The 431,796-nt window shown below is 41.0% G+C and overlaps 3 protein-coding genes, 1 non-coding gene and 2 pseudogenes across 7 annotated transcripts; 2 read left to right on the forward strand and 4 right to left on the reverse strand.

The window, feature by feature from the left end:
- Positions 1 to 24,954: 24,954 nt before the first annotated feature.
- LOC122239478 lies at positions 24,955 to 30,176 on the reverse strand (annotated as a pseudogene).
- Positions 30,177 to 30,422: 246 nt separating this feature from the next.
- Positions 30,423 to 157,037, forward strand: SCAMP1 (secretory carrier membrane protein 1). 2 transcript variants are annotated; one of them, XM_007079815.2, is made up of 9 exons: positions 30,423 to 30,578; positions 53,478 to 53,555; positions 82,785 to 82,883; positions 83,917 to 84,025; positions 86,939 to 87,067; positions 92,285 to 92,444; positions 134,882 to 134,983; positions 138,107 to 138,224; positions 153,227 to 157,037. In XM_007079815.2, exons 1-9 carry the CDS (start codon positions 30,522 to 30,524, stop codon positions 153,389 to 153,391), a joined length of 1,017 nt encoding a protein of 338 aa, XP_007079877.1. In that variant the 5' UTR covers positions 30,423 to 30,521; the 3' UTR covers positions 153,392 to 157,037. The 2 variants fall into 2 exon arrangements, with proteins under 2 accessions (XP_007079877.1, XP_042844976.1); XM_042989042.1 differs by lacking the exon at positions 30,423 to 30,578 and adding an exon at positions 30,989 to 31,065.
- Positions 30,549 to 31,332, reverse strand: LOC122239479 (extensin-like). The gene is made up of 2 exons (XM_042989066.1): positions 31,245 to 31,332; positions 30,549 to 31,083 (listed from the first exon to the last, which is right to left on the reverse strand). The coding sequence occupies exons 1-2, from the start codon at positions 31,273 to 31,275 to the stop codon at positions 30,833 to 30,835; spliced, it is 282 nt and encodes a 93-aa protein (XP_042845000.1). The 5' UTR covers positions 31,276 to 31,332; the 3' UTR covers positions 30,549 to 30,832.
- An 8,301-nt stretch (positions 157,038 to 165,338) lies between the features above and the next one.
- On the reverse strand, positions 165,339 to 336,819 carry LHFPL2 (LHFPL tetraspan subfamily member 2). 3 transcript variants are annotated; one of them, XM_042989074.1, is made up of 5 exons: positions 336,498 to 336,819; positions 320,605 to 320,682; positions 250,026 to 250,083; positions 190,915 to 191,548; positions 165,339 to 169,387 (listed from the first exon to the last, which is right to left on the reverse strand). In XM_042989074.1, exons 4-5 carry the CDS (start codon positions 191,342 to 191,344, stop codon positions 169,131 to 169,133), a joined length of 687 nt encoding a protein of 228 aa, XP_042845008.1. In that variant the 5' UTR covers positions 191,345 to 191,548; positions 250,026 to 250,083; positions 320,605 to 320,682; positions 336,498 to 336,819; the 3' UTR covers positions 165,339 to 169,130. The 3 variants fall into 3 exon arrangements, with proteins under 3 accessions (XP_042845008.1, XP_042845020.1, XP_007079876.1); XM_042989086.1 differs by lacking the exons at positions 250,026 to 250,083; positions 320,605 to 320,682; positions 336,498 to 336,819 and adding an exon at positions 191,781 to 191,881; XM_007079814.2 differs by lacking the exons at positions 250,026 to 250,083; positions 320,605 to 320,682; positions 336,498 to 336,819 and adding an exon at positions 191,713 to 191,769.
- On the reverse strand, positions 322,436 to 322,539 carry LOC122232053. Its single transcript, XR_006209379.1, has one exon. It is a non-coding gene; the product is annotated as a U6 spliceosomal RNA (small nuclear RNA).
- Positions 336,820 to 390,614: 53,795 nt separating the features above from the next.
- Positions 390,615 to 391,046, forward strand: LOC122230583 (annotated as a pseudogene).
- Positions 391,047 to 431,796: the final 40,750 nt, after the last annotated feature.

The raw sequence follows: 431,796 nt of genomic DNA on the forward strand, positions 1-431,796 counted from the left end.
AAGGTGCTGTGTTTAATGTTATATTTGACTCTTCATAACGTTGTTTCTCCTTCCAAGTTTCTGTGATTGAAAACCATGGTTTTGGGCTGAAGTTAGCCCAGAATGTTTTTCCCACCAAAATCATTGAAACCTGTGTTATCATTTGTCAACACACACACACACACACACACACACACACATACACACAAAAGATGTCCCTTATTTTGAAATTATTTTATACTTTCACAACCAAGCTTTCCTGGATGGAGACCCTATATCAATATATTTATCCATTTATTCGTTTGTTCATTTGCTCATTCATCCAACCCTTGGATGTCCACCATTCTTTGCCAGGCACTGACCTAGGACTTAGGGTTATAAAAAGAAATAGGATAAGGTCCCTGTCATCAAGTAGTTTACAGTCTGGTTGGAGGGGACACATTGCTAAACAAATGAAGGCCACTATTATAACTTCAGGGTTATAAGTACGTACAGGCTTTGGCGGCGTGTGAGAAAATGGATGGGTATGGTGGGGGGGCAGGGAGATGGTAGCTTATAGAAAGGAATTGCTGGAGCTTTGGTCTTCCTCCCCTTTTGTCATTCTGTTCCCTCTCGCAAAGAGACCATTGCTTCACCTCTTCATCGGGCTTAAACTTGCTCAAAACTTAAAAAATCACGTACCCATTTTCCTAACCACTTATACATAAATGCATTTCAATTTTTTTAAATATTAAAATATAAAAATATATAAATAGTGGAAGTCTTTCTCCACCCCGCTCCCCATTACTCTTCTACTTAGAGGTGGCACTTTTAACACATCGCATGTATGTTTCCAGGACTGTTTCTGTATGTTTATACATACTCATATATATTTACATTTGCATATACACATGTATATATATATATATGTGTGCATATATAATTATATATCAATGGTAAAATAAATATTGTTTTTCAATTGTTTGTTTTCACTTAACAATTTAACACAGGTTTTGTTGTATTACAGTACTTCTGCATCAAAATCCACAAGTTGGGATTATCATATTTATTTAGCTGACCCCCTATGGATAGAAATTTTGTGCTATTTTGTGCCCCCCCTCCCCCAACGCAGCAGCAAGTGAGAGTTCCAGCCTCACCAGCGTTAGGTGTTGGTAGTGTTCTGGATTTTGGCCATTCTGGTAGTTACGTCATGGTATCTCAATGGTGCTTTAACTTGCAATTCCCTAGTGACACATGATGTGGATCATCTTTTCATATGCTTATTTGCCATCTGTAGATCTTCCTTGATGAAATATCTGGTAAAATCTTTGGCTCATCTTTAAACTAGAATTCTGGGGGTGCCTGGGTGGCTCAGTCAGTTAAGTGTCTGACTCTTGATTTCAGCTCAGGTCCTGATCTCATGGTTCCTGAGATCATTCTGGTGTATGGCTCTGCACTGATGGTGTGGAGCTTGCTTGAGATATTCTCTCTCTCTCTCTCATTCTGCCCACCCCCCTGAACACACTCTTTCTTACTCTCTAAATAAATAAATACATAAACAAACAAACAAACATTAAAAAAATATTTAAACTAGGGGCGCCTGGGTGGCTCAGTCAGTTGAGCATCTGACTTCGGCTCAGGTCATGATCTCACAGTCTGTGAGTTCAAGCCCCGCGTCGGGCTCTGTGCTGACAGCTCAGCCTATGGGTGTCTCCCTCTCCCTCTCTCGGTGTTTCCCTCTCTCTCTGCCTCTCCCCTGCTCATGCTCTGTCTCTCTCTCTCTCTCTCTGTCAAAAATAAATAAACATTAAAAATATATATTTAAACTAGAATTTTGTACCCTGAAAAATTATCCTTCAAAAGTAAAGGAGGGAAAAATGAGTTTCACAGACAAACAAAACATTAAGAGAATTTGTTGCCAGTAGACCTGCCTTGCAAGAAATGTTAAAGGAAGAACTTTAGAGAGAAGGAAAATAACAGAGGTCAGAAACTGGGATCTACCAAAAAAAAAAAAAAAAAAAAGAAATAGATGAAGGTAAAAGGAAAACATATTTCTTATTTTATGAAGGATGTAAGGTCTATGCCTAAATTTATTTTTTTAATTTTATTTAATTATTTTTTTGCATGTGGATGACCAGTTGTTCCAGCATCATTTGTTGAAAAGATTATCTTTTCTCCATAGTATTGCCTTTGCTGTTTGTCACAGATCCTGGACTATATTTATGTGGGCCTATTTCTGGCTCTCTATTCTGTTTCATTTACCTATTTGTCTATTCTTTTGCCAATACCAGGCTGTCTTGATTACTGTAAGTTTATATTAAGTCTTGAAATCAAGTAGTGTCCGTTTTCCAACTTGATCCTTCAACATGGTGTTGACTGAGTTGATAAAATTGTAATATATTTAAAGTATACAACATGATGTTATATGTATGCTTGTGGAAGGATTCCCAATTGATGGTGTTGTTGAGTTTTTACTATGTCCTTACTGATTTTCTTACTGCCAGATATGCCCATTTCTGATAAAGGAGCATTGAAGTCACCGAGTATGATTCACTCCAAGTGGATTCATCTATTTCTCCTTGCAGTTCTACCATTTTTTGCCTCATGTAGTTCGATACTCTATTGTTGGATATCTACATGTTAAGGATTGAATATCTTCTTGGAGAATTGCCCCCTTTGTAATTATTTAGGTCCCTTCTTTGCCCCTAATAACTTTCCTTGCTTTGAATTCTGCCCTGTCTAAAATTAATTTAGCTGTTCCTGCTTTCTTTTCTTTTTATTTCTTTATTAGCATGGTATATTTTTCTCTATACATTTATTTTTAATCTTTACGTGTCTTTTTATTTAAAGTGGGTTTCTTAAAGACAAAAATAGTTAGGTTTTTGTTTTTTCATCCACTCTGACAATCTCTATCTTTTAATTGCTGCATTTAGATCGTTGATCTTCAAAGTGATTTATTGATGTATCTTGATTAATATCTACCATATTTATTACTGTTTATAATTGTTGCCCTTGTTCTTTGTTCCTATTTCTGTCTTCGACTCTTTTTTCTGTTTTTTTGTGATTCTTTAAAAAGTTTATTTATTTATTTTGGGGATGGGGAGAGACAGAGAAAGAGGGGGGGAGAGAGAGAGAGAGAGAGAGAGAGTGAGAGAATCCCAAGCAGGCTCCATGCTATCAGCCCAGAGTCCCACGAGGGGCTCTGTCTCACAAAGTGTGAGATTATGACCTGACCTGAAATCAAGAGTCAGATGATGAATCAAATGAGCCACGCAGGCTCCCCTCAGTCATTATCATTTCTAATATTCCTTTTGTTCTTTTATCTTCTTCTCCTTCAATTATTCCAATTATGCATATATTACATCTTTTATTTTTATTTACTTTTATTTTTTTAGTATGAAATTTATTGTCAAATTGGTTTCCATACAACACCCAGTGCTCATCCCTACAGGTGCCCTCATCAATGCCCATCACCCATTTTCCCCTCTCCCCCAGCCCCCATCAACCCTCAGTTTGTTCTCAGTATTTAAGAGCCTCTTATGGTTTGCCTCCTTCCCTCTCTAACTTTTTTTCCACCCTTCCCCTCCCCCCTGGTCTTCTGTTAAGTTTCTCAGGATCCACATATGAGTGAAAACATATGGTATCGGTCTTTCTCTGCCTGACTTATTTCACTTAGGATAACACTCTCCAGCTCCATCCATGTTGCTACAAAAGGCCATATTTCATTCTTTCCCATTGCCAAGTAGTATTCCATTGTATATATAAACTACATCTTCTTTATCCATTCATCAGTTGATGGACATTTAGGCTCTTTCCATAGTTTGGCTATTGTTGAAAATGTTGCTGTAAACATTGGGGTACAAGTGCCTGTATGCATCAGTACTCCTGTATCCCTTGGGTAAATTCCTAATAGTGTTATTGCTGGGTCATAGGGTAGATCTATTTTTAATTTTTTGAGGAACCTCCACCCTGTTTTCCAGAGCAGCTGCATCAGTTTGCATTCCCACCAACAGTGCGAGAGGGTTCTCATTTCTCCACATCCTCGCCAGCATCTATGGTCTCCTGATCTGTTCATTTTAGCCACTCTGACTGGCGTGAGGTGATATCTGAATGTGGTTTTGATTTGTATTTCCCTGATGAAGAATGACATTGAGCATCTTTTCATGTGCCTGTTGGCCATTTAGATATCTCCTTTACAGAAGTGTCTATTCATGTTTTCTGCCCATTTCTTCACTGGATTATTTGTTTTTTGGATGTAGAGTTGTGGTGAGTCCATAGATTTTGGATACTAGCCCTTTGTCTGATATGTCATTTGCAAATATCTCTTCCCATTCCGTTGGTTGCCTTTTAGTTTTGTTGATTGTTTCCTTTGCAGTGCAGAAGCCTTTTATCTTCATGAGGTCCCAATAGTTCATTTTTGCTTTTAATTCCTTTGCCTTTGGATATTACTTTTTTTATAGTTGTCCCCCAGTCCTTGGATATTGTGCTCTGTTTTCTCAGTCTTTGTTCTACTTTCTTTTTAGTTTTAGAAGTTTCTATTGATATATTCTCAATCACACAGATTCTTTCCTCAGTTGTGTGCAGTCTACTCATAAACTTATCAAAGGTAGTCTTCATTTCTGTTACAGTGTTTTCGATCTCTAGCTTTTCTGTTTGGTTCTTAGGATTTCCATTTCTTTGCTTACAGTGCCTCTCTATTCTTATTTTATCCATTAGAGCCCTTGGCATATTCATCAGAGCTGTTCTAAATTCCTGGTTTGATAATTCCAATATTCCTGCCATGTCTGGTTCTGATGCTTGCTCTATCCCTTCAAACTGTTTTTTGGCTTTTGGTGTACCTTGACATTTTTTTGATAGTTGGACATGATGTACCTCGTAAAAGGAACTGCTGTAAATAGGCCTTTAGTAATACAGTGATAACATGTAGGGGAGAGGAAGCATCCTATAGTCCTAGGATTAGGTTTCAGTCTTTTATTGAGCATATGTCTCTAGAGTGTGAACCTCACAAGTGTTTCTCAGGATTTTTTCTCCCCTTGTAAATGGGACAAGATGGATAGGCTGGGCTAGAGTTGGCTGTTTCCCTTCCTCCAGGTCAGTTAGGATCTGATAATACCCCAGCAGAATAGGGATTAGGCTATGGTTACTTAGTTTCTCCTGAGGGCAGACATTGCAAAGAAGGACAGAATGCAGAATGTCCTGGCATTTCAAACTAGTCTTTGCCCCTCCCTCTATTGCCTCCCCCTCACTCCCCTCCCCCCATCTCTTACCAGAAGCATGAGAGAATTTTTCTCAAATATTCACTGTGAAAACCTGGTTACAGTCCTGGAGGCAAAAGTAACAAAAGCATGGGAGCTCCCTTACAAGCGAGACTGGAGATTTCAACTCTCAGATTTGTTCACATCGAGTCCCCAGCAATTCTTCAATTACTTTTCAGGTCTTCCTACCCTGGCACTGGTTCCCCTGTCAGTTTCTGCTTGTGAGTCTTGCTCTGGGAAGCCAGGACACCCTAAGTTCTCTAGTCTGTCTCTCCAGTCTTGGGGGCAGTGGTTTTCCCTGTGTCTTCTTCTCTTACGGATCCAGGAAGAATTGTTGATTTTTCAGCATGTTCAGCTTTTCACTTGTTAGGATGGAGTAGCAACCTCCAAGCTCTGTACATGTAGAACTGGAAACCAGAAGTAGACTATTTTAAATAATTTAATATTTTCATTGTCAGATAAGGGGAAAACTCAGTATTTTCATTTTCACTTCCTTGACTTCTTGTGGGATTGAACATCTTTCATATATATTCCTTTGAATTTACTCTTAAAAGATGAGTCAGTGTTCAGCAGAGGGAAAGGTGGGAGCAAAACCATAGATCTATTAATTGCATAGTGTCAGCATGTCTTAGAGGGACTGAAATTATTTAGTTTAAGGAATGAGAGGGTGGCTTTAAGAAAAACAAGACTCAGAGAAGTAGATAGGTGTCAGGTGACAGAGGCCCTACGTGCCAGGTGTTTAGACTTTATCCTGTCCCATTATGGAGAGCCATGGAAAGACTTTAAGCAGGGCTGAAAAAGGCCAAATTTGTTTTTAGAAAAAGTAATCTTTTAGCTGTAAAAAATGTGAAATGAGGTGAAAACGCACAGATGGAAAGAGGAGAGCAAACTCAGAGAACTGTGGTGCCCCCTGAGGGAGGACAGTGGTCCTGGGCCTGGGGGTGGAGGAGAGGAGGGGCAGACAGGAGAGAGATTAGCAAGACAGGAAGCATGGCACCACGAGTGCATTGTCTGTGACAATGGGGAAGCCGAAAGCCAGAACACTGACAGTCAGTTTTCCATGGAGAGCATTGGTATGTGGGACGCCTGAGTGGCTCAATCAGTTGAGCATCGGACTCGTGATTTCGTCTCAAGTCATGATCCCAAGGTCGTAGGACTGAGCCCCGTGTCCAGCTCCGTGTTGAGCTTGGAGCCTGCTTAAGATTCTCTCTCTCTCCTTCTGCTCCTCTCCCGCTTGTGTTCTCTCTCTCTCTCTCTAAAATACAACATTTTAAAAAGAGTTTTGGCATGAATTATTGTCCAGAAAACTTCTGCTATAGCCAAAAAACCCCAAAAATTACGGAACAGTTCCATCTTAGCTAGTTAAGTCTAATTTCATTAAGGTTTCTACAGAGATGAACATTTAAAAGAAAATCAGGAAAAAAATGCACATTTACTTGAGAGAGAAGATATTGGTTGAAAAGAGCCAGTAACAAACGAATCTGCAAGGAAGGATAAGAGAAAAATAAGAAGAGAAAATATTTTTTAAATGGATGAAGGAAAGAAAAAGGAGGTGGACAAAAATTTGAATGGAAAACTGAGGGTTTGAAGTTATTTTTACATTTTATTTTACATACATTAACATTATGCTTTGAAAATAATATATTGAAAATTAGAGCATTAATTCGTGGAAGACAATAGATTCTGAACTACATGTTTCGTGAAATCTGAAAGTGACTGCTAACTGCTGCTAATAACTGTTGTTACATTCTTGTAAGAAGCAAAATTTCCCCATGTAGCCCTCTTTTAGCCTCCTGATTTTATTTAACCTGAAAAGAAATCATTATCCCTACTTTATAGAATGCAATCTTAAAGCATCAATAGGTTACTTGTACACGTTACCAGTTAGATATTTGAGTGTCTTAGCTACTTACTATTAGTCATTTATTTGATTGCTGGGGTAATTTTCATGGGGGTTCTGAAATGCCCCAACATTCCAGCTCTCTTTCTTCTCGACTAAGTTTGCCCTCCTCAGAATTTCTTTCTAGACACAGCATGTGTTGCTGCTATTTCCTTAAATCTGTACACACCAGTCCTTAAATAAATAATGATTTATCTTCAAATCAGTGGTACTTTTTTTTTAAACACATGTCTGTAAAAACCATCTTTGGTTGAAGGGTTGTGTGTAAAAAACACAATGCTTTGGTATTATCATTTTCATAAAACAGCCACGGAATAAACAAACATTAACATAGAAGGAATCTTTGTGTCCCCCCTCCAAATTCATATGCTGAATTCTGGATGTCCAAGGTTGATGGTATTAGGAAGTGGGGCCTCTGGGAGGTTCCTTAGGCTGTGATGGAGTAGCCTTCATGAAAAGAATTAGTATTCTAACAAAGAGACACCAAAGAGCTCCCTCACTCCTTCTACCATGTGAGCACACAGCCAGAAGGCGCTGGCTGTGAACCTGGAAGAGGGCCTCACCAGATGACCATGCTGGCGCCTTGAACTTGCACTTTCAGCCTCCAGAACGGTAAAAAATAAATTTTTGTTGTTTATAAGCCACTCAGTTTTTGGTATTTTGTGAGAGCACCCTGAACAGTTTAAATTAGCACAAAGATGGGGCACGTGGGTGGCTTAGTTGGTTGAGCATCAGACTTCAGCCCAGGTCATTATCTTGCAGTTCCTGAGTTCAAGCCTCACACAGGGCTACCTGCTGTCACGCAGAGCCCACTCTGGATCCTCTGACCCCCCCTCTCTGCCCCTCCCCACTTGCACTCTCTCAAAACTAAATAAACATTAAAAAAATAAAATAAATAAGCACAAAGAAAAAAAAATCACCCATATTCCCAACAACCAATCACTATTAACATATTAGCATATTTCCCTCCACATTTAAAAAAGAAAAAATTGGGGTGCCTGGGTGGCTCAGTCGGTTGGGCGTCCGACTTCGGCTCAGGTCATGATCTCATGGTTCGTGGGTTCGAGCCCCGCATCGGGCTCTGTGCTGACAGCTCAGAGCCTGGAGCCTGCTTCTGATTCTGTGTCTCCCTCTCTCTCTGACCCTCCCCCATTCATGCTCTGTCTCTCTCTGTCTCAAAAATAAATAAACATTAAAAAAAATTAAAAAAAAAAGAAAAGAAAAAATTAGTCTATTCTCATACTTACTGTAAGAATTCCAATAACAAAATGCACACAGATAAAAAAGTTGAAACATCACTTCAAATCTGACACCCAGAAATGAGCTTTATTAGCTTTAAATTTTTTTAATGTTTTATTTATTTTTGAGAGAGAGAGAGAAAGAGAAAAAGAAACAGTGTGAGCAGGAGAGGGACAGAGAGAAAGGGAGACACAGAATCCGAAGACAGGCTCCAGGCTCTGAGCTAGCTGTCAGCAGAGAGCCCGAAGCAAGGCTCAAACTCACAAACCTGAGCCTGAGCCAAAGTTGGACACTTAACCGACTGAGCCACCCAGGCACCCCATATTAGCTTTAGATTAATATTATTATATACATCTTTCTAAGTATACACACAGAAGGAATACCTTCTATAAATATGGGATCACACTATATTAAATATATTAAACTTAAACTTATTCGATTTTTTAAAAATTTTTTAATGTTTATTTTTGAGAGAGAGACAGACAGACAGAGTGCAAATAGGGGAGGAGCAGAGAGAGAGGGAGACACAGAATCCGAATCAGGCTCCAGGCTCTGACTTGTCTGCCCAGAGCCTGATGTGGGGCTCCAACTCACGAACTGTGAGATCATGACCTGAGCTGAAGTCAGATGCTTAACCGACTGAGTCCCCCAGGCGCCCCTTACTTGAAGTTTTAAAAAAATTTTTAAGTAAGCTCTCGGCCCAATGTGGGGCTCAAACTCATGACACCAAAATCAAGAGTTGCTTGCCCTACTGATTGAGCCAGCCAGGCATCCCAATCATTTGAATTTAAAAAAGAGGTCTCCAAAGGTTTGGAGAGAAACTGAAGGAATTGTTGAATTCCAAATAAACATTTCTTTAGCACAAGATATATTATTTTCTAAAGGATTCTAAACGCTCTAAAATATTAAAAGGCTGTATTCAATGTGCTTTTTTAAAAACCACATATTTTGATTATATATATTATCAATGAATCAGTGACTCCCTGCTTTAATAGATGAGAACATCAGCATCCTCACATTCCCACCCGTCTCTTTGTCCTTCCCTCCATTCAAAATAGTCACCTCCAACTTTGCCATCACAATTTTCATAAATTTTAGCAGGCACAGATAATGTATTAAAGAATCCTTTGTCTATATGTCTGTCATTCTCAAACATGGAAGCAGTTGCTCCTGAAAACTCTCTCCCCCACACCATCAATTCCTAACCAAAAATGCCCATACAACTCCACACCAAAGGCTCTAGACTTCCTTCCCCCTACCCCCAACTCTCTAATAAGGCCCAAGAGAAAAACAAGTGAGAAGTGACAAAATGCTTAGAGAATGAACAACACCAGAATCTTACTTAGCTTGTGGAGAGAGAGCAAGAGAACACTGGGGACACTGATGCATTAATAATTACGACTTTTTAGAACACTGGAATTCTCTGGAATGACAGATGTGAACAGTAGAACTCAGATGACACAACTGACTTCTGAGAACTTACTGAGGAAGTCGGGGCAGGAGTTCCAAGGAGAAAAGGGTCAAAAGACAAGAAGTGATGGGAATGGCATCTTTCCCATTGTTAGAGAGCCTGGCAGAGGGGCTGTACCCCCATCTCAGAAAAGTGCAGCCAGTATCTACTCCTCTCTGGGCTTCCTACCCATTTAAACAGAAAGCTCAGTATTCAGAACTAAACATCTGGCTTGACAGCAGGGAACATTCAGTTAATGGTAGTTCAGAGGAATTGCTGTGTTTGCAGCTGTTTCTTCTTGATAAAATAATTGTTGTTTCAAATGGGAAATTATTATGTAGGATTGGAATGGAATGAAAAAGTGGTGTCTTATCACAGCTTGATTTAGTAGTATATAAATAGGTTATGGGAAAGGAAGGTATAACATTAAAAAGTGAGATTATAAATGGTGGATAAACACTGCCTCAAAGAGCAAGAGAGAACAATGCCAGGAAAACACGGCATGTGACTGAAGAGGCACAGGTCACACGTCAAATCAATGACTACACATATTTTTTAACCCTATTTCTTGGAAAACACATACACTTAAGAAATGGTATTTGGTAATCTGCTTTGCCCAGAATGAAAGCTCAGTGATTACTGGAAGGCACAGGAAAGTTGGTAGGAACAGCTATGTGTATGATTTTAAAGTACTTCAAAGGTCTTGTGCCAAGTGTCCAACTATAATTCGTCTGCAACTATTGACGAAAAGAATGAAGTGTGATGCATCTTTTTTTTTTTTTTTTGGCCTTTATCTGCAAAAAGCAATTGAGAGAGAATAGATGACTAAGTCCTAGAGCGAGAAGGGGACCTGGGGAACCTGAAAAAGAACAGCAATTGAAATTGAATGAAAGAAACAGAACCCGGGAAAGAGATTTCAGAACATGCTGCAAGACTGGATACCTGGCAGTGGTAAAGGTCCTAAGTGGGCTATGTAAAACATTCGTAGGTCCTATGTTAAAGGAATAGAACAGGAAGGGTTGAATAAGTGTAGGGTGGCAAGAACTTTAGAACCTGGAAAGCCCGGACATGCAGCCCGGGTATAATATAAACTCTTTCCAGGCACAGATGTGGCACTGCTGGAAGGGAGACCAGAATTCTCCTTAGGGTCCTTTATCAGGGCCACATTGGACTCAGGGAATTCCTTATGTTGTGTCTCTACCTTGGCACATCACAAAAAGGATCAGAAAGAAGTCATTAGAAGGTCTTGCTCACTCCAATGGATCGTTTGTTTATCCCACTTGCATTTCACTTTGACTTTTGATAAAATGTATCATAAAACAAATCATGGTATGTGGATTTACTATTTATAATTCCATTCCCAAACTTGATCTCGTCAGACTTGGCCGTGAGACACCTAAAACCCTGTTCTTATTTTTAACTTGTGATCAATGTAGGTTAAAAATGCTATACACTCCTTTCTTCATTTGTTAATAGTACTGTTTTACCCTGTTCTTTCTATATTCTGTTGGGTTTCTTGAGATTGCCTTTTTTTCTTCAGTGACAAAATTAATGGAATCATAAGGCTTGGCCTTTAAAAACTGGGACCACTTGTAGCTACTCCTTCTCACTGCATCTGAAAAGAAAAGCAAATAGTATTTTGCATCATAAAACTGTCCTTGCAGAAGTTATTTCCGTCAAAAGAATCTTCTTTTTCTTAAAGGGCCAGAAAGTAAATATTTGAGACTTGTGGTCTTTGTTGCAACTACTTAATTTTGCTACTGCAGCATGTAAGCAGCCAAATGAATGGGCATAGTTGTGTTCCAATAAAACTTTATTTACAAATCAGGAGGTTGGACTGGGCAGTAGTTTGCTGATCCCATTAGCTGCCAACTCCTATTAGACATCTGAACTCCAGAGATTGTTGCTATGGCCTGTGAAAGTAATCTTTAATCCTTAAAAGGTTATAAACTGGTTGTCTTACTTAACAATGTGTTGCCTAGTAATAAATACTTAAGTTGACATCCCTGTTTTCCAGAAGACATAAATACTTGTGAATTTTCTTTGTTGAACAGAAGAGGATTATTGGCTTTTTCTCTTCTCCCTCATGCATGAAGGTAAAAGAAAATGATTATGTCACAGGTTAGGTTCTCTAAAAGCAAAAGATGAGGTAGAACTCTGGGAGGAAGTTGTTCCATAAGGATCAATACTTGTGAAAAGTAGGCAAGGAAACAGGACTGGACAGAGAGAGAAGTAGAACTACTATACAGGTCCAAAAACTTTGTTGACCATGGCTTGGAACCCTGGAAGAATAGGGCTCCAAGTGGCCAAATCTATAGCCCTACCTTGCTCAGTCACCAGATGTAGACTGCCCTAAGAAGAGAAAGGCTTCAGGCAAAGCAGCTCTCTGGAAAAAGTGCATAGCTAGAAGCTGTGTGCTGGCTTCCTCCCCACTGCTTAGGCATTAAGTCCTTTCTTGAAGGGGGTCTGGACAGAGAATTCTTCATACTTACCATAGACAGCTAGTTTTTTTTTTTAATGTTTATTTATTTAACTAATCTCTACACCTAAATGGGGGCTCGAACTAATGATCCCAAGATCAAGGGTCACATGGTCCTTTGACTTAATCAACCAGGTGTTCCAGGTAGTTTTTTTTCATTTAAACAAAAAGTCTGAAAACATATCTCATATGTTAACACCAGTGATGGAATAAGAACAGCCATAAACATAATCCTTTTGATTATGTTTTCACTTTTATGTGTATAAATATGCCTTTTCCTGTGGGAGAAAAGAGTTAGGACACAGACATCATAATGAAGAAATATCTGGGCATCTTTTTTTTTCCTCCTTTACTTCCTCTTTTACCTTCCCTAACTAGTTATCACTTACCTTCTGTTCTGCCTTCTTCCATTCTACCTCTTACCTTCTGGTTTTTCCATGCTTCATTCACTAACCCCTTCAATTCTACCCAAGGTTGTTGAATAGCTTCATATATAAAGCAATACCTGGGGCTCGTAATGGCAGACAATTTCACACACCACATTCAACGTTTTCTTGTTTTGAACACTATCTACAATACTGCTATGAATATTCATGTACGACTTTTGTGTGAATATATGTTTTCAACAACTGTGGTTATATACCTATGAATGGGATTGCTGGATTATATGGTAACTCCATGTTTAGTCCTTTGAGAAACTGCCAAAATGTTTTCTAAAGCGGCTGTACCATTTTACATTCCTACCAGCAATGCATGAGGGTTCTAATTTCTCCACATCCTTGTAAATACTTGTTATTGTCCATCTTTTTCTTACAGTTATCCTAGTGGATCTGAAGTTGTGTCTCATTGTGGTTTTGACTTGCATTTCCCCAATGACTATTGATGAGCATCATGCCTTGTTTCTTTTACTGTATCTTTTTTGAGTTATTTTCTTAGTGGCTGCCCTCTAAGACACTAATTGTAGTAAATGATAATTAGTATCATAACTTACAACAGTCAAATTTGGGTCAATAGCCACTTAATTTCAGGAATAAACAAAAACTTTGCCTCAATATAGCTCCATTCTCTTCCCCCTATTTTGTGTTATTACTGTCCTAGGGAATACATGTTTATGCATAAACCTATAAAGACAATCTTATAATTATTGCTTTATGCAACTGTCTTTTAATTTAAATGGAAGAAGAAAAGCATTACAAACAGAAACATATTTTTATGATCTTTTATATTTGCCTATAATGTTACTGGTGCTCTTTATTTCTTCAGGTGAATTTAAGTTACCCTCTAGTGTCCTTTCATTTCAGCTTGGCTTCCCTCTAATATTTCTTGTAGAGAAAACCTGCTTATGAAATATTTGCTGTTTCTTTCTTTCTTTTTTTAATCAGAAATTCTGAGTTTCTCCTCATTTTTGAAGAACAGGTTTGTTGGATATAAAATTCTTGATTGACAGTCTTTTTCTTTCAACACTTTGAATATGTCCTCTCACTGCCCTCTGGCCTCCATAGTTTCCGATGAGAAGTCAGTTGTAAATTTTATTGAGTAGCTTTTGTACTTGTGAGTCATTTTTATCTTGCTGCTTTCAGGATTCTCTCTTTATCTTTGGACAATTTCTCTGTGATGTGTCTAGATTTGGATCTCTTCGAGTTTATCCTTTGTTGTACATGTTGGATGTGTAGATTAATGATATTCATCAAATTTGATTAGGGAATATTATTTCTTTCTCTATGTTTCTTTTGTTTTTTTCCTTTCTTTATGGAAGTTTTATAATGCATTTTTTGGTTTGCTTTATAATATTCTGAAGGTATCTTAGAGTCTGTTCATTTTGGGTCGTGTCTGGTTGGTTTATTTGGAAAAGCATGTGACTCTTGATCTCAGGGTTATGAGTTCAAGCCTCACATTGGGGTAACGATTACTTAAGTAAATAAATAAATAAGTAAACTTAAAAAAAAGAGGAATCTGGTCATTTTTCTTCATTCTTTTTTCTTTGTATTCCTCAAACCAGATAATCTCAACTGAATGATTCATTCTTTTCAACTCACTGATTCATTCTTCTGCCAGCTCAAATCTTTTGAATCCCTTGAGTATGGTTAATAAAATTTATTTCATTAAAAAATATTGATATATGTGTACCATGTAAGCAGTGAATACTTACTTTTTTCACATGGCCCTGAAAAATTTACCAAAAAAGACAGGATTATATTTTAGGTCAAAAAGAAAATATTGTAATTTAATTTATGTAATTCATATTGGCTACATCGTCAGATCACAAAATGCAGTAAAAATTAACCACTTTAAAATTAAAGAACATTCTCTTGAGTAACTTTTGGATCCCCCCCCAAAAAAAATTAAAGTGGAAGTTAAAGATCATTAGAACATTAATGATAATGAGAATACTACACTGAAAACACATGAAAGTGTTTTCTATGTTTAGAAGCAAGTTTTTAAATAAACTAAATATCTCATGAATCTAGGAACATAAATGCAAAATAAACTTTAAAAACAGAATTAATAGGAGCACCTGGGTGGTTCAGTTGGCAAACGTCCAACTCTTGATTTTGGCTCAGGTCATGATTTCATGGTTCATGGGTTCGAGCCCCACATCAGGCTCTGTGCTGACAGCGCTGAGTCTGCTTGAGATTCTCTCTCTTCCTTTCTCTCTCTTTCTCTCAAAATAAATAAACATAAAAAATAGAATTAATAAAAATTACAGATATTAGTGAGTTAAAAAAAAGAAAAAACAACCTATAAACCCTAAAATGTGCTTTTTAGAAATTATATTTTGTGTTTTTGGTCTTTGAGACCAAAGGACTAATCAAATTGGAATATTTTGGTCAGTGGCTCTTTCATAGACAAACTAGGCCATATAAGACTTTATATAGGCTACACTACTGTGATCACTCTCCTTAATGTAATTTTGCATAATATTTAATAGTTTCTACTTGGTAATATTTCTATTTCATTCACACATATGTTGTTTGAATAACCCATATAGTATCAATATGCCTGTATTTTCAGCCATCTCTGGGTGGAGGTGTGTTTATCAGCGATTCTACAGCAGAATGAATTAAATGTTGTCAAGAAAGAATTACTGTTTGACAAAAAAAAAATACATGCTTCTCACTGTAACTGGGATTTCTGGATATTGGACTCTGTAAGACTAACTGAACATCTGGACAACTGAAAGCACCAGAGAATTCAACCAGCCAGGACGCAGCTGAACTATAATCACACACTAGAGTAACTGGTGCCTCAGGGAATTCGTTGAAACTAGAAAAGCATTTGACATAGGGGTGAGCAGTTTCTGCATTCTTGGTCAGTGGAATTTGTCCATGAAACTGGAATAACCTTGGTGTGGCTACTGTGGTGATCTTACACAATCGTTTTGTTGGAAACAAATGTCTGGCCATTGTTCTCATAGATGTATTGAACCCAGTGTAGATGTGTCTGACTGAAATATTAAATTTTGTTTAGCAATCTAAATTGTGTTAGGTCTTTCTAAAATGATGCCACTACACAGGGGAGGAAATCTTTCTACTAATTCAAAAACAATTTGTTAAAAAAATTTTTTTTTAAATTTTATTTTAGAGAGAGAGAGTGAGTTGGGGAGAGGGGCAGAGGGAGAGAGAAAGAGAATCTTAAGCAGGCTCCATGCTCAGCATGGTTGATCCCACAACTCTGGGATCGTAACCTGAGCTGAAATCAAGAATCGAATGCTCAACCAACTAAGCCACACTGGCACCCCCAGAGTAATTGTTTTTGAGAGATGATTACATTTTATTCAGTTATTTCCTCACAGAAAATCATGAGACTAGAGGGGACACATAGGTCTGATTTCTTCCTCTTCGCGTACTGAAAAATGGTGACATAAAACTGCACTGGATTATCACAGCCGACTGCATACTGGATAGTTAATGTCTCCCAGGTGATGCCATTTATAACTGAAAGAGGCAGGGTTTGGAAAGTGCACTGTCAACTACTCACTTATTTTGCATAGGTTATGGAGGCCAAATATCTCTGAGGGTGAGGGTGGGGAAATTTCTCCTGAAGAAAATGGTAGACCCATTGTCAATTTTCTGGAGTAAAGATAAGGATGGGCTTGAAATAGAAGGGAGAACTGCATTCTCTCACTTGAATGATAGCAGTGAGATCTGACTCTGGTAAAGGAGTCTGGTAAAGGAGTCTGGTAAAGGACATAGTAGAGATACATAACTGTGGCCGATCAGATAACATTGGCTACTTGAGACACACAAAGGCCTGAAGAGGAAGATGGCTGCAGGGGATTCTCAGTTCAAGGCAATGGTTTACTGACTCTAGGACCAAAATCTAAAATTCCATTTTAGACTTTTCTTTTATTATGTTCCAATTCTCCTTTAGTATTTTCAAGTCTTCAGTAAAATTTTAAGTATTACAGGGCATTGTTATCCGTGCTGCAGGAGTGTAGGAACAGGCCTGTGTACGTAACTGAAACAAAATAGTGTAGGAATGTAAGTTTCCCCCATTCTGTTCTCTCCTGCGAGTTCAGCTTAGTGGTGGATGTCAGAAAATTGAATGGCCATTCTGGCTGAGTAGAGAGTATTTGTCCCATACCAGGCAACAGCTGAGTGCAAGTGGACACTACTGCACATGAGACAGCTCTTCTACCAATATTCCAAAGGGAGGAAGTTGGTTAGGCAATCAGACATATTCTGATAGTTTATAGATGGGACTATCTGGCCAGGAGTTATGTTTGTTCAAGTATGTCAGTCACATAGAGTCGTTCATGTCAGCTAGGATAAACTTGGCAATTAAATTGTAGTACCGTGTGGTACTTTCTAATAAGCATGGAAAATTCAGGTGAAGAAATAAATTACCCATGGTTAATAATTAATCACAAAGTATTATAAAATATAGGATTATTATCTTCTTAAAAATGTCTAACATTGAGAAGAATGTAAGAAAGGAAAATTGAGTTTATGCCAAAAGAAAACCAGATTCAAAATGAATGCAGCCTGCTTCCCATATGACGTTTTCCCTATTATCTCTTTGATGAGATTGGAAGATTGGAGGAACATGTTGACCATCAAGACGTGGAGTTAAATGTTTATATGTTAAAAAGAAATGTTTGGCATTTCTTTGTTTATGGGCCAAAGGAACAAATTCCTCTTGTTTCCTGGGAAAATTCTAGAGCATTCAACAACCTTGAATTGTTAATCACAGTGTTTTCTGTGATTTTTTTTTTTTTTTTTTTTTTTTTTTTTTTTGTGCATTAGGATTCCTCTTCTGGTGGTTAGTAGTCTTAAATGCATGCTGAGGGGATTATTTGCTTACCACAATAGCACTGTGGGAAATTTAGGTTGATTTACAAAGTACTATAGTTCTTTAAAGGCACAAACATTCAAAACATCTAACTGGAGACGGGCAGCAAAGAGGGAAGCACACACGTACATACACACATATTTGCTTTCAGCGTCAGTTTTATCACAAAAATGATGCAGTTCATTGAAGTGAACTGATTCTACGTATATATAAAATATCTGCAGTGAAATTAGTCAGAGAAAGACAAATACCACATAATTTCACTCACATGTGGAATTTAAGAAAGAAAAAAAAGAACAAAGGAAAAAAAGAGTCAAAAACAAAACAAAACAAGCCACCAGACTCTTAAATACAGAGAACAAACTGATAGTTGCAAGAAGGAGGTGGGTGGGAAGATGGGGGAAATAGGTGAAGGGGATTAGAGTATGTTCATCTTGATGAGCACTGAGAAATGTATAGAATTGTTGAGTTGTTTTACTGTACACTTGAAACTAAAATAACACTCTACGTTAATTGTATTGAACAAAAAATCAGATATAACAAACAAAAAGTGAGAGAAAAAATGAGAAACTGTTATTAGGAAGTAGTACGTGGTTTTAGATTGAGGTTGGCCTGAAAATAGACCATTCAGATGCGCGGATGATAATAAATTATATGTAAACGCCAAAAGATAGAATTTCTGTGAATTTTGACACTTGCAGATTCTATTTTGATAGATAGAATATTGCAGGTTGTTTGGACACAATTATGAATTTTACAGGCACCACAACAAATTATATGCATAGTTATACTGCACAGATGTTTTAGTATCTGTGCTACTGAAATGAGCACTATACTATACAGATATTTTAAGGAGTTAGAACAGGGGTTGGCAAACTATGGCCTGAAGACAAGATTATACCATAGCTAATCACTGACATATTATCTATATGCTTGGAGTTAGTCAAACTGCAAAATTTGAGGGCACAGTCCCCAAGATCGCTATCACTTTTGACACCACTGAAAATTTGGAAGATTCCCAAACCCACCTTCATGTTTGGTAGTTCACTAGAAGGATTAATAGAACTCACTCATGATCATGGCTTATTACAGGGAAATGATACAGAGTCAAATCAGCCAAAGTAAGAGACACATAGAATACAACTGGGGAAGGTTCCAAAGGCAAACCTTTTGTTGTCCTCTCCCGCGGAGTAATGATTCATTAATCTGTGAGAAGTGATGTTTGACAGTGTGTGTAGATTATTACCAATCGGGGAAGATCACCTGAGCTTTGTGTCCAGAGTTTTATTGGATATTCATTCCTTAGGAATAATTGATTGATTGGTTGCCCACATAGTTTAATTCAATCTCCAGATCGACTGACACCATGTGACTCAGAGCCCTCATTCTAAATTTCACAGTTGGTCTGTTGGTGTGACCAGCTTGCACTCTAAACAAACATGCTCCTCTTAGCTATGGCATAGTTCACCTGCCAGAAGCATTTTTGTACCTGTTGATCAAAAATATGTTACAAATTTAAGATACAATTAACATCAGTGTCAATGTTTAGTCCTAAGACGTTCACGGGCAAAATACACTAGGAAGAAAAAGTATAATATGTAGGGGATCTTCTTGTTAGGGTTGGATTCAAACCTCTGAATGTTGTTTTGTTTGTTTTGCAGTAAGTGAGGTGATTAAATTTTGGGAAAGAGCCAGTGGTAAGGGGGTTACTATATCATCAATAAACTTTTACTGAGGGTCTCTTTTCAGCAAGGTAAGGATTAGGCACACAGTTTTCTAATCTTTCACATATCGGTTCCAGATCACGAGAGAGAAAAAGGGATTGATAGGCTAAAGCACAGATTCATTCGATTCAAAACAGTTTATTCTAGTCTGTAAAGTCAATTATCTCAATTCTAAGCCCTGTAAAGATTTTGAGTTTTTTATACACATCATTTAAGTCAAACTAAGCCATATTCTTTCTCCTAAACTTATTTTTAAATTGTGAAAGTAATGGATGGCCATTAAATAAACGGAAAGTAAAACAGTCCATTGCTTCATTCATCTTCTGATTTTAGGTTTTAAAAATAAAGTTGTACTTCTACATTTTTTTTAAAGATTTTATTTTATTTTTTTTAAAGTAAACTTTATGCCTGGTGTGGGGCTCAAACTTACAACCCTGAGATCAGGAGTCACATGCTGTGACTAAACCAGCCAGACTAAACCAGCCAGGCACCCCATACCTCTATTCTTTACACTGTAGATATACTGCCTCTTTCCATTCATATATGCTTATTTTTTTCATGTTATGTTATTATACATTTTAAAAAGACATTACTTAATGGTTATATAATAATCCTGGCATGGATTTAGTTTGCTGATTTAATCATTTGACTTTAGTTTTCTGTATTTTCTTAATTAATGTTTGTGTTTCTTTGGTGGGGTAAAGCACCAGAACGTTATTCCAAAATCTTTTTTTCAAATTTATACAAACTGATAGGGCATTCCAGAACCTTTCTCCTAACAGATTATCAGTTACTTGTATGATAAAATACATGCATTTTGTGTATGAATGAAATGTACAAATCAAGTCATATACTTTTTTTTTAATGTTTTTATTTTATTTTTGAGAGAGAGAGCGAGAGAGAGAGAGAGAGCAAGCATGGGCAGGGGAGGGGCAGAGAAAGAGGGAGACACAGAATCTGAAGCAGGCTCCAGGCTCCGAGCTGTTGGCATAGAACCTGATATGGGGCTCGAACTCAAACTGTGAGATCAGGACCCAAGCTGAAGTCGGATACCCAACCAACTTAGCCAACAAAGCACCCCAGTTTTTTTTTATTTATAATTTTCTTTAGCTTAACCAATACTATGACATATTTAATACTATGTCTCATTTGTATGTTTAATGGAGTCCAGTTTCTAAAAATTTTGCATGTGAGGAAGGAACAGATATCAGTGTTGTCTAGTAAGGATCAGTGAAATTTGTCTTGGTCAGTATCGTTTGTTCTGAGATGTGCTCACTGGGTTAAAGGATTAGCCCTTTATGATTCTGCAAACCAGAAGGCATGAAATGGTTTTAAAAAAAATTTTTTTTTAATGTTTATTTATTTTGAGAGAGAGAGAGAGAGAACAAGCAGGGGAGGGGCAGAGAGAGGGAAAAAGAGAATCTCAAACAGGCTCTATGGTGTCAGAGCCAAGACGGAAGTGGGGCTCAATCTCAAAAACTGTGAGATCATGACCTGACCCTAAATCGAGAATCAGATGCTTAACTGACTGAGCCACCCAGGAGCCTGTGGAGTGTGGTTTGAATTTCAAGTCTGCCTCCTAGCTGGTGGCCTTGGTGCCTCCACCATCTCCACTGGATGTTACGACTTTTCTCTATAGGTTCCATCATGACCTCTCTCTTCTTCCACCCAGAAATATGTAATATTGCCCCCCTGCTGCTCAGCCTAACCCCTTCTCTACACTCTCCCAATATTGGCAAAGTTATTGGTTCTGAAGTGATGAATTTCTTTCCTCACATGAGGCAGAGATATGTTTTTAATTCCTCGCTGTGTTTCTTTTTTTTTTTTTAATTTTTTTTAACATTTATTTTTGAGACAGAGAGAGACAGAGCATGAATGGGGGAGGGACAGAGAGAGAGGGAGACACAGAATCTGAAGCAGGCTCCAGGATCTGAGCCATCAGCCCGGAGCCCGATGCGGGGCTCGAACCCACAGACTGTGAGATCGTGACCTGAGCTGAAGTCGGACGCTCAACCGACTGAGCCACCCAAGCGCCCCTCCTCGCTGTGTTTCTAATGATAATACCTCTCTATTTAGTTTCCTCTCTATTACAGCTTTCCTGTCCCTAGGAATTTGGCATGACTTTCTGAGGGCTGGACCAGAAGGTAATTGACTGTGTACCTTACACTGTATCCAGAATTATCCTGTCTCTCAGACCTTAGCTCCTGTCCATAGAACAAGTCTGGACTCTCTCACTCCCTCCTTCTGGCTGAACCCTTTTCCCACCAAGCACAATGTCTGTGAGAGGATAAAGGGAGAGTTTTTGGTTCCCAGTGGCTTCAGGGCCTCAAGCCTAGAGGCTGGCTGTCAGCATCTCCCACCATCCCTCCCATGATGCCTCGCAGTCCTATTACAGTTGCGCTCTGGTGAGTCTGTCTACAGGTTACCCTGCCTGACATGTTTAGACCTGTCTCAGTTCTCAACCTCTTAACTTGAGCTAATGCTCTGGGACTCTCACTCCATTGATTTAGAAATTATTGGACTTGATTATTTTTGTGTTAACATTAATTTAAAAAATTTCACATCACTAAATCTCCATTGACTTTATTTTTCAAATTCATTTGTGTACCAAACTACAATTTAATCAAGAAACTGGTCTAATACCCTTGTGCAAATGTGATTAATTTCTTCAGAATCTTGCCTGACAAAGTAGATGCTTTCTGTTCTTATTTAGTGTTTATTTATTTTTGAGAGACAGAGGGTGACAGTGTGAGGTGGAAAGGGGTGGAGAGAGAGGGAGACACAGAATCTGAAGCAAGCTCCAGGCTCTGAGCTGTCAGCACAGAGCCCAACCCAGTGCTCAAACTCATAAGCTGTGAGACCATGACCTGAGCCAAAGTCAGATGCTTAACCCACTGAGCCACTCAGGTGCCCGCCCCTTTGCTTTGACCTTTGATACCATCTCTTGATTAGTGAGGATGCTTTGAGGTAGGAAAATATCAAGATCACCAGTCTTGGTCCAGATATTGGTGTGGTTAAAGATAGAAAGCTTGCTCGCAACACTGTTTGGTGGCTTTCAAGTGTCTTGTAACCAAGCTCCTAAGGAGTGCGCCAGGTTCCATGAAAGAGGGGCTGTCAAAATAAAAAGAGAGGGTCGGGGCGCCTGGGTGGCTCAGCTGGTTAAGTGTCCGACTTCAGCTTAGGTCATGATCTCGCGGTCCGTGGGTTTGATCCCCGCTGTGCTGACAACTTACAGCCTGGAGCTTGCTTGGGACTCTGTGAATCCCTCTCTCTCTGCCCAGCCCCTACTCGTGCTCTGTCTCTCTCTGTCAAAAATAAGTAAACATTAAAAAAAAAATTAAAAAAAAAAAGAGAGGGTCAAACGAAAAAGTTGTGATTCATCAAAGCTTTGTAAAAAAACTAAAATCATCTCTAGACTCACTAAAACCTCCCTGTGTAAGGCCCATTCCCCAGCGGAACCCAGTGCCTTGACTAAGATGTCTAAAGAGCAGGAGATGTGAGCAAGTCTCTACTGGCGTTAATGGGAGGAATAACATCCTCCCTCAGCTCTACAGCCTAAAGCCATGCCAGGAGATGGGCAGAAAGTTTCTGAGGGCACAAACGGAGGGAAAACAACTGTGGCAGCTGCCCCATGGACTGTTCCAAAGAAAGGAGGCATGTGCTGGAGATGGGGAGAGCTCTGGTTCTCAGACTCAGAGACTTATGGATATAGTTAGCCACATCCCTGTCATCTGGTAGTTGGCCATTGGGTTACAGTGGCATACTTAACGAACGACAAGATTATGCTGCTTCTCTAAAAAAAAGCCCCTCAAACAAACAAAAAAAACCAACAAAGAATTCTCTCCTTGGGCAGTATAATAAAGCCTAATGTAGAATGCAACGACAAACAATACAAAACCGCAGATATGAAGCCTCTATTTCACATAATAATTCTTAAAATAACTTTTACATTCATTTCAACTGAGTTCTCATTTTCTCACTTGTGAAATGGAGATAATAATTCTTGCTTCCCAAAGGATTGCTGTATAGGAGAAAATGTGTATTGAGCCTCCAGCATTTCAGTGCCTGACACATGCCAGACATTCAAGAATTTTAACTCTCTCTACTCTCTCTTCCCTCTTTAGACTAGCTATTCCAAATAAAACTGTTTACTTTTTTTTTTTTAACTTTCAGCATAAAAGAGGGAGAAAAGAAAGTAAACTTTATTTCTATAAAAACCCGGTAGTCAGATTTGGGGTATTTCTTTTGGGAGATTAGAAAATGGGTTAGGTTGCTGTGATTATTTCCATTCTTACGAGAGTCCCTGAAGACTTAGGCCGAATTTGCAAGTTAAGAATTATAAACTAAAGGAAAAAAAAAAAAAAAGAATTGTAAACTGTCCTTACTCTGAAAACATTTATGAAATTGCATAGCCATTAGGTAATAACAAGTGTGATTATATAAATTATGGTTCATGGAAAAAAACCCACAAAATTTTTCTGAAAATGTACCTACATAAAAACAACAGGAGTCCTTGTTCTGCTTCTCAGACATAGTGTACAAAGTAGTTACAGGACTGTAACACTTATATTAGTACTTCCCTATATTTGTATGTTACTATATACACATTATTACATATCACTATATATATTACTATGGTTATATATTTTATTATCATTATATAATTTCTATACTATATAACTTATTATATATACTATAACATGTAGTTATTTTAATAGTTATTTAGAGTTACATATAATGTAATTTATAAATTACATTATATACTATGTAATTTACTACATAATTTGTATATTCTACTCTAATGCAATTTTACTTTATTTTCCTTTTTTTATAGTGTTTTAAATATGATCACTGGCAAATGCCTCAATATTTAGGTATATATATATATATGTGTGTGTGTGTGTGTGTGTGTATGTCATATATATATGCGATAACGTCTTTCTGTCTTGAAAATTAAGGGTAATTTCACCATAATGTTTTCATGCAGACTATTCTAGCCAACAAAATGAACTCTACAGTTAGTTCTTGCATCTCATTGGCCCATGCCACTTAAAACGTTTCTATGATGTCACTATTCGGAATTCAGAGTTTCAATCCAGAAGGTTTTATCACAGTACTTTGTACAACTGTTTATATTATTAAAATGGTTGTTCTTGATCTTATATTTGAACTTACTCTGAGTAAAGATGTTATGTGGGATTCTTTTTTTACAAGCTAAGAAATGTTAACAATAAACAATCATTTCCTGAATACTTTTTTTTTTTTTGAACAGAATGGTGTGCTAGTCTCTGTGAGTAATGTAAAGATGAAAGTTCTCCCTGACTTCAGAAGCTCACATCATAGAGAGAGATACATTCATTAACTCTAAATATTGAGAGTTATCACATATGCTGAGCATGTATCAATAACTTTGTACCCATAGGAGAGGGTATGAGTTCTATAACAAAAATATAGACTTGCTTTAGATACTGTGGGAAAGGAAAGACAAATTTTGATTAAGGGTAGCCAGTAAGGATTTGTTCAGGACATATTATTGGAAATTTGCCATGAAAGATTGATTGGACTTTGATAAGTGAAAACTGAGTAGGAGAAGGACATTCTTGGTAGCAGGGACTATATGTGCATGGGTAGTCATAGGTAAATGCAGACTCAAAATATACATTTATTTTTGTTTATTGTGTTCCTGTACTACAGAATATTTTAATCCAGTGAATCCTAAAAGAATTACATCCTATGATGTAATTATCTAAAGGATACTCAGACCATTCAGCCTCTATAACAGCATATAACCACCTGGGAAAAGGTAATTTAAAGATAGCTGGTTAAGCTGTGGTTGGGTTAGGTGGTGAGTTGGGAGGCAATGAGCTGGATAAAAGGTGGTGTTGTCAGTCTGTGTATGGGTCTCATTAGGTTACAATCAAGGTATCAGCTAGGCTGTGTTCCTTTTTGGAGACAGAGGGAAGAACCCTTTCCTTGCTCATTTAGGTTGTTGGCAGAATTTTAAGACTGATGTTTCCATTTTCTTGCTGGCAGCTGAAGGCTGTTCCCAGGTTCTAGAGGCCACACACGTGCCTTGACTCATGATCCCTTTCCTTCATCTTTAAAACCAGCAAGTCTTCTGCATTTAACTTCCACTTTTAACAACACATTGATTCCATTGGATCCACCTTGGATCCGTTGGATCCACGGATACTCTGTCCGTCTCAAGGTCTTCAACTTCAGTCACTTCTGCGAAGCCCCTTTTTGCCATGTAAGATGACATACTCTGAGGTTGCAGGGATTAGAATGTGGACATCTTTAGGGGACTGTTATTTCGCTAACCCCACAGTGCTTTTTGTCCCTTTTTTTCGTGTTGTATTGATCTTTAATTATGTATAAAGACTTCCAATCACAACACTTAGGGACAATTTTACCCACTGCTCTGTTTGGCCACCAGTCTCTTTCGTCTCTCTTCAGCAATGGTGAGCAGATACCCTTTCATGGGGAGGAGAAATCCATGGTTTGTTGCCTTTGCCGATAACAAAAGTGTTGGAGAGCCGGGTGGCATCTTTCACGTGAAATACATTAAAAGAACCAGGGTGTCTCTGTTGATGATCACACCAATTCTTCCCAGGTTAGCACCACCAGTCACCATACACAGATTACCCGCATCAAAATTGATGAAATCAGTAATCTATACAGTCTCTAAATCAATCTGGATAGTGTCATTCACCTTGATGAGTGGATCAGGAGAGCAGAGGGTGCTAGCATCATGGGCGACCAGATGAGGGATTCTGTTTCCATAAAGATCTCTTTCTGCACGGCTTATATTTGGCTTCCTCAGGTGTGATCCAGTGAACAGCAAAGCGACCCTTGGTGTCATAGATCAAGCGGAAATTCTCTCCAGTCTTGTCAATGCTGATGACATCCATGAAACCAGCAGAGTAGGTTATGTTGGTTCGGACCTTGCCATCAATCTTAATAAAATGCTGCATACAGATCTTCTTCACCTCTTGTTAGGGCATGCTTAAGTCTGTTCCTTAGGCAAATGAGAGGGAAACATTGTCTCAACTTATGGGGACCAGTAGATGGACAAGGTACAAACATACTGGTCAGCTTATCCAGCATCCAGTGCTTTGGAGCTGCTACCTGCTTCAGATGCTTCTTGGGACCACGAGTCATGGCCGAGCTAGGCACCAAAACAGCAACCTCTCAGTGCTTTTATTCTCCTTGGATACATCCTGGAAATGTAGCCAGTGGCCAAAGAGAGTGCCACATATGCTTCTGTTGGGGTATTGTGGGTATCAGTAGCAGCAGGAAATCTTGAGACAGGATCCACTGTGAGAGATGATGACTTTCAGTTTTAACCCGTTGGTGAACCCAGGGTCCAATAATCTTTTGAGGTAAGAAATGTAAATTTCTAACTTGACATTTTCTCAACACTTACCAGCTATATGCTAGCCAGTGTAGAAAACGTGGAATTCAGCCTACAACCCCTGTCCAACAGATTCTCAAATTCAATGTGTTAGACTGAGGGAAAAGCATAATGGTGTGCAGCAAAGTCTAAGGAAAAAAACCGAGTTAGGGAGGGGTGAGACATTGCCACAGGTTAATAAAATGTTATCTTGGGTCTTTTGGACAACTCTATCATTTACCTATGTTCTAGGTCTTTTAGGAAGTTTCTTGGGAACAGATCCTACATTTTTATCTCATTCACTGCTTTATTCTCAACATCTAAAGTGTTGTTTACCACTCACTAGGTGCTGAATTCATACTTGTTGAATGACTACTGTGAAAACTCAGATCAGAGAGGGGAATTGATACAGTAAAGGTCACAAAGCTGGTTTATGGCAGAGCTGGATCTCGAAACTAGCTTTGATTCTTCATTCTTTCTTGTATCAAATTCAGGAGACAGCTGGAATGAAAAAGTGCAACAAATGAAGCCTCCTGTATGCTGACTTTGTATCTTCCGCATAGTATTTCTTCTTCCTATATGAAATGCCATTAACCAAATCTATCAGTTTAATGTCTGAAATGTGAGTCAAGAGAACTGAGTTCTTGGGGCGCCTGGGTGGCTCAGTCGGTTGAGCGTCAGACTTTGGATCAGGTCATGATTTCGCCGTCCATGAGTTAGAGTTCTGTCGTCGGGCTCTGTGCTGACAGCTCGGAGCCTGGAGCCTGCTTCAGATTCTGTGTCTCCCTCTCTCTTTGCCCCTCCCCCACTCATGCTCTGTCTCTCTCTCTCTCTCTCTCTCTCTGTCAAAAATAAATAAACATTAAAAAGAGAGAGAGAGAACTGAGTTCTGTTCCTAGTTCCTCTATTCACTCCCTTTGTCACTGAGGCAAATTACTTACCCTGTCCAAAATCAGTTTCTTCTTCTGTCATGAAAGAACTAAGCTTCCTTTCATTTCTCATGTCCTAGGAGTCTAATTTCATGAAAGCTAATCAATAAGCTCACCCACGGATCATATGTCTGAACATCCTGCTATCAGTGTTCCTGGAGTGTGGTCAGCATATCACCTGTATCAGAATCATCCCAGTCCTTTAAATATGCTGAGTTTGCAATTTTAAAGAGAATAAATAGTTGCTGATTTGGAGGGATTCCCATTAGGCCATACTTCCCAACTCTTTTCACTTCTATAGATATGGTACACATAAAAAGTGATAATGTTGGGACTCCTAGCTCCCTCAATCAGAGGAGCATGTGACTCTTGATCTTGGGGTCGTGAGTTCAAGCCCCACATTGGGTGTAGAGATTAAATAAATAAAAACTAAAATAAAGTGGTAATATTTATGTGGTATACTGGGGTAAGAAAGCTTAGACTGTCTCTTTGCCAATGCACATTTCACTGAGAAGCTGCCAGAAGTATCACTGAGTGAGAAAACCAAGTTGCAGAAAAATATGTATATGATCCATTTTCAAGATAATGCCAAAACTCTGTATATGTAATATGTCTACATGAATATTATGTTATATTATGTGCATGTAGACATACAATGTTATAAGAATATTGCAAGGATCATACCAGGTTGTTAAAGAAGGGTAAGAGAGAAGGGGACACAAAGAATAAAGAGAAAAAAAAGTGAAAACACCAGTATGTTATGAATCCATTTATGCATTTATGTAAAATAATGTATTTGTAGATAAAGACATTTAAAAAATTAAAAATGCAGATCTGTTAAAGCAGAATTTAAAAGATAGGAGATGTGAAGAGGTGGGTGTCTGCATCATTAATAAGTATTCCAAGTGATTCTGTAACAGTCAAGTCTGTAAATCTTTGTATTAGATGCTAATGTCATTAGCTGTAAACACAGTGTATTTGGAAATTTCCATCCTGCAATGCAGGCTCAACTGGTACTCATTGTTTTGGAACATAGTAGATGCATAATAAATAGCAGCTGATTTTTTGAGTCATTTGGAGGATAGGTGAAGGGAGCGAGGGCCAGAGTGGTGAGAGAAGCAGGTCATCTGGGCAAGGTCAAGTTCAGGAGAGATGAAGCAAAAAGCATACAAGAACAAATGGGTTGGACCCTCATGCCATTTTCAGACATTCAACCTATATTTGTTAGGCACTATGTACATGTTAGACACTTTTCTCTATCTCACATAATACCTAAATAATCCTTTACAGATTCAAAGAGATGAAGTGAGTAGCAGTACTATCAGAACTGGAATTTGAACTCAACACATATTTTGAGCACTAAGCTAATGAACCATACACATGGCAGCTGCTAAGGATATAGGGTGGTGATCTCAATCGTTAGCTCTTTTTCATATCTAGAATCATGTCGCTCTACCATGATCATCTCTGTCTCTTGTCACTTACTAGCTGACCTTCCTACTCAGCTGCTTAGAAGCAGCTTCTTTTCCTATATTTCAACTTAGCTCTTGCCAAAGAGAGATTATAGTAAATGTGTGTTGTTGGGTTTTTTTTGTCCATTATCCCTAGCTAGTGTTTTCACAGTGGGGAGAAGTATCATTTCCCAGGTGACTTTGTGTAGTGCAAGGTCCCCCTAAATCTAAAAAGCCTAATTGTAGTTTTTTCCAATTCTTAGGCACCTACCAAGTGAGAATAATTCTGGCTCTTGGCCGCTTCATCTGCTAAGTGCTTTTCCGTTAGAGCAGAAAGATTAAAGTGGGGAAAGAGATACTCTCTCATTGAGTTCAGGGGTAGGGCAACAAATGGTACAAAAAATTCTTCTCACGTACCCATTTTTCGGTGACCTCATCCCTGGCGTTGGGGAGCATCAGGAAAAAAAAATCAAAGGTGTATATTTTGCGCCCAAATACCTTTAAGTTAAAAAAAAAATGCATTTTGTCAACCACTAACATTAACTTGGGGACGTTGATTTCTGAACTCGTGTCACCATCACCCTCGTCCCCCTTGGTTTCCGGAGAAGTAGCCATTATGCAGATTCCGGAGAATGGGAGCAGGGGCTGGACCAAGCCTGGTACTGTATCTTCCCTCTTTCTCAAACCTCCGCCGAGCCAGTCCGCATCGGTAACGCGAGACTGGTCTCCGTGATTTGTCAGTAACCTAGAGTCGAGGGACCGGAAGGCTGGAGGCTGAGATTCCCAGGTGGGGTCGAGTGGGGTGTGTGCCCAGAATTCATTAGCGAGGGCAGGCCCCCCCACGAGACGTTATCTTTGGAAACAGTGTGGAGCTTCTACCGCTGCCCGCGCTTCTGCAGTCCTGGGCTGGAAGCGTGGTTAAATAGCCGCTCCCTCCCCAGGTCTGCAGCCAGCATTCCAGGCTGCCCTCCCAACCTGGGGGAATACTGCCAATGTCTTTCTTATTCACGAAGTACCACCTCTTTCCCAAGTCACGTTCGATCACAGGGAGCCGATTTTAAATCGGTAATAATATAATTAAGCCCAGCCAGACGCATTCCTCGTCGAGACGCAGAACCTCAGTCAGGCCCACGGTACGTAGGACGGGTCACCCCGCTCTCCGCTCCCGACTCCCTCCGCCCCTAGTCCCTACTCGGTCGTAGCCAAAGCCCGGAACGCTGGATCCCGGCCCGCAAGAACGGGACGGCGAACGGGAGCTGCGCCGCCGGCCGGGAGCCCGTGGCACCGGGCATGCTCAGTGGCGCGGCCGGCTGGGTGGCCCCGAGAGCTGCACCCGGATCTGCTCGGCGGCGGCGGCGGCGGCGGCGACGTGAGCGCGCAGGGGGGCGGCGGCCTCGCTTCGTCTCTCTCTCTGCGCCTGGGTCCGGTGGGTGACGCCAAGCGCGAGAGAGATGTCGGATTTCGACAGTAACCCGTTTGCGGACCCGGATCTCAACAACCCTTTCAAGGTGAGCGTGGTCCCCAGCAGTCTCCTGCCGCCTCGACGCGTCGTTGTTTGTGAAAACGACAAGTTCTTTCGCGCCCCCTGAGCCTGCCCCTCGGCTCCCCTCAGCCGCTTAGTTTTGGTGTTCAGGGCCGCCGCAACCCGTTTGGGGGTCGCGCCCAGGCCCTCGCACCCCTCGTTTGGGGGTTGGAGTGGAACGTCTTAAGCTCCTTCCCCCGCCGCCCCCTCCGCACATTCCCGACTGGCGAGGGTTTTGCCCTAGTCTGGGAGTGGGCCCGCGCGTCGGGAGGGTTCCTGGATCGTCTCTCGGGAGCGAGGAGAGTAGAGCTCAGGGCAGGTGGAGTTGTCAGTTGACAGGCGAGTGTAGCTGTCCGGGCCCGGGTTGGGGCCAGGAGGCGGCGGAAAGGGATCGTCCTCGGGTGGGGTTGTCATGGGGACCCGCGGCGGTGGCGAAGAGCTGCGTGGAGTGATGGCAGAGGTGTAGAGGAGAGGTGAGGGCACCGAGTACGCTGCAATTAGGGAAAAAAAAAAAAAAAGGTTGTGATTTTATTTTTTAAACTTGTGTTGCGCCCACGTACCACCAGCGGCGCTGCCATCCCCCTTCCCCCCCCATTTGGTTGGGGTTGAGGGTACTGATACCAAAGCAGGAGTTAAAAATAAACAAACACACCTGGAAAACAATAGTGCACGTGGACGACCATCTTCCTACCTAACTGCTGTTAGTAAGGTGAACGACGGGATGTTTTCCAAGCTCCTAGTGCGTCACCGGTTCCCTGGGCTGTGTGAGGATTGCATTTCCTACGTGAGCTTCTTTCTTGGAGTCAACCTTATCAACCCCAGCTTTGGAAGAGCTTGGCACAGAAACGGGCAAATGAAGGAGGCTGAGATGTTGTGTGCTTAAGCGAATGCAACATCTGAGTAAATCCCTATTTAAAAAAATATTCCAGTTTTCTTAATGAATTCAGCTGCTTACACGTGTAATTTGTTTCCAACTCTTGGTCGAAGTTCATTAATTTTTCCTGGATATGTGCAATAGTCACCTTAATTTGTAGTCACACAAAACGAGAGAGTAACTTGAATTTGTGGTCACACAAGTGTCGCTTCTGGCTTGAGTTTACATTTTGTTACTTGTGGTTTTATCTCTTATTAAGAATTCTGGAAGGGGGTGGAGCATGTGACTCGATCCCAGGGTTGTGAGTTCGAGCCTCATATTGGGTATAGAAATTAATTAACCATAGAATCTTAAAAAAAAAAAAAAGTAAAAAAGTCATTTAAGAATATTCTATGCAACTGGCCTGGAACTTTCAGGCTTTAAAGCTGATATGGTTACACTTTAAGGACAGCCCACCCTCTCAATTTAGTATTTGGTATTACATCATTCCATGTTGTGGAAAATATTGTTCTTTAATCATAGACATTCTGAACAGACATCTTATAACTTGCCAAATAGGTGTTATTTAAAAATATTTGGAAGGTATAACATTAAGAACCTATTACCTTTTCCTAATTCAGATAATTCATTGATACTATTTATTCAGCATCTGACAGTTGGGCTGTTTTCTATTTGGTTATTCCATTTCATGGCTCATTTTATATAGCTAATTCTCTTGTTAGGGCAAGACACTGTTTTCTACTTAGCCTAGACTGCTCTTTTGTGACATCTGATGTTGCCATGACACTTTGCTTTTCTGCCATCCGTTACATTGTTGTAGTAATTCTAAACCCAAAAGTAGTTTTCCATACTCATTCATTGTGGCATAAAATTATAAACCTTTTTTGTTCCTTATAAGTGGATGCACTCACAGGACAATGATTATTCATCCATAAAATGCTTCCAAGGGATGGATAATTTAGGCCTACAGAAGACTTGTTTATGACCATACCCTGCTTTTGGCAACTGTCATAGCACTGTGTATCTGACCCTTTATCTTTCCTTTTGTGTCTAGCTGCCCCCTTTTTTTTTTTTTTTAACGTTTGTTTAGTTATTTTTGCGAAATAGATCGTGAGCAGGGAGGGGCAGAGAGAGGGAGACAATCCCAAGTAGACTCCCTATCGCATCGGTGCAGAGCCTGATGCAGGGCTCCAACTCACGAACTGTGAGATCATGACCTAGGTGGAAACCAATTGTCACACGAGGCACTCCTGCCCTTCTTAAAGTAAAGGTTTGCCTCTGTAGCTTATTCTTTCTTCTTTCGGTTTACTTTTATGTAAGTGTGATTTTTGAAATAGCTTTTCTGGTCCTCTCTCCTTAAATATAAAAGTTCCTGGATTTATCATTTTAACTTAAGGCCATCTTTCTTTTCAGATCTGTTCTAATTTCCAGTATTTCAGTAATCAAAAATTTCATATTTCCAAAATACATGTTTCACATTTGGCAACCATCCTGATTTCTTCTTGGTTAAAAAGCTGTTTGATTTCTATTGCTTTTTCAGTTCTTCAACATATTTTTTCCTTCACTTTTATGTTAGAAGCACTTGTCATCATCTTCATTTGAACTGTCATGAAAATAATTTGAAGATAATCACTTTAAATAATGTAACTGTAATGGCTTACAGAATTTTATTAGCTGCTATAAAATTGTTTGCTGGATTCAATTTATTTTTTTGAGCTCCTGCTTGATTCTAGTGGTTGTGATAGGCTCACTGAAAGAATTCATGGAATTTGAGTAGTTTTTATTGTGCATCAAGAAACTTGGAGTAACTGGAAATATGTAGTAATCTGAAAAATAGATTATTACATGGGTGTTCCTGAGAATCTACTCTTGAGTTGTTATAATGTGGATTTAAAGCTATAGAGGAAAAATATTTTTCCCATAGTCAACATTTATTGTTTTCTGTCTTCTGTTCAGTTATTCATTTATTCCATAGATAGTGAAGAAATATATATCCTTAAGGCTATTAGTCTAACAAGTAGACAGACATGCTTCAGAAGTAAAATAGAGTAAAATAATCACCAGAGATCAATAATTTAATACGGTTCTTATAAGTCAGTGTAAGTGTATGAGTAAGTACCAGAATGAGTTGATTCAAAGGAAAGAAAGATTAATAAGTGGTAAGAAGACCTTCATATCTTTTGATATGCCTTACCATATTAATATACTAATTGATTGGATTGGAAAACTCACTTTGGAAATAAATTTTTATGTAATTAAAAAAAGTAGAACTTTCAAGTCTGGAAAGGGAAAATCTACAGTGACTTATTGAGATCTCATTCTTTGGACGAAAAAAAGCCCAGAGATAAGATATTTCACGTGTAGCAATCATTCTAATTTCTTCTTGATTAGAAACTCATGATTCTCATTGTTAACTTTCCCATTGTCTTATACCCAGGTGTAGGTGGTGTAGAATTGGCACTAGAATTTAAATCTTACTCTTAGCTGCTGATGGCACTCTCTTTGCTCATTGATTGCATTTCTGACACCAGATTCTTGTTTCGTATTTGGAGTTTGGACTTGAGGCTGTCATACAGAGACAGCAGAAGGACATATTTAAAGGTTTCTGCTCAAGAGTTTAAAACAACTCAGCATTTGATTCTGGCTTTGTCACTAGCTGTGATACCTTGGAAAATTGCTTACCCTCTTTATACCTCTGTTTTGTGAAATAGGATAATAGGATCTTCTCCATAGGGTTGTTAATAGGATTAGATGAACATATATTTAGTATGTAATAAGTGCTCAATGCATGGTGGCTTTAATTCGTTAATTACTAATAAGTAATAATAGTAATTCAAGAAATTGCCTTTAAACACATTTAACTATATTCTTAGCTTAGTGATTTAGTGAAGTTGGCTCACAATGTTCCATTAGACTATGGTATATAACATATGATTCCACAAGTCTGTATGTTACACTATGCTCACCTCAAGTGTAGCTACCATGTGTTACAACACTATTATAATATGATTGTGTTTACATTCTCTATGCTGTACCTCCCTAAGGCTTACTTATTTCATAAAAGTTCATGTTCCTTTACACTCTTTGAGGCTGCTAGTAGTGTTTGGCAGGTCACAGTTGAGGAATCATGGCCAAACAGAAGTGGGTTTGCTCTAGGTCACTGCTAGACTAGACCCAGGTTGACTGAATTCTAGTGCTTTGTCGCTTACAAAGGCTTCCCCCCTAAGAAAAGATCTCTATTCTTTTGGGCCTCAAAAATTCTTTCTTACAATAATCTCTTGAAAGTGGGCTACAATTAACCATTCCTTGTGATATTTAAGCTACAGTAATTCTAGTAGTTCTAAGAGTTGAGAACGAGTTGAAAATTGAAAACTTTATTGTTAAAAAGTGACCTGTAATTCAAGGATCCTATCTATTTCGTTTTCATTTATAGTTAGTTGATGTCACTCCTTCCTTATCCATTTAAAATTTATGACTGGATATTGGCTAGCACTAGGAAAGGATTGTGAGGATTTCTTCTGTGATAGTCTAACATTGCTAACTTTATCTTTCAGCTTTAATCTGGGACATAGTGATAGTAATTTATGTTCTATGGTATTTTGTGGTGATGCCAACTGCATAAGTTGGTACTTGATTTTCCTCAAGTTGGTACTTTTAAAAAGCATGTACTGAGCTGCTGATTATATTTCATCAAATTAAGATGCATCATTATTTATCATTGTCTCAGTTGCCTATTGCTGTATAACAAACAATCCCAAAATTTAGTGGCTTAAAACAATTATTTGTTCATCAGTCTGTTATTTGAGCTAGACTTAGTTGGGCAGTTTGTTTTTGAATGTTATTCCCTGGAATCATTTACGTCTCATCACTTATCTGGGGCTGTCACTGGGGGCAGTAATTGGTTCTTTTTTATGTGGCCTTTCTATTAGGAATAGCCTGGGCTTTTTCCATAGTGGGAGTAGTGTTCCAAGAGGGCAAGAGGGGAAGCTAAAGGCTTCTTGAGTCATTTTTCTTCTGCTACATTGTGTTAGTCAAAGAAGACACAAAGCCAGACCAGATTAAAAAAGGAGTGGGAAGGATTACATTAGATTTTACTCCTTGATGGGAGGAGGTGTGTCCCTCTTGATACAGACCTAGGGAGTAAAAAGATATACCCAGCATAAAATGATGAGACAAATACAGGATGACCCCAGTAGACACTCCCCTTCAAGTATGGGAGAAGTGGGAGACAGCTAGCGGTTGCTTGTCCTTGGCAAGTCTGAAATCCAGCTAGGCTCATTTGTTAGGGCCCCCCTAATTTGGGGGCGATGAGTGTTTCTTGAATAGAGCCTTTTTCTGCTACCTAGAAGTCTTTGCCTAATTGTTGTTTTCTTCTGCTTTTGGTTCCAGTCTCTGATAAGTCCTCTTTTTCTGTAAGAAATGTTTGCAGCTGAGTAGCATTTTCAGTTTGCTTCTTATCCACCAAACGTTGGGAGTCCAGAAGCCTCTTTTCATTGAAATATCTCTGTTTTATATAGTCCAGGCTGGTCCAAATCTCTCTCTCTCTCTCTCTCTCTCTTTTTTTAACCAAGATTTAATGTACATTTATTCTTAACATGTGGAACATATAGTATAAAGATTTCATACTGAATAAATGATACTCATTAAGCCAAAAGAAAAAAGGAGGAATTTACTTCAAGTTTTAGCTACATTGTTTGAAATACAAATATGCAGATTTTATCTCTAAAAAATCTCAGTTGTGTTTCTTCATCAGGAACTTCAACTGAACCTAGAACTTTTTCACATGTCGATTAGAAAGAAAACAAAACAAAACAAATACCCAGGAAAAAGTAAGCTAGAAGTTAATTGGCTGCTGAGACAGCAAGGGGTTTTTACAGAGACCTGTACAGCACTGTGCCAAGAGGGGCGATGTCTGGCAAGAGATTAAATAGCTGTGTCTCGCTGTGCAGGTTACCAACTTGTTCACTCATCATACTAAAGGGGTAGCTGGGAGGGGGACCAAACTGTGGGATCCAAGGGTACATGCAATGTACAACGTCATATATATGTGCGCGCGTGTGTATATATATGTATATATATATACACACACACATACATGTGTATATGTGTACACACATATATATACACACACATACACACACACAGGTGGCAGTGCAGCTGCTGCAGCTAAAGGTTAAAACCAGTTCTAAGAGGTGATCTCAGGGTTATTCATACAATCAAGGAGGAGAGAAAGTAGTGTGTTGTAGGTTCACACATGATACTTTGGGTGAAAAGCCTTTTCTTTTTTCCTCAATTTTTTTTTTTAATGTTTATTTATTTTTGAGAGAGAGAGACAGTGGGAGCAGGGGAGGGGCAGAGAGAGAGACAGAGAGAGAGAGAGAGAGAGAGAGAGACAGACAGAATCTGAAGCAGACTCCAGGCTCTGAGCTGTCAGCACAAAGCCTGATGCAGGGCTCTAACCCACAAACTGCGAGACCATGACCTGAGCCGAAGTCAGATGCTTAACTGACCGCCCAGGCGCCTCTCTCCTCAATGTTTAACTAAAAACATTCTTAAAACTGCAGCTTGCTGCTGGCACAGTGTTTTCTCTTGTTTCCATGTGAGACATTATTATTACAGTATGTTTACAGTATCAGGTGTACAGTACATAAAAGGGTCTACACTCCACTGCACAGGCCTCGCTAGTGAATAGGGTCTGTCCGCAACTGTGAACTTTCCAGATCCTGGAGGCTGGTCCAAATCTCTTTAACAATTTGTTGTTAATTTTTTCCAGGGTTCAAACTATCCCTTAAAACACATCTGTAATTCATTTTGAGACCATCTTCTTCAGGTACAGTGTCAGGGTGCTCTGGATCAGGACTGTTAAGAGATTTAGAAAACATTTTGTCTAGCTTGAGCATCTCCTATGGCTGCTAAAATTTCTCAGGAAGGTACAATGGGAGGCTGTTAGCGTGGGTGGAGTACCTTTTACAAATGCTACGTGGCAAAACTAGTATTTGAACATGATTTTATTTTGGTCTCAAGGCCTTAAGAATTTTTTAAATTTTAATTTTTTGTTATTTTAGAGAGTGAGAGAAGAATAAGCGTAGGAGAGGGGCAGAGGGAGAGAGAATCTTTAAAAAAATTTTTTTTAAATGTTTTATTTATTTTTGAGACAGAGAGAGACAGAGCATGAGTGGGGTAGGGGCAGAGAGAGAGGGAGACACAGAATCTGAAGCAGGCTCCAGGCTCTGAGCCGTCAGCACAGAGCCCGACATGGCGCACGAACTTACGAACCGTGAAATCATGAGCTGAGCCGAAGTTGGACACCCAAGTGACTGAGCCACCCAGGCACCCTGAGGGAGAGAGAATGTTAACTGGGTCCAAACTAAATGTAGGGCTCCATCCTGTCACCATTGGATCATGATCTGAGCTGAAATCAAGAGTCGGGTGTGCAACCGACTGAGCCACCCAGTGCCCTGATCCCATGACTTTAACAATAATCATAATTGAGATGGTGATGGTGAAAACTTTGAAAGTGAAATATTCTTTTGCTGATATGACCAAAGAAAATATTTTTTTGGAGTACAATTAATATTCAGTAGTGTTGAAATGCAGATCCAGGAAATTTTTTTATAAGATATTTTCTTAACATGAATCCCCAGAGTGATACAGTAATTAACGAAATTAGTAATGGGTTCCTAAAAATGAATCGGCAATATTCTGTTCTTGTCCAGCCCGCAGGTATTGTGTTCAATTCCAAGTGCATATTTAAAGAGTGGCTTGAACAAAACAGGATGTGCCTAAAGAAGTCAGAATGGCCGTGGGTCTGGAATCACATCCTAGGAAGAATATTTTAAATTACTGAGTGGGTTTAGTCTACAGAAGGCTAAAAGGACGTGTAGTTAAAGTCTTCTTAGTGGAGTGAATAAATTTGTTTTTGCTTCAGGAAAAAAAAGTTTAAGGCTAATTGCCAGAGTTTACATGAAGGTAGATTTTTGTCTTAACATGAAGATTTAAAAAAATCTGTTAGAATAGCCTGACAATGCTTTTTTGGTATGGAGTTCACCAGCACTTGAAGGAATTCAGGCAGAATTTGGATGAGTATCAGAGATGCTAAGGTAGAGATTTTTGTGTTGCAAGTTTTTTCTACTTTGAGACCCTGTAATTGTTAGATTTTTGTGCTTTTATGGACCATTTTGTGATGCATAAATTCTCTTCTGTTGTAATCTATTGATGTTGGGATTGAGTCTGATCATCTAAACTAGATAGGAGGCTTTGTATTTTAGGCAGCTGCTATGCTCTGAGCCTCAGGTTCTGCTCAGAGAGCAGCCCTGAGTGGTTGCTTACATATAGATGATCATGTCCTCTGCTTTGTGGCTGTTAAAATGCTGTCCTCAGTTGACTAATCTTAATTGAAGCTACCTGGCCCAAAGAAAGCCATTTTCTAGATGATCAGTAGCAGATAAGATTGCTTGATGCAAAATTTTGCTCCAACAGGAACAGTGATAGTTCAGTGATGTATGTTTCTCAGGAACATGCACAGAGGAAAAAAATCATGAAGTCATGGTGGAATAACCATGGAAAGACATGAGGAAAGAGCCAAATTATCTTTAAAAAAATTTTTTTTTAAGTTTATTCATTTATTGAGAGACAGAGAATCCCAAGCAAGCTCTACAACAGCAGCGCTCAGCCCAATGTAGGGCTCAAACTCATGAACCATGAGATCATGACCTGAGCCAAAACCGAGAGTCAGATGCTTAACCCACTGAGCCACGCAGGCACCCCAAGAGCCAAATAACCTTAATCACAAAGCACTGGAGTAGTAATTGTCTAACTAGGGCTTCTGAGGGTCATTTTCTATAATTCCTGTTTCTTAATACAGTTGCTCTTGAACTTTAAGAGATGTAGCTACATTTTGAAGAATTCCAGTCTCTGAAACTTGGCATTCTTCTTTATGTGTGTTTAAAATAGCCTTTCCTCCCCCAGCATTTGAGATGACTTGAGTCTTTTTCTTTCAACCAGAATTGCCAAAAGATAATTGGGAAGTAACATTTTCTTGGCAAAACCATGATAGAATTAAGCCTGTATTTAGATAAAGTACAGATCTAAATGATAGAATACAGGTCTACATGATTTAATTAAACCTGTATCTAGTTTTTGGTGATAGAGTAATGAAAATCCAAATACAAGGAGATGTCATTAAATCACAAAGGAGAAATTTTCCAACTTAAGATAGGTGAGGGAAATAAAAGATGATGTGTGGAGGTTGGTTGGATTTGACTGTACCAGATCTCCGTAGCACTTTTCTTCCGTTTCATTTGTTCCTACTGAGACAGCCTATACTGTCCAGTAGCTTTTGTCTTCACATTGTAGACAAGTGTTGGAGCCCCCTTCCTTGTGTAAGAACTGCCAGTAAGAATTGTGTATGAACTGTACACTACCTTGTGAATGAACCTGTATGAAGAGAGCAATCCAGTAATCTCTCTGGTATTTGGCTTTGGGTGCTTTTAAGAGTTAGTAATGCCAGTTCATCATTTGATGGGAATTTGGGTAATTAGGGACCGTTTGACTGTTGTGAATAATGCTTCTGTAAACATTTGTGCACAAGTTTTTGTTTGAACACTAGTTTTAAATTCTTTCGAGTATTTACCAGAAGTGGGGTTGCTGGGTCATATAATAATTATGTGCAATCATTTAAGGAATCGCTAGACTGTTTTCCAAATTGGCTGCCCCATTTTATATTGGAACCAGTAGCGTATGAGAGATTTGCTTTATCTCCATTCTTGTCAACACTTGTTATTATCTATTTATGATTCTAGCCATCCTAGTGGGTTTGGAGTATCTTAGTGTGGTTTTGATTTGCATTCCTCCGATGGCTGTATGGTGTCGAGCATATTTTTATGTGCTTTTTGGCCATTTGTGTATGTTTGGAGAAATATCTATTCAGGTCCTTTGCCTATTTTTGAATTGGGTTGTCTTTTTTTTATTGAATTACAAGTGCTTTTTATATATTCTGGATACAAGTCTTTTATCCAAGTACAATTGACCCTGGAAGAACACATGTTTGAATTACATGGGTTCCCTTACACGTGCATTTTCAATAAATATAGTATGCTACCATAAATGTTTTCCTGTTATGATTTTTGTAATAACGTTTTCTTTTCTCTAGCTTTAAGAATATAATATATAATGCATATAATGCACAAAATGTTTATCAGTTGACTATTACTAGTAGGGCTTCTGGGCAACAGTAGACTGTTAGTTTTTGGAGTCAAAAATTACATGCTTGGGGCTCCTAGGTGGCTCAGTCAGTTGAGCGTCCGACTTCAGCCCAGGTCATGATCTCGCGGTCTGTGAGTTCGAGCCCCGCATCGGGCTCTGTGCTGACAGCTCGGAGCCTGGAGCCTGTTTCAGATTCTGTATCTCCCTCTCTGTCTGACCCTCCCCTCTTCATGCTCTCTCTCTGTCTCAAAAATAAATAAACATTAAAAAAAAAAGTTATATGCTGATTTTCTATTAACCTGGTGGCGGGGAGAGGGGGGCAGCCCCCCTAACTCCCAGTGGTGTTCACAGTCAACTCTATGTGATTTATAAATACTTTCTCCTTTTTGCCAGTTGTCTTTTTACTTTCTTGTTAATGTCCTTCAAAGCACAAAATTTAATAAATTTTTATTAAGTCCAAATTATCTTTATTTTGTATCTTTTGATATTAAATCTAAGAATCCTTTGCCAAATCAGAGGTAATGAAGCTTTGTCTGTATGTTTTCTTCTAAGGTGTTTATAGTTTTAGCTCTTACATTTAGGTTTGTGATTCATTTTGAGTTAATTTTTGTATATAGTGTGAGGTAAGATCGAACTCAGTTCTTTTGAATGTGGATATCCACTTGTTCCAATATCATTTGTTGAACAGACTGTTCTTTTCCCATGGAATGATCTTGGCACCCTCTTCAAAAATCTCTGTATTTTTTCTTAATCTTTGTTCTTGCAAAAGAAATATATTTTATCTAAAAAGCCCTTCTCTTTCATGCAAATGGCTCCCAAGCTGAGTATCCCTAGAGTATGTATATTAGCTTGCCTGGTTTCCATAATTGCCACGGCTAGTGTTGCAATTGCTTATGTCTGTGCTTGCATCAGTACATTTTTATAAAAATGTAATAATGGGTTTTATACTTGTTTTTAGAATGCAGTTATGAACACATTATCAATATGACTAACTTGATACTTTTCCTTAAAAGAAACTTCCATTTATTTTACAGATTATAGGTGAATTACTGAATATATTTTTGCAGATAAGCAAAAATATTAGAATCTCTTTAATAAAGCAATGCATGCATATGATAAAGTGCATTTTGTTTGAGTACTGGTGAGATCAAACTAGAAAGAAAGGATTTGGCATAGTTATACACTGATAACTTTGACTTGATAATAGAAGAAGAAATCAGACATTTAAATGCAAGTGATTTAGTATATATAGCTATTAAAAGTTTGTGCTTCACAAACACAGTCAAAACAGTGCATATTGTAGAGACAATGTATACAAAAATACTGGAAGTTTCCACTTTCTCCAAGTGGCAGAGTTGGATACAAGCTATTGGTAGTCGTTTTACTGATGGGAATCTTCCAGTGGTGGTTAGAATGCTCAGGTGGTGATTTGGAATACTGGAATACATATAGAAAGTGGTGAGATACGTATAGAAAGTGGTGAGAAATGAAAGTGGGAGGAAAAGAGCGTCAGGAATACTGGCCAGTGATGGCCAGGGGATGGTATTCTAGCACAGTTTTACCACCATTCGCAATTTTCCTGAAGGTGTTGATGCTTGTTGCAGGTTGATTAAGCCTGTCTTGTGGTTTTATTTATGGCCTAGCATGCTTAATTTTTGGCATCTCAAATAGTCATAAATTTTAGTGAATTGCTTACAAGTCATTGGCATATTGTAAAAATGCAAATTAACATATTCCCCAAGGTTAAAAGAAATGTATCACATATTTTTTTCTATCTGATTAAAAAAATTTTTTTTAATGGAAATGTTTGTATTTGAGTCTCAGGGGAACTTAATCACCATTTATCATGGAATTTATAAGAAAACGTTTTATGAACTGTATATATTACAGACAGGCATTTCTGTGCTCCTAGCCTGGTGGTAGGGAGGTAGGTTAGAGGAAGGACTAAATGAAGTTTGCAGAGGTTTGTCTGTAATTGTAGTGAGGAGTAGGTAAAAGGGTGGCTCTGGTATCAGGCTGTCTAGGTTTGCTTCTCTACCTCCTACGTGAGTGACCTTAGGCACATTACTGAATTTTTCTGCCATTAGTATTTGTTGTTTTTTTATATTTCTTAAAGGAATTTTTCTTTTGAATCAAGGCAAAGATGGGAAGCTCTTAAAATAACAGATAAAGGAAATAATGGTGCAAGATTATCTTTGGTTACAACATATGATTATTCTTTATTTTATCCCTAAATTGCCTATATTTTCTCAGACTCTAATTTTTATTAACTTTTAAAGTTTTTAGTGTTAACAGAAATAGTAACAAAAACAAAACATACAAATTACTGGTTGTCTTACAAAGCTTAGGGATTTTAGAAGCTGTTCTAGATCACATCTTGAACTGAGGGTAATAAGGAAAGCACATTGTATTTTTATGATGCAAGTTTTTTTAAATGTTGGAAGGTTGTGCCCTTGGTTGTTTAATGTTGACAATTGTTGGAAAGGACATCTGGTATTTAAAAAAAACACATCAGAGTTTAATAGTTTTTAAATTTTATGATTACTTTTCAGACTCATGGGAAACTACCAGGAGATGAATCCTTGATGTCACCATTGGAATTCTGAACATCCCCCCCACCCCCAGCCCTGCCCCTCGCCCCAACCCCAGGAAATTGTTGTACAGAATTTCTGGATTTGGTGGTGCTTTGATTTTAAGTACTGACCTGGGGAGTTTAGCCACCAGGTTAACAAGAGTAGGATATTTCACCAGATTTTGTTTCACAAGAAAGTGTTCAAAGATACATTTACTCTCAGATAGAAAAACTCCTTTTAAAAGTTGACTGCTTAAGGGGTGCTTGGGTGGCTCAGTCGTTTAAGCGTCCGTCTTCGGTTCAGGTCATGCATGATCTCATGGCTGGTGAGTTCGAGCCCTGCGTGGGACTCTGTGCTTGCAGCTCAGAGCTTGGAGCCCTCTTTGGGTCTGTGTCTCCCTCTTTCTCTCTGCCCCTCCCTGGCTCATGCTCTCTCTCCTTCAAAAATAAACATTAAAAGGTGACTGCTTATAACATGAGAAAAAAACTAAGGCCTTCTAGAATTTGTTCATAGGTCTTTGGTTGTCACGTTTAGTGGTAATTGCTCTGGTAATTGCCGTATTTAATGTGTTAAGGGAGAATGACCGAAAACCCATTAATCTGGGTGGAGAACTGTGTATGATACAACAAACTTCTGCACAAAAATATCTTGACAGTTAAGTGAAAATGGAGGGACATTTATGTGGCAAGACTCTGCTGTTTTCTGATCCCTAGAGTATCAATTCAGTGGCTTTTTCATTAGGGGTCCAAGGTGATTGAACTTGCAGGTCAGTTGACAGACATATGACCAATTATTTTCCTGTTCTTCATTATTACCCTTTTTCCTTTTGTATCTCTAGGCTTAAGTGTGTTAATGTTGGGGAACATAGCTCTATTAGCTATCCAGTTTCTCAAATATCAGAAGAACTTTTGGTGATTCAGTATAATAAGAAACTCTGGTGTCATTATGGTCCCTGATAGCTAATATCCCTGCCCCATTCCTCCTTACTTCTTTCGTAACGAGTATTTCTCTCTAATGAGTGATGTGGTATTTAGATTTTGAAGACTTAGATATTTATGGCTGGTTGGCAACATTTCTTCTAAGAAATACTACATTGGATTATCTTTTTAAAAAACAGCTTTGATGGGGTGCCTGGGTGGCTCAGTCATTTAGGGTCTGACTTCGGCTCAGGTCATGATCTCACAGCTCCTGAGTTTGAGCCCTGCTCTGACAGCCCAGAGCCTAGAGCCTGCTTCAGATTCTGTGTCGACTTCCTTCTCTGCCTCCCCTGCTTGTGACAGATATGTGTTCTGTCTCAAAAATAAATAAACATTAAAAAAAAAAAGCTTTGAGATGTACAGTAATTCATAATACTGCACAGTTTACCAACTTAAAGTGTATAATATAGTGATTTTTAGTATATTTGCAGTTGTGCAGTCATCACTATCAATTTTAGAAACTTCCCATCACCCCAAAAAGAAACCCTATTAGCTGTCATTCTTCATTTAGCACTCATTCCCTATTTCCTCCCAACTCCTCTAGCCCTAGGCAGCCACTAATACGCTTTCTGGGCATTTCATACAAGTGGAATCATGCAATATGTAGTCTTTGATGATTGACACCTTTCACATAGTGTAATGTATTCAGGGTTCGTCCATACTATAGCATGTATCAGGACTTCATGTGGTTGTATTACCAAATAACAATTTTAATTCATGGATATACATTTTATTTGTATATCATTTGATAAAAATGTGGGTAATTTCCACTTTTTGGCTCTTGGGAATAGTGCTGCTATGAATATTTGTGTACAGATTTTTGTGTGGACACATGCCTTCATTCCCTTGGATATATACCTAGGAGTGGAACTGTTAGGTCATTTATTAACTTCCACAATGGCTGTACCATTTTATATTCCCACCAGCAGATCAGTTTTTTTTTTCCTACCCTTGCCAACACTTACCTGTCTTCTAGTTTGTAGCCATTCTAGTAGATGTGAAGTGGTATCTCATTAAATCTGCTAAGGTGTGATTGCTTCAGTTGTTGTAATATGCTAAGTACTGATCTGGGTTCATGAAATTAGTTTGGGAGTTGGTTTTAGATTTGAGTAAGACTGTCATGACTTGTAACGATAATGAGAACCAGTTTTTAAAAGTCATGATTTATTGAATAATTCCTAGTAATTATTAAGCACTTCTTTCGATCTCTTATAAAAGATTTGCTAAATACATGTTTCAGAGTCTAGCTCAGATTTTTAATGGCTTCTTATAGTTCCTTTTGTTTTGTTTTAAATAATTGGGACATTTAGAAACTAGTAATTCTCTAGGTAAGTGAAATTCTCAGTATTTATTAAACTCATATGATTATAGTAGCTCTGAGACATATAAAGTAGGAAAAAATATATAACTCTATAAAGGTAGGGCCTCTCCTAGCCTCTAGCTTGGGACTTGTTTAATCAAGTTTCCTAGTCTAGTGTATAATATTGATTGGATTAAGCAGAGTTCTTGAAGAGTATTTTAATTAAGTTTTGCTGGAGCAATGCCATGTTTAATTCAGTCTTTTTCTTTAGAGGAGTTACTGTTTTAAACATAAATTTGTATTCTTTATTACATTTTCTTCTAAGAACTCAATCTTTGGGGTCAGATTTGAATTTGAATCCTACCATGTCACATATTAGCTCTATGACTTTGGGCAAAAGACATTAAAGATTTGTGAGCTAGTATTCTCAGCAGTGAAAGAAAGGATACAGAAGTTAAGTCATAGGGTTGTTCTGAGAATTATATGACATAATTAAAGAGTGCACTATTGTGCTAAAATAGATGAATTCTCTTTCTTTCCTTGAATCTGTCTTTGCTTTAGCCTACCTAAGTTTCTCATAGACATGCCTGATAGAATTAAAAATGTGCATTTTCTTCTAAATGTTCTTAATATTCAAATTGGTGTGTTCTGCTATATCATGAAAAAAGGCATGAGGTAAGTGAAAAAATGTAGTAAAAGTCTATTACTATGTTATATGAAAACATTGGATTGGGAAGCTTTCTGATCAGGTCTTTTGTCATCTTTTGCAATTTTGAAAAACAGGAGAATTTTAGCTTTAAGTCTCAGTTTCCTATTTTCCCTTTGGCTGAAGCAATTGAATTTGCCCAAATGGATGAAAGTGAAATTATAAGCCAGTCTTGAATACATTGTTAGGCTTCAATCAGACCTGTCTAGTGGAAATAAAAATTGTGCCACATTGTAATTTAAAATTAGCTAGGGGTGCCTGGGTGGCTCATTTGGTTAAGCATCTGACTCTTGATTTCTGCTTGAGTCATGATCTCTCGGTTCATGGGATTGAGCCCCACATGGGGTTCTGTGCTGAAAGCATGCAGTCTGCTTGGGATTCTCTCTCTCTCTCTCTCTCTCTCTCTCTCACTCTCACTCTCACTCTCACTCTCTCACTCAAAATAAATAAATAAACTTTAAAAAATTATCTAGTAGCCATATGGAAAAAACAGATGAAACTAATTTTAATATTTTATTTTACTCCTTATATACAAAATACCCTTTTAACACCATTACTATAAAAGTTATTAATGACCTATATTTATGTTGTTTTGTGATAAATCTTTGAAATCAGAAACATGCTGTGTTTTACACTTCCAGCATATTTTGCTTTGGATTAGTAAACATTTCAAGAGCCATGTATACTAGTAATCAATAAATGTTTATACTTAAAAAAACTTTCTCTTACACCAGATTTTATTTAAATTTAGTTAATGGCAGTAAACTGTATTTACATCGTTTTAATGGAACCCAAAATGACAGAGAACACTGATTCTACCTGTTCTTGTTTTAAATCATGGAGATGTGTCAGGTTACCTCAGGTAATGGGGCTTTATTGTAAGAATTTTTTGGGAGGGAAGGTAGCCCAACACAGTCCATCTTTGCAATTGTAATGAAATGGTCTCTGGGAGCTAAAAATGTGTTTCCTCAAATCGCCCCCCTGCCCTTCACCTCTCACCCATTAAGCAGTAAGTCATTTTCATGTGAAATCAGTATTTATAAAACAGATACAATTGTGCTGTACTGGTTCAAGTGAAGGTTAGGGGACTGATCTCTGCTAACTTCTTTGCCCTCTTGTGCTTCTCTCATTCTTTTCTGAGGATCTTCTTGACAGTGAAAACTCCTGTAACACCAAATCATTCCTCACCAACCAGAATAGCAGTAACTCTGTTGGCCCTCTTTTTGCTTTGGTGACACATTAGCAACCTTGGTAATTGTCTTTCCCCTCATATTTTGTACCTGCTGCTCCCTTTTCTGGTCATCTTCTTATTAGCTTCTGTTTGTCTTTCTGCCATGACTAGTGTCAGCCTCTTCTGCTTGTAATTACCAATCATAATGTCTCCTCTTCAAGTAGCTCAAGATATAAGATCTAATTGATTAGCATTATCCAATATAGAGTCACTTCTGTTGGGGTCTACCAGACTTCCTCATGTCCAGTTCTAAAAATTGTCACAGAGGCCAATTCCTCATCCTTTAACACATAGTGAAGATAACAGGGTCACTTGACACAAAGGTTGGGCAAAGAATGTCTGGTTGCTTTCCTCAGAAGACAGCTGTAGGTGTTTTTTGGCCTATTCGTTATATATGATTTGCTATGCATTCTTAATATCTCCGTTAATCATAAACAGAAAGCTTGTTTCTTCCTTAATTATTGGTAGTGGTAATGATAACAATCTTAGCTATCAGTATTTTCCATGTACAGGAACAGTATTAAACATTTTATATATAGTAGTTCATGAGCTACAGATATGTTTTACTGATGAAGGAACTGAGTCACATTGAAATATGAATCGCCTTGTTGAAAGTTTATAGCTTTTCATTAGTGGAACTCGGATTTGAATACAGGCAGTCAGCTTTCCAGATGGTAAAGACTTAAAAATATATAGCCTAACATTTCAGAGCTGCGACTGATCAGGACAATCATCTATCAAAAATTTCCCCTATTTTACAGATAAGAAAATTGGCAGTTTAGGTGTCTTGCATAAGTTCACAGAGTCTAGTCATTGCCAGGAGTTTCTAAATCCTAGACAAGTACTCTGTTACAGAACAAGTACCTAAGATACGTGAGATTTTGAACGTTAATCTTGAAACTCAAACCTGTTAAGTGTTAGCAGATATAATAAATGGATACATAATATATGGTTATACACAGTCATCCATGTAGGCTATTTTCATGTTAGACTATTTAGCTTGAGAATGGTACAAAGAATAAGCAGGATACTGAGGTTGATTCTCAAGAATCTAGCTGAAGGTGAACGTACTTTCTGCCACATTAGAATCTTCCTGAGAGGTTATGTGTGGAGTGATGGAGAACTGCCCAATTTAATGCATAGTGGATGAAATCATTTGAAATATAACGAAGGTACACTACCTTAGAGGATTTGGTAAAGAAATCTGAATTAAAGATATAAAAAAGCTAATTATGCTAGTTTTGAAATCTTAGTTATTCTCGTTGAAAAACATTTTTATAATGCATCTTGATTTTTAATGAAATATAGCTATGAAGTTAAATGGTGTGTGGAGGGTTTAGTAGAATAGCCTTGGCTTAACTAAATTTATGTAATTTAATATTTATGGATAGATCCAAATAGGATATTTAAATTCTAAAGAATGTCTACACTTCTTGGAAGTTAATAAAACATAGAAGTGTAGTATATTATTTTAAGTCAGTAAAAGGAGGCTCTCTCAGATTGTTTTGCTTGTTAGAAATGCAAATTCTCAGACACTATCTGAGACATCAAGGTACATTTAGAATGGGGTTCAGTAATCTGGGTTTTAACAAGCCCTCCAGGTGATTCCAGTCTGTACTGAGTTTGACAACCACTGCAGTAGAGGCAACCAAGTTAGCACTTGAAACAGTTTGATTTTGTTGTGTTGAAAAGAAAGCACATTTTCCTGCCAAAGGTTTGGAATCATTAATAAACAATGAACTCAACCTGTGTCTTTCTTGATAAAGTTGTGGGTGTGGTAAATTTTATTTTTAGCATATATTTTCTCTCAGATATACACTAAATGCCCTTCAGGAAGTTTCTTGACCTTTTTCAAAGTCATAGCTTCTTTCTCTGAGAAATCGAATAGTACCATCCATCAGGGAGGATCATAACAAGGATTGGAAGTAGTAAGTGCTAGACATGTAGAGGCTTTAAAAGATTATTCATTATTAAAACTTCAGCTCTGTTGTTTTCTTCTAGTTCAGAGACTACAACTTCTGTAACACTATCTACGTTTATTAAAACTAATTTGAAAGGTTAATTAAGAATTCAGAGTTAATAGTTCTTTAGCTTCCTAAATCTTGGCAAATCTGGTACATGTTCTACTGCTTTGTCACCTAATCCTTAATGTTAAGGAGAAATTCCAGACCAACTAGAAGTGAACTCAGTTAACTTGACACAATGATTTTGTTAAACTGCCAATTAACTCAGCCTGGATTTAATCTCTTCTAGAATCTAGAAGAAAACCAAGTACATTTTCATTATTGGAGTTAAAAGTAGAAAATTGGAAGAATGATTTCATTCGTCTCTTTGGAGCTAAGTTATACCTTATGTAGGATTTGTGAATTTTAGGACCCTTGATAATTGGCTATGTGTATTTAGAAAATGAGAGTTGGGACTCATTGGACTCCTTGTACCTCTAGCATTGAAAGAATGACATTGATGGCATGAATGTTGGCTAAACAGGATCTATCTTTCTGACTCTATACTTCCCCTGTTTTTTTTTTTTTTTAATTATGTAATATTTCCTGGTTCCAAAGTAAAAACTGTAAAACGAGGTACATTCAGCAAAGTCTGGCTTCCAAGCCTATGGTCTCTTATCACTCTTATCTTCATCTGCTGATAATCATTCATATTAGTAGCTTTTGGCTTCTTCATCTTACTAAGAAATTTTATTTACTGGGGCACCTGAGTGGTTCAGTTAGTTGAATGTCTGACTTCAGCTTGGGTCATGATCTCCCAATTTGTGAGTTCGAGCTCCACATTGGGCTGGCTACTGTCCATGCAGAGCCTGCTTTGGATCCTCTGTCTCCCTCTCTCTCTGCCCTTCCCCTGCTTGTACTCTCTTTTTTTCTCAAAAATACAAATAAGCATTTAAATAAGTAAAATTTTACTTACTTGTTTTTTATGTAAAAAAAAGTTTTTTTTAAGTTTAATTTACTTAAGTAATCTCCACCCAACATGGCGCTCATACTCAATGACACAGAGATGAAGAGTTGCATGCTCTTCCGACTGAGCCAGCCAGGTGCCCTGGTTTTTTCATCTTGTTCAAAATTTAAGTAAACACATACACATTAATTTTTGTCTTGAAATATGAGGTAACATCTTAGTGTTACATGTTAATTTTTTTCTTTCAATAAGAGGCAACATTTTAGTTATATTGTTTTGCACTTTTTCATTCATTCCATAGCAGCATATAGATTTCCTTGTACCATTATACAGCTGTGTAATACTTAACTGCATAGTACTTTATCATGTCCGTGTCCCGTAGTTGATTCAACTTTATTCTATTGGTAGACATTTAGGTTGCTTCTGGTCTTTTGCTATTACAAATAGTATTTTGCCCTTTGGAATAAATTCCTAGAAGTGAGATCATGGGTCAGAGTAAAAATGTAGATGTAATTTTGCTAGCTATTGCCAACTGTCCTTCCATTAGAGGTTGTAACAATTTCTGTACCCATTAATAATATATGAGAATTCTTATTTTCTTACACCTTTGTCATTAGAGTATGTCAGACTTGTAGATTTTTTCTACTCTGATAGGTGAAAAATGATTAGGTCAGGGTAGTTTTAATTAGTATTTTTCTTAGGAGTGAGATCAAATATTTTTTCACTTAAATTTTTGAACCAGCTTCATATTTATGCACATTTTTTTTCAGAAAGTGTTTCTTGGTTATTACTGTTGACTCTATCCTGAAGCATTACTCTTTAAAATTTTTTTAAAATTCATTTTCTTTATTTTGGAGAGGCAGAGAGACAGAGCGTGAGTGGGGGAGGGGCAGAGAGAGAGGGAGACAGAATCTGAAGCAGACTCCTTCAGATGTCCTTCAGACAGCTCAGAAGCTGTCATTACAGAGCCCGATGCGGGGCCTGAACTCATGAACTGTGAGATCATGATGTGAGCTGAAGTCAGACGCTTAACCGACTGAGCCACCCAGGCGCCCCTTGAAGCATTAGTCTTTAGATTTTTTTTTCTCTTTGGGGGTTGTAATAATCACTCAAACAGTATTACCAGGCACATATGATTAAATTAAAAAACACCTATTTGTGGTTTTTGTATGCAAAGAAGTGACAGTCTAATTTGGGAAAAGGGAATTGTATGAAGATCATCATGATTCAGTGAAATAAATGATGATGGAGATGAATACCAAGCTCTGAGAAAGCACTAAGCGTATGTTGTACTGACTTGGGTATCAGGGATTTTATTAGTTAGCATGTGAAGTGTTTTTTTGAGTCTTTAAGGAAGAGGAGAATGCTAGGGTGACCCAACCTGGAAGAGTATTTCAACCACAGGAAGCAATGCCAAGGAAGAGTATGTTGTGGAGAATTCCAGGTCACCTGGTTTTGTGGGTAGGGATGAGGGGAATGCATCGAGACTGCATCTGGACCATTAGGATTTGCTAAGTCTCCACTTGTTGACCCTAAACCCCTTTTTTTCAAAATTTTTTTTTTTTTTTACTTTTTTAAGTAATCCTTACACCCAATGTGGGGCTCATACTCAGAACCCTGAGATCAAAAGTTGCTTGCTGCGCTGACTGAACCAGCCACTCACCCTCCTAAACCCTCTTCTGAATTAAGGTAACCACAGCAGTGCCAAACTGAAAATTTTGATTAAAATATTCATGTTTCTTTTTTCTCACTTTTTTCCCTGAAGCACACACTCTTTTTTGATAATCTTCCTGCTTCTCACATTTTTGAGTAAACTTGGGAGGACAACCCTGGGAAATAGAGTGATTTCATCCCCTCCTTCCTTTTTTATTGTTGAACAAGCATAGTTTTTTTATTTTTTGTCTGTGCCATACTTTTAATTTATCCTTACCACTTTTTGCCAAGTTCAAGGCTCCTTATGCAATATCTTGTTTGATTTGGTAGGGAGTGAAGGACCTGGCAAGAGGAAGGTCCTTCAGAGAGAATAGATGAGTCTGGCTGGAAAGGTAGTTCGGGACTAGGTTAGATGGTCAGAAGTCTTTTATCTCATTTTGAGGAATTTATCTTTTGTCTTGGTGGAGAGCCTTTAAAGAATCTGAAATGGATTAGGAATAGAGGAGGGGAATGACAAGATCAGCTTTTCCTTTTTGAGAGGTAACTTTGATGACTGTGTTGAGAAAGATGGATTGGAAAAAGTACAGTATAGACAAGAGAGCAGTGGTTCCCCAACCAGTGGCAAGTAGCATCATCTGGGAACTTGTTAGAAATACAGATTCTCAGGCCCCTTCTCAGAACTCTAGAGGTCGGTTGCAGCAATCTGTTTTGATTCTGATGCATGCCAAAGTTTGGAATTAGGGATGTAAAGGCCAATGAGGCTGTATTACAGTTTGCAAATGCCTTTCACATTAATTATGCAGTTGGTTTTTGTTGAGATGTTTATTATGTTTGTGTCTTAAATTCACAAGAGAAGTAGATTAACTAATATTTTGGGACTTATTTGGAAGCCTAACATGAAAAGATTTGAAAAGTTGGGATAGTGTGGTGATGTATTACATTTGGAAAAGGAGAAACAGGACAAAGTAAACTATAGTCAAGTGAAAATACTGGAGCAGAATAAGACATGTAAATGGTGCTTAATCTTGAATGCTATAGATGTTGCCTGTACATGCCATTGACTTGTAATGTGGTACTTATATCTGTAGTAGGGAAAACTGATGGAAGATAACTTTAAAAATATGGGAACTGTGGAACCTAAAGGAAGGGATGGTGGGTTTACCCAAGGTTTGCTAAGGTCCTCTTGTGCAGTCACCTCCACATAGCTATTTTCATTCTTTATATAATAGCCAGCACCTGATTTGCATCTAACCCAGTTTTTTCATTGAGAGTGTGAGGGCTGAGGGTATAAATTTCAACCTTGTTGGGATGAGAGTGAGGAAATGTGATAATCTTTTTATTTTCCTGTTAGCTTCACTGGGTGACCAGAAATACAGATGGAACAAATGCTTTGTAAATATCAAAATTGTGCCTTAAAGGATAAGTAATCTTTTATTCTCCTTTGAATTTTATTCCAGGACCCATCAGTTACACAAGTGACAAGAAATGTTCCACCAGGACTTGATGAATATAATCCATTCTCGGATTCTAGAACAGTAAGACTGTCTTAATTGGACTACTTTTGAATGTTAAAATTGAAATTAAATAGGAATTATATTTCAATTATGATTTCTAGTTGATTGGTTAAACTTGTGTAAAATAAACTGTTAGTATTTTATTTATAATTTAGAAAGTTAAAAATCTTTCTAAACAGGAAGAAATATCAGTAATGGTCCTAGTGGAATACTACAAATTTTCTTTTATGTTCTGCATTGCTGATGATCCCTCTAATAAGTAAATCTTATGACAGTACTTTAAATAGGAGAGAGAAGTGTTCCTTGGTATAAATGTTGTCTTCATGGTAATGTAGGGGTGATGTTTTCTTATAAAATAAAAAAAATCTACTCTCTGGTAGACTAGAATTATCTGGAACTTTACTGGGCTTAGGAACATGTTTTTCTCCTCAAAATTTAGTCTTGATTTATGTAGGGGTATGAAAAAGAATCCATAATAAACAGGAGTTCTCCACCCTGGATGCATATGAGAAGCACCTGGGGAGGTTTATTATACTTTTTATTAGGGCCCTACACTCTTACAGTTAGGGCACTTGTGTTTTTTGTTGTAGCTGTTGTGGTGATTTTATTCTGAACCAGTTTTGAGAACTATTGAGGTAGGTTTTGTTGAGAAGTCTTCCCCAGAATTTCTCTGGCAGATAATTTGTTTCCTGTATTTTGAGTCTTTAGTTTAATTCTGACACTCAAGAGGTCTCTTGTTTTAGACACTGTTGACTTTTGAAATGTTAGTCATCCTGTTGAAGATCTTGCAATTCTTCAGTTGTATGCTTGGATTTACATATAAATATAATGATTCTTACTTGATCATCTCTTCCTGATGTGTGTTTCCATAGTCTGCAGAATAATTGCAGAAGATATTGCAGGTTTTACTTAGAAATATGTTTAAGATTGGGGTGCCTGGGTGGGTCAGTCGGTTAAGTGTCTGACTTGGGCTCAGGTCATGATCTCGCAGTCTGTAAGTTTGAGCTGTGTACTGACAGCTCAGAGCCTGGAGCCTGCTTCAGATTCTATGTCTCTGTCTCTCTTTGTCTGTGCTCCTCCCCTGCTCGTGCTCTGTCTCTCTCAAAAATGAATAAACATTAAAAAAAAAAATTAAGAAAAAGAAATACATTCAAGATGTATTATATTAACATTTTAGTTCTAGGAAGAGCTTTGTACAAAGTAAAAGCATTAAAATAAGAACGAACTTTCATGTTCCACTTTATTTCAAAGCTCTCATTTAACATTGCTTATGTGCAGCAACTGCAGTCCAGCCTGGGATTACTAAAGTGTTCCCTGGGCGAGTAAATTTCAGATTGAAGCATTTGAGACAGCCAGTTAAGTTGACCAGTTTGGACATGTAAAAATGGCAATTTAAAATGATTCAACCCTATAGTAAATTAGTGCTGTGAATGTATGTGCATTTGGTTGTAGTTGAAAGAGAAGAAGAGAGGTGGTATATTTTATTCCACCATATGTAGTCTTTTTAATATGATTTCTGGGGGGTGGAAATGGGAACAAGACTTGTTAAAATATGCTGGTAAAGAATGAAAAGAAGTTTTCATACAATTTTTTGGAAGATTTTACTAGCAAGAAATATATTAAGCTTTTTAAAAGTAGCAGCTTTAGGGGTGCCTGGGTGGCTCAGTCGGTTGAGCATCCGACTTCGGCTCAGGTCATGATCTCATGGTCCGTGGGTTCGAGCCCCGCGTCGGGCTCTGCTGACAGCTCAGATCCTGGAGCCCGCTTCCGATTCTGTGTCTCCCTCTGTCTCTGCCCCTCCCCTGTTCATGCTCTGTCTCTCTCTGTCTCAAAAATAAATATTTTAAAAAAATTAAAAAAAAAATAAAAGTAGCAGCTTTAGATTATTCCTATCAGTGGTATTCGTACTCTTTACCAAGTTGCCTACTTTGTGCCATGTGTGTTACCTATATTACTGAATTCCTATAACATTCAAAATGGCTATTTTAAATTTCCATTTTACTGATAAGGAATGTGAGACCCAGGTCATCCAGATAGTAAGTGGCAGAACTGGCTTAACTAACTCAACTGTTTTCCATACAGCTTTTGCCCTTTCCATTTTGCTAGTTCTGTCTTTAGAGATAGATGGAAGGATAGAAGGTACAGTACTGGTCTCTGAAAAATTTCTCACCTAATTGGAATTTAAAACAGTTACATGAAGATATATCCAGAAAAAATAAAACATAAACGTGTAAATTATAATTTGAAATGTAGAGTTTTCACAGTGAAGGAAAGGTTTTCTTAAAGAGAATAGTCTCAGGGAGAGCTAGGCAACACTGCCTATTTAAAATATAAGCCTATTTAAAATGGAACACTTCTCAGCGGCACCTGGGTGACTCAGTGGGTTGAGCATCCAACTCTTGATTTTGGCTCAAGTCATGAGCCCAGGGTTGTGGGATCAGCCCTGTATTGGGCTCACTGCTGGGGCTGGAGCCTGCTTGAGATTCTCTCTCACTCTGTCTCTCTAGCTTCCTCCCTCCCTCTCCCCTACTTATGCTTTGTCTATCTCTAAAAAAAAAAAGAAAAAGGAAATACTTCTCATGGTAACTAACTAGAATTTAAATACAAATTTGAAAAATAAAAAAATAAAGGTAAGTCCCACTTAAAAAAAAAAAAAAACTCTTAGATTTGATGAGCAGTGATAAAGTGTCAGAAACAGGGAAAATTATTAGGTAAGTTATTTTAACGTGCATTTCCACTGAATTTTTACATGGTTGGAAACATTGTTGAAATAATGAAAAAATTAAAAATTCCTTGTTTTTCTGTAAGTACAGTATCAGAAACTTTTTTTTTTAAATGGTTGTGACTATTTTCCAAAACAGATTAGATGTATTTGGATAATTGATTTAAGTGATATGTTAGAACTCGGTCCAGATACTCTTTTGTTAATTGGTAGTATTTATATTTATTTTGTTAAAAATTTGTGAGAATGAAGCTTCTAAATTGTTGCCTAAGGGTGTGGTGAATTAAATGAGGTCAAGAGAGAAGATCCATTAGCAGAATGAATGTGTAACCTATAAGATTTAGAAAGTCTTGATTTTTTGTTTGGGGGAAAATTTTTTTTTAAACATTTATTCATTTTTGAGAGAGAGAGAGAGACAGAGTGTGAGCAGGAGAGGGGCAGAGAGATAGGGAGACACGCGATGTGAGGCAGGCTCCAGGCTCTGAGTGGTCAGTACAGAGCCTGACATGGGGGCTGGGAGGGGCTGGAACTCAGGGATCCCAAGATCTTGACCTGAGCCTAAGTCCAATGCTTAATCACCTGAGCCACCCAGGTGCCCCTGTTTTTTGTTTTTTAATTATGTTTATTTTTATATTTAGTTTTGTGTTTGAATGGAAACTAAGGTATTTAATGAAGGCAACAATTAAATATTTTAACAATAATTTACATATTCACTTTATATTATAAATTCAGAGAAAGCAATTGTCCCAAGACACATTACAATACTGACAGGGCCAGTATGCTGGCAGTAGGATAGAAGGCTATTGAGCACTTGAAATTTGGCTAGTCTGAATTGAAATGTGCTATAAAAATGAGATAGAAAATAATTTTTTGTTTGAACTCAAAATGTATTTTCCTACTGAAAATGATGTTGAACTTGGTGGGGTAGGTTCCCTGGCCTACCTTCTAAAAACTTAATGCATAAAATACTAGAAAAATTGGTTCATCATTGAGAACTGGTATGCCTTTATGGGGAATGCTTTCCTTTTAAATGAGGTAATGGTTCAAAATGCCTACTGCAGCTTGATTCTCACTGGTTTCAACAGCTGGTAATGACATTGATGGCTTTAAATAGAATTTCTTCTGGTAGGTATTGAAGTACAGGAATTAGGGACACCTGTGTGTGTGTGGGGGGGGCAAGTGTGGTGCTACTGATAGAAATCCTTGGTCACATATCTCAGGGCCTAGTTTACTGTCTTCTTTTTTTTTCCTTCGGGGATAGATTGCTTCGTTTCCTTTCTGTTTTGCTAGTTGTTGCCATATATGACTTCTGTTACATAAAACAGCAGGATCTGTACCTTCTGGCAGAAGGAAGAACCAAGAGAAGAAAATTCTAAGTACGGGCATGCCTACATTTTTTCTTAAAGGTTATCTTAAAAAAATTTTTTTTTTAATGTTTATTTTTTAGAGAGAGAGGGAGAGAGCAAGTGAGTGGGGAGGGGCAGAAAGAGAGGGAGACACAGAATTTGAAGCAGGTTCCAGGCTGTGAGCTGTCAGCACAGAGCCCGACATGGGCTGGAACTCACGAACTGCAAGATCATGACCTGAGCTGAAGTCAGATGCTTAACTAACTGAGCCACCCAGGCGCCCCTCTTTTTTTTTTTTTTTTTGGTTTTGAAGTAAGTTCTATGCCAATGTGGGCTTGAACTCATCATGGCCCAGACATGAAGAGTCGCATGCTCTACTGACTGAGGCAGCCAGGTATCCCTGGCATGCCTACATTTTTGAGCATAAGGAAGATGGATAATTGGTTTATGTAATAACTCCCTCTGTGGTAATTCTGGACAGTGGGTAGACTGAGACTCTTAACACTTGGATTCTAAACTAGGCCTTACCACTAATTGGTGACTTTAGGCAACCACTTAACTTCTTTGGACAGCTTTTTTTTTTTTTTTTTTTTAACGTGTAACAGTGGAAGTAGATGGGAAGATGTTGAGATAAATAGCTTCTAATACTAGTTTCTCTTTTGAAAATGGATGAAACTTTTAGCTCAGGAACTAACTGAATATAATTGTACACCGTAGTTTACCTATCTTTAATACTGCAGAAGCATTTTCTATACTGTAATAATTGTATTTTCTCTTGCTGTATGTTTCTTTTCACATCTTTTCCTTTCTCCTTTGCTTCTCATTGTCTTGTCTTTCTTGCAGCTCATTACCTGTCTCTTGCGGAACCAATCTTCTTTGTTTCTATTCTCATTTAATGATAACTATTGCTTTGTATCCTCAGTGTCATTGGCTAGAAATATTTGCATTCTCTTTGGCTCAAATAACGTCTTTTCCTATTGCTATTTGCCAAATCCAGTCACTTACATCTCCAGGAGATAGTACCTGTCTCTTCTTTTCATTCCTACTAAACTGTCCTAATTCAAGTACTCATGTGAAATAATACAGTGGCCTATCTACTTACCTGTCTCCAGTTTCTCTCCTCTCAGCTTAAATCCCACATTTAGTCCTTATAATCGTTCCCTTGTCTTCCCTTCTCTACCTTACTTTGACATAATCTCTTGGCTAAAACCCAAGTGTTGGTTAAATCCAATTCTCGCTGCTACTTTCTGCCCCTACCCTAGCAGCTAAATATGACTGGAGAAAGCATCCCATAGGGTCTCATTTTCCGTTACTGACCAGCTCTAAATGGCACTGAATATTCTAGTCCTATAACTGTCCACTCTTATCTTCCTGTCTTGTCATCCCTTTTTTTTTTTTAAAGTTTATTTATTTTTGATAAAGGAAGACAGAGAGAGAGAGAGAGAGAGAGAGAGAATCCCAAGCAGACTTTGTGCTGACAGAATCGTCTTGGTTGGGGCTTGAACTCCTCAATTGTGAGATCATGACCTGAGCTGAAATCAAGACCCGGACACTTAACCGACTGAGCCACCCAGGCACCCCTCTTTCCTCCTCCTTAAAATCTATTCCCCATGCCCACTCTTAGGTGATGACCTTGCTTATTTCACTGAGAAAATCGAAGCAGTCAGTGGAGAACATCCATAGACCCCCACCACCGCATCTACCTACCTACGAGCATTTATACCCATATACGCTGCCTGCCTGTTACTTACAGATGAGGTAGCTATTTGTGCTTCTGTTTGATTCCATTCCTTCTACTTGTGTGCTGGATTCCATGCACTCTCACTTTAGAACTTTGCTAAAATGTCCTCTCTTACATTGTTAGTTTTTTCCTTCTGGATCATTCATATCTTCATAAAAACGTGTTTTCTCCCATCTGGGAAAAAGACATATATTTATTTACTTGAACAGCTTTATTGAGATATAATTAATATGCCCATTTAAAATACATAATTAACTTTTCTGGTGTAGTCATAGTTGAAAACCATGATCAGATTCTAATTTCAGAATATTTTTGTTCTACCGCCAAAAGTCGGATGCTTCAGCATTCACTTCACATAGCACTTTCCTCTCTAGCCCCAGGCAACTTCTAATTTACTGTCACTATATATTTGCCTTTTCTGGACATTTCATATAAACAGAATCATGCAGCATGTGGTCTTCTGTGACTTGTTTCTTTTACTTAGCATAATATTTTCAAGGTTCAACTACGTTGGTGTCATGTATCATCAGTACTTTATTCCCCTTTCCTTTTTTGATTTTTATACCACATTTTATTTAGCCATTCATGAGTTGATGGGCAGTTAGGTTGTTCCCAATGTTTGCCTGCTGCGAACTTTTTTTGTGTACTACTTTTTGTGTGGTTGTATGTTTTCCTTCCTTTTGTGTATATATCTAGGAGTGGAATTGTAGGGTCATATGGTAACAATGTGTTTAACATATTGAGGAGCTGCCAACTTGTTTGCCAAAGTGGCTGTACCATTTACATTCTCATCTGTAATGTGTGAGGGTTCCAGTTTCTCCACATCCTTGCCAACACTGGTTATTGTGACTTTTTGCTTGTAGCCATCCTAGTGGATATGAAGTAATCTCTCCTTGTGATTTTAATTTGTGTTTCCCTGATGGCTAATGATGTGCATGTATTTTTTTCATGTGTTGATTGACTATTTGTGTATTTTCTTTGGAGAAATGTCTAGATTTTTTTCCTGTTTTTAAATGGGTTGTCTTTTTAATATCAAATTGTGAGAGTTTGTGAAATAGTCTGGATATAAGTCCCTTACCAAATGTGATTTACAAATATTTTCTCTCATTCTGTGGGATGTCTTTTTGCTTTATTGATAGTGTTCTTTGCATAGAAGTTTTAAATTTTTTTAAAATTAAAAAAACTTAAATGTTTTATTTATTTTTGGGAGAGTGTGAGCAGGGTGGGGGGCAGACAGAAGATCCAAAGTGGACTCCGCAATGACAGCAGCAAGCCGAATGCTGGGCTCGAACTCACAAACCGTGAGATCATGACCCAACCCAAAATCGGTGACTTAACCAGCTGAGCCACCCAGGTGCCCCAGAAGTTTTTTTATTTTTTTTTATTTTATAATGTTTATTCATTTTTGAGAAAGAGAGAGACAGAGTGCGAGCAGGGGAGGAGCAGAGAGAGAGAGAGAGAGAGACACAGAATCTGAAGCAGGCTCCAGGCTCTGAGCTGTCAGCACGGAGCTGGCTGCGGGGCTCGAAGTCGACCGTGAGATCATGACCTGAGCTGACATCGGACGTTCAACCGACCGAGCCACCCAGGTGCCCCACAGGTGCCCCAGAAGTTTTAAATTTTGATGCCACATTTGTCTATTTTTTTTTCCTTTGGTTGTTTTTGGTGTCCTAAGAAACCGTCATCGAAGTTACGGTCCTAAATAATTACTGCTATGTTTTCTTCTAGGAATTGTATCATTTTATTTTATTTATTTTTATTTAATTAATTTATTTTTTTTTTAGTTTACATACAAGTTAGTTAGCATATAGTGCAACAGTGATTTCAGGAGTAGATTTCTTTAATGCTCCTTACGCATTTAGCCCATCCCCCCCTCCCACAACCCCTCCAGTAACACTGTGTTTGTTCTCCATGTTTGAGAGTCTCTTATGTTTTGTCCCCCTCTCTGTTTTTATATTATTTTTGTTTTCCTTCTCTTATGTTCACCTGTTTTGTATAAGAATTGTGTCATTTTAAGTGCTTACATTTAGGTTTATGATTGGTTTTGAATAGTTTTTGTGTATGCTCTGATGTAGTTTTCCAACCCCATTATTTTCCATTGGATATCCACTTGTTCCAGCACTGTTTGTTGAAAAAACTATTCTTTTCTATTGGCTTGTCTTGGCACTCAGTTTGAAAATCAGTTGATAATAAATGTAGGGGCTTATTTTTGGATTCTATTCTGATCTCTGTGGCTGTCCTTATTCCAGTAGCACACTGTCTTCGTTACTGTAACTCTGTAACAAAACTTTACCTTAATTTCATTTCCCTGTCTAGTCTATTTATGGCATCTCCTTCCTTGCAAAACTTTCTCTGCTCCCCATTGCCGCAAAAGTCCTGTGAAGAATTTGTGTACTTGTTTTATTTTCTCCATCCTTTCTCCTGAAAGATACTTCAACAAGGGTTTTGCTTCTAACACTCCACCAAAATGCACTTGTCAGAGTAGCCAGTGACTTCCACATTGGTAATCCAGTGGTAAATTTTCAGTCTTTTTTTTTTTTTTAATGTTTATTTATTTTGAGATTGGAAGAGAGAGAGAAAGCAAGCCGAGGAACAGAGAGAGAGAGAGAGAGAGAGAGAGAGAGAGAGAGAGAGATGGAGGGAGAAAATCCCAAGCAGGACCCATGCTGTCAGCACAGAGCCTGACATGGGGCTCGAACTCACAAACTGCGAGATCATGACCTGAGCCAAAATCAAGAGTCAGACGCTCAACTGACTGAGCCACCCAGGCGCCCCTAAATTTTCAGTCTTAACCTTAATCATCAACGCTGATAGTTGATCACTATCTCATTCTTAGGAAATTTTTTTCATTTGGCTGTCAGAGCAGTTGAATTTTTCCTTGTCGGTCTTCTTTGATGGTTTCTCTTCTTCCTTGCTGCTTCACCTGCATTATTGGAGGGCACCTGGAATTAGGCTTTGTGTCTCTCTTCATCTGTGCTCAGATGGTGATTTCATCCAGTTTTATAGGTTTAAGTACTGGCTCCATGCTGATGACTCCCAAATTTACATCTCCAGTGCAAACTTCTCTTCTGAAAACTAGATTCATATATTTAGCTGCCTACTAGACATGTCTACCTGAATGTCTTAGAAGTTGCAGATTTAGAGGGATGAAAACTGAACTGAGTCCCTTAGATGTAAACCTGCTAATTTTCAGTCTTTCTCCTCTCTGTCCTATTAGTTGCTTAGACCAAAACTTTGGTGGTATTTCACTATTTGCATTTCCTTCTATCTCCCATCATTCTGTCAGGAAATCCTGTTGGTTCTCCCTTAATGATTTGTCCAGATCTGATCCCTTTTCTTCACAGCCACCACCTGGCTTGAGCTATGATCATCCTTTGCCTGGATTACTGCAGTGCTGTTTTCCTAACTATTGTCTCTCCTTCCAGTTTTGCCATGTTTCAGTTCATTTTCAACTCAGCAGTCAGAATGATACCTTAAAGTTGATCATTTCAGTCTCCTATTAAGAACTCTTGGGGCGCCTGAGTGGCGCAGTCGGTTAAGCGTCCGACTTCAGCCAGGTCACGATCTCGCGGTCCGTGAGTTCGAGCCCCGTGTCAGGCTCTGGGCTGATGGCTCGGAGCCTGGAGCCTGTTTCCGATTCTGTGTCTCCCTCTCTCTCTGCCCCTCCCCCGTTCATGCTCTGTCTCTCTCTGTCCCAAAAATAAATAAAAAACGTTGAAAAAAAAAATTTTAAAAAGAACTCTTTCCTAGCTTTTAATTTTCTTTGGAATAAAACCAAAAGTCCTTAAAGTAGCCTACAGTCTGGTTCCTGACACCTCTCTCTTCTTTATCTCCTCACACTCTTTCCCTTATGTATTCCTATATCCAGCACACTGGTCTTTGTCATGTAGGCCAGGTATTCTGCTCACTTTGTGTTCGCTATGCCTTCTGTGTGAGATGGTCTTCCCCCAGATACCTGCAAGGTTGACTTCTTAACTTTCATTAATTGTTTACTCACAGGTCGCTTCCCTGACCACCTTTGTAAAATTAAATCTCCACTCAACCTTTATTCGTGACACCTTTACCCTGTTTTTTGTTGTTCTTGTTCCATAAAATTTACTGCTGAAATACTTTATAATGTGTTTATTATGTATATTGTTTACCTTGCATTGCTAGCATGTAAACTCCAGGAGAGTAGGGATGTTTATCTATTTTATTCATTAATGTATCTTAAGTGTCTGTAACTATTGGACATTGTAGTTGATCAGTAAATATTTGATCAATGTATATATAGATATGTATGGCCACACCTCTCTTCTTTTAGGTAACTTTATCTGCTTTGAAACTCTCATCTTTGTATATTCCTTCCTTCCTTCTTATTGAGGATCTCTTCCCCCAAGTATTCAAATCTTTAAATGCCTTGTTTTAAAATGTTATCTATTATGATAAAATTATTTCTATTTGTCCCGAGTCTGACATGAATGTGTATAATTTTCACCACTGTTTTTAACAAGAAACTCTGTGTTAAATTTTTTATTGATGTTTTTAATTTAATTTTGAGACAGGGAGGGCACGAGTGGGGGAAGGGCAGAGAAAGAGGGAGACACAGAATCCGAAGCAGGCTCCAGGCTCGGAGCTGTCAGCACAGAGTCTGACGTGGGGCCCGAACCCATGAACCGTGACATCATGACCTGAGCCAAAGTTGGATGCTTAGGCTCACTGAGCATCCTGACTGAGCCCCCTAGGCATCCCAAGAGAATCTGTGTTAAGTATAACCACAGTCAGTTCTTGTCTTCTCAGAGACTGAAAAAGTCAATGGAAGCCGCAAAAGTTGTAGGTTTCTTTTGGCAATGTCTTAACCTTTGTTGCCTTAGAGAAGAGTTTTCAAATTTCAGGATGTCTAAAACTCACGTTGAGGAGCTTGTTTAAAAATGCAAATCTTTCTCGTCCCCCTGAGTTTTTGAATCTATGTGTCTACAGCAGAGCCAGAGTCTGCATTTTCAGTAAGTACCAGGGGTTTCTGATGCAGGGGATCTATAAAGATATTAAGAACTATTGCTTTAGGAGCGCCTGGGTGGCTCAGTTGGTTAAGTGTCTGCCTTTGGCTCAGGTCATGATCTCGAAGTTCATAAGTTTGAGCCCCACATCAGGCTCTCAGCTGTCAGTGCAGAACCTGCTTCGCATTCTCTGTCCCTATCTCTCTTTGCCCCTCCCTTGCTTGTGCGCGCGCTCTCTCTCTCTCTCTCTGTCTTGCTTCCTCTCAAAAATAAATAAACATAAAAAAAAATGCCATTGCTTTAGACCTTGAGTAAACTTAGGAACTTTACTGGCTCACAGGTGGAGAGAAAGAGCAGGAAAAAACAAAGGTGTTTAGAATGTGTTTAGAATGTGGAAGAAAACCAGAAAGGCTAACATATGTTTATTTGTGCATGAGAAAGAGAAGTCATGTACCAATGCCTTGAAGGGAAGGGGTGGGGCAGAGAGAGAGAGAGAGAGAGAGAGAGAGAGAGAGAGAGAGAATGCCAAGCAGGCTCTGAAGGGTCAGCACAGAGCCCAATGTGGGGCTCCAGCCCACGAACCATGAGATCGGGACCTGAGGCAAGATCAAGAGTTGGAGGTTGAGCCGACTGAACCATCCAGGTGCCCTGACTATTAATAATTATTAATTATTAATATATATGATAAAATTTTAATAATTATAGTTCTTAATAATGGAGTGCCTTTGTAATTTTTATTCCAGAGAGCTCATTATGTTATAGAATAATTTCTCCGCCATTGAATTGCCATCATTGTTATAATGTTCTTAATGCTATTGAGCTAAAATATATTTTCCTATAATTTTTATCTGTTGGTTCCAGTTGAGTTCTCTAGAGCCACACACAGCAGGCAAATAGGACAATATGAACGGATCTTGGGGGCATTATGCTATGTGAGATAAGTCGGGCAGAGAAAGACAAATACTGTGTCATCTCCCTTATATGTGGAAACTGTAACAAAAGTAAAAACAGTCTTAAAGAAAAGGAGAACAGATAAGTGGATGCCAGAGGTGGAAGGTGGGAAGTGGGTGAGATGGGTGAAGAGAGTCAGAAGGTACAAATGTCCAGTTATTTATAAATAAGTCATGATGATATAATGTATAGCACGTTGGCTATAGTTAATGATACTGTATACATATTTGAAAGTTGCTAAGAGGGGCACCTGGGTGGCTCAGTTGGTTAAGCGTCCAACTTCGGCTTAAGTCATGATCTCATGGTTTGTGAGTTTGAGCCCCACATCTGGCTCTCTGCTGTGTCAGTACATAGCCTGCCTCAGATCTTATGTCCCCCTCTCTTTCTGCCCTTTCCCCACTTGCTCTCTCTCTCAGTCTCTCTCAAAATAAATAAATATACTTAAAAAGAGATGCTAAGAGCATAGATATTAAAACTACTCACCACAAGAAACAAGGTTTTGTAACAATGTATGGGGATGGATGTTAACTAGACTTATTTTGGTGGTCATTTTTGCATTGTGTACAAATAGTGATTGAATCATTTTGGTATACCTGAAACTAATATAAATGTTATGTCAATTATACCTTAATTAAAATATTATAACCCCTTAACTTTCACAGGTATTTTAAAATACAGTCTATTCCTAACTTGGAAATTTCATTCACCATGAGAGAAGGATATACAGTCTTGTTATCCCAGACTTTTTCTTTTGTTTATTTATTTTTAGGGAGAGAGAGAGAAAATGCGAATGGGGAAGGGGTATCCCAATCAGAGAGAGAATCCCAGTCAGGCTCTGCACTGTCACTCAGCTTGGCTTGGAGCTTGGACTCAGGAACTGTGAGATCATGACCTGAGCCAAAAACAAGGGTCCTATGTGTAACTTATTGAGCCACCTAGGTGCCCCCAGACTTTGTTTTTGATTCTGCCCCCAAGATTGCTGTCCTGTTCTCCTGGCTTGTCATTTATTACCAGAGCAATGGCTAACACAGTTTCAGGATTGTCAGAACGAGAAGAGCTTATCTTACTCTGGTACATCCAGTTGCACTAGAGTTTTCTCTATTTCCTACAGATAAATTGACTTTGCTTCTTCATCTGGAGTTTTGATGAGTATAAAATGATGATCATATATCCAGAGGTGTCCAGTGAGGCAGGAAGATATTTCTTCTTGAATTTCAAACTTTGTTTCTGGTATCATTTTTCCTGTTCTTAAAGTAAAAGTTTCTTTAGTGAGTGTTTATTGGTAGTACCTGTTTTAGTATTTCTCGTTATTTGCACTTTGCTTCTCAAAAACTGATCATAGCAGATTTAGAAGTCCGCATTGACAATTACTTTCTCTAATCAATTTGGCACATTTTACTTGGGCTTCCATTGTAGCTGTTGGTAAGTTAGCTCTGAGTCTTATTGATGTTCCTTTGTTTAGGTATGGTGTCTTTTTTTTTTTTTTTTTTGATGTTTTTAAGATCTCTTGTTTTTAGTGTTTGTTCTTTCACTGTGATGTATCTCTGTTAATTTTTTAAAGATGCAATTTGAGTTTTTCAGTCTGAGAATTAGTAATTAGTGTCCTCATAGTCTGTTTGAATATTGACTCCTCTCCTTCATTTTCTGTTTTCTTCCTCTGGAGCTCTTAGTTGTTGGACCTTCTCACTTTATTGTCAGCTCTCTTAACCTTTCATATTTTTCATTTTTTAGGATTTCTCTACTGCATTCTGCTCAGTTTCTTTAGACGTGCTTCTCTTTCCCTAGTTATCTCTTCATCTTTGTGTAGTGTGTTGTTTGACTTACCTTTTTATTTTTTCTAATTTCTTAGGCTTATTTATAAGAGTGAGAAGGAGAGAGAGGCAGAGAGGAGAGAGAGAATCCTTAGCAGGCTCTGCACTGTCAGCACTGTGGGGCTTGAACTCACAAACTGAGATTATAACCTGAGCCGAAGTCAAGAGTCCGTGCCACCCAGGCCACCTCTGTGTGACTTATCTTTTAAATTTTATGGTTTCAGTTACTTTGTTTTTAATTACTAGAAGTTCCATTTGTATTTTAAGATGATGATTGTTGCTTAGTCATACTTTGATTACCCTCTTTTATTTCTTTAGTAAACAATGTATTTTATATTTTTAATAATCCTAACATTTTATTAGATATTTGATAATTTGAATATCTTAGGTTTTATGTTGTCATTTGTACATCTGTGGATCCTTGCTCATGATGGCTTGTTACCTTCTTTTAAGTCATGAGGCACAGTTACTTTATCTGTGAAAAATTCTTTGAAGGCTGGTTTAAAATTTTTTTTTAATGTTTATTTATTTTTGAGACAAAGAGAGACAGAGCATGAGCGGGGGAGGGGCAGAGAAAGAGGGAGACACAGAATCCAAAGCAGGCTGCAGGCTTCGAGCTGTTAGCACATAGCCTGACGCAGGGCTCGAACCCACAGACCATGAGATACTGACCTGAGCCGAAGTCAGACGCTTAACCGACTGAGCCACCCAGGTGCCCCTAAAGGCTGGTTTTAAAGTGTGTTCCTCTGCTTTTGCCAGGTCCCTGAGGTCACTGCCAACCTTGCAATGAAAATCTTAGCTTGTATTATTTTTTGTATGTGGTTAGTGTGATTTCTGGCCCCAACTCTGCGAGTTGGTAGGTTTATGACTAGGAATTCTCAGGGAAGATTTCTATTTTTCCCCTTTGTTTATCCACAGTCAAGGGCAAAACAGGCAAGTATTGCTACTATTTACTTCTCTCATGCTGCTATTTTTCTAACCAGTGGGATTTCCTGGCCTTCCAGGAGCTTAGTCGTGTATTTAAAATATTATTTAAATAAATCCGATCCAGGATTTTGGTTATTAGGTATTGGGGGTCTCCTTGTTGTGTGTGGTCTGCTGTGTTGCCAGAAATGGAAGTCCTTTCTTTGTTTAGTTGGATAAATTTCACATAAAACATTGTGTAAGTTTAAGACGTATAGCCCTGTTGCTGTGATATATTTATATATCGTAATATGGTTGCCTTTGTAGCCATATGCATCAAATAACATACAGTACAGTGTTATTGTCTTTACTGTATTGTCTGTAATATACTGTACATTAGATCTCTATGGCTTATTTACTGCTTGTTAGAAGTTTGTACTCTTGGCGCATCTGGTTGGCTCAGTTGGTTAAGTGTCCGACTCTTGATTTTGGCTCAGGTCATGATCTCACAGTCATGGGATTGAGCCCCATTTGACATTATGCTGGGCGTGGAGCCTGGTTGGAATTCTCTCTCACGCTCTCTCTCCCCCTCTCTCTCCCCCTCTCTCTCCCCCTCTCTCTCCCCCTCTCTCTCTGTCCCTCCCCTGCTAATATACACATGTGTACTCTCGCTTTCTCTCAAAATAAATAATCTGTTTGGCTTTTTGGATTCTACATGTAAGTGATATCATATAGTACTTGTTATTCTCTGACTTACCTCACTTAGAATAGTATGCTCAAGATTCTTCCATGTTGTTGCCAAATGGCTGAATATCCTCCTTTTTCATGGCCGAACAATATTCCATCATGTATATGTACCACATCTTTTTTATTGATTCATCCATTGATGGGCATTTGGGTTGTTTCTATATATTGGCTATCGATTGTGAATAATGCTGTGATAAACATGATAACGTATGTATCTTGTTGAAATTCTGTCTTCATTTTCTTTGGGCATGTACACAGGGTAGAATTGCTAGATTGTATGGAAGATTTACTTTCATTTTTGAGGGGAACCTCCACATTATTTTCCAAAGAAGTTGAAATAATTTAATTTACATTCCCACCAACAGAGTGTAAGTGGCTCCTTTTTACCACATCCTCACTAGCAGGTATTGTCTCCTGTCTTCTTGATAGCCATTCTGATAGATGTGAAGCGCTTCTCTTATTGTGCTCTGGACTTGCATTTTACTGGCTTTTAGTGATGTTGAGCATCATCTCATGTGCCTGTTTACCTTTAGATGTTGTTTTTGGAAAAAATGTCTTTTTTGTTCTTGACATTAAAAAAACATTTTTTTTAATGTTTATTTATTTTTGAGGCAATGCGAGAGACAGAGTGCAAGCAGCAGAGGGGCAGACAGAGGGAGACACAGAATCTGAAGTGGCCTTCAGACAGAGGGAGACACAGAATCTGAGCTGTGAGCTCAGAGCCTGATGCGGGGCTCAAACTCACGAACCGTGGGATCATGACCTGAGCCAAAGTCAGACGCTTAACCGACTGAGCCATTCAGGTGCTCCTGTTCTTGACATTTTAAAATCAGAAGTCTGTATGTATTTTGGATATTAATCCCTTATTTGATAAATGGTTTGAGAATTTTTTCTCCCATTCTGAAAGGTTGTCTTCACTTTTTCTTTTGCTGCGGTCTTTTGAGTTTGATGTAGTCCCATTTATTGATTTTTTTTTCCTTTTGTTGTTTGTGTTTTTGACAGAGTGCACAAAAAATTATTGCCAACCAGTATTAATGAGCTTCTTCTGTACTTCTGGGAGTTTTATGATGTTGGGTCTTATCTTTAAGTCTTTGATCCATTTTTAATTTGTGAGTTTTGTGAGATGGGGGACCACCTTCATTCTTCTGCATATGTTTCTGCAACTTGCCCAGCATCATTTGTTGAAGAGACTATCCTTTCCCCAGTGAGTGTTCTTGGCTGCCTTTGAATGTTAGTTGACCACATATGCTGGGATTTAATTTTGGTTTCTTTATTCTGTTTCATCAGTGTATGTGTCTGTTTTTGTGCCAGAACCATACTGTTTTTATTACTCAGGCTTTGTAGTATAGTTTGAAATCAGGAAGGGTGATGTGATACCTCTGGCTTTTTTTCTCAGGATGGCTTTGGCTATTAGAGGTCTTAGGTGGTTCCATACAAACTGTGGTATTTTTTTTCTCTTTCTGTGAAGAATGCCTTCGGTATTTTGATGCCGATTATGTTGAATCTGTGGATGGCTTTAGGTAGCATGGCAGTGTTTACAAAGTGGACTCTTCCAATCATGTACATATAGTGTCTTTCCATTCATTAGTGTCTTTTTTGATTTCTTTCAGCAAAGTCTTCTCATTTTTGTTGTACAGATCTTTCATTTATTTGGTTAAATTTATTCCCAAGTATTTTTTTAACCTTAAATTCACATTTATTTAAAAATGCCAACTTCTAAAAATTAAGTTCTTTTTAATTTTAATTCCAGTATAGTTAATAATACAGTGTTATATTTGTTTCAGGTGTACAATATAGTAATTCAGTAATTGTAAGCATTGCTCAATGCTCTGTGCTCCTTATGATGTCTACTGTTAAATCTCTAAAACTTAATTCAAGTATTTTATTTATTTATTTTTTTAATGTTTATTTTTGAGAGACAGAGAGAGACAGAGAATGAGCAGGGGAGGGACAGAGAGAGAGGGAGACACAGAATCTGAAGCAGGCTCCAGGCTCTAAGATGTCAGCGCAGAGCCTGACGCGGGGCTCGAACCCATGAACCATGAAATCATGACCTGAGCCGAAGTCAGTTGTGTAACTGAGCCACCCAGGCGCCCCAAGTATTTTATTGTTTTTGATGCTTTTGTGAATGGAATGGTTTTCTTTTTCCAGTACTTCATCACTAATGTAAAATAATGGAACGGATTTCTTATATGTTGATTTTGTATCTTGTCACATTATAGAAATTATTAATTCCAACAGTTTTAGACTTTTTAGGGTTTTCTGTATGTAAGATCATATCAACAAAAAATGATAATTTTAATTCTTCCTTTCCAATTTGATGCCTTTTGCAGAAATGGAAGTCTTGAGTAGATGGTTTCATTAGTTTTCTTTTTAGTATATGTGCAGAGGTGAAAAGTTGAAATAGAATTAGGGACCATCATCAGAATAGGTCTTTAAAAATCATGACTGGATCAGAGTGGCCAAAATGAACAAATCAGGAGACTATAGATGCTGGAGAGGATGTGGAGAAACAGGAACCCTCTTGCACTGTTGGTGGGAGTGCAAACTGGTGCAGCCGCTCTTGAAAACAGTGTGGAGGTTCCTCAAAAAATTAAAAATAGACCTACCCTATGACCCAGCAGTAGCACTGCTAGGAATTTACCCAACGGATACAGGAGTACTGAGGCATAGGGGCACTTGTACCCCAATGTTTATAGCAGCACTCTCAACAATAGCCAAATTATGGAAAGAGCCTAAATGTCCATCAACTGATGAATGGATAAAGAAATTGTGGTTTATATACACAATGGAGTACTACGTGGCAATGAGAAAGAATGAAATATGGCCCTTTGTAGCAACATGGATGGAACTGGAGAGTGTTCTGCTAAGTGAAATAAGCCATACAGAGAAAGACAGATACCATATGTGTTCACTTTTATGTGGATCCTGAGAAACTTAACAGGAACCCATGGGGGAGGGGAAGGAAAAAAAAAAAGAGGTTAGAGTGGGAGAGAGCCAAAGCATAAGAGACTCTTAAAAACTGAGAACAAACTGAGGGTTGATGGGGGGTGGGAGGGAGGGGAGGGTGGGTGATGGGTAATGAAGAGGGCATCTTTTGGGATGAGCACTGGGTGTTGTATGGAAACCAATTTGACAATAAATTTCACATATTTAAAAAGAAAATAAAAATAAAAATCATGACTGGAGTTGTATCTGGATTGAGGTAGTTAATTCAGAAATTTGGGCTGAAAAAAATACTGGGTCCCAGAGCTGGATAGAGATCTAGCTAACATCTACAAATTTGAAGAAGTTACCAGGATAATAGCTATTTGCTTAATATAACTGCTGTTACAGATTTGTGCCTCTTCAACATTTTTCACTGTTGCCCGCCATAAGCAACTGTGACCTCACATATATCAGAGTACTGCTCTAACGCATCTTTCATCTTTATTTTAGGAATTGATTGTATTTAATGCTTCATTTGTTATTTAAAGCAATAAAGAATTTATAGTAAGTTTTCAACTGGGTGAGTTTTTGGATAATTCCTTGTGTGTTTTTTTCTGAAGTGTGTTGCCAGACTAACTTTGTCAGTCATTTATATGGTCATTGTTATATTGTATCTACTTATTAATCCAAGAGAGTGAGACTTCAGGGCCATCCTTTTCTAGTTGGAGAACAGTTAAGATTGATTAGCTTCAGTTTTTCTGCCTATTTATATGAGATATTGGAGTGAGGGGAACAAACAATTGGAACAGAGAACTTACAATTCTTTTAATAAGAAAAGATGATAGTGTAGATAAAAAATACAAGAAAAATCTTTTGATCTCACTATCCAGAAATAATCACTATTAATATTTTGACATATTTTATTACATTTTTAGATTAAAATTGACATAGTTTTATAACTTCCATCACTTATGGGTACAAACTTTTCCAGTTATATTAAATACTCTTTCAGAACTTTTAAATGCATAAAATGCTCTCTTCTGGATAAAATAACTTACCTATTTTTTTTTATTTTGGACATTTGGATTATTGCTAACTTTTTGCTTTTGTAAATAATACTATAGTGAGCATTCTTGGCAAACATATTTGTGCGTATCTTGGATTATTCCTTAAGATATTTTTAAAGACTACCTATTTGTGAGTCATAAAGTATAAATACTTCTATGGTTCTTGTACGTAATGCTAAATTATGCTCCAGGATTATTATATGAACTAGTTTATACTCCTATTATCAGTGAGTGAGAATACCCATTTTATCACATCTTTTCCAAAATGGGATAATCTTATGGTAATAATGACCTAAAAAATAATTAGATGAGGTTTACTTTTTCGATTACTAATGAGGTTAACATTTTTAATATTTGTTTATTTTTTAAATGTATTCTGGAACCTGCTTGATAAGGGTGTTCTAAATTTTTAAACATTTTTATTTTGGGAGAGAGAGAGAGAGAGAGTGTGAGCATGAGCAGGGGAGGGGCACAGAAAGAGGGAGGCACAGAATCTGAAGCAGGCTCTAGGCTCTGAGCTGTCCGCACAGAGCCTGTTGTGGGGCTTGAACTCTTAAATGGTGAGACCGTGACCTGAGCCGAAGTGGGATGCTCAACCGACTGAGCCACCCATGCACCCCTATAAGGGCTTTTTAAAATGTATTTTTCCTCAGTAACATGTGGATCTATTTTTTTTATTTGTATATAATGAAATGTATTAACCAATTGATGGTTATATGTGTTATTAGCTTTTGCTTTTTAATCTTGGTTATAAAATACTTTATATCATCAGACTTCTAAATATTTACCTTTTCATTATGATTTCTCTCCCCTCATCCCTTTTAAATGTTTACAATACCTTTCCTCAACCCATGATCCAATAGTCATCTATATTCTATGTACTGTATTGTGTGCTGGTGTCTTTATAGTTAAAAAAAAAAAATCCATTTGGGATTTATTCTGGTGAGATACGGAGAAGTGATTTCCACCCCCTGCCCCAAACATTTAAATAACTGTCTCAGCATGATTTTGATGATCTTTACTACTCCCATTGTTTTGAAATGCTATCTTGGTTATATGCTGCTATCGTGTATATACTGGAATTTGAAATTTTGGTAATTCAGACTTCATGTTTTTCTATCTTATGGTTTGGGAAATAGGCCACTGTTTTTGTAGTTCTTGATTACTAGTGAGTTTGAACCATTGATTGTTTTATTGACCATCCCTGTTTTCTTAGTTGTGTTGCCTGTTCAGGTCTTTTGCTCATATTTCTATTAGTAGTTGGTAGTTACATCAATTTGTAGAAATTCTTTATGTATTTGGAATAGCATTATATATGCATTATAACCACTTTTCCCTAGACTGTGATTTGAAGTTTCACTTGATGTTAAGTTTGAATATATAGGTTTCCCCCACTATTCAAAAGTAGAACATACTGAAACCTTTTTTGAGCCAAAATGGCATAAAGTGAAGGGTATCCCTTGCTTTCCAAAACTTTATGTTATACCACTTTACTTTGACAAAAGACATACATTAGTACCTGTAATCGCTAATCAGGAGAAATCCGATTTTCTTCTATTTTGTGAAAAAAGCTATCACTGTACAACAGAGGCTTTTTGAAGTGGTATAAAGTTAGCTTTCAGAAAGTGGGGATACCTGTAGTTGAACTTATCCATCTTTATTGTGTGTGTGTGTGTGTTTTAATCTTAACAAGGTCTTAGCATTTACTGTGTTCCAAGCACTGTTTGAGGCACTTGACATTCATTATAGGCAAAATACACAGAGATTTCTGGAGTTTACATTTGAGAAGCTCTTATGTACCCTAGGTTCATAAAAATATTCACTTATTTTTTTTCCTCAAAAGTGTGTAAGTTTTGCTTTTTCACTTTTTAGGTCATCCACCTGGAATTTATTTTTGTAAAGTATGAAGTAGGAAGTCTAGTTTATTCCATGTGGGTAGCCAGTTTTCCTAGCATCATTTATTGACTAATAACATTGTTTTTCCACTGTCTTACAGGGTCACATCTGTTGGATATCAAGTTTCTGCATTTGTGTGGATTTATTTCTGTGTCCTTTGTGTTTATTTTTATATTTCTGTGTCTTTGGCACCTGTACCACCCTCTTAGTTACTATATCCTTATAATAAGCCTTGATACCATAGATCTGCCCTGTTCTTCCACAAAATTGTTTGACCTATTCTTAGTCCTTGGCTTTTTCATATGCATTTTAGAATCAGCTGTATACCGCAGTTACTTCTTTGATTGTGCCTGTGTTCTTTTTTCAGGGCTGCTACTTGTTGTGTCAGGGTAAAATCCTGGTGCATTGGTGGTGTCTTCTGGGTTTAATAGTTGTGATATTTGAACTTCCCTTTGCAGCTGCTTGCTTGCTTTATCATCTTCTCTTTTCGTTCTGTCTTCCTTTTCCTGTGGCCACTTAAAAGAGTATTTTAAAAATACATTTTTAACTTCAAAAAGTATATTATCGGGAGGGGGGACAAATTGTAGAAGAGTGTATAAATAAAGCAAAAGGTTCAAGTCCCTCTGATAGCAGTTTGCTGAGAGTTTCCAGTTATTTTTCTGGGTATGTACAAAGCATTGTTTATAAAAGCAAAAAAAATGGTCGTATGCATTTTATTTCATTTAATATTTAAAAGGCAGTCTTCTTTAGTTCCAACTCCTTCCTTTTGATGGCTGCATGGTATTTTTATACAGTAATTTAACCAATTCCTTTTTGGTGGACTTATAAGTATCTATTTGCTTTTTGATCTTTGTAGCTATTTTCAAATACTGCTAGTCCCCATTGGCAAAGCAGAGGTTGTATGGTTTATTTTCCATCTCCCTAATGCCTCCACTTTCTTTTCAAAGGGTATTAGTGAAGTTGTATCAAAAGCTCTTCTATTGACTTTTTAAGAAGTCATTCTATTTTTTTCATCATAGGGTATTCTTTAATCTCCATCCCTGATATCACCCATCCCCCGACTCACCTCCCCTCTGATGACTGTTAATTTGCTCTGTATGTTTAAGAATGTGTTTCCTGCTTGTCTTTCTCTATTTTTTCCTTTGCTCATTTGTTTCTTAAATTACACATAGGAGTGAAACCATAAGGTATTTATTTGTCTTTCTCTGACTTATTTCACTCAGCATTGTACCCTAGCTCTATTCATGTTGTTGGAAATGGCAAAATGTCATTATTTTTTATAGCTGAATAATATTCCAATGTATATACATATACCACATCTTTATTCATTCACCTATCAATGGACACTTGGGCTGCTTCCATAATTTGGATATTGTAAATAATGCTTCTGTAAACATAGTGTTGCATATATTCCTTTGAATTAGTCTTTTTGTATTTTTGGGTAAATACCCAGTAGTGAGATTCCTGGACTGCAGGTTAGCTCTATTTTTATTTTTTTTAGTAACCTCCATATATATGGTTTTCCACGATGGCTGTACACATTTGTATTCCTACCAACAGTGCAAGAGGGTTCCTTTTTCTCCACATCGTTGCCAAGACTTGTTTCTTGTGTTTTTGATTTTAGCCATTCTGATCTGTGTGAAGTGATACCTTACTGTAGTTTCAATTTGCATTTCCCTGATGAGTGATGTTGAGCACCTTTTCATGTGTCTTTTGGCTATCTGGGTGTCTTTTTTTGTAGAAATGTCTGTTCATATCTTCCGTCCATTTTTAAACTGCATTATTTGTGGGGTTTTTTGTTTTGAGTTGTATAAGTTTGTTATATATTTTGGGTGCTAACTCTTTATTAGATGTGTCATTTGCAGATACCCCATTACATAGGTTGCTTTTTAGTTTTGTTGATTGTTTCCTTTGCTGTGCAGAGGCTATTGACTTATTTAGTTTTTGCTTTTATTTGCCTTGCCTCAGGAGACCTATCTAGAAAAATATTGCTGCAGCCAATATTAGAGTGATTACTACCTGTGACCTCTTCTAGGATTTTTATGGTTTCAGGTCTCACATAAGGTCTTTAATCCATTTTGAGTTTAGTTTTGTGTATGGTGAAAGAAAGTGGTCCAGTTTCATTCTTTGGCATGTGGCTGTCCAGGTTTCCTAACACAGTTTGTTGAAGAGACTTTATAATCGTTCCTCCTTTGTTAGAGGGTAATTGACCATATAATTGTGGGTTTATTTCTGGATTTTCTGTTTTATTCTATTGATCTATGTGTCTGTTTTTATGCCAGTCCTATACTGTTTTAATTACTACCACTTTGTAATGCAACTTGAAATTTGGGATTGTGATTAACTCCAGTTTTGTTTTTCATTTTTAAGATGGCTTTGGCTATTTGAGGTCTGTATAGTTCCATACAAATTTTAGGATTGTTTGAGTTCTGTGAAAAATGCTGTTGGTATTTTGCTAAGGATTGCATTGAATGTGTAGATTGCTTTGGGTAGTTAAAACATTTTAACAATGTTTGTTTTCCCAGTCCATGAGCATGAAACGTCTTTCCATTTCTTTGTGTTGTCTTCACTTTCTTTCATCAGTGTTTTAATGTTTTTAGAGTACAGGTTTTTACCTCTTTGGTTAGGTTTATTCCTAAGTATCTTATTATTTTTGGTGTGTTGTAAGTGAGATTGTTTTCTTAATTTCTCTTTCTGCTATTTCATTATTATGGTATAGAAATGCAACAGATTTCTGTGTATTGATATTTGTATTCTGCAGCTTGACTAAATACACTGGTTAGTTATAGTAGTTTTTTGGTGGAGTCTTTAGGGTTTTCTATATAGAGTATCATGTCTTCTGCAAATAGTGAAAGCTTTACTTTTTCCTTACCAATTGGATACCTTTTATTTCTTTTTGTTGTCGATTGCTGTGACTAGGACTTCCCATACTATGTTGAATAAAAGTGGTGAGAGTAGACATCATTGTCTTGTTGGTGATGTTTGGGGGAAAACTTCTCAGTTTTTCCCCATTGAGTATAATGTTAGCTGTGGGCTTTTAGTATAAGACCTTTATGATGTTGAGGTATGTTCCTTCTAGACCTCCCTTGTTGAGGGCTTTTATCATGAGTGTATATTGTACTTTGTCAAATGCTTTTTCTGCATCTATTGAGATGATCGTTTTTTTATCCTTTTTTTTTAATGATGCGATGTATCACATAGATTGATTTTTTAATATTGAGCTACCCTTGCATCCTGAGAATAAATCCCAGTTGATCATGGTGTATAACTTTTAAGTAAATTGTTGGATTTGATTTGCTAAAATTTTGTTGAAGATTTTTGCATCTGTATTCATCAGAGATACTGGCTTAAAGTTCTCTTTTTAGTGGTGTCTTTATCTGGTTTTAGTATCAGGGATACTGGCCTTCTAGAATGAATTTGAAAGTCTTCCTTCCTTTTGTATTTTTTCAAATAGTTTGAGAAGAATGGGTATTAACACTTCTTTAAATTCACCTGTGAAATCACCTGGTCCTGGATTTTGGTTTTGTGGGAATTTTTTTTGATTACTGATTGAATTTCATTGCTGGTGATTGGTCTGGTCAAATTTTCTTTTTTTTTTTTTTTTAAAGTTATTTTGTGTGTGAGAGAGAGAAAGTGTGTGCATGTACAAGATAGGGAAGGGGCAGAGAAAGGAGGCAGGAGAGAATCCCAAGTAGGCTCCCCATTTGTCAGTGCAAGCCCGATATGGGGCTCATTCTCATATGACCTGAGTAGAAATCACCAGTTGGTTGCTTAGCTGACAGAGACACCCAGGCGCCCAGTCTATTCAAATTTTCTATTTCTTGCTGCTTTAGCTTTGGTAGGTTATATGTTTCTAGGAATTTATGCATTTAAGTTGTCCAATTTGTTGGCATGTAGGTTTTCATAATAGTCTGTCATGATTGTATTTCTGTGGTGTTTGTTGTTATTTCTCCTCTTCATTAGTAATTTTATTTGGGTTCTCTCTCTTTTTTGTAAGGAGTCTCCCTTCTATTACTTTTGTAAGTTTCTATATCTTTATTTCTTATTTAATCTTTATTATTTCTTTCCTTTTGCTGTGGTTGAGTTTTGTTTTGTTTTTTTTTTTCTGGCTCCTTAGGTGTAAAGTTAGGTTGTTTGAGATTTCTTTTTGCTTCTTGAGGTACACCAGTATTACTATAAACTTTCCCCTTAGAAGCACTTTTGCTGCATCCCAAAGATTTTAGATCTTTGTGCTTTCATTTTCTTTAGTTTCCATGTATGTTTTTATTTCTTTTTTGCTTTCTTGGTTGACCTGTTCATTGTTTAATAGCATGTTATGTAAGCCCCATTTTTTGTGCTCTTTCCAGATTTTTTCTTGGGGCTGATTTGTAGTTTAATAGTGTTGTGGTCAGAAAAGATGAAGCCTGGTATGACTTTCATTTTTTTAAATTTGTTGAGAGTTTTTTTTGGTGGGCTAATATGTAATCTCTTCTGGAGAATGTTACATGTGCACTTGAAAAGAATGTGTAGTCTGCTGTTTTAAGGTGGAGTGTTCTGAATATGTCTGTTAAATTCATACGGTCCAGTGTATCATTCAAAGCCACTGTTTTCGTTTTTAATTTTCTGTGTTGATGATCTGTCCATTGATGTGCTTGGGGTGTAGAAGTCCTCTACTATTACCATATTGTATTACTATTAATTGTTCCTTCATGTTTGTTGTTAACTGTTTTATGTATTTGGATGCTCCCATGTTGGGTGCATAAATATTTATAATTATATTTTCTTGGATTGTCCACTTCATTATTACTTAGGGCATTTTTTTGTCTCTTGTTGCAGTCTTTGTTTTAAAGACTCTTGTCTGATATGAGTATTTCTACCCTGGCTTTCTTTGTCATCCATTTGCATGATAAATGTTTCTCTGTCTACTCTGCAGGTGGCTTTTGGTCTGAAATGAGTCTCTTGTAAGCACCATATAGATGGGTATTGTTTTTATATCCACTCTGTCACCCTATCCATGCTCTTTGATTAGAGCATTTAGTCCATTTACATTCAAAGTAATTATTGATAGGTATTTATTGCCATTCTTAAATTTGTTTTCTGGTTGTTACTATAGATTTTCTTTGATTCTTTCTTCTCTTGGGTGTCTTTCATGGTTTGTTGGCTTTTTTAGTGATACAGTTGGATACCCCTCTCTATTCTTGCATGTTTATTACTGGATTGTGATTTGTCATTATCATCGCGGTTGTATATGACATTTTCTACATATAGCAGTCTATATTAAGTTGATCACTGCTTAAGTTTAAACCTATTTTTTATTCCTCTCCCTCCCACCTTTCAGGTATATATTGTCATATTTTACATCCTTTTATTTTATGAATCCCTTGACTGATTTTTACAGAAATATTTATTTTTACTGTTTTTGTGCTTTTTATTTTTCATATTCTCATTTAGGATCTTTCATTTCCACTCAAAGAGTCCTCTTTAAAATTTCTTGTAGGGCTGGTTTAATAGTCTTTTTGTCTGAGAAACTCTATTTTTATTTTAAGTAGGCTTCACACCCAACATGGAGCCTAATGCAGGGCTTGAACTCATGACCCCAAGATGAAGACCTGAACTGAGATCAGGAGTCAGACACTTGACTGACTCCTCCACCAGGTACCCTTGTTGGAGAAACTCTGTGTCTCTTTCGATTCTGAATAGTAGCCTTTCTGGATAGAGTATTCTTGGCTGCAGATTTTTCCCTTTTAGCACTTTGAATATATCATGCAACTTCCTTCTGGCCTGCAGAGTTGCTGCTGAAAAATTTGCTTAAAGCCTATGGGGTTTCCCTTGTATGAAATTGTCTTTTCTCTGGCTGCTTTAAAATTTTTTTCTTTATCCCTACCTTTTGCCATTTTAATTACTATGTATCTTGGTGTGGACCTCTTTGGTTTCATTTTTTTGGGGGGGGGGGTGGATCTCTGTGCCTCCTGGATTTGCATATATGTTCCCTTCCCCAGATAAGGGAAGTTTTCAGTTATTATTTCTTCAGATACATTTTCTTCCCTCTTACCTCTCTCTTCTTCTGAGATCCCTATAATGTGGATGTTATTAGGCTTGATGGAGTTGCTGAGTTCCCTAATACTGTACTCAGTTAACATAGTTTTCTTTCCTCTCCTTTGCTCAGCTTGATTACTTTCTATTACTCTATCTTCTAGGTCATTAATTCATTTGTCTGCCTCATCTAGCCTACTATTCCATCAAGTGTATTTTTAGTTTCATTTATTGTGTTCTATATTTTTGTTTAATTTTTTGTAATGTTTATTTATTTTGGAGACAGAGACACAGAGCACAAGTGGGGGAAGGGCAGAGAATGAGGGAAACACAGAATCCAAAGCAGGCTCCAGGCTCTGAGCTGTCAGCACAGAACCTGACACAGGGCTTGAACCCATGAACCGTGAGAGCCGAAGTCGACACTTAACTGACAGCCACCCAGGCACCCCTCATTTATTGTATTCTTGATCTCAGGTTCTTTTTTATGTCTGGTTAAGGGTCTCCCTGATATCTCCACTCTTCTCCAGTCCAGTAAGTATCTTTATGATCATTACTTTAAATTCTCTATCAAACATAGTACTTACATCCATTTTGCTTTGATCTCTTGCTGTGGTTTGGTCCTGTTCTTTCATTTGGGAGATATTTTTCTGTCTTCTTATTTTGTTTGACTTTCTGTAGTTGTTCCTGTGTGTTGGGAAGTCAGCTACTTCTCTTGCTCTTAGCGATAACAACCTTATGAAAAAGAGGTCCTGTAGTGCCCTGTAGTACAGTGTCCCCTGTTTTCCAGGGCCTGGTGCTTCAGGGCTTGTTTGCTCTGTGTTTTGTTTGTGCTCTGCTGTTGAATTTTGGTTTCTTTTTCCTTCAGTCCAGTTGTTTGTTGATGCTGTCTTTACTTCTTATGAGTAGCAAGGTGTGCAGTGGTCTTGTTGTGAAATTACACTGCCTGCTGGAAATGAGGTCCTGCACAACAGGTGGATTAGAACATGTGTTATTGGCAGAGTTTGCACCATGCCTGTGGGAGAGGGGTCTTGTAGCACCAGCACTCAGGAGCATGACTAGGAAACGCTGATCTGCTGAAGCATACGTGGCGGGGCTTGGCATAAGCAAGTTAGGTAGCATGAATCTACACAGTGCTGGTTTCCACAGATGGCCGTTGTGTATGCTGGGGGACAGGGGAGGAAAATGGCACCTGCTAGCTCCTTTGTTCCTGGAGGGGTCTCCCCGTGATCCTTGTCTCTCCAGGCCATGTTCTGAGATGAGCAAATCACTATATCTTGTCTGCCCCTGGCATTTTTCAAATTGCTGGTTCTGCACTGCATCTGCATGGCTGTTTTTCGTGCCGTCTTTCTTAGGGCAGGGACTCTGTCTCCTAATGCCTAGAGCCCAGCATGCCGAGTTTTTAAATTCTAGGTTTTAAGTCCTGTTGGTTTTAAGAACTAATGAAATTTCAAAGGCAAATATGGAGATTTGTCCTCCCTGTTGGCAGCCTCCCTAGTGTGAAAGTCTGTTTTCTGCTCTTCTCTGCGCCACTGGCTCCTTCTCCACTGTGGCTGGCTGCCATCCCTTTTGCTCCCAGGCTGTGTCTTCACGCTTTATACCTTCTTAGATGTGGCCTCTTCCCTGCCTTTAGTTGTGGAGTTTGTTCTGCCAGTCCTTGGGTTGTTTCCTGGGTTGTTTCTACTGATAGTGTGATCTGGTTGTATCTGTGGGAGGATCCAAACTTTGGGTCCCCTTACTCTGCCATCTTCCCAGCCAACCTCTCCTATTTACTTTTTAGGGCCCTGGCAAATAGCTTTCTTTGGTTGAAAGAGTTAACAATTACCCTTGGTGTAAATTATTCAGTTTAGTGCTACCTGTATTTTACTAAAAAATACTTAAAAGTTTTTTTGTTTTGTTTTGTGTTTTTACATGTGGTATTCCGGAGGGGAGAGTGTGGTTTAGTGGTAAAGGTAGCAGTCAGGTTGAAGATTTGAGGAATGAGTGAATTTGAGAAAATGGGAGATGGAGAGCTTAAGTAGTACTTTACCATACACTAGAGGAGGAAGAGAGGAGTTCTTGGCATTTCGAGTTTTGTTGGTGTTAGGCCTTTTGAAAGATGTTAAAGTTGAATACCTGTCTTACATAATTTGTCCTTTTCTTAACGTTCCTAGCCTCCACCAGGCACTGTGAAAATGCCTAATGTACCTAGTACACAACCAGCAATAATGAAACCAACAGAGGAACATCCAGCCTATACACAGATTGCAAAGGTTAGTTCATGTTACAGTGTAAATTTGTATTGGAAATTAAAGTGTCAGTAACATCTTCAGAGCAAAAGAATTCTTTATATGTTGCCTTATTTAATTTTAACTTTCTTTTCAATATGGGTGAGCTAGTAACATTTGCTTTATTCTGTTATTACCAGTTACTGAATTCATAGATCTTCTTGGTGTACAGTTTGTTTAGGGAAAGTTTTATTGCCTTTGGTTTCGTTTTTTAATGCCTAGTACTCTTATAGTACCGATGATACTATAATTGGAAGTATAATGTTGTATAGTATAGTATAATGATACTATAATTGGAGGTATAATGTTGGAAGAGAGTTACCATGGCTAAGCAAAGGACAGTGATTAGAAGCAGCAGGTGGCAAAAATATGAGAATAAAGGAGACGAATAGGATACCTCATTTTACATAAAAGCAGATGGAGTTACAAACCAGACTTTCTTAATCATATCCTTCTTTCATCTCATTGTCTTTTAAAATAGAAGATGTTATACATATTCTTGCATTGGAAACCGTATGTACCATTTAAGCAATTCTTAAGAGGCAATTCAGTTGTCATTTTTTCCATTTTTTTTCTAGTTCCCTTTGTTCTTTATTTTCATTTAGGCACAGAGGTCACCTTAATTTTATTTTCCCAATTACCTTAGGACTCTGACTGATCTTATTGAGAGAATTTTGTCCTGTCCTAATGTGTCCCACATTCTCACTGATGGTTTTCATAACCAAAAGACCCAAAATGAGCCAAGTATCTCCATAATATTTTCTGAAACTATAACCTTGAGCGAATTACTGTATTTTGGAAGAGCATTTGAATTAAGTTTCTAGCATTGTACAGTTGTACTCTTGATCTTGGGATTGTGATTTTAAGCCCAATGTTGGGTGTAGATATTACTAAAAAAAATAATAAATAAACTTAAAATTTTCTAAGATTGTAGAGGGAGAGATAGTAGATAGCATAGCAGTGTTACAACTCTGAAAACCTATTCATGTGTTGATTTTTATTATTACTATTTTTTAAGGAACATGCCTTGGCCCAAGCTGAACTTCTTAAGCGCCAAGAAGAACTAGAAAGAAAAGCAGCAGAATTAGATCGTCGAGAACGCGAAATGCAAAATCTCAGTCAACATGGTAGTATCCAAAGAAGTTTGAAATGAAAATAACTTAAACACTTTAAATAATGCTTGTGCTAGCTCTAAGTCCTTTGGTTTGTGGATAAAGCCATGCCCTATTTTCCTGTTGTAGCAAGATCAGAAAGCAGATTTCCTACTTGTTGCTTTGTAGCTTTCTGATATTGGCTGATTTACATAGTCTTTTGGTTAAAACACTGTTAGCCTTATAACACAGAAGGTGAATGTGAATATGATAATTTTGGGTTTTAGCCAGGAGCCTGATTCTGTACTTATAACACAGAAGGTGAATGTGAATATGATAATTTTGGGTTTTAGCCAGGAGCCTGATTCTGAGTCTGTTGAAGTTTTGTAAGTACCTGGAAGTGTGCCCTAAATTTGACTCTTAACTTCTTGTTTAGTCAGTCCAGTTTCGAATTATCTGCCCCAGTCCTCACAAGTATAACTTATCTGTTAAATCGTGTTAAAAAATGTTTGGTGTGGAGCTCAGTTGGTTAAGTGTTGGTCTTTGGCTCAGGTCATGATCTTGTGATTTGTGGGTTTGAGCCCCACGTTGGGCTTTGTGCTGACAGCTCAGAGCCTGGAGCCTGCTTCGGATTCTCTGTCTCCTTCTTTGTCTGCCCCTCCCTGCTCACGCTCTGTCTCTCAAAAATAAATAGATGTTAAAAAAATTTTTTTTTAAATGTCTGCCGTGACCCTGGGAAGCATTGGGGTTCTCGATGATGCCAAGGAAGTAAGTGATGAATTGATCATTTGCTGTGAAATCTAGACTGTGAGTATCAAAAGCCACTTCAAGGGAATATCTTAGGGAAAGATAGCAGTGTCTGACTAAGAAGGGTTGAAGAGCTAGACAGATCATTGGTATTATGTCTAGGATAGTGATAGAATAACAGGGCTAGGTCAACAACAATATACTGAACTATCTCTTCCTTATCTTAGAATGTGTAACCCTAAGTGAGGAAAGACAAATAGTGTAAGCTTTCACTCATATGTGGAATTTAAGAAACAAAATCAATAATCATAGGGGTAAAAAACGAGAGGAAAACCAAGGAACAGGCTCAACTGTGGAGAACAAACTGATGATTACCAGAGAGGAGGTAGAGGAGGGGATGGGTTGGGTATGTGGTGGGGATTAAGGAGTGCACTTGTGATCAGCACTGGGTGTTGTTTGGAAGTGTTAAACCACCTAATTGTACACCCCAAACTAATACTACACTGTATGTTAACTCACAAATTTAAATAAAAACTAAAAATATAGTGGTCTTGGAATATCAAAAAAAAATTGTAAGTCTAGGACCTTGTGAGGACACATTCATCGCTGGCCATTTTGTTGATGGCAACATTAGAGACAATATCTATAAAATGAGAAACTAAAGGTTTATTTGAGATCAGTGTATCTGAAATACCTGTAATAAAATCTGTCCTTTGTCCTTGGTATTGACTAATACAAGTTATTTCTATGAGAGCTATTTTAGTAAAGATAGTCAAAAAGAGTGGGAAATTAAAAGTTAGACTTGGCAGTGTGCTATACATGTACTTACCATCTATTAACTTGTTTAATTATCATTGTTATTCCCTGAAGGATGGTATAATTGATATTCTATTGTTATTTCTACTCTGAAATTCATGAAGAAACATAAGATTTTATAGATGTGGAAAGTCTTTAGAAGTTTAAGGTGCCCAAGACCCCCTAGCCAGTAAGTGACTAGGCACTTATGTTTTTGGATCCTAGTTCTTCTATTACTATTCACTGCTGCTCTCAAATAGTATGAGACTTGTATGAGAAATGTATACAAAATTGGAAAAAAATTAGCAACAGTGCAGACAAGTTGGGAAGAATAAGACATAGGTCATTCTTTTTTTCCACTGTAAAATTTTCTTAGTCTATATAAAGTGTATAAAATCTAATGTTCACAAATTATGGCATATAATATCTAAAATGAGAAGTGGCCTTTAGGTGCTATTTTTACCTTCCGTTGTTAATGTTTTGACTTCTTGCTTTAATTTTGTTTTTTTTTATTCCTCCCACCACTTCCCGAGCCCTATTTTCAATTTCATTTCTTTATATAGACATATTTTCCCTCCTCATAGCTTGAATTTGTTTTTCCTCTAGGTTTTTGAAGGTGCTATATAATTCCTGAGCTTCCTTTTCTTGACTGTTTCATGTTTTCTCCTAGTTCCGTGGTTTTCTTACATGTATGTTTTGAATGTTACTTTTTCAGACTTTGAGATTTCTAGATTTGATTCTTTAGCAGTAGTGAATCTTGTGTTTCTTCATGGAGTTAATAGTAGAGAACTCAAAAAAAAAAATAGTAGAAAACTCAAAAGATTCAGAAGCTGGTCTTCCTTCTCCACATGGGCTAGGAATTATATTCAAAGACTTAAGGTGCTGAGGAGGAAATTGTAGATCTTTAAAAACTGCATGGACTTCACATGAGAGCCAGACTCTTAGGATTTTGAAATAAGTCTGTTTTTAGGGTAGAGTCACAGTGTATGTCTTGGTGCTCTTTTTGTTTCTTGTGTCAACTGTACATAAATGGTTCCTGCAAAACGCTATATGACACTGGAAAAATATTTTACCATCTAATGTTTTCTAAAGTGGTACTTTGTGAACTTTTTTTTTTTTTAAGAAGATTTTATTTTTAAGTGATCTCTACACCTAATGCTGGACTTGAACCCACAACCCTAGATCAAGAGTCATGTGCTCTACTGACTGAGCCAGCCAGGTGCCCCTACTCTGGGGAAATTTTTAAAAATGCAAAGCTTGGCTTTCAAAGTTGTATGAATAGAGGATTGTAGAGATGTAGTATTAGATTTGTAAAACATTTATTAAAAGAACAGATAATTTTCTTTATTATGAAACGAAAGAGTCACACATATTTGTCCTAATGTAAATTTTATTTTTAATTTGCAGGCAGAAAAAATAATTGGCCACCTCTTCCTGGCAATTTTCCTGTGGGACCTTGTTTTTATCAGGATTTTTCTGTAGACATTCCTGTAGAATTCCAGAAGACAGTAAAGATTATGTACTACTTATGGATGTGTGAGTATACAATAATTATATACTTGTTCAACAGAGTTCATGTTTTATTGTCAAAAACCACCTTTTTTGGAATTTGTATATTAAGGATATTATTACAAACAGGTCTTTTTCTATAGCTCTTAATTTTCAGAGTGGAACACACTTAGATACCTCAAAATTGCACTTTATGTGACATTCCAAGCTAAGGAGAACCGGCATTCTTTTGAGGAAAGGACTTCTCTGTCACATATATAGTATTTCTTGAGGTAAAAGGAATAGGTGCAAAATACTATATAGATAATATTTTTTTTTTTTAGAAAATTATGTATACTATTTTTATACAAATGAAGGCCATTTAAAAATTCTGTTGAAGCGTTAGGACTATTTTTAAAAGGGCCTTAAAGTATTAGAATATTAGAATTTTTCTTAGGGCTTTGAGCACAGTTTACTTTTTATTTTTAGGTGGTTATAAGCACTTTTATTATTGGAAGTACCTAGTTAATGTAGGATGTTTTACTGAATAGAACATTAGGACATAGGTTTTAGGCTGTGATGCTTGCATTGCTTTGAGTATAACTACAACTTATGGAATACTCAAAATGTCAAGCTGTTAACAATTTGTTCTGTGTACACAGAATTCCCACTTAATCTGTTTCACTTTTATTCCAAACGTTAGTCTAAGCCCCATTTAATATTATTATGTTAGTAGGACAGGTATAGCTGTCATGAACTTTCAGCTGCCTAACTGTTGGGTTAATGGATAATTTGTAGTGTACATTCTTGATGGAGGAAATTTATGTGTTAGTATGTTATTAGGGAGCTTTTTTCCCCCTGCCCTAAATAAACGAGACCATTTTCCTCAAAATCTTTAGGAGCATTCTTCACATAGGTGAAGTTGCTTTAGACTGTGAGTAGCGGTTTCTTACGGATACTACCTTCTTAACTCTTAGTTTCTCTTTGAGATTTCGTTGTTGTTGTAGTATCTTTTGCTAAATCCCCAGTGTCCATAGTGTTATATACATTTTTTGATACTAAAGGTTTTGGTTTTGTATGTGTATGTGTAAACAGATCATGTATTTTATTTATTCAATATATAATATATGCATTTATTTAATAATTAGTTTTTAATGGGCAGACATTGGCCTAGCATTTTTAGGTATAGGTTCTTTGACTTAGTGGAAAAACATAGTTTGGATGGGAGAGGTGGGGGTTGGAAGAACATTCTGCAAGGAATTTGGTAAATAGAGATTGAATGGGAAAGGTGATTAATTTTAACTGAGTGGCTAACTAAAGTGCTAGATGTTTAGAGTTAGGCGTGTTTTGTTTTATAAATTTATCACTTTCTGAGGTTTTTAGAAGTAATACAGTATCTCTTAATCCTGTTGAGTTGACAGATCTCTTAACTTTATTTAAAGAGGACTCATATGAAGAAGCATCTGGAAACATCTAGTACCAGCTCAGTAATCTTTTTAGATTTCATAGAATGGTGATACTTTTTTAATAAGCTATTTTCAAGTAGTGTCAACCTGTTAATGATTTCAGAGTTGACTAGTGCTTTCACACTGTAGTAGTAATTATAATGAAAGAGAACATTTATTGAGGATTTATTTGTGCCAGGAACACTGCAAATCCCTTTGTATACATGATGTTATTAACTCCTAACTATACTGTGAAACGGGTACTGTATTATCAAGTTTTATGGATAAGGAAACCAAAGCTTGGAGAATTTGAGTAACTTGTTCAAGATTACACAGAAATTAGGGTGGCAGTTGGATAGCTTGATTCTAGAGTCTAGAATATAGAATTCAATGTTATGCCACCTACAGAGTACCAAAATGAAGACGTAATTCACATTTTAAACCCAAATAAGATGAAGATATACTTTGAAAGGTTCTTTTCTTGAAACAAATAATTTTACTCTATAAAGGTATTGAAGCAATTAGAATGATCACATGAAATGAATCTTAACCTTTTTGAGTATATTCTTGAATTAAAAGGAAAACAAGTCCTTCATTTTTTTTTTAAATTTATTTATTTTTGAGAGAGACAAAGATGGTGTGAGCGGGGGAGGACAGAGAGAGAGGGAGACAGAATCCCAAGCAGGCTCTATGCTTATCAGCACAGAGCCTGATGTGGGGCTTGAACTCATGAAACCAAGAGATCATGAGCTGAGCCAAAACCAAGAATCAGACGCTGAACCAGCTGAGCCACCCAGGTGCCTCATCAAGCCTTTTAAAGTTCAGTTAGTGAAGATAATTATCCTGTTTAAAAGCTGTTTATTGTTAGGTGTCTATGTTGTAATGCAGAGCTTATCAAGAAGTGTATTGTTGGGGCACCTGGGTGGCTCAGGTGGTTTAGTGTCTGACTTCAGCTCAGGTCGTGAACTCCCAATTCATGAGTTTGAGCCCCATGTCAGGGTCTGTGCTAACCCTCCAGGTTAGGGCCTGGAGCCTGCTTCACATTCTCTGTCTCCCTCTCTCTCTGCCCCTCCCCTGTCATGCTCGCTCGCTCTCTCTCTCTCTCTCTCTCAAAAATAAACATTAAAAAAATTAAAAATATATATATTGTAGTGATAGTTGTAAATTTAGGTCCACCAGTAGCAGATTTGAGTGCTGAATAAAGCATATGGAAATAATGTATGAAGTAGAGTCATTCAACTTGGAAATCATGTAAAGAAAATGCCCGAAAAGTTTCTTTAAATGTTACATGTACACCTGGAATTCACCAAGTGGATTGGAATGGGATTGAAATTAGGAATATAGAATCATGTATTTCACATTGCCTTGCCTTTCTATATATTTTCGTGATCACTGTATAAGTGGACTGATTGTTTAGTAAGTAGGCCTGAACATTTTACTTTATTTTGGGATACAAATAAGTGATTTATTTATCATGGTTTTTGGTTACTATGAAACATTCAGAAAAAAATTTTAATAGATTGCCAAAAATTAAATTATATTTGATCTATATTTGGAAGAATTTTTATGAACTTTAAATACACATATCCATATTGTTTCTTTCTTTAAGTGAATTAGGAGATAAAACTTTAAAAATTATTTCTCTTAAGATTGAAATTTAAATTAAAGTGTTGTGAATATTTCAAACTTTTCTTAGGCAGTTGGATGCTCTTTAGTGTTAAAAAATAATAATTTTCCATTTCATGGTATTTTAAAATCTGCTTTTAAGCCATTGACAGAACGGCTTTTATTTTGAACCAAAAGGTCTTGAGTAAATTTATAAGTAAGCTAGCTTTTCTGAGTTAGAAATCCTAATGGCAATAAAGTTAATTTTGAATAGTTTTCTCTGTGTAATAGAGCAGAGTGGAGGCTTTTTTTTCTTTATTTATTTTGAGAGAGAGAGTGTGAGCAAGGGAGAGACAGAAAGAGGGAGAGAGAGCATCCCAACTAGGCTTCACATTCAGCGCAGAGCCCAACGTGGAGCTTGATCCCATGAACCGTGAGATCATGACCTGAGCCGATATCAAGAGTGGAACACTTAAATGACCGAGCCAACCAGGTGTCCCTGGAATTTAATTTTTATTTATTTACTTATTTATTTAATGTTTAAAAAACATTTTTTAAATGTTTAATTTTGAGAGAGAGTAAACCAACGAGCAGTGCTCATGTGTGTGTGGAGGAGGGCCAGAGAGAGAGGATAAGAGAATCCCAAGGAGGCTCTGTTCTTTTAGTGCAGAGCTCAAAGCAGGGCTGGATCTCTTGAACCCATGAGATCATGACCTGAGCAGAAATCAAGAGTTGGACGCTTAACTGACTAAGCCATCCAAGCGCCCCTATAATGGAATTAGAAATGTGGAAGAGCTCCTATTTATCTTCAGATGAGAAATGGAAACAGAGGTTGATTAGCTCATTAGTTTATCTCTATAACCCAGGTGTCTTTACTTTTCTGCTAGCCCTCTTACTGTAGAGTTTGTGTATTTATCTAGTTAAGGCAAATTCAGAGGCATACCAGGATGTGTGTTTTTATCTTGTTTTATTAATATGTTTAAAAAAAACATTTAAAAGATTTTGAAGTTTTTATTGTAAGTTGAGATTTTCATATTTAGATTTACTAGCTTATTTATTTATTTTTTAGTGTTTGTTTATTTTGAGAGAGTCAGAACTCGAGTGGAGGAGGGGCAGAGAGAGAAGGAGAGAGGGAGAATCCCAAGAAGGTTCCACAGGGTTCAGTGTGCAGAGAGAGTGAGGCACAGGGCTCCAGCTCACAAACTGTGAGATCATGACCTGAGCCACGATCAAGAGTCAGATGCTTAACTGAGCTATTCAGCCACCCCTCATTTATTTTTAATTCAAGTAGTAGTGTGTTGGCATATTTTTGTTGTATTGGTAGTTTACACTGAACATTATTTTAACTTTTGAAAAAAAATTATTTCCTTTAATGCAGCCTGTGAATAAATTTTTTAAATCCTTTTAAAAAGTTACTAATTATAACGGGTAAATGTAGTTCTTTAGGATCAAAGCATAGTTACATGATACTCACACTCTTTAGTTTAGGTCTGTCAGGAAATGTAATTTTTAACAACATATATGAAGAGTTTTCCATTAACTGTGTTGAGTAAAAGAAAGGTCTGCCACAGCAGCTGAAATGCATTATGGTATACCTTTAAAAATTTTTTTAAATCCTCTACCAAAACATCATTTTTACCCCAGCACTTGGAAAAATGGATAATTCTATGAAGATGAATAATCCTTAGAAATCGACTATATAGTCCCTGATATTACTACTGTATTAGTGTTTTCAATTCAGTGATTCTAATGAATTTTATTGCTTGAAAATTTTATAACGAGATTGCACAGGGCACTTGTCAAGTTTTCATTCTTTTGTCTACTCTGGGAGGAGTCTGCAGCCCCACTGTGTAAAAATGTAATTCTTAGTGTAGTAGGATCTTTTTCCTCCCAAGACCTGGTTCTTTTCCTGAAAAGGCCTTGAATCAGCAGACACAGCACATGGTTCCTTCTCAAGAAAGAATCCCATAAGGCACTGCTTCTCTTGTAATGGCCCATTAGGAGAGGGACAAAAGAATTTTTAGGACTTTTTATCCTGTGTATACTGTTTGCAAATCAAAAGTGTAGGAAACAGCAATGTTTTGAAAAATACTAAATGGAAACATGGGGTAGAATACAATTTGCTCTTGGAAGAATTTTTTCATTTACAATTTTTGTTGAATTAATTAATAAATGGAATGTAAACATTTTTCTATTTTGTTTTTTGATTCCACAGTCCACGCTGTAACACTGTTTCTAAATATCTTCGGATGCTTGGCTTGGTTTTGTGTTGATCCTACAAGAGGGGTTGATTTTGGATTGAGTATCCTGTGGTTCTTGCTTTTTACTCCTTGTTCATTTGTCTGTTGGTACAGACCACTTTACGGAGCTTTCAGGTAAAATGTGTGTATTTTAAAATATACTCTTTAAAACTTGTGAAGTAAATAGTTTGTAATTAACCTTACATATTTTGAGAAGGCAAATTGACACGTTTTCATTAAAATTTTTATTGTATAACATACATTCAGATAAGTCCATATATAACATGCCTCTGTAGTCATTAGGTTTTGTAAATCACAAAATACCATTCATTTCTCCCACTTGAGAAAAAGATCAATCATAAAAATAAATGCAGGATAAATAAGAGTAGTCTTATATCTCAACATTTGTAGAGTATTCTATTCCATTTGATACATGTGACTTTAAGGAAGATTTTGCTCTTGTGGTTAAAACCACAAGGGGTGATTTACAGTCTGATTCTTAAATGAACCTGTGTAAGGTCAGTATACATGGGATATTTAAAGTAAGTCACTTTCACCAAGTAAGTGAAATTTTACCTAACAAGGTAATTATTTTTTCTGTGTAAATTCATTTCAGCTTTTCAAAAGGCAGCCACATTTGAAAACAATTAAGATTATAAGATTAAGTATAATATTTTGCATGATATATTTTAATTAATGGTTAGGATTAACGTTTCCAAAATGCTTGTTCTATGAGGTGTTCATAGGTGTTGCTGAAAAAGGGACTCATTAGCTTAAGTTTGGAAAAACTGGAAAATAAAATTTATTCATTTTGGATTTCTTAGATTCTTTTAAGAGCCTAGTGTGGTTTGTGATTTGACTATGAAACCATTATTATTATTATTTTTTGTGGAACACCTTGTTGAACTATTGCTTTAAGAAATAAACACTGGGAAGTGCTAATTTAGATAAACGTTCTGTATGAGTCCATATACTCAATCATTTATCAACTTATTTTTGAGTAAACTTGTTTGTAAGTAATGAACCTTTTTCAGCACTCAAGAATGAGGGTTGGCATTATTAGGAAATATGTATGTATTGTGCAGTTATTAGGAAATATGTATGGTATTGTGCAGATGTTATACTGGAGAAATTGGGGGGCCACATTCAGTTGTTTTTTGTTTTTTGTTTTCCATTTTAACATAGACTTTCTTTGATTAACCGGAGTGTGTATTCCTTCTGCATGGAATTAGAAACACAGATATGTAAACAGATGGGGGTGAAAAAACAACCCAGAAGGAAAAGGGAGAAGATGAGCGAATTTGGAGAGAAAGGGGATTATTTAACAGAAAACTAAAATGGTTAAAAATGGTATGAAAGGAAGAAAATAGATGGAAGGAGAAAAAGGAGGAAAGAATCTTTGGATAAGTTGGAATATGGGAGCTTGGTTAAATGGGGAGAGGTGACCCCTCTGGATGTCGGTTGGGGAGGGAAAAAAAAAAGAAACTGTTTACTCTTTCCATGATATAGGAAGAGTGTTACTGTTGCTCTCTTCCTTGTTACCTAAGCCTGGCTCACAAGGTTTTTTAATTTTTTGACATCTGGCTTTGGCTTCTGCCAGCCTACTTCCATCACATTACTAAGGTATTTGTAATGATGCTGGTGGGTAGGAATGGAATTGTCTTTGAGACTTTAAAAGTGATGTGAGACTAATGACTTTGGATTTTAAACCTTCTATGATTAATGTAGCCAAAGCAAACTACTAGAAGTTAGCTTTCTGCCTTTTATTACTTGAAGTCATTTGGTTCCTTTTCTTTGCTTTCTTTGCTAGTTGAAGTAAAAATGGTTTGTGGAACATTTTTACTTCTGTCATTACTAATCTGTAGGTTAAGTTCTTAGCTGCATCTCAGTCCTTTAGAGTTTATTCCACATATGTTAATTATCTAGGTTTTATGTTCAGAGCAGAACTGAGAGGAATAATACTTAATACGGAAAGTTGAAATTAAAGTATTTTGAATCATTAGGATACCTTCTCAGTATGTAACTTTGGCATTTCTTTCATCCAGATTGCCAAGTGTTTCTGAGCCAAAGTCTTTCCTGCAGTTTCTGACAGATCTTTCCTTTAAATGTGAAAATCTCAAACCCAGATACATTAGATATGATTACTGATATTAAATATATGGCTTTAAATAGACTTTACTTTTCACATAAATGCTTTGAGATCAGTTTTGACAGGGATTATTGCCTTTGAGAAAGGGCAGAGTCAATATGCAAGTGTTTCATATTTTGTTTCAAGACTGATTAAGAAATGAAAACAAGCATCTGAGCATATTATGTAGGTCTATAGAAAATGGGTAACTAATACTTTTTAGGCCAAGCTCACATGTTTTTCAAAAGAAGATGTTATTGAAAGCTTTTAGTTTTCATTAATCAGACTCTAAAGTGAAGCTAATGTGCTTTTTAAAGGTTTTCAAGTTTTACTCTTCACTGGCTAATGATATTTTTGCCTCTTCTGCCATAAAATTATTTAAATATCTACTGAATTTTATTCCTTTAGGTTTCTCTAGAAGTGAAGAAAAGAATAGCAGTATGAAAAATATGTCAGGGACTGATTTTAGAATAAACCAGTCATTACAGACATACAAGTTAGGGGGCATTAGGTTTGAGAATGTGACCAGATTTATTTTTAAGTTGTGCAGTGAATTGATTTTTTTCATGTAGACGATGGTAACTCTAAGTATTGAGAGTAACTGTTAGCTTTGTGGTGGAGTGCTAAAAATAACTAGAGGACATATCAGGAAGTCTTTATATCTAGAATGCAAGAGAAATGTTGTCCCTTACTCAGTTGGAGTTGGATTTTTAATTGCCATTTGTGGTTTATCTCTTTTGCTTCCCTGTTGACTCACAGAGTAAAAGTAAATAATTCAGTATCTCAAGAAATTTCTTTATAAAGGTTAACAATTCAGTTTGTTATCAAGAATTTGTTGTAATTTGTTTAATAATACAATGGCTGAGTATAGTAACTCTGAGAAGAAAAATATAATTGTTTTAACTGAATTATAAAATGCCTTTAGGTTGAATTAAAGTATTTGATAATACTCTTAAAGCCCAATGGAAAATTTAAATCTACATTTAAGTGATTATATCCAGTAATCACATATAATAAATTATACTGATAATTACATATAATTTTAAAATGTGATAAAGGTAGACTCTACTTAGCAAGAGTCATCATTTAATTGGTTATTATGCTTGAGAAGTTGGTTTTCCAGTGTCATCTGAGCTTCTGTTTCAATATTTCATTTTCAGGCTCATTATTGAATTCACTGGATTCTTTCAGAGAGCTATTTATATTAAAATACATAACATTTTCCAACTGCTTTACAGTCATGAAATATCCTAAAGTTAAATAAATCATCCCTTGAACATTGCCCATATACTAAGCTGAAGATAATAAAGAAGACATGCTACTTGCCCCTAGAAATGTATAATATAAATGATTTAAAAGTAGGCTTTTCTGAAACTTTGGCTAGCAAAATTTATATATAAAAATTGGATAATATTCAATACCCCCCCCCCCCAAATACTTGAATTCTAAAGGAATTTAATACTGGTGGCATACCTTATGATAGATCTCAGTATATAAGATCAAGTAATTTCAAGTTAGTCTTCTTGGATTACCTTTTCGAGGATTTAAGTTTTTAATAAATATTTTTGTCTGAAACTGGGGGAAAAAAACCAACAACCCTGCTTTTATTGGCACCATTGGATTAGAATGTTCATGAAAAAGATGGTTTTCAAACTGTATAAAATATTATTCTGTATGACTTATCTTAGTTTTCCACCAAGAAGCTAGTTTTACTGATAATGCTTATAGGACTTAGTCCTTCCATAAGGTTATCCTTCTGCCTGAATCTGAAGGACAGTACAGAGAAGTCTCAAGTATATTTGCTTTTAAAAGTTAAGTTTATTAGCTATCAGAATTAAATCTAGAATTATCATTTACATATTTTAAAAAGATTGTAACTTTGTTTTTAATTTTAGGCTTCCACAAATGACTAAGCATTATGTAAATACTTTAAAATATTAGATCATTATTAATGAGGCAGTGTTTTGTTGAAAAAATTACTGGAAACAGACTGAGAAGGGTGAGGATCCTGGCGTCTCCAGTTAAAAGTTGTGAGCTCCGAGGAAAATGCAGTAAAATCTTAGTACCTCAGTTTATGGAATGTAAACACGGGATGATATTTGCAGAGTTGATAAGATGATTAGAAGTAATACTTGCAAAATATTAGATTTATAGGTTGTCAACAAATGGTGGCTGGAATTAATGTTTTACTTTTGTGTTTTGACTTTATGATTTACTTTTGATCTGTAAAACTGTTATTTGTTATAAATCATCTTTCATTGCTTTTAGTTCATTGTCCTCTGGTGCCCTAGTCTGAGCTAAAGGAAATAATAATTGACACTAAGATGTGTGTAGAAAGTATGACAATCTAGTCTTTTAATTAGGAGTTTTTTGTTTTATGACTGATTTATATCTGCCATCTATTTTTATGTATTACTTACTATATAAAACATATTTGTTACATACCTTTTTCTTTATTTGCCTTTTAGATTAATAAATTCTTTTTTTTGGGGGGGGGGAGAAAGAGCACATGGGTGTGAGCAAGGGAGGGTCTTAGTGAGAGGGATAGAGAGAATCTTAAGCAGGCTCAGTGACCATCATGAAGCCCCACAAGGGGCTCAATCTCACAAACATGAGATCATGATCTGAGCTGAAATCAAGAATTGGATGCTTAACCAACTGAGCCACTCAGGCACCCCAATAAGTTCTATTTTTTTTAATTTATATTTTTTCTCTGTGGTTCATTTGTTTATATATAAGTCTACTGGCGATGAATTCCCTCAGATCTTTTTTTTTTGTGTAATTCAAAACATGTTCATTTCCACTTTATTGAGGTATAATTGACAAAATTATAATACATTTAAAATGTACAGTGTGATGTTGTGATAGTCATATATGTTGTGAGACAATTCCCACAATTGGATGAACATGTCCATCACCTCACATATTTACCTTTTTTTTTTTTTTTTTCCCAAACGTCTATTTTTGAGAGAGAGGGAGAGAGAGCATGAGTGGGGAATGAGTAGAGAGCGAGGGAGACACAGAATCCGAAGCTGGCTCCATGCTCTGAGCTGTCAGCACAGAGCCTGACACGGGGCTCAAACTCACAAATCGTGACATCATGACCTGACCTGAAGTCGGACACTTAACTGACTGAGCCACCCAGGCGCCCCTGCCCGCCCCTTTCTTTTTGATGAGAACTCCTAAGATCTACTCTCCCAGCAAATTTCAATTATACAGTATAGTATTATCAACTACAGTCATTATATTCTACATTAGATCCTCAGATCTTACTGATTTTATAGCTGAAAGTTTGTACCTTTTAATCAACATCTGCCCATTTCCCTCGTCCCCTGGCAACCACCATTGTACTGTGTTTCTATGAGTTCAACTTTTTTTTTTCTGATTCCACGTGTGATATCGTTCATTATTTATCATTCTCTGTCTGGCTTATTTCACTTAGCATAATGTTCTCCATAATGCATACAGTCATAAATGACAGGATTTCCTTCTAAGGCTGAGTACTGTTCCATTGTATATAAACCATTCTTCCATTGATGGACATTTAGGTGGTTTCCATTCCTTGGCTGTTGTGAATAGTGCTGCGATGAACATAGGATTACATGTGTTTCTTTGAGATAATGACTGTGTTATCTTTTGATAACTGCCTCGAAATGGATTTGCTAGATTGTACAGTAGTTCTATTTTTAATTTGTTGAGGAATCTCCATGTTGTTTTCCATGGTGGTTGCATCAGTACACATTCCCACCAGCAGTGCACAGCTGTATATCCTTGTCAACACTTATTTCTTATCTTTTTGATAATAGCCTTTTTAACAGGTTAGAGGTGGTAAATGATTTTGGCTTTGATTTGCATTTCTCTGATGATTAGTGATGTTGAGCACCTTCTCATCTACCTGTTAACTATCTGTGTGTCTTCTGTGGAAAAATGTCTATTCAGATCTTATGCTCATTTTTCTTAATTGGATTTTTCTTTTGCTATTGAATTGTATCAGTTCTTTTTATATTTTGGATATTAATATTTTACGATATAAATTATTTCCAAATATTTTCTCCCTTCCATTAGGTTTCCTTCACTATGCAGAAGCTTTGTATTTGATGTAGTTCCACTTGTTGAATTTTTCTTTTGTTATTTTTGCTTTTAGTGTAAAATCCAAAAAAGCATCACCAGGAATGGTGTCAAGGGGCTTACCACCTATGTTTTCTTCTATGAGTTTTATGGTTTCAAGTGATTCATTTAAGTCTTAAATCAGTTTTCAGTTCATTTTTGTGTATGGTGTAAAATAGTGGTCTCATTTTATTCTTTTGCATGTGGCTGTCCAGTTTTTCCGACACCATTTATTGAACCCTGTTATACGCCATTGTTTGTATTTGGCTCCTTTGTGTGGTACGTTAACTTACGTTAATACATATATGTATTTGGGTTTGTTTCTGGGCTATTTTGTTCCATTAATCTCTGTGTTTGTAGGTCACTGCTGTACTCTGGATTAGTATAGCTTTGTAATTAGGAATTGTGATGCAGCTTGGTCCTTCTTTCTCAAGATTGCTGTGGTGATTCATAGTCTTTTATGGTTCAGTACAAATTTTAGGATTGTTCTATTTTTGTGAAAAATGCCACAATATTGATGGGGATTTTGTGGAATCTGTCGATTGCTTTGAAGAGTGTGGACATTTTGACGTTATTAATTTTTCCAGTGTACAAGCATGGTGTATCTTTCCATTTATTTGTGGTGGTGTCAGTTTCTTTAATCAATCTCTTAAAGTTTTCAGTGTGAGGGTCTTTCACTTTCTAGGTTAAATTTATTCCTAGGTATCTTACCTTTTTGATGCAATTTTAAATAAGATTTTCTTAATTTCTCTGATTTTTCTTAATTTCTCTTTCTGATAGTTTGTTATTAGTGTATGGAAACACAGATTTTTATATACTGATTTTATATCCTATAACTTGACTGAATTTATTTGAACAGTTTTTCAGTTGAGTCTGTAGGGTGTTCTATATATCAAATGATGTAATCTGCAAATGGTGATAGATTTATTTCTTCCATTTTGGGTGCCTCTGATTTCTTTCTCTTGCTTAACTTCTTTGACTAGAACTTCTAATACTGTGTTGAAGAAAAGTAGCAAGGGTAGGCATCCCTGTCTTGTTAATTTTAGAGGAAAGGCTTTCAGCTTTTCCCTACTGAATATGATGTTAGCTGTGGGCTTGTTATATGTGACCTTTATTATATTGAGGCATGTTCACTTTACATCCACTTTGTTGAGAATTTTTAATCATACATGTATGTTGAATTTTGTGAAATACTTTTTCTGTACCAGTTAAGATGATCATACGATTTTAATCTTTCATTTTGTTAACATGGTATATCACTTTGTTTTTAATATTTATTTTTTTTCAATTTTTATTTTATTTTCCTTTTTTTTTTCAGGAATAGAATTTAGTGATTCATTACTTACATATAGCACCCAGTGCTCATCCCAACAAGTGCCCTCCTTAGTGCTCATCACCCATTTAGTTCATCCCCCCACCCAACACCTGTCTAGCAACCTTCAGTTTGTTCTAAGAGTCTTTTATGGTTTGTCTCTCTCTCTGTTTTTATATTATTTTTGCTTCCCTTCCCTATGTTTATCTGTTTTTTTCTTAAATTCCACGTATGAATGAAATCATACGGTATTTGTCTTTATCTGACTTATTTCGCTTAGCGTAATACACTCTAGTTCCTTCCACATTGTTGCAAATATATATATATATACACACACACACACATACACACCACATCTTAATGCATTCGTCAGTCGATGGACATTTGGGTTCTTGCCATACTTGGCTACTGTTGATAGTCCTGCTCTAAACATCGGGGTGCATGTGCCCCTTTGAATCAGTATTTTCATATCTTTTAGATAAGTACCTAGTAGTGTAGTCATTGGGTCAGAGAGTAGTTCTATTTTTCACTTTTTGAGGAACCTCCATGCTGTTTTCCACAGTGGCTGCACCAGTTTGCATTCCCACCGGCAGTGCAAAAGGGTTGCTCTTTCTCTGCATCTTCACCAATATCTTTTGTTTCCTGAGTTGTTCATTCTAGCCATTCTGACAGGTGTGAGGTAGTATCTTACTGTGGTTTTGACTTGTATTTCCCTGATGATGAGTAATGATGAGCATCTTTTCATGTGTCAATTAGCCATCTGGATGTCTTCTTTGGAAAAGTGTCTATTCCTGTCTTTTGCCCATTTCTTTACTGGATTATTTGTTTTTTGGGTGTTGAGTTTGATAAGTTCTTTATAGATTTTGGATACTAACCTTTTATCTGACATGTCATTTGCAAATATATTCTCCCATTCCGTCGGTTTCTTTTCAGTTTTGATTGTTTCCTTCACTGTACAGAAGCTTTTTATCTTGGTGAGGTCTCAATAGTTCATTTTTGCTTTTATTTCTCTTGCCTCTGGGGACATGTCAAGTAAGAAGTTGCTGTGGCTGAGGTCAAAAAGGTTGTTGACTTGTTTCTCGTCTAGGATATTTATGGCTTCCTGTCTTACATTTAGTCCTTTCATCCATTTTGAGTTTATTTTTCTGTGTGGTATAAGAAAGTGGTCCAGGTTCATTCTTCTGCATGTTGCTGTTCAGTTTTCCCCATACCATTTGCTGAAGAGACTGTCATTTTTCCATTGGATATTCTTTCTTGCTTTGTCAAAAATTAGTTGGCCATACGTTTGTGGGTCCATTTCTGGGTTCTCTCTTCTGTTCCATTGATCTGTGTGTCTGTGTTTGTGCCAGTACCATGCTGTCTTGATGAGTACAGCTTTGTAATACAGCTTGAAGTCTGGAATTGTGATGTGTCCAGTTTTGGTTTTCTTTCTCAACATTACTTTGGCAATTCATGGTCTTTTATGGTTCCATACAAATTTTAGAATTGTTTATTTTAGCTCTGTGAAGAATGCTGGTGTTATATTGATCAGGATTGCATTGAATAGGTAGGTTGCTTTGTGTAGTATCGACATTTTAGCAATATTTGTTCTTCCGATCCATGAGCATTTCTTTTTGTCTTCTTCAATTTCTTTCATAAGCATTCTATCATTTTCAGTGTATACATCTTTTACGTCTTTGTTAGGTTTATTCCTAGGTATTTTAAAAGGTTTTCAGTGCAATTATAAATGGGATCAATTCCTTGATTTCTCTTTCTGTTTGATTATTGGTGTATAGAAATGCACCTCATTTCTATACATTGATTTTATATCCTGTGACTTTGCTGAATTCATGTATCAGTTCTAACAGTTTTTTGGTGGAGTCTTTTTTAGCAGGTCGTCTGTGAGGAGTGAAAGTTTGACTTCCTCCTTCCTGATTTGGATGCCCTTTATTTCTTTTTGTTGTCTGATTTCTGTGGCTAAGACTTCCGGTACTATGTTGAATAACAGTGGTAAGAGTGGACATCCCTGTCAGGTTTCTGACCTTAGGGGGAAAGCTGTCCATTTTTCCCCATTGAGGATGATATTAGCTGTGGGTCTTTTATATATGGCCTTTATGATCTTGAGGTATATTTCTTATATCCCTACTTTCTTGAGGGTTTTTGTGAAGAAAGGTTGCTGTATTTGGTCATTTGCTTTTCTGCATCTATAGAAAGGATCATGTGGTTCTTATCCTTTCTTTTATTAATGTTATGTATCACATTGATTTGCAGATATTGAACCAACCCTTCATCCCAGGACTAAATCCCACTTGATGGTGGTGAATAATTCTTTTAATGTATTGTTGGATCTGGTTTGCTAGTATCTTGTTGAAAATTTTTGCATCCATGTTCATCAGGGAAATTGGTCTGTAGTTCTCCTTTTTGTTGGAGTCTTTGGTTTTGGAATCAAGGTAATGCTGACCTCATAGGATGAGTTTGGAAGTTTTCCTTCCATTTTTGTTTTCTTGGAACAGCTTCTAAAGAAGAAGCTGGATTCTTGTTTGTTGGGAGATATTTGATTACTGATTCAATTTCTTTACCGGTTATGGGTCTGTTCAGATTTTCTATTTCTTCCTGTTTTAGTTTTTGGTAGTTTGTATGTTTCTAGGAATTTGTCCATTTTTTCCCAGATGCCCAATTTGTTGGCATATAATTGTTCACAATATTCTTTTAGTATTGTTTGTATTTCTGTAGTGTTGGTTGTGATCCCTCCTCTTTCATTTGTTATTTTATGTATTTGGGTCCTGTCCTTTTTCTTTTTGATCAGTCTGGCTAGGGCTTTATCAATTTTGTTAATTCTTTCAAAGAACAAGGCTTCTGGTTTCGTTGATCTGTTTTGTTTTTTTAATTTCAGTATCATTATTTTCTAATCTTTATTATTTCCCTTCCGTTGGTGGTTTTGGGCTTTATTTGTTGTTCTCTTTCCAGCTTCTTTAGGTGTAAGGTCAGGTTGTGCATATGAGGCCTTTCTTCATTCTTTAGAAAGGCCTGAATTGCTATATACTTCCCTCTTATGACTGCCTTTGATGCATCCCAGAGGTTTTGGACTGTTGTGTTTTCATTTTTATTGGCTTCCATGTACTTTTGAATTTCCTCTTTAATTTCTTGGTTAACCCATTTGTTCTTTAGTCGGATGTTGTTGTTGTTTTTTAGTTTTTTTTTTTGTTACTGTTTTTATTTATCTTTGAGACAGAAAGCACGAGCTAGGGAGGGGCACAGAGAGAGGGAGATAGATCCAATGTGGGCTCTGTGCTGACAGCAGAGAGCCTGATGCAGGGCTCAAACTCAAAAACCATGAGATCATGACCAGAGCTGAAATTGGACGCTTAGCCAACCGACTGACCCAGGCACCCCAGTAGGATGATCTTTAATCTCCAAGTATTCATGGTCTTTCCAATTGTTTTCTTATGGTTGATTTCAAGTTTTATAGCATTATGGTCTGAAAATATGCATGGTATGATCTTGATCTTTTTGTACTTGTTGAGGGCTGATTTGTGATGCAGTATGTTATCTATTCTGGAGAATGTCCCATGTGCACTAGAGAAGAATGTGTATTCTGCTTTAGGATGAAATGTTTTGAATATATCTGTTAAGTCCATCTGGTCCAGTGTATCATTCAAAGCCATTGTTTCCTTGTTGATTTTCTGTTTAGATGATCTATCCATTGTTGTAAGTGGGATGTTGAAGTCCCCTACTATTATGATATTATTATCGATGAGCTTCTTTATATTTGTGATTAATTGTTTTATACATTTGGGTGCTTTCTAGTTGGGGGCATATATATTTACAGTTGTTAGATCTTCTTGATAGATAGACCCCTTAATTGTGATATAATGCCTTTTATCTGCTGTTACACTTTTTATTTCAAAATCTAGTTTGTCTGATATAAATATGGCTACTCCAGCTTTCTTTTGATGTCCATTAGCATGATAGATGGTTCTCCATCCCATTAGTTTCAATCTGCAGGTGTCTTTAGGTCTAAAATGAGACCCTTGTAGGCAGCATATAGTTGAGTCTTGGTTTGTTTGTTTGTTTGTTTGTTTGTTTGTTTTAAATGGTACCATTCTGGTACCATCTCTCTCTTTTGGGGCATTTAGTTAATTTACATTTAGAGTGATAATTGAAAGATATTCAGTGGCATTGTGTTGCCTGTAGAGTTGGTGTTTCTGGTGATGCTCTCTGTTCCTTTCTAGTCTTTGTTGCTTTTGGTCTGTTTTGTTTTATTTTGTCTTTTCTCCACTCAAAGAGTCCCCCCTTAAAATTTTTTGCAGGGCTGGTTTAGTGGTCACAAACTCCTTTAGTTTTTGTTTGTCTGGGAAGCTATTTATTTATTTATTTATCTCTTTCTATTTTGAATGACAGCCTTGCTGGATAAAGAATTCTTGGCTGCATATTTTTGTGATTCAGCATGTTGAATATATCCTGCCACTCCTTTCTGGCCTGCCAAGTTTCTGTGGATAGATCTCCTGCAAACCTGATTTGACTTACCTTGTAGTTAAGGTCTTTTTTTCTCTTGCTTTCATAATTCTTCCTTTCCGTGTTTTTTGTGAATTTGACTAGGTGATGGTCAGTTTTTGTTGAATCTAATGGGAGTTCTCTAAGTTTCTCAGATTTTGATGGCTGCCTCCTTCCCCACGTTAGGAAGGTTTGCAGCTATAATTTGCTCACATAAACCTTCTGCCCTTTTTCTCTTTCTTCATCTTCTGGGACTCCTGTGATTCAGATTCCTTTTTAATAAGTCACTGAGTTCTCCAAGTCTTGTGTCATGATCTTTTGCCTTTGTTTCCCTCTTTTTTTCTGTTTCATTGTTCTCCATAATTTTATTTTCTGTTATGTTGATTTGCTCCTCTGCATTGTCCATCCTTGCTGTTATGGCATACATTCAAGATTGTATCTCAGCGATACTATTTTTAACTTGAGCCTGACTAGATTTTACTTCTTTTATTTCCACAGAAAGGTATTCTCTAGTGTCTTACATGCTTTTTCAACCCCACCTAGTATTCTTATAATTGTGGTTTTAAATTCTAGTTCAAATATCTTATATCTGTGTTGATTACATCCTTGGCTGTCATTTCTTATTGCTCTTTCTTTTGGGATGAATTCGTCAATCTGGAGGAAGAAAAATTAATAAAATAAAAAGATAAAAATTAAAAAATTTTAAAAAAATTAAAAAATTAAAGGAACCTAGATCTTAGGTTTGTTTTGGTCTGATTGTTGAAAGAAGCTTTATAGAATGAGAAAAAAGGGAAAGGAAAGAAAAAGTTTAAAGATTAAAAAAATTTTAATAAAATAGATGAAATTTTTTTCAGAATTAAAAAAAAATTAAAAAAGAATTTGCTTTTTCTGTATCCAAGAAAGAGAAAGAAAAGAAAGAAAAAAGAAAACAATTTAAGCAAAAACAGAAGCAAAGAAAATGAATAAGTGAACCAGCAAACAGAATGAAACCTGAATCAAGTTAGATCCAGTTTCCCCTAGAACTTAGAACTTAGAAGCACTCTGTAGCCCATACACTAAGCAGGATTTGTGCTGGTCTTCTGGGGGATATTCTTGGAGGGTGCATTTGGGCAGGACTTGGTGTAATAGCTCCCTTCTCCATGAGGTGGTGCTGCTTATCTTACCTGGGTGGATCGGTCTGCATGTACACATGCATGTGTACAGTAGAGGTGGAAATGGCTTCCCCCAGCTCCCTAGTCTCACTGACCCCTGATCAGGCACCCTTTTTTTGTTTTAGGTCTCTGTCCTCTCCCTGCCTCTCTCTACCTTGTCCTTGTCCAAGTTGTGCGCCTGCCAGGTGGCACCTCCCTCCAGAGTTTTATCTCACATAGGTTGTGTTTCAAAACTCCACACTTCAGAGACTCTTGTGGCTTGGACCCACACCAACTCTCTGGGGGAGAGAGAGAGTTGGGTGGGTGCCAGCTTGCCCCAGGAACCATTCCTGTGATTTTACATTGGGCGAGGAGAGTTGCAGAGGATCAGAGATTATGGTGCAACACCACACAGTGGGCACTGGGTTTTGCCACACTCTGAGGTTTTTTAAAAAAAATTTTTTTTTTACATTTATTTATTTTTGAGAAACAGAGTGAGACAAAGCGTGAGCAGGGGAGGGGCAGAGAGAGGAGACACAGAATCTGAAGCAGGCTCCAGGCTCTGAGCAAGCAGTCAGCACAGAGCCCGACATGGGGCTCGAACCCGTGAACTGTGAGATCATGACCTGAGCCGAAGTCAGACGCTCAACTGACTGAGCCACCCAGGCACCCCCACACTCTGAGGTTTTTTTGCCCCAATACCAGCAAATGTGATACTCTCTGGGGTCTGATGGGACATTTGTCTGCAGGGAGGGTGTATGGCCACTACCAGATGCACTCCAAGCAGGGGAAACACCTCTTCCTGTGTGGCACACAGACCTCTCAGACCACTACCTGCTCCTGGGGATTTGCCCTACTTCTTCACCAGAGCACCGCCAGGCACTGAGCTCTGAACCTTCAGATGCTGTGCTCCACTGTTTATAGGATCCTGATGGCACTGAAACCCTCTCCTTTGTCCCTGTCAATGTTTTTGACCAAGAACCACATTTTCTTTGATCAGTCCCTTATGAGTGTTTTCACTCTTTCTTTCTCTCCAGCTACTTTCAGCGGGAGTGCTTTTCTTGCATGATCCCAATGCGTCTTATTCTCCCCCTTTCTCTCTCTATCCTCTCTCCACAAAAATGGCTCCCTACCTTCCTCGGCTTTTCTCTCCTCCAGTTCACCTCTCCACACCGTGTCCCTGCCAAGTTCTGTAGCTCAGGTTATGCAGATTGTTGCATTTATCCTCAGATCATTTCCTAGGTGTTCAAGATGGTTTTGTGCTGATCTAGTTGTGTTTCAGGGACAAGACAAGGTCAGGGTCTCCATGCTGTTCTGCCATCAACTCCTCTGATATATCACTTTGATATGTGGATGTCAGACCATCCTTTGCATCCCTGGAATAAATCTCATTTGATCATGGTGTATGATCCTTTAAATGTATAGTTGAATTTAGTGTGCTGTTTTTTATTAAGGATTTTTGCCCCTGTGTTCATCAGGGATATTAGTCTATAATTTTCTTGTAGTGTACTTGTATTATAGTGTATTTATTGTAATGTACCTGTACTTGGGTATCAGGGTAATCTTGGCCTTATAAAATGAGTTTCAAAGTATTTCCTTCTGTTCCATGTTTTGGGAAGAGTTTGAGAAGGATTGGTATTAATTCTTCTTCAAATGTTTGTTAGAATTCACCAGTGAAGCCATGTGGTCCTAGACTTTTGTTTGTTGGGAGGTTTTTGATTCCTAATTCAACCTCTTTATCAGATTTTCTCTTTCTTCATGATTCAGATTTGGTAGGTTGTATGTTTCTAGGAATTTATTTATTCTGTGTTATTTAATTTGTTGGAGTATAAACTCATGTATTCTTAGTTTCTTTCAAGTTTACTGTGTACACTTGAATCTTTTAAATAATAATAAAATTAATAGTTTTTCTCCTGGTGAAATTCTCTTGGTGTGTTTGTGTGCACACTTCAGTATCTAGATCACTTCGTGGGGTCTATTGGTAGTGTCTATTTTTTTTTCCCTTGGTTTTCAGTCAGATGGTGCTACCTATTTGCATATTTAAGTGAGACTTAATTGGATCTGGACATGGTGAATAAAGAATTGTGGAGGCTTCTGATGATGTTCAGTTTCAGAGAAATTCCACCTTTTATTTTACTTGACAGAGTAGAAGTCAAAGGCTGAGCAGATTGAATGCTGAGTTGCAGTTACGTGTAATTTCTATCTCTGATTTTCCCCTGGTCCTAGAGATTAATCCTCTAAGGTTTTAAATTGAGGGCCTGGTATTTTCACTAGAACTTCTCCCCCAGCAAGTCCTGGACTCAAACAGTGTAAGCTTCTTATCTCTGGAGGGGAGAAGGGAGGGAGGGCAACATCCTCTCAGAGCATCGATAGTGTTAAAATTATTTCATCATGTTATTATTTTGCAAGTATACAATGGAGTTTTTCAGAAGCTACATGATGTGGTATTGGAGGTAGTTTGAATGCAGAAGCAGAGAATGCAGCTATCTTCATTTAAGCCACATAGGAAACAGGTTTTCGAAAATACAAAGTAATGCTGATCTTTTCATTATTTGGGGTGAGGGGGAATAGTTTTCACACAAAAAAAGTTACTTAAAAATGAATTAAATCTTTTATTTCTCAATTGTCATTCCTAATTTGGTAAATCAATTACTATAACCAGCAAAATAAAAAATTCCTGGTGATCCTCAACAAAAAAGAGGTCTTGATATCAAAAGCTTGAGAATTGCTGTTCTTTTTTTTTTTTCTTTTTAAACTAGGCTCCACACCCAAAGTGGGGCCCCAGCTCAAGACCCTGAGATCAAGAATCACATGTTCTACTGACTGTTCCAGCTAGGAGCCTGGAGAATTGCTGTTCTAATCCTTTCATCCTTAGGGAACAGTACAGGAAGGTATACTCTGCTTTTAGGGGTTCTGCTTAGCTTTTTAGCTTGTGTGTGTGGCACACGTTTTATGAGAGAAGTTGGGTGCAAGGTTGGGCCAGTTTTATGCTTCTCACGTCTCATCGGTACTTTGTTACATTGTATCTTTAGTTTTGTATCTCTAGTTCTGTGAGACTGCAGAAGTTTTGTTGGTTTGTCTGTTCCCTGGCAGCAGGCCTCTGTGCAGGCAGAGTCTGGATATTGAGCCTCTTAGATTGTGCATTCAGAGAAAATGTGGCTTTTAAAATGTCTCTTTACATTTTTGTAATTCTCTTCTACTCCAGAATCATGGTCTCTCTATTCCTGGATGCTTCAGCAGTTCTTTAATGGATTTAAATGGTGGTGGCTTTTGTTCATTTATCCTGCTGTTCTAATTATTCTCAGTAAGGATATGGTTGACACTAGCTATTTTGTCACATTCAGAAGTTTAAAAAGAATATTCGTAATTACTATGTTGCATCCACACGACTCCTGAAACAGAATGCTACGGGCACCAGTGACAGTCACAACAAAGTTTATTACAATGAGAGGCAAAGCCGACGACCAATCGGGACCACACTCTTGATAAGAGTGTGGCCCCGAACAGCCGGGGTACAGAGTTTTTATAACCGATCCCATCATTTTATCATCACCTGGGAACAGAACAAAGAAACAGTTGCCAGGTGAGTTAGAAACAGTTGCCTAATGAGGTGTTTATTTTAGACTTTCTGCCTTTAAGTTGCAACCAGTGGATCTCTTTGACCCTGCCTCTGATGCTCTTTTCTTTGAACTTTTGTTTCCTTGATTGGTGAAGCCTAATTTACAAGAGTATGAGGCTTAGTTTACAAGAGCAAAGCAAGGCTTTGTTTGTTATCTCTTAACCTTCAGTGTCAACACAAAGCTGTTATTTTTCAAGCTAAGTGTTAGCCCTACACTACGTTTTAACCCTTACAACTACAATCACAATAAATGATGTTTGCATTTTTTAAAGTTCTCCTACAATGGAAGCAGAGCTGTTATGCTTTAATTTTGAAGATAATTTTGAAAATAATAATTCTGGCATTTCCTTGATACCAAGGAATATGTGAAACCTAAAATATTAGACATAATAATGAAACTTCTGTGAACTGTGAACCCATTGCTCAGTTTAAGAAATAGAACATTATCAGTAATGCTGAAACTCTGGCTTGATCCCATTTCCCTTTTTCCATAGGTAATCAAACTGAAGTTAAGATGACTTTGCTCATTTCTCTACATGTAATTGTTTTTACTATATGTATATGTGTTCCCAAACCACCTTTTTAAGCTTATGGAGAATACTTTTTTCAAGTAATTTATAGTTTTATCTAAGTGATAAATTTTTCCTTTGAAGTTACATATATAATAAAAAAAAATTAAGAATTTTTTTTTTTTGTAAAATAAATAATGCTACCCTCTTTCTCCCAGTAGTTCTTGTTCTTGACTTATATTTTTGACAAATGTCTCTGTATTTAAAAGTAATAATCATAGGGGCGCCTGGGTGGCTCAGTTGGTTAAGCAGCCAACTTTAGCTCAGGTCATGATCTCGCGGTTCATGAGTTTGAGCCCCGCATCGGGCCCTGTGCTGACAGTTCAGAGCCTGGAGTCTGCTTCAGATTCTGTGTCTGCCTCTCTCTCTGCCCCTCCCCTGCTCATGCTCTCTTTCTCTCTCTCTCAAAAATGAATAATAAAACATTAAAAAGTAATCATATACTACCATTTCTTGGTATTTATAGTTTTATTGAGATATATTTTACATACCATAAAATTCACCCATTCCGTGGTTCAGTTCATTGATTCTGAGTAGATTTTATAGAGTTGTGCAACCATCACCATGATCATTTTTAAAACTTTTTTCATCCCCCTAAAAATTTTCCTGGATCTCATTTGTAATCAACCTGCATTCCTACTCCTTAGCTCCAGGCAACCACTGAACTGTTGTCTGTCTCTGACATTTCTGTTCTCTGGATATTTCTTGGAAATGGAATCAGAATATGTAGCCATTTCCTGTATTCTTTTACTTTGAATAGTGTTTTTGAGGTTCATCAAGCTTCAAAATGTGTAAGTGATTTATTTCTTTTTAACTACTGAATAGTTTTCCATTCATGGACTACTATGGGTGGCATTCATTCATACCAATTTTTTTTTTTTTTTGTCCATTCATGGACAGTTTGGCTTCTTTTCAGTGTTTAACTTTATGGATAATGTTAACATTTGTGGTAAGTCTTTGTGTGGACATGTTTTCATTTTTCTTAGGTTGATTGAGATGGCATTAGTGAGTTGTAGCTTTTACTTACCATGGTTAAGTTTTTAAGAAACTGCTAAACCTTCTTCCAAAGTGGTTGTACCATTTTACATTTTTACCACAATGTTGTTTGGGAGTTCTAGTTTCTCTACATCTTCATTAACACTTTATGTTATTTGTCTTTGATTATAGCCTTTCTAGTGGGTGTGTAATAGTATTGTGTTTTTTTAAAAAAATGTTTACTTATTTAGAGAGAGAGAGCACAAGTGGGGTAGGGGCAGAGAGAGGGGGAGGAATGGAATCCTAAGCAGACTCCACGCTGTTAGCACAGAGCCAGGCACAGGGCTTGATACCACAAACCGCGAGATCATGACTTGAGCTGAAATCAAGAGCTGGATGCTTAACAGACTGAGCTACCCAGGCACTCCCCTGTTGTTACTTTAATTTGGATTTTTCTAGTTACTAATGTTTTTGGCCACCTTTTTATTCATTTACTATTTGTGTGTTAGGTGAAATGTCTGTTCAAGTTCATTGCCTTCACTATTAAGTTTCAGCAGTTTCTGTTTTGTTATATATTCTTTTTTACGAGTTATAGATTATGGATACAAGACCTTGATATGATTTGCAGATATCTTCTAGTCTGTGGCTTTTTAGTGGTATATTAGGGATCACAAAAACTTTCCATTTTAATGTAGTTTATCACTCTTTTCCTTTCTTTTTGTTCTCTTAGTGTCTTGCCTAAGAACTCTTGGCATAATCCAAAATTATGAAGATTTTCTTTGTTTTCTTCTAGATGATTCTAGTTTTATCTGTTATATGATCCATTTTTGAGTTAATTTTTTATTGTGTGGACTAAGTATTTAAATTTATCTTTTTACATGCGGATATCCAAATATCAGCACTATTTGTTAAAGCAGTTATCTGTACTAAATAGCTTTTGCACTTTTGATGGACCTGTCTCATTGTATTCTTCGGCATTTTATAAAAATCCATTGACCATAAAATTAAGGATTTATTTTTGGACTCAGTTCTGATCCGTTGAACTATGAGTCTGTCTTTACACCAGTATCCCATTCTTGATTAACACTGCTTTATGATGTTAGTCCTCCAACTTTGTTTTGTTTTGTTTTGTTTTGTTTTTCAGAATTATTTTGGCTATGTAAGATTCTTTTTATTACTTGGTCTAAATTTTGTAATCATTTTAACCATTTTTGTAAAAACTGAATGTACCTCTTGGGATTTTGATAGAGATTGAGTTAAATTTGTAGGCCAGTTTGGGGAGAATTGGTATCTTAACAATATTGAGTTTTGTAAGCACTTGAATGGCTTAGTCAATTAAGCATCCAGCTTTGGCTCAGGTCATGATTTCACATTTCATGAGTTCAAGCCCCACATTGGGCTCTGTGCTATTTAGGATAGAGCCCACTTCGGATCCTCTGAACTCCTCCCCTCTTGCATCTCCCTCCCCTCAAAAATTAATAAACATAAAAAATAGTGAGTTTTGTAATTCACGAATATGGGATATTTCTCCATTTATTTATTAGATAGTATTAATTTCTTTCAGTATTATTCTTCTATTTTAATTATCCAAGTGTTGTACTTATTTTGGTGAATTTATAACTAACTCCTTTGTTTTTTTAATATCATTTTGAGTGGAATTATTTTGTTAATTTTTTCTTTGGATTGTTTGTTGCAAGTAGTTGGAAGTACAGTGGGCTTTTGTATATTGATCTTGTATCTTTCTACCTTGCTAAACTCATTCAAGTCTAGTAGTTTGTGTGGGAGTGTTTACATGCACGCATGCACAAACATTGCATCTTTCTTTACAAACTCGTTATCTATAATCAATCTACCTTTCTTCCTTTTGTTGATTATACTTCTAGTAAAATTGGAATTGTTATGCCCAGAATTCGTGATCCCCAAATACCACCAGGGAGCCGAGTCCGATGTAAAAGCAAAAGAGCCTCTATTCGAGCTAGCTCGAGCTCAATCCCCTACCTGCACCAACGCAGCGGTGAGATACCGGGAGAGAGAGCGAGTTTCAAAAGGACAAAGGTTTTATTGGGGTCTAGGGGCAGTTGGTGAGGTAATGGCTATGGCCTCAGCCGATTGGCTGGGGAAGGGTCCGAGTCCTGTTAGGCAGGTGAGGGGGGGGGTTACTCAAGGGGAGGAGGTGTGGTCAAGGTGAAGGACACAGAACAAGTTGGAGTCGGCCTGCGTAGGCCCGCCCTTTCAGAATAAAAATAGAAAGAGTGACATCTATGCTTTGTTCCCCCTTTATGGGAGAATGCAGTCATCATTAAGGATGATGTTAGCTCCAGAGTTTTTGCACTTGCTTTTTATTGGTTTGAAGAACCTCTCCTTTATTTCTGGTTTATTGAGAGTTTTTAGTCATGAATGGTGTATTTTCCCAGATGCTTTTTCTGTGTCTGTTTTTCTGTGTCCTGTGGTTTTTTCACTTTATTCCATTAATATGGTGAGTTACACTGCTTTTTCACATGTAGCCTTTTCACATTTGCTTCTTTTACTTAGAAGAAACTTAATGCACATTTTTATGTCTTTTCATGGCTTGATAATTCATTTCTTTTTAGCATGCTGTAAGATTCCTTTTTTTGGATTGGGGCACCTGCATGGCTCATTTGGTTGAGTGTCAGAGTCGGCTTTGGCTCTGGTCATGATCTCATGGTTCATGAATTTGGGCCCTGCATTGGGCTCTGTGCTGTCAGCATGGGGCCTGCTTGGGATTCTCTCTCTTCTCTCTGCCCTTCCCCCTGCTCACACAGACGTGTACTCTCTCTAAATAAATAAATAAACTTAAAAAATATCAAAGATTCCTTTGGATATACCACGGTTTGTTTATTCATTCAGTTACAGAAGGACATCTTAGTAGCTTCTAAGTTTTTGGCCATTGTTAATAAAACTGCTGTCAACATCTGTGTGCATTTTTTGTGTGGGGATACGTTTTCAACTCCTTCAAGTACGAAATCAATGGAAAAAGTTAGGAATAAGTGACTTCTGGACAGTATTAACTCTTCTGTCCATGAACATGGAATATATATTTATTTATTTCCTTGATTTCTTTTATAGAGTTTTGTATTTTTCCTCCGATAGATCTTATACATGTGTTGTTGGATTTATACCTGCATATTTCATTTGTTTGGGTGGTGTTGTACATGGGATTGTGTTTTTAATTTCAAATTCCACTTGTTCATTGCTGCTATGTAGTGGTGCAGTTGATTTTTGTATGTTAACATCGTGTCCTGCAACTTTGCATTAATTGGTTATAAATTCAAGGAGGTTTTGTTTATTCTTTCATATTTTCTGTATAGACGATCTGCAAACAAAGATGGTTTAATTCCTTCTTTCTCAGTCCTTATACCTTTTGTTTGTTTTTCTTGTCTCACTGCATAAATTTGGACTTCCGGTTTGATTTTGACAGGCTGTGGTGAGAGTTTTCTTGCCTCCTTCCTCATCTTTAGAGGGAAAGCTTCCCAGTTTCCCATCATGAAGTGTGATGTTAGCTATAGGTTTTTGTAGATGAGATCTATCAAATTAGTGAAGGTCTCCCCCCATTCCTGGTTTACTGAGCGTTTATATCATGAAGGATTTTAGATTTTGGATGTTGGATTTTGTCAAATGCTTTTTCTCAATCTGTTGATTCCCAGAGTCTACAGTATGCATTTACAATTAATCTATATCCACTTTCTAAAAAAAAAAAAAAAAAGTTTATTTTTGAGAGACAGAGAGGCAGAGGGAGAGATGGAGACAGAGGATCTGAAGTGGGCTCCGTGCTGAGATCCAGAGAGCCCAGTGAGGTGCCTGAACTCATGAACTGTGAGATCATGACCTGAACCAAAGTCTGATGCCTAACAGACTGAGCCACCCAGGTGCCCCCATATCCACTTTTTAGTAACAGTGTACCACTTCTTGGGTACTGTGAGTACCTTATAATATCAAAATAATCCTAATTCCTCCCTCAACTTTTTATCATTGCTGTCATTCTTGACATTTATATGTAAGCATATATATACACCAAGATAAGCATTTTTCCTTCATTTACTAGTTCTTTGATGCCCTTCCTTTCTTTATGTGGATATATTTTTCTGACCTATATTATTTTCCTTCTCTCCGAAGAACTTCATTTACCATTTCTTGCAAAGCAGGTCTACTAGCAATGAATACCTTTGATTTTTGTTTGTTGTCTTATGTCTTTTTTTCCTCCTTCACTTTTGAGGAATAATTTAATGAGGTTCAGAATTCCAGGTTGGTGTCTTTTTTACTCTCAAGACTAAATATTTTACTGAACTATTCTACTTGTTTGAATGGTTTCTGAGGAGATGTTGGATATAATTATTATCTTTGCCTCTCTATAGCTAAGGTGTTTTTCCTCTTGGCTTTTTTGAGAACTTTTTCTTCATCTTTGATTTTTTTGTGGTTTGAATATAATTTGCCTAGATACACTTCTGTTTGGTGTTCTCCGAGCTTCCTGGGTCTATTATTTGGTAATGGGCATTAATTTGGGGAAAATTCTTATAATTATTTCTAATATTCTGTTTCTTTCTCTCTTCCTCTGGTATTACTGTTTTACATATGTTACAGCTTTTGTAGTTGTCCCACAGTCCCTGGATATTCTTTATTTTTTATTAAGTCTTTTTCTTTTTGCTTTTAATTTTTGGAGAATTATTAAGATATCCTCAAACTCTCATTCTTTCCTCAACCATGTCCAGTCTAATAATAAGCCCTACAAATGCAGTCTTCATTTCTACTACAGTGGTTTAGATCTCAAGCATTTCTGCTTGTTTCTTTGTTAGACTTTCCATCTCTCTGCTTACATTGCTAATTTCATATTGCCTGCTCTCCACTTTATGTGTTAGAGCACTAAGCATGTTAATCATTGTTGTGAAATTTCTGCTCTGGCAATTACAGTGTCCCAGCCATATCTGACTCTGGTCTGATGCTTGCTCTCTCTTCACACAGTATTTTTTTGCATTTTAGTATACTTGCTAATTTTTACTTCCTAGCTAGATGTGATGTACTAGGTAAAAGAAACTGCTGTAAATTTTGCCTTTACTAATATGACTTAAAGTTGTCGGGGAGGGGAGGGAAAGTATTCTTTAATCCTAAGATTAGGTCTTTGTCTTTTTGTGAGCCTATGCCTCTGGACTGTGAATTTGATCAATGTTTCTTAGGCCCCCTACCCACTTAGATGGGACAGTTGCATATGTCCCTTTCATAATGAGGTTTAGATTCTAGTAAAGCCCTCTGGAGATTAGGCTCTAGTTAGTTTCTCCTATGGGCAGACCTTGTTAAGATAAGCAGAGTGCTCTGGAGCACACTGTTCCTTTTCTCCTCTTTCTGCCACAAGCATGAGGGGATTCCCCACCCCACCGTATTCACTGTGAGAACCAGGTTGAGCTGTTGGTAAAACATACATGTCAGGCTCCCCCATGACTAGGTCTCCCTGGAAATTTTAACTCTAAGAGCTTTTTGCTCTGAGCCTCCAACAATTCATCAATTGTAGTTCAGATTTTTCTACCCTGGCACTGCTTCCTGCAGAGGTTTTTGCTCCTGTAAGTTTTGATTTTCTGTTTTCACCCGTCTCCAATTTTGGGGTAGCAGTTTGCCCTGTGATCTCACTTTTCTTTGGGATTTAAGAAGAGTTGCTGATTTTTCAGTTTAGCCTTTTACTTGTTAGGATGGCTATTTCTAACCTTCTTGAAAGTATATTTATTAAGTAAGCTGTCTAGGGGCACCTGGGTGGCTCAGTCGGTTAAGCATAGGACTTTGGTTCAGGTCATGCTCTCATGTTTCGTGCATTCAAGTCCTGCATCAGGCTCTGTGTTGACAGCTTGGAGCCTGGAACCTGCTTCAGATTCTGTTTGTCTCCCTCTCTCTCTCTGTCCTCCCCCCACTCACGCTCTGTCTCTGTCTCTCAAAAATAAACATTGAAAAAAAAATTAAAAAAAAAAAAGGAAGCTGTCTCTGGACAACAGACAGGTTTTATTTTTGTCTGTTTCCCCCATGGTTAATATCCAAGGGTATATTATGCCTTTTATGTTGGACTGTTTTGCTCATTGAAATTAGAAATTAACTGTAATTGAACTGTAACATCATTTTAACATCTTGAAAGACATGTTAATAGAGAATGAATGAGAAAGTTTAATTTTTTCTCTAAACAGATACTTTAAGCATGAGAACATATTCAAAGCTCAGGAATTGATATAGTTTATTTATATGCTGTTTAAATGAAAGTCTTTCAGTTAAATGCTGCGTTTTGTAATTACTTTTTCTTTTCTTTTGTTTTTTAATGTTTATTTATTTTTGAAAGAGACAGAGACAGAATGCAAGTGGGTTTAGAGGCAGAGAGAGAGGGAGACACAGAATCCAAAGCAGGCTCCAAGGCCCATGCTGTCAGCACAGAGCCCAACACGGGAGTCGAACTCATGAGCTGTGAGATCATGACCTGAGCCAAAGTCGGACACCAACTGAGCCACCCAGGCTCCCTTGTAATTACTCTTTTTCATCTTCTCTGTTTATATAACCAGAGAAAGAGAGAATTTTTTTTTTCTATTTAAAGAATATTTTGTTAAGTTTTTATTCAAATTCCAGTTAACATACAGTGTAATATTAGTTTTAGGTGTATAATATAATGGTTCAACACTTCCATACATCACCCTGTGTTCCTCACAAGTGAACTTCTTAATCCCCATCACCTATTTCACCCATTCCCCCACCTATCTTCCCTCTGGCAACTTTGTTCTTTCCAGTTAAGAGTCTGTTTCTTGGTTTCCTACCCACCCCCCCCCCCCCTTTGCTTGTTTTGTTTCTTAAATTCCGCATGAGTGAAATCATACGGTATTTGTCTTTCTCTGACTGACTTATTTCACTTAGCATTATACTCACTAGCTCCTTCCATGTTGTTGCAAGATTTCATTCTTTTTTGATGGCTAAGTGATATTTCATTATAAATATGTACCACATCTTCCTTAGCCATTCATCAATTGATGGTTACTTGAGCTGTTTCCATAATTTGGCTATTGTAGGTAATGCTACTGTAAACATTAGGGTGCATATATCCCTTTGAATTAGTGTTTATGTATTTTTTTGGTAAACAGTAGTGTAATTGCTGGATCGTACAGTAGTCCTGTTTTTAATTTTTTGAGGAACCTCCATACCGTTTCCCACAGTGGCTGAACCAGTTTGCATTCCCACCAACGGTGCAAGAGGGTTCCTCTATCTCCACATTCTTGTCAATACCTATTGTTTCTTGTGTTGTTGATTTTAGCCATTCGGACATGTGTGAGGTGATACCTCATTGTAGTTTTAACTGGAATTTCCCTGATAAGTGATGTTGAGCATCTTTTCATGTGTCTTTTGGCCATCTGCAAGGAGAACCTACTGTTTATCGTATTTTCTTACATGTGTATGTATATATGGTTTAGAGTCTATAAGTTAGATCTAGTACTTGATATTGTTTAATATTTACTATCTTTTGAATGGGTCTTCAAGTTGCTGAGATTTTTCATTTAGGCCTTCAGACTGAATAGGGTTCCTGTGTTCCTTTCTACTTTGTTATATTTACATTATCACTTAATTTGTGGTGAATCCAGGTACTTCAGTGATCTTCACTTATTCTCTTTATTTTAGAATAGTTACTAATAATGTTGATTTCTTTTTTTTTTATATATATATTTATTTTTGAGAGAGAGACAGACAGACAAAGCATGAGCAGGGGAAGGACAGAGACAGAGGGAGACACAGAATTCAAAGCAGGCTCCAGGCTCTGAGTTGTCAGCACAGAGCCTGACGTGGGGCTTGAACTCATGAACCGTGACATCATGACCTGAGCTGAAGTCGAATGCTCAACAGACTGAGCTACCTAGGCACCCCTCTTTATTTCTTGAATAGCTTTTTACCCCAAGTAATTAATGTTGAGAATGTGGAGAAGAAAAGTGGCCTATTACTTTTTATGCAGCTTATTTCGTAATAGTTTTCCTGAGTGTGATGTAAAAACCCTTTCCGGAAGCTTAAGGATATTTCTCTGTAACTATAATGTGTGAAGTTGATTTTCTTAATTTTTAACCAGAATGATATACCACATAGTAGAGTTTTAAAACTCTGAAACACCCGCTTTTGTGTGCACCTGAAAGAATGTATGTTCTGCTAAGTTGGAAAGAATGTTGTGTAAATATCTATGTGGTCATATTGGTTGATAGTGGTGTTCAGGTCTTCTGTAAACATACTGATTTTTTTTGTCTACTTGTTTTGTCAGTTCCTGAGAGAGATAGGTTGAAATTTCTGACTTGATGGGTTTTTCTGGTTCTTTTAATTCTATCAGTTTTTGCTTCATGTAGGTTGATACTGTCTTGTTAGGGAAACAGATTTGTGATGTTTTCTTTGTGTTTTGACTTCTTTATCATTACTAACGTTCCTCTTTATCCCTGGTAATAATACTTCTTCTGTAATCTATTTTATATGATAATATTATAACCACACCCCAGCTTTCTTTTGATTCGGTGTTTGCCTGTTACATATTTTTTGGTTCTTTTGTTTTTAACCTTTTAGTGTGTTTACATTTAAAGTAGCTCTTTTTGGTAGATAACATATAGTTGGTTCTTGGTTTTGCAACCAAGTTGACAGTATCTTTTAGTTTGTTTATGTTATTTACATATATTGATCTGGTTGGATTAAAATCTGTTTTTTTATGAGCTGTTTTCTATTCCAACTATTCTTTGTTTCTTTTTCATTCTTGCCTTCTTCTGGATTAATTATTTTGAGTGTGTTGATGAACTTGTTTGAAGTATTATTTATATCTGCTGTCATGTCTTTTTCTCTGCCGTATCTGTTTGGTTATTTCCTATAGCTTCCTAAGTGGAAGCCTTTTGCCACTGCACTTTGGTTTTAATTTGAGAGATACACTTCTTTCTTAGACTTGAGACTTACTCTTTTGGTATTTAAATTATTTAAAAAGTTTATTTAAATAAACTTTAACAGTTTTCTTTAAACTATCTGTAATTTTTTCTTTTTTTTATTGTTCTTTCAATAGGTTATTCTTTTCAAGGCAAATTGGTTGTGAAGATAACCTATTGTACTGTTTGACATAATTGCACTTTGCAGTAAATCGGTATAATTGATCCTTGAACGATGCCCTAACACCCTGCACAGTTGAAAATCTGTGTATAACTCTGACTTTGCAGAACTTAACTACTAATAGCCTGTTGACTAAAAGCCTTACTGGTAACGTAAACATTCAATGAACAGTTATTTTGTATGTTATATATATTATATACTATATTCTTACAATGAAGTAAGCTAGAAAAGAGAAACTTACTAAGAAAATCACAAGGAAAATACGTTTCCTGTATTTATTGATACCATAAGTTTGCATTGTCTGTTTATAAGGTGAATCATCTATCAGTTATCTATATCAATATTACCTTATATGATACAAAATACTCTAGATATTATATGTATAACACTAGACATCAAACATGAAAATACTTGAAAAGGAAATCCATATTTATAAGTATAATGATTCATGCATTAATAATGAAGAAGCAGCAGTTTAGTTGCTTTTTGATAGCCTAGTCTATACACTAATGAAATCAAAACTTTTATGGCATATTACAGATATATTCCTAATAATGTATTAGAAATATTATTTATTTATGTATTTTTTAAGTTTATTTTGAGGGAGAGAGTGCATGCAAGTAGGGGAGGGGCTGAGAGAGAGAATTCCAAGAAGGGTCTACACTCCCATGGGGCTTAAACTCACAAACTGTGAGATCATGACCTGAGCCGAAATCAAGAGTCATATGTTTAACTGAATGAGCTACCCAGGTGCCCCTGAAAATACTATAGTGAAAAAACAAAAACACTTACTTACCTATGATGATAGGGTGATAAGCAGTTTCCCATTACAAGAGAGACATAATGTATATATGATATAATAATTCTTTGAAAGCAAAGTTACAAAAAAACAGTAAGAAATCCAACATGTTAGTAATGTTATATTAAATATCACTCACCTTACACCTGGGTAAGAATAGGCTTTCTGCTTCCATATAAGTCTTGCACATGATGTTTTTTATGATGACTACTCAGGTGAGGATGACACAGAATGTCTCATACAGTTCTTACTGTATAGTTACTAGATTTCTACATGAAGACACATACACAACAGGTAAGTTGATTAACTATATCGCATGATGATTGTTTATAATCACTTGTTAAATGGAAGTAGATCATCATAAAGGTCTTTGTCCTTGTCATCTTCACGTTGAGAAAACTGAGGAAGAGGAGCAAGAGGAGGGATTGGTCTTGCTGTCTCAGGTGTGGCAGAGGTGGAAGGAGAGGCAGGCACATAGTGTAACTTTATGGAAATCTATTGTCCATTCTGTCTGATTTATTTTGCTTTTCATTTTTCTAAAAATGTTTGTATTGTACCAGTCCTTCTTCCACTGTATTCTTTGGTTTTTAGTGCTTGTGTCCAAGAAGGGTCCATATCATAAAAGAAGTCAAAAGCAGCCTTGAATGATCAGAACCCTTTTGTCAGAGTTCTAATGTTAGTATGTTTTCTCATGCTGTTTGTTCTCCGTCGTCTTCCTCATCATCGGGCACTGATTTGGAAACACTCATGTCCGTTAATTCCTCTGGTGTGGTGATACCTTTCACCTCTTAAATTTCTCCAAGATCCATAATCCATATTTTGAAATCATTCCCCTCCCTCCCTGCCTTTTCTTTCTTTCTGTTTCGTTTCTTTTCCCTTTTCTTTTTTTTCTTTTCTTTTCTTTTCTTTTCTTTTCTTTTATCTTTTCTCTTCTCTTCTTTACTCTTCTCTTCTCTTGTCTTCTCTTTCTGCCATTATCACAATCTCTTGTATGATTTCCTTGATTGGTTCTGTCATAAGTCCTGAGAAGTCATGTACAACATCTAGACGCAGTCTTCTTTAGCAGGAATTTATTATTTCAGGCTTGATAGCTCTCATGGCATTTTCTTTACAACAGTGGCACCTTGAGCAGTGTAAATCTTGAAGACTTCCATGATGATCTGTCTGTTGGGGTTCTCCTCCATTGCACCAACAATACTTTGATAGAGTACTATGTGTAATGAGCCTTAAAGGTCCTTATGATTCCCTGATATAGAGGCTGAATTAGAGACATTGTATTTGGGGGCATAGTAGACCACTTCGACGCCTTTGGTGTTCAGGTCATAGGAATCCGGGTGGCCAGGGACATTGTCCAATATCAGAGGAACTTTAATAGGCAGTCCCTTACTGGCAAGGTACTTATTACTTCAGGGACAGAACGTTAATAAAACCAATTCAGAAAAAGGGTTCTCATTGTCCAGGCCTTCCTGTTGTACAGCCAAAGGACTGGTGGCTGGTGTTTATCCTGTCCCTTCAAGGATTAGAGGTTAGAAGCTTAAAAGATAAGGGCAGTCCTGATTATAAACCTGCCTGTATTTGCACAAAACAGTCGAGTTAGCCTGTCCCTTCCTGCCTTAAATACTGGTGCTCACTTCTCTTCCCTGCTAATAAATGACCTTTGTGGCATTTTTTTTTTTTTTTTTTTTTAACTTTAATAGGGCACCTCATCTGCCTTAAACACATATTTGGGCAAATATGTTTTCTTCTCAATGATTTTCTTAATGGCATCTGGGAACTCAACTGCTGTCTCTTGGTTGGCAGAAGCTGCTTTCTCCTGTTGTCTTGACATTTTTTAAGCCAAACCTTTGTGTAAAATTATCAAACCATCCTTTTCTAGTGTTAAATTCTCCAGCTTTCGATCCTTTACTTTCCTTTTGCTTTAAAGTTTTCCTTTTAGTACAGCAATCTTGGCTCCCACATAAATGTTGCATTTTCAATACAAGATTAAAAGGTATTTAGCAAAAAATGTAAGACTTTGGCCACCAGTTACTATCACTGCAGTGATAACTTCATGAATTTCCTTTTCTTGGAATGGTCCTTATACTGGATTCATTGATCTTAAGATGGTGGGCAGTTGTAGTTGCACACCTCAGCCTATGGTACATATCAGGCATTTCAACTTTTTCCTGTAATGCTGTGACTTTCCTCTGTTCTTGGGAGCGCTTCCAGCATCACTAGAGGAAGTTTTTATGGGTCCCATCGTGTTATTCAGGGTTTACTGTATTGTACTAAACATGATAAAAAATAAGCAAGAACTGTGGGAGACCACTGTTACGGTAATTCTGAATGTATTACAGTTTGTTTTATGCAGTTATGATTTAATACTGCATCTTTATACTTGTTTATGTGTCTCTTGACTGTAAATGGTATCATGTAGAAAGTATTTATATATATAATTGTGATGACTCTTTAAAAATTTTTTTAATGTTTATTTATTTATGAGACAGAGCAGGGGAGGGGCAGAGAGAGAGGGACAGAGGATCTGAAGTGGGTTCTGTGCCGACAGCAGCGAGCCCAGCGCAGGGCTCAAACCCATGAACTGAACCGTGAGATCATGACCTGAAGTCAGTCACTTCGGTACCCTGTGAGCCACCCAGGCATCCCGTGATAACTTTTTAGAACAGATTTATATATTTTTGTGGTAGTAAATGATAAAATAAACAAGTATCTACATATACAGTTGTTATGATCATGACATAACTTTTTCTTTGATGTTTCTAGGCTCCTTGTTTTCAAACTGTTGCAGATCTACAAAAAAAAATTTCCAATATGTTTATTGAAAAAAAAGAATGTATAAGTGGACCTATGTAGTTCCAACCTGTGTTGTTCAAGGATCAAATGTACTTTCAGGTGTACCTTTCTTATATACCAGCTGAAGTGCGTAAGGTGGTGTTAGTTGCAGAATTTTAAAATCCCTCACACTTTAAAATAGTTGAGGTTTGCAGTAAATACGGAAATAAGGTAGATGGGACAAAGGTTTTTAAAATATCTTTTAATCAGTTCTAGATTTTTTATTTCTTTAGCTGGTTATTTTGCACTCATCTGATATTAGCAGAAAATACAAATAGGCTGAGTAGCATTGTTCCTTGAATGGCAAAACCAGGTAAGAAACATTTGTATATGGTGTAGTTAAGAGTTAGTTTTAGGTGTCGGGCTGCCTGGGTGGCTCAGTTGGTTGAGCATCCAACTCTTGATTTCAGCTCAGGTCATGATTACAGGGTTGTAGAATCAAGCCTTTCATCAGGCTCCACTCTGAGCATGGAGCCTACTTGAGATTCTGTCTCTCTCTCTCTCTTTCTCTCTCTCTCTCTCCCCCCCTCTCCCCCCCCCCCACTCTGCCCCTATACCTCACTTGTGCTCTGTCTCAAAAATAAACATCTAAAAAAATTTTTTTTAAGTTTATTTATTTTGAGAGAGAGCGAGAGAGAGAGAGAGAGCACACACAAGTATGAGCCAGGGGAGGGGTGGAGAAAGAGAGCCAAGCAGGCTCCATGTTGTCAGCACAGAGCCCAGTGCAGGGCTCGATCTCACAAACCATGATATCATGACCTGAGCCAAAGTTGGACTCTTAACTGATTGAGCCACCCAGGCGCCCCTCAGAATAAATAAACATTTAAAAAAATAGTTTAAATGGTTGACTACTGACTGATTTTCGTTACTTATGCTTTCTAAATTGAATGGCAATTCAGATGTGAGATTTCATTTGTTAGGAAAATTTTTGTTTAATCAAGTGAAAATTTTGTTTAATTTCAATCCTTATTTTCTGATTTGCTGCAAAATAGTATTTTGTTCTTTGTATCCTCCTTGACTCTTCTTAAAAGAGAGTGTTTTAGAGAACTGAAATTATCACAAATGAAAATATGTAATCTCACCTTATATAGAAAACACTACAGTGAGCATTTGAAGTTAATTTAATTTAGACATTCACATCCTGTTGATTGATAATTGGCTTTCTTGGGCAAAATGGAATTGAAATAATAGCCTACAGATAGATTTATCACATGGTTAAAAACATTAACTTCACAAATAGACAGGTCTCAGCATTTCTGTTACCAGCTCTGTATTTGGATCACTTAACTTCTCTAAATCTGTTTATTCATCAGTAAAAGGGAGTCAATTTTTTTTCTTTTTTTCAACGTTTTTTTAAATTTTTTTTTATTTTTGGGACAGAGAGAGACAGAGCATGAACGGGGGAGGGGCAGAGAGAGAGGGAGACACAGAATCGGAAACAGGCTCCAGGCTCCAAGCCATTAGCTCAGAGCCTGACGCGGGGCTCAAACTCACGGACCGTGAGATCGTGACCTGGCTGAAGTCGGACGCTCAACCGACTGCGCCACCCAGGCGCCCCAAAAGGGAGTCAATTTTTAAAAATCTTTTAAAATGTTTATTTTTGAGAGAGAGACAGAGCACAAGCTGGGGAGGGGCAGAGGGAGAGAGGTGGGGGGAGACAGAATCTGAAGCAGGCTCCAGGCTCTGAGCTGTTTTGTACAGAGCCTGATGCAGGGCTCGAACCCACAAATTGTGAGAACATGACATGAGCTGAAGTCAGATGCTTAACCGACTGAGCCACCCAGGTGCCCCAAAAGGGAGTCAGTATTGTTGCCTACCTCACAGCGGGTATTGTAAAAATGAAATGGCTAATTCATGTGTTTGCCATGGTCACTGACACATAATTTTCAATCAGTGTTAACTTTTATTACAAAATATAGACTCGGTTAAGTGTAAAGGATATAGACCTTGAACCTCAGGTCTAGGTTTAAAATTGTTTAAGTTTAAAATTTCATTACTGGGGGGCCTGCTGGGTGGTTCGTTGGTTAAACGTTCGACTCCTGATTCGAGTCATGATTTCATGGTTTGTGAGATCAAGCCCTGTGTTGGGCTTTATGCTGAGACAGTGTAGAGCCTGCTTGGTTTTCTTTCTATTCCTTTCCCTCTCCCTTTTTCTGTCCCTTCCCTGGTCTGTGTCTGTGTCTGTCTGTCTGTCTGTCTCTCTCTCTCTCTCTCTCTCTCTCTCTCTCTCTCTCTCACACACACACACACACACACACACACACACACACACGTGCGCTCTCTAAAAATAAATCAGTAAAAAACAAATTTTATTACATGCAAACTTTTTATTTCCTTCCGCTTTTGGAAAAGCATAGACAGGAGGAAGACAGAGTGTAGGGATCTAGGGTCTCTTTCATCCCAGTGTTAGGCTTTTTCATTTAGACTAATCTAGTGAACGATTTTTAAATGGTTTTATGTCACAGACTCCATTATGAATATAAAAATTTTGAGTCCTTTTTTTTAAATAAAAAATATATATGCAAAATTTTATGCACAATTTGGGTGGGTTCGTGCTCTTTCCTTTTAAAGCTTACCTGTGGAGCACCTGTTCAAAAAGAATTGATTTCAGCACAAAATTATAGAGTGAAAATGGGGTTGGTTTCTAGAGTGTTGCATTCCAAAGTAACAGTAATTAAGACCACGAAAGTAGCTGTACTTTGTAGGTTCTGTTTTATTCTAATGTTATGACATCAGCAGGAATCTCACGTATTACTTTGTTCTCTTAATAGTAATGAAGTTACCCACCATGTCCCAGAAATGCTCAAGATCTTATCAGAGGCCAGATATCACTTGTGTGAGCACAATATTCTATGAACAAAACAATTTTAGTGCAGTTTTGTACTAGTGTAGTAGAGGTACCAACAAGTAACATTTATTGATTACTTAGAATGTGCCTCTATATTCCCTGTTAAGCCTTTTATATTCATTTCATCCATTTAAAAGTAGATTCCACTGTTACTCCTATTTTGTAAATAGAAAATCTCGGACTTAGGTTTCGATTTTCTTGAAACTATACAACTTTGAGTCGGAGATTCTGGATTTAAGCCCAAGTCTGTCTCTAAAGCTACATGCTGTTAGTTACCATGCCAAGTTACTGAAGACAAAACATTTGGTATTTTACTTAACTTGTGCTGCCTTATCATGGTTAAATGTGAAATTTCCATTAGCTCTTTTGAAATAATGACCTACCTTGTCTTCTCTGCCTCTTCAAACCATAGTTAATATCGCTGATAACTGATATATAATATGAAATAAACTTTATATAAGATTATATAAATCTGTTTTCTGAGAATTTAATATGAAAATTTGGGGGAGAACTTTTTTGTTAAAAGGTGTGTTATAACTTGGCAGTATATTATTTGAAGACATTAAACCAAAACCAGGTGGCTTGAGATTTGGTTTTCCAATAGATTTTAATCTGGAAGAGCTCAGATGGCAAGTAGCAGAAAGCTTTTATTGTTTATTTATTTATTTATACTGATGAGGAAATAGATTACATAGGTGGGTTTATTGTGAATAAATATAATTACTTACATAAATACTTGATTGTAAACTGAGGCAGATTACAGTTTAAAACCACTTAGCTTAAATCAATTAATAGTGGTTTTCTAACTAACTGTATTTGTACTCTCATCTTCTTTGGCTTAAAGTGGCTATATACAAGCTTTGTTATTTAAACGTTTACTAATCTTTTCATGTATACAAGACCCACTGCTTTTGGTTCCGGATACCAATAGAAGTCTTTATGCACCCCGATGATGTTTTACTTCCTGGACTTTTTCTGATTTTGGCTCAGGTACAGCCATCTACCTGGGTGTCTTGTGGCATTTACACATTTCTTCAGCCTTAGCTGGCTTTTCCTTCAAACATCTCAAATGAACTTGATATTCATGTGATGATTGTATTGCTCAAGTTTGTTAATTTACACTTTATAGCGTTTTCCACTATTTGGTATATAGGGAGTTATTTATACTTAATATACTTCTTAACATTGTGATTAGCTCACTTTTTTGCATTTTTGATAATTTTTAGGCTTTTGGCATGGAATGTATAACCCATGTTGTAAAACTGTTTTCACAGTAGAGTCAGATTCACATGCTCTTATATCATGTTGATATAAAGGCCTATATTTTCAGTGACTGCTTGTATGTTGAAAATGAGGCAACATTTTTAAAATTTGAATTGGACTAACTTTGCATTTGTAATAATTTGAATAGATTATAGAGAAACCACTCTTGGGCACTCTTGGAGGTAAGAGTTCAGATAGTTAAGTGCTGGTATATGGAGTTTATATCTCAGAGAAATTTGGCCATTTGAATGTCTTTGGTGAAGTGTCTGTTCATGTCTTCTGCCTATTTCTTCACTGGATTATTTGTGTGTGTGTGTGTGTGTGTGTGTGTGTGTGTGTGTGTGTGTGTGTTGAGTTTGATAAGTTCTTTATAGTTTTTGGATACTAACCCTTTATCTGATATGTCATTTGCAAATGTCTTCTCCCATTCTGTCGGTTGCCTTTTAGTTTCGTTGATTGTATCCTTCCCTGTGTAGAAGCTTTTTATTTTGATGAGGTCCCAATAGTTAATTTTTGCTTTTGTTTCCCTTGCCTCTGGAGACGTGTTGAGTAAGAAGTTGGTGCAGCTGAGGTCAAAGAGGTTTTTGCCTGCTTTATCCTCAAGGATTTTGATGGCTGCCTTTCTTACATTTAAGTCTTTCATCCATTTTGAGTGTATTTTTGTGTATGGTGTAAGAAAGTGGTCCAGGTTCATTCTTCTGCATGTCGCTGTCCAGTTTTCCCAGCACCACTTGCTGAAGAGACTGTCTTTATTCCATTGGATATTCTTTCCTGCTTTGTCAAAGATTAGTTGACCCCATAGTTGTGGGTCCATTTCTAGGCTTTCTCTTTTCCTTTGATCTGTGTGTCTTTGTTGTGCCATTACCATACTGTCTTGATCATTACAGTTTTGTGATACAGCTTGAAGTTCAGAATTGTGATGCCTCCCACTTTGCCTTTCTTTTTCAACATTACTTTGACTTTTCTAGTTCCTTAAAAATTTTAGAATTGTTTGTTCTAGCTCTGTGAAAAATGCTGTTATTATTTTGATATAGATTGCAAAAACAGCATTTTTAAAAGTTTATTTTGAGAGAGAGTGAGAGAGAGAGAACATGTGCACTGTCGTAGACTCTAAGTCTAAAGTTCTCTTTTGAGAAAGACAGATACCATATGGTTTCACTCTTATGTGGATCCTGAGAAACGTAACAGAAACCCATGGGGGAGGGGAAGGGAAAAAAAAAAAAAAGAGGTTAGAGTGGGAGAGAGCCAAAGCATAAGAGACTGTTAAAAACTGAGAACAAACTGAGGGTTGATGGGGGGTGGGAGGGAGGGCAGGGTGGGTGATGGGTATTGAGGAGGGCACCTTTTGGGATGAGCACTGGGTGTTGTATGGAAACCAATTTGACAGTAAATTTCATATATTAAAAAATAAATAAAAAAAAAATAAAGTTCTCTTTTGGCCAGCAAGAGTAGATGCAGGATTAAAGCAATAGATGGCTAATGTCTGGGAAAAGACACGAGCCCCAAATAAGGGTCCTTGCCCTGTATTTATTCAGATCAGAAAGCTTACGAATGTGATGGGCGTGTACAAAGAGACAAAGAAACTGGGAATATCAACTTGGGGACGTGAGGGAAAAGGGTTTTTTGAAGATATGTGGTGTTGGGGTTTGGGTCCATATAAAACAAAATCCTGGCGCCGGGCAGATGATTGTTAACAGCAGACAGGAGGCGCCGTGTCTGTTTAACGTAGCTATCCTAGGGGATGAGACAGATGGGGGAATAACCTCAGGGTTAATAAGGCACCTTTTCTTTTGTTAACCCTGTCCACTCTGGGCTGCGTTGCTTGCAGTGTAGTGGTCCATAGTCCAGTTCAACAATTTACCTAACTTGGCCTTATCCTCCTGTGAAAGCAGCTTTTCTGCTATAGTACTTGGTGGTGCTTCCACCCTGAATTGGGGTGCTTCCACCCTGAATATCTAATCTCGCTTATTTCATATACCTATGTATTGGGCACCTTTGCGCCTGTTCCTGTTTAGGGTCTTTCCCCCTCCCTGTTTCCCCCTTTCTATTTTGGGGTGCCTTTGTACCTCCCTATTCCTGGCTCCTTGCACCTCCCTATTCTTGGGGTGCCTTTGCACCCCCCCCCATTCTTGGGGTGGCAATCTGGTTTACCCAAACTCGGGTGTGAGTATTTTATGGCTTTGTATTTTTTTACGCCTTGTTAACCCATTGATGTAAGCCTGGGGCATTCCTCAGCTTATCCCCCACAGTGCACACAAGCAGGGGAGGGGCAGAGAAAGAGGGAAAGAGAATCCCAAGCAGGCTGTGTGCTATCAGTGCAGAGCTTCTGACATAGGGCTCAGTCTCACAGACTGTGAGATTATGATTTGAACTGATATCAAGAGTCAGATGCCTAAGTGACTGAGCCACCCAGGAGCTCCCAAAATAGCATTTTTATATTGTGAACTTTTTTGTTGTGGGACTTACTTGTTTTTTGTTGGTTAAGTTTTCTAAGTTTTATAGTCAGTAAGTAATACCAGCCTTGGTGTTATATATTACTGGTAGAATTACTGTGAAAGTGGAACCATTTGATTTAAATCTAATATAGAAAACATTAGTCATAAACTACTAAAATCTGCTTTTTTGTGTGCTTTGGAGAAATGACTGATTCTAGAACAGGGAAAATACAACATGAGCAGAGATTAAGTGCTTAAGCAAACAGATTCTGAAAGGCTAAAGCTGGAATAATTTTAGCAACAAAATGATAGTGTTTAATTTTAACCCAAAGATTAGAAAAATATCCATGAGTCCATACGGATATAAACAAATGGAGCTGAAAGGACAGATCTTTCTTACAGAATTTGAAATCATAAATGTGGATTCTCCCCTTTCTAAGCAGTAGCACTTAATTGTCCTCTCTTTGAATGGGGAGTAGACTTAGTGACTCACCTTTTTTTCTTTAATTTTTAAAAAAAAATTATTAATTTTTGAGAAACAGAGAGTGAGTGGGGGAGGGGCAGAGAAAGAGAGAGAGAGAGAGAGAGAGAGAGAGACACAGAATTGGAAGCAGGCTCCAGACTCTGAGCTGTCAGCACAGAGCCCTTTGCGGGTCTCGGACTCCTGAACTGTGAGGTCAAGACCTGAGCTGAAGTTGGATGCTTAACCGACTGAGCCACCCAGGCGCCCCCAACTTAATGACTCATCTTAAAAGCTGAGTACAGGGGCGCCTGGGTGGCGCAGTCGGTTAAGCGTCCTACTTCAGCCAGGTCACGATCTCGCGGTCTGTGAGTTCGAGCCCCGCGTCAGGCTCTGGGCTGATGGCTCGGAGCCTGGAGCCTGTTTCCGATTCTGTGTCTCCCTCTCTCTCTGCCCCTCCCCCGTTCATGCTCTGTCTCTCTCTGTCCCAAAAATAAATAAAAAACGTTGAAAAAAAAAATTTTTTTAAAAAAAAAGCTGAGTACATGTGTGCTGGGCAGAAAAGAGGACTATATTGAGCATTTTAGACACAGTATAAATAAAAGCATTGACATAGCAAGACATGTTCTTCAGTTTATTTTATGAAGACAGAGATATGCTTGGTTACATTATTTGGACTTCATCCTATAGTCGGTGGTTCAAACATTGGAAGATATAATCATCACCTAGGAAGCTTTCCTGTAAACACAGTTTTACAATATGACATGGAGGTGGATCTTGAAATAAGATACTGAGAAGCAATCTAGGTTAGAGAAAGAGGTCAGATGCCATTAAAAAAACAAAGAGAGACTTGAGAAAGTTCATTGGAAATTCATAGGTTGGTCATGACTTTGAAGTACCTTTGGAGGAATACATTACAAGAGGCCATGTTGCAGTGGATTGAGAAGTGAATAGGAATGGGGTCTGTAAAATGAACAAGTCAGGAGATGATAGATGTTGGAGAGGATGTGGAGAAATGGGAACCCTCTTGCACTGTTGGTGGGAATGAAAACTGGTGCAGCCACTCTGGAAGACAGTGTGGAGGTTCCTCAAAAAATTAAAAATAGATCTACCCTATGACCCAACGATAACACTGCTAGGAATTTACCCAAGGGATAAGGAGTGCTGAGGCACAGGGGCACTTGTACCCCAGTGTTTATAGGAGCACTTTCATCAATAGCCAAAATTATGGAAAGAGCCTAAATGCCCATCAACTGATGAATGGATAAAGAAGTTGTGGTTTATATATACAATGGAATACTATTTGTCAATGAGAAAGAATGAAATATGGGCTTTTGTAGCAACGTGGATGGAACTAGGGAGTATTATGCGAAGTGAAATAAGGTAGAGAAAGACAGATACCATATGTTTTCATTCATATGTGGATCCTGAGAAACTTAACAGAAGACCATGGGGGAGGGGAAGAGGGGGAAAAAATAAAAGTTACAGAGGGGGAAGGAGGCAAACCATAAGAGACTCTTAAATACTGAGAACATACTGAGACTCTTAAAACTGAGGGTTGATGGGGGTTGGGGGAGAGAGGAAAGTGGGTGATGGGCATTGAGGAGGGCACCTGTTGGGATGAGCACTGGGTGTTGTATGGAAACCAGTTTGACAATAAATTTTATATATATAGGAATGGGATGTGTAGAGGAAATCAAGACTTATTATTGGTGAGAAAGAGGGAGATCAAGGAGGTGGAAGTTAAGCAGGGAAGACAAGGCTAAAGGAAGGCTATTTGAAGATGAAAACTATGTGTTTATACACTGGGAAGATCCTAGTGGAAGAAGTGAAGACACTTAGGAAACAAGATGAGTAACTACTGAAGTAGAATGCTCCAGAGGAATAGAGTGATGGACTAAATATTTTCATGCAAGTGTTGATTTCGACATGAGTGATACTGCCTCCTCATAGATAAGCAGTAAGAAAGGTTGGTGGCATATATAAACTTGGAACGTCATTGTATTGAGCAGGAAGTTGAGGTTTATTTCTGTGGCTTCTGGTTTTGTCTTTGATGAGGGAAACGGAGTTTTATGCTGGTACTGAGTAAGTTGAAATGTTAAGGACCTTGAAATATGTGTTTAGGCATTGGAATGGTCACTGTGATAAAAAGAGAATGGAGTAAATTTGCGACAGTTGAAAATCTTACCAAACAAATCAAATACAGTAATATGTTAAAAAGATAGCGTATCATGATCAAGTGGATAGAGCTTTTCAAGGAATTCATGGTTGGTTTGACATTAAATAATTTACCATACTATAAACTGAAATAGAAAAATTCTAAGATTATCTTAATTGATGTTAAAATACAACGTGAAAAAATTCAACACTCAATCACTCAGGATGAAAACAAGGCATCTATGAAAAATTATAACAGTTAACACCATACTTAATGCTGAAAGACTATATCCTTCTACCTAAGGTGAAGAACAGGATAAAGATGTTCATTCTCAACACTTCCATAAAACATTGTAGTGGAAATCCTGGCCAGTATAAACAGGCAAGAAAAAGAAAGAAAAGGCATCCAGATTAGGAAGGAAGAAGTAAAACTATTTGCAGATCTCTTGTTCATCTATATAGAAAATATAATAGGAGAAGTATACCTTGTAAATAGTTTGGAAGATTTGATGTTACTGTGATTTGAATTCTCTCAAAATGGATCTGTAGATGCAATGCAATTCCAGTAAAAACCCCAGCAGGTTGTTCTTATGGAATTGAACAGGTGATTCTGAAAGGTATAGAGAAATATAAAAGCCTAGAATGACAAAAACAACTTTGAAAAAGGGCAATAAGTTTGGATAGCTAACATCACTTAATTTGAAGACTTAATCGAAAACCACCATAATCATAAGTGTGATACTGACATAAAGGAAGGCAGGTAGAACAGTAGGACAGAACAGTGTCCAGAAATAAACCCACCCATATATAGATTACTGATTTTTCAAAAAGATAAAATGGTAATGTAGTGCTGAAAGGATAGTCTGTTAAATAAATGCTGTGTAAATAAGAAAAAACTTTAATCCATACCTCATACTATATTTTAAAAAATTAATTCAAAAGGGAACATAAGTTTAAATGCAAAACTGAAAGTATAAAACCTTCAGAGGAAAAAAAAAACTCTTGTGTTTTTGGCTTTGTCAAAGATTTCTCAGATAAAACAGTAATTTCAAGATCCATAAAAGAACTAACTCATAAATTAGAGTTCATAAAAAGGCAAAACTTCTGCTCTTTAAAAGACACCCTAAAAAGGCAAAACTTCTGCTCTTTAAAAGACATCCTACAAAGAATGAAAAGACAAGCCAGAGACGGAGAAAATCCTGCCAGACATTTATCTGATAAGTGAGTGGTATGTCCAAACTCATAAAACCTAACAATAAGAGGAAAAGACAGTTAAAACCTTGAAAAAAGTTGTGAACAGTTCATGACAGAAGGTAGATGTATGGATGGCAAAAAGCAGATGAAAAAGTGCTCAACAACATTAGCTATTAGAAAATGCAAATTCAAACTAAATGAGATAGCATTATATACCTATAAGAATGACTAAAATTTAAAGGGTTGACTATACCAAGTGTTGGTGAGATGTGTGGAAGAACTGGAATACTCATACAGTGCCACTGTGACTATAAAACGGAATAACCTCTCTGGAAAACAGTTTGGCAATTTGTTAAAAAGTTAAAACGTATACCTTTTAGGTGACCTATCTGTTCTACTTTTAGATAGTTACCCAAGAGAAAAGGAAATTTACGTTCATGTGAAGATTTATACATGAATGTTAATAGCAGCTTTATTTGTCATAGTAAAAAACTAGATTTAACTTAAAAGTCCATCAGTAGTTGAATGAATAAACAAACTGTGGTCTATCTATACAGTGGAATACTACTCAGTGAAGAGTAATGAACTCAATACATGCAACAACACAAATGAATCTCAGAATAATTGGGCGGAGTAAAAGAAAGCAGACAAAAAAGTATATTCTGTATGATCCCATTTATGTAAAATTATAAAATATGAAAACTGTAGTGACAGTAAACAGTGAGTGAAATGAAGACGGAGAGATTATCCAGGTGCACAAGGAGACTTTTGGAAAATACTCATTATTTTGTTGATGTAGATTCGTGGGTATATCTTATGTCAAACCTTATCAAAATGTGTATTTAAAGTATTTGCTGTTGTATGTTAATTATAACTCAAACTGTTTAATAATTGAAAAGAAAAAAAAATTTTTTTGCCATAATGTTTGTGGTACAGTTGAAAAGTGAAAGGACCAAAAATGAGGTTGGAGTTACAGTGTCATCATTGAGTATTGGAAAAAGGGTTCACGTACATTATTATGATAGCCTTTAGTGGTTGCCAGTGGTATTTTTAAAAATATTTTTATTTCTTAATGTTTAAATGTCTTTGTTCATGTGAATATAAAAGTATATAAAAGTACTGAGAAAAATGACATTTTCCTCTTTTTTCTCTTCTCCCCTCCCCCCCCCTTTTTTTTTTTAAAGGAGTGACAGTTCATTCAGATTCTTTGTATTCTTCTTCGTCTATATTTGTCAGTTTGCTGTTCATGTACTCCAAGCTGCAGGATTTCATAATTGGGGCAACTGGTAAGCCGTTTACTTTAATTACTCTAGTTTTAATCTGTTTGTGTAGTACCTCTATATAATTTTTGGCTTCCTAAAAATACTTAACATAGAAAAGCCAGATTATCAAAAGTAAAAATAGTAAAAAATGCAATTTAAAAAATGTCTAAGGCATAACCTTTGGGCAAACCATTCTATATGAAAATTAGGTTGCCATCTTTTTTTTTTTTTTTTTTCAAGAAACAAACTTTTTTTTTTTTAAAGTTGTTTATTTAGAGAGTGAGCAGGGGAGGGGGAGAGAGAGAGAGGGAGGGAGGGAGGGAGGGAGAACTCCAAGTAGGCTCTACACTGTTAGCTTGGAGTCCATTGTGGGGGTCAAACCCACAAACTGTTGGAACATGACCTGAGCCGAAACCAAGAGCTGGATGCTTAACTGACTGAGCCACCCAGGCGCCCCTAGGTTGCCATTTTTAAAAACAGCATATTGTATCTAGTTTAAATGAAATGTATATATAACAGGTACTAAAAGGAAGAGTAAAAAGACTGAGGAGTGGTCAAAGCTGGGCCAAGGATTGTGGAGGGGAGAGGAAAGAACTTGTAGGATTTAAAGGAAAAGAGTACCTGTTATGTGTAAAGCACTATTTTAGGTATATAAACATATATTTCCATACAAACACATGCATGTGAACACTTGTCTTTGAAAAATGGTATCACTGCAATGCTCACTCTGGGAGACCCTCAGAAACTGAAACTATTTGGACTCAAGCTAGGAGATAATAGCAAATTTGTATCTGTGTTCATACACTTTGGAACAATCATTCCTTGAATGAAAAAATGGGTAGAAGAGTACACATCTCTAAAATTATCCCTCCCTCTCTTGTATTTTAATTGAGTTACATACAGTTGAGTTCTTATAAACAACACCATATACAAGACAGTTTTGCTGCACTGTACATAAACTAAAATAAGCATGTAGCTGGAGTGAATTGAGGACTTAAGTTTAGTGTGCTACCACCAAATCAGAATAGAGACTGGCAATCAGACAATTATCGGTAGCTTTGTGGATCTCCTAATGGGCATGTATACAGGTAGAGAATTTTTATAGATACCTTAAATCAGTTCTTAAAAAACGTAGCATTCGTTATCATTTCTAATAGTGTGTTTAGTCTTTGGCATATGAGGGAAAGAAAATGTTCTTAAATGTTTCATTAAAAAATTCACTGTTTATGTTAACAGCACAAGTTTTTTTTTTTATTCTTATGAAACTGAAGTAATTTGTTTAGTTTTTTTTCAGCACAGATTCAGAAGAAAGTGTTAAAATTGAGCATAACAGAATGTGTAGTGGCTAAATAGCACAGGAGACTGATAGAAGGGGCCATACCGGATGACCTGTTTGAAGATCAACCTCATGTGATCCAGCAACTTTTTAAAAAATTAAACTGTTTATTTTGAGATAATTGCAGACTCACACAATTAGAAGAAATAAAACTCTATACCAAATTTTCCCAAGGGTAACATCTTGCAAAGCCATGGTATAATTTCAAAACAAGAATCTGGACAGTCATAAGTAGAGATAACATTTCCATCACCAGAGAATCCCTCATGTTGCCCTTTTGTAGCACATTAATTTCCCTCCTGCCCTCATCCACTTATTAACCCCAGCTATCACTAATGTGTTGTTCGTTTCTGTTATTTTGCCATTTTAAGAATGTTATTTAAATGGGGTCACTTGGGTGGCTCAGTGGTTAGGTGCCTGGCTCTTGATCTCAGCTCAGGTCTTGATCTCGGGGCTGTGAGTTCAAGCCCTGCATTGGGCTCCATGCTAGGCATGAAGCCCACTTAAAAAAAAAAATGTTGTATAAATGGCGTCATGGGATAAGTAACTTCTGTCTTTTTGTGCTCAGCGTAGTTCTCTGGAGATTCATCTGGGTTATTGTGTGTATCAGTAGCAGTAGTTCTTTCTTTTTTATTCCTCAGTAAAACTCTGGATGTACCGCAGTTTGTTTATCCGTTCACCAGTGAAGGACTAGACTTTTCTCATTTTAGGCTATTATAAATAAAGCCTCTACAAACATTTGTGAACAGGTTTTATGTGAACATCTGTTTTCATTTCTCTGTGATAAATATCCAAGAGTATAATTGTTGGTTCATATGGAAGTTTCATGTTTAGTGATCTTTTTAAGAAACTAACAGACTGTTTTTCAGGATGACTATACCATTTTACATTGCCACCAACAATGTATGAGTTACTCAGCTTCCACATTCTGGCCAGCATTTAGTGTTGTCACTTTTTAAAATTTTAGCTGTTTTGATAGATGGATAGTGATATCTCACTGAGGTTATAAGGTGTATTTCTCTGGTGACTTATGATGTTGAACATCTTTTCATGTGATCTTCCCCCCTCTTCATAGCCTCTTGATGAAACATCCTTTCATGTGTTTTGCCCATTTTCTAATTGAATTTTTTTTTCTAACTGTTGAACTTTGAAAGTTCTTCATATATTCTGCGTGCTAATCATTGGTTGGATATATGGTTTACAAATATTTTTTTCCATAACTAAGCAGAATTTAAAATGAACTTAAAGTAATAATGAACGCCTATACTTAAAAAGTAAAATCTGGTGGTACACACTTTAGGCTCTGGCATTTTCTATTAGGTTTGAATTTAGACTATGCCATTTATTAGCTATATGACTGAGAAAGTTACTGAATATCTCTGATTCAGTTGCTTATGTGTATAATAAGGATTTAAAACAACGTCTATCTATGGAGTGCCTGGGTGGCTCAGTCGGTTAAGTATCCGACTTCAGCTCAGGTCATGATCTTAGGTTTTGTGAGTTCGAGCCCTGCGTTGGGCTCTGTGCTGACAACTCAGAGACTGAAGCCTGTTTCAGGTTCTCTGTCTCCGTCTCTGTCTGCTCCTCCTCCACTGATGCTTTGTCTCTCAAAAATAAATAAATGTTTAAAAAAAAAACCTTTTTTTAAACAGCATTTAAGGGGATTTTGTGAGAATTAAAAGAGTTAACATGAAGAATTTGAACATTGTGTGGCTTATAAGTGCTGAATATGTGTTGGTCCTTATTTTTTAAAAACCTGGCATTAACTTATTTGTCTAATCATACTCTTTTTTAAAAAAATTACTTGTTAGTGGTTGGATTTCATCCCTTACTGGTCTCAACCAAAGTATTCCTGTTGGAATTATGATGATCATCATAGCAGCACTTTTCACAGCGTCAGCGGTCATCTCACTAGTTATGTTTAAAAAGGTAAGTGACATTTTACATCTGTAAATTTTTATAGTTAATCTTATGTGTAGTTCTCATTTTCCCATTTTGTTTATTATTTTTTTTTAATGTTTATTTGATTTTGAGAGAGAGATGAGAAAGAGAGAGAGTGTGAATCAGGGAGGGGGCAGAGAGGGAGACAGAATCCGAAGCAGGCTCCAGGCTCTGAGCTGTCAGCACAAAGCCCCATGAGGGGCTCGAACTCACAAATCGTGAGATTGTGACCTGAGCCAAAGTTGGATGCTTAACGACTGAGGCACCTAGGTGCCCCTCCCATTTTGCTCCTAATTCAGTGTAACCTCAAGCCATTTTGTTCTTCTTGTTACAAGTGTGCTCTCTGAGCATTACAATTAGAAGTTATGGATAGATAATATTGCCTCACGTTTTTAACTTACTCTAAAAAGGGAATATTTTAAAATCCTGTTATTAGGGCTTTTCATGAAGAGTCAGTCTCATTTTGAAAATTTGGAATTGGGGTGCCTGGGTGGCTCAGTTGGTTAAGCATCTGACTTCAGCTCAGGTCATGATCTTGTGGTTCATGGGTTGGAGCCCTGTGTCAGGCTCTGTGCTTACAGCTCAGAGCCTGGAGTCTGCTTGGGATTCTGTGTCTCCCTCTCTCTCTGCCCCTCTCCTGCTTGTGCTCTGTCTCTCTTAATCTCTCAAAATTGAATAAATGTTAAAATTTTTTTTTAATTTGGAATTAAAAAAATACATATTCTGATTTCTTTTTTTGAATATAAAGCATATTTGCCTAATTGATAAATAGAAGTAAAAAAGTGTGGAACGTGCATTTTGTTTGTATTTGAAATTGAAAGACATGAAATTATGAGTATAAAGCTGATGATGGGTTTGGGCTGGGTTATAACATGAATTTTATTTTAGTGATTGCCCAATTATCTTAGCTATACTTCTTTCTGTAAAATTCCCATGGCTATTTTCATAGCCCCCAAAAAATTATTACATAGAGAAATCAAAGTTATGATTTGTGTATATAAGGTTTTATTGTGTCTTACATATTTTTGATATCCTATGTGTGTCCAAACATGTAGATTGTACATCATATAGAGACCCTGGGAATAACACTTATGTTTTAAGATGATAAAGAACTTTTGGGGGAGTCTCATTTTAAAGAAGATAATTCCTTAGAACTGTTTTTTCTTAATTTTTACTGTCTGGTAACTTAAGAAAATGTACAAGGAAAATAGAAATAACTAACTTAAGAAATAACTAATTTAAGAACACTTTTGCACTCTTGGGGCACCTGAGCGTCCAACTTCAGCTCAGGTCATGATCTTGCATTTGTGGGTTGGAGCCCCACATCGGGTTCTGTGCCGACAGCTCAGAGCCCATAGCCTGCTTTGGATTCTCTGACTCCCTTTGTCTCTACCTCTCCCCTACTTGCACTCTATCTCTCTCTCTCTATTTCTCAAAAATAAAATTTAAAAAGTTAAAAAAAAAAATACTTTGCACTCTTGAAATATTTTGCACATTTGCCTTTTATCCTTTTCAAAACCCTGAAGACTAGGCTGTGTTCTTTCTGTCCATATTTTGCTACTCATTTTCTCTCTTAAAAGCTGTTACTTGTTTTCTGAACTGGTCACACATACTATTGAATATTGAAACTCAGCTTTCCAAAGTTAATAAATCACGTATCCTTTTTGCAGTTATCTTTTTCCTTGAACTCTGCAGCTTTCTACGCTGCAGGTGGCCCCTCTTCCTCATTCTGTGTAATTGTGTTCTGATTCTTCTGCCTTTGACTTATTCTTTCTCCTTCATTCCTTTTTCCAGCTCCTAAGTACATGTGTACTTAAATGCAGTCAGCTCTCTGCTCTTTGTGTTCTATAATCTTTGTCCTTGTAAATTTCAATCTCCAATTTTGGGGGTCCTTTCTCTTCTCTATTCTGGGTGGCCTAGAATCTTGGAGTTGGAAGACATAATGCTTTGCATAAAAATTTAGTTGCTTCCTCAGGTGACTGTTTAGAACTCCCATTGATTGGTATCATCATGTCACAGTAATGTTTCTTCTCAGAACTAGCTCTTCTTCCAGAAGCTCTGATTCATAATCAAGAAAAATTTATTAAGACCACATATTATATGATTTCATTTACCATGAAGTGTCCAAAATAGGCAAATCTATAGAGATAGAAAGTAGATTTGTGGTTGCCTGAGGTTGGGGGTAGGGTGGAGAGGGATTGCTGATGGTTATGAAAGTTCTTTTTGGGGTGATGAAAATTTCTAAAATTAGATTGATAGATGATCTATTCACAACACTATAAATACTAAAAACCATTAAGTTCTATCCTTTAAAAGGGTAAATTGTATATTATGCAAATTTTATCTCAGTAAAGCTGTTTTTAAAAAATGAATATTTATTAAGTACCTACTGTAAATTAGGTGGTACTAAGTATTTTCTCCTATGATTCCATTAAAATTTATGTCAACACTTTGACTGCTTTTGTCAGTGCTTTCATTACTTTTTTAGTCACTATCCTAGATAACTTTCTAGGTATCTTTTCCACCCTTTTCTTCCTTTTCATTCCCAGTCTGAGCTAGCCCAGAAATGTTTTGCAGGTCACCACACCCTCACTTCCCCCATCTTCCTTCAGTTACTATATGAATCTAAAAAAACCCACCCAAACAACTCTGAAGATTTTTAAAGTGGACTTGGATTGGGGAATGGGATTTTGATGGTTGTGGGAACTAGGGCTAGTAGTGACCTTATACTGCTCCTGGATCCACACTTGCTTCTCCAGTGGAAGACCCATGTCTTAAGGATTGTGTCATCCTTAATTTTCTTGGGAACTTAACTGTAGGTGTTACTCACTATGGCATCTGGGTACAAGCCACTCTATATATCTTATAATGCACATACTCTGGGTACCCAGCTTGTTAGAGTTCCTCCAGGGTGAATGTGGCTTCTAGCCTTGGAATTAGAGGAGCAAGAGCTTTGGAACCATACAATTCAGGTTGAAATTCTGGTGCCTTGACTTCAAGGTGTGTGAGCTGAGGCAGGCTTCTCTAACCACTCAGTCTCAGTGTCATCACCTGTACTCTAAGCTCCTCAGGGGCAGAGACCTAGTCTGTGTGCTTTCAGGTTTTTTTGACCACATCTGGAACAGTGACTGGCAGTGATATATGGTGGGCACTCAGAGTATTTGTTGAATGAAGGAAGGAATGGGAATAATAACTACTTCCATAGGGTTGGAGTGAGGATTAAGTGAAACAGTGAACATAAGCTGCCCAGCACAGGGCTTCTTCAGCTAAAATTAACGACTTTTTCTGGTCTTCTTGACCCCTTTATCAGTTTATATGCAGGGTGGTCTGGTTTAGTGTCTACTTTTGTTTAGTAGGTGCCTGTATCAGTCTAAAAGGATTTGGCTTATGTGGTTGTGGGAGCTTGCTGAATTAGTCCGAAATCCATAGAGTGGGCAGGCAGGAAGGGTTGGAAAATCTGAAGCAGAAGATGAAGCTCCAGTGCCAGGTGAGATTTCCTCAGAGAAACCTCAGTTCTTTTCTTAAGGCCTTTCAACTGATTTGATCAGGCCTACCAGGTCAAATACTATTCTCCTTTTCTTAAAGACAACTGATTAATAATCACATGCCCAAAATACCTTCACAGCAACATCTAGATTAGGGTTTTATTAATAACTGAAGACTATAGCCTAGCCACAGAAACCTGACCATCACAACATCTCTTTGGAAATCACAACATCTCTTTGGACATTTCCTTTATTATTGCGGATGCTTTATAAAACTAGAAATGTAGTAAGTTTAAAATACAGTAAATACAGTAATGGATTTTGGGGTATGTTGCAGGTTCTATTCATTTTTTAAACAACCATTTATGATCATGTGTTATGTGCCAAGTGCTGCACTGTGTATGAGCTCAAGGAGCTCACATTTTGGTGTGAAGGATAAACAAGTGAGTGGGTACCACAATTCGGTGATTTAGTGGCTGTTTTTGGGGCAAGTACAGGGATCACAGAGGAGAGATACCTAATTAAGTTTTGGAGATACTTTGAAGTAGTGGGGTCTTGTAAAGTGTTTGCTTGGCTGAGATATTATGATTAGCAAGAGTTATCTAAGTAAAAGAATAGGGAGAAGGAAGAGCGTAAATAGGTACCAGGTAACAGGGATACCATTTTCATATCTAGTTGCAGGAAATAACATGACATAGGGAATTAAAAGTAGCTCAGAATGGATGGAAAATCAACTTGGTGCATGAGTTGGACAGGGAGAAATGTGCGGTGTTGTTGGTGGAGGACAGGAAAAGATGAGACTATATACATAAGTTTAGTTAGATTTTGCAAGGTCTTGTAAAGTAGGAAAACTTGTTAGGTTTGGATCTTTCCCACAGAGTGGTGGTGAGCCATAGAAGTGGTTTAAAGAGGAAAGTAAAAGAATTGATGAATTGATCAATTTGAGCTTTAGAAAGATTTGTAATTTGTGTGGTGGGGATATGGTACTTGGAGAAATGAAGACAGGGAGGCAGGATAGGAAGCAGGTTAGTAATGGTGGCCAGAACTAAGGAAGCGGCAGTGTGAAGTAACTGTACTCAAGGGAGTATGCACGTAGTGATTGATTGGACCTGGCCCCAGAAGCAGAGGATGAGGGAAGGCTCAAGAATGACACCCAGGTTTTTAGATGGTGGGTCATTCAGAAAGAGAGTATAGGAAGAAGAATAGATATATGGGCATTGGGGTGCCTGGCTGTCTCAGTTCATAGAGCATGTGACTCTTAATCTCAAGGTTGTGAGTTCAAGCCCCGCATTGGGTATGGGGCCTACTTAAATAAAAACACATTATGTGAAAAAGATATATGGGCATCAAGTTGTTTTCAGCTTTAAATCCAGAGAATTTAAAATGATGCTGGGGTATCAAAATATAAATACATGGTAGGCTTTTGGATCTGTAAGTTGGAAGCAAAGCAAAGAGCTTTAGGCGGGATTTCTAGACTTGGGAAGTATTGACTTCTTGATGTAAATGAACCCTAGAAAATGGGTATGGAGTAAGATGAGTGTAGAACACTACCAACACTTAGAAATCTGCTGAAGAAAGAATGTGGAGGGAATTTTAACAATGGTTGCAGTGGGATGTGTGGTACAGATGATTAATATGGTTGGAGTGGGAGGAAGTGTTTATTCTACAGCTGCTGTTAAACTGACTCCTGTGTACAGCTCTCGTAAGTGTTTGACCTACAGCTTTCTCCCCAGGAACACAGTTCTTTAAGATCCAGTGCATTAAAGGAAAAGTTGTAGAGTTGTGCTGATTGTATGCCAGGCATTGAAAAGAAATGGTTCCTTCCCAAATAAGTGTATTAGTATGGGAAATGTGTAGCATATAGGTTGATTTTTTTTTGTTTGTTTGTTACTCATGGGTAAAGAAGTTACCAGTTTACACTTTTTATATGTGTCCACTGTCAGTCGATGCAATATAAGTTCCTAAACTTCTCTGAATCTCATTTTCTTGTGAAATAGGAATTAAGATTAGATGATTTTCTGAATGGTTTTATGAAGTACAATAAATGGGGATAATAAAAGCTAAACTGTAATTTGAGCTCAGATTTCATACTTGTAGTAACAAGGATTTCTCTTACTTTGGGTAGAAATTGAGATCCAATAAAAACACTTGATTTGGGGGCACCTGGGTAGCTTACGCGGTTAAACATCCAACTCTTTCAGCTCAGGTCATGATCTCATTGTGGGTTCAAGCCCCGCATAGGGCTCTGTGCTTACAGTGTAGAGCCTGCTTGAGATCCTCTCTCTCTTCTCTTTCTCTGCCTCTCACCCCCTCATGCTTTCTCACTTTCTCTCTTTAAATAAAAAACAAAACAAACAAAACGCTTAGTTTTAAATGTTCTCTTCCACACTTGCACAAAACTGGCTGTTTCCTTTGTGTGTATGTAGCCATAGTTGCTAACCACTAGGGGTCAGGCTCCTCATAAACAGTTAATGCCCTCCAAAAGTTATTGATGCACACCATTTGACTCTAGAATTGTTGCATTTTATTATGCTATTCTGTGTTTCCAGCCCCAGCTAAACGTGCTCTGTGGTATATATTTATTTCAGTTGAATACAGTTTTGAGAATTTGGTTGGCATTCTGAAGTCTTGCATAATTGGAGTAGGTAATAATTGCTGTATCAAGTGCCCACTATGAGTGCTATGGTATCTTTGTTTCCTTGTAGTGTCATTTTATAATTGAAATTTAAAAAAATTGAAATGCAAGAATATCTGTCATTTCAAAGATAAGGGAATAGTTCAGTTCTTAACTTTCAGAGATTTCTTTAATTTTCTCTTAGGTTGTTTCTAAAAGGTATTTTTTTAAGGTCTTTTGTCTGTAGTAAATAAATGGAATTGAGTAATAGTTTTGGACTAAGGGGGAGGTGTTTTCAGTGGGTCAAATAATAATAAATGAATGAGTCACAGGACACTGTATATCAGGGGAATCCAAAATTTTTCTTCTTTTAATTGGTATAAGAACTAGAATGGCTTAGTATGGAAGAGATAAATAGATGATACATAATTTGTACTCCTTTTGGGACCTAGTTATAAATGACTATTTTTCCCATAAAATTTAAGAAACTGTTCATAGACATTTGTGTTCACATTAATAAACTAATTACTAACAGTGATTTTTAAAGCATTTCAAAAGCAATTTAGAATAAATTTCGCTTAAAAAAAAAAGTTTCCCTAAATACTTGAATTGTTTTTAAAAATGCCAGTATATCTATTCTGAAAAAACTTCTCTGTGAGAGTATATAATTCGGGTATATGATCCAAAGTGGAGATGATGATGGTGATGATAATAATAATAATAATAATAATAATTATTATTATTATTATTGGTGTTTTATAGTAAATGCTCTATGAACATACCCAGTTATATTTAATAATGGTCTTAGGTTAAAAATGATGATTTCATTTTCTTTGAAAACATTGCTATTGTTCACCCCTCCTTTTTTTTTTTTTGCTTCCTTTTTAATTTTTTTTGTTTTATTTGGATCTAGGACAGAATGCTGATAATTTAATGTACTTTTTTTTTTTTTAATAGTCACATTTAGGTATACTTCTTTTGCCTTCTTTCTGCCTCTTTCTCTGAATCATCCAAGACTATAATTTTTCCTGATTAAAAATCCATTTCAGATGATTGACATGGCCTTTTTTCTTTTTCTTTTTCTCTTTCTCTCTTTCTCTTTCTCTTTCTCCTCCTCCTCCTCCTCCTTCTCTTTTTCTCTTTCTCCTTCTCCTCCTCCTCCTCCTCCTCCTCTTTTTCTTTTTCTTTTTCTTTTTCTTTTTCTTTTTCTTTTTCTTTTTCTTTTTCTTTTCGAGAGGAGAGTGAACATGTGCATGTGCAAGCAGGGAGAGGGAGAGAGAGAATGAGAATCTTAAGCAGACTCCACACTCTGCGAAGAGCCCGAGGTGGCGCTCAATCTCATGACCGTGAGATCATGACCAGGTGAAATCAATCAAGAGTCAGATGCTTAACCAACTAGGCCACCCAGGTGCCCCAAGAATAATAATATTTGTTAAACAATATGTTGGGGACATTGACATTTTTTCTGCTCTAAATACTTTTTATTTTTTTTTATTAACTGAATTATAGCAGTAGACAGTACTATATTGGTTTTAGATGTACAACATTGTGATTTGACATTTATAAATTATATCATGAAATACTTCCCATAAGTATAGTTACCATCTGTCACCATTCAAGGCTACACAATATTATTGACTGTATTCCCTATACTGTACTTTATATATCTGTGTCTTATTTATTTTGTACCTGGAAGTTTGTACCTCTTAATCCCCTTCCCCTATTTTGCCCATCCCTCCACTTCTGTATCCCCACCCCCAGCAGCCATCAGTTTGTGCTCTGTATTTATGAGTCTCTTTCAGGTTTTTTGTTGTTGTTGTTTGCTCATTTGTTTTTTAGAGTTTGCATATAAGTGACATCATGTGGTATTTGTCTTCCTCTGACTTATTTCACTTAGCATAACACCTCCTAGGTCCGTCCACGTTATTGCAAATGGCAAGATGTCATTCTTTTTTTTTTTTTTTTTTTTTTTGGCTGAGTAATAGTGCATTGTGTATGTGTATGTATGTGTATCTTCTTCTTTATCCATTCATCTTTCAGCAGACACTCAAATTTCTTCTTTATGTTGCCTAACATAAATAATGCTGCAAGAAACATAAGCATGTGTATTTCTTTTCAAATTAGTGTTTTTGTTTTCCTTGGAAAAACCCAGAAATGGAGTGACTATATCATATGGTACTTCTATTTTTACTTTCTTGAGAAACTTCCATACTGTTTTCCCATAGTTGCTACACCAATTTACATACACACAAACAGTGCAGGAAGGTTCCCCCTTCCTCACATTTTTGCCAACACTTGTTATTTCTTGTCTTTTTGATGATAGCTATTTTGACTGGTTTGAGGTGATACCTCATTGTGGTTTTGATTTCCATTTCCCTGATGATTAGTGATATTGAGAGCATCTTCTCACGTGGATATTGGCCATCTTTGTGTTGTCTTTGGGAAAGGGTCTATTTAGGTTCTTCTGCCCATTTTTTAATTGGATTGTTTCTTTGGTGTTGAGTTGTATTGATTCTTTATGTATTTTGGATCTTAATCCCTTATCATAGATAATTTGCAGATATGTTCTCCCATTCAGTAGGTTTCCTTTTCATTTTATTGATGGTTTCCTTCACTGTGTGGAACAAGCTTTTTAGTTGGATGTAGTCCTAATTGTTTATTTTTGCTTTTGTTGCGCTTGATTAAGGGGACATATCCAAAAAAATATTGCCAAGGTTAATGTCCAAGAGTTTATTTCCTGTGTTTTCTTTCACAAGTTTATGCCTTCAGGTCTTAGGTTATGTGTTTAATCCATTTTGAATTTATTTTTGTATGTGGTGTAAGAAAGTGGTCCACTTTTATTTTTTTTTGCATGTAGCCATTCAGTTTTCCCAACACTATCCAAGAGACTGGTCTTTTCCCTCGTGTAAATTCTTGCCTCCTTTGTCACAGATTAATTAACCATGTAAACATGGGATTATTTTGGGGCTTTGTGTGGTGTTCCATTATTCGGTGTTTCTTTTTGTGCTAGTACCATACTGTTTTGATTACTATAGTTTTGTAGTATAGTTTGAAATGCGGAATTGTGATGCTTGTGATAGCTCTGTTTTTCAAGATTGCTTTGGTATTTGGGGTCTTTCGTAGTTCTGTACAGACTTTAGGATTATCTTAATTCTGCAGAAAATACTATTGGTATTGAATCTTTAGATTGCTTTGGATAGGTTGAACATTTTAACAATATTCTTTGAATCCATGAACATGGTATATCTTTCCATTTGTATCAACTTATTTCATCATTGTCTTAAAGTTTTCACTAGATGGGTCTTTCACCTCTTTGGTTAAACTTATTTCTAGGTATTTCTTTTTTCTTTTTTGATGTCACTATAAATAAGATTGTATTCTTAATTTCTCTTTCTGCTGGTTTATTATTAGTGTAGAGAAATGCAACACATTTCCATAATTAATTGCAATTCATTTAATCTAACAGTTTTTGGTGGCGTCTTTAGGGTTTTCTGTATATATTATGTTATCTGCAAATAGTGACAGAGTTATTTCCTCCTTAATGTGGATACCTTTTATTTCTTTTTCTTGCCTGATTTTTGTGGCTAGGACTTCGAGTACTATGTTGAATAAAAAAAGCAAGAGTGGACATCCTTGTCTTGTACCTTAGAGGAAAAGCTTTCAGCTTTTCACCCCTAAGTATGATGTTAGCTGTGTGTTTGTCATATATGGCCTTTGTTATGTTGAGGTACGTTCCCTCTATATCCTATTTCTTGAGAGTTTTTGTCATGGATGGATGTTGAATTTTGTAAAGTGGCTTCTCTGCATCTATTGAGATGATCATGTGATTTTTATCTTCATTTTGCTAATCTGGTATATTGTGTTGATTGATTTGCAGTTATTGAACCATCTCTCACCTCTGGAATAAATTTCACCTGGTCATGGTGAATGATCCTTTAATATATTATTGAATTTGGTTTGCTAAATTTTTTTTTTAGGATTTTTGCATCTGTGTTCATTAGGATTATTGACCTGTAATTTTCTATTTTTGTAGTCCCTTTGGTTTTGATGTCAGACTAATCCTGGCCTTATAGAATGAATTTGGAAACATTTCTTCTCTTCAATTTTTTGGGTTAGTTTGAGAAGAATAGGCATTAGCTCTTCTTTAAATGTTTGGTAGAATTCCCTTGTGAAGCCATCTAGTCCTCAGCTTTTGTTTATTGGGAGTTTTTTTTTTTTTTTTTTTTTTAAATTACTGATTCAGTTTCATTGCTAGTAATCAGTCTGATGAGATTTTCTATTTCTTCCTGATTTTGTCTCGGATGACTGTATGTTTTTAGGAATTTATCCATTTTCATTTAGATAGTCCAATTTTTTGGCATATAATTTTTCATAGTAGTCTCTTGTAATCCTTTGTATTTCTGTGGTTGTAATTTGTCCTCTTTTATTTCTGATTTTATTTATTTGAGCCCTCTTTTTTGCTTGATAGGTCTGGTAAAGATTTTATCATTTGTATTTATCTTTGCAAAGAACCAGTTCTGAGTTTCCTTAATTTGTTTTTGTCTATTTCCAATCTGATCTGTATTATTTCCTTTATTATTTCTACTAACTTTGGGCTTTATTTTTTAGTGCCTTTAGGTGTAAGATTAGATTGAGACTTTTCTTGTTTCCTTGAGGTGGGCTTTTCTTAGATCTTCTTTTGCTTTGTCTCAAAGATGTTGAACTGTTGGTTTCCATTTTCATTTGTGTGAATGTATTTTTTTAATTTTCTCTCATTTCTTTGTTGACCCATTGGTTGGTTGGTAGCATGTTGTTTAGCCTTGATGTATTTGTGTGGTGTTTTTTTTTACAGTTTTTTTTTTTTTTTTTTTTGTAATTGATTTACAGTTTAATACCATTGTGGATCAGAAAAGATACTTGATAGAATTTCAGTCTTCTTAAATTTATTGAAGCTTGTTTTATGGCCGAATATATGATCTGTCCTGGAGAATATTCTGTGTGTACTCAAAAAGAACGTGTGGTCTGCTGTTTTTGGATGCAGTGTTCTGTGTATATATCTGTTAAGTATATCTAGCCTGATATGTCCTTCAAAGCTACTGCTTCCTTGATTGATTTTCTGCCTGAGTGATCTATTGATGTAAGTGGTATGTTAAAGTTCCCTAGTATGTTCACTTGTAAAATGGCCTGTGAAGGTAACTGCAAACTAAGCAATTTTCTTTGTAACATAGGTACATTGTGTTAGATTAGTAGTGTACCTCTTTGGTAACTTTTTTTTTTTTTTAATAGGATAATTGTGAGCCATTTGTTTAAATGGCTAAAAAATAAAAGAAAAAATAAACAAGTAATTATCCAGTGGCTTTTACTGCAAGTTATTATGTCTTTTTTTTTTCTTAAGTAAGCTTTACACCCACTATGTCACTTGAACTCATGACCTCAAGGTCAAAAGTTGCATGCCCTACTGACTAAGCCAGCCACGTACCCCAGCAAGTCACTATATCTTATAGGTGATACAATAATGAGTAGAAATTAGCTCTTCCCCTCAAGGAACCAAAAGCACATGGGGTATAAGACATGTAGATAACTCCTACAAAAGAAAAGGCACACTAGACATCCCTAAAAGATGTACTGGAGGTGCTCACAACAGGGAGAGTCACAGTTAGATCAAGCAGAAAGAGGACAGTGGTATTTGAGATAGGCTGCAGAGGATGAACAGGATTTCAATAGTGTGAAACTAGAGTATTAATTCAAGAGGTGACAGAAGGGGTATCTGACCCAGATCTATGGGCAGTTCACAGATGGTTTATAGGAAATGTTTAATTGAAAACATTAGGCTAAGAGATCCCTAAGTTTTTTTTTAAAAAAAACTCACAACAAGAATAAAAATTTCAAAAATTTGTTTTTTCCCAGGTTTTAAAAAAAGTTAAAGTGATTTTTATGTAACAGGCAACTTATGTTAATAAAAAAATTTCTTGAAATCATATTCTCTAAGCTTTAATGGAAATATATATTTGGATTATTTTGTTTAAAGTACCATGAGCCTTTAATTTCCATAGTATACAATTTTTTGTGTCATATACCACCACAGTATACACTAACATATGTTTGAAGATACATTAAGAAAGCAAGCTACCCTTCTGGAGTTGCATCTCGGCTGTGACTCTTCTCCAGATACTTAAAAATTAATTTTAATTTTTACTAGAGTAACACATTTACATAATTCTCATTTTATCCTTAGGAAAAATGTGAGAGATAGATAGGACAGCAAATATTCTTGTTTCATGGGAAGTAAACTTGAGGTTTTGAGTGGTGACCAGCCTGGTAGAAAGCAGTGGAATCAGTAGATAGCAAGTCTACTGTTCTTTCTGTGTTACTCCTAGAACTAAATATTTAGGTTGATGTTCTCATAACTAGAAGAGATAGAAAGTATTTAAGTTGTTTAGTTTTTTTAAATTGTAATATTTTACCTTAAAGTTTTGTCCCTGATGTCATAAGGAATGTGAGCTATCAATAGATAACACTATGAAACACAGCAGGAAATTGATGAGTTTTTTGAGATGGTAATCCTTATAATTAGCCTGTCATGTTGCTGGAGCACTGGTAGAAAGAATCCCCGTTTTCACATGGTTTTATAATGGATTTCATACAGTATTTGAGCATTATGCACGGAGTACGCATGTGTAGTCTCTTCCCTCTAGGTGGCTCTCTGAGTCTATATAGATTTGGACTACTGAGAAGTGTATGTTGTTCGTACCTTTATTTTGCCTTCGTGCTCTGTGGGGCTGTGCATGACATTTTTAAGTAATTAAATATGAAGTCCATGAATACGTAACATCAGGCACTCAATTTAAAACAAATTTGGAAAAGGAAATAACAAAGCAAGTTAGAACAAACATTTGTTGATTATATGCTCATAAACTTGGGGGGAAGGGAGAAGACACAAGTGAATCTGTAATTATATTGTATGATGACAGAGTCTAGTAAGTAGACAAGGTTTATTAGATTTCTATCATAAACTTCATTTTCTTGGTCCTAATTATATGTATTCATTGCTTTGAGATAATTTTCTTGAACATAGGAGTAGTAATTTATCTGTATCTTTAATGTTCCATAGAGAAATTGGTTTTAAAAAGGGAATAAAAATAATTACTTATGATTCTGAAAATTCCCAACATGAAGAAATGGTTTTGAACATGTTGGCCAAAATTATAACAGTAAATGATCATGTAATAGAATGACGTTTCACAGACTGTGTGAATGTGAAGATTAATTTTCAGATCCCTTGATGTTTATAAGGATCAACAATTTTGTTTGGAACCATTTTTGTGTGTCATAATAGTAAATTTGAATAATGCATAAAGATTATCCCTTGGAGAGAAATAAATGAATACAAAAGAGGTAAAATACGGTGTTCAGTTAACCAACACATGAAAAAGTCATTTTCTCATCATTCTCTCAAAATATTAAAGGAATTAAATTATGATAGTGCTATAGTACGAGAAGAAAACAATTTTAGGGTTTGCCTAAAGTGTACTTGTCAGCGCTCTCATTTTCTTCCTGACCCTTTTACACCTTGTTCCACTGTAATATGACATTTGCTTTCATCACTGTGTCAGAAGAATTCAGGGCTGCGTGGGTATTTTTATCTCCTACCCGGAGCAGCTCTTCATTCCTTAACATGGCTTTCTTCCCTTGGCATCTGTGAAAAAGTCCCTGGCTTTTCCCATTCCTCTCTTTAATTGTTCCTTATTGTCGTGGGTACCTCTTAAATATTGGTATCTTAACAGACTTTGATATTTGACTCTTTCTTTTTTTCTCCATGGACCATTTCATTTATGTCAGAGTTGCAGTTACCATTTATGTGCCATTGCTTTTCAAGTCCATGTCCCTAGCCTATTCCTCTTTTGAACTCCAAATCAAATCTTCACCTGCCTGCTGCCTGCTGTGGTAGGTATGAATGTTTAGAACTTAGCGTCTCCTTTCCCCTCTAAACCAACCTATCTTACCTCTTCTCTGTCTTCTTGAAAGTTTCCCAGTATCCAAGTTTGACTTGAAAGTCTTTGACTCATTCAAAGAAAGTTCCCTTTCTTTCTCTTCCTCCCTCCCCCCAAGTTTGTAGACATGTAATAAATAAATATTCTAATTTGCTTTATTTCCTTCCCCAAATGTATATAAATTGGCTGATGTTATGTATTGTTGCACTTTGTAGTTTATGCATCTCGTAACATATGCTAATAGAGTGTTTTTGAACCTTGCTCTTGAAAAGAAGTCCCGAAGATTTAAGTGATAAATCAATATGAGCAGACACTTTCCAGAAGTTTTTCCTTTCCCAAAATTTCTCAGAAGTAAATCCTTTAGGACTTGACCATACACAAAAAGTAAAATGGTACACAGAGTGAAAGAGGACAGCAAAAGTATCTTTAAGGACCTATGTATTCCTTGGTATATTAAATGATGAAATGATAATCATTTGATTATAATAGGGCTAGTGGTGTATATGTAGCCAACATGAAAATTGATAAGGCATTACTCTGAATTGTCTAAGGTGGTAAGTTAATGTATTAATGTCTGAATGTCTCTTGTTATGTTTAAACCATTCTCTGTAATATCTTAAAAAGTAGGTATAGCAGGAAAAATAGCTTTTTGCAGTTGGTTAAGAAGTTTTAAAAATTATTTTTGGTTTGCATAAGCATAACTATCTCTTCTGCATTGGGGGTAAAGTGGCAGACAATGTTAGGAAAATATTTAAATACAGAATTGTATGTCAGTGTGGTGGCTGATATTCTTGACCTTAGGAATCATGGCTAGAATCTAGTCCTTTTATGTCTGGGTAATGTCAAGATTAATTGAAGAGTTGCTGAAAATGAGTGTGTAGATTACCACTTAACTTGTCCCACTTTTTTGTGCCTCCGTAGGTACATGGACTATACCGCACAACAGGTGCTAGTTTTGAGAAGGCCCAACAAGAATTTGCAACAGGTGTGATGTCCAACAAAACTGTCCAGACTGCAGCTGCAAATGCAGCTTCAAGTGCAGCAACTAGTGCGGCTCAGAACGCTTTCAAGGGTAACCAGATGTAGAGAACCCTCCAACAGTACACTGGTACCTTCTGACTGTACTTTTTCTCCAGTTACTGTACTCTATAAATATTTTTATGTTCAAAACACAGTACACACAGCATGTATATTTCCTGTTCACTTGTGCATGGGCTAAAACCGGAAAAACTTCCTTGTCTTATTTGCCTATTAGTTTCTTAATATTTTGGTGCCCCTTGCAGAAAAAAATATCACATGCTAAATATTCTCCATATTTTTTGGGGGATGAATGTTCAGCAAATTATTTCAGTGGTGACACACTGAAATTAATATGGTACTTATGATTAAAAATGCATTTAGTACTAGCTGCAGTCATTCTTTCAAAAATCTTAGACTTAAGGATTACATATTGGAACATTAAAGCGATGCTTCATTCCATTTTCCCCATTTATACTGAAAGAAATAGGCCATCAGGGACTTAGGGATTTTAAAATTGGCTTGCTTTTTAGCAGTTTTAGTCACCAGTGAAGAGCCTGTGTGCATTTCGTAGTAGATGATGTAAATTTTATCCTTTTCTTTTTGTTTTATTTTTATAGAGTAGTTGATATTTTCATACCAATCTCTGATCTTGCATGGGCACCACATTTCTTAAAAGAATTAGTATTTTGGCTTTTGCACTGCTTATGGTTGTAGGATTGCAGAGTTGCTGGTAGAATCAAAGAAGAGATTTTCTACAATAGTTTCTGTTAAATAAAAATTTATTGGGATGCAATATGAGAACATAATATGCAGTGCATCATCCAAAAAAGGGTAGATAATCAGTGGAATAGAATGTAGTGATGATAATACTGTTTTTTGTTTTTGTTTTTTAATTTTCAGTATCCGTATCATAGTAGAATATTACTGTATGGAAACTTTGGTATATTCTTGTGGTTACTCATTTTAATTGAACTGAGATTGTGTTTGGCAGCTCTTTTTTGGGGAGTGTGTGTGTATAATTTTTAACAGAGGTATTAAAGTCTAGACTAACTCCTTGTCCAAAAAGAACATACAGTATTTCAGGGATTTTTCTTTTAGCCTCTCATCTGTAGTGGGATTAAAAAGAAAAAGATGCTGTTGTTTCACATATACTTGAATTCCTAATGCACCTCAGTCTTTGAACTTTTGAAACAGACTGAATACATTAAAATTTTTCAGCAATAGAAAAAAATGAAACCTATAACTTGCACCAAGCAAGAAAATACAAATACAGTTAAATGCATTAATTGTGACTATGACCATGTTGAAATTGTTACTATGCAGCTTAGGAGTTCATTCTTAGAGTATACTTGATTTGAAACTTTGAATCATTTTTAATATTGATTTAATGACTCAAAGACCTTTGAAAGTCATTATACTGTGTTTTGGAAGTCATTAGCTAATTTAAGATTACAGAATAATCAGTAATGATTTATTCAACTTGATTTTAAGTAAGGATAGTCTATTGGGTTAAATTATTTGAGACTGCAGATCTTCTTTAAAAATAAGAATCAGATGGGTATAAATAGTTAAATCACTTGCATTCTTTTCCCCAAATCTGGAGGTAAATGAATTTCATACTGAGGGTGGGATGATGAGTTCTCACTATTTATAAGGGAAGCTTTGCATGATAATAGATAACATGGATCCATCTAGATGGTGTTTACATTTGATTTATTTGGGATTTATTGAAATAATATACTTGGAAGATATTTCTTTTCTTATTAAAATAGGATTCAGAAAATGAATTTAAAGCTGTTTTTATGAATATTTCTGATTAGTAATAATCTCCCTACTTTGTCAAACAAATAAGCCAGTTCAAGTTCTTTAGATTCTATAATCTTACTGAAAATCTATTTTATCACAGTGTGCTGTACTGAGTGTGTATTTTACAAACATTCAAAACATTAACCACAAAATACAAGAGGAGCTCTTATATTTATCATTAATTTATATCTCAAGTCCATTTCTTTTTTCTTTTAACTACAAATGAATATAGAGACTTGAAAAATACTGACATACTTTCCTTTAAGAATAGGAATTATCTCTATTTTGTAGAAATCCCCAAAGGTAGCATTGTTAAATAGCAAATAATTAAAATCAACAGTACCTTTTTTGTGTGTGGATGGGGAGAATGTTTTAAGATCCAGTTACTTGGGTTAATACAAGCTTATGAGAGAAAATTGTTTTTTAAAAACCTAAATGTGGATTAAAATGATGGCAATACTAACAGTTTGATAAGGTATAGGGATTTTAAATTCTTAGATTCTCTATTCTCCTAACAATAGTTGGTAAATGGTCACATTTTCCAGCAAAAGATTGGCATTTGTTAATGTATTATATTTAATACTAACGTGACCCACCCAGTATCACAGTCATGAAATGGTCTTCATGTTGTAAGCATCCATGTCATTTTTCAGTTTGCAATATTAAGTTGTGGCTGTTTTACTTCAAACTAAAATTTGAACACTGGAAAATCCTTGCTCAGTGATTTGTAATTTGGGACTTGGATTATTTATCTAGGGATGTTTGTATATTTTGTCAGTGAGTAATATTGCGCTGCCATCATGATGAGTGTCATGGTTCTATATAAATGCCCTCCATCTGTCCCTCTAATGTTGCATGTTTTCAGTGGTTTGGAAGTTTTGTATATTTATTGTATTAACACAGAGTGTCATAAAATAAAATGCTGTTTACTGGATGTTAGTTTGTCTAATTTTAAACATTATATTAGCATTTCAGAGGTAGAGATGCTGTCAGTTTAATGTATATAGGTAATTCACATTTGATTTTTAAAGAATCTCTGTAATTCTAACATGTGCTGAAAAAATAAATAACATAAAAGACTTTGTTAAAAACTCTCAGCAACACAAAATGACCATTTTTCTGTTGCATTAGAACTTTTAGGTGGTGGAACTTCACTCATACTTTGATCACTCTAAGGTCAAAATACACATACTGTCTAGAAGTTAGTAAGATTCAAAATGGAAACCCTATTTTGTGGCTCAGGTTTTTCCTTGTAGGTTAAAATGGATGCCTCTGTACTAGTATTGTATTGATTAGATTGAACTTGTGTTCTGTTTCCTAACCTAGCTACCTTTGTTTATGTGCCGATGAAAGTACCTATTTGTGTATTGTTGGATTTTTCACTTGGTTATCTAAGGAGGATGTAAAAATCTAAAATGTTCATGGTGAATCTTATTCTGAGAAATACATGTTAAAATAGGAACAGCATTTTCAATTTTCTGGGTGTTACCTAAAAAGTGAGTTTGGATTTTCATTGGATGTACTGTCTTCTATAAATCTTGTTGAGATAATATATAGTTCATGTTTTAGAGGGGATTTATGTTAAATTGAGTTTATTTTCTGTAATTTATTTGTACTAGCATAATGCTTTCACAGTTACTGCTATATCTTTTTCTGAAAATGCTGACATAATAGCATTTAATTTTATATCTTTATTGGTGAAAATCTATGTTTAGACTGTTTATATATAGAGTTTGTTATAGTTTTGCATATACTTTCCCCTGTTAGAATTACCATGGCTGTCAGACACCATTGCACACTGTATTTCCTTCCATTTTTCCCTTAAGGAATATGTTTAGAGGGATTTTTTGATTCCATGTAATTAAGGCCTTTTCAAGTTAAATAAAAATGGTTAATGTAAAAATAATTGATGGTTAAAAATAAAAAAATGCCTTACTTTGATAGATTTTCAAGTACCACAGTATAAATTTATATAGAGTAGAATGTTTTAAAACACTAGAGTTGTTTTAAATACTTGTTTATTAAACTAAAAATTTATATCTTAGTGTCTAAATATTATGGAAGTGAAGTATTTCCACTAGAACTTGAGGATACATTTTACCAAACAGCATGCTTTTTGTATTGATGGGTGTTTTAAAACCTCATTAGGGCTTTGTCATAGTATATAGAGAGCTAGAAAGAAATCTATAGAAATTTGCTAAGCCAGACATTGTCACTAATCTATACAAGATAAATAGATTTATTCAATTTAAAGTTTCTGGGAAAGTGAGGAAAGACTCTTCTCTAGTGTTCTTACCCTTCCTGAGGTTTCATATTTACAGTTTAACTTTGTGGTTTTGGTAAGAAAAAGCCTTTAACCTATAGAATTTTCACTAGCACTGTTTATGTTTTCAAATGGCAAGGAGATAGGAGCCACCAGGTAGCAATGTAGTGGGTGTTAAATTTTATGTTGATTTAAATCTTGATTTATTTTTCAGCTTATATCTTTCTGGGCTTACATGGCTGATGGTGTAGTTAAAACTTTCCTGCCACTAAAACCATTTTATCTTTTCTCTAATAGGACAGAAAATAGTTAATCTTCTCCAACCTAATGATGTTTTGTATACTTAAGACAAAATTACTCTAAATATTTTCTCTACATTTAAACAGTTATACTTTGTAGAATCATAGCATGCAAATTTTATTTTTTAATTCTTATATGTAATCTTAGAATTCCTTCAACACTCATTTAGTATTTTGTAGGCCGGTGATTCTCAAGATAAATCATAGTTGTGAGTAGTTGTTACTGTTGGTAGCTTATAATATTGTTCAGCTGTTTCTTCAGCCAAAAATCACTCTTTTATCTGGTCATCACAGTAGTTCCTGCAATATTAGAGACTACACAAAAACTCAGTCCACTGGGCACACACATTCCTATTCAAAGTAGTTTTTTCTAGTTTGTTTTTTCTAGTAGTTTGTGCCTCCTACTCAAAGTAGTTTTTTCTAGTAGTTTTTTCTAGTTTGAAAGTCTTATATACCTGTTAGAGAACAATTAGAAAACATGGAAAATGATAAATGAGAAAAAAAATCTGTGTTTCTATCATCTAGGAATATCACTGCTAATGTTTTATTGTATTTTCCATTTTTTCTATGCATGCATACATTTATATAGAATTAAGGGATATAAACAGTGTGGGTTTTTTAATCCTATGTTCCCTCTTCTAGCATTATATCATAATGGTCTGATAGTTTAGCTTCTAAAATAAACTTTTTTAATTTATAAAATAAATACACATTTCAGTAGAAATTACAGAAAATATTTATAAAGCAAAAGATAAAGTTGCTCATAATTTTATACCAATAAACATTAAAATTTGGTTTATATGTTTCTATTAATTTTTGAGGAAGACACCTTTTATCCTGAAATTAAAAAATAAGTTTTTCTTTCAACCTTCTTGGGTGGTTCAGTTGGTTAATTTACAGGTATTTTGCTTTTGATGCCTTTGCTTTTGGAGTCATATCCAAAACATCATTACCAAGGTCAGTGTCAAGGAACTTACCACCTATGTTTGTTTCTAGGGATTTTATGGTTTCAGGTCTTACATTCAGTTCTCTAATCCATTTTAAGTTAATTTTGGTGTATGGTATAAAATAATGGTCCAGTTTCATTCTTTTGCATGTGGCTGTCCAGTTTTCCAAGCACCATTTATTGAAGAGACTGTTCTTTTCCCCATTTATATTTTTTAATCCTTTATCATAGATTAATTGATCATGTATGTGTGGGTTTATTTCTGGGCTCTTTCTTTTTATGCTAATATAATGTTTTGATTATTATAGCTTTGTAATATAACTTGAAATAGGGGAGTGTGATGCCTCCAGTTTTGTCCTTTCTCAAGTTTGCTTTGGTTGCCCAGAGTCTTTTGTGGTTCCATACAGATTTTAGTATCATTTATTTTATTTCTGTGAAAAATGCCATTTGAATTTTGAAATGGTTTGCATTGAATCTGTAGATGGCTTTGAGTAGTATAGACATTTTAACATTATTCTTCTGTGAGCAGAGAATATCTTTCCATCTGTTTGCGTCATCTTTATTTTCTTGAATCAGTGTCTTACAGTTTTTAGTCTGTGGGTCTTTTACCTTGGTTAAATTTATTCCTAGATATTTTATTCTTTTTGATACAATTGTAGATGGGATTATTAATTTCTCTTTCTGATAGATCATTGTTAGTGTATAGAAATACAACAGATCTTTTGTATATTAATTTCATATCCTGAAATTTTACTGAATTCATTTATTCTAACATTTTTAAAATAAAGTCTTCAAGCTCTTCTATATATAAAATCATGTCATCTACAGATAGTGGCAGTTTTATTTCTTTCTTTCCACTTTGGATGTCTTTGTTAATTTTTTACTTGCCTCCTTGCTCTTGATAAGATTTCCAATACTGTTTTGAATAAAAATGGTGAGAGTGGGCATCCTTCTCATGTTCCTGTTTCACCACTGAGTATGATGTTAGCTCTGGGCTTGTCTATTTTCACCTTGTCCATATATCACCATTACAAAAGAGGGTATGTTCCCTCTATACTCACTCTGTGGAGAGTTTTTGTTGTAAATACATGTTGAATTTTCAAAATGCTATTTTCTGCATCTATTGAGATGATATGATTTTTATCATTCATTTTGGTAACGTACTATATGAAATTGATTTGCAGATGTTGAACCATCTTGCATCCCTGGAATAAATCCTACGTGATCATGGTATATGGTTCTCTTAATGTATTGTTAAATTTGGTTTCCTAATATTTTTTGACAACTTTTACATTTATGCTCATCAGGGATATTGTCCTGTAATTTTCTTTTCTTGTGGTATCGTTAGCTGATATTGGTTAGGGTAATATTGGCCTCATAAAATGATTGGAAGTATTCTCTCCTCTTCAGTTTTTTTAGAAGACTTTGAGAATTATTGGTATTAATTCCTTGAATGTTTGGTAGAATTCACCCTTAAAGCCATCTGGTCCTAGACTTTTATTTGTTGGAGGTTTTGATTTTTGATTCAGTCCTCTTACTAGTAATCAGTCTGTTCAGATTCTTTATTTTTTCATGATTCATTCCTAGAAGACTGTATGTCACTAGGAATTTATCCATTTCTTCTAGGTTGTCCATTTTATTTGCATATAATTAATTATAATAGTCTCAACATCCTTCATGTTTCTGAGGTATCTTTGTAAAATCTGATTTTATTTATCTGAGCCGTTTTTTTTCTTTGATAAGTCTAGCTAAAGGTGTCAAGATTATGTTTATCTTTTCAAAGAACCAGTTCTTAGTTCCATTGATCTTTTTCTGTTATTTTTAGTCTATTTCATTTTTATTCTCTGATCTGTTACTTTTTTTCCTTCTAATAATTTTGGGCTTTTTTTTTCTTTTTCTAATTTCTTGCAGTGTGAAGTTAGATAGTTTGAGATTTTTCTTATTTCTTAAGGTAGGCCTGTATTGCTATGATCCCTCTTAGAACTATTTTTGCTGCATCTCATAAATTTTGGTATGTTGTGTTTGCATTTTTGTTTAAGGTATTTTTATTTCTCCTTGGATTACTTTATTGACCCACATTGGTTGTTTACAGTTGCATGGTGTTTAATCTGCACATTTTCCAGTTTTATTCTTCTAATTGGTTTCTAGTTCTGTATCATTATGGTTGGAAAAGATGCTTGATATGATTTGTTCTCTTAAATTTATTAAGAATTGTATTTGTGACTTTACATGTGATCTGTCCTGGAGAATGTTTCATGTGCACTTGAGAAGAATGTGTTTGCTGCTGCTTTTGGATGGCATGCTCTGTTTATATTTAGTAAGTCCATCTGATCTAATATGTCATTCCAGGCCAATGTTTACTTATTGATTTTCTGTCTGGATGATCTGTTTGTTGATGTCCTACTATAATGTCCTTCTGTTACCTCATTGTATTGCTCTGTCTCCCTTTTCCTTTAGGGCTGTTAATACTTGCTTTATATGTTTAGTTGCTTCTATGTTGGGCGCATAAATACTTATAAATATTATGTTGTCTTGTTGGATTGACCCTTTTATCATTATGTAATGCCCTTCTTTGTCTTTTTTACTGTCTTTATTTTAAAGTATTTTGTCTCATATAAGTATTACTGTGCCAATTCTCTTTTGGTGTATTTTTGCGTGGAAGATCTTATCATTTCATTTCCAATGTATATGTGCCGTTACATCTGAAGTGAATCTTTTGTAGACAGCATAAAGTTGGGTTTTGTTTTCTTTTATCCATTCAAACCACTCTGTCTTTTGATTAGAGAATTTAGTCCATTTACATTTAAAGTAATTATTGATAGTTATTAACTTATTGCTATTTTGTTCATTGTTTTCAGCTGCTCATATGTTATTTTTCTAAGTCCTGTTGTTCCTTTATGTTCTCATTTTCAGGTTTTTGTGTTAATAATTTATCAAGGAATGTATTGTTCCTAAGTTTGGGGGCCTAGTCTTTTGTTCTTTCTTTAGGGCAAATTGCTGGGTCAAAACATAAGCGTTTTCTTTTTTAACTCCACCTCCAATGTGGGGCTTGAACTTAAGACTCCAAGATCAAGAGTCACATTCTCTACCAACTGAACAAGCCGGGTCCTCAAAACTTAAGCATATTTTTAAAGGCCTTTGTTGTGCATTGCCAAATTGCTCCAGAAAATTTTATCAATTTACATCCTGTCAGTATTGTACGAAACGCCCTTTTTTAAAAAAATTTTTTTAATGTTTTTTATTTTTTCTTGAGAGAGAGCATGAACGGGAGAGAGGCAGAGTGAGAGAGGGACACAGAATCAGAAGCAGGCTCCAGACTCTGAGCTGTCAGCACAGAGCCTGATGCGGGGCTTGAACTCACAAGCCATGAGATAATGACCTGAGCTGAAGTCGGATGCTTCACCGACTGAGCCACCCAGGTGCCCCTGAAATGGTCTCTTTATCCACACTCTGCCAAATTGGATGTTCTTTTCTAAAGTCTTTGCCACCAGTAGGTTTTACAGGTTTGTTCTTTCAGATTCTCATTGTCCATAGATGATGGCTCATTCAACACTAACCTGTTTGTTTTTTGGTTTTGCTAAATAGGAGTGACCATGTATCCTGCATCTACAGAGAAATCTTCCACTTCCTGAAAGCACTAAGATCAGGATAATTAGGATGGAAAAAGCATTGGTGGCCTCAGGTAGCAAATCCATTGAGGCTCTCTAGGTAAAATTAGATTGGTTTTAACACGTTATGTTATTCTTCAAAATTTTTTCATCTAATAACTTTTATTTAGTGAGGACTTTATACCAGAGAGTATACCAAATGCTTTACATACATCACTTAATCCTCACACCAGACCTATGATGTAATTTCTATTACTGGCTGCATTTTTATAGATGACTAGAAAATTATCCCAGTCACTCAGTGAGTGGTGGTGAAGGGGCAGGTAGACCCGTGTTCCTCACTCCTGTTACATATGGGATCTTTGCTCCATGGTACCACTTCTTTCCAGCTTTGTTCCCTTTCCATTTTTTCACATTGATATCCATAATTCATATCCATCCTTTAGGGATAGGACTCTAGGAAAAAAAAATCCACAACCAAGAAAAAAATTACAGCATGTACTTTTGAAGTCTCCACATCAAGGCCTGGCTCTGTGATGTGTGGGTACCTGCTGTACCGTTACCAAATGGTCTTTGGCATTTGTGTTTATGTTTGGAGAAACTTTAGTTGAGGTCAAATCCTTATTAGGTTAACTATGAAGAAAATGGGCTTTTTAGCTAATAATAATAGCTGCTTATCCTGGATGAGAGGTTGTTTATAACAAAATAAGAACTATGAAACCACTATTTGTATTACCGCTGTCATACACCTAATGAACTTTTAGTGGCCGTTTTCAGGATTGAGTGAATTGAGACATGTGGTGTCCTCTTCAAAGGTATGAAAAACTACCAGGTCTTTCTCTGAAAAGGGAGGAGACAGCAGTTTTTGTCAGTTGTCAGTTTACGGTCTTTTTGGAATGGGACTTGGAAGTTATTCTGAGACTTACCTACACAGAGATGTTGGTGTTCCCCCACGGTTTGTATTGGCCTTCTTTTCACCATGTACCTTCGAGGTGAAGGAATCTACAGCTGTTTGAGAATATATAGACTTGGGTGTCAAAACTGTCTTTGAGCCTTGGCTTTGCCACTTTGTAGCTTTTTAACCTAAATTATTTAACTTGAGTTAAGTTGCTTGAGTGACAACTTATCTGTAACATGAGAATAATTTTCTTTTCATTGAGTTTTGATGAATAAATGAATTATATTAAGTGCTTAAGACAGTACATGCACAGAGAAACTGCACAGCAATTAAGAACTTTTATATTCCATCGTGTGTATTGATGACTTCCAGATCTCTTTGTATAACTTGGTCTTCTCTCCGTATCCTATTCCGGACTGCACACAGGACTTCTCCACTGGCAGCCTAAGCTGAACCCTCCCACCTTTACTGTTTCTGCTCCTCTTGGATTTCTAATCTTGGCGACAGCATCACTTTTCACCCAGTGCCCAATTTAAATAGGAAGACACTCTGGACTCTCTCCTCCTCTCTTTCCACACCCCCTCCCACTTCTGACTAGTCACCAAGCTGTCCATTTTTTCCCCAAAACCTATCTAATTCATCTTACAGTTTTCACCATCACCTGCCTTAATTCAGGCTTTGTTCTTTTGCGAATAGGTCAAAGTGGTATCCCCCTTGGACACTTGGTTGACTGCTTGCCTATAGATGTTAGATTTTTCTGTATATTTTACTATAAAAAGCCAAAGAGCTGCACATACCTACATGTTATTTGGTTGACTTTTCCTTCCGATGTGGTTTTACTGCTTCCTCTTATTTATGCTTTTATCTACATCCTGTATTCCTCAGCAAAATGAGCAGTTTACAATTTAAAGACTTATCTTGTAGAACTCTATGTGGTGAGGAAGAAGCTGCAAGGAAGAAGATAGTAGTAGGGACAGCAATTGCATGGCCCCAGCCAAATGATTAAGCAGCTGACATGGACTCTGAAATAAAGACAGTTACTGGTTCTTGCTGCTTTGAAGAGGAGGCTAAAAGTTTGCTTTGATGTTGTTTTTATCCTTTAGTGTTGCAGAGTTGAAAAGATGGTGAATTATTGGAAATTCCTGAAAACACCCACTTAAAAATAAATGTCCAAGATAGTCATGACTGTTCTTAAGTAGTTTTAATGTTAAGCAAAGACTTTTAAGGAGAGCTAGGAGTAAGTTGAATGTAGTGTTCAGAGAGATCAATCATGAGAAGCTGATCCAGTAGCAGAATTGCTAGGTAAAAACTAAGGATGAAATGGGAAGCAATTATGAGGATTCTCCAGCCTCTGCTGGCATGTAAAGTCAGGGTCCTTTCTCTTTTGGATTAAAGATGTGATAGTTGAAAAAGCAACCAAAAATTTCCAATTTTGCTTGAGATATTTAGATAACTTGTTTGGAGTATTTTTTCTTGAGTGATTCGAATAATTTTGTCAGCTTTTAATTTTTACTTCTGTCAGAAACCTAGCAGGTTTCAGGTATGTTTAGAAGCCAAAGCATAAATGTTGCTTCAGCTGTTATGGGTCCTCAATCAGAAAAGAAATAGCCATTTTTGTTTATTCTGTCAGATAAGTGCTTCATGGGATACGGAGAGTTGAATCAGAGTTTATGAAATAGGTTGTGTCATCTTTGAATTAATAAATTAGAATTCTCCTTCTTGATAAGGCTTGTTATGGGCAGGATTACCTTCAAGAAATGTGGATGTGGAACTGTTCCACAACTGGCTCTTCATATTGGAAGAGACGGTGCCCTTCATCTGACTTTCTTCCTTGTCATTATTACACATATTTCTTTGTAAAGCCTTTGTAATACTTAGAAGCATTTTCATATTTCTTAAATTTACTGTAAAATTTAAGATATTTGTATAGTATTTGAGAGTTTCCCCCCCCCCCATTTATATTGATGCTTCTCCAAGGAAGAAATGTGTACTTAATATTAAAGTTAAAGCTAACCTAAGGTAGGGATATATATGTTACTAGTGAATGGAATAAAGTACCTGAATATTTTTTCCTATTGTTAATATTACATATAAGTTAGTGTTTATCATAAAATTTGACTGGTAGATGTTTTCTTGAGAAACTTGTATATATCCCATTGAAACCAATAGACTTAAACTTGAAAAAAATCAGGATGAGTTTCCAAAATCTGGTTTAATTAAGATCTGGGGAGGGGAGGGCATTGTGAAATACATATGCACAAGAACCTAATCAATGCTAGACAGACAATGTATTAGTTTACAATACAATAGGATAACCACAAATTTGAAGGCTCAAATTGAGTCCATTAGCGGTAAATACAATTTTCTATTTGGCTCAAGTGGCTACTGAATATCAAGTGATGCTGAGTTCCTCCAAAGCACCTAACGAACCCCCAGCCTTGGAAGGAGTTTCACCACAGTCTCAGAAGAAATCCCAGTCATGCCTTTAACTCTTTTGGCCCTTGGGAGTCATTGCTGCCCCAGTACAAATACAGGCCAGGGATTTCTAGTGGCCACATGTTATTGCACAGAGAGGTCTGTTCTAAGCCAGACTCTTATGGCTACAAAGGTGTGAGAGCAGCCCTTAAATAGTGGTCTAGCATTAATGTGATCTATCAAAGCGTGTTAAGAAATAGCTCCTTAGTGATTATGTACCAGCTACTAGTTATCACACTAACAGAAAAGGCAACATGGCAGCTTCACATTTCACATGAAAGACTAGCATTCACTGGGCCTGGTGCTGGCTTAATTTTCACGTAAATCTAGTGATTATTTTAATTTAGACCCAGGAATAAATGATTCCATACCAGTCTTGTCTTCACATCAGTTTGTGTAGCATTTAAATTGTTACGGGGTTAATGACTAGGCCATGAAGGCAAAAAATGTTTACCTCTCCTTTGCCAAAACAGAAACAATCCCTGTTTTGACTCCTGTCCAGTTTCCAAAAAAAACAAAACATACATACACCTTTGTTATTGCACATCTTTCACACAGACTTGTGTATGTATAATATACATATATATTTTTTAAATATGCTACACATAAAAAAAGACTATGGCACTTTACATGTTTAACAAAGATCATTACACCACAGAGGTTTGAAAACTATACAAAAACCCTTACACAATGAATGTAACATTGTTGAAATAGCACACAGGTTTAAAAAAATCCACAGAATCCAAGGCAGATATTTCTGCCCTCTTGGAGTTCATTGAGAAGCCCAGCCCATCACAAAACTTTAAGCGCAGATGCAGGCAAAAATAAATAAGACTTTTCTGGTAGTAGTAATGGTCCAGGTGTATTAGACTTTGAGACTGAGGTGATGAGGTGATTGATATTAATTACCAAAGTGTGGGTCAACACATTCCTCATATTCAGTGGTTTTTAAACAGCTGTACAGTTTTGGTGTAGACTAGCATGATTTTAATGGTCCATTTTCCCCAAAGCCTAGCTAATGGACTGAAGGTTTAAAAGGCCCAACATTACTTCTTACTCTGTCTCTGCTAGAGAAATTCCATCTCTGATTACTAAGTCAGCACTTAAGTAGTTTTTAGTGGTTTGGGGTTATGTGTGTGTGCATGTGCTTTGTTTTCTGTAGCATTCAGACTGATGGAGTAGAACACTGGCCAAGTAAGGTTTACGCTTGTGACTACTGTTATCAGGGTGTTCCAGAGATACATCACCACCTAAGCCGAAGAACAATCAGACAGTAAAGATGATGGACATGCTCAGAGGAGTGTCAGGGCTTAGGACTTGAACTTGTCTGTAAGAAGGAAAGTTAGAGTATAAAATTAGTGTTAGGGAATTAGGAAATGGGTTCTCTATTTTTTACAGCAAAAAATAGAGTGAATCTTCTGATAAAAGGAATTGTTTTTGTTTTTTTTTAATGAAAATTACTGCTCAGGTTTAAAAAGTAGTTACTATGGGCATTGAGGCTTGGTGAGAGCATATAAATGCACAGTCAGGGACAGGAGCCCTGTCCATTGGCTGCTGTAACCTATTTCTGTGTGGTGGTCGATAGGATTGTTTCCTGAGGCTGTACCGAGGGCTGCTATGAGGATACCTCTTTACCCCTTCTCTTTTCAAAAGAAGTCCTAGGACTACATGTTGCTTATTTTGAACTTTGGTCGAACACTGGTGAACTCATTAAGGCCAGGTTCTACACCACCACCCCTCCTGCCCTTAGCTTTTAATTTGTGTGATAGGATGATTTGTGGTATAGACCAGAGGCCAGAAGGGAATAAAATTTCAGTCACTCCATTCCATCTACAAATAAAGCAGTTATTTGTTTTGCACCAAGGCATGGTTTTAGAGTCAGCCTGAAGATGATTCACTGGGGCAAGGTCGTAAAATCTGAATCAGGGTTCTATGCCTGATGGCACTTAGAATACAATACTTTACACAGAGCAGGTGCAGAGTAAATTATTTAAGCTTTCAAAACAAAGCAAGCTGTCACATGAGCAGATTCATAAGCCCAAATAGACCTATCCTTTTAATTCTTCCAGAAATCTCACAGGTCCAACTCCACTTGCTTAAATTTCTGTATCATTCTGCAGTTCTGAAGCTTGGGGCAATACCCAACTGGGTTCTTGCCACTGAGATCATTCCAAAGTAAATTTAAAGTGATGGCTAATACCATTTTTCTCAATCCATTTTATTGGCAACTTACAGAAACTCGATTAAAGTCTCCTGAATCCTTTTTAATAGTGGTGTTCCATTATTTTTGTAAACAGTTATAGGCAGGTGCTTTAAGCTTGGTTTCGCTCTCGTTTTTGTATTAACTTTCTACTCTGTGCATTTTTGGGTATGAAGCCTTTGATGCAAATTACCCATTGCAGTAATTTTAATGTTATTTTAGTCTGCTTTCAGGATCAATACCAGTAACTGGAGAAACTTGACTTAGATGACTAGCTCCTTTTTTCCTGCAAAGAATGTCATTCAGTTGCTGCTGGGGTTGGAAGTACAGCTGACTACCACATGGTTACCAGTGGGAAGAGGTCTCCCCACAAGTGCTGAGATTCTGGCAAGTTCTCCCACTGTACATCTGAATGAGCCACAGCTGGCCTAGAGATCTCTGTTCCTGGAATGAGGAAACAGGGTGAGGTTTCCTTTGGCAGTCAAAGCTCAATCCTAACCCTAGGAGAAAAACATGTGATCTCCATTGGAAGAGGAGACTGGGCCAGTACTGGTGCTAGCCTGACTGCTGGGAACTGGAATGAGTTTGTCTTCACTAGCAGGATTTTCTTCTTTATTCTCATGATCATACAAGTCCTTATTCTTTCCTTAGTCAAATTTCTAAAATCTTGGAATTACAGTTCAATAGATCTACCTTACTCAGGAATTCAGCCTAGAATAAGTTCCATAACAGCATTCCACACTGACCTGCTCACCCCTCGGTCAGCTAATTAAGAGGCAGTGTCTTGTATGCCCTTGAGCACACATCCCTATTCCCAGTAAGTATGCAGTCTTCATTTTTAGTCTCTGAGAAAACTTGGAAGAACTAGGAGGAGACAAAAACACCAACCCCCAAACCTCATTCTGAGGCAGAGATGCTCACAGGCATGCAGCCTTGTGGCAGAAACACATCTCAAAATAGCCTGAAAATCTAGCTCACAATCTCCTTTGTTACCAGAAGAACTGCGGCCTTAATGGTTTAGATCATTATCCTTTGTTGAGCCTTGAGGGAGATGAAGTCAGACTTGTCAACTTGTGCCAGGCTTCATGCAGTATTTTTATATTCCATCTCTGACATTTTGCACTGTGGTCCTCGAGTGCCATCACTTAGGTGACTGTTGCCTCTCATTGGTCCTGTTAAGGCTCAAGGCTGTGGAATGTAGGCTTTGGTAGATAAAGGCTAGTTCTTCACTTGACTCAGATGATGAAACCAGAGGGGTGCTGTTTCACAAGGTTACATAGGCAGAAAGTGGCATTTGTGTCTCTTCCAAACTAAAGGAGGCATATAAGGCTTTTCCCCTCTTCAATTTCTTCCTGTACTTTGTCACTGGAGGTTGCAATTTCTGCTTGTGCGGAGAAGACAGCACAGATGAAGGTGAGGACTGTGCCTCCGATGGCGGTGTAAAAGGCCCAGCCCAAGGAGCAGTCTCCGGGTTTGTAGGCCGATGCATAGTGTCCACAGTAGCCTATGGCCTTCTGGCAGCCCCAGCCCGCAGGGTAGAGTATCAAACCCAGAATAAGGAACAGTCCTGCAGGGCAGAAGAGAAGACAGGTGAGAACCTCCCCTGGCTTTACGGTATAAAGTGAATAACTATACAGATACGTTGTAATTGTTACTGATTTCCCTGCTTTGGGCAATGGCATCTGTTTTGCAATATCAAGTGTCAGGGACTATTTTATGCAACTAATCCAACCTGATCAAGAAATCTCATCCCTTTCTTAGAAATATTTTTAGCCTCTTTTATACGTACTGGAATGTGAACTCAGTAATTTCTAGAAAAGCAAATCAAACTTATTTTTTCTTCCCACAAAGCTCTTATAGCACTGAGCATTTTCCTATAGGTCTAAGGCAGACATTGGCAAACTAAGGCCCACAAGTGAAATGCAGACTTGGTTCTATAAATAAAGTTTTATTGGAACACACCCTGTGACTATTCATTTTATGGACTTGGACTGTGGCTGCTTTGGTGCTGGAACAGCAGAGTAAGTAATTTCTACAGACCCTAGGGCAAGAAAGATCTAAAATATTTATTTACTATCTGGAATTTTGCAGGAAAAGTTTGCCAACCCCTGTTCTAAGGAAATTCACACAGAACCATGGTTAAATTGCAAGAGACCAGATCTTAACCTGAATTAAAGCCTATGAGGAGTCTTTTTGTTGGCATTCACCAACAACCAACTGCATACCCAAGTCAGAGATTTCTATACTTATGTAAGGATTTAGAAACACACCGCAGGGGCTCCTGGGTGGCTCAATTGGTTGAGGGTCTGACTTCGGCGCAGGTCCTGATATTGCAGTTCGTGAGTTCGAGCCCTGCAGCGGGCTCTGTGCTGACAGCTCAGAGCCTGGAGTCTGCTTTGGATTCTGTGTCTCCCTCTCTCTGCCCCTTTCCCACTCATGCTCTGTCTCTCTCTGTCTCTCAGAAAATGAATAAACATTAAAAAAAATTTTTTTTTAATTAAAAGAAAAACACACTGCAAACTTCAGAACTGTTTTGTCTGAATTCTTTTAGAATGCTTTTAAATGAATTTGGCCCTGAGTAGACACTAATAAGCTCTGTTGCCACTTTGCTGACCCCACCACCCTATCATTAACTTGTGTTAATGTGTCCATTTTTCTGTTCCTTATGGCTTCACTGCTATGTAACTGAGAGTTCTCTTGCCAGCTCTAGGAGTTGAGGACTAAGGCAAAGCAAGTGAGACAAAATGTAAGGAGACCATCACTTTCAGGGGTCTGCCCTGTGGGAGAGAGTGAGTACATTGCCTGCCCGCCTCTAGCCCTGGCTACCAGTCCCATACCAGAAGCTGCTCATAAGGAAGTCCAGAACCTGAAATGACAAAGGCAACAGAGGGCCCCAAATCTTACCTAATGTAACTTTCTCGGTAGAAAGAATGCCGCAAGAGGATGGCCTTATTTTATGTGGCAGGAGAAAAAAAGTTTTCTCTGCAAAATGACACCTGTATAATCAAGATTGCTAATTTATATCCCCCAAAAGCTTTTTCAGATACCTTGCAGTGGCAATTCTATCCTCCTCATTTAATCTTGGTTCTAAATTCTGTCTTCCTACCTTTACTGAAATTCTCTGGGTTTACCACACCAAAGCTTCCAAGTCATTACAGCAACTTTCCCACAAAAAAGAACGTGACTGAACCTGTAGTAGTATTAGGTTTGAACAAGATCAAGGGCTGTGTTTCAAACCACAGTTCACAACTTTCATGGTTCTGTCTTCATCCTATGATGACATCTTCTCACCAAGCATGGCATTTCATGTCTGATTTTGGATCTGACCATCCCTGCTTCCCTAATTAATTCCATTGTTCTACTCTGGAGGCCTTCGAGGACTTTCTAGCAGGGATGGAATAGAGAGAACTGGTTCCTCTGTTCACTGTCTGAAGAAGGGTGCTTCAAAAATGAAGTCTTTGCAACCCTGCAACCCTTTATTTCTCCATAGGTCAGAGTGCTAGGAAGTAGGTAGAGAAATGCCCTCCACAGTCAGATGCGTAAGTGAAAGGAGCTAATTCCCCCAAGGATAAGGCCAGGCCGCCAGTGAAGAATGTGTTGGTACTCTAGAATATGCAAGGTCTTAGCAAAGACTCACTAAATTAAGAGGTGGGTCAGTTAATAGTTACAAGCTCTGAGTTCAGGGTATGACAGGGGTTTGAACCCAAGCTTTTGCCAGTTAAGACTGGTGCCCTTAGAAAAAAATCTCTTTTGTCTGATTATGATTCCTCACCTGTACAATGGCTAATCCTTAACTCATAAAATAGTTGTGAATGTTAAAAGCACCTAAAAAATACTTTCCATGTCCCTAATAGTAATGGCAGTAACAAAACTGGAACAGACTAGCAGCTGACAATAGGTGAAAACCTTTGGCAGATCCCTCCCATATAAAAGCACAGTTTAAAGTTCACCAGTTATGAATAAGCAAACCCGTTCAATTTTGAGGGTATATTTTGAAAGATGTAGTAATTGGGTGGGGAGGAGGGGAGAACCCAAGCTACAACTTAATAACCTTGGAAGAATATATATACTCTCCTCCATCGGAACATACTTTATTCAGCTGGGGAGATCTAAAATTACTGAGCAAATTCTTTTGTATTTCAAAGGGCCTATGATAAAGCCTGATTAATCTCCATCTCATTCCCTAGGAAACTTCACCCAAGGAACATGGAACTTTGGTAGTCTCCACCCACAGGTACTAAGTTACCACCCTGGAAATGGTGAGGGACCATGGCTGAGACTTCTGCAAGGATTCAGAGACTCTCTGGCATGGAGGCTCTATGGTCAAGCTCTAGGCAAGGGAGCCTAATTAGCTGCTTGTCCCTATAAAAGACCCGAGTGTTCATATTTAAATTGTGGCTCTGATTAAATATTAATTATGTATATCATTTTATTATTGGGCTTAAGCCACAGAAGTAATGTTTCTTAATATGATCAAGACAGAAAGCATAGAGTTTGCCTTTACACAGGGATGGAGTTGGTTTTAGGACATAAAAAATACCTTAATTTGGCTATTTCAGATCCTTGTGGGAAGTAGGCAGTTTCAAAATAATTAAATAATACAGTCTTTATTTTAATATCAGATCCCTCTTGACCAAGCAGTCACAAATATTCTCTCCAACACTGCTCCTTAGTGCTTCTAGCTGTTCCCCCTTTCTAATAGCTCAGCTAAGGTTCTAATAGTGCGTCAGCCCAGCCTAAAATCCTGTGGCAGCTATTGGCCAATTTGTGAATAAGGACAGCAGGGAGGCTTTTCTTAACATAGAAGGGTGCCATGCTTATGAGTCTGTCCAAAGCCTCAGCTTGAATATTTATAAGCCCACAGGGCAGTCCATGTGGGAGGGTAAAAAAAGTGGGCCCTGGTATTTCTGCAAGCCCTGGTGGGTGCCATCTGTGCTGAAACCACAGGCTGCCACCCAGGGCTGCCAGCCTAGACAAACACAAGAGTGCCTTAACCAGATTCTCAGAGGGGGGAAATGGCTACCATGTACCTTGCTGTGGCTTTTGGGATCTCTCCTCCCAACACTCATCAGAGTTGTTACCAGCACAGTTAATGCCATGAAAATGCAAGACCTACGTCTCATTGAGAGAAAGGAAACAGTGGGCCTTTGGGTAAGCAAAAAAAAAAAAGTCCCATTTTTCTTCTCTCTGGTATTTACACACAGGCTCTCTACCAAAGGAATTCCAGAAAGTTTAATGATTCAGGTGGCCCTCTCCAGTGACTGCCACGCTTAGTCCCTACCTTACAATGTCCTAACTCCACTGCTCTCAGGCCCAGTGCATCTTATGAGCAGCCTGGGCCCTAACAAGCATTCCTTAGCACTGAAACACCACTCTAACAGATTTTTTTTTGCTTGTTAATAAAAGCGAGAAACAGATCCATTAGGGTTCCCCATCTCAGAGTAAAATCCAACTTTCTCTTTCTCTCTTTGGCCTTCAAGGCCCTGCCATCCGGCTCCCTATTACCTGTTCAAACTGACCCTTGCCTGCCTTTGTAACCCTGTGCTCTCTGCTCCAGCCTCACCAGCCAGAGGGCTTTTTCACGGACATCCAGCCATGCTCGGGCCTTTGCACTTGCTATTACTCTTCCCAGCAGTGTCTTCCTTCCAGATGGCTTTTAGGCTACAGATGCCACCGTGTTGGTGTGGCCTTCCATTCCAATCTATTTAAAATTCCAACCCTGTATCTCCCCACTGTCCTTGCTTTATTTCTCCTTAGCATTTATGATTACTAACATAGAATATATTACTTTGCATCATATGAAACTTTCACTATTTGACCATTTGTGACCTACAAAAATGGACACAAAATGTAGTTCAACCTACTATTTTACTTTATTTCCATCTCCATCCTAGACTTTAAACTCCACGAGGGCAGGGACTTTTGTATTACATGGTTAAGCACTATGAAGCCAGGACTCAGAATAGTGCTGGGAACATAGTTAAACCTGTAATAAAATATCTTTAAACCACGGTGCATCCCGTGAAAACCACTTAAAACTTGACAGATACCAGTCAATAAGAATGAAATGTGCCAGCAGGAAAGGAAATGACGACTCTTGGTTTATCCTGTCCCACTGTCCTGTTGCAGGTCTGTGAATCCCAGTGTTTAGAAGCAAACTTAAGCCCTGACCTTCAAAATAGGCTTAATGATACCAGCTAATGAGACAGAATTAAAGTCTTAAACAGGCACGTCAGACAACAGGCAGAAGAATGTAGTAAGACCTCCCAAGTCTGCTGCATATCGGGAATGGTTCTTCTGGTCCTCAATTTGGAGTATACCACCCAGGGGCACTCAGCTTGGTTGTGGGTTATAGCTAGAGATCAAATGGCAGGTGAAGTGTGCTCTGGAGTGAGTTTAACATAAGAGCCATGCCAGAAAATGGTCTGATCTTCCTCTGCCGCTATTAAAAAAGTAGTTTCTGAAGTTAGGTCAGCCCGTAGTTGTCTCTGGGGTCTATCACCTTGCCCTAAAGCATTACTGTTTGGGGAGAGGGGTGATAGAGAAAGGGACTAGGCCAGTGGGCCTTTGCTTTTCTTCTGACTGGCATATCTCCCCATGTGCCTGGTTGAGCAGTGATTGGCCCAGCTGGGAGGAAGAAAAGCAGGGAGAATGATACTGCCCAGCGACCAAAGAAAACAGCTAGCACTGAAAGAGACAGGAAGTCATTCAGAGGGCTGATAACCTCTGCCATGGCTCAACTTGTTAGAATGGTACCCGAGAAGGTACCATTTTCTACAACTTTAAAAGATATCCTCATCTCTGTACCCCATCTCCTCTCTTGTTAGCAGCCTCCCAGTTTGTTGCCCCAAGAGGATTAGAAGATGCCAGCATCTGCTCACCATGGGGTCACCTGGGGATGACTTAACTTTGGGGAAGAAAAAAAATGAAAAGAAACTGGTGGTTAGTTACTTGGACTACCCAAGACGCCACCACAGGCCGGACACAGAGCCCTGACAAGTCCAGTGAGGCCAACCACACGGTGTCGGTTCTCTCATGATGTATCACATGAGCTATCACAGTGCAGTGCCCACCACGCCCCTCTGCTGTTTTAGTAATATCTACCCCTACCCTGATGGAGCTTTTAGATTCAACCCTGGATTCCCAGCCGTGTGATCTTGCTGCATAGGAGTTTTCAGTCTCTGGTCAACCTAAACATGTGGTTTGGATTTAACTCAAATAATTAAACTACATGAGCTCTAAGAGGATAGGAGCTATGTCTTATTACAGCATTTTCAGTGCCTAAAATCTAGAAGGTTCTAAAAAAAAACCAAAAACATGAATGAAATGCACCAAGAAGAGTAAAGTCCTCACCCTCTTGCTTTGTGACCCACATTCATTGACTGTGATTAGACCAACCACAGAGTTGTATATCTTATGTAATTTTTGAACTACTGCCCTGGAATCAAATAATGATAGCAAATGTACATTTTAAGGAAATCCTTTAGGTGCGAAGACGAACATCTCCATAATCCTGCCAAGCCCCCAAATTTAGAAAGACTAGGAGTTGCTGAATATAATAAATAATACTTTACTTGAGCTGAAGATGACTACCTCACGTTTTATGAGATGCCAGGAATGGGGGAGCCCAGTCTGAACCATAGCTCTTTAGTCTGTGGAGGAAGTGAAGAAAGTCTCCATGCTGTTTCAGTCTCTCCTTGGCTGTTAGAGCATCGCCTCCTTCCCTCAAGATCAAACACACAATTGTCACTCTTTTACCACCAGCTGGCCAAGGGTATGGACTCAAGGTTTCTTGTCTTTTGTGGGTCACCCACCATTTTTGTGGAAGAAAGCCATTTTTCCTGGGCTGACAACATCAGAACCAAAGGCTGGCTCCTGTTCTACAGAAAAACAAGTGGGTCTTTGGGCATCACGTTCCTACCTCCTCTTCAGACAGGCTTCCAGACAAAACTGCCAAGACAGGCTAGACCTTAGTTTGCAAAGCAATTTTCTAAGGACAGGAAGAAAAGAAGGCCATCTGTTACTGCTACTGTCAACCTGTAGCGAGGCCCCCAGCGAGGGACACAACACTGAGCCTCCACTAGATTGTAATCAAGAAGCTCATTCTAAAGCTAGAAATATCCTAATCTCTCTGGAGAGTGAGCACACAGCAGATAGTTGACAGTAGGCTTACTAGCTTTAGATAAATTTGGGTTCCAATTAGGTAATTCACAGGGAGTGTGTGCTGAGTATATACCATGTACTTGTCCTGCTGCCTGACACAGTCCAGGGGCCACAGCAGGGGTAGAGGACTGGGGTCATGTAGGGTTTCATAGGCTTTAAACACTTTTAGGCCAGTAATCCTCAAGGAATCTGGTCACACCACACATACCACCATTCCCTGAACAAGGGGCCTTATATTCCTGCTGACCCCTTGGGTAGTCATCTACCTGGAAATATCCCCTGTCCCCCAATTCAGATGTCCCCTCCATGTGAAACATGTGTCATCACTTCCTGCCAGAATGGTATTCTCTGTGTGCTTTCACCCTGTGCATATTCCTCTTCAGCTCTTTATCACATTGTTATTTTTGTATATTTATTCAACAGCTATTTACTGAGTTCTCGCCTCAGTGCCAGTCATTATACTCAGCCCTCAGGATACAGCAGTACCCTGGTAGGACTCTGAGCCCCTTGAGGGCAGCAAGTTTTATTTGTGTACATCACAATTTTGTCTTAGCGTTTACCATAAACCTGATGGGTGTGTCACAGTTAACTTTAGATAACAGAGGTCAAGAGTTCAATTTACTTCTTTGAAATAGCCACTGACTCTTCTAGGAACACAGCTGGGGACCCCTTTCAGGTCTACCCTGTGACTCAGAGGTCTGGGATGTGGACCTAGCTTAGCCTGGCTCCAGGTTTTGTGGACGCAGCTCAGTTCACCACAGCATAATGCCAGGAGGCTGCCCCTGACACCACACCCCTACACCTCATTCCCTTTCTCCAAGGCAGCCATCTCTCTAACAAGAAGCAAGGCAAGTAAGACCAGAGAATGACTGACTGGCTTCTAGTATCCCAGCCCCATTCTAGGACACCGTTCAGAGAGCATTCCAGGCTTATGGGGAACTCCAATCAACAAGTTCAAAAAGTACCGACAGTAAAGGATTAAAGCAAAACAGTTCTCCTTGCAAGAATTTTAGCTCATCTGCCATGTTGGCTTTTTCTCCTCAGCATCCTTTGCTGTTCTTCCTTAACTTTCCAATATCTTAACTCTAGAGTGCCTGGGGCTCAATCCTTTGTCCTCTTCTCTGTATTCTCTTCATGGATCACACTTGGTCCCATGGCTTTAAATACTCTAGGCTCTCATCTCCAGATGTGCATATCCAACTGTCTACCTGATCTCTCCTTGGATGTCTAACAAGGTACTTGAAAATTATGTGCAAACCTAACTCTTGTCCCTCCCCACTTCACAAGCTTATCTTTGCTCTGTGGACTTCACATCTGCAAATAGGAGTTCAGTTCTTATACCTGCTCAGGCCAAAAACCTTAGCATCATTGTTGACTCTGCTCTTTCTCTCAGAGTCCACAGCTCTCTATCAGCAAGGCCTATGAGCCTTCCTTCTAACTGTTCTCTGGGCCTGGAAAGCTCCTTCTCCTGATTACCCATAGGGCTGACTCCTTTATCTCCTTTTAAGTCTTTATATCTGTTCTCCCTGAATTCTATGCTGACTAGCCTATTTCATATTAGAATTTGTCCTCTTATCATCCCACCATACCTAACCTCTCTTACCCTGGCTACACCTTTTTTTCTTCTGTAGCATCCATCACCTTTTAATATACTAAATAATTTACTTATTTGGTTTACTGTGTCTCTGCCATCTTCAGTGTAAATTGCATGAAGAGAAAGAACTTAGGTTATTCTTTATCCCAATTGACTAGAACAATGTAAGACCTATAAAAGGTGCTCAGTAAATATTTGTGGGATGGATGAAAAGACAGTGCTGTGATGCAGATGTCACATCTTAAAGAAAACTAATGTAACATACTTGACAAGTTTTTTAAATGGTTGGAAGAAAAGCTTCAGTCAATAACGTGGATCTCTGGTGTTGGTAATTTTGGCCAACACAACAGCCATACTTACTAATGAAACCCACACAAGGTCCAAACCACGGTACTGGCCTTTTACTTGACTGCAGGCAAGGAAAACCTCCTTTCTAGCTATAGAAAATGATGTTCTTTGGGAGAACACAAAGAAAAGGGTATTAAGCCAATTAAATGTAACAGATTTTCAGTTATCTAGCAATTAGCCTTAGTTTAGCCTCAAAACTCTGAAACTGTTTCCAACAATGGCTGGCTGCAGTGAGGACAGCTAAAAAGAGAGCGAAGCTGTGGCTGACTTGTGGGAACTTTCCAAGACACCAGAGGGGAGGGAATCAGTGCAGGGATAAACCTGGGGAAGTTCAGGAAAAATGGCAGGTGACAGAAGGTAGAAGGATACAAGGGTAAATGAAGGAGGTGGACCATGGCAGTTTGCAAAGAGGTAAGGGTGGTACCTAGAAGCAGCATAAGTCTGGAGAATGTAAAGACCAACAGAAGGTGCCAGAATTGAAGGCAGAGAACACAGAAATGCTCTTTAGCCCAGGAAAAGACTCCCCCCAGCCCCCACCTCATCAGCAGCCCAGAAGGCAGGGTCACATGTTAGCATCTGATGTGTGTGGTGTGCATTCCAGGAGAGGAATACCATGTTGAGTTATTTACCTCTAAGTCTGGAACCATCATGTGGTACAACAACTGATGTACAGGGTGATTTACAACAAACCTAGGGATGCTGGTTAACATTTACCTGGATGTTTAGCTCTCTCTTCTGTCTAAATTTGAATTCTTCCCCAAATCATCTTTCATACTGACAGTTGGAAGTCATTTTGGCCGTCCTTAATGGCTATTTGTAGATCATCAACTGTTACTAGGTGAAGACACTTCTCTTTTACAGTACCCCAAGGCAAACATACATCATGAAGAAGGCACACTGTATCAGACCATCTCCAGTTCCCACCCATTGAATCTGTCATCAAGCTTATTCTTTTTTTTAAACAATTTTTTTAATGTTTATTTTTGAGAGAGAGAGAGAGAGAGAGAGTGAGCAGGGGAGTGTCACAGAATTAGGGATACAGAATCTGAAGTAGGCTCCAGGCTCTGAGTTGTCACTACAGAGCCTGATGCGCGGCTTGAACCCACGAACCATGAGATCATGACCTGAGCCGAAGTCAGACGCTCCACCAGCTGAGCCACCCAGGAGCCCCTGTCATCAAACTATTCTTATCCCAATCATTATGGTATGAACCTGTATACTTCTCATGTGCAGGGATTGTGCGAGACATTTCTGTACTGATTGCTCTCAGTAACGATACAAGGCTTCACTAGGTTCTCTCTACTGTTTTAAGAAAGAAGAAAAGTAAGTTTGTTGTTGTTTTTAAATTTTAGAGCATTTGAGCAAGGGAGAGGGACAGAGGGAGAGAGCAAGAGAATCTTAAGGAGGCTCCACACTCAGCATGGAGCCTGACCTGTGGCTGGATCCCACGACCCTGGGATTGTGACATGGCCTGAAATCAAGACTGAGCCACCCAGGTGCCCCAAAGTGTACTTTTTATTTAACAATTTTAGCTATGAAATTTTAAGGTGCAAGTATAGGGTTAACCAACTATCTGGAAAACTATCTAGAACAAGGGTAGTAAAAAAAAGAAGTCTTAACTCTGACATAATATGCATTTGTCCCACAAAAGAACAGTATTGGTTTTGGCTCAGATGGACTCCCATTCAATTGTAAACTCGTTAACAGCCCTAAGGAGTGTGGTCCCTTTTCCTTGGCGTCTGTGTCTCCATCCCTATCCCAAATCCACACTCAGTCCTTAAGCCATTTTCCTCTACACATGCTGTGTTCTTGACCCAACTTCACAAGTCATTTCTTACTCTTGTTTTCTTTCTAGTCTTAACATCTTTTCCAGAACCTTTTGGAAAGGTCTTCTATGGCAAAATAGTAGATTCGAAGATGACACGGAGCTAAAGCTATAAACACCCTCCCCATTTTACACATTCACAACTATAACTAAAGTTGGAAATTTATACGGATGATTAGAACTTTCTAATAGGGCAATCAGGGGCACCTGGTTGGCTCAATCGCCTAAGGGTCCGACTTGAGCTCAGGTCATGATCTCACGGGGTCGTGGGTTTGAGCCCTGCATTGGGCTCTGGGCTGCCAGTGTGGAGTCTGCTTGGGATTCTCTCTCTCTCCCTCTCTCTGCCCCTTCCCCATGTGTGCTCTCTCTCTCTCTCAAACATAAATAAACTTAAAAAAAAATAACAGTGACAAGCATTAATGCTCATTGAGCACTATAATGTGCCAGGCACTGGTGAAGCATTTTAACTCATTTAGTCCTTCTAACAATCTTCGGAGGTTGGCACTATTATCATTTGATGGATGAGGAAACGGAAGCATGTGGGGTTAAATTAAGTAGGGTTACACAGGTAATGAGTGGTGGGGCTGGGACTCCAATGCAGGCAATATGGCTCCAGAGTCCACTCCTGAGCCCTCGTGCTAGACTACTGCTGCTGCTTCACTGCAAACCAGAGATTAGCTTCTGAAACAAAAGCATGTGTCCAGCTGAAGAGGGGAGACTCGTATGGCTGGCTTCCTTAACACCTACAAGAGGTTAGAGAGCAGATGATGAGGAACACTTATCAAGTGAGAGAACCACAGGAGTGTTGTGAGGGGGTGGTGGGGAGAGGGAGACTGCACCAAAAGGTGAGGACAGGCTGATTTGCTAACCATACAGCAAGACAACCAAAAGGTAAAGAAGTTCCATCCACAGGACTTTCTCTTCCATTACAGTCTGAATATCACCAACCTCCTTACTGCCATATAGATGCCACTTGGGAATGGCTGTCCCTGGCCAGAGAAGCTTCTAGGAGGAAAACCTAGTGACCAAGTGAGAACAATTTCAAGTCTGTGGTGATGTCCTCTTCTGAAAGTGTGGAACACCTGTGTGAGAAAACTGCAAGCAAAACATAAACCCCATTGGACTAGAGGGGAAAAATGTAAGCCATACAATCCATACACATTTTTGTCTTTGCTCCGAGATTCTGTACGATTGGGGACCATCTAAAACTGCACATCCACCCAGAACAATAATGTCATCCACAAGAAAACATGTCCTACGTTCTTCCCAGGACAGCCGATTAAACAAAACACAGCACCTAGAGCATTCTCAGCCCCCAAATGACATCCTCCTCCAGCAGGTCAGCCACTGTTTAACCATCTCACCCCCTTCAGGTGGCTTTTCTTAATCCACAGAATATGGCTGATGATCTTTGTCTCTCTTGACCTCCTCCTCCTCCATCATTGTGCCACTGTCTATATATCATAGGCTTAAGCTAACCATGTGTTGGTAAGAGATCTGCTTGTCTCAGTGTCTACAGGACCGGGATATTGCCCTCAATCTTAGGCATCAGGCTCTCATAAAATCTTGCTTAGCACAAGTGCAAACACCAGGATGGTGGCTCCCAGGACCCTTCTTTGCACCCAAGGAGAGTTTTGCTCCCATGCCTCCCAAGTTCCAAAGCTAACTAGCAATTGTATTCCAGATGCTTGACTTGACTTCTCAGATGCCAGGCCACTATCCCCAGTTCCAAAATGTCAAGTTAGCCATTCAGAGTCAGGGATATTTGAATAGTATTTATAAACAAGTAATTAAGTATTAGTTATAAGGCAAATCAAAGATTTCTGCCCAAGAACTGCCACCTTTGGTTAACCTATACCTTTGAAATCACTTTGCCCATTAAGGTTTTTCAAGTTCTCAATGAAAATTTATTCAAAAGCCAAAACAGAATTTGGTTTTGGTGCTTGCCGGTTCTGAAATGATTCTTTAGTTCTCCAGGTGATGGCTCCATTAATTATTTATACCTTGTCTGGGCGGGCAGAGGTCATGTCAGGATGGGGCTCAGTAGCACTGGTAAACACTTTACTCATTCTCAAATATCTAGAAACTTATAGCTGTGCTAGTACAGATCATAACACAGATCATGTTTTTATCAGTGAACGTACATTTACTGAGGCCCATTCTGAGTAGTAGAACTAGAACTGTGAAAAAGACACAATCTGGACCCTTTAACATTCTTGAAGAGTGTTGCCCACACTTCTGGACCTCACACACTAGTATAATAGCCAGAAAAGTTACTGGAAGGCCAATATTTTTATTTTGCCAATATAAGGACACTGAAAATAACCACAATCTTCTTTCCTCATCATTGCATAAAAGAAAGGATATTTTTAACACAAAAACAGTGAAGGATGTAATCTGACAATGAAGGACAGTTCTATAAATTGAATACATGCAGCTCTAAGAAATCTTACTACACTGTCCTTATCTTTCTCGTTTTTGCTGTGCACCTTTTGGAGTGGAAACCTTCGCACAGAGTGGACCAGGATTCACTCAAAGGCAGTAACTGCTGGGCAAGAGGCCCATCTGAGGAGAGGGAAGGGAGGTGGAGAGGGTCCTGTGTCAGGCTGGGGACACCTTTCTAAAAAGCAAGTAATAGGTTCAAGAGTAAAGAGGCTCTTTCAAGTTTTTACTGCACTGAATTTTAAAATGTCAGGAGTTTATGGACAAGCCAGACTAGGCTCAACTCTATATTTAATAACTCTGCTTTGATAGCCAGGTCAGGAACTGGAGGTCAGAGCGTTCATGGGTAATGAAAGGGTTTTTGACTGATGACCACAGTGTCTTTGTAATGCAGATTATGTCTACATGTCATCTTCCTACAGGATTAATAACATTAGAGGTTTTTTCACCAAGATTTTCTGAAGGGAAGGAGAAGAAAAGGATCAGGTGTCAATTTTTTTAAAAAGCTCTATTAAGACTCCCACCATCTCCCAGAAGGGTCTAGTACAGTACTTGTCTCCTACTAAAAACACTCCCATGGAATTATAATTAGCAAGAAAAATACTTTTCCAGGGTGGGGGGTGGACAGCGGATGACAGAGCAACATAAAGGGAATTCTTTGGAAGACCATCAGAGCATAGTTGTCACAAAGAGGCTTTACAACCAAGGCCCCAGAGGAAGTTTCTGTTATAATTACTCAGAATTAATGACCACCAATTAAGAATTGTCTGATGCCCTTAGAATATATGGAGAAACAATCTATAAGAAAGATGCACTTTCCCTCATGTTGAACCCTCCTTGAAGTCTTTCTCTGCAATGATTCATATTTATATGCAAATTACTTCACCAGTTTCTAAAGCCTTAGCTCTTAAAATGCATCCTGACAAACACAGGTAAAGAAGAATTTACTCAGATTATTCCTTCCTGTGAATTACTGATACAGTTTTACTTTCATTCTAAGTGAGAAGCTATTTTTTAAACTATTTACATGCAACTGGGAAAAATTTATGAAATATTTTCTTGATAAATTATTCATCCAACATGCAGGATTAAGAAAGAGCTCCTGTTTGGGGCAGCTGGGTGGCTCAGTCAGTTGAGCCTCTGACTCTTGGTTTAGGCTCAAGTCATAATCCCAGGGTCATGGCATCACCCCCGGCCCCGCCCTCCCTCCCTGAACATGGAGCCTGCTTGAGATACTCTCTCTCCCTCTGCCCCTCTCCCCTGCTTGCACATTCTGTCTCTCTTTAAAAAAAAAAAAAAAAAAGGAAAAAAAGGGAAAAAAAAAGTTCCTGTTTGACTATAACCAAATTACACTGATCATTCAAAATAAACTTCCAAAATAAAATGCAGTGTATAGTAAAGACACTTTAAAAATTTTTGAGCTATGAAATTTTTAGGATAATAAGTAAATCTGTTGCCTGCTAAAGGTCTTAGGGTCCAGATCACATTAAATAATTCCTACAGGGAAGCACACATCATCTTTTCAACACTAGGGCCCTGAGGTTAGCCTCAAAACTCTCAACACACAGCAACTGTGCGTTTTGTGTTAAAGTTTTTAATATTGGCTTCATGTCCTATGTTTATTTGAGATTTCATTGGTACTGGGGCTGTCTTTTAAAAAAGAGACTGATTCCCAGACATTTAATAACATTACTGGAGAGACTGTATACAGTAACTGAGCTCATAAATAATGGCCGACTATGCCATAGCACAGCATCAGAGGAGATGCAGATTACTTTTCAAGTGGCAATGCAGCCTAGAAAACCATCATTGCATTAAGCTCTTAAAACAGAGTACCTGAACTGCTCATGTAAATATTCAGAGCCATACTTAACGTGATTATTTGTTAATGGAATTTGAACATACAGCATCCATGCCTCCATGATAATTTACATCTGTAATTAAGTGGTTGCCATGGCAAACGGCTTTCCACATTTTATATATGCATATCAATTGCTATATCTGAATTTTAAGAGAATTTGCAATTTTCTTCCAGACCTTCCAACTGATTTTGTTTTAACTTTTTTTAATGTTTACTTATTTTTGAGAGAGACAGAGAGGAGCATGAGCAGTGGAGGGGCAGAGAGAAAGGGAGACAAAGAACCTGAAGCAGGCTCCAGGTTCTGAGCTGTCAGCACAGAGCCCGATGTGAGGCTTGAACCCACGAGCGATGAGATCATGACCTGAGCTGAAGTCGGACGCTCAACCGACTGAGCCACCCAGGTGTCCCTATTTCCATCTCATTCTTAAGATTTCAGCTAAGATGTTGTTTTCCCTGGGAAGCCATCCCTGACTCAAAAACCTCTCAGTGTTAACAGTGCTTCAAACTTGCCTGTTTTCCCATTATGTACTCGGGCAGGATCCTATATATTCTTTAAAAACAGATCCCAGTTCCTAGATTTATTCAAATTAGGTGTCTGCTTGGTCCACTTGCTTTTAGGGAATAGTTTTGTTTTTGTTTTTTGGGTTTTTTTGGTCTTTTTTTTGCTTGTTTTCTGTATCTAACAATATGGTTGAGTTCTCTGTTCCCTTTACACACACACACACACATTTTGCTTATCTAGGGTACAGTTTATAAAACAAAGACTAATATGGCTGGGGAGCAGAAACTCAAAAAACTGTAGACCTGGTCTTTGCACTTACTAGGCATCCCATAAAAACTCCTTGAATTGAAATTTAATTCTACCCTGCTGTAGAACATTTCTGCATTCTTCAGTTTTCACCAAGGGACTACCAGAGATTGATGAATGAGTACATATGTCATAATCGATGGTTTTCTTAAATTGTTTCAGACATAGACCCAAACTCTGGCACTTTCTGTCTGGAGAGCCAGAATGGAGAGCCTCCTTTTGATGGCCAGAAGCTTCCAGTGCCTTGTTCTAAGAAGGAAAAGCAGGTGATGCTTCCTCTATTTTCCTCATGCCTTTTCTTTGAGGTTATTCTGAAGTTGGATAATCAGGGTCACACTACTTTCGTGGAGAAAGCCAGGTTAATTTTTCAGGTGTGAAACTACGGGACAAGGTCTCTGTGAGAGCCAGGAATCGCTTCCCCTCTCCCTATGCTTTCTAAGTCCCCGTTCTTATTTTTCTCCTTTCCAATGGCTGATCTTTTTGGCCCAGAAGTGAATGGGTAGAGCACGGGATAAGTCAGAATGGATGCTGAGATTGGGGTGAGTCATGGTTATCTTCTTGATGCTAAGGTTACTGTTCACCCTGTGAAAAATAACCATGGGAATACCAAATCCTAGCTAATGATCATGGTACATTTTAGATGCCTATCCATACTTGCACATCCATTCTGATTTACGACAAAGCAATTCCACAAGCAGCAAAGGTAAAACCCTCTACTTGTCTGCTCTCACCGATTCTTCTTTTACTCCTTTCCCTTTTTTCATATTGTCCTCCTTCATCCTCAGTCACTGCTCATTTCCCAGAAAGCTGAGCCTGCACCCCCCAGGTGCTGAGCCATGGCGACAGAGAGCGACTCCCATGAGCACACCCTCTATGCCAGCCCAGCGCAGGCAGAGGTCAGCCCCACAGCCATCTATCTGGTCAGACTGGTGGGGCAGCTTGCTGAGGCGATCCTATAGGACTGAAATGGATGTAGACAGACAGAGGGCTACGGGAGTACAGAGCATGAGGGCCGACCAGACACAAAGGAGCAAACAAGCAGATGAGGGAAGACTGAAAAGACAGCAGGCAGCCAGGCCCCGCAGCTCATGTGCTAGTCCAACCCTCACGGCGACGCCAGTGGAACGGTCCAAGCCAATGCAAGTGAGCCAAATCCTGAGCTCATTTTAATGGCTTCTGTCCCAAACCTGAGTCACTGGGGATTCCATGGACTTCCAAGAGAGCCCTACATGCGTTTCTAAAAACAAACAGCTCGATGCTGTCATGGAAAACCTGGATCTTTGCGTTCTATGGTTTCATTATGGATTACATCCAGGTCACAACCTAAGGAAGACAAGCTGGCAGCAAAGACCCTGCCGGCTGCGTGCCCAGCCTTTGTAATCAATCCCAGAGGGCTAGGGCCTGATGTGTGCTGCTGGATCTGCCAAACAAGTCCTCACCTAGGGACACGCAGCCTGTGAGTTACTCTGTGGGGGGAGCCTGCAAAGGCACCTGCAGTCAAGGCTCCATTGCTCGAAGCGGACGCCAGAAAGGGAAGAAACTAGAGACTCTGTGTGTCTGCGGGAAGAGAAGTTCTTGGTTTTCCTGTCAATTCAACTGCTATCTCCTGCTTAAAAAGAAAAAAGAAGAAGAAAAAAAAAAAGCCCCAAGAACACCCGTAGTCACACCAATGCCGCAGGACTGCTCTACACTCTCTTCAGCCCTGATACAGGCAGGCTAGGAATGGGCCAGGGAGCAGCCCTATACGACACGGTCATGTTTGACTGCGAGAGAACAAGGTCAATTCTGAGGACTAAAGTAAATACCACTATTCCTTAAAATGCAGCATTTCTAGGGGGCACCTCGGTGGCTCAGTCGGTTTTAAGCGTCCGACTCTTGGTTTCGGCTCAGGTCATGATCTCACGGTTCATGGGTTCAAGCCCCACTTCAGGCTCTGTGCTGGCAGCGCAGAGCCTGCTTGGGATTCTCTTTTTCTCCCTCTCTCTCTGCCCCCTCTGCACTGCGTCTCTCTCAATCTCAAAATAAATAAATAAAAGAATACTTAAAAAAAAAGGCAGCATTTCTAGGAAACATAAAAAAATACTAAAACCTGCCAAGAAAGCAGACACACTTTAGTAGCCAAAGAACTACCACTTATTATTTACCGTGTGCCAACTGTGCTTAAGCCTTTCTTCTCATATATTATCTAATTTCATCCACAAAACAACCCTGAGGGTTGTACTACTATTATACCCATTTTATAAGTGAGAAAAAAGGTTTAGAGAATGAGGTACATCACTAGACATTTCACAGCCACTGTAAGGGGAGGTCAGGACTGACCCAGGAGCAGGTGAGGCTTGACGTCTAATCGCTGCTGGGACTGGAAAACTCAACACCAAGGGCATCTGTGCATAGGGATTTCGGAGGTGTCAGATTGGTGCCCACCAGTAGGCCAGACCTTGAAGGCAAATCCTGTATCTGGGTTAACTTCATAGTCAATACGTGTATTTGATTGTTATTTTTAAGTAAATGAGATTTTGAGATTTCCACTGAGACAGCAAATTCTTTCACATCCACTTCTAAATTCAAAATATCCAGGTTTTGATGATTTATGTTACACTTTCTATAGGCAATGAGGCCACACAAACCTAAGGCCTGTTTATTCTTTAAAATTAGTCGTAACAAAGGAACACGCTTACAACAGCTTGTCATTTTTCTTCTAGTTATACTTTACGAAAGTGTCACTTTTGCCAAAATGAAAGTTGTAAGGACAAACACGGTGTGAGTCGATTTCCCAAGAATGCTTCTGTTGCCCTGGCAACAGCTCCTTTCTCACCGTTTGTTCCAACATCACATAGATCCAGGGCTGAGAAACGGGTTGTGGGGAGGGGAAAGACTGATGCTCACAGCTGCAACAAGTCCTTGGCTGAGGCTGAGCAGATGCTATCACATACTGGCTGACAGGAGAGAAAGCAAGTCAGCGGTTTCAGACACGGGGTGGGGGGGGGCAACTTTCTCAGCTGTAGATTCAAGGACCGTGGCTGCCATGGATGCCGCCTTGAACTACCTGGTAGAGACCTCCACGAGGAAGGGAAGAGCCCACTGAGCAACCCTTACAGATGTGCCGCCTGCCCCGAAACATGAGGGAGTCGCCTGCTGAGTGCTTGGTCCATCTTACCCATGATTTCTGCTCCAGAAGGGCGCTGCCATGCTGGCAGGAGAAAACAAACTACTTCCTGTACTTCAGTTCTTAGCCTTAGATCGGTAGGCCCTGGAGAGGTAGTCTGACTACACAGGAATCCCGGCCGCTTGCCAATTCCAATTTTTAAGTAATTTCAGACTTTCTGGGGTGCTCTGTGTATGCACGGGGAACATAAGCGATAAAGATGGGGAGAAAGTTCTCTTAGAAAATCTAGACTTTGGGAATTGGACAGGTGACAAACAGACTAGCACCTCAGGTATGCTCCTACTTCCTTCTTTTCAACCATCCTTCCCAGAGGCCTGACACAGCCAGAAAGAGAAAAGTCAGGAGTAGTTAACTGGAGTGTATGAATAATACCTAAGATACGTACTGGTCTTTGTGCCAAAATGAATCTTCTTGCCATCTATGTGAAATAGCAAACAAGAGCACCAAAAGATGTGTTGGACCAACCCTCATTCTAAGAGATCAAATTTGCTGGACTAACACCTTATTAAAAACTGCACGTAAACAGTAAGACTGAAAGGATATCTACAGGTTGCTTCTGAATGAGTGTAAAAGACAGCTTGTCGTGTTACTCCCTCCCCCCCTCCAAGAGGCCCCACTATAAATGGCCACTGATTTGCTAGAAGGCACTAAGTTTCTCAGGATGAAAAGCATTCTTAGGGATGATAAGCCAGGAGTTTTGCCTGCATACTAGTGCTTCGATAAAATTCAGAGTAAAGGCATGAATCATCAAGGATGAGGAAGCACAACATAGTAAGGAAAATTTACGCAGAAATCCACTTCTCTGGTCAACCAGGGCGCTTAGCCAGGATTAATGAATTGTGTATGCTGCCTTCCCTTCATCTACATGTTTATTCTGGCTTTTCAAAAGCCTTTGGTAAGAGTTCTCAGCCAAAGTTTTAAGATATACACGGCATATATGCACATGTGTGCACTGCCTGAGGCACTGTGTGTCCCACGGCAGTAAAGGAGGGGCGTTTCTCTGACAAGAAAAGATGAATCTGATTTAACATTTCTGGGAGGTAAAACACCAAGCTGAAGGGGATGAACTGCAGATTCCAGAAGTTAATCAAAAAGGGGATAATGAGCTTCACATAATCAAAAATCTAAGATAAAGTCATATTTTCCAATCTCCCTATTTTTTTGTTAAATTTTTTAATGTCTATTTATTTTTGAGAGAGAAAGCATGAGAGGGAGAGGGACAGAGAGAGACCGAGACACAGAATTCGGAACAGGCTCCCAGCTCTGAGCTGTTAGCACTGAGCCCACCGCCGGGCTCGAACTCACAAGCTGTGAGATCATGACCTGAGCCAAGCTGGCTGCTTAACCAACTGAGCCACCCAGGCACCCTGCAATCTCCCTGATTTTGAGAAGAGGAATGCAAAAGTCCAGCAAGGTGGCACATTGATCTCAAGCAAAACTGAAAATCAGAATCCTGGTCTCCCAAATTCTGTGAGTGCGTAGGAGTGCCTGAGTCATTCGTGGTAAGGCTATTCCTCTCAGATCAAGAGATGAAGGCCTTGAGAGTATCCCCCAATGCAGGCAGATCAGGACTGGGGAGCAGGTCATCTATTTATTTCTCTAGGCCCCTTATCTACCAACCTCCACACACACATATATATGTGGTCTCCTCTGAGATAGGAGAAACAGAAAACATGAACTTATCAGTTGTTTGGAACCTAACTGTTGTCTGATCTGCTGATTTGGAAGCCAGCCCTGCTGAGCTCAATTAGGCAGACTAGAGTTAATTCAGTTGGGGTCTGTTTCTTTACAGGCCTGGACACCAGGCTCTGTGTTTCTCTTCACCGTCCAAGAGTCCCACATACAAAGCTTTAGGATTTGCTGGGGGATGAGTCACCTGTGCACTTCAGTTAGGGTTGCAGGTGGATTACTGTTCTCCTGTTAGAGATCAGATTAATACATTCTTTGGTTGTAATCGTTCAAAAAGTGATTTTTTTTTTCCCCTGAAAAGTCAAAGCACGACTCTATTCCTTTAGTTCCTCAAGGATGTCTACAAACTGCCATATCTGTGTCTACGTGTGTGAATTTCTGCCAACCAGAACAAAGCCCTTGAGCCCAGACAGACAGACTGACTGACACCCTCTCCGTTCAGGATCCACCTTTCAAACCCTTACGGGAAAGGCTATGAAAGTGCTAGTGGGCATGGAAGTTTTCTCGCAGCTCACAGCTGCCCCTCTGGGATCACTTTTCTTTCCACCAGTTTCTAACAAGCTCATTAGTGAGAAATTCCCTGAGAGTGGAACAGTTAGTTTGTATTTTCTGATCCGAATGCAGAGAACGTTCTGTCAGGCTCCAGGAGACAGACAATTTAAACCAGAACATTATTAAACACAGAGCAGCTGATACTAATTCCTTCCCAGCCTGCAGCTTCTCCTCCTAAAGCTGAAATCATCCTGCGGTTGGGGATGGGGCTGGGCGGGTGGCAGGACCAGGCTCACTGCCTTGGAACGAACGCCCCACACTCACATTCCTTCCCAGCCCAGAGCGCCTGCTGCAGGTGGGCCTCTCACACCATGTTTCCAAAAGGGGATGTACTGATGTGGAAAGCATGCTTTTAATTTAACGGGAAAAGCAAAAACCAGGAGAAGTTACTCAAACAAAATCCAACGGCTTAGAACCCAAGGAAATAAGCAATGAAGAAATACGTGAAATAAACAACAGGGGACAGTGTAACAGGGAAACGGGAGCGATGAGGGGAGCACACGCCTGTTGCGCGGGAACACTCTTTACACAGCAAATCTGGACAGAAGCCGGTCTTCAAAACGGGCAGGAAAGGAACGCAGCAGGGGGTGCGCGGCACATGCGATGCCCAGTGCCCGGGTCCCCTCCCTCTTCCCTGCACCCTTACCTGCGATTCCTTGCAGCAGCCCGCAGACGTTGAAAATACTTTTCTTCATGATGCTCTGCACACACATGGTGAAGACGGACACCAAGGCCACCGTGCAGAGAATGAAGATGCCCACAGCCAAGAAAATAGCCGTGGCCTGCCAGAAGCCACTGGCGATCTCGCCGAAGTTCTCTGCGTAGGGCCCGCACAGCGTCTCCCGCTGCACGTGCTGCACGCCCGGGTTGCGGATGCAGCGGGCATAGATGCCCAAGGTCGGGTGGTAGGGCTCCGACGAGCCTCCGCTCTGGTCGTCGGGCGCGGCGCCGCTGCGACTCTTGGCTTTTCCAATCAGCCAGTCGGCGCTCATGAAGGCGATGAGCTCTGCAAAAGCCACCACAATACTCAGGAGGGTCCAGAGCATCGAGCGACAGGTGACAATAACATGACACATATTGATGTTCCAGGCGGAAAAGTCAGGAGTCCACGGGGTGAATAATAAAAGCAGGCCGGGGGGGAAGGAGGCTCAGGCGGCCGCAGAACGAAGTCGCTGCTCCGGGCGCTCACTCCCACAGCCTGGGGCTCCCTCTGGCCGGCCTGTGGCAGCGCGGGCCGGGGCCGTCATGCTGCCATGTCAGAGCTCCGAGCGCGGCCTCACCTACGGGAGGGAAGGGAGGAGGGGGGTTAGCAGCGCCCAGGCTCCGCCCCGCGGCGGCGCCGCCAGCAGACTCGCGGGTCCCGGAGCCCCAGTGCGCTGGCCAAGAGGCTGCTCCCGCGCGGCCGCCCTTCCCCGCCCTCCCCGGCCGGTGCCGCCACTCCGACCTCCATCCTCCGACAGAACCCAGCTGTAGCCGATCCGGGGCCGGAGCCGCCGTTCGCAGCGCACTTACTGGTTTTCTTTGTTTCAAGTTGTCCCTTCCCCTGCTCTCGCACCGCGCTGGTTCCCTTATCTCCGGGCAGCACAACTCCGGGCCAGTGCCCGTTCCCGCACCCACCCCAGGCGCACCCTTTGGCACAGGAGCTCGTGCCCGAGCTGCTGCACCCTTGGGATGTGTGGCTCCTGCTCCATCATCTCTCACTCGAAAACGTCAAACAGCAGGGAGATCCAGCAAGAACTAGATGGGACTTCCAGTCAACCTTGCCAACAGACTGGCTATGTTTTTATAGAGCTTACGGGACCCTCTGCCTGCTGTCTTGGTACTAAATGAGCTAAGTTTTGACAAACTTGCACCAAAAGATTTTGGTTAAAGATAGAGAGTAGCAACACCCACTTGTATTGCTGGGAATCAAATTAGTAGCACAGACACAAGAATATCAGCTTAATAGGTGCATCAGGATACAAAAGGAAACAATGCTCTGAAAAATTACAAAACACTGCTCCCCAAACTTATTTTTATTCATTTCTCACAGGGTGATTTCTGGACAAAAAAAAACTACACTAATTAAAACTCAAGAAGAAGAAAAGAAAACCTTGAAGAGTTCATGACTTACTCATTTGGGGAAATTATTCAAAACAGAGGCATGAATGACCACTGACTAAGTGTCATTACCACTGAGTGGACTTGTTGACAACAGAAACTTGCGTATGAAGAATGTGTTCCTTGAACTGTCCCAATTCATCCCATGCGCCTCTGCCTGAGCTTTGATTCACCCCAGGTCTGCAACTCAACATGCCCATTGTTTCTGGTCTCACAAGGGCTCATTCTGTTCCCTGGGACAAATGGCTTCATAACCAGAGGGCTTTGCTCTAACAGCTCAAACCTCTTTCAGAGGGGCCTGAACCCTGAAACAGGGGTGCAGTGCTCATCGGCAGCCCCATCTGCTACCCCTTCTCCAAGGTCAGAAAGAATCGCACAGTTCACATCTGACATCTGGGTGCAAGGCTCTGTTCTGAGTGATGAGATCTTATTAACTGAGGTCACGTCAACTGCACAAGAACCACAAAGAGCCCTCTGGCATGCTGGCAGTGGGGTGGGGCCAGGAGTTGTTGAAGAGGAAGGCAAGTGGGGAAAGAAGGAAGCCCAGAGTCAAAGCTTCAAAGCTTCTACACCATGCTGGTTGACAAGGTGTAGTGACAGAGAACTACTTATCTCATAAAACACAGTACATTTAAAAATCCTCAGGTCATTGCAGTTACACAAGATGCTGTTTGGAGAAATTACCTAGCACAGTACTAAAAACACAGGCCATTAATGACTGTCTGTGTGTGTGTGTAACGCAGCTCTCCTGAGCGCTGGGGAAGGGAGAAGTGCGTTTCACCCCCAAAAGTTTTGGAGTCCATCAGGTCTGGGTTCCAAAAACAGCCCCACCACCAACTGGCCATGTGGATGCCTAGTTCTCAGAGCTGCAGCTTTCCTCATCTACATGGAAACAGTAAAGTATCCCGCTTCACAGTATTGCTTCGAGAAACTATCAAGAATCTGTTAGACCTCAGGGTCTGGCAGAATAAACACTCACTAAATAGCAACTCCTTTCCCTTAGAAGCCTTTCTTCCAACATTGAGGACACTGATCAGATAACAATTTAACTGCTGGAAGTGCTCTGCCCATCACAGAAACTTGGCTATTTACACACAAAGATTAAGCACAGGCTATTTAGAGACGGAGGAGGTCAGCCTCCCCGGTGTCAGCCTCCCCGGTGGGCTTCTTGGGAGGGTCCTGGTCTTCCTACTTCCCCACTGCCTACCCTGCTGCCAAACTCAACTGTGAAATAAATTAGCATGAGGCCAGAAGCAGAATCTACTCCCACTCGTTGATCTCACCCCCACTCGACCCCAAATACCACCACAGAGAAATGCCTTTTGAGAAAAGAGTTACCAACACAAAAAAGCTTTGGGGGAGATTGTTTAGAATGAAACAATCATTGTGAATGAGAACAAGAAACAAGCCCCTGATGACTCCCGGAGGCCCCATGAGCTGCACCCACCTGCCCGCCCGCCAGGCTCACAGATGCTTTGAGTCAACAGGTGGAAAGCCAGCCCATGAAGAGAAGACGAGGCTTCTACAAAGTCTTTCCATTTGATTAGACAACTAGCTCACTGATGTGCCAGCTGATCTCAATCCCTGCTCCTCTTCTGTTTAATGGGAAAATGTCAATGTGAATATAAAACCTCTATGTGTTTGTCCTCTTGCAGAGCCTCAGGACTCTGCTGCAACCTCTCAAGTGACCTGGATTGTAATAAACGTGCCAAATGTCCACTGTGCTGGTCAGCAAACTTGGCTCAGAGTCAGGCCCACAATCAGACTGCTATTTCTGAAGAGAAAGGATGTGAAACTTTGGGAGAACAGAAAGCGGCACATTCAGGCTTAGCAAACGGTCCATGCCACATTTAGGGCGGAATTATTTAGGGAGCCATGTGCTTAAGTTCACAAAACATAGTTCTCTGTCCATCCATGCCACAACAATCCCCTATCTACTGCACCAAATTCTCATACCCATGCCAGCGTGGCTGGAATGAGGCTTTTATTCTTCTGTTTGGAATAGGGAGATAACATGCTTTGGTCTCTCCAGCCAAGTTTGCTAATTACTACTATAAGTAGAATAGCCATGCTACGCACGGCTGGCTGACTGACTGGCTTTCCTGTGCATCCAAGAAAAGTCCTCAGGTCGATGGCACAACGGACAATCTGGAAAGGCATCAAGTCTGTGCTCTGTACAGCGTCCCAGTTTGGTCATGTCACATGTGCAAGGACAGGCACCTGCTGGGACAAAATCCACAGCAAAGGGGAAACAGATCCTCCTTGTAGATCTTGTTAACTGTCGGGATTCCAGCACAGAGCTCCTCAATATGCTATCCACTGCTATTCCCTGTAATCCCTGCTTCTCCAAAACTCACTTAATTGACATTCCATGTAAAAGTCTTCTCTCCATAGGCCATTAAGTACATTTCCACTCCAGGACGGCTGAGTGCTGGTCATTTCCCTGATGAGTACATTTCCCTGATGGTCATGGATAATCTGGACGGTCCTCTGACTTTCAGAAAATGATGCTATGATTATCACAAAGGCCCACAGAGTAAAGCCTCTTAGCAAGCAATAAGAAGAAAACAAAAACAACCAAAAAGAGAATCCTGCAGAAACCTACAGTAACCTGCAGCAATATTACAGTCAGAATGCAGAGCAAGGGGAAACTGATTAATGGTTTGGCTATGGGAGTCACATTATATATATATATATATATATATATATATATATATATATATATATATTATAATATATACACACAGCCCTCATATTTATAAACTTTTTCAATTTTTTTTTTTTTTTTTTTTTTGAGAGAGCATGAGTAGGGGCAGGGAGGCGGGGACAGAGAGAGGAGAGAGAGAATCCCAAGCAGGCTCTGCACTGTCAGCACAGAGCCCAATATGGGGCTCGATCTCACAAATCATGAGATCATGATGCAAGCCAAGATCAAGAGTCAGACACTTAACCAACTGAGCCACCCAGGTGCCTCAAAGCCCTCATCTTTAAAATAAGGGTGAAGTTAGTAAGCCGAGCCCAGCTGGGTTTGTACCGTCCACCACAGGGTCCTGTCTTTTGCAGCTTCCTGCTGTCAGTAAGAAGGGAAGAAGGTACGGGTGAAGCAAGATCGCCCTGGGCCGGCTGGTCAGGAAACCACAACAGAAATGAAGGAGCCGAGGGAAAGGACTTCACTGCGAGGCACACATCACTAGAGCATGCCCCCGTTACTAGAGCAGCAAAGGCCAGGACAGAGTTTTGCTTGTTCACCTTGCTTGTTCACCCTGGTTCTCTTTTGCTACTTTATTATGAAAATCGTCAAACAGAGATACAAGCTGAAAAGAACAGACTGTGAACATTCAGATTCAACGCCAGTATACAGCCTCACTCTACCACTCGGCCTTTTTCTTCCTGAGCCATGTGAAAACAAGCCACAGATATCTTGACACTTGAACCCTAAATACTGTAATACACTTCCTAAAAATAAAGACATTTTCCTACAAAACCACAATAAAATTAACACACCCCAAAAACTGACAATACCTCCCTTATATCCAAAGCCTAGTGCACACTCAAATTTCCCTATCCTGCCCCATTTTTTACAGCTGTTTTCTTAAAACCATGACTCAGTCAAGACTCATGCACTGCATTTGGCTTTGTGTCTGTAGTTTCTTTTAGTAAAAAATAGTCCTTTCACCTCTAACCCTGTTTGCATTTTTTCCCTTGACACTGACGTTTTTTTTTTTTTTGAGGATACCAGGCCATTTGTATTCTAGAATACCCAACAATATAGATTTGTCTATATCCTCATGCTGTCATTTAAAGTTGTTCTCTATCCCCTGCTTTATAGAAATGAGGTTAAATCTAAAGGCTAGTTTAGAATCACCTTAAATATTTTGAGACTTCTTTGTAGGTGATGCCGTATTTGTTATTCCTGCTCTATCACATTTGGGAGGAACAATACTGAGCTATACCTCAGAATCAGAATAATTTTATACATATATGGACATACATGAATATGTACGTGTGTGTGTGTGTATCTTTATACACATACATATATAGAAAGCAAGACAGACAGGGGCGCCTGGGTGGCTCAGTCACTTAGGTGTCTGATTCTTGGTGTCGGCTCAGGTCGTGATCTCGCGGTTTCATGAGTTTGAGTCCCACAGTGAGCTTCTCACTGGCAGTGCGGGGCCTGCTTGGTGTTCTCTGTCTCCCTCTCTCTCTCTGCCCTCCCCCCCACTTTTGCTGTGTCTGTCTCCCTCAAAATAATTTAAAAAATAAACTTTAAAAAAAAATACAGACAGACAACGTACCCAGGGTCCTCTCTGGCCCTGAACAACCAGAATTCTGATGAGGGAGCACGCAAAAGGCTGGCTGAGTGAGCTCTGTATGTTTCAAAGAGCTCCTTGGGTGAGTTCTGAAGCCACTGCTGAGAAGCCCTGTCTTAAAAAATGCCATCCCAGAAGCTTAAAGCTCTTTACCGAAGGGATTTTACTTCTAAGAAATATTTGCTGTATTTCTTTGAAATGGAACCACATTTTATATACTACTTATGAAAACACAGAAATATCTGCAAACCTGGGGAGTAAGACACAACTCTGAAGAGCCCTTTCCAGGAGGAATGACTTGAGCCAACAGAGCCTGGGTTTTGCGTGAAAGAAGGAGGGGGCATCTTTCCTCTAACTTCAGAGCCCTCCCTCTCAAAAAGGACAGATCTGGGCTCCCTGAAGCTTCCCTCCGGCCTTGCTCTCTTCCTACCACCCCTGCCCTCAGCCAGTCTGGAGGAAGCATCAGGTGCTGGCAATGCCAGGTTGAGCAGAGGCCACCAAACTGTGAGAGTGTCTTAAGAGCTTTGTACACGGACTCAAGATCCAATCTCAGCTCTGCCACTAAATAGCTGTGTGTCCTGGGGCAGGCTATTTAGTTTTAACCTCTGCCAGCCTCAGTTTCCTCATCTGCAAAAAAAGAAAGCAAAATCTTCTTCCAAAGGCGGCCATGAGGATTAAAGGAGATGGCATATGGAGAATAATCAGCATATCTTCCCGTTCATTGTGCTTAACATACGTTAGCTATTATTAATCATTGTCATGTGATTAAATGATAACACATCATCATATGAATCACATGATCATATGACTACATAATAAATTTACTACAGTGACCCATGTGACCCAAAGAATCAATACACTTCCGAGCAGATTGTATTTTGCTCCCACATCACTGGTGGTTTCTCTGGCAATATGGTCTCCAACCCAGTGTCTTCTGGAAGCCTAAGAGGATTAGGTGAGTAGAGTTTATGTGCTTTTGCCTTCTGTAAATTGGAAAGTCCCTCTAGGGACTGCCTCTTGGGTGGTCCCTGGACCACCTTCCACCTCCTAGAGGGAGATGTAGGCCACCTGTTTTAAAAACCCTAAGTTCCTGATCCCCACACGCTGAATCAAACTTTCTGGAGGTGTTACCAGAAACTGTGTTTGTAACAACCCCCCCAGGTGATTCTTGACACAGTAAAGTCCTAAGACTCCATTGGGAGGAAGCCTTGCACTCGGTGAGGTCGCTGGTATCTTGGAGCTGGGGAAGGGGCCAAAGAGAAGAGGCCAGGAAGAGCTTGGCCTGGCTCATTAGGATAGAGCCAGATGACCTGTCCTTGGCACAGCTCATGGCATCACAGACGTCTCTGGAACAATGATTCTACAGGGACAGAAGCTGCTTCCCCGTTCACATGTTGTCCAATGGTCCTTGCATTCACAGCACGAATGAGCTCAAACATTCAGGACCTTCCCTTCAGAGCACAAAAGCAGCTCGCAGAATGGATGGATAGTGCCGGTACAAAAAGATCGGCACTTGGCATGACTTAAAAAAAACAGTTGGGGGCACCTGGGTGGCTCAGTCAGTTAAGTGTCCAACTTTGGCTCAGGTCATGATCTCATGGTCCATGAGTCTGAGCCCCACATCGGGCTCTGTGCTATCAGTGCAGAGCCTGCTTCGGATCCTCTGTCCCCCTGTCTCTCTGCCCCTCCCCCACTGGTTCTGTCTCTTTCTCACTCTTGCTCTCAAAAATAAAATAAAATAAACTTAAAAAAAAAAAAAGTCAGCTACCAAAGGAGGTTTTGCAAACTCTCATTTGCCCTGGCCGCCCCCTCAAAAACACAGATTACGGAAATGTAAACATCTTGACAATATTTAAGAAGAGGGCCCAAATGCTCTAAGAATTCTATTGTTCTTGGAGTTATAGTCTCAACATGCTCAAATCCTCCAGGATACTGCCACCCTCCTTTCCTCCTCCAGCTCAGCTCTGACCCCACTGGGAAAAGTCACACTGTGCTTCTCAACAGGGACGATTTTGCTCCCTCCCCCTTGCAGACGGCACGTGGTAACGTCTGGAGACATTCTAAGGTGGTCACAACGTGGGGCGGGGTGGGGGGGGGGTGGGAATGTGTGCTGCTGGCATGTTGTGGGCCAAAGATGCTGCTAACCAGCCAGCGGTGCACAGGCCAGCCCCACAAAAGGGGCGATGTCAGCAGTGTTAACAGTGAGAAACCTTTTCTAGAGGCTTCCTGCATATAGAACAACGTTTACATTTGTAGGCACAACATGACACAGATTGCTAATGCCTGTAGTATTTACAAAGGTCTATTCTAATGAGTAAGCCATGTTCTACAATCTGGATGGATAGTCACAGTATTTACTACCTTACTCAATTTTTGGCTGTTTTTCTGAATTTTTGTTTAAGGTCTATGCGAGTCTGTGTGCCCAAGATGGCAAGCTGACAGGACATGCATTCCAACTTGCCAGAGGGAACACACTCAGGGACAGTGCCCTTGACCCTGCCCCTCCTGGGGCCCTGACAGTTTGTTTGGACCACATACAAAAGCCAGCTATTGTTTTTAGTCAGCTCTATTCTGCAAATTGCAAAACAGGGCGCCCAGGCTATTAAGAGCAGGAGGCCGTTTGCTGCTTTCTTTACCTCCCTGAAGGTCTCGGACTACCTCAGAAAACTTTAAGTTTGACCACATGGCCCTAATTTGTGTCAAATCCCCGTCGTCCAGAGTCGGGCTGTCCACTCAGCCCATGCTCAGGTGGCCACTCCAAATGCCAGGAAATCTCAAGGAACTTCCCAAGAAGCCCTGGGTAGTGTTCAAACATTCCAGTTACTACCTGACCCCACCCTGGCTTCCTCTACAAGTCGCCTTCCTCTCCAGCTGGACCTCTCAGCAGCCTCTGCTGCCTGAGGGACCCCCCAGGGCAGCAAGGACCCTGCCCCTCCAAAAGCAACTGAACAAGCCTTTTTTTTTTTTTTTTTCTAGGCTTGGAGCACCCAGTGATCTCTTGCTCACTGTCAAGCTTGCCCCTTAATTCCCTGCTCCTGGCCAGTCACACAGTTCCTTCTTGATGCCTATTCTCACTCCTCTGTATCCAGTCCATCTGCTTGCCAAGCACCCATTTCTAGAGATGGACTTTTACACTTTTTCCCTGAGGCATCAGAACCCACAGGGAGCTGGTCTACTTGCCTGGTCCTATTTTCTAGATGATCTATTCTTTAAGGTTTCTGAAGTCCACCAAACTTATTTCATAACTTTTTCCTTGCACAAACCTCATCACCTAAAAAGTTTTAGAAGCCAAGTCTTTCTTTACTTTCTTTACTTGTCTTCTACTCTATCAAACAGGAGGGAATGAAGAACCAATCTCATGAAGTCTGTTCTAGCTCACATCCTATAAGCCAGGGACCATATGCTTATGCCCTGAACATACTGTGGGGTCCAAATGTTTTTGATTTGTTTCAATGGAATTAGAACTTGAATTTCAAGAGTTGCCTTTTTATGTCACTATGGTACATAATTTTAAACTGAAGGTGTTTTTCAAGATCATAATGAATTCTGTGATAACAGGCAAAATTTAAGTCTTAAAGTGAGTCTCGTTAGTTTTTTCACGATCAATGAGAAAGTAGAGTGTTTTAATGGAGAAAAGTAACAAAGTTTGGAGAACAGAAAGCTCAGGAGAACTTATACATAAAAATCAAGATATATAACTTCCTTCTTCCTGAACGCCCAATGAACACGAGAGACTCCAAGTGCCCTCTGTTTAAGTGCCTCAACTCTGAGAATAAATAACCCTTAGGGAACAGGCTTCTGGCTTGTCTAAGTGGACAGCTGGACAGCTTCTCCCAGCACTGGGGAGCACAGGCATTCATTCTTATAGCAACTGCAGGCTTTCTAGTCCTTTCCATACACAGGCTGAAAGAATCACTGCTGTTCACAAGATACAATGCCATCGGCCAGGTTCCCTTCCAACAGCTTAAGAAAAACATGATAAATGGAGAGGATTATGGCATCTGTTACTTCTGAGTCTCTTGCACAAACTCACAAACCAGCAGAAACCCCAAGAATCAACTAGAACAAGAGTCTCATTCTGACTAGAAGCTTCTGTGAAAGCTTTTGTGGAAGACTGTATTATTCCCTCAAACATACTGTCTCTCCTTGCAGGAGGGTTCTATTTTTCTACCCTGTAGACATCAAGCCCGACTACAGGACTGGCTTCAGCCAATGTGAGAAGTGACATGTGCCACTTCTAAGCAGAAGAGTTCAAGAGCCGGTGCCTTATTCTCCAGCTCCCTTATGTCTCCCACGAGATCAAAAAGATCCCAGACAGAGGCCGCCCCATCGGCCTGGGTCCCTGACAACACGAAGCGGGGGCCCTTGATCCCTGATAAACATGCAGTGTGGGCAAAAAAACCAAATGTGTTACTGCCGGTGCTGAGACTGTAGGGTCACAGCACAACATGACCTCTTCCAACGGCAGTGCTCCCGCTGGGATCCGAGTGCCTGCCTGTCCTGACTCTCTTTGGCACCAGGTTAAATTCTACCTCACCATCCTCTACCACACACGTGCCAAAGAACTTTCTGAGATTAAACAATGATAAATGAGAAACGTTAAAGCTTGGCAACTATCTCAGCAGTACTCACTGTACAATTCAGTGAGGTAAGCTGCTACGATACCGATTTTCCTCTCAATATATTTATCTTAGGGTTAATAAATGGAAGTACTAAGACAGAAGAAAAATTCCCTTTTGAATAAATGCACACACTTACAAAGTGACTCAGAGGGCCAGCTTGAAGAATCGCTTCCACATCAGGCGCTCCTCTGAGGTCTCTCACCCCAGAGCCCTGACTCACTTGGAGCTGCCTCAGCTTTCCCTTCTCTGCTTCTATTTCTTCCACCCTTGGGGTGGTTCCAGCCATCTTCCACTGCCTCCGGCTGGGACCACAGCTAGCAAGTCTGCTCCCTTAGCGCAGGGGACCTCTGACCTTTGCCTGAGGGGGAAGGCTGGGCCACAGCAGCATTTTTTTTTTAATGTTTACTTATTTTGAGAGAGAAAGAGAAAATGAATGAATGGATGAATGAATGAGTCCCAAGTAGGTTTCACGCTCAGTGCAGGAGACCCTTGCAGGACAAGCTGGTACCAGGTGTCGGCACAAAACCAAGGTGAGGGCTGCCCAGAGGCCTGTCTGCAACAAGCGTCAGGGCAGGTCTTTGCAAGGAACTGGAAACCATAGGGTAGGAGTGAGTGTATCAACTGACAGAGGGGACAAAAGACCCCTGAGGGCACTGGGCGGGGCAGGACTCAGACCCTGAGCTTCTGGCTGTGGAACAAGAAGTAATGGCCACCCAGAAGGCACGACAGCCAAAGGGGAGAGAGGGCAAAGTCAGTGATGCACGAGGTGGAAGCAGTGAGCCACAGGGCGACAGCCATGACCATACTTTAAATTCTTTCAGGTAATCTCTACCATGAGAATCAGAATATTCCCTCTAGGAATATGGTCACTTCAGAGATAGCATCTGGGGGCAAACTGGTGGTTTCCAGGAGGAAGACTTTCAACAACTTATGAGAATATCTGTCACTTTAAAAATGAAGTTGTGGGGCTCCTGGGTGGCTCAGTTGGTTAAGCATCTGACTCTCAATCTCAGGGTCATGAGTTCAAGCCCCACGCTGGGCTCTGCGCTGGGTGTGAAGCCTACTTAAAAAAAAAAAAAACGAAGCTCTCGTTTTAATTTAGGTATTGTCTCTTTGTGAACCAAGTCTTTTTTTGTTGTTCTTAACAGCAATATGGTATCCTTTTATGAACTCAGTAAATAGTGCTAGACATAAACGTTAATCTGGAAATAGTCACTGGTAGTTAAAAAACAGCAAAACAAGTTTTCCTTTCCTTGCACCCCCACTGGCCCTGAAAATCTCACCCATCAGTGTTATTGACACAAGAAAACAGGAGAGGTTAATGTTCAAGCCGGGCCTCAGTGCCAAGGTTCCACCAGCCACTAAGCAGGTGATGGGTGTGAGCAGAAGTGCCATAGAAACCTCATCCTAGAGGCCAAGGGGACAGGCCAGCTACATGACTCAGAGGAGAGGTTCCCACCTGCTGGTGCAACCTTCACCCAGGAACTTCCCGAAGGGCACAGGGCAGGAGCAGCTCACCACGGCAGCAAACTTCACCCAGAATCCCCTTGAAACAAGCACAGCACAAAGCTGCCAGCTGCCGTCCACTTTGCTTGCAGAGCTCTCTGTGGAGTGATGTATTTCTAAATACCCACTAAAGGTTATTATTAGTGAACCCGGCCTAAAGATGCAAGACAGCCCCTATCTTTAGAAACCAAGAGGCTAATAATGTTGGATTTACCCTGAGACGAAGACATTACTCACCTTCTTTTCAAACCTTTTATATTCTCACGGAAGTCACTTCTGTTTCTAACCAATATTGCTAAGCAGTAGAATTTTACCTTTTGTCATGTTTACTTATTTATTTTCAGAGAGAGAGAGAGAGACACCATGTGAGCAAAAGTGAGTGGGGGAGGGACAGAGAGGGAGAGAGAGAATCCCAAGCAGGCTCCATCCTCAGTGCAGAGCCCAATGTGGGGCTTGATCCCACAACCAGGATATGAACTGAGCCAAAATCAAGAGTCAGATGCTTAACGGACTGAGCCACCCAGGCGCCCCAGCGGTAGAATTTTAAAAAGTTTTTGAATGAGGTAAAGAAGAGGGCCAATATCTGTTGTAGAGTATACTCCTATTTCTAAGGGCAACCCTGAAATGTTCAAACTCGTTTTTTTATTACTTTACTCACATCGATACTGGCTTTTTGCAACTGAAGACACAACCTGCCGCCTACAGTCTGAGCCACCCTGTCCTGTGTGCACACACTTCCTGAATGCCAGTGGGCTCGGAGAAGGAACTGACATCAGCCTAAAGCTTTATGCACCGAACACATGCAATAAAGAATAGAAAGTACAAGGTGGGTGTTCACAAACATGGCTCTTTATAACTCTATGTATCAAAAATCTCCCCTCTCTAGAGCCTTCCTCCTCTTGTCCGTTTAAGACCTATGAATTATACTGTGTGATCAGGAACGTGCACACACGTACATATTTGTAACATGGGATTTTTTTAAACATCTAAAAATCAGCAAGACAGATTTGCATACTGCCTCCACATCCAGGTCATTAAACACTATCCATTTCAGTGATTTCATAGCCAGCTATCAAGCTATCCAGCATTTTTCAACATTCCCTAATGAGAATGCCAAATTCAAAACCATAAGCAGGTTTAAACTGTCTTCATTTATTAACTAGAGGAATTCCCCGGATATTCAGAATTCAAACTGTTTTGAAAACAGATGGGCTTAAGCGTAGCTCCCAAAGGGATGCACGCTCTTCGAGGAAAAGCGTGCTCAATATACAGCTGCCAGCAGCTTCTGATAGTTGCAAAGACAGAGAAGTCCTCAAATGCAGGCAACAGCCTCGGCCTGTATTACCGAACTGGCCCAGTGTGGGAGGAACGTGCCCGCGGAGGCGGTCTGATGAGCTTCCCGCACTGCAGCCTAGATGGAATCAATGCAGACTCAAAGTTCAAGATGGTCAGAGAAAACCCCCTGTTTTGGAAGTCTGAACCCTTGTACTTGATCATATGATCTAGTACTTTCTTTCTGGAAACAGGGATTTATTGTTACGGTTTCTAACAATAGCAAGGCATAGTGAACAGAGATAAAGTTCAACTGGATGTCTCAGAAAAGAGAGAATGTGTCAGAGGGCCAGGCTGCTTAAAAACAAAGGGAAAAGTGCTCTTCTATGAGAAGAGACGCCCCAACCCTCTGTTCCCAGCTTCTCCCCTGTAAGGGCTGATAGACAAGGTTGGCAGAGAGGAAGCCTGTCCTGGTTTACACACATCCAGTGCTGTGGGCTCCAAGCGCCACACTGGGCTCCTGCCACCCTCCTCCCCAGCACGTGCCCGCTGGAGTGTATGACTCACTGAGAACCCACATGGCTCGGTAAGAGAAAGGTGCTAGGCAAGAAAGCCTGGGGGAATGCGTGGGGGAAAAAGAAATTAACTGTATCTGGCTGGGTAAGAAAATAGAGCTTCCCTGAGAAGTCGGAACTACCTCACAGAGGGCGTGAGAACAAACAGACTTCCTGACAGCACGCCATTTCCCACAGCCCCGATCACCGCCAGCCTCACGAGATGATACCCACATATGGCAGAGAAAGTTCTTTTCTTTGCATGTGAAACGCCAAGCTCTTCCATGAGCAGGGTGGCTGATAATTCTGGGTTCCGACATAAAATATGGGCTGGACAGGGCTTGGGGGAGGGTCTCTCAGGCTTCCTCACAGGATGAGGGTGGGCTCGAGAGTCAGCATCTCAAAGTTCCTACAACACAGGCTGCTCCACCCGACTAGACCACTGAGCTCCCCAGAAAGGCAGCACCAGGGGGTGATTCAGTGTGGAGTCAGCCCGCCTGGATTTGAATCCTGGTTCTGCTACTTCCTAGATGGTGACTTTGGCACAGACCTGCCTCTGTGCTTCAGTTCCTGTGTCTGTAAACTGGGGTACCAATACAACCTACCACGCAGGCTTTTTGTAAGGATCTACTAAGTTAAAATAAATAACAAGCTTAGAAGAGTGCTTGGCACATGGTAAGTGTTCCAGGCACTGGCCTACCCTCCCTGGAACAGGCTCCAGCCTCCCCATCCCCCGATGGGGGTTTTGCACCCAAATGGTCACTTTTGAGGTTGTGCCTGAGGCATTCCTTTTGCCATTTAGATCTCCTTGTTCTAAGGCCCACCTGGCATGTGGTGGTTTCCCTCACCTTCAAATACCAGTCTTTTCCATGTGGGAGTCCTAAGCAGGAAGGATGCAAAATGGAGCTGGGTCTACATTCAATGCTGTCACCCTGGCCATGGACCAGCTCTGTGTCTTTGGACAATGAAGTTCACTTCTCTGAAGTGGGGGTGATCAAAGTATCTACCTCACAGGCTGTCACACAGGATTACAGAACCTGTCCACGTGAAGTAAAGTTTAACTGTAAGTACTCATTAGGGGGTAGGAAGCATTACTTTTATCATCAGTCAACATTTTTTCTGCTCTCAAAAGGCTGTTTGTCTCCACATGGTCGCAAAAAAATCACCTTCTCGTATCAGTAACTCTCTACAGACAGAAGTTTGTCCAATGGCAAAGTAATACGTGGGAAAAAAGCACTTGATGGGAAGCCTGGAAAACATGGGTGCCGCTCTAGGCTCTTGCCCAACTGACATATGACCGCACAGCTCACTTTAACTGTTATGGCTTCGATGTCTCAGGCACAAAGTGACAGGGATGGGTCTGCGGATCACCACTGTCACTTCCGGTGCCAAAAGTCAGTCATTTCAAGCATAAGACCACCTCTTACTGCCTTCTCCCAGACCAGGGGCTCCCCTGGAGCAGGTGGCCCCACGTCCTACTTTTCTGGAGCGGGAGGCCTGCGGGGGAGGGCAGAGGGGAGGCCCTGCAGGTTATGACGAATGCCAAACACAGTGGCTGAAAGGTGGCAGAAGAGGGGCGTCTGGGTGGCTCAGTCAGTTAAGCATCCAACTTCGGCTCAGGTCATAATCTCACAGTTCGTGAGTTCGAGCCCCACGCCGGCCTCTGTGCTGACACCTCAGAGCCTGGAGCCTGCTTCAGATTCTGTGTCTCCCTGTCTTCCTGCCCCTCCCATGCTTGCACTCTAAGAAATAAATAAACATTAAAAAAACAAAAAGGCAGCAGAAGAGAAGGTCACATCTGATCACAGCACTGGGGTTGTGGGGTCTGGGGGTCACACCCTTGGGCAGTGCACAGGGACACTGTCCAAGGGCCATGGTTAGAGGGCTTGAGCTAGATTAGTTCCCTCTTCTCATCATCTTCTTGTTTTCTGCCTGGGGTGGGGCAACCCAGCTCTGACCTTTCATTTCCAGCTCCAGGATGTCTCTTATTCTTGGAAACAAAGCAGAGCAGTACCCCCTACTCGAGTCTTTGGGCTAACAGCTACAAATGAGGCCCCCTCCTGTCCTTGGCCTCAGAGATGAAACCTGAAATTGAAGAACCCTTACTCAGTTCTGAAAATTCAAGGTCATAAAAAGGGCCCTTCCTTTTTCCCCCCCCAAATTTTATTTATTATGAGAGAGAGAGCCTGAGTGTGCAAACGGGGAAGAGGCAGAGAGAGAGGAAGAGAGAATTCCAAGCTGGCTCCACACTGTCAGCACAGAGCCCAAAATAGGGCTCAATTCCCCAACCAGGAGATCATGACCTGAACCGATACTGAGTTGGAGGCCTAACCAACTGAGCCACCCAGGCACCCAAAGCCTCCTTCCTTTCTTAAATACTTTTGCTTCCTGTCCTAGACAAGTAAAATGCTTGATCATGAAGAATTTCACAGCCATATGCCAGAGGACATGATAGAATACAAAGTTTTAATCATTTTAAAGTATTTATATGTTGATTTCTTATGTGTTTTACAAAGGGTACCAGCTGATTCACAAATGCTCCTTAGTATGAATTCTCCAGATGGAGAAGCCAGCAATAAGAGATGCTCCTTTTTAAGGAGTTTAGTTTCCGGCAGGAGTCAAAAGTCATATCCCTTTTATTCCAAAACATAAACCGTATGAAACTGTCCTATAAAATTAATGTTTGCTACTGTTTATTCTCTGTTCTTTGGTGAATTATTAAAGTCAGCCAGTGCAATTCTCTGCTCAGTTATAAACGGCCCCAGAAGGCTGATTTGCATCCATCCAGGGGCACTTATTTCTGATAAGTACTCTTATTAATGATCTAATAAAATGTCTTGTTTTGTTATGATCAACCAAGTGATTCAAATGATGTTTAAAAATTCAGCACTCCAACCCGACAGGCTGGCGATGAAGCTGCTGAACCCACATTAATCTAAAGTGATTTCCAATTTTCTTTGGCATTATCAGTGAGATCATGGATGGATGAAAAAAAATTGTTTTTTTGAATTTTGGTCCCAATGATGTCAAAGGCAATATTTTATCAAGGTTCAGTAAAATCGATCTGATTAGAAATCACAGACAGCAAAGGCCAGGGGGAGGCCAGGGGGGAGAGGTGCTGGTAAGACACATCATCTGGCGGTCAAACACACACATCCTAAACTGGCAGGCAGGCTCCAGGCGTGGGCAGTGAAAATAAAGCTATGTCAACAACAAGAACAACACTCAAGAACGCGTCCACGTTCACCCCTCTTAACTTCCTGAACTTTGTTCCAAATGCCCTTTAGCAGAGGTGGCAATTCATAAAAGCAAGGGCTGAACCCTATCAGGCATCTGTGATGAAGAAGGAATAAAAATGCCCATATGTAAGGCCAGCTACGTGCAGGTGCTAATATGCTGATAAATGAGTTGTGCACATGCACAGAAACACCTCCCACCCCAACTGAGAAAGCCAGGGCCCAGATGCTGTAAGGACACAAGGAATGAATTTCTGAGGTAATCGTAAAACTGCCCTATCCTGCAAAAACAACTCTTCTTTTTCCTGGGCCCCAGAATATCTGATTTCTTCTTTTTTCTTCTGCTCTCATCTCATTAAACCCCACCGTTCTTTGAAAACAATGCTCATTAAATCTGTGCTAAAACTAAAGCACGTAAGGAGTCTTAGGCTACCAGCTCCCCAAACTGAAGAAGTCATAGTCAGATGCATTATTTACCTTTATCTATCACTGGGATTAGCAACCAAGCACTCAAGTTCTCAAGAGGTACGGTAAGACAGTTCCCTCTAGAAACAAATACCTTGTTCAAGACCTGACCGTCCAAGGCACATAGAGCAATCCACTGGGTCACGGAGGGAGGAGAGGAGACACAAAGACGCTCACTGCCCTCAAGTGGAATCAAGAAACAGACAATAGAGTCTCAGGCCACTGAGGAGCAGGAGCTGAGAACTCAGAAGGTGGGTCAGGGAGGGGGCACTACTGGAGGGGGGAGAATCTTGACTACGATAAGGTCTTATCAGGAAGATAATGACCGGGAAGTAAATAGAAGGGAGAGCTGCAGTTGGTGGAAAAGGAGGTCAGGGGGTTTTTCTGCTTCTGTTGGATAACCAGAGATGCGTGCTTAAAAACACTTCTTAAAGGAAGGCTGAATGGGTGAATCCTGCCAACACCCCTTACGTTGTGAGCAAAATAGAAGTAGCTGATCACCCTCTGGGGTTTTAGGTGTATCTAAGTAGAAACGGTGGCTGAGAGGGAGAATAAGATTTAATCCTATATAATATGATGAATTTTAAACAAACTAATTAAAATTGACCCGCGTTCTAACAGACCCTCTTCCCCATTCAAATGCATTTGGTCACTGACAATTATTTGTGAACTTTTTATAATGATTTCAAGGAACTAGGATGAACTTTTTTTTTTTTTTTAATTTATTTTTGAGAGAGAGCACAAGTTGGGGAGGGGCAGAGGGAGAGGGAGACACAGAATCTGAAGCAGGTTCCAGGCTCTGAGCTATCAGCACAGAGCCTGACGGGGGGGGGGGGGGTGCGGCTAGAACCCATGAACCATGAGATCATGACCTGAGCTGAAAATGGACGCTGAACTGACTGAACCATCCAGGCGCCCCATTATGATGAACCTTAAGCGAGTCTGGGTTTCTCATCCAAATTCTATCAAGAAAGAAACTCCTAGAACACATCAAGGTTTAGGCAGCTTTAAGAGACAAACATGTTCTGTTTGGCATCAAGCTCATTCTGGTTTTGGAGCTAGAGGGGGGTATACCCGGCAGGTCTGCGTTGCCTTCATCCACTTCTGCTCCAGAGGATGGTACCCTCTGGTCCTGAAACACTGGTGCAAGCGGGACTCGATCATTCAAAGAAGCAGCGTGCATGTGACAGAATAAGTGCATGTTTATCTTTGGCTCAGGAAAAAAATAAATGGCCACATTACTGGAAGAGTTTGTAAATATCAGTGTGATTCCAAAAACAAATCTGCAACCCTTTTTGGAAGCTGTCCCTTCCTGCTAAATTCTCCAGTAGCTCCTGACCGCGTGGGACATTTTCAGGAGAGGAAGGAAGGGGGCTTCAGTGGATATGATTGAGAAAAGTACAAGCTTTCCATCTTATGTAAGAAAGACAATTTAATTAGGGACAAGGGTACCCCAATTTCCTCATCAGAAAGAAAGAAAAGCTGCAGCAGTCTGCATGGTAGTGGCCATTCCTCAGAAGCCAAGTACCAAATCCAGGCACCAAGGGGTGAACTGATCTCATTTCTGGGTGAAAGATCATATTCACATACCATCAGCATTAACTTACATCTGTTCCCCATGCCTGGATCTGAGGCAGGGCTGGGACACCAAAATGATGAGTCCTCATCCTCAAAGCACACACAGGTTTGTGGGGCGACAGGTGAGTCAGCAGGTGGGCACACTGACTTGTCAGTAAAGATGGGGCGCCCTGTTCACCTGGAGGCAGGTAAGGCTACGGGGAACAAGTGCTCAGCACACGCCTTGCTCACATGGGCACTGTCCCATGAAGCAAAGGTGGTGCAGGCAGGAATGTGACAGGGAAAGACAGCAGGAGCCATCAAGGGAGGGGCGGGACATCTTTGGGATTTTGAACTTTGTCCAACACATTTTCAAGAAGGGTCCGCAGAATGATTTCAGTCTAAAAGTGACAAAATCAGGTTTGCATTTTGGAAGATCACCTCTAAGATACCTGCAAGGGTTAGCCATGTAACAGGAAGGAGTACAAGTGCCCTGAGTATGTCTGTGTATACACTTTGCACACATGCAAGCAGAGGTACACACAGGATCTGTGGAGAGCTGGCGATCCCCAGGACCATTCAAAGGGGGCAGCTGAACCTTATTATCTGGGAGACTGCTGCCAAGAAGCCAGGCAGAGCCCGGGCTTCAGTGACATGGCAGGGAGGGGGAACAAGGCCTTTAGGATGCTCTTGCGGTGATCCAGGCGAGAAAAGGTAAGAGTCTGAGTTACTGCCAGGGGAGGGGCAGGTTTGAGAGGGACAGTAAGACTCCGACCCTAACTGAACATGGAGGTTGTTGAGGAATCCAGGATGACTCTCCAGTTTCTGTCTAACCACCTGAATGCTTCCATCCCCTGGAGGAAATGGAAGGAAGAACAAGTGGAGGGAGATCATGTGTCTAGTTTGGGTCAGGAGGAACTTGAGATCTCTGTGGATGTACACCAGGCACTGGGATGTGGGAGCTCCCAGAGTAAGGAGCAGCAGGGGTTTGAATGACTCTCCAAAGGTGAGGGTATGGAATAAGAGGACAGGAGGGCCAGGGATGTGCCCTGAGGATCCGGGAAAACTGCCAGAGAAACAAGCAGCAGTCCAAGGGGGAAGAACGAGGAGACCATGTGTCCTGGAAAGTATGATGGAGAGAGATGGGAGGGAGTGGCCACTCATGTCCTACAAAACAAACATTTGATCCTAAAAAGCAGTAAAGAGATTCCTGAGCAGGAACTAAAGTGGGTCCCACTGTGGTCTGAGATACACTTCAGAATGTCACGCATTGCATTTTAGCTACGTCCTCAATTTGCCAGCCCCAAGCATTTAATTAAATGGAAAAAAAAAAAAAAAAAAAAGGTCCCAAGGAGTAATTTATCGGAGAAGTCATTACAATAAACAGGCAGTTAGCACAAGGTCAAGATGAGGAAGAATGAGGAAGAATGTGAACAATACAGTGCTGTAGATGCTGCTGGGGGGCGTGGGGAGCAGGGCTGGAGGGAAGGAAATGAGCTGGACAATGCACAGATGTCTACGTTTTCGCTGCCAGGAGTTCAGACAAACAGGAAGACCTTAAACTTCTCCAACTGGGAGCGCTCGGTTTTGCCTGATGAGCAGAGGGGCTGAGCACATGACTGGAACACAAAAACAGACGGTTGTGATTAAGGCCGTTGCAGAACGTATATGCAGCCTTGTTCACACAGAAACTCCAGCCTGGCTCACCCTGCGTCCAGACCATGTTCCCTCAGCCTGTGGTCCTCTTCTCCAGGCTGGTCCATAGGGTTTGGGGGTGCATGGCCTGTGAAGTCAGAAGAGCCGCACCCACTCATGGGACCAAAAAGGCCAACATACTAAATTTCACAATTTAAAAATTCCCTGCTGCTATCTCGCAGAGAACCTATGTGCACTGAGACTGTTAAGTGGGACCCAAGGAAAAATGTCTAGCATAATCATCCACGGGACTCACCCTGTTCCAATAACCATATCACAGCAGAGGACTAGGAATTGTTAGAAATCCTTTGCACTTCACAACTTGGGAATTTTATGAAATATTTTTTTCTTGTAAACAGTTATATATTTTTCTCCCTATTGAGTACCTATGCAAACAAGGGATATTTCTTGAAGTAAAGGATGTTTCAGAACATCACTTGGAAGGGGCCCCTTACCTGTTAAACATAAATGCTCTGCTGTAACTAATAATAGGGTTTCTTAAGCTTCGTACCTTTAACATTGGGGTTGGAGAATTCTCTGTTCTGAGGGGCTGTCCTGCAAGTCAGAGGGTGTTAGCAGCATCTCCAGCCTCTTCCCACTATATGCCAGTAGCAGTCCCCCAGTTGTGACAATGAAAAATGTCTTTCGAGGGGCGCCTGGGTGGGCCAGTAAGTTGGACATCTGACTTCAGCTCAGGTCATGATCTTATGGTTCATGAGTTCGAGCCCCGCATCAAGCTCTGTGCTGACAGCTCAGAGCCTGGAGCCTGCTGTGGATTTCTGTGTCTCCTTCTCTCTCTGCCCCTCCCCCACTCGTACTCTTTCTCTCTCCATTTAAAAAATTAAAAAAGAAAAGAAAAGAAAAATGTCTTGATATTTCCAAATGCCCTTCAGGGACAGTTTTGCTCAAAAAGGTACCCACCGTGGTTAAGGACACAGGACCTAGATTAAGGTGAGCTTCAAGCCCTGGCTGTGGCACATACTAGCAGAATAAAGTTGGGCAAGTAATAGCCTCCCTGTGCCTCAATTTCTCCAGCTGTAAAATGGGGATAATACTACCCACTTCATAGGGTTGAGATGAAGATTAAATGAGGATGTACATGTAAAATGCTTTGCACCGAGCCCGGCACATCCTACACATTCAGTAAATGACAGCGAAGACAGTGGTTAAAAAAGAGTTGTACACCTGTGACTCGGGAAGACAGGATGGAGGAGCATGCCGCTCATTTGGCCATAAGGTAAGAACAAACCCCCCAGAGAGCTCATGTCTAAACAGTCTGTACAAGGGCACGTATGGCCAATATGCTAGAACACAACCACTTATTAATATTAACCTTGATGGAAATCAAGCTGCTTTAATCCCTTTGGGGATGAAAGGGAGGAGAATAGAGAAAAGAAATGAAATAGAAAAATTGCTATATACCAGAGAGAAATAACCAGACACAAAGTGGACAAGGTAAAAATTCACACTTCTTAAAAACTACTTCGGCCACAAATTAGAGTAAACATGCTGAATTTGGAGACTGAGAGAAGCCTCCCTCGGCCGCTGGCACCCCAGCCCATCCCCACCACCTCCACACACACACACACACACACACACACACACACACAGAACACAAGAGCACCTCTCCTGCTCAGCCGGTGGGGCTTGTGATTCCCTCACAGCCTGGCTTTGCATGGGAGATCAGAACACAAGCACAGAGTGAACCAGCATCCAAGCCTTCTTGGACTTGGACAGAGACTTTATCCAGTAGCTAGAGTCTGAAAGAAGCTGTTTCAAACAGTCATCTGACTCACAGACAATGCAACACTAAACTGGAGATCTCTCCTAATTAGCCATTCAAAAACACAACCAAGCCTTTGTGAGCCAAAGCCTGGAAGTATGTGGCAAAATACCCTCTTCGGTGTCTTTTTTCTGACCTTGCTTTACATGTATCTCAATAACATGCAGTTGTCTATTATGTCACTCAAGTGCACCATATTTTTCTTTTTTCATTAAAGTAAATGAAATAACCCAGAATAGCAGGAGGCTTGTGCCCAGCATGTAAGGATGCACACGTTAACATTCAACAAAGTGCCCAAACATCTATCATCCACGCCTAAGTCTTGTCCACTCAAAACTGCAGTGGAGGCGAGTGATTTTTCACCCTGATCTCCTATTAGGTTGTTGTCACTTGAAAGCGCTCTAAGAACCAGATGAGGAAAATAAGACAACCCTCCTTTCTTTCCTGAAGGAAGGCCATGCAGCGCCCTCTATTTGACCCCGCCATCAAATCAAAGACATTACGTGACATTTACATTCCAGGGTAATTTGTGTAAGATTAAAACTTCTACAGCAGAGCTTAAAAAGCGAAAAGTTTGACATAAATAAAGTCCCCCACACCTAGGAGAAGTCAGACACCAGAATAACAGGCAACAGATATATGGTTAACTTAAAATATCCTAAACCATTGTGACAAACTCCCGAAAGTTGAATGGTAAACTCGCTGTGTCAGAATTAATTTGGAAATCGGTTAGCCCTGCTTGAAGAACTGGATTTCCCCAGCCAACATTCTGTCAAGTCACCGTTTCCATAGTTGGTTGCTGTCAGCGTTCCATCTGAGTAACCGAATGTTCCTCCCCTGCCTTGGCTGGGAGGACTAACATGGGGCCAGACGCCTTGGAGACCGAAAAACAAACGGACCCAGTTACTATGTTTTAAACTCAGTTCTGTCTGGAAATCAGGAAGCAAGACTCAGAAGATCAAGCTTCAGGGAAGCTCTGAATGCTGATGAGATTCTTTTCTCAGAAGCCCAGATGAGAAGTCATCAAGAGCTTAGAAGGGAAGAAGGCTAACAAATGGCAATGTGGACTGTCTCCCAGAACGCCCAGTCCGCCTCCACTGCTTGGGATACTTTTCAATTCAAAAGGATCAGGAATTTGGATCAGCATCCTGCTTCGTTATTTCCACCCGACCGTCTTGTGTTTCCAAATTTTATACACCAAGTCTCTGCCTAAAAGCCGATCTAGGTAGCCACTGTACTTCTAGTGGAGCTAAGGAACAGAGGGTTTTAGATTTTACTTCATTCACACGGAAAGGAGGGGAAAATATCGTGACTTTTCAAATGTCCTTATTACAACAGTCTTTCCCATCAAAAGAGGAACGGAGATATGTCATTCAATGGGAAAAATCAGCCATCTGTCCTCTATTCCCTCCCACCCTAGCTTTATTTATTCCCATACATGATGTTTACGGAGTTCCCGGGATAAGAGCGTGAAGTCGGCAACACATCCAGTTGAGTCCTGGAAACAGTAAGCAATGGACGTGAGCTGGGATGATGAAGAGTAACATCCAGTATCCACCAACCTCAATGTTTCCTTTCTCTTGTTTCTCAGTTCTGATAACTGTTTCTTCATTTTCTGAAACTGACAGCCACTTCGGGACTTTTCATTCGTTACAAATGATCTCTAAACCACAGCCTTCTGCCTAAAACTGGATCTCTCTTTAGGGTAGCTGTGCTCCCCAACACAGAAAATCCTGAGATGTCTGAACCAAGGCACTTCACGTGGGAAGTCGCCCACGGAACTGTGTCTGCTGGGGGCTTTGGAGTTAAAAATACACCTATCAGACAGACTGCCCTAACAACTCTGTTTGCACACTTCCTACTTTACGCTCTCAGACTGTCCTGAGCTCTGCTTGTTGACTCACAGCCATGTTTGTGCATGTGCTGCAGAATATGCTTACGCAGCAACAGCTAACAGTGATGGTGCCCTTTACAGGCCTTACCAAGGCCCATGCTGCCCAGTGGCGCTGTGCTGCGTACCACGCGTGCACTGCTGCTGAACTCCCTCAGTTTCCAGACAGGTGCTGTTCTCTTGCTTCACAGATGAGGACACTGAGCTAAGGGCCTTTTAAGCAAATCAATAAATACAGAGCATTCCCTCCAACATCCAAGATACAGCATCCACATTCAAAAGATGCTAATAGGGGTGCCTGGGTGGCTTAGTCGGTTGAGCGTCCAACTTCGGCTCAGGTCATGATCTCGCGGTTCATGAGTTTGAGCCCCATGTCGGGCTCTGTGCTGACAGCTCAGAGCCTGGAGCCTGCTTCGGATTCTGTGTGTGCGTGTGTGTGTGTGTGTGTGCGTGCGTGTGTGTGTGTGTGCGTGTGTGTCCCTACCCCACTTGTGCTCTCACTCTCTCTCTCTCAAAGGTAAATAAACATTTTTTAAAAAGATACTAATAAATCGCAAAAACAAAGTACTTCTATTTTAACCAGTGTAACCTTAAAATAATCTGAAATACTATTTTAGAAACTTGTTCTTCAACAGGACACAAACAACCACATGTTAATTAGCAGAGCCCTGTCAAAGGCGAGCACCTTCATACCTTAAAGTTACATGTTCACCCATACCAAAAAAAAAAAATTTACCCATACCAACACCTGGAATCCTATAAGAACCAAAGTACTTTTCCTGGTGATCTCATTTTACTGCCTCAGCCTTCCTGTGAAAGATTGAAAAGAACTGATAAACTATAGCACTTTCCCCTGAAGCATGAAGCTTTCACACTGCCTCTGGAAAGCGTTTTGTGGTCTGCAGGCAACAGGGCTTCATCCAGGATGGAGCCCAGCCATGCATCAAGGCCGGCACCGAGCTGGGTGATAAAATGCTCACAGGTTTAAACAGAGAAAGCATTACACAAGAAGACAGGTGAAAGGATTTGTGAAACAGGTCACTGAATGTTTGAAATACTATATATTTGCAAGAAGGGAAACCATCTGACAGACTGAATCATGAATTTGTGCAATGCAAGAATTTATAAAAGCACCAGGGTATGAATCATAGCCACGAAATGATTTTGTAACACCCTTGTAAAAATCCACCCCATAAATGCAACAGCTCTTCCAAAAGCACTTGTCTTTCTGTTTTAGGTTTTGACTCATTTAATGATTTGCAGAGATAATTTATAAAATCTACGTGAGGGATGATTTCTGGAAACTAGAAGACGAAAGGGAGCAAAATAAACTAAACCCCAGTACAGCGGACTGTTTGGACGCCATTTTGTCTACACCAGAAGTATTACCAAAAAGAGGGATTATCATGTTTTTCCTTCTGATGATATACTAAGTCAAACCCTAAGATCCAATAAGCACCTTTAGTAATTGCTCAAGAGCACTCCAATTCATAGCTAAACACCATCAACAGGAACTTTTCTAAAATTACGGATACTTTTGTCACGAAATTTTAAATGGGCTTCTCTGAAATGCCATGTGATTGTTAGAAGTTACCCCCAGATTTTAAACTCTGTGATCAAATTACATCATTAGGATTTAAAAACAGCAAATTAACTGTTTTGGCTTTACATCTACAGGTGGCTTTAGTCTACTGTTTCTCCAGCACTCCTTTGGGGAGAAGGCCTTAACCACTAAGGTCCACATGAAACCAACCTGAACGATAAATGGTCATTCTGAGAAGTACATCTACACATGGAACGGAGAGTTGGGGAGTTTCATCCTGATATGATATCTTCATGAATTCCTCTCCTGATAAGGACCCATCATTTAGTGAAATCATGTGCCCAGTGTTCTAGAGAAACTGGTAAGATGTTGAGTCAGTGGTTCTGCTAAGAAGTTCCAGCTCCAGGGTTGTTGACTCTGAATCTATTGGGCCAGACATCATTAATCACTTTTACAGCACAAACGCCAGACTGACCACAACACTCACACGGACTCATCCTTGGTCACCAACAGCACCTAACCCTTCTGAGAATTCCAGAGGCAGAAACAAAGATATTACTTCTAGGTGACACCCAAAGGACCAGGGTTATTTCTGAGCAGTTCCTGTGTGATGGGAATAATGCCCCCACAGCCCCGCCTTCCAGGGGTATCCCCTCAACCCCAAGTTGACTCATTTCACAACCGCCAATGGGTTAAGTACTTGAATAAGTAACAGGTAAGTTTTCCGCAACAGAAGCTTCCAGGTTCCTACCCAACATCCATCGTCCTCTCCTTCACTATGAAAACTTATGGCCAGAACTGAGGTAAGGAGAGTAAGATACTCACCTTGAGCACAGAATTTAAGGGATGCCAAAACCCGATGAATTATGACAAATAACATCTTAATATACAATCATGTAAAAAAAATCAACATAATTTAAAACTCCACAATGAACCAAAATAAAATTTTAAATAAATGCCAGGTCATCATTACCAATTATTCCTTTTACCTCAGGCTCAAATATAGCACTGCAGCATTGTATTAAAACACCATTTATCTTAATTACTGGGTTTTTGGTGTTCCCTTAAGTTGTGCACAAAGGTAAGTGCCGTACTTGCCTTACCTTACTCCTGGCCCTGAAAGACATTCTATCCACCCTTTGCAGATAGGGTGACCAATGAGATTTAAATAGACGAGATGGGGAGAGGTTTCTGGGAAAGCTCTCTGTCACACACACACATACACACAAAAGTAACTGTGTTAAGTGGGGGATGTGATAACTAACCCAGTGGTGGGAATCCTTTCAAATCATCACATCGTAACCTTAAGTTTGTTACAATTATATTTGTCAATTATACCTCAATGAAGCTGGGGGTGGGGGGGTAGAAAACCAAACAAACAAACAAAAAAAACCTAATAAAAACAAAGGACCTGACTCAGCTTTGATACCGGCCTTTCCCCTTTGGGGAAAGTGACCTTAAAGGCTCCAATGGGGCCATCAAGAAAGAAATGTCTTGCTGGGCCATCAAGAACGAAATGTCTTGCTGTGCGACAAGAAGACAATGTCACGAAGCTATCATCCTAGTCAGTCTTTCTCAGGATTCTTTATTACCTGAAAACAACACAATTCTTAGTTTGTTTCAAGCACTGTAAGTGGGTCTCAGTTAACTGATAAACACAGTTCTTAACTAGGAATACTTAAAAAAAAAAGGCTAATCACAGTGATAAAGCCATCACCTTCACTTAAACGGGATTGTTCTGAAGTGATACCACAAACATCTCAGATACTTCTCTTTCATCTTATTAATTAAAACCCCAATGTTTCCACCCAAATGATTCTAGTGTCAGTTTACTATCATGAAGGGCACATCGCTGGCCTCCCAAGGAACCAAAGAGGCAAAGGTGAGGGAAGGGTATGGATTGGAATCATGAGCAGGGGCTCCGGTGCCAGCCTGGCCACACTCCTACCTGCCGCGTGCTGACAAGTAGACACGTTGGCCAAGCCAATGGTGCCAAAAGAGCCCGACTCTGGTGTGGACCGGGCAGTGTACCAAGTGACTTCAGAGGCTCCTCTCCTGACCTCTCCTCTACTGGGTCTACTTATAGCCTTACCAACGAGGTCCAGTAGACTGAAATCCTCTGCTGCCTTGGCACGTTAGGGATTCACTGGTCAACCGCAGCAAACAATTAACCTAGGTTTAGCTCAGTGCAGTCACCTTTCAAAAACCAACATTTTAGAAGGCACCTTTCACATTCCGGGTATCGATCTCCCCACCAAAAAGTAACACCTCCATATGGAAGATGTACCAGGGAGCATTAAGCCTTGACATATTCTTTATTTTTTAAACAAATGAAGCTTTGTTCCATCAGGTATGGCAGTAATTCAAACCATAGGAACAAACTGTTGCCTGGTGACATTCCTTAGAAGACTTGTGACATATATACGTGAGAATAAATCAGAAGAAAAATAAGTATTAGTTTGTAAATGTACTGCTAACACTGTGAGAGCGGGGGTGGGAGGTGTGGGGCCCCAGGGGTGGGTGGGGAGGAAGGTAAGTAAAAGCGTGTAACTTTTCAATCTCCCTGAACAAAGGAAATAGTGGGGGGAAAGCTCTCTCTGCCTAGGAGGATGTCAGTGCTAGAACCGAAGGCTCCTATTCCAAGGTCAGAGCCCCCTTTTCAGCAGAAGAAAAGAAAAGAAAGTGTCATTTACATTTCTCCCTGCTTGTATGGGTTGTTAAGTAATAAGCCCTGTGCCAAAACCTTAATCTGCAGGATCAGCTCTGAAAAGAGGAAGAGATTTCTGCCAAGCATTTATCAACACCTAAAATTGTTTCTTTTCATTCCTAGAACTGAAGCTGCTTTATTAAATTTATAAACCTGAGGTCCACTACTCCCCTCCAAACCTGCAGGCACTACCTCAGATTATATGCCATGGCTCTAAGAAAGTGGGGAAACACCACACCAAAGAGGCTGCCGAACAAAGACTGGGGGCCCCTGAGCTGGCCCCGGCCCTGTGGGGTGTGGACACCCCCACTCCAGCCGGGAGTCTGGATGGGGTGACTGACAAGTCAGAAGAGCAGTGCCCAGATGGCACCCTAGGAAGAAGGGGTACAGCTGTGGCCAGACCCCCCTGTGGTGCTAGACGCTGGTGGAGGGGGGAGGAGGGAGTGGAAGAAGGGAGTGGAAGAAGGGATGGGAAATGGCACGGGCCGCCAGGTTTCCAAAAGGGAGCTCTGTGAGACCTGGAACCCCTCTTAGAGGAAAAGCAGAAGAAGCCCCTTGGGGCCAAAGGCTAAAAGAACAGGCAAGGGCAGCTTGGTGGGCCTGGACAGGGCAGTGTGCTGGGAGCCACAGAGAGGAACAGGAAGTCAGTGGGAGTCACACAGGTGCAGAGAAGGGAGTACTGAAGGGAGCACTAAACTAGGAGTCCAGCAAAACACTGGTCCCCTTCCAGTATGGCCCCTAACCAGCTGTGTGTCCTTGGGCAGATTGCTTTGCTCTTCCGGGGCGGGGCTCTACGGACTCCTGCATAAATGAGGCTGTTAGAAAGCAAACGGTCAAAGGACCTTCTGGACTCTAACGTCCATGACTCAGTGATTCCCTGTCCTCAAGCCTCACCCATCCCTGGTGCTGACTCATTCATGTTGTGACTGCTGGGTTTTCTTTTTTCCTGACCATCCTTTGGTTTCAAAGCAAAATAGGAACGTAAAGGCAGAGCGCCAGATGTGGGGTCAATCTTCCCTACTTCCCGCGTTACTGAACTGGCTGCAGATCCTTGGGGGAGCAGTGGCCTAAACTTTGGTCCCCAGGGCACCACTGAAGCCCTATCAGGCCTTTGCTGTCCCTGCTTGGCTCTGGCAAAACTCCCCGTTCCTGCCAACCTGTGATGGGGGAGTTGGGGGCTGTGACGAGGCCCAGCAATTTCACTTGGACAAACACTGCCAAAATCACAAAGCCGCCTCAACTTAAGCTTTTCGAATCTTGGAATATTATTTTTTGCCCTGTACTGTAAGTCCACGGCAAAACTTTAAAGCTTTAATAGCATTTTTGCTTCAAGTTGAACAAGTTTGCTGGAATGCAGGAAGAAAACCCCTCGACTTCTTAGGAATAACTGGGAAGAAACCCCATTTTCCAGTGTCCCAGGACTTATCCCCATTACATTTCAGTTCTCTGTATCCCACAAAAGGAAATGAGGCTTCCTCTGAATCTTTGCACACACCACAGGTAAGACATAAAGGAGTGGTTCTACCAAGGAATCAGAGACAGCCCTGACTTGGAACACTACACTTAGCCTCCAAGGGCACCGGTGCCCCCAGCCTTCCAATGAACTCTGACCCTGAGTGAATCACTGTGGGGAGAAACAGAGATCAAGATAATACTCAAAAAACCCTCTCTGCTGCAGAGATACCCCTCCCCATCTCAGTCGGCTCCTGCTTGTCTCATTGCCCCAGGTCCCCACAAAGGGGAGAGGGGAATTGAGAAGGGTAAACATCTAGTAGGACCCCTTCCCCACCAGAGCCAAGAGCTGGTATAGCAGGGGGAGAAAAGCCATCCACAGGGGCTCCTCCCAGCCAGCCCCCTTGTCTGGGTCCCCAACTCAGCCTGCGAATTCCCAGCCCCACCCACTCGCTAATGCCTTCCAAGCCCCGGAGCCCCGTGTATGGGAAGTGAGGAAAGTCTAGTGCTTGCTCCCCTGCCAAGCCTGGCTGGGGCCGTCTATGGAACTCCCATATACACTAACCACAAGCACATCATGACTTCTGGCCGTGGACTCCCTGACTACAGTTCCTTACCCCAGGGCGGGTCGGCTATGGGCCCTTCCACAGACATGACCACACCATTTCCACATGACAATGGGCTGTGGATTCTGACTCAAACCGCTAACAATCTAGAATACAATCAAAATCACAAGCTGGAGCTTACCGGCCTCAGAGTTTTAATAATCACACTGGCTGATCATGCCTTTGGAAGAGACAGGCATTCTCCCTCAGAGAAGTGCAAGTCAACCAAAAGACCCATGCAAAGGGAGTTCACCGGACTTCCCTCTATGAAGATCCCCCCAGTCATGGCTTCTGCAGCCAGATTTCACCACATTTCCTCAGGGGCCCGTGCCAAGAACAGACCAATGCCACAGACTGAAAATAGCCCAGGCACCAGATGTGATCACATGGGGAGTGAGGGTGGCCCAAAAGAGCATGCGGGATGAACTCCCATAGGCGGTGGGGGGTGGGGTGGGGGGCTGTCAGTATTCAAGTGGAACCTGGCTAGGGCTCTGCCAACTGTTGTTACTTCTATTGTTCAGTCAGCCAGATGCCACAGCAAAAAGACGACCCTCCAGGGAAGTCTTTCAAGGAGACAGAAGAGTACGGTTTCCTCCTTGCCTCTATAAGAAACCCCAGCAGCTTACAGAGTCAGCCCAAGTTTCGCCCCCAGTATCAACCAGGGCCTATCATTCTTGTTCTCCTACAGACAGGATAAGAACCCTAACTTCTCCAGGAATGGTTTTATTCCTCTGCCACCATGCAAACTACACATATGCTCGTGAAGGCTTTAAAATTATCAAAATGACTTTCACCTTATGGCTTTTTAAAATATATATATATACATATTTGTTTAGTGTTTATTTATTTTTGAGAGAGAGACAGACAGACACAGCATGAGCAGGGGAGGGGCGGAGAGAGAGATGGAGACACAGAATCCGAAGCAGGCTCCAAGCTCTGAGCTGTCAGCACAGAGCCCAACACGGGGCTCGAACTCACGAGCTGTGAGATCATGACCTGAGCCGAAGTCGGACGCTCAACCGACTGAGCCACCCAGGCACCCCTCACCTTACGGCTTTCAATGTCTGGGCTATCCTTTTGCCCTTACGATTTTGGTAAAGTTTGCTCCATTGTTTTAAAAAAGTCTCAATACACATCAACCAGCACAGGTTTGCATTTTGCTGAATTAGTCGTTACATCTATAGTGGTCAGTTTGCCCAACCATACGCATTTGTTACCAGGACAATTATAATACGCAACACTTGTAATCTTGTTATGTTAAACGTCCTCAGCACCACCAGGCAAGGGAAACATTATCAGTATGACCAGAAGCAGCTATCAAAGTACTTGCCTTTTTTTTTTTTTTTTTTTTTTAAAGCTTAGGCCAAAGACAAGATGATAAAAGTGGAGTGGGGTAATTCCTCTGCCTGTGTGCCTTCACCCTTCCTCTGAGGCCTGAAGACCACAGCGGACTCTAACCCTTTACCACTCAAAGTATGTTGTCTGGAACAGCAGCATGGGCATGGCTCTGGAACTGGCTAGAAATGCAGAATCTCAGACTTCCCGAATCAGAATCTGTAGTTAACATTCGCAGCCGCAGCAAAGCATAACCAGCACTGCTCTGAGGCCTTTCTCCTCCCACCTTCACTCCCCTCTACCCATCCTCTACTTGAACGTCTAATTTGGCCTCAGATCTGAGACCAGCCCATGCTCCCTGGAGGTCACTGAAGCTTTTCCAAGGGGCCCGGTCACCATGGCAACCCCACTCTGCAGACATCCCACACACCTGGCTGCACCCTGCCCAGCTGGCCTCCTCCGATGACCTGTCTGGGATGGTTAGAGATGTGCAAGGCATTTTGTCCCCCCAAAATGTTTATTCATGAGGAAAAAGATCTATTTTTAGGTGTCAACGGCCAGCCCATCCTGGCTCACCCAGTCCCTCTCCTCCCACTTGTCCAATTAGAAAGATCATATTGTTTCCTGGCATACAGTTCCAAGGGCATTGAACACAGGCAGGGGACATGGAGAGGGCTCCAAGAACAGCTCTTAGTGAATGGAAACAAGATGATTTCTGCTCAAAGCAATTTCCTCAGCACCCACCCTTTCCTCCCACCATGGACCCCATGCTGACGGGACGCCAAGGCCACGTGGAAGTAACAGGACACCAACATATGCAAGACATATTTTTTTTATCCTCCAAATACAGCAGAAAAATAGAGAGCCCATCAGTTAACTCTTTTTCTTTCAACCCACCCAAGTTGAGACCTTAATAGTCTAATCCCAATTTCCCAGATGATAGAGCGGTGAATCCAACTTTTTCTTGTATGGAGGAGCGTGCCCAAGAAGGAAGGATGTAAAGTCAAAAGCTGCTGACTAGCTGTGTTCTCAGATTCTGACTTTTTAGGGGATCTGGAAGTGACCATCAGCAGCTGATCCACCTTGATATCTGGGTGTGCTACAGGCCCAGCCGACGTGTCAGGCCATGTGCCTTTTCTTTGCTCACAGTAGGTGGCACTAATTCATCACAGTGCTTTTTGCCACCGAGCCTAGATACTGTCTTAGAATGGGTCCCTATCCCTGAAGAATCCCAAAACCCACCCCAGAATTCCTCACCCAGGCTGTACATTTGAACAGGACCCCAGATGATCTGCATGCACACGGAAGTTTGAGAAGGGCTGGCGTGGGCTCACAAAGTGAGATGTACTTGCTACCCCCGGTCTCTTGTCTTGTGAGGGTCCAACCTCTATGTTCCTATTTCTGTTCCAACTTTTCCAGAGGCTTGAAAACCTGGAGGCTTCTATATAATAGCTGACCCATGAATTAAAAAAAAAATTAGTACGATTCAAAGATTGAAAGACAATGTAAAAAATCTAGATTTCTGGCTTTTTTGGGGGGAGGAAAAGAACCCATACACCTGGCAATACTGGGCTTACATTTCCACATGACAGAGATGACTAAAGACGTGGCCTGTCTTTTTAGAAAGGGCATAAATTTTGGGGCACCTGGAAGGCTCAGTCACTTAAGTGTCTGACTTTGGCTCAGGTCATGATCTCACAGTCTGTGAGTTTGAGCCCCGTGTTGGGCTCTGTGCTGACAGCTCAGAACCTGGAGCCTGCTTTGGATTCTGTGTCTCCCTCTCTCTCTGCCCCTCCCTGCTCACACTCTGTCTCTCTCTCCTTCAAAAATAAATAAACATTAAAAAAAAAAAAAAAAAAGAAAAGGCATGAAATTCTTTAGTTTACCTCAGTCTCCACTACTCCACATTGCTACATAGTACAGCAGCCTACATTACTCCTTCCTGCTGCCTATCTGAATGTGTGACTGTGGAGGCACAGTGGAGGCTATAACGTTTCCCAAATCAGTAAGAACAGTTGCCCGTAGCGTTAACCTTCCCTTCAACCCTTCTCACTAATTCGGAAGGTAAGCAGCCACATCTGCACTGGCACTTTCCCCATCACATCCCTGTGTGGGCAAAGGAGCCCAGCCGTGGGAGCCACCTCTTCCTATAGTCCTGTCCTGTTTGAGATCCAAGGGTCGCCTGAGGTCTGCAACCCCACACCACATAGCCTCTCCATTGCCGAGTGCCCAGCACCAAGCACACGCCGGGAAACACAGTCCTCGACAGCATGAGCCATAGGTCTGCAGCCTAGTTCAAATTCCTGGCTCTGCCACTCAGGAGCGGTGTGATGACCCTAGGCAGACCCTCTGAGCCTGTTCCCTCCTCTGCGAAATCAGGGAAAGCACTTCATCACTATTCCACCGAGTTACTGAGGGAAACAAACAAAATACTGTGTAGCGTATCTATGTACCTCAATAAGGGTGGTTATTACTGCTATCGTTAGACACACTTGGTGCTCAACAAATATTTGTTAAGCCATGGACCTTCCCATCACCTTTGACTATCCTACCCCCCAGAGAACCAGAGAGCTTTCAAACCCTCCGTGCTGTCATCTAGGGGGGGAAAGAGGCACTGGAGTCGTCCCTGGACAGCCTGCCCCCATCAGCCTCTGAGGATGTGGGCTGCTGGGACAGAGACCTGAAGCCGCACAGCTATGCTGGGCATGGTCCTTATCCCTGCTCACAACATCCGCTCAAACCGGCCAACTTTTTACTTTTTTTTTTTTTAAGTCATTAACATTTCCATATGCCTCCCTTTGAAGTTAAGATATATTTTTTAATTCCATTCCAACCCATATAAATCTCTCCCTTCTCAGATCTCTAAATGCACTGGGTTAGGACCACACATTTTAGCATCTAACGCTCTCTCAGTATTTCATACAGACCCCATGACTCTTGAGAAAAAGTCTAAGTGGTCTCTAAAGGTGATTTAGCACAATGTGTGGCAAGCGGAAGGTATTTCTTAAAGTACACATATGTACATACACGTATACAACAATTCCCTTCTCAGCATAACAATAAATGTTTTTGCTTTTAGTTTGCAACAGCAAAGTGCTAAGCAATGTAACAAAATACATGCCATGCCCATTAATACCCATTCCCTTGTGTGCGAAGAGACATGTTTCATGTTAACTAAACTATGAAATGGAACCCTTCCAGTTTTCTTTGGTAATGTTTGAATGTATAATAAATGAAAAGGGACTGAATTAGGTCACTGCCTTGTTTGTTTCCTTAAAAAGCGACTGGTGATGATCTCTGGGCTGCAGCATTTTATCTGCCAACGCTGCAAAATTGGCGGAAAAAACATGATATGTGTTTCTAAAAACAATGGTTTCATGCTAGTTCCTCCTTTCAGTTCTAAAGTATCCATCACTGATTTCAAGAGGCCACAGACCTTGGTCTCGGCTGTCCTTTTCACGAACCACAACGGCCTCCCATTCACAGCCTGCAGAATGCAGTGGGCCTGGTGGTCACTAGAAGGCACTGGCTGGGAGAGAACCACAATGGTCATTTTTAGCCTCCCCAAGTAATGGGGAGGAAGTAGAGGTGTTTGGGACCATTCCTGGCATTTATCCAAGCATCCTGTTACTGCTGCCACACCACGACCAGCTGTGACTCCTAAGTGGCACATCAAAACAGCTACAAACTTCACTGTTTTAATGGCAGTCCTAGATGACAGTTCCTCCTCCATGGGGCAGACAATGGTCTCATTGAAGCGGCTCTCCGGGGTGGATGTGGAGCGATGTGTTTGTCTGAACAAACCTCACAGTCCTGCCAGGCAGCTGTCACCTTGCTATGGGGCACATGGACAGTTGTCATCTCCCCCCCACACCACTGCCCTAAGCAATAAGGAAACCTGAATGTGTCTTTGTGAGGAGGGAGTGCTGACCTCTAGCATTGCCATGAAAGGATGCTGAGCAGAGCCTGAGGTCTCCAAGAGGGAAAATGGCAGGAACATTAGCACTAAGAATAAAGGAACAGAAAACCCCTTACCCCCACTGAGAGGGAGTGTGTCCCTTCATTAACTGCTTGACATATCACCAGTGAGTGGCAGCCACACATATACATACACGTATACGACACCTCTATCCACCACCCCCACCTCAGCCCCGACCTGCACGGCACTCGCTCTGCACACAGATGCTAACCCAGCTGCTTTGAAAATCGTCTAACGGGACTTTTCAGTTGGCTGGTGGTGAAGGTGGGGGAGAGGAAACATTTGGGGAACTGGAGGGGATGGGAAAAAGTGGGAAGGGTAGCTTCTAAGCATCTACTGACAAAAAATATGAACACACTGACTGAAGGCCCAAAGGCCTTGTGAGCGCTTCCTTTGTAGTTTCTTGCCCAAGTACCCGCAGCACAGCCGGGAGATGTGGGCGTCCACCGAAGGATGCTACAAAGCTCTTATTGCAACTGTGATTGCTGCTCATAGAAACCATTTCTCGGGGCGCCCGGGTGGCTCAGTCGGTTAAGCGTCCGACTTCAGCTCGGGTCACGATCCGCGAGTTCGAGCCCCACGTCAGGCTCTGGGCTGACGGCTCAGAGCGTGGAGCCTGCTTCCGATTCTGTGTCTCCCTCTCTCTCTGCCCCTCCCCCGTTCATGCTCTGTCTCTGTCTCAAAACTAAATAAACGTTAAAAAAAAAAAAAAAGAAACCATTTCTCATTTACTGTTGCACAGAGAACACAGAAGCAGACTGTCACACCCCTTTGGACTCCTGGCTGGGCCAGTCACAAAGGCCTCAGGAAAGGGGGGAGGGTCCCTTTCATAAACTCTTGTACTAAGGCCAGCCTGACACCTGATAAATCTGTTACTGAAACAGATCCTGGGGACCCAGTAACACTCAGCGTGGGGGGAATAAAGAATAAACCCATAAAGGAAAACTGTGCTGCAAAACCTACACAAAAGAGAACTTTCAGTTCAGACTTGCATCCCAGGAACATGGTAATAATTAAAGCAGCACCAAGTACCAGGTACCTACTTAGGTGAGGACTGTCATGAACTTGTGCCTACCTGGCCTACAAATGACAGAAGGCTTAACCACTAAGGTTAAATTAAACTAAAAGAAAAAAAAAATCATCCCCATTTTTAAAATGCATTTCTACAGCAGAAATAACATTAGTATGCTCTGATTTGAATTACGACAAAGGTTCACTTTAAGGGGGAAGCCATTTGTAATTCCAGAATCCTTAAGTTACAGAAATTTAATAGCTCCGTGACCTTTGGATTTTTTTTAAAAACCATTGTAGTTATTAAGCTTTTGTCCAACTACCTCTACATCCTTGGGAAATAAATTCTCCAGCATTGTGTGTGATGGCTCTGATTTGCCATCAGGAAAAGCAAAGTTAACAATCTCTACTGAGCCTCACATTACCCCAGAGCACGCTTTCTCCATAAGGGTCCCTTGAGAGGCTCAGGTTTCTGAATGGCAAACGCTGCTGTGAGCCCAGCGGGATGATCTTTACGGAGCTGCCAAACCCACTTGCCTTTGTCCCTCTGTGGAATCTACCAGCAAAGGGAGCTTGTGAATTGCTTCCTGGGACTTTCAAGAATCACCCTGCTGGGCTCCTCTTTGCTGCGGCCCCTGTGTGTGTCCTGGGAGGTGCGGAACACAACTCAGCCTTCCCAGCTGCTCTCAGACCTCCAGTCAAGCAGGTGGCCTGCCGGTGCCCACCCCGATGCTGTTGTCTCCTTACCCCTTCACACCCCACAGGCCGACTTCCCGTGTGGCCTTCAAGGTCTAGCTCCCATGGCATCTCTTCCACGGAAGCCTTTCCCTTTAGACCACCCGCCTCCACTGAATGGGATCCAGCCTTTATCTGTACCCCTTCAATAGCACACCACGTTCTATAGCAGGGGGGGTTTCAGACAACACCTTTTCTCCCTTACTGGACAGCCCCACACACTTCTTGAGCTCCAAATCCTCACCCGACTCCCCGTCCCAAGCCAGCAGGGCTGCACGCTCAGTGCCTACTCAGTAAGCACCTAAGGGAACTTCCCCAGAGCTCTGTTTCTGCCTGTAGGGAGGGCAGCAGGGGTCCACAGACCGTGCCGGAGCAGCCACTGGGATGGCAGTCTCGCATCCTTCATGCTAAGGCTCCCCAGATTTCCCACCTTCCTTCGCTGCCCCTCGGACAGGGCAGCGCACAGCAGGACAGTCATGGCCACAGCCCTGTCCCTAACACAATCCTCAGCCTCAGGCCTGGCCTTCCAGAAACAAGGGGAGAAAGAGCGCCTTTCCTCAGCCAGAGAGCCATCCTCAGGTACATACAGCTGGAGGCCTGAAAGAGACCGGGAGATCTGCACGGTGCCAACAAGGATAAAATATCCGCAGCGTCAGGGCAAGGCACAAAAGCCACTGCTATATGTGCACCAAGGACAGAAAAGGTGACTGCGGGTGGGGGCAGTCTGTCACAGGCTTTGATTGTGTCTTGCAATTCCAGGCCGGAACGCTAGAGGGCAGACCCAACACCAGCGGGCCAGGTGGGCTGCAAGCACTCTCTGGCCTGGGTCTTGAGAAGAACACAGATGACAGATCTGGGACCAGGCTGGGGAGGCCTGAGGGTGGCTGAGGAAAATCAGTGACCACTCGCCAGTGCTGGGGTAGCAATGAGAGGGAGACACTTGACTTCCCAAAGGAGAGTATCCTGTCCTTGGCTCTGCAGCTCCTTGGGTGGCTCTCTTCTAGACATTGTGCGATTCCCTTACTTCAAGCCCCCAGCCTGTGAGAGCCTCACTGCCCAGCCTGCTGTGGACAGCAAACTCCAGAGGGCAGGGACCATGTGTGTCTCCCCTACTCACGGTCACAACCTCACACGGCATCTGGTGCACACAACAGGCGTCCAACAATGACCTGTTGAATGACACCTCCGCGGTAAAACAACTGATTTTTGGTTTGGAATCATGAGAGGTAGCACACTTTGAACACAGAGTACAAACAGCAAATGAGCCTCTCCACTCCAGGATTTATGTAGTAAGGGTCAGGGTGGGCATATAAAACCTCCAAATCAAAATCGAAAGGTGCCTTCTTAGGGGGCTACCATTTCTCAGAAAAAAATTAGCCAGGAAAACCTCTGTTGTGATTTTTGTCATTAGGATGAATACGTATTATTTCTCTGAATCCCCGAGTCACTGATGTGTACAGATTCAGGGAGGACCCACAGTTCCGATGATGACAGCAGGTTTTTTAATTTTTTTTTTTAACGTTTTTATTTATTTTTGAGACAGAGAGAGATACAGCATGAACGGGGGAGGGGCAGAGAGAGAGGGAGACACAGAATCGGAAGCAGGTTCCAGGCTCTGAGCTGTCAGCCCAGAGCCTGACGCGGGGCTTGAACTCATGGACTGAGAGATCGTGACCTGAGCTGAAGTCGGATGCTTAACCGACTGAGCCACCCAGGCGCCCCGACGACAGCAGTTTTAAAGCAGCTTGTTCTGGTGAGATCGGGCCACAGTGGTGGGAAAGCCCACAGCAGAAAAGTGTGCCAGTAAGTCCTAGACCATTTTCTGGCATGTATACACACACACACACACACACACACACACACACACACACACACACACACACGTACACCAGAACATGAAAACGAAGACACAACCACTGAAGTGACTGTTCCAGCAAGCGTACAACTAACGGCCTCTTCATCTGCTTTTCAGTAACTGGGTCAGAATCTGAACTTGTCTCTCTTGCCTTTCTTTTTCTAAAAGAAAACATTCCCTGACCAAAATATGGAATTCATCTGTATTGTAATCCCAAGTGGAGAGCAGACTCATTTCCTCTTGATCTGTGTCTCACTCACGCCTACTCACTCTTGTTTCTCATGGACAATGAATGGAAACACTCCCCTGTAGGAATCTCAGCCGCCCTCTTTGAAACAGATGTTTTGGAAACCCCTGACAAGCTGCCTGTCACTGCGAGGCAGATCACACACTTTCACAGCCAGTCGGGTCCAACGCCTCTGCACACCCCGCTCTGACATGAGCTGCAAGACCTCAGATATCTGTTCCATGAGATCAGTTCTAGAACTCTGCAGGTTAGCAACTCTTCCTCCATGTCCCCTTTCACCAACATTCCCCATCAGGAGGCTACTTCTAAGGCCCTACTTCAGCAAAGTCACTGTCACGGGCTACAGAATCTAGGGTGGGGCTTCTCGGGAATGTCTCTGTAAGGATCTAGTACGGTCAAACCCTTCAATGCAAACATTACTTTCAGGAAGTGAGCCAGGCACTTGGGAAAGAAAATGAACTTTTGTAAGCCACCAGGGCACTGTTCATAAATTTCTGCTAGGCAAACAGGGCCCTCGTGGCTTTAAAGAGTTATTGCTCAATACTTCCTAAGCACCCACATAAGTTCATGTTTCTCCCCGAGGGCCTCGCTTGCTCCAGGAGAGAAATGCACTACAAGTTTCCGTCTTGCTTAAAATTGGTGTGCTGCATGGAGGCAGATCATTCGAGCCACCTGGATGTGCTGTGAAATAGTTTCTCAAACAGTTCCAGCTTTTCCAAATGCACCTATAAAAACAAAACTAAATGCCCGTTAAATTCACTCTTTAGGGGACCTACTTTGCTCCAACAGAGTCAACTGACCAGAGAGAAGTTTCAGCAGAATCGAACACACTTGCTCGAACAATCTGGTTATTGGCCACCGCAAGGAGTAAGGTCATGCACGTGTGGAAGGCCTTGAATTAAGCCAAGAGCAGACCCCCCCCTCCAAAAAGAGACACCTCCTTACCCAGCTTTTGCTAAAAGGATGAACTGGAGAAACAAAGAAATCTGAGAAAAGCACCCAGTATTTAAAAACTGAAAACCAGTGAAATGTTATTCCCCTCTGCCTTAGTAATGGGCTTTGTCAGGTCTGATTTCTACTGCACCAATAAAACTCTGCATGACTGTCTGTGAGCCATTAAATCCAGGCACAAACATACTTATGGAGCTGCACATGTCTGCTTAGTATTAGTGCACACTATTAGCTCCTTTTCTCTACATTCTTTTTTCTATCAAAGAGGATTATTTGCATGTAGAACTAAATTTCCACTCTCTATGGAGTAAACTTTGAATAGAACGCCCCACAGATGGAATTGTGATAAGAAAGACATTTTCTCACACTAGGTATCCTGAGGCACTCCATTCACCAAACCCATTAGGAGGGGGAAAAATATCCCTACATGCATACACATACACACACACAAAGAGGAAGACAATATAGTAGAATATTTAAGGAGATGAACTCTACCCTAAGGAACCCATCCCCAGTTCCACCACTTTATCAGCTGTGTCACGTTGGGCAAATTCATCTCTGAGCCTCAGCTTCCCCATGTGTGAAATGGGGATAACAGGACCTACATTTCCTAGCACGGATGACGCATCTTGAGGCACGGTGTCCAGCAAATGGAAAGCTCTCAATAAATGGTTGCTTTTATCACGTGATTCTTACCTCAACTCCAGAACTCGCCTGTGCTTACTTAAGAACAACACAATGTGCAGTCACCTGCACTTATGACCAGAACTAGCCTCTTGTTCACCTTGCCACTTAGAGGTCACAGTCTGCATGTTCTGTTTATACCGATGAAGGGTTCCCTGATGACATAGTAGTTACCCAGAAATATCTATTTGTTTACTTCTTTGCCTTTGCTGCTCCCAAACGTCTGTGGATTGATCTATGTGGATCCCAGAAATGTAATCGTTATTTGCTTGGCTAAAGAGGCTTCTCTCTCTGTTTGTTTTTACTAGAAGTCAGTCCTCTGAACCTGTGGTTTGCAAACTTTCTTTCTGAGCATGGAACACTATCAAACAGAATCTGACACACAACCCCAGTTGTGTATATGAAACAGATAAAAGCAGAGTCATGCTGCTGATAAAATCAGGGGTTGACAAGGGCCACCTTGCTGCCATGACCACCATCACCTCCAGGGAGCCCCTAGAATGCCCCTACATATACTGTAGCACTCTGTGGAAGACGCTCAGAAAAACACGGATCTAAACCACTCTTCTGATTTGGATCACAGGCCACGTGGCCTGAACTTGAGTCTCATGGGTGAGCTCCTGCGTTTCATCTCCTAGCTCCGTCAGGAACAACAAACTCGGAGACCCACAAAACCACGACCTCTTGCTTAACTAAACGTTCCAAACATGGCCGTGGTCTGTGCAGATACACAGATTCTTCTTGTCTTTGTTTTACTGACTGTACACTGAGTTACAGCAACTCCCCAGAAGAACTGCCTTAGGACTCCAGTGTGCACATGGCCGTGCCAGCCAGTAGGCACCATGTCTGGTATCGTTATTACTGGGTTCTGGAGGAGCCGTGTTCCACTTACAGTTTTTTGCACCCTCTAGCCCATGACATACAAACCAAGGTCAATCCAGTCTAGCAAGGACTCAAAAGAATGTTTGAAAAATCTTCAGTAAACATGCCACTCTCATGGTAAAATACATACCTGTAGAGTACTTATGAAGTACCACAACACGAAATGTTACAGGGACGAAAATATCAGGGAGAAATTCAGCGTAGGGGACTCAGAATGCCGAAGCAGCTGGAGAAAGTCATCACTTCAGAAAGCACCAAGACCAGGAAGCAGGCCCATCCTCCTCAGTTTAACTGCAGCTCAGCGGAAGCAAGACAGAGATTTAACTGTGGGAAGAAGGCAAGAGGTAGAGGGAGACTTGCTCAGGGTGGTCTGAGGGAGACTGGCCAGGAGTGATGGGGCTGGAGCCAACCAACAAAAGATCCCAACCAATAGTGAGGGAAATATTTCCTCCACAGAAAAAGCCACTCCATCTCCCAAGGGGGCGGCTGGAAGACTCCCAGCCTGAGTCATTCGGAAACATATTTTACAAACCACTCCAGAGTATCCCGGGGGGGAATGATCAGGCCATGACGGAGGAAGAGGCTTCATGACCAAGTGGGTCTTTTCCAGCTCCAGCTCCCATGATTCCCAGAACCTTCTGCTTCTTCCCAACTCGCTGTGGCCAACATGGCTATAGCATGACTGTCACAATCCTCCCATGTGAGCACGTTAAGGCCCGAGCCTAGCTACTGAGGTGGCTCTGCCTGAGGCCTCCCAGCTGCAGTAAGGAGCCTCCAGTCCTGGCTATCATGTAAATCGCCCCACTTGGCCCCAGGGCACTAAAAAAATGGTGAATGGTCCTAGAGGACTAGAGCTACCAGGCCCGGGGGCACTCAGCAATCAGGCCTCAGTGAGGGACACCTCCCGGGGCCTCTCACATTTCCACATCTCAGTGGGGCCTTCTGACATCTGCTAATCAGATTTGCTCCTAGGAGCCGGTAGTAATTAAACCTGCCGTATGGCTGGAACGCTGGCAAGGTCTCACATCCCCGCAGCTGGCCGGCGAGTGGAACAGATGGGCCGCATCCGAAGCTGTGTCTGCTTGAATCGAAATCATGAGGCTGAAAGAATGAGCCCTAAGTGACCCTGGTCACCTCAGAGATAGCTGTCAGACAGGCCTCGGGAACATGTCACTGACAGCAGGGGAGAAGGCTGTAAGTCCTCCATCAGTTCCTCTAACGTTCTTCCAGAGGCAGTGTTAGCACCACCCGCACTGGGTCACTCACGCCGGGCCTGGAGGCCATTTTCTGGTGCCATTAATCATGTGCCAAACACATTTTTTTCTTGTTAACTATTCACTCGACTCGGGTTTCTAGAAAATCCCTGTCCGTAAATTTCATTTGCAGCTAGGAAAGCCTCACAGAGAGAATCTGATTAGATAAACACCCACATTTTTTGTCTTGTTTCAGTTTTTACTTGGGTGCTACTGCTCACGTCACAGTATCTCTGTTAACGACTGCTGTGTAACAAAGCTTCTCAAAATTCAGTGGCTTAAAACAGGGATTTCTTATGTCCCACAATTCCACGTGTCGGCTAGGCAGCTCCCTCTGTTGGTTTTCTCCAGTCTCACTGCTCTCAGCTGGGTCAGCTAGGCTGGGACACCCACTAAGGCTTCATTCATACATCTGGTGGTTAATACTGCCTGCCGGATGGGGGCAGGTCTCCTCCACATGCCTCTCTCTCATCCTCATGTGGGGTGGACTAGCTTCCTTACATGGAAGTCCCAAGGCAGAGTCCCAAAAGGGCAAAAGCAGAAGCTGCCAGACCTCTCGAGGTCTAAGCTCTGGAACTCACATAATACTTGTGCTGCATCGATCACGCCAAGCGAGCCAGAAGGCCTGTCCAGGCTCAAGGAGTAGGGAAATAGGGCTGCAGTTCTGGATGAGAAGAGCAAAAAAGGATCTGTGACGGTTTCACATCTACCACATGTCCACATCTCCCCCAGTGTGTCAGAGTGACGTGAGTTCTGAGCAATGGTCACAGGCGCTCTTGCACCAAAGGGGTCTCGGAACAAATGCCCAATCCTATATCCCACCTTTGAAAGGCTGCTATGCACATTAGCAGGTTAATGTCTCTGAAAAGTGACACAATAAAAATAAATCCTGTTTCATAATGAAGTTTTTTTTTTTTTAAGTTTTTATTTATTTTGAGGGAGACAGAGACAGCCCAAGTGGGGGATGGGCAGGGAGAGAGAGAGAATCCCAAGCAGACTCCGCACTGCCAGAGCAGAGCCCAACACGGGGCTTGAACCCACAAACTGTGAGATCGTGACCTGAGCCGAAACCAAGAGTCAGACACTTAACCGACTGAGCCACCCAGGTGCCCTTAAACAAGTAACTTTAAAGAAGCCAAAGAAGACTACTTTCCTGTAATGCTATTTTGGAAAGCTTGACCATAAATTCTGAATTTTAGGAATAGTTCTTGTGTCGCATGCTTTGCTCTTGATGACCTGTGAAACAAGCCAGAAATGTCACATCTTCTAATATGGAAGTGGTACACAGTACCGTGAGTACTGAGTTGGGGTTATAAAACTAAAAGTCATCACAGTTATCTGTTAGGTAATTAGAGGTGAGGAAACTTCCACTCAAAATCATCTTGATTACCCGTAGAAAACCTTCCTAAAAGTTGTATGCACAAAGGTGTGGAGGCTTTTTCTTCACTTTTTGAGCATTGGTATTAGTCTTGTTTCCTACAGAATGGACATGAACATTCACTATGACTAAATTTCACAAGTTTAAAAACTCAGTGAAAACAGCATACCCAATAGCAGAGCGGGAGGCCAAAGGCTATTCTTCCACAGAAGCTGATTAACCACTAATGAACAACTCTATCTCTTATCTGCCCATTGGTCACCAACCCGTATCCTCTCATAAATTTGTACCCTCCCGTACAAGTTTCTGTTCAACTAGAAAGAAAAAGCTCATTCATCCTCAAGACGTTCTCCACTGGCAGCTTTCAACAGTGATAATATGGAAAAAAATGATCCAGTGCTCTGGTCATGAGACCATAATGGTTCTAACAGTGAGTGAAGACTCACATGGGCCGGGCCAAGTCAAATCGCGGTTTAGAGCTGCTGAGACGCGCGCACTCAAAAGACCAGGAACGACAAGAGCAGTCTTCTCAAATTCAAGGACCAGACCCCCCGCACAGTCCCTGCACGTGGAGTAGAGTACAGTGCACAGTGAAGGCACACTGCAATGCTGGATACTACACATAAAACGAAAAAATATCCTATTTACCTTTGTATTTTCTCTTGTATTGGGGAGAGGGACTCACAAGGAGTAGAGAGAATAATCTATGCATCTGGCTACTGGAACAGTTTCTTAGAACTGATTATTCTTACATTCATTCACTAAAGGACAGTGATTCACCCAAAGATACACAGCTGTCAGGAGTCAGTTTACTACACTGGATTCAAGACATCTCCATCTTTCTTTCTTTGGCATTGAAAACTTTTAAGTCTTTATCTTCTGCTGTGAAATCATCGGGGAAAACATCTCCTGGAAGCCTGAATGCCGTTTCAAAGGATGGGATAAAAGTGGATCTACAGAGAAACAGGGGAATTCCATGGGAAAAAAAACACCCCATGAGTGATCAAAGAGGAAGCAGAAATTCCTACGGGAGAAAGAATCGTGAGCACACTGGTCAGCCTAAGAAATAAACAAGGTGACTGGCTGAGGGAGTTCTCTACAGCACAGCCACTGGGGGGGCCTTTTTGAGAGTGGATGAACTACACGCAATTTTGAATTTAAGCAGCAAGAGGTCAGCCCAAGGATCCGGTGAGACAGTAATGGACCAACTTCCTCTGGGATCCTAGAGATGTGTGTGGGAGTCAGTTTTAGCTCCTGCTCCCAATTCACCCTGAGAAACAGTCCCAGGACCTAGACACCATATCGAGTGGTCTTTCCCTCTACCAAGGTAGCTAGCTACTCCATTAGAACCAAAAGACAAAAATAACAACTCAAGGTATTCAGCTGCTTATTGTAATATGGGAGAAAACCCATGGCCAGCTTACAACTGGCTTCCCTTTCTCAACCCAACTGGTTTCCCTCTCATTCTAAGAGCAGATGCACTCCTGAAGCATGGCCAAAAGCACCACCACACTATTTCTAGGACACAACTAGGGCAGAGAAGGGAGGAAATTAGGAAAAAATAAGCACAAAGAATTCTATATTCTATTATGTACAGCTAGATATTTCCAGAAATGTAGAACACTTCGGCTTGTCGGGATGATAGAAAATACATGGCAAAAAGAGGCTAAGTAGTATATATACTTGTATAATAACGATTACCTGCGTGAAGATTGTTGATTTCCCCTTCGACAAGGCACTCACAGGCCATACAGGATCACTGATCAGCCACTGAACACAAAATGTTGGTTGCACTACCAAAAAGCTTCATCTGTGGAACTTTGAACCCCACACAGGTTGTAAAAGCTCCATTCATCACCCTAAGTTATTTCTATGATAGCAGGATGTTGGCTGGGAAAAAATGAAATGGACAGAAATGATTTGGCTGTAAATGCCATCTGCCTTCTGACGGTGTGGGAGAGACCGTAAAGGCAGTGGCAAGGCCCTTGGGACTTTGACCAGCTGACTTCTTCTGCCTGTATTTCCAGGCTCACTGATTTCTCACTCCGTCATGTACTGCACACAGCCCCAGCAACCACTCCCTGCTCCCTGACCACACACCATATTCCCAGCCCCCTTGCCTCTGTCCACACTCATCCCCGTTTGGATGCCATTCTCTGCCTTCATCCCTTAGTGAAACCTAGTCATCTATAAGGCCCAAGTCAAATGTCACAGCTCTGGGATGCCCTCTCCGAATGGCAGAATTAGTTGTTCCTTCCTCTGTCCCCAATATAATCAGTTCATCACTGAAGCAGTGACTTCTCTGCTTGTCTTCTCAAGGCTGGATTGGGAACTCTTGAAGGACAGGGACACTCTCCTACTCTTCACTGCTTCATCATCACACAATAGGTCCAAATGACTAGGTATCTGGTGGCTTCAAGATCTTATGCACTCATCCTCTAAATGACACTCAAGAACAGCCAGCAGGATATTAGACTGTATTTTCCATTTTAAGATGCGTCCTCAAGACTGCTGTGTAACAGAGAGGAATAAAAAAATAATAGAGAAGGGCTCTTTTTAAGGTGCACTAACGGCTTGGACGCCACCTTCTTTCCTTCCCCAGGAATTTCCCAAAGTAATGTAGATGGCTCTGTTCAGACTTGGCTGGCTACAGATTTCCGTCAGAATTTTGTTTTCTTCCAGATCTGAGTGCATGGAAAAAAAATCGTAATTTCCTTGTGGGCCTGGTTATAATTCTATAGGCTGATTAGCAATGAGTAAACTTCAGGCCTGTACAATCCAGTTGTTCCATTTGTTACTGTAATGGCTGTTCCGTGTATGTTACTGAGGCACGATATGTCATTTTAGGATCAACACCTAGACACCTCTCCAAGACTGATCCTACAATCTCTTCCCCGTTTCAGTTTCAATGGTATCAAATTCTCATTATTTTAAATTCACTTCAACATCTACCAGAAACTGATGTAATTTACACTCTACTAGCAGTCTCTGTATGTGCTTTGTTTCTGACCACCTGAGATGTCCCCCTCAAGTGAACTTATCTATCAATGTTAAAAATACTAAAGCAGGGGCGCCTGGGTGGCTCAGTTGGTTGAGCATCCGACTTCGGGTCAGGTCATGATCTCATGGTCTGTAGGTTTGAGCCCCGTGTCGGGCTCTGTGCTGACAGCTCAGAGCCTGGAGTCTGCTTCGATCCTGTGTCTCCCTCTCTCTCTGCCTCTCCCCCACTCTCACTTTGTCTCACTCTGTCTCTCAAAAATAATGTAAAAAAAATTGAAAAAAAAAATTTTTAAATACTAAAGCAGTATACTCAGTAGGCACCATCAGTGCCCCGTGTTTATCCCTCAGCTCCCTGTTCCCACACGTGCTTACAGCAAGCACCCATGATAACCACCCAAGCACAGAGCAGGCTTTAACTGCTGGCCTCAAGAGCAGTCAGCGATGGATGTGAGGTGGAGATGGCCAGTCCCAGCTGGCTGGCCCCTCCGATGGTCTGGTTCTGAAGAATGCCTCCTAGAATTCACCAGGGATTCAGCCCCAGGTGCCCACAGCAGTATCTTGTTCAAGGTCATCCCTTTATTGCCCTTCGTCTCCTCCCTAGTTCACATACCTATTCCCTTAATGATGCTTTCCAGGATTACCTCCCTAACAACCTTGAATCCTGTCACAGAATCTGGTCTGGGGGAAGTCAATCTAAAAAAAAAAATACCAACACTGAAGCAACCTGATACCAATAAAGGAAGGCAGACCACAGGGACACCCCACCTTCAAGTATAGTAAATATTCACAGTAAATAAAACACTGTCATGGCATATTTATGCTGAAGAACCTTTCCGTGTCATAGTCATAATGAGCCTGACAGCCTCAGGAAGCGACGAGAGCGATCTTAAATCTCTGGGAATTAGTGTGTTATATGTGTTCTAAAAACGGATTGGATTTCAGTGGCTGTTTCCAACTTCCATGGCATTAAATTTCCTTTTATTCTTCCCGACACCATATTTCCAATAAGCCCTGAAAAAACACACCCCTGGGGAAGGATATTTTGCTATCTTAATAAAGTCTTTCAATCCTTAGGAGACAATTCACCATATTTCATTCTCAAAAATATTAATTTTACTCCTCCAAAGAATCTTATGAAAATATTTGTATTTCTTGCCTGAGTTCCCTGGGAGGTGAAGTTGAAAAGCTAGCTAATACAGGATAATTCCAATATTACAAAAAAACAATACATATTGCAACATGGAAATACTTAATAACCAAAAAAAAAAATGTCAAGCCCTCAAATCAAAAGCCTTTTGGCTGGAAAGTAATGTCCAGGGGCTCTCATTTGACTAATATGTATTACACATTATGTGAGGCATACTTTGCTTTAAAACAAATAAGTAGGTACAGAATTCAAGTTTCTACAAAAGGTAAATTCATGGATAAGGATTCACTTTACATTAAAAATTCACAAATATTCCATTAAAATACCATGCCTTGCAAAATACCAATTTTATTGTAGAGAAGCCTGATTTATTTTTATTTTAAATAATATATAAAATAATATTTAAAATATGCATTTACCTTTTAAGACCATATCTAATTGGAAAACCACACATTCACTGCTTCTAGGAGTCCAGCCTGGACCAGGGGCAGGAAAAAGAGGGGTGCAGATGAAGCATTATGAAGGAGATAGAACAGACAGGTCTTCATAGAACCCATGGGATGTGGGCAATGAGGGAAAGAGGGATCTCAAGATGCTGCCCAGGTGTCTGGTTTGGTGGATGGACTGGAGGTCTTTAGTAGGAGCGAGAATTCAGGCCACAGAGCCAGTCAGAGAGAAGGAATAGGGTCATTTTGGGACATGACGTATTGTAAATGCCAGTGGGACACCAAGGGCAGATCTACCGTGAGTAGGTGGCTATACGGGCCTGCAGCCTGGAGCAGTTATTTGGTCTGGGGAGGTCTGGCCCATGAGTGGCAGCTGAAGTCATGGGGTGGGCTACGTAATTTGGAGAATGCAAGGAGAAGAAGGAAAGAAGTGGGGAGAGGACTTCCTGGAAACAATGATAAGGAAGAGGTAAAGGAAGTCAGCCAAGCGGTCTGAGAAGAAATGCTGGAGGAAAGCAGGTACAAATCACTTCATGGGTCGGTGAATATTATAAGCCAGCATTTTGTGTTTATTGTTATTATTCTGTCAACATGAGCTACACCACATGTACCCTGGACAGGCAGAGGGGAAGGAGAAGTTCCAGGGTAGGAGGCAGGGTGATGACTGGAGTGCCCACAAGGCACTGGTGCTCACTGGCTAGAGCTTACTTTCCAGATGCTAACAGTCACAACCAAGTACTCACACGAGAACCTCCAGGTATGTTCTCTTCAACAATTCCACACCTGATTTTACCTCAAATACAGGACAATTTTGTATGCAATTAACCATAACTGAGAAGACAGTATGTGCAAAGTTATGCATCTCAATAAACCTTTCTAGGAAAATGGGTCAACATCATAAACATCACAAGTCACAAATGACAATTTCACCTGAAAAGAAGGACATAATCACAAAAAAGAAAATACAAGCAGGTACTGTGTTCATGAAAAACATCCAACTTCATTAGTAATAAAAACGGTAAAAATTAAAATGAGGTGCCATTCTTACTTTCTAAACTGGCAACAATTTGGGTCCTTAGGGATCCTTACAGTGGGCTTAAAACAAACACTGTCTTTTACTGCCACTGACAGCCCAACTTTCTGGAACATATTTTTAAAACTGAATAAATGTCTATAAAAGGACATTCAAGGTTTATATTCAAGGATTTTAAAAAACCAGAAAACCTAAATATTAAAAAGAAAAGGTTACAATGATTTAAATATATACCACAGATACAATATTCAACCAGTGAAACGCTTTCTTTTAACAAGAAACTTCTAATAATACAAGGAAATGAACATAACATTATATTAAACAAAAAAGTAACTGACTGCAAAGTTGTATACAGAGTAAGCACTCAACTATGTAAAGAAAAGAACATACAAAAAGCGATGCGCCTGGGTGGCTCAGTCATTTAAGCATCCTTGATCATGATCTCACAGTTCAAGCCCCACAGTGGGCTCTGTGCTGACAACGCAGAGCCTGCTTAGGATTCTCTCTCTGCCCCTCCCTCCACCCCTCTCTCAAAATAAATAAATAAACTTCAAAAAAAAAATGTACAAAAAGAGACACTCTTAGGAGCCTGGCCAGTAGATTGGAAGTGGTGACTTCCAAGGAGACTGATTTTTTTCTCCTGCATGTGTACACTTTCCTGTATGAACCTGGATTATTTTGATAATTGGGAGAAAACACAGATACATATCTTTCGGCAATTCTAGTCCGGCAATAATAGTTAGCATGTAAGGGATGCTGCTTGGCTTCAAAAGTATACAAGGCACTAGGGAAGACTGAGGTGTGACCTTGGGCAGCTGAAGAACTACCTTTGCTTTGAGATATGCAGATAATATAAATATGCAAGCATAAAACATATAATATCACAGCAGCTAAACAAAAATACAATTCCTGGAGGTCTGCCCAAGTGACCTTCTCTACAACTACCCTTATACCAAAATGCCTGACGGTTACCAGAATGTACCTGGTGCAGGGTGTAAATGGTCAAGAAGATGGGTACTCTGACAATAAACAATGATGGGAAGTCCATGAAAGCAGCTGACCACCATGCTAGGCTGGCTGTGTCTTGCCAGTCCACAGCTAGTCCATGAATAGGAGAAAAATGGATTGAACTTCAACTGAAACAGGGATGCAATTTGGGAATGAAGCAGGAAGAGAGAACTGTGGTGATGAGGCAACCAGAGTGGAACCAGCTCTTTCAGATTAGTCACACTAGATTTCTAAAGTGAATTCTCATATTTGCCTTCATTACATGAAAGAGATGACCTAAGCTGTGAGTTAATGACAGGAAGAGCTCATTTCCTAACACAACTTGGCCGCATATACATATTAATTTGGATCAGAATCAGGTACACTTCTAAGTTCATCTGAACTTGCCAATTAGCTCTTAAGAGTTTTTCACAGGCTGTTCTGGGCCGGTAACAGAAGGCACAGAGACTAGGGGTCAATCCCATCTTTACAGGTTGCCTGGCACCCTAACTCTAGATATGTGATGAGTGGCTAGCCTGTGGTTCAGAGGAGGCTGGTGTCTTAAAAGACAGTATCGATGTATGACTGGCACTTCCTGTAGGCATGAGAGCACAAGGAAAGGAAATGATTACAAAAACTTTATTTTGGCTTTTGAATTAATCCAAAAGGGAATGTAGATTAAATCAATATTTAATTCAAAAGAAGCCAGTTTCTGTTAGGAAATCATGATGAAATTTCAAAGAGCAGAGAGGGTGTTTATGGGGGCAGGATCTCAGAACTTCACAGCTACTACTGCCTTCTTTAGTGGTCAGCAGGGGTTGCTGTGGTTTGACATGGGAAATGATAAAAATATATACAGCTATGACTTACCTACGTTAACAAGCTTCATGTAAAAGCACACATATATTTTGCAGTAACAGTGAAGGAGACACCTCTAGACCATCGCAGTATATATTCATTCAGATGAGGTGAGTTCAACCCTTTCCTTTCAAGGAGAAATTTACAAAATGGATCATTAAGGTGAAAAAGCTTTCTACTTAAGGATCATGGCATGTCTTTATGTAGCTGGAATGATAAGAGGACTACCAGTTGGAACCAAATCTACTTGATGGAGATTTTTAGAGCCTCTTTCACAGACTTTAGCATTTGATCACAACAAAACTACCTGTTTGTTGATGTGAGATCCAGAACATCCTTGTGGACTTATCCCATCAGATGGAGGACCTGAATTCTCCATGGAATAATCCACCAGACAGATGACCAGAATTCACAAGAAGATGGACGCTCTTGCCACATCAGCACCGAGAAGATTTCCTTTCCACACAGGGAAGCATTAACCCCCCGCTTCACCTAATCCCCCTCAACAGGTGACTTTTTCTACTTTTCAGAAGAAGTGAGGCCAGTACATCAGAATACTCTTCCTATCTATTCCTTGGACTTAAAGCTTATTTATGATAACTCTCCTATCCAGAGAGCCACCCCAGCTCCTATCCAAAGATAACCAGATAGATACCCACCCCCTGGGACTGCGCTCCATTCAGTTTAGCTGCAGCCTCTCCCACCTGACCCTCTGAAGCCTCCTTTCCACCCTCATTGTTTCTTGCCAGTGACCCCTTCCTACCTGGTTTCCCAGCCTCTGTCCAATCTGCTAAGCTGGTGCCTTCCTAATGTCTAACCTCACTTCCCTGCTTAAAAGTACCTTTGTGGCTTCCCAAATTATAAATGGGTCAAAATGCCACAACCCCTTATAAATTGGAAGTTATACGTCAGCCCACATTCACTCCTCCATTTGCCCGACATTTATCGAGCACATAACCTATAACAGACATTAGGCTGGGCAGCCCATAATGTGCTTGAAGTAGAGATTTCTTCAGAGAATGTTACAGACCTAGCTCTATGGTCTAACCACAGACATTTACCTCCCATCCATCAACCGATACTCACCAAGCACCTACTATGCATTAGACAATGTACTGGGCACTGAAGATATAATAAAATACTCACACCAGCCCTCAAAAGTTCACAGTCTACCAAGGAAAGCAACTTTTCACTCTGTCCTTGCTGAGAAGAATCCTCAGGACTCTCTTGTCAAACAGACACAGGTCTAGCCAAAACGTATCAGAAAAAAGGCAAGCCGTCAACATTCACGTAACAAAAGCAGAAAAAGAACTGCTTTCATTTTCAGTCTTCAATATATCTAATTATTTTGATTTGCTTTTTTTGAAATCTTGAAAATCACAATCTTGGGGCGCCTGGGTGGCTCAGTCGGTTAAGCGTCCGACTTCAGCTCAGGTCATGATCTCGCGGTCCATGAGTTCGAGCCCCGCATCGGGCTCTGGGCTGATGGCCCAGGGCCTGGAGCCTGCTTCCGATTCTGTGTCTCCCTCTCTCTCTGCCCCTCCCCCGTTCATACTCTGTCTCTCTCTGTGTCTCAAAAATAAATAAACGTTAAAAAAAAAAAATTAAAAAAAAAAAAAAGAAAATCACAATCTTATTTCTACTTTGTTTTATCATTTTCCTTTCCAGACACCATTTATTTAGTCTAATTTATCCTCAGTAAAGGAAGAAAGCTATTTCATCCTCTCCTGTAAAGTGCTTCCAAACTACCGGTGGAAATGAATTCTATACTCTACCACTGGAACTTAAAAGTCTCAGTGTCATAACAGTTAAATTCTATGCAAGGAAAAGCCACTCTTTGGTGGCTAGAGGTTCATTATAAAATGTATAATGGCTTCTATTTAATACAGAAATATCAATCCTGCTTAATTCCTGGGTGGAACAGCATCGGAAAGTAAACCTTCTCATTCATTCACTCAGCCTGGAAAAGTATGAGGATGGCAATGTATTTGCCATGTTTATCACACAAAGGAATGTGCTGTCACAGATCAAGTACACACAATGCAAGATTTAGACACAGAAAGTGGCTGGTGTTTGTTGACACCAACTACACAGGAGCAGAATCAGAGAGAGCTCAGGAAACCTCACCACCATCACCTTGTGAGCCAGCCATCATGATTCTGAGTCAAACACTCTTCCCCCACCTCTTAGAATACACTTAAGTGTCACCCAGGGCATGAATGAGAAGGAAACACACTGATAACCCTGCTTACATTACCTTCTCATGTTTCATACAGACACTGGTGACAACTAAGCATGTAGCCAGCAATCACTCCCTTGAAAATGTATCTCTGTATTTCTGGTGCCACAGTAAGAAGAGAATGCTCATTCACGTAGGTGGTTAAAAGTCATTTTTCTCATGGATGACGGTTCCTAAACTGATCTCTCTTGGGCATATCAAAATGTGACCCTGGGAACATGATACCTGCATCAAATGTCAAAGTTAACAATCATCAAAGAAGCAGAACTTTCAGCTGAAAAGCAGTGTTTGGGTTCCTATCCTGGTGGAACAGTGGTGAGTACCTCCCTTGGCACATTTCCTAAGAAAGCGAGGGGAAAGGTCTACAGCAAAGACATCAGAATTGAGCCTTGGGCTGTATAACATAAGGTTCAAGCAACACATCAGAGATGTGCCTTTTCTTTTCTTTTTTTTTCCAACTTTGAATATTTAAAAATATCCCTCTTAACTGCAGACTGTGAACTTTAAAAGAATTAAAAAAAAACAACAACAACACTTTCATACTCCTCACAACCTACTGGAAAAAAACTATTTTATTTGATAAATTAGAAATTACCCTGTTCTTGGGGCACCTGGGTGGCTCAGTCTGTTAAGTATCCGACTCTTGATTTCTGCTCAGGTCATTATCTCGCAGTTCATGAGATTCAGCTCAGCGTATGGCTCTGTGTTGATAGAGCAGGGCCTATTTAGGATTCTCTCTCCCTCTCTCTCTGTCCCTACCCCGCACTCACTCACTCTTTCTCTCTCTCTCTCTCTCTCAAAATAAATAAACTTAAAAAAAAAAAAATTACCCTGTTCTTTCAAGGATCTTCTAGAGTATTGTTGTCCAATGGTAGTATTATGTGAGCCATGTATAGCATTTAAAAATTTTAGTAAAGGAGCACCTGGGTGGCTCAGTTGGTTGAGATCTGACTTGAGCTCAGATCATGATCTCAGGGTTCATGAGTTCAAGCCCCATGCTGGGCTGTGGGCTGACAGCACAGAGCCTGCTTTGAATTCTCTGTATCCCTCTTTCTCTGCCACTCCCCCACTCATGCTATCTCTCAAAAATAAATAAACATTAAATATTTTTTTTAATTTTAGTAGAAACATTTAAAAAGAAGAAATTGATTTTAATAATGTATGTAATTCTACATATCCAAAACATTATCATTTCAACACATAATCAATGCAAAAAATATTAAAAATATTTTACATCCTTTTTCCTTAACACTAACACTTCAAAATCTGCTGTGTATTTTGCACTTAAAGCACATCTCAATTCAGGTACTAAGTTTTCAGCAGAAATACTTGATCTGATTAAACTATGTAAAATGTACAGATGAAAAAATAAATCTGCATGCCCGAATTGTCCCAAACATACTTAAAAGTTTTCCAACAACTTAATTAACCATCAGTTCTAAATTTTCAATGAACTAAGATGAAATAAAATAAAAAATTCCATGCCTCAGTCGCACTAGCCATAATTCAAGTGCTCAAGAGAATGGCTACCATAACAGGCAGTGCAAACCTAGAGCTTTCACTTTGCTCTTTGGTCAATTCCATCAAGAACTCCCCCAGATGGGGAAAGATTCATTCACTCGTGAACAGAAAACTGAAGAAGACTAGCACACTTCTGATGAGGGAGTCCCACACTGCAGGATAAGATCACTCTCAGTTTATTCAGGAAAAAGATGATCCTTCCTGGTCTAAATAACATAAGATGATATAAAAGGCAGCTCCTTAAGTCAAAGTTCAAACTCACGAGATGTGGAAACCATACAAATGTTTTCGAGTCAGATTGTCCGCCTCCCTTCTTGTGTCCTGGCGAATTTATGAGCATATTTATTGAGATTCACTAGGTGCTAGTTCCATATGCCTCACTCTACACAGAGTACATCATTTAATCTTGCAGCAATCCTGTGAGACAGGTGAGAGCCAGAGAGGGTGTTAATGACTTGTTCAAGGTCATACACCTAATTATAAGGTGTAGAGCTGGGAATCAAGCCCAGAAAGCCTGACTAGATTTTTTTTTAAAGCCTGCCCGCTAGAAACCTTCTAATACCAACCAATACCCTAAATTCACACTTTTCAAAGATTTCTCACAATTCTCACAGAGTAGGCAGGGCAGAACAGAGGAAGTATAACTTGCGTCTCTACCAGTGAGGCAAGGAGGTACATGGCAGAGCAGTTCCTCCATCCCGTGTCCGGAGTTCCTTCCAAGGTTCCTGATGTCAGGAAGCCAGGTGGGGGATACTTGTTGCCTGCTCTTATACCACACACAGCCTATCTTTGCCTCTCTGAATCTTCCAAACCACTCTGGGAGGAAGGGATATCCACACATAAAGAGATGGGAGATCCATCGGGTAAAGGAACATGCCTTAGGTCACACAGCCAACTGGCACCACATTTGGGGTCCCAACCTGGGTTTGTGTCCAGCAAAGATGGAGCCTCAGCCTAGGACCGCCTGATGATGAGGCTCTCCCCAGACCACAATGACTCTTTGCTCAAGAGAAACCTTTCACCAAGTGGATATAATGTGAGTAGTCACATTGCCCTGTAATTCACATGCTGTTACTTCAGGAAGGCTACTGTTATGTCTGACTTCATAAAGTTTTATTGTATTTGTATGGGATGAATTCACAATTAAAAAAAAAAAAGAGACACAGAAGGTGAGTTTTATCTGGCTAAATCTTCAGAAAGGGGGATTTCAAGGGTGAACATGACTTAGCTTCTGAAGGCACTGGCAGAATGGAATTGGTTTTTTCCCCAGAGCTGGATTAAACAGGCCATCCTGGCAGTGATCTAGGGCGACAACCCACAATGGGGGACTAAATCACCACTGGAATACATGGGAAATATGGAGCCACTTAACTCAGGGGTTCACATGTGACTCTCCTCATATAATGGACAAAATGACAATTGGACCTGTTTCCACTCAAACAGACAGTGCCTGGGAGGGGAAATAAACACACTCCTCACTGGCACAGACCCGTCTCTGTTGAGAACATTTCCCCCCAAAGAACTGTGTGAGTGAAAACAGGCCTCACTACCAACCCCAATATCACCTGGCTGACAGCATCTAAAAGTCTGGACCTGAACAATACATGGTAGAGTGTTATTATTAATCAAATTTTAAACAGGCTTCTGAAAATCACATGTTCAGAAAATCACATGTAATAAATCCCTTATTTTCAACACAGAGGAAAAGATATATATTTTTATTAAAAGTCTTTATTAATAGAAAATCAGTTTCACCTATTCCCAGTAAATAAATATGGGACAGATATTTAAAGATTATCAATTTGGTAAGGTGCCAATGATTAACCTTCACAGGACACCCACCCATCTTGGGTCAGCCCTAGCTTTCCCATGAGAACTTTGCTCAAATAATTTCATAATTCACAAGTGTTTACAGTTCCCATTAAAAAAAAAAAAAAAAGACAACCCAAGCTTCCTAATCTAACCCAAGCAGTAGTAACTGTTAGAATAATTCAATAACATTTGAGAAATCAACAGTTCAATTCATGATATAAGAGCGATTTTTCCTTCCCCAGAATCTGTAACCTAAAAAAAAAAATCACCTTTCCACAAATGAGATGGTGTCTGTGAATGTATTCTATGGACTCCCTGCATATGGCAGACCCTCCCAGATGGGGTGTCAATGGGTCCCACATCCAAACCACATCCTGGCTCCCTTGGCATGAGCCACAACCTCAAGTTCATAACAAGGTCCTTAGAGGACCAGGTTGAATACCGTCTCCCTTTAAGAAGCAGAGGTGGATCAAAGTATTTTAAGATAATTATGTAATTGATTTTCCTGAATGCATACTGTAGGAGATTACTTAACCCCTGGTAACTATTACTAATATTTTCTAAAAGTAACTTTTATAAACCAGAATCCATAGACTTAAGCACAAGTCACCTATTAGTCAACTGTTTTCAACTTTTATTTAGGTGGTTCCCCTACGAGAGCTGTCATCAAGTAAAAAAAATTGGGTAATTTGAATTGGTCATCTCTACTTCCCGTTTCACAGAGAAATGGTAACAACTGGTAACGTGGCCCACAGAAAACTCAAAAGGAAAGACAACTGAAAGTCACCTGAGCCCATCATAAAGAATTTTGAAATTTGTTTATGAATAGTGACAGAACAAAAGTGTCAGAAAGGAAACATGGAAATTATAGCATTAAATTTAATACCATTTTGAAACTTTACAGGGTCTTTTATAACATTTGTGTCTATTCATCCAAGAGGTATCTCTAACAACAACAAAAACATAAAACAAACAAAAACTAGTGTTTACCATTCAAGTCCACAAGTTTGACACACTGAACCTGTTTCAAGAAGTAATTTGCTATCCAGCTGGAAAGTATATCCAAGGAATCATCATAATAAGGGTATCTGATTTCAACCACTTACCTATTATATCTGTAGGAATGCTGGTAAGTCTCAATGATCAACTTCAGAAAAATGCCACCTGGAGAAACAAAGTGAAAAAAACTTACATTTTTTTTTAAACATGAAGAAGATTTAGCATACAATTTTATGTCTCATTAAAATATGTGATGTTTTAAATACTGGCCCCCAGGCAGGAGACAGTTCAACCTGCATTAGAACACAGTCACCCATCCTTGGAAACACTGATGTACTAACACAAGGTCCAAACCAGAACAAATGAGAACAGTGGGGAAGGTACAGCCCATGAATATGGACATTACTGCATCCTTTCTTTTCCCCTCACAAGGACATCAATTTGAAGGTACTGCATCCTTGAGGGCACTTTATGAACAGCCATAAAAGGTTCAAATAATTCTGAAACAAATTAAGGAATGAAATATAAAATTGTGAATGAGGAAACTACCCTGGAAGTATTCTATATCCTTTTCAGTTACTCTGTTAACTTTTTTTAAAAGGCAAACTCACAAGGATGTCCAAAACTGGAGAAAGGGAAAAATGGTCATTACAACTCTAACACAGTAAATAAAGGAGTCAAGAAATAAGAATGTCTTCAGTGATTAGTTTATTTAGAAATCAAGTATTCCTTTTGGTGTTCTCAAAGTCTTGTGGTAACCCTAGAAAATTATAAGCCTATTAATATATTCACAAAGAATCCAAAAATATCTATTCAGCAAGGCTTTGAAATATTAAATATCAATGAAACAAATTTCTAATGTAAAATATCAGTTATCATTTGGTCATTTTACATGATCAGTTACATCATGCTGACATTATGTATCATATGTTGATATGTAAGATCAGCACAATGTGACATCAGATTATAACCTGTCCAGACAGGCAGTATTTCCATTGACAGATGAAAAAACTAACAATGAAAGAAACACAGAAACTTCGCCAGCATCACATACACCCAGGGTTTCCAAATTGCAATCCTTTCATCCTACCGTGCAGCCCCTTGAAAACATCTTCTACCCTAACACCTGCTAATCTACTCACTACCTCCCCAGACAGAAACCTGACATTCCGTAACACAAACACTCTGGAAAAGAAACCAACTAGCAGATAAAATGAACTTGTGCTTTTTGTATGCTTAAAAATAATTTCTTCACTTCAAAATGGTTAGCCTAATCATGCTATTTAGGGACTGTAATGTAACACTGTATAGCAGTAAACATTTAGAAATAAAGGGTTTAGAGTTCAAGAAATGGTAAGTACACAAACAGGATAAGACAGATGAAACAAAATATTTGAGAGCTTCAATTCTATTGATAAACAGAAAAGCAGGAAAAATCTTCGTGTCCATTTTCTATCATCAAACTTTCAAATATCCCATCATCAAATTTTGATAATGGAGGGTATAATATCAGGCTAAAATTTTCCACATTTATACCCAGATAACTAGTTTAACAGTAGCAGCATCAGTATTAATCTAAACGGGACCTGAGGTTGAAAAGCCAGCAAGCGGCTCAAAGCCTCCTCCATCTACATCCATCATTTTAGTTCAATAACAAATTCGAAGATAGTGAACAATGGTCATTAGGCTCCACTTTATAAAACATAAATACACAGAAGAATTCTAAACTCACAAGGTCTTTGTTATAATAGCTTAGGGGAGTTATGATTTTTTTAAATGGTTCTTTATAAGTTAATTACTAGCTAAATTCCAAGCATTTCCCACAATTTAATTTCACCCCTTCAGGGAAAGTCACAGGAAGTCATGATCAGTATTTTTATCTGAAAACTGCTTCTGTGAAATAAGCCTCTAAGATTATTACAAATGGGTCTGTTGTGATGGAGCTCTTGATCAACATTTCATTACCCCTCAAAGCTGAATCAGCACAGTTCAAAATCAAAGATAACATTTAAAAAATCTTTTGTTCGATACAACACAAGGAAAACTCTAGACAGTTAGGACAGATCTCCAGCCTCTAACAGTAATAGAGAAGGCAGGGTCATATCCTGACTCCCACCTAAAGCTTTCCAAACTCACACTGCCAGTAAAACACATTTCCTAGAATAAATAAATTTCGTCTGAAGCTCTGAAGAAAAAACGCATTTGAGAATAAGTTTTCAGTATCACGATTAACCTTTTCTGACAACAAAGTCCTATCTTGTAAAATCACCAAAATGACAAGATAACATGTGACAATGGGGCATTATGTTATTTTTATTTTCTAAAAATGTTATTTTAAAACTTCGGTAGACTAACAATATACTAAGTCATAGAGCCCTCAAAAGTTCACAAAAAAAATAATTACTGTATGAGGCATGAACTTTCAGGCACTGTTGTACGTCCTGGGTGGGAATTAACTCACTTCCCAAAAAAACCCTGAAGTAGGTACTAATATTATCCCACTTTAAAGACGAAGAAGCAGGCACAGAGAAGTTTAAAGAACTCTCTGAAAGTCACACGGCTTGTAAGAAGTAAAGATTCAAGTCTGTGCAAAGGAACACACTTACTCCTAACAGCTGAATTATACAGGCAGGGCAAAATAAATTTAGCCCCATTTTAAATTTGAGGGAAATGAAACTCTGAAGAATAAAGGCTGACTTCCCCCCAAACCACACCTCCAGTCAGCAACAGGGTCAAGAAGAGAACCCGGGGCATCCAACTCCAGCGTCAGCGCTATTTTTTTTTTTTTTTTTTTTTGCTTGTTTTTGTTTTAAATTCTGTTAATCAACATGTAACTCAGGGCAACTGAGTGGCTCAGTCGGTTAAGCGTCCGACTTGGGCTCAGGTCATGATCTCACAGTGTGCAAGTTCGAGCCGTGCATCGGGCTCTGTGCTGACAGCTCGGAGCCTGGAGCCTGACTCAGAGTCTGTGTCTCCCTCTCTCTCTACCCTCCCCTACTCATATTCTGTCTCTTTCTCTCTCTCAAAAATAAATAAACGTTAACAAAACAAAACAAAAACATGTAACTCAATGAAGACAGCGTGTTCTGCCTTTAATCTCGGAGAAGACACTTCAAGGTCCTCCCAAGGGCCGCGGCCACTATAAGAACATCTAGTGTAGTGCATACAGAGGTGTAATCATGCTGTCATTTCGCCGGTTTTCCATTTCTCTTTGTGCAATTATGCTTTTGCTTGCTGGTTAATAAACACAGAGGAGCTTATAAAAAGCAGAAATATAAGTCTTTATTATTATCATTCGTTCATCTTCATTTTTATAGATCAGTAGTCTCCTTGACCATTGCAATTATTTATAACCCAAGAAAGGCAGGCATTATTTACTTAGCAAGTATCCTAAATGAAATTAAAACCATCGTTCTTTTTGCACGTTAAGGAGTTAAAAAGTTTTTCCTTCCCATTCATCTCCATTTGGGTTGCGTGCCCTTCATGCCCTTCTGTTCCACTTCCGGAGATCAGGGGGGAGATCAGGGGGAGAAACAATAGCTGCCTTTAGGGCCTGAGCACAACACCCACGTGATAGGCACCAGCTCTTATTTACTGAAATGAATTGAACCGCCAAAAACAGGAAGCAGAGTTGTAAGACCCCTTTCTCAGTTATAAATTTCTGTGACTTGAAATGTGCTGATTTGAGTTGTTTCATGTAACTCTGTAAAACGAGAACCAACAAGTGTAATTTACATTGGAAGTTATAGGGATAAATTTCAGCCCAACTGAAGAAAGAGTGTCATAATAAACAGAGCTACCACGCAGAGGACCAGGTCGCCTCTGGGGTGGGTTAAGAGGCAGCAGCTCATGATCACAAAAGCCAACGAAGCGGAAAGTCTTGATTACTGTCCTATAATAGAAAGAATCATTCCATGAACCACGCGATAGTTCCCTACACCCATCCTCGGCAAGAACAGGAGTTCCCACGGCAGAGGACTGGAGAAGTTAAATGATACTTGACAACTCATTTTCTCATGTGACCCACACGATGAGTAGAAGGCAGTTGGAGTGAGGGTGCGGGGCAGACGTCATTTATTATTCCTACTTTACAGACTAGGAATTTGAACCACTTACGCTAAGTCACACAATTAGTAAATGCTAGGTCCTTGCAACATGGTGCTTCTCAACCATCATACTTAGTCATCAAGGACGAGGGCAAGGAAGGGACCCTAAAGACTTGAAGCATGGAAATGAAACCAAAGGAGATGTGCTAAAAGCAAAATATGGTAAGAGCCCTGTTATTCTTACAAACTACTCTATCTCCATCTAAGAATACTCTGGAGTTTTTAGTAGACAACTCTCTAGGCTCTGCTTTACTTGTATCGACTAAAGGAGTAATTGTCCAAATCCTACTTCACAACGCTCTGTTAATACCCTATATGCTTGTATATGGTTCACATTTTAAGGGGAGTCAGTGGCAGCCTAACAGACGCGAAGAGCAGGGTCCCGTTTCTGCATCCAAAGCATAAAATGTTGTTCAAAGACAGGTCCAGGAGAACCTCACACTTACGTCTGACAACGGGAGTTTAACAGAAATGGGTCAGTCACTGAAGACTGCTGAACCTTGCAAGATTTTTTAAGGAAAGACATGAGAGTGTCAAATTTCACAAACCTGTCTACAAGCAGAGAGAGTGGCAGGTCGCCAAAGGCTGGACTGTGTTAACTCATGTGAAAGGCTGGGAACTTGAGCCTCTACAATGCCCGCCCTGCCACTCAGCCGCGCAGTGAATGACTGAAGTTCAAGTTTCTAGAGACCTCACAGTCTATAAGCCAAATGTTGTTAATCACAGAAACTTCCTTTCGCTCTTAAGGAAGGAGAAACTACTTGATTCAAAAATCACATCAACATGAGGCTGTTAAAGGGTAAGTTTTTAAATATCTGAAAACAACAGAAGAACTTACCAGTGTGCCAGAAACAAGTCTGACTCAATTATACTGCCTTTTAACACATCAGGTTTGGGCACCATGTTCATTCACATAATTGTTAGCCTTTCCCCAACATTTAGTGATAAATCTACTGGACCAGAAGCTCCTTGAGACTACACCTTACTCTAGCTTACTCCTTTACGTATCTCCTGCACTTAGCACACTGCATGGCACAGAGTAGACATTCCGTAAATGTTTACTAAATAAATAAATGGATTATTTCCTACAGATAGAAAAGGCAGGATAGGGGGAAGAAAGAAATACAGGTTTGACAAGATGGAGAAAATCATCACAAAGATGACAGCAGGAAATCCAGGAGGAGAAAGTCCTAGAGACAAAGGATGAGTTGGCAGGCATGGAAGGCAGTGGTTACCCTGACCACACAGGGGGAGTCCTCAAGTGCGGTGTGTTTCAAAATACCAAGGTCTAGACCGACCTCCATGATATCCTTGGAATACAAGTGGTGGAAGAGGGTGACCAGGGCAAGTACGTATAAAGAGTCCTTTAGTGATTCTCAGAAATACTCTTCCAAATGACAACTACTCTTAATATTCTTGGTCTTCTGTTTTTTAACCTTGAATATAGCTATGTGATCATTTTGCAAGACAGAAACACTTGTGAATATTGTCGAGCACTGGCAACGGGCAAGCCTCGTCAAATACCTCAAGCACTTGTTTGAGAATAAGTCATTGAAGATGGACAGACACAGGTCATTAACAGGCACACGGGAGTGCAGCAGGCTCAGAGGGGATGCCAAGGCTAACGGGCAGCCATTCAGGTAGCATCGACCAAAAGTGCAGACAAGCCCTTTCTCTGTGTGACATTTCCTAGCAGTCTGCATTCCAAATCTGGGCATAAACTTGAGATAATAACAGACCAAGATTTCTGAAAAACATGCAAGATTTAAACTAGAAATAAACAAAGTCTACATATTAAAAACATTTCCAAAGAGGGTAATATGGACACACTCAGGTGAGAGCATATATACAGCAAGTAGAGACACTGTTCCCAGGCTGGCCATCAATTATAATCCCCTTAAAGTCTAGGAATGAGCCCTTCTGGCCTGTGGAAAGACACCAAGACCCTTGCATAGCATCACTTTCACACAGGTGAAATTCACTGAGGGGGCAAGGCTGTTACACCATCAAAATAGGCTAACTCACCATCTTGGAAACGTCTTTCCTTTAAAGGATTTGAAATCTCCTGCAAAAGAAGGCAAGAAATCCGAGAGTTTCTGCATCCAAGCAACGCTGATTCTAGTGATAAAAGACAGTGTGCTTTTGGAGGCCCGGCTCCCATATCGAACGTATTTATCCTTTTCATTACCTTGCATATGCTAAAAGCATTTATCTGTCCGTTACTTTATCCACCCCTTATCAAAAATTATCTCTTGGGCACCCAATCCCTGCCAAGCACCAGGGTGACCAGAACAAACGAGGCGTGATTTGCTACTCCCAAGAGAAGTACTGTCTCTCCTGCACCCTCAGCAGTCCTCTGCCTCGGTGCCGGGTCCCAAGGGTCCACGGGTCCCAAGACAAGGTCCCAAGACCCAAGAAGCGTCTGGCAGCCATCGTGTATACCACAACATACGTGGGTCACTGCTATCTCTTCCAGGTGCACTTACATCGTCAGTTTCAAGTCTACATAACCAAAGGCTTTGAGCTTTTCTAAAACCTTGACATTAGCGAGCAAGGAACAGGATTTTGGTGAAGCAGAGCCGGAGAAGAGGAAGATTCGCACACCCCTCGGAGGGTTCAGAAGGCCTGTGTCATCTCAATAGGAGTGAGGACGACTTCTGAATACATTTCAGAGGAATAAAATCACTTCAAACTATGTGAGGACAGTATGGCGAAGATTTTGCCACTTGCCAAGGGAAGGTTTTCAAGAAATTTGTAAAATCTCTGTAGCATAACAAAACAAAGCGTACGTGAACCCTTGGTAAACATTTTTATAAAACTCATGAATTACTGCTAAGTCTTGTTCAGTAATGATGAGTGTGATTTATCAATAAAAATAAACCCCGGAACACCTCACCAGTGGAACCCTGTAACGAGGCCTGCTTCCTACAAGCACTACCCCACAAGGGAGTCCAAGCACAACCACTGCTTTCCAGGGAGGGAGGTGATGAGGTGCATACTTACTCATGAAATCTCCCAGAATAACTCTCTTACCTAAGCAAAGGAACGTACACACCAAAAAGACAATGATTTAGTTTTTAAGAATAAAAATTATCATACATAACAGAGATCTCATCACTAAATCACTGCATTTATAAAGTACTCCAAGTAAAACTTAAAGTGGTTGGGGAACAAATTCTCTAACAAATTAGAGAAAATGAAGGGGCAAATGCAGTGAAACCAAAATAATACCAAAGCTGCGTGTGGAAGATGGCAGCACTTTTCTGGAGGGTCCCTGCTGCACATTCATCCCATTCCTAATGGGCACCCTGACCATGGGTGACTCCAGAGCCCACAGTCCCTCATTAGAAGGGCCACAGCATGTCCTTCCTGTCCCTCCCTCCAGATACCCCATCCTCACCCTGGTGGAGACCAGCCTTCCCTCCCTGAGGCTTTCAAGTATGACAGTCTTGTGACACAACACAACAGAGATTTTTCAAAACACAAAAATGACTAATCTTCTAGCCAAGATGGCAGAGGCTTCTGTAACAGCTCTCAGAACCAGAACCTGCCATGATTGTCTTTATAATCAGAAAGGAAGGACACAGGATAAGGGGGATGTGAGGAAGCAATGCTCTCAGGGAGGCAGCACCTGGGAAGGAGAGAAAGGGGAAAGCCTAACCTTCTTTCTCCCATCTTTCCCTTCCCAAGGACAGCATTTAAAGTCACACTAATGGAATCTGACTTCTTAGAACACACCCGATCCCAGCTCACTTATCCTAGGGATTTGCTGACCACTCTCCTTCACAAGTCACAGTGCTGTGATCCCTCATTTTGTGGCCTGCTTTGACCCCAAATCTGACGTCGTGCCCTCCAAACTTCAGTGTCGAGGCTCCAGGGCCTCTGCCTGTGACCGTTTGCCTCTACGTCTTCCCCATCTCCATACATGAAAATCCGCTCAAGACCCAACTCAAGTGCCATCTTCTCTGAAATTTTCTCTAAAGTTACTCTTGACTTTGCCCTCTTCCCACTTCTCCATTCTCCGAGCTCATGCAGACCTCTGGGCATGGTTCTATGTCACACCCAGCATACTGGATAATAATTATTTGCTTGTCTGCCTCCCTGTTCCAAGCCCACCCACCCAACTGCTAACATTTATAAATGGTGTCTTAGGCAACATTATAAAAATGGCCATGACTCAGTCCTTCACTAGGAAAGACCAACAGGGGCACCTGGGTGGCTCAGTTGGTTGAGCATCTGACTCTTGGTTTCAGCTCAGGTCACGATCTCACAGTTCCATGGGTTCAAGCCCCTTCTCAGGCTCTGCACTGACAGTAATGAGCCTGCTTGGGATTCTCTCTCTCCCTCTCCGTCCGCCCCTTCCCAGCTCATACCATCTCTTTCTCTCTCTCAAAATAAATAAACTTAGGGGCGCCTGGGTGGCTTGGTCGGTTAAGCATCCGACTTTGGCTCAGGTCATGATCTCACGGTCCGTGGGTTCGAGCCCCGCGTCGGGCTCTGTGCTGACAGCTCGGAGCCTGGAGCCTGTTTCAGATTCTGTGTCTCCCTCTCTCTCTGCTCCTCCCCTGTTCATGCTCTGTCTCTGTCTCAAAAATAAATAAACGTTTAAAAAAAAAAATTTTTTTTTTGAAAAAAAAAAATAAATAAATAAATAAACTTAAAAAAAAAGACTAACAGAGGGTGAGGCAGGACCTCCCCAAATCACAGATATTCATATGCCTTGTCCCCTCATCTCATTCAAGTCTCTGTTCAAAGGTCACCTCCTTCTCTGATCACCCTACATAAAAAAAGCACAACACACATCCTCTCAGTCTGCAGCACTGTCTGCCACCCTTACCTGGCCTTATTTTTCTCCAAAGCTCTCCCCACTGCCTAACAGCCATCCACAGAGACAGAAGGATAATAGAGATATATCTAGATTTACAGATAGAAAGGTTGTTTTTTAAGTTAGTTGTTTGTCCACGAGAATATTAGCTCCATTAAGATAAGACCTTTATTGGGGTGCCTGGGTGGCTCAGTTGGTTAAGCGGCCGACTTCGGCTCAGGTCCTGATCTCACGGTTCGTGAGTTCAAGCCCCGCGTCGGGCTCTGTGCTGACAGCTCAGAGCCTGGAGCCTGTTTCAGATTCTGTGTCTCCCTCTCTCTCTCTGCCCCTCTCCTGTTCATGCTCTGTCTCTCTCTGTCTCAAAAATAAATAAACATTTAAAAAAAAAAAAAAAGAAAAGACCTTTATTTATTTATTTTCCTTTTTTTTTTTTTTTTAGGTTTATTTTTGACAGAGTGAAAGTGAAGGAGGGGTGGAGAGAGATGGGAACAGAGGATCCAAAGCAGGCTCTGACATGACAGCAGTGAGCCCCACGCGGGGCTCAAACTCACAAACTGGGAGATCATGACCTGAGCCAAAGTCAGACCCTCAACCGGGACTGAGCCACCCAGGCACCCCTAAGACAAGACCTTTAATGTGCTTTAGTTTGTGCTATATAGATCCCTAATTTCTGGAGTAGCACTTGAGACAGCGAGCTCTCAATGAGTATCAATTGGTGAACACATGCGTGGGCAGATGATAATGTCTTGACCAAAACAGGAAACCAAGGGAAAAAAGGAGATCAGCTGAGGATATGGAAAAAAATTTGCTCATTGAGGCTTGAAGGTCCTGGTTGGGCAAAGAGGGAAGGGAGATTCAAGCAGGCATGGTGGGGAACTGAGGAAAGATTAGTGCAGGTGATATAGTTTGGGGAATTAGCATCATATAGGAGGTGATTGGAGCCATAGGTAACGGTGAGATTACCTTGAGAAAACCATGTGCAGTGAGTAAGGGAAGAGCTGGCTATTAAAAGCCTCTACCTCGTAGGGATGTGTGTACTTGTACTGAAGGAATGGGTGTTTGTGAAATTCCCAATCTCTCCATCTCTTCAAGGCTTAGCCAAATTACACAGCAGATGCTCAATAAATACTTACTGAATACATGAACGCTTTTAAGACTGATAAAGACCATTTTTAGTGCCACCTTAGCCTAGAGCATTTGGGCATAACGTGGATTAGAGAACTGTATGTTTACACAGGCTGTGTTTTCCTTTTGGAGGACTCCGAGTTACTCCAGTATGATTGAAGATGAAGAGATTCTCCAGCATTACCTAGAGCATGAAATAACGCTGTCTTCCTTTTTTTTTTTTTTTTAATTTTTTTTTTAACGTTTATTTATTTTTGATACAGAGAGAGACAGAGCATGAATGGGGGAGGGTCAGAGAGAGGGAGACACAGAATCCGAAGCAGGCTCCAGGCTCTGAGCTGTCAGCACAGAGCCTGACACGGGGCACGAACTCACGAACCGCGAGATCATGACCTGAGCTGAAGTCGGCCGCTTAACCGACTGAGCCACCCAGACGTCCCACGCTGTCTTCCTTTTTATTATCTAGTGGGGCAAAGACAACAGGCAGGAACACTATTACCAGAAATGGGGTATGAAGGCAAAAACTCATTGCTACAAGGTCCGTGAACATGAATGTCTACCATGGTGCAAGCACTGTAGTTACAGATTTAGACCTACATTCACAAGGAGGGGGGAAAAAAAACTTGCTGCCACAGACTAAAGAGTAGTGACAATGTGGCATTTGTGCTAAACTCAAAGGATGAGTTAAATGTAAAGGTCCAATTTCAAGAAAGAAGAAAACAATCACTGGTTGGCTTACGTGGTTTGCTTTTAAGTTTGTGGCTAACTATAGCTTAACTAAAAATAAGCACCCAAAGTCCATGATGGGAAGACAAACGTCACTATGAGTGGCCCATTCAGAAGAGTCAGTCAAGGAGGCAAAGTCCAACACCAATACCAACCAACCACTGAAGCAACTGGGCCAAATGCCTGCAGTAAGCGATGTCGGGTCTTTCCATGGAGGGACCCTGAGGGTTCCACTGGTCAGGGCAGAGGAGGAAGCGAGCAGAATTCGCCCCCAGCTACAACTAGAGTATCTCTGCTTTTGCCTCTTTTTCTTTTCTACACTGGAACTCCACGAAAAATTGGGTTTGAAGAAAGCACTCACTGTTACAACAAACATTTTGAAAGCCACTGACCTGGCAAAAATTAATTCTGGGGATAAAAAGCAACAAAAGTTTTAAAATTCTAATGTTTATACCCATTTTCACACTTGGCTCATTAAGAGTATGTTAATGGTGATCATGGTGGGGGTCGTTTGTGCAGTGATTAAGAGATGCGTAAGTTTTCTAATTCTGCAATGTTTGAATTCTGTAGAATCAAAATGAACACTTCTCTCACCAAAAAAAAAAAAAAAAAAAAAAAAGTGAGATACTTTATTTCAGACTACTAGTCTTTCCTATTGTTCATAGAAAAGAAGTTATAACTAATTGCTTCCCGAGGCAAAAATGAAATCCTTTGGCTTCATACGTTGCTGTGTTTGTGCTAAGAAACAAGAGAAAATGTTCCATATTAATTAATAGTAAACACCTATTCACATAGCACCATTCTCTAGGGGAATTATATGCATTGGAATAATATTTTTTCCCCAACTTCTGTAAGATGCCTATTCCTTTACAGATGCAAATCAAGGGTTTCAAATTTTTATTAAAAAACTATGTTTAAATGAAGAAATGAGAACAAGTAGAGGAAACGGATGATGATCTTAAGAACTTAAAAGTGAATTTCTCTTCTTTTTTTTTTTTTTTTAACGTTTATTTGTTTTTGAGACAGAAAGAGACAGAGCATGAACAGGGGAGGGGCAGAGAGAGAGGGAGACACAGAATCTGAAACAGGCTCCAGGCTCTGAGCGGTCAGCACAGAGCCCGACGCGGGGCTTGAACTCATGGACCGTGAGATCATGACCTGAGCCGAAGTCGGACGCTTAACTGACTGAGCCACCCAGGCACCCCGTGGATTTCTCTTCTAATGGAGCTTCTTCCAGTTTCCGAAAAAGAGGACAGCATATTCACGTCGAGAACTATGGAGCACTATTTCAATACTCTCTACTCTAACTTAGCATAGGGAGTTTTGTCTTCAGACTGGAGAGACCCACAAACAGCAGGCTCTGGCTCACAGCGAATATTTCACATTTTCCTTTTAGCTGTTAAATATGCAAGCTGGGGGCCCTCTAGCCACCAACATGAATGCCAAGCTGTCTACTACCAGGACAAAGGCCCTACGAGGTCCCAGGAGGAAAAGCTGAGTCCGGATATCCTTCCACACTCTAACCCTCCCTGGGACCCATGGTATACATGTGAGAGGCAGCTGGTCGAGGTTAAAAGTACAGTCTGGCCACACAGCCCCGCCTAGCTAACTGGCCCACAGAGCAACTGAACCCTGACCTTGGCCTCACCATCCCCATTCTCTAACCAAATGTGTTAACTGGCTGCAGATTCTTGAACTATGTCTCAGAGGCGTTCCCAAACTAACACGCGCACACACACACACACAAATGTACAAGTGATAGGACATAATTTTCTCTAGTGAGGAAAATGGTTTTATTTATTAAGAGCTAACCACTTAGTAGCAAATTTGACTACAATCAACGGTAAACAAGAACCTACAATGGCTTAAATCCCTTTCTCCACAAGACTCTTCTGTGTTAGAGGGTTGGAGATGCCTCACTGAAATCTCTGGAAAACATTTTCTTGAGGCAATTCTGCTGATGCATCAATTTTGGTTCCCAAGCTTTCATCTGCATGAACTGAAGACTATTCATGATAGAACAGGATGACTCTTCCTTCAGCCAGGCCTTCTGCTCTGGCTGTGTGCAATCCTCAGTCACCAAAATGCTACTACCTCGATGCTTTCTACGAGTAACTCAGAACTACCTAGGGCAGGAAGGACATCAGAGATGATCTAACACAAAGCCATCATTTCACCAAAGCAGTCCAGAGATGTGAAGTGACAAAGTATTGGTGGCAGCCTGGGAACAGCAAATAAGGCCCTCCCTCCTAATCCCGTGTTCCTGTCAGGGAATTAAAAACCAGATTCCTTAGGACCACCACCCCCCAAGGTGGGGGAGGGGGTGTGTTCAGATGTGCCTCAGAAACCATGGGGCAGGAGGTGGCTGGGGGTTAATTCCCCAGAACGGCTACAGTTTCATATATTAGGGTTAAACACAAAATTTTATATGAAAGAAAGGGTTTCACTATAAATAAACAAACAACTTGAAAACCACCACATGGCAGAACTAACTTCAAATAAAAGGAAAGTTAAAAGAGAGAAAGAACTAAAAACATAGGATCTTATTTTAATGAATGTGTCCTTTCTTAAACAGAACAAGGAAAGAAAACAGTACTAAAACCAAATGTTATAGCTTAGAGTTCTCTCCTTTATTTTTGCCTGCCCAAGAAAATAAAACAAACAAACAAACAAAAAAACAAAAAAGACAAAGAGAAGAAAAACAAGGGGAGATATTTTAGTTTCTAGCTCCCTGGGAAAGTCTTAAATCCATATTGCACTGACTAGACAATTTCAGGAAACAGAGTCACAAAGGACATTAACTTCCTAATTTAAATTCCAAAGCTAAATCCTTACTAAAAAAGAATTGAAAAAAGAATAATTTTCATAAACTGTGCAAAAAAAAAAATCCATATTCTGCTCTCCTGCTTTCAGTGTCCTAAATAAACGAGTCCTTCTTACAGGTGTTCATAAGCCCTCAAACTGTCTCTTTAAGGTCAGTAGGCAGGAGGGAAACTGGTTTGTCACCGTGTGGTAGGCTAGAGCTGGATACAATTTGCCGAAGGAGAAAGCCCTAGGGATACTGGAAATCCAACAAGTCACCAAGAACTATGCTCGCTGTGGTTTGGCATTCCACAAAGAATCTTTCCTTTGACTTTTTAATTTTTGTCATTCTAGACTCATACTGGATCCAGATGATTTAAAAATCTTGCTTCAGACAATCTTAACTCTCTACAGTTAATAGCTTCCAATGACATTGTACCAAACAAGCTCTTTGCATTTTATAGGCATTTTAAAGCCAGCAAACTAATCATTTAGTAATGCAATAATTCTTTACAGGAAGTGTCCTCACACTAAGCACAGTTCTTTGGGGAGTTTGTTAATATGCTCAGTCAAGTCAGCTCTGCTGAAGCCAAGTATCCTCTTCAGTGCTATCCTCTGAAAAGATCGAATGTCACTTATAACTGCTCTTACTCCCTCCCTCCCACTCACTCCTCTAAGTTTCCACAGGCAACATTAGCACAATGCAAATGAGAGACACAGCCATTTCTAAGCACCAGGAGCTCAACACATTTTTAAAAAGCTAAAAGATAAGGTGGCAAAGTACTGACTTTCCTTATGCTCTACGGATATATGAATATTAACACAAGTTGTTCTATAAACTTGGAACGCTGCAGGAGGCCATCTTGGTTAGATTCCAAGCAGCCTTACTGAAGTGACCTAATTTTTATGTTCTACTTTTGAAGACCTCCAGGACAGAAATTCCACAATCTCCATTGGTAGCCTGACTTGTGGTTTAATTTCCTTCAGAGTCAAAGGGGACTGGTTCTCTCAACTTTTTTAAAAAAGTGAAACAAAAACTAAACTCTTGTGAAAGATGTCATTTGAACCCTGAAATTCATAAATGGAACAACACAAAGGTGAACAACTGAGAATTAGGTTATAGGCTAAAGCACAGGGTGAAATGTCCCCAGGTACTAAAGCTGGTCTCGCTGCTCTTTCCTGCCCAGATGAGTGCCTCCCATATGTCTGCATTCACGACTCACGTTCACAAGTTTACGAAATGATGCTACAGAGCACCTGGGTGGTTCAGTTGGTTAATTGTCTGGCTCTTGATTCCGGCTCAGGTCATGTTCTCACAGTCATGAGATCAAGCCCTGAATCAGGCTCTGTGCTGGTCGTGGAGCCTGCTTAAGAGTCTCTCTCCCTCTGGGGCACCTGGGTGGCTCAGTCGGTTAAGTGTCCAACTTCGGCTCAGGTCATGATCTCACGGTTCATGAGTTCGGGCCCCATCGGGCTCCTGCTGACAGCTCAGAGCCTGGAGCCTGCTTCGGGATTCTGTGTCCGTGTCCCCCTTCCTCTCTGCTCCTCCCCTGCTCGTGCCCTGTCTCTCTCTCAAAAATAAACAAACATTAAAAAAAAAACAGTCTCTCTCCCTCTGCCCCACTAATGCTTACACTATCTCTCTCTCAAAAAAAAAAAAAAAATTGTACAAAAACAAATAACTCTACAGTATGGAATTGTTGAATCACTATATTGTACACCTGAAATTAATCTAACACTGTATGCTAGATTAAAATTTAAAAAAAGAAAAAAGAAAAAAAAGAAATGAGTACAGTTCCTGGAAGGAAACTAGCTCATGTGCAAGAAAGAAGTATTTCCTAGTCACCAGGGAAAATCTTTCCCAGGCCTTCCACACTTCCCAAATGAGAAGCAATTGTGTTTTTTGGTTTCCTTTTCCTTTTCTATTTTTCTAAGAATCCCCAAAGCAGTATCATACTCAGGTTTCCTAAAAAATTTTTTAAGGTGAACTTTCCACTGAACTACACTCCTTGAAACAAGTCTTCTGGAGATTTTGCCCTTGGCCTCCTGGAATTTTTCAATGAAATTCAAAAGAGATGTTTACCTGACCCCAAATGTTAGCCTAATGAAGACTCTGTTTTTAATTCCTTGAACTCTTCTCTTTCTCTTTTCTTGTCATGCCCTCTGGGAAATAAAGACACATACAGATGTTGGCTTGACCTCAACTGGCAAACACCAAGTTAATAGAGTTCTAATAGTTTCTCAAGAACTTGGACAATGTCACAAAGATTAATTACACCTCCTTCTCTGGCATGGTCCTTCATACTTCACCTTTTTAGAAGATCAATGTAAAGATATAAAATGCCAGCACACTATCTTTGTGACAAAAACAAGACGCCAATCACTGGAAGAATAAAAGGAATATTATGGGTTTCTCAAAAGCAATAAGAGAGCAGAAAAAACTAAACAACAAAACAAAACCTGTGACCTACAGGGTAGGAAGGAGGAGGAGTTAAAACCATTTTCTGCCAATTAAAGAGTCCAAATGAGGTTGAGTGCGGGCTCTCTCTGGCAGGTGGCATCATAGAAATGTAGAAATTGGGCACCTACAGCTAGGGTTTAGTTGATAATTTCCTTTTCTTGCAAGAAGGAAGGTTCCCGGCATAGAGATTTGGCAATTCCATTTCCAACAGTCGCATTTACCCCTGCTTAGGAGTGGCCTGGCTCATTACACATAAATACACAGCCAAGTCAGATGTATTTCAGACACTTCTTCCCCCATCTTTCCTGGCACTTACCTCTACCAACACATCAAGGGGTGAGATCGATGGCTTCATTTTACTGCTAAGTTTCTCTGAGAAGTATCTTCCAGAAATGATTTAGGTATGAGGCTTCTGACACCATTTCACTCTACTCCATCTCAAACTCTTGGTTCCCAGGAGCCTATCTGCTCCTAACTACCTGGGTTGTAATAAGGCAAAACTACGATACGATCCATCAACAACGCACCAAGTCCAGCTCTCTGCCACCTAAGGACTATAATCCAGTAGCAGGGACACTGCCAATTCACAAATAGCTTCATTTCAAGCAGATCCTTCTAAGCAAGGTGGTATAATAGTGAACACTAACTAAAAGCCAGTGCAAATGTGGAGTTTACTTCCTCCACCTTTTTGAATCTGACTCCACAAAGGAGATGAAAATTGCCCTCATGCAAAGGAAAAAGGCCTTCGTGTGGCCTGTGAAGTGCCCTGAGTTCAGTGGTTTGCTATTTGTTCCGGCCTGGTTGTTTCCCTGCACTGTGGGTCGAACCAGTGCAACCACCTGGAGCCATGGCTGGAATCTTCTCAGATTTCAGGACCAAGACAAGTATAAAGATGAAGTTACACAAATGCCCACCATAAATGAGTAGTTTCTACTGTTGACTGGCTAGACTGATTGCTCTTTAGCATCTCATTTAATACAAATTTCATTTATATCCTAGCTCAGTATATCCAATCAAGGACTTCAATGGGGATCTCTAGGTGAGGAAAAAAACCACACAAATCACTGGAGTTTCCTCATCTACAGGAATGAGAAGCAAGATGTTGGAGGATGGTGATGGCGGAGGATATATATCTACAATGGAATACTAGCAGTGAAAGGGAATAAGTAAGCAAATAAACAAATATCTTCAACCTGTTTATTTCATCCAGCTCAACTCAGACTGGTTACTTCTTTATCCCTGGGCCACTCTGCATAAACACGAGCCCCAGAATTAAGAACAAGGAAATTTATTTTGTTCCCATTCCATTCAGAGTTTCATTGACTAAGTTTAATATTAATGGCTTAGGGGTTTTTGTGCATGTCTGTTTTTGTTTTTGTGTGATAGTGTGTTTTTGAGTGATAGTTTTAAAAATGGTTTTTCTTCTAGATGCTAAAGGAAGGATCTTTAGTCTTAGTTTATGTGGAAACCATCTGGCCTAAATGATGATTTGAAGCTCTCAGCAAGCAGCTGATTTCAAGGACATTGTATATGGAATAGGCAATCTACGCTCAAGAACATCATAGCTGGGGAGGGAAGGAGCTAACTGGTCTAGGATTTTCATAAAATTTAGATTAAAACTGACAAAGTTAGAAGAGAAGCATCCTCTAGTCTTTCAAGTTCCCCATGAGTAAGAAAAGACACAAGGATGAAAAACTTACCAAGAAACGTAAGGAAAAGAGCAAGAACATCTATTGGTAAGTACTTCCCATTAACACTGAAAATGAGGGAAGTGGGGTGACCTGAGCTTTTGGGTCCTCGTGTGGGCCTGTCTCTACCAGTTTCTAGGAAATGAGATGAGATGATACTTGCCCAGTCCCGGAGAAGTGATGTGGGGGAACATAAAGTCCCTCTTTGGTTCTCCTTGGGATAAAAATATCCCATCCATATGAAGATTATGAAGATCCATAAATCTTCAAAGGATGAATTAAAAGATTAGCTCTGGACAGAGGCTATGAGTGCCACTGGCCCCAGGAAGGCATGGGGGTCAGCAGGCACCACAGGCCCAGCCATCTCCATTGCTGCATGAGGCAGAAGAATCTTCAAAGTTTAAACTGGGGTATGTGGAATGAATAGGAAACAGATGATAAAAGAAGCTCAATAGCTGTTCTCCGTGGAAACTAGCCCCCAGGAAGCTATCATGGGCGTGTGTAACATGGGAAGGTCAAGAGGGGATGTTCAGCCTGAAAACAGCCCAGCCACGCATGGGTCCACAGAGAATTTTCTGCAGTCAAAACCTTAAGAGCACTGGGAACCTTAGCAGGAAAACAATCTTCCTCCTCTTCACTATCATGCAAAGACTGAGGCCTTGCTAGGTGCCATGGAGCTACACACTTAGTATTTATTGCCATGAGTGCTGACTCAAAGGGGCACATGCACCCCAATGCTTACAGCAGCACAATCAACAATAGCCAAATTATGGAAAGAGCCAAATGTGCATCGACAGATGAATGGATAAAGAAGATGTGATATATATCTACCATGGAATACTACTTGGCAATGAAAAATTAAATCTTGCCATCTGTGACAACATGGATGAAACTGGAGGGTATTATGTTAAGTGAAGTCAGTCAAAGACAGACAGATATCACATGATTTCACTCATGTGTGGAACTTGAGAAACTTAACAGATAGGGGAAGAGAAGGAAAAATAAGATAAAAACAGGGAGGCAAACCATAAGGGACTCTTAAATACAGAGAACAAACTGAGGGTTGATGGGGGTGGGGAAAACAGGTGATGGGCATTAAGAAGGGCACTTGTTGGGATGAGCATTGGGTGTTATATGTAAGTGATAGATAAATAAGTAAATAAATAAATAAATGAGAGACAGAGAGACAGAGAGAGAGAGACAGAGAGAGAGAGAGCGAGCACTTATCTCCATGGAACACCCACAACAATTACATTAGACAAGCCATTAACTCCATTATATAGATGGGGACACTGGGAGTTAGGGTGGGATGGGTCAACTACCTTGCCCAAGGTCATACAGCCAACAAGTAGCACAGACCCTTCTCACACTACCTCCCAGTGGTCAAAAAGGCAAGGCAACACCAGAGCTGAAAGTGGGAGGAATGGTAAGGCCATTTTTATCCAATGCTTTTCCGTCTCTAAAGGACTTGAGGAGGAAGAACAGCACCAACTCTGGAGTTCAGATTCTTGGGTTAAAACCAGCTTCACCATTTGCAGTTTGGGGATGTAAAGATCCCATGGGTGGCCAGTAACTGCCCATTTCATTCTTCTTTCCCGGGAGCAACTTACTCCAACCTCTAAGAACTTCTGCCCTCATCTCTACCATGGAATCATCATCATGTAATCTCACCAGGCAACTGTTAAGGATTCAGTGAGATGGTTTTATGATGATAAGGCAGTACACAAAGACTAACTGCTGCTATTCCATTTGATTTTCATGTTGTCTTCTTTGCAGAAAGCACTATGCCATCTGGGTTTCCAGAGGCACGGTGTGGAGTACAGAGCAGTGGCACCCATGTCTCACTAACACAGCAACTGAAGCCCAGCACATGGAGCCATCACACAGCCGTGTTGCCCTGCCACCCATCTTCTGCTCCTTCCTCCACCCTTTATCTCAGTCACCACAAAACCTCACAGGCTCAGGCAACTGAGTCTGTAAAGAGAACTACCACTCAGCACAGTGAAGTGTCTCCACAGTGGTCCCATGCAAGGCTGGGACTCACTCCTGCTCCCCCACCCTGACAGGAGGTATACATATCAAATAAAATACCAGCATAAATTTCTGGACTTTATAGGAAAAAAAGAGTTGCTCCTTAAATTTTGTCCCACTACTCAATTTAGGGTCCTCTGTTTAATGATATAGTATAAGCTCTGTTTTCTAGCAATTATTTGGAAAGCTCTGGAAAAGGGCATTTCAGTATAACAAGAACTAGAATTTTTTTTTTCATTTTTTAATGTTTATTTATCTTGTGAAAGAGTGAGTGAGTGTGGGAGAGGGACAGAGAGAGAGGAAGACAGAGAATCCAAAGCAGGCTCCATGCTGTCAATGCAAAGCCCAATGCAGGGCTCGAACCCACAAACCCTGAGATCATGACCAGAGCCAGAGCTGGATGCTCAACTAACTGAGCCACCCAGGTGCCCTTAGAATTTTATTTTTATACATACCAAGACTTGGAATATTCTTTTTAATTATTTCTGCTGCCTAATAAAGGTTTAATGGATTTTTAAACTCAGTAAGCATATTTCTTTACTGGAGGTGGGAAGAAACCTAGTAGTTATTGCTTCAGAAAGAACAACTGTTAGATGACTATCACTACTCCTATCATTCCAATCTTGTCCTTCATTAGTAATACCAAAGGCATTTCTTACAGTCATTAAAGCCTTTGCCATATGAATGGTGAAAAACAGGTATGAAACAAGGCAAGTCTAAAAACTTTGCTCATGTTAAAATATCTGTTGCACAGCCAATTAAAGTTGGGTCATAGAGACTCACATTTTCCACAATCTATCTGCTGGCACTGTTGATGTCTGTTGGCAAAGAAGCCGATCAGGCCCATCTTACTAAATAGGACAACCAAAGCCTATGTTAGACACTGCACGCTAGCTGTTAGGGAAGAATTTCACTGCTTTTAAGGACCTGTGGGCAAACAATAAATGATACAAGAGGAAAAGACCACCAGGAAATGCCGACACCTCCAACCTCTGCTTTTGTCTCTGCATCCCACACCTCTTGGACACAGGGACTCGGGTCTGAATCCTAAATATCCTATACTCACATGTAAGCCATTATGAGTAGCTGTTCTTGAAATTTAATTCCACATCTGCTCCTCTGCAGCCTTTAGAAATCTTATAAATTTCTCTGACAACTGTTTGCAAAGGCCATAATCACAGGCATCTGTAACTGGATCCCCAGCTACAGGGCAAAAACACCACATAATTCCAGCAGGCTTTTGGCCCAACCTTATTTGGTTTCTTGTCTCTCTTGCTCTCTTTAAAATTGCGCTGAGCCTTCAATTTGCAGAGAGAGCTGATTAGCACTGGAAGAAGGAGGCCCAGGTCCTCTGCACCATCCCTAACACACAGACGTGAACAAATCCTCATCATCTCCCGTTTGGTTGTGGCTGCTCAGGCACGTTTAGAAAGAGGCCTCAAGACTGTGGCAGGAGACCGTGTGAGCAAACAGCAAGTGGGGGTCCCTGGATCACTTTGGTCCCTCCCCGGTGGCTCCAAACTCCCAAAGGGAGGCATGAGGATGCACAATGGCTCCAAGTAGCCTAGAAAATAGATGCATTAGGACTTTTCCAACTCCTGCATTTGGGTCGCTCAGAAGCTGTGTGGCTCTGGGGCTGGATCTGCCCTTTCTAATTATAGTTGGCCACTGGCATGACATGTGGTCTTAAGCAACACAATGAACTTCCCTGTGCCTGTTATGGATTTAAAAATTTTAATAGCATCCACTTCTTAACAGGATTCGTGTACTGTTCTAATCTTTTATTCTAGAAACACTCACAAGAATCAGGTGGGACAAGTTCTCTCACCAATTCAGCCACATACTGACTCAGTAACCCTGGGCAAGCCACCTCCCCTCTTGGAAACCTCGGTTTTCTATCCCAATTTCTAGCCATCTCTGATTTTTTATGAGGAACACGTGTAACAAGGTAAACAGAAGTGTTCCTCAGAGAACAAAGCGTAAACATCTAGGATTATTATGTCATCCTTACGATCTTCAAAAACTCCATTCCACGGTTAAGAGCCCTAGAGCCAGACAAGCAGGGTTAACACAAGTTATTTAACTACTCGCGCCTCAATTTTCTCATCTTTAAAAAGTGGGGGTGAGGAGCACCTGGGTGGCTCAGTCAGTTAAGCGTCTGACTTTGGCTCTGGTCACGATGTCACAGTTCAAGCCCGGCATCTGGCTCTCTACTGTCAGCCCAGAGCCTGCTTTGGACACTGTGTCCCCCCTCTCTGCCCCTCTCCCACTCGTTTTCTCTCTCCTCTCTTTCTCAAAATAAATTAAAAAAAAAATTAAAATGGGGGCGCCTGGGTGGTTCAGTTGGTTGAGCGTCCGACTTCGGCTCAGGTCATGATCTTGTGGTCTGTGAGTTCGAGCCCCGCATCGGGCTCTGTGCTGACAGCTCAGAGCCTGGAGCCTGCTTGCCATTCTGTGTCTCCCTCTCTCTCTGACCCTCTCCTGCTCATGCTCTGTCTCTCTCTCTCTGTCAAAAATAAATAAACATTTAAAAAAAATTAAAATAGTGCCTAATATTAGGCACCTTTATCCTGTATTTAACCTACTCTCATTATCCTGTAATTAACCCTTTCTTTCTTTTTTTTAAGTGTGTTTATTTTTGAGAGTGAGAGAGAATGCATGAGCAGGGGAGGGGAAGAGAGGGTGTAGGGGAGAGAATCCCAAGCAGGCTCTGCATTGTCAGTGCAGAGCCCAACATAGGGCTCCCACGAATTGTGACATCATGACCTGAGCTGAAATGAAGAGTCGGGAGCTTAACCAAATGAGCCACCCAGGTGCCCCTAACCCTGCTTTCTTTCTTGTTTCACCAGGCACCTTTCAAAGTAAATTGTCTTTTTCAAGGCATCAACTTCAGTGTGCAACAGAGAAATTAATCGTTGTTACATACTCAATCTCCTATGCAACCAGCACATGAGGCATATTTTATTATCCCCTATCTGCGTGAAGCTCAGAAAGGTCAAGCAGCTACTAGGTGGCAGCCAGGATTCAAAGGCAGGCAAACAACCCAGGCTATGCTTTCCATTGCCTTGTTTCCATTAGATATGAAGTGGGAGAATAAAAAAAGTCTCCCTCAAAATGAGAAAGTCACCTAATTTATATAATCAGTGTGGTCCAAAGTCTATTGTTATGAAACAGCTTTTGATTTGGACTTAAGAGTCAAGACTCAGCTCAAAGGGCATTCTTCTTGCCTTCGCTCTCCTGTTCCTCCTTAACCTGCACCCCTGTGAGCAGTGAGAGGACCAGGGCCTCTGCTGCACATCCCAGCCTGTGTGGACCTGGGCACAGCTCTTGTCACCCAGCAGCACACCTGCTGGTTTGTGTCTGTCTTCCTCCAACAGACCACAGGCTGGTTCCCTGAGGCCCAGCACCTCTTGCTGACCTCCCGTTAACCCAAGGCCCCACCGGATGCCCAGCTCAAGGCAGAGGACAGCACTGTCGGCTCAATGAATGCATGAATGCTGTCCATCTATGTTATCCTTGCTGCACTGAGGACTGATGTGACAATTAAGAGAGGTTAAAAGGGCCCAGAATCAAACCTTGCCACTGCTGAGTATGATCTGTGTAGTACAGAAGACTACATCATACAAAGAGCATTTCATAAGCCTATGTAATTAGAAAGACATCTAACTGTAAAGCATATTTATACCATTATGAAACTTGGCTTGTCATGACTACTATGAAATATTCTTGTCTCAAACACAAAGGCACATAACGTTCACACACATGGCTGGACTATAACCAGTGCCTGGTTATACTTTTTTGGGGGGAGTCGTCCAAGAAAACCCAATCAATAATAACCAAAACATGGGCAATAGGCTTAAAGGTATGTTGTAATGAAAAATTACCTTTGGATCATTATGTTTCCTACTGAAAAGTACCAGGCAAGAGAATAGATACAAACTTAGATAAAGGCATTAAGTGATTATATTAGTAAAATGAACTCCAAGTTCTTTATACTATGCTTACAGCCACAAAGTCAATTGGTCTCTCCTCTTGGTTTTTTATTTTTAGTAACTATACTGAGTCCATTTTTTTCCTTCTCATTTTGTGCATTTTTTTCCACTTTATAAGTGGATCTTCCTCTTGGAAAGGTTGAGAATCAGAGAGGCATACAACTGCCTGTCGAAATTTAAGTGAAAAATTGTTGAATAATTGTTTTTAAAACTTCTATGATGTTTCCTCATGGATTTAATAAAGATCAATGTGCTTTTGTTACAGAGAGTATTTCACATGGAATATGTTAATATTTCATTAAACACTCATACAAAACCTAGAAATAGTTACATCTATGCTGGGACACTTAATCTTACCAAAATTAAGTAGAACAGAAGTTTATAATACCCCCAGAATGACTGTATACAAACGGATAATGCCGATTATGCCTTATGTAACCACAGTCAGCGCTAGGGAGATTTCCTATTCTCTCACGCTTTTAATTCCACTTAGAGATCTTTGACTCTTTATACCTGGGGTTCATGCTACTTCTGAGAAAATCAAACTCTTTACTAGTAAAAATTAACCAAGCTATTTCTTGGTGTGAACCTAGTAACACATTTAATTTGTTATTGTGTGGTGGAAGAGGGAAAAGAGATTTTCTATTTTTCATAAAATCACCTCAGACGTAGTCCCTGTCCATACAGAAAGCCGTGCTACAGAAGTAAAACACCCAGAACTCATATGCGTATAAATTTATACAGGAGAATTAAGATGAGGACATAACCTTAAATGACCAGTTTATCTGTTCCCATGACCAAGCAACAAATGAAATGCAAAGAACAAGGAGAAGTAGTTGACCTACAGAGCCCTAACATTTTTCCCTCGGCAGCTTTTGAAACAGTTTATAGTTTCTTTATCTTTATTAGGACATTCTCCCTCATCACATTAATGAGTCACTAAACAAAAGGCTTACTGAAATGTTTAAATTTAGGAACAAACTCTCTGTTAGAGCTTGAGCAGAGAAGACGAGCCATACTTTGCCACTGCTTTTCAATAAAATCATCTAGAAAAAGCCAGGCAGAAGAGTTGGGATGGAAACATGGGATGACCACATGGAAAATTCAAGTGAATCCTGAGACCAATGCCAAGAAAATATATGCCTTCCTTTCTGCCCCATCACCCTTAACATTGTCATCTCCACCTTCCTATCTTTATGGAGCTCCTTCTTTTTGACAGCTATTAAACAAGACATTCTTTTGGAATAATTTGCATTGCTAAAACCATTTGGGTTCAGCTTGTTAGCTGAGGTAACAAAAACATAACTAGGCACATTTAAAACACGGGCAGAATAGGGGCGCCTGGGTGGCGCAGTCGGTTGGGCGTCCGACTTCAGCCAGGTCACGATCTCGCAGTCCATGAGTTCGAGCCCCGCGTCAGGCTCTGGGCTGATGGCTCAGAGCCTGGAGCCTGTTTCCGATTCTGTGTCTCCCTCTCTCTCTGCCCCTCCCCCGTTCATGCTCTGTCTCTCTCTGTCCCAAAAATAAATAAATGTTGAAAAAAAAAAAATTTAAAAAAAATAAAAATAAAAAATAAAACACGGGCAGAAGATAATAAAGGGCAACACATCCATCCATCCAATTTTCTCACGGTTCTATCTGGGTGCGTGCAACTGGCCGAACATGAGGTGAATGGGGTGGATGACTGAGAGCCAGCACAGGGCCGCTGGGAAGGATGCGCTGTAGGCTACATCTGGAAAGCTTCTGAAAAGAAATGGTTCCTCTCAAATCATTTCCAGCTGGCGGTCTTGTCACAGTGGTCAAGAACACCTATTCTTGAATTAGCAAACAGTAACAAGCAACACAGACCTACAGTTAGAGATCAAAGGGAAGTTAGAGAGTTCCACCCAGGGAGCTCTGCAAAGACCAGAAGGACTCACAGGTGGCACTTGGTGCCAGCAGCTCAGGAAGGACAGGGCACCACCTCCCAGAAGAAGCCTCTGAGCCTAGCGCCCGTTCCTCTGTCTGAAAGACAGTGGTGATTCCACAGAGGAAAAGCTGACCTGCGTCTGTCTCCTGCGTGGCTGAAATTTCCCAGGGTAAACTGCATAAACCCTCCGCTCCGTGGGGGCAGCGAGTTCCACAGTTACCTACTGAACTGGCCCTTTCGGAACATCCTTCGGTTTCATTGCTTCTCATTTCTTCTACACCAAGTTCTGCCTGATCACTCCTCATATCAGTGAAACGCCCCGGTACATATATAATTAGATAATCAGCTGAATTGCTCCTGGTGATCCAGGTTGTCGTTCTTACTGAATTTAAAAAAAAAAAAAAAAAAATCAGAGCTGTACAGAGGTCCCTTTACCCCAACAGTCACAACAGACTCTACTCCTGAATCCCTAAGGTCCCATCAGAACAAAAACCAATGGTGATATACCCACAGTCACAGTGGCATCAGTCACAATAACCAAAAAGTAGAGGCAACTCAAGTCCCCATTAACAGATGAGTTGGGTAAACAGCACGTGGCACACACAATGGAATAATGTGAAGCCTTAAAAAGGACGGATATTCTGACACAAGCTACAATACGGACGAACCCTGAAACATGACACTAAGTGAAACAAGCCAGCCATAAAAGAACAAGTACTGTACAATTCCTGTTACATGAGGCTCCTAGAGTAGTGACATTCACAGAGAGAGAAAGCAGAAGGGTGGCTGCCGGGAGGGGAACAGGGAATAACTATTTAATGGATACAGAATTTCAATTCTGCAAGACAAAGGAGAAAAGATCTGGAGATGGGTGGTGGTGATGGATGCACAACAATGTGAATGTACTTAATGGCATTGAACTACATGCTTAAAAATGTAAACATGGGCAATTTTATGTTATGAGTGTTTTACAACAATTAACACAAAAAGCAACACAAAAACCAACAGGCCGTTTCTACATCTGGTTTTGGCAATTTGTGCACAGCTTCCGACACTGAAGCTTTCTGGGTGGTGGCAGTCACTCACCGTGGCAGCGCTGGGTCACTATCTGCATGGTGCTAAGGAGTGGGGTGGGGAGTGGGCAGGACCGCGCTCCTGGGGAGTCCTCTTCCAGGCAGCTCGACCTCTGCACCAGGAATGCCTGACTCACTTCCCTTCCTTGGAATCAGAAGGGAAACACTTCATGCCCTGAAGCGGGAAGGGTGACAAGCCCTTCAGGCTCCCTGACTTAAAGAAGGGGAGAGAGAACTCGGGAAGGCCAGAGCACAGGCCTTAAGACCCCTAATGCTGTCTTTCCACCTTGTGGTTTTCTGCCTCCCCCAGGTACTTCTCCCTTCACGTTCACACTCCAGTAATATATCACTTGCATGATACAAAGCTTTTTTAAAAAACTGCTCTACAAGGTCCTCACAGACCTGATCCGTGCCTCCAGAAGGTCGTAATTTATGATATACCCTTGTGGCCACACCAGCTGAAACATATGGACAACAGGCTGGGACACTAAATCAATGTTTGAACCGGCAATGATATATTCAAAACACATGCGGTAGAGGTGGAGGACATGCACATTTTGAGGAGAACAGGCAAGCAGACCAGAGACCTGACAGACCAGGTATGTGCAGAAGAACCTGGGAGCTACGCCCACAGCCTAGGGGGTAAAGACTGGACAGTGTATGGGAGAGGCCTCACTCCCAAAGCGGCAGGTGACGCCAGTCCCGCCCTACTCCAAAGCATTCCCATAGGCAGACCCAGGGCACCTTGCTTGTTGCGGCAAGAAAGAGGAGATGGAGAAGACATCTCATGCCCATCAGTTTTCGCAATAATATACAAAAATAGCGAATACTTGCATAGTCATCATTACGAGCCATTCTTCTAACACTTCATAGATACTTATTTCAACCTCACAAACACAGGTACTGTCTTATCCACTGATGGAAGAAAAACAAGACATAAAAAGGTAAGGAACTTGCCCAAGGTCTCAGAACTACTAAGTGTGGGAGTCAGACAGCTGTCCTTGTTCTTCACCATTATGCTATCCAGCTTCTCTGAAAGAAGGGCTATTTACGTATCAATAGACAAGTAGAGAGGCTGAAGGACATTCAGCACTATGTAGCATGACCTTGTTTTCAGGGAGAAAGGCAGCAGAGCTTTGTGTAGACACATCCTCCAAGTCAAGCTGATGTAAATAGCTTTTATAGCTCTTACTAGCTATGTGGTCATGGGCATGTTAATTAACCTCTCTGAGTATTGACTACCCACTGCATCTAATATATGCCACCTAGTAGATCTGTGAGGATTAAACGGAGTTCCTGGCACATATTCAATAGACAGAAGCTATTATGGACTCAGCTGAAAGTTTTCAAAACAAGCATGTGACAGGGGCACCTGGCTGGTTCAGTCAGTAGAGCATGAGACTCTTGATCTTGAGGTTGTCAGTTTGAGCCCCAACATGGGTGGACAGATAACTTAAAAATACAATGTAAAAAAAAAAAAAAAAAGCATCTGACAGTCACCATCTAACAAACTAATCAAAATTCTATAAAAAAGCAATGACTTAGTCTAAACTGGCATGTAATAGTTGGTTCATAGCCACAGCCCTACAAACCTTGAACAGTTCCTTTACCATAGTGTTTGGGGAGAGAGTTGAGAATTTTTCCTAAGAGTTCCCCTGGGATATAAGAACCAAGACACAAGAAAAAGAAAGGGCACAAATTTAAGTTAGCAAAATGTTTTACTTAAAAACATAGTATTAAATATTAAAGATTTGTAAAAATGACATTTTATAATAGTCTTTGATTCTAGAAAGCCTACTTTCTAGAAAGCATAATTAGCAAACCACATATTAGAAAATGAACAGCCTCCAGTGACCTATGAAACAATATAAATTGGCTCGTCCCATCTTAAACTTCAGAGAGAAACTACCTGAGGACGTTAACCTTCTGTATGGCTGTGAGCACCGGGTTCTCGCCCTCAGAATGGGGCCAGGGGACTGGTACCTGGCTGGCCTATCCTCAGGGTCCACAGCTATCTCTCAGTGACCAGGATAGAGAGTTTCATACCCAGCCTCTTCAGAGCTCACATGCAAGAATTTAAAAAAAAAAAAAAAAGGCGGGGGGGGGTGGGGGGTGGGGAGGGCAATGCCTCTATACGTGCACCGGTGGACGTTTCCCAGGACTGCTTCAACCCAGGATCTAAAGTAAAACAAGTTGACAAGCCATGTGCAGACACCCCACCTCCAGTCAGGGCACAGGGATTCTCCTTCCTGGAGACAGACGTATTTTTACAACAAGCTTTTCTATTTTCCTTACAGATTGCTTCAACTATAACAGCACAATCCAAACATCTGAAATAATGAGTCACCTATTGGCTTGCATCCGAAGCACCAGGTCAAATGCAGTTTAAGCCACGTCAGTGCTTAAAAGCAACCCTAGCACAGTGAGTGGATGGATTTCTGGCACCCATAATTCGCATGCCCTTTCTCCCATGGTACCTGATGGCTCAGTAACAAGAGGCGTGATGAGCAGTCCTGGCTGTTCAGGAGGGCATCAGGAGAGCCCATGGTGCCCCTTCCTTCCAAAACTGCCCCTCTTTAGAGGGGATTTGCAACAAAGAAAAGCCAGAAGAGAAAGGGGGGTTTAAATTAACAGTAATGGTATTAAGTAGTGTCACTCTTATTTGTGGATTTAAGTTAATTTGTTCTTGATTAATAAAGTTGAGACACTGTTTTATTAGAAAAAAGGTAGCACTCTCAGTTCCCCTGCTATTCTCAACTCAACTGAAGGAACAGATTACAAGAACTGTCATAAATTACAAGCAACTTCATACGACAACCAAATGATCCTTTTCTCCCCCTCCCTTATGATATCATTATAACATCTACCATTGAAGCTAAGCACATTATTAACCGAAATTTGAATTGAAAAGAGGCACAGCTACAAGATGACTTCTCAAGAAAGTTGTAATGAGGGAGGGTTCTCATTCTAAAAGGCTGAACTTCCAAGGAACACGTAGTTCCACATCATCTCATAGGAGAGAAGGAGCCACTTGGAGGAAGACCTCTCAGAGAGAATAAATGAAAGAGTGAATAAATGTCAAATAAATGAGTGAGGCATGTAGGCATGAATGAATGATTGATTGTAATTTCAATAAAGTAACTCTGGGATTGCAAAGTTCCAAGAGTACTTTGCATGAGTCTCCCAATGCCCAATTTTCCCTACACATAAATTGGTTTTACCTCTTCTAAAATATACCGGAAATGTGATAGAGAGAAGCACAGTAAAAGTGACTGGTCTTCCTTGGCCGATCCTTGTGATTCTTATCTAATCACTCCAATTCTGCTTAGGGATGAAGGTATCACATGCCTTCCTGTAACTGCCTACTACAGCTATGTTCTGACTGTCCCAAAGTCAGGCCCCCGGAACCACAATCACTCAGAATCCAGCTAGGTTCCAGGAAGGAGAAAGGGGCTCTGAGCAGGGAAATGTTGCCCAAATCCCAACAAGCCACATTCTGATGTTGATAGAATACAATTTATAAATAAACATCCAGAAAATACCAATTTCTCCTTTTATGATAACAATGATACTTTCATCTGCTTTTGCAAGTTTCTGCCTTCTCCCAATTAAACCACAAAAGTTGAGTGACTAAGTTGCCCATGTCCAGAGTCTGTAAATTCATATAAAAATCAAAATTCAAACATTTAAAAACAAATTCAATCTGTAAGTTTTGATTAAATAAATCACAAATATTTAACACACCAAATGTGTTCTTTTCATGAGCAAATTACCAAGCCCAGTTCTCAGCCCTTGTTCTATATCAGAATCACCTGTGAGACGTGAAAAAGTCACAGATGATCCCGTACCATGCCCCAGAGATCAAGTAGGATGATCCAGTTCTGCCCTCCAGAGATCAAGTAGAATGATCCACTACTATCCCCCAGATATCAAGTATGATGACTTAGGACCACCTCCCAGAGATTAAGTATGATCATCCAGTACTGCTCTCCAGAGATCAGGTGGGCTGTGGTGTAGTGGATAGGCCCTGGGCAAGGAGCCAGGCAATAACTTTCTAAGCATGGCTTTTCACTTCCTGCGTAACCTTGGGGACAGCATGTGTCTTCCATGTGCTTCCTCAATTCTAACATGGAAGCACTGTATTAAATACCAATCAGAGTATCTTCTAGCCTAACACATATAAATTTAAAATTTTTTCTCCCAATCCCAGAGTTTTTTCCCACTTGGGACACTTACATCTCTTAATACCAGACACAAGCAAGGAAAGGTGGAGACAAATGTGCCAACTGCACCTCAGGGTAGATGAGCAGACTGATTCAACCGTGTGGATGGATTCACGTGGGAAAGTGAGGAACTGGCAGGGTAGATTAGGGAAGACCATGGACAGGAGGCTTGGAAAGTTACAAAACCCTAAGATCCCCAATCCTTCCTTCCTTTTTCCTTTTAAGAAGCGAAACTAAAGCTGGGAAGGAGACAGAAGTGAAGTAAGGGACACGACATAAGTTTAAGGCATTCCAGGAAGATCTGCCAAATGTACATTATGTGCATTACAGGAATAAGATGATTAAAGTGAAGAGCAACAAGGTCCCTGAACTCAAGGGATTAGTGATGGTATTTACTGGCTCTCAAACTACATATGCATTAGCATCACCAGGCAAGCTTGTTAAAAAAAAGCAGGTGTCTGGGTGCCATCGACTCATCCCAAACATAATAAATCAGAATTTCTAGCATACAGAACCTAGAAATGTTTTTGTTGTTCACCAAAATTTGACAACCACAAACTAACAACAAAAGCCAATTTTTAGATAATACAGTTAATACAGGCCCCTTAAGGCAACTCTGACTTGGTTACAGAGAACAAAAACAGATTAAGACGCAGGTCCCCAGACCGTGGGCCAAGGTGCCCTGGAGAGCCAGAGGGAGCTTACAGGAAGGTGGAGGGCATTCCAATTTCTCAGAGAAAACATAGTGAAGTGTTGCTCAAGTTAATTCACAGATTGCATTACACTCCTTTTGATGACATCATTCATATATTTGTGAAAAGGGGTGTGTGTGTGTGTGCGTGTGTGTGTGTGTGTTTTGCAATTCCTGTGATAAAAACCTAAGTGTCATTTGAAAATCAATATGGAGCAGGAAATGAGCATGAGATGTCTAATGTAATTCCAAGGTCTGAGAAGCTGTGCAATGTCCAACAAGTAGACACATTATCAGTAAATAATAGTGGTTATTTAAGAATGAAATAAATTTTAAAGTTTTAAGAGAAAAGTATATGTTTTTTACAAATTTATAAGTCTTACTTTTTCAAATGGAAACTCAGTCATTAGGACATAAATACTAATTGGTTTGTGCTTAACTGCTTAATAAAAACTGTCAGGTATTTCTTTTGAAAAACAATTATCAAGACACTTAGAGCACCACAAAGAGAGAAAATCTGGAAACTTCTGGGTCAAGGCAACTTTACAATGAGATTTTTTTCACCGCACAACTTAATTCACTTGCTCAAAACACATCTAACGTTGCATTCTGACAGAAAAAGCATTCTGGAGGAGTTCCAGAAGAGTGCTTTCCCAAGTATTCTTAAATGAGAACAATGATAATCATGAATGTCTATCCACTGACAAGCCAGTAACTTCATGAATTATTTTCTTCCATGTTATATTTCAAGTAACATTTCAAAGTAAAACAACAATAAATTATCTTGTTTTCACAGTAAGCATTATTACATTTGTGCAAAGCCTTCAAACAGGAGACAGTCCCATGAATTTCACAAAATTGGAACATACAGACCCATTGGATAATCTAAGCAGTTATGCCTAGTTTTTCAAGCAACGAGTCACAGGAAATGCTGAGCTCGCAGTAACTATTGGTATCGTACTACTCTCCTTTTGGCACAGCAGTACTATTTATTTTGTTATACTACACCATTCCTTTGTCCTCCCAAGTGCTATGGATATGGTTTTATTTCTTCAATTAATGCAAATTGCGTTTTGAGACTCCCATGATGTCTACAGATAAAAACTTCCCAAGAATGAAAAGCCAAGGCTAAACTCTCTTCCTAGTAGGTAGAACTTCTTCATTAAGAAGAGACCATATGTCTACATACTGGCTCTACCTGCCAGTTCAAAGATACAACGAATGACAAATGTCAAAGCTTACCGCCTAGCCTTGGGATCCTGCCTGCTGGTGACTTGGCATAGATAATGGCACAATGGTGAGCACTTCTTAACCCTCAAATTGAGATTTTTCAAATTACCCCCCAAATTATTAGCAGTTTCTGGAGTTCTCTTTAGAAAATGCCTGAAGGGGCACCTGGCTGGTTCAGTCGGTAGAGTGTGTGACTCTTGATCTTGGGGTTGTAGGTTTGAGCCCCACATTGGGTGCAGAGATTACATAGAAATAAAATCTTAAGGGGAGCCTGGGTGGCTCAGTTGGTTGAGCATCTGACTCTTGATTTCAGCTTAGGTCATGACCCCAGGGTCACGGGATAGAGCCCCACATCAGGCTCTGTGCTGAGGGTGCAGTCCGCTTAGGATTCTCTCTCTCTCTCTCTCTAGCTCTCTCTCTCAAAAGAAAAAAAATTTTTTTTTCAATAAATCTTTTAAAAATGCCTGAAAACACATAATTTCTGAAGTGGCTGTTCGGAGTCAAGTGTCTGACCAAAAGAAAATTTTATATAACTAAGCAAGTCTTAATTGTGACTCTTAACGATCTTTTACTCAGATGAATAAGGAGGAAGCAATACACTCTTCAGAAAGAGAAGCTTCCTATGGAAATGCACATCAAATAATGGGAACGTTTTCGTGTGTGAAAAGTATACTGAAAGACTAACGATGATAGCATTGTACTTACTACATTCCTAAGTAGTTTTGAAAATTTCAAGGTGAGGTTTTTCACTTTAAGATGAGCCTTCCAAGTTAAAAACTACAGAGATATTCTTGTCAAGTGAGCAGACCAGATACCAGTTCTAACAAAGCCCTGCTATCTCATGTTGCTCTCTCAGCATATGGCCATACCAAAGTTTCACATTAAGAGTTAATCAGTAAGCTCTTCAGTGTGGAGCCAGGGCTCATGAGAAGAGAAGTTAAAATTATGACCAGGGTCAAAAGATAATTTATCTACTTTCTGAGTTTCAAAAATCAAACATAAAGCCTTCAGAGAAATAAATGACTAGTGAATGCAAGCAGACAATATACTTACCCCTCAGAGAGATGTTACTAACAAAATACTCTGAAGGTGGTAACTAAAGTCAATGTTCTGGCTGAGAGAATACTTTCCACAGTGGAAAATCAAGAGCAGACCACCAGGACAACACTCCATTTTAGTCTATGTCTGAAATCAAGTTAGCCGTTTACAGAAAAAAAAAAAAACTGAAACTCGGAAAACGCTAAAAAGTAAAAGGAAATCACATTTAAATTTGCCCAACACTTGATGAGCAGGTTTGCCATTTGCCAGACCTCCACGTAAGAGTGACCCTGCAGGCCAGGAGGGCACTCACGTCTGAAAGATCAAGTAACAACAGGCAGAGGAGCCTCAGAGGAAAAACTGTGAAGACACAATGAAGCAGAACAACTCCTACCATTTGGTCTGGTGGTGAAAGGCAAAATGAGGTGTCATCGCGGATGATAAATATTTGGACCCTTGACTTCTTTGTGAGGGTAAGGTAACAGAACAAATGCCTTTTCTGGAAGGACTGATGTGGTTTGCCTTGAGATTTATGAAGGTGAGATGATTCTACCATGTGCACAAAGCCACCATTGAGAAATGAGGTCTCAGGGCAGAAGGTCCCAAGAGTGAAGAGTCATGGAGTATTCCCTGAATTCCTCTGCCCAGAGTAAGTGCCCACTAGCCATGCAAATGATTCTTAGGTTTGTATATGAATTAATACTCATACTGAAGGATCCCTGGGAGCTAGGCATATTTCCCAAGAAATGTTGGTTCTTCAAGAACAAACAGATAAGAACAAAACTTAACAAGAATATCAGCCATCCCTATGTAGCAAACCTATACCACCAATCAATTCAACAGCATTAGAAGGAAAAAAACAATGGGGCGCCTGGGTGGCTCAGTCGATTAAGCGTCTGACTTCGGCTCAGGTCATGATCTCACGGTTCGTGGGTTCGAGCCCCACGTCGGGCTCTGTGCTGACAGCTCGGAGCCTGGAGCCTACTTCTGATTCTGATTCTGTGTCTCCGTCTCTCTCTGCCCCTCTCCTGCTCATGCTGTCTCCCTGTTTCTCAAAAATAAATAAATGTAGAAAAAAAATTTTTTTAATTCAAAAAAAAATTCAAAAAAAAAAAAAAAAAAAAAGAAGGAAAAAAACCCAGAACAAAACAAAACAAACCTTCCAACCCTCACAAGCACTCCCCAGGGTCCAGGGTTGGCTGCATTCTCACCAGGCCACTTGCTAACCTGCCAGGGAAAGAAGAGAAGCTGGAGGCCTGGAGAGGGGTGTGGGGTGCTCCTTCTCTGACCTGTCAGTCTCCTCCCCGAAAGTCATTTTCCTCTGAGCCTCAGTTCATCCGGCAGACATAGACCGTCTCCTCCCTAGCTAAACACTGCTGAACAATTGCAAATGTGGCTGGACCTCAATATGAAAAAGTCAGGGAGTGAGGAAGTTTAACTCCTTAGAACCAAAAAATTAAAAACTGTTTTTAAAATATATATTAATGTTGAAAACACACACACAGACATATACTCACACACATTTAGACTCTTCTCTAAAAAACATTGATGAAATATGGTACCACATTTAAAAGAGGTTCTACTGAAATTTCCAGAAAAGGAAGAGAGAGAATGACAAATCCTTGATCCCAAAATACACACATGGTTAACAGGGACAACGATGGCAATGAAGAAGGGAAATAAGAAGAAAAAAAAAAAAAAAAATTAAGGCCCACATGATGTTGATGCTTCTTTGATTTCTTAAAATTAGGTGGTTGTAAGGTAGAGAGATTTCTATTAATGTCACAGGAAAGGAAAAGGTGCAACATTTTCTTACAATACCCAAACAACTTAAAATTTTTATACACGAGCTTCTCTAAAGGCATTTTCTGCAAGCTAAGGAAAGATAGGGCTAGAAGGAACACATCCTTCTCAAATTCTGCTTTTATCATCCAAACAAAAAATATGACACCAGAAAGAAAATGATATGTTTGTTACAGAGATGGTTGATATTCTTATAAGATATGGTCCTTATTTGCTTGTTCTTAAAGAACAAACATCTGCCTGGGGCAGGGGTGCCTAAGTCACAGAAACCAATTACCAGTATCCATTCATATACAAACCCAAGAATGAGCACATTGCAAGAACTGACCCCAGGTAGAAGGCTAACCCGGAATTCAGTTGATACACCCAAGAAGCATCCTAGAGCCCAAGGACTTTGGCAACAACTTGCCAACACTACATAAACCCAACTTAGAGGCCTGCTGCCACAGCCCCAGCCCCCCAGTCAGAGCAAATCACAGCAGCTGTCATGCACGGAGTACTGAGGATTAGCCAGGCCCAGGCCATGTAATGGCTTCACAGCACAGTAAAGCATTTAGCTCAACACCACCCACAAGAAGGCAGGTGTTATTATGTGTACATTATAAAGCTGGAACCTGAGGCTCGGGAAAGCAACAGATGTGAACCCATGCCTGGCTAAACTACACAGGCTGTGCTCTTAACCACTACACTAATTTATTGATTGGCCAACAGCATGCAAAGTCTCACTTGTTGATCTCTTGCCAGTGAAAAGTTTTCAGACCTCAGAGACAGTTCCTTTTCCTTGCAGCCATTTACCCCCACTTTTTAATTTTTTTTTTAATTTAAAAAAATTTTTTTTTATTTTAGAGAGAGAATGTGTGTGAGCAGGGGAGTGGGGCAGAGGGAAAGAAAATCTCAAGCAGGCTGCATGCCCAGCTCAGAGCTCGATACAGGGCTCGATCCCATGACCCTGGGATCATGACTTGGGCTGAAATCAAAATCAGGGTCGATCCCACAACCCGGGGATCATGACCTGAGCCAAAATCAAGAGTTGGACCCTTAACCGACTGAGCCACCCAGACGTCCCTCCCCTTTCTTACAGCATGTCTTCAGAGGACCCTTGAATCAAAGGAGAATCAACAACACGGAACAAGAGCAACAAAAGAGGTCATACTCTTTACCAAGGATTTGTCTCTAGGGAAATATATTACCAAGAAGGACCCCAAGGTGGAGAGAGGGGGAAGCAATCTGCTTAAAGATGCTTACAGGAGGATTATTCATCCCAGTCTCAAACTGAAAAGAGTTCGAATGCCCGAATATGGGGCTAGTGGAGCACATCATGACACATAAAATGATTAATACTAAAAGGGCTATTCAAAATGAGGATGTAGTTAATGCAGCTATATGGAATGTGAAATTACAATAACGCTACATATTTTAAGTGCAATAATATGTACCCACCACTGAAAACCATAAAACAGTCCCACGGAGATACAATTTCAGAACTAAATCAGAGAATGATATAAATGAGAATTCAACTGGCTATAGTTTGTTATGGTAGTTCAAAGCTGCTGAAGAAACACAAAGTATAGAAAGTCAAAATGGAGACCAATAATAGGTTGCTATGTGATCAAAGAAACCTGTATTCATGCCAACATCACATGTATACTCTGATCAGAGAAATTAATTTTTTTTAAGATTTTTATTTTTAAGTAATCTCTACACCCAAGGTGGGGCTTGAGTCCAAGAGATCAAGAGTTGCACGCTCCATCCAATGAGCCAGCCAGACATCCCTAATTTCTTAATTTGTGTTATTAAAATACCTGTCTGCCCTATAGCTTCTTGAAAACTGGCTTTAAAATAAAGTCAACAGTATCCCTGGAGAGAAAGGAGGTATGAGGTTCTATATTAGTGCTGCTCAGGAAACAGTTCCTTTAATCCTTTTTGTTTATGCTAGTCTTTGCATTTATGAACTCTCTAAATCCCTTCTTACTTAAACCATAGCACTAAGCCTAGGATTACAGATGCAGTGAATTTTCTGATAGAATGTACTTAACTTTATGTCTGAGCAATGTGTTTACAACAGTTTTGTACTTGGGTAATTTGCTGAATGAACATGTACAAAATAATGGTGTCTGAAAACTCATCTTTTAAAATGTGTTCTATCAGAAAATATGACAGGAGGTTTCCATTACTTCTGGTAAGAAAAGGTTATCCAGCCCCCTGTAAACTTTGTATATATTAATGGGCTCTGAAGCCAGGTAACAAAAGCCATGTCTTGGCTAAGACTTAAATTATGGTTTAAACATTATTAGGAAGAGGAGTTTAATGAAAAGTGTTTCAATTAACTGGTGATTAGCTGACAAAATCAGACATTCTACAAGACAACCAGACAAGCAATGCAACTTCCAAATCTGGCAGGCATTCAGAGGGAAAAAGCACTGATACATTGCCCAGCCTCTGAAGAAGAGGACATGTGTCTTTCCAGGAAATAGATGGCACCACAGGGTCGTCAGCCATTCCAGTAACTTGTTTCATGAGCCACTTCTCCATGCCACAGGCTGTCAATCCTTCCTTCTACCATCCTTCAAAATACTCACCAGGATTTTTAGGATCTTTTATATCATCATTACCACCACCATGGCCATGACACTACCGATATTGGATAGAATTCAGACATGTCACCTTACAATACACCTAGCTCCTACAATAAGCAAAAATCACAGAAAAGGAAGTGCCTTTATGATTCTGTTTTAAGGTATCAATTTTAACTAAATCATCCTTACGAACCCACTTTCTCCTTTGATCTGTCACAAATTTCCTCAGGAATCAAGACATGACAATCTGTGTAAGAGCTGCTTTTGTATTAATCAGTTCCACATCTTAGAATTCCCCAGAGTTTAATATAATGGAAAAATTCATCATTTCTGCATACTACTGTCAGCAGGCAATATTACTTACCTTACATTCACAATCTGGTTTGAGGTCCTTCCAAAGTTTTCACATTTACTATTTAGCCCTCAAAATCCCCATAAACAATGAAATCTCTTTAGGCAGTCACATGTGATAACACATTTAAAAAATTAACATCTCCAATATGAGCTCTGATAAAATACTAACAAAATTAAGCAGGTGTCACCCACAAAAATTCTGGTCTAAAATGCATAACTTAATTTAACTTCACCAATATTTACCGAATGCCTACTATACCCTACCCTAGACAATGTGCTCCTGAGTCAGGCTTCTTAGGGGGAACAAAACTCCATAAAACAAAAAATTTAACAACCTTATGTATGGCCCTAAACATTAAAGAAAAACAAAAACAAACAAAAAAAAAAGTGTGGTCCATTAAATCCAAAAGTCTGGCGACCACGGATTTAAAAAAATTTTATGGCACCTTTACTCTCCCTATGCCTAAGCAACCATCTGGTTTCAGATGAGCATCTCTGGAAGAGGCCACCAGGGACCAGGCTGTGAATTACTGCTCAGAGCTATTTAATGTACAAGACAGAAATGTATTAAATGGCAATGAAGTAGTAATTACAAAATGGTTCCCCAGTGGCTCAAAGAGTCAGTAATTAACTACCACTTAATACACACTAAGATTGTGAGTTATTAAATGACACTAAAGGAACAGTTCATTAAATGGTACCTTAGTGTCCTGAAAGAGTCATTTCCATACAACTCAGCACCAGCATGATTAGACACTGGGGAATCCCACTGTTTGCTGGAAAACAATGTTAATTGCCACACAGTACCAACTCCAGCCTGGAATCCCAGCATTTAGTTGGATGGATGAGCAAGCACTTCATTCTGTGTCCCCTCCCAGAAGTCCTTGGCACTGATTCAGGCTGTAGCCTGAGTACAGGGTGTGGCAAGATGGCAGCCTCACTGAGTCAATTACAGTCTTGTCTCCTGTACCAATCCACACCCAAAGTTGTGGTGTATCTTCTCACACAGGTTTATATTTTGCTATTCTGACATGAACAAAGGATATTTAAAAGTAAGTCATGATCAGGGCACCTAGGTGGGTCATTGAGTTAATGACCCGCTGAGCTTGATTTCGGCTCAGTTCATGATCTCATGGTTCATGCGTTTGAGCCCTGCGTTGGGGCTATGCTAGGATTCCAAAGGCTGCTTGGGGTTCTCTCAACTCTCTCTCTGTCACTCCTCTGCTCACAAACACACTCTCTCTCTCTCTCTCTCTCTCTCTCTCTCTCTCTCTCTCTCTCTCTCTCTCTTTCTGTCTCTCAGGATAAATAAACTAACTTAAAAAAATAAAATAAAAATAAAAATAAGTCATGATCTAATTACAAATAAGATTTGCCATATTTACTCTGACAACCGCCTTTAAAATGTCTTTTTTTGTATATCCTATTTTCTTTCCTCCTCTTGGTTCCCACCTCTCATTCCCGTTGTATTCTAAGTTAGTTTCTTCCCTAACCATTCCTTATATCCAGTCTTTTAATGATCCCAGTCTTTTAATCAAAACTGTACATGAAGAGTCTATCCCCTCTAGAAGGCTTTACCTGATGAGACAAGACATTGAAAAACTCTTCCAAACTACTTTAAAATCATCCCTTCAAATTCCAAATAACTTTACCAAGAAAACTAAGTTGGTGCTTTTTCTCCTAAGCTAAACTGCCTACATCTTGTTATTCCAACGGTCTCAACATACAAATCTACCTTTCGTAGATCTACGTAACACCCAGACAAAGGGAGCACATAATGAATGTTAAACATTGAATCACTCTGACCTGTAAAAGAACACACACTACAAAAGCTTTTTAAGATGATATATGATAGCCTTATCGTTAGATGAACTCAAGAAAGTGTGAAAGAAAGATAAGCAATTAACCAATGAACTGGTCAAAGTTTCAGGTGACACCAGAGGATGGACAGATGAGATCAAGGAGATAAAGTTCAAAGAGGCAGAACAACAGGTCATCAATCACATGGATCTGGGAAAACTTTCACAGACCGAAACAAATGGGGGAAAACATTCTAGAAGAAACCAGAGATGGTCATGAAAGCAGTGTTTCCACAGTAGAAACGTTAGAATACTCACCTAAAGATTATACCTTCAAATAAGAATTTAAGAGTTATTTTTTAAAAATCCCTATCCAATTACAAAGTGGTATTTGTTACTTTTATTGTCAAAAGCTGTCTTTAACAAAGTTTTAGGAGTAATATGAAAGTACAGAGCATGAAAGATTGCTCACAATAAAGACCTAAAGGGGGCAATGGTTTTAATTGCATAACCTCCAATGTGATGATTAGCTACAATCAGAATTGCAAAAAGACATAACTGTGTAAGAGCGTAGGACAGGTGGCTCCAAATGTACCACGATGGCATACTGATTATTTTGAATTGAAGCCACTTGGGAAATAGCCAGTCAAGGACACTCAGACCCCTCCTCTGTCCCCCTGAAAGCAGGAAATGAATGTCCCTTATGAAAAGTACCCTCCCCACACTAAGAAGTAAAAAGACATTCTTATCACCAGAGATAGGAACTTTAAAGCTGAGAAAACTAGAGAATCAAACTGTTACTTTTTTTTACTCATCTAGTATCTCAGTCTAAATTCCACTTGGAACGTTTTATTAATTAAAGCTTCCAAACACCTGTTTTCTTTATCCTGTCAATTCCCCACCAATTTACTGTCTCTTTGTCTTAAAGGTATAAGAAGGGCCTGCCTTTGGTCACTTGCTTGGTTCTCAATTTCATTATTGGGTTTCTGGGTACACATAATAAAACTTGGATTTTTTTCTCCTGTTAATCTGTCTCATGTAAACTTAATTCTTAGTCCAGCTAAAAGAAGCTTCTAACCTGAAGGAAAATTTCTTCCTCCCATTCAACTGCAAAGAAGAATGATGTAGGGGAAAATACACACTGGATATACATTTTGGTTTTTAGCCAGTGAAGCTACAAAATTAATCATTAAACCTCCCTCCATTAGTTATCCAAAGTCCACTTGCCAAGAAAAAAAAGTAGCAAAAGAGTTCGAGAAAATTAACCATTTAAAATACATTAAAAGAACAGCATTAAAGAAGTCAGCAACATGTTTTCATTCATTTAGGACAATAAAAAATGATTCAACATTTCTGTAGTTTGTCAGCCTGAGTGAAAATCCAAAATAGTTATTATATTGTGACTCGGCAGTCTAGTGAGAGAATTAGATTAGTACAAGGGTGTTTAATGAAGCATTATTCAAAACAGGGAAAATATTTCATCTTTAAGAGATTGGTCAAATAAATCATAGCACGTTCATACAATGGACTATATTTCAGATATTAAAAAGGAGGGGTCTATCTAAATTGATTGACTTGGAAAGACTGCCACAATCTACTGTGAAGAAAAAAACAAAACAACGCCCTATAATACAATCTTATATATTTAAGGTTGTGAGTGTGCATATGTGCATGATGATCATAAAAAAATAAAGGGCAATAATTATCTTTTAGAAGGTAGGTACTTGGCATGATTTTCCCTTTACCTGTACTTTTACATGTTGTTTAAACTTTCCATAATTAGCATTTCTTTAAACAACAGAAGAAAACACACACACACAACTGAAAATTTAGCTTCTTTCTTTATATTGGGGGTGGGGTCATTGATACATCTATTTTTTAAAAAACAATACTCTTCTGGAGAGAATAACAGTCATGCTTTATTTACAGGATGATAATTCACTGTCCATATATCAGAAGCTCCAGAAAGGAAATCACCTGATCCTCAGGCTGGTGAAGCACCTGCCTTGGCTAATAGTTCCCAGCACAAGTGGATTCAACTACTCAGACTGCCCCATCAGAGCTGGCAGTGACTCCCAGGGGAGGCCACTGAGGCCGCTGGACCACCTGCTCATCAGCACAGGCTCACCTTCCTACTCTGGGACTTCACGAGAGGCAGGGTAGGATGGTAGGTCCCGGTTCAGGAAATACCTGCTAGGCCCTCTGGACTCAGCCCATGGCACTGAGCAAGGAATTGCTAAACGCAACTTCACCAAAAGAGAGTGGGAGAAAAGAGAAGACCAGATGCCTGAGGCCTGCTCCATTTTTCCAAGAGATGCAGCCAAAAGGCCACTGGGGAAGACAGTCTGGTAAGATCAGTATGCATGCCCACCAAACAGTGGCAAGACTCCACCAAGGAGCCAAGGGTTCCTTGGCTCCTCTAAACTACCAGTTAATAGGTCCAGAATAGGCCCACTGTGGATCCAGAACTGCAGTATGAGCTGGAGGTGGGAGGACAGTACAGAGCAGGGCAAGATCACTGTGGGGTAAGGAGCTCAGCCTGGGCCTGGAATTCTGTTCCTTGTCAGTCTCTGCACCCAGACAGGGTAAGAATCGCCATGTGACCCTGGCCCGTGGTTCTTCTGGGCTTCCTTCTCAATGACTGACATACCAGAGCCTGAGGTGGTGAGGAGTTGAGCCTTGAGCCCCAGGAAGCCATGACAGAGGCTTGGTGCAAAAGCATTTCAGGCAGGGAAAATGCACACACGGAGGGCCCTGAAAAGGGCAGGACGTCGGTGGCTGAGGACCAGAAAGACAAGTGTCAGGGCTGGAGCTGAGGAGCACAGGGACAGCTAGAGCAGGGGCTGGAGAAGTTGGCAGGAAGGCATCTTGACAAGGAATTTGGATTTTATCCTAGTGCAACAAGAGAAGGATGGAGGATTTCAAGTAGGATGCAAATGTAGTCAAATTTATAGCCTAATTTACATTTTTAAAGTTTATTTATGTTGAGAGAGAGGGGGAGAGAGAGAGACCACGAAGGTGGGGCAGAGAGAGAGGGAGAGAATCCCAAGCAGGCTCTGTGCTGTCAGCCTGAGTCCAACACAAGGGCTCGATGCCACCAACCTCGATGCCACCAACCGAGAGACCATGACCTGAGCCAAAATCAAGAGTCAAACACCTAACCCACTGAGCCACCCAGGTGCCCCTAATTTACATTCTTAATAATCCTGACAGCTGCTGTGTGTGTATCACAGATCATGTAGATCGTCAAACTTTTCAAATTTTACTGAAAATCTATTGTTACGGGGCACCGAGGTGGCTCAGTCGGTTAAGCGGCTGACTTCAGCTCAGGTCATGATCTCGTAGTCTGTGAGTTCGAGCCCCACATCAGGCTCTGTGCTGACATCTTGGAGCCTGGAGCCTGTTTCAGATTCTCTGTCTCCTCTCTGACCTTCCCCCATTCATGCTCTGTCTCTCTCTGTCTCAAAAATAAATAAACGTTAAAAAAAAATTTAAAAAAAAAAGAAAACCTATTGTTAAAACTTAGAATGTATTGAGGCCACAAAGCACAGCCTTTTCCTAATCCATTTTCCCCACAGGTGGTACAGATAAGCTCCTAGAATGCACACTAGCACACTCTTTAAAAACCAACAGTACATCGTAAGGCGATCCCTTCTAGGGAATGTATTTCTCTCCAAAAAAAACAAAACAACAATTTCAATGTTGGGGTGTTTCTCCTCCAAAAGGCAGGACAGGAGAGAACTGTAAGACAGAAAAAATATACAGTTGACCCTTGAACAACCTGGGGGTTAGAGGTGCCGATCCCTGCACAGTTAAAAAATCCACGTATAACTTGTGAATCCCCAAAACCTGACTATTAGTAGTAGCCTACCCTTGATGAGAAGCCTCACTGATGACAGAGTCAACACATTATTTCGTGTTATATGTATTATACATGTATTCTTACAATAAAGTAAGCTAGAGAAAAGAAAATGTTATTAAGAAAATCATAAGGAAAAGAGAATACATTTATAGTACTGTACTGTGTTGACTGAAAAAAAAAATCCACATATTAAGTGGACCCAGCCATTCAAAACCAGGTGGTTCAAAGGTCAACTGTATTGTTTTATAGCAAAGGGTTGTGCCTTCATAAGATGTTTTGTTACCAATTAATGCAAAGTTAGCCGTTCATTGACAATGGAGCACATCCTACTATCTCCTTACTATTTAAACTCTGATACCGTGAAAACATTTCCTCTCAGATTAAGATTTTTTTTAACTAGTTCAGTAATGATACGGAAATAGAGAAATCACCCCCGTCTTATGCAAAGCGTTCCCCTTAAAAAGTAACAACAGGAAAATAGCCCCTAAAGCAAATGGTAAGTAGCAGAGTATGATTTGCACCTTTTAGAAGTGGAATGCCATTGTAAAATCACTCTACAAAACTCGTGAAAGTATGACTACCATTTATCTCGAGCCTTCCATTGAGTAGTTAAAGTGCTTTACAAATATCATCCTCATAATAACCCCATAAAGAGAGGAGAGTTTGCCATAAAAGTTCATTGGGCGTGAAAACTTGGCTCAGTTATTCAACAGCTTGATCCAAAAGTAATTATTAAAATTAATTTTTAACAGCAACAAAAATAATTTGGCTGCAAAAGTAAACTAATAAGCAGTCAACTACCTACCCATGGAACATTTCATCTACACAAAGGCTGCATTCGTTGCCCCAGTACCTGGAATTACTTCTACAAAACCAGCTCCTGTAAATCGCAATAGCCCACAGGCTTGATGTCAGGGGCAGTCTTGAAAGCAGCAGTCTCCATTTCATAGTAGCACTTGGTCCTACATTTACAGCGCCCTGAAGTCTGGCACCAAATGAGCTGGGGAGATGGTGATTTCCTAATGAATTAAGGCTGAGCGAAAGCACCATCCTTCACGGTACATGTGGGATAGACCGTTAATTGCTCAAGGACATACAGACTCATCCCAGCCTCTCCTATGCAGCAAGGTTGGCCATGTGCACACCGGCAATCCTGAGGGCCTCCTGGCAGATAAAACACCAAAAGGGAGGGGTAGCTCTGTGAAGCCAGCAGTCGTGCGCAGATGTACCTACTGGTGCAAAAAATGCCGATTGCCACAAGCCCTTTCCCAGCTTCTGAGGAGCAGAGGCCATAGGAATGAGAACAAGTCCATGGAAAGTACAACTTAGAGGCCAGGCCTCTTTTGCCAGCCTTCGACCACCATTGTGTGCTATTTCTCTCTTCAGCCATGGGCAAGCTTCCCTGATGAGAAATGAATTTGCAGCATGAAGGCAGCTGGTTCTGTAAGCTAGATTCTCTAAGATCTTGGCTCTTAAATTCAGGATTTTTTTTTTTATGTTTATTTCTGAGACAGAGAGAGACAGAGCGTGGGCGGGGGAGGGGCAGAGAGACAGGGAGACGTAGAATCCAAAGCAGGTTCCACGCTCTGAGCTGTCAGCACAGAGCCCGACACGGGGCTTGAACCCACAGACGGTGAGATCATGACCTGAGCCGAAATCGGTCACTCAACCGACTGAGCCACCCAGGCGCCCCTAAATTCAGGATTATCCCATGCACCCTAGACGTGACTAGAAGTCACTAGGCAAGGAAACTTTCCCAGACTCTTCACAGCATGGCATGGTGAAAAAAGGATTCACAACCCTCCTTTGCTACCTACTAGTTGTGTCATTTACACAAGTGACATATTCACTGAGCCTCTGTCTCATCTGTAAAATGGGTCTAATACTGCACAGGGAGGTTGTGAAGTTTAAATATGCTAATGAATGTGCAATGCATTACACATTCAATGAATACAACGGATGCCAATTACTACTCTCTTCTGTTGGCATGAAGTCAACCTCCTCCTATTTTTAGTGAGTTCCATTCTTCCGTGCTTGTCACTTTCAAATTTTTTAATCCATTCAAAATGGACTACCCATATCTACTTCATACTAACAGAAAGGCCAGGGTGGTGATTTAAAACTGGGTTTAGATCAAGCAGAGCTGTGGTCAGAAACCCAGCTCCACTACTTCCTGGTTGTATGATCTTGGGAAAGTTTATGGAACCTGTGATGCCGTTTCACCAGGTACATGGTGGGACATTAACATCACAGTTAATGGCTTACTGGGAACATACCTGCAGGGAGTAAACGGCTGTCTTTGTAGACAACCCTGGTCGGTATCCTCCCTGGGGCCTTGGACACCCTAAGCAAATGCCACTTAATAACAACACTTTCTTTGCTTGGTCACCGGGCACCAGATGGTAGCCTACTATCGTTGCCGAGCAGACCTTAGAAATAATGCTTGCTGACTGATGTTGATTTGGGTGCCCATGCTATGTTTGTAACGTTAGTGGATAACAGGGGTTAGCTCTAAGTTTCAAGAGCCTTTAGGGGTAAAATATGCCTGAACAGTCCTGGCCCTGAATCTGGTCTGGTCACCCTCAATGCCTCTGGGCAGACTGGCCTGGTTTGCCTGGGCTCTTGCAGTAGAATCAGGACCATTTCTAGCTGGCCCCTTAGGAACAGGATCCAACAGAGAAATGCTACTGGAACAACTGTATCCATCTTTTTTTTTTTTTTTTAACTTTATTTTGAGAGACCGAGAGAGAAAGAGCAGGGGAGGGGGCAGAGGGAAGGAGAGGGAGAGGAAGAGAATCCCAAGCAGGCTCCGTGCTGTCAGTGCAGAGCCCAGTGTGGGGCTTGAACCCACGAACAGCAAGATCATATCCCGAGCCAAAATCAGGAGTCGGGCGCTTAACCGACTGAGCCACCCAGGTGCCCCATTATAACCATCTTCTTTGGCCAGGGAATCTATTCACATCTACACTGGGTCTCAGGACAGTGGGAGATAGCAAGAAAGCCCCTCCTTCCCATACTCTGAGCATCTAAGCATCTGAGTAAAGCCCACTCATTTTATAGAGAAAGAACCTACTTCTGAAGTCCATCTCTAAAATTAGAAAAGCAGTCCTAAATCAGACTGTTGTAAGTGCTCCTCACACTGTCTGGCACACAAACTTACTGTTTTCTATTGCAAGACTCTACCCATTTTATTAGAAGTCTCTATGAAGTATTCTAAAATTATTGTTATATTTGAGCTTAAAATCTATAAATATAAAATGCTTCTAGATTTATAAAAATAAAATGGGACTATCAATATAGCTCATGTTTAGAAAAAGGAAAAAAAAGACTAAAAGATTCAGACATAGGAAGAAGGTTCTTGGAACCTTATGGAATGATACTCTTTTACCAAAAGATGTAATCATTGAACATACTTAAAATGTGCCAAGTATTATTGTAATCTATTTGATTGTCACAAAAACCTTTAAGGCATTATTGACCACAATTCACAGATGAAGGGACTGAAGCAAAGAAACTTTAAGTAACTTCCCAAAGATCACCCAGCTGGTAAATGTTAGAGTTGGTTTCAAATCCCAGTAGTCTAACTCCAAAGCCTGGGCTTTTAACCACTCTACCCTTAGTCACGGTTTACAAATCAAAGTTCAAGACTCTTTCTCCATTCCAATTTGCAGAAGACCCTATGCCTTCCATCTACAATGCGGGGAGTATTAACATTTCAGGAGTGATTCCCATGCAGGCATTTAGGATTCCCCATCCCTATTCTCTTAAAGCCTTAGGGCAGTCTAATCCCCCTCCCAGATCCAAACACCCCCAGTAAATGGAGGAGAAAGGGGGAGAGGACAGAAGGCAACCAGGCCCCAATTGAGAACCATTATAGTAAACAGAAAAGAAAATCAAAAGGACATCAAGAAAATTTAAACAAGCGGGGTGCCTGGGTTACTCAGTCAGCTGAGTGTCATACTTTGGCTCAGGTCATGATCTCATGGTTTATGGGTTCAAGCCCCACATCAAGCTCTGTGCTGACAGCTCAGAGCCTGGAGCCTGCTTCAGATTCTGCATCTCCCTCTCTTGCTCTACCCCTCCCCTGCTTGTGCTCTCTTACTCTCTCAAAAATAAATAAAATAAACATGGAAAAAAATTTTTAAAGGGGGCACTTCGGTGGCTCAGTCAGTTAAGCATCTGACTTCTGCTCAGGTCATGATCTTGCAGTTCATGGGTTCGAGCCCCACATCAGGATCTGTGCTGACAGCTCAGAGCTGGGAACGTGCTTTGGATTCTGTCTCCCTCTCCTTCTTCCCTCACCCCATCATGCTCTCTCTCTCTCTCTCAAAAAATGAATAAACATTTAAAAAAATTTTAATAAAAAATGAAAAAATGAAATAAAAAAGAAAATTTAAACAAGAAATGCTAACAAGATAAAGAAATGAGAGACAAAGGGAAGACACACACCAAATTTCCTTCCTTTTCCTGCACTGTTCAACTGGTAATTAGACTAAAAACAATCCAAACTTTTGAAAAGTCATCAGGACTCAGCAGCTAATAGAAAATTGCTTTCTAAAAACAAATCCATGTATGGTAGGCATTCTTAATCTGTTCTTTTGTAAACTCTAAGCCCAAGATTTCAAATTAACTTATGACCTGCCAGACCACCTTCAATCTACAAATCTGACCTCTTGATGGGGGCATGGTGAAAAGCCCTCAACTGTGTTCAGCCTGATTTAAAAGAACTCAGACTGTTCCAGAATAAAGATCGAATTTGGATTCAAAACCTGATTGCTACAATTAGTAAGAATCTATATTCTAGGGCTCCTGGGCGGTTCAGTCAGTTGAGAGTGCGACTCTTGATTTCGGTTCAGGTCATGATCTCATGGTCATGAGACAGAGCCGGGTGTCTAGCTCTGCATGTGGAGCCTGCTTGGGATTTTCTCTCCCCCTCTGCACTTCACCCCTGCTTTCGCTCTCGCTCTTTCTCGCTCACTCTCTCTCTCTCTGAAATAAAAAAATAAAGTTACGAGGCACCTGGGTGGCTCGGTCAGTTAAGCGTCCGACTTCAGCTCAGGTCATGATCTCACGGCTTGTGACTTTAAGCCCTGCATCAGGCTCTGTGCTGGCAGCTTGGAGCCTGGAGCCTGCTTCGGATTCTGTGTCTCCCTCGCTCTCTGCCCCTCCCCCACTTACACTCTGTCTCTGTCTCTCTCTCTCAAAAATAAAGATTAAAAAAAAGTTTTTTTAATGAAGTTAAAAAAAGAAAAGAACCTATATTCTGACAAGGGGACCACTCATTTGGCTTCAAAAATATAGACTGCTAAGAAGGTTAAGGTGATAGATACACAACAAATACAACACCCATACTCCTTCCTCAGGCTGCCCTCCCTTCTCTACCAATGTGGTGTCACTCTGGAGAGACCAGCCAAAGGCAGCTCCCCTAGCTGACTAGAGAGAGGTTTATGTTTGCCAAGCTGGGGCTACGATGTGGGATTTGAAGTGCCCTATGGTGCTCGTGCTCCTCAGACCCGCAGCACCTACAAGAGTTACAGTGTCCCCACCACCTACTCACCCCTCCTCTTCTTGCCCTCCTTCTTCATTCTGCCCTCTACTCCTCTCTTCCCCTTTCTTCAATCCCTGGGCAGATCCAACCCTCTCTCCCCAGGCTTCCTTTGTAACAATGGATTGCTTCTGAGGACACTTTACACAGAAACCACAGAGCCAGAGAAGGGTTTTGCCAAGAATTCCAAAGCAGTCACATCCAGATTTCAGAAAACCATGCCAGGAGATGTTCAGCTCCCCTAATCCCTTGGTCTGTGTGCTGACATGTCCCAGAGAGAAAAGGAAAGGCTGCTACAAGGGATGCAGGATGAGGGTGACAGAAACAGCTCACCCTCAGGAAGTCCCGTTTACCCTCACAGTCCTTCACAGCCTTTGCGGAAGATAACCACAGCTCTCCTTGCAGGATCACAGCCAATAATGCCTCATATTAATCAGCCTGACCCTCCTCACTGATGTTAGCATTAACAGTGACATCCTTGGAGGTCCACACCCCCACAACCTGGACTTGTTTGCACTCTGGCACCAATCTGCAAAAAGGCAGCTTCTTCCGCCCGCCTGCCCTAACTCAGGAGAAGCCATCCCTGATGCTGACTTCCTTGAAGCACACCTGGCTTCTGGGAGAGCTCCTGATGCAGGCCTCAAAATCTGAAGTGTCACGAGTCTCCTCTAATGCTGGTCACTGTGTTATTTCCAGGCTTTCTTAGAAGTGTAACTTCACATTTACAAGGACACTATTAGTTCTCTCATAGGATGCGTTCAAATGATTGTGTATCTCTCCTCCCTAACCAGCTAAACATAAGGGATATTCTGTTATATACCCAAGGTGTGATTTTTACAACCTATACTTTAATGCGGTTCATCTCTAGGAAAAGATACCTTTTAGAGTGCCTACAACCCCAGGACAGGATTTAGGACACACTGATCTAATCTTCTAAGAGAACTGAAAAACTCTGCCAAAAGTGTACACTTCAGGGAGGGCCCAAAGAGTCATTGGGTCTTGGGACATCAGAGCAATAATCCGGAATAAAGCACCAAATGAAGGCAAGGACTCTGACCCTAATATCCAGGTTAAACCAGAGCAACTTCACATCTAGTTAATAGTTACTATTAAGCAATACTTATTAAAATTAAAACATCTGTTAACGATTTAGTAGACTATGCCAGAGAGGTATTAAAGTCAGTCAGCAGAATGAGGCAAAAACATGGTCATAATTCCCCTGAAAAAGTTCTTCAAGAAGACCAATAAACCATATCTCAAGAAGCTCCTAGAACAAGTTTTCAGTAGAGCACTAGATGAAATGGTTGATGTGACTTTTTTTTCTTTTCTTTTTATTTATGTTTATTTATTTTTGAGAGAGAGTGCAAGCAGGGGAGGGGCAGAGAGAGAGGGGGACAGAAGATCCAAATCGGGCTCCACACTGACAGCAACGAGGCCGATGCAGGGCTCAAACTCACGAACCACAATATCATGACCAGAGCTGAAGTAGGACATTCACTCGACCGAATGAGCCACCCAGGAGCCCCCGATCTGTTTTTATAGGAGTCTTTTAAAACAACTTTTTAGGGGTCACCTGGGTGGCTCAGTCAGTTGAGTGTTGGACTTCGGTTCTGGTCATGATCTCATGTTTCGTGAGTTTGAGCCCCGCATCGGGCCCACTGCTGTCAGCGTGGAGCCTGATTTGGATCCTCCGACCCCCCTCTCTCTCTGCCCCTCCCCTGCTTGTGCTGTCTCTCAAAAATAAATAAACATTAAATGAATAAGTGAATGAATAATTAATTAATTTTTAAAAACAGTTTTTTATAGTGTCTCACATTTCATGGGTTAGGAATTTGGGCAAAAGGAACAGTTGGATGATGCTTCTGTTCCACGGGGCAAGTCAGAGGTGGCATGCAGTGGCAGATGGGCCAGTCTACAGGATGGAGGTGGCTTCATTCACATTTCAGTGGGAATGGATGGGAGGCTGGGTTCAGCCGAGATGGTCCACCACCATCACCTGCCACAATGGCCACAGGACAGACTTCTTAAATGGCAGCTCATGGCTTGAAAAGCAGTCTTCCCACAAACAAGGCAGGAACTGCATGGCCTTCCAGGACCTAGGGTCGGAAGTCACACGATGACAATTTTTGTCATACCCTCCTGGTCAAGTGGTGACAAACCCACCCAGATTCGAGGAGGTACAACTTGTTTTAAAATCCAGAACTTTCGGAGTTCCGGAAGATGGCGGCGTAGGAGGACGCGGGGCTCACAGCGCGTCCTGCCGATCACTTAGATTCCACCTACACCTGCCTAAAGAACCCAGAAAACCGCCAGAGGATTAGCAGAAGGGAGTCTCCGGAGTCAAGCGCAGACCAGAGGCCCACGGAAGAGGGTAGGAAGGGCGGCGAGGCGGTGCGCGCTCCACGGACTGGCGGGAGGGAGCCGGGGCGGAGGGGCGGCTCGCCGGCCAAGCAGAGCCCCCGAGTCTGGCTGGCAAAAGCGGAGGGGCCGGACGGAGTGTGTTCCGACAGCAAGCGCGACTTAGCGTCTGGGAGGTCATAAGTTAACAGCTCTGCTCGGAAAGCGGGAAAGCTGGAGGACAAAGGGAGGGAGAGCTGCTGAGCCCCCGGAAGGCAGAGCTCAGCTTGGCGGGGAACAAAGGCGCCAGCGCCATCTCCCCCGCCCATCCCCCAGCCAAAATCCCAAAGGGAACCAGTTCCTGCCAGGGAACTTGCTCGCTCCGCACAAACACCCAACTCTGTGCTTCTGCGGAGCCAAACCTCAGGCAGCGGATCTGACTCCCTCCCGCTGCCACAGGGCTCCTCCTGAAGTGGATCACCTAAGGAGAAGCGAGCTAAGCCTGCCCCTCCACCCCCCGTGCACCTTGCCTACCCACCCCAGCTAATACGCCAGATCCCCAGCAACACAAGCCTGGCAGTGTGCAAGTAGCCCAGACGGGACACGCCACCCCACAGTGAATCCCGCCCCTAGGAGAGGGGAAGAGAAGGCACACACCAGTCTGACTGTGGCCCCAGCAGTGGGCTGGGGGCAGACATCGGGTCGGACTGCGGCCCTGCCCACTAACTCCAGTTATACACCACAGCACAGGGGAAGTGCACTGCAGGTCCTCACCACGCAAGGGACTCTCCAAAATGACCAAACGGAAGAATTCCCCTCAGAAGAATCTCCAGGAAATAACAACAGCTAATGAACTGATCAAAAAGGATTTAAATAATATAACAGAAAGTGAATTTAGAATAATAGTCATAAAATTAATCGCTGGGCTTGAAAACAGTATACAGGACAGCAGAGAATCTCTTGCCACAAAGATCGAGGGACTAAGGAACAGTCACGAGGAGTTGAAAAACGCTTTAAACGAAATGCAAAACAAAATGGAAACCACGATGGCTCGGCTTAAAGAGGCAGAGGAGAGAATAGGTAAACTAGAAGATAAAGTTATGGAGAAAGAGGAAGCTGAAAGAAAGAGAGATAAAAAAATCCAGGAGTATGAGGGGAAAATTAGAGAACTAAGTGATACACTAAAAAAAAATAATATACGCATAATTGGTATCCCAGAGGAGGAAGAGAGAGGGAAAGGTGCTGAAGGGGTACTTGAACAAATTATAGCTGAGAACTTCCCTGAACTGGGGAAGGAAAAAGGCATTGAAATCCAAGAGGCACAGAGAACTCCCTTCAGACGTAACTTGAATCGATCTTCTGCATGACATATCATAGTGAAACTGGCAAAATACAAGGATAAAGAGAAAATTCTGAAAGCAGCAAGGGATAAACGTGCCCTCACATATAAAGGGAGACCTATAAGACTCGGGACTGATCTCTCCTTTGAAACTTGGCAGGCCAGAAAGGCTTGGCACGATATCTACAGTGTGCTAAACAGAAAAAATATGCAGCCGAGAATCCTTTATCCAGCAAGTCTGTCATTTAGAATAGAAGGAGAGATAAAGGTCTTCCCAAACAAACAAAAACTGAAAGAATTTGTCACCACGAAACCAGCCCTACAAGAGATCCTAAGGGGGATCCTGTGAGACAAAGTACCAGAGACATCACTACAAGCATAAAACATACAGACATCACAATGACTCTAAACCCATATCTTTCTATAATAACACTGAATGTAAATGGATTAAATGCGCCAACTAAAAGACATAGGGTATCAGAATGGATAAAAAAACAAGACCCATCTATTTGCTGTCTACAAGAGACTCATCTTAGATCTGAGGACACCTTTAGATTGAGAGTGAGGGGATGGAGAACTATTTATCATGCTCCTGGAAGCCAAAAGAAAGCTGGAGTAGCCATACTTATATCAGACAAACTAGACTTTAAATTAAAGGCTGTAACAAGAGATGAAGAAAGGCATTATATAATAATCACAGGGTCTATCCACCAGGAAGAGCTAACTATTATAAATGTCTATGCGCCAAATACCCGAGCCCCCAGATATATAAAACAATTACTCATAAACATAAGCAACCTTATTGATAAGAATGTGGTCATTGCAGGGGACTTTAACACCCCACTTACAGAAATGGATAGATCATCTAGACACACAGTCAATAAAGAAACAAGGGCCCTGAATGATACATTGGATCAGATGGACTTGACAGATATATTTAGAACTCTGCATCCCAAAGCAACAGAATATACTTTCTTCTCGAGTGCACATGGAACATTCTCCAAGATAGATCATATACTGGGTCACAAAACAGCCCTTCATAAGTTTACAAGAATTGAAATTATACCATGCATACTTTCAGACCACAATGCTATGAAGCTTGAAATCAACCACAGGAAAAAGTCTGGAAAACCTCCAAAAGCATGGAGGTTAAAGAACACCCTACTAACGAATGAGTGGGTCAACCAGGCAATTAGAGAAGAAATTAAAATATATATGGAAACAAACGAAAATTGAAAATACAACAATCCAAACGCTTTGGGATGCAGCGAAGGCAGTCCTGAGAGGAAAATACATTGCAATCCAGGCCTATCTCAAGAAACAAGAAAAATCCCAAATACAAAATCTAACAGCACACCTAAAGGAAATAGAAGCAGAACAGCAAAGGCAGCCTAAACCCAGCAGAAGAAGAGAAATAATAAAGATCAGAGCAGAAATAAACAATATAGAATCTAAAAAAACTGTAGAGCAGATCAACGAAACCAAGAGTTGGTTTTTTGAAAAAATAAACAAAATTGACAAACCTCTAGCCAGGCTTCTCAAAAAGAAAAGGGAGATGACCCAAATAGATAAAATCATGAATGAAAATGGAATGATTACAACCAATCCCTCAGAGATACAAACAATTATCAGGGAATACTATGAAAAATTATATGCCAGCAAATTGGACAACCTGGAAGAAATGGACAAATTTCTAAACACCCACACTCTTTCAAAACTCAATCAGGAGGAAATAGAAAGCTTGAACAGACCCATAACCAGCGAAGAAATTGAATCGGTTATCAAAAATCTCCCAACAAATAAGAGTCCAGGACCAGATGGCTTCCCAGGGGAGTTCTACCAGACATTTAAAGCAGAGATAATACCTATCCTTCTCAAGCTATTCCAAGAAATAGAAAGGGAAGGAAAACTTCCAGACTCATTCTATGAAGCCAGTATTACTTTGATTCCTAAACCAGACAGAGACCCAGTAAAAAAAGAGAACTACAGGCCAATATCCCTGATGAATATGGATGCAAAAATTCTTAATAAGATACTAGCAAATCGAATTCAACAGCATATAAAAAGAATTATTCACCATGATCAAGTGGGACTCATTCCTGGGATGCAGGGCTGGTTCAACATTCGCAAATCGATCAACGTGATACATCACATTAACAAAAAAAAAGAGAAGAACCATATGATCCTGTCAATCGATGCAGAAAAGGCCTTTGACAAAATCCAGCACCCTTTCTTAATAAAAACCCTTGAGAAAGTCGGGATAGAAGGAACATACTTAAAGATCATAAAGGCCATTTATGAAAAGCCCACAGCTAACATCATCCTCAACGGGGAAAAACTGAGAGCTTTTTCCCTGAGATCAGGAACACGACAGGGATGCCCACTGTCACCGCTGTTGTTCAATATAGTGCTGGAAGTTCTAGCATCAGCAATCAGACAACAAAAGGAAATCAAAGGCATCAAAATTGGCAAAGATGAAGTCAAGCTTTCGCTTTTTGCAGATGACATGATATTATACATGGAAAATCCGATAGACTCCACCAAAAGTCTGCTAGAACTGATACATGAATTCAGCAAAGTTGCAGGATACAAAATCAATGTGCAGAAATCAGTTGCATTCTTATACACTAACAATGAAGCAACAGAAAGACAAATGAAGAAACTGATCCCATTCACAATTGCACCAAGAAGCATAAAATATCTAGGAATAAATCTAACCAAAGATGTAAAAGATCTGTATGCTGAAAACTATAGAAAGCTTATGCAGGTAATTGAAGAAGATATAAAGAAATGGAAAGACATTCCCTGCTCATGGATTGGAAGAATAAATATTGTCAAAATGTCAATACTACCCAAAGCTATCTACACATTCAATGCAATCCCAATCAAAATTGCACCAGCATTCTTCTCGAAACTAGAACAAGCAATCCTAAAATTCATATGGAACCACAAAAGGCCCCGAATAGCCAAAGTAATTTTGAAGAAGAAGACCAAAGCAGGAGGCATCACATTCCCAGACTTTAGCCTCTACTACAAAGCTGTCATCATCAAGACAGCATGGTATTGGCATAAAAACAGACACATAGACCAATGGAATAGAATAGAAACCCCAGAACTAGACCCACAAACGTATGGCCAACTCATCTTTGACAAAGCAGGAAAGAACATCCAATGGAAAAAAGACAGTCTCTTTAACAAATGGTGCTGGGAGAACTGGACAGCAACATGCAGAAGGCTGAAACTAGACCACTTTCTCACACCATTCACAAAAATAAACTCAAAATGGATAAAGGACCTGAATGTGAGACAGGAAACCATCAAAACCTTAGAGGAGAAAGCAGGAAAAGACCTCTCTGACCTCAGCCGTAGCAATCTCTTACTCGGCACATCCCCAAAGGCAAGGGAATTAAAAGCAAAAGTGAATTACTGGGACCTTATGAAGATAAAAAGCTTCTGCACAGCAAAGGAAACAACCAACAAAACTAAAAGGCAACCAACGGAATGGGAAAAGATATTTGCAAATGACACATCGGACAAAGGGCTAGTATCCAAAATCTATAAAGAGCTCATCAAACTCCACACCAGAAAAACAAATAACCCAGTGAAGAAATGGGCAGAAAACATGAATAGACACTTCTCTAAAGAAGACATCCGGATGGCCAACAGGCACATGAAAAGATGTTCAACGTCGCTCCTTATCAGGGAAATACAAATCAAAACCACACTCAGATACCACCTCACGCCAGTCAGAGTGGCCAAAATGAAGAAATCAGGAGACTATAGATGCTGGAGAGGATGTGGAGAAACAGGAACCCTCTTGCACTGTTGGTGGGAATGCAAATTGGTGCAGCCGCTCTGGAAAACAGTGTGGAGGTTCCTCAGAAAATTAAAAATAGACCTACCCTATGACCCAGCAATAGCACTGCTAGGAATTTATCCAAGGGATACAGGAGTATTGATGCATAGGGGCACCTGTACCCCAATGTTTATAGCGGCACTCTCAACAATAGCCAAATTATGGAAAGAGCCTAAATGTCCATCAACTGATGAATGGATAAAGAAATTGTGGTTTATATACACAATGGAATACTACGTGGCAATGAGAAAAAATGAAATATGGCCTTTTGTAGCAACATGGATGGAACTGGAGAGTGTGATGCTAAGTGAAATAAGCCATACAGAGAAAGACAGATACCATATGGTTTCACTCTTATGTGGATCCTGAGAAACATAACAGAAACCCATGGGGGAGGGGAAGGAAAAAAAAAAAAAAAGAGGTTAGAGTGGGAGAGAGCCAAAGCATAAGAGACTGTTAAAAACTGAGAACAAACTGAGGGTTGATGGGGGGTGGGAGGGAGGGCAGGGTGGGAGGGAGGGCAGGGTGGGTGATGGGTATTGAGGAGGGCACCTTTTGGGATGAGCACTGGGTGTTGTATGGAAACCAATTTGACGGTAAATTTCATATATTAAAAAATAAAAAAAAAATTAAAAAAAATAAATAAATAAAATCCAGAACTTTCATAGCCATATTGTATAACATATATTTCAAAGACTTTGAAGTAAAGGTAACTTGCACCGAGCCTTGAACATATACATTCAGAATTGCTTGTTTCAAGGGCTGAGCCTGACAAAAAAGAAACAGAGTGACAGCTTTTAAAAAAACTGGTCAAAAACAGCAGGGAAATTGGCCGATTAGAAATTGGCCATGAGCCCTACTGTTACCAAGAAATTCTGAACTGACAAGGCAAAGAGTTGTGTAACGGAACCAATCACTCTTCTTTGTACAGCTTTGGCCTTTAGAAATTTCCAGGAGATACTTCACTGGGGTTGCCTTCCCTTGAGGAGTAAGTAAATCCCTAATGCTTTCCACTCATCATCTCTTAGTCATCCCTTGCAGTTTACCCTCACTATTTTATTTTCTCTTACTCACTCACAGTCAATAAGGCAAGATGATGTGTGAGAGGACTTTGAGCCAAGATCACCTGGGTGAACAACCAAATGAAAACACCTCCTAGCACACTCAGTCCAAGGCAGTGGTTCTAGCCAAGATGGTTTGGCCCTCCCTGCCCCCATCCCAGCACAACTGGCAATGTCTAGGGGTGGAAGTTCTGACATCTAGTCACCAGAGGCCAGGGACCCTGCCTCAACATCCTACAATGCACAGCCTGGCCCCACAACAAAGAACTATTCCACACAAAACGTCAATAGTGTCAACCCTGCTACCGTCAGAAGCTGTGCAACCCTGCTCGAAGGCACACACTCTGAGCAGACTGTTAAGCAGACGTTAGAGTCACCATCATCTCTCCCTTCATGTTTCTGAACCACGCACATACAATAATCGACTTTCTCACAAGCACTAGGAGTTATCTCAATTTTAAAAAGAAGTCTCCCAAGCCTGAAAATCCTAATTCTCAGGAAACCATTCTTTAATTTTTAAAAGTTACTTTTAATTTAGACAATCCAGTCATTCGGAAACACCGAAGACAGACAAGAAAACAAACGTCAAAGGATTCAGTACTCAGTAACTTGCTCGGTTCTTTTGTTTCTTGAGATAATGAGCTGAAATGTTTGTGCAAGGGCAGAAGCAGACCCAGTCACAAATTAGCAGCCACTCTTTCAGTACCAGCACCTGTGCAGTACGGGAGGGTCCTGTATATCTGTCATCTCCCAGCAGTGACGCAGACATGGCCTAAGCTGGCCAAACACACCCTCACCCTCAGCCACCCGCCCCTTAGACAACGCAGATACCTGCCTGCATGTCCCGTGGAGTCACCATCCTCCCTGCAGTCATGCTCCCTCGCATGCCTTGCTCTGTTTGTGGCCCTCATACTCTGGTTTATACTTACAAATCAAAAGCTGTCAACCTACCAGACGGAAACCACCATTTATAAACTCTTATGTTCACCTTTAGGGAACTCCTGATGGTCATTTTTATTGGGTTTCGTCCACCACAAATGTGTAAAGCTACTTCCTATTTCAAACGTTAATTGCTATTTTCCTCTCCAAACAAGGTCTCAATGACACCGATACATGGCACATAAAACCACAAGTCCCTCAGTGAAATAAATTACACTGTTGGGTTAGTGCAGCACCGGACTATTAGCAGGCCAGGCCCGTTAACAGCGTGCGACGTGTTGCCACTCTCCCAGGACAAACATAAACACTTTCTGAAGAATTTTTGGCTTTGCATCCTTCTTTCCAACTAACATTTTACTCCAGGAGGCCAAATCGTAGCTGCCCCACAGAGCAGATCGCCACTGAGCAAGGGCCCTCACCCAGTAGGTATTCCTCCCAACAAACAGAGACTCTCAAACAAAGCTGCCACAGGGCTCATTTAATTTCTAAATGACTATTAATTTTACCTCATGTCAAATACACACTCTAGAACTCCTTTGATCCTAAAGGCAAAGGACGCCCTGGGAAAAGCCCGTTTATGAAAGGTATCAGCCTCGGACAAAGGGTAAACACAGGCCCTGAGCTGTAGGAAACTTGGTCCACAGCAGGCTTTGATATGGAAACAGCAGCACTCCCCACCCCCACCCCCCATTAAACTCACTACAGGCCTCAAAATAACATCAGCTACAAAAATGCTTTGAGCACCTCAGCTGAGGGGGGCAACAATTCAAGAAGAAATTTCAGAAATCACTGGATTACTCAGGTCAACTTGCTCCCATTGTGTAGGAGTGATGATTACCACTTACTGTGCTCTAGGTATGCCTTACAAAAGTGATCTCAGTTAATTCTCCTAACAAGCATCCCCATTTTACAGAGAAGGAAGCTAAGCCTTGAAAGAGAAGTGACTTGCCTAAGGTCTTAGAGCCTGGGTACCCAGAGCAGAGACTGAACCCAAGCCTCCTTGATACTAGGCGGGGTCTTCCCTACCACAGAACCCATCCAAATACCAGAACCACTCAGTCCAGCCCTAGCCCCAGCGGCAAAATGGGGCTGGAAAGGGCTGTCTCCCAAGCATTCTCTTTCCCAAGAGCCTGATAATAATGTTTATCATTACTCTAATATTTATTAATTGGTAAAACACTTAATCAGACTGCACAATCACCAAACAAAATCCAATCCTGTATATTTAATCATTACCATTTTTAGGCTACAGAAAATGCATAGTCCTTAGTTTCAGGGTGAGCTGGGCTGCTTGTGAGGTACAACTGGGCTCCAGTAAGGACCACAAAACAAGGACCAAGGTATCTTTGGGACCTGGCCAGACTGGGGGAAAAACTTGGTCCTCTCATGAAGACCCTAGAGTTCAGGCATTACAGAGGCTGATTAAACTGGGGTGGAGATCAGGGATTTAATCCCGGTTCTCAGGAAAGAGCACAGCAGGGGAAGTGATCAGCTAGAGAAAACACAGAAGGAATAAATGCAAGAGAAGACAGATGGAGCACATTAAAGACTTCTCCAAATTTTACAATTCTCTGAACTGTAAAAACAAGAGCAAGATACTTGCAAAATAACCAAAAACTTTGATTCTGACACTCCTATTCTCCATAAAACTATACTTACATGATTTATACCTTTTGGGGGGGGGGAGCAATTAATGAGTGTATATATACTATTTCACTGCACAATAAAAAAATCATGAATACGAACCAATCTTCTAACTTATTAACATTACATTTTTATAGTAAGTTGGAATCCTACGAATACACAATTCTATCACATCTGAGCATTTAATTTTATAAATATGAACAGTATTATATAAACTCCCATTAACTTTTCTTCTGCCACTGTGGTTACAGACCCCCATAGATTGCTTTAAAAAGGAAAAGAAAAAGAAAAAGAAAAGATAAGGAGAGGGGCACCTGGGTGGCCAGTCGGGTAACCATCCAGCTTTGGCTCAGGTCATGATCTCAAGGTCTGAGTTGGAGCCCCACATCAGGCTCTGCACTGAGAGCAAGCACAGGGCCCACTTCGGATCCTGTGTCTCCTCTCTCCCTCCCGTGCTGGTTTTCTCTCTCTCAAAATAAGTTAAAAACTTGAAAGAAAGAAAGAAAGAAAGAAAGAAAGAAAGAAAGAAAGAAAGAAAGAAAGAAAGAAAGAAAGAAAGAAAGAAAGAGAAAGAAAGAACGAAGGAAAGAAAGAAAGAAAAGAAGGAAGGAGAACTACGCAAATGAAACTATGCCACATGCAGTAAAATAAGTAAAGTAAAAAGTGTGCCTTCATGAAGAAGCAATGCTAAAACACTTTTCCACTAAAAGGTCTGCTTCCTAAATTACCCTTCACAAATGCTCAAGGCTCACAGCTGGGGAGTCAGACACTCCCACCCCACCTTTGTTTATACTTGTAATAATTCTGAAGAGAGGGGCGCCTGGGTGGTTCAGTTAAGCACCTGACTCTTGATTTCCTCCACTCAGGTCATGATCTCACAGATCTGATAATGCAGAGCCTGCTTGAGATTCTCTCTTTCTTTCTCTCTCTGCCCCTCCCTCCCTCTCTCCCTCTTTCTCTCCCTCTCAAAAATAAATAAATAAACATTAAAAAAAAAAAAAAAAAAAAAGAATCCTGAAGAGAATAATCAGGTTTTCCCCCCATGTAAATGATTTCAAGAAACTAGATATTCCCCAAAAGCTGTTTTTGTCAACACATATGCAGTCTTAAAAATTGAATTTGTTTCTAATTTGCATGGTTTTGCACACAGAATATTTTCAGTTCAAGTAAAACATTCACTGTTCACTTCCAAAGCATCATGCTAGCTCTGCACAATAGGACCAGCTCACAAATAACTACATCAGTGCCAAAGAATAGCCTCCATGGGAAGTTCAAACACCAGACTATGAGGGCACTACCAGAGAATCACTTCTCAGGGCCTGGTTTTTATACACACACACACACACACACACACACACACACACACACACACACACAAAAGTAATGATTAATGCGACTGGACAAGATTAAGCTTGCTCTTTTTATTGAAGCTCTAATAGTCCAGCCAATGGTAATCATTCTTCTTCCCGCTACAGAGACCTGGTCAGACCCACCTCTGGCCTGCAGAATGCCTGCCCACTTTGGATCAATAAGCCCTGTGATCCTTAATACGGAACAGAAGCCGCTAACCCAGCTGATTCTTTCTGTAGTCATCAATCAGGGTCAGACTACAGCTTGTCTTATGACCCACCGGGAGATGGGATGTCTGCTGCATAGTTCCTGGAAAGAAGCAAGGAGACATCTATGAAGTCAATGAAGCAGCCGAAGTCAGGTGAACCAGAGAAAGGACCAATAGGGAGGAAGAATTTCCAGAAGAAACAGGGTTCTCTCCCAGAGGTGGCACAGAAAATTCCACATGGAAGTGGTCAGTTGCCAAGGGTTCCAGAGGAAGCACATTCAACTCTGGACATTAAGGTCGTGTGGTAGAGCCCAAAGGTCAATTTAAAGAGATACATACACGTCCATCCAGGCTGGGAAGATAGGGGGATGGGTAGATAGACCAGGTTCATTGGGTAAATGAAACTCACCAAGTAGCAAACAATAACACGTCCTTACTCAATATTTGTGAATTTAAACAAAAATCTTGACCTTATAATCTCTTTGGCAACTTTTAGAAAACAAAAATTTTTTTTTTAATTAAGTAAACTCTACTCCCAACGTAGGGCTCGAACTCACAATCCTGAGATCAAGTGTGCTCTACTGACTGAGCCAGCCAGATGCCCCCTCTTTGGCCACTCTTAATCTTGAAATAACCTCCTTTAATGATTCTAAATGTTAGAACTCCACATAATGGTAAATCTTGTTTCGTGGATTAACTGGGAAGTTAAACAAGGGAGAGAAATGAACAGCAACGCCTTGCCTCATGGGCCTGACAGCAATGGCATGGCTTACCTGGTGGGTTTCTAAGTACTAAGTACACTGCAGTGACCTCATTTACTTGCTTGAGCCCAGTGACAGAAGCCACTGCTGCAATTTTCAAAATGAGCTTGGGTGGTGACAGAGACCCCGATGTGCTGGCTAATAGGGGCTGGCAGTATAGAGAACAGAGTCCTCCTTCCATCCCTGAAACGCTCAAGCACATCCTGACCTCCAGTCACACCACAGCATCTCATACACATGCACCTCCACAAATAGACTCAAAGTTCCAATGAGCCCCAGGTAGTACGTCCCTCTGAAAGTGAAGGCACTGGGCCACAGAAGGAGGGGTGGCTCCCAGCTGCGGGTACTATTCGTGGGTGGAAGAACAAGTTCAGACCTGTCTGTTCCAGGGCTGTGTCGATTCCCCCGGGGGACCTGCGAGGGGGAACATCACCTCCCCACAGCCCAGGCCCTGCCCAGCTCCACCAGGCACCGGTCACACACACAACAACGTGTGTGGCAGTCCTGCCTCCCCCCCACCCCTAAGCCTGAGAAGGCCTCTCTCCCCCTCAACTTCACCACCAACCTTAAGGAATCAGTTTAATCTCACCACGTCTCGATTTTTTCATCGACGTGTAATCACAATCAACTACACAAAAGTTACTTGGCACCACTTCTTATACTTTTTTCAGCCTATAAAAATACCTCAAAGATACACCTCAAACACCTCCACTGGACTAGGAGTCAGAAGTCCTATCTTCATTTATATCAGTCATTCACCCGACAAGGGCATATTAAACACCTACGACCTGCAAGGAACCAGAGCTATGAAGGTGAACAAGCATGACAGTCTGGGGTCCCTGCCCTCATGGGGTTTTGGTCAAGTTATCTGGTGCCTCTAATTGAAATCAAAGCCTTGGACAAGCTCTTTTAAGTCCCTTCCAGCTCTTCTATCCCCTCCCTCTCTGCTTTAGTGCCAAGAGGAGAATGAAGCATTCTGGAATGTTCTGCTTTCCTGAACAGATGCTATTTTTATTCCATGTACATATAGCTCAGGCTGCAGACGTGTGACTTATCTCCATTCTGCCAAGCAAAAACGACTCGTTTTCATCCCAGAGTTTCATTAGACTATGTGGAGCCCTACTCTAGAAGGCCCAGTGGCATGCACACCTCAGGCTCCTTGGCACAGGGACCCCCACTGCCCCATTCCTTCCACATGGAGGAAATCTGGTTCCTTCAGATCAAAACGACATAAAAACAGGAGCTGGGCTGCCAAGGCTTCCTCACATGTTGCCTGGATTTGTTTATTTCTTCTTCATCAACTCACATCATTTCTGACACTGCACTTCAACTTCCTGGACACAGCCACGGAGAAAAGCTTTTAAGAGGCACTGAAGTGCAGCCAACTTCTGATTAGCCGCAGTCATGAAGGAAAGGAACAGCACCCGGCCAAGGCAGGAGGACTCTTGCCTCTAAGGACCACAGGGCAAAGATTCTTGAACCGAATGTGGAAAAACATTAGTGAAACAAGTGACATGCCCCCTACCCACCAGAAACATTCCCCTCAGCTAACATTTCAGGAAAACACTTGGCTGGAGTTTTACTTTCTGGAAGTTCCCAAGAGCCCCACATCTACCAGAAAGGGAGGGGTGTACACTTTCCATTATCAACAGACAGGGGGAAACATCAGCTCCTGAATCAATGGGGGAATCGATTTTGGTAAGAACTACACAAAAGGAATCTAGGATTAAAGGCACTTAACAGTGGTTAAGGTTAATAGAAGTGCTCTTTTGCTCAGAACTAAGTTCACAAATATTAAGCAGAAATGTATGCAGTACAGGGAGGGAGAAACTAGAGAGAAGAAAATAAGACCACGAATAAAGATAGACGTGGGAAAAGCTGGGCCTCAGAAATAAACTAGCAAGAGGCAAGACTTGATGTCACTGTCCCTCCTGATCATATGCAGAGGCTTTCCAGAGGTCACTCAACGCTTTATGACTGCTTCAGATAGACAAATAGCCCTTCCCACCCTCCCTTCTTCAATCTCCCCCAATTCCCACCTCGTCTTGTCCAGCCCACCCTGGTCACTTTTCTCCCCTTCAGAAAGAAACCAGGCTGCCTTGAGGGATGGTGCCAGCTGGTGGCTGGTGTGGAGAACTATCTATTAACCACTACTTTTCTCTCCCTTCTCTTGGAAGAATCTGGATCATTCTCCTCCTCCTCTTTCCTCTGTGCCTTCAATAATAATCACAGAGAACTTAATTTGAAAGTTGAAAGTCCCCGGAGAGAGAATCCCGGCTCCCCTACTTCCCTCCTGGGGAACCTAGAACAAGTCCCAGAACCTCTGCCTTACTCCCTTCTCTGCAAACATGGATAGGAATAGCCACCTACCGAGTGAGGCTTTCGGAAGCAGCAGACGGGAACATACACTAGGAACAGAACAGGACTAAGCAAACAGAAGGCACAGCTCCCACTTTTACGCCAACTCTCCTCCATAAGATTGAACACTTTGAACACTGCTCAGCTCAAAGGAATGTCATGACCATCGTGCTCCAAATAAATCACATCAACAGGTGACAGGCAAGCCTTCCTCAGAAGTAAAAGATACGATGCCAATTCTAACAGAGCTCTCGTCTGGTGGATTTCTTTATTTTCAGTGTGGATGACACACTGGCAGAGTGGTATGCTGGGACATGCATCAGCTGTCCTGAGTCACTAACTCTCATCACTTAGAGCAGGAGAAACTATGTTCCTGATCACGGTGCCCAGAATGGTGACTGTGCCTCCCCAGGCCGTCCCCCGGTGCCAAGGAAATCCAGCTGTCAGGCCCCTGAAGGGGAAAGATCAGCACCCACGAGGCTCTGCTCATCCCCAAATGCCATCTCACCGTGATAAAGGTCTCAAAGGGGCTAATGAAATTATCTCCTCTGCCTTTTATTCCTCAGTAACAACCACAAAATTAGATGAAATGACCCCCTGCTCCTCTAATTTAAGGCCTATTTTATTACCTTCAACCCCAATTCTCTTTTAAACGGATGTAAGTCCCTGAAGACCCACAAGCCAATGAGATTAGTAACTGACAGCCCCTTCCTCCAGGCCTGTTCTCCAGAGGGCGCTTCTCCTTCCCCCAGGGTGGGGTCACAATCAGTTCAATCTTCATGCTTCAGAGACATCCCCTTTGAACAGGATCAACTGTTTCTCCAGCCCTGCCTGGTGCTGAGCTCAAAGGAGCAGCGGGCCCCTTCTCACTTGGAGCATTAACGTAAGCTCAGCCAGTAAGGCGAAGGCAAAAAGGAGGAGGTCAGCACGGTTAATTGTCCACCAGGCTCAGATGCAGGCCCCCTCAAACCAGCACCTTGGGAGGGCTGATCACCCCCATAAAATGTGAAGTGCACTTTGAACCCAGGAACAAGGAGAATGAGAACTATTTGCCCCAGCCTGCTGGGCTTCAATGGGAGCTTCAGCTGTTTGTTTTCTTTTTCAGCTCGTAGCCATCAAGGGTAGGAGGATACTCTGCAGTCACCCCAGGCAGGGAGGCAAGCACCATGGCCTGCCCATCAGGAAAGAAAGGAGAAGAAAGATAAGCATCAGTGGAGGTGGTCTAAAGGGAGCCAAACAGGGCGGCCACCAGCTTTGAAGAAGGAACCTGAGAGAACAGGATTCCGGAAGCCTCAGAAACCGCTTAATGTAAGAAATGCTTCATAGAGAAAAGGAATCATTTAAAATGCAGAATATTTATTCTTCGTCATTAAAAGAGATGAAAGGGGAAATCTTTTCACTCTCTTTTGCCTCTTTGGAAAAGTTACTTTTATTAACTAGTTATCTGAAGGCCTCCTTCCAACTCAGGTCCATAATTGTAAAAAGATGCTAAGAAACAGGAAATAGCCATTTCTTAACTGAAAGGGGACATGAGAGTGACCAAAACAATAGTCCTTTCATAAAGCAAGGTCCAAGATATCCCATTTACAAGCAAGTTTTCCTGGAAACAAGTACTTATAAGTTATCTTTGAAATCAACAACAAGCTTCTACACTGGATAAGACAGACCAGCCCACATATCACAGCTCAGAAGCGACCTGATCAAAGTAAAAAGTGGCTCCTAAGTGATGCACTGATTGTGCCCTGGAAATGGAAAAAAGCAAACTCTTCCCATAAATGTCAATACCTGGATGAAGCTTTACCATGAACCTCAAAAGCCTATTTTGGAGACTTGGCTGCTTCTTTCAGAAGAAGAAAAGATAAAGGCTTCACCTGAGAAAACCAAAGACACCGGGTGGGGTTGGGAGGAGGATGTGCCATTTACTTTTTGCATGTGTCTATAACCAGCTACAGACTGGGTTCCCAGACACTTCGGCAATAAAGGAAATGGTCAATCAGAGACCAGCATGCTAATGACACTGGAGTCTGAGACCAGCAGAACAGTCGCTATGCCCGCTAGTTGCCTTCGCTCTGGTGGCTCCCAAATGTCTACTGTGGACACTAGGGGCCCAGGCTGGACAGTGTCTTTGGATCAAGGCCAACGCTCCAAAACAGCCATCTTAACCACACACACACACACACACACACACACACACACACACACACACCCTGATACACAAATTCTACAGGTGGGGTGCTAGAGGGCTCATCTTTAGAAACAGTAACCATTTCATGAAAGAACACCACAGTGTAAGTCCAAAACACAAAGTTTGGAAGCTCTAGGAAAATCCAAGAACTGTAGCATTTCTTGGGCTAGTCCAAATGATGTGGGGTAGTCAAGATTCAACCAGAGAAGGCTGTGAAGTGTGCCTGAATGCACACCTATGTGTGAGAACCCCATATGGAGGAGGACGGCTGAATAACTTGACCTACCACATTTTTTTCTAACCAGATTAGAATTGTATTGTGAAACAGGAGTCACTCCGAGAATCACATCTCCCAGAAGCTCAATGAGTTGCCAGTTCTTACCAATCTGTAAGCACTCCTCATGCATTTGACAGCATAAAAACTAGACACACAACAACCACCTTGCATTCGGGTTCTGCAGGAATGGTGCAAAACAGTCAATAATAGTCAAATTTCAAAACCTACTATAAAGCTAAAACTCCTCATATTTTAACACGTGGGCTTTTAAACTGCAATTAATTTCCTTAATTTATTTTTCAAATATGGCAGACAAACTGGCTTACATGGAGACTGGAAATTCCTGGGCAAAGCTGAAGTCCTCACTCTACCCAAGCCCTAGGAAATTTTAAGAACACGAGTAGGGTTAATTGAGAGTCACATTTCTTGTACTGCTTTGTCTTTCACTAAATTCTCCCATACGGCTGTACAACTGGGGCTCGGCACCAGGTAAAAGAAAGCACAGTTATGTGATTGCTTTTACATGGATTTATTGGCCAGTACCTCTACTAGGAATGCAGAAACCAGAAGACAACTTCTTTCTCTTTGCTTTAGTGCCGCACACACCCAACCAAAGCAGCTGGAAAGGCTGAACAATGAGCAGTGTTAATGTAGAACAGGACAGGAAGGCAAGAGTAAAGACTCAATACCATATTCTCCTAGATGAAGACCAAGGCCCCATTCTGGCTTCAATATTCAGTGAGCCACCACCCTGGGGGTTGCTAATCCCATCCCACAGGATGAAGCCAATCAGTGCACCTCTCAAAGAACCCAATGACCTGAGAAGTCTGGGGAGGATTGAGGTGCACTGATTTAAAAGCTTTTCATTAAAGGGACGCCTGGATGGATCAGTTGGCCGACCATCCGACTCTTGATTTCGTCTCAGGTCATGATCCCAAGGTTATGAGATCAAGCCCCACACTGGCCTCCACAATGAGCATGGAGCCTGCTTTGGATTTATTTTTTCTTTCTTTCTTTCTTTCTTTCTTTCTTTCTTTCTTTCTTTCTTTCTCTTTCTTTCTTTCTTTCTTTTCTTCCTTCCTTCCTTCCTTCCTTCTTCTTTCTTTCTTTCTCTCCCTCCCCTCCCTCCCTCCTCCTCCCTGTTCTCCTTCTGCCCCTCTCCTCTACCCCCTCTCTCTTTCTAAAATTAAAAAAAAAAAAAAATTTAAGCTTTTTGTAAAATTATTTAAACCTGAACTGTGTTTTAAAACAAATGGTCAAACCACTCAGAAATATTTTCATTGCCTCCAGGTTATATATTGGGAAAGTCTGTTGACTGCTCCCTTACTGCCTATACATTTAGACACATGTCCAGCCCTAGAGCTGACCAGGGCTCCCAGGGTCCCGGTGACAATGGTCTCTCCAAGAGCAAACTCAGAGCTGCAGGTTGTCATTTAGCACATTAGTGCTTCATGACCTACATCACTTATTATTCCATAGAAAGACAATGACACGAAAACTGACTTTTTATCCCTTTCATTAGGGGGAAGAGTCTAAACTCCTACTAATTTAATATATTAGGGTAAATTCTCAATTATGCATGGTTATATGAGCAAACAGGCACAGAATTAATCCAAAAGAGCAATTTACATATCATTTCATTGGCTTAGAAATACATTATGATTTTTTTTTTGTGGCTGTGCCTTAGCTGAGCTTACTAGGGGTTGTTGTTTTTTTGTTTGTTTTTTGTTTTGTTTTGTCAGACATATTTATTCATTTACTGAAAGTCTGTTTCATGCCAGAAAATATGCTAGATGGGAGACTACAGCCAAGGAACTCACAGACTAGAGGAAAAAAATGCACACAAACACTTAAGTAAAGCTCATATAGCAAGCAAGTGTGCTGTCTGAGCAGATAAGCAGTGATTGGTTGTGCTGTAAAGCTGAGGAAAAGGCTATGCTCCAAGAAGCATCTTCCTGATGCAGTTTGATAACAAAAGAAATTCAGACTGGGTCTTAAATGAAGAAAAAGAATTAAAAAAATATTGTTTAATGTTTATTTTTGAGACAGAGTGTATGTGAGCAGGGGAGGGGCAGAGAGAGAGACACAGAATCTGAAGCAGGCTCCAGGCTCCGAGCTGTCAGCACAGAGCCCGACGCGGGCCTCAAACTCACAGACCGCAAGATCATTACCTGAGCCGAAGTTGGGTGCTCAACCGACTGAGCCACCCAGGCACCCCTAGAAAAAGAATTAAGCACCAGCTTACATGGATGGGAGAAGGGAGCCCTGCACAAAGAAAAAAATGTTGGGTGGTGAAAAGGCCAGCAACACCCAGGAGAAAGCCAGCCAAGTAAACACCTTCACCCCATAAACTCTCAACAGGGGTGGGGGACCACGTCACACCTTTCCTCATTTAAGGATTTTCTTGTTATTGAATGAGAACTCTGGGAGTTACCAGGTGCATCATCATGACTAGAGTTTTCCTACAACTCACCTAAGCATGAGGAGCAGGTCCCAAGAACTAACCCCTTACCTGTATGATGAGTGTGCTTTAACGAGATGTAAAAACCACAAGCCAGCTGTGAATTCAAGAGTCTGCTTCCCAGTTTACCTAAAAAACAACAGGAAAGGACCATTTTTGTTAATTTGGAATAGCCAGTCTTTTAATGCTCCCAGGAAAGGTCTGCAGACCATGCCTGGGGCTCTTGGTCTCAAAGCAGGAAGCCTGGCTAGGGGGTCAGGTCGAAGAGACCTGAATGAGAATCCCAGGGTTGTAACTCAGTGACAGGGTAACTGAACTGTAAGCCAGGTACTTAACCTACCTTTGCCTCAGTTTCCTCCCCTGCAGTATCTACCTCACAGAACCACCATGACAAGCCTGGGATCACGTGAATGATCACGTGATGGGCTTGCAGCCCCTCCAGAGACAGAGAAATAAACAGGCAGTAATCAGGACCTCGATGCAGCCGATATGAGCCAAAGTGAGAAAACTGCGAGGTGATGTGAAACCTTTACAGAAGCCCTAACTGGTTCCAGAGGGGTCAACGGAAGCTCACCAGAGCAAGTGATAGCTAAGCTGAGGTCTGACAAGCAAGAGATGTCAGACTAAGAGGACAAGCAAACAGCATACCAGGGAAAGCCACCAGCAAAATGGGATGCCCTGAAATGGGATGTGAGTTCATAAAAGAGTAAATTTAGTGGGGCGCCTGGGTGGCTCAGTCGGTTAAGTGCCCGACTCTTCATTTCAGCTTAGGTGATGATCTCTCGGTTCGTGAGCTTGAGGCCCACACTGGGCTCTGTGCTGACATTGCGGAGCCTGCTTGGGATCTCTCTCTCCCTCTCCCTGCCCCTCCCTCTCTCTCTCAAAATAAATAAATAAACTTAAAAAAAAAAAAAAAAAAAAGAAAAGAAAGAGGTTAGTGACCACTGGAGTATTTCAGAGGCCAAGACGGAGGCTGGCAAGAGACAAAGCTATAAAGGTAGAGAATCACAAAAGGCCTTGCAGCCATTTTAGGACTTTGGACTTTATCTTAAGACCAATGGCAAGCCCATGAAGGATCTTACATAGGAAAGCAACATGGTCCAGGAAGTTTTCTGCAACACCTGAGACAAGACGGTCTTAGAAGGAGGCAATGAGAGCCCAAATCAGCAACTCCAAATGCCACATCCCTGGTCTGTGTGGAAAGAGCCAATAGAGAAGGCTCTAGGGCCAGGGCCCCTGTGGCACTCCAATGAACCACTGCTTCTGAATTACTGGCTCTTCCAGCACCGGGCAATTCCCCACAGGTAGACACGCCATCAGGAGTGGAGTCTGCTTGTCCCAACACACCCTCCAGAAGGTCAAGGAGTGCCTAGTATCACAGTGGTTCTCAAAGTGTGGTCCCCAGACCAGCAGTATCAGCATCAACTGTTAATGTGCTAGAAATGCAAATTCTCAGCCCACCGCAGACCTAGCAACTCAGAATCTCTGGGGATGGGAGTAATGTGTTATTAAAAGCCCTCCAGGTGATCTGGATGCTCCCTAAAGGCAGTGGCACCAAACACGGGCAGTGCCAGGACGGGGGCTGGGGAGGGTACAGAGCACAGAGCTGGCCTGGCCTACGACCCACGATGTCCATTTTTGTTTACAAGAAAACACACAACTCTGTTGAGGCTTGGAATCCCTCCTAGCCCTGCAGACTGATGGGTAGAAAGCCCAGAACCCACCGCTGGGATGGGGATATGGTGCTGCAGGAGGATTTTGTTTCCTCAAGACATGCCCCATCCCCTTCTACAGCCTGCATTTGCTTCAGGGCAGGAAAATGAACTCCAGCTTCAGGCAAGTGGACACATACTTCTCTTTTTTATTCATTCATTCATCTTTTTAAAATATGGATTGCTTCACAGATGTGTGTGTCATCCTTGCACAGGGGCCGTGCTAATCTCTGTATCGTCCCAATGTTAGTTTAAGTGCTGCCAAAGTGAGCACGCACATCTCCTTGCAGACTGTGTTTCTCCCCCCACCTAGGCACAGAATCTGACCACTCCAGAAAAAGAAATGGGCCATCCGGAAAGCTCCAAGTGGTTTTATGTGAGGGTCAAGTTTCCTTCTGGAGCGTGGAACACACTCCATGGTTACAAAGATACCAAGGCCCAGGAGCCATAACGTAATTCAGGATGAGAATAGCTCAACTCAGCTGCCTAAGTATCTATTGTCTCCATAGAAGAAAGAAAAAATTATCCCTCCCACCCCCCAACAAAAAGGATATTTCTGTAAAGAGCAGACAAATCCTCACATTCTTATGTTTCTATAGTTCTTGCTTTGCTTAACAAAAGGGGGGGAAACGGGGTCCAAAACATAAAAACAGGGGCACCTGGAAGGCCCAGTCAGTTAAGTGTCCAACTTTAGCTCAGGTCATGATACCACAAGTTTGTGGGTTCGGGCCCTGAGTTGGGCTCTGTGCTGATACCTCAGAGCTTGCAGCCTGCTTCAGATTCCCTGTCTCCCTCCCCCGCTCACACTCTGTCTCTGTCTCTCTCTCTCAAAAATAAATAGACTTAAAAAAAAATTTTTTTTTAATAAAAACAGTATTCAGATCGGGGCACCTGGGTGGCTCAGTCAGTTGAGCATCCAACTTCAGCTCAGGTCATGATCTTACATCTCTTGAGTTCGAGCCCCACATCAGTCCCTGCGCTTACAGCCTAGAGCCTGCTTCGGATTCTGTGTCTCCCTCTCTCTGCCCCTTCCCTGCTCACACTCTGTTGCTCTGTCTCTCTCTCTAAAATAAATAAACATTAAAAAAAATTAAAGGGGTGCCTGGGTGGCTCAGTTAGTTGGGCATCTGACTTCAGCTCAGGCCATCATCTCATGGTTCAGGAGCTCCAGCCCCGCATTGGGTTCTGGGCTGACAGCTCAGAGCCTGGAGCCTATTTCAGATTCTGTGTATCCCTCTCTCTCTGCCCCTCCCCCACTCATGCTCGCGCACGCTCGCTCTCTCAAAAAAAATAAACATTAAAAAAAATTTGTTTAATAAAAAAAAAAAAAAACAGTGTTCAGATCAACACAGATCATAGCCATATACTGCATACCCCAACCACACTCAGCTTCCAGAGTCTGCCCCTCTTGCCAACGTCACAAAGAGGGTGGCTGGGCTGCAGGATCTCATAACAGGCCAAGCAAATACGTGTGGTCCAGGGGAACAAGCAATGCTGCAGAAATCCCTAGCACCTTCCCTATACTACACCCTCCACCTGCACACCCCGGCTCTCCAGCCTCCCCACCCACTCTGTGCATGTGGAACCCACAACTGTAAAGGCTTCATACATGTCCTGCATGGTCTATGTCTCCTGCACTGCACATGTAGCTAACCACATTAAGGTAACAGCTCTTGGGGCACCTAGGCGGCTCAGTCAGTTGAGTGTCCAACTTCAGCTAAGGTCATGATCTCACTGTTCGCGGGTTCGAGCCCCGCATCAGTCTCTGCACTGACGGTGTGGAGCCTACTTGGGATTCTCTCTCTCTGCCCCTGCCCCCTCTGTTGCTGGTGCTCGCTCTCTCTCTCTCTCTCTCTCTCTGAAAAATAAATAAAATTTTAAAAATAAATAAAGATAATGACTCTTCTACAGCCTCTCCTATCAGACTGTCAGCTCCCTGGGGGGCTCAATAAGCTTGTGTTGATTAAATGACTGAACACACAGACATACAGACTCACCTAGAATAAGAATTTCAGGCCTGGATTCATCCCTTAACTGTCTCTAGCCCAAACAGGTAAAATGACTTGTCCAAGGTCACAGAGCAAGCTAATGATCACACTACAGGAGTCAGTATAGACGGTTCTCAGTGCTTTCTGACTTTCACAGGCTGTGTGTTCCCACCTTTCCTGGGTACCAGGAAACCAGTACCGCTCGAAGACAAATGTATTTTGTTTGTAATAGGATGTATTCATTTTTTGTGTGCTTTATTTCAAGACCCTGACTAAGAGCATGAAGGAACATCTTGTGAATCTCAGAATCAGGGGCACCAAGCCCAATCTAAAGACAGAGCAGGGGCTCTAGGAGAAGCAGGGGTAGGAAATGGCTGTGGGTGAGAGTGTGGGTCAGTCTTCCTAGAAGTCCCCAGAGTTCTGGTCCTGAGATGTACTTCTGTGTAACTTCTCTATTAGTTCAGGCTTACTCAGACAGCGGGGGTAAGATCATCTCCCAACCCATCATTATACTTTTCTGAAAACACACTGTATCACTCAAACAAGCTTTGGCTTTGGTAAGAGGGTATCTAAGTTCAGAGTTCACCCAGGAGCTGTGAACTGTTCTTTGCAGACATGACAAGAAGGCATGCATTACAGCACACTTTCTAGGTGGCATGGAGTCTCAGAAGAATCAAGCCCTTCTCAAAACAGACTGGGAAAAAACCCCTCAGTAGAGGAAGGGAGGTCTCTCCTACTGGCCAATTTCACCTGTTAAGTAGGCACAGAACAGCGTCATTTCCTGAGCTTTGCTCTCAAAATTAAACAGACTTTTTAAAGACAGCAAAATAACCCCAAGTACAACTGGGATGTTTAATCTTAATTTCCTTATGTAGATCACCTGGCTTTTCATTACAACTGGTCAAGTATACGGGAAATAGCCCCATTCGATAGAAATATGCCACACACATCAAGGCTATTCAAGTCCCTACAACACAGTATGTGTGTGCACACGCAAAGTAAAGAGGGACTAGTTTTGCCTCAGGCCCTTCTAGGTAGCCTGGCTCCTGGTGAGCTGGCCTGCGCGCCTGCTGCCTCTAGCTATCCTCTATGCACTGCCCTCCTTGTCCAGTGCCCACACTCCACCCCATCAAAGTCAGAGTCCCCTCTCTCATTCCCTGACCTTAGCTGCTTTTGAGAAGCATGTTATGAAATTATTCCTGTTAAGGTATAAATAAAAAATATGCTATCTGTCCTATACAGATCCTTATGTGTTGAATAAGAGTTGTTTAAAGACAAGTGTGTGGACCAAATTTCTCTAATGATAGAATTTTAGGCAAAACAGTTAAGCGAATTCCACTTTACTTTTTTTTTTTTTTTAATTTTAATAGATCAAGAAGTTCATCACTCCCATTCAGCAGTTCCTAGGGGCTTTGATGCTGTCATACATGATTCCAGAAATACCAAGAATCTTCTTAATCTCAGTGACCGTCTTTAACACCAACTACAAGAATCTCTCTGCCAGACGGTGCAGGTGTACCAGTCAGGAAATCACTAGTAATAAAGGCTCAAATAGCCTCAAATCTTGGGCATGAAGCCTGCTTCTAATGTGCGTTCTGATGGAAATGTAACAGTGTCCAAATCACCAGGCAAGAAACCCTTTTCCACACCCTTCCAATCTCATCACACAGACCATTTCCTACTTCGTCTGTTTCACAAACTGACTTGGCCTCTTGCGTGGGGCTGAGATGGACCCTGCATTTGCAGAAAGGGAGGTTAATGTTGATATAATGATACGGAAAGCCCAACTCCTCAACCTGTCAGTTCACCTGGATCAGAACCAAACTGGTCTGTGGAGGAGGAAGGGCCCCTCCTCATCCATTTCTGGTCAGCATTTACTTAGAAAGGGGACACTCATTATCCCCAGCTGTCTGTCTAAACCAAAGTGGGAGAGGGTGTGGGAAAAGTCAGCTGCAGGACATTCCTGAGACTTCTCCGTAGAGGCCCAAAGCTTAAAGCCTAGAATTTCCAAGCATGCCCAAAAGCACTTAATAGTCAGTGTCTGTAAAACCTTCCTAAAAATAACAGCTTCACAGAACTGAGCTCTTACGCTGTTGAAAAAAAAGGACTCTCTGCTTCGGTTCCACCCAAGATAAGGGCCTCTGTAAGAATAAAAGCATGTGTCAAGATAAAAATTAAAGTGATCCCAGAGGGACAGAAACCAGTTCTTCACAACCAAGTACCCAAGAGGCCAAGAAAAGAACTTGTAAGGGCATCCATCCCCCAGACATGGTCAACATCACAGGCTCAGATAGATGGGTTTCTAAATTGATGTTTCTTTACACTGGTGTTTCTAGAACCTGCCTGACCATAAGAACTACCTGGAAGCTTTGTTTAAAAACTATAGATACCCAGGATCTACTCCAGCCTTATAAAGTCAAAACCTCAGGGGAGAGGTCTGAGAACATCTATATATTCTAGCCAGCTAGCCCAGCAGAGTATCAAGCAAGTTTCATAAAAAATGCTCCAAATAAAGTAAGAGGTAACTTTTTACAAAACTCTGTAATTACATTAACTGCAGTTACAGGGCCTATGAGAAAATGCAGGTTTAATTAAAGAAAGGTAAAGCCTTCTTTATCTAGTTAAAATTATGGAATATACTCAACATGCAGTGAGGAAATCAATTTAACTAAAACTTAGCAAAAACAAAACCTGCCCTTTAGCTTAATCGTATCTCACCTAAGAGACCCTCCAGAACGTCCCTGCCCTAAGGACTATGGGGAAAACACTGTGCAGCTGCTCCTGTTGGCCATTATGGGTCCTAAGGACAGTGACTAGGCTCAGGGCCCTTGGTCTCATCCCAATAGAGGCCAGCCCTAGGTAGCAGGCAACCAATTCTAAGTCAGACCCCACAGATGCCTCCTGGTTATCAGACTGTACAGGTTTTAGCCTCCAGCTGACTAGTCCACAGTCTTATCCACGACCCACCTTTGTGTGAGCCTGGCTACATGGAACCAGCAGCATCAGCATGGCAGGAAGCTTGCTAGAAATACAGAATCCCAGGCCCCATGTGGGCCTGCTGAATCCAAATCTACATCTTAACAAGGTCCCAGGTCATTCTTGCACACACTGAAATTTGAGTTTTACCCCCACCTGTGGAACACGCAGGTCATCAGCCCACCCGCTTATGCTCCAGACTCTCAGAGGCCTTCTGCCCTCACACTTTTGTCAGTCTTGGTTTGTCTTGGGACCAAACCACCATCAACAGGGTCCAATGACTAATCTGACAATCCAAAGCCCGACTTTTCAGTAGTTAGAAAGAGGCAGTAAGTAGTGATCATCTCTTACATTCTTAAATAGGGAGCCTATTACCATAAATCAAGAGAGACAATCCAAAGTCAAACAATACCACGGAATGCTGGCTCTCTTGGTTCCAACACAGTGTTAATGAGGGCAAGGTCACAAGCATGATTAGCTTCCTCTGTATCTTGGCACTGACTCCAACCCTCTAACCTCTGGCCGCCTACAAAGGCTGACACACCCCTGGTTACTAAGAAGACTCAGAAGAATGACATGGGGAGGTGTAACAGAGCAGTATCAGTAAATAACTCAAAGAACTTCAATGACTGATGAGCAGAACGTGTCGAGGAACACAACACGCAGCCCAGAGGGATGGCTGACATGGCAGATGACCAGGTCAGAATTCAGAATTATCTGGACAGAAACGGGATGTCCCATGGTCAAGATTTAAAAAAAATCAAACACAGATACATAAGCAAGAGGAATCTAACATGATGGCACTTCTCATTTTAAAATGTTTTAAGGGGCGCCTGGGTGGCTCAGTCGGTTAAACGTCCGACTTCAGCTCAGGTCACGATCTCGTGGTCCGTGAGTTCGAGCCCCGCGTCGGGCTCTGGGCTGATGGCTCAGAGCCTGGAGCCTGCTTCCCATTCTGTGTCTCCCTCTCTGCCCTGCCCCGGTTCATGCTCTCTCTCTGTCTCAAAAATAAATAAACGTTAAAAAAAATTTTTTTAAATAAATAAATAAAACAAAATGTTTTAAAACATGCCAGTTGTGTTGACTAACACACCTGCCGAGAAAGCTAACCAATTTACTGTTAGGGTCCACCAGTCTGGTTTCCAGACCAAGGGAAGTAGTGGTCCCTCTGCAGCATAGCTGATAAGACTATCCTAAACAGGCCCCCAGCCACCTGTCCACACAGATGAACACACAACCTATCACACTTTTTCATCACCACTACCAATTGTGTTCTTATAATAAAGTGTGGCCTCCTTACCAGGTTATAGCTCTTTTAGGCCCTGAGTTATAGTTTAAACATTCCACACATCAGCTTAGCTCCTTCGAAGCTGTCGTTTCTTTACTAATAGAGAAAAGAACTATAGGCCTAAGCACCCTCTCGAAAAAAACACATAAACAGACAGGACAACCTAAGCACACTCATTTACCAAAAGGATTCAGATCAAAAAGACCTACCATCACCTGTTTAAGCCAGCACACTACGCTACCTAGTACAGCATAAATCCATGCAGAATTAGTAATTAGGCCAGTAAATTATGAGCTTCTAGTACAGAAGAGCCTTGAAAGGACTACTATAAAAATGAGCAAATGACAGAGGAGGTATCTGTTTAGACATACTTCTATGTGGGATCATCATCTAGGAATAGACGGCCATTACAAAAATTGGATGTGATTTTAGACTGTTTTTAAAGTTGTGACCCATGTTTTTTTTTAAGTCTGTATTGAATACCCAAGTAATAGTCATTTATAAAGACAAAAACACTGCTTACTGGTACAGCTTGCAGTTCCCAGACTATCCATTATTTTTAATTCCAGAATATTTGGTCTCTACAAGAGGAAAAAAAAAAAAAAGCAGTTGAAAATTTTTAAGAGGTTAATTTGTCCTCAATATGTATGTGCTATGCACCACTTACCTAAAGATTAAACAACCCTACTGTCCATGCAGTTACAACCATCCTTAAACAACTGGCTAACTGCCTGAAAACTGGAAAACAACATGTGAAATCCAGTCCAACTGCAGCCTGTCCCAGGAGAAGGGAAGCTTGAACCCCAGGTGCCCTTGACAGCACAGCTCAGTGTGGAAAGAAAGAAAATGCTGAACGAAAGAATCAGTAGAGGAAAAAGAGCCCCTCTAATTTTCCAGGCATGTGCAGGGGTTGCTGCTAAAGGGATATTTAAGATCTCACTGCTGGGTTGTACTGAACACTGAAACAATTTTTAAAAAGAAAGAATCCCAACATGTCAGTATAGCACATATTTAATTCAGTACTTATCAGATTTGATTCAAGACTTCTTACAGACAGCCATTTACACACCTAGATGTATAAGTGAAACACCTCTCAAATCACATTTACAATGTTTATAAAAATGTACAAAATATACACTAAGGAGTCGGCTTCTGTATAGTTCTCAGAGAGCTGTCCCACTCTGGCTGTGGGTCACAGCACCTAATCACGGTTGTATTCCCTAGCCTCCCAGTATGAGCAACTACATTTATAGCAAATACGAATTTTAATTCTTTTTAAAGACAAAAACCTCCTTTACAATGGATGCACAGATGTAAGGAGAGGTACGGTGTTGTGGCGAACATGTTTACATACACACACACACACACACACACACACAGACCCACCAACTCTTTTGCTCTGGTTTTAAAAGTAACAAGCTATTGGGGCGCCTGGATGAGTCAGTTGGTTAAGCATCTGACTCTTGATTTCAGCTCAGGCCATGATCTCATGGTTGTGAGATCAAGCCCCACATCAGGCTCCACACTGGGCATGAGGCTTGCTTGAGATTCTCCATTTCCCCACACCCCTCTGCCCCTTCCCCACTCTCTCCCAAAATAAACCATACACGTTAAAAAAAAATTAATAAAAAAGTAACTGCTATTTACAGAAAATCTGAAAATATTACAGAAAACAGAAAAATAAAGAAAATAACTAGTCACTTATAATCACCAGACCAAGGCGAACAGTTAAAATTTTAGTCTACATCCTTCGAGTCTGTCTATGGCTACCAGCTTTCCTTCCGATGGCACCCCAGTTAAGCAGGCAAGGGTGAGGGGAGATGTTCTTGGTCATTACACAGACTGACAATCATTAGTCACCCCCACTGGCCTCACCCTAGATCCACAGCCATAAGGGGAGTAATAGCTGCGCACAAATCAAATAGCATGCCTGCAATTTAACAAGCATTCACTGGGGTCTATTTTGCACACTTTTAATTATTTCACAAATGAATGAAATTCATAGTAACAGCAATAGCCCTGGAGGGCCATATGGTAACTTCAAAAAAAGAAGGTGGATAAGCCTCTCCTTCGTGGACATGAAAACAAAAGTTAGTTCTCACAATATAAGGTCTCATGGCACCTATGGATTCGGAGGCTTATCCTTGTCTTGTAGACAGCCGCCTTCTCCCCGTGTCTTCTCACAGGGGCCAGGAAAGCCTGACCACCCTCTCTAAGGGGAGAAAATTAGTGTTAGGGAGAAAATTAGTGTTGGGGAGAAAGGGTGTATGGAGCATTTGGAAATAAAGACCTGGGAACCCCAAGTGTGTGTGGAGCTCCCTACCAGCAATCCAGGGATGGCTGCAAGTCTGTGCACTTATAGGATGAGAGATATTCAGCCCATAATCAAATATCCTTAGTTCCACAAACAGGGATGCTTTAAAAGGCCACATATTCACTGTTATAACATCCTAGCTTCATACATTAGCCTAGGCTGCAAATCCTCAATGTATTACCCGTAAGTTGCCAAAAGCCAGGAAACCTGGTGACATCATTGAACCATTCTCTGTACATACAGAAGACACAAGGAAAGAACTGCTTTTACGGCTAATGTCACCTCAGTAATTGTTAAACTTTGTTTGCAATGAACCCGCTGAAACCCTCAATATTCTTCATTCAAATACCATAATTGACTACAGAATTCAGTACTTATTATTTTAGAAACCATGTGAAGAGTTTTAAAAACGAGTTTGGTTGTGATGTCCTAAATGGAACGGCAACAATTCACCCAAATAAACACCTCTGTAGTCTTACTCAATTTTGATGAAAGTATTTTTTAAATAGTGTCCAAAACACCACTTAATCAACAAATGTAGTATCAAATCAAAATCAGAACCTACAGGAGGAAAACTCAAATACACTGAGGTTCTTCCTTCTTACCTGGCAAATCTCAAAGTCAAAGTTGGGAACTTCTCTTGACCTAGCTGACGATATTACAGTTTAACTAAGAAAACACACAGATAACACACCTCTATGTTCAGTACTTTCTAGATGTGCACAAAACTACTTTACTTCCTCAGCAAGTAAAGGTCATCTTACATTTTCTTAAACACAACACATACCTGTGTAATAATCGGTCCAAGCTGCTATAACAAAATACCAGAGACTGGATAATTTAAACAGTATTTATTTCTCACTGTTCTAGAGGCTGGGAGTCCAAGGTCAAGGCACTGTGAGATTTGGTTCCTGATGAGAACCCTCTTACAGGTTTGCAATGACAGCCTCCTCTCTGTGGTGGAGAGAGAGCTGATGTGCTCTGATCTCTCTTTCTCTTTGGGTAAGGACACTACTCCCACCACGGAGGTCCAGACTCACGACCTCATCCAAATCTAATCACCTCCCAAAGACCCCACCTCCAAATACCACCACGCTGGGGGTTAGGGTTTCCACATATGAACTTGGGGAAGAACATGGTCTATAACGTATGTGTGTCTGTGTGTGTCTGTGTGTGTCTGTGTTGGGGGAGTGGTAATCAATTTCACCAGTTATACATCCTAGCTACCAAGTATGTTCACAGCCATTCTACATATATTCCTTTCGATGATCCCAGTTCAAAGTAACATAAACAGTTATCACCAGGTCTGCAAAATAACAGTGAGAGACTGGTCATTTAAGGCCAAGGTCAGAGGTTTCATTATCCCAGTGAGGCCTGTTGCAAGGATAAAAGAGAAAAATTCAGTTACAAGTATACAGATCACTCCCATCCTGAGCACTGTTTAGTAAATCTCAACAATCCAGGCAACTACTTGCCACTACTATAAAAACAACTCCATCTTTCATCTCTACTCCAGACTCTCTTCCTGCCCGTGTTTTCAGCTCTCTGCTGGACATCTCTCCCTGGAAGGCTCACAGTTCTGTTCGGGATCCAAATGAACTCATTACTCCGTACCATCTCCTCAAATTGAAGTTCCCCACAGTTGTTCACCTCAGTGAATGGTGCCATGACCACACCAGTCACCCTGGACTCCCTCTTGGTGTCCACAACCGAGAGAAGACCCAGGAAGGGTAAGCAATCTCTCCCGACCTCTCCCTCTCCAAGTCCCTCAAGGACTCCCACACTAGCCTCTCAGCTCAACTTCTGTCCCCGCTCTGGTCTCCTTGTCACCCAACCCACCTCATGGTCACCAAGTTCTTTCTAAAGCACTACAAAACAAGTCATTTACCTGCTGCAAATTCTCTTTCAGCCAGCTTTAGAGATGAAGTTCAGGTTCCTCAGCTCAGCACCCAACCCCAGCACCCTCAGGTACTTCCCTCTTGACCTTGCCTCCATACACACAACTACTATCAGAGCCCTACCTGCCTTTTACCTTTGCCAGCCTTCTAGACTCCAAACGTGTGATTATTACTGCATCATGTATTAATGTCTTTTTAAAAGTAATGAAAAAGAAAACCAGGAACCAAGTATCCACTCTTCCTTTTCCTCCTTCAGCCACGCCTTATACAGCAAGAGAGAGTGAGGTGTCTCAAGTGCCACAGCAGATTCTCCCCTGGACACACCCGGGTTTTACAGGGTGATGACCAGAAGTGACCTTTAATTCCTTCTTTGCCTTTCTAAGGCTCAGAAATCTCACCTTTGAGAAAGAAACTCTTTGTTTTCATGGCATGTTGGCTGATGGTTCTTCTCACCCACTACCCAAATGGACACAGACTTGTATTAAGCACAGAAGAAATAGTCTCTTTCTCCCTTATCCCGAGGGAGAACCCATAAGCCCGGCTGCCCCCATCACTACCTGCAGCCAGGTCCCTTCCCTCTGAGCAGGCTGGCTTGTGGAAGGGAAGCACGCCCAGTGCTCTGCTTTCCCAGTACAGGCTCTCTGAAATCATTAAAAGGAGTTTCCTGGGTTGATGGAGGTCCTTTGCACACGGAGTTTGCTTCTCCAACTAGCACGCGTGCACAGGGAGGGAGGAAGCCTGCTCTTGGTTCTCGCTGTCACCAGAGGCCAGAACAGAGGCCAGCCCATGGGACAGGCTTCATGGGTATTTGCTGAATGACAGGATAAAACAGTGGATGAATGACCAAATAGGCGGTCCTCCTAAATTAGAAGAGCAGTATACAGTATAGTTGCCCTGCTCAAGAACTAGTGTTTTGCTAAGAATGCCTTTTGTTCACTTAGCCGTTAGATACAACCTTAATAAAAACTGGCCAGTGTATCCTTAATCCTAAAACATGCCTTAACCATTGCTTTTTGGAACAAATTCTAGAGATTAGATATTCACTGTTTGTATCTTTCCAAGAGCAGTATGCATTGAGTAAAATGTTGCTTTTAGGATTCCCAAAGAGGCATGCACCTTGCCCACTGCTGGTTTGTTTCTTTTTTTGTTCTCTCAAACATGGACCAGAAACCTGAGAACCTGCCATCACAGAGTCAGTGAGGCCTGCAGTTGCACACCCACACCTGTGCTCTTGCCCTCAGAGCCAAACACAGCCTGTGCTACACTCTCCAGAACTGGAGTCCCAGAGAAGGCTGACCACAATGGGCCAAAAGGATGCGGCATGTAAGTTCTAGAAAGATCAAGTGTTTCTGCCTGTGGGCTGCCCGAGGCAGGGGTACAGCCTCAGCTCAGGGTCTGCCTGAGGCAGCCACAGCTTACTCTAAATCAGGTATCCATTCCAGCTCTTTGAATGGCACGGCTTTTTCCAGGGCATTTGAAATACTTGACAACCATCATTAACGTTTTCTGAGCACTTAGCAGGAGGCACCACCTAAATCCTATGCAAAAGTAATCCTAGTTAATCTTCAAGGTTAGTCTTTGACTTGAACTCTTACTGCCACCAATTTATAGATACAGAAACCAAGGCTGAGAGAAATTAAATAACTTGTCCAAGGTTCAGATAGTAAGTGGCACCTCTAGGAACTCAACAGTACCAGTCTGGGTCCTCCTAGGGTTTAGCATCCTCCTTTGTTAATTTAAAGTTAAGAAGCTGTATACAATGTTCATTAAAAAAGACTATGTACTTTTCATACATTGTTTCTCTGTCTTCTCCTTTGGAATTTTCCTTCCTGCCCTGCCTGCTCTGTGCAGTGAAATCTCTTTCTTTAATTCATCACTCTACACATCTTCGTAAGCAGGTTCCATCAATTTTGAGCCCATCTACATGCATGAACAGTACACATTACTTTTTCCAGAAGGGATCGCTTTGCTCTCATCCACAAAGAGCCTTTTTCCTAACTAAAGACAAATTACTGGTTCGTGTATCATGATTCAAATTATATTTGAGAATGTTCATTTGCAGTGTAATTATTCTTCCTAATTGGACTGCTCTAAAGACAAATGATTCTCCCTCTCCACCCCCATCATCTCCTGCAACACACCGTGTCTTCCTTCCTGGCATTTTATAAAATGTTCGCCGCACCCTTTGCAAACCACAACCAGACACACTACCTGCTCTCTGTGTGACCACTTGGAAAAAATAGCATTATAACATAATAGTCGTATGACTTCAAACCCCTCAAATATTTCACCAGCATGAGATTTCTGACACAGATTAATAACAAGCCTATCACACTATGACAGCAAAAAGAAATGGTCATCTTGGGTTTTATTTCTTTTCTCTGTCTTCAAGACATTTAATCTCCCTACTAGCATGTACTCCCTATCTCCTAAATTTGAAAAGAAGTCGCTTTCTAAAGAACAACAGGAGGAAAGAATCAGAAACACGCAGGAAAGGGCAACGCCAAAGAAATTAGCATCGATCCTGGCTTAAACCTGGCGGGGGTGGAGCTCTCAAGCTCGAGAGGGAAGCAAAAGCAACGTGCCCATGATAAACGGTCCTTCGAACTTGGTTACTCAGGTTTAACTCTCTGGGACCGGGCTCTAACAGTTCCCTTCCCCTTCCCCCTCACATCTCTCCTCCCTCTGGCTCAAACCCACTCTGGTCCACAGGGGCTGCTTTGCGATTTCGAACAGAAGTTCTACTTTACCGATGGCAACCTCCACGCACGCACACAATCACAGAGAGAAAACGGGAAATACAGGAAATGGTCCGGGGCGAGGGGGGGGGGGGGGAGTGAAGATGGGGGTGGGGGATAAGACTTTGTCTTCACTCTCATTTACTCCCACTGAAACGGCTCGCGGGCTCCCCTGAAACTCAGGACGCTCCTGGATTAAGAGAAAAGTTGAACGGGATCGAAGAAAAACCCTTTTGCTGTTCTGAATTCAAAGAACACCAGACCACTGAATGGAAGGGAAAATGGGGGGGGGGGGGACCCTGAGTCTAAAAACATCCCGAAGCAAGTACACAGTCTCCTCCAGTTCTTTACCCCATCTCATGGGCTCAACCCACCCATCCCAGATGTAGTCTTCCCCAATACACGCCCACCTCCTCCAGCAGGCACCCCAAATCACAAAATGCAGCCCACAAAAATGCAGCCCAGATCTGAAAAGCAGCTGACGTCTGTGGCCGGCGTGACCCACACGCCACACACCAGGCCCCACGCGGGCGACCAGCGGGCAACCAGCCAGCGACCCCCACCCCCCGAGGCGCGGTACCAGGCGCGCAGTGCCCGGCGCCGAGCTGCGCCCAAGACCCGTGCGCCCTGGGTGCCCGCGGGAACGGCCGGACGAAGCCCGTCGGTGGCGGCGGGAGAGCTCGGCTCACGCCGGCTTCCCGGCAAGTCGCCGTTCCAGGCACAATTTTTCCACTTCTGCTGCCGGCAGCCGCGGCGGTGAGAGCAGAAACAGCCGATCCCTCCCATTCCCAGCCCCCGACACCCGTCCCAGTCCCGGGGACGGTCCTCTTCCCTCCCCGCGGGTTCCGGGAGCGCGGGATTGCGGTTCCCGCGCCAGCCGCCGCGCACACAGCCCCGGCTCCGCCGGCCGCGACGGTTCCGCCAGCGCCCGGGCTGGGTACCCCCTCGCCGGCGCCGCCCGGCCCCACCTGGCCGGGGCTGCGGGCTCTCCCTCCTGCAGCACGCGCGGGGCCCGGCGACTCCAACTCACCCGGCCCGGCTCTGCGTCTCCGGCCCCGAGCTCGCAGCCTTCCCCCGCCGGGGCTTTCCGTTACGCCTCCTCGCAGCCAGCCGCTCCGGGAGGGAGGAGGCGGCGGGAGGAGCGGGCGAGGGAGGGGAGGGGAGAGGAGAGGGTCCCCGGGTGGGGGAGGAGGCGAGACGAGAGTGCCGAACTCGGCCGCCGCCGGCGGGGCTAGCAAGGAGGAAGGAGAGAGAGGGGCGGGGGCAGAGAAAGAAAGAGGCCGCCGAGCCTCCCTGCCCAGGACCCGGCCCCGCGCCGCAGCCCAGTCACCCTCGCCGCCCGGGTCCCGCTCTCGGGCCGGGCGTCCGGGGGGAGGGGTCGGGGCCCGGGGCTCTCCCGGAGCGGCGCGCGGGCGGGGCGGGGCGGCCGGGGGCTAGGCGGGGGCGGTGGCGGGCCGACGAGGCCCGGCCTCCGGAGGGGAGTGTCCTGCGGGGCCCGGGAGGCTGTTGGCGAAAGGGGATCCCCGGGAGGAGGGGCAGAGGCCCCGGGGCCTGGGAGCGGGTCACTGCGCCCGCCGGGCGGCGGCGGCGGCGGCGGCGGCGGCGGCGCCTCCTGGAATCCTGCGGGGGACCCCGGGGCCGCGGCGGGGAGCCTTCGGGGGGCAGTTTCGGGAAACCGTCTCAGGAGCGCCGGCAATGAGCACGGCGCAGGCGGGGAGCTGCAAAGTCGGAGTCGAGGGTGATAGGCCGGACGCCTTCCGCGGATCGCCGGCCCTGGAGCGCCCAAAGCAGTTCCCCAGGCCGGGGCGGGGGGCGGGAAAACGTCTGTCCGGTGATCCCCGGGGATCCTAAGCGGGAGGGTGGGTTGGGGCTGCCTGGACCCCCATCCTCACCTTCGTCTCCCGGAGAGGAGGCTCCAGGAATAAGTTTCTTTGCCCTGTGATTTTGTAGGTGAGGAAACTGCAAGCCGTCACAAAGGATAATTGTACAGAGATAGCTTGGGTTTTGAAACATTCTCCTCTGCCCAAAATACGGTTTCAGGATGAATTCCTAAGTCACTTTAGCCGACAGTCTGAAAAGGCATCCTTGTTGGAGAGGGGACTGATTCCCCTCTGCCACCCCAGAGTGGCACCAAAAACTACAATTAAATGGCCACGAATTAAGGTGGCAATATTTCTTGTGATTTAAACTTGGGGACGTGGCCGGGCACACCCTTCTTGTCTTTTTTTTCCTGTCAGACTTGCTCCTGTCCCCAACTTCTCTGCCTCTGGTCTGGGATACCTGTATCCACCAGTCGCCTGAACTCAGACCCTACCAGTCAATCCGGAACCTCTCTTCCAATGCCATAGCCGCTCCCACTGGATTCTGCATTTTAAGGTCTTCCCACTTGCCCTGTCCTTTCCAAGTCCAAGTCCACCTTCCTGCTTCTCGCTGTTTGGGCCTTGCCCCCCTTCCTTGCTCTGACCCTCTTTGCAGGGGCATCCATCTGCACATGCCCACAGGGTAATGGTTCTAGAGCACTGCTCAGGCAGGCCACTTCCTGTTTGAAAAGCTCTCCGGAGGCACTTCGCCACAGAAAATCCTGAATTTAAACCTCTTGTGTTCAAACCCGTCCACTTACCCACTCCTCAGAGCCTCACTTGCCAGCTGGGACTCCTTCCCTCCTCCCAGAAGGTTCCATACTGTATCCACTTGGGAGTTGCTGATGCTCTTGCCAGAAATGGAGTGCTCTCTTTTATCTTCTCCCACAGCTAAATCCTACTTATCTTCATTGAACTTGAAGTTTGTAGTACATTTCTTCTATAAAAGGATGTGTGTGTTCTTCCCATTTTGTGAAATCATATGCTAGAAATAACAAGGCTTATGGGGAAAATAGGGTTAGCAACAAACGAGCCCAAATCTATGTAACATTGCAACTAGAACACTAACAAAACAGTAACGGATCCAAAAAACATACTAGCAGAGTTTATGGCCGTGTTAAATTCCTAATAAATATTACGGTAAATATATAGGACTTTACCTTTAAAAAAGGATGCAGGTAACTGATGAAGAGATCGGAAGGAGAGTTGTTTGAGGCTGTTGCATTAGGAAGAGAAGCACAAAACCTAAACGTAAGAGGTGAATTCCCCCCTGACAATAAGCCCTCCCAAATTAGAACTCATGGCGAGAGCAAAATCCAAAAGAAAGAACACAAGGTGAATGGGCATCAGCCATGGCACTGTGTATTCTCCACAACTGGCGGTCTGCTGTGTTTTTGCTTGTAGCTGCTGTTACTTGGTAGTGCAAAATAGTAAAGCGCTGGGAACAATTGCTTGTGAACCAATACAACCACCCCAGTTTATTAATATCCTTTCCCTACATATCAATCACGAATGAGTTCGTTTGTGTTACATATATTCTCATTACAGAAACAGGCTGGTAACGGAGGAGACTGGACTTAATTCTACGTTTAGAAATTAGAATGTACTTCATTCCACACATCTATCGAGCACCTTACCATGTGCCAGGAACCGTTTCAGGCACAGAAGTTGCCTCAGTGAACCAAGAGAAGCACAAACATGTCCGCCCTCATGGACTGTGGTGAGTACCTAAACGTGGAATCACAGGGTGGTATTACATACTTCATATGTGTGTAATTTAAATTAGTGCCTCGTCTACATCTCAATCTCTCTGAAGCCTAGACTTGAGCTTTATGTTTTTGTATCTTTCTGAATGGCTGACACAGTAAATACCTACTGGGACATGTAAAGTGGGAAGTCTACGCTCATTTTATGCCTTGAATTCACAGGAGAATCGCCTGAGTGATCAGAAAGTAAAGTTTTCTCAGAACTGTGTTTGTTGCGATTTGGGTTAAAATTTCCCCCCATAGAGGATCATTTGGATCCGAAGAGTAGAAAAATGACACCTGATGAGAAGGAGAAAATTAACATTGGGAAAGGGAGGGACAACAGAGTAAAGAGATGCTACAAGATACAGTTCAAGAAGAAAGTACTTCAGTTTTCTGGAAAAGTAGCTGGAGAAAGAGGGATAATAAGAGGAACTTTGAGATACTGTGAATGCTGCTTCTTTCATGTGCTCTAGCCACATGTTCAGGAAACACTTGATGGGAGACGAGTGAGGAAGAAATTATAAGAAATTAAAGGGTACCTGAAGAGTTTGGTCAAATGACAAGGAGGCCTTGGAAGAAAATAACTATGAGCCACTAGATAGGTCACAAGGTAAAATTATAGTGGTGCCTGGCTAAAATGTTGTGATTCTGAACTTACTTGCCTGTACAAATCACTCATTTCTCTGAACATTATACTCCACCTAATGTAACTTGCATCAACAGGGCTAGGTATTTTTCATGTGCGAACATTTTGTATCCTATTCTGAGTGTGAATCTGTTTGGAATGCAAATAAAATCTGCACTTACAACAGACAGATCTGATATATTTTCATGATTGTCAGCATACTGAATATAGATTAACTTTAAATTTTCCTATTCATCTTCATAAAAACTACCCTCTCAAATCCACCTCCCCCGTGTTTTAGAGATTGATATTTCCTAAACCATGATCTAGATACACACTCAGAAATCAATGTCTTTTGAAGATCATCTGAAAGATGAAATGATTTAAGCAGAGAATCTCTTCAAGGAAACTAGCAAAATTGCAGTTCACCAAACTGAGATCCTGTGAAAAGTCACAGTCTCTTAAAAACCATCACTCTGCGTTTTTACCCATGAATCTAATCATACAAAGAAGTCATCTGAAATTCTAAGAATCCGTTTTCCTTGACAAATATGGATGGAGAATAGGCAGTTTTGAGCACAAAGACTTGAAAAGCTCTCCTGATTAAAAAGGGCTCTGGCCAATTAAAACCAGTGCTCTCATCCACATGAGACAGAGTGGTCTTTTTGGCTACAGAAATTGGCTTGGCCGAAGTATCCAATGGACTCAGCCATATCATATTTAATTTTCTGCTTCTAACTGGCAGTTTTTAACTCAAAGGTGAACATGACGCTCGTAAATACTAAAGAAATTTCCCCATTTGTACTGAAATCTCATTACCAAGATGCTAGGCTATTTGTTGAATGAGGATAGCAAAATGTCTCCAAGTGAGAACAAATATTACAGATGCAAATCAGCTCGTAGGATTTTTCAGTAACTGCATTACAGGAGGGCAGTAGGACCAAGTCAGATATAAAGGGCCAAGAGCTCCCGATAAAGAAAATCTCAATGATTTGTAGATTCCTTAATTTTCACACATGTATTGAGGACACCGTCCACACAGGAGCCAAAGGAAAACCTGGTTCTAAAAATACACTGTGGCTAAGTCATAAAAGAAAAGAGCACACAGAACTTTGGGCATTTGCTGTCTTCTGACAAAACTAAAAGTTGTTGGCCACTTTTGTCTTCAAACCACAGTCTCTACCTTGCAGCCTTCCTTTTTTCTGTAAGTGACACAAGGGTTTTAATTTGTCATTGACTTCTCTTAAAGAAGTACTCTGCTTTCCTGCCTATAGTTCCAAAACTTGATTCCACATGACTAGCAAAACTCAGCTCAAGAAGGTGCTCTGTTCATTTCCTCCTATTATGTCACTGCTACCATAAACAAATCCATCTGGCCCTCATCCAATTGAGATTACCCCTGAAGTGAGGTGGAAATTTCCATACAGTGAGAATGTTCAACTGCAATATTACTTCATATGTTGCATGTAAATTCAGCAACATTCTTAGCTGCTCAATAACATGCAACTGGTAAATTCAATTCATTCCAAATATTCACCTGCAGACATTTTCCTGGATTACAAACTTTTCCCTGAAGAGGTACAAAATACAAAGAAGCTTGGGGGATTAGCTGTCTTATGGTGTTCATGACAGGCATAAAACCACCCAATGAAAGCATGCTTTAGCCTTTTATTACAACAATGCTGTACATCTGGTCCCTGACTTGTGCTTTATCTTTTCTATTATGAATTATCTGTTGCTCTCAAAACCTCTAAGAGGTAAGATTTTACAATTAGGCTCATTAGTACCTACAATAAAATTTGGAACATTCTCAGTGTTATTCAGTAGCAATGCTGAGATGAGATTTTGAGGAAACCACTGTTGTTTTTTGCAGTGAAGAGGATGCTTGTCCCTAATCTGGACCAGACTGAAAAACCCAATCTCCAAGCTGAAAACCTTGCCTTGAAGGAAAACTTTTCCTTTCCTCTCTTTCAATTGTCTTCTGAAAACAGGAAGTGCAACATGTATATCTATAAAACTAGCAATTGCTGGATACCCTATTTTCATACAGTGCTAGAGTTAGAAGATGCATTATTTTCTATTGGTAATATAATTATTAAGTATTATTGACCGTAACATGTATTCTGCCTATCTCCATATGGCCCTGGGGTTACTTGATATTAAAAACAATAGAAGGCAAGGGGTGCCTGGGTGGCTCAGTTGGTGAAGCATCCGATTCTTGGTTTCAGCTCAGGTCATGATCTCACAGTTTGTGAGTTCGAGCCCACTCACTTAGGATTCTCTCTCCCTTTCTCTCTACCCCTCCCCTGCACTCTCACTCTCTCTCTCTCTCTCCCTAAATAAATAAACTTAAAAAAAATAATAGAAGGCAATAAGTTCTTTTACCAGTCTTGACTTACCACAGTTGAGCATTAAATTTAGCTCTGGGCTTCCCAGAGCCAAGGCAAGAATGACATACAATGAATAATACAGTTCTCATGGTCTGGTAAAAGAATCAGAGTTGTTCTTCAAGTTAGACAAACTTTTTCCTGGCATTAACTTCTAAGAGGAATTGAATCATGGGAATCCTTACATAAGAGCCACTGGGCAATCTAAACATCTGGGTGCAGCATCTTCACTGAGAGAAAGCAGTAGACTCGTGCCCTGCAGAGCAGAGAGGGTAAAAAGTTCACAAGAAATGACAGAATTGTCTAGACTGTGTTTCTGTCATGGCTGAAACCGCATTATCTAAACTGAACTCTCTAGATCCTGAGACCCAAAGGATACTGTCCCTGCCCTCCATTAAAAAAAAAAAAAAATTAAAATAAAAATGAAAAAATGTAAAAGCTTTGTATTAAATGAATTATGCAAAAAAAAAATGCCATTACTTCACTGATTTCGCAAATCTTTCTCAGTTATAAACCTTCTATTATTTCACATAGAATGCATTTGACAGCTGTGACCTGTGTTCATTTCAGAACAACCTTGGGAAGGTTTTCAATGAAAAAAGAATTAAGGACAAGGCCAATCCACACAACTAAGACTCGTTCTAGGTTTTCTTCCAACTAAATGGCATTGTGCTATGCTAATTATACAAAATAATGTTCAATCATTTTGAGGTCATACAAATGAAACTAACATTAGCTGTGAAATTAAAGTGAGCCAATAAACTAGTTTTTATAGTTGAAAAATGATTTCTCTAAATATCTTGTGAAATGCTTTTAGACAATGGTCTCAAAATAGTATATATATTAGTATAAGTATAGTATAAGTGCCTCTTTAATTTTCTGGAGTGTCATGAGAAAAATGTTTGATATTAATGAATTCAAGTACCTCTACTGCCTTCAGATGCAGTTTGTGTTCACTAAGCATGCAGTAATAAAAGCTCCTTGTTATGAAAGATCATGGACTTTGGATTCCTAGGGACTGTGTATAAATACCACTTCCTTCTCCATTGGTTAAAAAAGGATCATGAGCAAGTTACTTTACTTTCATGAACTTTACTTTTCTTGCCTTTTAAATATTAAAAAAAATTTTTTTTTTGTTTTAAGTAGGCCCCACACCCAATATGGGGCTTGAACTCATGATCCTGAGATCAAGAGTCACATGCTCCACCCACTGAGCCAGCAAAGCACCCCTATTTTTCTTGTTTTTTAAGTGAGGATAATGCTACCTATTGCATGGAATTATTATGACTTTACATGATTGTTATTACAATGTGCGTGAAGGTTTCTACCAAAATGCCTAACATATAATAGGTGCCCAACAGATGTTTATTCCCTCCCCTTGACATCCATATTCCTGCAAAAAGAATGTTCTCCCAATTTAAAGAGGCCACTCTTCCAATTTGCCTATTACACAGTTTTCCTATACTGTTTTGTTTTTTTTTTTTAATGACATGAGAATCAAAACACTGTGGTACTGGTATAAGCATAGATGGCATAAAATGGAAAGTCCAGAATAAACTCACATTTATGGTCAACTGATTTTCAACAAGGATGCTAAGACATTTCAGTGGGGAAAGAATAGTTTTTTCAACAAATGGTGCTGGGACAACTGGATATACACTTGCAAAAGAATTAATAGAACCCCTATCTCACAGCATAGAAAAAAGTTGCTCAAAGTGGATTAAGACCTAAATATAAGAGTTATAACTATAAAACTCCTAGAACACAGAGGAGTAAATCTTCAGGACCTTGGGTAAGTCAGTAATTTCTTAGATATGATACCAAAATCATAATTAACAAAAGAAAAAATACATAAATTGTACTTCATAAAAACTAAAAACTTTTGTATGATAAGAGGACACCATCAAGAAAGTAGGAAAAAAACACAGAACTGGTTAAAATATTTGCAAAACATGTATCTGATTAGGCACCTTATCCAGAATATATAAAGAACTCTTACAAGTCAGTAATAAAAAGACAATCCAATTAAAAAATGGACAAAGGATCTGAATAGATATTTTTCCAAAGAATATATACAAATGGCCAATTAGCACCTGAAAAGATGCTCACCATCATTAGTGATCAGGGAAATGCAAACCAGGAAATGCAAAACCATACTACACGCGCCAGTATGACTAAAATAAAGAAGCCAGGAGCAAAAGAGCACAAATTGTATGATTCCATATATAGGAAATGTCTAAAATATGCAAATCTGTAGGGAAACAAAATAGTTTAGTGTTGCCTAGGGCTGGGGTGGAGGTTGGGGGTTGGGGGTAGGAGGAAGTGAGCAGTGACTACTAACGGGTATGGATTTCTTTTGGGGGCCCCAAATATGTTCATAAAATTAGATTGTGGTGATGGTTACACAGCTCTGTGAATACACACTGAAAACTACTGAACTACACACTTGAGACGAGTGAATTTTATGGTATGTGAAATATATCTCAATTTATAAAAAGAAATTAAGAAAAAGGTGATAGGAGAAATGATTGTACTGTCAACAACCAGGAATTATTTTGGCAAACATTTGCTTACTATGTGTAAGGAGGATACAAAGATGATGAAGCATGGGCTTTATAGTCAAAAAGCTTAAAATCTAGTGAATGGATACAGTTCAATGAGGATCAATGCATATTTTTTTAAGTTTATTTATTTTGAGAGAGAGAGTGAGAGAGAGAGAGAGAGAGAGAGACAGAATGCATGGGGGAGGGACAGAGAGAAAGAGAGAGAATCCCAAGCAGACTCCAGGCTGTCAACACAGAGCCTGAGGTGGGGCTCAAACTCATGAACCCCGAGATCATGACCTGAGCTGAAATCAAGGGTTGGATGGTTAGGGGCTCCTGGGTGACTCAGTCGGTTAAGCGTCCAACATGATCTCATGTCTTGTGGGTTCAAGCCCTGTGTCAAGGTCTATGCTGACAGCTCAGAGCCTGGAGCTTGCTTCCTAGTCTGTGTCTCCCTCTCTCCCTGCCCCTTTCCTGATGGCACTCTGTCTTCTTCTCTCTCTCTCAAAAATAAAATAAAAAACATTAAAAAATTATTTTAAAAAAAAGAGTTGGACACTTAACCGATTGAGCCACCCAGGCACCCCAAGATCAATGCATATTTTGATCGCCAGTGGAACCACAATTAAATAAATAACTGGAATGCATAGTGTTCATCTAATACACACTGCTGAGCACCATGCTAAGCCTGGGGATATAAAGTTTGCATGTTCTAGCCCTCTATAGGCACCCAGCCTTTTGGAGTGATAGAGAACCGTCTAGGTAAAAATGCCATGCTAAAGGTAAGAGCAGGTGCCAAAGAAGCTCATTAGTATTGAAAAACAGTTGGAGAAGGAGGAGAGCATTACAGGAGGTCTTCTAGGGGTGATGACATTGTTTTCAGGAGGGAGCAGGAGTTCATAACGTAAAAAGTAGAAGGCAACCCACTCAGATAAAGAAGACTGCATGCACAAAAGCCCTGAAGACCAGCAAGCACAAGGCTGAAGAACACACACAAAAGAAAAGCAAGAGATGAGAAGAAACTGACTGAGGAGTGGGAGTGGGGGACTCCTATGAGTCCCACTATGAAGTTTAACCCGAGGTCTCCAGGAAGCCGCTAAAAGTTTTGAATCCCAGAATGGTCCAGTCTTGTTGTAGGTTGCTCTGCCTGGAATGGAACTGGGTAAGAGGAGAGGGACTGGATGAGAACAAGACCAGAAGTGGAGAGACCACGCTTCCAGGAGAGTGGGGATGAGGACCTCTATCAGGGCTGATGGTGGGCTCACAGCACCAGCTGGGTGGTCAGTGAAGGAAAACAAGTCAAGTTTGGCCTCCAGGTTTCCAGGCCGGGTGATACATGGTGGGCTGTGTCATCCACAGAGGCAATAAACAAGGCACAGGAGATGGATTCCAGTGGAGGTGTGGTAAATGTGAGGTGCCCCTCATATGAGTATGTTAGAAGGTGGGGGAGGAACAGTAAAGCATCCCCCAAACTGAGAAGGCACTCTGAGGCCAGAAAACAAATCAGGTGACTCTGTCCAGTTTACACAGAGTTTTAATCAGGGTAACTTAACTTGGGGGGTGGGGGTGGTAGGCAGACTGGGCAGAGGACAATTGACGGGAGCTGCATAGTTATTCTCTAAAAAGTCTGGACCTTAGTCTAGATTTTACAGAGCGAGGGGACACACATAAGGGCATTGTCGTGAGATCAGAGGGTTTGCATGTACCTAACTGACAGCTAACCTTTAATCAGATTTCGTGGCACTACCTGTGTGTCAGGAAGGGGAAAACCATCCTATCTCTAACAGATTCCCAGGAGGCCAAAATAAGCCTCCCCCCATTCCTGGCCTTAATGGTATGCATGTATGTTAATCTTCAGAACACGCAGCTGCAAGAGAGGTCATCAAGTAAACACAAACAAGATGGAGGGCCACAGATGGAATCAGGACTCCTACAGAGTACAAAGTTGTCGTAGGCCACGGATAGGCAAAACTGGAGCTTCCCTCCTGGAAACATTAAAGACCAGGGTCAAATCCTTCCCTTCGCCACCGGATTGTGGAGTCAGGTCCAGTTATACCTTCCTCAGTACCCGAGTCAAGGGCAAGCCTTCAGGCACTAGAAGACACCAATTTCTATCTCAATCACTCAGACCATACCAACAATTAGGCCTGATAAATCTCAGCATACTAAATGCATTCTAACCGAATGAAATATTGTTAACAGGCTGTGGGAAACATTCCCTCAAGAGACTTCACCATCCAGGTTCTGATGGAGGCTGGGAGACTCTCTAGACATTTATCCAAGTTGGGTTGAATCAAATAGCATTGTCATTTATTTTGGGGACATGTGAAATGCACCAGTTGTCTAAACTAGCTTTCCTGATAGGCGTCATCTTGCTAATTAGTTCCACAACTTAATAACAAAAAGAAATTTCCCCTCGTTTCGAGTTGTTCTTTTGCACTTCTGCATATGATTACTTCAGGAGCCTCCATGACTTTATAAACCAGGTAAGTCCCTCACATCCTAATGGAAGTATTGATTCTCAAGTCAAAATAAAGTTTCAGTGCAACTCATAATGCATTTATTGATTGCTGATGGGATCAAAATTAACATGAAAAAATAATCAGTAAAACCATCCTAAAAATAAAGCCGCATCAGAAACAATCTCTGTGTCTTGTAATGTGGGACTCTGTCAGTGCATAGTTCCCTTAGAAACCTGAACTTTCTTTGACCTGGCAGAAAGTAGCCATTTCAGCATAGGATGAAAGACAATATGATATGCCTGTTGAAAAGTAAACAATCGTTCAAAGTGCATTTTAACCTCAGAGCCCTCAAAAGAAAAAGCAACTACCATGTTTACTGATAACACAAAAGGAATTCAGGAGAAACATTTCAAACTTAGAAAACAAATTATTAAATCTCTCTTACCCTTTGTCTGAAACTGGCTGTGGTCCAGAGCATAGATTCTTTCTCTCAGCCCAGCACACTTCCCAAAGCTTCTATGTTCATGACATTGTAAGTGAAGGAAATCTGCCAAAGCCTGAACGTAACAGTGCCAACAACCTGCTAACATTTTTAAAATTTTTTTAAACATTTATTTTTGAGAGACAGAACATGAGTGGGGGAGGGGCAGAGAGAGAGAGACAGACAGACAGACAGACAGACAGACAGAATCCAAAGCAGGCTCCAGGCTCTGAGCTGTCAGTATAGAGCCCGATGTGGGACTCCGAACCCAAGAACTAGGAGATCATGACCTGAGCCGAAGTCAGACGCTCAACAGACTGACCCACCCAGGCGCCCCACCTGCTAATATTTTAATGTAAGAGACTGTGCATTTATTGTGTCCTTCAAGGAACTACCTTGAGAAAATCTCTCATTTTTCAACATTGTGAAATCAAGCCGTTTAATAATGTTTGTTTATATGCATAAGTTGAATTTTAATAAATTTATAGTCTTATTATACTTTTTATAACCCAAATCTCTCAAATCTTCATGGAAATTATTAGCAATAGTACATGGCATCTTACAAAGTATAAATGGAAGCTATGGTGATTCAATTATTATCTCAGACCATTCTAGGTAGTGATGAATGGGAGAATTAAATGTTGGTTTCTATTTTTGTGTTTATTGTCCAAGTCCTAAGCAAACCCAGGATTTAATTGTAGGCCATTTTTCTAATAAAGAACCTAACCAAACAGTATATGTGGCAGTTGGATGGTATGAAAATGCTTTTAGAAGATTCATTTCTAGGTTTTATTTTATTTGTATCTTGAGAGAACTTATGTTAGACTATATCTCCCATTAAGACAAACTCATGATGGAATCATTTGCTGAGTGGGGAGTTCCAGCACAAACCAAGTGTCTAATGACCCAAGTCTTACTCTTCAGTTAATATCTCGTGACCAATTTATAGGAACCTCTCAAGCAGAAGGGTAAGTTGACCCCTTACCTCATACCACATAGAACAACTCAGAATGGATACAAAACCTAATGTAAGAGCTGAAACGATAAGACTCTTAGAAGAAAACTTGGGAGCAGATCTTCATGAACTTAGATTTGGCAATGGATTATTAACTATGGCACCCACAAGAAACAAACAAAAGATAAATCACACTTTATCAAAATTTAAAACATTTGTGCGTCAGAGTCCACTATGAAGAAAGTAAAAAGACAACTCACAGAAGGGGAGAAAATATTTGCAAATCATATATCTGATAAGGCTTTAGTATCCAAAATATAAAAATAATTCTTTTAACTCAGTAACAAAAAGACAACCCAAATCAAAATGGGCAAAGGATCTGAATAAACATTTCTCCAAAGAAGACATACAAATGGCCAATAAGCACATAAAAAGATATTCAACATCATTAGTCATTAGGAAAAGGCAAATCAAAAGCATAAAGAGATACCACTTTACATCCACTAGGACGGTTATAATTTAAAAAAAAAAAAAAGAGGGAAGACAACAAGTGCTGCCAAGGATACAGAGAAATTGGAATCCTCCTACACTGCTGGCAGGAATGGAAAATGAGGCAGTTCCTTGAGAAAACAGTTTGGCAGTTTCTCAAAAAGTTAAATGTAGGGTTAAAACACGACCCAACAATTCCATTCCCATGTATCTACCTAAGAGAACTGCAGACAGGTGTCCAAACAAAAACTTGTTCAGGAATGTTGACAGCAGTTTTGTTAGTCAAAAAGTAAAAAATAAACCAAATGTCCAAGATAAAGGTGGTATATTCATATAGCATGATATTATTAAGCCATAAAAAGGAATGAAATACTGATACATGCTACAATATAGATACACGTCAAAAACATTAGGCTAAATGAAAGAAGCCAGACACAAAAGGTCATGGAGGAGTCCAGTTATATGAGATGCCCAGAATAGGCAAATCTGTAGAGACAGAAAGCAGATTAGTGGTCACTAGGGGCTTGGGGAGGGGAAGTGGTGAATGATTGCCAATGGGTATGGGATTTCTTTTTGGAGGTGATGAACATGTCCTGAAATCAGTGGTGGTGGTCGTTGCACAACCTTGTGAATGTACTACACAAGCCACGGGACAGTAAACTTTAAAACAGTTAAAATGCTGAGTTTTGTGTTTTGTGAATTTTATCTCAAATAAAAAAGCATATTTTCTGAAACCAAAAAGTACTGAGTGGGAAGAGTAACATTGTTTTATAATTTTTCAAATCTTTTTTTTACTTATGACCTAGTAGAAAAGAGTTGGGTGCTCATAATTCCTTCTGCATTCGAACTGTTACAATGTTGTTTTGTTGAAGTAAAGGAAGAAAAGCCAGCCTCACATAGACATATAGCTGGAAGAGGAGACTTTAATAGCTTTCTAGATAATAGTGGCTATTGATTCTTCTCCGATATGATGCCAGAATTCAACAAACAGATTTTTAGAGGTTAATTGTGATGTGGAATCTGAAACCAAATCTATCAGCTTTTCATGTTCTATTATATTAAAACCCACTGGTTTATCTTGCAAAGTAAAAAAGTAGAAGGGTAAGACGAAAGGATGGTAAGGTTTCTTTCTTTGTGTGTATATAACCCCGATTTAATTTCGATAAAGACAATGCGGAAAAGGATAAAGATAACATTCAAAGTTATTAGCGAATGATTAGCAATGGAGTTGTTCAGCTTTAAGGAACATTTTACGCTGAGTGAAAGGGAGAGATGTACTTTTAGTCCACACATGGTAAGCACCTTTGTATATACCAGGATTTTGGCTGGGTGGTAGGAGCAGGACTCTGGAAGGAGTTGGTAGGAAATGTACAGCATACCTCCATTTACTTCAAAAGTCTTCCCAGCCAGGCTGAGTTCAGGCTGCTTTGCCTGGCCAGGGTGGTGATGGCGAGCAGACCTCACAGCCCAGCCACCAGCACCAGAATGCAGACTTCTCTGGGCGAGGCAGAGGTGCCCGTGTCACTGAGCCAGCAACACAGTAGATGCTCAAAACTCCCTGTGGGGGTTGCCTGGGTGGTGGCTCAGTCGGTTAAGTGACCGACCTTGGCTCAGGTCATGTTCTCACGGTGCAGTTTGTGAGTTTGAGCCCCGTGTCGGGCTCTCGGCTGTCAGCATGGAGCCTGCTGGGATCCTGTGTCCTCTCTCTGCCCCTCCCCCACTCATTCTCGCTCTTTCTCTCTCTCTCAAAAATAAACATTAAAAAAAAGAAGAAAGAAAGAAGAAATGTACACCAGTAGAAAGATTTTTCTTTATTGTTGCTTGGCAAACATTTTTTAACATCTTTTTTGAAAAACTGTAAGCTCATTGATTTCATCATTTTTAAATGTTTATTTATTTAATTTGAGAGAGAGAGAGAGAGCTGGATGGGCAGAGAGAGGGAGAGAGAGAATCTCAAGCAGGCTCCACGCTGTCAGCACAGAACCCCATGAAGGGCTCAATCCCAAGAATGGTGAGATCATGACCTGAGCCAAAATCAAGAGTCAGATGCTTAACCCACTGAGCCACCCAGGCACCCCTGGTTTCATCATTTTTGTGCATCTTTTACATCACTGAGATCATACTGTAGATAGCCCTGTAGCTTTTTTTTTTCCCCACTTAACACCACTACCTAAGCATTTCCTCATGTTAGTAAAAATTCTGTCTGTTCCAATTTTAATCCTGTTTAAGCAAGGCCTATTTCTGTGCTTGCTGGTGACCATCCCAGAGTGCACATCCCATTAGAGAATCCCCAACAGTTTCCATACAGCTCTGTTAAGAACCCCAAATATTTCAATAATCATTTTTTTTAAAACTTTTCTTTTTTTAATTTTTGAATTTTACTTAAATCCAAGTTAGTTAGCATAGAGTGGAATACTGATTTCAGGAGTAGAATTTAGTGATTCATCACTTATATAGAACACAGAGTGCTCATCCCAACAAGCGTCCTCCTTAACGCCCATCACCCATTTAGCCCATCCCCCCACCCACCTCGAACAGCAACCCTCAGTTTGTTCTCTGTGTTTAAGAATCTCTTATTGTTTGCCTCCCTCTGTTTTTATCTTCTTTTTCCTTCTCTTCCCCTGTGTTCATCTGTTTAAAAACCCTAATTTTCTATCATACCAATTGTCCTACATTGCTGTTTAATGATACCTTCTGCCACCAGCCTGAGAAGGCCTAGGCAGACCAAGTAAAGGAGACCCTAGGACTCTCAGGGGAAACAGCTAGACCACTTTTCTAGGTTCAGACCCAGCCATGGCCACATAATACTGTGATCTCAGACAAATTATTTAATCTTTTTGTACTTCAGTTTTCTCATAAGTAAAAGGAGGAAAATGATAATAATAGCTCCCGCCTCATAGGATTATTGTCAGTGGGTACATGCAGGGGCTTATAACAATGTTTGGTGGGTGGGGGTGTGGGGGAGATGGTGTTTAAAGAGACAAACTCACAGCCAGTAAATAAATAAGCCCTGGAGATCTAATGCACAGCATAGTGATTATGGAGAACAATATAATAAATTTCAGTATTGCTAAAAGACTAAATCTTAATGGTTCCCAACACACACACGCACACACAGGAGATAATTATGCGACATTGATAGAATTGTTAGCTAAGCTAACTTACACAATGTTATATGTCAATTTTATCTCAATAAAATAAAAGAAACAATGCTTGACAGGTAATACATGTTAGTCGTTCCCATTATTATTAACTAGACTCAGACAGCCCTGGGTTGAAAGCCCTTATTTTCCACTTGCCCCCAAGTCTCAGTGTTCAACTTCTCTGCTTTGTTTTTCTGCCCTCTAAATCTGTATTCTAATACCTATATCACAGAGTTGACATTTAAATGAGCTCAGTGCAGAGCGGCTAGAGAGCTTGCTCATGGTGGGGACACAGGAAACAGGTATTATGTCTCAGGCCTCTGTTACAAGTCCCCACCCCCAACACCATAGAGCAGGTGTTTAGCTGAGGAGAGAGATTTGGGGACAGTTTTCAGGGGAAGAAGAAGGCACAAGGCTGGCATTCGGTAATTTCCTTCTTACCACCCCCAGATCACTGACTGATGAGGCCTCAGGAGTCTCCACTACCCAGAGACCCACCCATCAAGGGAGAGGGATGCCCCTGGGTCAGCAGACTGTTTTCTTAATTTGTTTCTAATCAAGTGTTCTGTTGGAGGACTTTTCCAGCTGTGGTAGGGTGGGAATGTTTCAATAAATGTGTTATCAGAAAGATCTAGTTCCTCTGTTTAAAAAATATCTATCACTTGTGGGATCACAGAAATGGAAGGCTTTGTGATGAAACAGGCACCCCGGCAAGTTCCCAAACAGAAGGCTCCTTTGCAGGGTTTTCTTTGGGTGACTTTTCAAAGGCTCCTGCCTGGCTGGCCGCCCCAGGCTAGTCCTCAGAATGCAGGACTCCAGCAGGAAAACACCCGGTTCTCAGCAGACACGGTCCCTGACAGTCTATCCCTCCCTTAGGCCTCCTTTACTGCAGCCTAGCACATGTGAAAGTGCCCAACTACTTAGGCAATTAGGTAAGAGAATAAAGGAATCAATTAATATGTAAGTCTGCCACTCACCTAATTCATAAGTGATGAAAACATAGCTCAAGAAGTTGATCTGTCTCTCTCTAAGCAGGCCTCCTTCCTCTGCCTCCAATCTCTCACTTCCTCTTCCAACTCCACCTCGGGAGAGTTCCTTTTCTGCATTTCACTGACTTCCAGTCCCTTAGCCACGTCTGCTATCTCTCCTCTAATACCCTCAGACCCTGGAGATTCCACCTATCTGCCTGGGCCAGAGGGTACCCTCTCTCCAGTTGAAAGCTGTCTCCTCAAGCCCTTGAGATGCAGCTTGTATGCAGTTCCTCTCCATCATCATGGACTTTCACTCTCAGAACCCTGCTCTTGGCTCACCTGGACTGAAATGAGTTCCTGTGGTCACACAGCTTATCTTTGTGGATATAAGGGGTTAGAAGACTCACTGTTGTCCCCACATCCTGCCTTGGATCCCCAGCATTGGTTTTCTTCTATCACATGCTCCCTATCTAGTTTTGGTCATACCTGCCAAGGCAAAGGACTATGCTGGTGGCCAGAGAATAGTAGGTTGTAAGCCTTGGCTTCACTGCCAAACAGCTTCTGATCTAACTTAGGGCCAAATAAGACTACAAGCCTTAGGTGCCAGTGAGTGTACTCATAATGGCAAGCAGGAAGGACTTTCTTCCCTGGCAAGGGTCAGGGAAGGCTTCCCAGGAGAGGTGAGATTTGAATTGAACACTAATAGATTAGGCAGGCCAGTGGTTCTCAATGCAAAGAAATATATGCTCTTTGGGCTGTAGCCCCAGAGTTGTGACACACAGGTCTGGGGTAGGGTATTGTTGCTGAATAATTTTTCCTCTTCCTCCTCCTCCTCCTCCTCCTCCTCTTCCTCCTCCCCCTCCTCCTCCTCCTCCTCCTCCTCCTCCTCCTCCTCCTCCTCCTTCTTCTTCTTCTTCTTCTTCTTCTTCTTCTTCTTCTTCCTCTTCTCCTTCCCCTTCTCCTTCTCCTTCTTCTTCTCCTTCTTCTTCTTCCTCTTTTTTCTTCCTCTTCTTCTCCTTCTCCTCCTCCTCTTCCTCCTCCTCCTCCTCCTCCTCCTCCTCCTTTTTTACATTTCATGGGTGACTGACTTAGGTGATCAGTGTTGAAAATTGTCGGTTTTGGTGAGGCTGAGAGAAGTAAGGCATATCAGATAGAAGAAACAGCTAAAGAAGAAAGAGACCAAAGAGGAAAGGCAGGAAAGCACAGAGCTTTTATTCGGGGCAGGACAGGCAAGAAATAGATTCATTTAGCAGGTAGGTATTAGTGCTTGAAAGGCAGCTCAGAAGTTTAGATTCTATACTTGAAACAATGGGGAACCATTGACGGTTTTTGAGGGAGGGGTGTCTTAGGAGATACGAAAATGTTTCTACAGCAAGCAGTTGCTCTGCCTAGAATTCTCTCTCTTCTCAGACTTGAAAGAGGCACACTACTTTCCTGTGTCCTGGTCTTTTTTGCAACTGCAGGTCAAGCTAAACCTCAATGTCATGTTGAATCCTGTCCCAGGATGACTGGCAGTGATTCTGTGCATTGCTTTATTCCCATGCTTTCCAAAAGACAGTCATAAAAATGAGTCTGATGTTGCATTTCCCAAAATTTCAGCCAGGTGATCATGTCTATGGAGAGGTAGTTTTCATAGACGTGCAGGTAAAGGGGATAGAAAATAAAGAAAGGACCAATTTAAGAGATGGAGCAAAGGAAGAAATGTAGGACTTGGAATGCAGAACAGGCAATCAGGATGGCAAATAAGAATTTCTTAAGGAAAATAAGGCTATGTGATTTACAGAGTAGCTGCCTTCAAAGACCCGGAGGCTATCACATGATAGAAGCACTAGGCTTGTTGTGTATATTGCTAAGTTTCCTAAGAAGTCAACGATTGGGAATGTTCAAACAGGTCATGGAGGCTAAGTTATAACATCATGGTGTTCCAGGTTCTATGAAGTGCCTAAATGTATAGAGTCAGCCATTACTCTCAGTAAACCAAGACTGTAACAACAGCACTGCTTATAATAATAACATCTTTCATTTGTATAATGTCAGCCATTAAATTTCTTTCGAATGCTGCGCAAAACCTGGCATGATTTTGGGCTGTATGAAAAAAATTGCTGATGAAAAATATATTACTTAGGGCTTCTGCCCTTCTTTAGCCTGGTGGCCCAAATGAACAAATACATTATCCAAAAGAAAATACATGTTATACTTACAGAACATAGTCCTTTTCCCTCTAAAAATTACAAATGTCTTTTTCAAGTCCTGCCCACTATTACTGAGGAAGTATGCTAGTGCTCTATTCTCTCTGGGGTAAAAAGCACCCCCTAGGGACAAGTTAGATGCTTGACTATATCCATGAGCTCTGCAAGAAATCCTGATAAATAAGACCTTTAGCAGTAAATGATATAACACAAATATAGGAAAAGGGCACCTTGATAGCCAGGCTACCGAAATATATGTAGAATTCTCATTAGGAGAATGCTGGGGAAAAGGTATTCACTATACTAAAAATAAGAAAACATAGTCTTGGGGCACTTGGGTGGCTTAGTCGGTGAAGTGTCCTACTTGATTTTGGCTCAGGTCATGATCTCATGGTTTGTGGGATCGACTCATGGTTTCTAGATTCCAGCCCCACATCCAGCTCCACACTAACAGCATCGAGCCTGCTTGGGATTCTCTCTCTCCCTCTCTCTGCCCCTTCCCTGTTCATGTGTGCTCTCTTTCTCTCTCTCTCTCTCTCTCAAAATAAATAAATAAACTTTAGGGGGAAAAAAGAAAAAAATAGTCTTAACTTTAATAATGATGTCAAGAATGACCCTCAGGAGGATGTAATAAAATATTTTCTCTGAACAATACAGTTCTTTTCTTGAGATGAGTGTTAAACTGGGCCCCTATGAGCACCATGAGGGCAGGTGCGTCGTTGTCATTGTTTCTACAGTTGTCATCACTGCACCCTGGGATCAAGCACAGTGCCTGGCTCATGATAGGCACTCACTGAGCTTTTGATTAAAGAAAGGATGGATAGATTTGATTACCTACTGCCTAAAAGTATTGCATAGCTTATTTTTTATTTATGAAAGTAAAGAAGTAGCCAAAAAGAAAACCACCAATCCCCCCACATAATACGCAGTTTGGCAAATAAAGAACCTTGGATCACAGTGAAGCGCTGTGAGGAGGCAATCACTGGAAATTGTGTAGACTTGGAAAAGGACCAGAAATGTTCAGGCAGATCCTAAGTTCAGCCTGTACAAGATTAGAGCAATAAATTGAGTGTATTTATCATTTAAATGAACAACAAATGGGAATGTGAGATAAGCTGACATTCAAACTCACTAAACTTTGTATTTACAGAACAAACACTTTGCAAATGGCCCCAAGGTTACAGTTCTTTCAAATTTTTCACATTATTGCTCTAAGATGTGGTGGGCCTGAAAGACCACAATGGTGTGACAATTGTGCCAAAAAGCAAGCAACGTAAATACCCAGGAAAGGAGAACATTACCTTTTTCTCTCCCCGGTTGGAGGTTTGAGAGAACCAGTATTTTTAAAAAGATAAAAAATTGGAAAGGAAATTTTCTAAAAAGAAGGAAGGAAATTGGTAGAAAGAAAAGCATAAGTGAAAAACAGTGGAATACTTGGGAAAAGAAGAAAAAGGGTTGAGGACAAGCAAAGAAAAAGAAAACATGAGTACAAGTCAGGATTCTAGGACCTTGTGAGTATAAGAAGAGGGCCTCCGAAGCTCTATTTGCAAGGATAGTAAACACATAGCCACACAGCAGAGGTCTCTGAGAAGCCTTGAAATTTGAAGATACATAATCTCTAAGTCTGTGAAGACAACATGGGGTTTTATGTTGACATTGTGACAACAAGCCAGACTTCCTATGAATCCCTTCTTCTCTCAAGGAGAACTGTTTCCAAACAGACACAACCCAATTATGAGTACACCTTAGAAAGCTGTGCATGGGGGGGGGGGGGGGGGACGGCAGCTGGGTGGCTCAGTCGGTTAAGCATCCAACTTCGGCTCAGGTCATAATCTGACAGTTCGTGAGTTCGAGCCCCGCGTCGGGCTCTGTGCTGACAGCTCAGAGCCTGGAGCCTGTTTCAGATTCTGTGTCTCTCTCTCTCTGCTCCTCTCCTGCTTGCACTCTGACTCTCTCTCTGTCAAAGATAAATAAACATTAAAAAATTAAAAAAAAAAAAAAAAAGAAGGCTGTGCATGGGTTACATGGTCATAGCCAACCTTGTCACCTCCACCAAAATCCTTCTTCCCATCAACTCCAGATAGCAGCCAAACTAAATGGCAGAGATGACAAGCTTGGATAATAGCTTTTCCTCTGTTCCTTTCCCACCACTTCCTTTATCTCCTCAATTTTAATCTTGCCCATGAGTCCTTTTTCACCTCCATTTCCACCATTCACAGAACATTGACTTTCACCTCAGGCAACTTATATTCCATACAGACTTACCACACATAAGACACCAGCATCATCAGTCTCTAAAGAACCTGAAGCAGCCCAGAAAGTCCCTCCGGAAGCTCCACAAAAATCTCTGTTGGTTCCTTGCTGCATACTCCAACATTTATCATAAATGAACACCACTACATTTTCTGTTATTATTTTTCTGTCTTGTTTAAATACAGGCACGTTACTTGCTAATGCTCTTCATTCCAATTACATCTTAGCTATCTTTTAAGTGAAATACCCTTTCTGAAAGTTGACCACGGCGCAGAGCTAGGGCCTGGTGAAATGGCGCGTCGGGTCTCACCTGGCTCTTTTGCTTCAGTGTGCACCGGGAGTGTCAAGCCTGGCCCAAGATTGCCTCCCTGATCATGTGTCCAAAGTACACTCCTAGCCAGAGTCTCTGTTCAAACTCTTGACGATCCAAACGGTGGAGCCCTGTTGTGGCTTTACTTCTTTCAAATGTGAAGGCTTGAACTATAGGCTCTCCATCCCTGGTGGACAGACAGGGCCAGGAGGGGAGGCAAGTTCTATAAGGAGGGGGTATGAGGGGGATAAAGAGTGGCATCTTTTCTACAATTCCCTACAATGTCCCACTCTATCATGGTCCACCTGAGTAATGAGTAAATTCTTGCTTCTCTCAACTTCAGGCTCTTAACTTTAATAATTAATGCAAGTATCCATCAAACTAGTTATGAAACAGATTCTGTGAGAATTAGCATCTCATTTGCCAGCCTCTGGTATTCTATAAAAAGACGAATTTTGGGAACACCTTTGGGGTTAAGTCCTTTCAGGTTTACACAGGGCAAAGGAGCTTGATATAAGGGCAGAGCAAAGTCCTGTGCATACTGTCTTCTAGGTGTAATCACTCAGAACAGGCCTCAGGAAAACATTCAGAGTGGTGAGGTTTCCATGCCCCTCTTTGAGACTTCTCTCCCACCTCCTAGCAAGTTATTATAATGACTTTAGTTTGCATAGCACTTTACAGTTTAGCAACATTTTGATATAAATTAACTCATGGACACGCCAAGACAGGCGAAGATACTGGGGATGATTCAGCCTCTATTTATACAGTAATGACTGTGTGTCAGGCCCAGTGGAGACAAGATGATCAATAATGCAGTTCCTACCTTCAAGGAGGCCAGTAGAGAACACTCACCACCAGCAAGAATGGACGACACAGCCCTAGACTATCAGGGCCCATAGAAGAGCCAATGATCCAAGAATAGAAAAGCTTTCTGCAAGAGCTGTTACCTGGTCTTTAGAGAACTGGGTTAATAAAGCAACAAGAGCCACAGGAAGAGTGTTCTAGACGCCCCAACCTATTCATATTTGACCACTTAAAGAGGAAATCTATGAACTCGAATAAACATCTAATGGTGGGGTTTCAGACCTTATAAGAAAGCCCAAGGAGGTACGTGGAACAGGTAATGTGTGGGGAAGTTTGGGCTCAGCTATATCATCCCCTAGTCCCTAGACTGAATGTGCCTCTTCCAGGAAGCCATACCGGCATCTAGGATGTTCCTGTAAAGTAGGTCTGTGTACAAACTATAGCCTCTTCCCCAAAGACAGACACAGAGTAACTCTCCCTAACTCTTCTCCTTAATACAAAGATACCCATATAGATAGGTCACATATACCACGTGGAGAGTGGCCCTTCTGGAAGCGACAACCAGGAAAACGATGTCAGAGCTTTTCAACCACAAAATGTAGTCTAACACATTCAAGCACCAAAAAGTGTTACCATTTATTGTTTGTGGTTAGAGTTTGAGTCCAGAACAACTTTTCCTGCGTCTTCACATCTCCCTGGAAAGGAAGAAGTACTCTGAGTCCCCATGTGTCCCCTCAAACAGTGGCCCAAAGGTAGCTAATACCTGAAGGCAGCAAACAAATCTCCAGAATTTTGTCCCAAGAGACCAGTCCAGCATCTCCAGGGGTTGTCGGGCATTACCACCACAGTGTACCTTCGATTTTTCTCACGGTTGGACACAATAACATCATGTAAATTGTTTTGAAGAAGGATTAAACATCACTTCTGGTCATGCTGACCCTCCTTTTTAAAAATGTCTGGGATAGCAAAATGGGTGAGATAAGTGTAAAATAATTTTAAAAGATGCCATTTCTAGAAACGGCATGGAACTGCTTCCTTGTGTGGCCTGTGAGGTGGCCAGGGGTCTGCATGCTGTCCTGGATCCAGGCCTAGGAAGTGACTCAGACGTGGCAAAGCAGCGATGTTGTTGGAGAAATCCTGGGGCTGGATTTGGGAATGGCACCTACTTGATGATGATATAAATTCTGGTCTTGTGCACATATTGTTTTGCAAAATCCAGGCATGAGATCATTTGGCCTGAATGTTTGCTCTGAGGGTTTCTCACAGACAAACACAGTTATCTGAATTGAGTTAGGCCAGGGGAAAGGCATTTGGGGGATTATCTGATTGTGCATGTGGACCTTTAAACATTTCTCAGTTGGGCTTAAGACCAAAGATTTTATATTTGTTTTCTAGAGGGCCCACAGAGGAGGAGCCCACAGATTTCTAATCATGTAATATTTTCCTACTACTTTATGGAGAAGAACTGAAACACTCTCTCCAATCAGGGACAAGGAGACAGAACAGCCGCCACTATTCTCTCGGGCAGCATTTATTTGATTAGATGGGTGAGCGTTTCTGTTTGTTTTTTGTTTTAGAGTTTTCAGAAGAAGAGCCTCTGAGATCGCCCATCATTTTACGTAGGATTTTCTATCTCAAGTCAGAGGTCGTGAATAACTGCAGTTTTAGATCAGCGACACTGCATCTGTCCAGAAGAAAACATGTCACTGCACTGTTTCTGACCACTGGCATCAGAATCGTTCCCCAGGGAAACCAGTTAAAGAGAAGATTCCTGGACTCCTCTCCAGAGATCCCTACTCACCAGGTCTGGGTCGGGCCCTGGAATCTGCAGGTAGACTTGTGATCCACTGAACTTGCGAGTGCTAGATAAAGTGGTCATTTTCTCTCTCTCCCACATTCTTTGCTTGGTTTTGCTCAAAGGAATGTGTGATGTAATATAAAAATTATATGTGTAAATACAAAATGCAAAAATATAAATATAATCTTAAAACTATTTAAAAATTTAATATAGCTAAGACTAAAATGTTAGCACTCATCAGAAAGGTAGGGGATATTTGGCCTTTCAACAGTGTGGAATACCAAAAGGCAACAAAAAACCTGAGGTCTAATTGGTTATCATTTCTTGAGCAGAGAGAGAGGAACAGGTGTCCTAAAGGCAGACCTGCAGGGCAAGGGGGAAAGGAGATGATGTCCAAAAAAGGGAGGCTTGTGAAGGCAGCCAGATAGGATAGGTTTTACCTGTTCTTTCATCTGCAAAATGTTCAGAATCAACTTCTGTAATGAAGAGGCTTGCTTACGAAGGAGGACAGACTCAGACTCAGAAAAAGAATATTCTTTATTTTTGAGAGAGAGCAAGTGGGGAGGGACAGAGAGGGAGGACAGAGGATCTGAAGCAGGCTCTGCACTGACAGCAGAGAGCCCGATGTGGGGCTCAAACCCACGAACCATGAGATCATGACACTTAACTGATGAGTCACTCAGGCACCCCAGAAGCTGAATATTTTTTGTAATTTTTAAAATTTATTTTAATTTTGAGACAGAAAGAGAGAGAGAGTGAGCGCATGAGCGGGGAAGGGGCAGAGAGAGAGGGAGACACAGGATCGGAAGCAGGCTCCAGGCTCTGAGCTGCTAGCCCAGAGCCCCATGCGGGGCTCAAACTCACCAACAGAGAGATTATGACCTGAGCCCAAGTCAGCACTTAACCGACTGAGCCACTCAGGCGCCCCTGTATATTCTTAATTAAGGAGGAAGATATGAGCAAATTTTATGAAACTCTGCAAGCATAGCTAGGGAAAGAATGTGCACCCCAAAACTCAGAACACCAGAGATGGGGAATACCCACTGAAGATTGAAAAATGTTTTAGGTGTATATAAAAGCAATAATGAATAACACAATTGGTCGTAAATGTAAGGCATATTATCGCAAGAGCTAGTCTGGGTTAGAACTATCAACAAATTTAAGAAATATTAGGAAATTTAGGGATTAAAGACCTTCATCAGATTATAAAGAAAATCAGTGCTATTTCAGATGCATGCCCTAAATTTTGAGGTCAATTTCCTTGGAAGGGAATTGAGGTATTTCAGCCATTTTCCTTGGCATCATAGATCAAAATATGATGTTATTAGAGTCTCCATGTCCTTAGGTCTTTGGGGGTTTGTAACTGTTACTTGCCAGGAGCCATATACCAAGACTTCACCTTCAGTTCTCTTTCTCCTGCTTACTAGCTCTGCCATTGTGGGCAAGTTATTTTACCTTTCTGGTCTTTGGTCTTCTCATCTTTAAAATTAAATATAAATAAATGTAATACCTAGTTTGGAATTATCATGAGAATGAACTGTGATCCTGTATGAATGTAACTGCCCTGAGGTGGACAAGTGCTTAGTGAATGCTTTGGACTCATGGCATTTCAGGCTGGGTTCTGAGTAAACAGTATGTTCTACGTGTCTGCCCACACAAATAATTTCAGTTTATGCTGTACCTATCAGCATGTCCACACTAAAAATGTATGGACGGGACACCTGGGTGCCTCAGTCGGTTGAGCATCTGACTTCAGGTCAGGTCATGATCTCACAGTCAGTGAGTTGAGCCCCGCGTAGGGCTCTGTGCTGACAGCTCAGAGCCTGGAGCCTGCTTTCGATTCTGTCTCTCTCTCTCTGTCTCTAACCCTCCCCTGCTCATACTCTCTCTCTCTCTCTCTCTCTCTCAGAAATAAATAATAAACATTAAAAAAATGAAAAAAATAAAAATACATGGAAAATATAATGTATGAACACATTCATCCATTAGCAAATTCAAAACACAACTCATTTATTCCTGAGTTTTAAAAAGATAGTTCATGATAAATGTTCTTTTATTTAGCAGAAAAGTGACTTATTAAATGAGAAATGCTAAATGCCTACGTTTGAGAGTCCACCTCAACTAGATAAGCCTGAGGGTCAGCTGTGTCAACGCTGTGTCAAAGGCCGCCTTCTCTAACTCTTCTTTGGAAGCAGACCTTTTTCCAAAGACACATAGGACCAGACCCTGCAGGTCCAGGTCCTGAGGAAAAGACGTGACTTAGAAGCTTAGGCTGAGTGTCTGGCCGTACTCATGCCATGGAAGGCATAATTAATTCTTTCCCATTCTGAAGACACATAGCCTCTCTGTCCCCAAATGCAACACTGTACTTTATATTCTATTCCCCCACAAGGTTCCAATGGAAAGCTAAATAACGTACATTTCTATGAAAACTTTCCCGGTGCTGTCAAAAATTCCATTGCACAAAAAGATTTTTTCATTCAATTCATAGGGGCTCCAAAAGGATTGCAAGTAACATATTCAAACTCAAGTGTCCTCTAAGCAAGTGAAAGGAGATGTTCAGATGCACGGACAAACCATTTTCCTGCAGCTTCTGAAATACCGTGGTGAATTCAGCATGTTAACCTGCTGAAGGGTGTGAAAGGTGTCAGGTGTGTGTTCTACCCTGGAAGTACATTAGTGCTGGTTGGAGACCAACAGAGTAGTTTGGTCTCCTTGGTACCAATTTCTTACATCTTTTATTTTTGTAGCACTTGGTTGCAATCTTTCCCAACTATCAGTTTATTCTTTCCCCTGTAATGTAAGGAAAAGGAAGTTTTATAAAGGATACCATGACCTGAAAGTTTCCAACTCAATCTCTGATGAAAGTTCTCTTCGGGGCACCTGGGTGGCTCAGTGAGTTGAGTGTCTGACTTCAGCTCAGACCATGATCTCCCCATTCATGAGTTCCAGCCCTGCATCAGGTTTGCTGTTGTCAGGGCAGAGCCGGCTTCGGATCCTCTGTCCCCGTTTCCCTCTGCCCCTCCCCTGCTTGCGCCCTCTCTCTCAAATAAATAAATGTTAAAAAAAAAAAAAAAGTTCTTTTCTAAAACTTTTACTGGTGGCAAATATGCCCATAACACTTTGCAGTTTACAGTGTTTGGTTTTCCTGAGCTTCACATCAAACCTATGAGAGAGGCACGGCAAGAATTCTTACCCCTGCTTTACAGATTAGGAAACTGAGGTCAGCAGGTTTAGAAAGGATGCAAAAAGACTTGTGGTTGGTCACTCCAAATAACTACAGATACCTTTTTTCAGCGATAAAACATCCTTTCCAGTTTCCTGTGGCTTTCTTGAGTTCTAAATTATTATCCAGAAGAAACCCCAAAGAATTAAAGTCTGTGGTATATATATTCTCATATGGTTAAACCCTACTACAGGATACTTTTCCAAAGAAGGTACTTAGGATTATGAGTACAGATGATCCTTGAACAACATGGGTTTCACCTGTGTGGGTCTGCTTATATGCAGGTTTTTTTTCAGTAAATGTACATACAGTGCTGCGAATATATTTTCTCTTCCTTAGGATTTAAAAAAAAAATTTTTTTTTTAATGTTTATTTATTTTTGAGACAGAGAGAGACACAGCATGAGCAGGGAAGGGGCAAAGAGAGAGAGGGAGACACAGAATGTGAAGCAGGCTCCAGGCTCTGGGCTGTCAGCACAGAGCCCGACGCGGGGCTTGAACTCACGAACTGTGAGATCGTGACCTGAGCCGAAGTAGGACGCTTAACTGACTGAGCCATCCAGGCACCCCTCCTTAGGATTTTCTTAACAACATTCTTTTTGCTAGCCTATTTTATTGTAATAATACAGCATATAGCACACATAACATACAAAATATGTGTTAACCAACTGTTTATATTATCAGCAAGGCTTCTGGTCAAGAGCAGAAGTGGTTATATTTGGGGCAGTTAAAAGTTATACGTGGATTTTTGACTGCGTGGGGCTGGTGGTGTTGGGGGGGTGGGTTGTTCTGCAGACCTATCTCTGTGTTGTTCAAGGGCCAAGTGTAATTTATACTAATCATTTACTACATGCCAGGTTCTGTATTAAGCACTTGATAGGTTTTATCTTAATTGATCCTCACAACATGCCTAAGCAGAGGCACCATTATGATCACCATTTCACAATTGGGAGAAATAGGCTTAGAGAGATGTAGTGACTTTTCCTGAATTACAGAAGCAATAGTGTCAACTTGGTCACTCCAGCACTCTTAAACAATGCTTTATACAAAGCTAATTCTCTCTCTGTGCTGATGACACAAAATCAAGGTCAATTCAATTCAAAGATGAATAGTCATTGTGAAAAACTCTGGTACTACATTGCTGACATAAATGCGAAAGGCAGAGCCACTTTGAAAAATAGCTGGTCAATGAAAGTAAACATACACTTAGCATATAACCACCCCACTCCTAGATATTTAACCAAAAGAAATGAAAATGGGAATCTTCAGAGAAGAATTAGTCATAATAGCCCCAAACTGGAAACAACCCAAACGTCTGTTAACTGGTGAGTGGATACCTTGTGGACGTCCACACAGTGGAATACTACTCGGCAAGGGAGAGGAAAGCCTACCGATAGATGCAGCGGTGTTGGACGTATCTCAGAAGCATTATGCTACATGAAAGAAGCCAGACACAAAAAGCTCCGTTCCGTGTGATTCCTTTTACATGGAACTTTAGAAAGCTTGAAACTATACTGACAGAAAACAAATCAGTGCTTGGGGGTTGGGGTCGTTGGGGCTGGGAAAGGCAGAGGGAATGGACTCAAAAGGGATTCAGGGAACATTTGAGGTAATGGAAATATTCTGCATCTTGATGGTTATAGCGGTCATGTGAATTTATGCATTTGCCAGAACTTATCCAACATTCTACTTTAAAAGGGTGGTTTTATTGTGTGTAAATTACACCTCAGTTTGTCTTAGTTAAACGCAAATCTAGCATTAAAAATAGGCCCAGCTCTAACCCCTGCTGCTTTCCAAAATTATTTGATTATGGGCTGTTGTCACAGCAGGGTTATAGCAAGGTCATCACGGCCTTTTTGTTCACTCATAAAGCAGCAACTAGCTTTCAACTCCCCTCATCCCTTCAGAAGAATACTACAACTCTCTTAATCTCTTCTTTTTGCAAATATTCTATGCATTCCCCTCAATGAAGAGCCAGGGCTACAGTTCAAAGCCAAAGCTATCTGCTGAAGACTTCTCTCTTGCTTGGAGAAGGTCAGTGTTTCTGTTCCTTGTAGCCTTCAACTGATTGGATGAGTCTCACCCATTATGGAGAGAATCTACTTAAAGTCCACTGATTGATTGATTGATTTTTTAGAAAGAGAGTGTGAGTGGGCAAGAGAGGCCAAGGGAGAGGTGAGAATCTTTTTAAAAAAAATTTTTTTAATGTTTATTTATTTTTGACAGAGAGACAGAGCATGAGTGGAGGAGGGGCAGAGAGAGAGGGAGACACAGAATGGGAAGCAGGCTCCAGGCTCTGAGCTGTCAGCACAGAGCCCGAAACAGGGCTCGAACTCACAGACTGCGATATCATGACCTGAGCTGAAGTCGGACGCTCAACCAACTGAGTCACCCAGGTGTCCCAAGAGGGAGAATCTTAAGCTGGTCCACAGTCACCACAGACCCCCAACGCTGGACTTGATCCCATGACCCTGCAATCATGACCCAACACGAAATCAAGAGTTGGATGCACAACCGACTGAGCCACCCATGCATCCCTTAAGTACACTGATATAAAAGTTAGTTTCATTGAAGGGACACCTGGCTGGCTCAATCAGTGGAGTGTGCAACTCTTGATCTCAGGGTTGGGAATTCAAGTCCCCCAGGGGGTGTAGAGATGACTTAAAAAATATAATCTTTAAATAAATAAATAAATATTAATCTCATCCCAAAACACCCTCATAGAAATATCCACAACAATGGTGGACTATGTATCTGAGCACTGTGACCCAGCCAAGATGACACAAAAAAATAACACAAACACAAAATTAATCATAGTCTTCCTTTAGCTCTGTTCCTACTCCAATTTTTAAAGACAAGGAATAAAATTTCTGGTAATGAACTCCTCAAAACAGTGTTTTCCAAATGTGGGTGATGATGATAATCCCTTGAAGAGGCTGATTAAAATTTCAGTTCCCCACCCCCTGCAGATTTTGCCTTAGGAGGTCTGGGGTGGGGTCTAGGACGCTGTGGTTTAAATAAACTCCCCAGGGATTATGATCAGGAAAATTTGGGCAATGACATTGTAAAACAAACCTACTTGTAACCAAGGTGCCGGGCTATCTGGGGGGATTTACATGGGTATTTGCTCAGTGTCAATCCTATCACTTGAAGCTGCTTTAATGGCACACAACAAAGTCAACTTCGGATCTCCTTTATTAAGCAATTAATCCTGCCCAGGACTCAGCTGAGTCTCTTCCTGAAGAAACTCCATTAAGAGTGGTGTAACATCAGGGGCTGAGGTACTAGAAGCTCCCAGCTTACCCAGACCCACCTGGGCCCTTCACAAAGGTGGGGTTGGGCCAGACCCTCAGTCATTCTCTGGGCATCGACTTCTAACCACACGCTAAAGAGATCTAGTGTTTGCCCTTTTATGAGGCTAAGCCAGTGGTCCTACAGTGCCATACAGGGGAAAAGAACTTAGATACTGAAGGGAGAAGTACAGTTAATACCTTTAAAACAGATACGGATCTTCTTTTTATTTATTTATTTTTTTTAAAGAAAGCTCTAGCCTGGAGTGGAAACATCAGATAAATATCTTGAAATAGCTGCAGAGAGCTCATGTGGAAGAGAGGTTGGCTTTGCCCTCTATGCTCCTGAGAGAGAAAAAATTGTCCACGCGGGTGAAAGCTATGGAGAGGGGGGTATTATGGGCTGGACAAAAGGAAGAATGAGTAGGAAGAATGAGGACTTATAGCCAGATAGGCTCGTATGCACCTACTGGCCCTGCTGCTCACCAGGTGTAGGATCTCGGGCAAGCAATTAATCTCTCTGAGTTTTCTGAATTGCAAAAAGGGAATAATAACACTTCCAGGGCTGTGGTGGGGATTACATGAGATGTTTGTTACGCTCTCAGCAGAGAGTTGGGCCCATAATTGGCACTCAATAAGCCATAGATGATAAAAATAAGAATAGTTAAAGCTGCGAAGGGTGAAGAGGTTGCCTAAAGGAGGAGTAAATTCCCATCTCCAGAGGTGCCCAAGCCTGGTTACAACCCTTCTTTATGGGGAGTGAGGGATGACAGGGAGTGGGGGCTCTGAGCATGGTGTGAGTGGTTGGGATGGACCACTGTTGACATCCTTTTCACCTTGAGCAATTTTATGGTTCATACAACAGGTAGAGAACACAGTCTTGTGCTTGCAGAAAGATCGTTCTTTTGCTTTTAGTGAAAAAACATTGACTCTCTCTAGGCAGCCAACCCTTAGCCTTTGAGTTTAAAGATCCAAGGTCTTATGATTTTTTTTTTTTTTTTTTTTTTGCTGGGAAGTTATGACTTTACACCATGTTTGCTTCTATTCCACCCTTAATACCAAAGCTTGGAATATGAATCACAAAACAAAGTGATGGCAGATGACATTCCAAACTAACAAGGAAAATAAGTGAACTGGAGTCTTGACAGACATGCACAATGCATAAAGAACACCATGTTTCATCCAGGACAATTAAGGAAACAATATTATCAAAGAGTCATGGGAGGCTGGGATGCCTATTAAAAATAGAACCTGGAAGTGCGGTTTTCCCTCAATGTGTTATAAGGATGCCCAAATCTTCACAACAATTGGAATAAAGGTAAAGAGAAATGAAAACCCCTGTGTCTTTCCCCCTCTCCCACCCCGCAGGCAGCTACCTCCTTCCCCGCACTGCCTAGTCTGGAAATTAGATGTTTATTCTCTGGAAATTTGAATGTAAAGAGACCCTCATTCTGGGATATCAGCGCATTTTAGATCTTTGAAAAAAACTTAAAGATTCCAATGAAAACTCCTGCAGATCCTGACCTTTTAGGACCCCTTCCCCATTGAAAGGCCAGCTTACCACTTGATCACCTTAAAGCACAACCTACCAGTCATACATCTTTTAATGTGCTGTATGTATGATGTGTTGCTCTTAAATTTGATCATTCAACTAGGGATCCAGATATTTGAGGAAAACCTTTAGCGTGAAGGACAGAGAATATAACATACAAGAACATGGGAGAAAATAGAACATGAAGGAAAAGATAATGTAGAGAGATTTAAAATTTTTCTTAAAAAAAAATTTTTTTTTAATATTTATTTTTGAGAGACAGAGCACGAGCAGGGGAGGGGCAAAGAGAGAGGGGGTACACAGAATCCGATGCAGGCTCCAGGCTCTGAGCTGTCAGCACACAGCCTGATGCGGGGCTTGAACCCACGGACCATGAAATCATGACCTGAGCTGAAGTCAGATGCTTAACCAATGGCACCACCCAGACACCGCACCCCACCGCCAAATTTCTAATATCCTCAAAGAAATGGGAGAAGATACTGTGTCTATGAAACAAGAAATGGATATTACAGAGCAACAATTTGAGAATAGAAAAAATGCTTTCGGAAACTTTAGTCGTGGTAGCTGAAGTTAAGAATTCAATGGAAAGATTGGATGATAAACTGAGAATATGGCAAGCGGCCGGGGAAACAGGTGACAGAGTAAGAATAGTTACCTCTGGGAATGAGACTGGAGCAGAGGGTGGAGGGGCGCTGCTTTCCTTCACAGGTCTTGTAAGGCAATTTGACTTTAGCTCTGTGCGTGCATAAAAATATAAATGAATGTGGGGCGCCTGGCTGGCTCAGTCAGTTGAGCGTCTGTCTGACTCTTGATCTCGGCTCAGGTCATGATCTCATAGTTCAGTGAGATGGAGCCCCAGGCCTTGAGCTCTGCGCTGACAGTATGGAGCCCGCTTGTGATTCTTTCTCCTTCTCTGTCCCTCCCCCGCTCGCATGCTCTCTCTCTCTCAAAATAAATAAATAAACATTAAAAAAAATAAATGAACAGGGGTGCCTGGGTGGCTCAGTCGGTTGAGTGTCCGACTTCAGCTCAGGTCATGATCTCACGGTTCATGAGTTCGACCACGTCGGGCTCTGTGCCGACAGCTCGGAGACTGGATGGAGCCTGCTTGGGATCCTGTGTCTCCCTCTCTCTCTGCCCCTCCCCTGCTCACGCTCTGTCTTTGTCTCTCTCAAAAGTAAAAAAAAAAAAAAAATTTTAAATAAATGAATTTACGAAAAGAAAGAAAACGCCCAGGCAAGAAGTGGAAAGCTCATCAGTAGGCAATGGTTCCTAGAGGCAATTTGCAGAAATACCAAGGGAAGAATGGCCTGAAATTGCCCTCATCTCAGGGCTGCAAGATCCCTCCATTACGATCCTCTGGTCCTTGTGTATCGAAAGCTGGGAGTCCCTACAGGTGAGTCTGTTCTCCATTTACTTTCCCTCCCCATCAAAGTTGAAATGTCCTGGACTGGTGCAGGCAATATTACTGGTCCTGGCTGGAATTTGTGTATGGGAAGAGACGAGAAAAACAAAGAATTATTATTGACCAGCTGGCTAGGGAGATTCCAAATATGAAACAAAAGAAGGAGAGGAAACACATCAAGTTCAATGGGCTGCTTTTGTCAGAGAATATTTTCAACCTTCTGCCTGGTGGTCGGTGTCTGTGATAAAGGACAGCAAGGCAGGCTTGGGCAGAGATTAAAAAGCAGACCATGGAGGAGGAAAGTGGCAGCAGGTCAGGATGAGGAAGAAACCTTGTGTGTTTGCTCCCTATGCTGACGAACAGCCTGCGGGAGGAAGCGTGGGTGGGTGTGTGCTCAAATAAAGCGTGGTGAAGGGGGCTAGAGGAAGGTCACATACACACAGCAGACAGGGAGAGGTGAGTGAAAGCCATCTTAAATGACAGCTCTCAGAAACAGAGATGGGGTACGTGGTGATGATGCTGAACAATTGTGGGTGCTCTGATTTAGAATTTTTTTGGAACTGCTTCAGCACTCTTGAAGGATGATTCAGGGAAAACCAAAGGTGCTGTTCAGCCGTCACAGCTTTTCCTGTAAAAGTTAAAAAAAAATTTTTTTTTTTACTTTCACTTTGTGAATTTACTTATAGGTTCATAGGAAGTTGCAAAGATAGAACAGAGAGATCCCAGGTACTGTTTACCCAGTTGCCCCTAATGTTTATGTCAATACATACAAGACCCAGAATATTCCATCACCACAAATATCTCCTTCTTACTACCTGTTTACGGCCACACCCACCACTTCTCTTCCTCCTGCCCTGTTGCTCTTACCACCCTTTTCCTCCACCATCCCTAATCCCTCGCCACCACTAATATCTTCTCCATCTCTTTCATTTTGTCATTTCAAGAATGTAATGTAAGTAGATTCATACAATACGTGACCTTGTGTGATGGGCTTTTTTCACTTGGCATAACGTCTTGGAGGTCCATCCAAGTTTTCACCTGTTTCAATACTTGTGCACAATCGTTTGACTGTTCACATACTAAAGGACGTATTTGTTGTTTCCAGTTTGGGGCTATTGCAAGTAAAGCTGCTGTGAACACTGTGTCCAGGTTTTGTGTGCAAAAACGTTTTCATCTCTCTGGGATAAAGTCTCAGGAGTGCAATTGCTAGCTTGTATGGCATGAGTATGTTTAGTTTTGGAAGAAACTGCCACCCTATTTTCTAGAGTGGCAGTAACATTTGACAATTCCACCTGCTGTGTATGAAAGATCCACTATGTCCACATCCTCACTAGCAGCTGGCATTGTGCTATTTCTTTTTTGAAAGATTGGGAACATCCTGCTACCTTCCTTTTTCACCCTTTAAGTAAAAAAGGAAAAAATTCAGGATTATATATAGGTGTGTATATGTGTGTGGATGGATTTTATATAAGTTCCAAGCATACTAAGACAAACGCCTATGAACACAGCACCCAATTTAAAAACTAGAGTGTATCAAACCCAATTCCACCCTCTGCTTCCCCCACCCAGAGAGCAATCACTCTTGACGGTGTAAACCAGTTCTCTGGGGGAAAGGCTCTGACTTACAGGGCTTGTCGATTTCTTGGGAGTAAATACTCCCACATGACTGACTTCAAGCTACCAATCTGAGGTGACAGCGTGTGGAGCTGGGAAGAGATGTGTGTAATCAGCTCTTACAAGATAGTAGAAACCGGTTCCAGCACCGCTGATCCTGAACTTAGTATTTATCATCCTAGGAAGAAATGACTCTTGAACAGCGTGGGGGTTTAGGGGCACCCACCCTCACACAGTCAAAAACCCACAAATAACCTTTGACTGCTCCGAAACTTAACTACACATAGCCTACTGTTGCCTGGAAGCTTTACCAAAAATGTAAACATATTTTGGTGTGATATGTATTATATACCATATTCTTTTTTTTAAATTTTTTTAATGTTTATTTATTTTTGAGAGAGACAGACAGACAGAATGTAAACAGGGGAGGAGCAGAGAGAGAGGGAGACAGAATCAGAAGCAGGCTCCAGGCTCCAAGCTGTCAGCATAGAGCCAGACACGGGGCTTGAACCCACAAACTGTGAGATCATGACCTGAGCTGAAGTCAGATACTTAACTGACTGAGCCACCCAGACACCCCTTTTATATGCCATGTTCTTACAATAAAGTAAGCTACAGAAAAGAAAAAGCTATTAAGAAAATCATAAGGAAGAGAAAATAGTGGTAGGCTTAATAACAGGCCCCAAAGAGATCCTATCTCAGGAACCTGTGAATGTTACCTTATATGACAAAGACAGCAGATGTGGTTAAATTAAGAATTTTGAGATGGGAAATTATCTTGGATTATCCAAGTGGGTCTAAATATAATCCTTAGGAAATGGAGGCAGAGGGAGACTTGACTACAGAAGAGGAGAAAGCAATGTGACCACAGAGGCTCAGACACCAGAGTGATGTGGCCAAGGAACATTGGCAGCCACGAGAAGCTGGAAGATGCAGGGAAGGGATTCTTTCCTAGGAAGGAAGCACAGCCCTTCTGACACCTTGATATTGGCCCAGTGAAACTGATTTCAGACTTTAGGCCTCTAGAACTGTGAGAGAATGATTCGTGTCATTTTAAGTCACCAAGTTTGTGATGCTTTGTTACAGCAGCCACAGGAAACTAATGCACAGACACCTTGTTTTGTACATATGTGCTACTAAACTACCTACCTAAACAGTTCATTTAGCTAGATTTTGTCTTTATAAAATTGCTATGTTATTATAGCAATTAGCAATCCTTCTATATAGAAGGATTCTGGGAGCTCCTACTTTTTTTTGCTCAACATTGTTTCTAAGACTCATCCATTTTGTTGCACATCATAATTCATTGAGTCTTACTGCTGGGTAGTATTCCATTATGTACTTATTCTTTGTCAGTGGATTTTTGTAGGTTTCCTTTATCAGATTAAAGAAAACTGTTTTTTTTTCCACCAAACGAAGTTTATACCCAGATGTCATATTTCCCATGTTCTCTCACTTCAAATATTGAGTCAGATAAAAATTGTGGAAAGTGAGATGAAATAAATGTTTTAAGATTATGGGATTCCAAATACTCCACCAAGAGTAAATGTGAGTGAAATTTCCTCATCAGGAAGGAGGGAAACCTGGGTAAGGTAAATTGGGATGAGGTGTGCACAGGGTTTCTCTTCAGCCCCCTGCAGATGCACTCAAACACCTGCTCCCCACCCCCTTACTGTGATTAGTGAGGAATCAGAGCCTCTCTGCTCAAGGAAGAGGCAGATGTGGCTAAAAGGACCACTTGAGACGCAGCGACTCATCAATGTGAGACTGACCCATTACCTGAAAATCAAGAATAAACAAGATGACCTCAAAAAGACTTCTGACTTCTAGTTAGACACAGGACCCCTGCTTCTCCTTAATATCCAGGAAGGTGAAAGGCATGAATGAATCTGAAAGAACTAAGGATGACTCAGCCTGGGATGAAATGGGTGAGTGTTCCTGAGACATTTTCTCCTTCTCCCTGCAAAGGTTTGCCCTGGACAAAATCTTGCTTGACTCGCAGGTGAGTCAGCTCACAAACCTGTGGGTCATTATCCTACCTCTTACTATTCAGCCACCTGTCTCTTCATCCCTCACCATATTTGTGAGCTCTTTCCTCAGCTGCCACTAAAGCCATTCTCTTTCCTGAGAATCACAGAATTTATTGATGATTTCGGGGGGTTGGGGGACATGGAAGGTGGTCTCATTTTGCACCACAGCCCAAGCAACTGAGAAATCCGTTTTTCAAATCAATGCCCTCTGAAGTTTTCACCCAAGATTGCTGAGTCATTTCCAATGTAATTTCTGCACTACTGAGAAATGCAGGTGCATTTCTTATTTTGATATATTTCCTTTTCCTTGGAGCATCATCACTAATTCCTAAACAGTTTATATGGAGAAACAGCTCCTCACTTCTCCAGAAGCAGAGACACTCACAGGGATGACCTTAGTAAGGGAAGACACTTGGCCAGGCAGGTCAGCCTGGCAGGATCCAGGTAGGCAAGTGGCAAGCACCTTAGGTCCTGGACAAAAGCTTCCTCTTGGCACCATCTTGGGGGCTGGGGGATAGGCTGAGCTCATCCCTTACCGTCGTCCTTCCTACATATTTACAGGCAACTGTCAACTGCTTAGCATCTAGTTCTCCAGCCTGAGAATGACTTCAGTTTTTCCTTTCACTCTTTTCCACTGCTTGTCCTTTGGCCACTAATTTCTCATGTGCTATCTTCCAGAAACTGGTTAAAAATCTGGCCCTTATCAATTAGGCACAATCTAGTACAGTCTGTATGCAACCACCTCCTATTTATGAGTTATTCAGCAGCCTTCCTCTCCAGAGCCTGGTGAGAGATTTTACCTAGACAGAGCACATCCAGACTATATTCAGATCTTCTGATTCTCCATCCAAAGTTCTCTTTCCATTACACCGTATCCTATTTTTGAGAATTGAAATTGAAGACGTCAGTGGTTCAGTAGGACACTCAACAGGTCACTCCTGGCTCTTGTTGTCATGATAGGCAGATGGTAACTCTGAAGGTCTTTGCCAACAGTTGGCAGTAGTCTTTATTTCCATAATCAAAGACAGAGATGATAAATTCACTTGCAAGTCCGTGTCTAATGCCTTTAGGAGCAACGCTAAGATTGGCTGTGTTGCCAAATGCTCCCGACATTCCTAGATCTATTCAAAATCAATGGTTCTTTTTGCAAAGCACCAAGGCAAACACCGAACGATCCAAAATCAATAAAAAATGATAGACAGGGAAATAGGACTGGGTAGTACAAAGGATAAAGAAATAATAAAGCCAAAGGTTATGCAGTGATTGCTTTCTAATTTGTCTTTATAAAAAGGAAAAAGAATCAAATGAAAAACTGGCAAGTTGCAGAGTGAAAATGTCAGAAACGTTTTACATTCAAAGGCTTTGCCACACACTGTCTTGCACAATGTTAGAGGAAGCAAGGTTGACATGGAGAATATTTTCACAAGTCTGAGCCAGCCAGGAAGCCAGGGAAAAATGCTCTCAAATTTGGGAAAATTACAGGCCTGCTATTTGACATTAGTTGGGGAAAAACATCAAACTTCAGAACTTATTCTGAGAACTTGAACAAGAGAAGTACTTCAAGCCCTGTGTTTGGCCCAGAGGAGGGTGGATCCCACTAGAACTTGGAAGCACTACCGGTGGAGGCCTTTAGGGATGCCCTTGCCAAAGGGGGATGGATGAGTGGGCTCACATTTATGTAAACTATCTCCTAATTGTGCCTGGAGAACAAAGAGAACCTGACTCAGGACTGGGGCCTGGGAAGAACACATGAGTTAGCTTGGAGAGCCAGATCCCCCTCTTAGGTCTGGGCCCAGCAACACAGTTAAATCTAGAAAAAACAAGCTTACTATTTTGAAAAAGAAAAGTGACAAGAGCACAATTTATTTATTTTTCTGAAAGTAAAACATGTTATCAAAATACAATAAGCCAACCTGTGTGGTACTGACACATGAATAGTCAAAAAATTCAATGAGATAGACTTGAAGGTCCATAAATAGGTCCAAATACAAACCCGTGGTAGCAGTGGACCTAAAAAGCGGGTTCTCAGAATGGGAGTCTGGAGTATGGTGGGGATATCCCCAGGCACACAGTAGCACTGCAGTCACAGACTCTCACCTGTACAGGTAGAAGGTAAATGCGGGGTTATGTGACAGCTAGGACACTAAATGAAGCGGGGGTGAGAATTACAAAGACTGGGGAGCTCGTCTGATTTAAACTCTCTGGAAGCCATAAAAACCAATGATTCAGGTTAGCTAACTATCAACTGAAGGTATGACATGAAAGCTAGAAGGCCTCCAGCAGTCACAGAGTAGAATGTGCTCAATTGGTCCCGGGATCTAATTGTAACAGTGGCGAAGGAGCCAAGAATTAATTCACAGCTTCAACAAATTTCTTGTATCAAATTCAAGGTAGAAAAAGGGTAAGACGCTGAGATTTGGATGGGGATGTATGGATGGATGAGCCTGAGAAGCAAGAATCTTTGTGTTCCTCTGAACCCTCTCTCCTTCTAGAGGAGAGAGCAAAGTGCCCTTGCTGAGAGACAGTACTGAAGCCCCACTTGATATCTATGTTCCTCAATATAGTTTCTTTTAGTGTCTTCAGAGAATAATAAAGATGAGGTCTCAGTAGCCTGAGTAGAAAACACAGATACTTCTCCAGGAATAAAAATCATAGACACCAAAGACGTTGTGAGACTTTGTTCGTCTGTACCAGTAAGAGCCAAGGATCACATGAGGATGTGGATATAAAAAGAAGCAGTTAGGGGAGAAGGTGGAATCATTAGCAACGGCAGATTATAAGGCTGGACGGGGGAATTAACTGATAAAGGAGCCCTCTCCCATGGTTTGGACATCACGGAAAGGATACCGAGGAATGATCCTAAGACATTGTAATAACTGTTCCTTGAAGTTGAGACCAAACAATGGCCACAGGAAATGAGGTAAAAATGCTGGAATTGCCTTGGCATTGTGTTGATGAAGGGGTCAGAAAGCTCAGGTCTGTGGGAATATTAGAAGAGATTTGTTGTTCAAGACCATAGAAGCCACCGATGTCCTGTATTCCTCAGGAAGGCAGAGGGAGTGTTCCCTTCACTAAGACAATGAGGATTACAGGTGAAGGAGGCACTGACATCCTAGAGAAGTTTGATGGTAGCTGTCCTTGGTAGAGACCAGGGCTGACAGTAGGAGATCCTGTCCTGGAAGTAGGCTCCCTAGTATCAATGGAAATGACAGAAAGCCGAAAGAGACTAAATGGTAGCAGATAACGATCAGAACAAAGAAGGCAGAATGATCTTAATGAGTAGCGAGTCCAGGGCAACAAACAGGTTGCTTTGACCAACAGAGAGGGATCTACAGCAATGGCTAATAGATCCTGGTGTTAACCAGGAGCAAGGTACATGGAGAGCCTGCTAGGATATTACTTAACTTGTGAAGAATCATGAAGGGTTTGGAATCTGGCCCTGAAACGCCCAGAGTCTAAGAGACCCCCAAAAAACGAACCACCAGAGTCCAGAGTCAAAGCTAAGCAACAAGGGTCATTTATTGCAGGTTCGAACCTGGACCTCTGCGCCCCCGTTGCCGGTGACGCCGAGAGGCCCTGAGAGAGGTTTTTACACCCCTTTTATAGACAGGTACAAACAAGTCATGGGGAAATCAGGAATTTTCCACAGTTACAGAGCTGCGATTGGTTGGTGTTTAAAGTTGGACACTTAACAGTATTCGATTGGTTCCTGCCTTTAGGTCAGACCACAACGGGGGGTACGGGTATCACAATGATTGATCAGGAATACACGGATGTGCCAAGTAACAATGGTTGATCAGGAATATACGGATGTGCCAGGCAACAATGATTGATCAGGAATACATGGGCGCGCCAAGCAATTGTACAGAAGTGGAACAAGCTGGTTAAGCTTGGTTAGGTTTCAGTTTCCCGTAACTTAAGCTTTTAAGTTTTAATTTTCTCAGGCCTCTCAGCCCTAATTGCAGACTAACAAAGTAGTCTACCATACTTTCATGGATGCTGGCAGGAGACATGAGACTCTTGAGTCAGAGACAAAGAATTGTATTGCTCACGGCATACAAGCAGCATGAGCACTGGTGTCTCTTGCCCCCACACCCCACAGGGGCAATGCTGAAGGACGCAGGCGAATGTTGCACGTACACCAAATGGTTTTGTGTCACAAATGAGAAACGCTGAGCTTGGGAAACTTGGATCTTTTATAAAGGGACTAAGCACATTTGCCTGACTTTTGCTCTGGAGGGAGATATCTCCCCTCTGCTGTTTGCTCCACAGGAAGCCCCTATCTCTATCTTCCAAGGCTATTTGCTATACAAACATACTTGAAAATATAATTAGGAGCAAATGGCAGTTAGTGCCTCTGCTCACAAGACATGAAGAAAAGGAGAGATCCATGGAGAATCATCTCCCAACACTTACCAAAACAATAAAAAACAAAGAAAAAACAACTTTGTAGCAAACACTTTTTGTTATAAACACTCCAAGGAAAAGATCTTGCTCTAGATCATTCATGGGGACAAGGAACTGACTTTGTTGTCTATAACTCATCACTCTGTTGGGATTGCTGTCATGGAAGTTCACTCTCTCAGTGGAGTTAGCCTAATACCAGGTGAGACCAGGATGAGGGTGATATTTGCGACACTCCCTGACCCAACATCCTCTCACTAAAGAGGCAGTCTATTTCCCTACTCCTTGACTCCAGGCTTGACTCTGCGACTTACTTTGCCTAGCAGGATGTTAGCAACATCTTGCAGAAGACAGAATAGCTCCCATGATTCCAGTCTCTCTCTTGTGTCCCTCCACATGGCAGGAGCACATGCCTGGGCTAGCCTTCTGAAGGATGGGCGGGGTGTGCAGCCGAGCTGAGTCACCTCGACAACCGGCCAACAGCCGGTCAACAACACCCCAGCAGAGCTGCCTGGCTGACCACCCCGGACATGTCAGCACAACAAACGGCCACTGGTATATGTCACAGAGGTTCTGTGGTTATTTATGATGCACGATTATTGTGGTAAGAGATTAGTGGTGGCACTGATACGTAAGGATAAGTAAGGAAGATATATAAAGGATGACCAAGGCAGATATATAAGGAAGACTATTCTTCTTCTCTGTGCCACAGTTGCACAGTTGGAACCTGGATGGAAGGAAGAATACAAGTAGTGGGTTTAGCAATAATAACACCACACACTCACCCCATACGTCCAAGCAAAGAGGACTAGGTGGAAACAGACCCGCATCTCCCCTACTACCTGAGGGTTGACCGTACCAACAGGAAGAAAGTACGTGGTGTGGAGCCTGGATAAAAGGGGGCCAGGAAGCAAGATGATGCCAGGTTTATTGAAGGCCATGCTAGGGAGGAAGAACCTGGCCTGAGGGTGGGCATTTTGAGGGTCATAGGCTTCTCCACACCTGGCTGAGACCCCTCAGAGGGCTGATCCTATACTTATGGCTTCCTTCCCTCCTGCATGAGGGAAAATGCACACTGGTTCCTTGGATTTGCTGCTTCTGACCCTGTGGGTGAGCGTCTCATCTGGTTCTTCCTATGCCAGCAACTCGATACCCTGGAGGCAAGCCCCATGGCAGGGGGCCTATGGGTTTGTCCTGGCTCTTCTCCAGGACTCTCTGTTGAGACTCCATGCCTTTGGGCAGCTTTCAGTAATTAATTCAGCCCCAGACAATGGATCCTCCCCCACCCCACCCCCACCCCAATCAGGGTAGAAGATCCCTGCGTGGAGGCACATGCTTGCTGGCATTCTGAGTAAAAGTACTTCACAGGGCCAGCTTTGGAGGTAGAGCATTTACTGCAGGGTGGGGCTTAGAAATTCAGCCAGGGCAGGAAATGCTGAGCTCCTGCAAAACTGCTCTGATTTGTGACTAGTGTCACACAGCAGCACAAACTGACGATGACCCCGTCTAGACCCTGCTGGACACGGAAGGGATTGGGGCAAGTTCAGATTTTCTGTAAATTCTATGTGTATGGACCAGAGCTCAAGATAACGGTCTGTCTGGTCAGCAAAATGAGAACTCAGCCTTTGGTCGTTATCCACTCAGTCTGGGGCCTAGGAGACGGTGCCTCTTCCTCTTCTAGAACCAAGACACCCGTTGGTTCATGGCAGCCCTCCTGGTATGGACATGTCCACTAGCAGCACCAAACCTATCCCCAGCTCTGGCGGGGCATGTTCTCCCAGCTTCTAGCACCACTCTGGCAGCCATGCAGATACTCGCTTTTAAACCCTCATCCTGGCTCCCCTTGGGACCCGCTCAGAGCCCTTGGCAAAGCTCAGGAGCTCCTGCCCTGTCAAGAGTTCAGCTGGCCTTGCACTGTGTATAAACAGGAACTCTTGAGGTTCCAAGGGGGCACCTTCTTCAAGCAATAAAGGCACTTAACAAGCACTGCGGTAAAAGACACTGAACCAGAAAAGTAAACTTTCACAGAGGGGCGACTGCGTTAATGGAGCTGACCGGTCATTAGTACTAACCCTCTAGCTGTAATGATTTGCACAGATGACCTTCCAAAGAAATATAAAAGCAGGCCTTCCAAAGCGGAGCAGAGCACCAGAATTTGGGGAGTGAAGCCCACAGGTAGGAAGCTCCAGGTACTTATTGAAGGGAATGAAAGAGAAAAAGAATCTCACTAAAACTCTAGGAGGAGTTGAAGGGAAATAAACTGTGGAAGGAAAAGGGAACAAAAGCAAAGAGAAGTTAAGGTCATCTCTGACAGGGGAGAATGCTCGTGGAGCAGACCAGGAAGGCCAAGTGTGTATTGTCAGTAGGTGATTTCCCAGCAGCAACAGCGGCAACAGCCAACAAGCAGCGCAGGGGAAAAGGTAAACAGGACGCCGGAGTGAACTGGGAGACGGTACAATATTAGAGGAAGTGCTCTTATTCCCATGTAAGGTTTCGGTTAGAATCTCATTTAGGCTTTATTAGCCTGAAGAAAGTTGACACATTTTCAGCCTTTCTCCCATGTTGAAAATTCCTAAAATGCCCTTTAAAAAAGTCACATCTGGAAAAAAAAAAAGAGAGAGAGAGAGAGAGAGAGAGGTTAGAGTGGGAGAGAGCCAAAGCATAAGAGACTCTTAAAAACTGAGAACAAACTGAGGGTTGATGGGGGGTGGGAGGGAGGGGAGGGTGGGTGATGGGTATTGAGGAGGGCACCTTTTGGGATGAGCACTGGGTGTTGTATGGAAACCAATTTGACAAATAATTAATTTACAAATAAATAAATAAATAAATAAATAAATAAATAAATAAATAAGTCACATCTGGGGTGCTTGGGTGTCTCATCGGTTAAGCGTCTGACTTCAGCTCTGGTCGTGATCTCACAGCTTGTGGGTTCTAGCCCCGTGTTGGGCTCTGTGCTGACAGTGCGGAGCCTGCTTGGGATTCTGTGTCCCCCTCTTTCTCTCTGCCCCTCTCCCACTTGCTCTCTCTCTCTCTCTCAAAATAAATAAATATACTTAAAAAAAAGTCACATCCATCACACTTGCAAATGAACCACAAAAAAGAAAAAAAATACCAAAAATGGAAACAAATACCATTACGATTTCGAAAGATGGAGTTGCAATCTCTCTAATGCCAGATTTTTTATTTGATAATAAGTGTAAAACTTAGGGGAAAAATAGGGGTGTCTTGGGGGCTCACTTGGTTAACCACCTGACTTCGGCTCAGGTCATGATCTCGTGGCTTTGTGGGTTCAAACCCCATATTGGGCTCTGCACTGATAGCACAGAGCCTGCTTGGGATTCTCTCTCTGACTCCCTCTTTCTCTGCCCTCCCCCACTCACGCTTTCTCTCTCTCTCTCTCTCAAAAATAACTAAATAAACCTTAAAAAAAAAGTTTAAAAACAAAACTTAGGGGAAAAAATATTCATTCCCTTCGGCCACAATAATAGCAAAGGCTGGTCTTATTTTTTTCACACATTTTGGAGAGAGGGCCAGTTTGGAAAGAACTAAGAGCGCAAGGAGCTCTTCTGTGGCATTTACTGCCTGCTAAGCACTATTCTCAATTGTTTACGTGGATTAACGCTTTAAATCCTAACACCAGTTACATGTGGCAGCTACTGTTATTATTTCCTCTTTACGGATGCTGAAAGCCCAAGCACAGAGAGATTCAGTGACTCACTCAGGCTGGGAATAGCGAAGCTGGGATTTGAACCCAGCTAGTCTGGTTTGACAGTCTGAACTTTCGAACGGTGCTGCTAGCAACGAGGCTCTGGAAGCACAGTTGTGTCGGACAGGAGAGAATGGACTTCAAATGGATGTAGCAGTGAATTATCAGATCACAAGTGAGACTGCAGCACAGGGTGCACTTAAAGGCAATTTTAGAGGATCCCAAATATTTTATCTGTTTTTTTTTGGGGGGGGGGGAGGGAGAGAGCGTGAGCAGAGAGGGGCAGGGGGGAGGGAGAGAAAGAGAGAGAGAGAGACAGAGACAGAGATGCCCCCCAAGCAGTCTCCATGCTCAGCGAGGTTGGGCTTCCATCCTGTGACACTGGGATCAAGACCTGGGCCAAAATCAAGAGTCTGATGATCCACGGACTGAGCCACCCAGGCGTCCCCTAGTGTTTTATATTAAAGCCTAAAGAGTTAACCTTTCTCAGTTTAATTTTCTCTAAACCTATCTTCCTTCTGAGGTGAGACAGACCCCCGTGTATACTTCCTTCTAGAAACGAGAGTCGCCTCAGTGCGTTAGGCTTAGATCAGCTATTTCTGGAGCAACTGTGAAGTTGCTGTGAAAGAGCAAGGAGCCATCATTACAGCAGACGAAATAAGAGTTTGGAGAAGAAACCAAACTGGATCAGAAAATCACAAGCCTTGGGCAATCATTTTCATCTTTTTAATCCTCCCCTCACCACCTTGATTGTGAAAGATTTATTTCAGTTCCATTAAAGAGCAATTTCCAGAACGAGGGCTCTGAGTGGCTCAGTCGGTTAAGCATCCTAATCTTGGTTTCCGCTCAGGTCATGATCTTGATCTCACAGTTGGTGGGTTTGAGCCCTCAGGCTTTGTTCTGATAGCCAGAGCCTGCTTGAGATTCTCTCTCTCCCTTCTCTCTGTCCCTCCCCCGCTTGTGCTCTCCCTCCAGATAAACTTAAAAAAAAATTTTTTTTAATAGAGCAATTTCCAGACCAAAAGCTGTGGGTTGATGAACTGCCACGGAGTCAAATTTACTCCTACCCCTGTTTTGTGGAACTCCTCAGTGCCTCTGGCCTACATGGAGATCCCATGCCATCCCCGGGCCCATCTGGAAATGCACGTTGCAAGTGAGCCAGTCTTAAAACCGGTTTACTATCAACATTTTCACCCTGTAACCTTAAACCCAGCAATGAAATAAAAAACAGCATGTTTGTATGATTTCCACCATATTAGAAACAAAATCTGATGACCACCCAGCCCAGAGTTAAGGAAAACGAAATTCATAGTCTTGAACACATTAAGATGCTTACTGAAAATCTTATCCCATGCATTAAATAATCACTGGTCACAAACTGTAATTCAGAGTTATTATTTCCTTAAGACCTATAACTACAACCTAAGTTCTCTGGATGGTAATTTTGATGTGTGTGAATGTCTTTGATCAGTTTTGTAAATCCCTCCACCATCTGAAAAGCAATTTTAGTTGATGTGATTATGTGTTAAGAAGCACTGTTTAACTGCTCTTAGAAATTTTGTCCTAATGCCCTTGTCTCAGACTTCTCTAAGAGATACTTTGTAATCCTTTAGGGGGAATGGATTTCTATTGGTGGTTACTTTTTTTTTTTTTCCCCCACACGGTACAGATGCTAATGAAGATTTGCTGGTTACTTGTTTAAAGAAAATCACTAAGGCATTTTAAAGTGTCTTTATAGGCCTGGTACCTGGTGCTTTCTTTCATAGGCTTGGAGAGAGAAGAGACCAATGCCAATAAGTAACAGATGAACAATTCTATGAAGCATATTTGCTAATAGTAACAGCATTTTTCTGAATGTTGTTTATTATGTAAACTAAAGGGCTGTATGTTGTTCTACAGTGAAAAGGAGCAGATAAGTCAATCACTGTGGAAAATGGGTTTCTAAATGGTTTGTAAAATAAAATGTTATTCTATTAATATGTTTTATACATTCATTATAGGAGATAATGAAAATACTAAAAAAGTTTAAAGAAAACAGTAAAATCCCTCATAACCTCACCTCCCAGAGGAAAAAATATTAACATTTATCTCACTTTTCTACGCATAGCCCACACGTATTTTTAACATCTGTTTTTGTGATCCGGCTTTGCTCAGGTTTTTTTCCCTTTCCTCAATGATCAAGGCGTGGTGACAGGTCAAGCTGGTCCCTAAGGCTTATTCCTTCCCTGGATGAGTTCATTCCTAACAAGGTCTTCACAGCCTCATTCAGCCTTCTGACAGACATACCCCGGGCAGTGACAGAAAAGCCCAGGCATTTCTGCATTTTAGCTTGGACCCAGGCTGGGCCATCTGTCCCTACATTTAGTGTGAAGAATGAGAGCTATGGCAGCCGCCTTCTTATGGTGGGAGGGTGGTCACGGTGGGAAGGGGCACTGTGGCTCTGTGCAGTTCTAGGGGATGAGGCTGGGACTGATGGGAAATGGAATGGTCTTACTTGAGAAGCATTAGGTTTTTTGCCCTCGGTTATAGTCACTTGTCAGGATGGTTGTGGGATGTAGAGGATGTGGAGCAGAGACACCTGATGACAGTGTGCTTCCCGGAGGCTCTGAGACTCCACTTGTCTCCAGGGTTGACCTTCTAACTCTCTCCGCATCAACATCTTGAACATGGCTATAGCCACAGGGCTCACAATGGTGTGTGGTACATTGTCGGTGCTCAGTATTTGTTCGAAGAAATAAATGAATGCCTCAGTGAACCTGACTGCTGTGATTACTCCTTTGCCCTCCGTTCTGGAGACTGTGTACCAACAACTAGGCTGGAATTTTGCACAGGCTTTGATGGAAAGGATGAACTGCTGGCTTCTTAGCTCACAGAATTACCCATTCTCTGTCGTTTCTTGGGAAGACCCAGGGTCTGGGTTTTCACACAGTGGTATGTGGAATGGGCTGGGAGACAGCCAATTTGGGCTTCTTCATCTACCAAACAAAACAAACCCAAACATTTGATTTGATGGATGGAATCCCCAAATGGATGATTTCACTCACTTTTTTAAACAATGCTGTGAGACCACTGGCCTCCCGCAGGCTTTCTCTTGGTGGGGGGTGAGGGAGGAGCAGTGGGCTGCAATGGGGAGCAATTACAAGCGAGAAAGGATTAAAAAGACAGGCAATTACTTTAAACTAGCAAACACCCTTTTCAGGGATCCAATGTTACAGACAACCCAGACCGACAATACAGAGATCTAAAACTAAGTATTGCTATGTTTTTGTAACGTGAGGAACCGATGTCTTTTTTAAACCTCTGTACCAAATGACACTTTAGGACTTCATCATATTAACATTTTCTGGCCTGCTTGAGGGAATACAAACAGCAGTCTCATAAGCAGAGAGCAACTCACATACAGATTTGAAGCGAAGGCTTTAGAAATTATATACCTGAGTTAATTCTACGCTGAAGAGTGGAGAGGAAACCATCAGCCAGGAGTGAAGGTCTGTTTTTTGCTTTGTCATGTGCACGTGGGGATGCCTGGGAATCTCCACAGAGCTGTGGTCAGAGAAGGTTTCAATTTGAAAGAGTGATAAGGGATGGGTGTTTCTTAGAGGTGGCCTCGGGGTGATGCAGGTAACTGGAAATACCTTTCTCCACCCTACACAAGAATGCCGAAGGTCAACCTACTTGCCCCCTTCATTCACACCAGTGTGGTTTACAGAGACTGAACAACATGAGTGGGCACATTCTCAGGGTTTTTAGGGAACACATTGTATCTTGAGGCATTTCATCTGTAGAACCTGTTTAGGTAGGATACTGTTGGATCTTTACTCAGGGCAAATAAAAACTTCTTTGTGCTGCTTGAGCGAGAAAATATGTCCGGTGTTCCCTTCCGGAACTGGCAGTTACCACAATATACACTGGCTTTGGACCGGTTTGGACACAGGTGAGTTTGACCAGACATACAACCACCAACTAGTTGTATAGAGATAGCACTTTCTAGACTAACATGGCAATTACCGGTATTTACCGACTAGGCAAATAATGTTACACCCCTCAACAACGCATCCAGGAGCCAGAGGGAATGTTACAGGGCAGTAATTTTGAATCTGGCTAGGAAAACAGCCCACAATAATTGGGCAGGAGGGATATACACAGCATGACTTTAGCCCTGGGACTAAATCTGATCTGCTGTCAGTCAGGAAGGAGGCTTGAGGCTTCAGTACTCTTCCTGGACTCCTTGCCTGGCCCCCAGAACTAGACCGCCATCAGTCCTGCTTAGCCTCCTCCTTCCCTAGTAACTAGACCTGCCCCAATCAGGCTGTGCCTGCCAACCTTTCCTTTTTTTTTTTTCCTCATTATTTTTCCAAGCTGAGGGACTAAATGAAAATGTAGAGGGGCACCTGGGTGGCTCAGTTGGTTAAACATCCAACTTTTGATTTCAGCTCAGGTCATGATCTCACGCTTCATGGGTTGCAGCCCTGGACTGGACTCTACACTGACAGGGAAGAGCCTCTCTCCCTCTCTCTGCCCTCCCACATGCTCTCTCTGCCTCAAAATAAATAAATAAATTTTTAAAAAAGTGTAGAGCGATTGTCTTCGTGATCTCTCTGAGGCTGGTTAGCTCAGCCCTCCCCCTTCATTTGAGTGAGTTCTATGGAAGCTTACTTCTCCTTTCTAGCAAGGCTACAATATACTAACCCCTACTGCCCCATCTTCTGCTCTCACCCTTGATAAACACTTCTCTGTCCCCCTCAAAGATTCCTAAGAAATTGTTCTTTTATAAAAGGTTTGCCAGGGTGAGGGGAGGGAGGGAGTTAGGGGTGGGGTAAGGAGGCAGGGGAGTTACATCACTCACACACAGAATTACACTTAGAAAAGTCCTCTAGGGGTGCCTGGGTGGCTCAGTGGGTTAAGCTTCTGACTTTGATTCAGGTCATGATCTTATGGTTCATGGGTTCGAGCCCTGCGTCGAGCTCTGTCCTGACAGCTCAGAGCCTGGAGCCTGCTTCAGATTCTGTGTCTTCCTCTTTCTCTCTCTGCGCCTCCTCTGCTCGTGCTCTGTGCCCCTCTCTCTCAAAAATGAATAAACATTTAAAAAAAAAAAAAAGTCCCCTAGATGTGCCTCTTTCCCCCTAAATCTCTGCCTTTGTATGCTTCTCCCTCAGCTTCAGTATCCCATCCTTCCTCTTCACCCCAAATTTCCCGTCACATGCACCTCACCCCTTTGCTTATGCCAACTAATTGGCTCTTGGACTGGCAGAAGATGACTTTGGGGTCCAAAAACAAGAACTCCCCCAGACACCAGGCTCCTGGTGGAGAAAATTTTAAGTATCAGGCCATTTTTTCTGTTTTCTCTTTTCTTCCATCACCTGCACCACCTCATCTAGCCAACCTGCACATCCCCTCCTTTGAGTCCCCATGCCAAGCCCACATCTCTGATAGTGGCAGCTTCTCTTTGTGCCACACCAATTTCTGGAATGAGCTCAAGTCCACAAATAGACACCTACTGCTGCAAGTTAACACAGCCCCTCTGTTCTGACTCAAAGCTTTTGGTGACCCCCACACAGGGCCAGCTTCATGGGTGTGAAGCCTGTGTGGTGGCACAGGGTCCCATGTTTAGAAGGGCCCTGATATTGGGGCACCTGGGTGGTTCAGGGAGTTGAGATTCTGACTCTTGATTTGAGCTCAGGTCATGATCCCAGGATCATGGGATCGAGGCCTATACTGGGCTCCACAATGAATGTGGAGCCTGCTCAGGATTCTCTCTCTCTCTCTCTCTCTCTCTCTCTCTCTCTCTCTCCCCTGCCCCTCTCCCCTGCATGCACTCTCTCTCTTTCAGAAAAAGGAGGTGGGGCCTGACATGGTTTAATGCTCTGCTGTCACCATGATGAAATTCTTAATATATATGCACAAGGGGCCCCACATTTTTATTTTCTACTGGGCTGTGAAAATTAGGTAGCTGTTCAGCCCATACATGACCTTCACAGAAAATCTCCCTTTGGGGGTGACTGTGTGGCTCAGTTGGTTAAGCAATCAACTTTGGCTGAGTCATGATCTCACGTTTCATTAGTTCGAGCCTTGCATCCGGTGAGCTTGAGCCCCACATTGGGTGAACTTGAGCCTCACTTCTGGTGAGCATGAGCCCCACTGGGATTCTCTCTCCCTATCTCTCTCCCTTTCTCTCTATCCCCCACTCACTTGCGCGCGCTCTCTCTCTCTCTCTCTCTTTCTCTCAAAAAAAAAAAAAAATCTCCTTTCCTTCAAAGCAGTTTTTCCATGAACCTTAACCTCCAGGCCAATCTGCCTTGCCCAACCTGGCCCCCACTCGCCATGGGATGCTGTGCCTGGAGAGGGCAGTTGTGTAGATGGAGATAGTGGGGTCCCTCTTTCACTCTAAAGAAGCCATGGAAACCAGGATTCCTGGAAGAGGTGAGGGGGAGAAGGCACGGAGGTCTGAGGACGGAAGAAGAGCCTCTTCAAAAGTATCCACCTCGCCCACGTGTTAATTCTAGAGATTCTACCAGAAGAGAGAATTCCTCTGTGGTAAAGTCCTTTCCATCTGTTTTAAAGATAAGAATTTTCCTCAGAGGGTCAACACCCCACATTATTGTTCTCTACCACGCTGTGAACAAGCTGTTGTAAGCTGATCACCGGTGGAGGTCTTGGCACAGGAAAAGATTTGAAGAGGAAATGAGGGTACTTTTGTGAGGTGGAAGAGAGTGACTCACAAAGGAGCAATCTGAATGAGGCCTGACACAGTGGACACCAGGGCAGGAAAGTCAAAAGAGGGAGAACCGGGTGGAGGCAGAAAGCTGCTGAAGACGTATTTCTTCTGCTTCACAAGTGTGCTGGACTCAGAGTGCCTGGGTGGCCCCAGTCGGTTGAGCCTCTGACTTCGGCTCAGGTGGTGATCTCACGGTTTGTGGGTTCGAGTCTGCATTGAGCTCTGTGCTGACCGCTTGGAGCCTGGAGCCTGCTTCAGATTCTGTATCTCCCTCTCTCTACCCTCCTCCACTTGCACTCTGCCTCTCTCTCTCGAAAATAAACATTAAAAAAAATTTTTTTAAAAACCCCCACACACAAATAGCAAAACACAAGTGTGCTAGATTCAGAACAAAAGCTTTCCTTCCCAGCCTCTCCTGACAGGGCTATATTAATTTTGTATGGCTGCCATTTTTTTTTTTCACAATAACAAATTACCATAGCCTAAGTGGCTTAAATCAGCAGAAACGTATTCTCTTACAGTTCTGCAGACTAGAAGTCTGAAATCAAGGTGCTAGCAAGGTTGTTTCTTTCCAGAGGCCCTCAGGGAGAATCTGTTTCATGCCTGTCTCCTAGCTTTTGGTCACTACCTGCAATCTTTAGTTTTTCGTGGCTTGTGAACGCATCATTCCAATCCTCACCTCCACCTACATGGCGTCCTCTCCTCTGTGTCTCTGTGTGTCAAATTTTCCCCTTTTTCTCACAGAGACACCAGTTATTAGATTTAAGGCCCAGTCTAAAGGCAGGATGATTTCATCTAGAGAACCTTAACTAATCATACTTCCAAAGAGCCTATTCCCAATAGTCAACAATATGGAATTACATACTTCAAAATTACTAAGAGACTAGATCTTAAATATTCTCACCACACACACAAAAAAATGATAGTTATGTGAGGTGATAGAGGTATTAACTAAAGCCATGGTGGCAATCATATTGCAATATATAAATGTATCAAATCAACATGTTAGAACCTTAAACTTTAAGAAATAACTTATTTTCAAAAAAGGTCACATTCATAGGTAGAGAGGTTAGGATTTGTATACATCTTTTTGTAGCTACAATTCAATACATGACAGGGTCTTCACATTTTCAGTTTGTTTGCTTCGTATTCATGCTTTTCTTGAATTTTGAGCTTTGCTTTTTCCCTGGATAGGAATCGCAAAATCCTAAGACTGATTATTAAATAATAACAGCAAAACCTCAATAAATCCAAGAATTTTATAAGTATGGACCACAAGAGATTCTGCAGTATCTCCCAGATCCCAGGAAAATGGAGAAAGAGTAATAGCAAAATGCCTTTGATCCCTTCAGTAGGAAAGTTTCAATATGAGCCAAGTCCTAGGCTTTAAATATTGTTGTGCATTAGTCACAACATAGAAACGTGTGTTTACAGTCCTGAAACTGAAATGGAAAAGTAACAAAAATGTGCTTCTAGGAGACTTCATTAGACTTATTTGTTTGTGGGAAATCATGTAAAAGCCCAACACAATATTTGTGAATAAAACCTCTAATGACTGAATCCTATCTACTACTCCCTTCTATGCTTTTAGGAAAAAATTGCTTTTCTGCAAATTATACCAAAACACCACCAAAGATGAACAATCAGAAATAATGCATGACTCCTAGTCACTAAAGAGAGATTCCATTACCCTGAGAGATCTGGCATACTAAAATTATTAAAAGAGGAAAACGATCTTATAAAAAGTTAGGGTTTTTTTCTTCTCATTAATCTTCAGCACCCTGGTTCATTTCTATTCAAGCATTGTCATGGATTGGACCAAGGCCATAGAATATTCTGCAGGTTTAAGATTGAAATTCATCCCTCCGAGTGCCAATTTTCTTTTTAGGATGCCAGGTTACCTCCCATTTCCTTCTTTTATGTGCAGAAAAATCCCAAACACCCCAGGGTGTCATCCTAATCACATTTAATGACTGGTAATATCACCATGCAATTAACTTAAGGAATTGTTTTCACGGATCACTTCTCGCCTTTTGGCTAAGATCAAGTGTAGGAATTGTTTTCATGGAAAAGTAAACTAGAAGGAATAACCTAGAACATCATGAAAATGATAAATAAGGGGAAGTAGACTACCAGGTATTAAAATACATCACGTGGCTACGATCCCTAAAACTGTGGGGAGAAAAAAAATGAACTGTTGCCAGAGCTGGAGCTGCCCGATAGCCACCAGACTGAGCAGCTGGGGTCCAGACAGGAGTCCCCACATCTGCTACATCCTCAACCAGGACCGCATGGGCAAGGTGCACCTGGCCACATGGTACATGCAGTTCGATGACGATGAGGAACAGGTTGAATGAGGAGGTGCACACGTAACGACCGTGCGAGATCAATCACACCAACCTGGTGGAGGTCTGCATTTCTAGATCACTTCCCAATGCTAGGCAATCCACAACTTCGTGGAGGTCTTAAAGGAGTATTTCCACAATGTCTGTGAACTGGACCTGGTGTTCAACTTCTACAACGTTTACACGGTTGTGGACAAGGTGTTCCTGGCTGGCAAGATCCCAGAGACCAGCCAGCAGATGGTGAAACAGCTGCAGACGCTCCACTCCCTGGGGTGAGGGCAGCCAGCCCCTCCACCCTGGCCACTGGCTCCCTGCTCACCCCCTTTCCAGGTGAGGGCCACCCTGGTGCCCTCCTCAGCTGCCCAGGAGGAAGGCACCAACTGGGCCTGGGCCACCGGGGAGAAGACTGCACCCCACTGCCTCTGGGCACAGCCTCGGGCAGAAGCCACCATGTGGGCACTGAGTAACCATGCAGTTGTTGGGTGACATCGTGAGTGCATGTGTGGAGCCCCCAATAAATCTGTGGTCCCATCAAAGACACATGGAACTATCACATAAACACCCACATGAATGAATGGGACAGAAGAACGAGACAAAAATGAGACAAATCTCATGAATGCGACATGACATATGTAACATTTTAAGTCAACTGGATACCTTTTGGAAAAAAGGACATTTGAATCCCTTCTTCACGACTTAAAGTAAAAATACTAATCTAACACTAAAAATGCATCAAAGGAAACATGTTAAAAAACAAAGCAAGCTAAGTAGCCTTATCAACAATAGCCCAAGTATTGAAAGAGCCCAAATGTCCATTGACAGATGAATGGATAAAGAAGATGTGGTATATAATATATATATATATATATATATATATATATATATATATATATACACACACACACACACACACACACACACACACATACCTACAGTGAAGTATTACTTGGTGAGCAAAAAGGATGAAATCTTGCCATTTGCAACTACATGGATGGAAATGGAGGGTATTATGCTAAGTGAAATTAGTCAGAGAAAGACACATACCATATGACTTCACTTGTATGAGGAATTTGAGATAGAAAACAGATGAAAATAAGGGAAGGGAAGCAAAAATAATATAAAAACAGGGAGGGGGACAAAACATAAGAGACTCTTAAATACAGAGAACAAACTGAGGGTTACTGGAGGGGTTGTGGATGGGGGGGTGGACTAAAGGTCCACCCTTTAGTTGGCATTAGGGAGGACACTTGTTGGGATGAGTGCTGGGTGTTATACATAGGGGATGAATCACTGGAATCTACTCCTGAAGTCATTATAGCATTATATGCTAACTAACTTGGATATAAATTTAAAAATAATAAATTAAAAAAAAAAGCAAGCTAAACACACATACACAGGAGTAGAGAACATGAAAAAACTTTTATAATTTCAGAGTGATACAGGCCTTTCCAAGCATGACAGAAAATACAGAAGGCTAAAAGACAAATTTCACTACAGAAAAATACATTTTTTCATGAAAAAGCTATCATAAGCAAAGTAAAATGGTGAACAATAAACTGAGATAATGTTCACAACTCACATCACAGACAAAAGATTGGTTAACCCTTCACACATTGAGTTAACTGATAGAAAAATGGGTGAAAACCAATAGAGAACCAACAGAAAAATGAGCAAAGGCTATAAAGACAATTAGCCAAAGAAAAAGCAGACCGCAAAATATATTTACCTCACTTATAATAAGAGGAATGTAAGTTAAAAGTATAATTTCACTACATTCAGAAAGAAGTTTATTTTATTTTAATGTTTATTTATTTGGGGGAGGGGTGGAAGGGCAGACAGAGAGGGGGACAGAGGATCCAAAGCAGGCTCCTCACTGACAGTAGAGAGCCAGACCTGGAGCTTGAACACATGAACTTTGAGATCATGACCTGAGCTGAAGTCAGACACTCAAGTGAATGAGCCACTCAGGCGACACAGAAAGTTTATTTTGAAATAGAAAGCCATGCTTTACTCGTCAGACTGGCAAGGTACAGAGCTTGAACGTATATTCAATATATTCTCTGTACAAGGTGAATGACACTCTTCCCATCAAGATGGAGTTCTCTCCTCTGCACCTCCTCCCCTTGCCTCTGGGTGGGCTTGTTATTCGTCAGAAGAATGGTGTATAGAAGGGATGTCACGTGATGTGTAAGCAGGGCCAGGACCAAGGTGAGGTAAGAAATATGCCAGGTCCCAAAATGTAAGAAAGCACTCATCTTCTGGGCACCTGGGTGGCTCAGTCAGTTAAGCATTTGACTTCGGTCCAGGTCATGATCTCCCAGTTCGTGAGTGCTGCCCCGGGTTGGGCTTTGTGATGACAGCCCTGAGCCTGGAGCCTGCCTCAGATTCTGTGTCTCCCTCTCTCCGCCCCTCCCCTTCCTCCACTCATGCTCTCTTCTCTCTCTCTCTCAAAAATAAATAAACATTCAAAAAAAAAAAAAGAAAGAAAGAAAGAAAGCACTCATTCTCAATGTTGTGCCAATGCAGGGTCAGCCTTAAAAAAAGAACGCCTCCTTAAATTGCATGCCCTGGGCACCTATCTTGCCTCTTGTTTCCAAAGAAGTCTGGCTACCCTGATGCCACCAGGCTAGAGTAACTATGTGGAAAGACCACAAAAGGGTAGAAAGAGACATTTCAGTGGACCCAGCAATTTCATTGCCCAACGATTTGGCTCCACCCAGTCCTACACCAGACACAGGACCGAGGAAGTCTTCAAAATGACGCCAGCCCCCACTGCCATCTGAACATAACCTTCTGAAGGATCCCAAACCAGAACAACCCAGCTAAGTCATTCCTCAGCTGGACCCACAGAAACTGGAAGAAATTATTGTTGTTGTTTGAAGCCACTAAGTTTTGGGGTGATTTGTTATGTAGTAATAGTTACAGATTTTATAGATAATATAGGCACTCTTAGTGTTGGCTGGTGGTAGATTAAATTGGTACATCCTCTTTGGAGATGAGCACTCTACTAATGTTTAATCAAAATAATACATACACAGGACTTTTGCCCAGACATCCCACTTTTAGAAGTTTCCCAACAGGGGTGCCTGGGTGGCTCAGTCGGTTGAGCGTCAGACTTTGGCTCAGGTCATGATCTCACCGCTCGTGAGTTCGAGCCCCGCATCAGGCTCTGTGCTGACAGCTTGGAGCCTGGAGGCTGCTTCGGATTCTGTGTCTCCCTCTCTCTCTGCCCCTAACCCACTCTCATTCTGTCTCTGTCTCTCTCAAAAATAAATAAACATTAAAACAAAAGAAGTTTCCCAACAAATACATTCACACAGATGCAAAGTCATACATGAACAACACATTTATCTCAGTATTATTTTAATAGAAATGATTGGAAATAACCTAAAAGGCTATCAATTTGGGCATGTTTAAGCCAAATGTAACATTCAATAAAATACTGTTCAGTCCAACAAACGTGATTGTTCACATGATGGCATGAAAAAAAATCTCCAGTGTAATTTCTAAGCAAAACAGTAACAAAATAGTAAGGCGCAATGCAACGTGTAAAGTGGCAGTTGCAAAAGAGGAAGAAGTATATCTGTTGATAATTGCATGAATATGCACAGATTATCTTTGCGAATTTCACAGGAAACCGTCACACCCATTCCCTGGAGAAAAGAACTGATGGCTGACAGACAAGAGTGGGAGGGCAAAGGTTTACTATATACCCTTTAATGTCTTTTAATTTTATTCCAGTGAACATATTACTGAATCATAAATAAATAAAATTAACTTAATAAAAAGAAAATAAATTTCTGACAGTTCTTGAACACTGTCGATGTTTTTAGATATTGGTGCTGGATCTTCAGAGTGAGGTACATGTAGCCCTGAGCATCAGGAAGATTTTCTTTCAGGGTGTATATTTGTGGGTTAGAGGCTAAGGGAATCAGTTTCCAGATTTATGAGCACAGGGGCTCTTGCCTGAAATTCATTTGCCTGGGAAATTCCCTTGCCTGGCTGGTTCTACTTTTCTCACTTCCTCTCTTCTAGCCTTTTTTCTCTCACTTTTGACAAAAGGCAGGAATACCTCCCACCTGTCCTGTACTACATTCTGGGTGTTGCTCCAGAGAGGAAAGACCCCAGGGATTCCAAACTAGGGAACAGTTCAAAATATTGGCATTGCTTTTGAGAAAGTGAACAACTTTAAAGATTGGGAAATAAATTCTTTAGTAAGTCCAATTCTTGCAAAAGCTAGTTTCCAAGTTTTTACTTTCCAAAAAGGTGAAAGTGAACCTATTGTCAGCTGATAGCACATTAAAAATTATTTTTGAGGGGCACCTGGGTGGTTCAGTCAGCTGAGCATCTGACTCTTGATTTCTGCTCAGGTCGTGATCCCAGGGTGGTGGGACCAAGCCCTGTGTAGGGCTCCACACTGAGCGAGGAGCCTGCTTAAGATTCTCTCTCTGTCTCTCTCTCCCTCCATCCCTCTTGCTCACTCTCACTCTTATTCTCTAAAATAAAAAATTTTTAAAATGTATTTTGATAACGGATTACTGGCTCATTTTTTACCTATAACTCTGGACTTCAGAGAAATGAATGACATTGCTAGAAGAAAAGTCCTTTCATTGCTTATTTATATAAATAATGCTCCTCAGCACTGACGTTTGAAAAATAAAAAAGGTAATACAATTGATACAATAAATTATACTCAGCCAAAAAGAACTGAACTTGCTTAAAAACCAAAGCAGCCCTATCCATCTTACTAAGTGATACATTTCCAGTGAAATTTTACTTTCATGGTTAATGATTATAGTTGGTGAAAACAATTATAGTGACAGGACCACCTTAAGTTTTCTTTCTTTTTTTACGCTTAGAGCTTTACAGTCACAAGAATTTTTTTCTAATTTCACTTTGTTCACATACTTTTGTTGAAATATGATAGGACAATTAAAAAAAAGGATTTTCAAGCATATAGACATCAGAAGTGAAATTCTTTGGGGGACGTATAATGAAATTAGCCTAATGTAAAAAGGAAACAATGTAAAATCTCTATGTACTAAAGAATAATTTTTTTATTTTAGAGCGTGCGCATGTATGCACACACATGCGAGCAGGGAAGGGGCAGAGAGACAGGGACCGAGTATCCGAAGCTCCGAAGAGGGCTCTGTGCTGACAGCAGACAGCCTGACATAGGGCTTGAATGCACAAAACACAGGATCATGACCTTAGCCAATCACAAACCGTGAGATCAAGACCTGAACCAAAGTTTGATGCTTAACCGGGTGAGCCACCCAGGAGCCCCAGAGACACTGGCATCTTCTTAACTTTGCTTTGATAGCTCTGCAGTCTCTTTTTCTCAACCTAGATGTGCCTTCCAGCTTTGCTCAAATTCATTCAGCAGCAAGCAGAGTTACCACATAACTTCTTTTTCAAATTAGCATACATTTCAAAGGGGGGTGGGGGTAAGTACATGAATTAATAATTATGCTAGAGAAACAGACAGACACCAGAACGATCCGGGACATACGGTCACCATAGCTACAGGGCTCCTGGTGAAGAGGAAGGAAGGAGAATGCTGCTCAAAATGTTGGGTTGGACATCGGGACTGTTAGAGCAGTGGATAGATCAGGGAGATTTGGCCCGGAATTGAGTGATAAGGCCTAAATGAGAGGAAAAAATGTATAGATAATTAATGTCTGTTGTGTTGCTTTGGTCTAACATCCAAACTACCTGCATGCAAAATCAGCAGCTATTCACTGGATGTAATTCAGGGAGTCCAAAAAAATCCAGAAATACACATATGTGACCAATGACTTCTGCAGTAACTGATAACCCCAAACTAGTTATTGCTTAGGCCTTCTGGACACTAGTTCATTTTTCTGGGGTGGTATAACTTGGTGGGAATATCATAAAGGCATCCTTCTTTATCTTACAGGGAAGAATGATGATAACATGGGTCACAGGACAGGTAGGTTTTGAAGTGGGGACTAGAGCTGACATAGTAAAAAATCCAGAACATAAGCACTGAACAAAGTTTGTTGGGAGGAGGCAGCTATGGCCTCTGGGACAGGCATGCAGTATGGCACAATCACCCTTCCTACAACCTCATTTAACCCTTCCTACAACCACATAAGTGGGCATAGTCTTCCCTGCTTTACTCAGGATGTTATGCCCAGATGGTCTGTAACCCCTCTGAAATTTCTTTGAAAGATAATTACAGGACATAGATTGTGCCAGAAATCAAAAGAATAACATCTTGTGTTCACACAGTTCTCTGTGTTGACAAATGCTTTCACATGCATTATGTTGTAACAGGGAGAAACGTGGCATGTCTGACTCCATATTGCTTCTATTTCCCGTGCTGCTGTGACCTATAGCTTAAGGAACTTTTGATTAGCCCTGCACGTAGGTATGTTAATCATGGGAGGAATTTTGCTTACAGATGAGATTTGCCAGAAAGTGCTTTTGTACCTGAAACCTACCTGACATGAGGAGATAAGGAAGTACAAACTTTTTTACCTGAAACCTACCTCACTCGAGGAGATAAGGAAGGACAGCCATGACTATGTTATGTTTAAGATTTACAGGAACGACATGACCAGATTCCTGTATGCAAAGATCCACAGACCAAAGATAAGGTTACATGCCCTTCCTCAGGTGTCTACAGCCATCAGTTACTTTTTGACTCCAACCCCCTCGTGCCTCCCCCTCTTCCTAACATAAAAGCAGCTCCAATTCCACGCTGTGGGGGGCTGGATCTTTGGGACAGTAGTTTGCCATATCCTCAGTGTGTTGCCTTTCTGAGTCAAGTGCTTTCCTTGACTCTGTATTGCATCCCGACTTATGGTGAGCAGACCAGCTGAGACGCTGTCAGAATTTGATCCAGACTTGGTAAGAGCCTCATGGAAACGACTGGCTAAATATCATGAGGATTGCTTTACAATGAACACAACTGAGACCCATACTTCATGTGTCCTGACTTTGGGTTTAGTGGTTTGGTGCTTTTCCTATAGGCTACAGAGCTCTATGCAGTTTATGAGATCAGTCCTGACAAATTTCCTTGGCCTTCTAAGAAGGATAATTGGATCCCTTCAGTCATGCATATTGAGAAAATATTCACTTACAATTGGACCAACATGCAATCTACCAAGGCCTCTAGGTTCCTAAAAGCCTGATTCCTGCCCATCCTAGGGTGCCCTCCTTTCTAGTCTTTGATGATAGCAAATCCTTTCCCACTGGTTATTCCCTCTGCCTGCACTTCCTTCTCCCCAGATCTTTACATGACTGACATATTCACATGCCTCAGGCCAAGGCTGATTGCTTTAGACTCTCCTTTACCCTGTTATCTGAAGTGGCCTTCTTGATTTCTCTCTCATCATCCTGATATTTCCTGGGATGCACAGCACAACCTACAATTCTCTTGCTTATTTATTATGTACTTTCATCATGTTTTCTCCACTAGAGCAGAAGTCCCATGAGGCAAAGACCAAGTCTGACTTTTAATTGCTCTATTCTCAGGGCTGATACTTAGGACATACTCAACAAATACAATGCCATTTCATGAATAAAATGAATAAGCAACTTCAACTGAGGATGCTTGACCTAGGTCTGTGGCCTACGGGCATTTCTCCCACGGATAACAAGAGTTCATTCAGGAAAGCTATAATCAATCACCCACCCACCTGTGACAGAAGCGAGCCATTGCCATTATCTACTTGAAAGGATCTTCTAATCTGCAGGCCTCAGGAAAGGGAGTATCAAGAACATATTGGGCAAACTTGTCACATCCAAATCCTCCAATCTATGTATAAAGTGCTTGATTTTTAAAAAAAGCAAATCCCATATGCTCTCATCCAATAGCAAAGTCATGAGGAATCATAGCATATAGGATTATTTAATTGAAAATTATATAAAGCAAAAAACACTCTTCAATCTGTTTTGACAAAATGCCGAGCTCAAGCTCGGGAATTATTCAATTTCAAGAGATTCCTGAGGCTCCAGGGCACATAATCTGAGAGCAACGTCACTGGACTCTGATCATCTCAGAATTTAAATGCCGTTGCTTGTTTAATAAAAAAGAAAAAAAAAATGGACTTTTCCTGCTATCTTCTGACCATGATGCTGGTTGCTTTAAAGCAATGATTTCCAGGGGCGCCTGGGTGACTCAGTCGGTTGAGAGGCCGACTTCGGCTCAGGTCATGATCTCTCGGCCCGTGAGTTCAAGCCCCGCGTCAGGCTCTGTGCTGACAGCTTAGAGCCTGGAGCCTATTTCAGATTCTGTGTCTCCCTCTCTCTGACCCTCCCCCGTTCATGCTCTGTCTCTCTCTGTCTCAAAAATAAATAAACGTTAAAAAAAAAAAAATTTAAAAAAAAAATTTAAAAAAAGCAATGATTTCCCAGGATTCTGGCACAAGATAGCAATCAGAGGGGAAGGAGATAAAAACTCTATGGAAAGGAGGAGAAATCTTAGAAATACAGAATAGAAAAAAAATTCAAGACTAATTTTTTTTCAAGGGCCAAAACATTTTCAGATTTCCCCTAGCAGAACAGAGGCCAATCCAGAATTTATGTAATTCTACATTAATATATTTTTACCCTGTGAGCATATATCCAAAATAAATAAAAAATTACAACTGAAGACGGGAAATGGAGAAAGATCTCCTAACAGCTTACTTTATATCATAATAAAAAACCTAAAAATTCCCAAATTGTCATTATAATTTTGCAATTTCCCTCATAGACGCTAAAGTAGGGAAAGTAATTTTTATACTCTAATATTGGTATAGAAATGGAATATATCACCCTGGAAGCAAGATATACATTTTTAGCCCTAGTTATATAATGGTGTAATGTCATTAAGTAGATTCTGTAACTCATTTTTTTAATAACTTAGATTTTAGTAATGATAGACTTATCAATTTAAACCAATCTACCCACTGAGGAAAATTAGAGGAATTTTTCAGCAGAATATTAGAAATGTCTGTCTGAAGACATCTGAGAACTCTCAAGATAGTAAAGAATCCCCAGGCTGGAGGATAGAGGTACAGGGAGGTGACCCAACAAGTGGAGATGATTTTTTCCTGGGGACTTTTGCCAACTCTGAAAGAAGAGGTTTTGAGAGGCTGTAAGTTGCTTTTGACAGCCATATTGGGCTAGGCACCCCACCAAGGGGATCTCTGGTGAGCTACAAATTGAGACCCTGAGGGATCACTCTAGGAAAAAGGGTGGGTTAGGTTTATAAAACTTTATAAAGATTAAATCTCTACTTCAAATGACCTCATCTCTAAAGTTGAATTGAGATAATCCAAACTGGTGGTGTTCCTCTCTGGAGGGAAATGTCATCCTAGGCCTAAAATTAATTTTACAAACAATGTTGAAAATACAACATTAGGCACCCAATAAAAAATAACAAGGTAAGTGATGAGATAAGGCAACATGAACATAAACCAATCAATCAAACCCAGAAAAAAACCAACCAACCACAAAACAGACCCATAAGAGCTTCAGGTACGCAAATTAGCAGTAAAAGTCTTATTTAACTGTTCACTATGCCCAAGGAGATAAATGAAAAGATGGGTAATTTTGATAAGAACTAGAAACTATACAAGTAAACAAATGAAAATTGTAGAACTGAAAGAAGATAGCTGAAATTAACTTAGTGGATGAGTTTAACACAGATGAAGAGAGAAGTGGTGAAATGGAAGATAGGTCAGAGGAAATAATTCATTTATTCATAAATAAATCATGTAGAGATAGATTAATGGACAATATCTAATCTAGGATAAGTAAAAGAGGATATAATAAGAAGATATCACATACTTGAGAAAGAGAGAATAAAGTAAAAGTAATATATGATGAAATTATGGTAAGAATTTTCCAAAGCTGATCAAGATATTAAGCCATATATTCAACAAATCTTAAACAATTCCAAACATATCTTTAAAAAAGAAAAGAGGAAACCATATCTAGTCATATTACAGTAAAACTTCCAAAACTAAAGACAAAGAATAATGTTGAACAGATCCTGATTATAATACAAACATTCAAAGAAGCAAAAATGAGACAGAAAACTGATTTTAACAGAAGCAATGTAAAACAAAAGACAATGGAGTATTATCTTTAAAAAGCTGAAAAAATAACTGTAAATGTACTAGAATGAATGGAAAACACATCGTTAGACAAAATCTGATAGAATTTGTCACTAACAGACTTAAACTAAAGGACATTATTCAGGCAGAAGGAAAAAGACTCCAGATGAAAGCTTGAAGATTCAGGAGAAGTCAGGGGTGGGAGGAGTTTAATTTAACTTAATAATGACCTTATCACACAATAAAAATTAGAATATACAAACATAGTGTCAGGTAAAAGTGGGGGGAATAAATGGAATCAAAATACTCTAAGATCCTTACATTGTTTAGGAAGAAGATAAAAATAACAATCACATTAGACTTGTGAAGAGTTCGTTTATTATCTACATGCAAAGGAGGATATAACTTCTTTTTTTTTTAATGTTTATTTATTTTTTAGACAGAGATGGAGCGTGAACAGGGGAGGGGCAGAGAGAGAGGGAGACACAGAATCTGAAACAGGCTCCAGGCTCTGAACTGCCAGCACAGAGCCCAAAGCGGGGCTCGAACCCACAAACTGTGAGATCATGACCTGAGCCCAAGTCAGACGCTTAACTGACTGAGCCACCCAGGCACTCCAGCAGGATATAACTTCTAAGCTAGAGGAGGGGAAAAAATAAAATAACAATAATGTCAAAAATTCAAAGTAAAAACAAAGAAAGGAGACAAAAAAAAAAAAAAATGTAGGCCAGGGTAACAATAAGTTACTTAATTCAATAAGATTATAAACCCCAACATAGTAATCATATATACTGCAATGAGACAAAGTCAAATATCTTCAAACTGACATACAAAATTATGGTTTTAAGAATTATCTAGGGGCGCCTGGGTGGCTCAGTCGGTTAAGCGGCCGACTTCGGCTCAGGTCATGATCTCGCAGTCCGTGAGTTCGAGCCCCGCGTCGGGCTCTGTGCTGACAGCTCAGAGCCTGGAGCCTGTTTCAGATTCTGTGTCTCCCTCTCTCTGACCCTCCCCTGTTCATGCTCTGTCTCTCCCTGTCTCAAAAATAAATAAAACGTTAAAAAAAAAAATTAAAAAAAAAAAAAGAATTATCTATATCTCTATATGAATACAAAAATGTTGGAAGTAAAGAGATGGATAAAGAAATACAATATAAATACCAATGAAAAGAAAGTGATTATAGCTATGTTAATATCAGATCCAGTAAACTATATCTGTAAAGAAGGACAGAATGATAAAACTTGCATTAGGAAATTTATAATGTGACCATTATAAATTAATATCCATTTCAAAAATATAGCTTCAAAATAATATAAAGCAGAAGTTGACAGAAACATATGGGAAAATAGACAAAAATACTTTAGGGGGAGTTTTTATTAACATACTTTGTAACTGATAGAACAAACAAAATCAATAAGAACACAGAGGACTTCAGCAAAATGATCAAGAAATAACATGAGAAGGTCGCCTGTGTGGCTCAGTCAGTTAAGCATCTGACTTCAGCTCAGATCATCATCTCACAGTTTGTGGGTTTTGAGCCCCACGTCGAGCTCTGTGCTGACAACTCAGAACCTGAAGCCTGCTTCAGATTCTGTCTCTGCATCTCTCTGTCCCTCCCCCACTCGCTCTCACTCTCTCTCAAAATAAACATTAAAAAAAAAAAAAAAGAAATAGCATGAGAGAACATGAGGCATTCAACAACTTCAGAGCATATATTGTTTTAAAGCATATATGGAAAAATTGATCATATATTGTGTCACAAAGCAAATTTCAACACATTTCCAAGGACTGAAGTCATACAGCATATACTCTCTGACCACAATGCAACTGAAAAGAAATCAGTCATAAAAATATAGTAGAAAACCTTCATATATATGGAGATCAAGAAATAAGCTTCTAAATAATCCCTTGCTCAAATAAGAAATAACAATGGAAATTCGAAAATATTTTGGATGAGCAATCTATATATTTAATGCAATCTCTATCAAAATAACACCAATATTCTTCACAGAGCTAGAACAAACAATTATAAAACTTGTATGGAACCAGAAAAGACTCCAAATATCCAAAGTAATGTTGAAAAAGAAATCCAAAGCTGGAGGCATCACAGTTCCGGACTTCATGCTGTATTACAAAGCTGTGATCATCAAGACAGTATCGTACTGGCACAAAAATAGACACTCAGATCAATGGAATAGAATAGAGAACTCAGATATGGACCCACAAACGTATGGCCAACTCATCTTTCACAAAGCAGGAAAGAATACCCGATGGAAAAAAAGACAGTCTCTTCAGCAAGTGGTGCTGGGAAAACTGGACAGCAACATGCAAAAGAATGAACCTGGACCATTTTCTTATACCACACACAAAAATAAACTCAAAATGAATGAAAGACCTAAACATAAGACAGGAAGCCATCAAAATCCTATAGGAGAAAACAGGCAACAACCTCTTTGACCTTGGGCACAGCAACTTCTTACTTACTATGTCTATGGAGGCAAGGGAAACAAAAGCAAAAATGAATTATTGGGACTTCCTCAAGATGAAAAGCTTCTGCACAACAAGGGAAACAATCAGCAAAATTAAAGGCAACTGATGGAATAGAAGATATTTGCAAACAACATAGCAAAGGGTTAGTATCCAAAATCTATAAAGAACTTATCAAACTCAATGTCCAAAAACCAAATAATCTAGTGAAGAAATGGGCAAAATACATGAATAGACACTTTTCCAAAGAAGACATCCAGATGGCTAACAGACACATGAAAAGATGCTCAACATCACTTATCAGCAGGGAAATACAAGCCAAACCACAATGAGATACCACCACACGCCTGTCAGAATGGGTAACATTAACAACTCAGGCAATAACAGATCTTGGCAAGGATATGGAGCAAGAGGAACCCTTTTGCACTACTGGTGGGAATGCAAACTGGTACAACCACTCTGGAAAACAGTATGGAGTTTCCTCAAAAAACTAAAAATAGAACTACCCTACGACCCAGCAATTTCACTACTAGGTATTTATCTGAAGGATACAGGAGTGCTTATTCAAAGGTGTACATGCACCCCAATGTTTATAGCAGCACTATTAACCAAAGTATGGAAAGAGCCGAAATGTCCATCAACTGATGAATAAAGAAGATATGGTGTGTATGTGTGTGTGTGTGTGTGCACACATACACACATACACACACACACACACACACAATGGAATATCAGTCCGTGATCAAAAAGAATGAAATCTTGTCATTTGCAACAATGTGGATGGAATTAGAGTGTATTATGCTAAGCGAAATAAGTCAAAGAAAGACAAATATCATATGATTTCACGCATATGTGGAATGTAAGATACAAAACAGGTTAACATAGGGGAAGGGAAGCAAAAATAAGATAAAAATAAAGAGGGAAACAAACCATAAGAGACCCTTAAATACAGAGAACTGAGGGGTGCTGGAGGGGAGGTGGCTGGGGAGATGGGCTAAATGGGTGATGGGCCTTAAGGAGGGCACTTGTTGGGATGAGCACTGGGTATTATATATAAGCGATGAATCACTGCATTCTATCCCTGAAATAATTATTACACTATATGCTAACTAACTTGGATCTAAATGTAAAAAATACATAAAATGAGAAAAAAATATTTTAGATGGCATGAAATGAATATGTGATATACATTAAAACATAGGGGCAATTTCCTGATTTAAAATTTTTTTTTTAACGTTTTATTTATTTTTGAGACAGAGAGAGACAGACCATGAATGGGGGAGGGTCAGAGAGAGGGAGACACAGAATCTGAAACAGGCTCCAGGCTCTGAGCTGTCAGCACAGAGCCCGACATGGGGCTCGAACTCACGGACCGCGAGATCATGACCTGAGCCGAAGTCGGCCGCCCAACCGACTGAGCCACCCAGGCGCCCCAATTTCCTGATTTTAAAATGTTGGATATTGTCTATTGACTTCCTACTATGGAAGAGCTAGATTTAACTTTTCCAAACCTTCTCATGCTCTCCCCACAAAAATATATCCTTCCTTTCCCACTTCACACCGTCCCACATAATTATAGCACACTTTGATTCAATTAATATTCACTATTTATTATTTTCACTGAGTAATATTTTTCACAAAATATAAATGGGGTAGATGTTGCCTTTCAGGCAGACCACTCTCTACTTCTCATCTACATTAGTGACTTCCCTTTGCCATCCCTAAAACTCCTCACTCCAGTGCCCAGTGACATCATGGATCAGTGAAGTAGCTCAAAATCTCCAAAAGCTTGAACTACTGGCAACTCAAGATGGAAAGAGATGCGCTTGCATATTGCAAATGGCAAGAGCAAAGCTAAGGAATGCACAAAGGAAATAGTACTTAAAAATAATTTAAAAAGAGGAGATGCTCTCAGACAGGAAGAGCGTAGCTTTTTCATTTTGGCTTACTGTAAGAATGCAGAGCAAGAGTCAAGCATTCTGAATGATTTTATTACAGGGGAAAAATAAAAGGTCCAACTGTCTTGTTATTTTCCTTTTTTCAATACCTAAAAATAAGCAAACTAATAAAAAGAGAAGAGAGAGAAAGAGGGAGAAAAAAGGGGCAGTTTCCAGGATACAAATCCATTGCTTAAAGAATGTTCTCTCTGATACAAACATGTGCTTATGAAGGTGAGTAGGTGGTGTTCCTTCTGCTGTGACCCCAGGAGACATCCTCTCTATGCATCAAGTGCAGGGAATGGTGTATAAAGAAAAGAAAGGGAGCGGTGCCTGGGTGGCTGAGTTGGTTGAGTGTCTGACTTGGGCTCAGGTCATGATCTCAATGGTTCATGAGTTCAAGCCCCAAGTCAGGCTCTGTGCTGACCCCTCAGAGCCTGGAGCCTGCTTCATATTCTGTGTTTCCCTCTCTCTCTGCCCCTCCTTCCCTCCCTCTCTCTCTCTCTCTCTCTTAAAAACAAACATTAAAATATAATAATAATAATAATAATAAAGTAAAGAAAGGGAAAGAACCCCTCTCACAGCCAGAGTAGGTAGGGAGGCAGAGAGTAATTGTCTTCAGGAAGGGAACTGAAGCAAGATGAACAAGGTTTTAGTGTGCTGAGCTCCAGTTGGAAGCCATGTGCATTTGCCAACAGAAGCAGTGGGATTCTATAGAACATGTGGGATATAGTCTTGGATCAGGATGGGAGAAGAAAACACAGATATAACCTATAAAAAATAAGAGTTAGAGTCGTGTTTTTTTCCTGTTAAAAAATATAGGTTTCTCTTTAAGTTTATTTATTTTGAGAGAGAGAGATGTGAGGGAGGGGCAGAGAGAGAAGGAGAGAGAGAATCCCAAGCAGGATCCATGTTGTCAACACAGAATCCATCATTGGGCTTGATCCAATGATCCTGATATCACCACCTGGACTGATATCATCAGTCACTTAACCGACTGAGCCACCCAGGAGCCCCACAAAATATATGGTTCCTATGGAAGTGCTGGAAACTCCACCACTATTTTTTTTAATTATTATTAATTCAACAGATATTTACAGAACACCTACTGAGTACCCAGGGCTGAGCTAAAGCTGGAGAGTTTCTCAAAATGAACTTAGAGTTCAATAGGGAATACAGACACAAGAAGGCAACTACAACAGTGTAATAAGGCTAAAATTGGGTGGATTTAGGTATTACAAAGATCCTGAGAGAGGTCATCCCCAGTGCAACCTGGATGGATGGATAGAGGCTTCCAGAAACTGTCATCTAAGGTCACATCTGAAACATACGGATCTGTGACACTGTAACTGTGTGAAAATGTTATAAATCCAAACTTCAGACTTAACTACTTTATCAGACCTGCTTGGCATGTAAATTTCAGATTACTTGTATGTTATTTCTTTCTAAAACAGACATAGAAGTCAATCATACTCATTGTTGCTAAGACCTTTTTTTCCCAATTGTCTTAAGCCTGAAGCCCTTTCTGTTGCTTTCCTTTCCAGATCACCACCTAAAAAGGTCCCAATCCACTCATCTGCTTTGCCCTACTTCTTTCTGACCCATTATGCACTGTTGCCTCAAAATATTACTTGGGAATTAAAGGAGAGTTGCTGGTGGGAAAGTTGCTGGTGGGAAAGGATGTCTTTTTAGAACTGGCTCTCAGAAAACACCATCAAAAGGTAACTGGCCACATCCAGCTTTTGATCAAATTTTAATGATCACACTGGTATAAACCACTTTCTGTTCCTGATCCATTTCCCAGGGTCTTTCCTGCAATTAATCACCAGCTGAATGGACTCTGGGGCTCCAGGCCAAAGTGAAAATTCTCCAAGGCTTGGTCTCAACAGTTTGTATGGGAACATTACAGAGCACTTTTTATTAGCTCTGACTCACCCTGGGCTGTCTCCACAGCCTGAAGTAAGGCTGCCTGTTACCTTTGTTTCCTCCAGTTTCCATGAATACCATCCCAAAGGGCTCTGAAAACTTCTAACACAGGCTTCCTCTGTTTTTTGATCCTTCCCTTGGAAATCCATGGTAGGTCCCTCTTAGCTCTTGCTTTTGAGATGACATGGCATTCTCTTGATCACCTGCCTCCGTGTGGCACCACTTCCCCTCAGGGGTGACACTGCGATGACCAAAACATTGAAGCTGCCTCTAGAAGCAGCCTCTTGGATTTGGGATGTGAACCTTGTTAGGAGCAAGGCAGTTAACTGAGCTCCCTGTAAGTTGGCTGGACAAATGAAGTGAGGCAGAAAACAGAATTAATTTTCTAAAATAGGCGGGAGAGAAATAAATAAATAAATAATAGCAACCTAGCATTGGGCCACCTGAGTGGTAGAGTCAGTTAAGCGTCTGACTCTTGATTGCGGCTTGGGTCATGATCTCACAATGGTGGGATCAAGCCCCGCATTGGACTCTGGGCTGACATCGTAGAGCCTGCTTAGGATCCTCTCTCTCCCTTTCTCTCTGTCCCCCTCTGCCACTCGTGCTCTTACCTTCTCTCTCAAAATAAATGAATAGACTTCAAAAAAATAAAAAGCAACCTAACTTCAATTTTCCAGATATTTTTAAAAGAATTTTAGCCCAAATGATCAGGACAACTGCCTGCAGTTCACACTGTATGTGTGGACACAGCCTTAGGCAGTCCAACCCCATCCCCCCCTCCCGGTTCCCCACCTGGCCCCTATCGAGGTATCTCAAACCTGCACACACTTTTATAGGTGTGCAGAAGGCCTTCTTGGTTCCATTTATCCTTATATTCCAAGTAGAGGAGAGACTCATTTAGACTTCTTTTTCTTTTCCAAGCAAAGCTTGTACTTGGTCACGGCTGGAAACTGTAACAAGCACAAAGGAAGAAATCAGGTTCCAGTCACAGCTAGTGGGGGAACCAGCAAATTAATTACTCACAGAGATGCTCCAAGCAAGTTGTTAAAGAGCCAGGTAACGTTTGCAGATCAGCTAAGTGCAGGTAGGCTGTCCTTAGCTGAGGCCCACTTCCTCCCACGTGTCTGGGCAGTCCAGAGGGTGGGGTAAGAGGCGGGGAAAGGGCAGTGGGGAATTTTGTGTCCTTGGCAGCCCATGTGCTGAGGTCATGAACGAGCTCCACTCAGGCTTCCCTGCCATGCTGGTCTAAGGGGTGGTCTCACACTCACACTTGACCAGCTACACAGCACAGCCCTGCTTCTGGCCTCTGCCAAAGTGTTTATTAGGAGCCTTGACTTCTTGGAAGACTAAATAGCTAGAACTTTTATAATTAAAGACTTCATTAGTTTCCTACTGCAAATTTCCATGGCTAATGGGACTTGGGTCTGTATTACTTATAGCATTGGAAGGCAGACCATCCATCCATCAATCTTGGCTATCCTCTTACACCCAGGTGCCCACCGTATCCCTTGCCCCATGAGTCTGTCCGCAGAACAGAAGGTAGTCAATGCCAGAGTTAACAAGAAAAAGACTCCCAGGGTCTCCACATTGGTCTGCATAAATTTGTTCTGTGGCCAAAACCAGGCCGGGAAATGTAGCAAGTCCAACACCCATTTATCATCCTTTAATTGGCTTCTATTCTGAGCTCATCCCACAGTGAATGAGGCATTCCAGAGATAGAGCTGGACCTTCTCCGCGGCTTGTCTTTCAGGACTGTCACCAGCAAGTGTTTTAGACGCTCTCTGGGGCAGAGGAACGGCACTTAGAGAAAAGGGGCTGAGCGATGTGCTCAGAGTTGCCAAAGGAAGCTGGCAGAATAGGACTGTGAGACCAGTACATGTTTCCTAGAAAGAGTCATTTTGTGGCCTAATTTGAGGAAAAGCTTTCTTTCCTAATTCCTACAGAACGAGAGACTACTACTAAAACAGCTAATATTTGAGGGCTACATTTGTCAGGAAATATTCTGAGTACTTTATATGCATTATCTCACCTACGGTGGCTTTCCAGCAAACTCTGTTTTTCCTCTGTCAAGAGTTGTAGCTGGAACATGGCCGTCCATCCTGGAACTACATTTCCCAGCCTGCTTGGGGCCAGGTGAGGTTGAGTGTCTATACCTTCTCAAATGGAAGGTGAGAGCGAGGATGCTACACTCAAGCTGGAGCCTTTAGGGAATAGTCTGCCTCCTCCATGCCTTCTCCCCTTTCCTGTTGGTTGAGTTGACAAAAAAATGTAATGGTTTTAAAATCCATGAGTTGCTATCAGACTTGTTGCCTAAGCCCCCGACAACCCAGACCACCTGTCATAGATGGTTTCGTGACAGAGATAGAAATGGCCTGTTTCTTAGCTCATCACATTTTAAGGATCTTTATTAAAAAGCTTATGTCACTCTAACATACTTTGCAACAACTCTCCAAGGCAAATTTTTTTTTAATTAACCTCGTCATTAATTAATAAAATCACAGCTCTGACAAGTTAGGTGGTTTGTCTGAAGTCATACGGTTAATAATTAACAGCACTGGAATTCAAATCCATGTTTCCTGACAATCTATGAAGATAGAGGTCAGAATAGAGTTCCTTCCGGAAGAGGGCATTGAATGAAAGGGTGCACAAGGGAGACTCCCCCCACCCTGCCTTTTCTTTTCTTTTCTTTTCTTTTCTTTTCTTTTCTTTTCTTTTCTTTTCTTTTCTTTTCTTTTCGAGAAACATGCTTGGATTAGTAATTCACATTGAGATAACATTTTATCATTATACAAAGCACTTTCACACACTTAGCTCATTTAATCCTCACAAATACCTTGGACTCTGTACGGATGAAGAAGCTGAGTTTTGGACAAGTTCTAGGTCTTGAACACGGTTAATAGGAACTGGATCTAGGCTTTGAATGCAGGTCTTCACTCCAAATCCTGTACCCAATCCATTACATGCACACTGAAGCAACTTGCAACTCTTTCAGGTATAAATTGCAAAAACCAACTCATACTAGTTTAAACAAAAACCAAACAGCCCCTCTAATCACAACCATACACACCCCTACCCTGTCATTTGCTTCACTGATGGGGCACAAAGTAGAACTGGCCAGAGTAGCGTGGCTGTCATCACGCTTCTCGTTCTCTCACTCTGCCTGTAGGGTTCCTCCATGTGGCTAGAGGAAAACGTGGCCAAAGCGTCCAAGATTAGCAACCCCCTGAGAAAACTCAGTTCTTGCCTACAGCTTTAATATTTCCAAGTCCTAGACATAGACCCTGATTGGGCTGGCTTGGGCCGATTGCCTTCTCCATGGACCGAGTTGAAGCCAGGGGGATGGGGCAAGATACTGTGATGGCCTGTCCCACTAGAACCATATGGAATGGGTAGCAGGACAGGAACAATTACCCATAGGAAGTGGAGACTGTGGATGCTGATGTCAAAATCAGGAAGGGATACTGGATGAACAGACCCATTATACGCATACCCTGCATTATAGAAAGGATTTCCCGTAGAACTGGCGGCAGCATCCCTTAATTTTGAAAGTGTGTGTGTGTGTGTGTGTCCCCATGGGCCCAACTGCTGGTCACAGACCTGAACTTCACGTTGTCCTGGGCCAAGAAAGCAAGCAGTCAGAGCTGCCCAGCCCGGTAGAGGCCCTTCGTCTCTATTCTGGCATGTGGCCTAACAACTTGTGACACACTTTGAAGACTCCAGACACCTCTGTTCCAGGCATTGCATTTACTTCTAAATTTTAAGTAAAAAAAAAAAAGTTAAACCCACAGTAAAACATAATTTTTATATTGGTTTTGTACACAGGCACACAAAATGTAGCCAAAAATATTTCTTGAAAAACATCTACTACCTATCTTTATCCTGGGTGTTGCACTCTGATATATTCTATTCAACTTTACTTCCGTTTTTAAAAACTGCAGGGCATAACTGACTACAATGACTTCACGACAGGTTGTGACCGTTGGAGAGTACACAGTCCGACCGTTCTGTGCACTGCCTCCAGTGCATCATCAGTTTGAACGGTGAGCACCTTCCCACCAAATGCTTCAAAAGCCTTTTGTTTCAGGACTCCAGCCCAGGAGTACGAACTTGCTACGTTGGGTAGGCGGGTCCTGGGTCTAACACCGTCTCTCTGCTTCCTCATGAGGCGTCTCCGAGTTAGAATGGACACTTTCTCATACAGGCCCTGCTTCAGGCCTCCAGCAGTCAGATGCTCACTGCCTGCTGCTTTCGCTGAATTATTAAAAAGTTCTTTAACTTTGGGTCTGGGTTCTGGAGGTAGACCTAGGTTCAAATCCTAAACCTGACACTTAACCAACTGTGTGACTTTGAGCAAACATTTCATGCTCTCTGTGCCTCAGTTATCTCATCTACCAAGGGAGGATGGTGGTATTTACTCAATAGGCTGTTGTGAGAGTAAATGAGATAGTATCTACAAAGCACTTAGTGACCAGTAAGAATTCAACAATCCACATTATCCTATTCTATATTCCATGTCAGTGAATGCTGAAAACCATTTGTTCTCTTCAACATGGATTTGTCTCCTTAACACTTTATTAAAAACAATTTCAAACACACAGAAAAGTTGAAAATTGTATAGTGAACATCCATATACCTACCACCTAGATTCCATAATTAGCACTTTGCTATGTATCTTTTATTATATAGTTATCTCTTATCCACCCATCAATCCATTTTTAAAATACATTTTTTTTATTTTTTTAAAATATTTACTTTTTTATTTATTCTTAAGAGAGAGAGAGCACAAGAGAGCTCTCTTGGGAGAGGGGGAGAGAGAGGGAGACACAGAATCCGAAGCAGGCTCCAGGCTCTGAGCGGTCAGCACAGAACCAGACACACAGGGCTCAAACCCACAAACCATGGAATCATGACCTGAGCTGAAGTTGGATGCTCAATCAACTGACCCACCCAGGTGCCCGTACTTATTTATTTTTTAAAGTTTATTTATTTATTTTGAGGCGGTGGGGGGAGAGGGAGAGGGTGAGGGAGAGGGAGAGAGAGAGAGAGAGAGAGAGAGAGAGAGGGAACACGAGCAGGGGAGGAGCAGAGAAAGAGAGGGAGAAAGAGAGTCCCAAGCAGGCTCCATGCTGTCAGCACAGAGCCTGAGGCAGGACTGGAACCCATGAACCACAAGATCATGACCTGAGCTGAAATCTGAGCTGTCAGCACAGAACCCAACACGTGGCTTGAACCTACAACTGTGGAATCATGACCTGAGCTGAAGTTGGATGCTTAACCAACTGAGCCACTCAGGTGCCCCAGACATCAGTACTTTTTACAATGCATATCATTATCTAGTTTTTTTAAAGGTAAAATTTGCATTTGGTGAATTATACAAACCTTAATTATACCATGAATGCATCTATCTTGGACACTTAATTCTATGTCCTTGGCCTCTGTTGTCATAGATACTGCTCTGCCATAGGTCCTCCTCTTCCAGGTAGGGGTGGGGTGGTAGGGGAACACACAGGAGGGGAGGGGCCCATCTAGAGGCCATTCATCCTTTGAGGTCCAGCAAGGTCCTGCTCCTCTGGGAGATCCAGACTGAGCTGATGTTCTAGTAACTGTGCACATCACCACTTCATAGATCCAAGAGAGTTGAGGATGTCATTTAATTTATGCGGTGTGGAAAGTCCTTTTGCAGTATCCTTAACAAATGATATTCAGTCTCTCTTTGCGTGCCTCCAGCATCCGCACTAGGTTGGCTTTCCCAACTCAGTTCTTTTTATTGATGGGCTGGAATTTTTCTTCCCATAACTGCCAAATTCTTCCTTCAGAACACAGATTCAAGATCCCTGTAAAAATAGGAAGACTCATTTCTCATTTGCCCTGTATTTTCTCTCAATTTCTCCAGGCTTTTCTATTCTTCCTCATTTGGCACTTTATCACATCCTGCCTTGAATTGTTCACTAATGTTTCATATCTTCTGTTTCCTTAATGAAGTTTCCTGAGGGCAAGGACTACATCTAAGGCTTCCGTATGCCAGTCTGAAACACCACCCTCCTAGAAGGTGCTCAACGCATGGGTGTGATTGACGTAGAGAAAAATAAGAATATTACAGGTGTCAGATATAAATGTAACTGATGTTGGGGCGCCTGGGTGGCTCGGTCGGTTAAGCGTCCGACTTCAGCTCAGGTCATGATCTCACGGTCCGTGAGTTCGAGTCCCGTGTCGGGCTATGTGCTGACCGCTCAGAGCCTGGAGCCTGTTTCAGATTCTGTGTCTCCCTCTCTCTCTGCCTCTCCCCCGTTCATGCTCTGTCTCTCTCTGTCTCAAAAATAATAAAATTAACATTAAAAAAAAAATTAAAAAAAAAAAGTTAAAAAAAAATAAATGTAACTGATCTTTGGGTGCAAACAATTTAATGAGCTTTAGTCTTTTCAATATATTTGAACATCATGAGCAAGAAAGTTTGTACATCACCCCATCTATATTGTGTAGAGGAAACAGCCTTGGAATATGACACCTTAATGAAGATCCTTGATTAATGAAGCTACAAATAAAAACACTGGTCCATTAACTCTGTTGTCAAAGTTGGGCTGCCTGAGCCGCCATGACTTTGGATTATTAGGATCATAATTTTGGAGAAGAAAACCTTGCTGTTCAAGAATCTTCTCTGAAATGTCCACCCCAAGGCCAGGGCTGGGGAAACCATATTTCAGTCCAGGGCACATTCAAAGGGTTTTCTGGTGTGAAGTTTCTTCAAATCCCCCAGACCCATCTTCCAAACAAAATCTCCCTGTTTCCCATAAAGGGTCCTGGTTTTTGGTGGATCATGTAAATGAAGATAGTCCAGTTCCATCCAGGTCTTATCCACTCACTTTCTTCCCAATTCATTCACGGGAAACCCAACTTGAAATGTCTCTATAAACTTTCTTTAATTCCATAAACGCCTCCATTTGGGGCAAGTAAGAACTCTGTTGACTCAGCTGGTTTCCATTTTTTCCGGTTGTGTTTGCAGAAAAAAGAACGGAGCTAATTTTTACCAAACCTTCTCCTCTCTGCTTCTCATGAGACCAAAAGTTAGCCAGATGCCAAATAATCACTCTAACAACATAACTGTGTTCCTGCCCTGTAAATTTTTCTTTTCTTCCAAAATTAAGGGACCCCCCCCCCCCTTATCCACCACCAAACCCATGATCATGTATAGATTTCACAAGAGGCAAGAGCTGTTGACACCACCCAGATGGGGCCTGGGAGGCACTGGTTCTTCCCTGGACATGGAGAGCACTTTCAGAGAGCACAGAGAATTGGTGTAGAAGCCTCTGATATACTTGTGATGACTCATGTCCACTGGGAGCTTAGTAAATGTAAAATAAGTCTATGCAGATTTTTAAAGGCACATCATGCTAGCAGCATGATGGCACTCAAAAGGGCTTCTCTGGGGAGACATCTTAAAATAAGAGCAACTTAGGATCTCAAGGTTTTGGCATAAATATGTCTTGTTCACTCCTGCTGTAAACCCACACGTCGTATATGGTCCCATGGTAAGCATAGGAGTTACCTACTATTATAGTGACTGTTCTTCAGAGAGGCTGGGCCTTGTCTGGTGGAGGTGCTGAGAGGGAGTTCCTACAAAAGCCGAGATCAAGAAGGCCAGAGCAAGTATGTCCAGCTGCCTGGGGTGCATCAGGGGAAGCCTGGGGAAGCTCAATTCTGTGTTCGGTGCACTTAACATGGTGCCCAGAACAAGTACAAAAAACCCACTGGGTTGACTGCAGAAATGGATGGACAGTAAAAGAAGGGATAGGAGATGATGGGGAGAGGCCAGGACAATCTTCTGAATTGTCCTGGGTAATCAGGACAGTTTCCCTGAGCAGAAATAGCATCCAGGCTTGTATTTAATTGCTTGCTTGGTGCATGGATGGTGAGTCTATTTGGTTTACATGAAAGCACGGCACCAAATAAAACAGCTGCCTTCAAAACAAGATGGTTTTGCCTTCTGGAGCTGACTTATTAACATTAGCAGTTTCTCCTTCACTTGGGAGCAAAAAGATCTGCCCCTTGTGTGTACAAGTCAAAGCTAACCTGTGTCAACTTTTTTTGAACCTATGACTTCTAACCACGCTATTAATTCACAATGTCAAAAGGCTCTTCTTCTGCACTGAACAGGTTAGAGATACTTAGCACAGAGTTGGATACTGGGTCTACATTTTAAAAATATCTCGGAGCACCTGGGTGGCTGAGTGGTTGAGCTTCTGACTCTTGATTTTGGCTTGGGTCATGGTTTGTGGGTTCTAGCCCCACATTGGGCTCCACATTGACAGTGCAAAGCCTGCTGGGGTTCTCTCTGTCCTTCTCTCTCTGCCCCTCTCTTGCTCGCTTGCTCTCTCGAAATAAATAAACTTGAAACTTAAAAAAAAATCTTTTATCTCAGCCAGAAGAGCTTTATTTTAATAGTCACAGCACTGCCTGAAGGACTGATAAACTATGACCATTAAATTATGAACCTTTTAAATGATCTTTAAATGGCCATAAAAAACCCAAATACATTACAATGTATAACACAAATATGTTATATATACCTAAATAAATGTTTTTCTTGAAACCATCTTTTTACTCAAATGATGCCATTATTGCTAGAAATTCAGAATCTCTCTTTCAAAGTAGCCTTCAGATAAATCAGCACATAAAACAACAACAACTAGCATAAAAGCAAAACGATGTCACCTGACTTCAGGGTCCCAGGTTTGCTTCTTTGAGCCAATGCAATTTTCTGTCTTTCACACTTTTTGCAACTTTGTCCCAGCCCATCTCCCCTCTTTCACATCATGAACTAATAACTAAGAGATCCCAACAGATGTGTTTTAATAGTGCTGAGAATGGAAATGTCCAGCAAAAAGACAGAGCAGCCAACTGCAGCCTGTAATCTCAGAGACCAAGGGGCATGGCCACTGACCCAAATCTATAAAGACTGTAAGAAATATAGTGGGGGGTGCCTGGAGGGCTCAGTCAGTTAAGCGTTCAACTTTCGACTTCAGCTCAGGTCATGATCTCACGCTTCATGGGATCAAGGCCCACTTCGGGCTCTGTGCTGACAGTGCAGAGCCTGCTTGGGATTCTGTCTCTGCCTCTCCCCTGCTTGTGTCCTCTCTTTCAAAATAAATAAATAAATAAACTTAAAAAAAAAAAAAAAGAAGAAATGTAAGTGGTTAACTGGCCAAAGTGTCCTCAACTCAAATCAAGTTGAACCTCCATTAAGCCAGAGAATATTCCTTGGTTATAGCCAAGAGGTACCACCATGCATCCAATGCAGACCTCGATTTGGTCAAAATCCTTTTCTGCAACAAGCCAGAACAAGAGCACTGACCAGCCATGCTGGAGCTGGTTGCCACTGGATGTTGGGGAAGTTTGAGGCTCAGAGATAAGGTAAAAAAGAATCAATTGTTGTTTGAATCCCCTCAATGGCAGCAGCTTTAAGAGAGACTTACGAGACTTGTCTTGGGCCAGTATTTGGGGAAGATTAATTTGTGAGAGTTCTAGTTGTGTGGAGCTATAGGAGAGAACACCAGCTCAGGTAGCCAAGGGTAATAAAGAACCTGGGGTGTGTCAAGATTTGGAACTAGCCAGAAAACCCGGTTGGCTTGTTTTGATTATTAAACATTTATGTGAATGTTTTAAAACTATAAAATGCTTTTGTTGATATGTTATTACCCACCATGAAAGCAAACAAGCTTCAGCCTTTCCGTCCTTCCAGTTATCACTTAGGCACATTCACCCCTATCTCCTTTGCTCTTTCCTTATCTGTTCCTGTTCTTATCCATCCCAGACTAATAACCTGTGCAACATCTGTTCTCTTCTAAATCCATTCCTTCCTGCTTCCTGAGTTCTTGTTCCACCCATTATGCCCCACCCATTCACCTCGTCAATCTCTCTCTCCCTCTTCCCCAGCATCATTCAAATATGCTCTAAGATCTCCTAACGAAGGGAGAAACGCTCTCTCATTCCATTCCATCCTTAGAGGTACTTCTTGTTTCTCACACTATCATGGTTTTTGTTTGTTTGTTTGTTTGTTTGCTTATAGTCGGCCTTCTGGAAAGGGAACACTCTACTCACCACCTCCAATTGCTTACATCCCATTCATACTCGAGCTCACAGCAAGTCTGTTTCCTGAATCCATCACTTCACTGAAATTGGTTTTGTCAAGTGACTACCTCCACCAAATCCAATGGACATCCCCCGCCCCCATTAATCCACTTTCTCAACTCGCTTCCCTCAGCGTCTAAGGGAACACACTCTCCTAGTGTTTCTCCCATTTTCCCAACTGTTCTATTTCATCTTTCTTCCTCCACTCATTCCTCAAACATTGGGGATCGTTCTTGGCCTCTAAGGGCACTGATATTTCTTCAGCTCTTAGGAGGAAGCTCATTGACAAACAGTTAGTTCACAGTCAAGGCCCTATCTTGAGCCAAAGGGTCTGGAGTTGGTGCTTTCTCCCTCTTTTGGGGGCTCTTATCTTCCAGATATCTCGTTTAGTGAGTCAGCCTGTGGCCACTTGCTGCTGGGAAACCACATCTTATAAAGGCACAGTTTCACCAACAATGCTCTAGACACCAAAATGAACCCCTTTTTGTTTCCTTACACCTTTTTCATCATGCCTTTTCTAGGATTCACCTTTCTGCTCTATAAAAAGGATAAGACAGAGTGGAGACTTGCATCTGGGTTTATGAAGACACGTGGCCATTCAGTCTGTCAGATCTTAGATGTGTCCACTGCAGGCCAGAGAATCTGTGGCTTCATGAGTTAGACCCAGCACACCAGGGCCAGGGGCCAGTCCCTGAAGGCAGGGGCTAAAGCCATCAAACATCAAACCTGCATAGGTAGGTTCTTTATAAACTTATCTGTCCCAGAGTCCCAGAACAGGATTTAGGGGTTGAGGTCCATCTTTATCTCACGATTTGTAGCCATAGCTTTTTTCTTCTCTATATACACTTGTCCTGAGAGATCTGACCTACCCACAGGGATCCAAATATTGCACGTGGGTGATGATGCCAAATCACCATTTCTAACACAGAGACAGGGTTCCTGACCTTCAGGCCCATATCTAATTACAGGATCAACACATCTAAAAGTTAATTCATTAGCAGTCCCCAAACGCCTCCCTTCATTTCCTTCTCCCCATTCTGTCTTTACCTGCCTCCCCCCTCCCTTTCTGTATGGTTAGATGCTACTTCTTCATAAAAATGAGCCAAACCAAGATATCACTTCACTGGAAGGTTTCCCTGGCCCCTAAGATTGGGATGGCCTTCCACTATGTTCATACAGTGACCTGCACTATCCCAATATGAAATTGCATTATAACCACTTGTTCCCTTTCCAGTGTTCCTACTATAATGCATTCTTCACATCCACATTCTTGGATGTGAAAGTCCAAGAATAAGTTCACAGGTAAAATGGAAAAACTGTCCTGTTGCCGATTGAAACACTAGCCTTCCTCAAACACAAGCCATCAGTTTATTGAGCTAGCTGAATTTGTAACATTGTTTTTCTTCCACCATTGCCTTCAAATGAACTCTGTGTCTCCTTTCTTACTCTTTAGTGATTTCTCCAGGCTGAGTCCAAAACTTCAGTCTCATTCAGGTACTAGAACATTCCTATCTGGGGATATTAAAAGCTCCAATCTAAACCCACACTTGAGTCTCATATCTGGTTTAGTTCCTTTCCACTATTCAGCCTAGCTCTTACATAAGGGTTAAGAGTCTCCAGTGGGGAAGGTGGTATGTCTGTTCTTTCATTCTTCCAGATTTGCCTTTTTCACTTACTACCCCCCCCCCCCCCCCCACCACCCAGCCTCCCAGTCTCCTTCAGGATCCACTAGGGCTGAGCAGATGAGAAAAATGAGAGGAATTGATGAGGCCATTATGTTCAACAGGTGCAGTTTGTGGCTGTCACCTGAGGGCCTGAAGTCTTCTTCATTCCAAGCCCAACTCTTTTATAGGGCATGCTAGGATTTTTGAGATGCCCTCCACTACTCCCACCACCGAGACTTCCCACAGTGCACCACAAGTGATGCACTATCTGGCTGATCTGGGTCTCTCTCTGCTGAGACCCTTGCAAGGCAGCTCTCTGGCTATCACTTGGCCCATGGGAATCAATTCACTCTTAGCCTTCCAAAATCAAGAGTTGGATGCCTAACTGACTGAGCCACCCAGGTACCCTCACTCTTAACCTTCCAAATGGCAGAATCACATCTTGCTATCCCTGCTGCCCTCTCTCACCTTACCCCACCACCCAGCTCCAGCTGGCTGGCTGCACTCACAGCTCCCTGAGAGCCAGGTGCCAGGCCTCATGCCGCCAGACTCCAAGAGACACATGGTAACTTCTCCCAAGACACTTCCATTCTCCTCTGTGGTAACAGCACTCCACAGTCTGAAATGTTTTTGCCACCCAACAAGCTTCTGTCCACAGAGTAAGAGACCAGTTTGTCTCCTCTTCTTGCACGACCTGTCTCCCAAGCCTGAGGCTCTCTTGCCCCCACTCTTTGCTTCCTTTGGGTGAAGGATTCCTCTTTCCAGTGGGGAACAGAGGAAACAGCAAAGCTGGCATGTCTTACGAATTCCCTTCAAAGCACTTTCTCTCCTGAACCTCTAGTCTTTCCTTAGCAAGTCCTGTGGGATTTCTTTAGCATCTTCAGAACGTGGGGGTCCTTATCACCACCAACTTCAGCTTTAAAGCTGTGGCCAACACCTGCAACAACAGGAAAAGTGCCATCGCACATCCTGTCAGCTGTTGCCTCTGCTTAAAACATTCTTTCTCCTTCCTTGAACCTGCCTTCAGCCTCACATCACTGCCCCATCAACTTCATCTAAAATATCATAGTAAATAGTGAGAAAAAAAGGGTTCTACTGGAACTTTATCTTCAAACAAAACAATAACATCACAAAAACATATTCTGTTTCTTTTATAAAATGGATGTTGTATGATTGTACACTAATTCGTAGAATGAAAAAATAAAGAGTTCATTTTTTTTTTTTTTTTGGCATTAGCTGTTTGATAAAATTATAAGACAGCACAGTATGTCTTCCTCCATTTTACATTCAAGGACAGGAAGATAAAGAGGAATAATTTTGCAAAAAAATATTCAAGAGTTTCATCGGTTTCCTGAGGGCCCCTCTTCGGCCTTTGATATTCAAATCACCTTCCTTTGAAGAGCCTGATGTGTCAGTTTCCTTGTCAATTTTCTCTCCTCTGCTAACTGAGCTAGTTCCTCTGCCAGATCCTTCTTTGTTAAGTTTACCCATGAGCGAGTAATTCTCCAACTTCACTGCCCACTTCCTGAAGGTGCATTTGATTTGCATCTTATTTCTGCATATGCATAACATTGGAAACAGCTGGAGGATGGCTGGCCAGGAGGATGAAGCAGCTGGCTAGGAAGGAGGCTGCTTTAATTAGGATCAAGGTACTTGCATATGGACACCTTTTATGAGTGCTAAATTCCCCAGTCACCACTGGGTTGTGACAACTTTTGCTTTCCCATGCCACTTTATGACTTTGGGCTTAGATACTGAACTGTGGGATAACCAGGGGTCTCTGCCAGCCCCCAGGAAGGAGTCGTACCTTAGGTGCTTCTTAGCTAAGATTAGGAGGCAGGGACTGATTGGAGCCAGTGGAGAGCTCACAGGAGACACAGATGGTCAGGGCTGAAGATGGCTAGGCTGAGCCGCAGAACCAGGAAAGGATTGGAAGGGTCTGAGAGAAGGTATGGGAGCTCCAAGACCATTTTGGCTTCTGTGACCAAATGGGTGAGGCTCAGCCCTGAGACGGCACAGAAACTATCCAGTTTGGCAAGACAGCTTTTCAGTCTTGAGCCATCAACAGGACTGTAAGCATCTTTATAAGATAGCAGACTACTTAGCAGCACCAAGGGAAAGCCTGGAGCTTCAAGTCATAATTTGCAAAATGGCTCCCTTCTCTAGCCAAACACTTCAAGAAATGGCTTTTTCCTAAATCTGCTGCCTCCCACCCAGTACTTGGCCTCTATAGCTGAGGCTCTGCCAGCAGAAGTCCTTCTGGGTCCACTATGTGTAAAAGCAGAATATTCAACCTAATGTCTTGTTTTGACTTAAGACCATTCCCCAGTCTTGGTGGCACAGAGGAAAGAGGGAAGCCATCACCGGTCCTTTCCATAAGCACTTCCTGAACTAGGAAGGAAGCAGGGAGACAGAAAGGAGAATGGGACTGGGTGGAGGGACACAGTGGGCATCTGAGATGATGCCCAGAGATTGCTGCCTCTGGTATCCACAGCCTTGAGTAACCTCCTCCCCTAACATGGGCTGGATTTAGTGCCTGGCTTCTAACAAATAGAATATGGCAGACATAATGGGTGTCATTTCTGAGAGATTAGTTATGAATGGCTATGCCTTCCATCATGGTACTCATGCTCTCTCTTGAATCCTACTCACCCTCCTCCAAATGAAGCCTTCAGCTGAGATGCCCACCCCACGAGAGCCTTTAGTCAGAGCCACCCAGCTAAGATGGACTCAGATTCCTGATCCTTAGAAACTGGAGGAGGTCATATTTTTTGTTGACCGTTAGCATGACAGATGGTTCTCCATCCCCTTATTTTCAATCTGAAGGTGTCTTTCGGTCTAAAGTGGGTCTCTTGTAAACAGCATATAGATGGATCTTTTTTCTTATCCATTCTGTTACCCGATGTCTTTTGATTGGAGCATTGAGTCCATTGACGTTTAGAGCGAGCACTGAAAGATATGAATTTATTGCCTTTATGATGCTTGTAGAGTTGGAGGAGGTTATATTTTTTTGTCTCCAGATGTAATTTTGTGATAATTGGTTACACAGCAATAAACAATGCACAGGGCAGGGGGTATTGTGTAGGGGTTGTTTCCCTGAATTCTGAGTCCAGGTGAGAGGAAAATATCAGACTCTCCAAACAGTCTTCATTACCATGGAAGACACCTGTGATCCTGGGCCCCAGGAGTTTGATTTTTTAAGAAATGGCTCTCTAGCTTCCATTGCCACAGTCAGGTCAAGGGACATATGTGTAACTCAAATGGCTCTGCTCTTCCTGTCATGGTCTCCCAGCTCTACTTGGTGCTACTACCTTAACTAACTGTGGGCTCCTTGAATGGAAAGACCGTGCCTTATTTATGTTAGTTACCTGCCGGGCCAGATGTTGGCATACGTAGGAGATGCTTAACAAATGTGAATATATGTGGTCTTAAGTACGTTTGTGCCTTACACTTTTCATGCTATCCTCGTCTGCACCTAGGGGACCAAGCTTACACCTCTATTGTCCCCAACCCCTGCCTTTAAAAATGTGTTCAACTCCACTTTCCTTAAGGAGACCACTGGTTTATTTCCACTGTCTCTACACCAAAAAAACCACCCACTCCCACCCTGTGGAAGGAAGAAAGCCTGAGTAAATATGGACCGATAACAAAAGAGCATCAGGAAATAGGCCATCTGCCCTTTCCAGCTAGCCTTTGGCATTTGCAAGGCTAATCTCAGCACCAAATGTAAGCTATGAAGCCAGTTTTCTGCAGGGAAAGCCACACATGGAAAAGCATTTGTAATACAGCTTGAACAAATGAAAGGAGGAAAATCTTAGGGAAGGATTGGAAGATGAAGGAGGAAAATCTGAGTCTGTCCAAATCTGAGGCCATAAAAAGTGTTTGAAGCCATCAGCTGGTATCTTGGAGGAGATCCCAGGATAAACAAAACCTGCCTGCGGAGTCTGGATAGTGTAATGTTCACCCTGATTTGAGGAAGGCGCTGAAGTCCTTCCAGCTGATACAGACAAAGCCTTTGAAGATAGCCAACATTCCAGACACAGAGCAGGCCACAGGGCGGGGTTAACATCAGGGCTGGGTACACAGGGTCTGCAGGTCGGGTGGAAACCAGGGCTGCAGGTCAGGAACAAGGACCAGAATTTGAAATCAGGGACGAGAATGGCATCTTAAAACTAAAAGATGATTGAGTCCTATGAATTCAACGAAAGGAACATTCATTCAACTCCTATTGTCTAAGTGTCAAGCACGGCTCCGCGAGACAAAAATATTCCATTAAACACATCAGACATGAGACTTCCGCCTGGTGGGGAGACAGACGTTTCTACACGAATAACAACTCAGTGTGATGTCCACTCTCATAGGAAAACATTCCGGTTCAGCTGCACTAAGGAAAGCTTCCCGAGGGAAGGAACCGTTGATGTTTAGACCCAAGGAGGAGCTAGGTAGTCCAGAAAAGAGCAGAAGGAACTGTGTGAAGGGACGAGCCTGTGTTAAGGCCCAGAATCACCAGAGGGCTGGCAGTTGGAAGATTTGACAGAAGGGCAGAAAGTGAGATGAAACCATCAGGATTATTCACACTAAAAAGAAAAGGCTACAAGTGGAACGAAAGTTTTCAATCATAAGTTGTTTACATAGAGGACGCTCACTGACCTCCCCCACTGAGCCTCACTCGGGGGGAAAGGGGCTTCAGGAACCCCACTCAGGTGGGTCAGCCCATGTATAAGAGCCTGAAGGTACAACAGCACTGTCACCAGGGAGAGACAGGTGGTCCTCAGAACTTCTCTCGTGTGTGGGGTGGGGTAGGATCAACCCCCGGGGAATGCTTAGGAAGAAGCAAGCGGTTGTTCCACGGACTCTCAGGGTGAGTCTGTTACCCGCAGGGCTTTCGTGTTGCCAAGTGCGCATGCAGGTTGGGACCAGGCTTGCTGAGTTTGGGATCACAGGGGAGTCCTGGGGTAACTGCCAGAGGCCTTCCCTCTCCACCCTGCCCCCCACCATGGTACCCCCATTCCCATATTAAAAGAACATCACTTTGAAGGACCACCATTTTTTTGCGCTTCTCACAAGTGTCAGTTTGACTCTGTCTATAAGAAAGGAGAAGGATCTTGCCCGTTCTTTCTCCTCTTCTTTCCTTTTCCCTGCCTGCCGACAGCGTCCCAAAGACTGAGCATAAAGCAGAGACAGCTGAGCACTCCAAATGCACCACCTGCGGGAGGCATTAGCAGCTCTGGCTGAGATGGTGGCTGCAGTGGGAACTAACGCCCCCTTTTAGCTGGGGCTCCCGTTCCACCCCTCCCGCTCCTGCTCCCTCTGGGCTGGACCAGTAGAACTGGGGAGGAAGGACGGTGATCAGGATGCTCAAAAAAGAGCCACAGGGGCCAATAAAAATATGGAAAAGTCCAATCTCCTGGTACTGAACGAAACACAAAATCATGTAACATTTTAAAGCCTGTCAAGCCAATTGAATGATAATAAGGACTAGTGAAAGTAAGGGCAAGTTCTAGTTGTTGAAAGTTACACGTAAAAAAGGGGAGCGATTAATGGCACCATCTTCTCACTTCTCTGTTCCACCATCCCTGTGCAAAGACAGGCCGTTTCTCCCCTACTGGGGAAGGATTAGCTACCCCCTGGCATGGCTCCACTTGGTGACTAGGTGGGCTTGCAGCAGGGACAGGAGAGGGAAATCACTGCCGTGGCTTATCCTGAAAGCCAGCAGATGCCCTTCAGTGGCCATGTGCAGCACCAGACCACACACCCCAGACCTGCGTGAGAAGCAGGGCATTCTCTCTCGCTGACATTTATCCTTCTAACCAGTAACTGGTAAGAGGAATTGTGGGCGTAAGTATGGCCCAGCCACCTAACTTGTTACTTAAAGCAACAATGTTTAGCTAACTACAGAAATCAAAGCATTTCTTAAACTAAGAGAAGCCAAGAAAAAGCCTAGGTCCTGTTCACCAGTACAGAGCTCTCTAATTTATAACATTTTATTTATTTTTAAAAAACTTTTGTTGATGGGGGCGCCTGGGTGGCCCAGTTGGTTAAGCACCCGACTTAGGCTCAGGTGGTGATCTCATGGTTTATGGGTTCGAGCCTGGTGTCAGGTTCTGTGCTGACTGCTCAGAGCCTGGAACCTTCTTTGGATTCTGTGTCTCCTCCTCTCTTTGCCCCTCCCCTGCCCACACTCTGTCTCTCTCTCTCCCTCAAAATAAATAAACGTTAATTTTTTTTTAAATTTTGTTGATGTTTATTTATTTTGGGGACAGAAACACAGAGCACAAGCAAGGGAGGAGCAGAGAGAGAGAGGGAGACAGAGAATCTGAAACAGGCTCCAGGCTCCGAGCTGTCAGCACAGAGGTCAATGTGGGGCTTGAACTCACGAACCACAAGATCATGACCTGAGCCGAAGTCGGACGCTTAACTAACTGAGCCACCCAGGTGCCCCTAATTTATAACATTTTAAACCAAAACATAGTACAGTATTTGAATCTAAACATAGTCATTATTTGTCCCATTTCAAGGAGAGACCCTCACAAGGCAATATTCCTCATAGCCTCTGGATCAGTTTGTTTCATCCCAATCCCCCCGGAGAGAAATCATTACAAATGGAACCTTAAGAAATACCAGTGTATCTGAATTGTTACTCTTCATCTCAGAGCCTTAAACACAGAGGGGGAATGAGGTCCTATTGACCTTATATAAAAGAGAGTAGTCCATGTTGCTGGTAGAAACCACCTCCAGAATTCAGCAAGATGGGAACTGATTGTAACTAAAGATGAAAGACTGGTTGATGCTGGCTGGTCATAGAACAAGACAGAACATTAGATTCTATTTTCCATGCATCAGAAGCTGCAGCGCTCTTTAAGAACTAACCTGTCAACCTCGCATCCCTTCCTCACATCAGCACTGTGCTGGGGGTAACCTCTGTGCGTTCGCTGGGATGATGGTTACCAGCCTCCGTCACCTCCGTGTGGAAATGCGGCTTTCCTATGAAATGTATGCAAAACATTCATAAACTTCCTTTCCAGGCTGAAATAATTCAAGCTCCTTTCAAATGTGTTTTATTTTCTAAGCCTCCGTTTAGTGTTTTATCCCCCTACTTTCATACCTCTGTAGCTGCGGTTAATTCTTGGCTAAACTGTTGCACGGGCCTCCTCACCGGCTTCCCTGCCCTCTGCTCATCCCAGGCCCTCTGCCAGCCTGAAGGCTCCCCAAGTCCTGAGCTGTAAGAACAGGACTTCCTACAATTGCTCCTCTGTCCTTAAAGTGCAAGACAAAGGGAAGGGAAGGCAGGCAGGGCTGGAGGTTGCTAGGGAGCGTAGTAGTCAGCAGGGGCTTTTTAAGAGCAATCTGGGCTCCTGATCCCAATTCTACTGGCAGTATGACTTCCCGCGAGGCAATTTTTAAATTGGAAAAACCTTTACCTAAGGATTAGGTATTATTGCGTGGAGTTTGGTAGCCACTGCAAAAGTCAAATGTGTCTGCTGTATAGAATGTCCTCTGGGGTGCCTGGGTGGCTCCGTCGATTGAGCGCCCGACTTTGGCTCAGGTCATGATCTCGTGGTCTGTGAGTTCGAGTGCCGCGTCTGGCTCTGTGCTGACAGCTCGGAGCCTGGAGCCTGCTTTGGATTCTGTGTCTCCGCCCCCTCCCCCGCCTCTCTGCCCCTACCCCACTCCTGCTGAGTCTCGTTCTATCTCTCAAAAATAAATGTTAAAAAAAAAAAAAAAAAGAATGTCCTCAATAAAGGTTAATTCCTTGCCTTGCCTCTACAATTGGCAAAATATGGCATACTTCATGGGCTAAATTACAGTATCCAAACAGGCTGTGTGAATTTGGGCCAGACGATGCCACGTGGGCACCCAGGGGACGTGAAGTGGCTGGTAGGGCAGAGCAGGCATTTCTAAGCATTTGTGACATTGAGTCTCCCTCCCAGGCTTTGTGACCAGACGCCGGAGATTATAGTCCTGGAAATGAAGGCTCAAGGAACTTCTTAGCTCAAGAAACGTCTGTGTTGTCTCTTTTTTCCCTCTTCTCAATGTTTATTTCTTCCTAATATTTCATCTCTGTATGTCGCTTCTCCACCAACTTGTTTATTGACTTTCTTGGCTTCTTCCTTTGCTGGATCCTCTGTGACTTTTCTACTGTATTGCAGAGGATGTGTATGTTGGTTTCATTTTGTGTTTATACATTAACTCATTTAGAATGCTTCCCTTGCTTTGGGGTCTCCAGGCACACGAGCAAAACAAACTGTTAGAAGCTAAGTGCAGCTGAGAGCCTTCTTGGAGGAAAGGGCAAATGGAGGGGACAGTAACAATTCAGGAAGTTACCAGTCACCGAGGAGTGGCACTCAGCACCCCCACTGGGCCTGGGCACACACATGCCTGCCCTCAGGGAGTTTCCCTGTCTCCACACCAGTGTTGCCAAGTCACAGACCTGGCACTGATGACCTTGCATCACGTAGTGAAGAAGTTATTCACTCTTCAGTTATTCAGTGCTTTCCCTCCAGGCCAGAAATAGTTCCAAGCTCGGGTTTAAGAACAATTTGTATTCATCGTATGTATTTGTATGATTACGTACAATGACACTAGTTTTCTCTTTACCATAGTCACAAAAAAAACATCACTTTACATTACTTATTTTAGTAAAGAGTGTACATTTAAGAAGAAGCACCATGTGATGACTCCCAGCAGTGGATGGCCTTATGTGAGTTACAGAGTCTTGGGCGGGGCCTCGAGGAGCTTTGGAGTTTGCTGGGGTGTCCTCCTGTCCTGGCTGAAGCCGCTTTTGGGGGGAAAGGAATAGGTGGACCTCAGTGACAGGACACATGCAGGTCCCAGGGAGACAGGCCTGTCTCCTTGTCCTGAAGTCCTGGATGTGGGAGCCACATCTTTCCACTCCCTGTATGTATTAAGCCCAAACACTTTCATTTAAGCTTTAGCTTAAGAACCAAGAAAACCCAGCATACTCTTGTGAAGTCCAAACAAGTAACATTTTTCAAATCAGCTAGCTATTTCTCTAACAGATCCAGAGGATCCTTTAATCGAAGGCTTTAATTTTAAAAATAGCTTATTCAGAAAGAACTCACTGCTTTCATGGGTATATAGATACAAAGCAAAAATTACAAAGCAGGTGCCTGCTTGCTGGTTTGATTGGTTGGTCAACATCCCACGTGTGTGGAGGCCCACACCTCTTGAGGCCTGTGGAGAAGATGGGGTGCAGAGAAAGAGAGATAATGTGTGTGTGTGTGTGTGTGTGTGCGTGAAATCATGTTCCTTTGGAGTGAAAACCTGGGAAGATCTATACCTCATTAGTGGGATTAAAATGAAGAGTTCCAAAAGAGGTGATATTTCATTTATCTCCCATCTTGAATCTCCAGTGAAGGCTCAGCTGGGCACAGTGGGATTTGAAAACCCATCTGGGAGTTGGGCCACCTAATTACTCTCTTAAAGGGGTGTAAAAGGTTAATGGTGGCTATATGTTGGTGGCTGCTTTATGGGTTAATTTTCTTTATGTGTTTTCTGTATTTTCCAAAAATGATTACAGTGATATATGTTTTTGTTGTCAGAAAAATAATAAAGGTTATTAAATGAAATATCCTAAGCTCAATGATTTGTTACTTGGGCAAATTAGTTTGAGAATTAAATTGCCCTTCCAGTTTCCTGATAGTCACAAAGCCCTGAAGTCAGGCCCCAGGCAGAATAAATCACCTGCTCTGCTTCGTGCCATCCGGTGGGTGGCTCCCATGGCAACGGGGCAAAGGCGAAAAAGATGTAGTAGGCACCCCTACAGCCCTTCAAACCTACCTGCTCTCGGCGATCAATAAAGAAGATGTCCAGGTGAGCAGTCTGGTCTTTGGACAGCCTGAAAATGAACTAGTCTGCATATGCTGTGGCTATTCTCCACTTGGACAAAAAATTAGATTTTAAAGTTTAAGTGGTGACTGGAAAGGATAGTAACTACTTCAATATGTTTAGCATTGGCTGGAATGTTCTTAAAAACTGTTTAGTTGGAAAGAACTTGGTACAACAGAATTGGGTGGTAAGCCTCTTGGGGCAGAGGACCCCCCTGCCATTTCATTCCTATCATTTCCTCGTCTTTGCACCTCTCCCCCAGCACCAACACGTGGGTGGGTGTGAATCCTTCAGGAAAGCCAGCATAGCAAAATCTCAATTTAGGAACCCCAAATCAATGTATTCAGGTTTTGTAAAAATAAACCCCTAGATTTGTGTTTATGAAAGGAATCACAAAAAGGCTTCTTCAAATAGTGCATATCTTTGCAGCATTTAAAATGTTTTGTTTACAATTGTTTGATGTTTCCAAGCCCATTTGGGTAACATATGAGATAAGTATGTACTGTAAGGGCAGGTCTTTTTTAATTAGAGAGAGAGAGAGAGAGAGGAGAGAGAGAGAGCTGTAACATATAAAGTACAAAACTTGAATATACTTCTTAGTGAATTTTTACATATGTATACACCCATTAACAGACCAGGATATAGAGCATTTTCTGAACCCCAAAAGGTTTCATCATGCCCCTTCCCAGTCTATATTCCTTCCCCTCAAGGAAAGAATTTTGTTGACTTCTACCACCATCCATAACTTTTGTCTTACATGGAAGATTCATCTACAAGAGAACTAAATGTGCAGTTACTAAAGTAGGTGGAAGGATCTAGACCCCATCTCTCTCTCGATACATATATATCTCATACAATTTGCCATTTCAAACAATTTTAAGCATACAATTTAATGGTGTTAATTACATTCACATTGTTGGGCAGTCATCACCACTATTTCTAAAATTTTACATCACGCCAAAAGGAACTCTATTCGTTGAACAATGGCTGCCACTATTCCTTCCTCTAGCCTCTGGAAACCTCTAACCTACTTTTTGTCTCTGTTAATTGGCCTATTCTTGACATTTCATGTAAGTGGAATCGCACAAGACCTACTCTTCTGTGTCTGGCTTCTTAGCATGATATTTTCAAGGTTCATCCATGCTGTAGCATGTATCAGAACTCCATTCCTTTTTATGACTGAATAATATTCCATTGTGTGGATATAGCACATTTTGTTCATCCATTTGTTTGTTGATCAACACTTGGGTTATTTCTCTGGTGTGCTTTTTATTCATTTTTATTTTTTATTATTACTATTTTTTTTAACACATATATTTTTCGAGACAGAAAAGACAGAATGGGAGTGGGAGAGGGGCAGAGAGCAGGAGACACAAAATCTGAAGCAGACTCCAGGCTCTGAGCTGTCAGCACACAGCCCGGTGTGGGTCTGGAACCCATGCATTATGAGACTGTGACCTGAGCCAAGGTTGGGCGCTTAATTGGCTAAGCTACCCAGGCATCCCTCTGGTATACTTTTTAAAAAGACAAAATAATTCTTTTCATTTTCTTGATTTAAGTAACTATATGTTTGGATAAAGGTTAGATATTTTTAAAATGTAAGGGGTGAAACCAAATATGCCTTTAATAATTAAGATTGAACAGATTTTAGGGGTGCCTAGGTGGCTCAGTCAGGTTAAGCGCCTGACTTTGGCTCAGGTCATGATCTCATGGTTTATGAGTTCAAAACCCACGTCGAGCTCTGTGCTGACAGCTCAGAGCCTGGAGCCTGCTACAGATTCTGTGTGTGTGTCTCTCTCTCTGCCCATCCTCTCTTTGCATTCTCTCTCTCTCTCAAAAATAAATAAACATTAAAAAATAAAAAGATTGAACAGATTTTATAAACATTACCTCTGGCTAGTTTAAAATTATATTGAATAAGATATTTATTTATTTATTTATTAAAATTTTAAGAAGAAAATTGCTTTTATTTTCCTTAGGCAACAAGATAATTCCTTTTTTTTTTTTTTTTTTTTTTTTTTTTAAAGTGGGCTTCATGCCCTGTGCAGAGCTCACTGTGGGGCTTGAACTCACGACGGTGAGATCAAGACCTGAGCTGAGATCAAAAGTTGGAAACTTAACCAACTGAGCCACTCAGGTTCCCCAAGATAATTCTTTTAAAGCACCTTGTACAATGCTTGGAATATAGTAAGCATTCAAAAGATTAGTTTTTAGAATCATATTTTCAGGAAATGAATGCTTTTTCAAGATGGAGCAGAATCTCTGGCTATTTCTAGCACAGGTTTATTTTACACTCTTGCACTGGAATTCAGGTCTTGAGAGTCAAAGACCATTTATTTAATATAGACTATGTGTCAGGCATTGTTCTGGACACAAGGGTCTAAGACTTTAGGGATTACTCAGTTCAACCTAACACCAGTAAAAAAAAAAAAAAAAAAAAAAAAAAAAAAAAGAGGGAGGCACAGAGAGACCTAAATGATTAGTCCCTGGTCATTCTAACCACTATAGAGCAAAATTGGATGTTTTTCCAACATCTGTCTTCAAATAGCAGAATTTGAATTTGATAAATGCATGTGGACTGGATTAGACAGTCTCTTCCCCAGGAGACATTTCCCCATTCTCCTATTGTCCATGCTGGTATCAGATATGTCCACAAATCTGACACTTCCTTCAAAAGACAGGACCTAATTCTCCTTCTCTTGTGTAACCGCTAGACTTAGTGACTTATTTTTAAGGAAGTGAAAAAAGGTCGAAGTGACACTGTACCAGGTAATTAAGGTACTGTGGCTTCCTCTTGCTCTCTCTCCAGATTATTTGCTCTGCTGGAAGTTGACTGCCATGTGTGAGGATATTTAAGCACTCTACGGAGAAGCCAACAGGGCAAGGAACTGAGGCCTCCAACCAAGAGCCTCGTGAGTGACTCACCTTGCAAGTGTATCCTCTAGCCCCAGGCAAGCCTTCAGAT

The sequence above is a fragment of the Panthera tigris genome, chromosome A1, assembly GCF_018350195.1.
Source record: "Panthera tigris isolate Pti1 chromosome A1, P.tigris_Pti1_mat1.1, whole genome shotgun sequence".
In the NCBI taxonomy this organism is placed as follows: domain Eukaryota; kingdom Metazoa; phylum Chordata; class Mammalia; order Carnivora; family Felidae; genus Panthera; species Panthera tigris.

Bases quoted from the DNA above. Each gene is read 5' to 3' on its own strand.
- SCAMP1 (XM_007079815.2), top strand. From the start codon at position 30,522: ATGTCGGATTTCGACAGTAACCCGTTTGCGGACCCGGATCTCAACAAC. The intron at 84,026-86,938 runs GTAGTATCCAAA...TTTAATTTGCAG, and splicing joins GCAAAATCTCAGTCAACATG to GCAGAAAAAATAATTGGCCA. The intron at 138,225-153,226 runs GTAAGTGACATT...GTGCCTCCGTAG, and splicing joins CACTAGTTATGTTTAAAAAG to GTACATGGACTATACCGCAC.
- LOC122239479 (XM_042989066.1), bottom strand. From the start codon at position 31,275: ATGGTCGTCCACGTGCACTATTGTTTTCCAG. The intron at 31,084-31,244 runs GTGTGTTTGTTT...CCCTAATTGCAG, and splicing joins CGTGCACTATTGTTTTCCAG to CGTACTCGGTGCCCTCACCT.
- LHFPL2 (XM_042989074.1), bottom strand. From the start codon at position 191,344: ATGTGTCATGTTATTGTCACCTGTCGCTCGATGCTCTGGACCCTCCTG. The intron at 169,388-190,914 runs GTAAGGGTGCAG...TCTGCCCTGCAG, and splicing joins GCTGCTGCAAGGAATCGCAG to GACTGTTCCTTATTCTGGGT.